Below are 576,716 nucleotides of genomic sequence, written 5' to 3'. Positions count from 1 at the left end.
GTTGGACATGTGAAGTGTGTGGATCCAAATACAGTGTCCATGACTTTGTGAGTGTTTTGCTTTTGCCACCTGTCTTCATCACTGTCCCAACCACGACCAGGCTTTGCTTCCAAAACAGCGCTTCCGCCCTCTGAGAGTCTGTTCTGGCACGTTATTTTATTGAAGTATGGATGAATGGAGATGGGTGAATATGGGTGTTTAAAATTTACAGTGGTAAACGTAATCATTAATGTCTTTGCGACTCCATTTTCCAGATGGGGAAACAATGTCAGAATTTGGAGGGGAGAGAGATGGAGAATCTCCTGAGGAAGAGGTACCGTCTCCTTTTGTTGCTGTTCTTCCTCTTCTTCCAGTGTATAAGCACGGGCGTGGGCACCTGGTAAAACAGACGTGGATGCAAGAAGCCGTGACTTTGCATCCTCACGTTTGCACTTGCCCACGAACATTTTTGACCTGGGTTTTTAACCCGTAATTGATACAGTCATTCTGTGCTTCATGTCACATGCCTGCATAGTGTACTTCTGATAGTTTTCCTGACTCACCTAATGAAAGCAGTGTCTGTATCTAAATTCTTGTTTCCAAGTCCTTTTCCGTTATATGCCTTGTTACAGGACACTGAACGTAGAGTTGGTCCTGTGAAAGTGAGGTGCTTTCTTCCCTTCTTTTTTAGCAATCCTCACTTGAAATTGATGAAGTGGTGTCTCTCGTCGAGTCTAGGATATTGGGCCTTTCCATTCCCTTCCCAGGAACAGTGTTCTCGTTTTCCTTATTATAACGTATGATGTTGCTTGACACCGCATCCTTCTGCTCAGGCTGCCCCTTCCTCCCCTTCCCGTCACATCCCTCCTCGTCCCCCCCCCCCGCCCCCGCCCCCCTGCACTGGGGCTGCGTTTTGAGGCACAGCGCAGTCTTCCCAGCATTCCCTGAGCTATGGACGTGCAACAGACTCTCCTGTCCCTTGTGCCCTTACATTCTCCCTTGACTTCAGTTGTAGGGCTGTGCAGACTTGTCTGTGGTGACTCGTTTCCATGGATGTGTGCCCCTGGCAGCGTAGGGCACCGAGTCTGACTTTTATTTGTATTGGCAGCTTCTCCAGGATAGTGCTAGCGGCCTGATAGGTACAGGAAATAACCGTTGTCCTAGTGAGTGAGTGGATGACCAAATACACGAACATGATGGTTTCTGAAGGTCGGTTCTTGTTTTGTTTTGGTTTCCTAGGACGGGGCGACTGAGCTAACGGTCGCAAAACCAGAAGATGTTCCTGAGCCTGCTGACATCGCTCAAGAGGAACTGGCAGATGATAACACGTTGACCTCTCTCGACGGAGCACTCGGGAGTGACGTGTTCGGTAAGTTAGTGAACATGTATTGAGCTGTTTGTTTTTGCTCATTTACCGAAGTGTCTGCCCCGAAGCTCGTTTTCGGAGGGGAAGCGTATATATAGCGCGCTGCTAGATGGAAGGCGTGCTTAGCATGCGGGACGTCCTGGGTTCAACGCTCAGCGCCTCCATTTAGGAAGAAGGTGGCTAATGTTGGACATGTGAAGTGTGTGGATCCAAATACAGTGTCCATGACTTTGTGAGTGTTTTGCTTTTGCCACCTGTCTTCATCACTGTCCCAACCACGACCAGGCTTTGCTTCCAAAACAGCGCTTCCGCCCTCTGAGAGTCTGTTCTGGCACGTTATTTTATTGAAGTATGGATGAATGGAGATGGGTGAATATGGGTGTTTAAAATTTACAGTGGTAAACGTAATCATTAATGTCTTTGCGACTCCATTTTCCAGATGGGGAAACAATGTCAGAATTTGGAGGGGAGAGAGATGGAGAATCTCCTGAGGAAGAGGTACCGTCTCCTTTTGTTGCTGTTCTTCCTCTTCTTCCAGTGTATAAGCACGGGCGTGGGCACCTGGTAAAACAGACGTGGATGCAAGAAGCCGTGACTTTGCATCCTCACGTTTGCACTTGCCCACGAACATTTTTGACCTGGGTTTTTAACCCGTAATTGATACAGTCATTCTGTGCTTCATGTCACATGCCTGCATAGTGTACTTCTGATAGTTTTCCTGACTCACCTAATGAAAGCAGTGTCTGTATCTAAATTCTTGTTTCCAAGTCCTTTTCCGTTATATGCCTTGTTACAGGACACTGAACGTAGAGTTGGTCCTGTGAAAGTGAGGTGCTTTCTTCCCTTCTTTTTTAGCAATCCTCACTTGAAATTGATGAAGTGGTGTCTCTCGTCGAGTCTAGGATATTGGGCCTTTCCATTCCCTTCCCAGGAACAGTGTTCTCGTTTTCCTTATTATAACGTATGATGTTGCTTGACACCGCATCCTTCTGCTCAGGCTGCCCCTTCCTCCCCTTCCCGTCACATCCCTCCTCGTCCCCCCCCCCCCGCCCCCGCCCCCCTGCACTGGGGCTGCGTTTTGAGGCACAGCGCAGTCTTCCCAGCATTCCCTGAGCTATGGACGTGCAACAGACTCTCCTGTCCCTTGTGCCCTTACATTCTCCCTTGACTTCAGTTGTAGGGCTGTGCAGACTTGTCTGTGGTGACTCGTTTCCATGGATGTGTGCCCCTGGCAGCGTAGGGCACCGAGTCTGACTTTTATTTGTATTGGCAGCTTCTCCAGGATAGTGCTAGCGGCCTGATAGGTACAGGAAATAACCGTTGTCCTAGTGAGTGAGTGGATGACCAAATACACGAACATGATGGTTTCTGAAGGTCGGTTCTTGTTTTGTTTTGGTTTCCTAGGACGGGGCGACTGAGCTAACGGTCGCAAAACCAGAAGATGTTCCTGAGCCTGCTGACATCGCTCAAGAGGAACTGGCAGATGATAACACGTTGACCTCTCTCGACGGAGCACTCGGGAGTGACGTGTTCGGTAAGTTAGTGAACATGTATTGAGCTGTTTGTTTTTGCTCATTTACCGAAGTGTCTGCCCCGAAGCTCGTTTTCGGAGGGGAAGCGTATATATAGCGCGCTGCTAGATGGAAGGCGTGCTTAGCATGCGGGACGTCCTGGGTTCAACGCTCAGCGCCTCCATTTAGGAAGAAGGTGGCTAATGTTGGACATGTGAAGTGTGTGGATCCAAATACAATGTCCATGACTTTGTGAGTGTTTTGCTTTTGCCACCTGTCTTCATCACTGTCCCAACCACGACCAGGCTTTGCTTCCAAAACAGCGCTTCCGCCCTCTGAGAGTCTGTTCTGGCACGTTATTTTATTGAAGTATGGATGAATGGAGATGGGTGAATATGGGTGTTTAAAATTTACAGTGGTAAACGTAATCATTAATGTCTTTGCGACTCCATTTTCCAGATGGGGAAACAATGTCAGAATTTGGAGGGGAGAGAGATGGAGAATCTCCTGAGGAAGAGGTACCGTCTCCTTTTGTTGCTGTTCTTCCTCTTCTTCCAGTGTATAAGCACGGGCGTGGGCACCTGGTAAAACAGACGTGGATGCAAGAAGCCGTGACTTTGCATCCTCACGTTTGCACTTGCCCACGAACATTTTTGACCTGGGTTTTTAACCCGTAATTGATACAGTCATTCTGTGCTTCATGTCACATGCCTGCATAGTGTACTTCTGATAGTTTTCCTGACTCACCTAATGAAAGCAGTGTCTGTATCTAAATTCTTGTTTCCAAGTCCTTTTCCGTTATATGCCTTGTTACAGGACACTGAACGTAGAGTTGGTCCTGTGAAAGTGAGGTGCTTTCTTCCCTTCTTTTTTAGCAATCCTCACTTGAAATTGATGAAGTGGTGTCTCTCGTCGAGTCTAGGATATTGGGCCTTTCCATTCCCTTCCCAGGAACAGTGTTCTCGTTTTCCTTATTATAACGTATGATGTTGCTTGACACCGCATCCTTCTGCTCAGGCTGCCCCTTCCTCCCCTTCCCGTCACATCCCTCCTCGTCGTCCCCCCCCCCGCCCCCGCCCCCCTGCACTGGGGCTGCGTTTTGAGGCACAGCGCAGTCTTCCCAGCATTCCCTGAGCTATGGACGTGCAACAGACTCTCCTGTCCCTTGTGCCCTTACATTCTCCCTTGACTTCAGTTGTAGGGCTGTGCAGACTTGTCTGTGGTGACTCGTTTCCATGGATGTGTGCCCCTGGCAGCGTAGGGCACCGAGTCTGACTTTTATTTGTATTGGCAGCTTCTCCAGGATAGTGCTAGCGGCCTGATAGGTACAGGAAATAACCGTTGTCCTAGTGAGTGAGTGGATGACCAAATACACGAACATGATGGTTTCTGAAGGTCGGTTCTTGTTTTGTTTTGGTTTCCTAGGACGGGGCGACTGAGCTAACGGTCGCAAAACCAGAAGATGTTCCTGAGCCTGCTGACATCGCTCAAGAGGAACTGGCAGATGATAACACGTTGACCTCTCTCGACGGAGCACTCGGGAGTGACGTGTTCGGTAAGTTAGTGAACATGTATTGAGCTGTTTGTTTTTGCTCATTTACCGAAGTGTCTGCCCCGAAGCTCGTTTTCGGAGGGGAAGCGTATATATAGCTCATTTGTTGGTAGAATCATGCTTAATATGCAGGGGTTCCTGAGTTCAATTCCAAGTGCCTCGTATAAAAAAAAAATTTACAGAATTGTTTTGAATTGTGTATATTTAAGTGTCATATGTTGCTTTTTAAGTGTTTTCTCTTGCTGCCTGTCTTCATAAATATCTCAAGCACACCCTAGCTTTTCTTTTAAAGAATGCTCCCACTTTATTGAATTGTTTTTTGCTACTTTGTTTTATAGAAAAATCCATCAATCGCAATAGATCCATATGTGTGTTTAAAATTTACGTTCATAATAATTCTCATTCATGTATCTTTAACTTCTTTTTATAGATGACATATCAGCTTTCGATTTAGAAGTGGAGAGAGATTCGAAATTCTCTTCTCGTTTTAAGGTACTGTTGTATGACTATTATTGCTGTTTCAATTATAGGCTTTGAGGAATGTTAGTACACAAATTAAGGGTTGTCCTGAGATTAGTTACTCATCTTTGCATTTTCCAATCCAATCTTTTTCTTCATTTTTTCATCCACCATTGAGAACTTCATTGTGTGCTAAATGTCATGGCGTTGCCTAGTACGCTCTGAATTTTCTTAGCTTATCTAATGAAGCCTGTGTATGTAGTACAGAAAGGAATGTTGAGAAGTCTTACGGAGTTGATACGGCTTTTTGAGTAGTTTTCTATAATAAATAAAGAACTATTCTTTTTCAGCCTGTGAGCAGTTGTGTGTTTCTTTTGTATAAATGGATGTGGCAGACTCTCAGGCAGGTTGAGATAAAAATAGGTTGGATCAAAAAGAATAGTGTTTTCGTGTTGTGTTTTGTTTTTTGTTTTTGCCATATTAACCTTGAAAAGCAAATGCCTGTGAAATGGAGTTATTGTTGTTTCCTTGTCATTGATCTGCAGGGATTATTTCACGGAAATCAGAAGCATGGTTAAGAGTGACAAACATGTGGAGTCAGTGTACTAACAGTTTGGGTTAGTGATGTTTCATTGAGGAGAACCCCTTTTGGATAGTTAGTGTGGCCTGCATGTTGTACTTTGATCATGACCCTAATTGAAGTATCCTGTGTAACAGTGATGACGTGTTCGAAGCTGACGGCTGTGGGGAGAGAGGGAAGGAGACCCTGAGCTATTCTATCTGGACAGCTGCTGCCTGGTTGCCCAGCAGTGTGTGTGAAGTCAACATATTCGTTGGCATGCACTGGCTGTGGGGTCTTGGAAAACCTTGTTGGAGCTGTTTGAATGTCAGCGACTTTGTTGGTAAAATGGTACTGATACCTCTGAGATGTTGTGCAATGAATAAACGTGGTAACAAATGTGAAAACATGTTGTCGCCTGTAAGTGGTGCTATAGGGAGTAAGACAGAATGATCACTGGCAATGCATGGCTGAGTGTTGATACTTTTTTGACATCTGAAGGAGAATAAATGGCAGTGGAGTTAAGAATGGGAAATTCAGAGCGGGCACGTGGATTTCTCAATTGGAGTGTGTCACGTTTCAGTGGACTTAGTGGAGATCTCTGATACGTATAGAGTGCTTTGGTACTTGAGGCTATCTTGAGATTTTAGATGTTTTGACCTTAAAGAAATTCCTGCTCCTGAACACCAACTGCGTGCCGGGCAGTTAGACACTGAATGTACCGGTTGAGGAGTTAGGCTGTAGGAGTAGGAACAGAAGAACCAGTAAACAGCAATCCTCTGTCAGTCACAGTGAGTCCTTCAGGTAAAGAAAATGGAGAACGTCAGTTTTTTATGAAAGTGAATGTTTTGTAGCTAGGATGGGGGTGGGGTAAGAGTGGAATTTACGTAGTTGGCACAGATCGGAGTGTGACCACAGCTGCCAAGGGAAGGATGGGACAGAGTCAGTCACGTGACAGCCCAGGGGAGGGACATTCTGGACAGAGAACAGGGTGTCACATCTGGTTATTGTTCCCCAGCACCTTAGAGTGATCAGGAAGCAGCGAGTGGGTAAGTGTCCTTATACCCATTTTTATTGTTGTGTGTAGGAAAGAAAATGTGCATAGTGAGGACCTGGCACGTACGGAGGGTTGGGAAATAAATGTCCTTATCCTTCCCTTATGGCAGTCCCTGTGCTTTTTTGAGGAGTTCCATAACTACATTTAAAGTTTTTTGCTGTTATTAAAATGTCAGTGTTTTTCTTACTACGTTGCTAATTTAGTCAGCTAGTTTTCTTAACTATTATGAAAGTTTTATCAAATAATAGTTAGGTTGTGCTAAGCCATTGTTTCCTGAAATGAAGCAGCTTCTACAGTGTTCTGTCAGGACTCAGTGTGACAGACTCCAAGGTTTGTTTCATGCCAAGGATCTCATTTTAATGCTAAATCCGTGTCTGTCCTTAGAAATATTTTAAATTTATAGCAAGTATACTTACTAAAGTATTTGTTTAAAAATAAGTGTATTTTAAATTTTGGTTTTTTATGGAAGTGTAGTCAGTTTACAATGTTAGTTTCATATATACAGCAAAGCAATTCCGCTTTACCTAGAAAAATACATATTTTTAAAAATGTCTCCCTTTTTGTGGGGGAATTTAAAGTGGAGATAGGTGTTTTGAAGTTAATTCTTTGTTGAAATTTGAATATAAGTCAATATTTTGCATGTGAAAATACTTGCCCTGGCTTTCCATGATCAGTTTACTGAATCAAAAGCCAAATGAAGATAAAAGATAGATTTGATCTAGAGAATATAAAGTTTTCTACTTAAATGTTTGACTTCCCAAGATATTCTTCCCTTATTTTATGTCTAATTGCTTTTAAAATAGGAATTTTTTTAAAGTTAGGAATTGCAGGGATTTTCTTACCAAGGGATTAGGAAAGCTTTATACAACTCATTATTAATATTGATTTTAACAGAGTATCTCTGAGAGTCAACCACAGAAGTTTGTGGATAATTCATCTGGAGCTGCAGGTCAAACAGGAGAAAATACATTAAGTGAACAAATAGAAGGTAAGAGCTGTATTTTATTAAAAAGTCATTTGACAGAATGTTGACTTCAGACATGAATTCTGATACATTCTGAAAGCCAAAGAAAATCACCTGGTGAAGATACAGTGAGGGGAAAGGTGAGAAAGGAGGTCAGTTGTATAACTCAGGCGTCCGCAGCAGGTCAGACTGAGATGCCGCTCAAGGAGCTGAGTTGTTAGTTTCACTTCAAGATGGTCTGTGACCTAGGGCAGTCAGGAAATGAGAAGGGAAAGAGGGGATGAAGAATGAGGCAGAGGGGACAGGTAGTAAGTGAAGGGAAAGGAGGAAGGGGCCTGTGGGGGAGGGTGGGAAGGCAGAGCAGTTCTTTGGAAGAGGAAGTGTCTGAAATGTGAGATGGACCTGAAGTGGGCTTCCAGCACCACAGCTTGTCCAAAAGCACGAATGTTCTCACTGTCCCTGTCCTCCTCATTGTTAGGAGGGCAGTGAGGGCTGAGGTGCCTGATCACGCAGAGCTGGGTTCTCCCTGCCGTGGGTGAACACAGGCAGGTGCAGGCAGCTGTAAATGTCTGGACCTTCATGTCACATGGTGTGTTGCTGCCTTTAAGGATGGTGTCACCTAGGCCAAAAGAAGAGAACAAGGAAGAGGAAGAGAGCAGGGTGTGTTACGGGGGATGGGGGCCAGGGAAGCTGCTTCCTGATTAAGAGTCCATTAGAAAGTGTGCGCCTTTTAATGCAGTCTCAGGTTGGGGAAGCGTTACAGTGGGCACTTGAGGTGAGATTTCAGAAGGATCAATTAAGTCAAGTAGACTCAGTATAGACCAGAGTTTCTCAAATTGTAATTAGTCACCCAGGGACCTGGTGAAAAGTGCACGTTCTGATTAGCAGGCCTGAGATTCTGCATTTCTAACAAGTTCTGAGGTGACACCCTTGTTGCTGGTCTTGAGACCACGCTCAGAGCAGCAAGAGGGTAGACGTGTGTTTAGAGAAATCTGGAAGAACAGCCTCTGGAGAGCTCACGACGTAACAGCATCAGGAAAAGCGTGGTTTTTGTTTTCCTTTCTGAGCACGTTTATAGCCAGAGGGAGGCAAAGAGCTGAAGTAGAAATTACCCACGTAAGGTACTGTGGTCAAGCAGAGAGGAAAAAGAAGTTGTGGGGGTCATCCATCCAAAGAATCCAGAAGAGGAAGAATTATGACCACAGACCTAGGGATCCCTTTGAAGAGGGGAGGATGCAGTGGAAGGAAGGAAGGAAGGAGGACAAAAGGCGGCAGGTAGGTGATGTGGGAATTGATGAGGAAACTTGAACGAACTCCTTTTAGATGGCGTCATACGTTTGCACTGAAGCAAGATTAGATTGTTGCCGCTGCAGAGAATTCCGGAAGCAGGAAGGGGCTGGAACTGGGGTAAACCACAACCACTGCTCACAGCTATTAGGCATCAAGGATGTGTGTTGCATCGATATTTGTTACTCGAATGAGATTAGTTTGAATATGGAAGCACTGGCTGTGTGTGGTTCTTTTTTAATGGTAGCTAATTTTTTGATAAGATGGTTGTTTCACAAAAAGCCTTTTAAACATTAGCATGAGATACCAAACCAATTTTGGGAACAAAAGAAATTAATAGGGTTCATTCCCTAAATGGTAAAATTGTTGTTCTCAGTAACTAACTACAGTGATTTTGAAATATAAAAGACTTTTAGTATCTAATAATTCTGTGGCAATCAAATTTATTTTTTCCTTTTTGAAAATCATATTTCGATGTGGAAAACTTAATCTACATTATTTCTTAGGTGTGTCTTATATACCATCTTGCACTAATGGATCAAGAAAGTTTGAGATGACATGCGAGACCACGTCCACCCCGACAGCACGGGCCCCTCATTGCTCCACCGTCGCCACCGGGCTGCACCACCACCAGTTTGCCATGGGTAATGACATTGCTGCGCTTGTGGTTGACAATGGCTCCGGCATGTGCAAGGCCGGCTTTGCAGGCGATGATGCCCCCCTGGCCATCTTTCCCTCCATCGTGGGACGCCCCCGGTACCAGGGCATCATGGTGGGCATGGGCCAGAAAGACTCCTACGTGGGTGATGAGGCCCAGAGCAAGAGAGGCATCCTGACCCTCAAGTACCCCATTGAGCATGGCATCGTCACCAACTGGGATGACATGGAGAAGATCTGGCACCACACCTTCTATAATGAGCTGCGTGTGGCCCCCGAGGAGCACCCCATGTTACTGACCGAGGCCCCCCTGAACCCCAAGGTGAACCGTGAGAAGATGACCCAGATCATGTTTGAGGCCTTCAACACCCCAGCCATGTATGTGGCCATCCAAGCCGTGCTGTCCCTGTACACCTCTGGCCGCACCACTGGCATTGTGATGGACTCTGGTGATGGGGTCACTCACACTGTGCCCACCTATGAAGGATACGCTCTCCCCCACGCCATCCTGCGTCTGGACCTGGCTGGCCGGGACCTGACGGACTACCTCATGAAGATCCTCACGGAGTGTGGCTACAGGTTCACCACCACGGCCGAGCGGGAAATAGTGCGTGACATCAAGGAGAAGCTCTGCTACATCGCCCTGGACTTGGAGCAGGAGATGGCCGCCGCTGCCTCCAGCTCCTCCCTGGGGAAGAGCTACGAGCTGCCCGATGGTCAGGTCATCACCGTCGGCAGCGAACGCTTCCGCTGCCCTGAGGCTCTCTTCCAGCCCGCCTTCCTGGGCCTGGAAGCCTGTGGCATCCACGAGACTACTTTCAAGTCCATCATGAAGTGTGACGTGGACATCCGCAAGGACCTCTACGCCAACACGGTGCTGTCCGGCGGAACCACCATGTACCCTGGCATCACCGGCAGGATGCAGAAGGAGCTCACCGCCCTGGCCCCCAGCACGGTGAAGGTCAAGATCATCGCGCCCCCCGAGCGCAAGTATTCCGTGTGGATGGGCGGCTCCATCCTGGCCTCGCTGCCCACCTTCCAGCAGATATGGATCAGCAAGCAGGACTACGACGAGTCCGGCCCCTCCATCGTCCACCGCAAGTGCTTCTAGGTGGACTGAGTTTCCTTCCACCGTTCTCTTGACAAAACCTAACTTTGGTGGAAAAGGAGATGAGAGTGGCCTAGTTTTTTTTTTTTTTTTTTTTCTTAAAAAAAATTTTTATTTTGGTACTTGACTCAAGATTTAAAAACAGTGAAGGTGACAGCAGGCAGTTGGATCAAGCATCTCCAAAGTTCTACCTTGTGACCGAGGACTTTGTACGTTTTTTAAAATAGTCACCCCAAATATCCTGAGATGCATTGTTACAGGAAGTCCCCTGCCTTCCCAAAACTACCCGACTTCTCTAAGGAAGTCCTTGCGGAAGCCCACACGGGAGGGTGATGGCGTTGCTTTTGTGTAAGTGATGTTCTGCAAATAAAAAAAAACTGTACCTTAATACCTGTTTCTGTTTGTTTTATTTTGAATGGTCAGTCCCCCTTTTTTGTCCCCAAACTTGAGATGTATGAAGGCTTTTGGTCCCCGTGAGAGTGGGCTGAGGCATGGAGGCAGCCAGGGCTTACCTGTACACTGACTTGAGACCAGTTCAATAAAGTGCACACCTTAAAAAAAAATTTAAGTTGGCTAAGCTAGAGGATCCAAGAAATATACGCACACCAGTAGCCCACATGGGTATGGGAAAAAATGAGTATTTTTATGAACTATTCTCCCAAGTGTGTATCCAAGCTGATCAACTCATAGCACTTTCTCTGATGAGAAGTGAATTACACATTCAAATAAAGTGTCGTCACAACTGTGTGCTTCCTAAGTTACAGTGGAATTGAAGAACGTGATACATCCTTGCAGTCTGATGGTGTCAACTGCATTAGAGATGTGCTGCTGCGTTAGTCTTCTTGGAGTCATGACTTACTCTAATTAAAGCTCACTTTTCTCCTCATCAGTCAGCATGTTCCCATTGGTATATGTACAGTTTTCTACTTTATAAAGTCATTTGAAACATAATCATACTTTTGAAATCTTAACTGCATGTTGTGTTAAACCTATATTCCTGCTTTTATTCATTATCTGTAATGGATTCATGTTTCTGTCTTGCTGCTATCTTAACTGCTCCTCAAAAACAAAACACCAAAACCTAACGTGTTCATTTCCAAAGCAAGCATGAGGCTTACACTCAGTCCTAACTCTGCATGACTGTACAGTTGGCTTTCGTGTTTACATATAATTGGTTATGTGTCCCTTCTGTCTTTTAGATTCTACTGAAAAATATCCTCACTTGAAGGTAAAATCTTTTATACATAATTTTATCTTGAATTTTTTAGTGGGGGTACTGGGAATTGAACCCAGGACCTTGTGCATACTAAGCAGGCACTCTACCACTGAGGTGTACCTTCCCCCCTTGAATTATCACTATAGATTATATCAAATGTACATTATTTATTAATCTGTTTCAAAACCCATTCAGCCTACAGTTGGAGTGAGATTCTATTCTTAATAAGACAGGAGAAATGAAGGATTTACAAACATCCAGATGAGGTAAATTTTGCAATACAAATTTAACTCTGAAAAGAAGTACACTAAAATATTTTAAATGCTCACAGTCTTCTCATTTCTAATTCCTTTTTGTTTGCAAATTTAATTTGAAAGATGACAAATAAGACATGTTATTGTTACTATCCATGTTTGGGAAAAGATATTCACAATGTCAGCATTAGCTCCGAAGTTCCCATTTCTGTTGGGATACACTAATGTGCTCAGTTTGGCGTCCCCATACATCTTAGGGATTCTGAGAGATTAATTATTAGACGCTGAGGTTTTTTCCAGTGTTTTAAAATGCTTAATTGAATTCTGACCTTTATGTAGAGTAAAGCTTCACTTGCTAACATGTCAATTGTATTTCAACTTTAATTATTTCGTTTTAGCGTTGTTACATTGATGATTTTTTTTTATTTATTTAATGGAGGCACTGGGGATTGAACCCAGGGCCTTGTGCATGCTAAGCATGTGCTCTACCACTGAGCTATACCCTCCCCTCTCGAAATTTTCTGAAATAAATGTTTTACTCATAAACAGAGAGCAAAATGCATTCGTTTAATTTTTCCCAGTAGAATTTTCACAAGACATTACAACAGAACCACTTTCTTCATTTTATGTATTCAAGATTCTGTGCTAAAAAAATTATTAGCATAGAACAGACCTTAACATTTTATTTTTATAAAATGCAAGAATGGAAAGCTCATTTTAAGGAAAAATCCATTAAACTAAAAAAACCAAAATTGACTAAACTTTTATAAAGGGCAATTTTTCTAAGAATTGCAAGGTAATGCATTTAGTGTAAAATATGACTTGAACTGTTTAAGCAATAAAATCTGAAATTATATGTATTCAATAGGCCAATATTTATTGTACTTTTCATCAAATGAATCTAAATAGCATTACATATATATGTTCTCTATTATCTAAAACCAAAAATAAGCAGGAATTTATTTTATTTTATTCATGTGATTTTTCCATTTAAGCAATCCCCAAGTTGGATCTAGTCTCTAAAAGTATTATTTAAAAGTTACATTTTATAAGCTAGCTCTCTTTCCCATGATACTGTCTCTTGTTTAATTAAACATTATAAATATTATTTGACTTATTTCCAATGCAGCAGGAGTTGGGAAAAATATAACTAGAGAACTAGAAGGTATGTTGCCAAAATGTATGAATTACATTTAGACATTGACTTCTGAAATAAACTAAATAGTAAATAACATCTCTTTCCATTGTTTGAATAACAGACACTATATTACATTTTTTTATCCATACCTAGTGAAAAATGTGAAAACAAAACCATTCATAATGAAAAATATACTTACTCCTCATTTATTCATAATGATCCATAGCTTTAAAAAAAAAAATCTCAAGAAGCCTATGTCCTCTGTTTATTTCTGGCTGTATCCTTTCCTCCTGCTGTCCTTGTGGGACTGTCACCCTGCACACCGACACTTCTCAGAAAACCTGGAGTTCATCAGCTTCTCGAGTTTCTGGTAGTGACTGAGGCAAAAAACTCAGACACAAGCAATCACAGTCCATGTAGCTGCCACTGGTGGGTGACAATTAAATTTCCTGTCATTGGTTAATCTTTGCCCTCAGGGAAAATTCCAAAGTCCTTAGCTTGGAATAAAAAACACATCAATCTGTTTCTTGCCAAAGTATTCAGATGTTTCTCTTTACTCCCCTGCTCTGCCGCTTTGCTCCAGCGTCTGGCCCAGCTAGACTGCTTCCAGTTCCACACGTGCCCTTCCCTGGCTCTAGTTTTTGTGTTTGTTTCTTCCCTCTCCCTCCCACACTTTGTCCTCCTTCAGGTACCTGCTTACATATCACTGCCACCAAAAGGGGGCAGTATTGGCACAAAGCTGGATGTCCCTTCTAAGTGTTCCAGTTGTGCTCCCTTTTATACCTGCTGTGGTTTTTATGACTCTGTATGGAAGTTGCCTGTTTTTCCAGTTTATGGTATGTGATTTTTCACGGTGGACTGTGTCATCTTCATCTTGCAGTTGCAGTGCTTCTCACAGTGTCTCACCACATGGTTATTGAGCCAATGAATAAAGAGTGAGAAAACCAGAAGCTGTGATCCTCAGCCACACGAGCAGGTAATTCAATGTTCAGCCCTGGGCAGATTCTAGAGTCGTCATCTTGCATTTGGTATTGTAGTTGTATATAGATACTTTTCATTCTTCTCAACAGTTAGAAAGTTCTCAGCTTTCTAAAGAACTAACATATTTAGTTACCTATGAAGTATTTTAGATAAAGAATCTTAATTCTTTTTCTTTCCAGCTGCTGCTGAACTTGAATCTGGATCCTTAGACCTTCCCCTCTAGGATCCACAGCAGCGCACGGAGAAGCCACTCTGGGCAGCTTTGTGTGGGGCCTCAAGGCTTACTCTCTCAGCTCTGGGCACCTCTGTTGCTAACCCTTCCTAGCTCTCTGGCCACTGGAAACCCACTCTGCCTGTTGTACCCTTAAGATGGGTTCTGTTTGTAACTCACTTCTACTCCTTGGAAAACAATTCCATGAAAACTCAATTGGTTTCCCCCCAGCTGTGGGCAGGGATGAGGAATAGCATATTATTATTTTATAAAATATATAAATAATAAAAGAAGTCATAGGACAGCCCTGGGCACAGCAGAGAGTCAATAATGCCTCCCGGCCTAAAGCAGAAGTGACGGCTCAGTGTTCCACGGCTGCCGGGCAGGGTGAGCTGGTCACTCCTTTGCACCCTTACACTTTTTTCTTTTTTTTACTGAGAAAGAAATATGTGCATATGGTAAAAAAAATTCAGAGCACAAAAATACACAAAGGAAAGGTTTCCCTCATTCTTTGTTGTCACTGTTTACAATCCTTTGTGTGTTTTTCCAAATAGGCTGTGCACATTCCAACCTACACATGTAAACTCCTTTAACATTTACTTATTTTTAACCTAAAGGAATTTAAATCCTTAAGTGACTTCTGCCCTGTGATAGAAAAGAACAAATCTGATTCTGTATTAGCTTTATTCCTTTGACTTTAACCCTGTGCCCTGTTTCCTAGGCTTAGACTTGCTGCTCTGCATCTTTTTTGTAAAACAGTGTTGCCAATAGCCTGAAATGCTATAACAGGAGAGCCTGTTCTCAAGGCTCTGACCTTTAAGGATATTAGCGGTTTTACATTCATAAAGATAACAAGTTGAAGAAGAGAAAATAACTTTTGTTGGTTTTACAGGGGAACCATGACCTGACCCACATGGACAGCTACAAAAAAGAAGGATTCCAAGAACAAAGAATTCCTCCACCAAGAAATTTGCAACAAGTGACCACACCCCCTCCCCTTTTCAGTATAAAGAGCGTGAATTGTGACTTGGGGAAGATGGTTCTCCAGGACATCAGTCTGCCATCCTCTCAGTCTGCTGGCTTTCTGAATAAAGTCTCTATTCCCTTTTGATTAATTCATTGTAGTTTTGTTCATCTTTCTCCAGTGACCTTTTCCTTTGTAATATGGAGGAAGATTCTTTTGAAAAGTCAGCATTATTTATATCAATTCCATTAGCTTGTCATCGTTTGTGCTTGTGTATTAGGACAGATAAACAACATAAAGAATAAAATAATTTCTACTTTACTTTAACAAAGGAAAATTAAAAGAAAAATCCCTTGGGATGCAAATAAATTTAGAGTCAATTTTGATTTAACATTGATTCTTTACAGCTCAAAAAAAGTCAGGAAAAAAAAATACAGTTGCTCTCTCCTTACCTTAAGCAACTTTTGCCTAAATGTTGAAAGTGATCATGATTCCTGATTCACCTTTTTCACCATGTTGAAACAGTGCTAGACCCTTTATGTTTTGTTCTCTCACTTAATCTTCACAACATACAAGGGAGTGGTATTATTCATACCACTTTAAATATGAGGAAACTGAGAATTAGGAAGATAAGGTAACTTATTCAGCATCACCACGCCTGGAAGTGGAGGGGCTGGGATGAATCAAGGTCTATCTGATGTCAGAGTTCATACATCATATGCATTTGCTATTTGATACAGATCTTTGTGTGGAGATTCTGTTTTGTGTGATCTAAGGTAACTTTTTTTTGGGTGGTGGTGTAGAGTCCTCAGGCTGCCCAGAAGGAGGCTCAAGTTAAAGTACTTGAAGGTCGGCTTTAACAAACTGGAATAACCAGTGATACACAAAACCAGCTCTTATCCCACATGTCGAAAGAGAAAGCAGAATTACATCCTGAGCTAGATGCTCTACCCGGCCATGCTTTACAAGGTAATTTGGATGAAGTTTTAGTTATATAAATTGCATAGTAACTTTGCTCTTTGAGTTTGCTATACTGTTGTCCGCTATAGCCTGACTGAACAGCTGCTGTATTTACTTGTGCTTTTAATAATCGTTCCTTTAATTTGCATGCATAACTTTGGTGGAGTGTAATTACTGTCATTGCGAGAAATGGGTAGCAACTTAAAAGGGCTTACTTAACATTATTGAGCAACTAGCTTTTATAAATAAAAAAATCAACCATGTTTCTGAATTGGTTATTTTAAATTGTTTAAAGTATTAACCAATTTCATTACTCTGCATATCTAACTGCCTTAAAAATAAATTTAAAAGCGTTTGCTGTGGCGTCTGTTCACATACCTTAAAAATGGTGCATAATCTTGTCTTACGTGGGGGTTTTTAACGTTGGATCTGTTTTGGTTGGAGTACTGCTTTTTGTTTCCCTTTTGCTGTTATTTACACAGATCCAGATGGCGCACCTTTAGGTAAGTATGTTTAGCTTCCTGTGTGCCTACAGCTGCATGAATTACCAATTGTTCATGCACACTAATTGTGGTACATCTTATTTTAAACTTTTTTATTGGCAGCCAGCTGGTTTCTGCATGATCATTTTTTGAAATGTACCTGTGACCACAAACATACTAAGTGTTTTGTCTTTCTTACACATTTCCTGATTTTTAAATTGTTAGATATTTAAATAAGTATGTTTAGTTAATTTTCTGTTTCATTATTGGAACTCCAGTTTCAGCTCCAGTTTCATAAGCCCCCCTTTTTTTTTATAGGAAAAAAAGGGAAGATATATCCCTTTTTAATTTTTAAATATATCTGTTAACTTCTATCTGTTCTTTTACCCTCATAAACAACTTTGTTATTTATCTTTGGCGTATATTTGTCTTTGGCATGTATTTGCTAGATTTTTAGCTGTTCTTAAGTTTTAGAAAGTTAAGCATGTATATTATAAATTGAAAAAAACTATCCAGAGGACTTTATAGGAATAGATTGAAACAATATAATCATAACATGGTATTTTCAGGTTGGAAAGAGCTTTAGGTTTCATTGAATATTGAGACTTTCAGTTTTTTTCTCTTGCCACTGCGATATTCACGTGGACCACACCCACCGTGAGGAACATCTGTGCTCCTCCTGGTGATTTAAGTACATGGAGGACCAAGAGCATCAGGGTAATTTTATTACTTGTGATTTTTCTGAATGATTATTTTGGAGCAGTTTTTATTAAAGTTATTCCAAAACCTGATCTTAATTTTTTTTTTCTAATCACACAACTGTCAAAAGTTTTCTAAATACTTATACTTGAAGGAGAGGAATGTAACTGAAAGAGTAAATGTCATTACCTTTCTAGGTCATTAAACAATCTATGAATCAACTTAAAATAAATTTATGTTAAATAAGATGTTACACAAATAAAATATATGAGCTATTTGATTTTTTTTTTACATGTTTACACTGTTAATCTCAGAATAGTATCTCCTTGAGATCAATTCTGTAATATAGGTACGGACAGAAAAATCTCAGAATATTTCCTTGAGATCAGCCCTGTAATGTAGATATGGACAGGCTACTCCTTTGAACCCACTCAAGCTGTGACAAGGACGGGTGGAGAGTGGAACCATGGCTGTATTAAGGAACCATGCTAGACTGCCCACGTCCCTGGATCATAACTGGAATTTTTCCCATTCCACGTGTTATCAAGCATGTTTCTGCTCGTCTTCCTCCTTGTTCTTGTTCTGCTCCCACCTTCCTCCTCCACCTTCTCTTTATTCTTCTTCATCTTCACGGCTCCATTATCCCTTTTAACTTGGAAGAAAAATGCAGTGCCCCCTTTGATGACCTTTTGTGCAGAAAAATATTAAACTGCTATTTGATGAGTGCTGTTACTTTTCACAACTTTCCAACGTCTGTAGCTTAAAGAAGGGTCAGAAGCAGAGACGGAAAATGCATTTAGTTAATATAACCTGTGACTCGTGACAGAAATTTTCCCTGAGGACTGGGGCCATGATCCAACCCACAGGTTCCTGAAAGAAAGAGTATGGAAGGAGAAAAGCACAGACGTTAAATCCGTGGAAGCTACATAGTCACATATGCATTGCTTTGAAAAACACTTTTTAATTCCAATTTATCTCAAGTATTGGACTGGGTGCTGAAATTAGAAGATAAATAAGACAAAAAATCTTGCACTCACAGACTTGATGCCTTGCTGAGGGCGACGGACCATGAACAGATAGTGATACACTGCAGTGAGGGCAGAGACTGAAATTTGTACAGGGAATTTTGGGGGTACAAAGTGGGGTTACCCAGCAAGAATGGAGGAGCTGGTGAAGACTTTCTGGAGGGGGTAAAATTTGAGCTGAAACATGAAGAATAAAATTAGGCAAGAGACAAGGTTGAAGGGGGTGCAGCAAAGAGTTGCTCTGTGCAGTGAGTAAGTTAAAGCGTGGGCATTTAGCCACAGCATTATAGGCGTGAGCCCTTCAAGCAGGTTGGTGCCCGGGAGCAACAAGGCTGTGGTGCAGCGGGATGGGACATGAGGCTGGACGGGCAGCTGGGCCAGTACCTCATGCCTAATAGGTTTGTGTTGTGGCCTTTGAAGAATATTTTTATTTCTCCCTTCTTTTTTCTCTTTTTTTTTTAATGCTCCTAGAATATTTCCCTGTCTTTGGAGATTTGCTAGAAGACTCACGGGGTTCAGCAGATAATTGTATTCATGGCAGAGATTCATGAGAGCAGTGTAGGAAGGATCCACAACAGGATTATATGGGGAAAAGATGCAGGTAAGAGTTGGGGGGAATCCACATTCAGGCTTCCTTATGTGCTCTCCCTCCCATGAGAGATCACACAGAGTGCACGCTTCCCCCTGGAACAAAATGCAGCAATGTATGTGCATTGTTTGTGCCCACTGTTTATCTTACATCCAACCAAAATATTCATTTGCATCACCTGGCTGACCACTGTAATATTTTAATACATTTATCTTGTTGCATCAAATAATTACCGTAAGAGAAATAATTTTGGAGTTTATGACTAGGTGAAGAGCACTAGAAACAGTAATATGGAAACCAAACTGAGTAATGTTTAACTTCAAAAACTTTAAAAATAATGGGATATTTAAGGAAGGAAAATGAATTATTTTAATTCGTTTTGATTTTGAATCTTGTCATTCTGTGTTTTCCACAGGCATATACATTTCCCCCCATACTTATACTGAGAGAGGACGTACAGTTTTCTATAATTTCCCTTTTCATCTTGTGGTTAATTATCTGCACATAGCTCATTGTCTTCAGACCTTATGAAGCTTCGTGGTGAAGTGAAACCTAAAAACAAGGTAAGGAGAACTGGAAATACCAGGTGAACATTCTTACTACTGCTCTTCATGATTCCTATTGAACACGGAGGGTGCAGGCTCGGCTCTTCGCAGGCTCGCAGGTGGGCATGCTTTCACCAAAGGTCTCATGTGTGGGAAGGTTAGTGCTTTATCGTTTTCCCCTTAGAAAAAAGCTATATTGAACAGATTCTCCTTTATGGGGCTTGTGACCTACTCTATTCTTGCACTTTTCCCACCAGATAAGATGATTATGGAGAGCAATCCTTCAAAATAGTTTAGATTGATAGGAGATTTTTGAAATTTTAGCCTGTTAATATGTTCTTAAGCGTTCCTTATTTATTTTGTTTAATTGTATCAAGAGGTGGTTTGAATAGGCCAACTCTTAATCATCTTTTTGTTTTAAAAACTGAGGCTATAATGGATACTTGTGAAGTTTAAAAAATATGAGTAATATATACTGTTAAATGTGTAAGACACACATGATATATTTCAGATTGAGTGTTGGTAGCATTTGCTACTAGATGAATTATAACCACCTTAAGATGTTTTTTGGATTTTTGCAGTGCTTAGTAAATATTTGTTGAATGAATGGGTGGAGTCCGGACCTGAAAGAACAGTACTGTGCTAGTGGACAGGATGGACTTGAGGCCCACAGTGGTCAGCCAGGTGATGCAAGTGAATATTTCAGTTGGATGTAAGCAATTAGCAGGGGTCAGTGTGATTACCTGAAGAGGACATGCGCCATCTAAAACAAGTGCCACCACTCCATTGCTGCTCATTTTTGCCATGATGGAATATGGGCCTAAGGCTACCAAATTCTCAGTGTTTTCAAGAGAAGACTTAAATATGGATTTCAATGGAGAATTTCATTATCTTTAAAATTATGGGCTTGCCAATTAAAACACATCGACGGGCTTCATGTGTGGTCCTTGAGCTACTGGCTTGGTAACGTGTGGTTTGTGTCTTATTATTCTAAGTGGCTGAGCAGAAGGTACCCAGACTCAAAACATTCTAGTGTAGTTTAGATCCAGTCTTCAGTGAGGGAGAAAATCTCTTAAGGTAACTTTGTGTCTCAGGCTCTGTGAAGGCCTCGCTATTCGTGCCCTTGTAGGATGCCAGGGGGAGACGTGAAGGGGTGGCCTCAAGGCCATCTCCTGAAAAAACCACTGTGGTTAGGAAGCCTGGGGAAATGATTCCACTGGCAGCGGAGAGAATTGACAGGATCAAAGGCTGGCCTGCAGGGCTTTTTCTTTTTTCTTTCTTTCCCTTTCCCTTTCTTTTTTCTTTCTTTCCCTTTCTTTCTTTTTTCTTTCTTTCCCTTTCTTTCTTTTTTCTTTCTTTCTTTCCTTCTTTCTTTCTTTTTTCTTGGCAATAAAGGGTCGTCTTTATCTGCAATGGACACACTATTTAAAATTTGAGTCTTGCCAGTTCTGAGAAGAGAGGTGCCCCCCATACCTACATATACCCATCACTCTCATCTCCAAACACAAAGGAGCCCACAGCATTTCTCAGAGGATGCTCAGCTAAAAGTCAGCACTGAAGGCATCCCCCGCCAGGGCCAGTGTGACAATAATGAGAACCAGGAGACCCACAATGCCTTCTTCCTCTGGTTCTAGGCTTCGTGAGGTCTTAGTTGAGGGCTGCTTTCTGACAAGCCTCGACTCTCCAGCCCGTCGCCGGACTGGCCGCTCTCGCTGATCCGCAGCTGCTGCTCCTCTCCGGGCTGTGCGGCTCGCAGGCGGGGAGCCCGGCCAGCGGGCCAGGGACGGGTCAAGGGCGCGTGGCCCCTGGCGGAGGCGGGACCGCGGGGCCCGGGGTGCGGGGATGCGGCGCTCGCTGCCCAGCCCGCTCCACGGCGCGGGGCTGACCCCAGCTGCGAAGACGAGGGGGGCGGGGACTCGAGGCAGAAGTGCGAGGCGCCGCAGCCGCAGCTGGGAGCGAGCGGAGGGATGGATCGAGGGTGGGCGGGCGCCCTGGCGTGGAAGTGCGCTGGCTGCAGGGGGCCTGGGTGGTGGGAGGTGCGTGTCAGCAGGGCTTTTTCTTTCCAAAAGTTTTCTCTTGCTCTCTGCCACTCCTTTTGAACTGCAAAGATGCCTAAAAGGCTCTCAAATCATTTATTTTTCACTCATTGAATAAAGGCAGTTGACTGTATGCTTTAAATAGGTCTGTACCAACACTATGTTAAATAGAGGGGGTGCAAAGTTGAATGCAGCAGGGTGTCTGCACTTTAAAGGTTTATAATGTGGCAAACGCCTTGATTATCTGTTAACACATTAGTGATAACATCCAACTCTAAGCATTAACAACAAGGTAGTCCCTTGGTTTTCCAGGAGTATGGAAGGGAATGCTTAAGGTGAATTTAGATTCTAGGGAAAATTAACCTTCACCTGCCTCACGCTGCTGCCAAAAGCTAGGATGGGCTGGCGTTGGATAGCCAGAAGGCAGATTAAACATCCAGTTAAGACGTCAGGGGACAGGGTCATGAAAATTGATATTAAAATAAAATTTACATTAAATAAATTATATAAGCATGGGAAAAATCAAAATTCAGTTGAAACTCCCTGCAATTATCTTTTGGTTTAATTTCTTTCTTTCTTTCTTTCTTTTTTATGAGACACTGAGGGAGCTGGCCATGAGTGTCAGCATAGCGCAGTAATGTTGGAGGCAGATTGCCTGGTTTTGAATCTGGCTTTGCCACTTACTGTGACTTTGGACTTCTAGCTTCTGCGTGCCTCCGTTTTCTCACTTGTGAACTGGAATAATGATAGTATATGCTAATATAATAAAGTATTTAGAACAGTTTCTGGCATCCAATAAGCATATACAAATGTTGGCTGATTATGACCCCTGAAAGTCTTACCTGGCTGTAGCTTTGGCTTGTCACTGTCTTACATGCTATGTTTGACACACTTGCTAGGAAAAGACATGCTAAATGTTTTTACCTTCAGACACTAGTGCAGGAGATGCCTTCTTGCCTGGCCCTCTTACACCTGTTGCAGAAGGGCAAGAGATTAGAATGAGTACTGAGACCAATACTTCTGCTAGGGAAAAAGAGCTCCCTCCCCCGTCTGGCTTCGCTTCTAAGGTAGGTAGCTTGTAAGTCTGGCCCAGCTAAACCAACTTCCTTTCTTTTGACTTTTTTTTTTAATATGCATGTTGCTAATTTCTTATTTCTATTTTTTTTAATTATGTAAATAAGATCTCTAGTTTTCAAAGTAATTTCTGCTAGGTGTCGTGTCCCCTAATTTTTTGAATATTCAGAATAATTTAAATGACACGTGCTTTGTTGAAATTGCTTTGTCCTATTTCTAAGTTTTAGGGTCTTTCTTAAAGAGTATCATTTTTATAAAGGCTGAGATGTGAATTACAGACAAAATTTATTTAGAAACAAATGTAGGTTAAAGTGACATCTGTAAAATCATTACATCAAACAGAACCTTGAAGACTCTCCAGTTTGCTCTAAATCATGGTACATCCTCATTCTAAGAGCCTGGGCAGGTGAGTAGACTTTTGCTGTCACTTTTAAAGAAAAATGCAGATGTCAATTACCAACTTAATCCATTTTGAACTTTCCTAATTCTTTGCCTTGAAGACATTGCATGTCTGGGATGAGTGTATACACAAAGAATTGTTATTGTGTTATTAAAGAGTTGAAGGAGGGAACATTTCCCATCTATGATAATCTTAACAAGAAACAGTCTATTCAAAACAGATTTTATTTAGAAATTGTTCATAATTACCTTGAGAAGAATAATTTTCCTACACAGGCCAGTGTGTGTGTATGTGTGTGTATTTCTTGTTAGTTGTATTACAACTACATCAGTCATTCACTGGTAAATATTTTTAATGACTTTTTTCAAACTAACCCTCATATATGATCTAGCAAATGATTTACTGGATGAACACATGACTGCATTGAGAAATAGTGCCAAAAAAGTGGCACATACTAGATGACTCTGCAAATAATAAAATATAACAAACCCTGCCCCCAACTTGAATATCTGTTTCTCATAACTTTCTTCATCTTTTGAAGGTATTTTCATTGTCTTCCATTCAGTAAGCCCATCTGCTACCTTTAGTTCCAAAGTTAATTTTGATGATGGCAGAACTTTCATTAATTTTGATGATGGCAGAAGTTTTCATCAATTAAGATGCTTGTGTAATTCTGTACAAATTTAAGAGCTGGTCATGTGCTGGTGCAATGACTCTTACAGCCCATCACTTCATGACTTTTATTGCATAAAATAAAATAATTTACCTAAGTAGGCCTATGACTTAAATGATGCAGAACTTCTAAAATGTGATTTCCTCTGGTTAGAAACATCAGGCACATGAAGTTTAGTTACATTTAGTTTTCACTTTCAGTAGGAATCACTGTAAGCCCATTCTGAGGATCCTGCTTTCTAATTCTTTGGTGTTTTTTTCCTTATTAGTATAACTAGCCAAGGATAGCAAAATTTCATTTTTTTCCAATTAAAATTCATTACCACTATACACAAAAATCAGTCTTAAATTGTTAGTTACATAGCCATTATTCAACATTCGAAATTTGTAATAAATTAAGAATATTTTTATTACCAAAATTTACATAGCTAACTAATACTTAAATACTAGTTAAGTAAAACATTTTCTGTGCTCACCTGTAGTATTCTTTTGTGACTCTGTAAATAATAATTCATTAAATTTCATTGTTTCTCATATTCTGATATTCTAATATTTTTGGTCTTGCAAAATTGTAAAGACAATTTTTCTTCACCTAAAGCAGTTTTAATCAAACTTAAAGACATTTAAAACTTAAAAATTCATGTTAGCTATTTGGCAGTATAGCATTGATGTTTATGTTCAAAGATAATAAGCTTATATATTTTTGATAAGATCGCCAATTTAAAAATTAAATATACCATTGTCAAGCTCCCATTAATTAAAAATAACTCATGTAATATTTTCCTATCCTAGTTCTATCTTTTATTCCCAGGTAACCTTTTTCAAGTTCTACTTAGTAATCTGTTAAAAATTTAGGTTGAATTGCCAAAGTTCTATGTATATATTTAAAATTAGATGATTACAGAATCTTTTTCTTTGTTAGTTCCAGACAGTCATCTCTGTCGAAAAAAAAACACCACAGCCTCCCCCCATAGCAAGGAGAAAGGTGTGTGAGAAAGCAGAAAAACCAAAGACCAAGGAACAAAAGCAGTCAGTTACTAATGCTTTTTTATCTGATAGGGTGTATAAAACATCAGCAGCACTGAGATGTTAAAGGACAGCAGTGGAGTTATTTTCCATATTTAGGCTGACTCTGGGGTTGTGACTGATTTGACTTAAGACAATCAAATCAGCTGTCAGCTTGTGGTCTTCTAATTTTCTTGGTCACACATATACCTGTAAATTAAATCGATCATGTACTCTGATTTATTTTTCAATTATTTGTGTATGTCATTGTGGACTTAATATACCTTTGAGGAGAGGTTTATTAAAACTGTAACTCAAATAGTCTTCTAGAAAAATTTGAAATTAATTCTGACTGTTATCTGATAACACAGATTGATTTCAGTGCTTTGAAGTGGTTGAAAAAATCTAGTGTTAGAAGATGTGTGAGTTATGCTGTTTTCTTGCTGTTCTTTCATATTTAAATTGGTATTATGATTAATTTTTTGTTGTTGAAATCTTTTAGAAGCTATGTGTGTGTTTTGTGAGGGTTAGTCTGCCTAACAGTATATAATATAATCCGATGGTCCACTTACCTGGGCACTTGTAAATTGCAACACCACAACATGCAGAAAGTTATGAATGGGTTACAGCCCCTGTACCCTTCTACCTGCGGCACACTCACCTTTCCCTCGGGTCACCTAACAGGCTGCAGATGGCAGGTCGATCTCTGACATGGTCTTGAGTGAGAGTATCAATGGCAATCTCTATTCAAATATTGGTAAAGCCAATTTCTTCAATATTAAATATAAAAAGAAGTTTTTGGGTATTTTCTGTACCCAAGTAAATGATCTTATACCATCCCCTCCCCTGTACCATCATGCACACTCTCTACTTTGACCACTGGTTTAGCTGCCTTGAATGTCATGGAAATTGTTCTAATCATCCTTGCTTCCTGTATTTAAAGATGTAATTTACTTGTTTCTACTGAATCAAATATCTCAAGAATAATTAGGAGATACGGGATGGAGCAAATAAGTAATTGAAAAATAAATGAATTAATCAGTTGAATAAGCAAATCCCTCTTAATCTCTCAGGGTCTGTTCCCTCATCTATAAAGTGAGCATCTTGGTCTCAAGTGTAAAATTGTATAATTTTAAATTTGCCTTGATTTATTCATACTGAGTTTAGATTTTAGCCAACAGAACTTTTTCTTTAGTGCCATCTTTTGGCCAATCTAACACAATCCAGTGGGGGGAAAATTAAATTGTTCAGAGTGCATTTTATCTTACGAAAAAGGAAGAGAGGAAGAAAGGAAGGAAGGAACGAACGAATTCTCTATTTGAGAAGTTTTTTTTTTTAAAGCATGTTTCTTATAACATTTCTAACAAATAAAAGACAATAAGGCCACCTATTTAACTTTTTTCTCCTTGTCGCTCAGATCCTGGAACCTCAGAGGCTAGCCTTTCACCTCCGTCTTCCCCACAGAGCCAGCCCCGTAATGAACTGAATGTTTTTAATCGTCTCACTGTTTCTCAGGGAAACGCATCAGTTCAGCAGGATAAGTAAGTCATTATGTTAAAGAGTCCCAACTATGGGTTATAATATTCCTGAGCCTTTCAATACACTCTAGGGAGAACACTTAGCTCTCTCTCTGTGCGGGAGGTGGAGTCTGACTTGTGCACTCGTGCTGTAATTTATGTGTTTTTCCAATGGGAAATGAACCATATACACAAAGTTAGATGAATTTATTTTCCTGCTGAACATGGTTCCCTGCTGTAGATTTGCATTGCTCCACTGCAGCACTTGCCTTGCCTTTTCCTTTTGCAAGTCAGTTAGAATTGAAGCATCTTTGTGATCACTTGAAGTTGAAATTCCTTAGGATTCTTCATCTTCACTGAGCCCATAAAAGCCTCTAATTTGATAGCCTGCCTTGAAAAGAGGCACATTATTTTAACTTTGGTGGATATCACAGCTGACAAAGACCATGTCACAGATGTGTAACATGTTATCGTTTGCTTGTTCTACAAATCCACCACAAAATTTGAGTCATTGTGTTCTTGAAAAAAAAGAGTACCTTTATGGGTGGAGGGGGTAGAACTCAGGGTGGGCTGTTGGGGAAGAAAAGTTGGAGGGGTAGGGAAAATACAATTTTCATCAAAGTTGAAGTGAAAAAATATTCCCACATTGAGCCAGAATCTCTCTTGTAAAAATTTCATACTAAAGGTGTTGCCATAAAGTATTTATTAACTCTGACTTGTCTGCTTTGATTTTGAATTATAACATTGTGGATGTATGTACTTGATATCCAGCCTCCCACGCCAATTTGTTTTCTATGCTGTGATCTTCCTATATACATCAATGATTTCTGAAATTACAGGATACTGTTTAAGATCTGTCTGGCATGTTTGATCACGCTAAATGGCTCTGTAGACTTAGAAAGATACACTTATTTTGAAGTAATCTTATCTACTTAATTTATGGATAAAATTCTTGATTAGATTTTAATATGGCTTAATCAGTAGATGATATGTCCTTTAAAGTGATCTAGTTAGGTGATTTTTTTTAAATTTAAAAACAAGTATTAAAAATTCTTGAACATTGTTAAATCATACTTCTCATTTAATTGAGAAAAGAGTAGAGCATTAGGAATGTCTTTAGGAAGTCCATTTTCACTAGTGATATGAAGAATTACTAAATTTTGTCCACCTTGTATTTACATTCGTAAAATTTTGTCAGTCTTTTGATAATCTTGACAGTCTAATCATGGTTCCATGTTTTTTACTGAAATAGTTTATCAGCTACCAATCATTTAACTGCATTGCCATCTCTGTAAATTAAAACTTAGAATAACTGACTACCCCAAACCCTCACCTACCTTCTGAATCACTTTCTTTGGGCCCCTTTTTGAGACTAGCATATTTCACCTGCTAGAAGTGAGGTCTCACACATTGTTTCTGATGACATGACATGCCAGCACTCACTCTGTTCTCATCCTTCCCAAGCCTATTGTATGATACTAAATGCTAAATATTTAGTATCATAATAACCAGACTTACTGTCAGTCCTGGAGGATTGAGGGTCAGGCTGACAGGAAGGGCTCAGCTATTTCTAAAATCCCACCAAAACCTCCCCGCTGTTACTGAGGGACTGGCTAAGCAGAAGACCTCCGTGTTTTTGAGATGAGTTAAATCAAAGGTTATTACATTTTGACTGATTCACTCCCCACGCAGACATGTGTTTGTGTAACTTTCATATGAGACTCTAAAGTAATTATCAAGAGGAATAAAATTCATTAATGGTTATTGAAATGGGAAAAGTTTTCTAGTACTAGTCAGATTAAATAGCACCTTGAAGTGATGGATTTCATTTACCTGACGGTGTTCCTCTTCAGGGGCTACATTTTAGAAAGCGAGGACAGATCGGTTCCATGGATCAGTAATAGAACCCCCCCCACCTCCAATCTTGGTAGAAAACATAAGAACAAAACATTTCACCTAATTTAGGTGTATATTGAATTTGCTAATATCCAGTGCAAATAGGAAAGCAGGGCCCATTAAAGGAAATGTTTGCTGTGTTTCTATTATTCATACCATTGCATCAGCTCAGCCTTGGTGTCTGCCTGTTACCATCTGCAGTCTTTCTCCTCATGATTCTGACTCTTTCCCTGTAGGTCTGGTGAAAGTGACTCTTCTCTGTCGGAGGTACACAGGTACTTTCTGTCTTTCCTACCTTCTGACCTTTCAGTGATGTTCTAAAATGCCTTCCTAGAAACTTTAAGCAAGTCCCATTTTTGTTGCATTCATAACTGGTAAATGTCAATGCACTAATATTTTTAACCATAAATTTTAATATATATATAATATGTTTTTGTGATCATAATTCTCAAAGTAGTGGCAGACTTTTTTGTATAATAACATAAAAAATTGTGCTATTTGTTTTCTGTCTATAACCTTAAAGTTTTCTTTAGAAGAAATTTAGTTCTATGAAAATTAATTTCCTCAATGAATATTGCCCTCTCAAATTGTGGGAGATGAATAAGGTAGTTTTTCATGTTAGTTTATCAATTTTAAATAAGAAGCTTATGGCAGGGTTTGTGATGAAAAAAGGTATGCTAGGGGAAAAAAGATACTATGGTACCAAAAGTATAGAAAGAAATAGAAAGGAAAAGAGGTTTTAAAAAATAATAAATATTTTTAAATAGTAAATGCTATTTTAGAAACAACAATGTTGCATTTTTTCATGTTACAGATTTTTTTTGGACCTTTAATTTCTTTTTCTTTCTATCATTTCCTCTTTCCACTAATCATTTTGTCTCCTTTCCCTTGGCACTTTCCACCCATGTCTTATGGCCATTTTCCTGATCATCAGTAGATCCTCCAGAAGTCAGGCGGGGAAGGGAGAGGAAATTAATCTCATTCACAGCATTGCAAGACTTTACTGGTTTTGCATGGAACAAAAGTAAGCATTTTTTTTCCTTCATATCAGGTCTGTTGTGTAGGTTTGCAGTATTTAACCTTAACTTAAACAATTTTAAAGTTGATTTATATATTTCAGAACATGAATAGATTAATTTTAATAGGAAAAAATAGCATGGGCGTATGTTTCCAATTTCTGTATTTTTTCTATTATCTTTGATATAAGGTAATCTCTATAAAGTATTAACCCTAGTATTCTGAATATATGAGAGCACTTTTCAGTATGTAATGAATAAAATTCTTTATTTAGTGTTGAAATTCTTTTTCTTCAAAGGTCTGAAAAAATAAAAAACAAGTAGGAATGAAAAAAAGACATCCTGGTCTCTAGGCTGTGCCATACGTTGTCACTGGAGGAAAATATTTACTTTTGTATTATTACAACCTTTGACATGACAGAATTGTGTTGGATGTTATGTCATGAAGGGAACATTTAATAGATTCTTAGGATATAGAGAATGATCTGAATGAAGGAAATTTTTTGGAGACATAGTATTATATAACTGAGGGTACTGGTTAGTTTTTTTTCCCCTTAGGATGATTTGTGTCATTAAATGCAGATCATGCAACTCTTAGGCTGTTAACGTGGGTTTTTTTTTCTTTATAGTCAGCTTCTTAGAATATACATACATACATACATACATACATATTCTGTTTTCGAAGTAACAGTAGCAGTTGACTGTGTATTAGATCATAACTTTTCAACATGTGAAGCAATAGTTACAATTTGATGGCTTCAGTTCATAGCGTTTAAACCCCACATCAGTTAAGATTTTGAAATGGCAGATTCAGACTTTTGAAGAGGTTTTGCTCCCATTTCAGTTCTGATTAAATTCTTAGATTACCAACAAGTTACTGAGCATTGGTTTCAAGAATCTCAAATTGATGCATGTATGCAAATAATACTTTGGGTTTTGTCATTACACGTCCGTGTGATAACAGTGCCTGGTATTATTTCTAGTAATGAGGAACTCCCTTCATTTTTTGAAATCATAACTAAACCCTAAAAATAAAGGATTTTTAAAAATCCTGAGCCTAAATTTACCTCCTTTAAATTTCTATTCATTGGTCTTTCATCAGCCTTCTTGAGCTATAGTAGAATTAACCCGGTACATCTTTTTGTGGGTATCTGACAGATCTTTTAAATATTCAGCCATTTAACTGTGCTTTTGTATGCTCTCTCTAATGGAAGTTCTCTTATCATCTCAAAAGTTTTAGATGCATCTGTTCCTAATATGATATAGTCTAGGATCCTTCCTTCTGCTTCCACAGTTTTGGAAAATCTCCCATTTTTCAGAGTTCTTCTTAGAATGTGGCATCCAGAGCTCAACCTCATTCCAGATGTGGCCTCAGCAGAATGTAGTAGCTCTCTTGCTTTCTTCTGAAATATTTACTTCTACTGCACAAGTCATTGAAAATGTTGGTGGAGGAATCAAAAATTGTTAAGCCATTGATCTCATATCAATAAACAAGTTTCTTTAGCTTGTAAATTGAGTTAAGTCCCTTTCCTACTTGGGGCATTCTCTTCTCTCTTCAACTTAAATTTTGCGTTTAAATTTTTTCCATTGGATATTTTAGTGCTAGGTATGTACTTAAATGAACTTTGTAATTTTTTCTAGGCAATGCATTGCTTTAATATATCAATTTAATACACAGGCCATGTCTGTCTGTGTTTCTGAGGACAGATTGACTAGGCATTGAAGGCCTCTTTCCAGACTGGCAGGAACATGGACCCTTTAGGTATGGTTCTTCAGCCACTGGTGGGACTACCTTCCTACAATAGGGTTTTACTTACTCACCTCGTCTGCAAGGATGGCATTTGAAAAGCTTTTTGGATGGACCTTTTTGGAGTCAACATACATTGTGAATATGACATTCCCCTAATATGCTGCCTGTTAATTCTACAAAGAACTTCCCCATGAGATTAGCAAGCTCATGTTATCTCTTATAGATGAACATCTAAGTGTTTATAATTATGTAATGTTTTCCTCTGTGAGACTCAACAAGAGTTACCCATCTGTAATCTCTAAAATCCACTATGTTTCTCCTTTCTAGAAAACTGGGTCTATGTGTTTTATCTCCTTTATTGATCCCTTTAGTGTCCCAACAATGATCTTGCCTCCACAATGGTATGTACTTTGAAAACCCTGTGACACAATGATTCAGAAACAGAAGTACTTGAATTCATTGAATAAGTCTTCATTATCAGTTCTAACTTATCTTGGGCTTACATTTCTTCCGAATTATCCCCGCCCCTTGCATCGTGAAAGTTGTTCTTACTCACCAAGAAGATGGAAACAGATAGCTTTGTTTTATGCCTGTATCTGCCCTCATATTATGCCATCTGTCTCAGATGATGGGCATATTTCAGCATAATTTTTCTTCCTGCTCTGAAGCAAAGTTACATTCAACTTACATATTTATCATGTCTTAATTCACACTCATCTTTAGTCTTCCTCTTACATTTATTTCAATTCAGATCCTGTCTTAAATTCCTTTAGGATAGGGACAGTGTTTTGATAAACTTTCTGTTTCCATAGTTCATAGCCCAATGGCATAAAGCAGAAACTTCAGAAATACTAAATTTATTAGAAAGCTCCCTAAAGAGCCTCACTGTTCTCTTAAAATTTTACTCTTCAAAACTTTTTTTCTTTGACATTGTTAAGAGTTTTTAAAGTTTTTGCTATTTTTGAGCCATTCTCCCTTTAGAATTTCCGTCTATGCAAATATTCTTATATTTCTTCAAATTGGTTTGAAATTTGCTTTCTTAGTATTTTAGGTGGTATGTGTTATGCTTTCTCCAGAATGTCTTTTTTGACATAGAATTATATTCCAGCCTGACAAAGAGTCATGTCTTCCAGTTAACCATCATTTATACTTTCATACCTGTCAGAATTCACTATACCCGAACAGCTCCCAATACTACTTCATTAAATTTGAAGGAGATGAAATTACTAATAAGAAAATCCAGATGCAGCACTGGCTTTGCTCCTTGCAGAAGGCACCTGTTGGCTGACACCTGATTAGTTGGTGCACGCCATCACTGCTTTTACTATCTCACACTGTGTCCCTTTGCCTAAAAAATGAGACAAGGGAGCAGTATGGATTTTATTACTAATTACTTGGAAAGACTTCTTGAAGTCAGAGAAAAAAAGTAAAAGTAGTTTCATGATACAGCTACTGAAGTAAAGCTTTGTGTTTTTCCCCCCAGCTCAGAGGCATGATCAATCCACTTCCAGCTTCAAAAGCAATCGGAACACCCCCACTTCCGTGTGTGCACGTAGCTGAAGGGCACACACAGCTGCGCTCCGTGTGGGGCTACTGATGCTCTTCTCTTCACTGGATCAAAGGTGCTGGTTGTTGTGTCATGTGGGTACGTAACAGATCTTTTAAAAAATGATTACGTTGAGCTGATTTTGAAAAAAAATATCAAACCGCTTAAGACTCATAAGAATCTGAGAGATAATCTGGTTCAACCTCTGAATTATATAAAATATAAAATCACTGCATGGTTGGTAAGAAAGTAAAACCTCTGTTGATGCGCTGTGAGTAGAATGGCATGGGGATACATCCCTCTTTGGTAATTGAGCATCTAATGTGTGCAAAGCCCTGAGCTTAGTAATGCAGGCTGCGTAAAAATCTATGAAAGGCCATTGCAGCATACAGTGTGACAGAGAGAGTAAGGTGGGTAGCGGCCACCGTTTCTTGAGCAGTTCCTTTATGTCAGAGGCTGTACTGAACAGTATGCAAATTACATCTCACTTAATTCTCACAACAAACCCAATGATGTACATATTGCATCCTCATTTTACAGATGAAAAAACTGAAGATTCAAGAAGTTAAATAATTTCCCCAGATACACTTAGAAGGTGAAAGAGCCAGGATTGGAAACCTAGGTCTACTCATCTCCAGACCTGCACTCTTAACCCCTTTGGTAAAATGGCAGGCAACTAAAAAAATCAACTCCAAGTGATTTGAAAAATTATAGACTAAGAGTTTTGGGGTTTCAGAAGAGGGAGAGATTATGCCAAGCTGTAAAAAATAAGGGAAGCCTTGATAAGGAGGTGTTTAGGATGAGTCTTACAGGATTGTTGCTATTGACAGGTAAGGACGGGCAACCAAGGTCAGAGAAGAGCAGAAGCAGAGATGTGGAGGCAGAAGTAGATTTGAGGGGAGGAGGGTTGTATAGCTCAAGCGGTAGAGCGCATGCTCAACATACACGAGGTCCTGGGTCCAATCCCCAGTACCTCTTCCAAGCAGAAATAAATGAATAAATCTAATCCTTAAAAAAAAAAAGGAATCTGGAAACTAAATCCAATTGAGTTGATATGTGGAATATACATGACAATGGACAATGAGACTAGGAAGATGAGAAGGAAGCATGTATAGGAATTTGGGGAGCTAGTTAAAGTTTCTTAGCATTTAGGGATGTTCCAAGACTCAGTTTAATCAGCAAAAATTTTTGCTCATTGTCTATGAGGGAAATATAAGAGTCTAGCTTATGTGTTGTGAATAATTGCAAGCAATTCCCCCATTTTAAAAAAAATTAACTCTGCAAAAATATAATTTTCTAATGTTACAAGTTAAATTGATTTCTCCAGTATAATTACACATTCAGCATGTCAGAAAACCAAAATAGAATAGTTTTGTGATTATGTTTTTTGAGTCAAAGATAAAATCCATCCATCAGTGACTTCTGGAAAGAAATGTATGTGTATTTATGAGTATGGAGTGTTGTCAGGAGGTAAGAGCAGATTTTGAAATGGCTGATTTAGGGTGGTTGTTTGAAATTCAGGGGCAATTTGGAGCAAGACTCTTTTCATATATCTGTTTCAAAATTTTGTGTAATTTTTTTTTAATACCGTGTGATGCATCTGTAGCTTTCATCCAATCCTTTACACCTACTTTGCCCTTCAACCTGCTGCAAAGTGTCAAGGATGGAGTTAGGATGCCTGTTTCAGGTTAATGGAATAATTACTGTTTCCTTATCTCATTTTTTTTTCTCATAGAAGTCTAATTTAGTTCATATTGACAGTATTTCCTCTTTTTTTGTTTTAGATTGTACTTTTAAAGTATGGAATCTGGTGACTGGGCAGGAAATAATGTCACTGGGGGGTCATCCCAACAATGTCGTATCTGTAAAATACTATAATTAGGCAAGTTTTGTCTTCACAGTGTCAACATCTTATATTAAGGTGTGGGGTGTCAGAGATTCAGCAAAGTGCATTCAAATGCTAACATAAGTAACTTAAAGACAAGGAGCATAAGAGGCAAATAGCCCTTGTTTATAAATATGAGAAAAGATAGGTCTGTGAATGCATTTTTGTTTATTTATACCTGTCTGCTTGCAAGGAACACTGAAGGGTTTACAGTAAGAATGCCGATAAAGTAAGGTGAAAAAACCTATTGAGAAAATAATATATAAGAGCTCAATATTAAACAGGAAGGGAGAAGTCCTATCTGATCTGTGACTAAGTACACATTTCATATTTCCTCCCTAACCAAATAACTAAGGAATTAAATTTTCATAGTATTTATTACTTATATAGTTACATGCTTCAAATGAATACCACTCCTTGGAAAATGGCTGAAATCACCATTGATGGTGAAGAAGTACTTGCAACATTTAATTAGCATGTATTGAATAACTGAGAGGGTTTTTTTGTTGTTTTGTTTTGTTTTTTTAGGACTTAACACTGCCTTGGGGTTAGCCCATATTTTGTAACTTTAGGTTGTGTTGGATAATTGGAGGATGATTCGTTTTCTGTGTTTCTTATCATATCTGTCTTTAAAATGTAGAGCAGATTATTATTTTTGCCATAAGATTGAGGAATTGTTGTACATAATTAAAACTAAGGTGAACTCTGTTGGTTTCAATAAGAGTAGGAAGCATAGGAGAGGTTAGTTTTTATGCATTTGTAGAGTGGGGGTTACTAACATTAAATTCTATTTTGCATTTTGTAAACTACTAATTATTTACTGTACTGAATACAAGTCTCTAGAGGGAAATTTTGTAGAAAAAGAATACTGTTATCTTATGTTAGAAATTGACCCATCCAGTTGACTCACTAAAATCTAATTTGAAAAGATTGATTGTAACTTGATATTTTAGAAGTTAACTGAGAAAATGTTCCCAAATTTAAAAATACATTTGCCACTTAGAATTTAGCTGAGGAAATAGAAGTAAGTTATGGTTAAGCAATAGTAACTAATCCATATATGATTGGGTTAAAGTAAACAAAAACTAAAAATAATTTTAAAAGTCCTCAGTGTCTTTAACTCAAAAGGGCAAGTCTTACATGTGAAAGAAATATCAGTAGGCTTGCCCCTCAGGGGACTTCTGGAAACTGCAGAAAAATGATTTACCTTTGTGGCACTGCATCATTTGTTGAGTTTTTGACTCATTGTCATCTAATCTTTTCTGAATCATATTGAAGTCATCCTTAACTCAGGACCCAGAATTACTAGTGTTTAAGAGACTTGCAAATTAAGAGTTTAAAGCCATGTCATCTTGTTTTCTTCATTCATTTGTTCATTTATCTGTCAAAATGTTTATTTATAAGTGCCAGTCACCTGTCTGTGAAGTGCTGTGCTAGGTAAGGTGCTTACAGTAAGCAGATCTTGTTGCCTGCAGCCAGTTTCCTAGGAATTTAAGGAATTCTAAGCCTAACTGTTATCCAGAAATGTGACTTATCTTGCTGTTTCATCTCTGTTAAGGTCTTCAGGTCAAGTTCCTCTTGGAGACGCTTGTTCTGCAAGTACCAGCCGGACAGTTGCTATTCCTTCTGGGGGAAACCAGGTCAGTCAAATTGCACTAAATTCAACTGGCACCTTCCTCTATGCAGCTTCTGGAAATGCGGTCAGAATGTGGGATCTTAAAAGGCAGAATTTTAAAGGAAAATGTATTTTTTGTGCATGGCAAATGTATTTTTTCACTCTTCATTAGTGCATGTGAAATCTAATTTTTATAACCCCAGAAGTTAATATAAAATCTTAGGCTTTTCTGTTGAATACAACACTCCTAAATGTCTCTTCTGTCCTCATTACTCATTAGCAAACTCCCAATTTTCCTTCTTTAATCTCCGTTGCTGGGAAAAATGTATACGAAGGAAAATAGCCTTTCTTAATATATGTCTCCAAGTTGTGTTGTTTACTAGGAAGAGACCCAGACTCTCACCCTGACCGCATCAGCACCTGTGAAAGGATTATTTTTTGTAACATCAGTCATGCATCTTACATCTCAAATTTTTCAGTTTATAAACTTTACAACTTTGCACATAAATCCTCACAGGATTTTGGTGAATATGAAATAATATATGTAAAAAATGAAGTATTAAGAAGACGAAGTGAGTAAAAAGAGAAAAACGATAAATTGAAGTATGAATTTTTATCCTTCATTTGAGTGTTTATTTTAGTTCTTTCAATTTTGGCAGCAAGAGAATATTTATTTATTAGTTAGCAAATACTTAGTCAAGCAATTATGACAGACACTGTACCAACACCGTGGTAGGTACTGGGGCTAAAGACTAAGCCAGACAAACGTGGGGTCCACTTTCTTGGAACACATCTCATAACGGAGGGTAAAGGCCATTGAACAAGCAATTACAGGATACTGAGTTCAGTTTGCAATTCAGGTAATTCAAATAATAATCCAATCTAGAAGGAATTTGTTAGTGGTAAATAAAAGTAAAATTTATTTTAGAAATTTTGAGAATAACTAGTTATAACTTGTAATATTTTAATGCATGTCTGAGAAAGTATAATAAACCTAATTTATATATAAATAAATGAGAGAGAAAGTAGAAACACAGTCCTGAGTACTGTTTCAAAAACAAAAAGTAGAAAAATAAAAAGAGTGCTTGTTTAAGAAAATTAGGAAAGAGAGGAAGACTTGGTTTATTCTTGAAGATGTTAAAGTTGTAGTCAGAGCACTGTGGAGGAAGAAACTTAGTCATAACATGAGGCAGAAAAGACCAGCTTTTGAAAAGCTTTACACTTTCTTTTTTGCTGAAAAGTTAGATCCTTTGAAACTTTCCTGATTTCAGCAATGTGATTAAATACAGATTCATCTTAACAAAGTAACTAAGAAAAGAGTTGTCAAAAAATGGTAATATGCTGGAAGCAAAATATATCTCTGCCTCCCAGCAGCTTGACTTGAGGCAGGACTATGAAACAAAGGTTCACTGTCACCCCGATAATTGACATCATATGTTTTTCTACCAGTCAGATACATTCCTGGTCATTTTCATATGTTTAAAATAACTGATGAAATGGACTACCTATTTCCTGGTGCACATGTGTACACACATAGTGCCCATACATGCATGTGTATATGTGTACACATGTGAATATAAGATGGGTGTACGTACACGTGCATGTGTATGTGTGAAAATATGTGTGTGTTAAAAATAATCTTACTTTCTCCATATTGTTATTTTCTAGTTTTATCAGTGATATAGTTGTTTTAATCAAATTTCACATTGGGCCTGATAACATCAGTCATATGTCTATAACATGTGCAGACATTTAACAGGTTAAAGTTTACCTGGACTTAGGTTGGAGTTAAAGTTAACCTGTAGCAAGTTTTTGGACACTTGATGCCTTTTTGTTTACTACCTGAATGGCATTAGTCACTTTGAAATAACTTGTTTAGGACTTCTGACACTTCCATCATAGTTTGGCCATTTTTTGACTGTTAATTTGAACAGAGTTGTATAGAGGTGGAGTTAAATCAGAAGAAAATGAATGAACGGTTTTATCAAAGAATATAGATTATTTTTGTTGAGGCTTAGCCTTAGCATGCTAAGAAATGTTTCCAAACAAAGTTATTTTTCTTTTTTTTTTTTTAAGGTTTCAGTCCACAGGAAAGTTAACAGGACACCTAGGCCCTGTTATATGTCTTACGGTAGATCAGACTTCCAATGGACAAGATCTAATCATCACCAGCTCCAAGGATCATCACATCAAAGTGTGTATAATAGAGTTGAATTATATTCTCCTATTAAATGATAGATTTAAAGTATTGAGATACACCTAGGACCCTTTTCTCTTTATCAGATTTCTTTTTTCTCATTTCTAGCCCTTTCTTTTTCTCCCTGATCTTCCTCACTCATAGTTCCTGATTTTGTTGTCTCATTATTTACACATATATGATCACCTGTCATAGAAGATCGGTTGGGAGGGATTTTAAAGATTTCTTGGCTCAGTCATCCAACTACTGCTTAAGTCCCATCATCACCATCTTTCATACTGAACATAGTATGGTCTTCAGGTTTTATGCAAGTGGCAGATAAGATGAGGAGAGATGCATAGTTTGATTTTGGACATGTTAAGTTTGAGGATTTCCTTGTGTAGACCAGTAGGCCATTTGAAAGGCAAGTCCAGGGCTCAAGATAAGTTATAACTAGACATGTGTGTTTCAGAGCCAGTCAAACAGAAGAGAAGTTCAAGGAGTCAGAGTAGCTGACATGGCCAAAGGAGCAAGAAGTTGACATGACTCAGCCTTGGGGAATCCTACAAGAACCAACAGGAATAAAAAAGGACACAGTGATAAAGAGAGCTAGGAAGCATATAAGTGCTCCTTTCTAAGGAACTTTGATTAAGAGATGAGAAATGGGTTAGTGACTTGAAAAGAGAGTGATTAAGGGGAGAGGATTTTGTATTCTATAGACTTGAGCATGTTTAAATGCTTAGGAGATGGGCTCAGCGGAGAGGGAAAGTGTGAACAGAGAAGGGGTGGCAATTGATGAATCAGACCAAAAAAGAGTCAGATCAAAGATGTGAGCCTTGGAAAGAAGTAAGTACACTTTAGCAGCTGAAAAGAAGGGATGGGTAAGAGAATGTCTGAGGATAAAAGTGAACTTTTGTAACTGGAAGGAGGGTCCAGAAAGTTTGTTTTTGATCACACTAGCCTTTGCAAGACATCACAAGATCAACAGCTGAGAGAGATGAGGGCAACTGAGGGGAGTGAAAAGTTCTGAACAGCAGCTCTTGGGTATTTGCGATGACCACCAGAACTGCAGAGGTACCTAACAGTGTTCAAATAATTGTCATGTCACTTATTTGAATTGCAACTGGATTGATAGACAGTATTTTTATTATTGAACATACCATTTGTGCACTCGTACAGAAAAAAATTGTTGCCTTTAAAAGCCTAACATGTAAGCAAAAGTAATGTGAGAATAGGGCTCAGGTTCATTCTGAGTCATTCATAGCAGATTTTTTAAGTTAACTTAGTAAAATATCACAACAAAATAAATCATGTCTGGTTAATATACGTCTCATGTGTCTCAATGAATGAACACATATAGGTACTTATTTGTAAGTTAAATAGGATGACTGCTTTCTTTCTGCTTTCATTTAGATGTTTGATGTAACTGAAGGGGCTCTTGAACTGTGAGTCCGACCCACTTTTTCAAGCCCTCTCATTATGATGGCGCTGAAGCACTAACCATACAAGGGGATAACCTACTTAGTGGGTCCTCAGACAATGGAATCAAGAAATGGGATCTGGCTCAGAAAGACCTTCTACAGGTAATGCACGGGATAGATTGGGTGCTTCAGTCACCAGTATCCTCTGTAAGAACTTGAAGAGCCTCTAAGTAGAATTTCATCATTTAAGGATGATACCAGTCAGGGCTTCCTCTTCAAGAGTGTTTCATTGTCACCCACCAGAGTTATTAATTATGAAAAGGGCAACATTCAGCATTTAATGATAACCTCTTAGATAAGAGAAAAATAGGCCTTGATAAGAATTGGGAAATCTGGGATTGCCCTGTGCATTTGCTTACTAAATAAAATCAGTCTCAGAGCAAAGCAGTTACAGTTTCTCATTTTGTTTTGTTTTTGCTTTAGGTATGCACAGTCCAAAGAATTCTAAGTGTAGCTCAAGTCAGAGCAGTGTAAATGGTGCCTCCTCTGCAGGAGCATGTTCATACCTCCACGAGTGGTGGTTCTCTCACTTCCTGTAGAATGGTGGTTGGGTTGAAGTGTTTTGTCAGCACACTCAAATACTGGTGGTTTTCCCTAATTCCCAGAGGAAGAAATGAATTAACAGATGAACTTGTTCTCAGGTTCCAGCTTTCCCTTCTCTCCGTGTGGGCGCATTTGTCCTGCTGTTGCTGTCACTTTCCTGCTGACAACCAGATGAAAAGCAAATAAACAAGTAGCCTGAATGTTGATAGAAAAAACCTGGCAACAGATGCAGACATTGCATTCAAAAGCATTTCTTTTATAGATACACATTCTTGGATGTAACTTCTATATTATGCATAGAAAAATATTTATGCATAAAATATGGTCATAATGTCTGAGCTTATAATTATTGTCTACTCACTTTGAAATGTATAGTTAGCTCCAGCCTTCAACAGAAAGCTTTAGGCCTCTATGTTCTTGTTCAAAATTTAAGGCAGTGATTTTATGAGATAATCCTTAGAGACTACATACCAGGTTAAAGGTTCCAAACTTGCATGAAATACGTGTTAGAGAAAGATGAGATACTTACTCCTTTGAAGAGGAAGTGATGTTTGAAAAATCCTGTATACTATCCAGGCCTTTTAGATTCTATAGATTTTTAATATTCTAGCCCTTTAATACTGATAAGACTGATGATAACTAGTGAGGCACATTGCAGAGCAAATTATAGATTTATTTCTTTAAATCACTAAGAGTGATTGCATACCAAATGATTTTTATAGTTTCCAGGCCAAGTCAGTGTTCCAAATATGGAATTTTGTCAGTAAAAACTTTTGTAACTTGTTTTCATATGAAAACTTTGTTTGGAAGGATCCTCTTATGCTGATAATTTTTGTTTTTCCTCTCGGCAAGTTCCAAACGCACACAAGGACTGGGTCTGTGCCCTGGGAATGGTGGCAGGCCACCCGGTTTTGCTCAGTGGCTGCGGAGGGGGCATTTTGAAACTCCGGAATGTGGATAACTTTGTGCCCGTCAGAGAGATGGAAGGTCATGATGGCCCCAGCAAAGCCATAGGTGTTAGTTCCACCCACGTTTTTACTGCGGCTGAGTCAGCTTTCCTGTGTCATCTTTCTCTACACTGGTTGCTGGTGTTCAGATTTAACAAATGCTCTAAGTTGTCAACATCTGTGAATGCAGAACATGTGAAACCCTTCTTTTATTGCAGTCACTCTAATGGCTGTTCATGCTGTCTCATTTCTGTTTTCTGAGGCCCACTGTGGGCACTGAGTTCAGGCTCCCCACTATGATAATAGTGTTACTCCTGTAGCAGCTCCCTGCTTATACTGGGAAGTCTACCTCCAGATCTGCCCCTGGTGATTTTAATTTTTTTTAATCATTCATAGGTGACTAATTTCTAAAGATTTTTTTCCCAGAAAGGCAACAAACTTGCCATTCTTCATATTTAGAACAAACTATTAAAAAAAAAAACTCTTTGTACCTCTCCCACCTCTTTTAAAATACATGATATTAATATTTGCTTCCTCCCTCTTCGGATGACTGGGTTGATTAATTTATTTGCTCATTCATGATGAGTCTCCTGTGTGCCAGGCACTGTCCTAGACTGTTGGGAATAGCAAAGTGAGCAAAACATGAACAAACCCCAGGTTTATTCTAAGGAGACGAAATGAAAATAAATAAGTAAAATATGTCAGATGGTGATGGGCGCGATGGAGGAAAGTAAAACAAGGGAGAGAGTACTGGGGGGCGGGGGGGACTGCACAGTGAGAGTGGTCAGTGAGGACCTGCCTGAGAACGTGACACTTGAGAAGGTGATTGAAGGAGGTGTAGAGATGCGACCATGAAAACGACATCGTATGTGTATAAGCACTTTGGGAAGGAAAGCATTTGTACTACAGCGTGAGGTGTTTGTCTCCTTCAAATAAAATGTCATTTCTCCTGAATGTCTATCTTGAAAATCTCCCTATGTCATTTCTGCGCCAATTATGTTACTTAATTTAACTTGAGCACCTTCTTGACTCTTTTATCCCAAGTGCATGATAACCCTGATTTTATTTTGAAGCCTCTGTCCTATTTCTGTGGTGTCTCTTATTATTTGTGATGTTTTCCTCAAATCCCTCTTTTCAGTTAGATTTTCTTTCTCTCATCTTTAAAGGACATCAAAGCCAATTTATTTTGTGTTTTTCTAAGGTGGTTAATTTTGGTGCTTCACTGATGCAATTTCCAAGGTGCATTACTTTCTTAAGAGTCAGCATTTTGTTTATCTCCTTGGAAACTTGTGTCCTTGACAGTTTACTGGAAATAACTTAATATCCCTCAAAGTCATGGGACGCTCAAGATAAGACTGTAGAAGAATTGTGCGTCCCTGAGGCCTGTCCAGTGAGGTGTGAGGATGCTGTAGTTCCTCTCCTCCATGACCCAGTGTTATTTTTGAAGAACTGAAATTTCCCTCAGTTCACTCCTGGTGCATCAGGTGTAGATGCATTTACCACATAACTTTAAATCAGGAAAATAGACGATAAAATCCGAAGGGCTATTTTCAAATTAGTTCTACGTATCTGTTATTTAACAAACGTGTGTACAGGGCTTAGTATCCGCCAGGCGTTGTTGCAGGTGCTTTCAGGCACTAACTCACTTTGTCTCCATGACAGCCCTAGGAGGGGAGCATTATCATCATCCCTGTTTTACAGGAGGGAAAACTGAGGTGCTGTGTAATCCCCAGTCCTTGTAGAAGTGATTCCGTCGTATCTGATTCCTGGATCTGTTGTCACTGATTTTTCTTAAGACTATGGGTCTCATATTTCCTCCTTTTTTATGTCAAGTAATATTTTATTGACTGTTGAGCATGTTGTGTTCGAGCATCAAGACTGTATTATATTCCTTTAAAGAGGGTTGGGCTTTGTCTGTCAGGCACTTAAGTTGCTTGTGGCTCAGCTTCATCTTTCTGAGACTTGTCCTGAGCTCTTCTTGGGCCCCTGCTGACTGTCTTGGGTGTGTGATGACACTCTCTGCTCTACTGGTCAGAACCTGAGCATCTCCCAGCCCTCAGTGTGCCCTGGGAGTCGTTTGACTTACACTTACTAGCAACTGGCTTTTGGCCTGGCCTTATAGTCTTTACTCATGTGCAGCTTCGCCTTCAGTCAGAGACGTTAGAGGCTCTCTGTGTGTATTTATGGAACTTTCTTCCTGTAGCTCCGTAGTTGCTTTTGCACGCTCTCTCCTCTCCTCTACTTGGTCTTACAAATTCCAAAGACTTCATACTCCCCAGGTGTTTCTTCCTAGCTCTTCACCTCCCATTCTGTGATTTTTCTGTTTGGTTCCCCCGCCCCCTGCTGTAGTCTGGCAAGTGCTTCCAGGACCAGAACCAAGGCCGTCACAGAGCTTACTTTCTCTGTTCCCCTTTTCTCAGGGATCACATGCCTGAACTACCCATTGCCCAGTGTCTGAAAATAGTTGTTCCATACATTTTCTCAAGTTTCCACTTTGTTTACAACAGGAGAGAGAAGCTGGCAGAAGTTTTTCTCTCCTGACTAGTAGTGGCGATCATCTTACATTTCATACGCCAAAAACTGAACTCCCACCCTTCCTGAGGCCACTCTGTGGCCTTCTCCATCTCAGTCGATGGCTTCTGTCTTCTCTGTTGCTCAGACCAGAAACTTCCATTCCTCCCTTTCTTTCACACCCCATATCCAAGCCGTCAGCAAATCCTGTTGGTGTTGTCCCTTTAAATTAGAATCCGACCACTGCTCACTGTATCTTTTGCTGCCTCACTGACCCTAGTCACCATCAGCTCCTGGATGACTACAGCGGCCTCCTAAACACAGTCCCTTGCCCACATGTGGTCTATTCTCAGCACAGAAGCCAGAGTAATTTTTTTTAAAACACAGGTCAGGTCATGTTTCTTCTTGGCTGAAAAGCTCACGGTAGTTGTCCATCTCATGTAGAGACGAGCCCGTACTGGGCCTGGCCCTCTGAGCACGTGCTCTCTCTCACGTCACCTTCCAGTGCCCTCTGCCGGGCTCCTTCTCTGACAACACCGATCGCCTCTTGGCTGGTCTTTGAGCAGAGCAGGTGCACTCCCAGTCTTAGGGCATTTGCCCTGGCTGAGCTCTTTGCCTGCAATGCTTTGCCTTCAGACCTCCTTCTAAGTTCTTTCTTCCTCAAGAAGAATCACCTTGCCATTTTATTTAAAATTGTGATCTCCCCTCTGACCTGCTATTCCTGCTCCCCTTTGCGGTGCTCTTTTATTTTTCTATAACATTTATTACTTTCTAATGAACTTTACAATCTAACTATTTATTGTGGTTTATTGTCTGTCTCCTTTTGCTAGAATGTACGATCTATGAAGGCAAAAAATTCTATTATTTATTTATTTGTTCATTTTATGTTTAGCCCAGGCAGCTAAAATAGTGCCTAGAGCACAGCAAGTTCTCAGTGAAAATGTGCTGAGTGGATGGTTGAATGGGATAAATGAGATGGATAAATGGGTGGATGAATGAGCACAGCCCCTTACTGTTTTCAGTGTACATGTGCTGTGTGGGTTGATGAGATTATTATTTGTCCCCAAGTTTTACTGAGATATAATTGACATACAGCACTGCATAAGTTTAAGGTGTACAGCATAATGATTTGACTTACATGTATAATGAAATGATCACCATAATAAGTTTAGTTAGCATCCATCATCTGATGTAGATAGAAAAAAAAAGTGTGCCTTTTATTCATGTGATGAGAACTCTTGCAGAAGAGATTATTGATGAAGAACTAGAAACCCTGGATTCTAGGCTTGGCTTTGTGCTCCACTGTGTTACGTTGGACAAGTCATTAAATGTTCTTTATCCTTGAAATGGACTGCATAACCTTTCAACTGCTTTTTAACTATAAAATTCCATGGCAACACTTTCTTTTTGGCTTTGGATTTATTAGGAAATCAGAGAAAAGCAACACTCCCTTTTTAGAGCCGTGAGAGACATGGTAGAAAAATGTGACTGTCTAATGACTGGTCCCCAGTACCCACATGTTGGGTGAACAAAAATAAGTTTTCTCAGAAAAGTTTTGCATCCTCTGTGTTCTCTGATAGGCAGAGTGGTGGTCCACTTCTTACTAGCCCCCTGCTTTTCCTGTGGGCTTCTGCTGATTCCACCAAACATAACTCTTCCTGACTGTTGACAGAGTCACCAGCTCCCTGGAGTCCCTGCCCAGCCCCAGGACTCTGACCTTACTGTGGGCTCTTATGCCTACGGACCTCTGACCTTGTCATTTCAGTTGTGCAGCTGAGCTGTTTCATTAGTGCTGCGCATACACTCTGTGATGGGAAACTTTTTTGATGTCCTAACAGAAATATATTTTGATCTATTTTCCTATTGAGTTGTTTCTATTATCACCTTTTAATTTCAGTTTTATTAAATAGGAGTATTTCTTTCTCTTTATATCTAATTTTTAGGGAGGGGCAGGCCTGTCTCAAGCACTGGGACCTACAGACCAGTGACCCCCTTGGCCCCCATCATCCTGGTTCACTGTTCAGAAAACATGTTCATCACATTAGTGTCGCCTCTAGCTTCCAGGTGGCAAAGGGGAGGGGTTGGGAGCGCACACTTAGACACCAGACTAGTTACCTCCAGATGCAGGCCCTCCCGCTCCCTGGCTCTGTGGCCTCTGGAACTTCATTCTCCCTGCCCGTTTCCTTACTTGTAAGTGGAGGCAAATGCAGTGCCTCTTTCCAAGAGCTACTGTGAAATCAAACAAATTAATATTAGGGCGATCAACTGCGCTGCTTTGCCCAGGACTGTCCCAGATTTAACATGGGCCGTCTGGCATCCCAGGAAACCTGAGTTCCCGGACAGCAAACAGGGAGGGCCACCCTCATTAAAAATCTATACATGACCTATACGTGGCAAGTAAGAAACAGTACCTTTTTCTAAGAACTTTAACTGGTACCAGTGACAGCACTTGCCCAGATATGCCCCCCAACTTGCCCTCTCTCTCACCCCCCGGCAGGCTCATAGCACTGAATGGGGAAAGGGTGGCTGGAGAAGGTCTTTCCAGGCCCCTATATGAAGCAACCCCTTCCCCCAATGGCCAGGGATGCCTGGAGGGGTCCCCCACCTGGAAACATCCTGTCCTGTGTCCCCTCTTCTGGTGCCAAAGTCTTTCTGCTCCAAACATATGGCCCCTGGGGGGCCACCCCCACAGCCCCAGAAGCACCAGGAGCTGCTGCTCGGCCAGGCCCCCGCCCCTTTCACACTCAGGTAGAACTTTACCCAGAGGCCTTTGGTGGCAGCACTGGGCCCTGAGCTCCCATTCAGGGCATGATAAATGACCGCTGTCACAGCAACATGAATGCTCATATTGAAAAGCCCTGCTTTCTGTCCCCCTCCCTTTCAGGCCAACATCTCTCTTAAGTCACTGGGCATCACTCACATGTCACCCTGTCCTGAATGCCCCCTAGTCAGGGACCCTTGCTCCCTCAGCCCCTCCCCTCCCACCTGCCCCTCCCCTCCCCCCTCCTCTTGGGTCTCTTTCCTCACCCCCTCCATCCTCTCCTTCCCTCTTCCTCCTCCCCAGGTTCTCTCCTCTTACCCCCCCATCTCTTTCCTCTTCTCCCCACCCCCCATCCTCCAGCCCTGCTTGACTTGTCCCATCCCAGGCTCTGGATAAGGGAAGCTCATGCTCTGGTCCGTGTCACCCATGTTGTCACCACCAGGATGGGGGATCACAGATGGAGGAACTGGTTGGTCATCCCTGTGTCTCACCCTCACTCTGTCTTGGGCACAGGCATGAATGCAGCCCTAAAAGGAAGGAAGGCAACACCAAACAGGGACCTCAAAAAGGAAATGAGAAGAGAGCAGACTCATAGTGCCCTAATCTAAGGGGTTTTACCCCAAATGCCAGCGCTACTATATCTGTGTCAGTCTGGGTTGTGTTTCTCTGGGGAGAGGAATCAAAGATTCCATCTGGTCCCCAAAATAGACCAAGAACTGCCACTCAGAGGCTCTGCTCATCCCAAGATGGCCCAACAGCCCTGGGAATCCCAAACTAACTCCACACTATGGGTGTCAAAGCTGTGCAGCTGGGACAGATAAACCCTGAGTCTGAAGCCTCAGTGCAACGGGCTTCCCCTCCCTCACCCACAGCTTCTTCTGCCTTAAGAAGGAGCCTCACAAAACAGAAACAGACTCACGGACCTAGGAAACAAACTATGCTTCCAGAGGGGGAAAGGGGGCAGGAAGGGATAAATTGGGAGTTTGAGATTCGCAGATATTAACTACTATATATAAAATAGATAAACAAGTTTCTACTGTATAGCACGGGGAACTACATTCAATATCTTGTAGTAACCCATAATGAAAAGAATGTGAAAACGAATACATGTTACATACATATATGACTGAAACATTACACCAGAAACTGACACAACACTGTAAACTGACTATACTTCAATCAAAAAAAAGGAAAATATGGGGGAAGCTATAGCTCAGTGGTTGAGTATGTGCCTAGCATGCACGAGGTCCTGAGTTCCACCTCCAGTGCTACAAATAAATAAATATATAAATAAACCTGATTGCCTCCCCCCAACCAAAAAAAAAAAAAAAAAAGAATACACACAAATAAAATAAATTAGCTAAACTTATTGTTAGCCCAGGAAATTATATTCAATATCTTGTAGTATTCCACAATGAAAAAGAATATGAAAAGGAATATATATATATATGTGTAACTGAATCACTAGGCTGTAAACCAGAAATTAATGCAACATTAAAAAACTGACTATATTTCAAAATTAAATTAATTTTTTTAAAAACAGAAGCAGCCTCACTGGGACAGCCAGGGACAAAGGAGGCCAGAACCCACCACAGAAAGGGCATTGCATCACATTCTCAAAGCCAGGAGAAATGGCTGTTTTCTCTGGGGGAGGAAAATAGAAACTTGGGAGGAACGTAGGGGAGTGGCTGTGTGCCATCTTATCTGTGTCAGTGCCCTCTTCCGCCCTGACTCCCATCAGCTACCCTGGAAGCTAAGGAAGATAAGGATGGGTTCTCCGTGACGGTGTCCACTCAGGAAGCACCTCATTTGGTGTGTGGATTTTAAAGGTGCCTTTTACTTAAAGGTGCTCATGTCATCCTTGAGATGACTTTCCAGGGGCTTTTGTTTTGATAACAAATGGAGCTGCAAGGCACAAGTGGTAAGAAGAGCGTGGTGCGTGGCCAGGCCCCTCAGGGCCACCTGCCGGGTGCCTTTCCACAGCCATCCTGGCACCAGATGCCCAGGGCAGCCTTGAGACTATGAGCCCCTGTGTATTATGGGAGACAAGTGAGGTGCAGGTGAGGCCACTACTAAGTCTACTCAGCCCAGAATTCACACAGGGCAGGAGGAAAGGCGGGGCGCCACTCGCTGCACAGGGCCTGTCCTCCACCTCAAACAGGAGAGGTGCCAGCCATGGACCCACCACAGGACACGGGTGACCACAGGTGGCTTCCCTAACACAGAGCTAAGGCAGTGGACACAGGCCCATAAAATGCCCTCCAAAGTAGGACTCTAGGGTCAAATATACCAAAGAACTGCCACTTGATAATATGCCTTTCTTAGATGGGTGCCATGAAGACTAGCTTATTCAAGGCTTTGAGGATCCTACAGCCAACCAGCTTAACTCAGAGCTTCCCAGACTTACTTGACCAACAGCTGAGTCCCCGTTGGTGCAGAATCAACATTCCTGGAAACACTGTCTCCCCAGAAGCGTGCTACGTGCCTGACCTCACTCTACTGATAATGACCCCAGGAGGTGAGTGTGAGTATTACCCCGTTAGACAGAGGAAGCCCATCAGGATCTAGAGGATCTTGCACTCAAGGACAGGGATTTATTCTCTACCTTTCGAAGAGAGGCGTGCCAAAGAGTTTCCATTCATATTTTAAAACTACTCCGCTCCCTCTCTCCCTTGATTGCACCTCTTAAACTCCGAGATGGTGTCTAGTTCCTTCTAACTTTTCATCCCTTGACATAAGCCATTTCCTTATCCAAAAAGCCAGTTGGAATTTGATTGTTACTTGCAGCCAAAGGATTTCTTACAGACACAGATTTTTAAACAGATTATTATGACATAATGTGACAAGTGCCTTAATCAACGTATTCACAGTTTTCTGCTGAGACAGAAAAGAGAGAGAGAGAGAAAATCAGCTAGCTTGGCTTGTGGGAGGACCACAAAAGGTGATCCTTGAACAAAATCCGCAAAGGTTTGTTCCCCAAACAGCAAGGTGGGGAAGCATGAACCACGACAGGAGCAAAGCACTGTGAAGCATGTGCTAGATATAACACCTTGAGATACATCCCTCTGATGGGAAAACAGAGTGAGACAGACAGCGCCCAAGGGGCCATCTCTGCTGATTGGCTGGGCCAGAATTTGAGCCTGGGTCTGTTTTACGTCAAAGACCCAGTAAGTATCCCCACAGCATGCCGCCTCATCGCCAAACAGCCAGCAACAAAACGGACACCTGCTGCTTCTGTGAACAGACACCCCTTCAGTGGCCCAAAGCTGTGGCTTTTCCTGGATGTAGTAAGGAGAATCTAATTCTGGTGGCACCAGAGGCTGTGACAGCGGGATGAAAGGTCCTGAGAAGCTTCTGAGAGTTCTGCACTTGAGCCTCGAAGGTGTCTTCCACAGGCACAAATTCTTTGAGATTTTAGGGACTGTGAGATCTTCCATTCCAAATATTACTTAAAGAGCTTCTGTGATTGTTATTATGTTCTCAATGCCCAAGTTTCACCCTGCTCTCACTGAATTTTACTGCATAATTTCAGTGTCTTCATTTAACCCTTTGTGCTGAAAAAAAAAAAAAAAAGGCAGGACATTTAGAAAAACAAGACCCATGCTGAAATTCTGCTCCACCACTTGCTAACCTGGGTAACATCTCTCACTCCCAGTTACTTGGTTATTTGATTCTACACAAATTATTTTACAGCTCTCGGTTTCCTCAGCTGGGAAAAAAATGTCATATTCCCAACCTTGTATGACTTGGCGGATTCAATGAGATAACGGCTGGTCCACAGAAGGTTTCAGAGGCCTATCAGTTCCTACCTTCAATACCTACAGTCTTTTCTTCTTACTTTCTCAAAGACTGTGTCAAATCAAAGGCGAACAATCTTCTCAATTTGACTCATCAGGAGTTCTCCACTCCTGATGGGCAATGCTAAAAATGGTTAACGACCGATGCCACACAGGCATCGCCAAGCACACTACAGATAATCGACCAAAAGCCAAATTGCAGTCAAGACTGCTGAAGTATTTTTTCTGTTCCTGAGAAAGAAAAGGAATTCTCCCTCCTGACTCTACACTCCCCACCTAGACATGAAAACTGGCCACCAGGGGAGACGATGACTCTGGCACACACAGTTACACACCTAAGACAGAGGAGCTGGCACGCCCTCTAACGTTCCATCTCCTGGTATGACGTCATGTTTAGATCAAGGAGAATCTTCATCATTAGCTCCGCTCCTCCACCTTTTTAGTGAATTTTATTAGCTCCTAAGCTTTCAACACCTATGATAAAGATTGCAAACCCCCAGGCCCATGGATTTTTCAAGTACATATCTTGTGGAAAGTTTAGCCTTAGAGATTTCAGCCATAATCTTTATTGAAAGCCAGGAAAGACAATGAGTAAAGGCTATTAAAGAGAAAGTGGGGAATGGGCTGAGAAGTTCACCTCCCTCCTCCTGCCCCACCTCCAGGACCCTTTGGAGGGGCAGCCTGGGAAGGAGCTGGGTGACGCTGGGTGAGAAGGAGCCATGTATCCCCACACTGAGGCTTCTGCCTCACCCCACGCAGACCCTCAGACTCAGCTTCAGCCCTCCGTGAATTAGGAAGGTGCCTTCTCAGCTCTGAAGCCCCTCCGGCCTCCCATTTAGTCTCACAGAATACGCACCTTGGGCTGCAAAAGTACTTTTTATTGAAAAAGCCAGACTGACTTCGTCCCAACGTTACTGAACTTAGGTTCAGCTGCTTGCTGCTTGAAAGCCAGTATTCAGGAGACAAGTGCTGATTGGAAAGGAAATGTTGATTTGTTCAGGGGGCCGGCAACCTGGGGAGAAGACAGGCTCATGACTAAGAACCAACTTGGTTTCAAAGATACCCTTCAGAAAGATTGTATTTTAAGTAGGGAATTTGCTGAATGTCCTTTTTGGTCCCAATAATGCATGCAGTTGCTGGAGGTTATGCGTCTGTCCAAGAGTAAGGAAATTTTGTGGGTGAAACCTGAATGCATACATAACTGGGGACACAGCTATTAATCTCATGTCTAGAGGAAAAGATAAAAACCAAGAGGCTTTAGCATCTGTGAAACAACTCAGGAAATGTATATCAGATACTTCAGAGAGGAGCTAAAACAGAGGATATGGGGGAGGGGTTTGTCCCCAGAAGGCCCCATAGGGTCCTACTTGGTTACACTCATTGGGTAATTCTTAGCCTCCCATGGCCTTGCTACAGCTCTGAGACACCTCTGAAGAATTGTCAGGATCTGAGAACAATTTGAAAACCACTGACAATTTATTTCTGGGTGATGGTTACAAGTGTGCCTTTTGTGAGTAGAACCCTCATCTCCTATAGGATCAATGTTAAAATCTGTGATCTGTTTCTGAGATCCCATCTCAAATCATACTAAATCCAAAAATCAGTCATTAAAACAAGGGTAAAGAAAATGAAACAGCTATGTGGTATGGAATTTGCATTAAAAATATTCCCTTTGGAAGATTTTTCTCTACATGAGTATTATTGCCTGAAGAATTTATATAACTTTAGACCTTCTTTGCCTGATAAATATTCCTCCACCAAGCAGAGGCAGTCCATTGCTCCAAAGATTTTTAAACTGCTTTCAAAATTAGCATTATTTATCCTGAAATGTCCTATGGTCATTTGATACGCACGAGTGCCCCTGAGAACCTTTGAATGAAGTAAGAGTTGGTGAGAGAGATTTTCCAAGGTGACTTCATCTTCTTTATTGATTCCTTGCTCAAAACACAGAGTGAATCTGACTTCAACCAGCTGGTCAGCAAAGCTAATCTACTTATTGCTGCAGCAGGACCCATGATAGAGTTGCCCAAAGTTATTAGCAGTATACATAAAAGTGCTGCTCATTATGGTGGGGTTTTATTTATGATAAAGAAGATTTCAAAAGTAAGATTTTTTTCAGGTCAAATTAATATACCAGCTTTAGTTTGTATATTAGTCTATAGCTACCTTTGAGTGAGCAAATGATAATGTTATTTTCAGCCATACTAGGTTTGGGTAGGTCTTGAGAATAGTATTTATGGAAGATTTGGAAGGAGGTATTTATGTAACATATGTTACATTGCAAATGTCTTCTCTACCAGTTCGCACATCTGGGGCAGGATGTGTGAAGCACAATTCAACTTCTATGATGCGAGGCTAGCTTGTAGTGAAATTCATGTCATTAACTAGAAAGAACTCACCAAGAATCCATCTTATAACCATGAATACTTTATTTTTTTTAAATTATTATTATTATTATTTATAATATCATCAAAACCCAGTTTGGGTTCAGTTTTTTTTAACATTTTTTTATTGAGTAATAGTCATTTTACAATGTTGTGTCAAATTCTAGTGTAGAGCACAATTTTTCAGTTTTACAGGAACATATATATATTCATTGTCACATTTTTTTCGCTATGAGCTACCACAAGATCTCGTATACATTTCCCTGTGCTATACAGTATAGCACGAATCCTTTAAGTAAGCATTGTGTTTGCAAATAAGTTTTGATGTATCTTTGATATTTCAATTATTGATGAATCAGGAAAATAGCTGATATTTATTAAAAACTTTCTAAAAACAATCATCTTATCATTAATTTAACATACATCATCTCATTTTATCCTGACAACAACTCTATGAATGGGTGCCATTGACGTCCATTTATAAAAGTGGCTCAGAGTCTTTGACACAGCTGGTAAGAAGTGAAAGGGTAGAAAAACTTTCCTTCTTCCCTTCTAGGTTCTTAGGCTAGCCTAATAATTAAGTTAACATAAGCCAGACTAATAGAAGAAAAACAAATTGAATTTTGTATACGCAGTAGTCCCAAAGATATGAGACACAAGGGCAAGTCAAGCAATTGAAGCTTATGTGCTGTCCTGGGCTAAGGAATGGGATGGGGCCTTGAGCTTCAAAGGGGAGACAGTAATTCACAGAACAGTAAGAAGGGCAGACGTTTGCTAATTAGATGTTTGCCCCACCATTTCAGGTGGAACAATTTCTCTCTGGTATTAACTCTTTCTGAGCCAGGCCCCCTATATAAATCCTCATAGGTGGTTAAGGAAGAGGTGTATGTTTTTCTTGAGTCTGCTGAATCTTGACTGCTTTCAGCTCAAAACAATCCAAATGCCAAAGTGACATATTTTGGGGTCACATAGTCTGCTCCCCATCAGATGCATGGTCAGCATTCTAACCAGTCCACCTGACTTCTAAGCCCACGCTCTTCACCGCCCTGTAAACGGATGCTTGCAGTGCTTTCCAATTAGAACTGCATCTTTATTTGTTGTACTTATTCTTCCACAGTCTAGCACATTGGCATTTAAGAAATGTTTGTTTAATGAATTAATGAATAAAAATGATCATTTGATTTGAGTTGTGAATAACCAAAATAATATACCAATTAATTCTTAAACACATCTAGGCTCTATTTACTTTTTTCCAGCTCTACTGTCAGTGCTAGCCCGAGTCCTCATCTGTTTTGCCTAGACTCCTTCAAAAACTTGGCTGCCTCCAATCTATTCTTACTGCAGCAATCAGAGAGAATGCTCTGAAACGCAAAACCTTTTCTTTCCCTCTGACTCTCAGAGATGGAGTCCCAAATCCTTAATAAGGGGTACAAATCCCCTTCAGCCTCATCTCAGACTGAGACAGGAAGACAAGAATACAGCCGCTTTGGAAAGGACTAGGGCAAAACAGGCCATGCAAGCTAAAGGACAAAGACCCTGGGGGGCTGACACCTAACCCCCCACTCCCCACTGCAGGACCTCTCTGCATACCTGCATTTCTGTGGGATAAAAACACCTATTGTGTGTTTACCCTGGCAGGACTCATGGCCCCAGGGGATAGCCTGGCTCACAGTACCAGGGGACTGGCCTCAGACCCTGCTCTTATCAAACCCTGCTCTTATCAGAGTCATAAAGCCTATTGGTTCAGAGAAGTTCCTGACAGGCCTTACAACCAATCAGGTGTAACGAACTGCTCCTGCAACCCCTATTCCTTGTGTGCACAGCCCCCTCCCCCAGTAAAAGGCCCTGCACGCACACCCTCGGGGCTCAGGCAGGCACCTCTTGCCCATGTGGCTTGCTGTTGCCTATAGCAGCGTAACTGTTAAACTTTCCTAAACTTTTCTCTGTCTCTGGTAATTTTTCTTACCAACCTGCGTCACCAGCCAGCCCATTGCCTCATTGTGCCCACAACACTGTCTCTTTTAATAAAAAGTTCTGCTTGCCTAACAGGCTTATGGAAGCAACACTCACTTCTATGATATCGCTATCCAAGAATCTGAAGAGGGCAGGGTAACGGTACCATGTCCCCCGTGGCCCTCAGCAGTCCCCTGCTTGGGACTTTAGTTCTTACCTCAGGAATTTGCCCCGGGGTGGGAATACGCTTTCCTCTCCCTTCCATCTCCCACACCCCATATTTATCCTTCAGCTCTCAGGTCTATTGTACTTGCCCAGAAAAGACCCCCCAGGTCCCACAGTCTACCTCAAATTCTTCTAAAATTCCCCCCCCATGGCACCTTGAACTTTTCCTTGTTAGCACTGATCACTATTACAAACTTACACTCTTTTGATTTATTTTGTTTCCCCCTTGCAATTGTAACTTCCATGCCACAGGGCTATAACTGTTTTTACTCACTTTTGTGAAGACCATCAGTGACAGTTCCACAGTAATCACTCAATGGATAGTTAACATTCAAAGCTTTGGATGTATGAATACAATTGGGAGGCTGAGCTTGAGTTTTTCACCCTCCATCCTTGTGATCATGATCTAACATTTCTGGAGCAAGTATTTTGCTCAGGGCACAGTGAGGTTTAGAGAGGATTTTAAAACTGTCAGCACATCTGTTGCCAGGGCTCAAGTCTGGGGATGCTCCCAGAGTCAGGAATAGGAAGAACAAAGGGCACGTGTGATGGGTGGGGAATCAGGGGAGCAACCACACTGGAAAGGCTGGGTCACTGACCACCTGTGAGCTGCCTTCATCTTCTCATTACCACCTTCCATTTTTCTCCAAGTGGGAGAAACAGCAAGGGCTGAATGCAGACCGCCTGCTGGCCTGGGTGCTGCAGAGAGCCGCTGATTAAAGCAGGAGATGAGACTCTTTTTTTCAGTTTCATCTTCTGGAACCTAATACCAGCTGTCTTTCAAGCTGAGCTACCTCGCACCTGCTGGGAAGCCATTTGCTACCTGATGTTATGAAAACGATGACATTTACTCCTTCAAGTGAGAGAGATGATCAGTTCCTTAGGAGGCCAGAGGAAGAAAAATTTTCAACGAAGTGTGCGTCTTTCACCCTCTGACCAGTTGAAGGGTTAAGAACAAAGGCACAAGTGCGTGCGTGCGTACGTGTGTGTGCGCATACGTGTTGGGCAGTGTTGATCTAAGGTTCTCTATTTCCAAAGCATCTACACTGTGGGCAAATTTAATTTCATGAAATTGAACTGGTGGGTGTCACTCTGGCTCTTGAATATACTGTTGGCCCGAAGCTCTGGAATCCTTAATTGGCTTTGTCTCTGACCCCTCTGGCTCCATTTGTAAAACTAGAATCTAGAGAAGCAGAGTGTACACTCCCTCCTTGACTACATGGTTCAGAAGCATGATTTCTGACCGAAAAAGAACAGAGAGAAGCTCAAGAGAAAAACAAAGCTTTTCTCTACCAGGCACAGCATGTTTAGTTTCTAAGACCTTTTAGCACTCACCCTAGAGAAAAGAAAGAATTCAATATGCAGTTATCTTCCTAAGGGGAAAAAAAAATAAATTGTGCTAAGATGAATATTTTTATTCAAACTTTGCACATCCTATCTGGCCTACATGACTAGCATTCTTTAGGAGTACAAGCTTTCTTATTTTCATTTTTTAAAAAAAGCTTCTCTTATGATTTGAATTTCGAAGTGTTAGAATGTTCAGTGCTACCTGGGTTTGAGAGCTTTTGGGTCAGATTGTGAAATTTAGAATCTAAGTATTTCTCACTTTGATTTCTAGGATACTGGCCAAATAGATTTGTTTGGAGCCAGCACCTCCACTTCAAGTAATGAACATTTACCTTTCCACATTGTCATTACAGGTTTTGAAGGGTGATAAGTTTGAAATATAGAACAGAATTCATCTGCACCTGCTAGACCATGTCTGCCTTGTTCTCTGTTGAATTCCCGTCGGAAAGCACGATGCCTAGGTCACAGGGAGCCCTCAAGAAAATGTTTTGATAAGATGAGTAACTAAAGAATTCTTCCAACATCATCGTCATCATCAACACTATCCCCTCAAGCCCCCATTGAGCAACATCTTATTTCCCCCTAGACCGTGGCAACCATCACACTCTCTGCTTCTATAAGTTTGACTGTTTTGGATTCTCATATAAGTGGAATCATGCAGTGTTCGTTCTTCTGTGACTGGCTTACTCCACTAATCATAGTGTCCTCCAAGTTCATCCATGTGAACAGCGTATCACATATGGCAGAATTTCCTTCTTTTTTAAGGCTGAGTAATAGTCTATCGTATGTATATACCACACTTTCTTCCTCCATCTGTCTGTTGATGGGCATTTAAGTGGTTTCCATATCTCGGCTACTGTGAATAATGCTGCAGTGAACATGGGAGTGCAGATATCATAGAAGACATACAGGTGGCCAACAGGCACATGAAAAGGCACTCACCACCACTCATCATCAGGGAACTGCAAACCCAAACTGCAACGGGATGTCATCTCCCATCTGTTAGGATTGTTATTGTTAAAAAAAACGGTAGCAAGTGTTGGTGAGGATGTGGAGAACTTAGAACCTCTGTGCGCTGCCGGTGGGAATGTAAACCAGTAAAACAGTATGGAGTTGCCTTAAAAAATTAAAAACGGAATTACCATTTGATCTAGCAATTCCATTCCTGGGCATATTTCCAAAATAACTGAAATAAGGATTGTCATTTTCCCTTAAATGCCCTTAAATTAACGTGTCATCATCCACAGATGCTGGTTATGTAGTCCTACCTCAGCAACATTTATGCAAATAAGATCACTGCATTTTCTCTACTCTCAAGAAGATTACAACTTAGATTGGGAAACACAGTTTTGGGCAATTGGCAATATTGTTGTGCTACGTGACAGGGAGGAAGATAGATTGTTCATGCTTCCTAAAGCCCTCGAGGCTATCTCCCTCACACGTCCACCCACGGGGAGCTTGTTATTTGCCCTGTATAATTCTTAATGAATGCATCCAGCTTTGGAGACTGATAAACTCTGGCATCAGATTGCTGAATATCTAATCCTAGTTGTGCTGCTTACCAGCTCTGGGACGTTTGTCACATTCAACTCTATGCCTCAGACTCCTCACATGTAAAATGGGGATAAAAGTAATGCCAGCCTCCTGAGATCATGGTAATGATCATGAGTTAAAATCGGTATAAAGCATTTAGGATAGTGTATGGCACATAGAAAGCCCTATCCAGTGTGTGAATGAAAAATATTGCCTGCCATATCAGTAAACAAAGGATGCTGCGGCCATCAAGCTATCAGCCACTACCTTCAACCCCTCTGTTGGTGAGCTGGGGAGATCTCTGGATGGAGACAAACAGGCTGCCCAAGCCAAGTCCTCAGCCTCTGCAGCCACCCGCAGTGGTGGACCCTGAGGGTACTCAGGATGGGGAAGAACAGGATACTGGCCCCAGACAGCTGCGGTGCATAGTAAAGGAATGATTTCACTGACCCTAGACTTCTGCATCATCCCATACCTAGAAAATTTCTGGATTCCTCAGTATCTGTTTTCTTTAATCAACAGTAATCTTTTGATGTTCCCACTACCTGGTCTTTGTTTAAAAAAAAACTCCTATATATCCTGGCTCTTCCTTTACCTCCTCAGAACAGTTCCTTAGAGTGAACTGAGAGGCTGCCTCTCAGGCTTGAAGTCCTCAAGAAGCCTGACGAATAAAACATAACCCTCCACTTCTAGGTTGTGCATTTTTGTTTTTTTTAAAGTCAACATGTGTTAGCTATTGTTGGGGAAGGGACCATTTCCTCCTCAACCCCTCTTGAGTTCTTACGGTTGGACTAATGATAAAATTGACGCAAGACAGGTTAATAGGAGAAAAATAAGCAAGTTTAATTTGTGCACACAGAAGTTCATAGAATTAGGACCTAGGAATTGGCCAAAGCAAGCAGCTTTTGCACTTTGTAGAGAAAGAAATGAGAAGTTTGCAAGAAATTGACAAGACAAAGAAACTTGGGGTTTGAGTGTTTAATTAGTGAAGAATCTAAATAGAGTTTGGGCTTGATGCAGTAAATTAAAGAGGTAACAACGTTTGTTTATAAAGGCTTCTTGGTCTGAATTTCTTGACTCTGGCAATACGGGTGTCCTTCTGTCTCCAGGTGCGGGGAGCGCACCTTTTGTGTGAGAGCTTTACTTCCTGCTTTCAGGGAGACAGTGGGGAGGGTCAAAGTGGCCCTCTTGGGGGGTGGGAAGGGACAGACTGGGAGTTCAAAATTTGTAGATACTGACAGGCATATGCAGAATAGATATATATATATATATATATATATATATAGCACAGGGAAATATATACAAGATCTTGTGGTAGCTCACAGCGAAAAAAAAATGTGACAATGAATATATGAATGTTCATGTATAACTGGAAAATTGTGCTCTACACTGGAATTTGACACAACATTGTAAAATGATTATACCTCAATAAAGAAAACTTTTTTAAATTGTCCCTCTTGCATCAGCCGTTTCTTAAGTAACTTTAATTCAAGATAATCAATATGTCATTGAGGCATATCTTGGGGCGGCCTGCCCTGGGCTGCGACACTGTCATTAAGTCTGCCATCCTTCCCTTCAGTATTTTTTCAGAGAGGGAGTATTGCCCTTTTCCTAAACAAAATCTTGTTTCTATCAGGCTCCAATAGACAATTCTGTCTTACTAAGTTTCAGATCAATCTGGATCATAAGTTTAAAATGTCCAGTCTAAGCGGGGAGGGTATAGCTCAGTGGTAGAGTGCCTGCTTAGCATGCATGAGGTCCTGGGTTCAATCCCCAGTACCTTCATTAAAAAAAAAAGAATAAATAAAAAATTTTAAAAATACATCCAGTCTAAGATGTTGATTTTTCTTTCTGTATTAATGGGAAGGTTAGAATTCTTGTTGGTGTTCACTTCTGGCCCAACACTCCTGCTGTGTCTGACCTTAACCAGATGGCTTCCTGGTCTTGGTGTTTCAAGTGGACTCAAGTGCTTTTGTGATCTCAGTGCAGCTTCCTTGATGCCGGCAATGTTTTCCCTTGAATGTTTTCCCTTGAGTAGCCACCCAACCCCATCAAGGCACACAATTCTCTCTCTTGCAGGGTCTTCTTACTGGCTTTCTTTGCCCTCCTAAATATTCCTCTAGGTAGGACTTAATATAGCTCCAGGCCCTTCTGTCCTGGTGGACTCTTATCAGGCCCAGAAGGAATGGGCACTCACCCCTTGCTCTGACCATCCAGGAGTGCTGGTTCATTGCAGTGCAGTGACTTTTATCCTTTACCTGCTGGCTACTTTAATCTTTCTCATATGAGGGTCAAGGCAACGTGCCTTAGTGTTTTTCAGCTTTACAGACAATTTAAAGCTCTTGCAGAAACCGGGGAATGCCCCCTCCGTAGCTAAAGGGGACAGAAATAAACTTTTCTCTTTTTGGGTGGAGTAGATTGCCGTGTCACCATGAAGCCTGCTCTTCCCAAAGAAATCTCTTTCCAAGTCCTTTTGTTTCTGTATCCATTCTCTCACTTGTTTTATAGGCTGTACGTGCAGTCTAATATCTGCCACATACCACATTAGTCAAAACTGAGATACAAAGATCTCATTTTAAGTCCCCCCCCCTTTTTCACTCACAACTGGGAACAGGAAAACCTACAGTATCTTATTTCTTTCTTTTGCTATAATGAGGACCTGGAGATTCAGCTAAAGAAAAATATCTGACACTCTCTCCATTTTGAAAAATATTGGAGAAGAATCCCCTATATACCCTAAGCAATTAGAAGTCAAATAACAGCTGGGTCAAATCTTAGAAGAAGGCAGAAGTCCCAAGTCCTAAACTGGCAGCTCAATTTAAGCCTCTTTCCTCTGTTGCTTATTTCATTAAACCACTGGGAAAAGATGCCAATAATCAGCCTTAGGAACTTGGTTAAAAGCTTTCTAGATTGATAGCTGCAGGGTCTTGAAATGAATAGCATTCTAAAGTGTAATAGTGGCTTTACTGAAGATACAGTTAATTTAACTATAGGAATAATTAGGAATATGGATTTACATCAGTATGAGTTAAGAGATTTGAGATGGGACTCTGTTACTGTTTGGTAAATGGAAAACAACAAATAATCCTTTTGTGATTCTCAAAAATGATATTGATCTTTCTTTCATTGTCCTTTTAACCCATATCAACCACTTTGATAATAAAAATATGCCCTTTAAATTAGCATAAGTATGTAAATATTTTATATTGATGAGGTGTGAATAAATAGGACCTTTTACATAATTCAGGTGGAAGTGTAATTGTTACAGCTTTTTCAAAGAATAATTTGACAAAACGCATCGATAGCCTTGAAAATTTCATATAAACCCAGTAATTCGCATCTAGAAATGTATCATACAGAAAGGAAAAAACATGCAAAGATATATTTTAAAAGACATTTTCGTAAATGAAGTAATCCTAATGTTCAACAATAAAGGCTTGACTAAATTATCACATATACATATGATGGAATTTTGTGGATCATACGGATAGGAGTCTAACAATACAATGTTGAAAAAAATCTTTTTTTAAAAAAAAAGGACACATTTTACATTTGAATGAAGAGTTCAATTAAATTTTCCTAGATTCTGATTGTCTGTCACCAATAATTCATCTACTAATATCAATAGATTTTGAATTCTTTTTTTTATTATTGAATTAGGGAAAATCGGTCTTTTATTTTTGCATGTTTCCCTTCTACAATAGAAGATATCATTTATGTGCAGTTAACATAGGGTACATGGTGGTTTCCCTGCATTTGATTTCAGCTAAAGCCACCGGAATGACCCTTACACCCAACTTTCATCTGCAATGCAAATGTATTCTTCTGCAAGACAAATGTTTCTAAGGAAAGTTTATGAAAATGAAAAAGCTCCAATCATACCGTCTTATATCCAGAGGAGAAAATGGCACACTCATTAACAACGAATGTGATTGTCTCAGGCTCAATGAAATAAGTGTTTGTTGTGCTAGTCAGGATGGAAACTAGTAACAAAAGAGGATTCCCTAGCTCTATTATGTATGCCAAAGAGAGAAAGATGTTCACAGTATCTCTTACCTATAAACCATGAAAGGGAGAAAGTGTGGGAATAAATGGAAAATCGTTAACAGGTCTCTGTTAAGAGGGCATGAGAGCTAATGCATTAAGGTCAAACTGACTTCTCAGAATATGTTTATCAAATCTATCACCCTCTTCCAACAACCCTCTCACTCTCTTTGTTTTCTCTTTTCAGTTGATCTAAAGCCTTGGCCTATAAGAGAAATAAGTTATTAATGCCTAAATTCAGTGGATAAAATAGCCGAAGCAACCCAGAGAAGCCAACACAATATTGCGGAAGAACAAAGTTGGAGGACTGACATGACTTAACTTTAAGATGTACTGTAAAGCTACAGTAATCAAGACAGGGCAGTATATGTATAGACAAAAAAAGAATAGACTAAAGGATCAAGGGAACAGAGTAGGGAGCCCGGAAATAGACCCTTGTAGACACAGTCAACAAATTTTTGACCAAGGAGAAAAGGCAATTCAATGAAGCAGACAGTGTCTTCAACAAATGGTGCTGGGACAACTGGATACCCACATGCAAAAAAAAAAAAAAAAAAAAAAGAAAGAAAGAAAGAAAAAGAAAAAAGAATCGAGACACAGACCTTACACTCTTTACAAAAATGAACTCATAGACTTCATGAATCATAGATGTAAATGTAAAATACAAAAATATAAAGCTCTTGTAAGATAATATTGGAGAAAACCTAAGTGACCTTGGGTATGGTGATGCCTTTTTATGCACAACACAAGATACGAACCATAAAAGAAGAAATCATTGATAAGCTGAATTTCATTAAAGCAAAAATTTCAGCTCCACAAAAGAAAATGCCAAGGGAATGAGAAGATAAGCCATAGACTGGGAGAAAATATTTTCAAACAACGTGACTGATAAAGGACTGTTATCCAAAGTATATAAAGAACTCTTAAATCTTGACAATAGGAAAACAACTTAATTAAAAAATGGGTCATAGACCTTAATAGACACTTCACCAAAGAAGACACACAAATAGTAAATAAGCATATGAAAAGATGTCCCATATCATATGTCATCAGGAAAATGCACATTAAAACAACGAAATGCCAAAACACATCTATTAGGATGGCCAAAACATGGAACACTGACAACACCAAATGCTGGTGAGGATGTGAAGAAATAGGAACTCTCACACGTTGCTGGTCAAAATGTAAAAAGCTATAGCTACTTCAGAAGACAGTTTGGCAATTTCTTACAAACTAAACATACTCTTAATATTAGATCTAGCAATTGTACTCCTTGGCATTTACCCAAAGGGATTGAAAAATTTATGTCTACTTAAAAATCTGCATAAGAATGCCTATAGCTGCTTTATTAATAATGGCCAAAACTTGGAAGCAGCCAGGATGCCCTTTAGTAGGTGAATGGACAAATAAATAAACTGTAGTACATCCAGACAACGGAATATTATTCAGTACAAAAAAGAAATAGTTATCAAGCCATGAAAGGACACAGAGGAACCTGAAATGCATATTACCAAGTGAAAGATGCCAATCTAGGAAGACTACATATGCTTTCATTTCAACTATTTGATCTCTGGAAAAGGTAAAAACATGGAGACAATAAAAAGATCAGTGTTTGTGGTGGTGTCGGGGAGGGATGAATCGGCAGAGGATAGGGGATTTTTAGGGCAGTGAAATAGTCTATGTGATATTATAATGATGAATACATTGTCATTATATATCGGTCTCAACCCATGGAATGTACACCATCGGGAATGAACTCTAAGGTAAACTGTGGACTTTAGGTGATTTTGCTGTATAATATAGGCTCATCCTTGGTAACAAATGTACTGTTCCGGAGTGATGTTGATAATGGGGGAGGCTTTGCATCAGGAGGAGCAGGGAGTGTATGGGAAATCTCTGTATCTTCTTTTAATTTTTGTTTTGAACCTAAAACTGCTCTAAAAAATAAAATAAGAAAGGGAAAAAAGCTGAACCACATAGTCAGCTACCCACACGCTTATAACTACAGTAGGAGGGAAAAGAACACTCCCCTTAGAATGGGCTCTACACAGAGTGCTGTGTTCTGAGATTGAAGAATGTGGAATCTAAACAACAAAAATAGAAATGATACAAATGAACTTATTTACAAACCAGAAATAGACTCACCAGCCATAGAAAACAAACTATGGTTAGGAGAGGGGAACAGTGTGGGAAGGAGGGATAAATTAGGAGTTTGGGATTAACAGATGCACATGACTATATATAAAATAGATAAACAACAAGGTCCTACTGTATAGCACAGGGAACTATATTCAGTATCTTATAATAACCTGTAATGAGAAAGTATTCAAAAATAATATATATAATATATTACATATGTTATTTATTACATATATTTTATGTGTATATAATATATTATCAGGGATCATTCTCTCCACTCTTTGAAGTATAGTTGATTTACAATGTTATGTTAGTTTCAGGTGTACAGCAAAGTGATTTGGTTTTCAATATATATAAAATATATCATATATATTTTACTATATATATTTTAAACTAACACAACATTGTAAACCAACTATACTTCAAAGAGTGGAGAGAATGATCCCTGGTATGTACACTATATGAGCAGTAATTGACAAACAAGTTGGACAGCTTTAAAAATATATGACACTGTTCTATGGGACATAAAGAAGATTTGAATCCATTTAGTGAAGTATCTTGCTCCAAAAAGGAAAGTTGCATTATTATAAAAATAATAACCCCAGATTAATTTAACCCTTGATGGAATTCCAATGAAATTCCCCCAAAGCAAAATGATTCCAATATTCATGTAACAGGGGTTTGCAAGCTGAGACCCATGGACCAAATCTGGCCTGATGTTTTTGTAAATAAAGTTTTATTGGAACACAGCCACATTCATTTGTTGACATACGGTCTATGGTGCCTTTTGTTCAACTGTGGCAGAATCCAGCAGTATGACAGAAACTATTAGGCCTGTAAAGCCCATAATATTCACTATTCACAGAAAATGATAGCCGGTCTGATATAGAAGGAAAAAAGAGTAAGAACAGATAATAACACATTGAAATAAAAATGAGAGAGTATGTGCATTTCCACATTTGAATTCACAATGAACAGCTTTAATATCCAAAGTTTCTCGTTTCCAAGAAACAGATTATCTTCTCACATTTTTAATGTCCTGAAATTAATGTGAATGTTACAATAGATACCAAAATAAACTTGTCACCCACCAGACAGAGGGAGCAGCATAGTTGCTGCCTATGCTTGTATAAATTTAACTTTCTGTAGAGAATCTCTCTCATCTTCACCACCTTATTGAAGTTACATTATACGGTTAACAGTATACACTGTTCAGTTGTAATAAATATGAGTTCACTTTTTTACATCAAAAACATAAATATTCTGTAAGCATGTCCAAAGGAAAAACTGACACACATAGCAAGATAGATTTGTGAGGACAGTAACTCAAGTGTTGCAGGCTACAAAACAGCAGATGGGATCCAATTGTTATAAAATGATATGTGTGTGCTTGTTCGTATATACACATTTCTAACCAGTCATCTGTCTATGTATTCGTCTCTTAAGGCTGGGGAGGATATACAAGAAAAACTTATTGGTTGTTCTCTCCAAGTTGGGAAATTACTTGAGATTTCTCACTTTTTTCCTCCACTTTTAGTTATTTTCTGATTTTAAAAATGGTATATATATTTTCAAAGGAATAAAAGTAATTTTTTATAAAAAATAAGAGGTAAATGGGAAACTAAAATTTTGGGTAAGAGATATAGCAAATTATTATTTTCCTTCCATATCATGTGTTACAAATCAACGTTAAAAAATGACTCTTCAATATAGTCACAAGTCATGAGATGAAATTCACAGAAGAATTTCAGCCTTCTAGTAACCAAAGTAGTGCATTAAAATGACCCTCTTTCCTAAGAGTTCTCACCACAAGGACAAAAATTTTTTTTCTATTTCATTAATGTAGTATTTATATGGAATGATGGATGTTCACTAAACTTAATGTGGTAATAATTTCATGATGTCAATGACATCAAATTATTATGTTGAACACTTTAAGTTTTTACAGTGCTGCATGTCAATTATATCTCATTAAAACTGGAAAAAGAAACAAAGTAAAAAAAAATTGAGACTCTTTATTTTTCCCAGTCAAGGTAGAAAATTATTTTTTAAAGCTAAATATTTCAGTGCACAGTATTAGCAAACAATAGGGTAGAACCTCCAATTGTTTTGACTCATGTTTACACAAGGGGATTTCAGCTTGACTAACACTTCTGGCTTCTCTCTTTCCAGCTCTCTCTCTCTTTCTCCCTCTACTGCTTCCCAAGGGAGAAGGAGAGAGTTGGTATGCTTTGGAGAAGAAACCAAGCATGTTTGTCTAAACTCGTTCTCAGTTCAAATTCTGAGCAGGCAGAAAACTTCCAGGAAAACTATAATCCTCTATACGTTCAGCCTGATGGCCAGGACCCCAGGGGGCAGCCTGTGGAACCGCTCCTGGGCTAGAGATGGGGACTGTTAACTCTGACTAGTATAGAGGTCACACGTTAAACAGCCAATTTGGTTGCAAACCTAAAGTATTGTCTTCCAATTCAATTTTTATCGGTAATAAAACTGATGCTCTTTTGTCTTTATCTGAATCTTGCGTCTCTCAAAAATGCCAACAGCAAGGGTGAAGGCAGTGGAGTACTCACGTACACCACTACCGCCAGCTTAAGATAACGATCTTTCTGGAGGGCAGTTTCACCGTGTGTTACAAAGCCTTAATGTTTTGCTGCAGCACTTCTCTGTCAAGGAACACAGTTCGAGGAATGGACAAAATATGCGTATACAAACGGCTAGCATAGTGCTATTTATGATAGCAAAAATTGTTACGAGCAAAGGGCTTACTGCTGGACATGCAGAGAAGCACTGGCTTTCGAGAAAGGAAGGAGCTTTATTGCCAGGTCGACCAGCAAGGAGACAGGAGGCTGGCCTCAAATTGTCTTCCCATCTGGGGTTCAGTCAAACTTTTATGAGTTGAGGGAGGAGGGCTGCAGACATGCTGGCAGACAGGCTTCAGTTGGAGGGCTCTGGAACCTGGTCATTTACGATAAGGTATGGTGAAGGGGCTTCAGCACCTGATCCTCCTAGACAATGGATACTTGGCTTCTGAAAAGTTTCCTACCTTTGGGTTCTGTCATGTCCTGGTCCTTTAATTACAAGGTGGGGGTGGGAAGTGGGGAGAAAACTTTGGTTCTCAGTTATTCGGGGTCAAAATTTTCTTCTCTGCGCTTGTTATTGCTACAGGACTTGGCGGGTTTGTTTGTCTCTGAAAAACAACTCAGTATCTTGTCAGAAACAGGACAGGACCAGTTTGGGCTGTTTCTACGGTTACAAAATTGGAAAAAACAAATTCCAATGACACAGGATAATTAAGAAAAATATATTTGTATATCATACAAGGCTTTAAAAATCATGTTGTGGAAGAATATTTTTGGCATGGGAAATTGTTCACTATATGTTATTCAATTTAAAAAATGAGAAAAAAATGAGCTACAGAACAGTGTATGCAAAATGATATCAACTTTGCAAAGTACTTATAAATTTTCTAAGCTTGAATTAAAAAATACTGGTAGACCATAGCAAAATATTAACAGTAGTTACATTTGGATTACAAGAGCTATTTTTCCTTTTTTTTGCCTTTGCTTTTCCAAGTTTTCCATATTACATATTAAGAAGGTAATTAGAAGAATATTATTCAAATATAACTGAACAACAGATGTAGCGAATTAATAACTTTAATTTATTATTCTATTTATGAAAAGCTTTCTTTCCATAGAATACCAGTTCATTGATAGCTATGTCCTTATATAAAAGGTTTTAAATGTAAGGAAGAAAAAATTCTAATTAAAATAAAGGAAGGTACCATGAGTCAGAAAGAACTGGCTTAATGTCCTGGCTTCGTTATTTGTATGAATTTATATCTTCTAAATCGCAGGGGATTATAATACATACCTTGCAGAACTATGGAGGATGAAAGATTATTTATAAATCAGTGAGCCTGCAGCGAAATATGCTCTCAACAAATGTAATACATTATTATTAATGCATGATGATGACATTGAGAAGAAAGGGCTGGCCTTCATCCGGGGTCTTCTTAAGAAGATGGAAATTCTTTTCGCACAAGTCTTCCAGCAGACTTCCTCTCCTGTCTCTCTTGCCAGAACAGATTTCCTTTTCTAAGGCTACACTTGGAAAGAGGAATGAAATGATGGCAGCTGGCTTACACTAGTCAGGATCCACCCACCGGAGCTGATTCAATGGAGTTCATTTCTCCTGAAGCCCGCGGCTTTGTGGAGTAATGGTGGTTACCTGAGCAAAATCATAGTTGTTCAAAGAAATAAAGAAAGTGAGAGGAATGGAGATCCTGCAAGCAAGGAACAGTATCTGCTGCAAATTCTGTGGAGCCAAACCCTTGGCTACTTTCTGGAGGGAAAATGATGAGAAAAGTTACTCTTGTTGAGATTGGGAGATACACTGAGGAACGAAGGAACACCCAGATGCTAGGGGGAAAGAGGAGGAGTTAGAAAGAATGAGAGAAGAGATGGACTAGTCCCAAAGAGAGATCAGAGAGGGGACACCTCACACAAGAATGGCACAGAAAGTGTGGATCCTGACAAAAGTGGTTATGAGAAGGCCCTCTGAAGAGGACGCAGAGAATTCAAGATTTAGAGAGACACGGGGCACAGTTGGAGGAGCGTCTAAAGAGAGCTAAGGAGTAAAGTGACAGGTAAGAAAAAGGAAATAAAGGGCTGAGAAGCCCCGCTGGCCTGTAATTAGTCAGGGGAAGGTGCCGTTGCTGGGATACCTTTTCAAGTGCTGCTGGGAATGACAATCCCTGGCAGCTGGGCCCTGAAGAGAAGGAGGGCTCTCAAACGGCTGACATCCTCTGTGCCCCTGGTCATTAAAAACACAATTTAATAATGAGGGATTCGGGGGCGCTGTGATTCTGAGGCTATTGCCTTGTGCTTACTGTCTGGTAAGAGAAGTTTCCCATTCTTTGTTTTGCTCCTGGCTGAGTTTAAAGGTGGAGTATTTGCGTGCGCAGGGGCTCAACATTGCAATGGACTGCATCTTAGTTCCTCCCCCAATTTTCCCAGAATGTCTGTGTTACTAAGCCATAAACCACTGCTGTGTTCCTCTGGAATGCTTTCTGAGAGTATCGCTGTACAGATGCTTTCAAGGAAACTTCCAGTCCTCAGACCATCATCGCCTGTGACTTCTCTTATGTTGTATTTTAGGTTTAGGTTTATGGTACCTGACAGCATTAAGATCAGAGATACAATGATCTGTACATGCACATGGCAGCCCTTTAGATAGTTTATGATCTCAGTATTATAACAAGCATGTAACAAGTGGATATCTGTTGTCTGCATTTAAATGCAGCTGACTTGTCTAAGCATAACGCTGCAAAAGGATGGAAAAAGCTAGTCTTAGAAAACAGCCCCTTTTCTGGGATGAGCTCAATCTATTATTTTTTGGCTCTTTGATTGCCACATATATATTCCAACTGCTATCTTCTGGTTGTGATTCCATGTTTTGTAATCTGTTTTGATGCTGTAGATTGTCTTGGTATCTCAGTTCCATTCTCAACTTTCCATTCAAAATTTTCCTCTACTTTAAAACTCCCATGGATTTCTATAAAAGAAATTTCCTCTAACAGCCCTGGCTGGGCTGGCTCTAGCTCCAGACTTTGTAGAAGAAGGATCAGATAGCTGGTATAAATGTCCCAGTTGGGAATCTCTCTTTGCCTTTTAAGAGCTAAGCACTGAATGTATCCAGTTGATAAGTTATACTGATTGTTGTTAGGATGTATGTAAACTAGGATTGAACCACATGTTCCACCCATGAACTTGGGTGGAAAGCAAGGGAGAGACTAGTTTTTCTTTGGAAAAAATCAAGATTCTTTACCAGGAGAAGAAAGCATAGATGCTGGGCATTAAGAATAATAGGTAATTACCGTAATTATCCACATAGAAGTTTTAGTAATTTAATGGATTATCTGCCCAGAGTGTTTACATTTCAAACCTATAATTAGATTTTTGAATCTTGAAATAAATTTCAAATCATGGAGTCTGAGAAACCCTAGGTCCCTTACACAATATATCTTGGAAACCTCACTTTTCCTCTTGGTTTTTTAAGTCATGTATCTAAAAAAGTCATTATATTTGACTGACTGACATTTTGAAAATAAAAAGTCATGTCACATTCTTTGAGCTAGACCAACACTATTTTTTTTTCTAGATTGCAGCATCAAGGAGAGCTTCTGCTATACCTCATTATAAGTTATACAATTACGTTGATTTCCACACTTGCTTAGTTGGAATAATTCCATAAATGTAGGACACCAAAAAAAAGTGACAAAGCAAGTAATTTAATGTACATTTGAACTTTACCATACACGTGTAAAGCAATCTAAAGTTTAACACACTTGTATAAAGCAATCTTCTGAAGAGAGATGTTGGGCTCATTGCAACATGTGATTAGGTCTCACTGTATAAAAAAATGTAACAGACTATATTTACTGAAAAAAATTACTTTAATAGCAGGGTGTTATTATGCAGAAATTTGTATTTCTGATGAGAGAACAAATACCATGTGTTCACCTGCTCCACCAAGATATTCCAGGTTTGCACATCCGGCAGGTACTCTGTTACATGCTTGGTAGCACTCAGTCTGGAAAGTGCTGTCTACTTCCCCAGAGCTGCTCAATAAGAACTAGAGAGACTGGCAGTCATGCTCAGTGTTGACAATCCCCTTTGCACAAACAAGAATAAGACCTAATGCTCACACTATCCCTAAATACTCAGGGTAGACTAGGCTTTAGAGGATGGTCTGTATTCTCAGCCACTCCTGGTTCCTATGCCTGGATGTTTGCAGAGGCTGAAGGAACTCCTCTGAAAGCTAAAGATCTTGGAGATAAATACAATTCACAGATAACTACTTAGTTAATCAAGTAGAATTCCTTTGTTTCTCTTGTTGCCAGAGAATCCACACATGGGTGGATAACAATCGGTATCTCTGAAGCCTCCACCAATTACTTTTATTGTTATTTGTGGTCTCAGCCCTACAGTTTTTCGAGTACTAAAAACCTTCCTTTCTGGTACAGAGATCATTTTGCTTCTGTTAAAGCTTTTGGAGGAGATAAAGACAGAGAGTAGCAGTCTTGGCGGGTGATGTAGACAAGATTAAGGGCATGCATAATTAACCAGGAAGCTTGAAAAGTTTTTGTAAGTTGCCAAAGTGATAAAACCAAAAGTACTGACTGAAGTAGCTTGGAGAGGTTGGAGAACAGGATCAGACAATTTTTGCGTCATGGAAATCTTTTTCTTCTCTGGCCCGTGGGAGTATAGCTGCATTGCTTGGCACAAAGTAGGTGTTTCATAAATAGATATAGCATGCTGAATGAATGAAATATAAAAATATGATGAATGTAGGATAATTTTATTTTCCATTAATAACACCTGGGTAAAAAATGATGGTGTGAGGATGAATCACATCATTTCCCTCTTAGTACTTAATTGAATGAGAAAAAAAAAGCTATAAGACAGACAAAAACTAGCACAAAAAAACCATATGAAATCTAACAGGGAAATAGGGGCAATGTTTATGACATGAAATTTAAAAATATATGTAGCTATGGAAGAAAAGAAGAACTGAGCCTTGTTTGTTGGCTCCTGATCTGGCCCCAACCCCACAAAATCACTTCTGGTGAAAGAAAATGGGTCAATCAAATTCTGACCTTTTATTTTTCCTCTATTGTCTTCGAAGAAATAGAAGTAGCTTTCAGGAGAAGGGGGAAGTGGGCAAAGTTCTCAACTAGCGCAGGCTGAGTCTGGTGATGCCTTCCTTGTTGCTCCATGTTAAATGGTGGTGACACTAAGCGGCCTGAAGATGATACCCCCAGTGGATAGATTCTAAACCCTCGAGGTCAAGTAGATAATGAAAAGAAATAGTTAACAGAATGCCAAAAGCAAGGGCATAGCTAAGACCACCTTAGAAAAATTGCGCTAAACCTAACTGGATATCTCACCAAACCCACCCCCGTTCTCAAACTACAGCCCAGACAAGGTGGGAAGAGAATTTTAGAGAATTCATCAATAGAATGTCAGAGGAAATAAAATATATATTTAGAGCAGCCAACATTAACATTGGATACATATGAAGAAATTGCACGGCAACTATGCAAACAATCTATAATTTAAAAGTTGGGGGAAATACAATATGAAACAGAAAAATGGACAACTGAGACTGGAAAACATAACTCAAGGGTCAGAAGGCAATCGCCTTTGGTTGTTTTTTGCTATAAAAGGATTAATTAAAGGACACATTTTGTAGAATGAGAGTTCTGATAAATCAACAGAATAAGATGACACAGGAAATTGCAGAGATGAGAAAGTAAAATGTGCTACCGAAATAACACCAATATGAATTGAGTAAATAAACGGAAAACACCAAGAGCAGAATATATATGACCCATTCAAATTACTGATGTGGAGGAAAGGGTTGAAATGATCACCTTAAACGAAGAAAGAGGAAGAGTATGAAGCAATTTAGAGATAATTAGAGGTAAAGGAAAAAGATGAGAAAGCTTAATTATACTTGCTGTTTTTGAAGTAGAGTCCAACAAAGAAGAAAAGATTTTCAAGGGTTAATGGAAAGCAATTTTTTTTTGAAATGAAAGAACCGAATCGGTGGATTGATAGGAAAATTGACTTAGAATGAATGACCCTGACTGTAAGAAGTTGAAGCCAGAGACCCTTAGGAGTTTCCTTGCTTCTAGAGGACATAGGAGTACGTATCACGTATTATTTTTAGCTTTGGATCTTTGACCGAGATGCTGACAGACAAAAGCAAAAGTTTTGTTCTTTGTTCTGTTCCTCTGTATACATATGCACACACCAAGTACCAGCTATCACATTTATCTCGATGGGTAGACAAATGTGGCCCAGATATTTTGAAAAATTGCCTGTATTATTTATAATGAGCCTGTATCATTTGTTACAAGATGAATATCCTCATTCTTAAAAAAAATCTTCTATAGAATGTACAATTTCCCCAAAACTGTTTATGGACCTGTGTGTAAAACAGTAGCTATTATTTACAACATCCTTCAAGGAATCCTAAAAAATAAACAAAGAGCTCAGTTCCAAGGTCTGCCTCTGCCAGCCTTCTGATATTACTGTGGGCAAGTCGCGTACTCTTCTTGTCCCCCATTTTCCTTAACTGTCAAATGGGTGGGTATTACTGTCATCAGTTTATGGAAGAGGAAACATGCCCGGGAGATTGAGTGACCTGTCCAAATGCATAGTAAACTTTCTGATTCGAGACATTGTGACTTTCCCATTGCACTATAGGTTGAGATAGAATAAACAGATGGTTCGGAAAGTGCTTCTCAAAGGAAAACTGCTTATGCAAAGTTTGTAGTTCATAGTTATCAGTTTTGTGGTGAAATTATAGACAACAGGACTTAGACGTAATAGCATGGTTCCCCCCCCCTTTATTTCGTTATTTAAAAAAAATTACAGTAAAGCCAAGTGTATCTTTCTATTGTAATGCTAGAGGTATATCTTCTTGTCTATTTGACAGTATTTTATATCAAATAAAACACTAATAGAATTTTGGGGGCTGAACACTAGCAAGAAATACAGGTGAAAGATGACTCCTTCTTTATTTAAAAGTGGTAAATAAAGAAACATTTTATTTCTGTCGGGCTCTCCCCTTACTCCTTAGAGCCCAGCTTCCATGTAACAGAGGGCACACAGTTATTTGTCTTCCTCCTCCTCCTCTACGTTTATATGACGTGATCTCCACTTATAATGCTATCTGACCACAGAGAGCAGCAAAAGAACACCCCCAGGCGTGGGGGAAACGAAGGGTCTTTCTGCTCCTTCTTTCCCTTCCTAAATTGTGCCCCTTAGTAGCTGGGTCACCCAACAGGAAGAAGGAAAATGGAGTTGACTAATACATCAGTACATGGCATGGAAAAATTAAAAAAACCCACCAGGAAGAAGGCTTCCAGAAGAAACATTATGATAGGACATTTATTAAATAAAAGTAAATGGGAATATATTTCATCCCTGAAAATCCAATTAAAGCATACAGCCTTGATGAACGAACGTGGTATTTCCGAACCAATTGTTGTCTTGCTTTCCTGAAGCTCTCCAGACAGCACCAGTTTAGGATCCCTGCAGTGCTGGGAACAAAGCAACAAAGCTAAACGTTATCAACAACAAAACCCTGTGTTTTCTGTATGCTTATTTGTAAATCTTTGTTCTCGAATCATTCATTCAATCAATTAATTCATATTCAATTCAGTAGTGAATCAATCATCAAGTTCCTACTATGCGTCAGGTACTAAATTACGTAAGAAAATGTTAATATATTCAATAAGGTGAGTGCTAATTGCTGATTGCTAAGACTGATTAGTCAGGTAAGACTGATTAGTTAGGACTCTCTTGGCTCACCTGAGCAACAGAAGGGCCAGGCGGGGCAGAGCTCTGGGCTGGCCTCAGGGGTGGCTGCATGCAGAGCTGCATGCTGTATGCCCTTTCTTTTCCCTCTCTCTTCCTTGCTTTCACGCTTTCTCTCCCTTTCTCCGTTTCCACCCAGTATCTCCCATTTCTCTTTAGATATGAACTTCATTCTCCCAGGCTACCTAGTCCCACAAGCATCTAATTATAGCTACAGGGAGTTCTGAACTTAGATTCCTACCAATTTGTTTCTGGAGAAGAAAGCAAACTTTCTCTAACCAGCTTCAGTAGAAGGATCCTACTTGGCCAAAGCTGAACCAGATGGCTGGGTACACTATTAGCCGACTCATGGTCATATGCCTACCCCCAAGGCCAGGAAGGTAGGGTCTGTTACCAGAAGAATATGGGGAGAGGAAAAACAGGTACAATGTTGAGTAAAGAGCAGCCATTGCAAAGACAGCATTTCACAAGGGTTCTGTTCCAAGATATGCCATTAGAAAAGCCATCTAAAATTACACATTGTATGTTTAAAAGCAGATTCAATTTCAATTAAAAGTGTGCAAAACACATGATCATAGAACCTATAAATAAATAAAATTGCCAAAAACAGTTTTTAAAATGTTTCACCAACTTACACTAATTACCAAGCGTCACCTTGTTAAGAGTTTATTTGACTTCCAGGACTGGTTCCATCCTCCCTGCTCTACATCTTTTCAGTACCGGAACTTCTCTTTCCTCACAGTTGACACAATGACAATTAATTAACTGAAGTCTCTGGGGAGATTATAACCTCTATGAAAGCAGGGGCAAATCCAGAGTCTAACCTAATGCCTAACAGATAGTAAGTACTCAATAGATTTTAATTTAATAAATGAAATTAGATGAAAGCAACAGTTTGATATAAATTTGGGGTTCAAAATTTGCAAGGCTTATTTTAAAACTGATCACTTTCAGTGTTAACTAAGATCATTAAAAGGGGCATTCTTATACACTGCCAGTGAGATTGCAACTTGATGCCATATTTCTAGCGGATAATTTGGCCATTGGATATAGAGCTCAAAAACGTTTGTAGATTTTGAATTTTATTCAGAAACATATCTGATTCTCTGCTTGATGCTTCTTAGTGGAATGTGGCAAAGTCAGCTAGCTGTCTACCAAAGACTCAGTTCCCCTTCCAGAATGTAGAGATGTTATTGAGTGTCGAGAAGTGGTTTCTCAGGGAGCCCATCTTCCAACTCTCCCTCTTCACCAACCAGGAGGGGTCACGTGACTGAGTCTTGCCACTGGAATGTGGGTAGAAGCAGTGTGTGCTCCTTCCACACCTAAGCCATAAAAACCTTCCGTGTATCCTCCAAGTGCTCTCTCTTTCCCAAGCCACTGGCTAGATGTGGCAGCCCAGAGCAACCATTAAAGTTTACAAAGGCTTCAAGGACTGGGTTCTTAAAGAAATAACTGGCAGCAAGGCATTATCTGCTGCTATGTTATCCGTCATATTTTATAACACTCATCTGATACTTCTATGGAGAAAAGAATGTAGAGAGGCAAGGCTGAAAGAAAGGAGACCATGTAGGAGGCTATTGCAATAATTAAAGTGCAAAGTGATGGTGGCTTGGTCCGGGAGTAGTGGCAGAATTAAAGGTGGAAGTGATGTGTTTTACCCCTGAACCTGATCTACAAAATCCTTACGCTAATTCTGCTTGCCCTCTCCCTTCAGTCTGGTCTTTTGCAGGTAGACTTGACTACTCCTCTCATTTTACAGACAAAGGGATACACGGTTACACAGTTGATGAAGCTGGGACTTGAACACAGGTCAAACTGTTCAGCACGTGTATAGTGAGTCATCTGAGCGAATCATTGTGGGCATTTTAAAAAAAAAAAGGAGAAGTTAAGCCTTGGCAAGAAAATGCCTATTTTATTTCACTATCCAATCGGGAACACCGCAGCAAATGAAACATACCCAGAGCACGACCTTGCTGCTTTTCAGTTTCTGGGTCTGTGCATGTGGGCTGGCCAGAGAGACACTTAACTTGGATGTGATCTAACACCTTAAAACAGAGACTGCCACGAAGACAGCAACACGAGTCTTTAGTTGAGTGTAGTTTCCAACCAACAGATGCACTTACTAATGTACTAAAAGAACTACTGATAATTTAGGAAGCTAATTGGTTACTTTTTCAAAGTTTTCAAAGCAATTCAGGAAAGATAATAACACTGAAAAGTTCAGATTGGTCCCTTTGAGAGAGATGTTTTGATCAAGGGATCTTTTGGTGCCCTCATATTTGCGATTCTTTATATTTATGTAGCAAATTAAAACTTGGTGCTTTGCAGTTTACTTGTGTTCTCACATGGGTTTTCTGTCTTGTGCTGTGAAAAATGATGTGAAGTAGGCAGGAAAGTATTTCTCCATAGAAGAGGAAATTAAGTTAAAGAGAAATTATGTATTTGGTCCAAAGAGATGCAGTGGGAACAGTTCCCATTTCTACCCCCAAATTCTCTTCACTGCACGCGCTGTCTCTCGAATACCACGACCTGGGTATTAAGCTGGTTTTCTTTTTCTCTTATGTGAGAAACTAACTCTGATTGCCAGAATCAAGTCATCCCATGGAAAAGGATTTATTATTGTTAAGGAAAACACACACTATAAATCTCAGAAAATAGGAAGAAAGCCCTATGGATTAAAGAAGTGATTCACCTTTTTATTGGTTTATTATTTATACTCAGAATCTGTGATCGGCTGGTGTGCTACACATGGTGTGAACCAAATTCTGTGTGGCTTTCTGTCTTACTAATTTTTCAGTCACCTTTTTTCCTGCATACAATACTATTCAGTACTACACACTCAAAATTATTTTGCCATCGTGCTGTAACAGCTCATTCTTTTAAAAAATGGAAACATTAATATATTACTGTTCAGAAATTCTGAAAAAGGTTAGATAGTATACATATAAATCACCTAAGCATCCATCAGGAATTAATTGCTTTAAAATACCAAGAGTGCTCAATAAATAGCTGATGAAAAATTAAAGGGTGTCTTAGCAGAAGCGAATTATCAGAGAAGTGGGATCTGACTGTGTGAACTGGTCTGTTATGAAAGCATTAATGAGCAGTTTACTTCTTTATAAGCTCTGACTCCAAGGGAATCAGAAACATTGACCTTTTCTTTTGTTTTGAAAACAAGAATTCTTACAAACAGATCCCAAAGGGAATCATATAATTATCTTGATTTTTTTTTTTACTGAGACATCTGATACAGCATAAAGGATAAATCCCAGACTTACTGACATCTTCTCTTTAGAGCAGAGGTGAGAGTATAAACCTTGATTCTAAACCCACTAGTCATCATTTTAACTTTCCTTTATTGTCCTATTGGCTATCTAAGTTTCCAGAGTTGTTGTTTTTTAAATTAGTTTTAAAGATCTATTCCTTTAGTATCATATCTAGTTTACCTGTTTCATAGCCATCATTTCAAACACAAGTGGCTTGTCTCAACAGGAAACCGCATAAGAACATCAGAATCACTTAAGGAAGCATTTTAAAACACCCCCGTCTTTTCTTTTTCTCTTCGCTACCATGCTCTTAGCCTACCCCTGAAGACCATTTCTGAAGTCACTTCTGTCCTTGGAACAAATGAATGGAAACACTGGTAAGATCTTTCCCTTCTAAGCCTTTTTGACTGCACAATCATCAAGAGAGCAAAGAAATTTCTCAACTAGGAACAAAAGTCACAAATCACCCAGGCTTAGCAAACACAGCCTATAAACTAGGACAATAAAATATGAGAGGCAAGTTACCTTTTTAATATTCCTTTCATGTTAATAATCTCTAAACTGTTACTGACAATAGTTACAAGGAATTTAAAAATGTATTACCTCTGTACATGCATGCTCCCAATGGTTTACTATATTAAGATTTTAATCTTACAGAGTTTTTCCAATTCATTCCTCCAAGATATCATTATTTTGCAGAATAACTAAGAGATGTCTAAGTGCCTACTGGTAAGTGTTCATCATTAAGCTCTGAACACCTACGCCTGGAGAATTGAACTCAGTCACTGTTCCTTAAACATTAACTGGGTGGAAGAAAAAGTAAGTGTAAGTACCTTAGAGACACCTTTGGTGTTTCCCAGAAGAGAGACCTTGAATTGAGTCTGGGCCAGGAAAAGTTAAAGAGGCAGGCTCTGGATATATGTGAAGAAGGAAGAGGGAACAGAAAGAACTAGTATCCAATGCTAGGTAGCCCTGACTTTGCTCATGGAGTTTCAGGTTTCTGAGTTATAAATATCTGAAACACCCTGCCCTGTCTAAGGTCATCCTCCCACTGGTGATTGATTCTCTTCTTGATGTATTATTATTACTACACATATTGGACATCACACCAGCCCCACCCTTAGCTCTCTACCTAAGGAGCAGTCTCCATTCACTGCCATTATTGTTCCTTAATTAGACCAGAAGAAGAGAATGGGTCCAAAAGATTTCATCCATTGCCTGGCCAAAACCTCTGACCTTAAGTGAAAGTATGGACCAGGGATTTGGGGATGGAAATCCAGTTCTTGGCGAGAGAGGGAGCCAAGATGGAAAATCATAGAAAGTCAAAGGCTGAGTCTAGAACAAGAAAAGACAAGTACTCATTCAAAGAAAAAAGAAAAAGAAAGCAAAGACTTGTATGCTTATTAATTTTATGTAAAATAAATAGGGGTAAGTAATACAACAGAAAATGGGTAATCAGAAAAATTTTCTAAAACATAGAAATAGGCAAAAGAGATTACTGAGCACTCCTTCAGGGTGCTACTGGCTGGACGAGGGTATTTTATAACTCAGTGGGAAAAGAAGTTAGGTAATCGATTTTTGTATGGTATAGAGGCAAAGAATTTCCATTCAGTGAACAGATGCGGCAGAACTTACGACTTGCCCTGGCAGACGTGAACCACTCTTGTACCTAGGCCAGCTCTCTTAGCCTAACATGCTTGATTAAATTCCCTATATACGCCTTGCTGTTAAAATATTCTTGAGACCAGTTTTAACATCCTTAATATCCTTCTCATTAAGTTATTAAATAAAACATTTGACATATGTTTGTTTTGTGTTTATATGAAATCATGACTTTTAATATTTTGAGAATTAGGCTTTAACAATTTAGAAGTGCGTCCACCAAGGTGTCCAACAAATCTCATCTGACAAAAACAAGTGCATTGTGCTGATGGAGGTGTGTAGTTCACGGGCTACCAAGCCCGCGCATTTCTTTCCTCGGCTCCCAGGGTGCATTCCAAGTGACTTTGCTGACTCTCTCTTTCTCCCGCTCTAGTTTTGTCCCTGCTGCTGCCCTAGCCTCACAGCCCCACTTTGTTCTCTCCTGGCTAATGTCAGTCCTTGAGTATGGCAGTTAAAATTGCGCATTTGGCTGTATGATTTGACCGTGTGGTGATTGCAGCAAAAAGATGATGCAGATCTGTTCTCTTCTGGGTGAGAGAGAACAGAATCCGGCTTGTCTTTTCTGTCAACCGGTGAGCTCAAATCAATTAAAATTTTCATGCTCATTAGGAAGAAAAATAGTTGAGATCTAGACCATGGAGATTTTGTATTTTTAGATTTACATCTGACCTGTGACTGAGCTGTAAAACAAGCTAAAAACTCTCTGCTTCTGTGTGCCTGCGATCAGAAAAGTACTTTCCTAAACTGTAGAAAGTATTAATAGATTAAATAATTGTCTCTTAAAATACACGAACTTTTTGGGGGAAGTGTATAGCTCAGTGGTAGAGCACATGCTTGGCATGCACAAAGTTCTGGGTACAATCCCCAGTACCTCCATAAAAAGTAAATAAATAAAAACTTACTTATCTACCCCTCAAAAAAAAAAAGTAAAAATATAGGAACTTTGTTCTGATTCAGTTGATGAGATAAGCACTTACATGAAATAAAATACCAAATTCACATATAAAAAGAAACTTAATTTTTAACGATTCCAAATGTGCTAAACCCTTAAGGAAAAAAAATTCCTTCTTACACAAGCTGCTGGCTTAGAACAATGTTTGTATAAGAACTTAAGTCTACATAATTATGATGAGTATTTGGACGAATTAGACCGGTTAGTGATTTTGATTTTAAAAAACAATAATAGCTTTTTGTCTTTTCATTAGATGAGTCATTATGAAGTATGGAGTAAGCATATTTAAAAAAAATAAGGTTTGAGGTGTTTTTTTTCTCATGAAAAGACTAGTTAAACTAAATATTTTAAGCTTCAAAAATTAGTTTCCTGATCAAATAAGTTAACATTATTCCTGCATACTGTTTAAGATTATGAATAAGGCAAATTTGTGTTCAACCGAATTGAATTATAATTCTAACACACATTTTTATAATAATAACCCTGTTTTATAGTGCGTCAGCTTACTCTCCAAGATCCTTAGGTAACTTAAATACTTGTATTAATGTCAAGTTGAGTTATTTTGTTAATCTTTAAATAGCTGGATAATTTATAATTAAGGCAGAATACTGAAACATTGATTAGTAAGCATAATTGTGAGTTTATAAACTTTTTTCCTGTCCCGAGAGTTTTATTTAAAAATTTTTTTTTTAATTGAAGTATAGTTGATTTACAGCATTGTATCAGTTTCTGGTGTACAGCAAAGTCATTCAGTTATGCATATATTATAATTTTTCATATTCTTTTTCATTATAGGTTATTATAAGTTACTGAACATAGTTCCCTTGCTAACTAATTTTATGAACTTTTGCTTCTTGTTTTCAGATACTCTACAGAGTGGATATATGTTTTGGGATTTTATTAATGAATGTGTTCATTTTTATTTCTTTAAGAAAACATGAAATCGATGAAAAAAGAGATGTGTCTGTCTGTAATTTATTGAATTATGTGTATTCATGAGATTTGCTGGCTGGCTAAAAGATTTCTGAATGATAAACTGTTATGAATGACCTACCTTTTGGTCTTCTCTGTGAAACAGAAGTTGTTACTTTAATTAAAAGTTATAATTAATATGAGTGGTTCAGACTATCTTTGGAGAAATACAGCTGGGCATATGATCTTGTTTTTCAAGGAAAAAGGAGAGTATTTTTCTCCCAAAGTAAAGGCTCAGCCTGTTCCAGAATATGAAAAAACACAGTAAAAGACAAAACCTGGGAGAGTAGACAAATGTAGGTTTGAAAGGGCTGAATTCATTTGCTTTGGTTTATAATATGCACTTAAGTCTGTAAAGGACCTATGAAATATGTTAAATTTGGCAAATTTTATATAATTTTCATGGGTATATTCACAAAGTTAAGGGAAAAAGAGAGTTTATGAAAATTTTATTACTAAATACATGCACATATTTTACTCCCTCTTTCAGTGCGTTCTCTCAACACTCAGGCCAACAGTGATGCCTAGAGACAGTGATGCCCGCCCATATCCCACCCTGGTTCCTGGCCCTTCCCCAGGTGGACAGATGTGTTCTCAGAGTCGTCCCAAGAGGCATGGAGTCTGGACAATCTCAGTCTTCTGCCTACCTTCCCTCCTGATGTCTTCTTAGAGCCAAGTCTCTTTTCCATCACAACCAGATTTGAGGCTGGTATTGAGTGACTGGGTCCTTGGGCTCAGCCAGTCCTCTCAACCTCTGGATCTAGAAGGGACCATTGGAGGAGCGAGTCCTGGTCCCTGCTGCTCCTGGTGGATGAGCCTAGCAGAGGAACTTGCTCTTAAAGTCCAGGACTGGCCGCTGACCTAGTGGGCCAGTGCTCACTCCCAGATCCTCCCACCGCCCCAAGGGCACGATTGCCCAGAGGATGCTCTTTTCCAAGACAGATGGGCCCCATGACTTGGGGGGACAGCAGGGCAGCCTTTAGAGGCAGCTCATCTCCCACCTTCTCCAGACATACACTGGGGTACAATTTGGAGGGACCGGGAGTCTTTTAAGGGTGAGGAATAGATCTTTTCTAAATATTATTACTTGTAAATAAAGTCTACTTTTCTCCCTTGGGGGGAACATTACTAAATGCAAAACTAGAATTTAGCTCTCTCTCTCAGATAATAAATTGGTGTTAGAGTTTTACTGTTTAGGTAATGTCCTCATATAGCAGAACCTCCGTATCTCTCACCAGAATAAGCTCTGCCTTTGGCTGACTTTATCATATCCTTGTTTTGCTGTTGTTGTTAAGGGAAAAAAATGTCCTCATCTGTAAGAGCCAAGTTTCCATAATGTGCTTATTTATCTATTTGAAAACATTTTGTTGTCAATTTTACTACATAGGTAACCAAGTGCTATTTCTCAAGGATCCAAGATACAATCTTTTTAAAATTAAGATATAATTGACATAAGACATTATATTAGTTTCAGGAGTACAACTTAAAGACTCAACATTTATATGTATATTGCAACATACTCACCACAATAAGTCTAGTTAACATCCATCACCATACATAGTTATAAATATTTTTTCTTGTGATGAGAACTGTTAAGATTTACTCCCTTGGCAACTTTCAAATACACAATACACCATTATTAGCTATTGTCACCATGCAGTACATGACTTTCCAATGACTTTTTATACCTGGAAATTTGTACCTTTTGACCACATTCTCCCATTTCATCCACCCCTGATTTGTTGTCTTAATCAAACAGCCATATTTTCTTATACTTATATACTTTTTTTTTCCCTTCTCAGGACTGGATGTGTCTCTCTTTCCTCCTTCATTATATTGGTCCTGCATGTGGCCCTCTATTGCTTCATCAGATTTTCCAGGCTACTGAATTATTCCCAAAGAGCATACAAAAATGCTCTAATAAAATTGCCTGCCTCATTCTTTTGTTCTTGTTTACAGAAATGTCTTCAGAAGACATGCCTAAAATCATCGTATCCACTTCTTAGCTGTGCCATTTCATTCTTCTTTGAATCCAATTTATTCTAGTTTTTCTTCTCAACTCTGACTTATGTCACAGTCAGCAGTGATCTTTATATTGAAAAAAACTCTGTTCAGCTCTCAGTGCTTGTATTATGAAAAGAAAACCAGCATTTGGCCTGAGTGGTGAGTTCCTGACTCTTTCAAACACTTTATTCACGTGTTGTAGGACTATCACTTTCTCTCTTGTTTCTCCCTCTGGCTCTCTGGACACTGATTTTAAGCATTGAGTGTATTCTAGGGCACAGTCCTTAAATCTCGTCTCTTCCCCTCTCTTCTCTATCTACATTCATTCCATAGGAGAATTTACCTACACTAATGGCTTTGTATACTAACTATGTATTGATGAATTCCAAATTTATAGGCCAGTGTTCAGTACAACGGGCACGTGGGTGAGTGTTTTTCGAGTATCATGGGCCTAACCTTTCTGGCTGTGGAAACTCCTCCACTGCTTCTTGTTCTAGGTCACTGCTATAGACTGAATTTTGTCCCCTCAAATTCATATATTAAAGCCATACCCCCTAGTATGATGGCATTTGAGATGAGGCCTTTGGGAGAACTTAGCTTTAGATGAGGTCATGAGGGTAAGGAATTTATGATGTAACTAGTGATCTTATAAGAAGAAACACCAGAGAGCTTGCTTCTCTCTCTCTCTCCCTGTCTTTCTCTCTCTCTCTCCCCCAGTTCCCTCACGCATGGTGGAAAGGCCACGTGAGGACACAGAGAGGAGACGGCCATCTGCAACCCAAGCAGAGAGTTCTCACCAGACATCAACCCTGCTGCCACCTTGATCTTAGACTTCCAATCTCCAGAACAGTGAGAAATTAATTCCCAGCACTTAAGTCACCCAGTCTATGCTATTTTGTTGACACCCCAAGCCAACAAAGACAGTTACCATGTAGACCCAGAAAACCAGGGCCCAATGACCAGAAAGATGAGCTAGTTTTTGCCATGTCTTAATTCACAGCTGAACTTGGACCTTAACTATAAGCTGCTACACAGCCAAATTATAGCCATGCTGCCTCGAGAAAAGTTAGCAGAAGCCAGATGCTTGACTCAAAGTCCCTTGGCAGATATGTTTTGGTCTAGGCTGAAGCCAAGTGTGACCCTGGATAGCCACTGGCAACCTTGGAATTCATCCTGTTCAAACTCTACTCACTCAGCATTGTTCCTGGCACATGGGAGCATTCAATATTTATTACCTGTTTAATGAATGTTGATTGAATGAGTGAACATGGAACAAAGCCTTCTTTTATAATATTGGTCATTAAATAAGCTTTTCTTTTTTCTTTTTTTAAGGTTTACTTTGCAGTGCTACCATTAGAAATGAGGATGTTTTCTGCCCTTTCCTGCCTACAGAGTTAATATGATAATACGTAAGTAAGCTCTTTGGAGCTAAATATGGTACACTCAAATTGATATTTTTCACACGACTGTTTTTCATTAGTAGGAGTAACAGTGCTTGTGTCCAGACTAAAATTTAGTAACCACACCAAATCATTTGACAAACACATATTACTGTAAATTCTCATGAAAATGGTAAGAATTTGCAAGTTTTCAGTGCCAGATCGCTAGTTGACAAATCATGTTCAGAATTCTTCAAATTCTTAAATAATGACTTATCGCTATGCAGAAGAGCAGAGGATTGGGCTGGTTTAATTATGGCCAAGGAAATTGATTCTGTTCACTAGTCTGGAAAGAAGTGAATGACTCAAATTCATGCCAAGTACTTTTCATGTTTTTTCTCACTTAATCTTCCAACAGTTCCCTGTAGTATGTATTACCATACATATCGTGAAGGCTTACATATTACAGATATTCAAGTCTCTGCAAAATCCTGGCGATGTCTTCTTCCAGGAGACTATTGTATATCCCAGTATACAGAAGACTGTCAGCTGTAGTAACACTGCTATTGTTCTGGGTCTTTGTGTGGGTGAAGTGAGTGGACTTTGAAATGTTAAGTGTCATACTGTAAATTAGTGGCTTAGATACCAGGAAGAGCTGAGGTTTATTGACGAGATATGTTGTAGAAGGAAACATGAAGGTTTGAATTGCCTTGAAGCCGTGTTTTCACTTTAAAATAGATCACTGTCTGTTTATACTTGCTCTCTAAGGAACGAGTCACAGAGGCAAAAGCAGGGCAAGTTTGCAGTTTCTCAGAACGTGACCCCGCTCTTCCACTATTCACAATGACTTGGAATTTTTGCTGCGTGGCTCTCTGTGAGATGAGTTGGACATCCTCCTAAGGTTGGCATGATCAGAGGATGATTCTCATGTTCTCCTTAAGAGCCAAGGTTTCAGAACAGCAGAGTTGAATCTGTAGATGCTTCAAGTTTATGAAGTGGCTAGGTTTAACTTCATGCTTTTGAAGTTCATGCTTCAGCTGACCTTAGCCTGAAGTCAAATATAAAAAAGCTTTTAAACAGGGCTTTGGGTAAATACATCACTTCTTTAGACATTGTCATTTCTTTTGATACTTGAATATATGATTAATTAATAAAAAAGGAAAATGATATACCTGAAATAACCATATGAATCATGCCTGCTAACATGATTATACCTTGCGTTTGGAAATTAGTTTGAACTTTTCATAGAAAGAAAGTACTTTGGTACTATTATTGTTCTGTGGCACATCACATTTTTTCCCCCAACTTTAAAGAGAGGATGGCAGGGAGAAAACCACGTAATTCACGTTACATTTAATTTTTAAATTTATTTAATATTGAAATAGCTAATGGTTATGATGGTCAAATCAAACAGTATTAAAAATTCACTGAAAATCTTGTTACCATTTCCCAGAAGTAACTAATTTCCCAGAAGTAACTAATTTTGTTTGTTATCCTTTCAGAGATTTTCAAAATGCATATTTAATTCAGCCAAATACATATATACATTTGTTTTAAATTTTTTTCCTGAATTTTTAAGATGATAAGCAAAGCTATGATTTTTTAAGTTAAAGTATAGTTGAAATATAGATTTACAATGCTGTGTTACTTTCTGGTGTACAGCATAGTGATTCAGTTATACATATATATTCTTTTTCATATTCTTTATCATTTTAGGTTATTATAAGGTATTGAATATAGTTCACTGTGCCAAAGAGTAAGACCTTGTTGTTTTTCTATTTTATATATAGTAGTCAGTATCTGCAAATCCCAAACTCCTAATTTATCCCCACCCCTTCCTCCCTGGTAACCGTAAGTTTGTTTTCTATGTCTGTAAGTCTGTTTCTGTTTTGTAAATAAGCTTTATTTGTGCCAATTTTTTTAGATTCCACATATAAGTGATATCATATGATATTTGTCTTTCTCTGTCTGACTTACTTCACTTAGTATGATAAACTCTAGGTCCATCCATGTTATTGCAAGTAGCATTATTTTGTTCTTTTATTACAGCTGAATAATATTCCATTGTGTGTGTGTGTATATGTATATATACAACCCCCCCATCGTCTTTATCCAATCATCTGTTAATGGACATTTAGATTGCTTCCATGTCTTGGCTATTGCACAGACAAATAAATATTCTTCCTTTTATCCTTGGTTACCTAAAGGTAACCCATTGCTTTTTTAACTTAATAACATAGCTTGGGGAAATTTCTGTAACAGTACACTTCCTCTTATTTTTTATATCTGCATAGTAATATACCATAGTATGGCTGTATCTCTGGGAAACAACATTTGAATTGTTTCCAGTCTTTTATGGTACCAAACAATGCTGCAACAAATTTCTCTATATACTATTTTATATGTGAGTCAACCTTAGTAACTGTCAGTATATCCAGGATATTTAGTAACTGAACTATGTTAAAAAATGAGATGTGTGGGTCAGAGTGCACATGCAATTTTAACATTAATCTATGTGGCTAAATTGCTTGCCATAAGAGTTGAATCTATTTATATTCCCACTACTGAAGATGGCTGAGACTCTACCAAACTTTCAGATTGTTTGTACTAGTTTGTCCTTTGCCTTTGCTTACAGTGTTTGTTTAATGTCTTCTTCCCCCTTTCGTTTTTCTTTTTGCCATACAAAAATTTTCTTTTTCTTAGTCAAACTTCAATATACTCTTTAGGGCTTTTGGATTTAAGGGTCTTGCCCATGTTTTCTTCTAGAACTTTTCTTACTATTTTATTCTTCTACATAAAATTAGAATCAGTTTTCTGGTTCTAAAAAAACTGGGAGAAATTACTTTAAATTTATAAATTAATTTAGAATTATTATTTTTAGGATGTTGTATAGGTAGATTCAAAATTACTCCAAAACCATGGAACGCCTTTCCATACGTTCATGCTTTCTTTTGTGTCCTTCAGTAGTCTACCAAAGTTTTCTGTATGTAGGTCTTATATGTTTCCAGCTTAGTGTATTCTTGGTATTTCAGCTTTTTTTGTTGCTAATCTAAATGAGACATTTTATTCATTATATTGTCTAACTGGTTGTTACTTGTATATGTACAAAATTTCTGCATATTGATATACTACTTATTATTTGTAATAGTTTTGGACTCATTTGCTTGGGTTTTCTAGAACACTCATATTTTCTACAAATTGTGATGGTTTTACAGTCTTAATTCCAACGTTTATGTCTTCAACTTCTTTCTCTTCTCTGCACTGACTTATAACCTCAGAATAATGTTAAAAAAACAGTTGTAATAGTTGCATCATGGTCCTCTTTTTACTTTAATAGCAATACCTTTAATGTTTTATCCTTAAACATGGCTTTCATGCTAAGACAGATATTTTATCTTGTTAAGTAAGTATCAATGTATTCCTAGGTAACTGAGCGTTGAAAAAAAAATCAAGGATGGGTATTGAATTTTTCAGATACTTTTTTAATATCCTTCAATTTTTTTTGTTTTGTTTTTAGCTCTTTTCATATGATTATTTACTTGAATAACTTTAGTAATGTTGAATTAATCTTACATTTGTGTATTCTGGATTTATAAGTAAAATTGATCTTTAGGTTTCCTTTACATGCAAATTTTGTTAGATTTTGGTTTCAATGTCACTCGCTTTATAAAATTTAATTGGAGACATTCATTCTTTTTACTAGTTTATATATCATAAAATTATCTACACTTCAGAGGTTTAGTAAAATTCTCTTGGGAAAATCATATTGGCTTGGTAATTCATTGGAGGGGGGATAGAGAATTGACAATTTTCACAATTTCTTCTCTCGATTTTCCATGTTCTTTAGGAAAGGTTTTGGCTAATTATATTTTCCACTAAAAGTATTCATCTTACCGAGGTTTTCAAATGTATTTTCCTACATTAGAGCATGAATTCTCAGTGAGGGCAATATGTCTTTGACATTTCAGTGGTTCGTGGCCCTCCAAATCTCCACCCTCTTAAAATCTTATTCCTTAGAATTTAATTTCTCTTATTAGGGAGAAATTATATTAGACTTTTCTCTTAGGGGGAACAAGAATGAAAAAATGATGGAAAAACATTACAATAGATTAGAGTAGTTTTTAGGATTGTATTAGTATTGTCTTTTTCTGTATTTTAACTCTTTTTCATTCCTAAGTTTTAGTTTTTATATCTTTTTTCTTTCTTTTTTTAAATTGAAGTATATTTGATTTACAATACTATATTAGTTTCAGGTGAACGGCATAATGATTCAATATATTTATAGATGATACTCTATTTAAAGTTATTATAAAATAATGTCTGTATTTCCCTGTTCTGTATAATATATCCTTATTGTTTATCTATTTTATACATAGTAGTTTATATCTCTTTTCTTGACTAATTAAACAATATTTTAGATATTTTATTTTTATAATAAGAAACACACTAACCTTTGGAATTATGTATTGATTTTTATGTTTCCTTTCTTAGCTCATTTATTTCTTCTTAAAAATGAGTTATTCTTTTCTTCTGTTTTCCTACTTTTTACTTAATAGTGTGTTTTTACCCCTTTGAATTGCTGCTTATTTAATTAATTAGCTAATGCTGTGTCACAGAATTTTGATAAGTAGTGCTTTCTTCTGTCATTACTTTCTAAAAAGCTTTCAATTTTTGTTCATGAATATGTAAGAGAAATTTTTGTATATAATTTCCAGATGGAGAGACTTGTTTTTCTAATTTTTCTATTCATTTCTAGCTTTGTGATCATAGAATGTTGTCCATGATTCCTTATTTTTAAATTTTATTGAAGTTTTCTTTATGGCTTACTATATGGCCATTTTTTATGAATATAATATTAACCTTTAAAAAGAATGTGCTACTTTTGAGGCAGAGTGTCTGCTATAATCAGAGTTAGACTGAGAGAGGTGAGTAACATTCACCTATCTTTGGTCTCCTTTCTGTGTGTCTTGCTGTTTCCTGTAATGTCTGTTTATATAAGCTGCTGCTGTTGAGTACATACATTTAGCACATAGCTATTCAGAACTTTCACACCTTCAGTGTGAATTTTACTTTCTGTATTATAAAGTGTCATTCTCTGTCTCACATAACACTTCTTTGCCCTGAATCCAACTTGTCTGATGTTGAAGTCAAACTTCTACTTTTTTATTATTATTCTGTTTTGTGTGTGTGTGTGTGTGTGTGTGTGAAGATGGGGCATTATCCGGGTAAAACTTTTGATTTTCCTCTCGTTTTCAATCATTCTGAATCTTTCTTTTTAATGTGTCTTGTATACAGTATAAAGTTTTGTTTTTGATGCTATTTGAAGATTCTTTTAAAAAATAGCTTAAAATATGTACTGATTTAGAAGTATTTGTCTTTATTCTCGGAATACATTTGTGTGTGCATGTTACTATATGGTTGGTTTTCTTTGTTGTGTATATGAGTGTGTGTGTGTGTGTGTGCCTGTGTGTTTATGGTTCCTTTTATATTTAGGAAGGTGTGCATTAAGTGTATATTTGCTTTCTAGTGGCTACTTTTATTCATAATCCTCTACTAGGTTAGATATTGTTAGTTACAAGCAATGATAAATTATCCTCTTCTTCCCCTACTCTGAAGTTTATCCACTATCATATTATATTTTAAAAAATTACAGTTCTTGGTGTTTATCTTTGCAATGTTGAGTGTACTACTCGTATGTCAGCTTTAAATGACATTTTCAACCTCAGCAATTACAGATGAATCAGTCAGTGAACTTCCTCAAATTACCACCGCCTTTTTCCTTTTCTTTCTGAGTATTGGTGACTTGTGACATTCTTACACTTTCAAAGTCTATAATTCATTGTTTTTTTACAGTCTAAGTTTTAGAGTAAAAGTATATGCATTTTTCACCATGAGTTATTTTGACGAAGTTTTCCCACATTTACTCTAGCAGATTCTTCATAAAGAAGGAATATTCTTTGACTTCCAATGTTTTAAAACTATGGCTTTTATTCTTGATGGACAATACAGTCCTTAGATCAGATTTTTTTTTCTTCAGAGGGTCATATGTTTTTTTCCATTGACTTTAGTCTTTAAATATTGCTTTGAAGAAGTCTGAAGCGAAGTTGATTTTTCTTTACAGAAGATTTGATCATTTTGCTTTTCTGCTTCAAGGATTCTTTTTTATATTTAAAGTTCAAGAATTCATTAGCATATGTCTTGGCTTAACTATTATAAATCAACTTTCTTTAGTACAACATGGTGTTTACTTTCAACATGTAGATTAAAGTCTTTTTTTTTTTAATTTCAAGAAAGTTATTCTATAATTTTCTTTGAAAGTATTTTCTCTGTCCCGATACTAAGGTTTTCTTCTTTAGAGACTCTGATTACGAATATGTTGGCTCTGCATTGTATTTTTTCTATCACCAATATTTTCATACAATACTTTAAACATACGTTTCTCTTTATTTTCATTTAATTTTGACCATTCTTTTTATATCTGTCTTCCTTGTTTCTTACTTATCCACAGTGTTTATTCCTTTTTGTGTTTCTTCCAATTTATGTTGTCACAAAATTTCTGTGATATTTTGGTTCTTTTTTCTTCTTCATACCTGATTTATATCAGCCCATTTCAGCCTCATCTCTTTTCTGAATTTGTTTGTTCTTTATCTTTCATTATAGATCATACTGCTTCATTAACATAATAGTAAATATATTCAATTTAAGGGAGCGATATAGCTTAATGAATAAGAATACAAACACTGGAGAAAGACTGAGTAGGTTTCAAGACTGGCTCTTCCTCTGACTAGCTGTGTGATCTTGAACCAGTTATTTAACTTTTATATACCTTAGTTGTTTTCATACATATAATGGGAATAACAATGATGTCTAATTCACAGAGTGCTTTTGAAATTCTATTGAATTCATATCTGTAAAATGGTTAGAATATTGCCTAGCAAGAGTAAATGCTATTCAAGTATTATCTATTTTTATTGAATTTCTTTCACTGCAAAATACATAGTCACAATTTTCATTGGCTCTGTGGCAACTTTTTTTCCTCATCCCTTGGTAAGGTTTCATGCTCCTTTTCAGAATTTTCTTAATAGTATCTTAGTAGCCTTTTTGTGCCACTGCCACTTTCTTCTTTATCACCTCTCCCCACTGAATGGATTATGTTTTTCTGGTCAGTCCTTGTAGAAAGGTCCTGAAATGGAGGATTCAAGATAGCTTTCCCGTTCTCTCAGTCAGAAAGCTCTAATTTCTGTGATAGCTTGTTGTATTAACGATCCCTAGCCAGGACACCTTCTCATATCCGTGCCTCCCACACTGACCCGCGGTTTAGTCAGTGGGACTTCAGCAAACATGACACACGCAGAATTCTGAAAGCGCGTGAACACTGGGGTGTGCCCTCTCTCTTGCTGCTGGAATTCTTTCACTTCCCATGTGAAAAGCCAGAGCCAGCTTCCTGCAAAGAGCCCCAGGTGTCCAAGCCATTTCTTCTGAGGCCCAAATACAGGAGTGAGATCTACTGACACCACATGGAGCAGAGACAAGCCATCCCACTTGAGCCCATCCCAGTTTGCCCCTTCACTGAACTGTAGGCAAATAATTGGTAGCTTCCTAAACCATTGTTTGGGGGTGGTTTGCCAAGCAGCAATGCATTACAGATTCACTTTTATTGCTGCCTCAAAAACAGACTGCCTCCAGTAATTATGGCTTTTCTGTAACTTACTCCCTCTGAGCCTCTGAAGTAAATTTGGTTCAGGAGACCTTCTGCTAACAGCTCTGTGCTCCCCAGTTCTTACAAAACAAGGCACAGGGCTTCTACATCTCCTTTAAGGATTATAGTTTTGCTGACCCTGGGATCTGCTCCTGGGCTCCCTGGAAACCCTCTGTGCCTCTTATCCCCAACCACGTGTGCCTCTTCTGCCTTACGTGTTCTGCTTCTGCTCCGTTTTTGGAGAGACAGAGCTGCTTCTGAATTTTATGGTAATTCACTCACTTTCAGGAAATATATTTTTGCTGATACTTTCTGATGTCCTTACTGCTGGTTCTCTTTGACTTTCGCTGGGCCTTTCCCATATGACTTCTGCTCCAACTCAGCTGCTTTTAGCAATCTTTACAAATAATTTGGAGTTTGTAAGTAAAATCTATTTGAGTTTGCTGAAAATGGCATTTTTCTCCCCCATTGTCTTTGTCAGTTTATATAATTTCTAAGGAGAAGTGGAAAAGGTGTTTAAATAGATGACATCATCTTCATGCTGGAGTCCATTTAATTCTTTTTTTGCAGCCAGAACCCTTTGACACATTTTGTTTCTGAAGATGATATAATAACCTTGGGTGCTTTAATAATCGTTAATACTTTTCAAAGTTCCACTATTCAGAGAGGGGGAGCATGCCACTCAAACTGGTTCTTTTTTCCCTAGATTGAATCACAATTTAGGTTCCCATCCCACACTCTATTCGGGCAATGATCCCTTTATAGTTAATGAGTCTGACTAATTAATCGTCACTGTAGTTCAGAAAAAAGAGATTATATTGTCATCATTTTACAGAGACTGTGTCAGAATCACGACTGCACTGCAGGATTTATTGGCTTCCCTCCAGATGTTCATTGCTTCTCTATTATTAATTTTACCTTTGGGCTCAAGCTAGGAGATAAGGTAGATGGTACAGAATGTAAAGCAACAGGTCCAAGAAGGCAGCATCTCAGCTGTGGAGCACTGGGTGTTCTATACTCCCAGGGCCAGGGTTTGAAAATATTTCCTCCAAAACTGCAACAGTGCAAGACAGGAGGCCGTTACCCACCTATGATGATAAGCTCTCAAGGGCGACTCTGAATGAGTGGGTATGTAAAGCTGGTTTGGGTTAATGGGTGAGTAATGGAAGGTTATTGCCACTTCTCTGGCATGCTCCTATTTGCCCATCTATGCACGGTTCATAATGCACCTAATTCTCAGACCCATTCCCCCTCCAAATGGATAAAATTCCTCCCACTAATGTAATTGCTGTGCACTTCTGTTGGGTAATCCTTGTATTGTCCGTTCTGGGCTTTCAGTAGTTGCTTCTCCCACTGGGTTGCGAGCTCCTGGTGGGCAGGGACTGTGTCCTACTCATCTCTGTACCCCAGCCATCTGGCAGAGTATGTTGTGCTTAATGCAAAACGGGTATGCCCTAATGTTTACTGGAATAAACTGAGAAATAGGCCAATTTTATCCGTTAAAGTCTTTCTGGGCTCTAGCTGGCTGCAGCAGTTCAATACACAAAGTTACCGCATCCCTAGCTTTCTCCTCTTTTCGTTGCCAGATTTCTACTCTCTTTCTATGACTGCAAGGGTTGGGGAAAAGGAAAGCAGTGTTTCTCACATTGCCTACCCCCAGCCCCCTACCCCTAATCCCCCATAGCTAGCAGGCCTCACCACCCAGCTGCATTTTTTCAAGGTGGGGCAGTCAGGCTGCCGGGTGCCTGTTGTTTGGTCACACAGATTCCCAAGTTGTAGCATCCACTCCCGGGGTGTCTTGGGGGGGCACTTCCGCGGTGGTGATCTGACCGGTTGGCCCAGTAGCACTGCGCTGATCCACTCTGCAGCTTCATTGTGCAACAGGAGAGCAGCGGGCTCTCATCCTCTCATGGGCTCCTTCCATGTAACTGCCCCACTCAGTCCCTCGCCTCCCCCCACCCGGAGCTCTGAGCGCTCTCCCTCCCCATCCCCCTTTGTCAACCCTTGGCTGCCGAGCTTCTAGTACAGTATTCATGGCAGATGAAGAGCCAGTGACTGACACATTCCAGGGGCGGCGAATCGCTGCGAGCGCGGGCGGCGGGGGGAGGTGCGTAGTGGCAGACGGCCGCTGGGATTATGAATGGGGGCGGAGGGGGGGGCGGTGAGTGTGGGGTTCAAACCAGGATTTTCGGCATCCGGCTTTGGATAGGCACGCAGGGCTGTGCGTGCGTAATCTTTCAGCTCGGGTGGGAAGGGAGATGCCGTGAGCTCCTGGCTGAGAGTGAGGGTTATTTTGCAAAACTCCCTTGGTCTCGTGCCGGTGAAGTACTGCAGGCGGTCGGCGAGGTAGGTGCGGCGAAAAATAAGCGAGGCGGGGAATCAGGGAGAGGCCAGCCGGCTGGGGACCGTGTGCCTTGCTCCTTAGAATTGACAGGTGGTGGCCTCAGCAGTTACAATCTACTACACGGCATCTAGTCCGTGCAATACGGTCACATTGTTATTCCCCGCAGTGGGCTGGAGAGCCGAGCGCGGCGCACAAGTGCGGCCGGCGAGCTGTCTCTTGGGGGGGCAAGTGGGGGTGCAGAGAGGGGGTTTGGGGGGACAGCAGAGAAGAGGCGAGCTCAGGAACGCGCCGCGGCCGCCCGTGTCGTCCCGGCGGGGTCCTCCACGGCGACCCGTCCGCGCGCGCACCGCAGCCGCCCCCGGCTCGTGCGCCCCTTTCCCGGGCTCCCGGCCCAGCTGTGGCGGCTGCCGGCTCCAGGTTGCCGGCCGGCTTGCACGCGAGCGGCGCGCCGACGTCTTCCCGCCGCCTCTCGCGCCCGGGGCAGCGTGGAAGGCTCGCTCGCCTCGCACGGACGCGGGGCGGAGCCGCGGCGGGAGCCCGGGCGTCCAGAGCGCGGCGGCCGCGGCGGTGCAGCGGCGGCGCCTCGGGCAGGACGACAGCTTCTTCCGCGAGGGCAGCTTGAGGTAAGGGCTGCTCCGGACGCTGCGGGTTTATTTTCCCCCTTCTCTTACTTCGTCGCACATCGAAGCCGAAATGGAGAGTGTGGGTGCCATGGGGCCGATGGGGAGCGCGGCGGGGATGGGGCCGCGCAAGGATGGTCGCCTTGACCGCGTCGCTGCTCCCCCCTGTAGTAAATCCGCCAACCGGCCCTTTCTCTTCGCTCGCTCCTTCTCTGTGTCTGCCTCCGGCCCCGGACCCCCTCGCACATCCCTGGGAAGGAAAGAGCCAAGGGAGGAGGGAGAAAGACAGAAGGTTTCGCCCAGGAGTCGGGGCTGGATTGGCGCGCGGTGCCGGCTGATTGACAGCGGGCGCGGGAGGGAGCCTGAAGTACCCGAGAGTTTACAGGGCTGCGGCCCCAGGGTGGCTCTGCCTGCCCGGGAGTTGGGGCACCAAGTGGGTGCACCTAGGTCACGGTTCAACGAAGGCTCTGCTAGGAACTTTTGGGAAGCTCTGTCTCCTGTTTGGGGAGGGGTGCTGGGGTGTGTTTAGGGTCTGGCCCATTCTAAACTACAGGAAAGTGTATGTGTGTGTGTGTATATTTGTGTAGGGTTCCCCCCCTTCCTTCCTGCCTTCCCTCCTCTTCCATTTTCCTGTTTTGCTTCCTTCCTTCCCTTTTTCACAGACCATCCCCCCACTCCAAATACTATACTTCAAAAAAATCCGAATCTACTGTACTCAATAGCTTTAAAGCAGGTATAAAGAAGAGAGCACAGAGGAATAGCTCTTACAGTGTGGTTCATTTTAAAGAGGAATATATGTGTATATACATAACATGTACTATATTATATATAGTATAATATATAATGTACACACGCCTGGAGGGAAATTTAAAGAAATACTTTGAGACTCTTGCCTAAAATTAGATTACATTTACATTATGTTTACATCACATGTATAATGTTACTAAACAGAAATGAGAAATCTGTGCATTTTATGTCTTAGATCTGTGTGAGATATAACTGTTCTTTAAATCACATCCATCTTTGAAATTCAGAGGTTACTGGCCACTGGAAAGCCCTGGGCTACACTGTGAGAAAACAGAAACCAGGCACATTACATTTTTAAAGAAGTACTGATGCTGGTTTTTGTTTGTTTGTTTGCTTGTTTGTTTGTTTGTTTTAGTGGACCATCCATCTCCCCCATTTTCCTTTTTACTGACAGCTGGTTAGGTCAGTAATTTTCATAAAAATGAAAATAATCTGGTGACTTCAGAGTGTTTTTACCTAGGCCTGAGGTGTAGGGAGGGGTCTGAAAGTTATCTGTGGATGGATTTGTCAAGAGGTGAATAAGGCAAGTGATTTCACTTCAGGAAAAATGAGATTCAGCTGCATTTCCCTCTGAGGTACCTCATTAATCTTAGGGTATCTCAAGAGAAAAATCCCCATGATGTCAACATGTGTCTTCAGCATAACAATGGTCTATTCAACTCCTCAAATCAGTACTTGTGGGACTTGGCTAGTATGATATTTGCTGGCTGTTACTGTTCTTTTTTCTTTTTAAAGAACAGAATCTCCATGACAAAAAATACGTAAAGTTGTTAAATAGACTGGAATTGTTGAGATGACATGATTGGTACATTGAGTTTTCTGTCTATGTGTTTAGCATTACCGTTGTGAGGTAATCAGTTTTGCAGCATGTCTGCTTGTATGTTTTTCTGCGCCAATTTGCTTTTTAGTTTGTTTCTGACTAGACATATTTTGCACAGATAAATTATACTGAATTTCTCTAGAGGGTACCCACTTGGGCATGCTTGTTTCTTATGAATAGAACTGGTTTTGATTTGAAGAATAGGGTATCAATCATATATAGTTTTCTGATCTTGGAGTCCCCATTGCCTGTCTAGAGACAAGTATTTAATAGTAACAGTACACTTGAGTAAGGATTTGTGTTTGATAAAAAATATTAGACACAGAAATGGTATCTTCATTTTGGTTTACAAACTGATGCTTTAGAATTGTGAAAGAAGAAAGAGTTCCAGGTTGCCCTTCGTATCTTATTTGGTTTAACTTTGATTAGAGAGCAAGAGGTACATACAGTAGTGTCACGTTAGAAAGATTTAGGGGTTAGTAATTTGGATTTATCTTTCCTTATTATTGCATAAAACTTCATTGTGCTTTCTAAGAAAATTTGATCAGCAGGCTTTGGAGAAGGTGTGGGGATGCTGTTGATCACAGGACAAATGGGAACCGTCAAGCACTGTTTTTTTGTGGTCATCTTGTGGTCCAATGGCAGACGCTGTGATGTGCCAGATCCCCCTTCAAGGAAGAGCTTGTTGCCCCAGCTTTGGGGAAGGCTGTCAACAGATAGTCTTCAAGGGTCAGTCCCTTCAAGGGTTGCTTGAACTGTAGAAAGCCCCTTTGTCCAGGATCACACCACTTCCCGGGGCAGCTCATAACCAATGGCTGATCTAGTGGGAGTGTAAAAGCTTGGCCATCTCAGCCCAACCCCAGATAGCTCTGAAGAAACGACCCGGCTCTGGAACTCTCCATGAGGCTCGCATCGCAGCACCATGCGTTCCTTTGCCCATCTCTGCTTCTTTCCCCATTCTCAGATATTGATAGCAGGGCAGTCCTTAATAAAATTGCATGCTCAATTTCGTCTTGGAATCGGCTTCTTTGGGGAAGCTATCCTGTAACACCGCCTTCTTCATGCACATTCATTTTGCCAGTTTCAATCTTTTATTTTTTAAAATACAGTGTCACTTCTCACTGGAGGATGTCTCCATGACCCTGTTCCTCTTCTGTCCTTCCTTGTTTTTACCATTCTTTCCTTTCATTGAACTTCCAGTTTCTTTACTCTCTTTTCGGTCTTTTGGTTTAAATATTATATACATTTTTATACTTTTAGTATTCTTATGTTTTCAGCACATGCTTTGTCTTAACAGATGATATAAATCAAAATATCTACTCTCCTCTTGAATAATAAAAGGGCCTTTCAACGTTGTAATTATGATCATACTTCATGTTTCTTAATATTTTATGATATAATTCCGCCACATTTTTACAGCCATTATGTTATTTTTACATAATTACTTTTTTCTTTTTTTTAATTGTTTTTACAGTCAATGCTTATTTAAATTTACCCACATTTTCTGTGTTCACTGTTACTTCTTACCTCCCTCTTCTTCCTTCTGGATTCAAATTCCTTTTTATAGATGTAGTTACTTGGTAAGCATATGCAGATGTTCAAACACTCAGTCTTTTTGTTGTTGTTGTTTGTCTGAAACTGTATTGCACCCTAACACTTGAATAAATAGATTGTCTGGAGCAGAATTCTAAGTTGACAGTTACTTTTCTCCTCATTCTGAAGATGTTGTCTCTATTGTAGATGAAGAGGAGTTGTTTCTTTGTTGCTTTTAAGATTACTCTCTGGTGTTCTGCAGTTTTACTGTGGTATGCCCAGGTGTGGGTTTATTTTTACCTTTTCTACTTGGAATTTCTTATGCTCTTTTGATCAGGTGACTCTTGTGTTTCTTGAATTATTAAAAATTCATAGCATATCTCATCATATATTATCTTCCTCCATTTTCTCTATTGTTTCCACTGGAATTCTTAGATATACGTTGGACCTTCTTATTTTATCTGTTACGTCTATTACTTCTGTATTATTTCCTAGTAGGAAACACTTTAAAAAGGCAAACTTTCTTGCTGCTTTTCAGGCCAGACTTGTGGTCCTTCTTAAACTAAGTGGTCAACCCTTTCAGTGTTCATTAGGCAGAGATCCCAGCACCAGTGTCCTTCTTTCCATGGGTCCCAAACCAAGTTTTGTCCCTAAACACATATAAAATCTCCAGCCTCTGGGCATTCATGCCTGTGTGTATATTCTGCATCACTTTGGGTTGTTGCGTTTCCAATTTACCTGCCTGCTGTTTTGACATTTGTTTCCTTTCTGTTCTGACAGCTACTGATTACCTTTGTTTTTCTTCAAGCTGAACTGTATAACCTATTTCAATTTTTCTTGTCTTTTAAAAATCTAAGTATTTATGTGTTTTTAGCAGAAGGGCGTTTGGTTCACATGAACTCAATCTGCCATGCTAAGATGTCTTTCTGTGGCTCTGTTTACTCTGAGAATCAACTCTTCTCAGTTATTTTCTTTTTTCCCCCCACAATATCCTCACATTATTTTAAAAAGCTTAAGTATGCTAGTCCCCCTGTCTTTTTTTCTTCTTTTTTGACATTAGGATTTGTGTTGAGTCCAGGGCAGTTGTCTTATAGAGTGTTTCTGAGTATGGAATTGTCTAATGGCTTACTTACTTGGTTATGTTCAGGTTACACATTTTTAGCAAGAATACTCCCACGTTGCTTATGTGTATTTTCTGTTGCATCACAGCAGGAGAGTCTGTCCCGTTTTTGGTGACTAAGTTAGATCACTTGAAAGGTGGTACCTACCAAATTCATCCTTTTTCTTGGACCCCTTTGAGACTATGTGAAAACCAGCTTCCCCGCAACTTTCACCCAGTATTTTTTTAATTAAATTTTTTACTTTGAGATAGTTGTAGATCTGTGAGCAGTTGTAAGAAATAGGACAGAGAGATCCTGTGTACGCTTCGTTCGGTGTTCCCCAAGAATAATATCTTGGGAAGCTAAAAGACAGTATCACAACCAGGGGACTGACACTGACAGACTCTACAGGTCTTATAAAGATTTCAGCAGTTTTATGCTCATTTGTGTGGGTGCTTGGTTCTGTGCAGTTTTGTCACAAGGGTAAGTTCCTGTATTCACCACCACGGTCAAGGTACAGAATAGTTCCGTCACCACAAGGAGCCTTTGTGCTGACCTTTTTATAACCATACCACCTGTTTCCGCGTGCTCCCTGGTCCCATTCCTCACCTCTGACAACCACTGACCTGCTCTTTATAAGTTTGTCAATTCAAAACTCTTATGTAAGTGGAATCGTAGGTCATATGATCTTTGGGACTGCTTTTGTTCTCCACTCACCAGAATTCCCCAGTATCATCCAAGATGTCGTATATGTCCATGCTTTGTCACTTGTTATTGCTGAGTGGTGTTCCGTAGTGGGGGTGTATCACTGCTTGTGTAGGCACTGAAGGACTTTGGGGTTGTTTCCAGTTTTTGACTAAATTATGGTTAAAGCTGGTTTGCACACATGTGTACAGGTGTTTGTGTGGCTGTAAGTTTTCACTTCTCCAAAGGGATAAATGCCCATGGGTATGGGAATTGGGTCCCATGATAATTGCATGTTTAGTTTTGTAGGAAATTGCCAAACTGCTTTTCAGAGGGGCTGTTATCATTTCACATTCCTGCCCTCAGTGTGTGAGTGATCCAGTTTCTCTGCAGTTTGTTAGAACTTAAGCCTGTCATTTTATTATGTTTTCTGTTTGTTTCCTCTGTTTCTTAATCCTTTGTTTCTCTTTTCGTGCCTTTCTGTGAGTTCCTTGAACATTTTACAGGGTTCCACTTTGATTTCTTTTCAGTATTTTTGAGTGTATCTCTTAATATAGTTTTCTCAGGGGTTGCTTAGCTAGTATTAGATGTGTTTAAGGCCCTTTTCTCTCTCTTCTTTTTAAGTGCTATTGTTTTGAGTATAAGACAGGGGCTTTGTTTGTTTGTTTGTTTGTTTCGTTCATTAAATATAACTTAGACAACTCATACTGGGGAAAAATTGGTGGTTGACAGTTCTGTTCTTTCAGCAATTGACAGATGTGCTGCTTCCTTCAGGCCTTCATGGTTTCTGATGGGAAAATGTTGTCATTTGAACTGATGCTCTCCTAAGGCAATGTGCCAGTTCTCTCTGGCTGGTTTTAAAATATTTTCTTTGTCTTTAGTTTTTTAGAAGCTCAGGGATGTTTTGTCTCGATATGGATTTCTTTGGGTTTATTTTATGTGAAATTTGATCAGCTTCTTAAATCTATAGGTTTGTGTCTTTCACAAATTTCAGAAGTTTCTTAGCACTATTTCTTCAAACACTCTTCAGCTCCACTGTCTTTCTCATGTCCTTCAGGGATGGGGTGATATGAATGCTGGATCTTTTGTCATTGTCCTGCAGGACCCTGAGGCCCTCTTCTCTCTCTCTCTCTCTCTCTTTTTTTTTTTTTTTTGTCTAGTTTCTCTCTGTTGTTCAGATTGGATAAATTCTATTGCTCTGTTCTCAAGTTCTCTGATTCTGTCCTCTGTCATCACCACTACTGAGCTCGTCTAGTGAGTGTTTTATTTTGGTTATTGTATTTTTTTTGTTCTGTGATTGCCATTCGGTTCTTTTTAGAATTTACGCATCTTCATTGAAATTTTCTGTTTTTTTTTTTTTTTCAGAGAATTTGAATCTGCTTGTTGAAGCATTTTTGTAATGAGTGCTCTAAAATTCTTGCTAGACAATTCTAACATCTAATTCACTTCAGTGTTCGTGTTGGTTGACTGTCTTTTGTCGCTGAGGTTGTGATTGTCCTGGACATTTTGGCTACCAGGTTGAGAGGCTCTGGGTCCTACCGAGATTTCATAATTTAGCAGACAGTCACCCTGTTTAGGTTTAGCACACAGGGCTTGGATTACTTTTGCGAGCTCTGGTTTCAGTGACAGTTTAGTTTGCAGAGGCTCTGTGGTGGTGTTTTGGTCTGCCTGGCTTGTCTGGTGCTTCCGGAGCTCCCGCGGAACCCTGCTGATGCTCGAGGTGGCGGAAGGAGCCTGCCCAGGCCGGGCCCGCTGGGACCTCCAGGTAGGGGAGGGACTTTTTCGACTGCAGGGATGAGGAGACTCCTGGATCTGGAGCTTGTTGCGGCAGGATTCCCCCACCAGTGCTGTGAGGCCATCTGGTGTTGTCGGCTGGACCCCAGTTAGATGCGAGGGAGGGACATGAGCCTGCCTTTATCATCTCCTGCTAGGTTGAGGGGTTGGGAGACTCTGAGCCTAGCTAATCTGCTGTTGGGTGGGGAATCATAAGGCGACCTCCTGCTCTGTTGTTCCTCTAGTCCCAGGCCACGAACCAGTCCACCTCCTTTACACTGTTTCACTGAGTCCTCATTTAGTTGGTTGCCTCTTTCCTTATTTTCAAGGCTTATAGTTAACACTACGTGAGGACGAGGTACACGTATGCCATCTTGTCTGCCCCAAAAGGATATGCTTTTTTAAAAGACTCTAGTTTAACTCCTCAGCCACGTAATATGTTAATATAGTTGAAAATACTAGTTTGACTTGGGTTTTCTTGTAATTTGCATTTGAGATACAGTATAAACTTTGGAGATACGGTATAACCTCAGTTTCAAAATCAATTTAAATTCATTAACATTACTGTAATTGGAGAATTAAACACTAAGTCACATCCTACCAGTAGAATCTAAGACAAAAATCTATATATACAATGTTTTGTGTACAGAATATTTTTCTTTAAGTTGTCTTAAAGCATTCGAAAAATATTAGTATCTTTTATCTGTTACCATCTCTGGGAAATGCTAAAAAAATCCTTTATCAGTTGAACTTTAAACGATAGAGAAAGTAACCGACATTATTTGCACAAGCAACTTGCTGATGTTTTGTGTAGCTTAAGGAAAAGATACCAGGGTTCTGTTTTTGGCTCCCCTGGTTTATACCACGGTGCTGACTGGTAGAATTACAGTTTTCTAGAACTGAAAGTGAACTTAGAGATCACCTATTTCAATCCTATTGTTTTATAGTTAAGAAAACTGACACCTTGAAAGGCCACAGGGAGCTTAAGTTCCTTTGATTTAGTAATGGCAGGGCTTGCTTATTATAAGTTCTTAGTATTTCTGATAATTTTTTTTAAGATATCAGAGTCATTTTCTTTTGAGAAGACTTAACATTTTATATTGAGGCATGGTTTTTCAGTTCCCTTTTCTAAAGAGAAAATAACGCTTTAATAAGTAAGTAGGACGGCATAATGATACTCTTTTAAAAACAAGCATGTTTAAAAATCTGATGAACATATGGATCAATTATCCAGCAAAATTAACATAAACTCAAAAGTCTGCATACAATATTGAAGATTTATGAACTCCTAGGGAAGGACCCTCGATTCTGGTTTTGTATTGTTTGTGCCATGAGAATGGTCTTTGCTGGGGAAAGTGACTTAAATGCCTCATTTTGTAGACTCACCCTTGAGGCTTGTTGGTTGTGGTGGGCACAACTGGGCACAGTGCACGGGTGTGCTGGGGAATTGTTTTCCTGTACGTTCTGGAGAGTCAGTAGGTGAGCAGTCTACAGCAGGATCAGCAGGTGTTGAAACAGACTGTGGGGAAATGAGAACAGGCAACTTGGCCTACAGTACTGGCTCCGCCCTCCCCCGTGCAGACACAGACACAGATCTCGAGGTTCCTTGGAAAGGTTCTCCCTCTGCTCCTGTCTGCTTTCACCCTCTTACTGTATGTGGAAGCATTGCACTTGGAGACGATCCTCCCTTTCTCTGGTAAGGTGGCTCTGGTGGTCATTTAAACCTCACTTCACCCCATCGTATGTTCCGGGCTGAGAGAAGGAAGTGTAGAGTGGCATTTGATGCATTTCCTGGGGACTTCCTGAGAGTAAGAAGAAAATGACATCTGCAGTTTTCTTATTTTATGGACCAAAATAATTTAAGAGCATAGGATGAAGAAGGTCTCTGAATTCAGAGATCAGAAAGTGAGGACAGTATTTGTTAGAGTAGCTGACATTACTTTTCAGGAAGCTGCTTACATATACTTAAAAGAAGCTACTGTCTACTCCTCTGTGACCAGTACAACTCCCTGAATGAGAAGTAAGACCCTGAGATGACTTGAAGTGCCACGAGGTAGACTAGGGTGAGAAACTCAATGCAGGAAAATGGGGAGGTGGTACAAAAAGAAATGATAGAATGACAGTTTTTTTTTCCCTAGTGCTTTTACATCTTTTAAAGGGTTGAAAGGAGTTTTTTTCTGGGGTTAGTAACTAAATAATTGAGGATGGGGGATCAGAAGTCCAGAGTTCCTGTTCTGCTGTGCTACTAAAGTGGATAAAGGACACCCCCTGTGTACGCTTCAGGTTATAAAATGAGACTTTGAATTCCGATGCTCTCTGAGAGTCTTTACAGCATTGTGATTTGGTGACACTCTAGATTAGGAGCTGTTATTTGACACAACGTGAGGGGACTTGTTTGATAGGCCTGTGTAGTTAAGTATAAGCAGTGTCTGTGGGTTCTGCATCCCCAGATTCAACCAACCTTGGATTCAACCAACCAGGGTTGAACAAGGGTTGGCCATACTACGTCAATGTGGAATTGGTGGGTACTGAGGTCCCACTGTACTGTGCCATTATATACAAAGGACTTGAGCATCCACAGATTTTGGTTTCTGTGGGGGTTCTGGAACCAGTCCCCCCAAACTGAGGGACTACCATATTGTTCATAAGAAAGCTCTCCAGTTTTTTAGTTTGAAATTATTATAATTTCATAATATTATATCCTACTTTGGTCAGAGACTTACAATAATTAGAGGTCATGATTGAATTAGGACTACCCAATTATATGGATACGACACAGCGCAATTTGGGGAACGAATACTTGAATGCTGGTAGTGATAAAGATGATGCTAATGTGGATGGCACTAGATTTAATTGGTCTGGAAGTGTAGTGATGCTGTAGATGGCTCATTCAGCATCCATTCACCCTCTTTCTCTTTTATATTCTTCTGCTATACAAGTTGGAAAACAAATCATTCAACCTCCCAGACTCCCTTGAAGGTAGGGGTGGCCCACATTGCAAAGATTAGATGGAGATTTCTGGGGAATGGTTACATTTTTGAAAAGGCAGAGTTTCTCAAGGAGAAGACTCTTGCCCTTGACCCGTATCATCTTCTTGCTTTGAGGCAAGCATCCACCTTGCAAGCTTGAGGATAACATGACATACTTAGGATGATGAAGCAAAAAATATAGATGTAGCTTGGATTTTTGATGATATCTTAAAGTAGATATATCAGCTCTGCTTTGCCTACCTCTAGTCTTATTATTTCGTGAGAAAGTAAAATAAAACTCCTATTTCTTCCACTATTTTATTAAATTTTCTGTTATTCCCAGCCAAACACATTCTCAACCGAGTATGCAAAATGATTGTTATGACAGCATTTTACATTCTTGAAGGATAAAACTTAGTGTTTACAGATCTTTGTAATTACTAATCTCAGACTGTGAAATTTAGGCTAGTTTATATAAATATTCTCATTCTGAGGAAGCTTGGGTGTGAAAATTTTGGATAATTTGTAAAATGTTTATTCCATTGTTCATAGCATGAAGAATAGCATTAAGTCTCCAAGAGTCTGTATTTTGTATGGTTGAGAGAATATTTCAGGTTTTATTCAATGGGTGAAATTTATGTGAGGAAACTATATCTGTGAGTCACACCTCCTACTTCTCTGTAATCGTCAGTAAGATGAGGATACGGATGGAGAATACCAATGAGTCTTGAAAAAAATGTTTTCCTCATTTGATTTATAGGTGAAAATGTATAGCCGAGTTGGTTGCCCTCTTTACTGTTTAGTCTAGGTTTGTTTCCTTTCATAAGACGGAGAAATGGTTTAAAGCCAGACTTTAAAGACTCAAGAAGGTTGGCCATTCACAGTCAGTGTATATAAAAGGTGGAAAAGAATGTTTTGTGCGAGACAGCATCTGCACACTCTTTATTTGGATTTGCCTGACTTAAGTGTACAGAATTAATTTTTGCATTAAGCCATATGATGAGAGAAAAAGAATTCAATTGGGATGGATTTGTGTTATTTTATCAGGATGGTTTTCATTTGAGAGTAAATGAAAATTTGACATGTAATACCAGAAGTAAGGAGTTTATCGTGTTTTTTTCCCCCGTGCCATAGATGTCTGGAGGGAGATAGTACAAAGCTGGAGCATCCTTGAGGTTGTCAAGAATTCAGGCTCCTTCTTGCTTTTGGCTCCCTCATTGTTGTGTGTGGCTTTCCTAATATCTTATTGACCAGAACTATGTCAATGGCCATCCCTAATGGCAGGGTGGTCTGAGAAATAAAGAAACTTTTTTTTTGGCTAGAATTTCAGTTTTATTTAAAACATATTTAATAATTTTTTAGTAAATTTTCAAAAATATGATTTAAAAAGAAATATATATATGTATATATATATTTTTTAATTTAATCTGAGAAAATTGGTACCTCCGCAAATGCCAGCATTCCATTATTAAGGAAAAGGGGAGAATGGATGTTGAGTAGGCAACCATCATTGTCATTGCATATGAAGACTGTTTCTCAGTTTTTAAAATAATATTTGTGGTGCTGTATCAATAATGTATAATCTGGAGACTTAAAATATGACAATTGAAAAATAGCTATTAATTATTACTCACCTAAAAGTCCCAGAATGTACAGTCATTTAAAGTTTTGTATCAGTTGTCACTTTGTATAAGATAGTTGACATATAAAACTCAATGTTAATAGTCATTAGTATTAAGCTAATTGTGGGCAAAAAGGTCATAATTTCCTTCTACAATGACATCTGTAATAAGTGTGAAATTCTGAGAAATCAGATAGTGACAATATTATATGCTATTCATTTATGAAATACCTTGCTTCATTTTTTTGTTTAAACTTGCATTTGTAAATTTTGGGCTATTTTGGTTGTCCTGAAAAATTTAATGACATGTATGAATACTATCCAAGAATGGATATTTATCTTAAAAAGGGTAAAATTAGCTGAATTTCAGTATTTCTGCTTTGCTATTCTCATTTAGAATATTGACAGAAATATCCCGTAATTGAGGGTTTATTCTCCAATTGATGTAGGCACTCTCCTTAGAAGCTGTTTATCCACATCAAGAAGGATAATGGAGCTTTTCTGGCTAAGTCTTTTTTTTTTCCATTAAAATAGGGTGAGGCCACTGTTCTCACCACACTTCAGAGGGCTAGTAAGTACCAAGATAAATGAAATAATGGAGGTGAAGTGCAGTTTTTCCTAAGAAAGAAGGTGTTATATAAATCCTATTAATAGTGTTAGTAACGTGTAAATAAGATGATGGGTGAGCATTTCCAGAAGTGAGGATCATAGCCAGGAACTTAGAGTGTGGTCCTCAATGTCAGTGTTCTTCAAAGGAGAGCAGTGTAGCAGCACATGCTTATAGTCTTGCATTGACATAGCAAAGGTAAACCTCATTGTGAGGGGAAAAGCATGTATAGAAAGTGTTTCAAAGAGAGGGATTTATTGAATAATGCAATATAGTAATAGGTTTTGTCCAGATATGAAAAGTCTTTGGGCCTCTTAAGTGGTTGAAGACATGGGAAAACTGATGAAAATGTGAACTCAGGTTATAACCTAGAATGGAACTTTCAGTGGCTCTGTCTTAAAAATAATGAGGCTCTGCTTGATTCATAAAAATCTTCGAAAAAGATTTTTGAATATCTTCCATAAAGGTTTTTATCATCCCCTTGGCCACAAGTTTTTATTCCTTGAAAGGTAATTTGAGAAAGGAAAATTTTCCTTATTTCTGACTTCACCACCATGCTTTCTATGTGCTGATCTCCAGGAAGGACGAGTCGCGTTGTATGGTGATAAGAAACCTTGACTTTGAGCCAGGGAGCAAGGTTCCTGTCTCAGGTTTGCTAGTAATTTATCTTTGTAACTGGGAAGGTTTTTGATTGTTTTGTGTAAAGAAACACTTTCAGGCCATATCCTTCTCTTCAAGCATCGCATCCTAGACTTAAAGTGCTAAAGTTGACCAGTTGAGGATGTGGGAGAAAGTCAGATTTCTGTGGGAAGAGCTCTGGGCCTCTTTCAGGTTGTATGAGATGTGTGCTCAGTCATGAAGCTGGCCTGTGAGCGCTGGTCTAGAAGTGGGTCTGAGGAAGGAAGCTGTGCTTTTCTCCGTGTCGTGTTCACTTGGGTGATTTGCGGAAGATAACGTTCAGGTGTGGGCTCATCAGCGGTATGTGCTGAAGGTAGCGCGAAGGGAACAAAGTTGGCCAGTTAAGAAAAGCATGTCCTACTTTGTAAAGATTATCCAGAGGTTTTTTTGGGGTTTTTTTTTCCTTTTTTTTTTTTCCCTCTCTCTCTCTCTGTTTTTATTCCAAGTCTTTGGAAAGTCTTGTTTAACTGTCTTCTCTGTTTTATGAAAGTTAAGGGAAAGTCAAATTCCAGCAACAGCTCTGGGTGGGAAGAGTGCCCCCTAGTCCAAACCGTTGTGGTGATAAACCAGCAGCAACAGTTAGCGAGTAGGAAGTTCCTAAGGGAAGATGCGGAGGAGCTGATGGTGAGGACTGAGGCGCTGTGGCTGCCACACAGCCCTAGCGGTCCGTCTCCATTTTTCAAATGAAGACTCTCCGTCCCCTGCACTTTAAAGGCGAGGGGTTTACTTCTGTTGAAGATGGTGTAAGATTCCCAGAGAGAATGCAAGTTTTCTCATCTAGAAAATGAGAGGATTGGGCCTGATTCATTTCTCAGCCATTTTTATTTTCCTCCCCTGACTCCCTGGTTTTTGAAATATTTTACTTATCAAACTATTTCTATAATTTTATCTTTTGAAAGTAATTAGCACATAAAGCAGCCAATTAGAGCTTCTAATTACCATGAGATAACCAGTGTTACCTTGCAGAGGAGTTATAATTACAGTTAACGCCAACAAGTTTGATATTTTTGTTCATTCAGGAATGCAATAAATTTTGACAAATTTGTCAAATTGCAAATTTATGGTTGGATACGCCCTCTGAAAGCAGTGGTCCTCTGTTGCCCTGTGGTCCCCATTTCTGATTCCTGTTTCCTTAGAGGCATTACCTTCTGAGTCTCTTTCTTTATGTTTGCCTGCATTTTGTGAGAACAAGATGCTTAGGCTGTTATCTCTTGATTGTTTTAGTTTCCTTCTTTATATAGTTATTTCCTGCTATGGATGATGGCACACATACATTCGCCTACTGTGCTTCCTCAGTTTAATTTTTAAATTGCTATGACTGTAACCCACATCATGCACAGCTGAACTGTTTGGCATATTCTGATATGATTACATTTCCTTTCTTGTAAATGTTTGTATTTTCCCATATTTTATATTTTATATTTTATTTTGCTCAGTTTTCAAAGCCTCTCTCATTATTTTATCCTCCGACTCTCCATCTAAATATTAAATCTCCTCTTAATCAATTTAGTTTAATCAGAAAACCTATACATGCATCTTTTTCTTGGCCACAGACATCCTCAAGCTGTTCCTACATTTGTTCACTGTTGTCTTTTTGGAATCTCCCTTTTCCATCTGTATTAGTTAGGGTAATCTTGGGCTGAGGTAACAAGTAGTCCACACATGTAGGATGGTTCACGCACAGCAGAAATAGAGTTCTCACTCGTGTAACACTACTGAGCTCTTCTGGGTGAGTTGGGCTTGGGGTGGGAGCTCTGATCTGCTTTTCAGGTGAGTAGCGTGGGGCGCTGCTCGTTCCTGCGGTTGCTCAGGGACCCTGGTTAGGGGCACTTCTGTTTCCAGGACATGGGTTCTGCAGCTGCCATGGTCAGTTCCATTCAGTCAACGTGGAGGTAGTCCTGGGAGTGGCTCACATCCCTCTCGCTTGTGTATCATTGTCTAGAACTTGGTCTTGTGGCCAAGTCTTACTGCACAGGAGGCCGAAATGATGTGGGTCTGGCTCTGTGTCCAGAGAAGAGGAAACGGGTTTTGGTGAACAGCTAGCAGTGTCTACAGTGCAATTATTCTGCAGATTCCTTTACCTCTTTCTTATGTTGGATCCTTTGTTTCCTGATTTCCATATCTCATCTTCTTTCTTGATTTAGGGTCTTGTTTTGATAAATGGAGCCCATCCTCTAATATCTTCCCAAGAAATGATATGTTGAAGGTAAAACTTCTGAGATGTTTTATATCTGAGAATATTTTTATTGTGTTTCACATCTGTTGGATAATTTTTTCTCAATGTGGAATTCTTGTTGGAAGTCATTTTTCCACAATATTTTGATGGAATATTTCATTGTCTTCTTGCTGCCACTTTAGCCACTGAGAAGTCCTGATGCTATTCAGAATTTTGATCCTTTAAATGCAAACTTTTTTTTTTTTCTGATTTGAAGCTTTTAGCATCATCTTGTTATCCTTGGAATTTTGAAATTTCAAGATGATGTGTCTGGGGTAGGTCATTTCTAATTAATTGTGTGGAGGAACACGATGAATCTTTTCTTTACTGATTTTATCAGTTGTAAAGTCAACTTCCCTCTACAATTTAACATCTCAAATCAAGTAATCAGGATGTATATTAAATCAATGATGTCTTACAATAGCCATTATCCAGGCGGCAGTCATGACATGGTTGTGTAACAAACACTCTCCTATAGGATTAAAAACAAAGGGCCAGCATCAAAGAGTCTTAGAGTCCATGGAGTATTGTAAGTTCTTTCATCTGATTTTCCTAGTTTCCTCTTTTTAGAATTTCTGTTACTACATTTCATCTAATCTAGTGTGCTTTACACTGTAAGATACACCATTATTTTATGTATCACTAAGAGAAATATGCTTTCAATTAAGCTATGAAAAATGTTTTATTATCACTTAGAATGTTAATTTTATTCTGATTCAGAAATATCTTTTGACATAATTAAATATGGAGTGCATCATGTATTTCTCCTGTGGGTGCATAAAAAAGAACATGTACTAAAATAATTTGGGTAAGTTCTTCTGAAAATTTATTCATAGTCAGAATTCATCTCTTCTGAATGCCTTTTGAATTCCAAGTCATTAATGTCTGTGTTCATTCATGCACTGTCACTTTGTGTGCCAGGCATAGTGCTGGTGCTGAAAAGATGTTTCGCAGTTGAATAGAGTAAGCTTGCTTTGTGATTCCTTTTATGGGAATGTTGTTAAAAAGGCTTGATTCTCCACTGTTCGTATTGTTTCCTTACAAGCGCTTGATTTCTCGCTGTTAGAAGAGTGTTCCATTATTGTCTCTTGGGTTTTCTTGCAGCCAAACTAATACTCATTCTGCAGGTTCTTATGAATGTGCAGGTCATGACAACTAGCTCGTTACTGCTGTCTCTCTGAGAACAATTGTAAGATACTATCAATTCTGAGATGTATCTGATTTCACAGCTATAATAATGGAAGCAATATGCTTGGTATGTAGATGTCAAACCATAGCGATGAATCCTCTAAGAATTTCTTACCTTTTAAAATCCAGTGTTTACATCTCGTACATTGTTACACACTTCATTTTAGTGTAGATTGATAGAGATAGAGAACAATCTTATTCTTCCACTATGTGCCTAAATTGTAAGGAAGAAGAACTTGAATTTTCTCAAGATGAGATGATGAGGATCCCTGCGGATCCTTGACTTCTAAAAGCAGCACATGTGCCAGAAGGCTCACCTGACCCTGGAGGCGATCAGAACGTAAGAAGTGCCACATTTATGATTTGGGCTTCCTTGTGCAGGTACATCAGGGAAGCATGCCTAAAAGCAGTGGGAAACCTTTTTCTAGCTTTCCTTCTGAATAGAGGCAGAATCATAGTGTATATTCTATACTGTTACTGGACCTGCTCACCCAAAATTGAGCGAAAAATACAAATTTCCTGTATCTTTATGAATGGCTGCATAGTATTTTATTGAATAAATGTACTGTGCTTTTTATTTAATCCTTTCTTTAGTGTCGAACATTAAATTGCTTCCATTTTAATTTTTGCAAACAATGCTTCAGTAAACACCCTAATATAAATGTTTGTGGTTTGCTGAGTTAAGGGCTGTACTCATTTTACAGGCTTTTTGCCACCACGTTGCCTCTCTGAAAGGTTCCACCAATTTACACTTTCACCAGCTCTCCATCAGAGCGATCATTTCCCCACACCGGTCTACTTCTGGGTTTTGTCAGGCTTTTGTTAATGTGATAAAAAGATCTCCTTGCTGTTTTCAGTTTGTTTCCTTTGGTCACTGAAGAGCTTGCTTATGTGACGTGGTGTCCTGTAGAAGAGAAAGAGGCTGCTGGGGCAGGTGGCTGTGAGTAGCTTTTGGGCTGATGTCAGCAGAAGTATCTGGCACGGAAGGGATAGTTACTGCTTTTGAGGCTTGGAAGGTCCGAGGAACCCTGTGGTGTAAACCCTATGACCTTCACAGAGGTCCCATTCGTTGCCTTCCCTACGTGGCTGGACACCTTCCAGGTACCATCGTTGTTATGACTTTGACCATGGCATCTGTGAGAATCCACAGCTGCAACCTCCCGACTGTCTGATCCTCGCTAGTCCTGCAGACTGAGTGGCCCTGGGGCAAGAAGTAGGGGAGGTGTGAGTGGGGCTTTGAGTCAATGGAGAGTAAGGGGAGGGTCCACCAAGCAGATGGAAGGGCACAAACGTTTGAAGGCAGACAGGATAAGGCAGAGTGAGGGAAGCTTAACCCCAGACAATTGTCCATCTAGAAGAGGCAGGGAGGATGTGCTTGAAAGGTAAACTGAGGTTGTATTGGGGGACCTCTGAGATTTATGAAGTCCTAGTATGGTGAGACCTGACAAATGGCATGATTTGGGGGAGTTAATAGCATTAGATGGCTTTGGAAATGGATGCAGGCAATATGGAAGGTTGTATTCCTGGTTTCTGCATGTATCTTGCAGGTGATAAAGGCTAGAAGCTTTTCAGTTGTGGCTGATTTATGTTTAGAGGGACACAGAATCAGGTGAATGCTTCCAGGACAGGGGTGGTGTTACTCTCTATTTCCCAGAAAGGAAAGTAGGAAGTGCTTTCATTTTTTGAGAGACAAGTCAGGCCTTTGGAATATGTATAGGCTGTAACAGAAAGTGAAATTGTTTTTGAACATGTCATGTGGTACGTGGGTAGATATTTGGCATATAAAAATGCAAAATGAATTCAGAAGCTGCATCAAACACCCAATCGACTTACCATAGGATCATCAACTTTGCCAAATGGCAGCTAATGTGTAATTTCAAATGGAAAATGCACTCATTAAGCCATTTAGACTAGCAAAGTTGTAGGTTTCTTTTTTTTAAAATTTCATTTGTGTGTGGACACATCTTTCATCCTTGAAATATGAGAATAGATGAGATCTGAACACTGCCTTCATTTGACTGGGAAATTATCTTAAGCACATGGTACAGGATGTTTAAAACGGCCTTAACATTAATAGCTTGGGATTGGATGGTTTGTGATTATTTTCTTATTTTCATGGAAATCTAAGCTGTGTTTTCTGAAATAGCATTTATTGTGCTTTTAGATGAAACCTGCTTTGGCAGTCAGTAACTGAATAAGTAATTTTGGGTCTGGCATTACTACCTGATGAACAGTGATTTTCAGAGATGGTCATAAAACCTCATTAATGTTTTTTTTTTTAGAGGCAGAATGGTAAATGTCTTCTCATAAATCATGCTGTGTGCTTAGCTCATTTATGAATAGTTGTTGTGGATCTTTTGGGGGCTCATAAAATGCAGTTACATTTGTAGCTGAAGAATTCATTTTTGTTCTTTCTGTAACTGCAGCCAAGGGCTGGACACTCTTTCCGCCCAGGTAAGTCACAGTGACATTCCTAGGCCAAAAGAAGGATGCTTGTTGAAAGCTGCCGGGTGGTGAGAAGGAGGTGTACGTGTAACTTGCAAGTGCAGAGGGCTGCTCCAAGGTGGAGTGTTTGTTAGTTATGGAGTATTCCTGTCCTCCTCTGTCCGGATTTTCTGCTCTAGCAAAGACAATTTTTATTATTTATTTTGACCTTGGTACCTTTACAGAAACCTCAATTTTTTTTCTTTTTATGGAGAAGGTAACTAATTATTAAATAGCCCCCATGTCCCAGGCATGCTTATTCAATGCTTTGAAATTTTAAAATGCTGCTTTGTTTAATCCTTAGTATAACCTTACAGTAAAGGCATTTTATACTCATTTTGAAGACTTAATTTGGAGAAAGTAAGTCTCCAGCAGACTAAGTAATTTGCTTCAGTTTATATAGAAAAAGGTGATTTATGTTTTCCTTTTGTTAATTCCAAGTCTGTACTTTTTTCTAGGCCCTGCTTAATAAGACTCAGTGTGTTAAAAGTTTAAAAATACTTATGGAGAGTTTTATTATGTTCCAAGTGCATAAATTATCTCATTTAATCTCCCCTCAAGCGAAAGAGAAGTAGGTATATTTATTTTCCTTTGAAAGATGAGGAAACTGAGAGGTTCAACGTCTGAGTGATTTGTTCAGCATCACACAGACCTGGGATTCAAACCTAACCTAGGTCCATCTGAGTCCAAAGCCTGTACTCTCACCTAGTACACTGCCTTATAAGGCTTTGTCTTTGAAGGTTATACTTTAAAATTATTATTTTTCATTATTAAGTTATTTTACTAATAACTTATTTTACTAATAAGTTATTTTACTGATAATTTATTTTATTTGCTGCCCAAGCACATGCAGCCCCACCTTTTTATGGAAATGCAATCAGAGCTAATGTGGAGGTACCGGATACCGATAGCACTCTGCTAAATGCTTCTTCTACATCAGGGTTTCTCAGCCTCATCACCATTGACCTTTGGGGCCAGATGATGCCTTGTTGTTGGGGAGAGGGGCTTGTCTGATGCACTACAGGATGTTCAACAGCATCCCTGGCTTCTTCCAATAGCACTCCTCCTCTCCTCCCCAGTTGTGACAACCAACAGTGCTCCAGACACTGCCAGTGTCCTCTGGTGGAGAGGAAGTCACCTGAGGTGGGGACCCCTGGTCTGTGTGATCTCATCTTGTCCTCAGAGCCCCCTGTGAAGCTCATACCCTTACGATCTAAGTTTCATACAGGAGGAGTAACTTGCTCAGGGTCACATTGCTGGGCGGTGGCATCTCCAGGACTCAAACTCAAGGCTGGCAGATCACATTGGACTAATTTTCGCTTTATTTTGTAGATTATGTCTTCAGACCAACTTGAGAGTTCCAGAAGACTTGGCTGTATGGAATTTTTCTTTTTTTTTTTTCTTTTTGCCCCAAAGGCGTCTGGAAAAGTACTTAATATCGTGGTTCTTTGACAGATGTTCATTAAACAAGCGGCTCATTTTATGTGGGTCATATTTAAACAAGAATCTTTTAAATAAAATTTAGCTTAGTGCAGTAATTAAGAACGCCGGGTTTGAAATCAGACACGTCACGAGTTTAAATCTCATCCCTGCCATCTGTTAGCTGTAGGATCCGGGGACAAGTTTTTGACCTCTTTTAGCTTTGGTTTCCTCGTCTGTTTGGGGCTTATAATTCCTTCTGTCGGTATCGTGAGAAGTAAATATCACAGTACATGCACAGTACATGACACAAGATTAAAAAAAATTTAGTAAATGGCACCTCCTAGTAATACAAGTAATCATAATATTAATGATAAGAAAATGTTTTGGATTTTCCCTTTATAATATGAGATCATTATGTGTACTTACATTTCACTCAAGTAAGGAATGAACATTTTTCTTTTGTTTACATGGAACAACTTGAAAGCTGCTGTTGTGTTAACATTAAATAAAAATAACAGAAAATTTAAAAAAAAGCATTTGGAAGGGAGATGAGGAAAGTAAGGGGGAAACAAAGTTTAAACAAACAAACAAAACATAGGGCCATTACACAGAATAAAATAACATATTGAATGAGTTAGGTTTTGACGAGGACTTAGGTTTAGTTCATTTTATTTCAGTAAAGAATTATTAACCCTCTTGGTGGCTGCAGAAGGGCCTTCCTTTGGCCTCAAGAACAGCGGACTTGACTCATGCCTGAGCTCAGCCCTCAGCCTTCTGCTGGTTTGGCAGCTTTTCTTCCTTCCCCGAGGTCTGACCTTTTGCCGCATTTCCTCTGACTCATTTCTGAGTTCTGCTCCTGGCTTTCAGCTTCTGTTCTGAGGTTTCCTTTTCTAGGGTCCCAGGTCCTCTTTCAGGTGAGCTACTGACTTGATTTAGGTTCCCCACCCGACTCCTTCCTTAGGTGATGGCAGGCCCAGCCCTGCCACGCCTGAGTTGCACCAACTGCTCAGAGCCAGCATTTCTCACCCGCTGCTGCTGCCCCCGGCCCTAAGCCGCCGGTAACAAATGCCTTCCAAGTGTAATTGGCCATAATCATTTAGGCTTTAGCTATAGGTTGGTGGCATTGAATTCCCCAGACAGTAAAATACCATGGTGCAAATTCATCGTTTTTAGACTTCTTGAGGGACTTTTTGTGCCTGCAGTGCCCTTCTAACTTTTCCATCTTTTGGCACACTTTGGAAATACTAATATTTGTAGGGAATGCTGAGATACATAGATAAAGCTGTTGTTGGTTCCAGAACCCATATGGCTATCACCAGGAGATGAATCTGTCAGCCTCCTCTGTAAAACTATGTAAGTGGCTCTGTTATTCTAACATCCCCCAGGAAAATGCAAATAATCCCACTGGGTTGGGGTGGGAGGATGTAAAATCTTAAACAGGGATTCTCTAGCCTCTTCATTTTCTGTTTAACTATCAAATGCTTTCTAAAAGGCCCAGTCAGCCCTGGAAAAGCTGCCCCAGGACTAGAAAGACTTATGAATGAGGGTAAGGACACAAGTTTCTGTAGGAGGTGAGGGGAAAACTGAATCCACTTTAAGATGCGGTAGGAGAACTGGAAAGAGGCTGGGAACAGGGAGCAGTGAGGAGGATACTGAGGGAGTCCCAGAGGGAGGCATTGAGGATTTGGAGTGTTGCTACCAAACTGGAAAGGACTGAATCACTTGTTTCATTCATACAGAAAAGACTTAAGTGTATATGGTGGGCCAGCCGTTAGACATCCATTTACCATCTTGGCGAATGAAGCTGTGTTTACACCCTTGACCGATTTTGTCAGGCCACCATAATTAACCATTTTGATGTGAAGGGTGTGGGGAGAAAGGAGTTAACAATACTATTCAAGTTACTATTTTAATTAATTGAGGGGATAGTGTTGCAAGCCACTAAACAAAAGAGCAAGAGAAAGGTGAAATTTTGGGTGGGGAGATGGTGCATCGAGTTTTGAACGTCCTGAGTTTGAGATATTTGTGCAACGTAATGTTAACAACCACCTGGAAAGTACTTGGAAAGCGGTTCTGAAACTCTCAAGAAGGAGCCACATCAGAGCATCTAAATTTTACAAGTGAACAATGTAGAGATCATACGTTTTTTGGTTAGGGGCTGGGGGTGGAGGATGGTCCTTGGAAACGCAAAACTGTATGAAAAATATTGTGTACCAGAGTGGTTTTTCGGAGGAGAGGGTCCGCTGTAATTTAAGGGAATCACTGCCACAGAGTAAATTAAAGCTTGAAGAACAAATTGGCAGGAATGATTATTTTTAAAGTAAAATAAATGAATGAATCAAAATAACGTCAGGGTATTTTTTTCTTTGCCAGTAATGCAAGAGTTTGAGAAGGAATTGGTTTGGCAAAAATCTGTGATTAGAATATTGAATTTGAAGTGGGATAGAACTTTGGAAACTAGCGTGTCCGACCGGCAGCAAGGGTTGCGACAAAGGAGAACTGGTGAGATCTGGTGTGTAGATCGGTTAGTCTTCAGCTTCTCAGTGATGTTGGAAGCCATTGAATGTATTTGAGCTCTAAGCAAAGGTTTCGAATAAAGATAGAACAAAACGCAGAAGGCCAAGTCTTGGGCTCTGGGCAATACCCAGAGCAGAGAGCCAGGTGAACAGAAGGACTGGGGCCCTCCGGGCACTTGACGGAAAATTCAGTCGTGTATTGACTAAAGCACATTGCTTGCCAAAGCCTTGCGTGAGACAGCTGCTGGTTGGTGGAAACAGCTCAAGAGACATAGCATCACTCTTGCTCCAGTTTGCTCGATTGGTAGTCTTTAAATCTTTTTGCTCATTTGTCTTTATAGCTAAATTCATCTAAAGCACGCTGTCGTACCACGTGTATGTATAAATATGTGTGAGAGTGTGTAATGTAGAGAATTCATGAAAACAGAGATTCAGAAAGATGAAATAAATTGATAAGGAATGAGTTGTAATATACATTCCTATAACCAGTGGGTTATTTTGTGTACTTTCTTCAGTGTTTTAAAATCAACTTTATTGAGGTTATTGCTTATGTACAATAAATTACACTCTCTTAAAGTCTTCAATCCGGTGATTTTTGACAAGTGGATTTATTTGTGAATCCACCACAATAATCAAGAGATTTCTCTTATCCTCAAGTTTCCTCCTGCTGCTTTGCAGTTGGTTCCTCCCTCTTCTCCAGCCCGTGGCAACTACTGATCTCCTTTCTTTCACTGTAGCTTAGTTTGTAGTTTTATAATTTTATGTAAATAGAGTCACACAATACATACTCTGTCTCTTTTTCCCATGTTCAATGCCTTTCCTTTTTATTGCTGTATGGATATACCACAGTTTGTTATCCATTTACCTGTTGATTGGGATTTAGGTTGTTCCCAGGAATGGGCTATTACAAATATGCCAGCTACAAACTTTTAACGTCTTTGTGTGGACGTATGTTTTCATGTGTTGGAAAAATAGCTAGTTATGAAATAGCTTGATTGTTTTAGGTTATCAGAAAGTGCATGGCTATGCTAAAACTATCACATTTCGCAGAAAAAAAAGATGTATTCATTCTGCCTTTAACACACATTTTTGAGCAAACACATTTTGTGGTTTGAGAGCCAAAATTAAATATTGCATCTCTGCTTTTGTAGGAATTTAATTTAAGAAATACCAATTTGGAAGTCATTTATAAGATTAAGTTGGTGTTTTTAGTCATTAGAGGACATGATGATTATTTGTCAAATGATTGGTCAATTTGGGAGGAGAAAATGTAATGCTCTTGGCTCTGTAAATTAAATAAAAAAGAAGAACAACCAAAATTAAAAATCAAACTGAGATTAAATGCAATATGTTATCCTGGAATGGATCCTGGAACCGTAAAAGGACATGAGTGGGAAAATGGGTAGATTGTGTATGGGAAAATCTGCAATCTTTGCAGATTTTCTATAAATTTAAACTTATTTGAAAACAGAAAATTTCTTTAAAAAGTTTCATTGAGATAGCAGATGCAAAATTAAGAGTTTCTGCCCAATAAAGTGATAAGCTAAAAAAGAAAGATGTGAGTGTGTATGACAGTGATACATCCTTATTAAATAAAGTGCACTTGTAAGTCAATAATGAATATGCTAATCCCCTGGAAGAAAAATGGGCCAAGAACATAGAGGCAATCAATAAAGTAATTTGTATGTATAGCTTATGCAAGGAAGGGACCCTATTCCCTGCCGCATGTTTCCACATGGGAGGACTTCAGCCTTCACCAGTTTCCCCATTTCTCACTCTGTCCTGTAGGGGAGAATCTACTTCTCTGATTTGAAGGATTTGGGCGAAAAAAAAATAACACATGCGTGGCTCAGCTCTTTCTCTGTTTTCTTTTTGCTTTGGGTGCATCTCTGCTATTTACATTTCAGTGTTAGAAGAATCTTGGGACACCCAATTGCTATCTAACGTTAATATTCTTTTTTGATCAGAGTAAACATTAAGAAAGTTATTTTTAGGTAGTGTGGTTCCTGCTTCAGTTTTTTAGTAATTATTGATATATTGTGTGTGTGTGTGTGTTAGAGTGTGTATGTAAGAGAGAGACAGAAAGAGAGAGCCTGAGAGTATTGTGTGTGTGTGTGTGTGTGTGTGTGGAGAGTGTGATTAATTATCCAAAACCCTGACAGTTAATAAACACTTGAAAATATATTAATTCTCCATAGTAATCAAAGCAATGCAATTTAAAACAAGAGGGTACCATTTTTTTCCCTGCTACCAAACTGGTAATTCACAAAAGGTTTCAGAAGGAAAGATAGCTAGTATTGAAGGATTTGTAGTGAAAGGATCTTTTAAAATATAGGTAGAAATAAAAATTAGTATAGTTTTTTCAAAAGGCAAATTATCAATTTGTATCAATAATTGTAAAAGGTTCATACTCATTTTCATTTTTAGGATAAAATCTAAGGTAATAATCAAAGATCTATAAACAAGAATGTGAATCACAGCATTATTTGTAATGGGAAAAACTGGGAAGCAGCTCGATTATCTAATATGAAAATATTGTACTACTTATGATTTAAAGCCATAAAGAGCATTCTTTGAGGAGTATTTAAACAATTGAGAACATACATACATATGATCAAGTGCCAATCAGATAAAAGCGAGATATAATACCGTGTGTGATCCAAGTTTTCTAAGCAGACTTTCTTTATGAAATAAGTTTTGCAAAAAGCATTTTTATAAAATTATGATTTGAAAAAGGATTTCGTGACAAAACAAAAAGCCAACATGTTCACAAACATAGTCGCAGCACAGGGTGTCAGGTGAGATTATGCTTGTTTTCTGGACTTGCAGCTCAGTTCCAAAGCTGAGAACAAAGGTTAATTACAGTCTACTCTGGAGAGATGCCTGTCTTTTGGGAGTGTTTGGGAAGAGAGGCCCAAAGAAGGGAACATTATCAAGACACCTGCTGCACAGAAGGCAGCTAAAGCCAGTGTGTCATTATTGATCAGAGAAACAGTAATGAGGAAATAACCAGGGGGAGGATGCCAGTCTCTCCCAGTTAATCGAGGAGAGCTCTGTCCCCTCTCTTCTTCTCTGCTTTGGAGGAGTTAGCCTTTAAGAGCGAGGAGGTGTGGTGTCAGGATGCCTCACTTCACTTACACAGTTTTTAAGAGTCAACACAAATCCAGCTTTCACTAGTGGCAGGGGAATAGAAGAGCTCTGACTTCAGTTTAAGGTTGAAATTTTAAAACGAAAAGACTGAGCCTTAACTGTCAAAGCGAGACTGTTCTAATAGTGGAAGGTGTGTGTGTGTGTGTGTGTGTGTGTGTGTGTGTGTGTGTCAGTGGGTGTGTAGTTTACTGAGGAGTCTTAACTCGTTGCAGTGTACACAGGAATTGGTTTTATTTTGTTCCATTTGGAACATGTCAAATCCTAGACTTTCTTTTTTTGTTATTGCAGCTTATTATGTTGGCCAGATTCTAGGTAAAAATTTGCTACCAAAAAATAGAATTGTGTTTATGTTTTGTACATATGTGAATGAGCAAAAAGGCCGAACAGAATACACACTAAAAATGAACGGTAGCCATCTTTTTGGTAGTGGGGTTATTTATGCATTCTGTTTATAGATTTAGTCTTTATATTTTCAACCACAAAGTATAATTTATAAACTCACCATTATAGCTGATATAAAAATATCTTACAAAATTGTAAATAAACATGAGGTTTCTTGTGTTACTTGATGTGCATAAGGATCCATATACTATCACTCTCAAAAGATTAACACCACAGGAAAATGTTTCCCCAGATAAACTTGTAAGATTTCTCCTGTCAGATAAAAACGTGGAGCCTCTTCTGCTTTATTTACCAGAACGCAAAGCTAAAATTCATTGCTCAGCTGCCACCACCATCATCTCTCATCCAGAACGCCTGGGCCACCTCCTCACGAGTCCTTGCTCCATCCTCTTCCACCCTCCACCACTGCCTTCTGAAGGGGGTTTCTGGAATACAAGCCTGGCTGTGCTTATTTCCCTGTTTAAAATTCTCCGGTAGCCTCCTGTGTCATAAACCGCATCTGGACCTGGCACACCGGGTCCTGCCCCCTTAGACGTCACCTAAACGCCCTCCCTGGTGTCTTGCTTCTTTCCTTTTCCCCATCCTATTATTTAACTTTCTTAAATTACTTGTGATTTTCCTAGAGTGCTGTGATCTTTTTTTTTTTTTTCCTGCTTTCTGTTTGTTTTTTATACTTTTTTTTCTCTTCCCTCCTTCATTCTTGCTACTGTCTCTTTCTTGGGAGAAAACTTCTAATTTTCCTTGAAGAGGCTCAGTTTTACCTGGCACAGTAATCTGTTCCTTTCTTGCATTCCAAGCAGCGTAGGTATGAAACTGCAGTGTTTTTGGTTATTTGTGTATCTCCTCTGTAAATATTAGGAAATACTCAAAGGTCAGAACCACGTTTTCCTGGACCAACTAAGGGCTTGTTATGTAACAGATGTTTCATACTGACATGTATGAAAGTCAGGAACTTTATATACATTGTCTTTTTTAATTCCCTGAGACACACCTAGGAGATGGATGTTATGTTACAGATGAAGAAATGGAAGCTTAGAGACATGGATTTATTGTGATGTTATCGGCTGGCGAATGAGCCTTTGTCTGGAATGTTTCCAGCTGTCACAGCAGAAGCAAAAGGGACATGATGGCTTTAATTTCTGCCTGTTTCATTGGCCAAACCAAGTCACATGACCACTCCCAAGTACAACAGGATGGGTATATACAGTCCTTCTATGAGGACAGCACCTCAGAGAGGAAAAATGAAGTATTTGGCAAACGTTCGCATAATCTTACCACGGGGAACCTAACTGTCTTGTTTACCACTGCCTGTTCAGCCCCTTTACTATGCCTGGCACGTTGCAGATCTCCGTGTTTGGTGACTAAATGACCGAATACCACAGAAGCTGGTAGGTGTGCCAGAGCTGTGGTCTGGTTAGTCCGACATCGGAGCCCGGTCTGAATGACTTTGCTATTTGTGCTCCTTCATGGCGGGTGCTTGCTAACATCTCTTTCTCTAATATCTCTGTGCTCATTCTCTCTCGTATTTGCTTTAATTCTGTAAATAGCAGGGAAATAGTTGCAATGATGTTGAAAGAAGTCAGAGAAAGAACGACCTCAGAGGTAGGATGCGGCCAGAAATGTATAGTTTCAGAGAAATCTGTTTAAAAAAAAAATCAGAAGGACAAGAATGAGAGCAGTATCAAGCATGGCAAGAGACTGATTAGGAAAAAAAACTGTACGATTCGGTTGCAAAAGGTCTTTGCTGTCAGATATTTCAGTGGCGCCAAGGGGGCGAATAAATAAATATTTTCAGATTTGATCAGACTTGAAAAAGGCAGAAGTGATGGTGACGATATTTATCTTTCAGGGCATTCTGAGACTGAGATCAGGGTGGAAGTGCTGTCAAGATCCTGGATCAGAGACATTCAGGTTTTTCTCTCCACTCTGGAGTATATTCAAGTGGTCTAGTTCTTCATTTTCTCAGATGCACAGAAGGAAATATCTTTAAGAATGAAGAATGGATTCTATCCTTGAATAACCACATTCATCTTCTTGAATGACTGAAACCAATCTCAATAATTGGCTATAGGAAAAAAAAGTGGAACTTCAAATGCCTTAAGTTAGATGGGTGCTTTTTGCAATTCTAGTAATCGTATTTTATGAATGAGGCAAAGTATGACGTGGTAAAATTCATCAGATCATTGCTCTCTCGCTTATGAGATTAGATTGCATGTGGTCAGAAATGTGTATTAGTACCAGAGACTCAGCGGGGGCAGTGAGAGTTACCTGAAGAGCAGATGTAGAAGCAGAGAACAGCACATGTTTTAAGTAAGATGGATCTAGGTTGTTTTGAACATTTTTTGAACTTCTTGGATTTTAATTCAGTCTTTACTCCTTGATAGCATTGAGGCCATGGGAAAAGTAATTAATCTCTTTGATTCTTGCTTTCTTCATCTATAAAGTGGAGATAATAATATTTACCTTAATATTTTATTATCGTAAATAATAATGCATGTGGAATATTGACAATCAGTGGTAGCCCTGATGATGTACTAACTGAAATAGTTACAGTTACTCATCCACTTTTAGCTCTTAGGAAAGAGCAGGATAAGAGGTTAGAAAGGCAGAATTTGATCAGCACTGATATATACTTTTGGACACTTCCTGATAGCCCCGTTAAGTTGTCCGGATGCGTGGTGGTCCCCAGCAAGGGAAATTTCTTTCCCCAGAGCCTCAGAATGCACTTAGCTGCTTGGAAGCTTAATAAAAAATTTCGGGTACCCTGATCAGAATTTGCAGACCCTCTAGCTTGTTTGAGTCCGTTGAGGAGAGATGAGTGTAGAGCAGGAGATAGGGCGGTCTGTCTCTAGTGCTGACTCCAGCTTGATCACAGCTTGGGTCAGGCACGGGGAACACAGCTCATGCTGCCCTTGGAAAGCATAAAGTGGTGTGTCATTTATAAACAGCAGCCTTTTTATTCTTAAGGTTGCAGTGGAGTGATTACCATAGCAACGGCTATCCCCTCCAATGCAGATCAGCACAAGAATATCCCTTGGCAGAGATATTGGAAATTTGGAAGGTCCTAATCCTGTTATGATTTATTAAAAAACTCTAATTTTAAAGCAATTTAACAAGTTCTTTTGTCACATTTATTTTGAAAGTAGCAAAGATTCTATATGATAGTTCTTGGGGCTGGAAGAAATCTACTTTCTTCGGTCCTGGTCTTCAGACAGATAAAGTTCTCCATTTAATGAAAATTAACGGAGAAATTAACTGCTTTATCCAGTTACCTTCAACAAGTGGTCTTGGTCCTACTTGTACCTTAAATTCATCTTGTTCATAGTTCTCTCCAATCCAGTTCTCCTTCTGAATTCCCTGTTTTGGTTAATGGTACCTGCTTCTCTCTAGAAACAGAAGTTCAGAACTGAATGTCATAGATACTCCTATCCTACAACCTAAAATTTGATCTCCTGCCAATGTTGTCATCCGAACACAGGGACTCCTAGCACATGTGAGAGTCACCCGTGGAACCTTTTAAAAGTACTGCTCCTACAACCCGTCCCTGGATTTGTTGGGATATGAGTATCTGCATTTTCTGTCGAGAAGAATAAATGCAATATAAAATACAAAAATAAGATGTAGATATAATAAAATGACTTTTTTAAGGTATGGTGCAGTTCAAATCAACAGAACATTACCAGCAGAGCTGAGGTCTCTTGTGTACTGCTGATCTGTTATTCCTCCCTTCAAGGGTAATTTCTGTTCTGAATATTATAATTATCTTCCTCATAGATTTCATGGTAGTTACTACAGATCTGTGTCTTCCTAACCAATACATGGTCAAATTTTGTTTGTTTGAACCTTTTGTAAGTGTTGTCATACTGTCTATACTCTGTGACTTGCCTTTCTTATTCTCCATTATGATTTTGAGATTCATCCGTGCTGGTGCCGACAGCTGTGGCTCATTTATTTAGCGTCGTGCCCCACTTACAACTACAGCCCAGTGTGTCCAGCTGCTGTCCCATGGATGGATATTTAGATTTTATTTTTTTCCAAAAGCACATACTACCCAGTTTTTTTTTTTTTTTTAAAGCATATACCTAGGAGCAGAATTGCTGGGCTGTATGTACTTTTGTATTTACATTTGCAACTTTTCAAAATAATGTCACTCCTTTTCCCCCTAGTGGTTGTATCCAGAATTTGTGCTCTTCCTTATCTGTCTTCACCTGTTAATGCCCAAGTTTTTGTTGCTGTATTTTATCTTCATCCTGGAGGATGTGAAGTAGGCTCTCACAGCGATTTTAATTTGCTTTTTCCTGATTTACTAATGAGGCTGAGCGTCTTGTCTTATGTGTGTTTACCATTCTGGCTTCCTCTTCTGCAGAATTCGTGTTCTCTTTTGCTGTGCATCGTATTTTTTAAAATTCCACAGGTCCTTCTGAGAGCAGCCAGGGGTGTGAGTAACTGCCTCCACGTCTCTGCCTTCTGTCCCCTCCTCACTGTCCTTACTGTGTCTGTACGTGGTCAGACCCTCATCACCTCAGCACATCTCCTCTATTCACAGTACTCTTCTCATTGGTGTCTGAGCGTCCGGTCTCCCCATTGCTAATTCATCTGACCAGATTCTTCCCGGAACCCAGTTCTGCTGCTGACTTCCTCTTGCCTGCAAAGGAAGTCTGAACTTCTTGTGCCCTTTTGGTGAATGTCTTCCTACGTGTTGGGTACCTCTAGTTTCATCATATACCTTTTACTCCTGTTGATCCTTATATCCTGTTAATCTCAGTATGAGCGCCACAGTTTCTTCCTTTCCTGACTAGTCACCCATGAGCTCCACTGTTGTAACATTTTGTAACTGTGTACATTCCTCTTATTCTATTTACCCCTTTCTACCTGGTGTTGTCGTTGTCTTTGCCGGGCAAAGAATCTGTGAAAGTGCAATCCTTCATTTTCCCCACTCCCGTCTCAGTGACTTGTATATACTAGATAATAGTAAATTTTGTGGATGAATGAAATTGCGGAGTGGAAATAGAACCCAAGTTTCATGATTTAGTTTTCTTTCTTTCTTTTTTTTTCCCCCCTCTTTCTGTTAAACCAGTCAACTCCTTGAGGCCAGGAGCTGGGTCTTATGATTTCTGTGTATGATTTTTCCTAACGAGAGTATCTTTCATGTGTTTGGTATGAAGATGAAAGAAGGTCATGGCTTTATTGTTGATGTTGTTTGGCAGATGTATTTAAAATTACACTATAAACTGGACCTTTAAGATCAAAGATACTTTGAAAAAAGTTCTTAGCAATGAGAAATAGTAAATATTTTAATGTGAATTTGCTTAAAGAAAGCAGTTTAAATTTATTAGGAATTAAATCTAGTGATTAAACTTTTCAAGTAACTAGGCAATATTACTTATGAAAAGTATTGACAGGGTTCTTGCTGTATGCAAAAATATTTAAGGATTAATTATGTAGACTGCAAAGGAATAAGACTGAATTTCTTATGTGACTTACAAATTGTCCCTACATGAATGTTTCAAAAACTATTTTTAGAACTGAAATCATCATTGAAATATATGTATATATACACACATGTATATTCTCCAACAAAATATTCTATATATATCCAATTTATACACCAATAAAGTCTCATTTAAAACCGTTCTTGTCCTTTACCATCTCTTCTTATAGTAGACTTTTGGTAGACTTCTTGGTAGACTTTTGAGCTGTCGATCAGGAATGCAGCTTGATTGCTGCTTCCTCAGGTCTCTGAGTTGGTCTGGTGTGCAAGCAGTAAGGAGGACCAGGCTCAGAAGCCCAGCTGAACCAGGCTCCTTAGTGAGACCCCATGTCATTAGAATGGTTACTTGGGTGTGAGCGAAGGCCCATTAGACCCAGCCTGTCTCTCATAGTGATGGTAGAAGAATGTGGCTGTCTTCTATAATGAAATCCCCCAGTATCATTTTCATCACTAGCATTCCTGACTGGCTGGTGACCCCAAAGCAGTTCTTAACCCTTTCTCCTTTCATATCTTGTCCCCGTACACTAGGAGTTGAAAAATCCAGATACTTACATGTGACCCTGTTCAGGCCAAAGAGACTTAGGGAAAGATTGTTGAGGACCATCTGAGAAAGATAATTTGCTTCCCAGTGAAAAGGGTAAGCATATGAAGAGAAGTCATTGGCACTGTCCCATCCCTTCCTTCTTGGGATGGTGTTGAGATGATACTATATATGAAACAGCAACACTCATCCTGTGACTACAAAGGCAAAAAGCCAGCACACCGAGCTGAGGTGTGACGCACAAGATGGAAAGAGGCTGGTTCATGATGATCCTGTTAAGCGATGGAATTAACCCTGGAAATGTCACCTCTATACAGAGGTAATAGTAAAAATAGTTGTCTTATTGTTTACTCTTCTTTGGACTTTCTGTTCTTTGAAGCTGAATACATCTTAATTGATAGAGTAACATGTTGAAAGAGTCATCCATCTGTAATTCTCTCTATAATCTTCTTGAAAATATCTCTGTCTGTCTATCTGTCTATCTACTTTTTTTAACAACTTCCTATTGAGTTTTTGTTTTCTGTCCTGAAATGAGCTTCCCAAGACTCCCCCTAAACTTCTTTTCCAGAGATTTTATAACAACCTTTTACTCATTCTCTTCATATACTACATCTTTCTGGCTCTGGTTGTGAATGCTCTTATGATGATGATATTATCATCATTATGGAAACCTGACTCATATTGAAATTTCATCCTCTTTTACATCTGGGCTGCCATAAAGTGTTCTGTGCTCATCTGCAATTAGAAACGCCTGATTTACAGAAGAATTGCTAATCTTGCCCCTTGAATGAATTTTAACAAACTCTTCACCTACAGATCAACTGTCCTTCCCAGAGTACACATATTCTAGAAATTCATGAGACTTCTTACTTTGGAAAAGTTGCCTTGGTGGAGCTAGGAATCCTTGTGATGCTTCCTTGCAAAATAACTTCAGTAGCGTAAGTTGTTACTTTCTTTTGTCCATGTTTCCTGACTTCCTGATGGAGTTTAGTGGAGTCATTGAGCTTGAACCACAGGCTTCCAGTGAATATGGGGCTTTTTATTTTAGAGCGGGAGTAGGCAGACTTTTCCTACTAAATGATTTAGGTTTTACAGGCCACACATATGGTCATTTTTGAAATATTTTTCTTTGTTTTTGTTTTTACAGCCCTTTCAAAATGTAAAGGCAATTCTTAGCTCATGGGTCATACCAAAATAAGGTCTAGGTCGGATTCTGCCCATGGATTATAGTTTAATGACCTTTGTTTTAGGGGGTTTTTCTGGAATGTAAATATGAGAAGCTTTCACAACCCCAAAATAGAGGTAGAACAACTGAGAGTACTTAACATAAAAGTCAAGAGAGAGAGGAAAGGAGGGGAAGAAATATTCTAGCATTCGAGAATTTGTCTGAATATAAGAAGCGTGAGAGCAGCTTTGGGGAATACAGGGGCCTGGAAAGAGCGTCCCTCTCACTCACACTGACAACCAGAATAAAGCTGGACAAGTTGCACAACACTGCTTTTTTGCTTTCTTTTGTGTTCAGATATATTTTCCTGGCTTTGCACACTGGTGGTTTTGCTTGGACTTGGAAGTCCCCAGGCAGACTCAGATGTGTATCTTCTGGAGTGCGCTATGTCTACTGAGAACTAATTTTGCCATTTGTGGTTTCTTTCTGAAGGTTTCATTATCAGATGGTAATATTACGTTTCACTCATTATGGTCACAGACAACCTCTTGGAAGGTGTTAAGAGTCAAAATTAGAAGTGGTGGAAAGATATGTCTTCTTCAATCAATGGTTTTGATAGGGAATAATGGGTCGAAGTAGTGGTAAATATCAGAATTTCATATGGCTTACTTATTTATTTATTTATTTATTTTAGCTTTATGTATTATTTATTATTTAATTATTTTATTTTGGTGGGGGGAGGTAACTTAGGTTTATTTATTTTTAGAGGAGTTACTGGGGATTGAACCCAGGACCTCATGCTTGCTAAGCAAGCACCCTACCACTTGAGCTATACCCTCCCACCCTCATATGGCACTTTTAAAGATCTAATTTTATATAGTCCTGGCTAGGGTTATTAGGAGGCATAAGTAGTATTTAGCCCAGTGAGAAGACTGTACTAGACATTAGTGCTGTTCAATAATGTTCTCAATTCTGTTCCTCTGAGCACGGGAAGTATGCCCTTCTTTGCTGCTTCCTTGAAGTTACTTATAACCTTGTCACTTTCTGTGATGAATGAAAGTGAGCAATGTCACCTGGGCTTGGAGAACACTATGTGAATGAGAAATAGACTTCTGTCATATTAGACCACTTAGACTTTGATCATTTGTTACTGTTGCATAATCTAGCCTGTCCTTAAGTGATACAAAGATATATATAGTTGTGAAAGTTTATCAGTTGGTGGGAGTATATAATACACAAGTATATAATGAAGTCATATGTAAGTATATATAATTATAGAAGTGGGTTTCAACCAGGTTTTAACAATAAAAATATTTTCTCAAATACAAACTTAAGGAGATTCTCAACATAGAAAGATGTAAGTTGTGCAACTGCCTTGTTGGAATGGTTGCTTGAAAGGCTCCCTCTAGTCAGCCTTCCCATCCCTCCTATCACCAGATGCTGAGGTCTCTGAGGTCCTTGGGGCCCATTTGAGGAACTCCTGCATCTTAACAAAGCTCAATTTATAAACCACAACTACAGCTTTGCCTTCAGTGATGTACATTGGTAGTTTGAAATCAGCTGTGGTGGGAGTATTTATACTACAGGAATCATTGAACACTACAAGTCAGAATCTAACCGTAACCCTATCTGTAATCTTAGCCATTTTTCTCCAGGAGACCCTGGAGAACAGCTTGGTAAACATTTACCAGCACCCCACTGTGTCCATCTGTATCTCTCTCTGCCTCTAGAATTTAAGCTCCGTGTGGGTGCAGTCTTTGTTATGTTCACTGTTGTTGGTTCTCAGTAAATGTTTATTTACTTAATGGATTAATGTCAGGGCCAACAGAAGTTTAAAAGAGGCAAGATGAGAGAAACCAGGGAACATGAGTGGGAAGGTCTTGATGAGGCTGAAATTGCTCTCTGTTCTCTAGGCTGGGCCGGCTGGGGCTGTTTTATACAGGCAGCACTTAGGAAATGGCACGTAACGTCATTCAGTGTACAGACAGGAGTTATCCCTCCCAGTCCTCCAAAGGCATCTTTCCAAAGCAATCTCTGAGCCATTTACAAGTTCCTGAAGAAAATTTGACATCTTCTCTTAGCTTGTCGTTTTAAAGGCAATTGAATTGGCAGGCAGGACTGCTGATTTCTGGGGCAAAGAGATACAGTCTTAACTCAGATAAACTTTAATCCCCAAAACTCAGTCTCAGCAAACTCAAAGAAGAAGATAAGGCTGTGAAGTGGATTGTCAGTCCAGAGAAGCCAGTGCAATTAGGAGGCCATCAGAGAGAGCTGAGCAAGGGGAACTGAAGGCAAATCAGACCAACCATCTTAAAGAGGTTTCACTGAAAAGTTCCGTAGCCTGAAATCTACTGGTGATCTTAATGAAGTCAGTAGAGACAGCACCTTTTGACTGGTTTGAGCACATATAAAAAATGTTTTCTGAGGACATTCGGATTGGAGACGAGGGTTCATGAGCTGGCAGTCCGTAGGCAGTGTCTGGTTGCAGCTATTTTAGGTCTGCCTGGGAGTTAAAAAACTTGAATTAGTCTCCAATAATTAAGTATCAGGGGATTTTGACCTGAAATCTGGATTTCTGACTTCTCTTGAAAATTCAGTGTATCTGGTAACACTAGACCTGTATTCCTGCAAGGCGAAAATCCACCTGAGTTCAGTGCTTCTATCCTCTTTGGATGGTTCGTACACTCTCCAGCTCACCGCCCTCCCCACCATGTCCCAGTGTCCTGATGTGCTGTACCCGGTCAGCCCTACTCCACTGAGTTAGTTGCCTGGTCCTAGTATTCCTTTGATTTTGTTGAATAGCCATTTTCCCACGTAATATTGCTTACGTTTGACATGGGCTATAATCCATTGTTTGGTAGCCAGTCACCCTTCCACTAGACAGTTGACCTCCCTGAATCTCGTTTTTTAGGTGTAAGTGATTAGACCAAGGTGATCACTAGGGCTTCTAATTGCTCTAGCGTTCTGTGCTTACGCGGGACGGCCTAAGCTCTTGCACTATTCCTTTCCAGTTTTTGTTTCCCATCTTACATTTCTATCACTGTTGCTCTCTTTCTCCATCTCGATCTCTCATAATCTAAGAGGTGATTTTTCTCCTTCTGTATATTTGAGACTGCGATGCCTCAAGGGTTATCTGTGGTAGAAAGAAAGAGGGTGGGGCTTAATGGAAATAAAGGAGTTTGCTTGACCCTCCATTCTCTGTTCTCTGTTCATATAAGAGAGACCATTTGCCTTGTTTAGAGTCTTCATGGGACCAGAAGCAGTAAAAAATGCTGATTCTAAAAGAGGATTCCAGAACTCAGGGAAAATACTTTCCAAAGTTTCCACTGTATTTTCTGCGTATAATTTGCTTATATTATTAAAGAGGCCACTGCTGAAAGTGTTTATCGTAGGCTTTTCTAGATTGAATGTATTAGCCAGCAGCAAGTCTTTGTCATAAAGCTACTAGATGATGGACATCCTAGACCGACATATATAAGGAATAAAACGATCTGCATTTTTCTTTATAATCTACATAAAATACTCATTTACATAAAGGACAAGGTGCTTATCACATCTAAATGGACAGTTTTTGAAACAGTATTTCTCAAACTTGGTTCACAGGGATAAAGATACCGTCTCTAATATGCTAGCTTCCTACAGTAGCCTGAGGACCAGATGTAAGGTCAAAACAGATGGGCACCCTTTTTGGGGTATGATTTTGTTTTGAGCTAATGTACACTACACTAATGTAGTGTACTTTTATTTTTTAGATGGAAGTACTGGGGATTGACCCTAGGACCTCATGCATGCTAAGCATGTGCTCTGCCACTGAGCTATACCCTCCCCCAAACTGCAAACGTGTACTATTGTGATGCCTTTTGTTCTGTTTGGATATAAAACATCATTATAAAAATCAAATACCTTTTTTGTAGCTAGATGAGATATGCACAGTTACTTGTGTGAAGAGTTTTTTTTTCTCTCTTAATTTTTCTGTTCAAATTAGAAATGTATCTTTAGCCAGTGAATCCGCTATATGTAATTTTATATTTAAAGTGCCTAACACTTGACATCATCTTTCTTAACGGGTAAGATGTTCTATTGATATTTTTGCTATTTTGCGTTCTAGATCATAAAAAAAAATACATAGAGACAAGAAATTTATTTGCTTCCTGATTTTAGGGGATGAAATTAGAGGTTATGTGGAAGTGAATGCTACAGCAGAAACACATACTTTCGAGATTTAATAAGGTGACTAATTTAGAAATAATTTTGTTTTGTACAACCTACAGCTTGGTCCCACTGATTCTTTCTTCTTCCTCTAGATCATTGAATTTTTTTTCTTTTCCATTTCCTTATTGCAGGAGCATATAGCGCTGATGATTGATCTAGCCCTGGGAGATGACTTGAAAATACCAGGTGACTCTAATTGCTTTCATTCCTTTACTTTCTTTTTCTGTTAATAAGAAAGGCAGAAAAAAAAATCCTGTTTTCCTTGGAGTTTTAGAAAAGCTCTTCTAATGTTAATCATTCCTACTGATTTATAAGCTCTTAGGTCTCTGTTGCTTAAAAATGACAAGTGCAAGCAAAGGTTTTGTGCAACCAAAAAAGACCTTGAAGCTAATCAATGCTTTGTATAATGTCATTGTGTTGAATGATGAGCTTAAAAAGGTTGTACTAGGGAAAATGATTTATTTCAGAAAACTAGTTGTAACTAGTGACTTGTACAGTAGGCATATGTAAGATATGAAATTTTGCTCTGTCCTTTAGGATTTGGAAGTAACTATAATAGCTGAAGTTAAAATCCTTCCACTAAAATCCCTGTACTTTTTACCTTCAGCTTCCCAAGGTTAGGTCTGAGTTCTTTGTTAGACATATATTTTTCTGTAATTTTAAATATAGAAAAAAAAAAAGAAATAAGCAAAGTGAAGGTAGTGTTTGTGCTCGTTACAATACATGAAACAAAAAAAGATGATCATCAAAGTTAATAAAAAGCTAACCTGTGAAACCTAACCATGTCCTTAAAATTCAGTTAGTAAATAATCCAACAATCAGGAAAGAAGAAATAAAAGGCATCAGAATTGGCAAGAAAGAAGTAAAATTGTCTCTATTTGCAGATGACATGATTTTATGTATCAAAATCTTAATTACTCTACCATAGAACTGTTACATCTAATCAATGAATTCAGTAAAGTTGCAGGATACAAAATTAACATATGAAAATCAGTAGCGGATTTATACACTAACAGTGAAATTATCTGAAAAAGAAATGATCCCATTTACAATAAAAAATAGTTCTATTTGTTAATTATTCCTCAACAAATATGGTAAGGTATAAACACACACACACACACACACACACACACACACACACACACACACACACACACACACACACACACATATATACCACATGTTATAGTAGAATATAATATGTTCTATTGTTGTAATAGAAGCAAATGCATGTAAATTCCTCAAAACAAATTGTAAATTAAACCAAGAAGCCATATTCAATGTAGCATATTTTAAATAATTAAAACAATAAAAGTTTAAAAAGAGAGACATATAGTTATGCTTTTTAAACCTGATACAAAAATAGCAAGTAATTGGATTTAAAAAGAATGATTTTCTTAGGACATTAAAACATTATCTTGATTTTTTTTTAATGAATACTTGTACTTTTATTATAACCTCTTAAAAGTTTAGTTGATTTGTCTCTAGAATTTTTCATAATTAGGATTAGCATTAATGATACTAAAAAACTAAAGCAAGCCAACAGATTGATGATTCAGTTTAGGAAAATAAAAATAATGGTGAAAAAATTTTTCAAGAAAACACGAGCTGTTTAAGAGCATGTACCACTTCTTATACTGTTTTAAACAGAAACCTTGTGAGTACTGGTTAGTTCCCAAGCCCTGTGCTGGGCACTGGATGAATTAGACACGCTTCCTGGCTCCAAGGATGAAGTGACTAGCTTTGTTTTTTGTATGTGTATTATTCATCTCTGTACTTTTAGCACCTAGCACAAAGCTCAATTCATAAAAAGCAGTCAGTATTTGCTTGTTGCATTGAATCAAATACATGTTGCCAGGGTGAGAAACTAAGATTTTGGAATCACTAAGTTGAATCATTTTTGGGCTCCTCTGAAATTTTGTAAATGGAAGAAAACACAGGTGTAGGATCTCTTGAACTTGCTAGGATGCAAATTATTTAACAGTATTCAAATAATAGCATTGCACTTTAGAGTTTATATGTAAATAAACATTTCTGTGTTTTAGCGCTCAGTATAGTAGAAAAAGCAGGGGTCTAGGGGTAAGGTACCTGTGTGATCTTGGGCAAGTGCCTACCATTGTTGAATCTGATATTTAGCATGGGAGTCAAAGAAGGTTTATTAATCTGAAGTCACAAATGACCTCAAGGCCTTGAATGACTTGAAATGGTGTACAAAATGATATGTGGATGTTTGAGAATTTATATTTTTACCTGGAGAAAACCTTTAATAGTTTCTCAGGAGTCTACACCCAAATTTTCCTTCTATCACCCAAGTTTAATTTCTGGTCTAATTTATCTCTAAAGTTTATTATACTGTGAAAAACAGTCTTTAGTGTAACAATGCAGCAATTTTATTCAGGAGATTAAAATTAAGGATTCAAACTTTCAACTTGTGATTATACAAGAGAAATTCCCATTTACTATACTAATCAAATAATTAACCCATCAAGTAGCTACTGGACATTTATTGATAACCATTATATATTTTGAACTGTTGTAACAAGGGGGAATCATGAAGTGTATACCAACATCTTTCTTCAAAGAACCCAAACTGAAACCCAAAGACTAAATCAACCTGATCTCCCATTTCAGTGTAGCCATGGAGATGAATCTTACACCAAGGAAAATTAGAGAGAAGCTATATTTAAGACTATACTGGCTATAAGTGAAATGTATTATTAATTCTCGTTGATGTATTAAGAAGATATTTCTAAAGTATTGTGTTAATCCATCCATGCAAGACATATTTATTGAGCACTGACAACATGCCAGGCACAAAAATACACTAAAAAATAATATATGGTCTTTCAACATTAAGAACTGCTGTAGTATAGGAAATAGAGACAGAAACAAATCATCAGAATGTTGTGATCCAGTATTATAATTCAGATGTGAAACAGTGCATGAGAAAACAGAGGAGTCACTGTAAGCTGACCCATAAAGTGGCTCTCAGCTCTCTCAAGTCTGAGTGGTGCAATAAACACACGAACAGCTAAAACATAGGACAGAATGGACTGCATTACAATTTGCCATGAAATTCCGTGTCGCTTCTGGGGAAGGAGAGTTCTCTGTCATCTGTGGGGAAGGGAGCTGGAGGGAACAGTCGGAAAAAGGCTTTGTGAAAGGTGTGGAACCAAGGTTGTGGTGGGATTTAATAATCGTTCAGATGAGCAGAGGGGGAGCAGCAGGAGCAAAGACCTTGGCTAAAGGCACGTTTGTGGCACATTGTTCACCTGACGTAAACCTCTAACTGATTAGAGAAGTAGCGCAGGGCTAAGGGAGGAGCCTGAGCCTTTCTGTGAGGTAGGGAGGAAGTATTATGATGGTTTATGAACGAGGGGGAAATAAATAGAGCCATAATAGAACTCCGAGGCTTAACAGGATGCATTGAAATGGGAAGAGGGACAAAGAAAGAGAGCTGTTGGAGCAACAGACTAGTGAGGAGTAAGGAGAGGCTGAATGGAGGTAAGTGCAGTGGGAACAAAAGCAAGGGACCAGGTCTGGGCGGCATTGCAGAGGCGGAAGCGGCAGGCAGGATGCGACAGCTGATGAGCAAAGGAAGAGGCAAAGATGAGTCAGGGATTTTGCACCTGGGTCACTGAGAGGAGGGCTGTTGCTGTCGGCAGTAATAAGATAGTCAGGAGGATGAATCGCATGAGGAAGGGAAGATGGTAGTGAGTTTAATCCTTATCGCAGTCAATGTAGATGAGATCAGTTATGTAAAGCTTCAGAGCATGGGATACGGGCTAGATTTCAAAGGACAAACTGAATTTGGCCAAATATGGAGGGAGGAGAGAGTTGGCTATTCCAGGCACAAGGATCAGCATGCACAAAGGCTTGTGAGTGGGAAATATTTAAGCAAACCCTAATAAGGAATATGATTTAATTATTGAAATTTACTGGATTGTAAGTTCTATAAAGTTGAGGGTCAAGTTCATTTGACTTGTCATTCTAAGATGGCATGGTGCCTACCACTTGGTGGGTGCTCAGTAAATGCTGAATCCATAAATGAAGACCCACTCCCTGCCAAGCATTGTGCAAAACACTGAGAATAGAGGCAGAGAAGAGTAAATCTATGCCTTCAAGGAGCTCACAGTCAAACGCTATGTGTGTGTGTGTGTGTGTGTGTGTGTGTGTATACACGTGTACTAAGAAACATACGCAGATCCCTTAGGACAGTTCCAGGAAAATCCTTCAGAAAGATATTTTAAAAGATTAATTTGCTGGCTTCCCCTCCATTATGTGACTTTTCTCTTTGGAGCTAGATTCCCTAATTCCTACATGGGAAAGTTTACCCATACAGGAAGTAGAGTTGTATGCGAAGTACCTGAGGTACGTTGGAGAAAACTTCACAGAAAAGACGTTGGCTTCCTCGGAAGATGGGTGGCATCTAGCAGGATGCATGGGAGCCATGCCAGGCAGTGAAGGAAGTAGAGGAAAGGGTTCCGGACAGAGGGCATTGCACACACATAGGCATGGGTGTCTGAAAGTGCATGGTTGTTGGGGAAATGCTTAGATTCCTAGGAGCTGTGTGGGTGAGGGAGACGGGAAAGATGAGACTGGAGATTTAGATGGAGACCATTTCTTAAAGAACCGTATCTGTTGTGCCATGGACCTGTGGATTTATTCTGAAGGACCTGGGACTACACTGAGGAATTATGGAGAGAATAGGTCATGTTGAAATTAGACTCAGGCACAGTCGCCAGCAAAAGTGAGGCTGGGAAGGCCTCACTTTTGGAAATAAACTCAGACCCCTTAGGAACGTTCCCAGGAAAATCCCTAAGGAAGCTATTTTAAGACTGATTTTCTGGCTTCTCCTCTATCATTTGCCTTCACTCCTTGGAGGCTAGATCCTCTTAATTCCTGTATGGGAAACTTTGCCCTTTGCTTCCCTAAGGTATGCTGCAAAGAGAGCCCATGAAAATTTCCCACTACTAAAGCCATCGGTGGCCAGGAGTCGCCCCCACGTTAACGTTAAACATGACATGCATTTAGGACTTTCAGCTTTTCCTCCTTGTAGCTGTCTGACTTGGGTCATGTTTGTTAGTATATCTCCACTTGAAAAGTAAGGCTAAAAGTTCGTGAGAAAATACATACATTTAATTACTTAGTTGGATTATTTTTACATCAGTGGATGTTGACAGAGAGAATATATATGTTTCCCAAGCTGTTTTTCTTCTTACATTTGCAAATAAGAAGTTTTGTACCCAAACATATCATTCTTCCAAGTTTTTAAAGGTTAAAGATATATATATATAAAGCTATAATTTAAAATTTCCTCTCAGTTAAAAATATTTATTCTAAAAATAGCATATCTCTACGTATATTTATGGTGAAATTGAATATTACTTGCCTGTTTCTAGAATGTGACCCAAGAGGGAATAAGACAATTATAGACAATTCTGGTAACAAAGTTGCTATATAAGGCCTATATGAGTGGATGGCTTGGTTAGATTTTTTTGTTTGTCTCAGGTAATTGAGTTTATTTTTTCCTGGTTTTTACTTCCTGTTTGGTCTTGAGGGAAACAAAGTACCGTCTAACTGCATTTATCTCAAACATCTCTTATCCGCATCTTCAATATATAATCATAATACTTGGTACGTCTAGAATGACATCTGACATTCATAACTTGCTTTATAAATGTGGACTCAGGCCTTGTGGGCAGGATGGCAAAAGCCGTCAATAGCGTAGGAGTGTTTATTGGACACTAATGATTGTGCTGGTGCTCTAGGGGATAACAAAATTGAGAAAGAAATTTTTTCTATGCGTTCAGGTAGCCTGCAATTTAACCAGGCAGTCCAAACACAAATCCTTTTTTGAAGAGGAAGAAAGGTTGTACACACGGGAGTGTCTGGCATTGCCTCGATGATGAGTCTAACGGTATTGAAAAAATATGTTCTCAGGACGAGCAGCTTAGAGACCATTGTGTTCCCTTTGACAAATGGAAGCTTTCCAGTTAAACTGGTTTACTCACTACTATTAACTTGGCAGCTGATAATGGTTTACAGACTCATTTTGTGTTGGATTTGAAATGCAAAAAAGTGGAAACAAAACAAAAGCTCAAATGATTTGGGTTTCTTATAATCTCTCTTATCACAAGAGTTTTGTTCCAAGCCTGCTTAGTGACCAAAACCAAAAGGGCTGCTTTCTTTAACATGCTGTTTATTCCACCCCCCGTAACCACCAGCCCCGACCATATTACTTGAAAGAGCAGCAACTACAAAAGAGAGATAAAGAGAAGCAAGGGGAAGACAGAGGGCATTCTATTCTGTGGCTTCTTGTCTCAAAATGTAAGATGGCGTGACCAGTTGGACAGCTTTCCAGAATCATAAGCAGAAGAGTGGACCAGTTTTTATTATAGAATTATTAAGGAATCTGGAGGTGAAGGTAATTTGTAAAGCAGCTTGGTTTAGGAGTAGTTGTTCTTAAGTTTGTATCACTTCAGTGGTCTGTAGTTTGACATACACTGTGATAACCATAAGCCTAGACGGTCCCAGCTGTTGAAATTTGCGACTGCAGTGGAGAGTTCTGCTCTCCCCCATCCACCTAATATTTTTGTCTTCTGGGTTTCTATGACATGACAAATTGTTTTAAATTAGTATTGCAAACAATTTCTCCTTCTCTGGATAATAAGTATCTCAGCATTCAACATCATCTCCAGCATAGCATCCTTTGCAGTTTTCAGAAGTGAGCGCATACAACGTACTTCTTTCTGCAGCTGCCAACAATTGTAAATGATTTGTTGAGGAACATATATTCATTGCAGTATAAATATGAAACACCTTTATTTTTTCAAGTCTAAATATTTAACCATGCTATGTGAAACCCCTGTTAGTGTCCCTTAACAATACCTTGGATAGATTCTGTAGCTTTCCAGTCATTCTCAGTTACTGCAATTCAGTTTAGTCTACTTAAAAACTTCATCCTCTTATCTGGGTCAAAGCCCCCTCCTATAGTGAGGGGTAGAGCTGTAACCCTGACTTTACTGTAGGGGTGAGGCACGCCTGCCTTTTCCACTTTACTCTTCAAGGTTAAGCTCTTTTGGATTTGGGAAAGGTGAGCAGGATGAAGGAATAGGGAAACAGAGATCTTGCAGTAAAACTGGTTTTATGTTGGTGATGCTGGAAATGCCTTTGCTGTCACCGTGGTCTGTCCTGGGTCTGGCTAATCCTGTAGGCCTCTGTGGATGTGCAGGGATGCCCACATGGGGGCTGGGCATGTGGATTTTTTGGTGGGCACTAGTCACCTTCTGCTCCCTTTATATCCAAGGACCCCATTCAGATTGGGGAAGTCAAACCTTACTTGAGTTCTGCATCTCCCTTCTCTGGATGGGTGGCCCCATCAGAAGAATCCATGAGAGCCCTCAAGGTTCTCTCCAGTGTCTTCTGAGGGTCTTAGAGAATAAAGAAGAGGATTCCCTTCCTGTACTTCAAAATGCACTGTACCATCATCTCTTTAACGCTTGCTGGCCTGGCCACTTCCATGGGCATTTCAGCTTCAGAAGTCTTTTTTCCAGAAAAGTGCCTCAGGATCTGTGGTCACTTATCCCTGTAAATTCAGGGGCTGTGTGCCCCCTCGTCTTGCTCAATTTCGTGACGGCACCAGAGCTCGCCCACATGGTCTTTTCCCAGTCAGCCAGAGTGGATGTCAGGACTTCCCCATCTCTGTGAACAAGTCTTTTGGAGCTTCTTTTACTAGTCCCGACAAGGGAAGAGCAGGGGGAGGAGAGACTGGCCTCTCTCCGTGAACTCTGCACTCCTCAAAGCTTGTAGGGACTGACAGCGCACTTCAAAGACTTGGTTGAATATTTAAATATTTGATAAATTATACTTCAATGAATAGATGTAGGGGAAGATTGTGGAATTTTAGATGGAGACCAGAGTGAACCTGAGGTGAGAAATCATAGGGCATGTTTGGGCACAAAGAAATAATCCAGTTTGGTTGTGGCACCGGAGATAAATTGTAGAAAGGAGAAACTTTTGGGCCATATTGTGGAGAGCCTTGAAGGCTAGGTTGAAAAGCTTCAGATTAGTTTAATTTAGGATGGTGAAGTTAAGTGTCTTTAACCAAGAGAGGAATAAATGTATGATTCTTTTTGAAAACTGTTACTTTGTCCACCATGGGTCCTTTCCTTAGCCATCCTCCATACTGAACGTGTCTCGGTCACTGTCTGGCTGTGGCAGACTGGCCATCTCTGAAGTGCGGGGGCTTGGTGAGGTACCATACTTTTCTGAAGTTCTCAGTGGCCTGTGTGTGAGTGACACAGCAGCAATCACTGTCCCTTCTTTATTGTCATTCCCACCTTCATGGAATTGTAGCACAGAGACAACTCAGAAAGAGAGTGTATCAAGGGAAAGTCTAAAAAATGGAACTTCTTTAGTATAATATTACCATTCAGTACCAAATCCTTAGCCTCGAACATCTGGAAACTCAGTGTGGTCAGTATAATGAGCACTGAGGAAGCTCAGGGGGACAATGTCACCAAAATTGAGTGAACAGGGATTAATGTATTAATCAGTTCTGTGAATTCGTTAATTTTTTTTTCTTTTTCTTTTTTAATTAGAGTATAGTTGATTTATATGTTATGTTAGTTTCTGGTGTATAGCATAGTGATCCAGTTATACATTATATATATTGTTTTTCACTATAGGTTATTATAAGATATTGAATATAGTTCCCTATGCTATACAGTAGGACCTTGTTGTTTATCTGTTTTATGTGGTAGTTAGTATCTGCAAATCCCTAACTCCTAATTAATCCCTACTCCCTTCCTCTACTGGTAACCGTAAGTTTGTTTTCTACGTCTGTGAGTCTGTTTTATAAATAAGTTCATTTGTGTCATTTTTTTTAGATTCCACATATAAGTGATAAGATAAGGTATTTTCTTTCTGGCTTACTTCACTTAGTATGATAATCTCTAGGTCCATTCATGTTGCTGCAAATGGCATTATTTCATTCTTTTTTGTGGCTGAGTAGTATTCCAGTGTGTACTCTGGATCTCACTGCAGAGGTTCCTGAGGCAGGGCCAGGAAGTTGTTCAAGGGCAGATGCCTAGATGGCCACATTCAATGGGGAATCACTGTCTGGGATATCAAAGTAAAAAGCCGTTTACTCAGAGGGGGGCAGGTAGTGGCCCTCAAGGGAAAGCATCCTGAGGGAGTGCTGAGGGAAGCCACTCAAGTGGAGTTGCCTTGCCAGTGATGCTTTTCCCTGGGTGCCAGGGAGAGCTGCTTAAATGAAGGTGCTTGGCAGGTGACGCTGGTAGGGAAGCTGCTCTCTGGGTCCTGGGGGAATCTAGTCACGGTGAGATGCCCTGACAGTGGCATTCCACTACACCGCTGCCTGACAGAGTGCCACATGAAGCTGCCCACTGGAAGGTGTGTATGCTTTTGACCCCTGGGCACCTCAGGAGAAAATTGTGTGTACTGCGAGAGCCTAATTTAGGGAGTACACCAGAACCAGAAAGAGAAACCTCTTCTTTCTCCATGGTTTTTCCAGAACCCTCCACTACAAAGCCTCGTGTTGTGCCATCTGGCAAAGGAGAAACCCTTACATGAGGATCAAGTTGTATTATCACAGAGCAGGCAATGAAGGGTGGATATGGAGCTGGGATAACTGGCACACTTGGTAAATCCACAGGCATGGAATTGCAGAGTTGTATGTTATCACTGTGTGTTTAACTATAAAAGAAACTGCCAAACTGTTTTCCAAAGTGGTTGTCCCCTTTATATTCCCACCAGCCAGCAACATACGAGCGTTTCAGTGGCTCCACATCACCACTAACACTTAGTATGATCAGTCTTTCTACTTGTAACTCCTGCAGTGAATTTGGTGTGCGATACCTTTTTGGTTTTAATTAATGTTTTCCTGATGGTGAATGATGTTGATAACTTTTTTTATTTGCTTATTGCTATTTGTGTATCTTTTTTTGATGTGTTTGTTCAAATATTCTGTTCATTTAAAAAAGGTTGTTTGTCTTCTTATAATTGAGTTGTAAGAGTATGCGTGTATATATACACACATATATGCATACATATGTATGTGTGGTGTACACATGTGTGTGTGTGTATCTACACACAGATAAAGGTCCATTGTCAGATGTATGTAATATGAATATTTTCTCCTAGTCTGTGTCTTGCCTTGTTAATGATGTATTTTTAAGAGCAGAACTTCTAAAATTTAATGAAGTCTAGTTTAACATTTTTTCTTAAACAGCTAGTGATTTTCTGTCCAATCTAGTAAATCTTTGTGTCCAGGTAGCAGATGTTTTCTCCTATGTTTTATTCTGTAATTTTGAGAGAGTTAGCTTTTACATTTGGGCCTATGGTCCATTTCCGGTCAGTTTTTCTGTATGGGGTGAGATAAGGATTGAGGTTTATATGGATATGAATATGAATCCACTCCCCACCACATGGACAATGAGTTGTTTTAGCATCATTAGTTGAAAAGACTTTCTTTGTCCCATTGAATTACCTTGAGCACTTTGTCAGAAATCAATAGGCTACATATGCCTGGTCTATTTCTGGATTCTCTGATCTGTTCCATTAATCTATGTTGTATCCTTTTGCCAGTACCATTAATGTGTTGATTATTAGTAACTTTATGGTAAAATTTGCAATCCAACAGTATAATTTCTCCACATATTTTTTCAAAATTGTTTTTGCAATTCTAGTTTTTTGGGGTTTTTTTTGGATTTTCATATATATTTTGGAATTGTATTGTCAAAGTGTACGAAAGAGTTTGCTGAGATTTTGTGATTGAGTTGAATTTCTGTGTTAATTTGGAAAGAACTTCCATCTGAACAACTTTGGCCTTATATTCCAGTACAATGGTATGTTTTTCCACTTATGTAGGAACCTTTACATTTCTTTCTGCAATGCTTTGTAGCTTTCATTGTGCAAATCTACACATAAATTGCTCAATTTATTTTTAAATAATTCATAGTTTTAGATGCTATTTTATTATTTTTATTTCTTTTTTCCCTTTCTTCATATTTAAAATAGTGTTAAAATTTATTTTCCAATTGTTTGTTTCTAGTATATAGAAATAAGCTTGATATCTTAAAATATTGGCTTTAAATCTTAAAGCCAATTAAGTTAAACTTTATTTAGCTTTTCCCCCTAAATTATTTAGGAATTTAGTTATTTCTTTCTAGTCTGTATGCCTCTTATTTCCTTTTCTCACCTTGCTGCAATGGCTAGAATTACTACTAAACTGTTGAATAGAAGTGGTGAGATCGGGATCCTTACGTATTTTACTGAATATTAAAGGGAAAGCATTCATTCTTTCATCATTAAGTACAATGTTAGAAGGAGTTTTTTCTTCTACTATTGAAGTATAGTTGCTTTACAATGTCATGTTAGTTCCTGGTGTACAGCAAATAGAAGGAGCTTTTTGACAGGTATGTCTTCTATTGCTAGTTTTCTGAGAGTTTTAAAATATTTTAAAATTAGGAATCCTTTTTCCACCATCTATTGAAATGATAATATGTACTTTATTCTATTAATGTGGTGAATTACATTGATTTTTGAATGTGAAACTAACCTTTCATTCCTGGGATAAAACCTGCTTGGTTATGGTGCAGTACCCCCTTTTAATATATTGCTGGATTCAATTTCCAAAAATTTCTTGAGTTTTTTTTTTGTATCTATATTCATGAAGGATTTTGATCCATAGTTTTCCATTGTCTGGCTAAGCTATCTGAGTTCTACTGGCCTCATACAATATATTGGAAATGTTCCTTCATCTTCAGAAAATCTCAAAGAGTTTATGTAGCATTGGTATTATAGTTTACTTAAATGTTTGACAGAAATCTTCAATGAAGCCATCTGGGTTTGACATTTTTGTTGTTATTAAGACTTTAATAATAAATTCAGTTTATTTAATTTGTATAGGCAAAACAAGAAAATAAAACCACACACACATCAAAATTAAATTGCCAAAGGCTAGTGATAGACATAAATACTTAAAAGCAGCCAGAGAAAATAAGACACATATAGAGAAACAAATATGAGAATGAGTACAGACTTCTCAAGCCAGCAGTAAATGGAACAGCCTCGTGAGGAGAGTGTTGGAAGATGAACTTCCTTGTGGCTAAAATCCTCTCACTTGTTATCCTGGGTGCTGCCTCCCTAATGCCACTGAGGGGATTGCTGACAGCTGAAACCTTTCCTGGTGAGCATGGAATCAACGCACGGGGAGATGGAGACATTTAGGGGTTTGTTGGCCTCAGCCACAGTAAAGTCTTGTGAACCCTGTCAGCCTTGCAAATGCGCTACCTGCAAGTTGCCCTGCCTCAGAGAACTGCAGCCCCGCCTTGCCGGTGGATCGTGCCAAATATCACGGAGTCATCCTTGGCGTCTTACCTTCTCTTACACATCACCCAGTCTTTCAGGAAGTTGTCATTTCAGCCATCAAGATTGTCCAGTGTCTTGCCATCATGTCCATTGCCACCATGCTTGTCACTGTTAATGGTGCTTGTCATCATTATTCTGTGCCTGGAATATTGTAGCTCCTTACCTGTTCTCTCTGCTGTGTCCTTTGTCAGCTGTGCACACTCCTCCCCCACTTTAATGTTGACATAGTATCTAAAGTAATGCATAGTATATAAAATATCTAAAGTAAAGTAATCTAAAGTTAGAATGCAAGTCAGATCATATGAACCCTCTCCAGTGATTTTCCATCTCACCCGGAGGAAGAGCTGAACTCCTGGGAGTAATCTACAAGGATCCACATAGACTCGCCCCAGTTGCTTCTTTTTTCCATCATACAGTGCATTCCAGACATAGTGGTGCTTCGCTATTTCTCAGACACACCAGGCATGCTTCCACTCCAGGGCCTTAGCATCTCTGTCCTCCTCCTTCTTTGATTTTTGCATCCGGTATCCCCATTGCTTCTCTTACCATCAGCAGGTTTTTATTCAAAATCACCTTCTCTGTTAGGTCTTCCCTAATCATCCATTTAGAATTATACCCCTCTCCCTCCTCATTATTCTCCTTCTTTTATCTATTTTTTTCAGTAGCATTGACCATCATCCAACATAGCCAAATGCTTTATCAATTTTTCAATTTTCTTTTTATTCCACCTAGAACGTAATTTTTGCCTGGTTTAATCACTCGGATATCGCTATTGCCTAAAACACCGTTGAGAATATCATACACAAGAGATATTTGTAGAATAAATGAATATTTGTAGTCAGTTATCTTAGTGACCAGATACTGGTGCCTTCCAGCATTTTACAAAAACTTGCAGGATCCTGATCTTTGACTTTCCTTTTTCTTGAGACTTTACAGAGACTACCCTGTTAACCATATTCTCTTTCTGCAAACAGGTTACACAATACCCATGTCTAGGGTAAAGTTTTCTTTTCTTCTCTTTTCGGATATATTTTCCTGGCTTTGCATATCAGTTGTTTTGTTTGGACTTGATAAAGTTCCCAAACAGACTCAGTATGTACCTCAGGGAATAGGTTATTTCTGCTGAGAACTAATTTTGTTATTTGTGGTTTCTTTCTGAAGGTTTCATTCTTGGATGGCAACTTTAATTTAAGTTTCAGGGCAACTCATTGTAGTCACCGATAACCTCTTTGAATGTGTTAAAAATGAGTTCAGTCCAGCTGTGAACATTTGAATTCATATAATCATTGTTTATCCCTTGCCACCTCCTTGTTATAAGTGGTGGTTAGGTGCACAGGCCAACCCACAAAAGCCTATTTTATCCCCATGAAGCTGAATGGTAATTCTCATATCATTGTACCTACATGATTTATAATCCTTTTTATATGAGAAAGTATATCCAAGTTCTAAGCAGATGTGAAGGCTCTCTGGCTGCAAGTTCCAAGTGATTGATTTTTAAACAGTTTTGAAACACAGCTTGATGACATATTGGGGATTACATTTACTTGGAAACATTTCATTATCTTGGATAAAATGCGACAATCAATGTTGATTAAATGCAGTATAAGGGAATAAAAAGTATAAAAGCGTTAAGTTGTAATATTTTGGCTTAATTCTGTAGTTTTTTCGTCCTTCTCTCATACAAACACATGACCCTTCTTATCAGTTTGTATACAGCATTCTCTTGTGCCTGTATCATGTGGCTAGCAAATCAGAGATTAAGACTGGGTTGTTTTAACATTTAAAACAATTTTGTTAACGGAAGGACAGAGAATTTACCACAGAATGGCAGAAGACCATTCCTGTGGCCCTGATTTTATTTGCCAGGCATCCTCTTAACAGGGGGACTGAGAAACAGGAGATGCAGTTACACTCTGAAGTCTGGTGTGGAGCTTATGTGAAGATAATTATGTTCCTGCCATCATGATGCTATAACTGTGGTCCCTTAGAATCACACGGTGACCTACAGAAAAGAGACACCAGGTCATCTTCTAGAAGAGTGAACAAACTTCTGATCTCATGATGGGGTTAGACTGTGTGATGTCTCTGGGCTGATTCAGTAACTTTACAATGGATGCATGTCCCTATCTTTGTTCCCTTCAGCCTCCCTTCCATTGCTTAACAATCCCCATCCCATAGCAGACCATTGTCAAGAGAGATGGGAAGAGGGAGCCTTTGCTCCCACTTTAGAGACGTTTGCCTTTGGTGATACGTGCGTTCCTAGTTTTCTCTGGAGCTGTTTGAATTTTACTACTTACTGTGCTGCCACATTGTGTCATCCATGTATTCTACCACAGATATTTGTGTATTTCTCTTCTCTGGGCAGTATTTCTCAAAATGTCATCTATAGATACTTGGATCTTTAATGACTTATTTTTGGTTATTCATGAGTACAATGAGAATGTTTAGATCTTCCGTTTGATGATATGAAGTAATTGACATAAAATATTCTAGATTATCTGGATGCCCATTTTCTGTTGAGTTTACACTTGCATTGGAACAAAGTGAAAGTCAATTGACGTCACAATGATTAATGCAGAAGTTTTGCCCTAGTTTGAATTGAGAAAAGAGTTGGGAGAATCAAATCATCACAGGACATGGATATAGGGACGTCAAATATTAAAGAATATGTACCATGCCATGTTTATCTTGCATATGAATGGGCTGGATGATTGAGTAGATTCTATTTTTGTACAAATTGCAACGTTTCTTTCTTTATGTTTTGCAATTCAATGAAGATATTTCCATAAGCAATTTTTGAAGAACACTGGTACTGCATTTTGGTGTCCTAATGTGTTCTTTGTCATGTAAAATGACCAAATAGTTGTCAAAAGGAGCTTGCTATTAAAAAGGGGAAATAAGGAAAATTAATCAATGGTCAAAATATGCTCAAAACAATAATAATAATAATGAAAAAGCAACTAGAATGTCAAAGCCCCAAACCTATAGAAAATATCAGTAACAAAACTAGCTGATGAGGTGTGAATTCCCAAAGTATGATCAGGTCAAGTAAAACCACCAGCAGCAGCTACACCTACATCATAAGGAGCCCTGGACGTGATTGCTTATTTCCTGGAAGTACAGTATAAGAATATGTCAAAGCCCACTGCAGGAATACATGAGCATATTCTGGGCTGTGGAGAGAAATCCTGCCGGAGAAACGGTATCTTTAACTAAGGACTGAAAGAACTAAAAAGAATAGATTAAAGAGATTTCAGAGACATATTGGCATATTAGCCAGCTGCAATGTCAGGATTATGTTACGATCTTGATTCAAGCAAATAAAAATTGCTTAAAAATTTAGAAAATATGAATGTAACTGAGTGTTTGACTATATTAAGGAATTATTGTTAGCTATGTATTTTTTGATGTGATAATAGTATTGTGGTCATTTTAAAAAGAATGCCTAACTTTTGGGCATATATAATGAAATAATTACAGATGAAATAATATGATGTCTGAAAAGGAGGAAATAAAATGGTAGCGTAAGAGTGGTCATGAGTTAATAGTTTTTGGAGCTAGGTGACTGAGGTTCATTACAGTATTCTGTTTCTATTGTGGAATATGTTTGAAATTTCCTCTAATGAAAATTTTTAAACCACCAAGAGAACAAAGTTGTTTAAGCGACACTGTAAGAACTAGAGGATGGGCCAACAAGACTTCTGAGAAAGTGTTTTTCATGGGACAAAGTGAAGGAAGGCCAAAGAGGATTTAAAAATCCTAGGTACCTAGTAAAAATCAATCCAGTTCTGCTCAAATTTTATGGCTCCCTAGCAATCTTCAATGGCAGATAAGTGCAAGTTCTTTCTTTTTAACTTTGTAATGTATTTGTGTCTTACACTTGAAAAGTTCTGTCTGACAGATTGGCAGTGCCTCCAATACAAACCAGAGCTTCCCAGTTTGCATGATGAGAATGGATTAGAGATTTGTTTTAGCCATTGGACGTCTGGGCCATCTGATCTCCTGGGCTTGGACTTAAATCATGCAGCCGTTAGCTATCTTGTCTTTTTGCCTTAATATATCATGTAGATATTATAATTTCTTATTTGTGTCATTCCCTAAAAATGCTTGTGAAGCACTGGACCAAACCATCAGTCTGACTCGTTACCCCCTTTACTTAGGAATTCTTCTCCATAGCCTACATCATTGTTCTGAGTGGTCAGTGTCTTTTTTTCAGAGATACACACTTCAGAAAAGACCAGATGTCATTCTGTCAACCAACCCATATTTATTGATTCTCTAGGCATAGTGGGGGAGGGAGAATACATACTTTGCTTCACCATATGCTCTTCATCAAAATCTCTGTATTTACCCACTGACTCTGATATTGCAATTTCATTGACACTGCTATTATACAAAGTCACCAGTGAATCCACTTGGTGGTCACATAATAGCATTTAGTGAGTGGCTGACAAATGTCTGACTCAGGGTGAGTCCTGGAGAGAGAGAGGTGAGTATATGTGGCATGGTCTTTGCTTTCCTGTTCTTTTTTTCCCCTTAGTGCTCAGTCTCTGTGTCTTCAGTGCTAAATTTGACATCGATGTCCTCTGCTTTATAAAAACTTTCTAATTCTTAAGGCTCCAGATGGCTCCCTGGACTCCCTCTTGTCTAAGATTATTCCACCTCTCAGACAATTCACCAGTTGCTGCTGCCTCTGATGACGCAGGCATTTTATCCTCATTTCCTGTTCATTTAACTGTAATGGAGCATCCTACTATGTTCCAGGCTCTGGAAACCCTGCTGTCCAGTGAGAGACAGAGATTTTTAAACACTGTGATGATATAAGAGTGTACAAGGAAAGGGGAGTTTTGAATCACTCTGCTTAGTGGCTAAGGAAGGGCTTCAGAGTGTGAAAATTAGTCTGGGTTTCAAAGGATGACATGCAAAATTGGGTTAACCTTCTCCTCTCACTGCCCCTCCCTCCTCCATGTAGCTGGGATTAGCTGCAGAGAGCTAGTTTATGTATTCATTCATTGAACAAATACTGATTAAGTACCTTCTATGTGACAGGGACTCGGCTAAGCACTGATTCACAGGTGAAAGGGCACCAAATCGGCAACGATACAACACGGGGAATACTGATAACCGGGCTCAGATGTTCACAGATCAAGTCCAGGTATGGGGAATGGGAAACTCAGTCTGATTCTTTGCAGATGCTCTGTCCTCAGAAATTTGGGACAGGCTTATAATCAGACAGCTTTGGAAGTGCAGGTAGATAATGCAGGTAAATCATTTTCCATTTCAGGTCTAAGTTGGTGGCATTTATGTGGGTTCAAATTCCAAATGTGTTATCTTGGGCAAAGCTATCCATTCTGTGCCCTTGTTTCTATATTTGTAAAATGAAAATAAGTGTAGCTGCCTCACAGACTCTTGGGAGTATTAAACATAACTTATGTAACTCAAGAATTTTTGTCACTTGGAAAGTGCTCAATAAATGTAATTGTTTAAAGTTTTGGGATTTTGAACCAGTGTTAGTTGCAGCATTTCTAAAAGGATGAAACAGCAGGGGTGTGGGTTTCTGTGTGTGTGTGTGTGTGTGTGTGTGTGTGTATGTGTGTGTGTGTATTTTAAGTACAAATGGTTCAGGAGTTTACAGAATGTTACGGAAAGAATTAATTTGTGAACCAGTGATACCAACCAGTCATTATCATGGAGTTAAGTACCAGTTGTCAATTTCCCATGATAAGAGTTACATCAAAGAGTGTTGGAACGTCACCTTATTTTTCTGAGAGGGAGGCTGCGTGGTTCCTGCACATTTTTCAATAGCTGAAATCTATTAAAATCCACTCTTTGTAGTTTCTGAAGTGATATTTGTATTAGTTTATTTGTTTTGAGTGTTGGTCACCAGAGTGCTTGAATAGAGCCAGACCTATTACCTGCCGTTTCCCCATATTTTTTAAATGTGGATTTTTGTATCTTTTATATGAAAGACAAAATTCCAGTATATTTTATGTTGTAACTTGTGACTTTTTTCATCATCTCACGGAAGTACTCCCATAAAGGCAATTAGAGCCTTTAGTCGCTACCCCCAGAACTCTGACTGCTTTCATTAGAGATGTGAAAATGTGAGTATGGCTGTGGGAAGGATTTGAGCACTGAGACAGCTCACATATGTCATAAGATTAATTTTAGACTAGATATTTTTTCCCATTTGACGCTCACTTACTTTCTCCATTTTTATAATATCATGCTAAGATTTATAATATCCAAGAAATTTTTGACGAGTGAGACAGAATTATTTCCCAAGAGAATGGATTCATTATGCATTTATATTCTTCTCCAAGCTGAATAAATTTCAGAGCCAGGCCAAGAAATGTGTAAGAAGTTTGCATATTCTAACCATGTCTCCAGAACCAACATACTCATGCTCTTAGGTGTTGTTTTGTCTTCGCATCATGTCCTGGAATGCTCACAACGGCACATTCTGCTGCTTATTGAGCACAAAGTTATTTCATCAAAGGATATTGTTTCTCAATAGTCTTCCACCCACCCCTTCACCTCCCTTGACACTGGCCAAAAACAGTAACAGCAAAATCAATCAGAACAAAACTAAACTAAAAATGTAAAGAAAAGATGGGTTAAAAGTTAATTTCTACTTAGAACGCGTTGCAATCTTCTAGATAATATGCGGGACTTAATTTTAAAAAAATCCCATCTGAGTGCCTAGTTGGTGCTCCTTAGTAAATGTTTTTGAGTCTAACAAGAAAATCAGCAAATAGTTACAATACAGGAATTTATTTTTCAAATCACTAGTAACTAAAGTTTTTAGTGAGAAGAGAGGGACTACATTTTCATTTTCCCATGTAGATCAGACCATTGATGTAAATTACCAACCATAAGGCGAGTATCTTATTGTCACCAGTGGGTATAGCTAAGCCTGTCCCTGTTTACTTGAGAGCCGTGAAAGATTATCACAGAGCAGAGTGGTAGATATGTTGCGACCTAGGGTGGGTTCAGGTATAAATAATGTTTAACGGTCTAAAATCCAGATAGGTAAGAAAAAAGAGTATCTGGATCAAGAGAGTTGAACCTATTAAATTAGAGATGACACCGTTAGAGGAAGGACCATGCTTTAAGCCTGATGTCCAGGAATGTGTTCAACATTGAGATCCAGGGCAGAATATTTAGACGAGGAACAGGGGAAGCAGTAACAGGGACTCAGTTGTCAGAACTGGGGTTCAGGGTATAGATTTGCTGCCAAGCACAAGATAGAAGCTTAGCTCTTAGGGTGAGACCTGCAGTCAGAACCCTTTAAATGGCAGGGTAATTTGGTCTCTTTTGAGTATGCTTTAAATCTTCCAAATTAAAGGCAGGCTTGGTCCTGGACCTGCCTGAACCAGGCAGGGCTTGCAGGTGAGAATTAAGATATAAAATGTTCCCATTCATGATTCATCCTCTGGTGAAACACGTTTCTTTGCTCTAATCCGAACCAGTCTGTTAGTTTCACTGCTAACTAATGTACAGGATGGTGGTTAAACATAAAAATTCTGGTTTTAAACATATCCTTTTACTCACTTTGGCCCCCAGGTCAGGTTATTTAAATTCTCAAAGCTTTGGTTTTTTTTGTAATATGAGAATAAAAAGGATACTTCACAGGCTGATTGTTAGTATTGATGTAAAGCAGTTGGTATAACGCGGGGCTCATAGCTCATTAGGATTTGTACTTCATTTTTATTTCTAACTAGTTTGGCTGGAGGGTTGATACTCAGGCACCAGTGGTTACTCAGCCTTCTGTCAGCTGACCAGACACTCAGTGGGCTCCCTCCCCACTGCCTCTCTTCTTGTGCCTGTCAGCCTGGCTGATCATGTGACTGTTCCATATAAAAATCAAGGAAAACCCTTGTAATTATGCTTGCCAAGAAACGTAACATCTGAAATCCTATCTCTAGAGGTCTGCTTAATATATTAATCATTTTTGCCTAAACGCTGAATATGGCTTTTCTTTTCTGAATACAATACCATATGGAGAGTATTTTTTTTTTTGTGGATATGATTTTTTTGAAAACGTGAGTATTGTACTAAGAATAAGATGCAAATATGCTTTAAAAAAAGAATAGATGAAGTTAAAAATTGTTTTCTTAATAGTTATTGTTTTGGTTTCATGATATTTTATGGGAAAACTCTATGTATGTACTGTGTAAGTTATTGTCTAATTTCTTTCTTTTTGCTTATCAAACTTGTGCTTGTTTTTTCAAATTTATAAGTGCCAGATTTAGCCATATTTCAAGAAAATGTAAGTTTTTTTTTAATTGCCGCCTACACGCCAAATTATTTAGGACTTTGTCTGAAATCATTTTCAGAAAAATAGTTATGTCTATGAGTAATGAAATAATGAATGGTTATATTTATGAGTAATGAAATAGCACATACAGTTTATTGAATACTTGTTAATAATTAATGATGAATAATGAAACGCAGTCAAGAGATAGAGTCTTGCTTTGAATAACATACAGTTCTTAAAAGGCAGACATGAGCAGATACCTCTCAGTAAGTCAGTGTTTCAGCTGATGCTGGGTTCGCTGTGAGGATGGGAAGTAAAGAAAGAGTAGTGGTGGTTTAGCTGTACCTTACTTCTTACTTAGATCAAAGAATTACTAACAGTTTGTGAAACCATAGCAGCCTTGTAATTCTCAGCACTCAGTGAATAGTTTGCAAAGTAAACGTCAGTTTGCTTAATGTCTAGAGAAGAAGAGGCAAGAGCAGTTATTTAGCCATCACAGTTTTCAAAGGAGGACAGGCTGGTAGTGTGCTGTGGAATTTCTCTCCATCTTCAGTGTGCTTCGTTGAATACTTACTGCATGCAAAGCAATATGTGCAAAGTACTGTATATTAAGCATTGTGGAGGGATATAGAAGAGTATAATAGAAGCATTTGTGTAGCACATTCCAAGTAAAGAAAATTCTTTCACATAGATCATCTCCTGTAATTTTGACAACGTCTCTGTGAGGAAGAAATACAGATGTTATTATTTTTCCCACTTTAGAGATAAGACAACTTGAGGTCTTTTGAAATTAAATTTGTCCAGTCATCTGCAAAGCTGGCATCTGGATACACATCTTCATCTCTAAACTGTCATTCATTTGAAAATATTTATTGAGGTCCTACTATGTGCCAGGCACTGCACCAAGTACTGGTGCTATGATAGAAAGCCTGTGCTCTTCCAGAGCTCACGGTCCAGAAGGGGAGATGGGAAATAACAATTCCATGGAGAAGACGCTGGGCTCTGGGTGGCTGGTGCAGTGAAATACACTGACAGTACAGAGAGGGAAATCCTTTTCACTCTGGCAAGGAAGACAAGGAATTCTGCTTGGCTTTGAAGTTGTGTGTGGCTGTGTGGGGATGGGGGAGGGGGCCAGGAGCAACCAGAGAGAACCCAGGAAGTGTAAGATAAGGGGCTTTTAAGCATTCGAGTGATCTACAAAAAATTAATGAAGATAAATATGGTAGCGTGTGATGTATGGATTATAAGGTGTGAGGTAAGAGGAAGAAACTAGTTTTTTTAATGATCAGTTTAAAGCATTCATCTTCTAAAATTAACTATGTTGTATGAAGCAATTAGTATAATTGTCATTGTAAAACTTTCCTAAGTTGTTCTTTTAAAAGACATTTAAAAATATTTTGGGAGTTAATTAGGAATTTAATATAGAAGAACTCTTTTAATTGAATATATGAAAATGAACAATTATCTTTTGTTATCAAAATAATATTTTTTACCAGATCAGTGTCTAGGACTTACATTTTATAGAAGCATTGAGTTCTGCATATATGGGCTGGGGCTTGACGTGATACTTCATAAATGGAGCTAGAGATTTTTGCCAAATTCTGATTATTTCTCTTCTCCATAGTTTACTCTAGGGTATTCCCTGTAATTTTTCTTTCATTTTTCTTTATATTATATTCTGACCTTCATCCTATTGCAGTTCATTTATTTTCATGTGCAGTCAAAGTAGTTCAAAAATTGATATAAGATCCCCGTTCCTTAAAAAAATTGATATAAGGTGGAGAGTGGGGGGTGGTGGGTTAAATATCTTAGTATTTAAAGAACAATGTAGATAAAAAGCTTTATTAGATATTCTGCACCTCCATCTTTAACCTGAATCACTTACTACTTGTTTTATTACGGTTTTTTTTCTAGATTTCCCCACTGTTAATCAGTACGTACACAGTATAAATTTTTTTAATCACGAACATTTCTTTATATAAATTAATGCTGTCAGTCCTTAAAAAATTTAGTTAACTAAAACATGGTCTCTAAAAAGTTGTCTAGCAGCAACATGGATGCTCCTAGAGAATGTCATTCTAAGTGAAGTAAGCCAGAAAGAGAAAGAAAAATACCATATGAGATCGCTCATATGTGGAATCTAAAAAACAAAAACAAACAAACAAACAAAAACAAAGCATAAATACAGGACAGAAATAGACTCATGGACAGAGAATACAGACTTGTGGTTACCGGGGGGGGGGGGCAGGGTAGAGGGTGGGAAGGGATAGACTGGGATTTCAAAATTGTAGAACAGATAAACAAGATTACACTATATAGCACAGGGAAATATACACAAAATGTTATGATAACTCACAGAGAAAAAAATGTGACAATGAGTGTGTATATGTCCATGTATGACTGAAAAATTGGGCTGAACACTGGAATTTGACACAACACTGTAAAATGATTATGAATCAATAAAAATGTAAAAAAAAAAATAAAAAAAATAAAAAGTTGTCTAGGATTGTAAAGCATCTTATGAATGTCGTAGAACACAGTGGAAAGATAGTATTTTACCAAATGATCAAAACAAATTTCAACAGTTACATATATATTACATATACATATATATACATATGTGTGTACAATTTTGTTGTTAGATTGAGATTTATTAAATTAGAAAAAGAAAATTGATACATATTTTGTTTACTGTTTAATCTTTTTTATTAGCGTCCTCATCAATAAATTATTTAAATGATTGGTGGTCAGGGTTCCCAAAACATATAGTCTTAAAGCTGTTGATTAACACATGTTTATAATTTATCACACATTGTAGATATATAGAATTATTAATTACTGTTGTCTCTATTCATACAATTTGAAATATCTTCATGGTTGGGAATGATAACCTGAAAGTATGTTTCTGTGTAACATTTTCAGATTAATGCAGTTAGAGAAGTTTTCAAAAATTATAGTCATTATGAAGTTTTTTAGAAAATACTTAAATAATGAGAAAAACTAATTTGTGGAGGGGTCGTTATAAGCCAGGTATGACTTGAACTCTTTACACCCTTATCTTCATGTATCCTCTGTGAGATAACTATTATTATTCTCATTTTAGAAATGAAGAAGCTGAGACAGAAAACTGACACACTGGTTTCTCTCTTCTTCTTGCCTTCCAGTCTCCCATCAGTGTTCCTACTGGCTGAACCCAGCCATAAGCCATCTGTCAGGGTTTCCTGAGAAATGCAGTAATCAAAATCCAGTACTTCTGAAATACACGCCAAACCGGGGAAGGGTGAAGGGTGGGTCCCAGGACAAACATGTCCAACAGTAACACATGGTGACTGTGAGGAAGGCACAGGTGTATGCTGTTTAATTTCCCTGACATTTCCAAGGTTTCTTACGAATATTACTTGGTCATTCGTTTAACAAATGTTATGAATGTGATTCAAAGATATATAAAATAAACAACTGCGGGGGGAAGAGACAAGTTCCCAAATAAACATGTGCAAAACATAAATAATATAAAGTAAATATGTATAAAGAGTGTCATAGGAAAACAGATGAGAAAAGTTTAATTCAGACCAGAGGAAGCAAAAATGTGAAAGCTGCAGAGAAAGAACGTGATCTGAGCTGGGTTTTAAAAGGAATAGGAGATTGGCCAGAACTCAATTATGTAGGCATTCCAGTACAGGAAAAGCATGAATAAAAGCATCGAAAGATTTAAAGGGAGTTGTTTATCAGGTACGGTGGCTAAACCTTGGAGTACGGGGATAGGGAGGAACTGGAAAGAGAAATGTCAGTGGCACTTTAGCTCAAGGTCAGTTATGCATTTTAAAGAGCATTGATTCCTAACCAGGCTTGGGACTATTTACTCCTTAGATTATTGAAGATTAGTTGCATCCATCTTTCTCTTCTCATTGCTTGCATAGATCAGCAGAAATTTAGTACTGTTCTTGTCTGAGTATCTCCCTTCCTTGCCGTGCATAAAGACTCTGAAATAGAACGACAGAAGGAAAAAGTACAGTTGGCTTGCTTTCCCCAAAGCATTAGTATATGACGCTTCCCCAAATATTCAGATGCATCATGATCACTACAAGACAGGAGAAGCTGATGCTGATGTGTCTGATTCTTTACTCTTTGTACCTTCGATGGCCAGGTTTGAGATCTGACCAGGAAAGAAATAACCTGGACAATAGCTCCAGCCACACTGCTCCAGTTTCCCTTTAATACCTGGACATCTGGACAGAATGAGTCTCCAGTGACATCAGCCAATGAGAACACCTCTACTGACTTTGGACTAGCGAGGACTAAGCATTTACAGAAAACTGAAGCAGGTCCGGACTGAGTCATGACCATCAGTACAATGTGAATCTTCTGAGTAGCAAAATATTTCCTGGCCTATGCTGGCCTTTCTCTGTTTGCTCCGCCAAATGCATTCTCTGCTCTTCTCTGTGTTCTAGGAGGCTGACCTCTAGGACTCCATTATTGGGACTCCCGTCCTTTGGATTCCTATTGATTTTGGCCCATGAGAAGCAGTAGAAGAGGAGGGGAAGATGAAGAGAGCTGAGGTGTCTGCTACCCCTCTTCCTCCCTCCCAGACCATAGTTTTGGCAGAGGCTGTGTTCCTTTCGCTGCTTCACATCACCCCTCGTTCTCAACGACTCCAGCTCTTGCACCCTTCCCTGTCCCTCCAGGCCTCGGGGTGATAACCACTCCCCACTATTACTAGTCTTTGGCTGCTTCACCATTCCTTGTCAGTTTCCTTAACCCTGTCTGTACCTCTGTAAAGTGTCCCTTTACCACATGCTCTTAAATTAATGGATGCTGTACTGCACCATACAGACCCCTCCATCAGGACCAATGAATGGCTCTCAGTTCTCTAAGGAACTGCCCTCAGGCAGTTGCCGTCACCAAGATTCAGTCTCCTTCCTGGAGCAGCCTCCATCCGATGACTCACCAATGTAGGGTGTATGTTTGGACCTAGGATGGGTCTGCCGTAGGATTATGTGAGACCCTTGTTAGGACGGCACTGGAGGTCGGCTTCTGCCCCTGCCAGATCTGCTTCCTTGTCCTCGTTTTCATAAACATGGATCCTGAGGGTGCTCCCTAATAATTATCTGGAGCGCTGATCTCAGACTCAGCATCTGCTTCACAGAGAGCCCGATTTATAATACTCATTCTTAAAAGCATGCGTGCTGGCTAATTCTTGTAAAGAGTGATTGTCTTCTCTTGCCTGCAGTGACCAGCTGGACCCACAAATGGGCATAATTTTGTTTCTGTAGCTTCCCAGCTCATTTCCCCAGGATCCTTTATCGTCTTCTCATTCTCTCATGTCAATCTGTGCCCTTGAAAAATTATCTGAAACTATGTAGTATTAAAACTACCTTAAACTTCCAATTTATGCCTACTAAGTCAGTAAATATTTAAACCTATAATAGCATCCAGTATTGTTGGGGTTGTTAGGGCACAGATATATTTATACAATACTGACAGCATTGTTGATCAAAATAACTCTTGAGAAAAATGCATAACATTGTATGTCATTATGCTATTTGACCTAATAGTCATTTTCCTGAGAATTTATTCTTAAACAGCTAAAAGAAAGAACAAATCTGTATGCATAAATTATCATCTTTGTTGAAAGAAGAAATCCCAACTCAATATCTGAAATGAAATATTGAATTTCTTACTATTATAAGTACAGGACAGCCTTATATTTTAGGTACAGTCCTGAACAAAGCATGAATCTGATTTTGTAAAATTTTGGGAAGCATGGAGTTTAGGTGTTTGGGAGCCTAAAACAGCACAGAACTGCATAGTGATTGGTTGACTGTTAGTTGTAGAAACATGGTTATCAGTGTGTGTCTGTTGCTGATTGTCTGACTTTCAAAAGTGTGGTCACTGGCTTTCAGAATCATGAGGTGTCATTGATTGGCTGACTTTTTTTTTAATTGAGGTATAGTCGGTTTACAATGTTGTGTTAGTATCTCGTCTACAGCATGATGCCTCAGTCATACATTCACATATGTATATTCATTTTCATTATAGGTTACTGCAAGATATTGAATTTAGTTCCCTGTGTATACAGAAGAAACTGGTTGTATGTCTATTTTATATACAATAGTTAGTATCTGCAAATCTTGAACTCCCAATATATCCTTTTTCATTCCCTTCCCCCAAGTAACCATAAGTTTGTTTTCTATGTCTGTGAGTCTGTTTCTGTTTTATAAATAAGTTCATTTGTGTCTTTATATTTTTTTTGATTCTGCATATGAGTGATATCATATGGTATTTTTCTTTCTCTTTCTGGCTTACTTCACTTAGAATGACAATCTCCAGGTCATCCAAGTTGCTGCAAATGGCATTATGTAATTCCTTTTTTATGACTGAGTAGTAATTGCATTTATAAGTATACCACAACTTCTTTATCCAGTCATCTGTCGATGGACATTTAGATTGTTTCCATGTCTTGGCTTTTGTAAATGGCGCTGCTATGAACATTGGGGTGCATGTATCTTTTCAAAGTAGAATTCCTTCTGGATATATACCCTGGAATGGGATTGCTGGATCATATGGTAAGTCTATTTTTGGTTTTTTGAGGAATCTCCATACTGTTTTCCATAATGACTACACCAAAGTACATTCTACCAGCAGTGTAGGAGGGTTCCCTTTTCTCCACGCCCTCATCAGCATTTATCATTAGTGGACTTTTGAATGATGGCCATTCTGACTGGTGTGAGGTGATACTTCATTGTAGTTTTGATTTGCATTTCTCTGATAATTAGTGATATTGAGCATGTTTTCATGTGCCTATTGGCCATTTGTATGTCTTCACTGGAGAATTGCTTGTTTAGGTCTTCTGCCCTTTTTTGGATTGGGTTGTTTGTTTTTTCTTATTAAGTTGTATGAGCTGTTTATATATTCTGGAAATTAAGCCCTTGTCAGTTGCATTGTTTTCCAATATTTTCTCCCATTCCGTAGGTTGTCCTTTTGTTTTGCTTATGGTTTCCTTTGTTGTGCAAAAGCTTGTAAGTTTAATTATGGCCCATTTATTTATTTTTGCTTTTATTTCTATTAATTGATCAGCCGACTTACAGAAACTTGGTTTTTGAGGCTACTGAGGTGAGTTGTCACTGACCATAAATAGGTTTAACCCCCTACTGGGTAACTACTTATTACTCTGGCAACTGAATAATCAGTCTTTTCCTGGAAGTATAGGAATTTTTATTTCTTGACACCAGAAACCTGGACATAATCTTAATGTCCAATAATATGCAAATGCTTAAGAAAATTATGGTGAAGAGACAATGGGATGCTATGTATCAATAACCACTATTAATGTTGAAGAGTGACATAGTGAAGGGTTCATAATGTCAGACTAGGTTAAACAAAGGATTTTAAGTTGTATTTTCTTGTTAATGGGAACTATTTGGGAAACCATGTATATATTAAAGGTCATAGAAGAATGATGAATAAGATTTTTACTGTTTTATATATGCTGATATGGTATATACATGCATACATGTAATGTTTTTCAAAAATGACAAGAAAAGTAATCTAATAATGCATCAGGCTATAGGAGTATTTGAATTTTAATAGGGAACATTGAAGATCAAAATGCCTTTAAAATATAAAAGAACTAATTTCAATTTAAGCATAAGAGTGGAAAGAACACTGAACTTGGAATTGAGGTCTAAATTTGAGTCCTTAACTTTAGTGTCACATTACTAGTTATCAGACCTTGGGCAAACTATTTATCCTTTTTGAGCCTTATTTGCCCATCTGTAAAATGGGACTAGTCATTATATATCTACTTTATGGGATTAAGTGAATTAGATGAGACTCCTGTGTGAAAGTGCCTTGTAAACTATAAAACATTATGGAAACTCTATTATTAATACCCTGCTTTTCACACCTAATATTTACATTATGGGTAACTCATAACTAATTCCTAAAAATATAAAATAAAATGAAATCATAAATTTAAAAAAATGCTCCATAATATCAAATATGTTTAGAATTGAAGCCAAGGAATGCACATGCTGCTGCTAAAAATATTTGTCCTTTTAATGAGGTGCCAGATAACGCAGCATCTGACTGAGAATTGGCCAGAGGAGAGACAGGGACAGTCTTCCTAGTGCACTCTGGCAAGCCGCCCATTGTGTGGCTGCTGCTTTAGTGGAGGCACCCTAAAACAGACACATTGCATTAACATTATGGTCTACACTGTTCCTTTGCTTAGAAGTTTCCTTTGATTTGGGGTCATTGTGTTCAGTAGACATCCTCATGGAAACACAATAACTATTGCTATGAACAATAAATGTAGTGCATATTCCTTCCTGTTTTAGAACCTTCATTGGGTTCATAATCCTGCCAAAGGTAAAACACACCCCAGCTGAATCATGCCAAGTTTAAGTAGATATTAATTTGACAATTTCAATAGTTTTAAAGTTCAACTTTCTTCAGTTTAAACAACTAATCCATAAATTATAAAAAAAATCTCATGGATATCATCAAAAAGACCATATATAATAAATGTTGGCAAGGATGTGGAGAAAAAAGAGCTCTCATACATTGTTGATGGGAATGTAAATTGGTGCAGCCACTATGGAAAACAGTATGAAAGTTTCTCAGAAAAAAAAACAAAAACAAAAACTAAACTTAAAATAAAACTACCATGTGACCCAGCAATTCCACTCCTGGGTATTTGAAAAAATGAAAACACTAATTTAGGAGTATACATGCACCCCAGTTTTCATAGCAGTATTATTTACAATACCCAAGATATGGAAGCAACCTAAATGTCCAACAACAGATGAATGGATAAAGAAGCTGTGGTATATACACACAATGGAATACCATAGTCCATAAAAAGAATGAAATTTTGCCATTTGCAACATGTGGATGGACTAAGAGGGCAATATGTTAAGTGAAGTAAGTCAGACAGAGAAATACAAATACTGTATGATATCACTTATATGTCGAATCTAAAAAGTACAACGGTCTGATGAATATAACAAAGAAGATGCAGACCCATAGAAGTAGAGAACAAGCTAGTGGTCACCAGTGGGAAGAGGGAAGGAAGGAGGGGCATTGTAGGGGATGGGGACTAAGAGATACAAACGACTATGTATAAAATAAATAAGCTACAAAAATATGTAGTACAACATGGGGAATATAGCCAATATTTTGTAATAGCTATAAGTAGAATATAACCTTTAAATATTGTGAATCACTATGTTGTACACTTCAAATTTGTATAATATTGTATGTCAACTATACTTCAAGGAAAAGAAATTAAATTCTACTTGTACCATTGAGAATACAAATGATTCCCAACTTATGAAGATTTGGTAACAATTTTTAAACTTTACAATGGTGCATTCAGTCAAAACCTTACTTCAGATATATAATTTTGATCTAGCTCTGTGCACTAGGACATTCTCGTATTGCTGGGTGGTGACAGTGAGCTGCACCTCCCAGTCAGCCACATGATTATGAAAGTGAACAGCCAGTACACTTAGAACCATTTTGTACTCAGACAACCATTCTTTTTTTCAGTTTCAGTACAGTATTCAATAAATTACACGAGTAATAAATTACACTCTACTATACAGTAGACTTTGTATTAGGTGATTTTGCCCAACTGTAGGCTAATGTAAATGTTCCGAGCAAGTTTAAAGTAAGCTAGGCTAAACTCTAATGTTCAGTAGGTTAGATGTATTAAACACATTTTTGACTTAGGATATTTTCAACTTACAGTGGGTTTATCAGCACATAACCCCAACATAAGTCAAGGAAGAACTGTGTGAGCAATTTAGAATTGCTGGAACTGTAAATATTATAATGACTTGGGGGAATTTCTGTACTTTAAAGCTTGATGAATTTGTTCCCTCCCACCCTCCAAGGCAAAATCTATTATCATCTTTGCTTCCAGATGGAACTCAGTGACTTTAAACTGAACAGAAGAAACTAGACACAAGAGAACAGACTGTATGATTGCATATATGATATAGAGATAGAAATTTTTATTGTTAGAAATTTTATTAGTAGCCTAATTTTTTTTTACCAGAATCTAAATTTTTTTACTAGGTTCTTTTTAAATTTTTGAATCTGTTAGCTTAATATGTGATTGTTATTGGTCACTTTTTCCTGGACCGCACTGTATCTTTCCATTCTTCTACAATGTTCTTTCATTTCTAGAAAATTGTCTTAAATTATACCTTTAGATACTTGCTTCTTATTAGTGCCCTTTTATTTTTTGGTTCTTTTTCCAGAGGTACTAACTACGTGTTGCTTGTTTTCTATATTTCATTATTTCTTTAATCTCTTTAAAGTCTTCGATCATTTCCAGTTTAGCCTGCTTTCTCTAAGTCTGTTCCCTAATGGCCAACTCGCCCTTTTGCTGCTTCCAACTTGGCCTCTATTTTTATGCTGATTTTACTATGTGCTTCACTTCTTCACTCAGCTCTGCCAATTCATGTATTCATGTTTTATCTTCTCTTGCTGTTTCACAAGTCATTCATTTGACAGCTATTTATTGAATGTCTTTTACCATATATTAGACAAGTCTCTGAATGGTTGCATCTCTTCTATGTGATCTTATTTTATAGAAGTTATCTCTCTCTCTCTCCCCACATACACATACAATTTAATAGTAATGTGCTTGATTACAGTTTTTATCTGGTCTCATAGTAGTGTTTTTCTAGTGGTGTTCTTAATCTTCGATTTGTTCACCTCTTTGTTCTTTTATTCACTCACCTCCTCATTCATTTGTTCATTGGTTCATTTGCTTGCCTAGATCTCGTGTTCTTTCTGTTTTGATTCTCATTCATCTTTGCGTGAAATGAGTTTTTCCTGGCCAGTTGTTTGTTGGAGGTTTGTATTAGGGTGAGGTCAAGACTTTGTTCCAGGAATAAAAGAAGTTCTCCTTTTGTCGTAGGGTTGAGTGTGTGCCTGATTTATTTTAGACTGTTTTCTTCTCAGCTAGTCTAAATTGGCTCTGCAGTGTAGTTTTTATTTTGAATCCCACATGTGGAGACATTTTAATCTTTTCAGTGCTCAGGGCCTCCAAAGATATTAATTTTGTCCTGTAGCCACTCAAATCAAGCTTCTAGCCCTATCACTTTCTGAAGCCTCTAATTTTCAAAGCTGGTTAATGACCACCTAATTTCTCTGTTCAGTAATCGCTTCTCAGTCCTTGCTTGACCTTTCTGTCTGCTCCCTGACCGTATCTACTTACTGTGCCTCCTCCTTAAAGCTCCTTAGTTTCTGTCACTGTTGCCTCTCTGTTTTCAGTCTTCTTAATATCCTTCTTTCAGAAGTCTACCTTCAGATTACTTTCTTCTTGCCATAAGAATGCATCTCCTGGAGTGCAGAGCTGAACATTTTAATCCCTTGTTTACATTCTTTAAAAACCTTTCCCTCCTCCATTATGTATGGCACAAAGTCCCTGCCATATAGCATTAGATTGAAGGGTTAACATGCTCTGTCTGTTACACATCTTTCCAATTGTGTTTTCCATTGCTTTTCATCCTTTACATCCTATTTCTCAGAGCCATACACACTGGATATGAATTCACCATACATACCATACTGTTGAATGTCTCTGTGATATTTCTTCCAACTGGATTGTTCTTCCAACTCTTTTGCTCTTGCTGGTGAAATCCATTTGTCTCTCAAAACCATGCTCTAGTGTAAGTCCGTAGTCCTCTTATTCATGCTAATCAATCCCTTTCATGTGCTTCTTCCCTCCGGAATGAATAATGCTTCTTATCACCCATTCAGTATTGCAGTGTCTTAGACTGTGAGCTCTTCGGCCGGCAAACTGGGTGTCTTCTGTTGGTAGCAGCGCCTGTCAAGTACTTTCTGGTAAACATTTCTCGTAAACATCCATGAATGGACTGTAGTTTGAAGGACTTGGGTTTAATGCCATTTCAGACACTATATTATTTCTTCATCTTATGCTTTGCCCTTTTGTAATGATTGTAGTATTTACCTTGTCAGATTCATCTTGACCCTCTGCTCAGATCCCTGGAGACAGTCTGTCCCCCATGAGGCAATTGTTACGTTCTTTTGGTAATAAGAAAATTCAGGCATAAATAGCTCTGAAGCAGTTATATAAGGTCGTGTTATTTCAGTTGTGTTTTTTGAAAGGAAAAGAGTTGAAAGAGGGCATCTTGTTGGTGAGGTGTCAAGAGCTAAGACTTAACTGAAATGTTTTGATGGGCTTGTGATTCAGCCAGCCACTTAATGAGGACCGACTACAAACCAGACCCTGCTAGACAGACTCACTATTTCATTTAATCCTCACATTAACTGTGTGAGATAGGAGGCATTGTGTCTGGTTTTATAAAGAAGAACACAGTCTCAGAGAGGTCAAGCAAGTTGCTAAAATCCCACATTTAGTATGTGACAGAGCTGGAATCTCAACCTAGAATTTTCTGAATCCAGTTTCAGAGAGCTTTCCTTTATTCAACAACTGGCCTGCATTGAATGTGGTTTGTATCGGAGAGTCTGCAAATGCCTATCACTACAACCAGGAGTTACTACTGCTTCTGTCAACCTAAAAGCATGCAACATTTTAACCGTGTTTAATCCTGATCATACATGATTGCAGCCATGTCAGAAATATATACAGCAAATCATTATTTTTCACCAATAGAAGCACAAGGCTAGAAGGCTCAAATGACTTACTAAAGATTCCATAGTCACTTATTGAGCTATTGGCAACTAAAGGTCAGTGAGAGGACGTCTTGTTTTGTTTGGGAATTGACTATTCTCCTTCGCCTTCCTGAAGAAATTTTACTCATCCTACCAGAGCATGGTTGAGATCTATCTTCGCTGTGAATCCTTTCGTGGTCCTCCTAGGCAGTCTTGCATAACCTTCTGTAACATAACTGGTGCATCAGCTTTCATTCCCACTCTGCCACTCTGCTTAGACTGTACGGTCCTTGAAGACAGAGATCATGGCTTCTCATCTGTGTTTTCTCAGGACGCTTACAGTCTGTGGCCCTCTGAGCAGTGCTCAGTGAGTGGCTGTCAGATAGATGAATGAACAAATGAGTACCTGAGGACGTGCATATATGAATTCATAAATGAATTGCTTTATGCTGAAGTCTTTGTGTGTGTGTGTATGTGTTTTAGCATGCCCTTTAATGTATAAATAAACTTTTGCTAAAACAAAACAAAACAAAACAAAACAAAACAAACAAACCCCTTTAATTTAGAAGTAGCGAATACAAGTACTGTAGTGGAACAAAATGTAGACCAAATCCAGGTTTCTGTAAGTTCAGTCCTAGTTATCGTTAGATGAATGCCAAGTCAGCTTCCGTAGGGCTCCATGTTTCATCTATAAATGAGGGAATCCCATATAGCAAGTGTTACAAAGATGACACTTCAGTAAATAAACTTTGACAAACACAGCTCTAAGGAACTAACGGGGGCTATTGTAGATAGTACGGTAGTGGTTTTCAAGCTTTTCTAACTGGCAGAACATTTTGTAAAATAAAATCTTCCATAGAGCCCCAGGATATAAAATAGGTAAAAATTAAGATTCTGCGGCTGCCATCATCTTTATCTTCTAATACCTACTCAGTCTGTTTTCTTGTATATCAAAGTGTTAGGCACTAGTCCAGTTCAGGAGAGAGTCCAACCTTAGGGTGAGGTCTAATTTTGCAGCTTTAAAAATAAGCAAGGAAATTATAGGTTTTGAATAGGAAGATACTTAAAGACCAGTAAAAATATTTCCATATGCTCCTTTCTGCTCTATCAAAACAACGTTACACAGCATTCTGGTATTGCCATATTAGTTTCAGCCTTCTGCTGTTGAGAGATTTCCTCTTTTTTCATATCGATCTGGACCCCCAGCCTTTTAGGAGGGCTGAGACAGACTGTTTGGCCCCAAATTAGGTGTTTGCTTCTAAACAGTCAGTAATCATTGGCAGAGTAAATATACAATTAATTCAGTTAAACCAGTAAATGTCATGCCATTAATTCATTTGAGGTCCTGCGAAGATTGCTCACATTTTTGGAATCTACCTTATAGGAAGTCTGTAATGATGTGGTATTTATATTTCTGAGAAAAGAACACACAGAATTGTGTGTGCTTGCTGGCTTAAGATTATAATGAACTCTGTTATTTCAGTCTTCTTCCCAAGAAAGGAAAAAATTTGAATTGTGTGTTTGGGGTCTTTGAGCTTAATAAGAAAACTTTCACCAAAATCTTACCTGTCTCCCAAATGTCCCATGAAACATGTTTGAAAAGCATTTTACTGATGGACAATTTTAAAAAGCCTAGACATCGAGCCTTCTGTATTACCTTAAAATTATTTTAGATATTAAAGCAAAGACCTAATTTAGAAGAAGAAAACACTTGTGAATTCTTGCTTAAGCATAAGAGAAAGCAGAGGCAAATTATTATGTCATTTTAGTTGTTTTAGCTCTACAGCTGTTACACGTAGTCCAAGTTTTTTTATTTGAGATAAATTTGTATGAGATTACATAAAAGAGTTAGCTTTTCATAGGCTCCGTATGTTCTGTGAACAACAGAATCTTATCTCTTTTTTTTTGTTTCATTATTAAAAAAAAATCTGGTTCCTTTTTTGTTCTGAAATCCCACTTTTATGACCCATTATTCTCTGTCTGTTGGCCTTAACCCATCCTCATTTGCTGCCTATTCTCTGATAAATAATGGTTTGCTGCTTCCAAGAGGCAACGGAGGATAGTGGCTAACTGTGCGAGCTCTGCAGGCATGGTGCCTGGGTGTGAGTTCCAGCTGTCCTTCCCTAGATGAATGTGCTTGGATGAATCATTTCCTCTTTCTGTGCTTCAAAATTCTCACCTGTGAAATGGGGACAGAAATAGTTGTGAGAATTACATGAAGTAGTGTATTTAGGGATGATAGCATAGCGCCCACTGCAAAGCTATTTGTATCCCCATCACAAGAGTAAGGATGTATATCCAGTCAGCCTTGGTTACTTGCGAGCTGGTATTTGCAGTTTACCAGGCATCCTGGTTCTGTCTCTTGCCCCCTCCTATCTGCTGCCTTTGGAATATCACACTTTTAGTGCATCCAGGGAGAGGCATAGAACATGTCTATTTTATTCATTCAGACACTTTCCAGTAAATATTTATTGCTTGGCCCAGGGAAATAAGGTGACTAGCAGTCTTCACTATGAGCATCTGAGAAGTTCGAAGCTATGCATCCTTACAGACAAATATAGAACTATGGTGAATATTGTGAGTAAGAAGAAAGTAATGATGTGATCAGAGCTTGTGACACGTAGGAAAAGTCAGTGAAGGCTTTTCTGAGGAAATGACCCGTCGGCTGAGGGCTGAAGAATGAGTTAGCCAGGCAAAATTGAGAGATTATTACAGTGTAGGAAATGTCCTGAGGCAAGGAAGACATGTCGGGGAAATCCTAAATGCAGTTTGGCGAAAGATAAATGAGTTGAAAGGACAGTGATGTGGAATAAGGCAGGGGAGGGAGTAGAAGCCAACTTAGGAAGTTGAGGCTGAAGAGGCAAGCTAGGATCTGATCTGTAGGCACTGGTTTGTCATATTAAGGGTTTTGGATTATCCTAAATGTAGCAAGTAACCATGAAGAATGTAAAGCAGGGAGGTAATACAAGCAATTTTGCATTTTAAGAAGATCATTCTGGAGAATACACAGAGGGGAAGCAGAAGGGCTTCTTTCTTTTTTCCTTAGTTACAGTACCTGTAAAAGAGCTGGAAGCTCCTCTATGAAGCTTTCCTCGCTAATTTTTGTCCATAGAGGTGGTCTTCTCTCGTTTGCTTGCCTAATGAACCCACTGTGTATTCCTGTCAAAGCACTTGTCACACTGCTCTGTGAGCCCGACATGTGCCAGGGATGCATACGTATTGTAGAGTGAATAGTCACTGACTCATCCCTCTGAAGACTAGATGGTGGGCATTTTAAGGTCGAGGATTATGTCATATTCTTCCTGTAGTACCCACAGCATCTAGCAAGTCTGTCACACAGCAGGGTCTTCATAGTTTTTGTTGCTGCTGTTGGGAAACTGAAGGAAAAGAAGTATGTCAATATACATGATGGATGGAAGTGGGAATTTTGGATCATGGATGCAATTTAATTTTATACCCTCACTGAAAGTTGGCAACATTAATTGGGATCCTAGAAGATCTGTAATAGGTTTATGAAAACTACTAAATAGCTCTGAAGATAGAATTAGAGTGCCTAAATTTGAGCATGAGCAGGTACCCCACAAATACTTGAGTAAATTGAATATCCTTCATCCATACTGGCCCTTTATATTTGTTTGTAGACCTTCTGTGGTTCATTTTAGGAGATAGTAAAAGTTTCTTAATCCTTTCTAAGTCTTCCCTGATCATATCCTTGCTTTAGTACATTGATAACTCAGACATGGAAGCCCTCGGATATTGAGGGAGCTTTGCAGTATCACATTGTTCATTGATTTGAATATAGGGCTTTGTTCTTTCCCTCATATTTAAGATGGAACCAAAGATGGCTGAAAAGCAAAGCAATGTATATACTGCCTTATGACATTTTAAACTATAAAAAATTAATCGTGTAGGAGTTACTTTATTTAGAGTAGGAAAAATAATTCAACTCCTTAAGACTTTTCCATTTAGACAATTTTTATTGGAAAGAAACTCACTAATAAACCCAATAAAGCAGTATTTATACAAGTAGAAACGTGGGCATGTTTGTCACTTTCTCTCTGTTCTGTTATTATTAGGAATTTACGTTCACCCAAACAAGTTGTATGCTATGAATTCTTTTTTCCTCAATGTCAACATATGTATTGATTTTGTTTGTATTCTAGTAAGTTACAAAGAACACATTTTATAGTACACATTGGTTTTAAGTGGTTGTTCAGGAGACACGTTTTACTCAGAGCACAATTTAGTGTAGCGACTTTGCAGTCTGATGACTTTAAACGAAAGCTGTTATCTCTTTGTTACTTATAATTCTCTCAGGCTAAGCTAATGGTTTAAGGTCATATTAATTCTTAATATTTCTCAGTTTTCATCTCAAAAGTCCTTGATGCTTATTGCCTAATTAAACAAACTGATTTTCTCTCCAGAAATGTCTAAATCTAAATGTTAGGTGCTTACAGTGTTAAAAAATTTCACACAGAGTATGTCTTTGTATATTACATATATCTCTTTTCTCAAGTTTGTTTGCTCTCCATATTTACATCCCACTACAACAGTTTTTAGGAGGAAACACATTTGTCTCTCCTGTTTATCTTCCCACCAGTCGAGTCCCAAATCAGCTCTAATTGGGTGCAGTGACCCTGAGTTCCTGAAAGTGTGATGAGACCAGTAGATACAGACTCCAGGGAGGAGCTTTATATGTTCGGTATTGACTTCTGAACATGTTTATCCATTTGTTGAGTCTAAAGTGTTGGTTTCTATGGTTTGGGTTTACTTCTGTTAGTTTCCTAGAATTTCACCAGATTCATAAAGTTTCTGAATAATTATATATAATCCAACCCCTTTAATATTGAGGGCACCCAAAGCCCAGGGCTAGGTTGATAGCTGTGCTAGAGGGTTGTGGGGCTGTGAATGGGGATAGCACGTCAGACTCCTCTTGGTCCAGCATCTCTTCCTCCAATTCATATTACGTTAGAGCTTAGCCCAAACCAGAAAACCTTTATTTTCTTGAACTAGACTCTGTGCTATTTGTTTTTAAAAGTTAAGGTCCACAGGTCTAGTGAAGACGTTCTTAGACATTTGTACTTTATGAATCAGGCAAATTTCCAAAAAATTAGAGGACTAACATAGAGTTGCCAGTGTCTAATTTTCTCAGTTGAGAGCAATAAGAAGCAAAAGAAAGAAATGATCATGCCGCATTACATGATCATTATCTCAAAAAGGGACATTTTCACATCTGAAAGAATGAGCAAGACTTCTGTTAAAAAGGAAATGGGGACCGTAACCTCAGACAGGGGACTAAGAGCCATGCAAATATCCCATATTCTCTAAGGAGAGCTGTATACAGAAGTGCTCAGGCAGCTCCCTCTGAGAGGGAGCCATATGGGTTCTGGCACCAGTCATCACTCCAGCCACCTCCCAATCCCCATGGAAAGTGACTCTGGAGAGGAGGTTGGGGGTGGAATGTGAAGAGGTGTTGGAGAAGGGAATTATTGGTGTCCTGAAGATGAAGAGCTGGTTCTAGAGATTGGGGGTGCCTTCAAGAAAAAGAGGGTTAGCTCCTGTATCCCTTAGGAAAACAAAAGGGATTTAATACAAGAAATTGATTATATAAGTATGAATAATGAAAGTGAAACTGGGCCAGCTGATCACCCAAAGGTTAATGAAGCAGTGACCATGCCTAGTGCTGAAGGAGAAAGGGAAGGTGGTATAATGAGGCTCTAGCAGTGCAGAGGAGGGGTCACCACCGCAGGAGCTGGAACCACCAAGGGGTAGCTCTGACGCTAGTGAGCAGGCATCGGATGGGGGCATTGTGTGGCTGGTTCTGGGTCTGCCAAGAGGGAGTGCCACTGTTGTCTCTGCTCCCAAGAAAAGGAAGAGAGTCCCTTCCCTTTTTCCACTTTCTGACTCATGATTCCTGTTTTTAACACCTAAAGGAAGCCAGCTGGGAAGAGAATCTGTGAAATGTGGTTGGCAGCATCTCAGCCCCAGCGTCACAGGGCAGAGTTTAGAATGATTGGCTTGGGTCTGAAACACGCTGATACCTCATATCTCCATTGATCACTATGTCCAAGACTTTCTGATCTGTTCTTTATGTCCTTTTGAACAAGGGAGAAAGAGAAATGGAACGAGATGGCAGGACAGAGAGGAGAGATGGCAGCAAAGCAGCTTACCTTCTCCTCTTGGTATAACAAGGATGCTTGAGCTTGTTCTGAATAAATGCACTGAGGCTTGAGCCATCTTATCATTACTTCAATCAAAAGACTAGACTTGTTCAAGGGAACCCTACCAACGAGAGCTTCAGTGTGTACCAATGGGGATGGGAGCTGAGGAGATGAGAAAAGTTATTTTTTTCCAGTGGGAAAGCTCCTGCTTACCCCTAAGAAGAGAGCCAGCATTTGGACACCTGCCTTGGAAAGTGCATCAGTAGACAGTCTCTTTTTGTCAGAGAAGCTGTGGCACTCAGAGGATTGCAATTAAAAACCCAGTTATGTGAGGTCTGTCAGTCTGTCTTTCTTCCTTCCTTCCTTCCTTTTTCTTCCTTCCTTCCTTCCTTCCTTCCTTCCTTCCTTCCTTCCTTCCTTCCTTCCTTCTTTCTCTCTTTCTCTCTTTCTCTCTTCCTTCCTTCCTTCCTTCCTTCCTTCCTTCCTTCCTTCCTTTCTTTCTTTCTTTCTTTCTTTCTTTCTTTCTTTCTTTCTTTCTTTCTTTCTTTCTTTCTTTCTTTCTTTCTTTCTTTCTTTCTTTCTTTTCTTTCTTCTTTCCTTTCTTTCTTCTCTTCCACTCTTCTGTGATGTGGAAACAGCTTGAGTCTGAAAAAGAAAGGAGGGAGAAGGAATAAAAGAGTAGATCATTCCTTCTTTCCATTCCAAGTCCTATATACTGGCCACCAAATGGCCCCACAGAGCTGGCCACTGAGCTGAGAAAAGGGAAGGAGATATGATTTAAGGCAGTTATGACTTACGGATTCAATCTGAACTGTTATTAAGGAAGAGGAAATCGATTTGACATTGCAGTTGGGAAGCAGTTTTTGGAGAAAAATTAAAACATGTACATATCTGCACCATATTTGAGTTCAGAATGTTCAATAAATCAATTACACAAAAAACAGAATGAAAAATTTTTGAATATCATCTTAGAATAAAGGGCAATCTTGAAACTGAGAAAAGTTAACTTTCTTAAAAATTCAAAATATTTTCCTTATTTTTTACATTTCTTCATAGTTTGTATCCATAATGTAGGATTTTAGAATGATTATCATTATTCATTGAAATTTCTGTCATTCAAGGATAACTGAAACCCATCCAAAGGGAAATTCACGCTAAAGCTATAGCAGCAGGGTCCTTTCCCTCATTGTAGTTTTTAACTCTCCGTGAAGAATACTGTAGTCTTAGAGTATAACAGAACATTGTGAAAGATGAATGTAAGTTTAAAAGCATCTTTTAATTGATGAAGTATAAAACCACAGGAAAACTGTTCAAATATGCCAGAAATGGAATTTATAGTCATCATATTTACTCATCACCTTAGAAATTCTTAGAAACATTTTATTTGAATGAAGCACATGGTATTCTATATATTGAGAAGCAAATTTTGCTAATGGAAGAATAATCTCAAATTAAAAGAGTCTCACCTCTTCGTTCATTTACATTTGCCTTAAATTTGAGGCATTTAAAAACTTCATTATCTTTTTAAAAATTAGTCCCTTTTGTTCTTCCATGATTAGGACGCGTGATTCCAGAAAATTGATCAACTTAACTTGTATTCCAACATCAGAAGAAGAAATAAAAATCACTTCATTCATTTCTATCTTGAAAAGATGTGAATAAGACCCAATCAGCTGCATAGAATTAAGCGACTTGGCTTTAGAGCCAGTGTCTAGTCTGAACCAGCAGAGTGTGTGATTTTAGGCATATTCCATTACTGTTCTGAGACTTGATTTCTCCTCGCTTGTCAGCCCACCTCGTTTGGCTGGCTGCTCTAATTAGACATAATGGAAATCATGTATGTAAAGTGTTTAAACTGGCACAAGATAAATTCTCCATCCATGTTAGCGTGAATGAGAGACAACTGACACTAGCCATCAGCAATAACATGGCATGTATAATCCCTATTCTTCTATTTTATACACATTATATTATTATAATACATAATATAATGTTAACTTATATTGTTTACTATTATATAACAATAGTATAATACAATAATATAACAATGTACTATAAACATGTTATAATATTTCTCTGAATTCCCAAACAGCATCACCGTTGCCACCCATGAATGATGACATAAGTCTATTTCTGCCTCACAAAAGCAATTTGAGATAATACCTGCTGACCTCTTCTAAAAGCCTTAAAACCATTCTAAAACTCCAACTAGATTTTACTTTTTCATTCTCTAACAGTTATTTATTGAGACCCTGCTATGTGTTGGTCACTGCACTAGGTACTGAAGGGGGATATTTTAAAATTACCCTCTGGCTTTGTAAAGTTTTTGGAGTAAATCTGTTATCAGTCGGGGTCCCATCAGGAAACAGATTGCACCCCAAAAGGGAGTGAAAGAGAACTTATTTAATAGAGGTGCTGTTTACAGAAGGTGTGGGCAGGGTTGAGGATAAGCACAAAGGGATGATGAAGCACCATGAGGCTAGCACCAGTGGAAAGCTGCTACCAGCCTTATGCCTGGAGCGCCAAGTGGAGACAGTAGTTAATGGAACCCTGGGAAGCCTTTCACCTCACCAGAGGGGTGTCTACCGGAGATGTGACCTAGTAGAGGGCTTTAGCCACTATTACACCCTGGCCAGCAGAGAGGGACCTCTCTTTCCTTTCACCCTCCAATCTCCTGCTGCACTTCCCAGGAGCCAGGGGGCTGGTGAGCCCATAGACTCAGTCCCTGAGGACCAGTCTCCCAGGGCAAAGTCAGGATGGAGAAGGTGGCAGAGCGGATCTCGAGGGACAAACGTAGACTATCTAGAAAACAATCTCTCCTTGTCTCTTTTATCTTGTTTTATATAACAGATGTTGGGTTTTATTTCTAAATGTAAAAGTAAGATATTTTTAATGTAGAACACTTGGAAAACTGCCTTGTAACTTTGAGATCTTGCTTTTTCCTAGCCAGGACCTGCTCCCACTTGAAGGCACATGAATTTATCCAGTAAGTTCTCACACTCAAAGTGTCATAAAACATAAGTTTATTTTCATGACTAAGACCTCACAAAAAAACTCTCGCATGCCAAAAAGTCTACAGATGTTACACTGGAAGGTGTTATCTTTCAGCCTGTCATGAATTTCCTTAGCATGGCATCTACCTGCATGTGTCACACCCTTGGTACAGTTAATTCCTTTCCAGGTTTTTGCACACCATATTGTTTTCCATTGTCTCCACTAAACAAATTCTAATTATTATTTAAGGCTAAAATGAAACCATTCCCTGAAACCCCAGGACTTTAACATTGAACTGTATTCTTTGATTTGCTCATTTTACAAATATTTTTGAGAACCTAAGTGCCAAGTGCGTATCAAATATATATAAGTCTTTCCTGCCAGATTAGACCTCAAATTCTTGAGGGCTGGATTTGCATTGAGCTTCCTTTGGATCCTATCATGCCTGGCACAAGTCTAAGAAGATACAGCTAAGGTCTTCCTCTTCATTGCTGCTGGGGAAACTTGATCATTACTCCTTCCTGCTCAAGACAGCTTAGAGATTTCTACTCCAGTTGTGTTGTTTCATCCTATTTTTAAGTGCATTTCTTGCCAAGTGAAATGGATCATTTTTTGGCAGGAAAAGAATACATCACCAAAATTTGGAAAATACGGAAAAGAAAGAAAAACTTCTGATTAGTCTTAATATAATGTTCATTGTTATAATTTTACACAACTTTAATATTTTTCTATGCTCTTATTTTGACAGAATTATGATTATTGGGTGTGTCAAATTCTATATCCTGCATGTGAAACTTACAGCTTGAATCTTGCTTTTTTTTTTAAACTTAGGAGCATAAACTTTTTTTTTTGAGGTTTTGCCTTATAGAAGTATTCAAGATTGAATGTAACAGAGATAAAATATGTCTGTTATGTGTCTACTTTTGTTAGGTTTCAGGCAGCCTTTGCGTGAAAGCCCTAAAATTCTGCCTAGTCCTCTTTGGTCAGTGTTAGAGGAGCTCAGTAATTGTAATCATTCCTTGGCATATGCTGAGGAAATTCTTTTCCTTGGCATGGCGAATCAAACACCTGAAAAGCCTGTGGGGTTCTCTCCGTAGAAAACGTATAAAGGTGAAGTTCCTCCCCGCCCCCACTCTCTTATCTACTGTCAGTTTCACTGCCAACTCCTGCATAATATAGTCAAATTATGTGTTAGAAATTCAACCCTGGTTTCCTGGGTGATGGTACAATGCCACTACTTAGTATTCCTAGTCACATAGCTACAGTTCCATCATGCTCTTAATCTATATATATCTTCATGTTCCAGAAGCAGGCTTTTCAAATCAGGCATGTATTAAGAGTTTCAAATGTACGGAGTGAGAAAATATAGGAGCTTCTCGAGCTCAGCATCGATGCAGGCCATTTTTAATGCCGAGAGCTTGAGAATCCACCATGTGGAGCAACACTTCTTGGGTTCGATGATTTCGATAGTTATGCATCATTTCCAGTTCAATTCTGCAAACTCAGAATTCTTCGTATTCTCTTTTAGATGATCATATGCCTGAACTTTAAACTTGGGCTGGTGTTAATAGCCTGACTTTTTATAAACCTGTGATTTTTTTCTCTGGAGCTGGCACAGGCAGGGTATACCCTTAAATTTTGGCAAATGTGATTGAGGTTCTTTATTTCTGGAGTAGCTTCCGGTGATCTACAAAAACACAGGTGTCATTAACTGCAGTGTCTCTACTTCTGAGTGGCCAAGTTTGTGTGACTTAACCCAGGGAATTGTAGCTCTTTCTCACTATTGCTAAAATTCTCAGTGATAAACACTTGTCTATGTATTTATACATGTAAGAGGTTTAGACTGATGGTAAAATAGAAATTAGGATTTTTTTTGGTCTTGCATATTTTTTGTATTGGTTTATCTTTCTTACTTTTCCTTTTTTTTTTGACAGTAGTATCAATGGGTCATATTCCTTAAATTCTAAATCTGCCACGTTTTAGCCATGTTACCTTGGCCGAATTATTTTTCTGATCCTCCATTCTCTCGTTAGAGAATAAAGAGAGGAAAATAATCTCACAGGTTGTTATGGGGATCAAATGAAATATGGGAAAGTACTTTTTAAGTATAAAGCCCTTCACTAGTACATATTACTTCTATATTCTTAAAGGTCATTGATTATTTGGGAGCCTAATTGCTACCCTCTATTCTTTTCTCTCCTCCCAAATAGCTTTGCACTGATGTCTTGTATTTTTGTATTTTGTGAACCTCTTTTCTCACATGTCAGATTTAATTGATTTGGTAAATTGTGAGATTTTCTTATAAATGTGCATTGTGCACATTCAGATGTTAGTTTGGAGAATACAAATAAGCCACGTATTTGTATTTAACTACGGGTGCTGAGCTCTTCTTTTTTGTATGTCTTTCCTTCCCTGTAGGTCTTAAAAATTGTCAGCAAAGCTGCACTGAGTAACAGACATCCCAAGAGGGGCTGTTTTTCACCTCTATAATGAAGAAAAGCAGGAGTGTGATGACAGTGACGGCTGATGATGTAAGTTCCCAAAGTCAGAGTTGCCGGATTCCACCGACTTTTGGTCTGCTCAGTGAAGAAGTCACTCCATAATTCTGTGCCAAGGGTGGGCAAGGTTTAACAGCACCACTCTGTCGTTAGGTGTTTCTGTGACATGGACATTGCCAGCCCTTGGACCCAGCATCCTGTGAGACACACTGACCTCTCTGCAGCTTGGAAATGGGCTCGGTTTGAGCTCTGTGGTTTTTGTTCACAAGACCACCAATCCGTGGTGTCTGCACATCCTCACTCTTAGAAACTTCTCTTTCCACCTTGCTTGCATTGTCAGTTTCCTGATGACTTTCTTGCATACTTTTATCCACGTACAGCTAATCCTTGAGAATCACCTCCTGTGGTGGGGTCTTTAACAGCTGCTTGTGAGAAGTTTGTGATGTGCTCATCGTCTAGGACTTGGCACTCAAGTGTGGGCCTCAGACCAGCAGCACTAGCATCGCCTGTGTATTTACTAGAAATGCAGAGTCACAGGCCACATCTCAGACCTACAGATCAGACTTTATTTTAACAACTTCCTGGGGTGACTAGATATGTACATTACATTTGAGAAGCCCTGTTCTGGGTCACTTGAAGAAGTCTGTAAGCTCATCATCTTCATAGCTTTACATCCTGGTCTGCTGAGATTAGCATTTTTGTTTTCAACTGACCAGTCCCTCATGAATGTGTTATTTTCATTGTCCAGTACTTACTCAGTTTCTGGTTCTAATTAAGCTAAAAATTATATGCCACTGATGAGATGTGCCAAGGGAAGGAAGGAATGGAGGATAGAAAACAGAATTTTCCTCACTCTCTGTAATAGCTCATCTTGTTATTAAGCTGTTGTTTCACAGATGGGGAGGGGGCTGGGAGGAACTTGAACTTGCTCGATTAATTGTGTAAACTGGGATCTTTTAGGGAAAGACCCAGTCTATTGGGATTTCTCTTCAGTGTGAGCATGTTCCCTTCCATGTGAGCAAACAGGAAAACAACATTAACTAACATGATAGCAACAGGTGATGGTTGCTCTCAGCCTGAGCAGGGGGCCTTCTGGGCTCGGCTCGCTATGAGTTTGACCTCCCCTGCTGCCTGGGCTCTTCACCTCACATTTCAGGGGGGCTCTGGTTGTTTCAAAGACTCAGCGTTGCTTTCTGTGCAGTGCCCACATTTGGGCTGCTCAACCCATGAACTCTTGGTCCATTTGCCTTATGTTCCAGCAAACCCCTTGGCAGACTAAGTGAGGCTAATTTTCAGTTTTCTTCTCTGTCTCTATGTAGGTTCTTTCTTTAGAAGAATAAAATTAAGCAATGCATTCTGTCTATGAAAGATGAACACTGATTTTTTTTTTCTTTTTCATTCGTTCATTATAATAATAATCCTAATCCTCTCTGAGGTAATGGTTGTCACAATCAAAGTACAGGGGATGTTGCATAAAAGAATGTGCAAAAAAGAAAAGCACATTCGAAGAATACTAACCATACCCAGAGTGGATAGTTATTACCTAGATTTGTGCTGTCCACCATGCTAGCCACTAGCCGTATGTGATTACTAAACACTAGTCTGAATGGAGATGTGCTGAAAGTATGAAATACATCCTGGATTTTGAATATATGTAATAGTACAAATAGAAAAGAATGTAAAATAATTCATTAATAATTTTTAATATACGTTACATGTTGAAATGATATTATTTTAGACATACTAGGCTAAGTACAATATATTATTAAAGGTAAATTCACCTGTTTCTTTTTTAATGTAACTACTAGAATATTTAGAATATTTAAAATTATACATTTGGCTCCCATTTGTGGCTTGATAGTTATCTCTAGTGGACAGTAATAACCTAGAACTTTTCACTATGAACTTCAACCTTTCGAGTGCAGTACAGGATCATATCAAATATTATACATACTATCTCTTCCTTTACAACAAAAGCAATTTAGCAGATACTATATTTTTTTATACCACACTCTTGAAGAAAGTTTCATCCTTAAGTCAGGGATACTTTATTGTATTCTCATTTATTTATTATATTTTCACTTATTTCATCTTACGTGAACAGTTACTCAGTGAATTAAATAGTCACCTAGAATTAACTTAGCACCTATTATGTGCCAAACACTGGTTATGTTCTAGAGATTAGAATTCTTGTCCCTTTGGAGATTATATTCCAGAGGGCAAGGGAGAAATAAATCAATAAATTATAAAATAATCCCAGCTATGATAAGAGCTATGCAGAAAAATGAAATTGGTCAAGGGGCAAAGAATGATTGGATAGTGACAAGAGTGTGCATAGAAGGATGACATGAAGAGATGACATATGGACAGAGAGGACGTATGAGCAGTGAGGGAGAGAGCCCAGTAAAGATCTGGGGGAAGAGCATTTCCAGTAAAGGGAACAGTGTGATTTCCAGAAGTAACATTCACATTAAGGTTCTTTTCCACCCAAAATCTTTGATCTGATGAGTGGTGCAATCGGCCAGAACCAGACTGGTTAAAATAGGAAAATAAGTCCAAGACCACAGATTCAGTGGTTTAGAATTGACTGAATTAGATTTTGCCTTTGAGGATGTTAGCTAATTTGGGGGAGTAATTATGAGTATGAATTAGAGAGTTTGAGGCAATTATAAATAACTCAACACGGGTTAATGAGTGTTTGTAAAACAATGTTAATGTTTTCAGTACTTAACTTAATTTCTAAAAAAGCATTGCATTATGTTCTTTGGTACCAGTGCGTTTCATTGAAGTCTTTTGAAATAAATTCTTTAAACTCAGAGAATGACTTCATATCTGTGAATTCAAGCTTGTTTGCAAGTCAGTATAGGAGATATTTTGTGGTAGGTATGATTTTGTTACTTTTCAAATAACGGGTATCAGATAAGTACTCATATAGTTTATTCACTACAATTAAACCTGGTTGGTAATATTTCCTTTTCTAAAAGAGGAAAAAATATCCAATAACTTTATTATAAGACTGTTGTGGTTGGTGGCTTAACTAAGTGATATCCTCACTTTTGTTCTTTGGTCCAATGTTTCTTGTCTAGGTGGTGAAGTATATCCTTAAGACTTTGCTTTCCAGATAATCAGCACTTTCTTTACATATGTATTTGAATCTAGACTGACTTACAATTCTAAGTTCTGACTTTTAGTTTGTTCTTGAATCTCTTTAGGAAGACTTTGAGTCTTCTAAGACTTTCTGTTTCTTTAGTCTGTTTCTCCTTCGAGAAAGGAACTTAGATATACTATGTTTTCCCCTCAGCCTCTTATTTGTAACACACACACACACACACACACACACACACACTCTCTGACCACAGAAAGTGCTAGGCCTACAGTAGATTTAATATAATAACCAGTTACTAAACAGTTTGTTTTTTAACTGAACAGTCCAGTGTTCTACTGGATACATTCCAGAATATTTCAAACTCTGGAAAATTCTAGATTGTTTTATCTTCTTCCTGTTACTGAATTGCAATTCTGTGGAATTTCAGATAAATAGTATTCCAAAACTGTTAAGTTAAGCACCAGAAAATATGACCATATCCCATTTACAGCTGGAGAGAGTGGGGCCCCTGAAAATTGTCTGGCCTATTCATGCCCAGATTTTCATCATGAAAATGTGGTTTTGTGTGGATGAGATAAGCATAAATCACTAGAATATAAGTTCTGTCTCTTTTTGCTGTTGTATCCTTCTCAGGCAGCACAGCACAAAACTCTGATAGGTGTGCAGCAAATATTTGTTGAATGAACCCAGCTAGAGCCTTGAACTTGAGTTAATTATTCTTATATGAACTAGTATAGGGATGGGTGGAGGAGTGGTGGGTAGAGAACCTTTGTTTGTTTAAACCTAAGGATTCCTAGTCCCAGGTTCTCCTAAATCTATTCTGAAGGGCTAAAAGGAAGTACCTGCCTTTTTAAGGCTGAGGAATGACTTCCATTTGAGAGACCTTAGCTGGTGTTAAGACTTCTATTATTGCTTAAGATACTAGTGGAGAGTGACAGTGATAACTTTTAAACTCCACGTTGCTACCAGTGGCCATTTGCATTGCTGTAACATTTTCTGTCTTTGAGCTGGTATGAATGGTGAATCAGGCAAAGGCTCCATTACTCCCCACAGTACCAGGAACCATAGTCACCAAGAGATACAGGAAGAATGAGTCACACTTATCACTGGTTATAATGCGATGCCTCTATCTTCTCACAAGTATTTCATTCATGTCAGCATTAGGACGTGTGTGGAACACATGGCAGTTCAGTTCAGGGCTACATAAAGTATACTCATCTTTTTTCTGAGCTCTTGTATGTTTGACCAAACGAAAAACACCCTAGTCCTGCAAAGACCTTTTATAAGAATAGGAACAGTCACCCGCAATTTTCTGTATCTTGCTGACCCGAGATAGAAAATATTTTTACTTCAAAACATTGAAGAAGAAATGTTATGTTTTAGCTAGTGTAGTTTGTTCTCATGTTATACAATGATAACATTGATATCCAAAATATATTTCAATGATAAGCTTTCATTTTAGCAAATTAAAAAAAAAGAGAAAGAAAAAATTTAAAAAGATAAAGAAGATAAAATCCTTCCAATCTAACATGCTATAACTGGCAAATATTATCTTAGTCCTAAAGATCACTAAGAACGTGCAATTGATATGTTTAAAATTTGAGAATTGGCCCCTGTGCCTTTGTTTCCTCTTAAGCTTTTGATGTCAGTGTTAGATTCTGATTGTGAAATAACGAATGAGAACCTTGAGCGACAGCTTGATCATTTAGTTTCTTATTTTACTCCAGTGTGCATCGTCTTAAACGTTTAAATTTCATTTTCTTTTTCTTCTTTTCTCTTTCCCTGTGGTTCCTCTAGACTGTGAAAGATTATTTTGAGTGTAGCCTGAGTAAATCCTACAGTTCTTCTAGTAACACGCTGGGGATTGACCTCTGGAGAGGGAGGAGATGTTGCTCAGGAAACTTGCAGTTACCACCACTGTCCCAAAGACAGAGCGGAAGGGCCAGGACTCCTGAGGGAGATGGCATTTCCAGACCCACCACGCTTCCTTTGATGACGCTTCCAAGCATTGCCATCACAACTGTGAGCCAGGAGTGGTGAGTAGCCCCCACATTAAACATCCCTTCCGAGTTGCATTTTCCAGTTGCTCCAAATGCAATTTCCTGTTTTTAAAATGTTAGTGTTTGTGGAACAACTAAGCTGTTGACCTTTTGAGAATTTGCTTCCCTTTGCGTAGCAAGTTGAGGCCTCTTAAATAGGGGAGATACATTCTATCTCTTAAGATTGGAAGGGGCCTGTATTGAAGAAAGAATGAGATGCATTTTCAGTAATATCAGGGAAAGCAGAATTACGGCCTATGATCTGCTCTTTTTTAAATGTGTCAGTATGTGTCGGTGTGTTTTAATTTAGAAAAGTAGAATCCTAACAGAGTCCCTGAAGGAAATATATATATGAAATATATGTATAGAAAGGACAGGAGACATTCTTATTGCTGTACTTAAGATATAATTACTCTTAGCTTCTTTTTACTACAATCTCACTTTACTAATCGCAGTTTGTGATGATCTATAAAATAAAACATTTCGTTTTCAATCAAAAGAGGAATGAAAATTGTACTGTGAGAGATGCGTGGACTATTTCACAGTCTGTCTTTATGAAAAAGGCTACTTTAATCTAGTGTTGAGAAGTTAATCAAGTACATATCATTTATAACTGTGGTTAAAATTGTGCCATGACACTTTTTCAAATATAGTTTTTATCACATATTTAATATTTAGCATTTTCTCTTTTTTTCCTTTTTTGCTCTACATAACTTTCAAATATTTTCCAAGAATGGCCTGCTTACATAATATAGGGTTTTATCACCAACCTGAAAAATATTTTGGCTATATTTTATGTGAGTTTGAATTATAATAACAAGGTGCCTTTTTAAAAATCACTGTTTAAGTCGTTTGTTAGGGAGGGCTTCACATGTTAAATCAGAGTACAGTACTGTTGCGGTGAATCCTTACAATCTGTGGGTTTTGTGGTGTGCCATTACCCATTCCACACGCTGAGCTCTCCGTTCCTGTTAAGTAGTCCAAGATGTGCTCGTTGAATGATGCAGGGAATGTTGTAGTTGGTGCTTATCAAATACACTAAGAATTTGATCACTGAGACTTCAGGTAGCACAGTTATTAGCATGAACTTGTTCATTAAATGGTCTGTATGGGATAGAAAAGTATGAGAATACGTTGTCGGGGGGAAATGGGTTAAAAACTTGAAAAGCATTGATTTATATCTTCCCTTCAGCTGAATTAAAGTTGGACTAGTCTTAACCAATCATTGAGAACTGAAATGGGCGTAGTGCCCCCATATCGCTTACTCAGTCATGTGACTGACGTGATTAGTCTCAGTTTGCTTCTGCGTAACTGCAAATTTCGAGTCAAAGATTTCCAAGGATTTATTTTTCGGCAGGTTGGCGCTGGTGCAGTGTTACCAGTTGTTGCAATATTGAAATGCTTCCATACCAGTTGGTAAATAGATGCTTTCCTGAGCTCTCTGATTGCCTCTATTACTACCCTAGACTTTTCCCCAGCAACTTAAAGAGGTGATGACTGGCACAACACAGAGTCCAATTTTGTAGCACATCGTTGGTGCTTTATCTGTCAGTATAACACTCTGGGATAAAATGCACCTTGCAAAGTTTGAGTTCATTTTACTCAGAGACCCTTTGGGAGTTGTGGTATTGTTCCTTCTTTAGAAGTATTGAATCCAGACTCTGGCATTCGGGGCACGCTTGTCTACCTCTCTAGTTTGAATATATTCATCTGTACAAAGAAAGTACCTGTACTCACTTTATAGGCTGTTGTGAGGACTAAATATGATAAATCTCTATAAAATACTTAGTTTAGTAAAAAACGTATGTCAGGCAATCAACAAACGTTAGTTTCTCTTCTCTTGATCATTATGCACTAAAGCCTTTTGAAAATTAGAAACCGTGTCTCAAGTATCAGTAGCCTCATGCTGGGTGTCAGTAGTTTAGGGTGAAATGGAGGATTTAGCCATTATCCAGAAAGGTTGTTACGCCGTCAGCCAACACCACATAGTAGAGATTCATTCATAGCATGTCTGTTTTTTTCAATTACCTGGATACTTTTTAAAGTATGAGAGTATTCAGTCATTGACTCCAAATTGATTTTTAAATATAAGTACCTAAAAACATTTCAATACAGCCTTTAAAAATACTTCCTTTGGATTATTGATTGTTAAAGGTAAGTGGAATTGCTGGCTGAGGAATCTAATTGAAAGATCATTTGATTAGAAGTGAGGAAGTAGGGTCACAGTTTTTAATTATCTATAATTTTTTGACCTCAGAATACATTAGAGTTTTTGTTGCAGTCAGTCTTTGATTTAGATTTAGATATTTACCAGTATCTTTGTTTTAATTCTTTCTTGTATCTCAGACCCTCTGTTTGGGATCTCTTGCCTTTTGGCTTGAAGTAAGTCTTTTAAAATTTAGTCTCACTTTTTTTTCCTGAAAATATTCTTATTTTACTCTCAGTCTAGATAGTGGTTTTTTGTTTTTGTTTTTGTTTTCCATTATGTAGCAGTTTCTTTTTTCAACACTTGTCCACTTGCCTTCTGGCTTCCATTGCTATAGTTAGGAAATTGGCTGTAAGTCTAATTGTTTTTCCATGTAAATAATCTGCCTTTTTTGGGGAGAGGGGAGCTCTGGACTTCTGAAATCCATCTTTGATGTGTCTAGGAATGGGTTTCCTTGTATTTATCCTATATGAGATTTACTGGACTTCTTGAATGTGTAGATTGGTGTCTTTCTCATCAGACCTGGAATATTCTTTTTCATTATCTCTTCAGATATTTTCTCTGCCAGTCTTTTGCTCCTCTGCTTTTGGACTTATGATTAAATGTATTTTGGACCTACTTCTTTATCTTTCATTTATCTTAATCTCTTTATTTTGCCTTTCTAGACTGTATTATGGTCATCACTTTTGATCTGCCTTCTGGTTTGCTAATTCTCTTCTCAACTACATTTAGTTTGCTATTAAACCTATTATATTGAGTTTTTTCAGTTTTGATTATTGTGCTTTTTATTTTTAGAGTTTGTATTTATTTAATTTTTAAATATGCTTAGGTAATTTTATGTAGTTTTATTTTCCCTGCATATGCTTGTTATCTGTTACTCATAACAAATAATCCCCAAACTTAATGGCTTAAATTTGACAAATGCATTTCCTGTGGATCAGGAATCTAGTTGTGGCTTAGCTGGGTACCTCTGACTGGGTGTGGCACAAGGCTTGTATCAAGTTATCAGACAGTGATGCAATTATTTCAAGGGTTGACTCACTCAGTGGGTGGGATCTGCTTCCAACCTCACTCACATTGTTTTTGATACATTCAGGTACTTGCTGCCGATTGACCGGAAACATCATTTTTTGCCTTGTGAGGCTCTCCACAAGACTACTCATAATGTGGTAGTTGGTTTTTTATGGAGCAAGGGCTTTGATAGATAAAGACGAACCAATAGAAGGTGAGCAAGATAGGAGTCAAGGTCTTTATTGTAACATCCCATCACTTTTACACATTCCATTCATTAGATCTAGCCCACACACAAGGAGTGTGGGGATTGTGCCAGGGCAGGAATATGAGGAGGTGGGCATCAGTGGGGACCAATTTAGAGGCTGGCTTCCATATTGCAGATATTTTTAAGCTTTTAAAAACTTCTTTAAATATAGCAAAAATAATTTAAAATGGAAATACATTTAATATGTTTGAAAAATTTACAAATTCTTACCAGTTTATGAAAATTAAATGTTTCAGTATTCTAGTGTTTAATATCTATTTGGTTGCCAATGCAAAAAACAATCTGTATTGCATTTCACACATTTTATATCTAGATTTCTGTATATACAACTTTATCGGTAATACAGGTTCTTTGATGTTGCAGAATGTTCTGTAGTTTCCATGTGCAGCTTTTGAAAATACTGTACAGTTTGTGAGTACCTCAAGAACCATGAGCAAGAACACAGAGTGATGTCAGACAATGGATGCTTGGCACTGCTGGAAAATGATGTGTTTTAAGAGAATCTTTTGCATTCATTCTGTAGAAGAGGATATATTTAAGTAGTTAGTGTTTTCTTTTACTTATATCTTTCCCCATATTCTGAAGTCATGTCTGTCTCAGGGTAGCTTATGGCAGAGATCATAAATCTTTAGGTCTTAAGACACAGTGGCCTTTTATGTTGAAGATTGGGGCAAGAAATGTAGTGAAGTCTTTCTCTTGGGCATGGACAGTTGAAATACCCTCTTAAGTTGGGCAGGGAACGCCCACTCTTTCAGGGGATATTGTATTCCCTGCCACAGAAATCTGTCTTTTCCTCCATTGCCTGAAGAAAATGATGACAACAAGAAAGATGTAAGCCATTACTACAATATAACATAATGAGCCAAGCCACACGTGTGTGCCGGCTCACACACACACACACACACACACACACACACACACGAAGAATTTAAGGAAGTTGCCCAAACTGGTGTTAATAACAGTGAGACTTGGGATTCAAGCCCAGGTCTGCCGCACACGAAGCTTGTTCTGGTGCTCCAGCCTTGGTCACTCAAATCCAGCTAATGTTTGGCTTCTTTGGAGAAGGCCTCTCTTCCTCTTTTGAACTTTGTAAACATAATTCTGATGTTATAAGTAACACATCTGTTAGTCGCCTGCTGGATTATAGCTAGTCTCCTACTGATCCCTGACTTCTTTGAGGACAGGGATTGTGTCTTATTCATTTCTGTATTTCTGAGACCTAACAGCATGCCTGGAATGTATTAGGAGCTGAGCAAACCCATTTTAACTCAATTAAAGGGAATACTAAGAAGGCTATTGATTTTAAAAAAGAAATCTGTCTCTACTGTAATTCAGCAGATGCAGAACTGTTAGTATGGGCATGACATCCAGAAGTCACTCAAATGTCTCTGGGTTCCAAACTAATTAGCCGCTGAGATATTTTAAGCGGAGATTCCACAGTTTCCTTCAATGGTTGGCTCAAGGCCACTCCATGCTGTCAGCAAATTCTTCCTGATCTTGAACCTGAAGCAGTGGTTTCTAAAATGATGTGCTGCTGCTCTGAGAGAGCTGCTGTAAGTGCCGAAGTTTCATTCTTACCCCTGGGGCATATTTAAGGTTTGAGAACATCTTAAGTCAGCACTTTTTAAAGAGCAGTATTTTTAGTTTCTTGGCCGAATGGTCCTGTTTTAATTCAGGAAACAAAAGGTGTTGGTTTAAATAACAGGGATAGCATCTGACTGTTTCCTCTTCCATCAGCTGTTCCCCTTTGCAAGCAAAATTGTTCACTCTTTTCTCCATATTCTCAAAGCCCCTTTATTTAAGACATACATACACTCCTGCAGGCATGCACATGCACACACAGAGTATTTCATTGTGTATGAATACAGGTTTAGATGTAGGTATACAAAGTGATGCAGACTGTAGATCCTTGATTTTCTCAGGGTTTTCTCCTTGTGCGGTTCTCCAGTGGCGTTCCTGTGACAGCAGACTTTCAGTAAATGTTTGTGAAATACCTGAATGATGAGTGAGATAAAGTGAGGTGTGGGGCTTGAGGTAACCTCGTTATCTTTGTTTGTGCTGCTGTATCACATGTACATGTCTACCTGGTACATTTGCGGAAGATTTTCTCTAAGAGATATGCACTGTGACAATGCTGGCTTAGAAGGTGTACAGCTTGAACTTTACTAGGAAACACCAAAGTATTTTTCAAAATCATTGAAAATCTACATTCCTACCAGCAGTGTATAAATGTTCCTGTTTACCTATACACTGTCTGACTCGGCATTTTCACACATCTTGGCTTTTGTCAGTCTAGTCAGGATGTAATGGTATTTTATGGTGGCTTTAATTTGTATTACATAATTAATAATGAAGTTGAGCAAATTTTCCAGTGTTTATTTGCCATTTTTTAGACCAGTTTTAGGTTTAAACAAAATTGAGAGGGAAGTACGAGGACTTCCCGTATAGCCTCTGCTGCCCCACTCCTCACTTGCATAGCCTCCCTCGTTATCAACATCACTCTTTAGAATCGTAGCTTTTTTTAACCAAGGATGCATCTACATTGACGTATAATCACCCAAAGTCCGTGATTTCCTTTAGGGTTCGCTTTTGGTGTTGTACATTCTATGGATATGTATCCATCACTATAATATAATTCAGAGCTTTTGTCCTAAAAATTCTGTGTATTTTGCCTATTCACCCCCACAAAAAAAAACATTGATTTTTTTTATTGTCTCCATAGTTTTGCATTTTATACAAATCATATAGTTGGAATTGTATGTATGCAGCCTTTTCAGAATGGCTTCTTTCACTTAGTAATATGCATTTAAGTTTCCTTCATGTCTTTTCATGGCTTGAAAGCTTGTTTCCTTTTAGTTGTGAATAATACTCCATTGTCTGTATGTCCACATTTATTTATCAGTTTATCTCCCGAAGGGAGTCTTGGTTGCGTCCAAGTTTTGACAATTATGAATAAACCGACTATAAACATCCTTGTGCAGGTTTTGAGTAGACATGAGTTTGTACCTCGTTTGGATAAATATAAAGAAGCATAATTGCTGGATTATGTGATAAGAGTATGTTTTGTTATGTAAGAAACTGCCAAACCATCTTTCCAAGTGTCTGTACCACTTTGTATTTCTACCAACAATGCATGAGACTTCCTGTTGCTCCACATCTTCGTCAGCATTTGGTGGTATCAGTGATCTGGATTTTGGCCATTCTAATAGGTGTGTAATAGTATCTTGTTTTAATTTGCATTTTTCTGATGACATATGTATGATCTTTTCATATGCTTATTTGCCATTTGTGTATCTTCTTTGGGGAGGTGTCTGTTAAAGTCCATGGCCCATTTTTAAATTGGGTTGTTTATTTTCTTATTGTTGTGTATTAAGAGTTCTTTATATATTTTGGATAACATCGTTTATCAGATGTCTTTTGTAAAGATTTTCTACCAGTCTGTGGCTTGTCTTCTGGTTCTCTTGATGTTGTCTTCTGCAGAGCAGAAAATTTCAATTTTAATGACATACAGCTTATCAATTCTTTCTTTCATGGTCTGTGTTTCGGGTGTTGAGTCAAAAAGCCATCATGCTATTCAAGGTTATCTAGGTTTTCTCCTATGTTATCTTTTCAGAGTTTTATAGTTTTGCATATTACACCTAGGTTTTTGACCCATTTTTGAGTTAATTTTTGTGAGGAGTGTAAAGCCAGTGCCTAGTTTTTTGTTTTTTTGTGTGTTTTTTTTGCATATGGTTTTTATGTTGTTCTAGAGCCATTTGTTAAAGAGACTATTTTTGCATCATGTATTATCTTTGTTCCTCTGACAAAGATCACTTGACTGCATTTATGGGAATCTATTTCTGGGCTCTGTCTGCTGTTCCACTGATCTATTTGTTGATCCCTTCACCAATACCACAGTTTCTTGATTACATGCTTAATAGCATATCCTGAGGTCAGATAGTGTCATTTCTTCAACTTTGTTCTTCTCCTTCAATATTGCATTGGCTATTCTGGGTCATGTGCCATTCCATGTAAATTTAGAAGCAGTCTGTTGTTATCCATAAAGTAACTTACTGGGATTTTGATTGAGATTGTATTGAATTTGTAGATCACATTGAGAGGAACTGACATCTTGACAATATGGAGTCTTCCTATCCATGAACAAGAAATATCTTTCCATTTATTTAGTTCTTCTTTGATTTTGTCCATTAGAGTTTTATAGTTTCCCTCATATAGATAGTGTAGATATTTTATTAGATTTATACCTAAGTATTTCATTTTAGGGAGTGTTACTGTAAATGCTATTGTAAATGGTTTTTAATTTCAAATTTTACTTGTTCAATGTTACTATATGGGAAAGCAATTGGCTTTATATTAACCTTGTATCCTGCAACCTTGCTATATTTTTTTTATTAGTTCCAGAAGGCTTTTTGTTGTTGTTGATTCCTTTGGATTTTCTGTGTAAATGATCATGTCATCCATGAACAAAAACAGTTTTATCTCTTCCTTCCCAATATTTATACCTTTTATTTCCCTTTTTCCCTTGTCACATTAGCAAGGACTTCCAGTTCAATGTTGAAAAGAAGTGATGAGAGGGGACATCCTTACCTTATACCTGATTCTTAGTGAGAAAGTTTCAAGTTTCTTACGATTAAATATGACGTTAGCTGTAGGTTTTTGTAGATAGTTTATCAAAGTGAGAAAGTCCACTCTATTCCTAGTTTACTGGAAGTTTTTGTTATGAATGGGTATTGGATTTTGCCAAGTGCTTTTCTGCATCAATTAGATATTATCATCTGATTTTTTTTTTTAGTCTGTTGATGTGATGGATTCCATTAATTGATTTTCAAGTGTTGAACCAGCCTTGCATACCATTTAATTCTATTTGGTTGTTGTGTATAATTCTTTTTATACATTTTTGAATTCAATTTACTAAGATTGTGTTGAGTATTTTTGCGTCTATATTTATGAGAGAAATTGGTCTGTAGTTTTCTTTTCTTGGTATATATTTGTCTGTTTTTGATATTAGGGTAATGCTGGCCTCATAGAGTAAGTTATGAAGTAATCCCTCTGCTTCTGTCCTCTAACAGAGATTGAAGAGTACTGGTATACCTTATCCCTACATGTTTGGAAGAATTCACCAGTGAGCCTGTCTAGGCATGTTGCTTCCTGTTTCGGAAGGCTATTAATTATTGATTTAATTTCTTTACTAGATATAGGCTCATGAAGATCCTTTATTTCTTCTTGTGTGAGTTTTGGCAGATTGTTTCTTTAAAGGAATTGGTCCATTTTATGTACCTTATCAATTTTGTGACCATAGAGTTGTTTATTACCATTTGTTTTTTATTTCTGTGACATGCTTGTGTATTTTGTTCATTTTCCATATTTTATTCTCTATTAGTGATTTCCAAGAATTCTTTATGTATGTTTAAATACTTATACATTTTGTCAGTTCTATGTGCTGTAAATATCTTTAGTATAATTTTATATATTCCTGATGTAAGAAACTTTCCATCACTATATAGTGACTCACTTTAGTGCTAATAGTGATAGCTATTATAATAATATGCTAATAATGATAGTCTGTTTTGTCTGATATTTTTTTCTTCTTTTTTTTTTCATTATGTATTTGTCTAGAGTGCCTTTTTCCATGTGTTTGTTTTCAAAATTTCCATGTCTTTATGCTCTAGGAATGTCTCTCATAAATACTGTATATCTGGAATAGTTTTGTATTGTGTTTTTCATTCCAGCCTCCTAATCTGTTTTTTGAAGGGCAAACTTAAGTGTTTCATATTCATCATGATTATTGATATCATCAAGATTGTTTCTATCGTATTGTTCTCTGTCCCTTTTTTCTTTTTCTTTTTTCTTTAACATTTTTTTATTGATTTATAATCATTTTACAATGTTGTGTAAAATTCCAGTGTTCAGCACAATTTTTCAGTCATTCATGGACATATACACACTCACAGTCACATTTTTTTCTCTGTGATTTATCATAACATTTTGTGTTTATTTCCCTGTGCTATACAGTGTAATCTTGTTTATCTATTCTACAATTTTGAAATCCCAGTCTATCCCTTCCCACCCTCCACCCCACTGGCAACCACAAGTCTGTATTCTCTATCTATGAGTCTATTTCTGTCCTGTGTTTACGCTTTGTTTTTGTTTGTTTGCTTGTTTATTTGTTTGTTTTTATTTTTGTTTTTTAGATTCCACGCATGAGTGATCTCATATGGTATTTTTCTTTCTCTTTCTGGCTTACTTCACTTAGAATGACATTCTCCAGGAGCATCCATGTTGCTGCAAATGGCATTATGTTGTCGGTTTTTATGGCTGAGTAGTATTCCATTGTATAAATATACCACATCTTCTTTATCCAGTCACCTGTTGATGAACATTTAGGCTGTTTCCATGTTTTGGCTATTGTAAATAGTGCTGCTATGAACATTGGGGTGCAGGTGTCATCCTGAAGTAGGGTCCTTCTGGATACAAGCCCAGGAGTGGGATTCCTGGGTCATATGGTAAGTCTATTCCTAGTCTTTTGAGGAATCTCCACACTGTTTTCCATAGTGGCTGCACCAAACTGCATTCCCACCAGCAGTGTAGGAGGGTTCCCCTTTTATCTATGTATTTTTCTTCTTTTGATTTGTTTTGGCTGCTTGAAATAGTATTTACCCAGTTTTATTCTTTTTTATCCCCACTATTCTTAGTGGTTATTCTTAAGCCACAACCCTCCAAAAAGCCTCAAGGCCTTCAAACATTTTCCTTATTTATTGTGTTATTTTAATTCTGTCCTACTTTTTTTAAACAACTGCCACATATCTGATCGTCTTATGATATCGTTCTGTGTTTATTTGGATTAAGTCTGCATGCTTCCATTTTGTTTTCTCATTGTTTCCTCTTTCATCGTAGATCTGTTGCTCTGGGATTATTTTTACTTTTGAAGTGTATCCCTCAGGTGTGCTTCAGAGATTTGGTGATGGTCTGAGTTTGCCTTAACTTTCAGTCTTTCTTAAGAGATTGTTTTATTTGATTGAGCGTACTGGGCTGACAGCCGTTTTCTCTCAGAAGTTCTACCTGCTCATTTCTGACTTTCATGTTCAGGAGACTGCTCTCCTGTCGGACCATCTGTCCTTTGTAGGTGATCTGTCTTTTTGCACTAACTGCTTTTTTTTTTCTCTAATTAACCTTTTTATTTTAAGGTAATTGTAGATTCATATATAGTTGAGTATCCTTTACCTAATATGCTCTTTACCTAGACATTTCCCTTGGTATTTTGCAAAACTATCGTGTAATATCACTCTTCTTTGTAATTTTGTTCTTCAGTTATTTAGACATTTCGAACCTGGTAATTCCATATCCTGTACCAGACATTCCAACACCTGTACATCCTGGACATCTTGGACTTTCGCTCCTTTCAGCTGATCCTAATGTGCTTTGAGATATTTTAATGTGTGTTCATTACTTGATCACATTATGTGAGAATCCTACCAGCCTAAAGCTGGGGTGGTTTCTTTCCAGAGAGGATTTGTGTCTGTTTTGCTAGGGTCCAGGGATGCCACAGAACCAGGGCCATTCTGAGACTCTTAAGGGCCTGACTCGGTAAAGGAATCACAGTCTTGGTTCTTCCCACACCACATCCTTTGTCCTCGGGGCTACTCTGCCTCTCCTCCACTCTGGCTGCTTACTTCATTCAGTGGCAGCTTTGCTTAAGGTTGATTTGTTTTCTAGTGGGGCTTGTGCACACAGCAGTATATCACAAATTAGGTCCTATCAAAGATCCAGCTACTTTGTAGCAGAAGGCTAGTAATGTTCTTAGTCCGCCATATTGATGGAAGCTGAAGTTCTGGAGAAAAGGTAACAGTGGTTATTCATCTTTGGAATGAGTATTGAATAAAATTGTGCTATCTTTGTAGTGTATATCTTGGAGTTTTGCCAGTATTCCCCCTTGACCCCCTTTCAGGACTGAAGCACTCTTTTCCCCACTTGCTGGGCACTGCTATCCTCTGTGACTTGCCCCCTTGTCTGAAGAGGACTGCCATGACCAAGGGTCAACTTGCATCCAGTAACTATTGATGTATCTGTGTGCTCCATTCAGGACACCTCTCAAGGGCCATCCTAGCTCAGATTCCCCTGTGGGGTTGGTTGAGAACTTTATTGTGACTGTCACAGCTCACGTTCTCTGCAAATCCTGCTTTTGTCACTTCCCCACAGGCGCTGATGATCTTATGGGAACCCCTCCAACCCCCACCCCCAATAAACTTCCTGCCTGCAAATCTGTCTCAGAGTCTGCTTTCCAGGAGGAAATTGACCTAAAACAGTCTCATTTTCAAAAATTTTTGTAACTGACATGGCCCCATAGAGTACATACTTAAAATATCTATTATTGTGTCATGAATTTCAGTCCTGGGAGCCATTTAGAAATAACCTAGTTTTACATCACTCTAAAATAAAAAATTGAGATCCCAGAGTTGAAATATTTTACAAAGATCACCAACTCGCATGGTGGTCTGCTGCCTCCAAACAAAGGGGGCTGAATTCTGATCTTTACTTTTTAAGCTCTTTTATTGAAGTGATCTGTGGTTCTGAGCCTTGGAGACCAAGGCACTTCCCGGCCTTTAGTGCTGAGTTCCTCCTTTGCCTCTTTGTGTATTTTTTCGTTCTTTCCTTGGATATTCCTAGCAAGTTTCTTCAGATAGTTTTGAGCTGTGGCCACAAAATGGAGTACAGAAAAGTTAGCCAGAGTTGCTATAACAAAGAAAGTTGATACATTTTTCTTTCTTGTTTCCTGCAGCAGCCTTACAGCTACTGGGTGTGGGTGTAGGTGTAGGTGCAGGGCTCACTTCTTGGGCCTGTTCCTCGTCCCAAATGCAGAAAGTCCCAGCTCTTGATTGAATGCTCGCTGGCTGCCGTGAAATTTATAGCCTTTTTTTTTTTTTAATCCAGGGGCCCCACATTTTAATTTTTCAATGGGCCTCACAAGTAATGTAGCTGGTCCGGGATAGATCATTGATATAGAAAGAGGAACATGGCCTTTAGATGTCTGAAAGATGTGGGATTGAGTCATGCCTCTCTCCTCTGTCTTTTATGGCCTTAGGTCAGATTCTTAAACCCTCTGAACCTCTCTCCTCATTGAGAAAATATTGATGATGGGACCTACAAGTATTTGAAATTCACTAGTTAAAAAACTGATTAACAGATACTGCTATAGTAGCTACCACGTGGGAAAATTAGAATTAGCAAGGTTAAGCCAGTGGATTCTGGAATCAGATTTCCTGGGTTCATGTCTGGGACTTATAATTTACCACTGGTGATACCTTGGATAAGTTCCTTAAACATTCTTTGTGTCCCATCTGAAAGTCATAGAATGTGTGTCAGTGTTGAATGGGTTCATTCTAACTTCTCAGCATGGTACCTCATTCAGATGTTAATGTTACTGGTTTTAGGAAAGATACGCAAACTCTTCTAACATATGTGTGCTATGAAAGAAGATAATCCAGAGGGTCCTTTGTAGAGAAAAGCTTGGGGACACATGTGAACAACACTGTGGTGAGGGACATGCCAGCTATAAACCACAGAGGAGAACACTTGGCCTTGTCAGCCCAGCAGCCCCTCCACTTAGCATTCACCTCTGGACTGGTCAATCTGTCCTTGAGGAGGAGAGGTAATCCCTTGTCTGTATGTTCTAAGCAGTTAATTCTAGAGTACGGCTTTATACAATTTTACCCTTGAAATAGAAAACCTGGAGGCACAGAGTCCTTGTGATGGTTGTATGCTCATTTCTTCATTTTCATACTTGGCACCCACTTGGAGGACAGACTTCTGCCGTAATCTGCCTCACTAGTCATCCCAAAGGGAGTAAGTCTCCTGGATGAGCTCTGAGAGGGAAGTCCGAATTCTTGCAAAACATTTCAGAACGTTCCCAAGATACAGTGTAGTGAAAAACTAAACTGAAGCAAATAAGCCCCCCCTACCTCAACCCCCCCCCAAAAAAGCAAGCTTCCTTCCTCTAGAGTACTCTATCCTTGCTATGAACTGAATATTGTACCCCAGATCCCTGTGTTGGAGCCCTACCCTCCTCTCCCTGAACTGTGGTAGTGTTTGGAGAAGGGGCCTTTGGGAGGTGGTTAGGGTTAGACGAGGTCATGAGGATTGGGCCCTCATGATGGGATTAGTGGCTTTCTAGAATGAGGAAGAGAGAGTTCTCTCTCCACACCCCAGCACCAGGGAGAGGCCATGTGAGGACACACAGCGAAGGTGGCCCTCTGCAGGTCAGAAGCATGGCGCTCATAGAGCAGGACCATGCTGGCACTCTGATCTCAGATGTCCAGCCTCTAGAAGTGTGAGAAAATAAACTTTAGCTTTTGAAGGCACAGTGCCTGTGATGATTTGTTACGGCAGCCTGAGCCGAGCTGGTCCCTTCTGACAGTTCTCTTCCATTTGTGCTTTTTCCTCCGTTGGATTGATGCTCTCTGATCACTAATAAGATGAATTACCAGAAATATTTAGGTAAAAATTAATGAGTGCCTCCCCATAAGAGCATTAAGAGAGTATTTAGCTTGCTGTTGTGGGCTGAATTGTCCCCAAAAGATAAGCTGAAGTCCTAACTTCCATATCCATGAATGTGATCTTATTTGAAAATAGGGTCTTTGCAGATGTGATCAAGACGAGGTCATATTTGAGTAGGGTGGGACCCCACATCCAATATAACTGGTTTCTTCATGAGAAGGGACAGTGCCATGTGAAGACACAGGAGGAGGCCCTGTGATGACAGAGGCAGGCACTGGAGGGATGCGGCTGCAGGCTAAGAGAGCCAAGGCTCTGTGGCCACCGTCGGAAACCAGGAAGAGGCAAGGAAGTGTTCTGCCCAGAGTGGGAGCTTGGCTGTCCTGACATCTGGATTTCAGACTTCCGGCCTCTAGAATTGTGAGACAGTATATTTGTTTTAAGTACCCAGTTTGTGGTACTTCATTATAGTGGCCCTTGGAGACAAATACCGTTGCCTTCTTTCATTCAAGCAGGATTTTATTCCTTTTTCTAAAAAAAATTAAAGTACAGTCACTTACAGTGTGTCAATTTCTAGTGTACAGCATAATGTTTCAATCATATGTATACATACATATGTTCGTTTTCATATTCTTTTTCATTGTAGGTTACTGCAAGCTATTGAATATATTTCCCTGTGCTATACAGAAGAAACTTGTTATCTGTTTTACATATACTAGTTAATACTGGCAAATCTTGAAATCCAAATTTATCCTATCCCTTCCTCTTCCCCCCCTGGTAACCATAAGATTGTTTACTATGTCTGTGAGTCTGTTTCTGTTTTGTAGATGAGTTCATTAGTGTCTTCTTCTTTTATTTTTTTTTTAAGATTCCACATATGAGTGATATCATACGGTATTTTTTTCCTCTTTCTGACTTACTTCACATAGAATGGCAATCTCCAGATCCTTCCATGTTGCTGCAAATGGCATTATTTCATTCTTTTTATGGCTGAATAGTATTCCTTTGTATGTATATACCACAGCTTCTTTATCCAGTCCTCTGTTGATGGACATTTAGGTTGCTTCCATGTCTTGGCTATTGTAAATAGGGCTGCTATGAACATTGGGGTGCATGTATCTTTTTGAATTAGCATTCCCTCTGGATATAAGCCAAGGAGTGGGATTGCTGGATCATGTGGTAAGCTTATTTTTAATTTTTTGAGGAATCTCTAAACTGTTCTCCATAATGGCTGCACCAAAATACATCAGGATTTTGTTCTTGCATTTAGTCTTTTCTCTCAGTGATTGTCATCAGTAGAATCGCCTTCAAAGTAAATGAACAAGATACACAGGTGCGAGGACCTTTTAAATTCTAGTCATCTAGTTTTGTGGAATAAAATATGATCTGGAGGGAAGAATTGGGATGGGAATGGAATCCATGCCATAGTGCCACCTAACCCCCCCAGGGTCCACACCTTCTGTAGCTGCTAATGGACAAAGTGCACATGCCTGTTTGATGGTGTAGGGGAGGTGACTGCAGTCTGTTTCTTGCCAAGTTTGTGATCGATGAAAGGCCACAGTATGTTTGTCTCAGGTGTAGAGGGAGCTGTAAAAACTAGAAAGGTAATTTGTATTATACATGCCTTTTATTTATGGAATCTTACTTCTAATTGTGAACATGCTCTTTTAAAAATTCTTCTTGAAATATTTGTTTATAACTATGTATCATTCAGTCCCTCCTAGATGAGCAGAAGTAACCTATTTTCATTTTATTTTCCAACACAAGGGGGCAGCATTGGACCACTGTTCATTTCCTGTAGGACATACACAGCTGTACTTCGTGCAGGTTTCAGTACACAGCGTACCTCTCTGAAATGGTTAATCACTTTAATTGCACAGAGTAAGACCCCGGTTATTTATCACTCACATGACATTTACTTTAATGCTAATGTTGAAAACAGTACCCTGTGATGGGCATTCCTACAAATTTTATACATTTCATAAAGCCTTCATTGTTTGATTCTATAGTAATCACCCAATTGTGAGAAGACTATGTACTATTGTGTGGTGTAGTGTTTATGTGTGGTAATTTTCTAGAAATACGAATTCGCTTAAATGGAATTTTCCATCACATGACTGGGAAGTAGAGAGGGACCCAGGAGATAGGCCTGTTTGACATAAAGGATGAACAACTCGCAGAGCAGGTGAGCCTCCTGTCAGGTGTGTCTGCATGTCCTGCAATAGAGTGCAAGTGGTGCCGCCTCCAGGCAGGTCCGTACAAGTGAATGGGCTTGGAGACGGGGGATAGGGTGCAACAATAATAGTAACGGTAATAGTAATAATAATAATAATAATAATTAATAATACTAAGTACCATTTATGGCTGTTCATTTTATCCTTTATTTGCATAACCGTATTATTCTTAATATAATCCTCTTGTCAAGTTACTCTCATTTTTATAGGCAGGGGAGTGGAGGCTTGGTCTGATTAAGTGATTCGCCCCTCATTCACGACGCCTGTGGGTGGCAGCACTGACCGCCAAACCCAGGCTTCTCTCGCTACTTCCTGTTGCTTTTCCATCAGTGTACAAGAGATTGAATCCAGTGATTCACTGTAGAAAGTTATTGGATCCAATATTCAAACTTCTTTATCCCTACGCCATCCAATTCATATATCTGATTTAGTCTAGGGCCCTGTGATGGTTAATTTTACATGTCGACTCTACTGGGCTAAGGGGTGCCCAGACAGCTGAGAAAACATTATTTCTGGATGTGTCTGTGAGGGTGTTTCTGGAAGAGATTAACATTTGAATCAGTGAAGATCCTGCTCTCCAATGTAGACGGGTATCGTCCAATCCTTTGAAGGCGTGAATAGAACAAAAAGGCGAATTTGCTCTTTATTAGAGCTGGGACGTCCATTTTCTCCTGCCCTTGGACATTGGCACTCCTGGTTCTTGGGCCTTTGGACTCAGACCAGGACTTGGCTGGATTGCACTACTGGCTTTCCTGGTTCTCCAGCCTGCAGACAGCAGATGTGGTTTTGTTTTTTTTTTTTTTTTTTCTGTTGTTCTTTTGGCTTTCATAATCATGTAAGCCAATTCCTGTAATAACTCTCCATATTATATGTGTGTGTGTGTATACATACATACCCTCTTGTTTCTTTGAAAAATCCTGACTATACAACTACCTTAAGCAAAATACAAAGTGCTATATAAAGTCTAAATTTTATTATTGCATTTTTTTAGCTCTTTACATCTGAGCAATTATTTAATACCTTATCTGAGAGTCTGGATCTCAGCAGAACTGTTGGGGGAGGTTGTAGAAGACCCCAGTCCCTTTCAGAGTTGTGTTTCACTGTACTGGTGTGTCAGCGACTAAAAAGGGAGTACTTGCTTTTGCATGGCAGCACAGTGGAGTCCCATCACACATCTTCCTCTGAGAAGCCCAAGGTGCAGCAAAGATGGTGGGTTACTATCTCCGTGTCCTGCCAGTGGCAGGTAAGGAAGACAGCATCTTAACGTTTGAGGAAGAGAAACTGAGGCAAGAACAAATTGCTGAAGTAGATTGTCAGTGATTGCTAATGGTTGAAATCTTTGAGCTAGCAGTGTTTGTTCTTGAACCAGAACTCTACCTTTGGAGTTTAACATCACTTCAGGAGAAGAAAGGTTTGAATTTTAGTCCCATGTTTGCCACTTTCTGGCACTTGACTTTGGGCAAACTCCATGAGCCTCAGATTCCTCATTTGTGGAAGAAAGATAAGAATAATGCCAATTTCTGGGGATTATGAGATAAACAAATATATGTGTGTATGTATATGTATGTTTATATATATTTAATTTAATATACTTATAAGTTTTTTTTTTTGGTACACACATACTCATTCAATAAATGATGGCCAGCCTTTACAATTTTTTTTGTTTTAATCTACTCTGCTCTGTGACAAGGGCACCAATTTCTAACTCAAGAGCCGTCTGCAGTTGTGAGCAGTGCCCACTGAGGCCACTGGGTGTCTCTAGAGAGCTTAAATTTTAAGAGTTAAGATGAAAGATGGTGTGAGCATGCTTGATAAACTGTAAAGCTTTGTAAAAATACAAGATTGTAATGGTCCCTTCTCCGAGCTCAGCTTCTACTTGATACATACGTATGCTTTTGTGCTTATCTAGTTAGTTCAGATCAATAAACATTATTGAGCATCTAATATATACTAGGGACATATTCCTTCATTTTACAATGTGCTCGGTCTCAGGCACTCTGTATTCAGCCATGAACAACATGGACTAAACCTCTGCCCTTGGAGCTTGTGTTTGTAAGGGCGGCAGTACACAAACATGTCCACATACGTAGACTGGTAGAATGGTAGAAATATGAAGGAAAACGAAGCTTGCTAAAGGGCTGGAGAATGATAATGGATGCCATTTTAAGTAGTATGTCTTGAAAACCTCCTTTGGGAAGGTTAAAACTGAGCAAAGACTGAATTATATAAAGGAGTGAGCCACATATGTATCTGGGGAAAGTAACCTCTCATCAGAGAGAACCAAAAGTAAAAGGCCTTGAAAACAAGACGTGTGGTGGTTGTGTTTGAGAAACAGCAAGGAGACCAGGGTGAACCATGAGAGTTGATGAATTTCCTAAAGAATTCATTGTCTCTTTGGGAGACCATATCTACTACAATATTATAATTTCATAATTCCTCTAAGTGTATTTTAGTAAGAATAATGATAATAATTAGCACTTGAGTAGTCACTATGTTCTTGGTTAATCCTTACAACCCTACCAAATAAATATAATTACCCCCTATTATTCAGAGACTCTAAAGAGCCTTTTTAAGGTAACACATCCAGGAAGTTGGTGAGCCAGCACTTTGTGTTGTTTGGAAGCGCAGGCTGCAGAGTGACTCAATGGGAAGACAGATGAGTGAAAAACTATGATGTGAGAGGAGTTATGGGAAGCTACCAAGAGCAGGTGACATGCCACTCGTGCCCTGGAGGACGAGGATGAGTTCCTTAAGGAAAGAGAGGAAGGGATGGAAGTGGAGAGAGAATCTCCTGGCAGAAACAAAGCAATGGAGGCTCAGAAGAGCATGGTTTATGCAGGAAATAGCACGTAGTTAGGCATCGCTGAAGGATCTGGAACAGTAAGTGGGATAGATACATTCTTGTGCCTACAAGTGCCAGGGGGAAGGTCTGCTACCATGATACAGGACACCTCCCGGCCATGGCTGGGTGGAGATGGAACCCTGACCCAAATGCAGCAGAATCAGATGTCTTACTAGGGACACGTGACTTGTGTGGCTTGGCTCAAAAAGATGAGGTGGCTGAAACAGATTCTCCCTTTCAAAATTTTGAAGCAAAGATACCAAGACGAATGCCAGTCTATGAGGAGCCCTAGAATAGGGAGGTTACCTGAATGGGGGTCCCAGGAGACCATGTGAAGACTGATTAGGAAGCTGTTTGCAGAAAGAGAAAAATGCAGCCCCTGCAGAGATGAGCAAAGATGCAACATTGAGGTCTATGAAGAAAAGGATTGGAGACAGCAGCCCCCCAGTTTCTGCTGTATTTACAGTTCCTATGTCTTTAGGGCTCATAAGGCAGATCTGTTTCCTGTCCTGGACCCCAGAGATCTCTGTATCCTAAAATGAAGGGAATCCTATAATCTGTTACCCAAACTGGCATACTTCTGAGAGTGACAGGTGGGTGCTATTAAAAATTGTAAGCATAAATAGATGAACAACAAGGTCCTACTGTATAGCACAGGGAACTGTATTCAATAATTTCTAATAATCTATAATGAAAAAGAATATGAAAAAGAATATATACGTATAACCGAGTCACTATGTTGTACACCAGAAATTAACACAACCTTGTAAATCAACTATACTTCAATGAAAAAAATTGCAAGCGTAAACTGGCCAATGACAGATACAAACTGGGACATGGGCAGCGGCTGCTACTTGCTGCCCAGAAACTAGCAATGATGATGACAACAAAGCACAGTTTAATTTGCAGGGTTTGCTGCTTTCCATGGTGTAAAAACACCCGTGGCGGTGATTCTAAACTCTCAATGCAGTATCAACTGGTTGAAGAATTCCTGAAAATGTAATAATCAGCTTTCTCAAGCTGTGACAGGTCAGCTCCAGCACACCGCTGGGTGCATGTTGCCCTACCTAAAATACTTCTTCCCCAAGGTCCACACTCCTTCATTTTCACTTAGGTTTTCTGAGTGCATTTGATTCTTGCAACTCCAAAAGGACTGATTACAACAGTAGTGTGTTTGGGCTTGAGAATGTAGGCGGTGGGGTGTCTGCCTCCAAACTCCACTTCCGGCTCCTTGACGGGGGAGACTCCCTGTGACTGCCTTTACACTCCGTGCGTGCCCAGCACGGTGAGGAATATGCGGGGGCTGCCAGTAAACAGCTGCTGATTAATGCTTCCGGGGTCACTCATTGGCTCCCCAGAGCACGGTTACCCAACTGTGATTTACGATTTGCCTGTCAGCCTTGGGAAAGCGCCTTTGTGACAGATGAGCAAATACCTGCTTCTCAGGGGATTCTGAGACCTGGGCTCTGACAGCCTTACCCAGATCTGATTACTGTCAACTCACCATCCCCTGTCAAACTCTAGCCTTCCATAGGCAGGAAATGAAGGTTGTCCGTTCAGGGGTGGGATGGTCCCCCCGATTTCCCCGTGGGGACTAACGGCCTGATCAGCACTGCCCCTTAGCTTGTTCACATTGGCCTGAGGCAAGCACTGTCACACTCACTGTTCATTCTTTGTTCTTCAAATAGCACAATCTTCAAAAGCAGCATCTTCCAAACTGCTTTCGAAATAAACTGGTTCCCTGAGCTTGTTAGCGGAGCCTGGTTTGTGCAAATCAATCTTTATCTGGACTCTAGATTTTTCCTTTCTTTCCCTCTTTTTTATTCCTATGTCTGCTTTTCTGTAAAGATGTTTCTACATTTTTAGAGAATGGTGAAATATCAGAAGAATTCCGTTTCTAACAGACTTCAGAGAAGCAGTTTTCCTCGTTTCTGAGAGGTGATGAGATTGGAAGACCTTTCCTCTGAAAATCCCAAATATATCGTTGTTAAACAGTTAATACTGCACTTTTGCTGGGGCAAAGTTTATTCTGAGCCAGACACAGGTGTGCTCATGCACATGCGCGCGCGCACATAGACACAAACATGCATATTCTTTTCCAGCAAGTCTCTGCTGAGATGAAATCAGGGAAGTGACAGTTCCTGTACCACTACTGTCCTTTTAAAGTGAGTTACCTAAATTGTTGTTTAGGTACAGAAGTCTTCCCAGTTTATGTGCCAACCAAAATGATTAAACGATTATTTTCCAAGGTGAATTATTCCAAAGTACTGTAAAAACTAGGGTACAAAGTCCTTAACTGCAACTAAAGACTCTATAAGCCTCAGCTTTTAGTAGACATGCGTCAAAATCAGGAAGATCAGGATTCACTGTTCCTGGTACTTTTGGTTGTAACAAGAGTAGTTAACCTTATAAAAACTGTAGTGTGAAAATCAATTCACAAAATTCTATGCGCTTGCAATGTGTCCGGTAATGTCTTTGATAATGCAAAATAGGACATGAGGCTAGATAACAGATGTTCATAAAGTGGTATATATCTATATCTATACACATGTATAAAGCTGTTTGCTAAAACATTGTTTAAAATTTTGCAGAAGAGTAAGAATTCTACATATCTAATAAAGAAGCATGATTTCATTTGCAGCCACTTAATGGATTGCTATCATATCATTTAAAACTATGTTATAGAAGAATATTTGCTGTTTTGGAAAGATATCCAGAACTTAATTGCCAAATGATGAAAACAATCCTCAAAATATATTTTTACACATGTGAGTCTGGTGTGTGTGTGTGCGTGTGTGTGTGTTTAATAAGACCTTAAGACTAGAAAAAGGTATACCAAGGTATTAACAGTGGTTATACCTGGGTAAAATGATTGAAATTAAGTTGCTCTATTTCTTACTTATATTATTTATTGTGCTTTGTCTTTACCTTGACGCCGCCTTGAGCATGCTGAACTATTTCAGTTAAAGGAAAAGTTACTCTGAATGAACTTACTGAATTTTGAAGAAGGTAAATAAAGTCATACACAATTAACTTAAAGTGAAGCACGTATATGTGCTGAACTCATGGAGTGGGGACACATGAGTAGCTCATTAAGTCCTGCCCTTCTATTCAGATTCAGAGATAAATTTTAGAAAGGTGAGCAGGGTAACCTAAAGGAATGGGAACACCTTGGGCGGCATGAATTGATGGCTGCTTAAAGAGTTAAGGCGTCTCATCCCCCTCCAGAGCAAGAAGAACAAAGCTTTGACTGTACTATTAATTAGAATTCAGCTTTGCATAGTCTGTGGTTACAAACTTCAGTGAAATTGGTGCAGGATCCTATTCTCAAAGGTTACAAAGCACATATTGTTGTCAAAGTAAATCTAGTACAGAAAGATGTCATTCTTGGAATAAAAGTTAAATGCATTTTAAATGCATTTTACATGGAGCAGACCACACTACACCATTTCATAGGTTTAAATGTTAAACCGTAATGAACATTTCCAGGAATCTTGCCAGCTTTTTTTACTTAGAAATGAATGCTTTTATTTTCCATGAATGCAAAACAACATATTTTAATAATTTATCTGATGGGAAAAAAATTTAACTGAAATATAATATTGTTAACCATTATGGTCCCCAGTTAATGGATCAAGGTAACCATGAATCAGTTTCTATAAGGCAAACATTGTATCTTACTCACCTTGTCCCCAGGTGCTTGACACAGTACCTGATGGAGAATAGGAACTCACCGAAAATGCACATACTTGATGGAGCTGGAAAATGTGCTTACATGGAAGTCTCCAGTCTGTGCTTGCTGTTGAATAGAATGGTGTGTGGACGGAGAGACCAGAGACTTGAGTTCTAATCCCAGTTCTTCTATTAACTCAATGTATGACTTCTCTTTGTGTCTTCATTTACCCATTTGCTAAAAAGGAAATTGGACTAGATTAACTCCAATGGGAGTTTCTTTCATATTTAAGTACCTAGATTCTAAAGGATCCCTCAGGGGTTTTTTCCTCTCCCTCCCTATTTGCCCAAGCTCATGTACTTATTAATGTATTCCACAGATGCTTACTGAATGCCTCCTCTGTGCAGGCATTGTGCTATGTCACAGAATAGGCCAACAGACAAGGCGCGCACAGCCCCTGGCCTTGAGGTCCCTTCCTCCAGGGAGAGAGCTGTGTGCCCTCCTACTTGACTGACTACATTTTGAAAATTTTCACTCATTGTTTAAAGTATGCTCTTCAAGTAATGGGAAATTATTCTTAATGGGTAAGTGTCATCAGAGAGCTCTCTTTGATAAGATAAGTGAATTCAGAAAGATTGAACTCATAGTTTGTATTTCCTTGTGAATTGTTTGAATGGACCAGAACAATGACAAATTCCAAGTTTTCTAGCTTTTTAGTGACTTCGTGGGTATACTTCATATTACAATGTAGATATACATTTAAAATGCCATTTATAAATTATATTTTATAAACTGTAATATTACCATGGCACCGGAGTAAACTGACAATTAGAAGGAATGTTTCAGGGACATATTGTGAGGGCATGCTGCCATGTAATTATGACACAACCATATGACCCATTTTTCTTTTGCTCTAAGAGTTTTCTTAATGCAAAGCATCTCTATACGTTAATAAAATGAAGGTAACTATGCTAAAATAATCGAAGCCATAGAAACTTGTATTCCTTTGATCTGAGAGGGGATGTACTGAAGCAGTGTGTCTGGTTTGACTTCAGAAGCACCGTGCGTTCTCAGGGTAAGACAGAATAGGCTGATGATTCTGCCGTAACGAAAAACTCCCAACTCTCAAAGGCTTAAAGCACTATAGATCTTATTCTTCTCATGGTACATATTCATCTTGGATATGGATGGGCTGGATGGGGCATAGTCCTCCTGGGGTCCATGGTGACAGCAGCCACCACCTCACACACGTTCATGCGACGTGCAAGAGACACAGAATGCCCCGGAGGGCCTCACCCAGGCCGTGGATTGCTTGGCTACATCCAGTTACAAATCGTTGGTCTGAATTAGTTACATGTTCCGTATTCTCACAGAGGGGCCAGGAGGTGTTATCCTACCATGTGCCTAAAAGGAAGACAGCTGGGTTCCTCGGTGACTAACACTAATCACTACCATGCGGGGTGTGAAAGACTCGTCTCCAGGCATTAGCTCTCTCAATTTGCTTGGGAATCAATTAACTGTTGGCTATCCTAGCCACTTGTTCAGCTGGGAAACCATTTTTAAAAAATATCCAAGCACCGTCTTTCTTGAAAAGATCTGCTGCCTTCTGTCATCTATTGCTGAAGCTTCATCGACATCTTCGAATTTTAGATTTGTGACAACATGTGCAATGATGTGTATTTTCTACATCTTGCCCATGGATATTCATCACTTTATGACTGTGATTCTCGAAAGCATTAAAAAAAGAAGTAAGTAGGTCATAGTAGAGGTTTTGTTTCTTCAATTCTTCTTTTCCCCTTTGTGTTTTCATTAGACCCTTTCAGGGTTTTACTTTGAATTGTTACATTAGTATAATTCTTTGACTGTACTCTGCTAGGCTTGCTAATTTTCCATTCTAGTGCAGTTCTGAGCCAGAGCAGATAGGAATTTGTCAGAAAACCATTTCAGGCTCGCAGTACTTCTGCATATCAATCTTGAAGGTTCATTTCATTACTCGACTTTCTTAGGTGAAGTAGTAAACAATGTATGAATGGCTTTTACTTTATGTCTTCAAACTATAGCACTTTTATATGCATTAACAATTTTGTTCATTTCTTCATTTACTTGTTCAACAAATTTTTATTGTACTCTTACTGTGGCGGGTACTCAAACTGATTTAATTATATGACTATTACTGAGAATTTATGAGGAGTCACAAATGATTTTCCAAGTAAGTTAGTTACACTTTAAGGGTCACTAAAGGTTCTATTCTTTTATATGAAGCTGGCAATACAAGCTTAACAATGGAACATGCACTCTGAAATACACGTCCAGTGGCAGGGGCTAGATGACACTCTTTTCTGTGATCCTAGCATTTGGACGATTATTGACTGGAGGTACTGATATGGTGTGCTGCCATTAAATATTCTGGAATCCATACGTTATTCACTAAATCAACCAAAAGTAACTGTGTGCTTACAGTGTGCCTTACTCTTTGGTAAAAACTTAGAATATAAAGATCATTAAATCAAAAACCATATTATCCTGGAGTTCACAGTAAACTGGGGGAAACAGATGTGTGAATGTACAATTAAGAAGTATATAATGTAATAAGTTTCATGGTAAAAGTACTTACCGAATACAATGGAAATACCAAGATGTTGTGGGAAACCAACCTGGGGTTGTTGGTGAGATGTTCCAAGAGTGGGGCCATCGAGTGACATCTACTGGGGTCTCAAGTGGAATTCACTTAGCAGGAGAGGAGGGAGAAGACCATTGCGAGCACAACAAGTAGCATGAGTGATTAAATGCACGGAGGTGTGAAAACATGTGCAGCTCGAGGGCTGTGGACATGGGGATGGGGGGTGTTTGGGGAGCGCTGGGGGTGTTTGGGGAGCGCTGGCAAGAGATGAGGCTGAAAGAGAGCCCTGAGCCAGGCAGAACAGGGTCTTGGCTTGGATTTGCCTCCGAAGAGTATATTACTTTTTCAGAGTAAGAAAAGAGAGGCATCAGCTAAAGGAATTGAAATTTATCTGGGATCATTGACACTGAAAAAGCAAGAGAGTGACACAGTCAGGTTGATATATTTAGGAAGATAAGTAATTGCAGTGGGGGATGGAGAGGGAGAAACTAGAAACAGTGAGACCTGGAGGCACACAGAACTTAAATCTTGGTTTCACCAGCTTAATTCTCCAATGACTAGATTCTAGGCAGTTGAGATAGGTGACTAATTCTTGTGCTTTAATCTATAGTATTATGACTTTGTGCTCAGAAAATGGCAGCCGGTCCTTCAGTACCTTGATTGCTTTTTTCTACATACGTATCTCTATTGAATTTTCTTTCAAGTATCAGTACATTTGTTAGAAAGCAGCATACATGGTAACAGCAGTCACTGCCTTCCTCAGCTGTATAAATCTGCATAGTACTAAACACTTCTATTAATAGATTGTAATAGGTATACTGGGGAGATTTCTCAAGGAGTTGTTTCGTGAAGAGCCTCGTGTGACTTAAATGCAGTAACCCATCAGCGAAGAAAGGAAGGAGTTGATGTCACATACGTAACCATTGATAGAGTTTGAAGAGTAAAACATAGTTGAAGTGAAGTGAAAGTACTGTTACTTATTTCAACTGTTTCAAAAGTGGAATATGCTAGTCCCCTGACAGTGTTCAGACAGGATGCTGGCATCAGCGGATTTCTGACAAATCAAGAATGAAAACAAGGGAGAATGATTAGTGCCAAAATTGACTAGATTATCTCCAGAATGCATAGTTGGTGTTTTGCTATCTTCTCATATAACAATGTATAATTTGAAAGGTTTCAGAAATGGACATCATTATCAACAATGAAACAAACTAGGTCACAATCTCTTCTTCCTTTGGGCTTTTAAATGCCACATCTTGTATCTCATGAACATAAAAGCCATTATCTCTGTCACCAAGAAATAGCCACCCTTGTTACTTCTCTCTGTTACGAAGTCACACTGTTCTTTCCAGCCAGACTGGGTAGAGGCTGTGGTCCAAAAAGCTTTGTTAGAATGTTATTACTGCATATTTGTTGGATTTTCTGTTTCTTTTAAATGGATAAATTTGATGTGGAAGTTTCTAAGCATTCAGGTCCCTTGCACTTTCACATGCAGGTTACATTTTATGGCCAGATTGCCAGTTGTTTTACAAGTTTGCTGTTTAGATGGATAGTTTCTCAAAAGGCCAGGAGATTATTCCTTCAAGTGGTCTGCTGGCGTGTGTTTGTACAGTTCTCTGGAGTGCCATATCATGCTATGTTACACGAAGGGTTTTTTTTTTTTTGTCATTTGGATTATGTGTTTATTATAGATTTTGAGATCTCAGGAAATCCATGTATCTTTACCTTCTGGGTCTTAGTTTTTTTCCTACAATATTTTATAGGTCTAGATTGTTTGGGAAGAGGTGTAATAAAACTGAATATTTTCCTAAAGAAGGGTGCAATTTATAATCTTCTAGATCAATCTTTCTGGGATTGAAAATAACTTTGGCCAAAGAATGATGGTATTTTTCAGTTGGTGAGTATGACATAGGATAAGACAGAATCAACCTGAAGGTCTATGAAATTTACCAAAAAGTAGTGGAAGTGGAGGAAAAGATAAAAGGGATTACATCCTATTTGATATACACCAATTTACTGTTTCTGCCTGCCTGTTTCTGGACAGAATTTTCTATTTTTTCCCCCATATTTAAATGCAATTATACTATAACTAATTAGTCGTCTCACCTTTTCAGTGAGGAGAGGAGAAGATAACCCATTCTATTGCTTTTAGCTTCTCCAGGACCAAACGCTTATTGAATGCATAAGATTGTGGCATAAGGTTGATTGTGACAAATTGTTGCCTTAGAGAATTTCTAGTCTAGCAAATATTTTATCTTGTACATTCTTTTGATTGCATTTAGGTAAAGTTCTAGGAGCAAAGTGTTCTTTTGGCTGAAAATCTATCCCTTCTGTTTTTATCAGGAAAACCCAGGTCTAGCCAGCTTTGAGCATTCACTAATTGACAATATTGGAAAAAATATCAGCTCCAGAACTGAGCTTCTTTCCTCATCACATGGAAAACACAGAATTATTCCATAATATAGTTCCACTTCCACAGAACTAAGCTGAAGGTGAATGGGTGATAGAGCAATGCTTCAATTCACAGGTAATTAAGAGTGAATACAGGTTTACTTATATAGGTATTCAAACACAGGGATTATTTTATATTTATATGCAACATATATAATAAATATATAGCTTATTTTATAGAGTGATTGATTTTTAGAGAAGACATTCTAGTTGGAGAAAGAACTTTGGAGTGAGACAGCTAGGTTTGAATGAAACTTCCAGGAATTACTAGTTTTCAGCTTGAACCTTATGTCTCAGAACATGAGTTTCTTTAAGTGTACCATGGGAGGTAAAAATATATATTGTGCAATGTTATTGTAATATCTGCAAAGCTACTAGGACACAGTAGACACTTAGGAATTGGTAGCTATTTGTTTTTTGCTGTTAACTAATTTTTTAATGAATATCGAAGTGCTATTTATGAGCAAAAGATTGCAGGAAGATATGGGAGGAACACAAGGAGCAACAAAAGAAGATCTCTGTCTTTGATGGAGCTTTCCATTTTAGATGGGGAGATAGATGCATTCACACATCAAAGAATTCCGAAACAATCCTAATACAAGACATACAAAACAACGCAAAACCTTTACAGGGCAGAAATGTATGTAGCTCTGGAATAATTTTTATGTCATAAAGATGGAAATTCTGTTTTGTCATTGCCCTGCCTCCCAGTCTCTATTTAGAGATCTCCTCCCTGATGTAGCTTTTAAAAAAATAAAAACTTTATTTTTTAGAGTAGTTTCAGGTTTACAACAAAACTGAGAGTGAGGTACAAAGATTTCTCACCCACCTCCTGCCCCCATACATCCATAACCACCCTCAGGACCAACATTATTCACCAGAATGATACTTTTTTCTTTCTTTTTTTTTCTACCAAAGATGAACCTGCATTGACATATCATGATACCCCCCAAAAGTCCAAAGTTTACTTTAGGATTCACTCTTGGTGTTGTATATTCTGTGCGTTTGAACATCTGTATAATGACATAGATCCATGGTTATAGTATCATACAGAGTATCTTCACTGCTCTAAAGATCTTTTGTGCTCTGCCTATTAATCTCTCCCTCCCACTCCACTTCTGGCAACCACTCATCTTTTTATTATCTCCATAGTTTTGCCTTTTTCACAATGTTATATATCTGGAGTCATACAGTATGTAGCCTTTTCAGGTTGGCTTCTTTCACCTAGTAATATACATTTAAGGTTCCAATAAGAAACTTTTTAATAAAGTCAAAGATGTTCTTGAGAACTATCATCAGTAACTGGTGTGTCCAACTGCAATAAACAACTCAATTCTGTAAGTTCTCACTATTATTTCCAAAAGGCCTGTAATCTCTAAAACTGTATCTTTAAGTTGGTTTGTTACCAAGGGAGTATTCAGATGCATGCATAATTAGAGTTGCTCACAGTTGATCACTACATTTACTTGGATGCTTCAGTGCAGTGGTGCCTTCTCCCTGACCCATGGCAGGCATTACTAATTGATCACGGCATTCTTTCCCACTGGATGCAGCCTCACAGACCTTGCCTCTGCATTTTAGGCAATCACAACCAATTGATTTGATCTGACACCTGAGATAACACCTGTTTATCATCCTGACCTACACATTTCTAAGTTTGAGCACCTCCCTGCCCACTATCTTAACTGAAGGCAGATTTTTCTAGCCCAGTGAATCTATATTTAGGAATCTTGCCCTAATACCTATGTAATTCTGCCTCCCCCCACCCCCCACCTTTTGATCTCATTATGTGCTTGAATTCCATGGGATCAACCCTGCAAACATCATGGAATGTCATGGTTCACAAACACTGGTGTGCATCATAACCGTCTGAAGATTTGTTACAGCACATTGCAGGTGCCACTGTCAGGGTTTCTGATTTGGTGTAGCAATCTGTAACAACGGGTCCAGAATACTCTTCAGGAAATATAACCACAAGGGATGCTGGTGGTGGTAGTTATGGAACCATACTTGGAGAACCACTGGCGTAATGAAAAGAAAACAGAATTACAGACAGGAAAGCCTTGGGGACATCCTTCCTGGTGCTTTGACTTTGAGTAAGTTTCTTAAGCTATCTGGGCCTTAAATTCTCCTCTATGAAATTGTCTATGTAATAAAACCTGTATCCCTGTATCGTGGAATTATTTTAAGCATTACATGAAATGATATTTCAAGCCCTTAGTGAAAATTATCCCTCAACGAATGTTCGTTCTCTTTGTGTACTTTTTTGGCACTTTGTAACTGGAAAAAAAAATCAGATTGAGCATTATTTTGGATACTGTAGGGAAATAGAGACAATCATGAATTGTTCTTGCTCTTTCTTCCAAGAAATGTTATATAGTCTAATCTTCAGAAACTCATTTCATGTTGTTTTTAAAGATAGTTTCTCTTTGCTTTGAAAATCTTGCCTTAGGCCCTGAGGAGAATTTGATTCAAGTTTGGAAAAGTGGACAAGTGGTAATCACGGACGGGAGACATGTATGAAAGCAGAGGGGCCCCGTTGAGGCTGGAATTTCCCTCCTTGACAGGGAATACTTAAAAATGAATGTGATCGTGTCTAAAACACTTTTTAGATCCTCCAAGGGAGTGTAGTATCTAAATATACGTGCCAGATTGCATCATAAATGCAATGCCATTTACATGTTAAATTGTAATTTGTTAATTTACATGAATTACCTGGCAAAATACTTGGTACGAACATTTACATCTTACAGGCGAGGAAATGAGAAACAGAAAGCTTGAAGGAATTGCCCGGTAATGGTGAAGTTGGCTTATGTTAGATCTCAAAGCACAGTCTCCTGATAAATAATTCATTGACTGAGGTCATTCTCCTACTTGACTGCTCTTCAGTTTACCAGGGGTTTAATTTGTTTCTGCATTAGTATATTCACATGCAGACTTTTTAAAAAAATAAATTGTTGTATTTTGGGGCTTGTAATCTTAATAAAAAAAATCAAGAGTACTCTTTAGGAAATATAATGTTATCTATGGGCAAAATAGTTCTTAATTATAATGCAGTGTTTCTGGATGGTATAAATGATAGCTTGGAATGGAAAGGAGAATTGCTATGTTTACCATAAATCTCCTTGACAACAAGCCCAATGTTTTGAATACTGAATCATTTAGAATTTTATGCAGATTTAAGGGTCTTTCACCTTGGCATCTCATTTCTTTATATACCTTTGGGCTTTTAATAGGTACTTCTCAAAATCCCATTAAACACTATCCACTTAATACATATTTTTGTCATCTGACTCAGTTCTATTGGAAACGTTGCCCTAATTTTTATCATCATCATCACCATCACATTTCTCCAATATTTATTGAGCTATGAGAAACTGAAAATCAAGTTCAAGAAACATTTTGATTGCTTTACCAAAGTGAGGCTTGTTATTCTACTCCTGAACAAAAAAAGTGATTCACGCATCCTGGGTCTTCCCACTTTCGGGACATGTACCGCCGCTTGGATGTTACCATCTCCCCCCGCCCGACTGCTTGCTTCTCATTTTGAAATGAAAAGAAAGCCCTCTCAGCATATAATATTCTGTACAGATTGCCTTCCTGCCTTTGGCGGAGCTCCTGTTTCTCCTGTGAATCGTGCCTCCGTACACAGTGTTGCCATTGTGCTAGCTGAATCCTGCTGGGTGGAGGTGGAACAGCTACTCCATTGGGAAGGTCACAAGTTCATGTCTGCTTTGCCTTCTGTCTAGCAAGAAGTGTTCCGACTAAGCAATAGATAATTGCAATATTCTTCTGCATGTTGAAGTTCAGACTTTCGATGGCACCCTGGCGGTGGTTGCGAAGAGGCCGTTAGGAGTGGTGAATGCAAGACAAGTCTTATCCTTGCTTTTGCTCTGTTTTTCTGAACATGTCTTTCAGCATCTCTTCTCTGTGGCTCTAAGAGTGAATTTGCTTAAGGACCTGACTGAGGTGACTGAGGAGTCAGATGGTGCTTAATTGGTGCACAGAGTAAATGCTCTTGCTGTTTAACTAAGTGACCTTTATTTATTAAGCAGACATGTATTAAATACCTGTTATATGCCAGGCACTGTTTTGGTGCTGGAGTCAGTGTGGTAAATAAAACTGAAGGTCTCTGTCCTCATGGGACTTTGATTACAGTGGGAGTGATGGACAGTAACCATGTTGGACAGTGACAGAGGCTGTTAGGAGAAGAAAGCTAAGGAAGGTGAGAGGGTGGATGAGATGCTGTTTTACAGAGGATAGCTCGGGAAGACGTCTCTCCGGAGAAGATATATGAACAGATACTAGAAGGCAATGGAGAGGGAACCACAGAAAAATCTGGAGAAAAAGCTTTCCAAGCAGAGGTATAAGCAAATAGCCTCTCAGGCGAATGTGCGTAGCATGTGACGAGCTATGTGTAAACTCAGCATCTATTTAAAATAGGAAGGTTTTGTTAATAAAGATCGCATACCTCTATATAAAAGACATTTGGAAATATTACATTGAGAAAAAGAGCCATCGCCATTTTAAAGATGTGGTATCAGGAAGGCATAAAATAAAATCCTCTGTCATAAATCTTTTTCCCAGTGGAGCCATCAACAGGGTTAAAACAATAAATTTCATACATAATGTACTGTAACTGCTTTTTTAACAACTGAAAATGTACAGAAAAATGCTGTTTTGACTGTCTATCTTTAGTCTTCAGCTGTTGCTGTCACGATTCAGAAATTTGGATCTCTGCCTTAAAAGGCACATCTCCTTAGCTGAAAAAAATAATCTGATGGAATCTACAGCAGTAATCATAGGCTGTGATTTTTAGAATATAAATCACCTGCTATAAAGGGGATAGAGCATTTCTTTTCTTTTTATGTAATTTTCATTTTTGTTCGTTATGCTTTACTTTGAGTTTGTTTATATTTTCATGATGATGAAATTTTCTTTGGCTTCTGTGTTTGGCAAGTGGTGCTCATTAATTTTAGAGGATACTGTATCAATTGAATCCTAAAATGTGCCTGGAAATCTAGAAAACTGAACCAAGAAATGGTGCGGGCACAGATTAGAAGGAGGAATGAAAGAATCCCTAAATTTTATTTTGGCAGCTGGTGTGAAGCAGCACCTTTGAGGATCTTCCAAAAGTGGACCCGCTTTCCAAAAAAGAGAAAAATTAAAAGCGATTAAATAAAAGTACTATCATTAAGAATTTGGCCTCCCACTTCTAAAATTTCTAAATTACCAAAAATAAAATGAAAATATTGATTATGGCTAATGTAGCACAAGTGAAACGGTTTAAAATCTGAGCATAGAACTTGCAAAATCAGTACAGATTTCACACCAAAACACTATTTGTAGTAATCACAGCCATGAAGTTTCTATCCTGGGAGTCCCCAAAATGTAAATCTCAGGAGTGTCTATTAGAAGCGAAAACAGGCTATAAAATAGAATCATGGGATGATAGTTCTATCTTTCATATTTAAGATCATAAAGAAAATTTTCTAATTTTTAGCAACACATGAAGATCAAACGGATTCTAATTTTGAGTTGCAAATGAGTGAACATAGTAAGGCACAGTAAGCCAATATCTTCTCCTTCAAAATTAACTAAAACTGGTAAGGGTGAATTCAGACAAAATTATTTTTTAAAAAATAACTCATTAGTGAAATTTATTGCTGCCTGGGTGAAACTAATCATTTTTGTTGCGTATTCAAGTTGTTTTGTGTCATGCTGAAATATGGCGTTTATAGAGAAGCAACTCTAGTTTCAGAATCTGACATCATTGGCGCTAACAGGTTTTTATACAGTGGATTATCTTTATATTTAGGGCATATCCTTATGTTTCCTTCTCATCTTTCCTTTGCACTGCAGTGTAGTGGATTCAGGCATGAGTTTTGAAGTTTGCTGGCTTTGGGTTTGAATCCTTACTCACAGGGCGATCTTGGGTAATTCATCCTGCCTTTCTTAAACTTTTTATTATGTTTCACTCATCCTAATTTTCTTTAACTCTTTGATTATGAGGTTATTTATCTGTAAATATATTCAAAGGGGTATTGTGAGATTTAAAGGTGGAAATTATACATGTAAAAGTGCCTAATACGTGGTAACGCTCTCAATAAATACCAGCGATATCTTATTCCTCAACTTGCTCCCTTTTCCTTGTGCCTCCCACCACCCTGAAAGAGGCCTGGAAAAGGTCTTTCTTTCACAGCTCTGAGAAGGAACCAACTCTATCCACACCTTAACTTTGGACTTCTGGTCTCCAAAATGGTGAGATAATAAATTTATTATCACTCAGTCTGCGCTACTTTCTTACAGCAGCCCTGGCAGGCGAATACACATTTTGGTTCCAGGAAGTGGTGGTGGTTGTGGTGGGGGGTGCTGCTGTAATAAGAACTTCAAAATATGGAAGTGGCTTTGGAATTGAGTTTTGGGTGGAGACTGGAAGAGGCATTCAAGGGAAAAAGCCTGGGTTGCCTTTTGGAGACTTCTTAGAAATGCGAATGTTAAAGGTGCTTCTGTTGAGATCACAGATGAAAATGAGGAATGTGTTCTTGGACACTGGAGGAGGGTGGTCCTTGTTATAATGTGGCAAAGAACTTGGCTGAAATGCGTTCTCGTTTTTTGTGGATGGGAAGTAGAAAAGGTGAGTCACAAACTTGGATTTGTAGCTGAGGACGTTTCTAAGCAAAGTGTTGAAGGCACGGCTTGGGTTTCTTTTCTCTGCTTAGAGTAAAATGCAGGAGTAGAGAGAGAAATCAAAAAAGGAATTGTTAAGCAAAAAGTAACCAGGACTTTAAGACTTGGAAAATTCTCAGTCTATTCTATTGCAAAAAAAAAAAAAAAAAAAAAAAAAGAAAATATTTTCCAGAGAGAATGCCAAGGGTATGATTGGACAACTGTTTGCCAAGGAAATTAGGCATGTGACTCATGCATCCAATTACCCATCTCAGCAAAAGTCAGGAACGGAGGAGCCATTATTCAGGAAGAATCTGCAGGGGACTCTTGTCTGATAGCTTGGACCCCCATGAATTGCTTAGGAGGCCAACAAGGTTTTTGGGAAAATTATATCAATAGAAACATTGCCAGTGTGCATTGAAGGGAGGCAGAGACAGGATGAAATAAAGGAAGGCTCTCAGACTTCTGGGATTCCACAGGCAGGAAAGAGACTGGTAGGTCTACCCAGCTGCAAACGTGTGCATCATTCAAGAAAAGTGAAGAATGCCCTTGAAGGTAATTCAGAGACCAGCAGCTGTTCCTGACACCAGAGGCCCAGAGAGCACCACCCCTGATGGTAGGGCAGTGTCCTCCGCAGTTCCAGGAGGTGTGGCCACCTTCTTAGTCTCAGAGAGTGGAGCTACCTCCTAGGTTTCAGAGGGCAGAGCCCCAGTGGCTCAGGGCTGATGGGGCAGGGCCACCACCCCAGGGAGCCCAGAGGATAGAGCGTTGAGTCAAAGAAAGCTATTCTCAAGCCTCAAATTCTAATGGAACTTGTCCTAGTAGGTTTCAGACATGATTGAGACCCAAGACCCTTCCAGTTTATCCCTTTTGGAGAGGGAATATCTACCTGTGTCTGTCCCACCATTGTTGTTGTCTGACTTTATAGGTTCACAGATGGAGAGGATCTTTGCCCCCGGATGAATCGTGCCTTAAATTTTACACGTAACTGATTTGGGTGATTTAAATGATTTTGGACTTAGAGTTAATGCCAGAATAATTAAGACTTTTGGAGACAGTAAAGTGGGGTGAGTGCATTTTGCATGGGAGCATATGACCTTTGAAGAGACAGAGGGTAGAATGTTATGAGTTGAAATGTATCCCCTCAGAACCCCATGCGGAAGTCCTAACCCGACATCCCAGAACGTGACCTTATTTGGAGACAGGATCTTTATAGAGGTGATCAAGTCAAAATGAGGTCATTAAGGTGGACTCTAATCCAGTAATACTGGTTTCTTATAAAAAGGGGAAATTTGGACAGCAAGACATGCAAAATATAAGATGAAGCTGACATGAAGAGGTAAAGGAAGAGACGGCCATCTACATGCCAAGACGAGAGGCCTAGAGCAGGTCTTTCCATCCTAACCCTCAGAAAGTTCCAACCCTGCCAACACCTTGACTTTTGGGCCTCTGGCCTCCAGAAATGGGAGACAATACATTTCTACTGCGTAAACCACCCAGTCTGTGGGAGATTGTCATGGCAGCCCTAGCAAACTAAGATACCCGCTCCCATCACTGCTGTGTATGTCAGAGGTTCAGTGGAAGTATTATTAACAAGATCTAATCTGGGTTTGAGAAGGAATAGTTGAAGGAGCCGTAGTTATTCAGGATGAAAAATAAATGTGTTAGAGCATGCGTCTTTGAAGGGCTAGCCTGTGACTTATTCATTGTCATTCCAAGTGACAGATCTAGAACCAATAGGAGGGCATTGTCAGGGGTCAGAGTTTGGTTCACTAGAAGGAAAAACTCCTTGCTATTTACTATGAAACTGGGACAGAAATCTCCTGTGTCCCAGTTGGAATTCAAGGAGAGTTGAAACGAGGATTTTTGTTGTTTTATTGGTTGGTGAGTGTCCCTGCATGGGCATCTGCGTCTCTGCAGTGTTTAAAAAAAGTCAAGGCTGAGCTGTGAGCAAAGAATAGGCACTGACAGGGTAGACTAAGGGGAAAAAAATCTCCTGAAACTCTGTACAAAGAATGCTTACATATTTTATCTTACAGGACATTCAGGACAAGATAGTCCATTTTGTAACAGGGAGAAACCCAAAGATGAAGGGAAATAGAGGAGAACTTGGCTGTGACCTCCTTTAAAAGGAGACCAAGTGAATAAGGAGGCAGATACGTTTTGAATTATAATTAGAATTGGGCTGTGGTAGTTGTGACGTTAGATTCTTAGTATCATGAGGGCAGGCCTCAGTCCAGCTTATTCAGTGCAAGCTTCCTCAGACTAGCACAGTGCCTGACTCACACTTGACATTTAACTAAGACCAATAAATTAATAGATCCTCTTGATTCATATCCCTAGGTTTTTAACATGTGTTTAGCATGCACAGAACATTTTCTAAATGTATGCAAGAGTTTTAGATAAAGAGTCTAACCCATGAAGAATAAATTACGGCCTTTACTCTCTAAGAGCATAATGTATATTGTGAGGCACATGCAGGAAAGCAATTATAAGACTTGATGCTGAAACTTTCTTAGTGGGGAGGGTATAGCTTAAGTGGTAGAGTGCATGCTTAGCATGCATGAGATCCTGGGTTCAATCCCCAGTACTTCCTCTAAGAATAAATAAATAAGCAAACTTACTTATCCTCCCCCACCCCACCCCCAGAACAAAAAGAGAGTGAAACTTTCTTAGAAAGTGTAGTGGCATTTTCCAGTGAAGACTTACTATAGATGTACAGAAAAAAGAGTCTTCCAATGCAAAGTAAACCAAAAAAGTTAATTGCAGATAATTGAAAACCTGATCAAATCAGATAAAATTCAAATTGCATAAAGCTTTTTTAGAATTATGATTTTATATTAGTAACAAATGGGCAAACTTCAAGTAATAACCCAGGGCTTACCAAAGAAAATAGGGAATCATATTCTTAGCACATAGTCCCTACTCAGTAAGTATATCTTTGAAGAATGCATGAATTAGTAGAAATACAAAGAGAAATAAAGAGAAGGAGCAAAAAGATCAGGTTTCTTTCAGAGGCAGTCATGATGCCACAGGGGACAGTGGAGAAAGGGTACTGTTGCTTGGGAAAGAAGATACAGATTTACAGATTGAGAGGACAGGAGATTCAGCTTGGGAGTCACCGAGAGTCCATTTCTAGAAGAGGTCATCTTAAAAGCCTTAACGGCATTAAACCTTCTGCTGTACCTCAGTGATAGTTCCTCCCTTCCCAGCCCTGCCCCAGTGGTAGCATTAAGGACTAATCACTCCAAGAGTGAGCTTTAGGAAATGACTCTAGATGGTGCAATCTGCAAGCCCCAAGAAGCAAAGAAATGGCAAAGTCAAGAATGTAACTGTTGAAGGCTTTGGAAAGAGCGTTGATAAATTTAAAGGGTTATAAACTATAAAATCAATTTGAAAATTTCAGGTTTTGTAACTGATGTTATGGCTGGTCCTCGATATCTGCAGGTTCTACCTCAGCCAATTCAATCAACCAATCAAGTGTGGATCGAAAATACTTGGGGGAAAAACATCAGAAAGCTCCGAAAACCAAAAATTGAATTTGCTGCATGATGGCAACTGTTTATATAGCATCTACGTATTTACCACGATTTACATAGCATTTACATTGTATTAGGTATCATAAGTGATTAAGAGATGATTTAAGGTATACAGGAGGATGTGCATAGGTTATATGCAAACACTACATCATTTTATATAAGAGACTTGAACGTCCACGGATTTTGGTATCATGGGGGTACTGGGACCAGTTCCTTGTGGATACTGAGGGATGACTCTGTTCTACTAAATATGGGAGTAATCGCATTCCATTTTGTCTCCAGCACTGAATACAGCTTTAAATCCTGGACAGAATACATGGATTGCTATTTGAGAACTTTGAAAAGTAAGTGTTAGTGTGCAAATTGGGGAAGAAGGCTCAATTGTGAGAAAAGATACAATCTAACTTAAAACTGGGGAAGAATTTTGTACATATACATTACCAAAGAGGATATACTAATGGCAGATAAGCACATGAATAGATAACCACATTAGCCATTAGGGAAATGTAAACTAAAATCAGTATGAGATACCACTACAGTTCTATTAGAATGGCTAAAAAAAATAATGCAAGTAAGTGCTGGTGAGAATGTGGAGCAACGGGAGCTCTCATAGAGTGCTGATGGAAATGCAAAATGATGCAACAGCCATTCTGGGAAGCAGATTGACATTTTGTTATAAAGATGAACGTACACTTCCCATATGAGTCAGCATTCCCACTCCTGGGTATTTACCACAGAAGAATGACAGTGTATATTCATACAAAAACCTGTGCATGGATATTTATGAGAGCTCTATTCATAATTGTCCCAAACTGGAAGCAGATCAAATGTTCTTCAGAGGATAAACAAACTGGTACATCCATACAAGGGAATACTATTTGACAATAAAAAGGAGTGAGCTATTAATAGATGTAACATCTTGGCTAAACTTCAGAGGCTTTGTGCTGATTGAAAGAAGCTGGTCCCAAAGGCTAAGTTCCATGTAATTCCATGTATATGACACTAGTGAAAAGATATAGTGATGGAGAGAGTAGATTAGAGATTGCCAGTGATTAGGAGTAGGAGGAGAATATGACTATAAAAGTGCAACATAAGAGAGTTCTTTTGGGGTGACATAACTTTTGTATCTTGATTGTAGTCGTGATTATGTGAATCTATACATGTGTTAAATTTCATAGAACAATGCATCAAAAAAAAGTGAATCTTACTGTATGATAAATTTAAAAGTAAAACAAAAGAAATTTAAAAAATAGCCAGGGAACTTTACAAAAATATATATTTTATTTAAAAGTCTTTGCTACAAACTCAGCATGCTTATGTAAGTATGTCTTCAGTCTTGGATTTTACAAATGCTAATATTACACTGTTGACAATATGAGCTATTAATTTTTTAAAAAATTTTTTAACATTTTTTATTGATTTATAATCATTTTACAATGTTGTGTCAAATTCCAGTGTAGAGAATATGAGCAATTTATATGAAATTAAGTTTGAGTTTCTTCTTAATACTAGAACTTCATAGCCAGTTTTGATAGATAAAATTCTTTCTTTATTAGATGTCAAAAAGCCATCACTATTAATATTACTGCATTTAAAAAATTCTAATATGAACAGATTTAAAATTAACAGAATGCGTAATAAATAAGAAAATCTTGAAATTGAATGAGCCAATATTGATCCAACCCCCTATTTTGTCGGCATTTCCCCCTGTTGATATGTATTCTGTACCCTTTTTAGACTCATACACTCAAAATCTTAATTTAGGAAAATTTGTTTCTTTAATAGCTGCAAATATATACTTAAATATGAATGGATCCCTAAAAATTATTCTCTTTTTAAGAGCAGTGGAGTGAATTTAACTTAATTTTCATGTGTGTTATACTCTTCCTATGATCTCTGTGGTATCATGGTTAATTGGTCTTACAGAGATAATTATTTACATTTAAAAATTTTAACTGTAGATTAATACTATACCATTTTTTCTTGCATATTTATGGAAGACTGCTGACAAGGTTGAAAATAACAAAAAGATGAAAGCTCACTTTAGAGAAAGAGGTTTTCCCAAATGTGCCTTTGTTTTTAACGTTTATGTCCGTAATACCCTATTCATTTGAAATCACCCTTTTAGGTTATTTGCTGACAGGTTAGTATCATGTTTGGGAACTGGAGTACCCTCTCTTAATGCAGATTTTAGAACACCTACCATGGGAACAGTTTCTCTCCTTGCATTTAGGTATCTGACTCATCCTTGCTAATACATCTTGATGCTAACAATGACCTAGGGAACAAAGAGAGGGGCTTCCCTGTTATTTTTGTCTATGTGGTCTGCCTTCACAGAGTGTGCCTTGAGAAAGAAGCACCTAATTACTCTGCCAAAACCAGAAAGCAGTGTGAGGAGAGGGCCTCACCAGTCTTTCCTACCTGCATACCACCTAATGAGACGAGACCGCGACGCAGAAGTATTCTGCTTTTGCACTGCAGTGAGGATGTGAATAATGATGGTAGTAATAATAATTGTTTAAGGAACAAAGAAATGCTAGTTAAAAATGGCAAAACATAGCCAAAGTGCTGTGATTTAGGAAGCTCACTTTGGAATCCTTTGTCAGCTCAAGAGCAAGAAGTTAGGATATTGACTGGACTAGCTTTCGTGGCAGTAAGAAAAATCTGGGGCTAACAGTGGGCATGATTTTGGGCAGGTACTACATTAATTTTCTATTCATATTTTCAATCAAGAAATACTAGTCAATCAGGATGTAGTGTCAGGCTTTGGAGATATAAAGATGAGTAAAATAGTTTGTCCTTAGAGAGCTCATGGGTTGGTCCAGGAGACAAACAAAAGTATGTGCTACAATGTACTATGAAACATTCCGAGAGATGAATCCTGTGCTGGTGCAGTACAGATGGGATGCAACAGCTGACTCTGCCTATGAAAGCTGGGAAAGGTTTCGTTGAAGAGTTTTCTTTTGAATTTACTCTTAATGGATGGGACTTGTATTTTTGGCAAAGAAAACAGAGAAGTAACACTTCAGGCAGTGAGGACTATGTAAAATAATATACAAAATTGTGAAAAGGTTACTGCTTAATGCCACTATGACACTGACCCTAATTTGAGAGAGAGAATTTATCCTGCTTTTGCCTCCTGCCCCCCTCCCTCGTCTTCTTTTGCACTGAAGAGATCATTCATTCATTCATTCATTCAAAAATTATTACCCAAATACCCACCATGGCCAGGATAGTTCTGAGTGTCGGGATTACAGGAGTGAACAAAACAAAGACTCTTGTGACACTTACATTCTAGGGGGAATAAATGATGATAAACAAGTAAATAAGTTATACAGGCAAGTACTATGAAGAAAAATAGAGCTGAACAGGGAAAATTTCAGTTTTAAATGGTGATTAGGGGAGATGTCATCAAGCGGGTAACATCTGGGCAAATCCTAGAAAGAGATGAAGGAACAGACCATGCTGATATCTCAGGGAAGAGGAACCTTTCATGACATGGAAGAGGAACCTTTCATGACATGTTCAAGGAACAGAAATGAGGCCAGTGAGGCTGGGGCAGAGAGAGCGAGGGGGAGAGTGCAAGGAGATGAAGTCAGAGAGGTACTGAGATGAGGAGAGAGGAAACACGCCTCCCCGGCCACTGTGTGGACTTCCGCATTTACTCTGAGTGTGGAGGGCTTTTCTTTCTTGAATGGGACCCTCACTAAGAACCTTATGATACCATTATGCTCAAGCATCCAGAGTGCAACCTTCCCACCTCCTCCCTAGGATTCAGGTGACACTGTAGGTGGTACCAGCTAAGACTAATCTTTCTGGAGCATCATTTTACTAATAGTGAGTAATTAAATCATATCATATGGATAAAAGCAAAGCATTCATATTGTGTATAAAAATAACATGCTAGATAGCTTCAGACTCAAGGACAGTTAGTACTTGTGAACTTAGACTTTTAGTGGCATGCCTAGACCACTCGGGAGCCTGCATCCCCTCTCCTGTCTCATTGGGTATCTTCTGTTATAAAAAACTTGGTGTAGGATCAACTTCTTAAATGCTGTGCAACTTTGTGCCTTGGTGTGCTCATCTGAAAATGAGCAAAATAAGGTGCATTTGGTCTACAGACATTTATTGAGTATCCACTCTGTGTCAGACTCTGTTCCGTGTTGTAGAAATGAAGAAGGCTCAGCTCAGTCCTAAAATAAACTTCATAGTTTGATGCCACGGGGGAAGTCAGCAGCAGTTGTCTGATATGTTTGTAATGAGGACCAAATGAAATAATTTATTAAAAACACTTACAAAAATATCTGGTAGCAAGCAAGTACGCAAACAATGTAAGCGCCTTCCTTATAATCCCTTAATGCTTAAGAGTGGTCCCTTAATTGTTCTTCCCCAAATGGCTAGACGACAACTTCATTTGGTTGAATGTTGTCTTTTCTTCAACCATGTAAGAATAATTCTCTACTCCATTTCTTCTAAATGAAATAGAGAAACTGGGAGGAGTTGCCATCTATGGTGAATGGGGTATTCTCTTGAAAGAGGCTCCAGTGGATTTTGGTGTCCTGCATTCACTTACCACCTTGTCTGACTGAAGGAAGAGCTTGTGTGTCTTCAGTTGAATAGGGCCCAATGGCTATGCTCAGATGGTGTGTTGTCTTAGAAAAAGAAAACAGAATAGTGATATAAATAAAGGTGCAATCTGCAGTGACTTAAATGTTAATATCGATAGTCTTAAATCTACTCCTCTTTAAAAAGAAACTTCTGGATAAACTCTGTCTTTTCAAATATCCAGCTTTGTATTTACAGTAAATGTGAGCCGTGTTATTTTGGGTTCAATATTATGTTTAATATTATTGCACAAAATCTGTTGTTGGGTGCCTCAATTTAAAATACTTTAATGTTATAATAATAATCAGTTAAATATTGGTCACTCAGTTAGAGAAAGTTTACTCCAGGTTAACTTCTAAAATCTGACAAGTATTGCATATAAAGAGCATGTAGTTATTTTTATTTAGAATAATTTTCATTATAAAACTGTTACCTTTAAAAAACGTGGTAACAATGTTATCATACTTGCACCGTATGTTTATCATTTTATTTGGCTGAAATTAACTTGCTTTCCAATTAAATTTAATGGAAAATCAAGGTGTTTTCAATTTGTCCATAGTATTTATAAGTAACTCATTCTTGACTGTTATTGGCCATATAATTTATATTCAGATTCTTGAGTGATACTTAACTATGATGAATTCTTGATTCTCGTTGTTTTGACAAGACGTGGATACCAGGAATTTCATTATTTAAAACTGAGACATAGCTGTAATTGGAATTCTCAAGTAATTCCCAAGAACATCTCTCTGCACATTAATAAATAGCAATTAATTTAAATAAATTGCAAATAAATGACTAAATCAGTTACTCACTTCTCCCTTTGAGGTGTCACGGGCTATGCCTTACGTGTAGACAGGAAGGTTTTCACTTTGGTTCTTTAGCTCCTTCTTTGGCACTCAGAAGGACACAGAAACTCGGTTTGCTTTCTTTTTTAAAAAATTTTTGTATGTTTGGTCTGGGGGGAGAGAGGTAATTAGGCTTAATATATTTATTTATTTATTTAATGGAAATACCGGGGATTGAACCCAGGACCTCATGCATGCTGAGCGTGCTCTCTACCACTGAGCTGTATCCTCCCCACCCCCTTCACTGAGCTATACCCTCCCCTCTATTTGCTTTCTTCTTGGCTTTTTCTCCTGTTCTCTGGCTTTTTCTCTCAAAACAGCGTATGCTTTGTTGAAATGTAGTAGGGTTGTTACCTGCTTTTACTGTGCTGTTTTATCCTTATCTTAGATACCATCTCCTGTTTTCTACCTTCTGTGTTCATCTTTGGTTTCAATATTTAACACAGTATCAAGTTTTTCTTTGGCATTTCGACTCTAGAAACAGACTTTTGTGCATTTATTTGTAAGCCTGTATTTCCTTTTTCTCAGAGGTAACTAATTCAGACTTTAAAATAGTCTATCTTTTACGTTTTGTATTTCAGTTAGCTGTCTTTGATATTCCTAAATGTCATTTAAAGTAGATAGAATGAACATACTTGACATATTTTTGAGAATTTTACTTCTTGGGATGATTCTTAAAATTTCTTTAACTGGGACAGTGGCTGTCATAGTAGGCAAAGTGGAAGAATAATGTGAAATGTCACGTAAGTTGACAATAAGAATAAAAAAGTAATTATAATTGCAGCACAATGCTGCTTTAGGTAAGTTTATGTCAACATTTCCTTATCTGAACTCCAGTTCACATACAGCTAAATCTGGGTTGTGAAATTTGCCATAATTTGGGGAGGGGAGAATCCCTAAAATGCTTATTGTATTTTGGCAGCCTTAAAAAGTGAATAGGAGAAAGACCTCAGTGACTTCAAATTGCTATTATATTTTTTGCAAGTAAGTCACTCTGAATATTAGCAGGATCGCATAGCTCATGTCCCAGTTTTAAATCACATTATTTTTGGAAGAAAGTCCTAACTTTGATTTCATAATGCACTAAATAATAGATACCTTTAACCGTATTTTCTCCCACGGCATTGCCAACAATTCATTCTCAAATAGAGCAGTTAAAATATCTTTAAATATATAAAGCACATGTGGTAGGGCCCAGCTGGCCAAAATGACTGTATCATATAATGAAAAAACAATTGGGAAGCAGAAAGCCTAGGTTTTAGCTTTTGCTCTGATGTCAACTACAAATAGGACTTTGGACAAGTCATCAAAGTTCTCTAGGTTTGTTTCCTAGTCGTTAAAATAAAGAGCTGAACAAGGTGGTTACCGGGATTCACTCAAACTCGAAAATTCCATGACTTTGCTTTTATTCGTAATATCCTTTTACTGCATTATTGCAATATTGATATCCTTCCAACGCAGTACCAGTAAGGAATTTAAATCCTTCCTGTTAAGTTTGAATCACTTCCCCCAAGGGCTGGAATGGGGTTTATGCTTTCCTATACACAGGTCATAGTCAACTCTTGTTTAGTCCGTTAGATATTGAGCCAGAGTATGTGACATATATGAATGATTTTATAAAGGTGAAGTTCTCACGCCTTAGAAGAAAAATGAATTTCTTGCTTTTTCACTGGAGTCTTACTGTGACTCATTCCTGAACTGTCGCTCAGGCAGACTCGCCCAGTTCTGCTTTGTCAAATCTGTGAGAGATCAGGCTGGCCCTGGTGGTAGACGTTGCAGGTACAGAACTTCACAACATCCATACATGCTAAGCACCACAGTATTCTTTTCACTTCTTTAAAAAAGTGTAGAAGGTGCATGCCGGTATATTTATAAATAAAATTTCAGGTTACAAGGATCTGCTTTGGAACTTGAGACTTTTTTGGACTTCCCTGCCCATACTTTTCACTTGCATGCCTTTGTGAACCAAGTACACACACACACACACACACACACGACATACACTATTGTGTATATCTACCTGCACACGTGTGTGTGCACACACACCCATGCATAATGTTTAACTTTGGACCCTGCAGTTATAAGGGGGCACAGTCATTTCTCCCGGTTGTTACCTCCATTTCCATTCTGGGAACTTGGGCTTTTAGAAGTGACTTTACATCTAACAGAGAGTGGCTGCTCTTGGCACCTCAGGCACAGTGAACTTAAGCAGAAGAATGAGGGTAATTTTTATTGGAATAAAGATCAGCCTTTAAATTCCTTAGGGGAATGAACCAAATCCAGTGTTTTCCTGTTAGCTGACAGTTTTTATATTGATGCAGGTTTGGAGCTTCTGGAGAGGGCACACACACACAAAAGACTTCAGCAAATCAGCTCTTTCATTCAGAAATGGGATTTGGGGCGCTGATTTGGCTAGGCTTTTTGACAATCCCTGATTTAATGTTTTCACTGATGAGGACAGTGGCTTCACAAATTCTGTGGAAATCTGAGTTAAGGGGGATGTTTTTGAGGGGGATACAGAGTGCAGTTCTTTAAATAATCGTGGGCCAATAAGCATTTGGTAGGTGGAGTTACCGTTGTGTGCATTACAGGGAAAGATAATTCTGAATGAAGACTTCAAACATCACACAGGCTGGACGGGCTCTGGTTCTGCCCTTTGTGCAAACAGAAAACAAGTGACTAGGTGACTAGGTTTTGCTTATTATCCATTAGTGAATACAGCATGTTGGATAAGATTTTTAAAAAATATACATGTGAAGGATTTATCAGAAGCCCTCATGAATATTTCATGAGTTGATATATTCAGCTGAATGAATTCAGTGAGTGTCAGTGTGTAGCTTGCAGACAAACCTCATCCACAAGGAGGCTACTGACATAGGAAGCACTTTGGCGCATTTTCAGAGGCAAAGCCAGGCTGATAAAGCTCCTTGTGACAGCCTGACTTGCCATTCTTCGAGTATGCTGCTCCTGCTCTAAGCAGCTCATACATTGGAGCCACAGCTTCCTAAATTAAACTGGGAACAGTTTGCAGACTTCTCAGCCTCCTAACCTGCAGCTGTGCCTCTGCTATGTGTGAGGTTTTTGTTTTGGATGGTGAACGCCAGCACTCCACATAAGACATGACAGCAAAAGATTCTTCAAAAGAACTTGCCGCTTCTGAATCTGAGGTTTGCATCAAGACTTTCAAGGAGCAAATGCACTTAGAACTTGAGCTTCCGAGACTACCGGGAAACAGACCTACATCTCCTAAAATTTCTCCACGCAGTTCGCCAAGGAACTCACCATGCTTTTTCAGAAAGTTGCTGGTGAATAAAAGCATCCGGCAGCGTCGTCGCTTCACTGTGGCTCATACATGGTAAGACGGGACTTGGGGGTGTCTGCAGTGCTTTTCATTAGCCACCGTCATTTAGGAATGTAGCAAACGGAACATCTGAATTTTTTTCTTAATACATACCACGAGTGTGAGATGAATGGAGAGCGGGTCAGCTGAGGAATACACAGTGCACTGGGTGTTAAATGATCACCATGCCACTAGCTGTTTCCAGATAAAATAAGCCTCTCACTGTGGGAGAAATTACTGCTTCTAAAAAACACCTGGGTAATTCCAAGCCAAATGAGTATTGAAGGAGTTTTAAAAATTCGGTCTTTTGTTTAATCTCTGTTGAGGTGCTAGGTGACTTTTTTTGTGTGTTTTGTGGTGGTTGTGGATAATATTTTTTACTAGTATTTTTTGGGTACAAGAATAAGTAATTTAAGCTTAGCTGGGATTTGTTTCTTAAGACAATGTATAAAGTCAAATTTAATTTATGGCCTCGCCATTTTTGTAGTATGTAAACTAGTGGTTTTGATTTATTGCCTCTGTCTTTACACTGCTTAAGGAAAGGCAAAACTAAGTTCCCACTTCTGAAATTACGTGGTCAATTAGCTTTATTTATGGTTCAGATTGCTATTGTCTTTGGGAGACTTGTAAAAAAGTGACTTAAAATTCACAGATAATAATACATTCCCAGTTTACTTGGGAATGCCAAGGAAGTAAATTCAAGAACCCTCTGTAAAAACTGCATTGAGCCTGCCACCTTTAATATATATGTTGTATACAAGATAGTTTCCTTAAACAGTGTAACAATGAAATGTAAGGGAAAGCATAATAGAGAGTAAATAAACTTTAATGGTAAAAGCTGGGCCTTTTCAGATTTCTTTGAAGGTTGTATTTTCTTTCAGATTAAGATACTCTTCATAACTGGATATCTGTACCTGTAATTTTTATTTAATAAGGACCAAAGCAATGAAGGGAGCTCTTACCTCTTGAGGGCAATTCTAACACAAGAGATTTTCCCTGCAGACTAGATTGCCAACCAGCATTGTAAACTGAGGATGTTTGGGTCTGGAAAATTCATATTTACTTGAATTCTGTGTCGTTTTCATCTGAAATGTTTGTCTGCCTAAGCTACTGCAGAGGGTATTGGCGAATTCAAGTTACCCCTAGAAGTATGTAGCTTGTCTTGGGTGGACATCACACGTTAAAGCCACCACATGTACTTTACCTGGCTAAAGATGATCTGGTTATTTTTGTTTTCTGACAATACACTGTTCACATAACTGCTTTACTGGGGAATTTTTTTTTGGTCATCTTTTTGATGAATTATTATTTAATTATACTCTCATATTTGTTGAGTACACGTGATGAGCCTTTCAGAACCTAGAGAAGATTTATATGTGAGTATGTACTGATTTGAAGTCCTCTCTCTCATGGTTTACCCCACCCAGTATGCGTGTGTATTTTCACATAGTTTGCTAAGAAGTATAACTAAATAGGAGAAGGTTTGTAGGTATACTGTTAATTATTTCTCATAAAAGGAATAAAGTGAAAAACATACAATTAATTGTCTCATATGTTTTACAAATTGGGTTAATATTAACCCATTATTTTGATGAGGAGGACAGTTAATTTTACTGAGGTGATTTCCAGATACTGGGAAATCTTCATGAAACCTTGGCCCTCTTTCCTTATTGTCGAGTTCCTGAATATAATAATGTGGCCTTTCTTTGACTTAGAATAGTAAGTGCTAGGAACATGGAGCTATAAATACTGAATTGTTTCTTTTCAAAAGACCCAAATTTTAAAATGGTTAAAGAGCCAGTTTCACTCTTGCATTATACAGATGTTCTTGCAGCAAATCACAAAAAGAACAACTTAATGATATTTGAGGTAACTTAGACTATTGGAGTGGTCTTCTTCTAGATGAGTTGAAACAAAATTTTCCACAAGTTGCCAAAAAACAAAACACATGCCTTTGGGATGAAGTACCACAATACAGGTTTAAAGATGATTAATCCATTAATCATCAAACTTACAACTTTAGTTATGATCTTGATTCATTTTCACCCTTTTTTATCTCCCAGCTCACACACTCCCCTTCTTATGTTTCTTGGTAAAGCTGTACCACAGTTTGTTTTAGCTTCTGATTAAGTCTATATTTATGTTTATTTCTATTGTTTTATCTGAGTGTATGCTTAATATTTTTCAAATTTATTTTCATGAAACATTTAATAAAAATTTCTTTTTGGAAAATATACACATATCTTATGTATTTGAATAGCTTTTTCACTAATCTCAAATACATGCTCCTTTTTTTTAAGCATCATATATAATTTACATGAGGAAATAAGATCATAGGTACTTTATTTTTGCCTTTGTCATGGTGAAATATAACCATCCTTTCACGATCAACGATTGGTATTTTCCAAACCATGCATTTAAGTTAGAGATTCCAAGATATGCACTTAGAAGTCTCTAAAAACATGTTATTACTTTACAGTAGACAGTAGGCTTCTTTTAAGAAAATTGGATTGTTTTGATTCCAGCATTGAAATTAAAGTAATTTTCATGATGAAGCTAAACAATACAGAGGATGCAGTTTATATCTGAACCCAAGGAACAAAGTTTTTATCTTCAGTTATTTGTAGATTTTATATTTTGGTCAGATGAATGTGTAGTTCTGATTTTGAAAACCCAGCTTATGAAGTATGGGCTAATGGCAGAATATTTAAGACATACACACTGGACTCTGGGATTGGTTTTAAAATCTCCAAAAAAGAGTAGGTATTCAATGTGTTGTTGCTAATCAGAGTATTTACACGATCCTAAATCTGGGAGGAATTTGGGTGATTATCTCATTGCTTCCTTTTACCCTCGGGCAGGACCACACTTAACTCCATCTTTGACATATGAGAATCTGGCCCATTTTTAAGACTGGAGAAAACGGTTCTGTAACCTCACTTAGTACACAGTCTTACTGCTTCATAGTCCAGGTATTGAAAACTCTTCATATATATGTATATGTATGTGTATATATATATATATATATATATATAATGTGTGTGTGTATGTGTGTGTGTGTGTGTGTGCATATATATATATATATATATGTATATATATATATATATATAAAATTTATAATCTGTTCTTGGTCTTCAGTGGATATTAAGAGAATATTTATAAACACCTGCATAAATCTGAAAGTCGCTATTGACCAGTCCCTGGGTTTTCTCTTTTTCTTCACTCAACGTATACAATTGTGCATGGCTGTGAGCAAGGACAGAAAAAATTCTGATTCAATCTTCATGGATTCTAAGACCTACTGTATCTTAGATTCTTTACTGGAATGTTCACATATACTATCTCAGTTAAGTTTCATTTGGAGTATGAGAATACTCTAAATTCATGTTCTTTTCAGTATTACATGTTGCAGATATAAAAAATGTTCTGAATTGCTTTAGCTTCTTCCAAGTATTTCTACTCCATTAATCGTTGACTCTGTACTATTATCCTACATTTCTAAATTCTTCTCTGAGTTCCGAAACCCAACAGTGGACACCAAACTCAATGTTAGTTGATATGAGAAGACATAGATTAAAGATATGTCCCACGTTGCGAGGTGTCAACGGGATGTTCAGCATCGGTGAACAGGGAGAAGGGAAATTAATGCCAGAGTCCTTAAGGTCAATGTGTTATTTATCCCTAACCTACCAAGGCAGGTGTGATGACTCCTAAGGCATAGCGTTATCCCCTTAGACTTATGTGGCCTGCTTGTTCTTGGCTGGCACTTGTCACATGGTGTCTGGCTTTTTCAACCTTCTCTACTTTGCTTGTGTTCCAACCTCAGTCATCAATTCTCCTGCATCATCAGCAGCATGATGCTCTGTGACGGAGGCTACTGGTGATGGTCTTGAGTATGTCCCAGCCCCACCACACACTTCTCCCCCCTCACTATCCTCTTGAAGAGCAGATGGGTTGGTGAGCACCACACTCTGTCTGTCTGTCCACGCTTGTACATGGGATATGCTTCACAGAGGACGGTGTGTTTTCAGAGTTAGTATTAGAAGGAAGACATGCTCTTCTTCCTTTTCCCCATTAAGTTCTACATATATCTTGGAGATATTTCCTCATTTGATCATGAAATGTGTACTTCTGTGCCTGGTATTTGACTGCAAAAGTATTACAAGGCACAGTTCATACCCTAAAGGAACTTACACCTAAAAAGACAAAGCTGGAGTAACTGGAGAAGAGTAAAAAGAAAATGATGAATAGTATATGCTTAACCTTTCTCTGAACTTTTAGGCACATTTACTGTCTTATTTAATTTAGTCTTAGTTGGTTAGCTAAATCTTCTGCTCTGTGCCTTGTGTTATTCTTCAGTTTCCTTGAATTGTTTCCTAGCAATATTGGAAAACTTTTGAGAAATAGCTGTGTCTTTAAGTATTTACTGATTGAACATTTAATTTAATAAAACATTTGTTAAAAGCTTACTATGCTCCAGGCCCTACTCTGGGAGGTACAAAATGGGAAGGATAGAGCACTTGCCTTCAAAGAACACATATACTCCTTGGAAGACAAACTTATGAATTAATAATTAATCAATGATGTTTAAATAATGCTATTAAAGAATGACACTTAACTTGTCTTAAGAGCACAAGTAGAAATAAGTACTGTTGGAATCTAGTGAGTCAATCAATGTGTTAGGGGAGGTTTGGCGAGAAGATAACATTCGTGTGGGGTCTTGAAGAATGAATAGGAGTTTTCCCAGGAGGAGAGTGGGCAGGAAGGGCTTTTTTTTTTTTTTTTTTTGGCCAAAGAAGCAATAATAAGAAAAGTCCATTAACAAATAACAGTAACAATAGCTCACATTTTTTGGCACTTAAAAGGAATCTGACATTGTTTTAATTTATTTTAATGTATTTGCTTATTTTGTGCCATAAAAGGCCCTTGGGGAATGAAGTACAGGGAGGATAAGTAATTTGCCCAAGTTTACACAGCAAGTAAGGGGCTGAGCTGGGATTTGATTCAGGGTGTAGGGGAAACTGAGCAAAGTCCACTGGAGTTACAACCTAAGGTGCAAGGTGGAAGGCAGAGGAAGTCAGATTGTGCCTGTAGATTGAAGCCAGTCTCTAGGGCTTCCAGTATCCTGAGCAAGACCTGGGGCCTTGTTCCATCATCAGCGGGGAGTCATGGGGTGCCACTGCAAGGTTGTGAGAAGGGCCTTGCCACAAATGGCTTTTACTTTGGAAAGATGTTTTGCACTGTGGAGAGTGGGTCGGAGGATGAGACTAAGCAGGGGGAAAGGTGGAATGTGCATTTGACAGAGAATGACTTCTGATTTTTGTGTATTTCCCGTAACATCGAAAACTGTGCTTATGGCAACCTTTGTGACTTAACAAATTACAGTGTATGGAAACTGGGAGGGAAGTATGTAAATTTGGTATCTGTTGCATTTCTCACCTGCAGCGTGATGCTGTGTGTAGTTCTAGCTGCTGCACTACCTCCAAATGCATCAGACAGTGGTAGCAAAGCTGCTCGGGAGGATGCGTGCATCTGGGGAAAACCGAGTGGCTAAGTCCAAGTTTATTAGAGGTATTGTGTGCTGTATTTTGTGTATAATTAATTAAATAGGCTACCATGTATAACCCTGGTGAGTTTTTTACAGAAATTATCTTAGCCTACAGTCTGAACTGAATGCCAGTGGAAATCTACGCATCATAGCCTGATTCTATTGCTTTAATCAGAGCAAGCATTTTCTCAGTAATGCAAGTCTATAAATGGTGTTTTCCTGGCCTTTCAGTGTCTGCAAGTCTTCAATATATTGGATTTTTAAAGTACTTACTGGAAAAGGGGCTTTGTAAAGTCATGATGACCACCCCCAGGACACACGCAGGAAGGTGGCCCTGCAGGCTAAGCCCTTTTGTGAAACCCCACGTGCTTTCTTTTCCCATTCCTCTCTCTTTCGTTTGTCTCCCAGTTTTTCTCCTTGGATGTTTATGGTGCTTCCTTCTCTGACATCATCTGACATCACTGTCGAGACACCAGCAACATTATACTTGAGGAGTGTTCGTGATTCCCAGAAGAGAATCTGAAAATGCTTGCTATGCTTTACACAGCCCTACCTTACCTGCCTCCTGGCTACCTGTGAGCTCATCTGTTCTCCAGCCACGTGAGCCTCCTTTCTGTGTCAGCAAACCCTGCACGTTTCCACTTCCAGGCCTTTGCACTTGGTGTTTCTTCTGCCTGGAAGACGAGCACCCCAGATGCTGACACGGCTCACTCTGTCACTTCCATTCAGGCTTCTATCAAATATCACTTGCTAGGGGGACTTTTGCTGTCCCCTCTACCTAAAAAAGCACCTTTCACTTTCTCATCCCTTGTTCTGCTTTATTTATCTTCTTGGATCTTATCATGACCTGGAAATGCCTTACCTGAAAAGACATGCTTGTTTGTTGTGCTGTTTTCCTCTTCCATTGTCTACCAACCCGGCTAAACTGCAGGAGGGCAGGAGTTCTGTCTGGTTTACTAATATCTCAGGCACCTAAGGAAAGGCTGGCACTTGGTAAATATTTGCTGAAACAATAAAAGAAAGAAAGGATATGGTTCCTATTTCCTGCTCTTTATTCTCAGGGCACTTTTCCTGTAGCCTGCGATGAAGGAGGAGCAGAGGGGGCTTAGCTGGCACTCTGCGAGCATCCTTACTGCGCCCGTCTCCTAGTAGCTGTGTCCCTTTCTGCCAGTAGGGCCACTCTAACTTGCTTTCTGTTTTGTGTTCTATGGTGTTGCGGATGCAGGTTTCATTACACTGTCTCACTGGAGGCTAAGTGTTTTGCATGGTAGCCTATTTAATTAAGCCACTGTGCACAAATCCTGCTACCTAGCCTGCAGTGCTGTAGAGTAAACATCTGTCCGTAGCACTGTACAACTATTTATTTGGTTATTCTTCATGCATCAGACAGCACAGTTGGTGCTTCAGCTCAGCAAAGCTCTACACATCTCTTACTGACTGTCTAAGTGGAAGTGTTGTGCAGAGGTATTTATTTGTTTTTTGGTCTTTAAGATGTTTGTATTTGTATATTAGAATGCTTAATTATCGATATTTTCCCGCCAACACAGCATTTAAAATATTAACCCTGAGCTTTTTATAGGATATCCTCAGGGAACTTGGACGTAAGAGTCCATGACTTGCAGAGTGAGGAAACTGCAGATTAATGAGCCTTGCGCCCTAGAAGAGACATCACCAGGAGTGAAAATTTTCACTTGATTCTGTCTCATTTTTTTCTGAACTGAGAGGTTGGGACCTCTGCCACTCCTAGTAATTTGACAGAGATTCGTTTGATTCCTGCCGTGTACTTTTAAGTTAAAAAAATAGAAGTAATTTGTTGACCTTCTTAGGTTGCTTCTTGCTAGAACTTGGGCATTTTTCTCTTTGAGGGAGAATACGAATGACTACTTCCCGAGGCCTTCTGTGGAGAAGAACACCTGTGACTCAGCGTGCTCCCCTGGCAGACCCTTCTTGCCCTCCCCCTGCGCCCCTCACAACTCCAGCTGACTGCAGACTACACAGAGTGGAAATAAAGAGATGGGGTGGCGTGGCTTCAAGGAACACTGCTTTCAGACTGTGTTTTCTGGAACATCAGTGTTCTAGGACTCTGAGATACCCTCAACTTTTGGAATTCCTTTAAAAATCGAGTAGTGATGATCTTCTTTGCTTGTTCTGGGTCCAAAGAAAGCAACGTGGATGACTCTAGGTTTGGAGAAGTTTGGAGGCATCTCACACAGATGCCATAATCTTTAAGTGCTTGAAAAGCACCAAATGTCAGGGACAAATGAGTGGAGAGAGAGAAGATTTCTGGGTAGCTGTGTGTGACAGAGTCCTAGAAATTTCCAGACAATTTATAACATTAAAATTATATGCATCTGAGATGTCCAAGAATGGCAGCAGGATAAATGAGGAGGGTGGAAATACCTGTGGGTCAAGGAGAGGTTCCTGGCAGTGAAGATTTAAAATTTCAAAAAGTGGACAGAATAGTAGTACATTGAGCACCCTCCACCTCGAGGTACTGTTACTGTTTTTCCACATTTACTCTGTCTCTCTCTCTCTCTCCATATAGAAACTATTATATATGTTTTCTTTAGTTTGAAGATAGAGCACTTAGATGGAAAGCGTTAGTCTGGGATCAGAAAGAAACTCCTGTATATTTTAGAAGTACGCAATCATTTCCATTTCATCAACATGTTTTCATATTGTAATTTGTTTCATTCTTAGTAGTTGACAAATATACTGATGAATTATGAATAAATTTATGGCCCCATTTTTAAAAGTGAACCATTGAAACCATTACAGTAGAGAGTCAGAGCCATCTATAATAGTTCATAACTTTTTCTTAACGATAAATTGTTGGGTTTAGGTGCTTAAAACAATTTCTAAGAGGATGGATGTCCGTAGTATTTAATTTTTTCTTCCCCTAGAAGAGATGCTATTTCTTTTTCTAAAACTATAAAACTTACATCATTAATATGGAACATTATATAATGTTTTAAGATACTACACAGTTCTATCACTGTATAATTTTGATGTTATTTTGAATTTTACTTTTTACAGTTAATCTTTGTTTTATGTTACATTATCTGAGGTTGAGAAAGCTAGGTTGGGTTTCAGTATTTTCTCTTGACTTGCTATTAAAATTTCAGGCCAGTTAATTATCTGTCTTGGACCTCAGTTCCTTCATCTGCAAAATGGAGAAAACAGCCTTATGTTTAAATATTTTCAAATGTTAGTTTCATTTTAAAATGTACCTACTATCTAACCCACTATCCATCTCCCAAGAGAAGGTATTAAAGTATTTAGCACAGTACTTCATGCATTGTAAGTCACATAATCGATGTTACTGTTTAATTATCTTACTAAGTCTAAACATACACAAACATCGCATCATTGTCAGCCTTGGTTGGTAAAGCAGACATTATTTTTCATTATTTGAAAAGCATCACTGGGTATGGCATGTGCTCATCTGAAAGAGCCAAAGTGCACTTGCATTTGTAAACAAGTAATTTTGTAATATCCACAGTGTGACCATTCTGTATCCTGAGGGAACAAAATATCATTCATTTATTATCATATGATAATCACATTCTAATGAACAAAGCTAAATTACACTGAAACGCCTATCTGAAGACCCAGTGTGATTAGCTCACATCCCCAGTAAGGAACTTCATAGCCTTGTTTGGCTGCTATCACCAACATATTTTAAAAAGCCATGTGTTATCATACGCTGTGTGAAAGAGATAGGAAGAGAAGCACTTTGAAGTAATTCCATCCACTTGCACCAATGAGCTTGAGAGCAAAAAGGAAAAAAAAAAAGGCATAAGAAGATGCCTTGTCTATTTCAGGATCCCACATATGAAAAGCCAATATAAGATTCAGTGAACAAATGCCTTGGAAAAATTCCAGTGTCATCAGAAACTCATTTTTCTCAAAATGTCTCCTTTCCACCCTTTATATTCCTGCACAGATTAATAAGCACAGACTGTCACAGCACAGAGGGTCTGAGAGTGCTTCTGTGGCTTATTTGGGCCACAGTTACCTCAGCAGTTTATGCAAGCAACCTCTGTCCCCTGATCAGAACCATTTAGGCCTCCTGAAGAGAGGTCCAGGAAGGCAGGGCAAAAGAATCTCAGGGATCCAGGTCTCTTTGGCTGGTGTCTTAACTGCACAAGACTTCCCTTTTGAGATTTTACCATTGAAATCCACATGCAAATTTTAGCTTCCTGAGGATAACCATGGCCTTTGTCCTTACCTGTTAACCTGCTCAGCCAGGACTGAGCTTACTCAGAAAGTAGTCTCTAACGTGCTCCCGTTTACCAAAACAACACGAGGCTTTAGGCATCTGGGCAGCTGTGGTGCGAACAGCACAGCATTCGAATCCCAATGATTTTTGCTGGACACTGCGTTTTAGGCAAACCGTTTAAAGTTCTTCTTTCCACATCTGCAAAATTAGAAAAAATACTATTTGTATCTCGTTAGGCCACTCTGAAGATTAAATGAAGTTAGTGTGTGCCCAATGCTTAGCACAGTTGTTGGCCAATGACAGGCGATCAGCAGACATGAGCTCACTAATGGATCCAGAGCTTATGATTTCACATAAAAATTTCTAATGTATATATCATAATATAAATTAAATATTTTATATGACATGGTTTAATTAAATCAGTTTTATTGTGCAACTGTTGTACATATTAAATTCATTCCTTTTAAACCACTTGGATATCACTTAGTTTCATAGGATAGTACGTTATCTTAAAGCCCACATTAAGTTTCTCACAACAGTAGAATACTATTTAAAAAGAAAAATCACCGTGGGGTCTGATCACTCTCATTCTTCACAGAGGCAACTGCAGATGACTGTGCCTGTGACATGCTCTTTATTCTTTAAAATTCCAGTTACCTTCCTGATTTTGATACTTGTCTCCATTAGTGAGCCTAGATGCCAGTGAAACAATTTTTCTCTAACTTAGTGTAAATACATTTCTACTTAAAAAAAAATGTTCTTTTCAAAGTACCAGAATGTCCCTGAAGTTGTTTTCCCTAGTCAGTAGATTCTAACCTCCTACTGATTTGTTTATGTGAGAAAGTTTATTCATGAGAGGCGAAGGGAAAAGAGCTTAGGATCTAGAGTCCTGGACTCTAGACATGCATCCTGGCGCCACCACTTACAAACTGTTTTGCTTTGTTTTGTTTTGTTTTCTTTCTGAGTGGGGCAGGGATAGTCATTTAAGCTTTCAGAACCTCAACTTCCTCATCAGTAAAGTAAAGATAAAACAATATTTCCCCGTTCGTATATGATGTTTATGAAATTAATTAGAATTGTTGAAAAGCACAAAGAGTTGGAATCTGTTTTCTGGCAGAAGAGGAGAAATAAATTTATAGGACAGAAAATAATGACCAACTATCACTGATATGTGCACAATGCTGCAGGTGTATTTGGGTTGTATGCAAAGAGCATCATGTTAATACACACGATTAAACACCATGCACGTTGCCTCACCGACATTTTATTTTGCAGAAAGGGGAGGGGTTTCTGCTGTGTGGGAGAGACTGGAGACGGGGGCTAGACTAAATGGCCCCTTTGGGTCCCACTACCCTCACAGGTCTTTACTTCACTTTCATGCTTCTTGCAGAAAGATAACAGAAAGCTCAGATAACCCATATTCAGTGCAGTGGAAGTGGTATTTAACCTTTATCCAGATGACTTTGCTGCATTTAAAGCAAATTGCTATTTCTGGGGGTTTCCGTGAATATTTATGGACAAAGGCAGACATAAAGGTTATGCTTCTGCTTTGACAAAGGCGTCCTCCTCACATGATCACTGACCAGGCTGATGCTGTCTCTGAGCAACTGAAAGGCAGTAAGAGGTTATGTTTTTAAGACAAGGGGTTCTGTTCAAGGGAATTCATTCATCACTGAGAAATGGCTATCCAAATAAACTTAGAGCTTTGCGACCTGGTAAAGTGAAGTAAAAGAATCATGCCAAGTTTCTGGTTCTGTCTAAATTAATAAAAATAAGATTTTTAGGAACCTATCTGGCAATTGTAGATTAAATTAAACAACTGCTTCATCTGAATAAAGCTTTGCAGAGTCTAATATTATGAAAGAGCTATCTTTATAAACACGGTACTTGCTTGGGATGCAAGGGATTTGAGTTTTAATGGCAGCTGCATCCCAGATGCCCAGTAAGCACATACGCGTACATTTGCTGCTGGTGGCTTTTTTTTGTCAAAAGGGATTAATAATTACCTGCTCCTACCCTTACTTTATGCATTATGATATGAATATTGAATGCCAGTGGTTATAGAGTGCTTTGGTTTTCTGCAAAGTAACTTAGCAGAAACATTCAGAAGGGAAAAAAAGAAAGCTTCTAAAGAGCTTTATACATATCAGATTTTCAAAAATGTGACTCAGCTTTAAAATGCATTAATGAATTTTTATATTTTTTGCGAACCCTAAAAATGCTTTTGCCGAGTATTTGGTACTCTAGAAGTTGAGATGTTTATGTTGAGTTTTTTTAAAGCATAAATGTATTAGTGTATGTTAGTTCTTTTTCAACAGCTGAAAACCGGAAAGACATTGCTTCGTGAATTAATTCTGATACGTGGCTTGCATTTTTATTTTTTATTGATTCCAGTCAACAAATACGTATTGTTGGATGATACAAACATGCTGTTTTTTTGCCATTAAGGATCTTTAGTTTAACCAAGAAGAGTATATAATAATTTGGCATGTGAAGTAATTTCATTTGATAGGTGCAAATGTTAGAAGTATACAAGCATAAAATATAATGCTCTCCCATGACAACTGAGTGGTGTCAACCTGATTTTGAAACTAAAAGTCCACAGAGCAATGGCGGTGCGCCCCTTTCCAAATGGCTATGTCTTGAATCAGCACCTGTTACGATGACTTGTTTTCTTGAGCAGTTAATCAGTGTAAGGAGGATGAGCTGTACTTGGGAATCTGGTGTACCGACAAGAGGTCAGTCTGCTGGTGTGAGTAAGAGGAAAGTATGCTCCAAGAGAGAAAGGAGCAAGATAGCAGTAGTTTAAATTTTTAAATAAAAAATGGGGCAATAATAGAACAATGGTTGCATACACCCCTTATATCATTTAACCCTCACCTCCATTTATAGATGAGGAAACTGAGATTCAGAAAGGTCAGCGGACTCTTGCTAGGTGAGCAAGCTACAAAGTGGTGAACCAAGAGTGAGCCCATGGGTTCTGATTTAAGAGTTACACGTCGTGTACATTGACAAGGTCCACAGATCTGCGGTGCTCCTTCACACAGCCCACTCCGTCCCCTTGTCAGCTCCCAGCTCCCAACTCCTATGGGAAAACATTCAGAGTTATCATACTCTTATGCTCCCTTATTAAAAGCCATCTCACAGTGAGGGCCTGACAAATTCATTTGCACTTAAGCATAATTGACTCATGGGGCTTAATGCGTTATTCCATTCTAGGGAAATAAACATTAAGCCAGAAGAATCACTCCCTACTTGTAGAATTTGCCACATTAGAGAACAGAGGCAAAGGGAAGTATTTTGGAGGATAAAAGGGCATTTTCGAATCCCCTCTAGTTCTGGGACACAGATAATGGGCTGAAGGTCCCAGGCGTGTAGTTGTATTGGCAAACCTTTCATTCATTCACTGAATTTACCACCTGCCTGGTCCATGCCATGTTCCTGTTTCTACGGATTGACTCTCTGTGTACCTGGTTAAGGTCAACCCCTCCACTGTGCTGCATTTTATCCCCTCTCACCCTCAAAGGGGCTCTTGGACTTGTCTCTGCCGTCTCCTGTGTCATCAGTTTTCCATCCTGTTGGATTATTTCCATCAGTCAACAAACCCTCTATAGCTCCGTTCTTCAAAGGCCCTCTTTGACCTCATGTACCCTTCTGTCTATCCCCCTATGTCTGTTCCCCTTTATAGCAAAATTCTCCACAATAATTGTCTATACTTCTCTCTACATATACTCTCCTCCACTCCTCCTTTGAAAACTTCTAATCAAATTTCCTCCTCACAATTTCACTGAGAATGTTCTTTCTGAGGTTATGACATCGGTGTGCTAAACTGAACGATCAATCAGCTGTCCTCGTCTTAGCCCGTAAACAGCATGTCGTCCAGTCAGACGACGTCTTCTTTCTTAAAACACTGCCTTGACTTGGCTTCCTGGATACTCTAATCTCTCTCCTTCCTCAGAGGCTGTTCTTTCTCAATCTCCTCAGCTGGTTCCTCTCCCCAAACTCTAAACATTGGAATGTCCCCAGAGGAATGCAGACCCTTTGTCTCTCTCTCTCTCCTCTCTCTGTTTTTTTCTACACTTATTCCCTAGGCCAAGTATCTCACTTAGACTCCTGAACCTAAATAATATCTGTATGCTGATGATTCTCAAATTTATCTCCTTAGCCAGCCTTCTCTGAACCCCAGACCTATGAGTCTGTCCAGCAGCCTTCCTGACAGCTGAAACTGAGTGTGTCCAGAACTAACAACATGACTTTCACCCCTGACACCCTACACTTGCTGCAGTCTGTTCCCAGTCTTCTCCATCTTGGTAAAATGCTATTCCATTTTTCTAATCGTTCAGGCCAGGAATCTTGGAGTCGTCCATGACTCCTTCTTTTCTCGAATGTTTCACGTTCCAAATGCATCAACAAATCCTACCAGCTCTACTTCCGAAATGTATCCAGAATCTGATTACTTCTCATCACCACCACTGCCACGGTGCTGATCCAGTTGGCCATTACCTCATACCTGGATTATTAAATTAACCTCTTACCTGATACTCCTGCTTCCACCCTTTTCTCCTTACGATGTGTTCCTCACACAGCTGCCACGGATTCTTTATAACATGAGAGTCTGTGCCACTGCCCCGTTCAGAATCCTTCAGGAGCCGCCCATTTCCCTCCGAGTGTGGGTTGACATCGTGTGTCATGCCTGCCAGGCCCCACTGGTCTCAGCCTATTACTTCTCAGACTCCTTTCTCCCCCGACATCATTCCAGACACACGGATCTACTTGCTGCATCTCCAACAGTATAGGCAGCATCCTTTATCAAGGCCTCTGCCTTTTTTCATTGTCAAAACAGAATATTCCCAGATATCTGCATGGCTCTCTTCCTTCTTTCAGGCATTGCTTGAATTCATCTCATTGGAGAGGATCTTCCTGACCATCAACAGAAAAGCGATATGAAATAGACTTCCTCTCGTCCTTAACTCTGCTTTGATGTCTTCATAGAGCGTATCTGTACCTGACGTATAGATCTGCATCTTTGTATGTGTATCTCTGCATCTGCCCCCACATCTGTATTCATGTCCATATTTCCATCATCACTGTCATCTGTCTCACTGTCTGCCTCCTCCCACTAGAGTATACACTCCATCGTGACAGACTTTGTTTTGTTCATTAAATTAATTAATTAAATCTCCTAAACCCATAACACAAGCTGGCACATAGTCAGCCGTTAATACAAGTTTGCTGAATGAATGAATGAGTGAATAAAACCTGAATTGGGCAGACTGTTTGGATACCTTCCAGTTTTAAGCACTGAGCTCCCATGTTGAAAGGACGACACGTGAACAGATAATTTAAAATACAACGATAAATAATTATAGATGATAAATAATGATTAAGTAATTGTAGTGATAGATAAAACAGTAAAATAACCTCCCCAAAGAAGTAATTTTATATGCACGTATTTGTTTTCTAAATTTTAAAACTTACTAAAATTTAACAATAGATTAGTATGAGACAGAGAAGAGAGACATGTGCAGGCGATATGGAAAGTATATTGAACTTGTAATGAGGAAATGTTAATTCGTAGTCTGATTACATTGTTTACTAGTTGTGTGATCTTAGGCAAATAAATAATCCAGTCAGGTCCTCCCATTTTACCCGCTGTGCCATCAACTTTGGGTTTTTTTTTTTGTGAAGTTTAAATCAAATAATATGGTGCATAATAGGCATGAAGGAGATGTTACTTTTCTTTCTTCCCATGCCCAGCACTTCGCTCTGCACTCACACGTTAGCCCTCTACAATCTGTCGTGCTCCTCCAGGGTTTCTCAATGATTTTCTAAATTCCCACTTCATTGACATTCTTCTGTTTTCTCCCTACAAGCCTTTTTGGCATCATGGGATGCAATAATCAACCTCGCCAACCTGTCAAAGATTAATCAACCTTCTCTCCTTGCCTCAACATAGACACATATATAAAATGGTGAGTCATTTAGCTGTATTTCTAAGGGCAGAAATTTGGGCCAGTCTTCAGCATTATAGGACTGGATGTTTATTTAATTGGAAGTATGTTTCTTTGACTCATGCTACAATACTGGTTCTTATCACATCACTAATATGTCATGAATCAGCAAGAGTGAAAAGGGTGTTCCTAGACTAAATGAACTGTGAATTGCACATAAGTTTAAATTACCATGGCTGTTTTCTCCCCCACACTACAACCAAGCTATTAAGACAATGACAACAACGTGAATATTTTTATGCAAAAGTATCACAGTTGTAAATGTCACTTGTAGGGCATCATGCAGAAGAAAGAATATTAGACGTCACTGTCTTAGACTCATCGCATAGAGGCCAGGTGCTATTTATCTTTCTTTTTTATCGGCAAAGGATTTTAGTTTGTTTTTGTTTCCAGTTTTATCGATGTAATATTGACATATACCATTGTATAAGTTTAAGGTGTACAACATACTGATTTTATACATGTATATGCTTCAAAATGCCTACCACGGTAATGTAGTCTTATTTATGTTGCATGGTATTTGGCAAATAACTATTGAACTGAATTTCTTAATTTTTTTCCCTCTAACGTGTCTGTATTCTTGCTACCAGACTTACTTTGGTCCCTGTTTTACCACTGGGATATTGACAAGGCAGAGGGTGACATAATAGTGTACCATCCAAAATTATCAGGTATAAGGAAACCCACACACATACTATTTGTCAGACAATTAGAATATTTCTAAAATGTGAACAGATGTAAAATAGAAATTAATACAATGAAAGACAACCCACTTTTTTTGTTATTTTTGTTATAAACACAGAGAATGGTTTTCTAGGTTATAGTAGTTAAAACTTCTTTCTTCTAGGTAGGTACTCAACTAAGAAACTTACTGTTAATAAAGACCTAGAATTTATAATTGTTTTCCTGTTTTCTGTTGTGATAATGATAAATACCAAGAGTTATCTCTGTACACTTTTTGCCCGGGTCCAAGTGCTCTTTGTCAAACTTACATGCAAGACTTTTTATCCGAGTTTTCATCATTTGGGAACTCTTAAGGGTTGTTTAGTTTTCAATGAAAGACAATCTTTTAAGGAGTTTATGTCCTAAATATTTTCTGATTTTGCAGTAGCATCCATCATACATAGTTATTGTGTTTGCACTGTGATTTTCGGTTTTAACGTGTTCTCAGTTCTCTAGGTATTTAATGTTTCCATCTGGTCCTCGTAAAAGATTTCGCATTTATAATGCAGCTCAGTCTCCTGCCCAGGGAGCATCATTATAATTCAATTCATGACGTGGTAGAGCAGATACTTTTTATCTTTGTATTTTTTTTTTGTTTTTGCTTTTTTTTTTTTCCTTTCTTAAACCCTGGGACAACATTTGATTTTAATGGTATAGTTCTTTCTGAAAACAGTCGTAATGTGCACACCATGACAACATGCTTGCTCCTCACTTCCTTCCATGCAGCTTAAAGCTGTGAAGGAAAGAGAAGTCACCACACTGTGAGTCAAGCGCAAGGAAACTTAGCAGTCATCATATTTCCTCTTCGTTAAACACTCTGTTCTCAGTCATCACAGACGGAGGGGGTATTTTCAAGGACTTGAACATTTTCTTGAAATAGATAAACAACTAGGAACCCTCTTTCAGGATGTTAAATAGTGGGTTGTAGGGCACAGTTCAAGCAAATGTTCAAGCTCCTAGCAAGGTTAGGTGCTCAGCACATGTCTGTGACTCTGGTTAGTGAGTATTCACGTAGCCCTTACTAAATGCCTGGCAATGCTCTAATAGCTTCAAAATATTAAATCATTTAATCCTCATAGCAACTTTTTGAATAAGGTACTATTAGTGTGCCCATTTTAAGGATGAGGAAACTGAGGCAAAAAGCAAAAAGACGAGAGCTAGCAAGTTGCCGAGCCAGAATTCAAACCTAAGTCTATGTTCTTAACTAGTAACCTATTTATGATTGATTGTGTTCAGCTGCAGGTTTCAAAAAAACTAATATTACTTTCCTAGAACTGAATGACACACTCTGTGTAACTCCCCCGGTGCTATGCTTGACTGGTTGTTGTCACTGGATGAATGTTTGTTTACGTAAGTGTTTAATTAAGAATGAGTGAAATAATGACAGAGTTTGCCATGCCTTAAAATAGGCAGGACCAAAGACAAATTACAGTGGTAGCCAGTGGATAGACTGCTTTTCGTTCAGAGATGCCAGTGGGTCCTCGAATCTAACAGGAACCCATTATTTGAAACCCCAATACTCCTAGGATGATGCTTTGCATCTTGGATTTCCAAATCTGAGAGAATCGTCTTTGTTTCACTCATTCCTCTTTACTGACACAGGTTTTTAAATTAATTGTGGTAAAATACACATAATATAAAATTTCTCACTTTGAGTATTTCTAAATATACAGTTCAGCAGTGTTAGGTACATTCATATTGTTTTTGCAACCAATTTCCAGAACATTTTAATTTGCAAAACTGAAACTTCATACTCACTAAACAACACCACCCCCTCCCCCCTTCCTGCCAAGCTTTGGAAGCCACCATATTTTATCCATTCATCCACCTATGCACCTTTTGGTCTCATGCTTCCACTTACTGGCTATTATGAATAGTGCTGCTATGAACAGGAATGTACAAATAAATATCTCTCTGAAACTCTACTTTCAATTCTTTGGGGTATATGCAGTAGAATTGCTGGATCATATGACAGTTCTATTTTTAATTTTTTGAAGAACCATCGTACTGTTTTCCCTAATGTCTGCACCATTTTACGTTCCCACCAACAATGCAAAAGTGTTCCCATTTTTCCACATTCTTGTCAACACTTACTATTTTCTGTTTTTTTGACAGTAGCTGCCCTACTAGGTATAAGGTTATATCTCATTGTAGATTTGATTTGCATTTCCCTAATAACTAGTGACATTGAGCATCTTTTAATGTGTTTGTTGACCATTTGTATATCTTCTCTGGAGAAATGTCTATTCAAGTCTTTTACCCATTTTTTAATTGAGTTGTGGGTTTTTTTGTTGTTGTTGAACTCTTTATATATCTTAGATATTAATTCCTTATCTGATACAGGATTTGCAAATATTTTCTCCCATTTTACAGGTTGCTTTTTCACTCTGTTGGTTGTGTCAATTGATGCACAGAAGTCTCAAATTTTGATGGAGCCTAATTTTACTTTTGTTGCCTGTGCTTTTGGTGTCATAGCTAAGAAATCATTGTCAAATCTAAAGTCATGAAGCTTTTCCCCTATGTTTCCTTCTAGGAGTTTTACAGTCATAGTGCTTATGTTTAGGTCTTTGATTCATTTTGAGTTGATTTTTGTATATGGTGGAAGCTAAAGGTCCAACTTCATTCTTTTATATGTTGATTATCTAGTTTTCCCAGTGCCATTTGTTGAAAAGACTGATACAGATTTAAGTGAAACCCAAACCACATAGCTGCAAACCTGTAGGTCTTCTTGTACTTTGGTCCAAACCAGAATGAATTTAGAAGGAATTCTTTCTGGAGTTCTCGCCTGAGGGCAGTTTTGTCCCCTTGGGGACATGTGGCCATGTAAGAGCTGTTTTTGGTCATCACATCTTGGGGTGGGAGTTGGGGATGTTGCTTTTGGTGTCTGATGTGTGCAGAGATGCTACTAAACATATTACAATGTAGAGGGCAGCCCCCCCCAAAGAATTACCCAACCCCAAATGTCAGTAGTGCTGAAAGGGTAATGCTGTGTGTCCAGGAAATTGGGGAATCCTCTTTTCTGCCATTTGAAGGCTTGGCAATGATGACTGCAGAAGTGACTGCCTAGGGGCTGATTATATATGGCCGAGTGGTTTTTAAAAAGACCTGAATTTCATATATATCTAGTTAGACTTTAACCATAGAATACTGTTTTGCATTTTATCTTTTCCTTCAAGATTGTCGTTCATCACTTTCTCTCACCATGACTTTGCTCATTCATGCATTAATTTTCCCTTTCAGTCAGGAAGCAAATGAATAAGTGTAGGGCTGATCACAGAATTTGGGGTGTTATTAGGTCGTATAATGGCCAAAGATTACAGGAAGGCCTACCGCATGTCTTGGCCCCACTTCTCCTCCTACTTCTGAGTGATTTGTAGGAGAAAAATGCCCAAAGGACAATGTAAATTGGAAATAAGAATGAGTTACTTTATAATAACCAAGACTTGTGTCTGAAATTCCAAAGCTTATCTCTCTGCCAAACTGAGCTGGGGCACATGGCTTCAGCCTAAGGTGATTTTATGTGTGGTCAGGGAAGCTTCATTTGGCAGATAATGATTCAGCTGAGAGATGACTGGCTAAAAGTCTCTACCCATGAGAAAATGTTGAAGAAGAATATTTCCACCAGAAAGAACCCAAAATTACAACTGAAAAAAACTTTCAGGTAGGAATATGCTTGGCATGTTTTGAGAAACAGAAATAAGGCCAGTGAGGCTAATGATAGAAGAAAGTGAGAATGACAGTAGTATGATGTCACAGAGATCAAATAAATGTTTCTTCCTCCAGAAGCAAAGAGAGGAAAGGGTTGGTTAAAGCATGCTCTGTGATAAGAAAAACAGCGGGAGCTCCTCCCAACTTTGGAGAGCTGTAGTTGGCAGGTGGTAAGGAGCTGGTTTTGTATTGAATGGTTGGTTCATATTATTTGTCTGCTGTTAAGATATCATTCATACATTTATCAGAAATTTGCAAGCACTTTCTATATTCCAGGTGCTCTTCTAGGGCTAGGCATTGAAGAAACTGAGGTAAACAGTACAAAATGCTTACGCAGGAGTTCTTATTGTCTGTTGGTGGGTGAGCAGTTTGATAGAACTCTTCTAACTATTGACTGTGTGACCGAGGGTAGCTGACTTAACCTCTCTGTGTTTGGATATTACCATCTATAGAGTGAGGAGCTTGTGGTAGCTGCTGTGAGGATTAAGTGAGTTAATACATTGAAAGCATTTTAAATGGTGCCTGACACATAGCAATTACTCAACACCTATTAGACTATTATGGTGGTGATTATTTTACAGAATGGTAGAAAAGGATGATTAATTCAGTCCTGAAGGTTAGGAAAGTTTAAGAGAAAAAGTGATGTTTGAGTTCATTCATTCACTTTTCTGTTTATTTGCTAAATATGTATTGAATGCCTGCTGTGCCCCAGACACTGTTTTTCTGCCTTTCCGTATAGTCTTATCTTATTGCCTGTGTTACTTTTGCTGTTATTATTCAGCTGTCAGACTTTAACATCTACACCATCCCCTTTGATGTACCCTCCTTCAGTGGAGGGAAGAGTATAAATTTTAGAGACATAAATTACACAAATAATTTTAGGGAAAATTGTGAGCTGTGATATCAAGTGTAATCCAGTCAGTGAGAGGAAACATGCCAAGAACATCTAAAAAGAGTAAAAGGTGATGAAATGTCTTAGCCAAGTGATGCAATACAAGAGAGATAAGAAGCACAAGATAACATAAGATGAAGTAGAATAATCAAGCATATTCCAACGTATATTTATCCAGCCAGTATCACTTGAGAGCCCGCTGTGTGCTGAGGCAGAATACAAATGTATATAATAATCATTAAAAGCTTTTGTAATACAGATTGTCATCTAAGGATAAAATGCTCTAAGATATAACAATTAGCATAATTTCATATTTTATAATGATAAAACTACCTATAAAATTGAAAATACCATTTTTTGGGTCGCTTTTGGGAGTAATTATAATCTTAAGTTAATGGTAGGAGTTCTTATTTTCACATTCAGAGGCATCCAGCTATGATGGCATTTGGTATTGATGACCTGGTTAATACTGACAAAGTTTCAGTTTCATTGACTGGGGCTAGTAGTTGCTGCGTACTTTATTTCGATATTATTGAAATGACAATTAAATGTATTAATGCTTTTCCTAGCCTAGAAGTCATTAAGAACCAGAAGCCTAACTCATTTAAAAAGCACTTTTTAGAATAAGTGTATCAGTCACATAGTTATTTAAATGTCCCATGCAAATTTACGGGGTGCTCCAGCAGGGAAGTCTTATGTTTCAATATGTCACTTTCTTTGTGCAATTCTTTTTAAATCAGTTGTCTATGGGAGCTTCTTTGCATCCGGAAACACAATTAGATATTTACATGTATAACCATACTCTTTTTCCTTTTACTCTGCTTTGTAGCACTGACCTCAGTCTAAGCTGGACGTCTGTCTGGATCTGGCTTGGAGGGCTAGTTAAATAGGCGGTACACTCAGCGAGATACAGGAGCTAAGAGTACTTCTCTGGTTCACTTGTAGGCGTCACTCAAGCCGCAGGTTTGGATTCTTCACTGGCCTGCACTAGCCTGTGTACGTAGAAGTCAAAGAAAAATATTCATTATCAGCAAGCACTTATTGATACACAGAAGCATGATTTCTTGTTTAAGAACTTTCATTAATGTTGGGGACAGTAGGCGTATTTTCAAAACACCTATTTGAAATTTGGCCAGGAAATTTTGTTGCTGGTCAACAGTGTAGCTAGGTAGGCCAGTTGCAAGAATATGTGATGATAATTAGGTCAGGATAATAGCTTCACTGTAGCATTTTGCTGGCACAGTAGGATTCAGATTAAGGCAGGTGTCTAGTGTCATAATAGTGGAAGTCACATCAATGAATAGTCAGTATATAGTAAGCAAATAAATAGTGTCACCTAAAGAGCACAAAGAAACAGAATTCTTACCATTAGGTGGGTAGAATAAGTGGCTGTGGTCCTTTGGTACCTTGGAGAGCTCTTGATAACCTCTAACTTTGACTTTGCTAGAGGTCCTACTGAGGCTGTTCGTCCTCCTAGGTCTAGGCCCACCTAATTAGGTTTATCATTATGATGAAACTGAAAGATGGTTTCCACAGCTGCACTCCAGTTAGCTGTGATTAGACTGTGTGCTGCTAGCATATTATCTTCATCCTGTTAAACCTTTTGGCCTTCTCACTGGATCATGGCAGTATTTGGGGGTTCCTCAAGGGTTTCTGTGTACCACGGAAGACAGATAAGCTTATCAGGGGTTCACAATGTTGGCGTGCTTTCTCTCCAGGGGAAGGATCATGTTTTTGGCTCAGACAGGAGAAGTGTTGCCAAGGACAAAGTGGCATATGCTCAGTTCCAATTAGTGGTGGAGACAGCACACACTGAGAGTTCAGAGAAGGAAGCTGTTACTAAGGGCTTTAGAACTTATGAAAGACGCCACACAATAACTGGCCCTGTAGTAATGAAAGGCTTCAGACATCTGGGAAGAGGGAGAGAGAATTACAGGTGGGGGAAAATGGTTAACATTAACATTCCATTGATTCTGGGGAAGACAATTACAAGATAAAGCTTTATCTTTAAATAGCTCGTAATCCACCTGAGGGAGAAAAGAGACATACAAGCATGAACCAACATTAGAATAACTACCAGTTCTGTAGTAGAAGAATAAAGAGGTGGAGTATAAACTTAATGGTGATGCTTAGGAGACACAGTCCTAGGAATAAAGGCTCAGGGTGGAGAGGGCTAATTAGGACAGTGTTGTAGAAATTAGTCTCTGATCTGAGTTACTATTTTCTGTTTCTTTTAGTAGTACAGCCTAAATACGTGTTGTTTGTTTACCTGGAGCGTTGACCTCAGGAAGAAATGCTTGTAAAATAAAGGAAAAACCTCTTCTATTCAGGAAGATCTCAGTTATACGTATTTTGATGGTTACTTCTGTGGGTTGTTTTGGCCTGAGTTTATTTTTTAACTCTTGTGCTGCCTTCCCAGTACTGCTCATGCTTCTGTCTGCCTCTCGACTCTGATTCTCCTCTCCGTGCATGTGTCTTCCGTTAATGTGGACTAGAGTTTCTTGTACTTGCAGAGAGTCCTAGAGGATAGAAAAATGATCAGTCGTAAGTACAAATAATAGATCAACACTACTTTCAATAGTATTCAGTTAGATCTTTGACCAAGGCATTTTCAGAATGTCTCCAAGTAAGTCTAGCATCACCATATCTTGGAGTTGGAAGTACTTCCAAGGATAGGTAACTCATTTACTCCTTACCTAATCAGGTAGCCACTCAGCCCGCATCACATCTCTGGCAGTTTGTCTGTCACCAGGCTCTGCCTGAACATTTTCAAAGATGGGAGGCTCAGCACCCAAGGCAGCCATTCCAGTGTTGACTAACTCTTGGAAAGGTCTTGCATTAAGTTAGCATCTGTATCTATGACTTAAACTTACCCTTCCAATTTTGTTTAGAGAAGCTATACCAAACTAGGTCAGTTCATACATTTATTCATCAAAATTTATCAGGAACATAATGTGTGCAAGGAATTTTCTAGACTCACAAATGATAAAATTGTGAATAAGGATATGATGTTTACCCCAGTAAGAAGACAGGTTTTTAATAAATATTCCTTGTATCAGTAGATGGACGAATAGGTGACTAAACTATAATGCTTTATCTTTTCACTATTAAATAATAAACTCTTGCTATGTAAGTAAATTTGGTATATTTCCTGATTAATGAAGAATGTGAGATGGAACATATTAATATCCTCTAGAGGGATATTATTATTTATTTTTATTGCATACCATAGTGTTAAGAAATTCAGTATATATATTTATTTTTAATATATATTAAAATTATAAATATGAAACACTGGACTAAAGTATTATGTATATGTAGTAAATAGGTATATTTTAAAATATGTTATACAAATATAGATGTGTGTATTAATAGTTTATTCCCATATCTCAGTTATCTCAATAAAATGCCTTACCTACTCCTCTTTAAAGATTGCATGATAGAGGTTAAGATTTATAGCTTTATGTGCTCTTCAAGTATATTGCCTCTTAACGAGCATGTCAGTTGTCTATTAGAATATCTTTGTTCTTTCTAATAAGAGTCCAGTGATTGCAATATGGTAGCATTTAAGATTTGGTTCAAGGACATATTGGAACTCAGTAAGTTTTTAAAAAAGGGCTTTGAGAGACTATTAAGAGAGTTAGGGTACTTTAAAGAAGGCTATAATAGAAGTAATGTCTGAAAGACAAATAATTTATTAGAAATCTGAATAGTTTTAATATAGAAGTATGATAGGAAAATTTAAAAAACCCACTGTAGCTGTCCATAAAAAGGAGTCCGCAAAAAGTTTGAAACAATGCCAAAAAAGCTAAAATCTTGATCTCTTTAGGTGCCGGATAATCCATTTGGAGTACCACAGATAGTAGAAATCTAGAATTTTACTAAAGATAAATATTTTCTAAGGAAACAATTATAAAGAGACAAAATTTAAGTACAATTAAGGAAGGGAAAAAAAGAAAAGAATGCCTTTCTACCCTCCTTCCCTACTATCTGTTATGCCAGCTTAACTCACCATGCTGCAAATTTAATGGGCTTGAAGTTGAACTCATTTCTTCCCAGACCGATGCTTTCATGAGTTTCCTAATTTGGCTTATGGTATCGTGTCCATTTAAGTCACCCAAGCAGCAGATTTTAAACTCAACCCCTTCTCCCTCATTTCGCAACTAATTAGTTACCAAACTCTGATTCTCTGTTTGCAAATCCAGCAAGCAAATTCTTTTATGTCATTAGGTATAGTAAATGCTTCAATCTTTACTAACCATAGAGGTTTAGTGCTTTTAGGTTCATTGTGTGTGCTGGAAAGTTTTATAGTGTTAAATGTCAAGCTTAAGATGGCGAATAGATTTAGATTAGTAATTTTATTTTTAGTTTCAGGTTTGAAGAATCTTGTTGAATATATATATTTCAGAATATAAACATTAATAGTATACTTTTTTCCTGGTCAATGAAATGTTTTATTGTTTCACTGTCCTTACAACCCTGAAAAAACAGTTAGTTACAACCCTGAAAAAGAAGTTTAAAGTGTCAGTAGTGTTTGGTTAGTACTGCTTTGTAAGGTAAAGGTGTAAATACAAGTTGCGTTTTTTATTCTTGCTTTGAACCTGGCTTTGGATCTTGGGTAAATAGTCTCAGAACAGAGCTTGAACTTGATAGTGTCAATGCTTCCTTTGTAGATCTAGCCAACCTTGTATCTCATGTCCTCTGTTATCCTCGTGTCACCCTAATTAGGTGAGGTCTATAGGATGACATCATAGCTTCAAGATTACTTTCTCAGGCATTAGAAGTTTGGGTACACATCCTGGTTCAGCTAGCTCTGAAAGCAGGCAAGAGGTACTTAATTTCTCTATATCTTTCTTTCCTAATCTGTAAAATGGGGTTCATAACAGCCCGTAATTCGTAGGGCTGTTGGGAGAATTTCACAATCTAATATATAAAAAGTGCTTAGGACCCTGACAAACGCATGGTAACTACTACTGATTTGTCTGCTATTACTGATCTTCGTATAAAGCACTCGGCATAGTGCCTGGTGTATAGTGTGTACTCAGTAAAGAATCAGCAGTTATTGTTATTGCCAGAAACTCCATTCCAGCTTCTGTAAGCAGTATTTCAGACTTCGGCCACAAAGGAAAACATATGAGAATATATCCTCTTAACTCAAATCCATCTTCTTTTCTTCACAAGGAAACCAACAAAATAAGCAGAGCAAATGGCCTCCTGAGGAAGGATGTGCGCTTCACCTTGTGAAACCATAACATATGCCTTAAAGGACAACTATACAGTGTATGGCTGAATAAACTTGCTTTTTCTTTTTCCCAACTGCAAACCAAGATTTCTTGGAGTAATTCTACCAACTGGTGGCCCAGTGTCCCTGTGAAAATGCATATTTAAATTCGTGGCTCATATTTTACCTGTTAGCTTTATGTACTTTTTTTAAGCATTATAATCCAGTAAAATTTGAAACTATATGATTATATAAGGAAGATTGCTCTAAATTGGGAGGATATAATTCAGTACAAGAGAGTTTGAGTAGAAACATTTTGAGATGAATATGATTTACGTTTTAAGAATTTTAGAGCAAACGTTTTTCCAATTTACTATTGTTAAAACAGTTTTAGACTAGAAGATGGAGGATGAAGAGTCTGTTGACTCTTTGTTCTTAAGCTGTGAAAATTCCAGTATCTCTTCATACAAAATATTTTTGAATGATGCTTTTACTTTTTATGATAATAATTGCAAGTCAGGCTACTGTAATAGACAGCACTATGGACAACATTTCTTCTTGACTGTAATCATCATAAAATAATGAAATCAGTTTCCTACATCTAGACATAAAATCATGAAAATATTTTGACTGTTCAACTTGTGATATTTTTAGTTAGTAATCTTAACTCCAGAATGACCAGTTTTTAATTTCTCATCCAGGGATCATAATGATAAATGACACTTGCTTGATACACAAAAGGACTTTCCATTGGCATCTGTTTTTTGGCTCACCAGAAATTATTAACCCTAATTTCAGAAGATGTGAAGAAATTAAGTGACATGGTCAGGTGGAGGGACCAAGTTGGCATTTAAATCTGGTGTTTAAACATCAGAAGATAGCAAATACTGCATTTTCTAATATTTAATATAAATAGATTAAAATTCTTGATTAGAGAATTGTAGGCGAAACTGTAACACTTTTGCCATGGATTACTGAAATAGGAATAATAACCTTCTCCTTTACTCTTTCCCTGGCGTTCCTTTACAAAGAAGGTGATGGAAAGAGGGAGGGAGGAAGGAGACATGTTCAAAAAAGGAAATTGATTCATAATCAAGATGCGTGGTTTAGCCAGGAAGAAAGCTATCTCCGTTTGGTGAAAGTTTGGTGCAGCACCTCCAAAACATAAAATCAAATTCATATTTTTTAAATTGATAAAATTTTAGAATTGGCAATGTAGAAGAAAAATAAATATTTCACTGACCCATGTATTTATTTGTGTGTGTGTGTGTGTGTGTGTGTGTGTGTGTGTGTGTGTGTGTTTGCCTGTCATTCCAGACTTGGGCTGAAGCCTGCAAGTAAATTAGAGAGCACTTGTTGTTTTCATTTTTAATTATTGATCAGCTGCCTGTAAGATTCATTTTCTATTAATGTGGAGGTGGAATTGTATTTTTCATTCCTCTTTAGTTCTTGATGAACCCCATATGGTTCTGGTGCTCACTGCTCTTCAATAATTCAAGCTTATCACGGAAAAAAAATCACATTTGAAAAATCTAGATCAGTGGTTCTTGAAGTTTTTTTTCCTATTAGCAGTAGAAATATTTCTTCAAGTTAAATGATAACCTGGACTCAAACTTTTAAAATGTATTTAAGCTCAGCTGCTTGGTTTGCATGTGAGGAGGACTACCACTCCATGGTCCTCTCCACTTTACATCCCTCTGTGGTGGCCCCAGAAGTGACCCCTTGAAAGCCTGGGTTTTCCTTTGAACAGAATTTGAGATACATTGATGTAGATGATAAAATGATCAGTTAGATAGAATGTAGCTCTGGCCCAGAGCTGAGACAGACCAGATCTGGATGTAAACTGTGTCTATACCACCAACTAGCCTTCTTACCTCGAGCAAGTAGTACAATTTCTCAAAATGTTATTTCCTCCTCAGTAAAAATGGGAATAAATTGGTGCCCATCTCATCAAAGTGTTCTAAGAATTAAAGGAATCCATCTACAGTGCTTGGCAATATTATTACTGATGTCAATATTTAATAATCTCTTCTGAGACATACTCTGCAGTGTTACAGAGCTGGCAGTATAATGAAGTGGTAGAGATAATGCTACTTACAATAATTATGGCTTTCTTGATGAGAGACCTGAATGTTTCAAATTATAATCCTGAGACACTATAGTTTATGCTTTTTCTTCAACTCAAAGATTTGTGTGAAGACATATGTAAAATGCACCCACTTTGAATAATAAATTATAAAGTATTCTTTAAGATATTGAACTGGTGAAAATCCTTCAGATGTGGTCTAATTTTCTTTGATGGTATGTACCAACAGTTCAAATAATTTCATAAGGGCAAGATGGCCTGCCTGATCTTTCCAAGTGCAAATAGACTCTCAATTCCATTCAGGGTAGAGTCTCTAAAAACAGAGGTTTATATGCCATCATATCATTGTCCAGTTCTTAATAAGCAATCCATTTTGCTTTCTGTCTTTCCTCCCATTCTTCTCCCCTTCCCTTACTTCTACTCTGAGCCACACACTGTGTTTTAATTAGGAAGTAAAAACTAAAATGGGTGTCACAACTTTAGAGAGTTGTGGCTGTTCAAAAATAATTGAGCCTTCTCTTCCTAGACATCACCTTAATCTCAACACTAGGCGGCTGAAATTTTCAGTGACAGCATCAGGTGAGAACTCTCTAAGAGAAGATATCCTACAAGACAATATACACAAGAGTGGAGCAGTGCACACTTTACCCCCATTCTTTTTCCACCCACCAAACCATCTTGCTTCCCTTGATCTCTCCCACCCAGCACCTAGCCCAGGCTCTCCTTGCTCATTCTTCTGCACTGCTCACTGGCTGCTTTGAGAGCTGCACTTATCTCTAAGAGGATAGTGCCTATTCACCACTAACTCCCAGGACTAATGCATACTATTCTTCAATTTTTCGAATGCATTAAGAAGGCTCTTCTGAAAAAAAATACACATGCCTCTGAGAGGTGGTATATAGGGATACCTTGGAAATGTTGCAGGCTCAGTTACAGACCACCACAGCAAAGCAAATATTGCAATAAAGCTAGTCACAGGAATTTTTTGGTTTCCCAGTGCATGTAAAAGTTATGTTTACACTTACTGTAGTCATGTGTGCAATATCACTATGTCTGAAAAAAACCCAATGTACATATCTTAATTAAAAACACTTGATTACTAAAAATGCTAACCAGCACCTGAGCCTGCAGCAAGTTATAATTTTTTTTTTTCTCGGGAGAGGGTCCTGCTTCAATGTTGATGGCTGCTGACTGATCAGGGTGGTAGTTGCTGAAGGCTGGGGTATTTCTGAAGGTTGGCAATTTCTTAAGCTAAGACAATGAATTTTGTAGCATCAATTGACCTCTTCCTTTCAAGAAATAGTTTCTTGGTAGCATGCAGTGCTTTTTGATAGCATTTTACCCACCGTAGAACTTTTCTTCAAAATTGGAGTCAATCGTCCCAAACCTTGTGGTTGCTTAATCAACTAAGTTTATGTGATATTCTGAATCCTTTGTTGTATGAACAATCTTCACAGCATCTTTACCAGGAGTAGATTCTATCTCAGGAAACCACTCTCTTTGCCCATCCATAAAAAGCAACTCTTCATATGTTTAAGCTTTAATCATGAGATTGCAATAGTTCAGTACATTTTCAGACTTCACTTCTAATTCTAGTTCTCCTGCTATTTACTCTACGTTATCAATTACTTCTTCTACTGAAGTCTTGAACCTCTCAAAGTCATCCATGAGGGTTGGAATCAACTTCTTCCAAACTCCTGTTAATGTTGATATTTGACCTTTTTGAATCATGAATGTTCTTAATGGCACCTAGAATGGTGAGTCCTTTCCAGAAGGTTTTCAATTGACTTTGCCCAGATTCATCAGGGGAATCACTATCTAAGGTAGCTGTAGCCTTACAAAGTGTATTTCTTAAATAATAAGACTTGAAAGTCAAAATTACTCCTTGATGCGTGGGCTGCAGAATGGATGTTGTGTTAGTGGGCCTCATTGTACAGAGCTTTTGGGTGCCCAGGTACACTGTTAACGAGCAGTCCTACTTCGAAGGAATCTTTTTTTTTTTTTTTTGGAGCAGTAGGTCTCAACATCGGGCTTAAAATATTCAGTAAACCATGTTGTTAGCACATGTGCTGTCATCCAGGCTTTGCTGTTCCATTGATAGAGCAGAGTAGATTCAGCATAATTCTTAAGGGCCCTAGGATTTTTGGAATGATAAAAGAGAAATGGCTTCAACTTAGAGTCACCAGCTGCATTAGCCCCAAATGAGAGAGTCAGCCTGTCCTTTGAAACGTTGAAGTCAGGCGTTGACTTTTCCTCTCCAGCTGTGAAAGTCCTAGACGGTGTCTTCTTCCAATGGAAGTCTGTTTCATTTACATTAAAAATCTGTAGCCCCTTCATTAGTGATCTCAGCTAGATCTTCTGGACAACGTGCAGCCTCTGCATCAGCCCCTGCTGCTTTTCCTTGCACTTTCATGTTACAGAGAAGACTTCTTTCCTTAGGCCTCATGAACCAGACTCTGCCATCTTCAAACGTTTCTTCTGCAGCTTCTTCATCTCTCTCAGCTTTCAAGGAAGAGAGTTAGAGCCCTACTCTGATTGGCCTTTGGCTTGAAGGGAATGTTGTGGCTGGCTTGGTTCTCTGTCCAGACCACCACAGCTTTCTCCACATCAGCAATAAGGCCACTTAGCTTTCTTGTCATTTGTGTGTTCACTGGAGTAGCGCTTTTAATTTCCTTCAAGAACTTTTTCTTTGCCTTCACAGCTTGGCTAACCGTTTGGTGCAAGACGCTTTGCTTTTGGCCTCTCTCAGCTTTCAACATGCCTTTCTCATTAAGCTTAATCATTTCCAGTTTTTGATTGAAGGTAAGAGGTGTTTGACTCTTCCTTTCATTGGAACACTTAGAGACCATGATAGGGTTACTGGTCCACCTAATTTTGATATTTTGTGTCTCCAGGAATAAGGAGGTTAAAGGAGAGGGAGAGAATCTGCTTTGGAGCAGTCAGACAGAACGCAGAACACACGCATTTATCTATTATGTTTTGTCACCTTACATTGACCTGGCTTGTGGCTCCTCGAAACAATCACAATAATAGCCTTAAAGATCACCATAACAAATATAATAATAATGAACAAGTTTGCAATATTGTGAGAAAGGCCAAGACGTGACACAGAGACGTGAAATGAGCAAATGCTGTTGGAGAAATGGTGCTGCTAACCTTGCTCAAGCAGGGTTGCCACAAACCTTCCGTTTGTAAAAAGCACAGTATCTATGAAGCTCAATAAAAAGAAATGCAATGAAACTCGGTGTGCTTGTACTTGAGGGTATACTTTGATCAGAACCTTAGCTGCAACATGTTAGCAGCCAGCTGAAAGCAAGACCAACTCGGGAAAGATGCCAGAAGGCAGGTAGATGTGCCAAACGAGAGAAGACAAAAGCACCAACGCTGAAAAAATGGAAGGAGCGGGAGAGGAGGCTGAAAATAAATTAAAAAAAATTTTTGCCTTAAGCTTTCCATTCAGATCATCTTGTGCCTCTTGGACTAGCTATTAATATTAGACTTTTGGTTGATTAGCATTTCAAAGAGAGAGACGATGGGTGATGATTCTGTGAATCACCCCCCGCCCCGTGAATGACAGCTTGACTAACCCAGTGACACAGGTCCCAGCCTCACTCCTCCGCTGCACTTCCAGAATCCTCTCCCCTGATCTTGATCTTTCTGTGCTTCCACTTGATCAGACTCTTTTGCCTCTTGTACTGAACTCTCTGTTTTCCTAATCTTTCTTTCTGTTTCTGTTGTTCTTCCCTACCACTACCTCTGTGAATTAGCTTTTTCTCTCTTCTTTTTTTTTTTTTCTGTGAGTGGTTTGCATACTCTTAACTCTTACCGGTATGTGAGTGTTGAAATATTAACTGTAGTTACTTCATATTTCATAAAGGTTTCCAATCTCCAGTTTTTCCCTAAATAACAAGTGAGCTGAAAGCTTCAAATTTCATTTTTTATTAAGAAGGGGAAAAGAAGGTTTTTTGTTTTGTTTTGTTTTTGGTTATGTAATCAACTCCCCATTTGGATTGTAGGTCAGAATGTTTCAATACAGAAAGAATCATCGGCCCTAATTTAACCTGTTATTTTAATGTTATTAGATAATAAATTAAATTTATACATGGCATCGTGGAATATTGCTGGGTTCCCTAGTCTTCTGATTTTATGCCACAAGTTTTATGAATTGGTCTAACTCCTGAAAGTATTCTCTGAAATATATACCATACATTGAAATGCTGTGAAAGGGAAGAAAGCATTCAGACACTGAACAGTTCCTTACAAACCTCAGCCTATAGTCCACTGAACTCCCTCACAGACTTTGTTCTTTTTCCTTCCATGTTTGGAAAGACCCTTACTTTCCTGTTCAGACCTTATCATTTCTAGAAACTCATGCTGCATGTGCTGAGTCTTGGAAGTGACCACATTTCCTTTTTATTCCTACCTCTATTCAGCCATCTGCTCTAACTTTTCCCCTCTGGTCCTAAAGTTTTGATTTTACCATTCACTTTGTCCCAGGAAGCCCCCAACTGGACTGGCTTTATTATTCCTGTCTGCTAAAGCATCCACTCCCTCTACTTGATAGGATTGAGGTGGGGAATTACGTAAACCCTTTCATTTTCAGGTCACTGTTCTGCCTACCCTCCTCCTCTCTGGTATCTTCTCTCTGCTGGAGAGGAGCTTCTTAATCTACCTGAGTCCTTTGGGCCCTCTTTGCATCTTAGTCTTTTAATATTTGCATCTTGCATCTAATACTTCCTTGCATCATTCTCTAACTATGTGTAGTTTGGATCATTTCCCGGTGTCAATTGTAAAAATGGGCTAAACTAAAACTGAAATTTTAGTTTAATTAAAGACTGTCATCATTTTCAACAATAAAGTTATTTTTAAAAATTTTGGATTGCAGTAAAAAATTTTTATGGAGGGTATTTTCATCATTGGGTGAAAGATTGTGAATCAGAAAAATGTTACTGAAATGGGAATAAAATATATTGAAGCTTCCTCCCTCCCTGTATCTTTATTCAACTTATGTCTAAGTTGTATGGTAAATCAGAAACAGAAGGGATCAATGAAATAAAAGGCTTTATAGAACTTTTCTAGAAATTTGAAGGATTTACACAATTTGAATAGAACAGAGTTGGGGAGAGTCTTCCAAGAGCTCAAAACAGCGGGTTCAGTAAAGGATTATTAGGTAGTGGAATAAAGGTGGTACAGGTTGGTATGGTGCCCTGCTAGAGCAAGATGCAGGCAGTAGGCAGGATTCATGATTCAGTCAGTCATACATTTAAAATATTATCTAGTTGCTCTTACCTTGTGCCTGTCATTGTACTAGGTTTTTGGAGTTTCAGTGGTAATTAAAAATAGGTGACACAAAGTATATTCGTATATAAGTATTCACTGAATAATTACACAAGAATTTAATGGTAGACCATGCAGTATATGTTTTTCAGGGAAAGAACTTGAAGTCATAAAAGTATATATTTTTTAATGAAGTTGAGTGTGTGTATCTCAAAAGTCATATGTTTAGTAAAATCTCTTCCTACTCCCTCAGGAGGAGTTACAGCTACTTCCCAGAATCCCACAGAATTCTATTTCTGCCTCTGTTAGCACACACTTTATGAAACAATTAATTATTTATGTTCTTGTTCTCTGAATAAAACTGTTAACTTCCCATGGGCTGGGAGAGTTGCTATTTATTTTACACAGGGCACCTAAGGCAGAGTTTGAAAAGTAGTGGACACACTTTGGATATAGTTATGATTGACTGAGTAATGAAATGAATAGAGTCAACGTTTGCATTTTCTGTGTTTTCCACATGTAGCCCATCTTGTTACCCAGCTTCTTAGTGTATCTTCAAGTAACAGACTGCAATTTGGAAAGAGTACTTTTCTTGCTGAGATTAGTTGCATGCCCAAAGCAGAGAGATTAATTATTGTTTAAGACACAAAGAGTGAGTGTAATTGATTTCTCTAACAGTTAATTTATTTAGTTCTCAAACATTTTCTGTTTTTCTATTCTTAGTGGCTGGTCTCAGAAATCCCCAAATATAGTGTTCAGTCTCAATCTCTCTGTCTCTGTCTCTCTCTCTCTGTCTTTCACATCTCTTTCAACTATCTGTCTGTCTGTCAGTCTGTCTATCTATCTATCTATCATCACATATATATGTACTCTGGGGGCAGATAAATGTGGGCTTTAATCTTGGCTTCACTTAGCTATAACCCAGAAAAGCCATATAGTCACTGAACTTCAGTTTCTGAATCTGAAAAAGGTGAATAATTTCTCCTGTTTTGTGGAGTTTGTAGCAAGATTAGAAATAGTATCTATGGTGGGGGGAGGGTATAGCTCAATGGTAGAGCGCATGCTTAGCATGCATGAGATCCTGGGTTCAATCCCCAGTAACTCCATTAAAAACAAATAAATAAATAAACGAATAAACCTGATTACCTCCCCACACCTAAGAAAAGAGAATGAAAATAAATAAAAGTAAAATTTTAAAAAGAAATAATATCTAAAGGAAACATTTATTTAGTGGATTATGGAAAGCAACAGTCATTTTTGCCTATTTTCAACTGCAGAACAATAATACCATAGAAACATAATAAAATAATAGCCACTATGTATTTCATTACCAATTATGAAATCCTTTAGAGGAAAGTCTAATTTCAGATGCTTCCCCTTTAAGGAGGGAGGGTTGGAAGGATGCAGCTGGGATTCTACATTCTCCTCCCTACATCAGCATCCAAACTGGAGCCTTCAGGATGGAGGGGAGGATGGGTCCTCCTGTTAGGGAAGGTAGTTGGACCATCTGAACACTGGCTGTTCCTAGGACTCTATGTCCACCTTTCAGCCTTTTCAACTAGGATGACTTTTGTATTGGCAGGAAGAGTGATTTTTGATATTGGGTTTGTCTATGCCTAACTCCTAACAAATAAACCTTACAGCAGAGAGCACCCAGGACACTGAGGCCCTCACTGTCATTGAATGGAAACAAACAGTCACTCTGTTTTCTTTAGAGGAGCCTTAGACTCCCTTAAAGCAATGCTTAATTCTCTCCCCTTCCTTTGCCAGCAGGAAGGAGGGAGCTGGAGGCACAAGTGCATTTTCCTTCCCACTCCCGAAGAGAAAGGCTATGTGGAGGGAGTAGGCTTGATGTTAAAATTCCCTCTTCACTAGGAGATTAAAATGACAGGTGACACTCCTCTTGATAAGCTAAGCATCTGGGGAGAAAAGTTGTTTGTTTTGAGTTGTCTTTTTAATAAGAATATACTCAGGCACAGGGTGTTAGAAAGACCAGGTCAGGGGTTTGATGGAATAGCTGGGAATAGAAGAAGGTGCATCTCTTGCACAGCACCAAAAAATGTAACGCTGAAATGTCTGACTTTTTTGGATATAGTTTTAAAGAAGTAACTTTACTCAGGAAATGCAATTTTTGATCAGACAGAGCAAAGCTAAAAAGGGATTAGCAGTTTGGGCCCATTTTTAGGGAGGACCTCAGGTTCGTCTGGGAGGACCTCAGGTGGTGTCGTGTCAGAGCCATTTGGGGGTCAGGGGACGGGTGTGGGTGGAGAAGAAGGCTTATAAGAAGTAGGAAAGAGAAAACCGTACCTCATTCCCATGATAATTTGGCTAAAATCTGACGTGCCTGATCTTGACTTAATGACTCCATCTTCTCTGAAACCTTTCAGCCTGTCTTTTCTGGAATTGTGAGATTGGAAGTGGGTGAGATTTGGGAGTATCCTCAAATGATTTCCTGTTGAATAGAATAATTCCTTGTATAAAATGGACCTGTTTTAACATTGTGTTGTAAACAGAAGTATCGGGGTGGTGGTAGCTGCTTCTTGGGTAAATATGCTAAGCCAAGTAGCTTAGAGAACACGATGACCCAAAGATAAACTGCTGGCTTATCTTTTATTTAGTGAAATATTGTTTAAAATGACTCACTTTTAGTAGTTGGCTTCTCAGGTTTTTGGCTGCTCAGTACTCACAGATGTGCAAAAATGTTCCAGCGTTTCCCGGTAGTTCAATGGGCACTGTCTTTGTATTGACAATGCCACTTGATATTGGTTTGTTTCCCACTACCGTCCAAAGGCAACAATTGCTAACGTGGCCTCTGAAGCTTTTTGTCATTAGACCTTACCGACCTCTATTTTTCCCTTATTTCTTCTTCTTCAAACTTTGGGCCCAGCTTCTGTATCACTGTTTGCAGCTTCTCCAGCATGCCGTCTTTGTCCACACTGTGCCCAGTGTCCGGAACACTTTCACTTACTTCTCTTGTCTTATTCTACTGGATCCTTCAAACAGGGTTCCGTTTCCCGTCGGAAGCATGGCTGGTTGCAGGATGAAGTCAGAGTTAGCTCTGTCTCATATGTGCTCCCAGTCAGGTTTCTGTGCTTTGTAGTAACATTCATCACAGCGCGGACTGTGGGTGATGAGTAACTTGAGGAGAGAGATCATGTGCCTGCACATAGAAGGACAGCACCGAATGTGTGATTTGACGTAGTGTCGGACTCAGTAGGTAACCAGTAGATTGAAAGAGTAAATGAATATACGAATTTCAAGTGCTTGACATAATGGATCTATGATATGTAAATATTAAATAAATATTTTTAAAGGAGTTACTTTTCTTGAAGAAAGCAAACCCCTCAATTTTACTTTTAATCCAAAGTTTAGAGAGATGTATAGGGTTTGATTACCCATTTTCGAAGGAAGTGTCACACATGGAGGTCACGAACCATGCAGTGGTTCCTTTTAACCAACTTTTATTTTTTTCCCCAAATACCTTCAATTCATAAATAAATGTTAAAATTATTTGTGTAGATGTTACAGCGATTCATATAACTCTTAAATTTAAATATCTTTTTAAAAGGTGTTTTAGTATTTACATTTTCAAGCCCAAAATAGCATAAAGTATGTTTTCTTCATGTGTCTTCCAAAGGAAGGAAGTTATGCTACTGCCACTTAATTCATGATGTATTATAACATTCATAGATGAACAATAATAATGCATTTGTTTATTTATCTGAAGAAAGTATATGTTGAGGCTGATTATATTGTAATATGCTGGTTTATTACTACATACATAATGCTAGTGATTCTTCTCGTGTGTCTGAAATGCATGTTTTGAGCACCCCTTTTCTTAAATGGCGGTACTGGGGATTGAACCCAGGACCCTGTGCCTGCTAAGCATGTGCTCTACCACTGAGCTATACCCATCACCCTGAAATACATTTCTGAATGAGAGATTTACTTAGGAATTTGAGGAACAGAATAAATTAGAATGAAGTAGAAAGCATGACCAGAGCTGGGAAAACAAAACCATAGAGAACAACACAATAGAGTTCAGATTCTGACTCCCTCGCTTAACAGCCCTGAGAACTTAACAGGTTACGTAACCTTCCTGAACCCCGTTTTCTCACGTGGAGCAGGTTGATAATGTTACCTGGTTCACACTGTCGTTAAGAAGTTTGAAAGAGAGAACGCAGGGAAAGCAGTCGGCCCTGTTCCCAGCACACGGCAGGTGCTCAGTAAAGCATCATTTCTCTTTTCTTCCCTTCTTCACTACTTCTGAGGAAGTGTCTTTTGAGTAAGACAGTCTTCTTCTTAAGAAGACACTTCACTGGCATTGAAAAGTTTTTGATTTGTTAAAGGAAGAAAATTTTTATTGCAAAGGCTGATTATTTTGTAGTCTCAAAAGTAGATATAATTGTTAATATAAAAATAGATTGGGTGGTGATTATAGTTAATAATACTCCTTATATCCTTGAAAGTTGCTAAGAGAGTAGATCTTGAATGTTGTCACCACAAAAAAGAAATGATAGCTATGTGACATGATGGAGGTGTGAGCTAATGCTATGGTGGTAATCATTGTGCAGCACTAGAAGTGTGTCAAACTGACACGTTGTACACCTTAAACTTATACATGCTATATGTCAGTTATGTCTCAGTAAAGCTTGAAAAGATTAATTGGACAGAGTGCTTAAAAATCTTTGACTTTGCAATGCCTATGAGATTTCCAAACAACATCAGTTGTATGAGCCCAGTAAACAGAGAATCATACAGGAACGGTACTTTAGCAATGGTATAATGCTCTACAATGGAATCTTCTATATGAACTGTTTTCTTACCGTGTGAAATTCATCTGTTTTTTCCATGAACGTGGGGTTATAAAAAGTCTGATGTAATTGTGAGTTTAGGGCTACGTGTTGAACTGTAAGAAGCCTCCTAGAGGAAAAAGGGGACAGGTGGATCAGTGCGCCCACTGTGTGTTCTACATGTGTTCGTTCTTTTGGAATAGAAGTATGTCTGAACCCCTGCCTTTTAACAATAGCTTTTTAGAGCTGCTGGAAGAAGGAAAGGAAACCAGAGAATTCCTTTGAATTTTGACCATAGGATGCAGTTGTGAAATAAAGTGAAATGGAGAAGTCAACTAATTGGATTCGTTCCACTATTTCAGTCAATCTGTGTTGAATGTTTGAGCAAAACTGGTCGAGCAGCTTTATAGGACAGCCCTCTAAGTAAATGGAAAATTTCCCAAGCTCATGCTGGTTAGGAAACAGAAGGCCTCTTTTAAAGCCATGCAAAACTCAGCAGTTTGGGTTTCATTGAGCTGGTTTAATGGTTTCAACTTATATAACCTCCATATGGAAGCTCAAGGGGAGCACAGACACTAACCCCTCCCTCTGCACCACCTGAGAGCAGCTGCAGTTTCAGGGATCTCTGTTTAAGAACCGCAGGACCCTGAGGAGTTTTTTGTTATTTTTTGGGGGGAAGACCAGACTTCTTTACTGAAGATCAACAAAACCGATCAAACCTATGTAAACTGATACCTCGTGGCAGTGAAAAGAGGAAATCCAGTCTCATCTCCTTTTCACAGTTCAGAGGCACTTAGAACCGGTTCACCTAAAAATCAGCAAAGGGTCCAAGGAGAGCCAAACAGGCATCAAAAGCGTGTCTTACAGTGAAACACGGATGGTGCAATCATTTCGTTTTCCTTTTGCAAGAGTCTCGAGGCAAATGAGAAAATTAGGTTGAGCATTGCAAATTACAGGCAGCTAGGGAACAATGATTGGCAGGGACTAGGAATGTAGCCTTGAAATTAAAACACAAATCCATTTGTGGCTTGGTTATGGACGGGCACTGAGAATCACACTGAGGGTCAGCCAAGCATTGTGCTAAGCTTCTTACGTGCATTTTCTCAGCTAATTTTCTTACCAGCTCTGTGGGGTAGGAATTATCTTAACCTCACTCTAGCTTCTGAAGGAACTGCCTGAGAGGTGTGTCTTCTGAAGGTCATACAACTGAGAAAATGTGGATTCAGGACTGAATCTCAGGCTCACATTGCACCTTTCCAACATATTACACTGAATTTTGAGGAATTTGTAATTTATCTCTCATTTGTAGGAGTATAAAAGTTGTTAGAGTAGATTGATCCATCCTCAGAATACTGACAGATTTAAAAATTATTTTAAAAACCTTTGCATACCTAAAAATTTTGATTGCTGCTTTGAGTGAATTTCTACAGAGGTGGACATCTGTGATGAAATGAAAAGACTTATGTTTTAAAATTAAAAAAAAGAACTATTTGATGACTCAGCAGTGTTTCCATTTGCTGCTTTAGGAATCCTCTGGCTCGTTTGGATTGCCTTAGCAGAGAGTTGATAAGCTCAATATTTTTAAAGTAAATGTTTGAAAGATTGGCTCTATCTTTGATTAGATAAAACTTTCTGAACTTACAGAGGGCAAAGGAATTTGAGAAAATTGGTATTTTATACCAATTATATTTAACTCTATATTATAGTTTATTGTATTATTATGTTAAAGTCAAAACCTACATGTTCAGCGAAGTTGCATTACATTTCTTTTATGCTTTGCTGGATGTAAATGAGATAGTCCATGTAGCTAAAAGTGAATTTTAACTCTAAGAGGGAAAGAGTCCTTTTAGAATTTTGAATAAAGATTTCTGCAAGAGGTTCCATATGACCTGCCTTATGTTATCATGTCCTGAGTAAAATTTTACCTTTCCTTGAATCCTGGTCATCATTTTATACATCAGCTATTGAATTATTCCTTTAATAATTCCTGATGCATCTTTTATGAAACACAAACTTGAATAACTACTGGTCCTAGCTTTAAAACACAAAAATCTAAGATACCCATTTTCTTGTAATAATGATATTTTTTTATGTTCCCTACAACTGGAATAATCAACCAGTATGGGTATTCGACTCTCTTGCATGCTAATTCCAACCACACGGTACAGGTGAAGCTCTGTGTAGGAGTATGATGTATGTCTGGAGATAAGCTTTAAAACATAAGAGACTTACAACACTTTTCAGACTCATCTTTAATCTCCTTTAACTCTTTTCCTTCAGTTTAGAATTTCAAAATAATGCTTGTGCCAAATTTCTGTTTCTTCTGTTGTGAAGCCTAATGTAACTCCTCTAGCATGCCAGGGACAATGCTGACTTCCAAGACAAGACATCCTTAACTCAAAGTTAGAGATACGATCAAATCTCTAAGATCTCTCAAGTAACTCTGCCCAGCACTTGTCTGTAAAATGATTCATATCACAGATTTCTCCTACCAAAATATTTTCCCAACATGTACCTCCTAATTTTAAGTATGTAGCTAGAAGCACATTAAGCAATGATGAAGTATCTATGATAGGGGAGGTGCTGCACACACGAAGATGTCCAAGACAAACGCTCAATGCCCGAGATGCATGTTAAGGTAGAGGGCAGAGACATAAAGATGTAATATGTGTGGGATATTGTAAAAAGATATAAGATTCAACCAAAGAAGAGATGTTCTTGCAGAATGAGCCTTGAAGAGTGAATGAGCGTCTGGCTAAGAAAATGGGAGTGAGCATGACAAGCAGTGGGACAAAGAACATGAAAGAGATGCTGTGCTCAGGGAACTCCATGCAGTTATTCAATGCTGAGCATAGATGTAAGAAAGATGGTAAGTGGAAGAAGAGTAGGCTGTAGAGTGAGAACCAGATGAAGACTAGAGCTGGAAGCCATATTGGGGAACCAGATTTGATTTTGTACATGGTGGGGGTGCTACTGGAGTGTTTTTGATTTAGCTAAATTATTGTCTAACAGCATTCTGAAGAGACAATTGAAATTGGCAAAACTAGGTTAGGAAGTGACTACAAATGATCTAAGCTGGATATGGTGCAGACTTGGACTAAGTCCATGGTGATGGAGGTCGGGGAGGAGAAAATTCAGAGATATATTCAGTAAAGTCTTAAATGACATACAGTGTTCTGAGTGTTTACAGAGAGCAGAACAAATCCAGGTTTTGTGGGTCCTGAAACTTGTACAATTTATGAAAAAGAGTACAAAATTATGAATTCACAATGAGTACAAAAGTAAACATTTACTTAAAAATTAGAAAAGAAACCACAAAGTTACACAAAACCATAAACCTCACAAAATTCAGAAAGAGAAATAAATCTCATTAAGCACGAACTGAATGTATCACCACCTCAACTTCCTTTTAGCCATATCCCCCAACTATCTGTACCCGTTTTTGCTATCTCCCAACACAAAGAAATATGGCAGAGATGAAATGAGAGTGGAAAGAGAACCAGGGGAGAGGAGGACACCCATAACCTTTTGTTCTTGTAAACTGAGCAAGCATGACTGGTGAGTGGTCAGCACAGATATATACTATTCTTATTCTTTCTCATCTGCACAAAATATTTTAAGTTTTTTATCAGGAAGATTCTGAATTATGAGGAATTACATGTTTTGAGCCTTAAAAATAGAATAATGATTATAATTATTAACAGTGAGGAATGACAAAGACTGTCCAAAGTGGAAAAAAAATTGCATCCTTGCTTCACAAAAGAATACTATCCCTCTCCAGTGTTTATCCTGTTTGTATCTTAGGGAATAAAGTGACCTACAGTAATCACATACATTGGACTCTGGGATGAACCACTCTTAAAGAGTGTACTCGTTAAGAACCAAAAAACTTGAAACCTATAATGAATCAAGGCAAATAAAGTTCTCTAGACTTTCTTTTTAAATGCAATTTGATATGTATAAATGGAATTAAAATAGCAAAACTAAGAGTAAAGAGGATTTTGTAAATTGTTTTATTTAGAGAAAAGCAAATGTTAGCCTTACATTATTAATTCCTGTGATTTTGTTTTGGTCATTCAGTGAGATGTGGCAAGGTTTGGTGAAATACAAAATTTATGAAGCTTTCTAGGTCTACTTTGAGAGACACTGCAGCATTGGGGCTAAGGGTAAAGACCCTAAAGCCTGACCAATTGAGTTGGACCCCCAGCTTAACTGCTTATTGGTTGTTCTTAACCTCTTTGTGCCTCATTTTTATCATCTGTTAAATGGGATGATAACACCTATCTTACCTGGTTGTTGGGTAGATGATAGGTACTAATGGGTACATCAGTCTTAGAAACAATGTCTGGCATATAATAATGAGCATAAGTGTTTGCTATTTTTGTTTTCTAAAGAGAAGGAACTGTAGTTTCCCTTAAAATGACCTAAAAGTCCCTGTACAAATGAGTAGTCCAGTTTTCCAAACTTTACTGCTAGCCACTGTGCCAGGTACACCGAACTCCAGCCCAGCATTTCCTAAACTGTTTCACATGAGTGTTCTGAGATAATTTTATGCTGCCCAGTAAAGATTGAGCTAAGTTAAACTAAATATTTGAGAGGTGGCAGAAATTTCCAAGTAGTTTTTCATGCCCTAGACCCGTAACTCAGATTGGTATAGATATGGACTCTGAAGATGATTAAACAATCACTTTTCTGTTTGAGGAGACTGGGAAAATACTGTTGCTACCGTGGGCTTTTTACTGAACATGCCTGTAACCGACTGTGCTAAGATTTTGGCCTCGCTGACTTGGGGTGGTATGAGTTCAGGCCCTTTGAAGAGGCAGATTGTGAGTGCCAGTCAAATAAATTACATCCCAGCATCAGCCGTCCTGCCCTGCCAAGGGAAGTGTTGCTTGTTTATTGAGCATTTGTGACCTTGTTAATACTGGCGATGGCCACCCGTTGGTGTGAGTAGGACTAACGGGCTAAGTGACAGATGAGTCATTTCCACCGGATGTGCACATCAGTTCTGTTCTTCGGATCAAGACTAGGGTTGTCCTTGGCAGACCACTGCCATTTTCAGCTTTGCCTCCAGTCTCCTCTTGTATTCACTGCGTCCCAGCAACTGGTCCCTTAACTCGGGCAGAAAGCTCACCGTTTCCGCATTGCTGTTCCTCTTGCACCATTCTCTGAGCACAAGGCTTAGGTGACTGCCATCATCACTTCCCTTGGCTTTTGATCACTAAAATTCCATTACCCAGGCATCGCTTGTATTTATGAGTAAACTGTTCCCATTGAGCCACCCCCATACTCTAAGGCTTCTAGATGAGCCGTTTCCTGACAGCCAAGGAGCAATCAACTCCACCATCCTCCTACATGACAATGAGTAATCTTTTCTTGCGATCAATATTACAGGCTCCCACGAGTGTACCCTCTTATGACTTGGGGATGATGGAAAACAAACTTGACCAGATATTATCCGATTTGAGATCGTAGAACACTATGAATATTATATTCAATATGCTTTTTAATAATTATCTGGGAAGTGTAACTATCAACAAAAAATAGTCAAGAAGAAATAAATCATGAAATTCATGGCTGTTTCATGATAAAAGGGAACAGTGTGGTTGTCTAGTCTGGCTCCTTCATTCAGTCGTTGTGGAAGGCGGGGTGTTAACTTGCTCGAGAGCGCACATTTGGTCAGGGAGCTGTGGTGACACTGGCACAGTTTCCCGATTCACAGCCCAGGGTTCTTCATTTTCAGACGTGTTAGATCTGATCACATGTTTGAAAATGGCTAAACATTTTTGGCTGGGAGGCCTCTCGAAGTCACTTCCTTTTCACTTGATAGGTCAGAGAACACACAGAACGTCCACTTCAAACATATGAGCAAGGCAGTGATGGGATACACAAGGAAGGGAGTGTAGACTTCTCCACGTTTCAGTTACATCGCTGGGGAGGGGAGGAAGCGCCCCAGCTCCTTAGCCCTTGGTCTGTCTTGCATGTGTCTGCTACAGTTGCTGCAGGAATTGACTGGTTCCCTGAAATGTGGAGCTTTTACTAGATCCTCTCTTATATTTGAATTAATTTTTTTAAAAAATGAGTCACTTGTTATTTGGGGAGAGGAAAGAGTAGAAACTAGAATAAGTGGGTAAGTTCTACTCCAGGTTCCACTTTGAACCTGAAGCCCGATCATGAGCCAGTTTGTCACTTTTCGCCTCAGTTTCCTCACAGGTAAACCCACCTGAAATTCCCTTCAGTGATGAATGGGAAAAGCCACAAGCCCTTGAATGTCACCACTGTCATGTCAGTGAGCCTCATGTGTTTCCTATGTGTCCGGTGCCTGGCTGTTGGGAGCGGGATGAGAGTGGGAGTTTGGCATCTATGTTTGTATTGTCAGCTGACGGGCTTCAGAATGGGAGTCCTGTGGTTTGAGTAGCAAAGAGACTATCTTGGGGTTTTTCACTAAGTGATGAGAGGATGCTGGAGAGAATTTCTGGGCAAGAGCTCTGAGATATTTTTGGAGGTTTTACAAGTAGGCCTCTATTTCATATGAAAAAAAAAAAACTCATGTAATTAAAATGTAGCTGATTGGTATTAAAATTAGTATGTTAGCATATGTTCTGAAAGTAGATCACACAGGCATGGATTCTCTAAATCTTTCAAGGAAATAGAGCAGGAGATTAGAGTTATAAGGCCTGACCCATGCTCATTTGCAGTGCGATCTGGGTCTTCCTGCAGGTAAAAGCACAGACGGCATTGGGTGGGTCAGGACACAGTGATGCCAAGAACTTGCTTTTAGCATTTCTTGGCCCTTAGTCCACTGTTGTGTACATCATCAAAATGCCTTTCACTTTTCTTTTGCAAAAATACAGACTGAACCTTGAGAGACTCTCTGCCTTAAGAATGGAAAATATATATATAAGGTTCCCATACAGATGCTGAGAATAAAAGAAAAGCAGGGAGAAAAACCCACATAAATAAGTAAAAATATATTTAAAAATGCTCCGAGAAGTCTGACTTGAAAGAGGTAGTATTGAGGAATAGTCAACAAAAAACCTCTCTTATCTCAGTTGTTCTCATTCATGTTTTGTCATCCAGGCTTACAGAGATGAATGTGGACTCAGTGAATTAAAGGATACAGGATGTTCATTGTCGCTTAGTAAAACACTAAGCAACTTTAAAATTTGTTTCCATAAATCATATGCTCAATTGAGAATACACATTTAATTCAATATCAGTAGAAAATCTACTGTTTGTTACTCATGACTCAGCTGCTCAAATGATCTATTGTATCAGTGGCCGGTGGCAGGAACGAGGCTCTGGGCAGTATTGTTGTAACCATGACATCGGTGACATCATCCAGTGGAAATAGAATTTGGAACATTGGGGAAACAAATCAGGGGCTTCTTGGCTTTATTCTGTGAGAGCTAATGAACACTAAGAAAGTGTAATGGGCAATGTTGATTTCCCAACATATATTTAGCAGTTTTATATCTGTGCACACACACATACGCACAACAATATGTTTTACTTAGATTTTCCTATTAATGCATGAGATTCACAATGTGCTATAGACTTTGGGAATAATGTTCTTGTATTGCAAAGCCATCCTCTACTTTGAAAGCAATACCTTTAGATTATGCAGCATACAGACTCAGCAGGGCCCAGAAAACACACAACATTGGTGCCATTCTGAGGTTTGCCTTTGTTGAAAAAGATCCCTTCAGTTTTTCCTTTCTGGACCTCACTAACTAAAAGTAATGAAAGGGAGGGCGTCCTGCAAGGCTGTGTTAGTCTGTGGTGTTGGGAGAGCCGTGAGGGGCGCATCATTGTTACCATAGAAATGAATGCTGCCCCTGTCAGGGGTACACAAAGGACACACTGCACACTGAGGAGTGGAAAAGCGATGGGAGGACAGGGTGCCGTCCAATGAGAATGGCAGAAACTACACTGAAGTACTTTATTGAGAAAAGAACAGCGGGATGTAGGGTGGGGGACCTGGATCCTGAAAATTGCCAAAGGAAGTGTGAAAGTGTGAAAAACAGCATCACAACTTGGGTGGAGACTGCGAAGAAATGATAACTTTTCTATTTTTAAAACTTAAATTTTCTTCTGAATTAGACGCATCCTTTCTTTTTGCCTTTAGAGCTGCTGCTTGAATCCTGAAGTCTTTCTTAAAAATGAAATTTAGGAGAAAACAAAATGAGGAGAATATTGAAGTTTGTTCTATACGATGTATTTTAATCCTGAGTTCTTTTCTTCCTAGTCTTTGAACTTGGGACAAGTCCCTTGACCATACCGAAAACAGGGTATAAAATAATTCCAACCTCACAATTACTGGCTTACTGTATGAGAGGACCAAATTCAAACCCCAGTCCACAGAGTGAACACTGCTTGTTGAGGGAAAGGTTAGGAAATGGAATCTGAGATATAAATCAGTAATTTGAGCATTTGAGGATGAAGAGAAAAAGAAGTTTTTTTTCCCCCTTCATCCCTCTCTTTAAAAAAGAGACTGTGAAGACTGGATAGAGGGAGAAGTTATTTATTATCCACATGTAAATATATAAGTAGATGATAATTTGCAAAGGGAATTAATAAAATGCTAATTAAAAATGTTACTTTTGACCTTCAAAAAGATCTTAATGGGTTTAATATTTTCATTTATTTGCTAATCTAGCTGAACGTATTGTCAAAGTAAAATTTTAATCATTCATTCATGCCATGAATAGAATATAAGGTGATACTTTTATAAAATTTGGTATATTGCCTAGAAATGTTTATCTGTAGATTAATATTATTCATGTGCTGTAGTGAACGTGGTGATCTGCCATCCAGATACTCCCAAAGAAAAATTTGTCTCAGCTCTGGCCTCCTCATCCCAGATCATGCCATTCCCAGAGCAGCCCACTTTCTTGGCTGATAGAGGTTGGGGGTATAAAGGTCCAGCCATTTTGGTCCAATATGGAACAACTCTGAAGTCGTATGGGGCTGGCCAAGGCCTGCATTGAGCTCAGATTCCCCTTCTGCCAATCCCACTTCCTCCCCCTCCCTTCCACAGGTGTTCAGCCCCAAAGCACTGCTTAATAAACATCCTGCATGCTGAACTCCATCTCAGGATCTGATTTCTGGACAACCTAATTGGCTTCATGATCTTCTTTCTATTGAATGCAAGTTCTCATATGAATAAATTTATGTGCCTAAAATTAAAAAGTCAGTTTCCAAATGTATCCATGCCATCCAATGATCTATTTTATATTCTTTAGGAATTCACAAAGAGAATTAGTAATACTTGCAAAATTTCAGTTTGCTCTTGTTGCATATGCAGAATCTTAGCTAACGAAGAGTTCTAAGGAAATACCTCATTACATGTATAGGGTTTCATGAGACTCTGCAAATCCCATGAAATCCACTCATTTGAATGAGAAAGCTGGAGTCCCGAGGCGTGAAAGGACCCACTCAAGGTCACACTGTCATAATAGGGGTTAGAACACGAGGCAGGTTTCTACTTCTTCCTTGGCTTCCTGTGTTTGGAGACATTTTCCCTGATCTTTCTTCTCACCTTCTTTCCTCTTCTGTTCCTCTAACCCAGTTTCTTTCCTCGTCATCCTAAGCCACAGCTGTTTTCCACTGTAAAATCCTTTTAGAGAAAGAATTGGGAATGTGGTTTGTGCAGGAAGGTATACGGAGGGCACATAGAGCTCTTGTAACTGTCAACTTGTGACTGTGCTTAAAATGGATTAAATTAGAGGGCGCTTTCTGAAGCCCATGGCGCTAAGCAGTTCCCCGTGACGGACTGACTATGAGCTAGTCCTTCCTCTGAGAACGGAGGAGGTGGGCTGACGGGCAGCTTGGTCATCTCACGTTCAGGACTGCACATCTGGGGCTTCTTCCCATGAGCACAGGAATGGCATGCGGTGTTTCTTGGGAATTAGAGTCGACAAAGTACCACTGAGGTATTTCGGTCTAGAAAAATGTATTATTTCAGAGGCCATGTTATGTTCTGCAGTGTGGACAGACAATGTACTTACTGCTAAATGTGTTCCAGAGGGATGGTCTGGGTGTACTCTGTATTTATCTCATTTCTGTTGAACTCTAAGTAGTCGAGTTCCATTGATCCTTCCTCTAGGACCTTAATAATATTTTTATAACTATTTGGCATTGTCCAAAAATACTTTTATTCATATACATTAAATGTTTGTTAGATAAATAATACTATACATGTTATAATATTTGGACATTAGAGAAGGGAGTTATATATAATCTCACTTAATTTAAACCTCACAGTAACTCTGTGAAGTAGATACGGTCATCTTCATTTTTGGATAAGAAATCTAAGATTCAGCAAGTTTAAGTTATGGTAACTACTTGCACTCACTGTTCATTATGTCCCAGACTTGCTCTAAGAGCTTTACATATATTAATTCTTTATTACTCTGAGTGGCTCCATGGAAGTCGGCCCCATTATCATCACTGGCATTTTGTAGATGAGAAAACAGACACAGAGATGAAGTCACCCGGCCAAGGTCTCACAGTGGGTCAATGACGGGAATGGGATTCAGCCCGGGTAGTGTGACCAGCCATCCTGGTTTGCTCAGGACTGAGGGGTTTTTCCAGGGGGACTTTCATTGTTAAAACTGCAGTAGTTGCAGGCAGACTGGAATAATTGGTCACACTAGATCCAGATTGTCTGAGCAATTGCCTAAGCTCTTAAGCGCTTCGCTCATCTGTCTCTCAGATAGAAGGTGGTGCATTCAAGGTTTGAACCCTCCTCTGTGTGATTCTGAAAACTGCCTTTTCTATTTTCATCATATGGCCATGGTTTGTGTTTTGGTACTAATGTATCGCCAAAGTGACCATAATTTGCTAACTTATGTTTGGATAGGTAGTCATAGGCCTCATGTGTGTTCTTATTTTTTTATTTTAAAAGCTTTATTGAGGTATAATTGGTATATGGGCACAGAACATATTTAATGTATACACATTGTTATGATTTTGGACATATGCATACACCTATGGAAAAAACCATCACTACAATTAAGGTAGTAAACATATCCACCACTTCCAAAAATTCCTTATGCCCCCTTTTTTATAGGTTCCAAAGATCTGTTATACAACAGTGTCTATACTTAATAATACTATATTTTGCAATTTACAAAAAGCTATTAAGAGGGTAGAGCTTGTGTTATGATTCTTTGTTGGCTTCATCTCATGATGACAGGCCATTTATTTTTCCTACACTTCGGTTTCTCCCAGACCTATTCCTTACTTCCCCCATGTCACTAGGACTACATCCCTAGGACAGTCTAGATCGATGCCTTATTTTCCCCTCCCCCATGGGTCAGTTCTGAACTACATCCATCTCATACGTAGCCTGCGGCTACTTCACTTTCCCACATGGCTCTGGAGCACAGACTGCATGTATTCAGTGCCTGCAGGCGCCTCTCAGCACCCTCTCATGCCATGCTCCCCGCTTAGGCTCCTCTTTCTCTAAGCGTTATTTTTTTCCCTGTTGCCCCCCACCACCCCAGGACCTCCTTCGTCAGCTTCATGTTAACTCCCTATAACATAATATCAGTAAAACTGTCTTAGGATTTTAAAAAAGAGAGAAACTGACTTAGAGTATGTTTTCATGGCCACCTTCATGGAGAAGATATTAATCAATACAAGTTTTGAGGAGTGCAGACCATTTAGATGAGCATCAGTAAAATCGAAGGCTTGATTTTGATTTTGAGGGAGGATTGCAGTCTAGGAACTAAGCAAGATGAAGTTATTATTTTTTTTTAATTGCATGACCCTAAGCATAAGTAACTTAACCACCAACTGTCTTAATTAACCAATGTTTATAGTCTCTGTGTTTGCAGGTAGTGTTTCATAAATGCCTGGAGGTGCACAGTGCTCAGCTTTATGGGAGGTTGGCTTAGTATTATAAAGAGCACTCTTAGCTGGTGAGTAAGTTCTAGTTAGCACCCACTTACTGAATTCTCTGAGCTTCAGTTATCCTTTGGCTAGCAACACCTATCGTATTAGAGTTATTGCAAGGATGAAAATAGATAAAACATGTATTGCTAATACAGCTAGTTTAATGCCTGGCACATAATAGCTGTTATTAGCCTTAGCAAAAAAAATTGTCATTCTGTTCATGGATAAAAGCACATTTAAAACAACTGATTTTTATGTTTCTTCAATACTCTGATGAGATAACAAGTAGCTGGGAGTGGGTGACCATGGTTAGTCCTCTAGGTCAGTAATAAGAAACTATTTTTAAGCACATCCCTGTCTTAGCTACGCCTTTTCCATCTGGGTTGGGATTTCTGTAGGTGCTCTCGCCCTGTGCCTCAGTACTAAATGTTTAAGACACTAGATATTTTTACTTTTTAAAGCATACTTTTTCACCTAAAATGATGTGTTAGAAACCTGAACGTGGATTGTAGATGAAATTTTGAGATACAAAAGATTGTTGCAGCAAACTCTGAAAAAACTTTGCGTTTAGATATGTTGGTATGTTAGGTTGTTGACAGTGAGGTGGATAGGGAGTTCCTGACTGGATATTTTGCCCACAAAACCTAAGTAGCAGAAGGGTTTCATTGCTCAACAGTTTGCATTCGTGTTTCCACAGAGCCACTGCTTTTTAAAACACAAACATGTGTATCGTCTTCTGGCTGCACTTCCCCTAGGATAAGATGATAAGGGCCACAGTGGTTTTAACTATATTTTGCCCACGATTCATGCAACTTTATTATTTGGATATATTTTATCATCAAGATGTGGGTGATGCTTACTTTATCTCTGCTACTGAATATTTTTTCTCGCTCTTCTATAATATAATGAGTTTCAGACTGATGGGACTTCTGAAGTCAGTAAGAGAGTGAGGGGGAATTAAGTAAAATTTTCAATTTTAATTTAAATTGCGATCTGCATGCAGTGTCTCTCTTTTTTTTTTTTTGAGACCTTTGGTCTATTACAGAGAGAGGGAAAGAGAGACAGAGAGAGTGAGAGAGAAAAAGAGAGAGGGGAAAAAGAGAAATAATAGCTTTTCAGAGAAGTAGATGTAGCCTTTCCTGCTTTCCCACTGGTCTGAGAGGCAAGTGACTGTGGAATAATGGTCAGAGAGATGTAATGTCCATGACTTTGAAGGTGGAAGAAGGTGGCCATGAGTCAGGGAATGTAGGCAGCATTTAGAAGCTGGAAAAGATAAGGATGTGGGTTCTTTTCTAGGGCCTCCAGAAAGGAACACAGCCCTTCCAACACCTTGATTTTAACCCATTGAGACTTGTGACAAATATCTCACTTCCAGAACTGTAAGGGAATAAATTTGTGGTTTTAATGACTAAATTTGTGGTAATTTGTTACAACGGCAATAAAAAATTAATAAAAGCATGCATACATTTCATATCACTGAGGGCAATACATTTATTTTTATGGTTTTAAATTTATGTGTAGTTGCCTCTGCCATGATCTGTTATGTTACATATGTACTACATCTTTAACTTACCATCCTCTACCTGAGACAGATTTGTTTATGGAAGCCCTCACTTTGCTGTACCATGAACATCCACTGAGGGAACTATATCCTTCATTCAATGGATATTTACAAAACACTTGGTTTATACCAGGAACTTTGCTAAGTGCAAGAGATGCTTTAAAGAATAATAGCCATTCAGGTCTTCTGCCCATTTTTAAATCGAATTGTATTTTTGTTATTGAGTTGTATGTGCTCTTTATATATTTTCAATATTAACTTCCTATCATTTGCAAATACTTCTCCCATTCAGTAGGCTGCCTTTTCACTTTGTTGATGGTTTTCTTCACTGTGCAAAAATTTTTAACTTTGATTGTATTCCATTTGTTTGTTTTTACTTTTGTTTCCCTTGCCTGAGGAGATAGATCCAAAAAAATATTGCTAAGACATGCCAAAGAGTGTACGGCTTGTTTTCTTCTAGGAATTTTATTCCTAGTTCTAACACCTGTCAGAATAGCTATCATCAAAAAGACAACAGATAATAAATGTTGGCAATGATGTGAAGAAAAAAGTAACCCTAGTACACCATTGGTGGGAATATAAATTGGTTCAGCTACTATGAAAAACAGTATGGAAGCTCCTCAAAAAGTTAATATGGTCCAGCAATTCTGCTCCTAGGTATATATCCAAAAAAATGAAAACACTAATTTGAAAAGATATATGCACCCAATGTTCATAACAGCATTATTTACAAAACCCGAGATATAGAACCCAAGTGTCCACCAACAGATGAATGGATAAAGACATGGGGTGTGTGTGTGTGTGTGTGTGTGTGTGTGTGTGTGTGTGTGTGTGTGTGTGTGTGTGTTTGTGTGTGTGTGTGTGTTTGTGTGTGTGTGTGTGTGTGTGTGTGTGTGTGTGTAATGGAATACTACTCAGTCATAAAAAAGAATGGAAATTTGCCATTTGCAATGACATGAATGGACTTGGAGTATATTATGCTTAGTGAAATAAGTCAGAAAACGAGAGACAAATACTGTATGTTTTCACTTATATGTGGAATCTAAAAAAATAGAACAAGTGAATAAATATAACAAAACAGAACCAGACTCACAGATACAGAGAACAAACTAGTGGTTATCAGTTGGGAGAGAGGTGGGGGGAGAGGGGAGATAGAGGAAGAGGATTAAGAGGTACAAACTACTAGATATAAAATAAATAAGATACAAGATTAATGTACAACACAAGGAATATAGCCAATGTTTTATAATACCTATAAATGAAGTATAATCTATAAAAATATTGAATCACTATGTTGTAATTCTGAAACTAATAAAATATTGTGTTCAACCACATTTCAATTTAAAAAGAATAGCCATTTTCTTACTATATTGTCACAACATTGGTCATGTCTAGTTCTGCCAGACTTTTCCCCCTTTTATTTTTTACTGTTTGTTTATTTATTGATTTATTTATGGAAGTATAGTTGATCTACAATATTACATTCATTTCAGGTGTACAGCCTTTTAGATTGCACATTTCTTGAGGATAAGCTCTCTTTCTTCCTTTGTTTCCACTCAGCATTGTTCTAGTATCATGATGACAAGCCATTTTTAAAGGATAGGAGCCTCTTGTAAGCTAACACATCTATACTCAGGTATATTAAGATTTCTGTATATAATGTAGAATCAAGATGGAGCTCATTTTCTTTGGTTTGTCAGATTGTTTTTAAGGTACCTCTTACAGTGGAGTCCTGGAGAATTTAAAACAATTTTTGGCCAAAACTGCAGTGAGAAAGGAAAAAGCCCAAATAGAATTCCAAGTCTAGACGCACATTAGTAATCCAACTCTGACCTCAGAAATAGTTTTTAAGTGAGCTGTTCTGCAAAAACTAAATCATAAATGACAATTCTGCCAAGGTTAATTCTTAAACTGCTGTGGCGTAACATGTTTCATGAATGCCAACGGCTTTTATTTGATTCAGAAGGGACTCAAATCAATAAATTATCTTGTGGTCCTCAAACTGGCTTTATTTGTCACTGGGTTCTGAAGCTCCAGAACTAAATTTTATAGGACTAGTGGACATAAGACCTTTTTCTTGACTACTACTTCTAACTCTTTAGGTATTATGCAAAAAGGAGAAAGAAAAATACATAGGACCTAAATTCTTAAAGTTTTAACATGCTATGAAATTTTTTCTTATATTAAAAATATGTAATACAATACCTTTTTGCCCCTCTGAAAGAACATTCAGAGCGATGTGGCACCCTCTCTGTGCTTTCCATTATGGTGGCCACTAGCCATGTATGTAACCATGAGCACTTCGAATGTGGTTCGTCCAAACTGAGATGTGATATAAGTGTAAAAGGCACACCAGCTTTTGAAGAGTTAGTATAAAAGAAAAAAATGTAAAATATCTCATAGTAAGTTTTGTATTGGTGGTATCTTGAAATGATAATATTTTGGATATATTTGGCCAAGTAAAATAGATTATTGAAATTAATTTTACTTATTTCTTTTACTTATTTTAATGTGGCTCGTAGACAATTTACAGTTATATATGTGCTTTGCTTTTGTGTCTCACATTATATCCTACTGGACAGTGCTGCTTAGATGATTAAATTTGTTGTTTCAGCTGTAGGAGATTATGATGTTTGGATTCTTAAATATTAAGTGTGAGGTCAGTGCCTCTTGCTTGCAAGGCCACCCCTGCTTGGTCCTTTCCCTCTTTCTAAGCCTGGGAGAAGGGGTATCTTTCTCGTTAAGAGACAGATTGATAGGTAAAAGAGACATAAGAAAAAGACCAGAGCATCACTGATGTGCCATCAAGAGTGGAGGTAGTTACAGCATACTCTGTCAGCTGTAACTAGGCTGTTTGCCTTTTTCTAAGAAAGCGCTAGAACCCATCCCTTGAAAATGAGAAAGAGCCTGTTTATTCACCCGATGAGGACTAAGTTGTGTCTGTCACCCGAGGTGTGAACTCCAGAAAAATGTGAGAATGACAAATTATAACCTTATTTCGAGTGGAGAGGACAGAACTGGGTGGGATGGACTAAATATTGTGATTTCTTACTGTCTTCAGACTTGATATTGACTGAAACTGATTTTCAACATAACATTTATCATTTTATTGCAATACTGTTCTTAAAGCATGGGAAAGTGGTTATTCAAGAGCTCATGCTTTCTGAAGAAGGAACCAAATATCTGATGTCTCCTGAACATGATTTAGATTATCCTCCCACCAAGAGTAAAGACTTCATTTCATGAAGTAGAGGATGGAGAGGAGGTTGAATTATAAAGTCTCTAACCTTTTGTCCAATTTTAAGATTTTGTCCTTTTTTTTTTTCTTCAAAGTTTTGTTGCAGTGCTGTGAACTATATTCATTGTTTGGAATTAATGAAAGATTATATTATTACCATGTCCATTGAATCTTATTTTCTGTAAGCTAATACACTAGAGGAAACCATGAGTTCTGTGTTTGCAAAAAAAAAAAGAAGAGAGATTTTCAATATCCTCTTACTGCTTATGAACATCTGTTTTAGAAGTTTTTAATTATCTCCAGGGAGAGAGGGACATAATAGTGGTGTTCATACGGAAGCAATTTAAAAGTGATCACACTTGGTTCTCCAAATGGGTCTTTGCTTGTTTTAGGGGCAGAGGTGGGGGTTGCTTATTCATCTGGTATACAAAATGTTCAATACTTTGGCCGTTTTAGCATTTGAAAATTACTAATATTCCATTTCCTGAGACATGGAAAATGGATAATTTTGTCTAAGCAAGCAAATCAAACACTGTAATATCTTGATTAAAATAAAAAGCAGGAGATGCTCTGGGTTTCTTTACAAAATGTATTTTTCTGCTCTACAGACAAACTGTTGGGTGCTGATCACGGGAGCTGTGGTAGTTATAGCGCATAAATAAAAACGGCATTCCACGCATCAGCATCCTGGAGCATTTACAGAAGAGGCTGTGAAAGATACACTGGGGGAGACAACTCAGAGATTCTGTACAGCTCTCTTCCAAGAATTTAAAACACTTTCAGACAGTGTAGGAAGTTAGACTTGTTCTGCGTGACTTCAGGCGACTCAGGAGGAAGAGGCGATGTTAAAGATGAGGGAAATCTCTTCTAAGTTTGCCAAAGAGTGCCCTAACAAATAGAGATAACAGGGAGATTGGTGGCACTTGGGGGTCGGGCTCACTCGTGAGGGGATGTGTTTAAGCAGAGGATAGATCACGGTCTATGAAGTACGCTAGAACTTCAACCTTAGGTAGAAATTTGGCAGGATATTAGACAAGGTTAACTTTCAGAAACCCTGCAATGTTAAGGTATGAGAAGCAAAAACTAACTTGTGTTAACAGGCTTCTAAAACGAAAACGTTTGGCTTCTGGATTGCATTATTCATTGCAAATCCGATGAAATGCACTTACTTGTTTAAAGCTGCTGATTATTTGGGTTACAGTTCACATCCTCACTTGAGTGCAGTGAAGAACATGTTTATTAGCCTGGATCTCTGTATTCCAGGCATGAGCCCTTTTGATGAGAGGTGACTAAAGCGTGTGGGTGTTTTTGCAGCCCTCCCACGTATAGCACAGTCTGGTAGCTGACAGTTCTGTTGGCGCAGCTAGTCTGTACACTGACCTTATTAAAACATTGATCAGCTCAGACCTCATGGAGCTTATCTGTGCACAGCTGCCTCATCCTAGATAGCATTCATTTTGTGCCCTAGTGATTTTGCACGGTGAGGATTCGAAAGAGACCAAACTTAAAACCTTCACAAAACTGTGAAGATGGAAATGAGTCTCTTGTGTTTCTTACTGAATCAGCATAACAAGATATTAGAGCAAGAAGGGAAGGTGAAAATGATTTATTTCATTGGTTCTCAGCCTTGGCTATCCCTTGGACTTGCTAGAGACTGAAAATAAAATCCATAAAATCCAGGTCTGGGCCCCACACTCAGGGATTTTTGACTTGGGCTAAATTGGTTCCTGGGCTCTGGTTTGGGTTTTGTTTGTTTGTTTGTTTGTTTGACAGCTTCCTAGGTAATTCTACTGTGTAGTCAAGGTTGGGAAGCACTAGTCTTTTCTAACTTCTTCATTTTCTTAATGGGGATGTTAAAACTTAAAGGAGTCGTTCTCAAAATTTTTTATGTTTATAGCATACAATTGAAAGCTGTATGTTTGGGTGACACACTTGAGGGAATTGGAAGACTGAAAACCACAAAGTAATAGTTACAATGCAACACACTCAGGGTTGCAGTGTGATGATGACTCACAGTGTCTACAAAAGCAACCCCTGGTTGTTGTGCTGGTGTCCTGGTCAACTTTGTCAACAACTCTTTACTGTCTTGACTTTCTTTCTTACTCACAGTCAAAATTCTAGCAGCTTCTCCAGATCTGGGATCTTTCTTTGTTGCCAGCTTCTTAGCTTCTCATTGCAACAAGCTTTACTGTCCTTAAAACTCAACTCTGTGACCTGCCACACCATTCTATCTAACAGACTTTCATTCATTCATTCATTCATCACTGCAGATGTGGTGGTGAGAAAAAACGAACACAGCTCTTGTCCTCCTGGAGCTTATGGACTTTAATCAAATAATCATTTAAACAAATGTAAAAGTACATCTGTATGACAAGTACAAAGGTGTACAACTCGATGAGAAAAAGTAAAATAAGGACTTGAGCAAATCAGAGAAATCCAGACAAGGTTTCACTGATCAAGAGAAATGATGAGCAGAATTTAACTAAGCAAAGAGGGAAGGGCAGACCATTCTTGACAGAATTATAGGAAATATTTTATTGTAACAATTTGCTTCTCGGTTGTAACAAAATATAATTTTATGTATTGATCAAAATTTAGCTGAATACCTCAGAGTGCTTCATGTGCCAAAGGATTTCAATTTGGAATCCAACAAATAATAATGAGTTGAAATGACCCCTTGCAAAGCTTGGAAATAATTAAGTCAGTGAAAAATTGGTTATTGATACTGTTCAACTGTTGAAGCCACACAAATGGTAAGGGATAATATTTTTATAAATGATCTTAGAATCAGGGATGATATAACAGTTTTCAGACACAGCTCTTCTTATATGAATGATATCCAGTATTTTTGATAAGAATAGTTTTCAAAAAAAATAGTCAACCTGCCCTGACGTTGAGTTATAATATGTAGTGCTTAAGATGATTCTGAAAATACATCGTGTTTATTTAACCCAGATCAAGCTCCTTGCATGTTCTCTTCCTTTCTAATTTCCTGAACAGAAGAAATCAGTTTCTCTCAGTGTGCCTAGAATTATTTATAAGAATGTAGACCTGCTAAAGTGTTCTTGGACAATAGTACACTAAAGTCCATACATTTAAGGAAGGACAGAGAATAATAGATGGGTCAGCAATTCTCAGGTCTTTTTATTGAGACCACATGATGGATGATAGGGTTCTTTGGGTGCACATTCTCGACACAATAGTCCAATGTCCACTCCTATTTCTTCCAGTTATGAAAGAATATAAAATGCATATAAACGAGAAGTGTACTGCAGAGGTATTCCTGAAGCTTGAATTAAAATAAATACCTGTTTCAAACGTCCATACCTTCTTACATTTGATCCATCTCATAATTAATCATAGCCCAACATTTGTATATTTCAACCCTCTGTTTTAAGAATTAAAGGATTGTTTTCTTTTTTTTAAATTAAGTTCAAACATTTTATAAATAACTGGAAGAGAATCTTTATTCTAACAATTGGGCAGTTGGGCTGGTGTTTATTTCTGTAGAGAAGTCTCCAGCTGGGTCTTTTTGGTAGTGATAGTGAGACAGTCTTCCCTAGAAAGTGCTGCCACTCCTCTCTCTAAACTAACGTGACCATCTCAGAGGTGTTGCCTTCAAGTTGCCTTGAAGAGTTAGGGGCCAAAGATACAAGGGAGAAAAACTATTTTCTGCCTTCAAGCCTTTGCACCTGCTGTGGCAACAAATTGGCCTAAGCTTCTCCCATTGTACACAGAGAATGTCTATTCATTCTTTAAATTCGACTCCAGTATCACTCTCCCTGAAGTCTTCCTTAATGTCTTGCAGGAAGTACTAGCTACTCCTGTGACCTGTGTACTCAGTCCTTAGCTCTCCTCCATGTCATATTCTCAGTTGTACAAAATACTTACCTTCATACAGAAACCCAAGTCCTCAAAGCTAGGAACCTGACAGAGGCCTCATCTATTGATGTGCCTTGTAGTATAGTTTTTGGCATATATCACACACTTGAGAAAGGTTTACTGAAATAAAGCAATAATTGGGTAGGTGCACAAATGAGTGAGTGAGTGTGAGGGAAGATGAAAGGACACTTGTTCTCACAGGGAAGCTTCAACAGATTGAATAAGCATTGAGGACCTGGGTTTCTGCCTTGAGCCACGCAAATGCTAAGTATACAAAGGATGTCATGAGAATCTTGCTTTGATGTGGAATAAAAATATCTAATATCTTAGGCCTTGGTAACAAAAGGCTGTAAAAAAGCAAGGTGGGGAACCCTCAGACACTGGTGATGTCAGCCTGTTTTTTTTTTTTTTAGCAATTTTGTGAAGGTTGACATTTGGATGACTGTGAGAACAAGACTTTATTTTTCAAAATGTTCCAAGTGGTGTAAGTGGAGTTATGGAGATCTGGGAGCCAGGAGCATCTGACTTACAACCTTCTGGCTGGTTTCCTAGGTGTGTGAGTCTATAGGAGTATCTGGAGCCCGTTTCCTAAGCACCGGCTATGACCTTGCCCTTCCCGACAACCAAGCTGTCCTCATGCTACATACTATCCTGGATGCCTCTCCAATGCTGAAAACCTTGAGTCCTGAGAAGAAATTATTTAAGTCCCTGGCTAATGAGTCACTCAGCTACTAAGCCTACAAAAGAGTAAGGGCTTATGGTCCAGGCGCTCATTAGTGTGTCTGGCCACTTGTCAGGTAGTTCTCGTGTGACTTCTGTCATTCCTTTGCTTTCCTGCTCCAGCCTTCTTTCCCCAGGTACCACCCGTCTGCCAGATGTGCTGCCCCTGAGGTCTCAGAAGCCCTCCAGGCACAGCTGTACCTATCTAAAATACTATCATGGATGAATGACTTAATTTAAATTATTTCAGGTTCTATAAAAGCTTAGTTTAGATCCCAAATAGAGCAATTATTTTAAAAAAAACACTGAGTAAAGGAGTATTCATTCTTTCCCTTTTTGTATGTTCATTTTCTAAATTTCAAAGTAGAAAATTTCTACATGTTTTAAGATGAATGAACTCTTAAAGCCAAACCCAGAAGCAGACAGTTTTATAGAAGATGCTCTTGCGGGAGTAATCCATAAGGAACATTCAGCATGTTTACTACTCTGAGTCCTCTCGAATGAGTTGGAACTGTCAATACCGAACGTTTTAATGAGGCCTGAGAAAGGTCAGGATTGACAACAATAGAGTTACCCAAAGTTGAGTCAGTGCTTTTTTTTCCTGACACTGAGGTAACTCGTGAAGAAAATGTCGAGGTATAATTAAACAGAATTAGATTTTCGTACCCCTCAAGATTATTCATATTTGAGGTTTCACCTACGTTTCTCCTAGCCTTTGTTAGTCAGAGACCCAGCAAAACCAGAATTCAACCCAGAATGGTTGTAATGAGGAGATGCTAGTGAAGGAACTCGTTACAGAGGTATGGTCAAGGGAGGGGACAACGCAAGGATCTATGAGACACCAAGTGCCTAACAACAGTGGGAAACCTAGGCCTGAAGGGGCAAGAAGTGTTAGTGGAGCCATGAGCTGAAGCTGAAGAGAAGGACCACCCAAAGGAGTTGTGGAAATGGAAGGTCATGACTACTTGAAAAAAAAAATAAATAAAATAAAGAAAAGAGAAGAAAAGACAAAAGAAAAGCGAGCAGCCCAAAGCAAGAAGGACATGCAGAGGAAATATCCATGGCGTGTCTCTCTTCTGCCCTCTGGTTTCCTGCTGGTGTTTACCGTTGGATAAATCCAAAGGGAAGCCAGGATAAGCTTCCTCCTTAGACCACTTACCAAAAGTTGTCTCACTGGTTCTTGTCTTTGTGGTCTGTTGAGTTCTGGGACTCTGAAGTCTATTTTTCCCTGCTGCCAATATGGAACTCTGTAGGAGCATATGCCTTATTGATTTCTTGCATTTTGCATTCTAGCCCCCTTTCTTTATTAGAATGTTACACCATCTATTTCAACTTGAATACCAACTCCTAACTATAAGTAGCATTTGGTTAAAAAATATTCTGAATAAGATTTATGTCTTTGGTATCTCTTGGAGAATCCAAGGGTTAAAAAAACACTTTCTAATATTGTATTAGTTTCAGATGTACAACATAGTGATTCAGTACTTTTATAGATTATACTCCATTTAAAGTTATAAAATATTGGCTGTATAACAAAAAGACACATACACAGACACACACACACAAACTTTCCAGAAAATTTTGCAGTTTTTTTTCCCCTAAATTATTTTTGCTTTTCTCACATACAACTTTGAAACACGGATTTGGGAATAAGGTAAACATTTTGGTTGCTCTTGAATATAATAAATATGTAATTTGCTAATAATGTGTTCTTATTAACATTTAAAGCACTTTATGTACTTCTTTAGGTTTCTGTATAGAAGTTTTTCTTTAAATATTTAAAATCAAAGTTCAGCATTTGCATATACTAGATTTCAAGAATAATATGTTAAATTTATTTTTTAAACATGAAATTGTTTCATTAATAGAAATGAAACTGTTAGAGACTAAAATCGACTTGTTCTTAGTTCACATTAATCTTTTATTATTTCCTCCATTCGTGGAGCAAAATATTTATTGAGTTACTATTACCATATATCACTGAATATAAATCATCATCAATTTTATGTAACATCCTGATTTCAGAAATATTAAAATGTGAAAAAAATGTGCTTTTTAAAATTGTTGAAATAATCTATGTGGTGGGTGTATTTCAATTTAGAATAACTTGGGTTGGGAAACAACTGATGATCTAGATTTATAATGAAGGGGAAACCAAACCAAACCAAACAAAAAACATTATCTGAGTCTAGGGTGTCTTTTTTGTACGTGGCCCTTCTTTTTTCAGTAAAGTACCTTGAATGAAGGAGCTGTTATACTTCTTTGACTCTCTGTAGTATGATTACATGATATTATCATAGGATGTTAGTGATGAGAGAGGCTTTAGAAATCACTGTGCGACCTAGTCCAACCTCCTTCTTTACAGAAGAGGGAGTCAGAGTAGTAAATCAGACTTGTCCTGGTCACTCAGCTAGTCTAAGTGGAATGGAGACTAAAATCCAGTTCTCAGATTCGTGGTCCTGTTGCCGAAAGATTGGCCCCCATCCCTGACGAGCCAGATAACTCAGAGACAGGGTCTTAGAGCTTAGAAGACAAGAGGCAGCTTTATTGCTTCGCCGGGCAAAGGGGACTCACAGCAGGCGAGTGCCTTCACAGCTGTGAACCTCCCCTGGGGGTGGGGTAGGGTGGTTATACAGCCATTGCTCAAACTATAAAGCATTGATAACAATTAACAGAATTATTTCCTTCTCATAAGACTCAGAGTGGCGTCTTGGTGTCTCCACACCAGGTCTGTAGAGGCTAGTGGTTGTCACTCTTTCCATCTCTTTATCTTACAGCGCCCAAGGCGGGGCCTTCTTGGTGATGCAGGCTATTTTGTAAGGTTACAGTCCTGTGACCTTCTCCCTGGAGTACAACTCAGAGACTAATCATGATTATTACTTTCGATTACTGGACTAAAGTAGAAACAGTAAAATTAATAGCTTTACTTTAACAATGGGCCTGGAGCTGTGAGTAGCAACTGGTCAGTCAGGCCAGTTGACCGTTTTAAGAGCAAGCATAAGGTAAGCAACCTGTTAGCCTAAGTGTGGCCATTTTATTAATTCTCCTTCAGTCCAGTGTCTTATTCATTATACAATGCAGTTTTTAAGAGGTAAACATTCAGTGAGTAATAACACATGTGTTGATTATGTGCTTAACCAGTTTCACCAATAATCAGTTATTGGGGTTAGACTACAATATTAATACTCCACTTAAATGTTAGAGTTTTACTGTCATTTAGGTACAAAAAGGTACAAACTGACAGCCTTGTGTTGGCTTTATGTACATATGCGTGTTAACACTTTTTACTTTGGGAAAACTGCATCCAGTTTTTGTTGTAACGAATGGCTTATCCAGTCTTCTTTTGCCTGCCCTTGTTCTTCCTTCCAGCAGCAAAAATTAAAATGAAAGAAATAAATATGTATAAGTAATTTGTATGTTTAAAAAATAGAGTATGTATAAGTAATTCGATCATTTATTTATTCATCCAATTCCTTACCAAACATTTAATTTTCATTTTCGATGATGGGTGTTCTCATATCCTTAATTAATTTTGTTGTACTTAATAATGAGATTACCGCTCCCCCATTTCCTAGATTAGCTATTCATTTTGGAGTCCTGTAGATGGAAATTGGAAAGAGATATGTATTGGACACGTTGAATTAACTTTTATTTTGTCATAAGAACTGTTCTGCTCTAATGTGCTTTTAATCTGCTGTTTTCAAGTATATAATTTTCTACATTTACTTTTGTATCACTGATTACATGAAAAAGAAAAAGCCTGCCCTGAAGGCTTGCAAATTGTTGAGTAGTATTTTTTTATACAAATTCTTGAGTGTTCAAAAACAAATTATTTCCAGCATAAGTAGGAAATGATTGGTAGTATTTCTGTTGAGTAAACAAAACTGATTTTGCCTTTGAATTTAACTACCATACTTTGGCACTAAGCTTTGTTGAAATGTTAATGTGGATGTGATGTGTCAACATTCAAAAAAATGTAAATAGAATTGGAAAGTTCCAGGTGGATACATATATTCCTTAAAAGCTGCGGAATATAATTCTGCACATAAATACTAGTTCGCTTTCTTCATTCTGACCACAAAGTTATAGCTTCATGTCCATTTCTGCTTTTCAGTCCCTTATATCTCTTGTTTACCTTCCTCAACAAGTCTTCCGAAGGCACAGCTCATGAAACCCAATATTTAAGAATGTTGGTTTTGGAGTTACAAAGTCTTAAACATGAATCTTGGCTCAGACTCCTAACTAGACGCATGATTTTAGGTATGCTACTTGATCTAATAGAACTTCACAAGGTTTCTGTGAAAATTTAACAGGAGAAAAATGAATGTAATTTGTTGTTGTTCAGTGCATAGCATTTGATGCATTTTTAGCTGCTGTTTTTATTTTGTGATATCTACACACAAAATAATTGAATTGCTAAAGCTAGGGAAGACGTAAGATACAGCAACCAAAAGCCAGTGCCTTGAAGGGGCTGTATCTAGAATTGTTACTGCCCCACAAAAAAGCCAGGAGTGCAGCACGGCTTAGAGAACTCTCATGGAAAGAATAACACAGAAGAGAAATACAACTCAAAACCAGTGAAGTATTCCCAGGGAAACAGGGTAAGAGTCAGCAAGCATTTTGCTGAGTAAGCGTTTGAGAAGAGGAGCCCTCCATGGAGATTTGTGCAGCAGCTGTCGCAATTAACAGACAGCTAGAACCATGGAAGCAGAGTTGGGGAAGAGGAGATAGGATTTTCGAGATAATGACTTACATACTTTTCAAAATCAAAGCGCACTCAGTCCTCCCTCTGCCTTTCAAAAATTTATATTTTAAGATTTCTGAATTTGGAATTGATCTTACAGTTGAGGTTAATGTCCTGTTTTTCCCTGGGTATGGGGTGGGGGGATATTAAAGTAACTCTGTGTCTTACAATAATGCGCGTCTTTGGGTTGAGGAAATAACATATGCTTTGCTGTGTTAATTAATAACTGAACAACTAAAGATGGAAATATGGAAAGTTCTTATTTAAACATAATCCCTAACACAAACCATATTTTTATGTAAAATCACTATAATATAGACTGAAATGGGATATTGGATATAATGGGATACTCAAGAATCCAGGATCACAGAAAAGGAAAATCCAAAATGGGATCGAGACATAGAAATTTCCCATTGTTTGACCAATTCCTTAATACCAGAACCACAAGTATATTTTTTATGGTTTGTAGATAGTAGGTATTATGTCCAGTTCACTGTTTGGTTAACTGTACCTAGATTTCACTTCACAGGGTGTGTGTCTAAGTCACTTTGAATTCCATTTTATGTTGCTTTCATAAAGTCCTAAATTAGGAGAATTCCATTCTTTTATAAGATAGGTAGTGAATAAAGCTTTTAATTGTACAGACAGGTGCCAGGACCGGATGAATACCAGGACCATCTGACAAATGAAGTGAGAATTGTTTGACAAATTGTAGGTGGAAAATGCAAGAAGCCTTCTAAGGATGGTTTCCAGATAAGGCTTTTTTCTGTTTGGTGACTGACTGTGTTAACTCCCTGCTCTGTCCTTACGTGGTTCCCTATCATCTGTTCAGTTTTGGGTGTTGAAGTCCATCAGCAGTCAAGCTCTGACCCACAGTTCAATTGACTTTTTCAGCCTTCTTCCCATTACTGTGTCTTTGCTAACCAATCAAAACCCATCTTTCTCTGAGCATGCTCTGTTTCTTTCCTGCTTCCATGCTGCCACTCAGTGTGTCCCACCATCCTGCCTTATCTCTGTAAGATGAAATCCTAAACAAACCTCAGAGGACAACTCAGATTGTCAGCTGGTCCACTAAGACAATTTCCTTGATTATCCTGGGACTGATTCCTACTCTGTTCTTCCTTAGCACAGTTTCGTATTTCTACTTTTATCATTTGCTGTAATTACCTTTGCATTGTACTAATTCTTTATATCTCTAATTACTTATGATTCTGTCTCTCCAGTAGAGGCTACATATTTATTTCATATATGTATATATCTATAATGATCTATATTACAACACTAAGACACATTATATTTGGACACTAGCAGCATGGAGATGAAATGACCATACTCCCTGTTCTCCCAGATGACAGCTCTAGTAAGAGCACAGAAGAGAAAATATCTAAAATTGAGCATGATAAATCATCATAGATTTAAAATAGAGTGGTATGGGGTATAAAAGAGTGACACCCAAGTTAATCTCAGTTTAGGGGACAGTGAGATTCTGGGCCAGAAAAAACTTCCAGGAGAAAGCTAAGTATCAACTTTATACATAGCCCTTTGTTCTCTCATTTAAACCATTTAGGGTGGAATTCTGTTCATATCATTATTAAAAATCAGGTTTACTGTCTTTTAATTCTTTGTGCAAATCTGTTATAACGTTTATTCCATGCTCCTTTGTGCTTGTGTCTGTGTGTGTGTTAGGTATTTGTGTGTTTATCCAGCAGGACTGTGAAATTCTTGATTAAGATATGCAGTGTTTCTGTACATTTTGTACTCTGGAAGTGTTTGTTTCATGTCCTTACACCTTTACAAGGTTGTGAACTCTTTTGGAGTAAATGCCACCACCTACGCTTAATCATATTAACCTGTGCTCGGCTCAGTGCTTGTAACACACAGGGCAAGCACTCAAGAAACACATTAAACTCGACTGATTAACGTGTCTATGTACGTTTTTTTCCAGAAGAAAAGGTCTGTTGCAATTTTTAGTTGGAATATATGAGTGTTCTTGTTACTAAATATAGCCTGTAACTTTGTGGGGAAAGGCTTTGAGGGTGGAAGAGACAGATTTGCAAGCTGGAGAAAAAAGAATGTGTCAATACATGGGAGGATGGCAGGGGGAGAAGTAGATGGAGTGGGAAGCTGGGGGCAGTGAAGGTGGTGAAATGAAACACAAAATGACAATAAACCGCTTAAAAATAATTTGTCCCAAGGTACTGGCTAATCTAAATTAATCTTTGCTGAAAAATTATATATTTTTGGTTCACTTTTGGGGAAGGTGGCAATTTAGGCTACGGGAAAAGTAGCTAAGTTCAAATTTCCATGGAAACAATTATCATAAAATATTGATTGATGAGGGTATTAGGAAGCAGAAAAAGAGATAGTTGCCATGGAAACATGGACATTCAGAGAAATGCACTTGAAGAGATTCCTTCTTATTTCTTTTAGCTAAATACCTGATTAATCTAAAATTGCTAAGCCTTGGTTTGTAATTTATTTTTAATATTGCTGAAGATTTGTTTAAGAACTTTTTTTCTATCTTAGTAAATTATAGTCACAGAAATTCAAGGAAGATTCTTTGATTTCAACTTTAGGAGACATCATTTTTTATGATTATAAAATCTTTTTTAATGACACATTTACTTGAGAAGTATAGAAGCATTATTTTATAAACATGAATCTTTTAAATTTCCTCTTTTCTCTAGAAGTCTACAGTCATGTTAATAATGACAGTTTTCTTAATGAAATTTAAATTGCTGCTTTTAATTTGCATTGAATAGCAGCATAAAATATAAACATGAAGAGCAGATCGTTTCTAGTATTATAGTACAAGAAAAACAGGCTCACCTTTCTAGACAAGTTTTTATAACTTGGATTTTGAAATCCATTTTAAGTTTGGACTTTTAGTTTGGTTATTTTGGCTGTCAACCTGCTATTGAAACATGAGGAAGTTTCTGTTATGGATAATATGTTTGTAGTTGAGGAATATGCAGAAATGAGATGATTGAAAAACATCCATGTTTATAAAAATAGAACATGCAGGCATTTGAGTTGATAAAGCAGGATTTTAAACTTTAGTGTTACCTGTACATTTGTAGGATTCAAGTTTGAAAGTTCTCTTTGCTGAGTACTTTAGATAATATATCCTGAAGTGATTTCTTACTTTTTCGGTCCTATAAAACTGAAGTATAAAGAGCTTACAGAGAATACTTGATTTCCTGCCACACATGGATATGCCTTAAGTGCCACACTTAGATTGAATTGCCTTTTAGAGAATTGCTTTCTCTTCCTGGCTGTCACCTCTGTCATCTTCTTTGACGTTCAGAAGTCAGGGTTTGTTAAAGGAGAGCATGTAGACCTTTTGTGGATGGCCCTCATGTCACTACTGATCTGTTGTATCTCAAAAATATGTTAGAAGAAAAGTCTCATTAGATGCTTATAAGACTACTATCCACAGCCCTAAGAAAATACAGCCTGTTGATTTTTCATACACTGCGGGCAGCTGAAAAGCCCTCTCATTTTCTTAAGGTCATAGAACTTTATAGGTAGGTGGGACTTAGAGGTGAATTTGTCCAACTCTTTCATTTCAAAGGGGAAAACACTGAGGTACAAAGAGGTTAGGTGATGTATTTGAGGCTGTGCCTCCTGTTTGTCACTGTAGTGTTCTCTCCATGGCACCAGTAAATGTCTAAGACGTGGCTTGGGTATACTTCAGCCTACACCCTCATCTCTATAAGCCTACCCCTAAGCCACCACAAAGAAGTGTGCACAAATAGACTGCTCACTGTGTACATGAAACTTCAAGAGAAATTCACTGGGTGCTTCTTCTATACTAGAGGTTGATAAATACCATGAAAAATGCTTAGGAAATAATGACAAAGCAGTAAAGTATGAGTGGTGCGTGTATGTCCAAATAGGATTAACCTTCCTCCGAAAAGATGTATGTCCCAGTCACTACCAAGTGATGGAGACAAACCTGACCTCTGCTATATTTCTTTAGTAAAATTTCCTTATCTCTTCTCAGTGCTATCACTTTTCACCTAATTATATGGATGTTTTCCTGCAGTATCTTTAAGAAAAATTCTACTATTGGGAGGAGTTCCCAAGGTGGCGGGGGTAGAAATGTCCTGAGCTCACCTCCTCTCATGGACACACCAAAATTACAAGTATTTACAGAACAACCATCAGTGAAGAAGACTGGAACCTACCAGAAAAGATCTTCTACAACTAAAGATATAAAGAAGAAACCACGAGACGGGTGGGAGGGGTAGAGTTGTGCTACAGTCAAGACCCATATCTCCGGGGGGTTGACCTGACAAGTGGGAGAATAGATACAGTTGGTGGAGGTTTTCCCCAAGGAACAAGGAGTCTGAGTCCTACATCGGGCTCCCCAGCCCCCAGGGTCCTGCCCCAGGAAGATGAGTCCCCGAAACATGTGGCTTTGAAGGCCAGCGGGGCTTACTTTTGGGAGATCCAGAGGGCTGGGGGAGATGGAGACTCCATTTTTAACGGGCACACACAAAATCTCACACACTTTGTACTTAGGTCAGAAGAAGTAATTTGAAAGGAGCCTGGATCACACCTAACTGCTGATCTTGACAAGTCTCCTGGAGAGGCAGGAGGCAACTGGAGCTCCCCTTGGGGGCACAGACACAGGCAGCCATCATTTTGAGGTGCTGATTCTCCCATGCGGACCCTGATGCTGACAAATGCCATTTTGGAATCCTCCCTGTAGTTCATTAGCCTCGGGATGCAGCCCCACCCCCTCCCACCAGCAGCCACGTTGCCTTAAGGCCCCCTGAGCCCATAACTGCCCCTGGATATGGGCAAATCCCAAAGTTGGCAGAAAGAAAGAAATCATGAAGATCAGACCAGAAATAAATGAAAGAGAAACTATAAAACCCCAAAAAACTCCAAACCAAAAAACTAGAAAAGATCAGTGAAATTAAAAACCAGCTTTTTGAAAAGATAAACCAAATTGGTAAACCTTTAGACAGACTCACCAAGAAAAAAGGAGGGCCAAATCAATAATGTTATGATAAATCACAGAGAAAAAAATGTGACAATGAGTGTGTGTATGTCCATGAATGACTGAAAAATTGTGCTGAACACTGGAATTTGACATAACATTGTAAAAGGATTATAAATCAATTTAAAAAAAAAAAGAAATGAAAAAGAAGTTAACAATCAACAACACGGAAATAAAAAGGATTATAAGAGACTACCGGAAACAAGTATATGCCAATGAAATGGACAACCTAGAGGAAGTGGACAATTTCCAGAAGTGTAAAATCTCCAAGGAAGAAATGGGAAATATGAATAGACCAACTACCAGTACTGAAACTGAATCAATAATTTAAAAACTCCCAACAAATTAAAGTTCAGGGCCAAATGGCTTCACAGATGAATTCTATCAAACATTTAGAGAACAGTTAACACCTATCCTTTTCAAGCTATTCCAAAAAAGTTCAGAGGAAGGAACACTTCCAAATTCCTTCTACAGGGCCAGCATCACCCTGATACCAAAACCAAGCAAGGACATCACCCCAGAAAAGAAAATGACAGGCAATCAGTGATGAACATAGATGCAGAAATCCTCAGCAAAATATTAGCAAACTGAATCCAACAATACATTAAAAGGATCATACACCATGACCGAGTGGGATTTATCGCATGGATGCAAGAATTTTTCAGTATTTGCAAACCAATTAATGTGACAACACCACAGTAACAAATTAAAGAATAAAAACTATATGATCATCTCAATAGATGCAGAAAAAGCTTTTGACAGCATTTAACATCCATTTATGATAGAACTCTCCAGAAAGTGGGCATAGGGGAACATACCTCAACATAAAGAAGACTGTATATGACAAGCCCACAGCTAACATCATACTCAGTCGTGAAAAACCGAAAGCATTTCCTCTAAGATCAAGAACGAGACAAAGATGCCCACTCTCACCACTTTTATTCGACATATTATTGGAGGTCTTAGCCACAACAATCAGACAAGAAAAAGGCATGAAAGGAATCCAAACTGGAAAGGAAGAAGTAAAACTGTCACTGTTGGCAGATGACATGATACTATACACAGAAAATCCTAAAGACGCCACCAGAAAACTATGAGTGCTCATCAGTGAATTCAGTAAATTTGCGGGATACAAAATTAATATACAGGAATCTGCTGCATTTCTAACAATAAACTATCAAAAAGAGAAGCTGAGGAAGCAATCAGGTTGCTTAATGCTATGGAGATGTGGAAATGCATAGGATAGAAGGAAAGAGTTGAAAGACAGGAATATTCAGTATGAAAAAGAGTAGACACAAAATATGGGAGAACCATCTTTAAATATAGAAAGGGCATTAATGCAGCGTGGAGTGGTCCTTAGGAAAGTCAGGGCTCCCAGACATTGCTCTTATCTGGTGGCCCTGTAAGTAAAGCATAGACAAAAACACCTGCTTTTTAGGCAGCCATCTCTGCCCATTTCTGACTCACTGTGTCTGCCTGTGTCAGAAAAGTTTCTGGAGATGTGATGGCTGGTTGTTGCATCCTTAGGAGAGGGGTTCAAGTCCTCTGGTTTAATGAATTAGTTTGTACATTTATATTGGCAGACATATCCAGATGATTTCTTGGCCAGAAAATATTGTTAGTATCAAGGACTCCTGACTTTGGCGAGGAGTAATCAGGTCATATTTTCCTTCACTCAGTAACTATTTGATATGCATTCCCATAGTGCTGATTAAGCCATCAATTTATGTAAGAGAAGCTTACTGAGCAATGGTCCTTTGAAAAAAAGAGAACAAATCCTGCACACCTTGGGAACCTAAGTCCTGGGAATAATGCCTTTTGAAAAATTGTGTTAAAATACATATAACATTTACCATTTAACCCCTTTAAAGTGTACAGTTCAGTGGCAGTTAGGACATTCACAGTGTTTCACTGCTGTCACCACTCTAGTTCTAGAACATTTTCATTCCTTCAAAAGGAAAGAAGCTCTGTGTCCACTGAAGCAATCACTCCTTGTTTCCCCCTCCCCCAGCCCCTGGCTACCACTCTCTTGCTTTCTATTTCTGTCTCTATGAATTCGCCTGTTCTGAGTATTTCCCATAAATGGAATCACACAATATGTAGCCTTTTGTGTCTGGCTTCTTTCACGCAGCATGATGTTTTCAGGGTCCATCTGTGTTGTCGCATGTATCAACACTTCATTTCTTCTTATGGCTGAGTAACAGTCAGGTATAGCACATTTTGCCTGTCCATCAGTTGATGGACATTTGGGTTGTGTCCACATTTTGATTATACTCAAGAGTTATGCTATAAACATTTTTGTACAAGTTTTTGTTTAAATAGCTGTTTTATATTGTTTAATGTACACATATGATAATTCTTTGTTTAATTTGTTGAAGAACCCTCTTTTTCTTTTCTAAGTGGGACTCCAGGCTTCATAGTCTTCGGTTTGCCTGCAGTTTGTGGGATTAGAAAAGGTTGTCAGAGCCTTTATTCCCACCTCTTTAGAGATTTCACAATATCCACTTAGATATAGGGAAAAAAAATTCTTTCGTAACAGTGGCCAAAATCCTACAAATCACTGTTTAGGCAAGGCATGGCTCTATAGGGGGATTCCTGCGTGTCCTCAGGCCGGCAAGCCCGTGTCATTCCTTGTCCACCAGCTGTTGTGCCCCGGGCCTGCCGCTTCCCAGTTGATCTCCACACCGTACGTGGGGACGAGGACATCCAGGCCTGCTGAGCTGGTTAAACCCTGACTGTTGCTCATGTTTGCCAGGCAGAAATGTGCTTTTGTATTTTGATTTTTTTTTCAGGGGAGACTGGAAATCTGAATTTTTATGTGATCTTCTAATCTTTAAATGTTGACAACTTATTCACGTTAGTAAGTAAATAAATGGCAAACCACTGTGTGAGCTGAGCAAAACAGGGCTGGGAGCTGGATTTGGCTAACAGGCCGTCCGTTTGCCACTTTTGCTCTCCCTTTCTTCATGTGCACACCACCACTCAGAGCATGACAGTAGCAGTAAGGTTAACAGTAGCTAATGCATTCATTCCAGGTCCTAGTCCACGCATCTGACACATGTCAGCTTAACTTCATTGTCGTGACAGTTCAGTGAGGCAGGGTAATTTCCGTATCATCACTTCTGTAGAGCACTTCTCCGAGTGTTTGAGTCTCTTCCTTATGAATTTAACCTCCTTTATGTACTGTGAGCAACGAAGGGGCAAGGATTATGCTTTATTCCTGCTTATGACCCCATGACTGAGTCCAGTGCCAAGTATTTGTAGATATTCTTTAAATCTCAGTGAAGTTAATGAATGAATTGTGTCTGTCTCCAAGAACTGGATAATTCTTATCTTTTCTGAAATAGTAGAAATAGTCGCTAATGTGTAAGGCTTTCCACGTGCTTGGGACACTGTCAGACGTATCGGAGTTATTAGGCTGTTAATAAAGCTCACCCCGCGAGGAAGTGAAGTTCTGGGTCTGGAGACAGACTTTCTGGCTCTAATCCTGCCTCTGCTGGTTATGTGTGTGACCTTGGTCAAATCACACACTTCTATGTACCTCGTCTGTATTATCTTCAAAATGGTGATAATATTGTCAGGACAGTCATGCCTGACCTGTCCTAATGTTTCGCATGTGCTCTGCGCTATTCGAAGCAGTTTATGGAAATGATTGTTCTTCATGGAGTCTAGTTCCTGGGCTTTGTGAGGATTGAATGAGTCAGTTCATGTAAGGCATTTCTGTTTTGCTTGGCACACAGTAAGCATTCAGCACAGTTGGCTGTTATTTATTATAGCCATCTACCAAAGAGGAAACTGAGTAGTAGACTGAGTAAATTGTCGAAGGTTACGTGACTAGCAAACTGTAGAGCTTGGGTCCAGACTGCTGCCTACCTGTCTTAAATCTCCTTTCCTTGACCCCCATGCCGCAGTGCCCGTCTGCCTGAATATTCCTTTCCCTTTCCCATTTCTCTGCGACCTCTGCTTGGTCCTTAGGATCCAGTCAAAATTGGTGATCTCTCTCTTCTCTGACCTTCTTTGTTGTTTATTGGGCAATTCATTTTGTATAAAACTGTGACATTTTCCCCATCATTATCTTTAATCTGTTCTTTAAATCTTGTCATAAACTGGAGCCCTTGTCTTATTTCTCTTTCCTGCACCACAGCCTCGCACAGGACCTCATATGAAAATCACACGATACATGAGAGTTCTATCAGGTGGGTGGAATGACTTTATAACTTTGATCAGAGAACATTCCTGCTCTGTTGAAGTGTGGGTCACTTACAGCTTTGGGGAGGGGAGTGGACAATAAGGGAAGGAAAGTGTCTCAACCTGGCTACCACCCAGGAATTCATTTCTTCATGCAAGAAGTGTTTTTTGATTTTCGAGCCTCTCGTAGGTACTGTGATAGACTCATTTCCTGTCTCTGGGAGCTTGCCCTCAGGTACATTCAGATCAGGTGGATCTGGTGATCAAAATTGTGATGAATTTTGCAACCAGGTAGCTTACTGCCTATGCATCTTTCTCGTATAGTGTGTGTTGATTCACTTCAAATAGAATCAAACATTAAAATGTGTGCTTGGAACACTCTCTTCCGAGTTGTCTGTCTCTCTCTGCCCTTACCGCCGTGCTTTTCCCTTGGTCTCTCTCAATCCCATTGAAAGCTTTCTTAGTGGACTCTGGGGTGTGGACAGGGATTTCTGGTTAAAGTATAACTATTTTTGGTTAAAAACTGCTGCTGACTGAGTCACAATTGTACAGGTGTCGTTGTTGGCGACTTAAGGGAGCTTGAGGATTTGGACCTCGGATCTCAGTTCTTTTGTGTGCCTGGTAGCCCACACGTCACATGTGAAACATGTCGTGTAAGCCTGCGGGAGCTCTAAACTCCCCATGGATATTCTGCAGGGTAGTTAATCAAGTGTATTGTATAGTTTTTTTCACTACACCTGTAAAGCCACATGGAATGCAGCTCAACAAATGCCAGTGAATTAAAGAAACTTCAGAGAATGCACAAACTGATTAAGAGAATGGCAAGAGTTATTCAAAGAAAAGATTAAAGGAGCTAATTACACACAGCTTGACTGAGCAGAAACTAAAGGGAGAGCTAATGACTCTGATATTATTTGAAGATGCTAGATGTTGAGGAGGGAAAAATATTTCATATCACACAATGAAATGCAACTGAGAGCAAAGAGGCAGAATTGAGTGTGAGATATTTAAATGAAGTGCATGTGAACTCTACTGAAGATAAAATTTATTAAATTATGAAGTAGTCTTTCCAATTATAAGGTAGAAGCCTCTCCTTGGAGAAATAAAAATATGCCTTAAAAATGAGCCAACAAGTTTTGAAAGGGAAAAATTTTAATATTTGTTGGGCAGTTTAAATGACGTGCTGTTCTTTTTGTATTTATTAGTCTTTAATTTGAGCACAAACCATCTGTCCTAAAGTGTCATCAGATGCCTGGAAAGGGGGCTTTTTGGAAAACACTCGTGAAACGGGCTAATGTGTTTTATACAGTCTTATAACAGAGAAGCAGAGTTGGAAGTGTATACGCAGACAGAAGTAAGGAAAGAAAACGCAAGGCACGTTGGAGCAAAGAAGACGGCAGCTCCCGTTCTCCGTCCCCAGATCCTAACGCTTTTTAGCCTGCGTCTTCCTTGCACACTTAATCAAGGACGGCTTGATTTGCAGTTTAGCCTTCACGGTTGTCTTTTGGCTTATTTCACTTGTCACGTCTGCTCTCCTCTACTCAGTTTTCCTGTCCCTGAGAACAGGGTGGCTTCTTTTGTCTTTCTAGGGACCTCCTTGATCCACGGTAGGAGGTCAACCTAAACTTCAATGAGTATCTACCCGTGGACTTGACATGAAGAGTAAATGTTTACGATGTGCAAGTTGTACAAAAGTTAACTGGCTTCCATTACCTCTGCTTTTCTTCTGACAGGACTTTCTTTTTCCAAGGCCCAGTCCCACTTTCCCGACTTCGTGCACAGGCGTTGGCATCAGAAGGCGTAGGTTTGAATCGCGGCTCTGCCATGTTCTAGTTAAGTAACTTTGGGAAAATTGCCTGAACTTGCTGGGCTTCATTTTAAATGCAGATAAAATGAAACTACTCTACAGGAAAGTATCTACTCTATAGGAATTTTGTTAGGATTGAAATAAGATATTTAGTGCAAATCAAGTCTTACAAAATCCTCACTAGAAAGTGCTCAGTGCATACTCACTGTTTCTACTTGTGGCGTCATTCATGTTATTTGTTTATTCATTCAGTTTATTTTCCATGAATAAAATTCATCCATGAGTTCATTATTCATTAATGGAAGGCAGTTTAAAATGTCATGATTACCTTCTATGCTTGAGATGCCATGCAGGGCACTAGTGAACAAGACAGAAGTGCTGTTTTCCCTTATGGAATTCAGGATCTAGTGGGAGGTAAGGGTAAACGACGGGAAGTTTGCAGGACAGTTACTATGGTTAGACTTGACCTTTGACTTATTCATCTCCCCTGGATAGTCAGTCACAGAATCCTTTCTAAAGAAAGTAGGAACTGTTTTCTTTAAAGTGTTTCCAAACCTTCCCTTGGCCGTCCTCTGCCACCTCCCTCATCCTGTACTTTGTCACTTTGTCTAACAGCCCTCTAGTTACTATCCACGCCCCTAGGATTTTCTCCTTCCTTCTCTTCCTACACGACCACATTCATCCTCTTTAAACACTACTTTCATCATGTCACTGCCCTGTTCAGTAACTCTAAATAGCTCATTTATTCCTCTGCTATCAAGTCCAAAGTTATCTGCTGACGTACGAGACCACCCACCACTTGTCCCCAGCTCTGTGTAATTATGCAGTTGTCCACTTCTCAGGGTGTAGCAGCTGCCGTGGGGGGATGGGATCTGTGTGCTGGAGACACTGCATCTCACCTCCAGGCTTATCACCGTTGTCACAGAAATCACTAACTTTTGAGTGCTTAAGATGGGCTAGGTGTTGTATAGCTGGTTCACAGTTTATGTCTAATTTTTATAAAAGTGAGACTCTTTGTAGACATCATTATCCAGATTTACAAATCGGGAGAAAGATTCTGAGAGGTTAAGGAATTTACCTATGTCAAGCCAGGATCCAGACGCACATCTGTTTCACCTCAACTTTCTTTTCTGTTCATTGTGCCTCTTCTCCACACTGGACTCTGTATTGTACTCTGCATGCTTTACTCCATTCCCCAGACTTTATTTGGTCCAGAATGTCCTTCATTCCCATCTAAAACCTTAAATTCTCTCCGTGACCTGAGGGCTAGCTCCAGTCCTCTCTCTTCTGGAAAATGTCTGATTCTTTCTGCCTTCACTGATTTCCTTTATCTTTGAACTCCTTCCTGCAGCATGAACCACCTTGTCCCTAACATTTCCCTTATGCATTGTGTTCTGCTGTTCTGTACGTGCCAGTCTTCCTTCCCCAGCTGCACTGTAAGTATCTTAAGGGAAAGCACTTTGTATTACTTCATAGTCTCTCAGATGAGTTGCAGTTTTTCTGAGCATCAGGTGGGTATGTAATGCCTGCTTGTTGACAGGACCACTTGTCATTCTTAGCCTTTGAGTTATTTTGTTATCTTAGGTCCAGATAAGCAGGACAGGAAGGAGTCGAGAGTAAACCTTAGTTCTGTTTTTAAAAAGATTAAAACAGCCTGCAAGAGATGTGAGAAATATAACAAGAGAGTATTTGGATGAAAGAAAATAGAAAAATAAAACTAGGGACAATGTTGCTGGGAATGTGACTTAAAACATATAATACTGGAGGTAGGCTCTGTTTCTTGGCTGTGAAAGGCAAAAACAGAAGCCCTCTCTCTTATAAAACTCAGTGTCCATGAGATTAAAAAAAATCAATTGCTCATGAGCATTAAGTCTATTTTTGGCATCAAGACCAGACAGGAATTTCTCCCAAAGGAGAAATTAAGAGGAAATAGGGTAAATTAGTGAACAACATCCTTGCCAACATCAGTAAGAGTAGTTACGATAAAGAGTTTCATAGGAATCTATCTTATAATGACCCTTAGTCTAGCCAATGACATCATAGCAACAGAGTAAAATATACTAAGAAAAATTGCTCACGTGGGGAGCATGGCAAACACTGTGGTTTTACCCCCCAAAACTGCCATCCAGTTGAAGGGCAGAGGACCTAAGTGTTAGAGAAGATGCCAGTCCAGACGAGTACTCGAGATGTCTGGAGGCTTGGATATAGAAGCTGGGTGATGGTGTGCATCCAGTGGGATCAGGTATGGTAGATCTCGCCTTTTCTTTCAGTCTTTTTTTCAGATACATAGGGTTTTGGTCTCTTCATTCTCTTGGGGACTCTGTCTGGGTTTTGGTAGAAATTCAAGTGGTGACTGGGGCAGGATTCTCCCTGATGGACACTAGGCTGAGTGTCAGTGTCCCAGCAAATTGGGCTGAGATTCCAGGCACAGTTCTCATTTGGGCTGGAAACAAAGTACTGTTCAAGACTCCTAGGCTAGCCCCACCATGCACACAGAGTTAAGGCAGAAAAGGCAGAGGACGTGGGATAGCTTGATGGATCTATGAGTGTGCTGAGTCACTCAATCAGGGTACCCCAGATGTTAGGATTAGTGAGGATGGGGCTGAAAACATACCTCTGCCGGGGCTTTGTTCTTTTTGACTTGAAGGTGGTCCTCAGTGTGTGGAGCAGAATCACCTTGAGATGCTTAGCAGCATGCACGCTCCTGTGCCCCGTCCAGGCCCATCCAGGACCTACTGAGCAGTAGCTGTCACATAGGTGTCAGGTAGCTTCATGTGACAATCTGAGTGATTGTCATGTAGGCTAAAATTTGAGAACTGTTGATTTAGGCATCAAGTGAGGCAGAACATACAGGTTTCCGGTATAAGTATCTGCTCTTCGTCTGACTTGGACCTGACTTTAGACACAGAGAAATTTTAGTAGAACTTAGAGAATTAGGTACTATTCAATTTTTTATGAAACATTGAATGATGAAGTGGCTTGGAACAAGTCATTCAATTTTTAAAAAAGGACATTTATGAGAGAAGTATAGACAGGGAAATTTAGAAGTTCTTTTAATAATGGGAGAAGGTACAAATTTAATGAACGGGGAAGTTTTCATCTGAGCCCACAGCACTTCCTGTCATTTACCTTCATATGAAGTAGCTCTAAGAGCATCTGAGAAGTTTTGTTTTGAGAGAAGGGGAGTCTTGAGTGGCTCTCCATGCAGCTAGGGAAATGATAACTTGGCAGAAGATGAAAACAGAACAGTAGGCTGCCAAAATAAGAGGAGTGACTGGGCACTCTGATTCCGGACACTTCTCCTGGATGCTGGATACCTTTCACCAGCATGAGCACGGAGATCCCGGGCACGCAGTGCACCTCACCCTTGGTCTTGACAGGTTATGGGGAATCATAACGGGCTTCGTTTGTGTTAGCCTCAAAAATAGGTGTTTTGACTGCAAGTTTGTGCAGCTGTCTTTCGTGATGCGGGGCTCAGCCCACGCTGCTGCTTGTTGTGTTATTGTTTCATTTGTTTGTTGCAGTGATTTGAAACAGAGAAAGAAAGGAGTTGGGGGAAAGGTTTGAACCAAAGCAATCAGGCAGCTTCAATAATGAAATGCTACCCAGGCCTTTGCCATCGGAAATCTATGCAACCCCATGGCTAATGCTGCTCTCATTATAGGGCTTCATCGAGCCTATTTTATCAGCTCAGCGGGGTTCAGAGCCTCTCTTCTCTGAAGGGAGAAAAAGCAGAATTATCACCAGGGTAATGAAACACACCCCCTCCCACGTTTGAGGAGTGTTTTATTAAAAGCATGTTGCTTTGGTCTCACATACTAGTTGCAATAAGTATAAAACGCCAGAATAGCTCTCAAGGGAAACACTTTTTTCTTTGTACTAATTTAAAATCCCTCAAAGAGCATGCAGTCAGGTGTGGTGTTAATATTTGGGCTGTCTGCTACCTGAGATTTTCATAACTCTTTGCGCTGGTAGGTGCAGTGTCATAAAGGATCGGCAGAGTTTTGGAGCCACCTGAAGAGAGCCAGCAGTTCATTAAGATGCTCTTTCAGAACCGTCTGCTCTTGCTAATATTTCATACCCTCAAGCTTATTTTCTTATGTCATTAATTACTAGGGAATTTTAATCACAACAGGCCAATAGCATTTGACGACATATTAATACTGCTAATAATCACCTTTTATTTTTTATGTCTTTATTTTTTATTTTGCCAGGGACATTTTCACAATTTACTTAGTTCCTAAAAAATTTAACCCAGTGGTACGATTTGCCAACCTCACCATTAGTTCCATCCAGTTAGCATTTCATTCTCCAGCTCATCTCCATCCTAATTCTTCCCAAACCTTAGGGCCCATGTGAAGTTCTAGGACAATTAATTCCTACCACAGCATGTAGTCTAGCAGAGGAGATAGACTTGTAAAGAAATAATTCCAATATGGTGTGGTGAGGATAATAATAGAGGTGTTTGAAAAGAGAAGTGTAATTGAGAAAAGCGGTATTTGAGTTGGATCTTTAAAAATTGAATGGAAATTCACCGGATTGTGAAGGGATAGGTGTTCATGCCAAGGAGAGACCTGCACGTACAAGGGCACAGAGTCACGGAACAGCAGAGCGACCGGTATGTTCAGAGTAGCTGGTAGCTTCGTGCCAGTGAAGTGTGGGTAAAAGTGCAAAAGATGAGCCCAGGAGTACAGGATCTGCTTGTTTCATACAGTTGGGCTTGAACTTTTTTTCTATGGGTTTTAGAAAGCCAGTCCATGGCTTTTAAGTAGGGAGATCGTATTTTAAGAAGCATCTTAGATTACGCTGGCAGAAGTATGCAGAATGATTTGGAGTGGGCCAGACTGGAGGCAGGAGATCAGTTAAGAGTCGAGGGCGGTAGTTCTGAAAGTTGCTGAAAGAAACTACAGTTTAGGCCAAGGAGAGACGTTGCTGAGCGAAGATCAGATGAACTTGGTGGTCAGACGTCTCAAGCAGAGAGGAGGAGGAGAGGGCAGAGAACCCTGAGGTTTCTAACTTGGGGCCTGGGCTGGGGCTGTGCCAGTTCAGATAAGGCAAATGTGAGGATGTTCCTGCGTTGTATTTTAAGGACAAGAAATTAATGAATTCCATTTTGGAATGCTGAGTTCCAAGTACCCTGGATAGCCAAGTGGAGATGACCAGTCTTTAGTTAGATGAAGAGGCCGGGAGCTCAGGAAGAAAGCTTTGACAGGAGACCTGGATTGAAAGTGTGGGGACTTATTATTGGCCTGCCTGAATCATGACTTTCTAATGCTATTAATAAACCTACTCGTGCAGCTTCGTGGCATAGATGGGTCATTTAGAGGGTCTGCTCTCACCAGCCTTAAGTATTTTTATGCCTTCTGCTTGTGGCAGATTTACTCTATGCTGTATTTGTATTTCTGTATTTTTTTCACCCTAAGTGAAATGGAGACAGGTCCATTTATCTTTTTTTTTTTTTCTTTTTTTAAACATCATCCTATTGAGTATTCAACAAGGTGAAGTGGGGAGAACCCGGACTTAGGGGCTCGGTAATCACCAGGGCCTTTCACAAATGTTCCACTTCCCTTCTTCTGCCTAGAGCAATAGGATTACATTCTTCACCTTCCCCCCCACCCCAGTGCCCTCCGTAACTTAGATTTAGCTCTGTGAGCAGCTTTTAGCTTCTAAAATGTGAGTAGAAGGAGCATGTCATTTCTAGGCAGAAGCTGTAAGAGTGAGTTTGCGTATCACCTTACTCCCTTCTTCTGCCACTGCAGCCTTAGAGACGGGAGCCGTCATCTGCCAGGGTCCCTCCACCCCATGACCCACTTACACAGGTAGTATGAATGAATAATAAAATTGCCTGCATTAAGCCCCCAAGCTTGTTATTCTCAAAGCATAAACTAACCAATCTGACTGGTAAAGAGCTAACGAGACATGGACGCAAGTCCCAGCTCTGTCCCTAATTAAGTAACTCCCAGCAATTTAACACAGCTTCTCTGAGCAGCAATTTCTTCATTTTTGGAGTGAGAATAATGATACTGAGGTTGCCCGAGATCCGTGAGGGCTAGAGACAGGGATATAAAGTACCTTATTAGTAGGAGCCGTTCGTTACACCACAGCTGTTAGTATCTCTGTAGGCAGTTGCCCATTTTTAGAATATTGGTTTTGTGAAACCTTGTGGTCATTATCCCTCTCAGATCTGTGTGGCACTAAAGCTTCTTGAACATGTCATCTGTATGTTTATCTGAGCCGTTGCTACAGAAGGGATATAAGATAGGGCCAAGGGCAGGCCAGCATAGATCTTCTCACGGATATGCCATTGTTAAGGGACTACTTTCGACAGTACTGTGCAAATAATCACTTGCAGTCTCCCCAGGTTTTTCATTTTGTCCGTGAAGATGTCGAGATTTTTTTTTCGGAAGTACCGTACAGAAGGAGCTACACTAAGCCAGTCATCTTGCTGAGACTGCATACGAGATAATCCCGTAGACTTCTCAAATATTTGTAAACTATTTGTTTAGTGATATTCCAGCTCTTCTTTCCCCAAAGACAGGCTTCTTGTGTGTGTTCTGACATACACAAATAGTTTCTTAACTACGCTGTTTACTTCCAATGTAATCTCACACCACATCTTGTCATCCAGCCATCAGAGTTATCTATCATGATGTGATTATCTGCTTATATCATCCCCCTTATTTACAAGCCTCCAGTGGGCCCACAGGATCACTGCTCACAGGGTAAAGTTTATGGAAGATTTTTATCCGTTTGAATATCAATTGAAAATCTAAATTTACACTTGGAGAGGCATGCCCTTGAGTCTGTGCGGCTGAGAAACTTAACTCGCAGCCAACCGAAGAAAGGATGATCGGAATTGCATCCCATAACTTCATTTTGAAAAACAAAAAAGAATTTGGTTTTGTGGAAGAGCTGGCAACTTTGGGGCAAAGTGACCTTGGCAAACATAGAGGTAGCAGAACTGGGGAAAGACAAGAGTGTGAGTAATGTAAATATAGTTCTAAAATAGTAGAAAGAAGAATTACCTTTAGAGAGTTGGGTTTGAGGCTTGTAAAAAGAAATATCACTTCCTGGGATGCTGCAGTCAGGCTATAAAGCCTTTCTTTTTTTTCCAGGGATGGTACGGGCTGGAAATATATTTAGAGTCTAAACAGGTTTAGATAGATTTATAAAATACGTGACTAATACCATGGCGGGAAGGACAGGTCACAGGAAAATAAGTACGCCGTTTGAAGGGAACTTTGGGTTGCCCTATTTTCTAAGAGGGACTTACGTTGGACGATTCAGAAACTTGGCTGAGGTTAGCTATTTCTTTGTTCTTATACTGAGTCATCACAATTCAATTTAAAATCTTTAGGAAAGAAGCATGGGCTTCTACTCTGCATAAAAGCATACTAGAGAACGTTGGAAGTCATAGGTCTGAAAATATTCAGTTGCAAGTGTACGTGTTTTTTAAATGATCTGTCTTTCAGTTGAGGTGACAGTAGCTGTCACTACATCCCCTCTCTAGGTAGCTAAATTAATTGGGAAAAGGAAAAATGTGTGCCCTGGAGCCTAGACTCACACACCATGCAGTGCCCGTCTCCTGCAGCCCCGCCCGCACCCTGGCGTGGCTCCCCGCTCTACCTGTGTGATGGCCTTTCAGAAATGACAAACAGTGCCTCCTAGGTGAAAAGATTTAACTGGCAATTAAAGAGGCATCCTAGGTTGGAAAAAAAGTAACTGTAACTTCATAATTTTATTTTCCTAGCATCTGTTCTGTTCAAGCCAAGCCTACTGTGGTGATCTTCATGGAGACAATTCAGTGGTTTCCTAGCAACCAAGTTTCCTGTGGTTTCCTTGGTTATAAGCAACGACATAACTCTTGTGGGCAACATCAGAAGCTCGGAAGAAAACCCTCCTTCTAAAGAATGAGGTTCCAAAAAATTCAGGTTACTGCTCGCTGAGGGTCTCTGTTTATAGTGAAGAACTCTTTCCCCATGGGTGTTAATAACTCTAGTAAGAGATTATGTGGAGGTTACAAAGTAAAATCACGTGTTAGATTACATGTCCTTTTTCATTGTTTTTGTAATATGCCCAATCCTAATTATTTTCTCTGAAATTAGGATACTTTTCCTAATTAGCTTCTACCCATAGACATACCCAGCAGATGAAATTTAGACACTTTTAAATGATTAAATGCGAGGCCATTTATGAAGAGAGCAGCGCTGTAGTTGCTCAAGGGTCAGACCCAATTATACTGCCTTGTTTTCACTGATTAAGTACATTTTAGAGGCTTAGGTGGGTGGCAGTGTGACGGGCTGCTGGTGGAGTCCATTAAATAACTGGTGACTTACACTGACCAGTAAATTTCCAGTGCCAGCATGGCCAGCATTAACCATTCTTACATACTTGTTTTTCCCTTCTATATTCATTTCTAAAAAAGAACTATACTGGGTAGCTGTATTCACTGGTGGTATACCTAAAATCCATAATATGGCAGCAGCAGAAGGAAATAGAAGCTTGTACAGTTAGAAGTGGTATTTGTGCCACATTTACTATTCATTTTTGCATCCTCAGTGCCTATGGTAGGATGTGGCTTGTGATAAACATGAAAGATTGAATTAATGAGTGACCAAGGGCTCTTCTACTTTTTCCTGTGGAAGTTAAGATTTTTTATGGGGCTCACCAGGCTAAAGTAATGGACATTTGGAAAAGAAGAACAATATAGTGAATTCTGTATGTAAGAATTTTAAATTTTGAGTCAGTCTGGTTTTTTTGTGTAATATCCATTTATACATATTCAGGTATTTATCATGGACCTGCTATGAGCCAGGCTGTGTGCTGTGTCCAGAGTAAAATGGTAAATAAAATTAAACATAATTCCTGCCTCAAGGAGCTTGAAAAATGAAATTATTGGGAATTATAAATTAATTAAATGACAGCACAGACAAAAATAAAATTACAACTTTGATAAATACTGTAGAGACAGGCTACATGATGCCATGAGTTTAACAAGGAAGTCTATGCCGATTGGGGTCAGGGTTGACAGGGAAAATATCTCAGAAGATGTAACATTTAGATATGAAGAGCTGAGCAGGCAGAAGGCAAGGTGGTTATTATTTTCTCTTTTTGTAATATTAAGAGATTGAGGAGTAAGGACTGTAAATAACACACCCTACATGACATGATAACAGTGAGGCTGAGGTTAGAATCTAGGACACTCTTGGGTTCCAAAAGCTGTTCTTTTTTTCAGGCTGATACATCATAATTCCACTCTTCTAGGCTATAGTTCAGGTCAGAGTGTCTTGTTATCAAGATACCCTTTATATTGTGTCTGATAGCAATGAAGGAGGCAAAGACTTATTCTAGTCTTGCTTTCCTGAGGCTTCTAGAAAATGGGCAACAGTAAACCTAATTTAGCTGAAGGAAATTTCTTAACTCTTTTTTAATACAAGCATTTATTTATGTCCTTATTTTTCAAGGAACTTTATTGAATTATCCTGAAAATTGCTTGTTTAGCAATCATTTTGAAATGGATGTACTTGTAATTTGATTTTAGTTCTGTACCAAGAGGAAGGGTAACAAAGCAGTTTACCTTTATGTCCCTTAAATTACAGTCAGACATTTAAAACCAGAAGGGGCCAAGAGGTCGTTTGGACCTCTGAAGCGCATTCATACATTCAGTAATTTTTAATTGAACTTCTCTATGCTAGGCATGGTTCTAGGTATTGTGGATGCTACCTTGAACAAAGTCTTTGAAATCATACGAAACACACACACACATAAAACACAGGGAACTCATTATAATTCATAATCAGGGAGTGATATATGATATGAAGTAAAACAGATGGATGAGAGCAGTAAAAGATAGTTAGGGAAGGACGTTCTGAGGAAGTGACCTCGGATCAGAGACCTGAGGGAAGCTAGGAAGTGCTATGTGGGGCGAGGGGATTCAAGGCAGGGGGGATAACAAGTGCAGACTGTGAGAGACAGCAGCTTGGAAGGTTAGAAGAAGGACTGCACTTAAGATTTTATAAAAAACTTAGTGGTTAATGACTTTTCAAACTAATAAACTGTGCTTATAGTCCTTGTGTAACAGAAGACACCTTCACAGGTGTCCCACCCCAAAAATGAGTCTCTGGAGCAGAAAACGTACACATCCAAGTCTGCTTTCGGTTTGGACAGTTGTATTAAAAGCGATTTCTTTTTTGTATTAGGATTTAATTGTCTAAAAACTAAAAATCACTCTCAGCTGACAAACTTTGAGAATCATTTCAGAATTATTTAACGAAAAGACACAAACAGACTCAGAGGGAAGATGGGTCACTGTTGATGCACAATAATTTATAAACTGTAAAATTGCAGAATTGTATAATTTAAAGTGATCTGCAAAGTCATCTGGATGCACAGTGATAATAGTGAGCATGTATTGAACCAGCTGCAATTCTAGATGCCTAAATCATACTCACTTATTTTGTCCTCACAGCCTTTGCAGAAGTTACTATTACTGCCTCTTTTTTAAGATGTGGGAAATTGAGGACCACAGGGGTTAAGTAATTTTCCCAAGATCACATGAAAAATAAACAGTGAACCTGGGCAGTCTGACTCCAGAATCTTTACATCTAACCATTCCATACTAAACAGTATGAAGAAAATGAGATGGATGGTTCAGTAAGTTTCCCAAGAGAAAATCCTTGGGAAGCAGGGGTAGCATTTCATCCTTATCCTAATGACCCTAGAATTTGAGTTCTTGATCATTACTTTGTGCTGCAGAGTATCATCAATCCTTGGAGAACATCAAGTCTAAACTCCACCCTGGGAGCGAATGCTTTCTAGTAGAACGTACGTGGGCTTTTTGAACTAAGAGAACCTTTATTTAAATTCAGTTCTGTATTTAGAAGTTTGCGATCTCGAGTAAGTTGCTTAATTTCTCTAAGTCTTAGTTTGCTTATCTTTAAATTCAGACAATCCTACTTGCTAAATTATGTTGTAGAGAGAAAATAATGATTTAAAATTCCTGACGCAGCACCAAGTATTTTGAGGTAATTTTAAAAAGTATATATGAGGCAATTTTAAATGGACAATCATTATTCAGGAGAGGAAACTAAGGTCAGAAAAATTATATCACATATCTATAGCATATCCATAGTAGCTTTTTAAAAAGGTCCTTCTCTGCAAATGCCATTATCTCTGTTATTTCTGGGTCTTTTTATTGATTGTTCTTTTCCCTCTGTTTATTGGTCTTATTTTCCTTTCTTTTTATTGATGCTGGACATTTTGGGTTTTACATTGTTTGCTGCTGGATTTTGTTGTGTTCTTTGAAATAGTGATAGACTTTTTCTGGCATAGTTAAGCTTCTTGGAATCAGTTTGATTCTTTTGAAACTTGCTTTTAAACTAGTTAAATTGGGCTCACAGTAGCCTTTAGTCTAAGGTTAGTTAACCTTCACCATTATGGTGATAATTAAATGATGACTCATACTGATACTCTGTGTCATCACAATAGTTAATGGAAACATGAATTGTGATTAGCTTTGCATGAACTCTGAGAATTGTTCACACTGAGGTTCCTTTCTTCAGCCTTGGGTGGTTTTCTCTCACATAATCATGTCAGTATTCAGCCAGACTCACCGGAAAACCCTCCGGAGACCCTGGAGCTCTGTCTCTGTTCAGCTCCCTTGTTTCTAATACCCTCTTTGCAATTACTAGCCCTCCTGCCCTCCCTAAACTCTGATCTTCTCAACTCAGCGAGAATGCTGAGCTGTCTGGGTTCTTTTCCCTGAACTGAAGCAGGCAGCTACCTTCAGGCTATACTCTGGGCATTCATTGGACTCACCTGGCTTATTTTACCCCCTCGAAGGAATCACAGTCCATATTTTATAATTTTTTCCAGTTGTCTAGTTGCTTGAGTTGGAAGGATTAATTCGTTATCCCATCGTGGTCAGAAGCAGAGGATCCGAATACAGTAACTTTGAAATCAAACATCATCTTTTAAACCTATATATGTTGCATATGCAGCCTGAGTTTTTTCTGTCCATCACTAGTTCAAAACATCATCACTGCTGGTGAGTCTTCAAGAGGTTAGGTGAATTGTTGCTCTCTAGGATCCAAGGAAAACACTCAAGAATATTAATACATTAACATTCAGGAAAGGTAATCTACAGCTTATAATGAATAAGCTTGTTCTTAAAATTTTAGGCTCCATTTCTGCATCAAGTTAGAGCACTAAAAAGTATTGAAATTTTTTTTAACTGAAGTATAATCAGTATACAATGTTGTATCACTTTCTGATGTACAGCATAATGTTTCAATCATACATATACATATACATATCCATTTTCATATTCTTTTTCATTATAGGCTAAACAGCATTTTAGCTGGAGTACTTTCATTTAACACTTCCATAAATGGCTTCACTTAATTGTATAAAGCTTATAGCTTTCATGAAGGGCATAGAAAAACGTGTTGCACCTTCTGTTGAAACACGTGTGTGCATTGCACACACACATGTACACACACACAGAAACTTTAATTACCATAATATACCTCCTATCACTTTTTTACCCCCTTTGTTGCCAAGAAGTTCTGAACTAAATCTAATTCTCAGACCTTTTGCTTCTGACTTAGTAAAAAATCTTGAACAATTTGAAAGAATAAATTAATAGATGCCGTTTAATGTATCTTTATAGCTTGGACTCTTATTTCAACTTTGTTGTTTCTAATACCTTTTAATGTTATTATGATTTTTAATATCAGAATATACATTTATAAATAATGAAAGAGTAAAATTTTTTATCTTTACAATGCTGGACATATAGTTGGCATTGAGTAAACCTTGATAAAATGGAGGTCCATTGCTGATAGACCAAAGCCAGTGAACATATCCTTTCTTCCTATCTTGAATCCTTAAGTGAACAGGCATTGAATTTATTAAAGTCAATTTGCCTCAGTGCCAAACATGTATCCTGCTTTATGTTTCTTCGTGGCTTTTGTCACCATCCAAATATTATATACTTATATGTTTCTTTTCCTCTCTCCCTGACTTCAAAGTAATCTCTGTGGGAGGAGGAGCTTTGGTGTGTTTATCACAGCGCCCATAGTTCCTAAAATAGTGCCTAGGAAAGTAAATGCTTTATAAGTATTTGCCTAATCAACCAATGAATGAATAAAAAAAATGAATTCTTTTTTCATCTGATTACAGACATTTTAAGTTTAGCCTAAACTATCTGTAGCTTGCTAGAACTTCCCACTGCTGGCCAGCTGTATTAGAACTCATCCAGAATACAAGTTCCAAATTCGCTGTTGTTGGTATGGCGGGTATTCTGGGTGTAGAGTTTAATTGCACGTGCCTAAAAAGCATAATTGCTGAATCAGGATGCCTCAAAGCCTTTGCTGTTACCTATCTGTGGCTAAACTCTAAGCTTTTGAGTTCTTATACTTTGATTCTAGTAGTTAATTCAAATAAACCCTAGTCTTACACACTAAGATCTTTGAGTTTTTTGTTTGATTTGTTTGCTTTGTTTGGGGGGTTAGTAAATTAGGTTTGTTTGTTTGTTTGTTTCTTTATAGTAACGGAGATACTGGGGATTGAATCCAGGACCTCGTGCATGCTAAGCACATGCTCTACTACTGAGCTACACCCTCCCTCTGTTTGCTTTTAAGAAAAAAAATTCTGCATTGTGCTGTTACTCTGCTTTGAATTTATTGCATTATATTGTCAGGGAGAATAGTTATGTCTACCTAAGTGTTCTTTTTCTTGAATGTTATGAAAATGTAACTAGTCCCAGACAGACTAAATCCTGTAACTCAGAAATGATTATTCCAGCAGCACATGGGAAGTAATGGGATTAAATTTGCTGTGGGTATAGCTGGTAAAGTGAGCAGTATTATTGTACTTGAGACTCTCTGATGTTTTAGGTTACCATTAGGGTCTTTTAATCATACATTTTCAACTTATGAGAAAATATCTGAGTTTATTCTAATATCCTTTTGCTAACATGCCTGCAAAATAGATCTCTTTTCTATATTTTGATTTGCCTTGTGTATTTGTTTAATGTAATTCAATAAAATGAAGCAAACCAAAATCTTTTATTGTTATATATAGATGTGGCCTGCAAGATCATTTAGACCCACTTATTCAATTTACAGATGAAAAAACTGAGCCCTACTTTCCTGTGTCAGAACATGACTTTCTCCAAGATGCAAAGTTGATGGTGGCCAGGTCTGGAAGTCCAAAACCTCCCATTTAATTCACTAACATGCCGGCCTTCTTTGGCTCCAAATTATTTAAATATCTTGCCTTAAATATTGTTACAATAGTAACATTTTTCCTCTTAGAGGTAGATATTCCAGAGAATAAACCATAGTCTTACCTTTTAAGAAATTAATGTTATAGAAGGAAAGATCTTTATGGTTCGTTATGAAAATAGTATTTTCTAAAACGGATAAGTGAGGGTTTGTTATTAGCAATAGACTAAAACCACTTTGCTCCCTCAGATTATTTCGTTTAGTTATAGGAGTGCATTGTAATCCTATTTGTAAATTGTTGATTATGTTAAAAATTGGCATCTCCTTCCAGAGAATGACTCTGACTCTTTATGTAAAAGCTAAAATGAGTTCTTGATACTGTTGAGCATCCTAGAATTAGAGACAATGCTGCCTTGCATGAGCTTCTTCACATTGCTTCCTCCTTTTCTAGACCTTGAGGAAGCTCAAGGACCTGCGGCAAGGCTGATGCTGAGTGCATTCCTCCAAAAAGCTGGAACTTTAAAAGATTTTGTCCTTTGGTTTTTATCAAACTTCCTGGTCTTGCCCTGCTTCTTATTTTGTATCTTGAACTTCTGAAATGGGACCAGCATGTCTGCCACTGAAAAATGGCCTTAGAGTTCCTCTTTTAGTGAAGTCGAATATTTTTCTGTGCATGTCCATAGAGATGGAGTCTAGACATCGATTTAGCATGGGAAAGCTCTAGAAGAAGACTTGGCTTTTCTAGTGAAGATCATGGCAACCTTTTTCACTCAACACTCATAGTTTTCAGTATGGTATTAAAACCGTAGAGAAAAACAAGCTAATAGGTACACATAAACACACAATATTATTCTATAACGTTGAGTTCTATGATAGCCTTTAAACCCAGTGAATCATCTATATAGATATATTTCCCCCCATGCAATCTGTCAGAACATTTTAGGCTTCCAAGTGGTCTCTGAGTGAAATTCACTTTTCATTACAAAATCTGTTTATAGTAAAGCATATGCTCCATTACTTTCCAGGAAATGGGAAGTCATAGCCCACTGTGAATGCCTAACAACATACCAACACACCACATACAAATTAAGATTGATAGTCATCATTCATTATTTTCAATATAGGAGAAAAGCACAGTAATGAATTTGGGTTGTTAATGCCAGCACACTTCCCCCTACTTATTCAAGATTACGGTCCAGTGAAGTTGAAAACTATTTTTGTTTTGGCACTTAAAAAAAAGTTTTAAGCTGTTTGGATCGTATAGAAACCGGCAAAAAATACCCATCTTCCCACGAGACTTCATGCCGAGTCCAGCATGGCAACCAAAAAGACTTTTTATTTGCTGATTCCTTGCCTCAGGAGAGGGTATGCTGTCATGCAGATGTGTTCATTTCTAGGCAGAACACCAAGTTATTGGTTGGTGTTTTTCCCTTTAGGAGCTTTCCTGATTCTGAAGCTTTTATGAGATGGGTAAAGCAAGGCTTTTTGAAGACAAATTGGATACCATCGAATACAAAACCGTTCTAAGCTACCAGGTGAACATGATCAATCTCTGTTGTATAAGTGTCAACCCAAGACAGTAAAAGCTGCTCTGCAGCTCTTGTTGCTATGAAATAAATGTCAACATAAAACAACAGTGGCAAATCTCTACATTTATTATGTTGAAATGTTCAGACATTTCATTTGTATTTTTTTAAAAAGATACACATTCATTTTAGTGCCTTTTATTCATGATATTATGGTATTATGTACTTGCAGGTATTTAGTGAGCATAATATCCAAAGTATTCAGTTTCTACGTACAGAAATGTTTTAAATTATTTTGATGCAACTGACAAATCAAGTCAAACAAATGATTTAATATCACTTTTCAATGGAATTAGCTTGCCTAATTTCTAGTTTTTTACTAACTTTAAGTCAAACCATTGATCATATAAAAAGTCTCTGTCCTCACAGCATTACTTTCATCCTATTAATCTCCTCATCAACCTTTTTTCTGCCCAATATCCTGACCACGTTGGTGGAGAAATGAAATCTGTACTGACCAAAATAACCAAAAAGTTTTTTAACACCCCTTGTTAATCATTGTACCTGATCATAAGGCAGAAGGTAATTAATGCTTTGCAATTAGGATATAAAGTTAGTGAAATTATCTTAGATAATCTTGGTGGCGATATATCTAAAATACACCAACAGGTGTCTCGGGAAACTTCTTAAATTTTTTTTGTTTGTTTCTTAGTTTCTTTGCCAAATATGTGTGTGAGAATACACATGCAATTGATGATGATGGGATAATTCTTTGAGCATAACAGCTTTGTAGGTGAAGTTAGACGGCTGTATGAACGTTGCCAGGATTTTTGCAGTAGGTATTTTCGGTAGACTGTCAGAGGTCAGATCTACAGGACTTTTTCTGAAATGATCCATGATGACTCAGCTAATTTCTGTGGAGTACTCTTAGATAAAGAGATCTGATGTGTCTGGCTGCAGCAAGGTCAAGTCATTCACTGTCAACACTTTTCAATTGAAAAGTTAGCCTTATTGTAAATTTCAAGCACCACTTTTGGGACTAGTTATATAAACCCAGTTGTTCTAGCAAAACATTTTGGAAGTGTCCATAAATGAAGATCAGTCAGTGGTGGAGAGGATCCTGATTTTTAAATCATTACTTAAACCTAGGTTTTCAATAAAAAGCAGAGATTGATGAGAGTTTGAGACAATAGTAACCAAGGGACATAGTCAAAATAGTAACTTCTGTCATGTTTCTAAGTGTAGAAGTGGAAATGCAGGTGTTTACAGGAGCTCAGCGCTCCTCACTGCCTCCAACTTAAGCAGCTGTAACTAGATTGGGAGAGTTCCAGTGTGTATACCTGGCCGCAGGTATATTTTAAAGAGGGTAATGGATGAACAGACTCCACCAATCGTGTCTCCAACTTTTCAGTGTGATTTTCTGAGATAATGTATGAAAAAGCACCTAGTATGCTTCCTGGCACACAGTGAGTGCCTCGTACGTGGTAGACATTACTAAGGGTAGTAGTGATGCTTAATGGCTAAGAAGCATAGATTCTGAAGTCAAACCATCTCTATTTTCGTCTTTCGCAATAACCAGATGGGTAAACTTGGGAATACTATTTAACCTCTGTGAAGCTTACAAGATAGTGTCTACCACACATAGTTGTCAGGCAATTAAATGAGTGAATACATATAAAGCAACTAAAACAATGTCTAGTATGTAGTAAGCACTCAAGTAAAATATCAGCCATTTCTACTGCGACGACCGCTGGGATGATGACAGCTACTATTATAGCCGCCACCACTGATACCACAGCAGCTGTCATCCTGCCTGCCTTGTGAGGAGTTGGCTGGGGACTTCTGAGGTTTTGGATAAGCAGGGTTAGATAAGTCACAAGCTGATTAGTACGGACCAATGTGAACAGGGCTGAAGATTCCTTTGTAACGTCTATGAATCAAATATAACAACCCAGATTATCATGAGAAATAAACTATGTGATAAAAACAGAGCACTTTCATCCACTTTAGCCAATTATTTATAAGTAAATGATGAAATGAGGATGCTTTTTGGATCAAAGATTTAAGATGTGCCAGATTCTTACCAACAGGAAAAGACTCATTAAGCCAAGATTCATTAAGAAAACCTTTTATACACATTAAATCCATACTAGGTATAATTTGACTTCTTGGAATGTGAAAGTACTTTGGTGGCTTTCAGTGCTTCAATCTTGTCATTGTGAGCAAATTGTCATTTTTACATAAAGTACTTTAGACATACTAGCTCATGTGGTGTTCTCTAGATGTTGCTTTTCTACAAAATAAACTCTCCGTGTCCACTTGAAAAAAAAAAAAAGAAAAGCTTTATTTGAGATAAGCCTTGAAATAGTTTTCTAGCAGTTACTTTGGGCATTTTTAAAAAAATTGATACCTGTTTCTTTTTTTTTATTGTGGTAAAATATGCATAACATTAAAGTTACCATTTTAACCATTGTTAAGTGTACAGTTCAGTGACATTAAGTCCATTCACGTTGTGCAACCATCACCACCGTCCATCTCCAGAAGATTTTCATCCTCGTGAAGTGAAACTCTACCCACTAAACAGTAACTCCCCATTCCCCTCCTCCCAGCCCCTCCCTGGTGACCACCATTCTACTTTCTGTCTATGAATTTGACTACTCTAGGGACCTCCTGTAAGTGGAATCTTACAATATTTGTCCTTTGGTGTCTGGCTTATCTCACATAGCATAATGTCTTCAGGGTTCATCCACATTGTAATATGTGTCACAGTTTCCTTCTTTTTTAAGGCTTAATAATATTCCATTGTATGTATATACAACATTCTGTTAACTCATCCATCTGTGGGACGTTTGAGTTGTTTCCATCTTTTGGCTGTTATGAATAATGCTGCTGTGAACATTGGTGTACCTGTTTCTGTTTTAAGACTGTTATTTAACTTAGCGTTCTGTTAAAATGAACTTTCTCCCATAATAGCCTGAATTAGTGAGCTTTCTCTTATCTCATATGTTTGGTATTAGAATGGTACCTTAACGCAGTGATTATCACACTTAGCATGCATCAGACTCACCTCACCTAAGTAGCCCTCAGCTACCTGGAGGGTTTGGGAAATACAGGCTGCTGGTCCCGACCCCAGAATTTCTGATCCAAAGCCTAGGGTGGGGCCTTTGAATTTGCCTTCCTAATACATTGCCTGATGATGCTGTTGCTGCTGGTCTGGGCTCACACTTTAAGAACTATTGCATTATAGCACTGTCTTAGTTGATAAAAACACCCTCAGGTATTGTTTTGCCACTAGCTTTGTCACTCTGTGTAAGCAACTTTCCCTCTTTTCCATCTAAAAACTAAAGTGGTACATTAATATATGTGAACTTTCCTCTAATTTAAAATTCTCTCTCTCTCTCTCTCTCTAGCCAAGATTCTAATGGAAAACAGGTTATGCTCCCGAATTAGGATAATTTCAGGAGATTTATAAAAAGATTTATACAGAGGTGCATAAAGAAAGCCACCAAGGATGGTTCAGTTGCCAGGTTAGAAACAATTATACCCTTCGTGTTCCCTAAGCCTCAAGAGGAGAGGGGAGGGAGACGTTCCATGCAAGGCTGAGTGGAGCTAGCCGTCTAAATAGATAAGCCTTTCAGTGGTTCTTGAGATATAAGCCTGGAGTCATAATAAATGCCTCTCCAGTCCTGCCTCCACTCCCCACTGGCTGGACACAAAGAGAAGTTGGGGCAGGAGAGCCAAATGATGTAAGTCCTGGTGAGCCTCCTTTTGTAGCATAAAGCAGAGTAGGGAGGGATAGAGAGGGCATGTGGAGGAAGCAAACAGAACATCCAGCACAACAGAACTAGTCAATATACAGAAATCTGTCAGAGCAAGTTGGGTTTTGTTTTGTTTTGTGTTTTTTTTAATTATAGTGAATTTTTTGTTTCTGTTGCCACTGAGGTGTCTCCAAACATGATCTTAAATCATCTTTCTCTGCCTTTTCAGCCCAAATGAGCATAATTGTCAGACTCATTATAGTCTAGGGCTTTGTTTATGTCACGGAAACGTTTGCAGGTGTGATGACACGTGGACTGGGGCTTGGAGAAGGAGGGCACTGCCTCTGCTTGTTTCACCTTTCTCACTGGCAGTAGATGGACAAGTGATACGTTCATTAAGATCCGCTTGGCTTGGCCTGGTTTGTGGTTGATGAGAAGGGCTCATACCTCCTTTAATCAGGTATTTTTGCATCATCTGGTTATGGTTTCTTACTAGAAGAGAGCCATTCAGAGTTCACGGCAATCAGCATTTCCTGCAGAATGAAGCAGCTGAGTGGCCCCAGCATCTTTGGCAGGGATGATCTTTTATACTGGAAACCCCTAACGTATGTGTCTAAATGACTCTAGAAGGCTGCCGTTTTAGGACCTTTGTGTTTATCCAAGGGCGAATCCTGGTAAATCACAAGTGCAGTGACCACAAGAGCAGCGTGTGCTACAAGCTGATCACTTTATATATACACTGAGTAATTATTCTGGGCAAATAATTGAGTGAGATGCTGGAAGGATGACAAAGAACTGTAACTACCGAGTCATACTTAGAAGCTTCAGTTTGTTTGTAGTGAAAAGGGAGATGTGCTTGAAAAATCAAAGTAGTCATAAAGAGGTTGAAATCATCCCTCTCTCTTCCACACTGGACGCTCTTGTGTTGCTTCTTTTTAGTACCTTTCCTTCAGCGTATTTATTACAATTTATAATTTGTGTATTTGGGGAAATTATTTATCGGATGTCTGTCTCACCCCAAACCTTAATGAGAATAGAATTATATATATTTTTTCCACCAACAGAGCTTTGGTGTAGGTGTGTTGAATGAATTCATTAAATAACCATCTAAACACAGCAAAAATAAGTCATAGGTTAGTACTTGAAAGTGGATAAGCAGAGACTTGCTGGCTGTCTCCCGTGAGCCAGATATGTCACATAGGTTCTCATTTAACGGACACAGCCAAGGCGACGATCACAAACGTGGAGGTGAGGATGCACCCAGCTGCACGATACCTCTGCCACGCATACTGCCTGACTGCGACACAGACTCAGTCCCCTTTGTCTCTGCCGTCGTGTGAGTTTCCTCACATGCCTCTAGCACTGCTACATCCACACCTTGTCATATTTAATCATTTAAAATGTTTTCAGTCTACAGAGGACTGACAAATCCCCGTAGCACCTCCACGGAGGAGGTAGTGTCCTCCCCACTTTACAGAGGAGGAAACAGAGACTCAGGGAAATGTGGTAACACTCCCAAGGCCGCACAGCAAGTAAAGAGCAGAACAGAACTTAAACTGGGTCTTCCCCTTCCGAATCTGGTGCTGCCCCCGAACAATAAGGTTGTACTCCGGCTTGTCTTAGCGATTGGGACAGCATCTGAAGTGGCCAAGATTCCTTTTTTGTTCCTTCTCTCCCTCGATGTTAAGTTTTTGAAACAAAATTGGGATTCTCATTTAGAATTCTCAAGCACCGAAAAGTGCTTTCCCCCATGGATTTGAATCAAACGTGCAGATAGCGTGCAAAAAGGTTAAACTGTTTACCAAACTAGAACATTCTGCATGACTGCAGAAGAAAAAAAAAAAAAAAGCCCAGCCACCCGGAGTTGCATCGCTGTGTTACTCCAGATGTCTTAGGCTTTGAACTGCTTTGTTTGCATTTGGTATTTCAAAGCTTGTGATCAATTTACAATCACAATTGCCGTCAAAATTTTTCTTTAACTAGCATTTTGTGAGGGAAAACATCAATTTCCGTTATTTTGCAGAGTTGGGAAATATCTAATGACTTATAAAACAGCAATGGGTTTCATCAAGACAAATGAGTACAAAATTGCTGTTGCTGCTCTGTGTTGTAATCATTTCCTAATACAAGGTCCTGTTATTTTCATGCATGTGTTTTACATTCACAGTGCTCGTCTGTAATAAGATAATTCTAATCATTGAATTATACAGCTGCTCTAAGAGAATGAAGAGCTCAAATGTGAAGAAGAAAATGAAACATCTGATTATAAAATGTGTGTTGGATGTCTGTCTAGGCAGCACTTCTAACTAGATTAACTGCCACCCTAATTTCATTTGTTAGGTGTTTCCCACTTTATATCTTTTTAAAAAAATACAAAAATTTATTACTGCATATACCGTCCATAGAGGTCTTGTCAGTGACTTAGAGAAATTCTCATAAATATCTCATCTTTAAAAAAAACTCTAATAATAGCAGGAAAAAAGAGATATAAATTATGCATTGAATATATTGTTTTGAGAGTGATAGACAATAATTAACATTTACTAGGTACTTTGTGTTAGGCATTGTGCTGAGGACATTATATGCATAATTCATTTAATGCTTGCAAGAATCTTTTGAGGGTAGGCATTTTCACTCTTATGAACTCATTCTCAAAAATGAGGAAACTAAAGTTCAGAGTGTTTAAGTTGCCTCAGGTTTTATAGCCAGTAAGAGGTAGCCATTAAGAGTATCAAAAAATAAAGTAGATTTTAAAAGGAGAGTGAAATTCAAGAAAAGGCAGAGAGTACTAATGCCTAGTTCTGAATTTTATTAGTCTGATAAAAATAAAATAATTGATGTGCAAATTATACAAGCTTAGAATGAGAAGGAAACTTACATTGAAAACTCTCTGAAAACAGAAGCTGTGTCTAACTCATTTTTGGATCTCCTTGCATACAGTGGCCCACAGAAAATATTGAATTAATTTCGTCCAACTCAAAGCCTTCTGAGGTTAGGGAGTTTACGATCCAATCTGTTCTTGAGAAGTTCCAGGCATCAAAAATTATTTTATCTGTCAGGTAGCAGTCTTTCTCCCCATAATTTCACCATGTTGAAATCGTCTGGTCATGGGGCAAAAAGTGAATGTGAAAAATACTGATAATATTGATATACAAAATGGGTGATAAGCTACACGATGAGCTGTGAGCAGCCCAGTATTAGTCTAAACTCCTGACCCTCAGTGACTTACCTCAGAGCAGTGGTTCTCTTCTCTTGCTTACTTTTAAGTCTCCTGGAAAGCACTTAAAACATCAATGCCAAGTCCCACCACAGAGCAAATAAACTGAATATCTGGAGATGGTCCAGGCATCAGAATTTTTTGTAACAATTCCTGAGATAATCCTAATGTGCAGCCAAAATTGAAAATCACTGTTCTAGAGAAATGCACACTAAATACAGAAGATATTGCCAAGCAAGGAGCAGCCTAGCTATCCAGTCAAGACAACCCAGAATGACAACATTTTTGTGACTTCATCCAAAGTTGAGGCCCAAAATTTGAATGTAAGCCCTGATGGTGAGTTAATCAGACCCTAGGAAATTGATAACATGTTGATCAAATTCAAAATTGTCTGATACAGAAAATAGACTACAGAAACTGGGGGGACTTTCCATGGGCACATCCATTGTCTGAAAATCCCTTCCTCCTTTTTGATTCGCTGAGCAGATGGACTAATTAAATTATTGCTCTGGAAGGCTGGAGTCTGAGCAGAAAGGGTTGGGTGTTGGCATATTTTGCTTGAGGTGTAGGGAATCCTGGTAAAATATCCCTGCTTTAAAAACTAAGGACAGTGCCCTTTTGTCCAAATTCTTGTGTTCAGTAGATTCAGGATTGTATACTTACCACTTCTTTGAAACTGCCCTTGGATATTCTAAATTAACATTGCCAAATCTACTTATTGGACTCCAAAGAAGGATTCCACACTGGCAACATTCTATTTCTATTGCGTTTTTTTGGATGGTATCAGTCAGTGGTTCTAGGGCTCTTCAGCACAGACTACAGAATGCTCATCATGCACAGAACGTACAGAAGATAGGAAATTTCAAGGGATAAGGCGAACATTAGAAGAGCAGTTGTTTTTAACCTACTTTTCTGCTGAGACACTCATCAACGTGGATGTTCACTTGCATGGGCATCCCCAGTTTTGAAGACTTTGTCAAATTATCTCTATTTCCAGTTTCTTTATCTGGATCTCTCTCATGCTTTAGGCTCTCCTCAAATGTCTGATGATTCTTGACTGTCCATTCATATTTCGAAATGAGTCAATAAAAATGCTGGTTTGAAACTCCATATGCAAGGGCAGATCTAGCTTTGGGGTAATTAGGCAGAGTGAGTGGGCAGGACATTAACTTGGTACTTTGCACTGGGCTCCTCTTCAGCCCCCAGGACCACCTGGAACCATCCTGGAACTTTCACCATACAGTTTCATCTGATTCTTGAGAGGAGCTCTTCTGAGTTTTACCTGAGGATTGGGGTGGGGGTGTAAATATCTGGAAGACTATATACTTTTGACAGCTTTTCCAGTTTTCTAGCCTGGGGCTCATTCTGACTCCCTTTTAACTGCAGCCCCCAGGATGTCTGTATCCTGTGTTATCTCTTGCCCAGCCTATCATTTATGATTCCTCAGTCCCGCTCTGGTCCTCCAGAAGCTGATGACAGACTCCTGCCTCCTCCACTTCACCGCTGTGTATTCATCAGATTTTTGAAAATTCTGTTTTGAGTTTTAAAATATCTAAGGAGGAAAAGAAGACAAACACTGGTGGATGAAGTAAAATAGACATTCAGAAAAATTGTTGAGTGTGGGCTGCAGCATGGATAAGTAGATGTGGATCATGCACAACTCCAGCTGCTCTAGCTGCATCCTGTCCCATCAGTCTTCTCAAGGAGCTCTTAGTAATTGAGAAAGAAAGAAAGAGAGAAAGAGTGGAAGGAAGGAAGGAAGGAAGGAAGGGAGGAAGGAAGGAAGGGAGGAAGGAAGGAAGGGAGGAAGGAAGGAAAGAAAGAACCAGAAAGAAAGGTAGGAAAGAAAGAAAGAACGGTAGGAAAGAAGTAAAGGTTAGAAAAGAAAGAAAGGTAGGAAAGAAAGAAAGAGAAAAAATTAACCCAGGTATTTGAGTATTAATGACACATTCCTTGATTGTATTTGAGTACCGAAAAATTAGCAGATTAAGTATACAGATTGGAAGAGATGTGGTGGTAACACAGAATTTACCTTGACATCTTTTAACTTTCTAAGCTATTTCTAAATTATTTTTATATCTCCTGCCTTCTCCTAGTACTCAGCACAGAGCTTTATCCATAATGAGTACTCAATTTTCCATTGCTAAGCTGAATCAGTCTCTGGGACCCTGGCAGCGCACCAATTTATAAAATATTAGAGCTGGAAGGAATTTATCAGATCGTCTATTTTTTCTTGATTCTGGGGCATTTTTCTTTTTTTGTATATCATCATTACTGAAAAGAGTATGTATATGAAAATTGAGATGTACAAGTAATATGTTAGTGCTTCTCTTTCTGAAAAAAAACCACAACAAAACTGTTACTCTGTCTTTTACATTGATGACTTATCTTAGAGTTGGTGGCATTTACTTGTTTCTAATGTGCCATATTGTTTTTTTCTCTCAACTTTTCACATGCTTTTTTCTTTGCCTGGAATGCTCACTCCTTCTTTTTTTCCTTGGTGAATTTCTCACTAATTTTTATCAAAATCAATTCAAATTTACATCTTTGGTTAAGCCTTCCAGGATTCTCACAGAAACAGCTAACAATATTTCCCTCTATGTGTATCACGTTCTTTATCTTTATTTATAACCTTCTTCAGTGTCTTCATTTTACAAGTAGCCAAATTTATCCAGAGAAATGAATTGAGTTTTCAAGTTTCACATCATAAAGGCCTCAGAGAAACAGAGAAGTCTCATTCAAGACCCATGGTATTTCCATGTATCCTGGTGGGTGGCCCAGCTGGGTTCTGGATAATTTCTATTTTGGTTGAATACTATCGATGTTTGAGAAGGAAATAGGGGAGTGGTGGGGTCCTGAGTTCATGGTAGGAGGCACTTTCAGAAGACCTCTTTCCCATGTAGTTCATGTATTTGCAGAAGCTCAGCAGTGTTTTCCACTGTCATTTTGGCCAGTGAACAGCTCTGTACAGAGGCAGTTGGTACATTTAGTCATGTAGAATCAGGTATGACCTGACTCTTCAAGGCCATTTGTCCGAAGCAGGACATACAGAACAACTGCTAGCACTTTTGGCAAGATGTATAGAGAGCTGAGCGTATCCTCAAATTAGAGGGAGGGAGGAAAGATCATTATTTGTTTCCCAGGAGAAATAGTATCGTCTTCAGCATTCTCCATCCCAGAGTAGAAAAGCATTTCTGTGTTCCAGGACCCTGCGCTTTAACTGATGTTACTGCCACAATTCCCTGTTCTCCTTTTGTGGCCCAGACTCCTGCTGGGATTTCCAAGGAGCAGAGGTTACTCTGCGGGAAGCACTGGACTGTGGACAGTATCACTGTTAATGGGTTGAACTGCGTTTCCCCAGAGATGCTGAAGTTCTAACACCCAGTGTCAGTGAATGCACCTTACTTGGAGATAGGATCTTTGCAGATCATTAAGTTAAGATGTGATCGTTAGGCTGGGTCCTAATCCAGTATGAATGTGTCCTTCTAAAAGGGGGGAAATTTGGACAGAAACAGATGCTCAGAGAGAAGACTACATGGAGATGAAGTAAGAATGCCATTATAAGCCAAGGAACACCTGAGGCTACCTACCAGAAGCATAGGACAGATTCTCCCACACAGCCTGCAGAAGGAACCCACCCTCTGACAGCTTGATTTTGGACTTCTAGGCACCAGGACTGTGAGACAATACATTTCTGTGTTTAAGCCACCCAGATGCCATAGCTGGGGGCATTCGTCCTTCTCCAGGCTCCTGGGAAAATTTGCTGTAAGTACTTCCTTCCCCTCCCCCAGTAGTGACGGCAAGAATTAGAGAAAGACTCAATGTGTCTCATAGAAACGTCACAGATATCTGACCTTCTATCTTTCTATCGCACCTGCCTGCAAATATCAGGCCTGGTATCCTAAGCTGATGGTCACAGTCTGGATTCAGCACACAAATGGGTTTTATTTGCCTGCACTGTATTTTATTATAGAAAAAGCACAAAAATAATCATAACGATTAGTTGTAAAGATATAAAAATTGCAAGATTTCACATCGAAATTTGAATTTCTGGCAGAGTGGGCTGGCTTTCCCACGCAGTAACAGTGAGATATTTCCAGCTCTTTTCCAGTGAGTGGCGATCAGTTTTGAAGGGATCCACTTTCCATTTCCACTGTCTCCATCCATTTTGTAATGGTGGGGTCAGTGCATTTTAGCTGGGAATTGGAGAACTGTAGGATTCGGTCAAACATGAAGAAAACTGAGCGTTTGGGTGGGCAGGTATGGGGTAATTTGAGAAATAACAAAAAATTAAATTTGAGTGAGCCGAGGGAAGTTGTGGAGAATGAGCTGGAGAGGATTATTTGGAGCCATCCAATCGTAACATGGATGTCAGGCCTCAGATTAGGCAGCAGTAAGTTATGAGTCTCTTAAAGGAGCTCTGTTTATTCTTTGGCTAAGAATAGACAAGAACGGCTAACGAAGAATTAGACAGGAAGACTGTGTCTTAACCTCTGTTGCTCAAGAAGAAAAATGGCCACTTGGGTTTGCGTCTAATGAGTGCGTGGTGAAAAATTTCCCTTTTTTTTTTTTTTCATTCTCTTATTAGCAGTTTTCAGGGAACAAGTCCAACACAGTTCTTGGTAGATGGTTCTAAAGGAGTAATACAGCATTCTTATTTCTGTCACAACTTTCCCTCCCCCAACCCTCTCACATGAGAATGCATGCTTCACTTTCGCAGAAGTGTTCTCAGTGACTTACTAGCTGAGTTTCACACCTGTTTGTTGATCCAGCTCATCTGTCCTTTTGAAACTTGAGTTATTTCCTTTGACATCTTCTGCCATTTCCCTTCTACCCTCCAAACTTTCCTCTTCTCTCTCTCCCATCTCCTCCTGTCTCCCTCCCTCTCTGCCTTTCTTCACTCCCCCTTCTTTCCACCCTTCCCCCTCCCATCCCCTCTTTCTTCTTTCTCCCTCCCTGCTTCCTTTGTACCTTTGTAAGATCATGTCTAAGAGCAATGATTTGGGAGGCACGTGGCCTGCATTATAATCCTGGAGCTACTACCGACTGGTTATGAGACCCTGAGATAGCTCTTTAGCCTCTTGGATCCTCAGTTTTCTCATCTACAAAATGGGATGATAATAATACTCACCTTAAAAGGTTCTTTCATTCATGTATTAATATATGCAAAACACTGAGCATAGGGCCTGGTACGTGTTAAGTCCTCAGTAAGTGTTAGCTATCATTGCTACTGTCATTGTCCTCGATGCAATGGGCCCTTCTTAAAATATAGAGAGAAATTACAGTTTCTCATTGAATTTTAGATCCAGAAGATTTGTTTTGATATTTAAAAAATTGTTCAGAAATAACATGTAGAATCCACAGCCTAGGTTCAGATGATGAAAACTGTGAATTATTAGAGGCTTACTGACAAATAGGTTCATTTTACATATACCATCTCAACCCTTAGATCACTTTTAGGAGAATGTAGCTGTATTGTAGTTGCCACCTTCTATTATCTTGAGAAAGAGAACGTTGTCTGTGATGTGACATAGTTTATACCTAAGGGTTGAAGTGGTTTCTTTGGGATTTTTCAAAAGCTTTGTATTTTGACCATTTCTCTATTTCTCTCTTCTTTTTCCTTTATGGAAACACCTGGCTTATCATACCCTGACATTTGAAAAGGTCAGTATTTTTCCACATACTAGTAAGCGTGTTCCATGTCAAATAGGTGGAACAATGAATTCCTGTTACGTTTTTTCATTAGGGCAGGGATTTGAACAAGAGAAGACAGCATGGCTTAAGCCTGTTCTGGTAAGTGTGAGTTCAACAGGTATGATAACTGAAATCCTAATAGATCTGACAAGAAAGTGTACAGATGTAACGTTCTTGACACTGCTTTGAAGGCTGTCCCTCCACAGTAGCTTTGTGTGTCTGTATGCCTTGCTACCTCAAACATTTATGTTCATCTGCATTTCCAGATACTGGGTTTTTCAAGTGAAGTGCTGGGACGTGAGTGAGAATGGAGTCTGCCTGTCTCCCTTCCACCCTCCTGTCCCCCTCCCTCCCATTCCTCCCCTCCCCACCTTATTGATTTCTTTTTCTTTTTGGGGGGAAAGCTTTAGTATCATTCTGCCTCTTTTAAACTCATAAAGATTGCCATTAAATAATCACATTTTCTCCCTCTCATCGTCAGTTCATCAAATAAAAACAAATCAGTTGTGTTTATATGACATCTATTAAATTGTCAGTGCCTTTAGGCCAAGGTCAAAGTACCCTTCAAATTACCTGGAGGTCACAAGACACGTGATCGTGAGCTATCCTTTGGCCTGCCTGTGGCTTTGTGACTTCGCTTGTACCCCTGGATAACGATTCTTGCCCTCCCTGTCTCCCTCACCAGGTTGTCGTATCACAGAAATGATCACAACAATATACAACTTCTGTTCGGCACATAAATTTTTTTTTTAAATGTCCCCTTATACAAGGTGATGAATGTGAAAGCTCTTTGAAATATAAAATGCAAATGTCTTGTTTTCATTAGTAAGTTTAAGGCATACTTTTCTACACAAGAATAAATTTTATTTTTCAAATTACGGATTTGTCCCATGGGAGGTGATGTGCTTACAACATCAGCATGTGTGAAGAAGGATTAGCATAATGCAGAAATGTAGTTCCAGGGGAGTTGGGAAAGCACCAAAAAATGCTAACTTTGGCCATAACTTGAAAGAGAAAATAATCGTTCTCCTTGGTTGGTTCTGAAAAGCTAACAGATTGACAGTAATATGAAAAAGGATCTAATTTTACACTGATGCAATTTAGATAAAATATAAATGTTCTGGTGTTAGAAAGAACATGTGTACTTGCTTATAAATTGTATTCAGTTGGACACTTTGAAGAGTGCATAGTACTCGTGTTTCAGCAATATCCAATTAGATGTTAGAATGATGGAATGCAATATTATTGAAAGTACCTTTAGGAATCATCTAATCAGTTAACTTGATGGGCAAACTGAAACCCAGAAAGGTAAATGAGTTTTGTATGTTCACATGACTTTTTAATGGCTGAGCAAGACTCTTTTTATATATTGTTCCCCTTATTTTGCCTATAATAATTCAAATTCAAACTAGATTAAGCCTCCTGAGGGCACGTATTTTGGCCCATCCATCTATCTATCTGTCAAAAATTGATTAAACATTGAAGACCCATGAGTATTAACACTGTTGTTAAGTATTGGAGATACAGGGTAAATCAGATGAGGCAACTGATCCCAAGGAGCCTGCAGCCTTAGAGAAAAGAGAGAAAGGGGGAGAGGTCGAGGGGCAGAGGAGATTGTCCACAATTGAAATACAGTGCTGGAGAGGATGTGGAGAAAGGGAGCCCTCCTACACTGTTGGTGGGAATGTAGTTTGGTGCAGCCATTATGGAACACAGTATGGAGATTCCTAAAAAAAAAACTAAAAATAGACTTACCATATGATCCAGCAGTCCCACTCCTGGGCATACATGCTGAGGGAACTCCAACTTGAAAAAAATACATGCACCCCAGTGTTCATAGCAACACTATTTACAATAGCCAAACATGGAAACAACCTAAATGTCCATCAACAGAGGACTGCATAAAGAAGCTGTGGTATATTTATACAATGGAATACTACTCAGCCATAAAAAAGAATAAAATAATGCCATTTGCAGCAACATGGATGGACCTGGAGATCGTCATTCTAAGTGAAGTAAGCCAAAAAGAGGAAAAAAAATACCATATGATATCATTCATATGTGGAATCTAAAAAAAAAAATTAGAAGAACAAGACACTAATGAACTCATCTACAAAACAGAGACAGACTCTCAGACATAGTAAACAATCTTATGATACCTGGGGGAAAGGGGTAGGAAGGGATAAATTTAGGAGTTTGAGATTTTGCAAATATTAACTACTATATATAAAAATAGATATAAAACAGACTTCTTCTGTGTGACACAGGGAACTATATTCAATATTTTGTAATAACCTTTAATGAAAAGGAATATGAAAATGGATATATGTATGTATATGTATGACTGAGACATTATGCTGTACACCAAAGATTAACACATTGTTAACTGACTATACTTCAATTAAAAAAGAAATACAATGTAAAAAAATGTAGCAAATATCAGAGGCACAAACTAATTAATAGTCAATAAAAAAGGGTGAATTATTACTCTTCAGAGTAAGTCAGAGAAGGATTTGGAGAAGAGATATTTGACTTGGGTCGTGAAAAATGATCAGTTCCTCACTCAGCAGAATGTCTCATTGAATATATAATTAAATAATCAAAACTTGAAAACTTTCTAATATGCCTCTGTTGTTACCAGCATCACATACAAATACATTGTTTCAGAGATTGAAGCTTTCCCTACAGTATATGCTTTCTGGACACTCTTTTTTTTTTTTAACTTTTAATTTTCTTGGCCCATAGTGACAATTCCTCATCCCAACTCTGTCTTGTTAAGGTAACGAGTTTGATCTTTAAAGCTTATAAATGTTTTAGAGAGGGCCTAGGATAAAGCAGTAAACCTTTTATTTATTTTCAAAGCAACCAAACATAAAAACAAAAACCAAAAAAACTGTCCTTACTGCTCCTTTTTACAAGAATTTTTAGAAGAATTCCAGTTAATAAATGTGGAGGGAATGAGAGCAACAGAAAGTCACCATTAAAACAAAACAGCGATAGTTGTAGGCAAGATCCACCGGTGGATGCTAAAACAATTGGATTTGAGAAGGACCACAGTCTCAAAGTATCTATCCCAAGATACTTATTAATTATAGAGGTAAAAATAGTAAAAAAAAAAAAAATAGTGAGGAAAATAGTGAAGAAACCCAACAGATTTATCCTCAACCAGTGATCAATTTTAATATCAATGGTAATAATCAAAATCATATACTCACTCATAGGATAAACTTAAAGGGTGCATCACTTCTCAGAAACATTTTACAAAATAACTGATTCGTATTCTTCAACAGTGTCAAGGTCATGAAAGACAAAGAAAGGAGGAACCATCATGGGTTAGAGATGAATAAAGACATTTTAAAACTAAATGTAATGTGAGATATTGAATTGGATCATGGGACAGAAAAAAAGAACATTAGTAGAAAAACTGGTAAAATATGAATAAAAACTACAGTTTAGTTCATAGGATTATACTATGTCAATTTCTTAGTTTGGATAATTATACTATAGATATGCAAGATGTTAACTTTTGGAAAACTGGGTGAAGGATGAAGAGTACCCAGCAGCTCTTTACTCTTTTTGAAACTTTCCTGTGAGTTTAAATTTATTTCGAAGTTAAAAAAAAATTTAAATATAATTCGCCCCACACATTAAGGACACTTCTAAGTGATTTGAACTTTGAAGACAGCGTAAAATGTTCAAAGCTTATCCAAATCATTTCATTAAAGAAAATTTCAAAACAGAAAAGAAAAGGCATTTCTGTAACATTTTTCTTCTAGCGTTTTAATAAAGTATAGAAGTTAAATAAAGTGTAGGATTTAATTAAAGTATATGATTACTTTTATCAAAGTCATCATTTGAGCCCGAGAAATGTCCAAATTGGTCTTAACCCCAATTTGTGCCTTTGCCCCAGTGTTTTAATCTTTGTGCTGCAAATAGTATATAATACAAAAAACAAAAACAAAAACAAAAACATGATTTCTCAAGTATATCCAGGAGGTGGTTCTGGATGATTCTGTATAAAAGCAAAGGGCTGTAAGACACCCCCCCCACCTCCCCGACCACCTTACCCTTTAATGAAGAAAACAAAATTTGTTTCCCTGTGGAAAACATTTTCTGAACCCAAAGCTGCTATTGACCTGAGATTACTGACCAGGAGTCACGGTACTGATTTCCTCATGATGAAACTTTTAACAACTAACGTTTGTATTACTCAGCTTATTCCTTTCTTACCTTTTTCTTTGTGACTGAGGTGATTTTAGTCAGCTGATGATTTGATCTGAGGGATTTTCTAACCTATTCGAGTATCACCGTCCTCAGCTAGTTCTGTTTCAGGGCTCAGAATGCCAGATGTCTATACTTCTACGTCATGTGAAGGTTTATTTGTTTGACTTCAGCTGAGCTAACTAGGTTTTATTGCACAATATTTCTAATAATATCATGTGTTTGAAAATTCCACTAGTTTAAAATTGGTAGATTCTAATTACTAAATTTTCATTGCTTAAAATTCTGTGCAATGAAGGTGAAAGGGTTTGTTTCCAAGGAAACAAATGCACTCCATTTTCATCACATAAAATGTTTTCTGCAAGAAAATTCCATAACCAGTCTCCAGGGAGATACCGTGTCATAAGATAGCGCTTGTTGGAGATTTTTCCAAAGAAACGCTTTATTTTATTTTTGCTCCCTTGAAAATTATCCGGTCTTAGTGCAATTGTGATTGTATTGGATTTCAAAAAAATTAACAACAGAGCCATTGTCATCACCTTATTCGAGTCATAAAATGTACATTTCCAGGAGAATGTGATTTTCCTCTGACCATTAGGTTTCATTTATATTGGAATTTAAATAGCATGTCTCCAGGATGTTCATTTGAGAAGAAACAGCCTGTTTTAAGGATACTTGTCACTCTGGGGGCTGAAGAAGAACTTCGCTCTTTATCAGTATCTGAGGTTGAAAGTAACTGCTGCTTCTTAAGAAATTTGAAAACCATATAAATAGCCTGGCTTTATATACTCTAATGACTGAATAACAAATCAGTGAGGGAAGGAAGCAGACTCAGCTCACAGAGGTCTACGCTTTGTTCTCACACATCTCTTGTAGTAGTTGGTCTTACCCATCTGAGCACTTGCATTTAGCAACACTTTTATTCATCTTACAGTTTGGACGTAGAATGTAATAAATGGCACAAAAATGTTTCATAATGGAATGAAAGAATTAACTAATTATACAGTGAGAAGACAAATTTTTGAGGGAGAAAACAAAATCAGTGTGGTATTATGGGGGTGGACATGGTATAATAGTCAAAATTAGAAGCTATAGCTCTGTGCCTTACAGATTCTGCAACTCAGCAAGTCACTGAAACCGCTCTGTAAATGGGGAAGGAAGCATTTATCTCATATGGCTGTTAGTTAATATGTGTAAGAAGTGTATTTATTGGAGGAATTTCTTTAAAATATGGGATCTATTCCATAAAGAGGAGTGTGAATTCTTACTTTGTGAAAGAAATAACTACGTAGTATGACTTTCTCTTGATTCAGATGTATTACATCTGCCTTGTGTCTACTGCAGGTTTCACATATGGGCCAGCTAAGATGAAATAATGAGAAAATATTACCTTGCCTGGCTAGCCTTAGAGCCTAAAAAATACAAGTGATTTTTTAAAAAAATTCTGTAAAAAGTTAGACTCCAGTCAGCCTAACCATGTTGTTAAAAATCCCCAAAATTCTGTCCTCAAAGGTCCAACATGTAGCTGTCTAACTCAGCCCACTTAGTTTGGTCTTTCTGTAACTTAAAAGTATAGCTGATCAATCACAGCAGTGAGAAAATGAATCAGTTTGTGAAATGGAGACAGGTCCCTCTTGGCAGTAGAGCCAAGTAGAGCCTCTCTGAAAATTTAAGCCTTTATGACCACATACTTTGTGAAAGAGAGACACATGTGGCAGACAGTAACACAAAGGAAATAGCATACAAAATGTGGCATCAGTAAAACATTTATTCATCTATTTTTGTTTATTCATGTGACAGATTTTTAGCGAGTGCCATCTAAGTGCCAGGGACTCGGCTTGATGCTTTCATTCAACACACATGATCTCATTTGATATCACATGAAATCTGGCAAAGAAATAATGACTAACCCCACATAGTGGATGCTGCGGGGCAACATCCAGACACCCACCCCACCACATTAAAGACCCAGGCATTCACTCCCCGCAGGTGTTGACAGTTGAAGGCTCTTGCCTGTCTCCCTATCAGGAATTGCTCTCAACCAAAGACAGCCACCTTGTCCAGGGTCACACTTCCTCCTGCAGGCAGCCTGTATCCTGTGATTGATTGATGTGAATTATCAAGGTTCAATACCTAGTCTCAACGTCACTGAACGGCCATCCCAGCTCCAGAGCATCAGTAGGTTCAGCTGAGTCCCCTGTTGCAGCATCACAGATCATCTGCTCTGCCCAGTCCTTCCCCTTCACCCCTTAGAGGTATGATGTTCGACAAACCTCCTGCACGCCAGTTGTAAAGACTCAATGTGTGTTTCCTGGAGATCCATTTTACAACCAAGGAATCTGAAATTAGGGGAGTTTTTTCAAACTATTATTATTTCACACAAGCCCACATAGCCAATATGTGGTGGAGTCAGGATGCCACCTCCAGATGTCACGGATGTTGTGAAAGCCTGGCAATTCGAAGTGCGGTTCAGAGTTGGAGACAAGCCCTACCAAGTCAGTGTGATTTCTCAGCCCCAGACTAGCAGCCTGATGCTGTCAGAATTGCTTTAAAGGGTTGGGCAGAGCTAATTCCAAGGGCAGGATTGATATGTCTAGATGTCACCATTAGCAGCAAGAGGGCAGGAGCTAGTGAACAGTTGAAACTGCATGTAAGTATTGCCAACTGAAAGCAGGCGTTTACTCAGCATGGTTTCTTGGGACCTTGTTAGTAAGTCAATTCCATTTAGCAGATACTTATTTAACTTTATGGTTTTCAGTATGTCACCAAAAATTGAACAATCAAAGTAAGAAACTATAGACAACATAAAATATTTATGGGAAATCATATTGTTTTAAAAAAAACTATCAGTAACATAGAAAACAGATTCTGAATCTAGAATGGCTGTGGATATGAGGGGAAAATGAGAATTTATATTAAACAACGTTACATGTTGCCTATAAAAATGGCAAAATCAGATTTCATGCCAATATTAACCATCAATATTTTGTGAATGCCAAATATATACTAATAACCAGTGAAAGGATGATGAATGAACATTTTGAATTTTTCTACTAATAACAGATTAGCTCAGTTACTGAGTATTTATGGAGTACCTCCTGTGTACCAGACCCTGTTCTGAGCACTGGGGATAGCGCAGTGGATGGGAGGCATGGTCCCTCTCCTGTCACCTTACCTCATACCAGAGGTACACAGACAGTAAATAAATGAATATATAAACAACGCCAGGCTGTAAGCTGACATTTCAACAGAGTAATGTCAGCCACTTTGGGGTCTGTGAGAAGAACCTTTAGGAAAAGACCAATGCAGAATCCTGGGCAGGAATGAAGGGAACTTTGAAAAACAGAAGGAAAGGCAGGGTGGCTGAAGCAGAGCAAGGGATGGGGAGCATGTGGAGGAAGCTCCAGAGTTAGGGAAGGGCCACATCTCTTGTGGACCATGAAAGAGAATTTCGATTGTATTCAAAGTGTGATCATTCATTCATTAGCCTCTCTGAAGCAGTGGAGTAATGTGGCCTTATTTGTGTTTTTATAAGATCATTCTGACTTGGAGTGACCCTGAAAAATGTGGGTCTCTTCGATAACCACTCGGGCACTAGTTAGTGTCATGGGCTACAGAGGCAATGGCGGGGAAACAGTGCGGCACAGTGGGGAGACCAGACCCATCTTAGTTCAAATTCCAGCGCTAATTCTTCCTCATTAGAAGTCATCCTCCACGTCCCAGCTTCCCTGTTTGTAAAAGGATGCGATGACTCACGCACTGTGCGTGACATGAGTGGATACTTCATATTGGTAATAGAGACGAATGTGGAGTAGAGGGCTGAATGAACAGTGATGTAAATATGCTGGCTTTTCTCTGATCTTACTTTCTGTTGGTGCTAGAATGGCCTAGAAATAAACTCTGACCTTTCTTAAAGAGAAAAATAATTGTTTCATTGGCCTTCTAGCTTCAGAGGGGGTTAGAAGTGAAAGGCTCCTGAGTCTATGAGACTGGAATGTTTCTATTTTTCTCATTGCCTTGAAATCCCATACCTCAAGTGGACAGTCTTTGTTGTCACCCAGTCACACAACCCTAGAGAGCAGCCTGGGCTGGCACAAGTGATTTACGCAGGCCGTGTGCTTGCATTGAATACTCTGCTTCAGCAGTGATTCCAGAACAAAGCACCGGAGAAGAACAAGGTCATCCAACTTTCTAAACAGGCTTTTTAGGATTAGGGAAATTTAGTTACAGCTCAGAGGCAGCAGCAGCAGCGTTGCATGAAAAATATTATTTTTAGAAGATCTATTCCTCTGAGTGGCAGCTGGATGCAAGAGTTGATACAACCAGGGCTACTTGCTTAGAGGGGATGCATTAAGGGCAAGGAGTGCCAGCAGTCCTTCTGCTATGGCAGCTTTGTGATTTTGTTTAAAGTGAATCGGACGGACGTGGGAGGAGCAGGAGGAGACCTGGCAATAAAGACAGTGACAGTGGCGGGGATGTTGCCTCTGTTCTCCGGCAGTGCTATTCACACTTTCCCCACAATATAATGCCCCACAAAATTGTAAGACCCCGGTGATCCTTCCATCCTCCCATACAACGGAGGCAACTTTGGAAATGTCTGTCAGTTGGGTATGTGAAGAAATTCCACAGTATATGGTGATGATGATGATGCTGCTGCTGATGATGGTGATGATGGTGATTATGGTGATGATGATGATAGCTTATTTATGAATCTCAGTTCACAAACTTGGAAATCCAATAGATATTACTGCCTTTATGTTCACTGACATGTCTTAACTTCTGTCTCTGGGTCCTATTCTACTACCTGGTGGAAAAGTTAAGCTTAGGTCTTTCTGGGGCTCAAGAGTGAGTCAAGGGTGAATGATTCAAGGGTGAGTCACAACTCCTGGTCTTACTGCCAAGTATGACAGTAGGGCAACCTTGTCTTTGGCCATTGGAGCTGCAGGTTGACTTGACCATGAGTAGAAACCTGTTGTCCCTAACCTCATAGCTTATTTAGGTCTGGCAGCCTTCTGTTGCTTCCTTGCCGTGCTTGAACCCAGGGATCTTAAGCAAGTCCTCCTCTGATCCTATGTGCCTAGAAGCCCCAAGAAGCCATCTCCCTTCTAGGGCTTTGCCACCTTCTTGATGATAATGTTGAGGGGCAGATCCCAGGACCTCTGTACGCTCAGGAACCTGGCATGGGGCAATGAGGAGAGTTGGTAGCTGGGATTGAGCCCCCTCTGTGTTCCCATTATGCACTGTCCTAGAAGCTTTCTGCCTTTCCTCATCCCTTCCTTGGGGCAATGAGCTCAGAGCCTACCTCTTACTTCAATGGAAGATAATGAACAGGGAAAAGGCAGAGAGAAAAGCGTAGGTGGTCCTCTCAAATATCATATAGACAAAACTGGAGGAAAAAAAAAAACGACTTTTGAAGCTGCCATGAAAGAGTGGAAATCTTGCCTAAGATGAGCTAGAGATCCAGATGACTATGTTGAAACCAAAAGAACAGCTTTCTTGTTGTGCCAGAACCACGCTGGCTTCCTACGGAAGACATTCTCTGATTCAGCCTGAGAAACAATTGTGTCTCAGGCAGAGAGTTACAGAGTTGGCACTGTGGAGTTACGTTGGATAATCCAGTGCAGTGACATGGTAGTTTCAAAACCCCTCTATTTAATAATAGGATGCACGAAGTTGCAAGTGGGACGTAAGGCAGCGTAGCTCTCAAAGGCACAGTGGCCCTTTGCCTCTTCTCTTCACATTCAGACCACTCTAGCTCTTTCTTTTATTTTGACTGTAATTGGATTTTTCTCTTTTTGGTGTTTCAGGGCTGGAGGAAACCCCTGTTAACAATATCTCATGCCTTATTTCACATACAGATTTAGGTTCATCGTTCAAAGGGTGCCAACTAAGGCAGAGAAGAGCAACAGAAACAATGGTCATGGAGCTGGGAGAAGCAGGCGAGTCACAGAAATTGTAGGGTAAGGAGTTACAAAAAGGAGGGTAATTAGATAAGGACTAGGATAAGAACATGTTAGATTTAGCAGTTAAGAGATCAGTCATTACCTCCTCAAGCAAATCCAGTAGAAGAACTGGAAATGGTGGAGCTTTTTGAGAAGTCTAGATGAAAGACAAGAGGTCGTAGATGTTAGAGGGGACGAGAGATCAAGGTAGAGATTTGGGAATGGGAGAAACTTAAGCATGTTCCCAGGCTGAGGGAAAGCAAGCATTCGTGAGGGATGGTTTGAAGATGCAGGAAAGAAAACAGATGTTTAAAGCTGATTATTTCTTTTGTGGGCCTTTTCATCACTTCATGGGGTGTGGGGAAGCAGGAGGTCAAGGACACAGCTAAGAGGCCAGGGCTGATCAGGAGGAAGGAACTCTCCTTCTCTGCAAAAGGAGAGGAGTTACTTAAGGATGCCTTTGGATGTGTTTGTTCATGGTGGCGGGGAGTTGAAGGAGATCACATCTGACGGCTTTAGTTTCTCACTGAGGTAAGGCTATCCTGCTGAATGTGGTGAGTCAAGATCAAAGTCACTTATTCTTATCCACTCGTTTAGAAATTTGAAAGCCTCAGTTGAAGGGAGCGGTATTATTATGCCTAACATAGAGATGTGGAAACAGTGATTCAGAACACTTCACTGACTTGTCAGAGGTCACCCAGGTGGCTGATGTCTGAGTCTGGACCGCAGGAGGAGTCTCCAGATTGTTAGTTTATTGGCACTGACAAGTCTTAAGAGGTTTTTATGTTTTAACTTTACCAATCAAAGAACAGTAAAATAGAAAATTAAAAAAAAAAGTCTTAAGTTTGCTCATCTCTTATCACTTTTCCACTGTCTTTTTTATAGCTCAGCTTTAACAATTATTTACTGAGCATCTCATGTCTTCTGTCTTATTTTGTGATAGATGCTATGCTGAGAGATCAACTATGTAGCTAATATTTAGTGAACGTATACTATGTGCTAGGAACTATTCTAAGTATTTTACACACACAAAAAGACTATAATCCTCACTAAAACCCACGAGAGAGGAGGACTCTTATTGGTCCCATATGGCCATTAAAATACCCAAGTCCAGTGAGGTTACACAGGTCTCACAGGTAGTAAGTGATAAAGCCAGACTGGTCTAGCTCCAACACTCATGGTTTTATCCATTATAGTATATATAGTTCCTGCTTTTAAGGGGCTTATCTGTTTTGGGGGAGAGCAAAATGAAAATAGAGCTGGCTTTACCAAATCGATCATCAGTAGCAGGATGGTGTGACAGTACAAGGAAGGCAATAATGCAGAGCACAATGAACTGCAAAATGACTAGTCCAATTAGAAACCTGGGGAAGGAGATCTCAGTGTGGATTTGATTGCCTGGCAAGTAGGCTTAGAATGGTTTGACTCACAAATCTGAGAGAGGGAAGAATAAATAGAGCTTGCAAATAGGCAGCAGTTCTTTGAGGGTCCATGAAAATTTACGTTTTCATGAAGAAATGACAAAGCGAGAGCTAGGTTGTAGACAAAGCAGAGGATTCACATTCATCCACTTACACATTGGTCCATCCAACAAATATTTCTTGCACCTTTGCTCAATGATATGTTTCATGATGAAATTGTCAGGTTTCGTGGGCCAGAGGCCAAATCTTATTCACCTTTATATCACCAACAGGATTGGCATACTTTTACTAATACTCAGGGCTAACAAGTGTTTGTTGAATTTAATTGATCAAAGAGGAATAGTCAGTTAGGTAAAGTCGACTTGTCATTTATTTGCACTTATATAAATCTTTACACTCTGATGTTAAACCCAAATCACCAAGCCAGACTTCCGCCTATTGGATAAATTCCCCCTTGGTACCTTTACTTACTTTACTGCCAACAAAACTAAGTTTGAACCTTCCCAGTCCATTGTGATAGGTTATAATAAGCAAGTGGATGAGGGCCTTAATCCTTTTTCCTTCCCAGGAAGCTCCTTAACCCCCACTAAAAATTTACTGGATTTCTCCCTAATTTATCCGCATATCAAAGGTGTATTGGGAGAGACAGTTTGTACCAGGACCCGAAGAGTCTGGGCACAACCTCTGCATTTGTTTTTTATGGCTGATAACAGATTACCACCAATTAAGTGGCTTAGGACAACATGCATTTATTGTTTCAGTGTTCTGTAAATCAGAATTCTCAGTATAGCTTGGCTCAACTGGATGCTGTCAACTGCTGTCAACTGTGCTGCTTAGTCTCACAAGTTAGAATCGATGTGTCAGCCCCACTGCCTCCCTTTCTGGGGGCTCAGAGGATGACGTTCATGCAGGTTCTTAGCAGAATGTAGTTCCTTTTGGCTGTGGGACTGCGGTCCTTGTGTTTTTGTTTTTTTTCCCCCAAACCAGCCAGGAGCCCCCTCTCAGCCCTTAAGGGGCTTGTCACATTGCCCCCACTTCATCCTCAAGCCAGCAAATCCTTATCCTTCCCACACTTTAGATCTCCCTGACTTCACCTTCTGCTTCATGTCTCTTCTGCCTCCAGTAGAAGAACGTACTTAAGGTCTCGTGATTAGACTGGGCCGATGAGGCTAACCCAAGATCATCTTCCTATCTTAAGGTCTGTAGCCTTAGTTTTGTCATATCTACAAAGTATCTTTTGCCATGAATGTAACTTATCCGCAGATTCTGGAGCATTAGGATGTGGGCATCTTTGGGGGTCCTTTTGTCTACTACACTTTCCCTCCTGGGACAGCGGGACCTCTTACTCAGAACGGCCCCTGAAGTGATTCTTTTTCAAGAGTACATATCTGCTCCAGGGCCAGATGCTTCCTGTCTCTCCAGCTCTAGCTAGAGAAGAGATGGACACAGTTTGGGGAAAAATAAATCCTCTTCAGGCATCCCATTGTATATATACTGGGAATAGGACCCTTGTCAGCCTGTATGAGGTGCTCAGTAGATGGTAGTTGATGTGATAGTGGTGACAGCAGTGATCTGTCTGCATGTGACCTAAGACACTAAGCGAGTGACTAAAGCAGATTCAAAGCAAATAAAACATAGCTTCAGGCTGGAAAAATGACAGGTGAACAGATCATAGATGGAACAGATGGAGTGGTAAATGCCTTGAAAAGAGGTGCTTCTTTTTCCTCTTGATGGCTGTTCTTGATGCTCATTTTAAACTGTCCTCACCCTGATAAAGCTGATGTGAAGGGTGGAGAGCAGTTGGTTAACATGCAGCTTGCCCGGACTGGTGTTCACACTCCGTGCGGTGCCAATCTTGCAAACCCAGAAAGGCCAGCCACTTGACGAAATTCCCTCAGAGAGGTCCAGGAGCTGGAAAAAGGTCAGCAGAGCTTAGCAGCTTTAAAAATAGAGAGCCGGGAAACAAAGAGCTTGACGCAACTTTTACAACTACAAATTAAATGCAAAGAATGACACATCATTACATAAGCAGCACAAAATCTAATTTAAATGTCAAAAGAGCTGAAGATTCTTTAATCATGTAAGAAGAAGAAATTGTAAAATGCGTTGAAGGTCTCAATTTGTACTATACAAAAAAAAGTGAAAAGTAAAAGTGGCATTGTTTTATAATGCAGAACTACAGAAATCAGTCATGTTTTTGTACTGTTTATAGGAATCCTGATGTTTATTTTGCCCAACTTTAAAAATACCCATCTTTGTAAGTTCTCGTGACTGTCAGGGACTGCAGATATATTTGAATACAAGGAGGTATTATTTAGCTTGTGAACGTGCTTGAATGTGATATGTGTGCCTATTAAAGTTATAGTTAAGTCTTATATGTATGAAGGGTACATTTTCATTGGGAGGAGTAGGCGTGTTACAGATTGCTGATGCTCTACTACTTGGAATATGCTTTCACATACGTTTTGCTCTCTTAAAGATTAGTTTTGTGGCAGTTGGTTTCCCTACTTCTGCCACCCACTTACGTTTTAGATCTCTGTTTTGAAGCTTGTGAGCTATATTTAACAACAGCATATTAACGTTTAAGTCTCTGTCTGGATACAGTGATTTCACATACGCTATTCTTCAACAGATGCCGAATTGTACTAGTGTTTGGTTGTCAAAGATATCAATCTAATCAAGGCTAAATATATCATACATATGTATGTATGTTTATGTATACATAAACATCTATATGCATCCATATGCATGCATTACACGTATGCACCTATATGTGTATATATATATACACATACATATGCATTTATATGTATGTGTGTGTATATATATATATGCTATAGCTTAGGAATTTTACTCTTCATTCTTTTACTATTTATTAAGCTGCTGCTGTGTTCTCTATAGTGACCTGAACACTGAAAATACTAAGGTTATCAAAACACAGGATCCTGGTCTCAAGGGTTTTCAGAATTCGCATTGAGAGAAAGTTGGAACAGTGTATTGTGATAAATGCTGTATAGTAGCCAGCCGTGCACGTGGAGAGATTAGGGAATACATAGGAGAGAAACCTACTTTAAACTAGGGCAGAGGGGAGAACTATAGCTCAGTGGTAGAGTGCATGCTTAGCATGTGCAAGGTCCTGGGTTTGATTCCCAGTCAAATATCTCTGTTAAAAAAATAAATAAAAATAAATAAACCTAATTACCCTCTCCCTCCAAAAAAAAAAAAAAAGAGAGAGAGAGAGACAGCTTAAACTTGGGCAGAAAGAATTGAGCTAGGATTCCTGAAGATGACTTTATTTTAGTGAATAAATCTTTAAAAGTAATTTCTTTATTCAAGTTTCTGATATTTTCAGTATTTTTTCAGATTGGTTGGAAGAATTCCCCAGTTTAATGGAGGATAGGATGCAAGGGAACGGAGATTGAATTAAGGGGGGATAAAAAGGAAAGAGAATAAGAATCCGTCTTAGAGTGCATCTGTGATTTGCCCTGAAATGTAACTTCCGTTGCAGGTGATTGTTTTTTGGTTCTGGGTCTCTTAGGAGCAGAGAGTGGGGATCATCTCCCTGCTTCTGGAAGAAATCACAACAGATTTATATAATAAGCATAACCTCTCTGGGTCTGTGAGAGGTAGGGTTTGAAGGGCATCCAAAACAGTTGCGTTTAGGGCAACATTTTGCAGCCAATCTTGGGTGGTGATACAGTTACCACATGGACTTCCCTTCCAGATCAATCATTGCTCAAGCTAGGAAAGCAACACAATGAAGCATGCACCTGAAGTGTCGTGCAAACAGCAGTGGAGCAGAAACAATTCTATATATGCTTTCAGAAAGTCAGTAAAGGGTACAGCTAATAGATTAGAAGTTACTTCTGCCGGTTTACATGTTGCTTCATTTGCTTCTCTCCAAAATTAGAAAGTCTACAAGCCTCTGCCAAGAATTCAGTATGAAAATATTTTCTAATAAAGAAAACCATAGGAAGAACTTGAATTTTGTTGCAGTATGCCAACACACTGACAGTGTGGGATTTTTTTTTTTAAACAGGAAACAACATTAGAAAGCAAGCACAATAGAGTTCATTTACAAGAACACCTGCTTTAAAAATAACCCTACTGTTAGGAGGAAACAATTTATGAACTGGTTTTTTGCATGGAAAAATCCACAAACGGATTGACAATATCAAGTTGCTGTTAGTTATACAAGCAAAATTTGCCTTGTGGGCAAAGCTTTATATTTTGTTTAAGTGCTAGGATCATATCTGATTTAATGATATTGTAGTGTCTGTGTTTCACTCTTTTGTTGACATATGCCTACATCTGGTAATTTTGTGTATGCGTGTGTGTGTGTGTGTGTGTGTGTATCCTTCAGAAGAGAGGGGTTAAAAAGAAAGAACATTTGAGGATTGTCTTCAACACTCAACTTCAACACCAGGGAAGATCTTTAAGAAAAACTCCCCAGCATCAAGGAATGGGTAGGTAAGATGAAGAATAAGCTTAGGCAGCTAGAACAGCTCCCCTCACACCCATGCTTTACGTCAGTGTTATAAAAAACACTTGCAATATGGATGCAGAATGAGAATCTCAACACAGGAGCCAGATACAGTAATTTAGAATGAAAAGAACAGAAAATGCTCAAAGAATCAAGAAAAGCATCACATTAGTATAAAAGATACTTATTGAGGACCTGCCTTTTTGCCAGACACTGAGCTACCATGAAATGTAAGACCCAGTCCTTATCTTCAAGAGTTTGCCTTCTGATGAGGGAAACAAGTCCGACCACTGCTAACTATATTCTAATACGGCCTGACCCATTAGTACACTAAAAAGCTGGTTAATTCTGATCAAGAGAATTAAGGAGACTTCACTGAGTAGGTAACATTTGAGTGGAGCCTTGACATATAGGGAGGATGTCCACAGTCAGAGAAGGGGAAAGCAGGAATCATAGGTCAAGATCCAGCATTAGGTCCAGGATCCAGGGCAACAATATGAGCATGATCAAAGCATCAAGAAGTGAGGTAAGCAGCTGAGACGAACAGGAATGGTGAATTGAAGCAGGACAGAAGACCCTTGACACTGTGCCAGCCAGGGTGCTTCCAAGACGGGTGGTGGTATGGTAGCCACTGCTAGGTGTCCAGCTTGTACTCATCCTCCCCTTTCTTCTTATAAACAGGAACCTAATTCTAACTTGGGAGGCCAAATGGCTGCATAAAATTACGTACCTTCTCAGAACTCCCTTGTAGCCAGTAACTAAGCTATGTAACTGAGTTTGGGCCATTGAGATAGAAGCAGAAGTTCCTCCCAGGGTATTTTTGAACACTCTTTAGGGCGGGACAGACACAGCTGACAGCTATCTTTTTCATTGTGCTCTTAGCTTTTCTTTACATTCCACTCACGGAGATGAATAGCCATGTCATAACTGGGATGGCAGAAGTCTCACACGGAGGATCGTAGAGCAGGAAGGAGCCTGGTTCTCAGGGGATGGCTCTGGGCTGCCTACCCTGGATCCCTTGCTATGGGAGAAAAATAAACTAATTTGTCTCACCCACTGTGGCCACGTTCCTACTAAAGCAGCTAAATTCAGTCCTGGTTGATATATGGCTTGCAAAGGAAAGCAAAAAAAAATAGCTGACCAAAGAAGTAAGAGCGATTCTAACTGGAAGTTACAAGCCCCAAGAATTGTGAAGGTGGAGGCAGGCCAGCACTAGCCCTGGGCACCCCCAGTACCATGTTCACACAGACAGCATAAGGAATATGGTTAATAATATCGTAATAACTTTATATGGGATGGATGGTTACGAGAGTTACCCTAGTGATCATTTCATAACATATGCAAATGTCAAGTCTGCATGCAGTGTGCCTGAAACTAGCCTAATATTGTATGTCTACTATCCTACCACAACAGAAAAAAAGTGTGAAGACAGAGAAAAATAAACTTTCCTCATCTTCTTAAGTCAGTACTTAGCTAGCGGTCCATTTCCTCTTTTTTTTTCCTGTTAAACTATTATGCATTCTTAGAACATCATCATTCAAATAAGTATTTATTGTGCACCTGCAATGTGTCAGGCTTTGTGCTGGGTTCCAAGGATACAAAAATTATATGATGTAGCTCCTCCGTGAAAACAAGGGTATCAAAGTTAATCATAAGTAGTCTGGATCTGAAAAATGTGATTTAAAAAGTTTTCTGAAGTTGTAACATGGAATGTATTATTCTCTTTCAGCAGAGGGCGGAGAGTATAGCTCAGTGGTAGAGCACGTGCTTAGCATGCATGAGGTCTTGGGTTCAGTCCCCAGTACCTCAAACAAACAAACAAACAACCAAGCCTAATTACCTCACCTCACAAAAGAATTTTTTTAAATTGTTCTCTTTCAGCTGCACCAACAGTTTGAAGTTTAAATTGGTTACTGATACATTAGTACCGAAGAAAAGGGGTCATCGTGTTTTATTATTAGTGATCTTGAATTAAGGGAACACACAACTGGTGTCTTTCTCAAGGAAAATGAATTAAGTAGCTGAAGACAGAAAAAATGCCACCACTGGGCAGTTATGGATGGCTACTCTGCCTTGATATACTTCCAGAGGCTCCCATCCCCACTTTTCAAAACCACTGGGCCCCATTAAACATCTAACTTCTTAAGGCAGTAAAATGGACTGGTGTGTGTCACGTAACCTCTTTATGCCCTGGTAATTCTCTGGTGGCCACACACGCAAAACAGCAATCCACAAAGCTGACTACTAGCTTCTGAAATAAACATTTAATTTGAGCATTAATGCATTTCTTTCCAGACATTGATCAAACACGATTGGTCACCTTCTGTGTGCCAGACACTGCACTAGGTGACAAGAAAACAGAGCAGACTGGCATGTTGCTTGTCCTCAAGCTCCAGGGAGCTGTGTGTGCAAAAGGAAATGGGCAGGTAGCAATTTTCTGAACAAGCACCAACAGAGCTGCAGGAGGCACGTGGGTGGTTAGTTAGTAGGAAGCCAGTTTCGATGGCTTCAGAGTCCAAGAGAATCTTGTAGACAGTGTAAGTGAAACAGTGCTAGTGAGCCTCTTGCAACAATGGGGAAGGCTGCTATTTCCCTGCCCTGATATTTGGACCTTACTACAAATAGGTGGCTGAGAGCACCCAGGTATTTAACCTGAGGTGCTTGTATCTCTCATATACTGGAAAAATAAAAACCTGGGCCCTTCTTGGGAAGAAGGGCACCTTGTCATCCCTCTTTGCATGATGCCTGAAGTATATTTTGAGGTCTTGAGTCTCAGGGCTTTTTGAAAGTCATTTCCAGTCTTTCTATTTAAGTAACAATCTTGTGGTCTTCTGATGATGGTGAGAGATTTCCACAAAAGCTTTTATGCCTTTTTATTGCTTGCCCTTTAAGAGATGTGGGATGAGATAAAACGAAAAAGGTGCCTTTCCAGCCGTTTCTTGGCTGCTTTGCTTCCCACCGCAAATTGTTGTGCTTTTCTGGGCAGATACTGAATATTGTTTTTCTCCTAATCATTTCCGCAGAGTGATAGTATCAGCTCTCTGACGTTGAGTGATGATCCCTGCTATTATTAAGATTTTCTGAGCGTGTGTTTTGAAAATTGTGTAACTGATATATGACTGCAGTATTTGTTTTGTTTCATAAGAGTCAGCAAGGGTAGAAAAACATTTGACAGGTCAACCAGTCCACCCCTCCCCCTCATTTCTGGAAGTGACTTCAAACACCTGCTATTAAATATTCTTATCCTTTTTTGCTCACAGCTCATAATAACAAGAATATATTAAAACCGCTCCTCCTGAACAACACTTGGGAAAAGGTCATATCCTAGGCAGCATGATTTTTCTGGGACTTAGCCTACCAAGACTTCTGCCTAGGTGAGCAACTGAAGAATTCCCACCATTGCACAACTCCTGGGAGCACTGTTCAAACCGGAGTCTATGTGGGTGGTGGCTCTGACGTTGTGCAAAGAGCAGTCCACCCAGGCAGTCCTTGCAGCGCTGAGCTGAGGTATTTGAAATCTCTTCACCTTAGCATCGTACACTTTGGGAGTCTGCTTGCTCTCCCTAAAGACTCAAGGTTATATATTAAAATTTCATGTAAATTTTGACTATTCTAACACGTCTAAGTTAAAAATCATGTTTTAAATTGTTTACCGTAGAAGAAAATTAAAGCCCTAGAAAAACTCTCCATGGTTAAAACCCTGTACTTTCTTGTACCCACTGCACACTAAGAATGATGGATAAACAAAAGAATGACTTCTCTGTTGAGTGGCTGTATGCAACTCCAAGGCCTGGACATCCAACTTTTTTTTTTTTTTTTTTTTGATTTGTGAGTCCATGCGCTCCACGGTTTGTATATGGCTACATTAATGAACCAGCCAACAGCCTTGAGATAGGTGGACAGGCTGTGAATCCCAAGTGAGCCAATTTGTGTGGGAAGGAATAATTCATGTGGCAGGAAAACAAAAACAGCATCTATGTTTGGTCAGTATGTTATACTTTAGGAAGTGCACTCACACCGTGAGCTTCTTCGAGTCAATGACGATTTTAAATTCTTCATGTTTCCATTGTTATAGTCCAAAGTCGATCTTCAATAAATGTATTTGTTATGCTAATTAACACCTATCATATCTGATCCTCTCTGCAACACCCTAAGTTGGGAAATACTGCCATTTTCCAGAGGCTGGCCTGAGGCTGAGTGTGGACTTGCTCAAGATAACGTTGTTAGTTCATGGCAGGACTAGGAGAGGGAACTTGCACCCATGCCCACTGGTGCATCGACAGTGCACCATCCATGACACTAGATACCATCCATTTGCCCACATTCACACTTCCCTCACTAACCACACAGTTTCAAGGTCCACGCGTATTGCATTGCCTGTTAGAGTTCAAATATCTGGTTCAGAGTAAAAGCTTTTTTCTAAATCCGGTAAACCTTCTTGTCAGCTTGGATTCAGTCAGACTTCAGGATGGAATGAGCAAATTATAGATGGCAGTGATGGGGTGCTTCCAGGCGGGCGTGTCTTACCTACTTCTTACCGACTTTATTCTGCTTCTTGGAGTTCTGCACGGAAATGTTTTAAATCACTCAGGAAGAGAAACTAGAATGAGTAAATCTGATCTGTAGTAAAGAGCTTTGTCCTGACAAGTATCTAATGATTTCTTACTACTCTATCATTTGAGGCCGTAATTATTTGCCATGCACCAGCATAACCCTGCCAAGTTTTGTAGAAAGACAGAACTGTGAGTAAATATGATTTCTCTTCTTTCGGGGATGACTATCTGACCTGCGTCATCAAAGGAATACAGTCACAGAGAGGTAAAAATGTGCACTAGCTTCCCCGTGGAATTTTCTATGATCTGCCCCCTTGTGTCCAAATCCTATCCATTTTTCAGGAATGCTGAAATCCCTTTCTTCCCTGAAGTTTTCTGTGGCAATTTTATCTCCCACAGTAGTTCCGTACCCGACTTCCTGTAGCTCAGCTTACGTTTGCTGTTTTTAACATCTTTGTTGGTATGTGATTCTCATGCCATAATTATATCCTTATAGAGCACAGAGCTGAGAGGTTTTTAGTATGTTCACTTAATTATGCAATTATCACCAAAATCTAAGTTTAAAACATCCTGATAGGGATTGCCTTGGGTAGTATGTCCATTTTAACAATCTTAATTCTTCCAATCCAAGAGCATGGAATATCTTTCCATTGTTTTGAATCATCTTTAATTTCATTTGTTAATGTTTTATAGTTTTTAGCATATAAGTCTTACCACTTTGGTTAAGTTTATTCCTAGGTATTTTTTTTGATGTGATTTTAAACAGGTTTTTTATTTTTACTTTATCTTTCTGATATTTTACTGTTAGTGTAAAGAAATGCAACAGATTTCTGTCTGTCGGTCTTGTATCCTGCTACCTTACTGAATTCGTTCATTAGTTCTAACAGTTTTTAATGGAGATCTTAGGGTTCTCTATATAGAGTATCATGTCGTCTGCAAGTAGTGACAGTATTACCTCTTCCTTTCCAATTTGGATACCATGTATTTCTTTTCCTTGTCTGATTGCTGTGGCTAGGACTTCCAATACTATGTTGGATAGATGTGTGAGAGTGGGCATCCTTGTCTTGCTACTGAATTTAGCAGGAAGGCTTTTAGCTTTTCACCATTGAATTTTGTGTTGGCTGTGGATTTGTCATAGATAGCTTTTATTATATTGAGATATGTTCCCTCTAGACCCACCTTGGTGAGAGTTTTTATCATGAATGAGTGTTGAATTTTATCAAATGCTTTTCCGCATCGATTGAGATTACCATGTGGCTTTTTTTCTATCCTTTAGTTACTATGGTGTACAATGTTGATTGATTTGTGTATGTTGAACCATCCATGCCACCCTGGAATGAATTCATCTTGATCGTGGTGTATGATCCTTTTTATGTATTGTCAGATTCAATTTGCTAATATTACACAATAAAGACTTTTCTAAATTAAATATCAGTGAAGAGTATCTGACAAATCTGGGTACCTTTTGCTGATCTGTTATTCCTGTATACTATAATTGATGGCAGTAACCATGTTTTATTCATTTCTTGATCCCAAATCTAGTAGAATGCCTGTCACAGAGTAGACAGTCAATAAATATTTGTTGAACTAAGAGATAAACCTGGCTATCCAGAATGAGTTTTCTCCCAGCATTTTGAATAGCTGAGATATTATTGTACTTCTCTGTGCTTCTCACAGCACCTGGTGCAATACTGGTAAGTGCTCATTGAAGTTAAGTCAGCTGAATGACAAATTAATATTATAGTATCAATAGCACATTTTGAACCCTTCAGTAAAAAGGCACCATAAAGTTTCAGAGTAGCTGTAGAAAATAGAAATGATAAAAATCTATTTGGATGACATCTCTTTTTGAAAAATACAAAAACAAATCTGTTGTGTTTTGAAACATAATTACACTTGAAGGTTTTCAGTGTAACAGAGCTGTGTTTGGGGATTCTGGTGATCATCACAACACTGCTTGATGCTGAGGGAGGGGAAATCCATTTTAGAATCCATGACAAGTTTTGTTTTCTGTATCTGGAAGCTATTCCCAGCGCTGTTTACTTAAATGCCTTGGAATATGAGAAACTCAGTCTCCCTGTGGGGTGCCCAAAGGGAGGAGCATGTTTCCTGTTTCTTATGTTCTCCCTGTGTCACAAGGCAAAGGGAGCAGGTGGAGTGCCAGCGTTGCCTGGAGCAGCAATGACAATACATCACTGCTGCCTAAGCAAGGCCTGTGCTTTTTAACGTTGGCATTTGAGGTTTGTATCAGTCAGCGTTCTCCAGAGAAACAAGACCAACAGGACAAATGTGTATGTGTATATTTATCCTAATATATATGATATATAAATACATAAAAGGCTTATTTTAAGGAATTGGCTCACATGATTTTGGAAGCTGGCAAGTCCAAAATTTGTCAGGCAGGCTGTCAAGCTAGAAACTCAGGCTGGATTGATGTTGCAATCTTAAGTCTGAAATAGCAGGCTGGACATTCCCACAGGTGTGAGTGCTGCAGGCTTGAGGCAGAATTTCATCTTTTCTGGGAAACCTGTTTTTGCTCTGAAGGCCTTCAACTGACTGGTTGAGGTCCCACCCAAATTGTCACAGGTAATCTCCTTCACTTAAAGTTAGTTGGTTGTGGATGTTAACCACATCTATGGAACACCTTCTCAGAGACACCTAGATTGGTGTTGGATTAAATATTGACTTCTGTAGCCTTGTCAGGTTAATACACAAGGCTAATTATTACGAGGTCCTTTGTCGCTTGGCCTGTGTCTGTCTCCCACTTCACAAGTTTCTACGCCTTCCTGTGCTCCACCCCAGACTTCTGACTGTGCTCTGATGGAGCCCCACGCTTCCCTGCATTTTGGCCCCCCAGTCCCAGCCCTGGAGTCTTTCTCCCTCTCTATCCCACCTGTCCAAGTCCTCCTCTTCTCCCTTAGATCACATGCAAATGTCATTTGCCTTCATGAATCGTGGCCGCTTTCCTGTCTGGATGTTCTCTCTCCCTCTCTCGAACCCTCAGCAGATTTCCAGACAGTACAGTCACCTTGCTTTGTGTTGCATTTTTCTGAAATGTGTTCATGGCCACCATCCCCGTCCCCTGTGGCCTGAGGGAGTCCAGACCCTCATGCTTTTTTGTTGTTTTGTTTTGTTTCAAATTTCTATCTTCTCTACAGGGCATAGAGTGCTCACTCGTGCTCCAGTCTTTATACCTACTCTGTGTTCTAACAGCTGAGGTAGGTAAGATTCAATTAGACAGGGTTTCAGCACTCAGAGACCTCACAGTCTAGCGGGGGAGGCAAATGAGTAAACTGTAGGTGTCCATAAGTATTCGTTGAACTGAATCACTTCCTGCTGTAGAAGTGTAGTCACTTTCTCATTGGCATTTCCTCACCTTAATCTTCCTACGTGCAGACATTAGCCAGAGCAGACAGCCGGCAGGTAGTGGGCTGAAGACTGTCCTCATAAAGTCTGCAAAGGAATAGTGTGATCTGGGGGACATCAAAGAAGTCAGTTAATCCAAAAACAGCCCTGTTACTAAGATGCTGTAATGCCTGATATGCCTCCACTGGGAATCCCTTCATTTGGGTTCAGAATTATCCAATCTCCGAGTGTATCTGGGAGACATTACTAAATACACATGCCGATATCTCTTTCAAATTCCTTTCTCTTCCTTCTTTACCTCTGTATCATCTCCTCCTCCTTTAAGACAGCTAAATGGACCTCCCTGAAAACTTCCACCATGCAGAGGAGGTAGGGGCCTCTCCTCTGGGTCCCCACTGCACTCTGCCTAGTACAACATACATTTTTCCATCTGCTGTTGTTCACCTGCTTCTCATTTGCCTGAGCTCCGCACTAGACTGAGCCCTTAAAGGAAAAACATGAAAGTATTTTTCGTCTCTGTGACCCCAGCATCTAGCATACTACCAAGCACATGGTGGGATGCTCTGTCAGGGTTCCTGGAATGACTAAGTGGTTCTTTGATAGGATGAGCCCTGAGCACATCTAGGGGACAGGCTTGATGAAAGGGAACTGAAGGGCAGAGATGGAAGGAAGGCGGGAAGTCAAAGAAAAGGGGCCTTAAGGAAACCAGTTCTGTGCCTGGGGGGCCATCCTTGATCCTGCTGTTCGCTGTTGTCCACCTTTTGCTTTTCATTTGTGGGTAAAGTACCTTGTGAATTAAACATGCTGTTTTCTTTTGTTCTGCAAAACACAATCTGAAGCACTGTCAGCTGGCAGGATTTTTTTCTGGAAGCATTTCTTGAGTGTAAAAGTGGCTACACATGCTTCATTTATGAAAGCAAAATACTTTCAAAATATCTTTTATTTCTGCATGAACCGAGAACATAAAGCTCTTCTCATGCCTGTCTCCCCCATCCTCCACCCTTCGCCTTTGCTCAGAGTGTAAGCTGGTAAAGACAGACAACAAAGTGTTTTTCCCAAGTCCTGCAAGGAATATGACCTACACAAGGTTTCTCAAGTAATAAGGTTGGAGTGTTCAAGGTGCATCTAGGTTGGAGCTGAAGGCAAGATGCCCTTGAAGATGCCTATCATCTGTTTCTCAGTTGGCTGCATGAGCTCTCTGTTTCTCAGGAGGTCTCCTCTGACGAATTGTTCCATTTTTCTCTTGCTCTTCCCGCCCACATGTCTCTTCTCTTTCCTCATGTCTGTTTACCTACAATTTTTCCTCTCTCCCAACTCCACATGACCCCATCATGGCTGACCCAGACTCTCACTACCTTAAGACTTTTCAGCTTCAAAAATATATGGCTCCAAATAGATACACTCTGCTTCATAGCAATTTTAATTTTTCCACAAGTGTATTTTTCAAATTAATTTTCTGTTGCTTTCAATCAACAGATTGGTTAATTTCCCATCCCATAAGCAAGAGTTGATCATATATTGGAATTACATGTCTGTTAATTATTTCCACTAGGTTATTTGTTATACAATTTATATTATAATATATTACATGTTTTCTATTTTTACAAGTTATATTATATATGTAACATAGTTATTACCACTAGCACAGAGTTACCTTTTCCCCTGGTGGCATCCCCAGAACCTAGCACAATTCCTGGCATCCTGCAGGTACCCCGCACATTGCAAGCATGGCTAGATGAGGCCACTGACACCCTTACTTCTCGTTCACCCTCTTCTAGTCCACCTTCCAAAGAGTAATCATTCCAGAACACAAACCAAACCGGGATATTCCCTGCTTAAAACTCTTCATGACATTTATCATCCAAATGAGTATGCGGATATTTATTGCCTGCTTCTCCAGCTTTATTTCCTGCCACGGACCGATTTCATGTACTTGATGCTTTCGCAAAGCCAGTGTCATTCATGAGATGTATTATGCTGTTCCATGTTCTTGCCTTTGTGCGTGGCAGAATCAGCAGAGATGCAAAGTATAGGACAGAGTGAAGATGAGTCTAAGAAATAGATTGATAAGATGTCTAAATGATAATAGGTAAGTCTCATAAAACTTACTATTGACCTCTACGTAGTAAGCATTTTGTATGTTCTTATTAGAGTGGATTGAAAAGTGGCATTTTTGTTTTTATCTGGCTTCAGGACCAGTAGGAATGAGTGAGTGAAAGGAATGCAAAAGGATGAGTTCATTGGTATATGAACAATTTCATCCTTTCTCAAACTCAATAGCTATTATTGTGACTAACAAAGCAACTCTTGTGAGTTGAACACAAACAAGAAGTAGACTGGAGCGTGTTTATGATGTCATCATAAATATTTATTGAAGGGGCATGATGCAATGTTTTGTGAGATGTGGGTTATGAACGGTTAGACTATGAATGTTCCTTTAGGTCAAATTGTAAAACGTGTAGTATTTTAATTAGAAATAATTTACAAAGCCCACTCACATTCATTGTCTCATTTAAACTTCCATTTCTCAGTCTGCATTGGACCATTCTCTTCATTGTGTAAGCAAGCATTCTATAATATCTCCATCATTAAGATTCCCTCTCTGGACCTCATGTTCCCCATCAGAAACAAACCCTGTGTGTTTTCTCTTCTACAGCAGAACCCATGAGATGTCTGTGTTCCCTGGATCTACTTTCTCATCTGACATTCTTTCCTCAATCAACTCAGATCTGGTTTTCATCCCCACAACTCCACTGAAATTGCTTTTATCAAGGTATTAGGAACCTACATCTTGTCTATACACTCACTCCTCCTTGAAACATTCTTCTTCACTTAGCTTCCGACACAGTATATTGAACAGGCTTCCCAACTACGCGCTGGCTCCTCCTTCTCCTCAAGACTTCTAAGTGTCCCGCTGCTCAGTTCTTACCTCTCATCTTGTCTTAGTCTATATTCACTCTGAAAGTGATCTCAACTGGACCCTGGTTTTTAATATTGTCTGCAAACTGGTGACTCCCACTCTTATATCTTCAACCCAGTTTGCTCCCTGAAGTTCCAAACTTGTGTATCCAAGAGTCTTCTTAACTTTGTCTAGGTAAGCATCTCAAGCTTACATTCCTAAAGCAGGAAGCTGGAAAATCCTGCTCAGATGCCAGTGTTCCCCTTCTCAGGAAGTGGTACTAAATTCATCCAGGTGCCCCAGCCAAAACTCTAGATGTCCCTATTAATGCCTCTCTTTCTTCAGGCCCAGCATTTCATCAGCCAGTAAAGCTTATCGACTCTACCTTCTAATGCTACCTGCAATCTGACTACTTATTACCCCCACTGCCTCTACCAACCTAGGCAAAGCCGCCATTATCACCAGCCTGGACTTTTGAAATGTCCTTCTAACTGGGCTCCCTATTCCCTGCCCTTTTTGTAGCCTGTCCTGTCCTCCACTGAACAGCTGGAATAGTCCTTTTAAGGGTAAAACTGTCTAGTGGGATTCCTTCCTCATTCCAGTTAAAATTCACTGTCTGCCCTAGGACCTATGAGGTCCACATGATCTAGCTTCTGCCTTTCCAAGTTTATTTTCTACCTTCAGGTATCTGCACTTACTAGTCCTGTCTGGAATATTCTTCTCCCACATTTTCCCATGATTCACTACCAGAATTCCTTCTGAGTCTACTCAAAGGTGATCCCTCCCCACACAGTTTCATGCCCTTTAACCCACTCTGGTTTCCTCTATTCACTTACCTGTATGTATATATCTATATATATATTTTTTTTTTGCTTATTTTTCTGTAGCCCCTCTTTTCCTCACTGAAACATAAGTCCAAGTGCTGTATTATTTCAAAATGCTCAACCAATAATTTGTTGAATGAGAGAATGAGACTTGAATATAGATCTTTTGACTAGAGGTTGAGTGAACTCTTTCCTTGACCCAAAGGCCTGGTAAAAAGTGATCATCTTTCCATGTTGTGATATCTCTGGGATATTCTGAGGCAACATTTTGAGAACCTTGATTCTTCTAGATAAATGATGATGCATCATATTAGAGCAATCATGCAATGGCCGTTTGGGTCGGTGCGGTGTGGATCTGTGACAGGAACATAGCAGCATCCCATTGGCTCGGTGACACCGCACACTGATGCTTCACTCTGTAGATTTAGGCACAGTGCCAAGAGAAGCAGAAGAAAGCACCATAAAAAATCGGAATTCTTTGATTTTAAAATTTTGACCTGGTAAAACTACAAGAGCAGAAGAGGAAACACAGGTATGAAAGCCACTTCAGATAATCTCCATGTAAAGTGTCATAGACAATCTTGGACACAGACTTGAGTAATCTTGAGAGTCCCAAGCCCTGGCACTCTAGAGGGGTATTCTCTTTTTCCCTGTGTAAAGATTTCTTTTAGAACTTCTACATCCATTGCCTTTATCACCCATGAATTCTCCCCGTTATTCCCTGGAAGATAATTTTAAATCACTTCAAGAAGACTTACAGTAAGATAGGGCAGCTTCATTTATTGTGCATTCACTATATGTCTAGCATTTTAAATTGTTTTCTTATGTGATCTTTCCATTCCGGAGGTAGGCATTTGTAGTGGACATTCCTAGTTTTGTCTGTCCAGGATATTCTCCTCTTTCTTGTAGGCAATGCCTCTTCCTCATCCAAACACTGGACGTTTTAATAAATACCCTGCATTCTGCTTCCCACCCGCTGGCCAGAGATGTTGTCATGACCAATGATGAGCCAGTTAGAATCCTCACACGGGATGTTCACAGTGCATGCTAAAAGGGAAAAAAAAGTTCCTTCCTCTGATCACAAGGCTGTAAGTCACCGCCCATGACCCCACCCCAGGAGAAGGAGCTAGACTGGTGGGACTTACCTCACAAACAGAGAAGAACAGAAACACACCAGAGAGAGAGCCAAAGGGACTTCAGTCCTTCTATTCCATCTTCCTTAAAGTTGGCACCCTCTCTACTCTTTCAGTCTCCTTAATGGATTCATTATATGGACCAGTAGTTTCATCTGTTTTGCTTGTATCGATTTTAATTGGATATTTGACACTTACAATTGCAGGAGCCCTAAATAGTACAGTATATTATCTCCCAAGTTATAGATGCGAACTTTTCTCTAAGGTATAGAAAAATTAAATTACTTGTCTGTAAAGTGGCTAAATGAGATTTGAATTCAGGTCTGTGAATATCTAACCACTGCCCCCTGCTCTGCTGGCCACATCACACTGCCAAAGCCTTCTGCCTCTCTAAAGGAGTTAGCACTCAGCCAAGGCTTAACACGTGGCACGATCTGCTTAGGGATTTGTTGCTGTTGTTCATTTGTTTACTGATGGAGACAAGTATCTAAGATAGTTGTAGGAAGAAATTTCTAACTACCCAAGTGACCCCACACAAGTCTCTGTTTGTTTCTTTATTTGCAAAATGACCAAGTTGGACACAATGACATCTGAGATCTTTTTTGTTTTTTTCATGGGAAGTTTTCTGAAGATCTAATTATACTGACTGTGACTTAAGATTTATTTAAATATGAAAACAAAGAGCCATCAAGACTTCTCCATTAGACTTCATGATCAGAAGCCAAGTTGGCTCCTAGCCCTTCAGCAATAATTCTAGAGTGGCACTGTCAGAACATCAATATGTTCTTATTTCCAGAGTGGAGTCCTAGCCTAAAGGACATGTGTGCACTGTCAGAAAGGAATCAAAAAACATCCAGAAACAACCAATCTTTCAAAATATGAAAAAGCAATTCTTTTTTTTTTCCTTGAAAATTATAATATATATATACTCCCAAATCTTCAGAACACATTATTTTGGAATGTTTGCTATCAGCACCCTTTTTGGCATTCAAACTGAGTGCTTAATGACTGCTCCAGAACATCTGGAGCTCTGCAGATGACCACACTGGTAGGTAGAATCAGTGCCGTGAAGCTCATGTCAGCACTGACGTGCACAAAGAGGCACAGACGTGCAAACCTGAGCAGAAACACACGCACACGCACACGCACTCGGAGTGGCCTTTGTTTTCTTTGGAATGTGTTTGTAGATGGGGCGCTGGGAAGTTGTCTCCTGGGGAAGCCTTTTGATAACTGCCCAGGATGAAAGGACCAGAATAATCTTACTCTGAATGCCTTTCTGGTTTAACCCTCAAGTCTTTGAATAAGAAAATCAGTTCACCTTTTTCAGAATCTCTTTCTCACAGAAGCCCAAATTATTTTTAAATTCATATTTTATGGTATGTTACTGCTCACCAGGTGTTTTCGTGGTAACCTGCCTGTTTAAGTTACCCACCAAACCTATGAAGTCGGTCGATTATTGTTTATATTTTACCTATATTTTTTTCATTATCACAGCAGCTCTATTATTATTTGTGTTTAAAGATGAAGATCCTGAGGCTCGGTGGTATCCATGGCTTCTCCTGGGACACACAGCGAACAAGTGATGGGACTGATACTCTACTCAGGCTTGGGAGAGCGCATAGCAAGGGCTTTAAAGCCACGTATATCTGGGCTGTATTCCCAGTTTGTCTACTAGTTTTGTGACCTCCAGTAGGTAACTTAATCGCTTTCATCTTTGGTTCCATTATCTTTAAAATGGAGTCAATGGTATCCAAATTATAAGCCTCTTTTTAGAATTAAATGGGAAACTGTATGAAGCTCTTAACACTCACCATTGCCAACGTGGGTACCTATCAGTGTTAAGGCGATATTCATCAAATGGCTTTATTTTTAATCTAAGAGCTTTTGACTGCTAAAAAAAAAAAAAAGTGCTGTAGTCCATGTGGGTATATGAGAGTCTTTGGAAGCTCCGCACCTTTTTAGTACGAAATGGTCAATGCTGAGGTGCCTTGAGGCTCTAAGGATTTTCTACCTCCTCACTTTATCTGTAATTGGAAAACAGTGCACAGGACAAGCTGTGCTTTCACAAGGTTCTTTAGCAGTAAATTTCATGGATTTGCCCACTTTGCTTTCTGTCATTCCAGTGACCCTTTAATCCCATACACATAATAGACTGTAACAATCTGTGGCTTCCAGGCAAGGGGAAGAGATTGTTTGATACTCTGTTGATGCTGTCATTTGAGATTAGAATCTAACAGAGCTGGTACATTTCGTTAGTGTCCATCAGATCTCGGGTAAACCGGCTAGCTTCTCTCTGTTCTGTGACTTCAGATCTCAGCTTGGTGCCCAGTCTATACTGGCTCCTGGTCACAGTGTGTGGATGAGGTGGTGCTGGACCTAAGATAAACTGTGGAATGAATTGAGGATTACCAGTCATTAGGATAATGGATAGATGAATTGTCTATTGTGTTTTTGTTTGTGAGAAACAGAAGACCCAATTCAATGGGAATGGAAGTCAACTAGCCATACTGTGGCCATGGGAAGGTTACTGAACTTGTCTTAGTTTCAGTTTTCGATATCTTAAATTGAGATAATAATATAGGAATAGTATATGGATTAAATTATAATAAGTTCAAAGTGCTTACTTAACCCAATATTTGACAAAGAGCAAGTGTTCAATGAATGTGAACTCTTTTTTTTTATTGCCTTTGTTATTTTTCTTGTTGAAGCTCAGAAGCAAAATACAGTTTCCTATCTTTATAACCACCGTGAAAACGTTTTGTCAAACAGTTTTATTTATAACATTATCTCAAGAACTATGGTTTCTTACTGTAAGGGCACTACTTTAAACTCCAAAAAAAAATTATGCTCAAATTTCTTTATCACCTCCTACTAGCTATAGGATTGGTCAACTTTTTATTCTCTCTGAGATTCATCCAGAGAATGGAATTAACAACACCTTCCTCCAGTGGTGTTGTGAGTGGTAGGTAAGACTGCATGGGTGGAAGAATCTAGCATTCTAGCTGATACGCTGATGTTTGTTGAGACTGAGTCTGGACCTCAGCTTCCTTATCGACAATATGGTGATAAAGATATTCACCACTAAAAAAAGGGATACTTACCCTTAGAAGATTGCAGTGAGGATTAACTGCGATGATATATGTGAAAGCAATTTGTAAACTCCAAAGTACTATGTAAGAGTTATTATTATTAATCTCATCACTGTCATTTTAAATAATAGTATTATTACGAATATAAAAGTAACAGTAGTAACTAATTAATAGTAATAAGTAATAATAATTATTGCTTACTACGATATTAACTGTTATTACTGCTTTGCCTATTTCTAGGTCAAAAAGTATAGATTCTAATTTTTTATATCAAAGAAATTAGTCATGTAAAGAGATGGCTTGGAAATAACTTTCCAAATTCTTCAGCCCATAAGAATTTTGTTCAGAGACACATTTATTATAAGTAGCTTGAACCAATTAAGTGGCGTTTCAGCATGTAAAATTGTTTCTGAGTGAAATAACTTTTTTAAATGTCATCTAAAACCAGTGAGGCTAAAAATTAGTGAAATAAAATAAGTGCTGCCCTGTTTAAGTACTTAAAGGCTGTCGGGCTGCCCTTCACACTTCAGATTTTCAGCGCCAGCCTGGGAAGGTCTCCGCCCGGCACTGGTGCGTGACTTATTACTAAATGAAATGGCCTGCTCAGGCAAAGTTGTTTGGTGTCTTTCATGCTGTTAGCTGTTGATGGATGGCCTATGTGTTTTTGTGCTCAGATAACATTTATTCCCTTGCTCTCCTTCTGAGCTTCGAGCACAAATCTTAAGATGCGTCTGCCTATAAGAATGCAAGTCTCTGCCATCATTTTTCTTCCAATGATTTCTTGACATTGTCCAGCCCGCTCAGCTGGAAGCCAGGATCCACTCCATCAGCGAGACATGTTTTAGTGGAAATCCAAAAGAAAGCCTGGAGTAATGTGTTTCATATGTACACTCTTTTTTTCTCCATCGTGAGGAATTTCTACTACAAGTAGCTCAGCTTTTATGAAAAGACCAACAATATCTTACAAACAGTAGGGCATCCTCCACATCAGCTGTGGAGTCAGAGGACTTGGGTTTGGGCCCTCACCCTGGGATCTTCCAGATGAGCGACCACAGGCTAGCTGTGGCTCTCAGATTTAGTTTCTTTAGCTTACGTTTGAATCTCTGAACTCCACTCTATCTTACTAACTATGTCTTTGGGCTTCATTAAGATCAAAAATGTTTTTGCTTCCAAGGACACCATTAAGGAGTGAAAAAACTGTTATTAGAATGGGAAAAAAATACTTGTAAATTATGTATCTGATAAGGGAGTTATTTCCAGAATATATGAAGAATTCTTACAACGCAACCATTAAAAGCCAAATAACCCAGTTTGAAAAAAAAAATGGACAAGGGATTTGAAGACATTTCTCCAAAGAAAATACACAAATGGCCAATAGAAAGAAAACATTATCATCATTGGTCATTAGGGAAATGCATATCAAAGCCACAATGAGTTATCATTTCATACCCACTAAAGCGGCTATCACAAAGACAGACAGTAAGAGATATTGGCAAAGGATGTAGAGGAATTGGAGCCCTCATACATTGTTAATGACGTTGTAAAATGGTGCAGCCACTTTGGAAATGGTTTGACTATTCCTCCAAATGTAAAACACAGAGTTACGATATGACCCAGCAGTTTCACTCCTAGGTGTATATGCAGGGAAGATGAAAACATCCATCCATAAAAAAACTTGTATAGGAGTGTTCATAGAAGTTCATAGAGTGTCCATTCATACGTAATAGCCAAAAAGCGGTAACAACTCAAATGGGACTCAGTGTAAACAAAAGTGATATATTCCTAAAATAGAATATTTTTCAGCAATAAAAAGGAATGACGTGAAACTAGCACTATATTGTAAATCAGGGATACTTCAATAATTTTTTAAAAAAAAAGGAATGAAGTACTGATACATGCTACAACATGAATGAACCTTGAAAGTTTAATGTTAAGTGAAAGAAGCCACATATTGTATGACTCCGTTTCTGTGAAATGTTCAGAATAGGCAAATCCATAGAAACAGAAAGTAGGTTAGTGGTTGCCAGGGGCTAGGGGAGAGGCAAATGGAGATGGGATTTCTTTTTTTGGTGATGAAAATGTTCTAAAATTGGATAGTGGTGATGGTTGCACAACTGTGAATACACTACAAACTATTAAATTGGACACATTATAAAGTTGAATTTTATGGCATATGAATTATATCTCAATAAAGCTGTTACTTAAAAAAAAAGGAACTTAGGCTTTTTGATAAGCCTATGGAATTGAAAAAGAACATAAGTTACATTTTTTTTTCTATTTCCAAGAGGAAAAGCAGTCTCTTGCAGGGGTTGTGGTGGTTAATTAGCCACGTGTCATCTTTAAAATTCCCCTTATCAGGTCTTCCCAGATAGCCTTTGCTAATTTTATCCTTCCTTCATCATCTAAAAAACAATCCTTTGTTAGCATTTTCACAAGGCATCATGCTGCCCGATTGGATTAAATGAACCACATGCCCCAGTGCCTCTCTCTTCTCTCTTTAGTCCTTCTCGACAATTCTGTTGCTCACTAAACCACAGGAGAAAATAAAGCCTTTTCCTACAGGTGTGTTACTTGAACATTCATCCTGACCCGAAATATTATTTTCATGAAAACTGCTTCTGTTTAATTATGAACTAGGCCAATCATCTCCTCTCTTATTGGCTGTAAGCCTGTAGACTAGCACTTGTTTTTACCTGACTTATTAATGAATTGATTTCTCAATGAATATTGACTGAGCACCTTCTTGGTGCTAGGCACTAAAGCAGGCACTGATAGTAAATGAAGCACCAGGAGTCTTGGAGGCCCATTGTAGTGGCAGGGTACGGACGATGCGCACACGAAATAAATGAGGTGTGTTAGAAGGTGAGAGCGCTGTGCACAAAAACTGTAAAGCACGTTAAAGAGAGGGTGGGGGTAGGGGTGGTCAGGGTGGGCCTCTGTAACAAGGGGACATTTGAGCAATGACTTCAGAAGTGTGGGAGCGGGCCATAGAGGGGACTGGGGAAGAGCGTTTCAGACAGAGAAAATGCCCACTGAAAACTTCCTGAGGCAGAAGCATGCCTGGCATGTTCTAGAAACAGCAAGGGGCCAGCACAAGGTGAAACAGAGTGAAGAAGGAGCCACCTAGAGAGCAGCGGGGTGGGGGGGAATCACAGCGATTTTATCTAGGGCCCCGTACGTCATTGTAAGGACTTAAGATTTTTCACTTTCAATGGGAGGAGGACCAATTGGAAGGGGTTCAGCTGATGAATAATATGATCTGAGTTTTAATTCTTTAAAAATTACCCAGGCTGCTACTTTGAAAATAGAATGGGGTGGGGGGTGCCAGGGCACAAGAGGAAGTCCAGTTAGAAAACTGGTTTTCATGTTTAAATTTTGATTGCCTGGAGACATTGTGAGGTTTAGGAAGCTGAAATGTGGAGGCAGATCTGAAATAAAGGAACCAGGTATTCCTCTAGGAGCACAGATCCAGCTAAAATACGGGATTATCGGGATCCAGAAGGGCGATAAATAAAATGAAGTCCTATAATGAGACAAATGGGAAGCCAGTCAGACACGTCTTCTCATTTGATTGCAAAGCAGTGTTTGTCAGTGTGAGTCGTAGCCATGATCATATTCCACTCAGATCCCGAATGCTGACACGTTGTCTTTTCTGGTGAATTTCTTCAGGGTATAATTTGTCACTCTGGGAGAGATGCCTTTAGTTCTTCAGGATCTGAGGCTCTTTGAACCTGTTACTGCTGTGCTGTGTTCGTGAGGATCCCAGTGGCCTTCCAGGGCTATTGTATCTGCTTAAAGGCCAGTCTTCCAGGGCCAGAGGTGGAAGTTTAAATACACACCAGCGTGCTCAGAGCAGTCAGGGATGTTGGTCCCAAACCTGGGCAGAGTTGTATTTGTTATTCCAGTCACACTGTTATTTCTTTGTGTAACATAGACATTTTCTTTGCTCTGTAATCTCCTGCGATGAAAAGGACTTATAATCTCTCCAGGCTTTCCCCTTTGTTGTGGTCTAACATATGTCATTCAGGAAATCTGACCCTGTGTGCTAGGTGTTCTTTCATCGTGCTCCGAATGGACTAAATGCAGAACGAGTCGGACAGGAGGCTTGATAGCTCCAAACACAACGCAAAAGGTAGAAGGAGAGAGAATTCCGTTTGACTAATCTGATCACTACCTCAGTTAAAAGAAAACCCGAAAACATGCTGACACATCACCAGGCTTGGAGGAGAAAATGCAAAACGAGAGAGAAAACAGGGGAGACTATTTAAAGGGAGATTTTTTTTTTTCAACAATCTTAGAAACTCACATGCTTTCCTTTCCTGAGGTAAATTGGAAGAAATGCTACACACACCGTGGGAAGCTACCATTCAGATTTGGCTACAGATCGATTTTCTCGTTTGATGTCTAAAGGAAACTACTGATGATGTTCCAGTTGAATGCTTGCACGTTGATTGCTAAGTCATTTGTATTCGTATTGGAAAAGATACCCGCTCTGCACTGGGAAGTGGCATGCCATCAGAAAGAAAATTAAAAGGACAAAGAACTAAGCAATAACTATGTGGCAGCAAGAACACAGGGAAGTTAATGGAAATGAACCAAGTTCCTGAGTGGTGGGATCCTCAGAGAACACCAGCCCTTCGAGATGTTGCATGTCAGAGATGTACCTCCTCCCCGGCGACATTCGTGGATATGGTAGGTGTGGTAACAAACTTTATCTGACAGTTCAGGGAGAAAGCTGGGACACAGTTTCGTATTTAAAATCACTGAGTAGTGAGAAATTTAAAATAAGCAAAAAGATGATGGGAAATGTTATGCTTTGTAAAACTATGATTTTTAGGGAAAGTTCTTTGACTACCTTCATGTATTAAAAGTTCTTTACCTTAGCTTTCTTTTTTTTTTTTAGGTTATAGAAATAGTGAATTGAGTGAAGTTTTTCTGTAAGAATAAACTCTTTTCCTCAGGCCACAGTAAAATTTGTGAATGATACTCATTTTTCTGAACTTGAAGTTTAAAGTAAGAGTTTTTGAAAAGCTTTCCTTTATTAGACTCTTACGAAAAGAAACCTAAGGTAGTGAGCAGTTACTACAAGTTGTAGAGATTTTTTCAACCTTTCTCAAATACATGTTTTTATATGGCTAATGAATAGTTGAGTATTTTTTAAATCTTGTTGAGTATTTTTAAAATGGGAGAGAGGTAAAAAAATTGCATTGTGTAAAGATTTCTATTGTCTATGAACTGTGTCTTAATTCTGAGAGTTAAGACACTGAGAAACATGGAATTATGGGTACATGGGGGACAATGGGTGTCACAAACTGGAACCAAACAATGATTTGTGTGATTTTTCACTGATTTAACCTTGTGTCACTTCATAGTCCCAGATCTACATATACACCAAAAGAGGAAGATAAGCATACATTTTAAACATAGTTGCTGCTATTTGAGGATTTAGTTTTCCAACTCTTTGAATGCCAAGGCTTCTAAAGGACAGAAGTTATGGCTGGCAGAATTTTTTTGCCTGTGCCTAACATAAGCTTCAGGTAGTTAATTCAACAAATACTTTTAGTGGAATTGATGAGTCAGTCAGAAAAGTAAAATACTTTTAATTTTGAGCATAATTAATTCTGATCAATCAGACCACAATTTTTTCTTGATCACATTTTTTTCCTGGAGCCAACTGAAAATAAAGGGGTCATGAAAAGAAACTTAGACTTTTTGATCTTCCCATCAAAAATGGAATTCAGAAGAGGTTACGGGCAAAAAAAAGAAACCCTTTTATCCCATTTTCATGTAACTTCAAATGAAGTCAGTCATGAACTTTATGGGGTGTAACATTAGTGGTCTATGAAGAAATTAACAGGAGGTGGTTCCTTAAAACTAAAGAAAGCATTTGGTTAGGCAGTTAAGCAGGTTTCTTAATGGTTTCAGAGCTGTAATGTACAACTAATGTCATTGTGAGTTTCTAAAAGAGGATATCTTTAAAAAGGGAAAAAATATTTTAAACTTATCTAACCATAAAGCCTTTTGTAGGGGTGAAGCACCTAGTAATATCTTAACGGACCTCTGGAGAACAGTTTGGGCAATGCAGTGTTATTTTGATGAAATAAACACTGCCTAGAGAACCAGATCAATAAGGGTGAAAAATCTCAGCTTCATTGTTTACCAATTCTACAAGCTTGGGCAGGTCTGAGTGCTAATTTTCTTGTTTGTAAATGAAGTTGTAATGCTTCCCTTGAAATGTGAAAATTAAATGACAAGATGTGAATCACCTGACACAGTTACTGGCACATATGAAGCACTCAATGAATACTGAGTTATATGAAAAATGAAATACGAAAAATAATATAGGTATTATGTATCTGTGGTATTTGCTTATTTATTTAATTTTTAAATATTTTAAAATTGAAGTATAGTTGATTTACAATGTTGTTAGTTTCTGCTGTATAGCAGTGTTTCAGTTATACATATATATATTCTTTTCCACTATAGTTTATTAAAAGATATTGAATATAGTTCCCTGTGCTATACAATAGGACCTTGTTTTTTATTTTATATATAGTAGTTGGTATCTGCTAATCCCAAACTCCTAATTGATCCCTTCCCCCTTTCCCTTTTAGTAAACATAAGTTTGTTTTCTATGTCTGTGAGTCTTTCTGTTTTGTAAATAAGTTCATTTGTATATTTTAGATTCCACATATAAATGATATCATATAATATTTGTTTTTCTCTATCTGACCTACTTCACTTAGTATAACTCTAGATCCATCCATGTTGCTGCAAATGGCATTATTTCTTTTTTATGGCTGAGTAGTATTTCATTATATATAGATACCATACACACACACACCCACACACACAGACCACAGCTTTATCCAATCATCTGTTGATGGACACTTAGGTTGCTTCCAAGACTTGGGTATTAGTATTGCTGTGAACATTGGGGTGCATGTATATTTTCAAATTAGAATTTTCTCTGGATATATACCCAGGAGTGGAATTGCTGGGTCATATGGTAGGTCTATGTTTAGTTTTTTTAAGGAAACTCCATGCTGTTCTCCACAGTGGCTGCACCAATTTGCATTCCTACTAACAGTGTAAGAGGGTTCCCTTTTTCTCCACACCCTCTCCAGCATTTATTGTTGGTGGACTTTTTAATGATGGCCATTCTGACTGGTGTGAGGTGATACTTCATTATACTTTTGATTTGCGTTTCTCTAATAATTAGCAATTTTGAGCATCTTTTCATGTGCCTATTGGCCATGTGTATGTCTTCATTGGAGAAATGTCTGTTAAGGTCTTCTACCCATGTTTCGATTGGGTTGTTTGGGTTTTATTTTTTGCTGAACTGTATGAGCTCTTTGTATATTTTGGAAATTACGTCTTTGTTGGCCACATTGTTTGCAATATTTTCTCCTAGTCTGTAGGTTGTTTTTTCATTTTGTCTGTGGTTTCCTTTGCTGTGCAAAAGCTTATAAATTTAATTAGGTCCCATTTGTTTATTTTTGCTTTCATTTCTATTACCTTGGAAGACTGACCTAAGGAAATATTGCTACAATTTATGTCAGAGAATGTTTTGCCTATGTTCTTACCTAGAATTTATGATGTCCTGTCTTATGTTTAAGTTTTTAAGCCATTTTGAGTTTGTTTTTGTGTGTGGAGTGAGGGAATGTTCTAACCTCACTGATTTACATGCAGCTGTCCAGCTTTCACCACTTGCTGAAGAGACTGTCTTTTTTCTATTGTATATTCTTGCCTCCTTTGTTGAAGAATGATTGACTGTAGGTGTGTAGGTTTAGTTCTGAGCTCTCTATTCTGTTCTATTGATCCATCTGTCTGTTTTTTGTGCCAATACCATGCTGTTTTGATTACTGTAGCTTTGTCATGTTGTCTGAAGCCTGGGAGGGATATGCTTCCAGCTTTGTTCTTTTTCCTCTGACCTAAATCAAGAAAGAATAGAAATGATTGTGGTATTTAAATGAGATGAAAAGTTCTTAGCACAGTGCCTAGTCCAAATAATTTACTCAACAAATATTAGCCTCTTTACCCCTTGTCCCATCACCTTCACGTTATTTGCAAGTTGATTAACATTTTGTTGAAAATCCAGCAGATTCTTTTTTGGTAATGATATGCTGTTCAAATCAACTTTTAAAAAATTCCACTTACCCACTGAAATGGTTGGTTCATTCATCTTTCCAACGTACATTTATTGAGCACTTACTATGTACGGGGTCCTGTACTAGGCTTCTGAACCCCAAGGTGTATAACCATCAGATGGAGTAAACCCACAAATAAATCTCTGATTTTATATATAATGTATTAAAACAATAATGTGTGTTCTAGCCTGCTTTGGATTCACTTATATCATATAGGGACATAAAGGAGGTGACTCATAACTAGAATTCTGATGGATAAGTAGGCCATAACCAGACAGAGAATCAGAAGAAAGACCTTCCAGACATAACACAGCTTAGCATGATTCATTTGGGGAAAATGCTGTTGCTGTTCCAAATCATAAGAAGGGAAGTGGTTGTCTGAGACAGTGCTGAAAAGACAGACAGGGCTAGATAAGCCCTCATAATGACTTTAATTTTATCCTGAAAGCTGTGAGGAACTGTGAAAGGAAGGACACAGGCCAATGTGTGAGGCCAGCCTGGAGGCAGAGGCTGGTTCCAGTGTTTTTCACAAAAGCTAAGGGGTCTTCCATAGTAGAGTCGTATTCTATTTTTGGAGGAAGAATTTCAGGCAAGTGCTGCTAAACCCACAGACGTGTATTCGTGTTTATAATAATCTTTGATGTGGCTGACCCAATGGCTCAGTCAACTCTTTGATGGCAATTTGCAGTGATCAAAGTGAAATTTCGCTATTAAACTGTTGTATTATACATGGTAAAATGTTTTCAAGGTTCAACAGCTTAAAGACTTAGAAACCCATCTAGAGTACACTTATAAGCCCTCTACTTGATACAGATTTATCTTTTTAAAAAATCAACTCCTTAAGAGTTAAGTGTAAAGTTATTTTTTTCTAGTTGAGCTCATTTGACTTGCATAATTTTTAAGTGACTTTACCTACATTTTTCCCCTGTTGAACTACAGCTAACAGTGAATTCAAGTGAGAAGATAAAATTTAGCTCTACATGTTTCAATTGCACCCACATCAATTAATTATATGTAAACAATCACTTAAATGCACTAGGGCAACTAAACTTTAAAGGAAGCCTAGGGGAAATCCTTTAGCAATAAGGATTATTTTTATAGTAAAATTACTTCCCAATATATTTGTTTTATATACGTATATATTTTGTACTACATAGTCTCCTAAAGCAGGGTGCATCTATATTTAGTATGTTTAGTGGGTGGGATTATGGTCTTAACTTGAAACTGTGTTGGCTCCCGTGACAGTTATATTAGAAACTAAGTTATGTATTTGTAAACATTTCCAGAAATCAATAAATATTTGTTTATTCTTTGAAGCAATAGATAGAAAAATCTACAGAGCCAGAGTGTATTCGTCACTGCCAAACACCTCACAGAAACTAATGTTCAGGAACTAAGTTTTGACAACCAATAGGTTACAAACTTGTGTGCAGTTTTGTTGTGAGAGATACTCTTTTTTAGTTCGAAGAAGGCCCTTTGCTTTAATTACCCCCCCCCCAAAAGTGCCTGAGACCAGGTCCCTGTGATGAAGTTAAAGACCAATAAAATTTGAATACTCACAAAAATTCAAATACATTATCTTTTACTGGAAGTCACTGATAGGTACAGGCAGCAGAAGAACTCATTTCAATCAACAACTAATTTACTTAGCTGGAATATAAACACCCAAGATTTCCAAAAAATATATTCATGGTTTTTTTTGTGCTGTAGACATTTCCTTCTCTTGAGACTTCAGCCATAGAACAAGCAGTATGAGTGAATGCCTGTGAGCTGCCTGGGATGAGGAAAATTGGATATAATATTTGAAGAATTATATTACTTTTTCCTTCCTATGCTATTTAAAGAAACTGATCAAGCAAAAGCACTTCTAAGTAAGAGTAATCTATCGATCATCATGTATTTACTGTGCTTGGCATGAAGCTAAGTTTTGGGGGTGTGCAAGAGAAGTGTAAATGCATTTGCCTCAAATTTGGGGCAGAAAAATAAATTTTTTGCCATGAGATTATTTCCTGGAAACGTCAGGCGAAAGATTTTGCTTTCCTTTTTCAGTAGAGACAAGATCAAAAAGAACTCATTTAGTATAAACAGCTACATAGTACTTGGTATTATAAGCTGGTTAAAGGCAGAAAGCTCAAGCTATCAGTTGCAGGAAGGGATGTTAGTTTGTTCCTAATACCTTCCTCTGTGTCAGAAATGCAGCTCCCTCTTTGACTGTGTAGTTGAATCAACAAAGGCAAAGTTCTCCTCACTGAAGATAGATTTGATCCAAGAAGGAAAGTTCTAAGATTAGAGGTTACTGGCAGTCTGCTAATCTGATCATGTCTTGCGAGGATCCCACCTACAAAACCACAGATCGAATACTGCAGTGGGGAGTAGGCACCATCTAAAGGCTATTCCCCTCTTGGAATATCCACTGCCTTAAATTGCAGCTCCCCAAAGTAACCTCCGTTGTGTCGATCACAGTAAGTTAGTAAGAGGGCTAGGACCTCCTGCTTAGAGTAACACAGTAATTTAATTTTCTTGTGATAATTAGCAGGTTGAAGAAAATAAACATCTTAACTAGACTCAACTTATCCAAATGATTATAACACAGATAAAATTAAGCATTTTAAAGACAATCAAGTCATAAAATTAGTATTTCTGACAAGCCTATCTGTATCAACTAATTAAAAGTTAGCTTTTGAATTACCATGTCTGCTGAATCAGCTTGTAGTAAAACAATGGCATTTTATTTCACATAAAATAGCTCTATTTCAAGCGTCATGTTTCTTAAATGTATGCATTATCCAAAACTTTGGTGTGAATTGTGTGCAAAGAAATATCCCAATCTTAGCTAACCTCACAATTAACCTCTCTTTTCTTTATTATATAATAAAACTGCATTCATTTTTTAACTGAATATTCATTGTGGGGGCTACTTGATCATGCTCTGTACTGGGTGGCCCTGATGCTACAATACTTGCTGAGAATTAGCCTTTGCTAGGTTCCTGCGTCAGGAGAACTTGTCCTCCGTTGAGAGAGACAGCCGTGTCAATCAGAAGACAATCTGAGATGTGCCATAAAAGAGTTACAACAAAGCTCCACGAGGCCGCAAGGAGAGCTAGCACAGGTTTCACAGAGGACATGATATTTGACCTTGGCCTAGCAGGATGACAAAGGAGGTGTACCAGATAGAAAGCAACGCTAATGCGAAGGAATGATGATAGATATGGGCGTGCCTGGTCCAGGGAGAGCTAAAGTCGCCGCTGTGGCTTCTGTGCATTGTTACGTTTTCTGTCCCCATTTCTCCCACAGCACCCTATACCCCAAGGTGAATGTGAACTCCACGAGGGCAGAAAATTTTGTCTGTTTGGTTAGTAGATATATCCTGCATGTGGAGAACAGTGTCTAGCACGTAGTAAGTGCTCAATAAATACTTGTTAAAGGAATGTGTGAATGTGTGTATGTGTGTGTATGTGTTTGAGCTGTAATTATGTGACTTGGGACGTACGTATCTCCACGAGGTCAGGAGGTTTTGGAGAAACGAGCTTTGGACAAGCCTTGGTCTTTGATCATCTTACCAACTTGAGAATACTTGTCCTGAAGGAGGATTTTATTTTAAAACTAAGAGTCACTCGGTAGCCTTTATTCTTCCAGCAGCAAAATTTTAAAGTCCTGAAAGATCTTTTTGTCATTGAGAAGTATCATAAGCTTCAGGCAGGAGTAAGTCAGGCTGAGGCTTGGGTCCATAGCTAGTTGAAGCCAGATAATAAGTATTCAGGCTCTGTGACATTTTAGGAAATCAAGCATATTTAGTGTAAGCTCTTGGTGCTGATTTCTATATAAGCAATAAGAATGCCCTGTGGCCTTCCTTAAAGGTGGGGTGCCACAATGGCTCAGTAAACAAAGCTTTGGATGAGTCATCACAAGCTTCAGAAGGAATTGTGTTGCTATGAAAATCCGCAAAATTTAGTCCTATAGTTAAATTTTCTACTATATATAGTTGAATACTTTCTACAATACAAAGGACAAGTCTTGGAACTGGAATTATAATTCAGGTTTTAAAATACCATAAGGTCTCATCACAATGCCTACAATTAATTTTTTTAAGAAAATAGTAAAAGAAAGAGATTGTTTTGCATCTCTTATATATTATTTGAAATAACACACTATAAATGACATATTCTGAATTGACCATATAACGGTTTACACCTTCCCCCCAAAAAAACGAAAAATAGAGGAAAGTATAGTATATCACTTAAAAATTTTAAATACTCTCTGCCGATTTAGGATACCTTATACACACTCATTTATTCTTCATAATAACCTATTAGATAAGCTATTATCCATATATTACAAAGTACAAACTGAGGCTTGGATGGTATTAATTTTCCCACTTTCATGGAACATATATTGAACAGAATTGGAATATAAACTCTGGTCTGTATGATTCTAGAACTCTTACTCTTTACACGACATAACAAAGACAATTTGTACAAGTATTGATTTCTTGACTGCTAATGGCAATATTTTTTATTTTATTATTTACAAATGTTTAAATTTTATTTAATGAATATATTTAAATTTCCTTGTGGCCTTTATTAACAGAAAAAAATAGTATTTATTTCCCAGTTTACTTAAATATTTGGTTCTTTTGACTAAAACTATTTTAACTGCTTACAAAAGCAACAGTTCACAAGCGTTTATGCTACTCATCCTACGGGCAAGAAGGCCCTGTCTAAGGTATGCTGTGTGCTGAAACTGATGCAAATAAAGCCAAGTCCCTTAAGGACCTGATAATTAAGTTTGGATACTGAAGCAGGTAAGCTTACTACCTAGTTCCTGCATGTCAATCATCTGTCAGAAAAAACCCACTTTCCTTTTTCACTGCTTTGATTAATTCAAAGTCGGTGATTCGTCAGTGTTTGCCAGCCTCATGAGGGGAACTTGCTCAGTATATTTCTTCGTTAGCATCAAAATACCATCAAATGGTGAATGGCCAACGCCAGACTATCTAGGTGCCTGTGCCTGCTTAGAGAAATTCTTTTCTCCTTTATCTGGTATCAGACAGTGGGACAGCACTTTGTATTAGACCGTGGAATACAGTGGAGGGTGGGGACTGTGCACAGAAGCAGAAGCTACATGGAGGAGTTGACCCAAGTAGTATATTGTGAGCGTGAGATCTCACCCGTGAGAAAAAGGGCCCCTGTGGCTGCCCACGCATCAACATGTATTACAAGGGAGGAAGCATACCATAGTAGATGCTCAGTTTGTTCACCATTGAATTTGTAGTCTCTAGACTGACACAGTTGACAGTATATTTGCTGAATGAGTGAATAAATGATCCAGGATGCTCAGGTCAACTATAGTTGACAATAAATGATTAATTAGCTTCCTGCATGGGCTGAGGTGGGCTCTCCCCTCTGCCATCATTGTAATTTCTGGATTGAAATGTTAGGCTATACATTCCTTAGAAGAACTAGGGACCCTCAAAACATGTGGATTTTAAATCTGATAAAGCTGGAAAGTTAGTCAGGCTGCATGTCACGTAGGATCTGTTGTGACCTGCTAAGGAACAGTTTCCACCAAATCTTTAGGAAGTCAGGAAGGTTTTTCAGCAGGGAGTGACTGGCATAGCCAGATTATCATTTAAAGGGATGGTTTTATACATAAAGCTCAAAGCAAGGGAACTGGTTAGGAGCCTGTTGTGGTACTGCAGGAAAGAGAGGATAATGACATAAATTAGGTTGTCTGTGCAGATAAAGAGGAAACCAATTCAAGAGAGGTTAAAAAAAAAAAGGTAGAATCCTCCAGATTGGGTGACCACTGGGCTGTTACTTGCTTTTTTATGACACTGGCAAGGTTTGGCAGACCACTGGCTGATAAGGCATTTCCCAGAGCTGTGAAAGGGCCCTCCTTTGCTTTTATTGGTAATGGTAGTGGTGATTAGATGGGAAGGTAAGAATGATTCTCAAGTTGCTAGCTTGGTTTAGCCTTTGCATTTTGAGCTATTTATCTCTGTGTGTGTGTGTGTGTGTGTGTGTGTGTGTGTGTGTTTTGACTGCCTAGCATAGTACTTGGCACTGAAGCCCAATAATATACACTTTAACAAATATCTAAAAATAATAGCTATCACATTTAGTGTGCCTACAAGATGTTTATTTGTGTGTCATTTCATTCCATTATCATTTTGCAGATTCAGAGTCATTCAAAGGATGCACATCTAGATGGAGCTGGGATATAAACCCACATCCACGAGGCTTCAGTGCCCATGTCATTACCATTAGGGCGACTTAAAGGAATGGGGAAAGGAATGATGGACCTAGTGGTGGGAGAAACTTTAGGGCTGGATCAGTTAGGAAGCTCTGCCTTGTAAATAATGTATAAGATGTCTGTAGCTTTAGCTATGATTTATTGTCTATTTCACAGCTAAATGAATGAAAGAGGGTGGAAAAAAGAAACTTATTGTTTAAATCTAAATAATAAAGAGCACCTTTGAAGCCACGTGACCGACTGGCCAGACATTTGTTATTCTAGCTGAACTAAACTTTTAGTGCTGATCCAAACACATGTTCTCTTTTTTATTCCTCACTGAAATAGTAAGTCTCCTGCATCATGGCCTTTCCTAGTGTGGGAGTCTGTTATTAAGATAGAGAAATGAACATCAGATATAATATTACCTAATGTAATACATCGAGTGAGTTGATGGTGTTTCGTGGATAATAGGCAGTTGCTGAAGAATACTGTTTTTTGTACTTCTGGTTCTTGGCCAGTTTGACTTTCTGGACTAAATGGTTTTGAACCCCATTCAGCTTAGCTGCATAACCTTGAGACTGGCATTGGTGTCTTGTCCCTGATATTTACCCTCTGTTTTCTCGCTAGCCCGCGTTGCACTTATTTTATTGTCAGCGTTGTTTGCCAACAAACACTGCAGAAGGCACGGAGAGGCAAGAAAGCATTCGGTTTCGTATTCTTCCTTCTGGTGGGGTATTCTCTGCCTAGCTCCTCTAAGTAACTTTAAAAACAAAAATCCGTGCTAAGGATGTTTAATAGTTAAGATTTGCTAAGACTAGCCTTGGGCATCCTTAGTAGCTTGAAGCCTCCTTCTTGTAGAAGAAAGAGAGAGAGAGAATGAAGACCTTACTTTAAAACTATATAATTAGATTAAGTGCTGTATTTTTTCAGATTTCAATATGCTATTACATACTCAGTCAAGGAAGGCTATTCCTAAGAAGAGACGCTTGAAAAGTCAGTAAATAATATGTTGTGCTTAACAAACATAAAAGCAGTTGGCTCTGTTTTCTTCTTTTTGGTTTTATTTTGAATGTTTTTGAAAGAAATGTTAATTCGCAGAACACTGGTTTTCTTCCCGTTGATTGTCCCTGGTTTTGGGGTCTTGTTGTTGTTTGCTGTTTTCTAAATGATAGTAAAGCTTTGCTGTATGTGTACCTACATTTTTTTTTCCTGGACATTTGGACATTTCTTGGAAACTGATCAAAGTTCATCACTTGGCTTTTATTAGTGTTTTCAGAAGAGGTAATAATTTGGTGGTTTTGAATTTTTTACACAAGATATATGTAAAGAGTGATCATTAATAATTTGGTAACTGAATCATTGAAGGAAAGAACTCCCATATTTAAATTAAATATTTTAGTAAGCATCCTCCTGTTTAATTTAGTTTTAATTGCATTATTAATTGTCATGAACAAGATATTCCTAGGGAAAAAGCTGAGCAGATCATCTAATTGCAGCTTTTTCTGCTTTGAATGATAAAGTGCCTTTGATTTGGTGCTGAGCCAGGAGGGCTTGATTGATAATATCTGTCTCAGATGTCACCCTGGGAGAAAAGAATAAAACCTCAGTAGACTTGGTGCATTGCAGCTGTCTCCGCTGCTCCAATTTCTCTGCCCCATTGACGTCAATGGGAGGTTTCAAACCAGTCCAGAGTGTCTAGTAAACCTGCACATAGATGAAATGAAGAGACAGGAAAACACTGATTCATAACCCAGCCCTCACTCCAAAGAGGTAGCTGTTATATTTTCTCAGATAATGGGCAGACTTTTTCTCCTTCCCTGTACTTAAAAAAAAAATTATTAAAATAGCACCAGCCACCCAGAAATGTGGGAAAGCCTGTGACAAGGAATGTGAGCTGTGTAAGCCTTTCTAAAATCGGATTATGTCTCAGTAAGGCACGTTTGTCCAGGGTTCTCAGATATCACAGCCTGCATCCAGCTTGTCTCTAACATCGGGGATATCTGAAGCAGAAAGGGGCACGGCAACTGGCTTTCCCTGGTTGGCAGGACTGGCCCAGCCCCCCAGGCTAGTTCCTGGCACCATTCCCTCCTCACCTCTCTTCATCCACGGCCTTTTGTGTTCAGTTCTAAGTGAGGGGGACCCAAAGATCAGCATATGAGCACAGAGTCGAGTTAGACTATTTTCCAGGGAAGATGACACACTCTTATGGTTGTTGTTTTTTTGTTTTGTTTTGTTTCTTTTGATGAATTTAGCAAAGAGAAAAGACGCAGGAGGAAGCAGAGGAAGAGGGTGGAAACCCACCTTTGGCAACGTTTTTCTTTTTATCAAGCTGCTTTGTCAGCATAATACATTAAATACATGGTAAACTCTAAGCCTCAAAATAATTTGTCCAAGGAGATCTTTTTTTACATGCTGTAACGTAGCAGTTGAGTGACTTGGCTGAGTGTTAGTGTTAATATGTGTCCAAGTGCTGATTTTCCCCCTGCTGTCCAGGTGGACTGCTGGCCAGAATTCCCTTCTTATGCATACCCCTTCCTCATCCTCCACCAGGTGTGGCAGGGAGGGACTCAGAATCATCAAGGAGCTTCCATTTTTATTGAGCCAACAGGCTACATGCAACTGGAAAAGAGCTGAACCTCTGTAACATTTGACATTTACAAGGTATCCCTTCGGTATCCCTTCCACTTTTCACTTTAAAGTCCAACAGACAACCCTGTGAGGCTGATAATGTCATTATCATCATTTTATAGATGAGGAGACCAAGCTTTAGTCAGGTTAAAAGGAAAAACAGAAAATCTTTCCTGAGCCACTCATCTGATAAAAGGCAAGGCCAAGATTCAAACTCAGATTTTTGGAGCTCTCTGTCCATCCTCTGCTTTCTTCATCCTATGTTCAGGGAGGTAGTATTTTTTGATCCTATGACCTATCTTTTGAAATCCCTTCAACTTTGCAGATATGAGCATTCACTACATGCGGGAAGGTACTTTAGGGTAAAAACTGCGCAAGACATGGTTGTTGGCCTTAGGGAACTTAGAATACTGAAGATAAGACATGGATCCCCATTTAACTGCACTATGAGGCCGAATAAGATAGGTGTATAAGACGAAGTGATGGTATTTGATCAGTGCATCCAGAATGAAGTAACATTTCATATAAATACTAAAGGACCAGAGATATTTCAGTAGATAAAGCTGGTGGGTGCGACCATGTGGGCCAAGGGACCTGCATGAACAGAGTCAAATAGGCAAGATGGTCCGAGGAGTGGCAAGAATGACACAAAGGATCTTATTTTGAACCTGAAGGCTGGGATCTGGTGAAGATTTGGTTTGGGTCATTAGCGGCAGACTTTAAATGCCAGGGTGAGGAGTCTGTAATAATGAGACACTTAAATGCTTGAATCTAGGGAGTGAAACCATTAAATCTGTGCTTTAGTGTAATTGGTTAAGCAGCATGTGTAAGGTACAGGAGAGAATAGAAAATCCAGCCCATGATGCCAATTAGGAGTTTCTGTAGACTGGGGGTTGGGGGGGAAGTTTGAGGGAAAAGGATAACGTGGGGCTATAGGAATGCAGTCATTTGTTTAGTTACTTATTGAGCACCTACGATTTGTCAGGCACTGTCAGGCACCAGGTATGAGAATACGACAATCACAGGCTGGTGAGCCGCCTGCCTCAAAGGTCTTTCATTCTACAAAGGACAGACATGGAAAGGAGGAGACAAATTCACCAAGGACGAAGGGGCTAGGACTGAGCACTGAGCAACGGGTGGTCCCAAATGGAAGAAGAATCAGTGCTGACTTGGAAATTTCTCTGCCAAGAGAACACACCCCATAGACTTGTTTGTTGAACGTGCACTTAGTTGACAAGGTCAGCCCTCTTCGGGGACTTTAATAGCACTTCACATGCAAGCTGTACAGCTCAAAGCATCAAGTGCTACGTAAATACATCGTTGTTAGTTGTCAGTGGATTTTTAGTGTATTTTTATTCTAACCAAAATATAAATATTCGGTATGTTTAATCAGGTAAATTGTTTCCCACTATGTTAAAGCAAAGAGTCAAAATGTGTTTATATTCATTATATGCTTTCAAATAATCGCAGGAAAGGTATTTCAAAGGAATATTGCTTGGAACTTGCCTTACCATATAATCGTTTTATCTAGTTGCTGCTGTGACTCTGATTATATGCTAACATAGTATACATGGTGAAAAATGGTATTATGTATTGTGGGCGGAGCTTCTAAAACAAGTGTCTAAGGCGCCAGTGCCCCCAAGGAGGCGGGGGAAGCAATTCAATTCAGCCGCATGTATTGATACGTTTTGTGAGCTACGTCGTCTCAAGCATTTAACAGTTTAAACGTCTAATCATCTCCTCCGAGGTTATTTATATGAGTGATAAGAGTAGAGGGGATTTTTCCTACATGTCCACAAGTCTCAGAACGTATTTATCATGCTGATCTGTGGGTTGTATTGCAAGTAAGATTTTTTTTTACCACGTGTACTTAAAAATTAGCGGACATTAAGAATCTTACCTCACATCTGAGCAACTATGAGCCACATAATTAGGTTATTATCTGGGTAGTAGAAATCCTGAGGATTTTGATAATGACTCCCTTTGTGAGTCTGCCTTTTGTCAAGTGAAGAATAAGGATCCACATGAAAGCCGAGGTGGAGAATTGGAAACATGACCTGGATAATTATCTTCGAGGAGCTGTGTTAATAAAAAATAAGATAATAATAAAATGACCTTCTTATGTCGATAATTACCTCGAACAAACTGCAGATTTGCTGAAAGAGGTTTACTCAACAGTTACTGATGTGCCAGGCATGGCATGGTGCCTGAAATAATGGTCTCTCTCTCTCTCTAGGACTCTTATGTTTTGTAATCCTTCCTGTCCAACTGAAGGATGATGAAACAGACAAGTGACAAATTAAGTCACTCTTTTTGTCTGTAAAATTTAGTTTAAAAAAAAAAAACTGTTTAAGGATCCTGAACAGCCATCGTCTTGTAGCTTAGAATTTAGACTCCACTATAGTGACTGAGTTTTCTGACAGGGTTTTCCAGATTCCACCAGCACCCCTCCCCACGCGCCCCCATCCTCTCATCATGTCCGGCCCTTTCTGCTCTCTTCACCGTGTCATATTGTATTTATCCGTCTTTCTTTCTTTCAACCCTGGGCCATGAAACGCTTGAGGAACATGCCTGTCTCCTTCATCTTTATACCCACAGCACTGAGTAGAGCCTCTGACATTTATTAGCTCCTCAGGAAATGCAGAAAATGTCAGTCAAACTGAATTTTTGACACTGACAGCATGGATTTCATGACTTTGGGGCAAAAGTTTTGTTTTCCTAAGAAAGAGCTCATTTATATCTGTTATGTCTAATAGAAAGGCATGTATTTTGTCATCTCTCAGGTAACTTTTTCAGTGTTGAAGTAGATGAGAATAATTAATAATAATAATAGCAGCATCTATAGTTTACTGAACACTTAGTGTTTGCCAGACATGTGCTAAGCATTTAACATATAATAACATCTTGATCAATTTAGATAAACACTATTCTCTTCATTTTGTGGATGAGGAAACAAAGAGTAATTTGCCCAAAGCCACGGAAATATTAGCAATTGGAAAAGTCAGAGTTAACCTTTTTATTTTTTTGCCTCTAAAGCCTACTCTTAACAGCTATGGGAAATTGGCAAGTTAGCATCTAACAAATCCATTAGAAAAGTTAGGGATTTCACGTGGATTTTATAGACTTCGGTAGTCACATATGAACGGAATGACTATCATGCATGTCTGTCAGTGCAGGGTGATACCTGATTTCACTATCATAACATGGAGAGGAGAGTCAGATGTGGCTACAAGAAAGGAATTTCACGTTGTTTGCCTGGTCTTTTAGCATCTAGTTATATCTGAAAACGTGATTATTTTTTAACTCACCTTTGCTTTGGTCCTTTTAATATGAAAAATAAGCTTTATAAAAGTTACTGTATAGGGAGTCAAAAGACTTGAATTCTAATCTCAAATTTGTATTTTTTAACCTGTATGATCCTACACTAATTCTTTAAAGATCCAGAGCCTATTTCTTGGTTGTCAAATCAATGAACTGAGTGGAGCGGTAGCTTGGGTTCACCATATCCCCTGCCTTCCTGTTCCTCTGCTGAGCTCGGTTTGCTTCTGAGCAACCTCTGAAGTCCGATATCAGCGTGATTTGGTGACAGATAGTTTGTGGGGATACTTTTAGGGGAATATTTTCATCTCAGAGCTTTATGAGGGTAATCTCCACTGGGTTCTCCATGGTTTGGGACTAACATGAAACTTAACGAGTGAGGGGACAATGGTTTTTGAAATATTAGCACTTTCCTACATGTGGCCTTTTAACCTTCAGAAACATTGACCAAGACACTCTTAAATTGATTCTAGCTGACATTTGGAGAAAAATCATAAATTGAGATTACTATCTCTAACAGAACGTTTATGTGGAACTATTGGCAAAGTAAAAAGGAGACCTTAGGTACTATAACTTCAGCATCAAACGGGCTTTTGCTGCAGAAAGATGGTTTTAGTGGCTGAAACCATCACAGCAATAGAGTCATGATGCTGGAAGGAGCCTTGAGGAGCCATCTGTCTGGTCCACCTTTCTGCCTGGGGCCATGTCGCATTTGAGCTATAAAAAGAGATTAGAAATCTTTCTTGTTTTTTAAGGGAGATTCCACAACTTCCCCTGGCATCCTTTTCCAGTAACTGACAGAGTCACCTGTCAGCAAATCGTTCTCCAGAGCGGGCCTAAATCCCTAGGGCTGCAGTTTGAGTTCATTTTCTTCCATCCTTAGAGGTAAAGCACAGCTGGTATTATAACTCCTCGTGTACATGAAGACAGTTACCAAGATGTTATTCAACGTTCATCCTAAAGCCAAATCCTTGAAACTTTCTTCATAATTTCTTTTTGTCTAACCCACTAATCACCTTCCTTTTGCACATATAAACTCTCCCCAAGTCTTCATCTTCTCAGTTTTGAGTCCCAGGGTAATATATAATTGCATATTTAGCTATTATACCTTGTGAATTGCTTAGGTGAAGATCATACATGAACATGATGATTTGGATTCTGTTTCTATTTAAGCAAACATATGCTGAAAATGTTTCTTTTTAACATTAGAAATGCAAAGCATTGTATTAACAGCTAGAGAGATTATGAGGGTGCATATTGCCTTCAAAACCCCAAATTTATAAAAATCATAAATTAAAAATTAATAAATTAAGGGAGACTCTTTTTTAAATTATGATCATTTTCCTCTACTTTCTGTTCCCAAGCTAAGTAGAAGTTTGATATAGTAAGATAAGATAAGATTTGGTGTCAGACATCTCCAGTGTCAGTCCTGGATGTAAATGGACTCACTGGGCAAGTATATTATACCTTATAAGCTTTACTTACCTACTATGTGGCAGAAGATGATAATAATAAAAATGGTGGATTCCTTGAAGGCCAGGATTATTTCTTATTTATTTTTGTATCTCCAGAGCCTAGCCCAATCCATAGCATAGATTAACAGTCACTTAATGTTTGAATTTCACTGAAAGGTTGCTTGGGAGAATTATAAGAGATTTATATATGTGAAAATATTTGATCAACTATTGAACTCTACATTACTGTGAGTCATTACTATTAATTTTTAAAAAGTAATTATTAGGAGTGAATTTTTTAAAAATTTAAACTAAACTTTGATCTGCATTCATTTTCCCAGGAATATCTCTGCAATCCATTTGTTACTTGTCTTGTAAAAAGTTGTATAAAGATGGGTTTCTTAAAATGAATAATCAATAGTACACAGTTTACTACTTGGAGTTTAGTGCTTAGTCTCTTCTGATGAGCAATCTAAGAATGACAAATGAATGCAAGATGCAACTAAGATGACCTCCTGGAGCCAATCGAAAGTCACCCTGGCACCAGGAGAACAGAGCTACTCTGAAAAATTTATATTTTTCCAGAGTTCCCGTGACCTTGTGTACATCTCCCTATGTGTCAGAGAAAATCAGGATATCTTTGACTGACAAGAGCACCCAAAGGTTTAAATAACATTGCTTTATTTATTAACAACATGACTAAAAGGAGTCTTTTAGGTACTTGACCTTCTTCTGTGGGGCACATTGCCAGAGGATTGGAGGAGTAATACAGGGGAAATTTATATGTCAGAGACTTACAATGGAATTTTTGTAAATCGTAGCTTTATCTTTTTAAAGAGTACCCTCCCCTGTCTTTGCACTTGACTTACAAATATTTGACTCAAGGAGCTTTAACTTCTAATCAAAGTGGTTCGAGTTGAGATCTTAGCTATGCCATGAAGGTGGATACCAGGGAAAATCAGCCAGTCTCTCTAACCTTTCCCAATTTCTATAAAATGGGAAATTTTTAAAAAAGTTCCTTAGACTCCTGGCACTATTGGATTTTTGATAACTTCATTACCTTCTTCACTTCTCTGTCATTCTTCTATTTTGCCAATCTGGTAAGTAAGAATTAGCTAGTTAATATGATTTGTAAAACTAGTATGTTTGATGATTTTAAGAGACCCCTGCAAGGAGTGGTTGAAACTTTGATAAAGCTTATTGAATTTCTTTCCAAGAGTGATATTGATCGCTTGATAATGACACAAAGCTACAAAGCTCTGAAAATATGTTCTATTTTGAGGAACTGAGTTAAAAAAAAATCATATCTTTAAAAGTGAAAATTGATTCCAGCCTGCCAAGGCCAAACAGTATGAGAAAAAAATTCTCTAGACTAGGAATCGGGAGGCCTGGGTTTGGAGCCAGCTCTGCCACAGATGCACAAATTAGACAACCTTGGGCAAGTCACTTTTCTTTGCTGGATCTTAATTGCTTCCTCTTTGAAATGAGAGCATTATATCCAAGGTGTTCCCGTATCAACAGTCTAGGTACTGAGATTAAGACACTGTTACCCTCTCAAAGAGACACTGCCTGGATCACTGAAGGGTTGGGGCTCCATCTTGTTCTGTCATCCTGACTTCGGGCACAAAGGACTTCGGTGAAGTGACATGATGGCCCTGAGGCCAGCACATCTCTGAAGGGACAATACCAGGTGCCCCAGTGTGAACACAGGAAGATTCTGGGGCCACTCTGTCCCCTCACATTTCTGCTTTCAGTGAAGATCATACTGTCTTGATTGGTAAGAAAGTTTATCACTAATTATAAATGAAGAAAGAACAATGGCAAACAGAACACTAAGCAGGAGTTCAGGACAAAGAAAATAACAGAAAGAGAGTAAAAACCATACAAATCTGAAATCAGACAAATACTTTACTTTGCTCAATCAGATTTCAGAGATTGAAGCCTGAGCCAGTTTTCTGTTGCTGCAGTCTCTGTTGAATGTACCAAATTAGAATATCACTCTTGGTAATGTAATTTTCCTGGGGCTGGAAGGGTATAGATATTTGTGACTCTCCCACTTCTGGCTTAAATTAGATCTCTTCATTTGGAATAAAAAATATATTTGAAAAGCTGATATTTGTATCTTTCTCCACGCTCTTTGCACTTAAAAAGGGTCCATGTCTAATTGTGTGCTTGGCCTAGAACCATATTCTTAACCATAGCAGATGATAAATCAACTCATTTCACCCAACCATAAAAGGCAAAGTAATTTATCGATGTTAATATCTCAGAGCTAGCAGTAGTCACTTCTGCTGTTAAAGAGAGTAAGAAAATCAGCCAGAGACACACAGAATATTTATTGCTTTTATAAGCAGAATATTCGGGAATGGTGTTTCTCACAGTAAAAACTGAATTGAAATGCTCTACAGATTTGCCATCTAAACTACAGTGAAGAATCGTCTTTGCTATTTCCCTACGGCTGATGAGGGAGAATACAAAACCCAAAGAGCATTGGTTTCTTCAAAATCCCCTGTCTCACACTTGGAATTCCTATTTTGTATACATTAATGTTTTTCTCTCAAAAGATCCAGATTAAAAATGAACTAATTTAAAGCCTCAGGGTAAGGCACACAAGAAATACATAGACAAAATTTTAGAATCCCTAACAACTTAAGATTCACCCTGAAAGCGTTTAAAATGCACTAGCATTTAATCTTGAGAAAGAAAAGGAAGACCCCACTGCTATATATTTCGGTTCAAAATTTACTGCTGTTTCACTGGAAGAGGAAGGAACAGGTTTCTGTTGAGTTGGCAGGTTGGTGTGCTTGAATGGAAGAGAGAGAAGTAGGCCAAAGAAATCACACTGCTTTTAGTACTTTCTTTGCAAAGAGCTTTTTTGGACCAAGTCCATGACTGCTGCAAGTGAGAACTCGGTCGCAAGAAGAATGTGAGTGGAGATCAAGTAGGCTGTGGCTTTGTATTAATACACGATTAATGGTACGAATGTTAATTTGAATCTGGAGACTTAGAAGCAAACCAAGTGACTAATATTCTGCAGTGAGCCTCACACCCCTTTCCTAGTGAGTCCTGGAAGTAGAGGTCGTTTATTAAACCTGACCCCAAAATCCACTCTTTCAAGTGATTGCAAAACAGTTGGTGTTAGAGTTCTAGGTCTTAACTTGAAACTCACTCATCATGGTATTATTATTAATTCGTCTGTTTTACATATGAAAAAGGGAAACAGAAAAGTCATTCAACTAGTAAATGGTCCTTTCCAGTCAAGGTTTCAAATCCTAGTCAGTTGTGTCCACGTCTTGTTGCCTCCCCTGGTGTTTTTTTGTGTTTTTTTTGTTTTTTGGGGTTTTTTTTTTTGCATTCAGGTGGACTGACTGCTTTGTTGTTCTTCACGGCCAGTAGTGCCTGTCTTCTTGCTGGGGCCTTCTAGGTGTACACAGTGACTGAAGGGACACAGGGGGAAGGTGAGGGAGAGAGCCGACGCCACCTACCGGGAATCGAGTTCAGGAACGGTCATCTTCCAGGACACTGGTTGGGGGTGGCGGTCGTAAGGCTTCGAAACGCCTCACTTCCCCCCAGAACCTCTGCCGCTCCTCCCCGCGGCCTGCACTGCCAGGCACCCTCACACCTGAGCACTTTCTCTCAGGGGCCCCTTTCTGTTTCTCCTTCCAGTCCAGTTTCCTTCAGGGAAACGGGCAATATCCACTCCCCACCGCCCTCCACGGAAGTGAAATCCAGTTACGAGGTTAAGTTGAATTGCCCTCCCAGACGGCTTCTGTTTCAGGGTCCCCGAGAGTCAGCATTAGGAGACTATCTGGCCTAGAGCACAGACAGAACCTCCAGGGGCCGTGCGGCCCAGCTCCGCACGCCAGCACCTCATCTCACACGTAGCCCAGTGACGAAAGGATGGATGTGTCTGGTCATCCTGAAAAGGAAGGTGAAAGAAGCCGCAAGAAGGGAGAAGACTTGGCCATGCTAGGTGTATAATCATTTCCTAGCTTTAAAAAAAAAAAAAAAGATCTTTCAGGTAGGATAATAATACATGATACTGTGGGATGTGGATCATTTATTATAAAGATCTTCATTCATTTTGCCAGCAGCTGGCTGGGTTCAGAAATAGGCTTGCTAGGACTGTCACAGGTAAAGGGGCTGGTTAGTGCTGGAGCTGGGGTCTGACCTGGGCAGCCCAAGGGTGGCTGGAGTCCGCCCAGGTAACCTGTAGGGCAGAGAGTGTGGAACTCACGCAACTTTGTGTGGAACTTCAGAGACTATGATCTTCCAGCTCAGGGCCTGGTTTTCATTCGCCTTTGAAATTTCTAGTGTGCGAGACTAAAACATGTGAATTAAACTGAAGATGCGTTACAGGGCTATATAGGAACAGGCGTCTGCGTTACAGCATTGGCTTCAGATGGACTGACTGTACCGCCGCTTACCGCCGCTGCCCTTTCGTGCTTTCTTGTTTGTCTTTCTCAGGCCAGACATGCCAGGCTGAGTCCACTTTTGGGTGTATAACCAAGGTTTGTACTGAAAGGAAATCCTGTATTTTTTTTCTTCAGCCACAAGCTTTGCTGAAAATAATACTGGAACTGAGTAAATAAGCACAATTTATGGGGCAAAAATGTACACGTTCTCAATTCTCTTTAAGATAAGTGGAAGGTTAAAAGATTAGGGTTTTTCCCCCCAGTTTCATTGAGGAATAATTGCCAAACATCACTGTGTAAGTTGAAGGTGCACAGTGGTTGGTTTGATTTTTTTATATATTGTGAACTGATTACCACAGTAGGTTCAGCTAACATCTAAAAAGATTGTTTTTGTTTTTGTTTTTGTTTTTAGAATAACTCATTTACAGTCATGTTATTTCTTTATTATCTGTTAGATTTTCTGTCTTTTGATTGCCATAATTTATGCTTAATAATATATTGTTTCATAATGAGGGTGTTAACAATAGTTCTTGATTAAAATAGCAGTAGCAGGATGAGAGCAAATGAAATGTTTCTTAAAGTGATTTATGGTGTTAAGTCTCAAGAATTTAGAAACTAAACACCAATTATTTACACAGATGGCATTTTGCTATCGTAAATATTTATGAAACCACAGGTCACTGAAGATACAAATTAATTTCCTGCCAGTGACCAACAATTTAAGGCAAATGAAAAACATTTTCAAAACAGAAATGTCTTATATAAGAAATAGCTTAACCCTATTGCTGACCTTGTTACTGGCAAGAGTCTCAGAAACTGAATCAGATTTTGGGGGTTTCTAATTTTTTTAAGTTATTGGGAAATACAGTGTGCTCAATTGCTTATATGATACACAAGATAAAGAAAACAAAACAATAACTATTCTAGGATGCCGTCCCCGTTGTAATGGTGAGTCACTGCCTGCAGCAGTCATAATGAGAGAAGAATCTGTTTATTCCTGCTCTCCAAGCCTCGCACAATGAAGCCGTGCAGAAATTATATAATTATTCCTCCTGGATGGATTTTCTTAGTGGTTTGTAATTACAAAATACTCTCTGAGTACTTCTGTAGCCTGAAATTAAATCCTCAGACTTGCATGAAGAACCAGAAGGTTTGATCTCAGCTTGTTTATCCTCTTTATGTTTGATTTTACCAATTAATCGGGTAGCTTCCTAGGTGTTAAAATGTGACTTCTTCATCTTTTGTATGGCTCAATTACTTAGGCTAATTTTAAATAAACCTAAGGAAAACCACTTATTTTCACAATCACACAGTATATTTTCCCACTAATTATAACTGCTTCCTGTATGAATTAAAATAGCCTATGTTGCTAATGTTCCGTGCACTCTCGGTTTGCCCCCTTCAATTATTTCCTGTCATTTTGGCCATTGCTCATAAATGGTTGCTGATCATTCCCATCATTTTCTCTGAAAGGAGCTTTGAGGACAAGCACAGTTTTCTATTACACAAGCTATTGTTGGTACTACTTGTTTTTACTCGCTCTCTCCCCGACCCCAGCTAACAACTGTTGAGAGTGTACTACGTTCCAGGTGATGAGGGTGGAAAGATGAATGACTCCTCAAAGAATTCTGGTCCAGGTGGCACCTACTTCCAGCAAACTGTGCTAGCTAGCACCTGCCCATGCAGGTTATTAATAGGTGCCTAACTCCTTGAAGATTTTTCTTCTTAGGAATAATTCCGAAGGTAATTGTCAATGGAAGCCCTGATATTCTTTGTCTTCAGAAGACTCTCATTACTTTCTACGTGTAGGTATGGAGAGCCTAAAGTATGCTTCAACATAGTGAGTTATCGTTACAACCAGGGCCATGCAGTAAAATCATTAATTTCCTGTACGTACCTTCTTGCTCCTCCAAAGTCATTCAGACTTTACAAAACAGGACTTACTCCATATGTTGTTTAAAACAAAGCTATCACAAATAAGAAGAAGACTACAATGGGTAGGTCCATTAAATACGTGCAGAAGAGCCATTGATTTGGTAATTGCCAAATAATACTGTGCTAAATGCTTTGCCTGTATTGTCTCCTTTATTTCTCACACCAGCTATTGGACGTAGGTGTTGTATGCAGTCGTATTTACAGTTGAAAGCTTGTAGGGCTGGAACGTGCACGCCCGAAGCTCTTAACTGGTAAATAGCAGCAAGCCAGGATTGCCTTGACTCCAAAGAACACGCTCCAGCCCCGTCCAGCTTCAGACTCTTCCCTCAGAATTCTCTTATGCTCAACAGACTATGCCGGATATGAATCCTCAGTCTCATGTCAGGCCACCTCATAAGCTTTAGACCTTTCTCGTGTGTGTTTCACAGATAGTGGGAATTCGACCTAGTTACGACGTCTACATGCAAGGAGTTGCCAACCCTGAATTCCTCAGGAGTAAACTAGTGTGTAGCATTACTCAAAACACTATGAATTCAATTCCATTGCATGTGGAAACTATTCCCTGAGTTTCTACCATATGCTGAGTAGTTTCACAGTATCTCCTTTAGCCCTCATTGTAAAATAGACGAGGATTCCAATGTTCTAAAATCCGGAGTAATTTACTCAAGATTACATAGCTGCTAAGTGCATGGAGTATCTTGGATTCAGACTCAGCTGTTTGGTTGCAAAGTCTTCACAAACTACACTATTAAGTCAGAGCTTAAGTTTCCATACATGTGCGTTTGGCCAGTGTGTGAGTTTTTTAATTAACCCTGTTGAGATATAATTTACGTATAATAAAATGCATACTTTTAAGTGTGATACATTTGATGAGATTTGAAAATTTTTTATGTGTCTTTGGAATCACCACCCCTCCCAAGCTATACAACATTTCCATCACCCAGCAAATTGCTTTGTGCCCTTTTACAGTATCCCCCACTCCCTTGCCTCGGGCTACCATTGATTTGATTGCTATCAGTACAGATTCATTTTGCCAGTTCTAGGGCATCACTTGAAAGGAATTGTACAATATATACTTTTTGTGCCTGCTTTTTTCACTCAACATTATATTTGTGAGATTCACACATATGGTTGCAGTCGCTCATTTTTTATTACTGAATAATGGTCCATTTCATTGTTATATGATTTTTTTTTCCATTTGCCTGATGATGGATATATGGTTGTTTCTAGTTAGGGGCTATTACGAATCAAGCTGCTATGAACATTCACATCACAGTCTTATGGGCTCACGGGCATCGTTATCCTAAAACATTTCTGGAGCTCTGCATTTGTCTTGAGGGATGCTCTGACTGCCCTTCATACAAGCCCAGTCTCGTGGACCAAAACATGGACTCCAGCCAATCTGTGAAACACATGTTTAGTTTTGGCATTTTTTTCCCTCAGATATTTGGTTATGTGTTTACACTGACTCCCATTTGCGTTGCAGTGTGTCCTTTTGATTGACTGCATTGTTTTTAGGGCAGTGATCTTTCTACTTGCATGTGAGTGGTATTCATCACTGTATCTATCAGTCAGGCTTCCTAGATCCAAGGTTCTGAAATTGATCTGGGCTCCCTTATAAAGTAGATGAATTTATGGAAAGGATAGATGGTCGTTCATGCGATCACCAAGAACCTACAGGACAAGGGTTTGTCAAGGAGGCAGGAGTGAGGAAAGCTAGGCAGCTGCCTGGCCCACAGCCAAGGTCACATCACAAAACCAGTCTGTTGATGACACTGCTGCCTCAGCTGTTGACACTAGACTCTGTGTCCGCTCCTGGTCATAGGAGCATAATTAGTTACTCCACTTTCCCACTCTGCCTTTGCAAGGCTGCTCCTGTGAAGCGTTCAGTGGGGCCATTGATACGGGCTGAGGAGGGGGAGCAGAGCGCAGGAGCAGGCACGCTAGAGGCGCGGGCTAAAAGCCGTGCCTTCCAGTTAAGACATCAGAACTTGCTTGAGCACTTGTTCCTTTGAAAGAGCGTGGCAGGGCGGGGCATGCCTGATTTTAAGGCTAGAAAGATTAGTTGTGCCATCCATGACTGACAGCCTAGGCTACATGGTCTCCTGAATCCCATGTAGTGTGAACGTGGTTTATGGATTTAGTCTTTACTCGTCTCAGACACTAGTCAGATACAACTTCTTACTTGTGTAAAAGGCATGGCTTTTCTCTGGGCAATCAGACTACACCTTCTCAGTCCATTCACTTCTAAAATTCTAGCGGGCATATTACCCCTCCCCCTCCTCAGACCCTCAAGACCTCCTCTCTTACTCCCTCTCAGTTGATTATCCTTTTTTCTAATGCACTGAAGCCATAGGAGATTTCCACGGACTCCCAGCTACTAGCATCTGCTCTCAAATATTCTCTCTTCCTGCCTGTAGATGAATTATCTGTGCTTCTACTAAGGCCAATTAAATAGTAATGCTGTATGTTGGAGTGAATGATACTGGCTTATTAATAATAAAATAATACTCTACTATATGCAATGCATGCATCTCATTTAATCCTCACAGCAGCATTTTCAATAAGGTGCTTTAATTAGCCTTGATTTATAAAGAAAGACACTACAACTTAAGAGGAGCTAAGTAAATTGCCCAGAGTTCCACAACTGGTACAAAGAAGGTGACTAGGTTTGCTTAACTTCTAAAGAGAGCTTCAGAAGATGTCGCAGTTTAGGGATGTTCCTCAGTGTATGACGGACTATAGCAGGTCTCTTGTACCAAGTTACCAGATTTAAGCCTTCAACTCTGTCTCAGATAGTTGGTGTTCTTGCCCAGTGAGTGGTCTCAAACCTTTATCCTTTTTTTCTTTTTATTGAAGTATAGTCGACTTACAATGCTGTGTTAGTCTCTGGTGTACAGCATAGTGAATCAGTTAAACACATATATATTCTTTTTCATATTCTTTTTCATTATAGGTTACTGTAAGATATTGAATATAGTTCCCTGTGCTATACAGTAGAAACTTGTTGTTTTTCTATTTTATATATAGTTAGTATCTGCTTATCCCAACCCCCCCGTTTATCCCTCCCTCACTCCTTTCCCCTCAGGAGCCAAAAGTTTGTTTTCTATGTCTGTGAGTTTATTTCTGTTTTGTAAATAAGTTCATTTGTATCATTTTTTTTAGATTCCACATGTAAGTGATATCAAGTGGTATTTGTCTTTCTCTGTCTGAATAACTTTACTCAGTGTGACAATCTCTAGGTCCATCCATATTGCTGCAAATGGCATTAATTTATTCTTTTTTATGGCTGAGTAGTATTCCATTGTATAAATATACCATAATTTCTTTACCCAGTCATCTATTAATGGATATTTAGGCTTCCATGTCTTGGCTATTGTAAATAGTGCTGCTATGAATATTGAGGTGCATGTGTCTTTTCGAATTAGAGTTTCCCCCAGATATATGCCCAGGAGTGGGATTGCTGGATCCTATGGTAAGTCTATTTTTAGTTTTTTGAAGAATCTCCATACTGTTTTCCATAGTGACTGCACAAAATTACATGCCCATCGACAGTATAGGAGGCAAAGCTTTATTCTTGATGGATCAGCACCTTGAGGTCCTGCAAGCACAATACTGATGGAAGCTTTTCCTGCCTTCTACCACGAGATATAGGGCATCAGGCAGTACTCTACAGAATTTCTTGAATTCCTTCAATATTTTCCCTTGCCCTCGTTGTGAGCAAATATTGTTCATAGCCTGTCAATAAGTTTCAATTCTTATCTTAGTCTTCTTGACAAAGAAAAGTGACAGCAAAACATATCACCAGTGGTTCTGCCATTAGGAAAATGGCTCTTCCCCACTGTCCTCCTGGTCACCCCTCGGTCACCTCTCCTTTTTTATGTGAGAGAACCTGCTTGCAGTTGGTACCAAACTTCGTCTGGAACCACCATTGAATCCTCTTCCTCTCATGACCCGAGCAAAGGCTCTGTTTGCTCTGTCCCTCCTTTACTTCTCTCAATTCTACTTCTCTGGCTTCTACTTTCTTTCCTTCTCACTCTTTTCTCTCAGCCGCATGGGTTTCGTGCTGTCCTTCAGTCAGAGCTCAGATGCACACTCCTGCCGTTTAACCGCTGTTCTGGCAGTGTCCTCTGCCTGAAATGCTGCGCAGCCCCATGTCCACACGACTGACTCTCTGACCACCTTCCAGCCTTTGCTCCGATCCCACCTTCTGGAATAGGCTTGACTTCCCTTCCCCAACTCCTGGTCCTCGTTACCTTTCTCTGTTTTGTTTACTCTTTTAGGGCATGCATTGCTTTTTACTATACTATGTAATTTACTATTTGTCATTTTTATTTATGACTGTCTTCTCTCCCCACGAGAACGTATTTCCTTCACGTCACTCCTTTCGTGTTCACTGATCTACCACAGAAGCACCTAGAAAAGTTCCTGGCCCATTAGGCTCTCGTTAAATATTTGTTGGATTGATGCAAATCCTGGAGGCCTCCATCATGATACGCTTTCTGAGACACGCTGTGAACTCCAGACACCTCCCTAGTCTACACGACACTGGATAAGCTCAGACCTAAGGAGCAAGTGGCAGAGCTGCATGCCCGGCAGCACAGCACAACTCAGCCCCACAGGAAGGCCTTCCGTAGCTCTGGACCTGACTCCGAGCCAGAAGCCTTCAAGGCTCCCGGCCAGTGAGTCTCGGCAGAGCAACGGAAGTTTGGTATAGAGGGCCTCCAGAGTCTGCAGAGGGGGACAGGGTGGATAGCTCAGTGGTAGAGTGCATGCCAAGCACGCATGGGGTCCTGGGTTTGATCCCCAGTACCTCCATTAAAAATAAATAAGTAAATAAACCTAATTACCTCCCCCAACAAACAACAACGACAGCAAAGTGTCTGGAGGCCTCTGAAGCTTTGTTCTTCTTTCTCGGCAGTGGCTCAGTCAAACCTTATTTTCCAGATGGGTTTATATTGTTGTGGTTCTTTCCAGTTAAATCAGGAAGGGCCTTAATTGGCTCTGCCCGTTTAGTTCAGCTCCAGAGGCCTCATAATTCATTAGCCTGTGTACCTGGAGACACTCTCATTGTCCATCATTAAACTCTCTAAAGGAAATCTCCTGCCTGAGGTGGCTGTAGAAAGCTCCTTGAGACTGAACTAGATACACTGCAGTGGCACAACCTTGTCCACCAAACTTAAATAAGTGTCCTAAGGAAGGACCAAGATCCCTTGGCTTTTTTTCTCGTTCAGATTTTGCTGCCCTCCCTGGGAACTCCCTTCCAGGTGTGGCCTTACAGCTGAAGTCATCAGTCCTAAAACTCTCTTTCCATGTGTGTCCTAAGATGCCTATTAAGTCTGCAAATAGAATTCTTGGTGTCCAGACGTGGTATCCAGGTGTACCATGGGCCGTCTTAATCCCTAGATCCTTGCTACATACCTGAGGCATTTCTGGTTTTATTTTTTCTTTCAGTTTTAAATATGTAAATAAATGAGATCTAATTTGCATAGAGGGCTGTTTAAGTTTAAGCTGTATAGCATACCGACTTGGCTCACATATGTTACAAAATGATTAGTGTGTAAGTTTAGTTAGCATCCATCATCTCATACAGTTACCAGAAGTGTCTTTCCCCTTGTGATGAGAACTTTTAGGATCTGCTCTCTTAGTAACTGTCAGCTATATCACACAGCAGTGCTAACTGTCGTCATCATGTTGTGTCTTATGTCCCCGGGATTTCTTTATCTTCTAACTGAAAGTTTGTACCTTCTGACCACCTTCACCAAGCATGTCTGTTTTCAAAGCAACTTCACCTTAGCACTATAAACATTATTGCTGCAGAATAATAGGTTTCAAACTGACTTAACATAGTCTGTGCTTCTCGTCCTTCCAGGACCTCCTCTCTGAAACCTGAATTTATAAGCAATAACCAACTGTATACAGTAAAGTCAGTTTTCTCCTTCTTCTTGCTTGATGGGGACCACATGTGTGTCTGGGCCTCCCTGCATTCATTTGTTTTTGGTCCATTGCTCCTCCTCCATGCATTTACTGTGGCTGGGAATTTAAGAACCTTGGTGGCTTTGGGCTCCAATGTAACATCAGAGCATCTCTGCTTGCATTCATTCAGTTCTTCTTCACACTGCCCTGAATGATTTCCTTGGAAACACAAATGTGATGATCTGATTATCTCATTCTTATCTACTAAAATCTTTCCATGCTCCCCCATTTAGGAGAAAAGTTTAAACTAATTATGATGACCAGCTCTCTCCATAATCTAGTCCTGTGTGTCTTTACAGCCCTTTCTGCTTGCCATGAGGATGCCTACTGTACAAAAATAGTATTTCCGTATTAAAAAATTGAAATGTCACCCTGAACATACCTGTGGCCAGAAATAGACTGTGATCTCGGGGATAATACAATGAAAGCTAAACAACATCTTTTTCTTAAGTGAAAAACTTAATTTTATTTCTGGCCCATGTTCCCTAACTCCAAAAGTGGAACAACCATTGGGAAACTGTACTTCTGGGATCAGTACTATATTTAGATTTTATGTGGGGAAAAAAAGCCTCTGTTTAGGCAAAAAGAAAAATCAAAAGACTCCTCAGATCTTTTATTCATCCCCTACTTTCCCTTCTGGTGTTTCTTCATAGCTGTGATTGATTTTCAAAGCAGGAGACAGTGGAGTAAAGGGAAATCACAGAGACAAGGAAGGGGAATGAATTCTGACCTACTGGGCACTTACCCTTGGTGAGGGACTGGGCTGAAGGGTTGTACATATGTTATCACATCAGTTCTACACACATTTCTCTTAAATATTAATATCCCATAAAACTTGCCTTGAAATCAGTAGTGCCTTAGATCTGATGGAAATGCTGTCTTCGATCTGATGCCTTGCTTAATCTAAGCATTCAGTTTTACAGATCAAGGCTCTGTAATCAGAAGGATTATCACACGTAGCAGAACCAGGATTCGAGCTTGGGTCTGGGTAGTTCCAAACTCCATCAACAAATTAAGACATTACTTTAAATTTAGGGTAAATACCTACAACTTATTACGGTAAATTCAGGCTCAACTGGCTAGGGCAGCCCAATGCAAACTAAATGAAGTTGAAAATAGTCCTCTCTCATCATATGGCCAGGCTAGAAGGGGTGAGTAACAGTGGGAGGGTAGGAATGAGAATCAGGCACACCTCCTGGAACCGAACAGTTACTGGGGTGGGATAGAGGTTAGAAAGTGAACAGCAGTGGGTAAGGATGAAAGCAGAAAGTCCAGACATTTTAGTAGCAGGCGGTAGAAGCCTGCCGTGACAGGTGAGAGAAGTTTAGTAGAAGGCAATGGAGTATTCTGACAAGTAGACAGGGCCCAGGAGGTGGGAAGCTCAGCACAGGCCATATGTAAAGATGCAGAAAAAAGGTCTCAAAGATCCCCCTTCAACAGATTGCAGGTCATAGGAAACACGTCCATGGAAAGGTTAGAGTTTGAGCTAGTCCCAGCAAATATTTTCACTCTAGAGTCAAAGGTTTTGATAGTTGTGAAAAACATGATTTTTCTAGCATGGTATGTGGGACAAAATCCTGGGACTAGGAGATGACAGAGCCAGTGGTATCACAATGCAAAGAACCCTGGGCTGGGTTTCTAGCCCTGCTCTACTGGAAAGAGGAAGAAGAACATTCCAGTGGCTCTAGACTCCACATGAAGAAGGTTAATGTGGAAACAAGAGGACGCAGGAGAAGTAAGCTGGCCAGGCTGCTGCTGGTCAAGTAAAACAATACTCTACCTGAAGCTGGATGACGGCATATGTTTGGGGCCAAAAAACTATATGATAGCTTCTCTCTGCGGGAGTCTTCAGAGATAGAGGATTGGGTCAAGGCTGGACAGACCCCGGAAAACCAGAGACCCCGTTGATCTGGAGACCAGCTCAACAGCATGGGCAGGAGACAGACTGGGGAGAGTTCTTACAAACCAATAAGTGGCCAGTTACCTAAGACTATCTCTGCCTCCCGTATTCTTCCCAGCATCTCCTCTCACCCTAGAGGACTTGGCCTTGAAAAGAGAAGTGAAGCGTTGACATGGAGCCAGACTCTGCACCACCTCACAAGGTGCTGGACCAGGAGGAAGAGGGATGGAGTAAAGGCCAGATGCCTAGCCAGCAATGAATAAGGGGAGAACATAACATTTGATATGAAATTGAAATTGGAGTTTTAAAGTAGCATGAATTGTACTTCTAAAACTGCTTGCACAGCTATGGGGTCTGTCCAGGATGTTATTCAAGGGTCACAGCAAAGGGAATTTTCAAAAGTATGAAGAAAAAATTAGAAGACAGAACGAAACAAAACATTCTTAGTTTATCCCCAACAGAGTTGACATTTTGTTCTAAACAGGTTACACCAGTTTTATTTAAAGTGGTATCACAGTATTCAAGTTTGAATATGTGACTAAATGTCTGAATTTCCTGCGTTACTTTCATGGATTCAGTCCAGGGCGTCTAGCAAGTTGGTCTTTAAATACAATATGTTACTTTTAACAAAAGCATACTTTATTATTAGAGAAGACAAGACAACTTGGCCACAAGCCTGCTTCCTTAAGATATCCTTGAAAATGTCATAAAGCATAATCAACTATTAGCTGGGAACACAGTTTGACACGTTCATTTCCCAGCTAGTCAGTCCATGGTACGCAAGAGAAGAAAGGAAGAAGGATGCGGAAACAACTCATTTTAGCCACAGGAAAGAGGAGGCTGTTGAGAGAAGAAGTTTATCTTGGAGGCAACACAATAATCAATTTGCCCAGTTCTTTTTGGATTTGACTGTGACTCTCTGGACCGCGTGGTCCCAGGCTCGGCCTCAGTCCCTACACACAGCAAGACAAGCTGAGGACAAGTCGTGGCCCTAGATCCAGCCCCAGCTACAAATTCTCTGGCTTTTGAGGTTGAGTCAAGTCTTGAACTTAAATGACTCTCTTCTTATGCCATCCTACCTGCTTCATCTGCTCCAAGTTCGTTCTTTCAACATGAAAAATAAGGCAGGCTGTAACACCTGAAACTAACATTGTGTATCAGCTATATTTCAGTCAGAAATAAAATTTAAAAAAAGAAAGAAAAGTCAGGCAGTTCACTAAGGATAAGAGGAGGAAAGCAGTGGTTGTAGAGGTCTCAGTTTACCCTCTCTAGGCCCCTGCCCACGTGTGCTATTGGTGCCCACATTGAATCTACTGGATCAGTTCAACCTCAGTCATTTTTGAAGACCATGTGTGGCTATTACATTTCATCATTGACTGTTTACCCCAGCATGTAGCAGTCATGGTCTTGGCAAGAAATATAAAGCACGTCCATCTAGGATTATAAATGAAATTCGATAAAGGTTTATGTACAAAAGCATAGGCTGTTAAAGGAACCCATAAGGGATGTTGAGGTGCCTAAGGACTGGCAAGAGTGGGGAGTCGCTGCTCGGGCTGGTTCTGAAGGAGCTGGCAGGGGAAACAGGGTTAGCACAGTGCGGTATGCAGCCACCATCAGAGCGGCAGTGCCAGGCATGAGAGAGCAGGAGAAGAAATGTCTTTCTTCTCCTCCATGTCTCCATTTAGTGCCTCCCATTGGCTGAACTCAACCAGAAGTCAGAAGGCAAGGGAGCCTGAGGGCAACCCCATAGATCACAGAGAAGGGTGGAGAAAGGATGGAGGGTAGGGGTAGAGAGAAGCAAGTGGGGAATAATCAACCTGGCTATTTGGGATATTTATATGGTTTGGTTTAATTATTTTTATTAGTTTTGCCTTTCTTATTAAGAGACTTTATAGGGAAAATTCTTATTTCTCTGTCGAGGCCTGGATTTTGTCACACAATTACTATTTATCTACTAGCATTCCTGGCACTGGAACTGCACCTGGAGTCTTCTGCACAATGTGTCGTTCCCTCCTTACTGTAGCCACAACGGGAATATATTACTAACTACATTTTAGAGATGAAAAAAAAAATCTGTAGCTGAGAGGGGATAAACTTTCCCAAGTTCTCATAACAGTAAATGGCAGAACTGAAATTTGCATCCAAGACTTCTGATGTCCAATCCATTCTTTTCAGGCACTGGGAAATGAATGCACTCTAGCATGGATGAAACTGGATCAAATCCTAACACACGTGCATTTATACACTCAATCACTTAGCCATCCATCCATGCATCCATGTATCCACCCACCCATCCACTCATCCATCCATTAATTACTTCTCTAGACCCCACTGGGGAGTATTCTGAAGTGAGGAAATGTGCGTTAAGTTACACAGTACTGCTCTGTCACAGCTCTGTGTGACCTTAAGTAAGTCCTGTTAAAACTCTGAGCCTCAGGTTTTTTCACTGGAAAAGAAAAGAAGTGACCTAGTATAGTGGATTCAAACTTACTGTTTTAACTACAGGAACCTTTTTTAAAAAGTAAGATCCTACTTAGAAACTTAAACAGAATTCATGAAATTGAAATTCTCTGGATGAAACCTGGAGAGCAGACTCTGGGAATCCTGGTACGTATTTTCCTGGATCCTGACTCCACTTGGGTTCACCCTCAAAGGTCTCCATAGAGTGCAAGTAGACAACCACTGGGTCCCTCCTGGTTTCTGAGAACCAATCCAACTCTGACAGCATGTGGGTCTGTGACTGACCTCCCTATTCTGTGTAAACACGAGAGCAGGGAGAGAGATTCTGGTCATGTTCCCACTAGCAATTAATGACAGCACACTAGGTATAATTTCTAGAAGATAAGAAAGATGAGGATGTTTATAATTCCTCCAGTTAGCAGGCTTCAGCTCATTTGTGAAATCACTGAATTTTTCCAGGCCTAAATTTATAAGAGGCTGTCCTCTATGATTCTATTTTCTTTCTCTTCTTGTGTCTAAATTACACTCATCCTCAAACTGTAGTGATATTTTATTTCCCCAAAACGCAACCAATGATGAGGCTATAAAATTGAAGAGTATAAGTGTTTCCAATTCTAGACAGAAAATAGTGTATATTTCTTCAACTGTGACCCAGATAAGAAAAAAAAAGGGGAGCGGAAATTGCATTTAAACTTCCAAAAAATAGTTTTGTGTGTGCCTGAAATCTCGCAGGAACAGCCATTGCTGAATAAATTGATGTTGTTAACTGTTTATAGTCCCCCTTCCTATTAAACTGTAGATTTTTTTAGGGGAAACTATTTAAATCCTAAGTGTCATAATAGCACTGTGTACATAGTAGATGTTTATTGACTATCTCAAATTAATTCGAAGGCTATTATGCATACAATTTATAGAGTATATTTTAGGTATCATGAGAAAATTTTCTGGAGGCAGCATTTGAAAAGAGCCTTGGATGGTGGCTGGGTTTTCAAGGGTGGGAGAGAAAAAATGATTTCCAAGCAATAGAGTAATAGGCAAAATCCAGAAGCGGGAAACTGAATTGTACACGTGGGATTGGAGAAATTCTGTGTAGTTGCTGGTTAAGGATTGAGAAGGAAAGACAAAAACAAAACAAACAAAACAACAACAACAAAAAACCCCAGCATGGCTAGAAAAGTAATTTGAGGCCGAATCACTGAGAACTTTTATTAGCTAGTGAGGATTTTGATAGGCAATGAGAAGACATTAAAGGATATTTTTTTTTTGGTAGTGTCTTTGTCTGGTTTTGGTATCAAAACCAAATTTTGGTGGCTTCGTAGGATGAGTTTAGGAGCATTCCCTCCTTTTCAATCTTTTGGAAGAGTTTGAGAAGGATTGGTATGAGTTCTTCTTGGTATGTTTGGTAGAATTGCCTAGTGAAGCCATCTGGTCCTGGACTTTTGTTTGTAGAGAGTTTTTTTTTTTTTAACATTTTTTATTGATTTATAATCGTTTTACAATGTTGTGTCAAATTCCAGTGTTCAGCACATGTAGAGAGGTTTTTATTGCTGACTTTAGCTCATTTCTAGTGACTGGTCTATTCAAGTGGTCTATTTCTTCTTGATTCAGTTGGGGTGGACTGTATGTTTCCAGAAACGTATCCATTTCTTCTAGGTTGTCCAGTTTGTTTCCGTCTAGTTGTTCAGACACTGAAGGATGTTGAGGAAGGGAGTGGCGGCTTAGTTAGAAATTGATACCAGAGAGATAAAGCCGACAACATTATGTCAGATGGATGGATGGGAGAGAAATTAAAGGCAGGAAGAACACTAGGGGAAGCAGCAGTGTCCTGGTAATGACCCATGGAACACGTCTGTGAGGCTGTTGGGTGCAAACAGATAATGATATTACTATCTGGTGCACAGGAAATGCAGGAAGACCCAGTCCCTATCCAAAACGGTAGCTCCTAACTGTCAGATGGAGGACTAGACAGAAGCTAAGATCCTCCCAGTCAGGGTCTGGTGAGATGTCAGCTGCAAAAAGAGAGAGAATGTCCTCGTGAAGTCCAAGGACAGAGTCATTAGGATGGGGATTTACTGGCCTCTCTCTTTCTCAACTGCCTGGAAAGTGCAGAGGAGGGAGTTAGGGAGATGACTCACTGGCCACACTTCCAGCTGAGTGATTACTTGTTTTTCTCCTTAATGGTCTCATTTTCATTTGCTAAAATGTTATGCTTCTCCCAGAGAATCAATCCTTTTAAATATCAGTGTTCACCGCCCTGCCTCTAGCCCAACAAATTTTAACGTTTCCGTGACCCCTGTGGGGCCTCTTCCCTATTCTTCAGAAGTGCTGTGATCTCGAAGGCACTCTTCTGTCAGACCCTTGTGCATATCTCATGCCACCACTCAACTGTGACGTTCTTGCAAGCAGAGACGCTGTTTCTTCATCTTAGCACTCTTAACATCTTGCATCGGGCCTGGCATTTGATAGAATTAAAGACATTTTGGTTGATTGGTCACATGGAGTTATAAAAATAGCAGTCGCCATCTTTAAAGAATCTGTTTCATTGGGTTTTAGCTGTGGGGTTCAGTTATGTTTTTCTCATAGAAAAATCATGCTCTCATTGCATTTACTATCTTGTTGCATTTCTGCCAACAGCATTTGATAGCATCATCATTCTTGTCTTGTCAGATTGAGTAAATAAAGTCAAACTGCCTCTCACTTAGGGGCTGCTAAGCTATAGGAGTCTCATTCTCCCAAGTGGAGAACTTCGTTATGTACAGGCTCAGGAAAGGATAAGTCACTGGAAGATTTTTCTTCTAATATGGTTTCCCCTGGAATATGGTCCAGTGGCAAGGGCAGCACGATGGCAGGGGTGGGTCATAGGTACCAGTGGACATTTAATATATCCATGTAATGTAAGTGGCATGTTTCTTATCAAATTCTATTGGCTACTATTATGGATCAATTACTCTTACTTGCTGCCATAGAAGTTTCTCAGGTTGAAACTAATTAATAAACCATCACAGAGAGAGCTTTTATAGTTGACACAAATCACTTCACGTGTATAGCATTTTCCTAAATTGTGGTTTCAGTTGTGGCCACAAAGTATACTGTCTCTATTCTGCCTATGGTGTTGAAGACCAAGCCATGGTGTTACCGAACTCAGGTTTGACTGCTCACTGCTCAAAAGCCAATAATTCGAGAGGCAGGTATCAGTAGAAAGGAAAGGTACTTTAATCAGAAAAGCTGGCAATGTGGAGAAATGGTGGATTTGTGTCCAGAGATTAATTCCAAAGATTCTGCTCAGCCGTGACAGTTTTTAAAGGGAAAAATGGAGGGAAGAATCTCAGTGAATCATCAAGGCAGGAGGGTGGATTCTGCATCCTTCTCCATTGCATGCAGACTTGCTGACTCTCTCTTCAAATGTTATCTTGCCCCCGTGATCTGCCTGCAGGATTGCTAAGGGGACTGTTTGGGGTAGAGAACTAATCATTTTTTAACTGCTTAATTCTTCATTCTTCTTTTTATCTAGGAAAAGAATCAGATGAGGCAAAGAATCAGATGAGGCAAGGTATGTGCATTCAAGGAGCACATAAGTCAGGAGTTAGTTTCAATTGCTCATTGATCTCATTCCTATAATTAGGTTTTCTTAGGTCAGAAATGGGCAAACAGGAAAGGGGCAAAAGAGCTGCTTTCAATGGGGAATATTGAAATCCAAAGAAATTCACAAAGCATAATATTAGCTCTTCCCTTGTCCCTGGTTTACCTTTGGCTTCTACACCCCATTTTTAGGCTGAAAGCTGTTTTAATGATCTGGGTTGGGGAATGACATTTGAAGAAATGTTACTTCAGCTGGCATTACAATACAGAGATCAAATTATCCAAATAAAACTCCTTAATGGTCTCATTTCCACTTGCCAACAATTATGCTCTCAAAAATAATGGTTGAAATCTTCAGATCAAGCACTGGCAAGAAGACTGTTACTGAGGAAGGATTCTGTGTGACCTTGCAGAGGCAGGATTAGACAAAGGGTAGGGACAGAGATGGATCTCATCCTCAAGGGCAAAATCAGAGAGCAAGGGTGCAGTAGGACTTCCAGTCACCAGGACTGCAAGGGAATTAGAAATCAAAGACCAGTGTTGGGCTGTGCCTCGCAAGCCTACGAGACCTGAATTCACCCAGCTTCAGAACAGGAGAAAGAGCCCAGAGTTAGTGACAGAGACATCAGCGGTTTAACGGATGGGGGAGCGTACATGTCTGAAGCAAGATCCTGAAGCAGCTGCCCATCATGTGCAGGGGGCAGAGGGCAGGACATGATGACAGTCTTCTCTCCAGGGGGCCGGGGGAGGTTAGCAGCTATAGGAGGAATTGACGTCAGATTGGCTCATTGTTACCAGGGGAACCAGCAGAGGGGCTCACCCCTCACCACCCCTTTGATAAGAGAATCACTAGCTGGGGCTTGGGGCACATACGTAGGAAGGTCAGTCAAGTGAGTTGGGTGTAGGTGAAGCAGGCGCTCGCTGAGCAGAGGGTGTGCAGAGAGCAGGAGAGCAGCCACCTTGAGTGGCCTGACCACACAACCAGAGACTACAGACTTTGCACAATTCTGGAAACCTTTATAATTTCTCTAGTTTGTTACTTTTGTGATTCCTTGATAGCTTTCCCTATCATGATTAGCATCAAAACCCATAAAACTAGACAGGCCCGCCGACTTACCTTCCACAGCAACATGGAATTGTGGGCTGAGGAAGCTACATCCTCCACGCCTTGTGAGGAGGAAAACTCACAAGGGATGATAAAAGCTATTAGTGACAGGATAAAACGAGGTGGAAGGGAGGAAGCAGGGAGTTCAGGAAATGTCTGGAGCCTTAGAAGTGGTCTGAGGCTGAGCCGTAAAAAAGCTCACAAGGTTGGACATTTATTTTACTTACCAGAGAAAGAGCAGAGCAGAGCAGCTGCTAACAAGAATGCTCTTTGATCCCCTTCTATTTCAAAACATTGTAACTTAGATTCATTTTCAGTCCTTCTCTGTTCAGGTAGTCTTCCCTTTGCCTCACCTCCTATCCATTAGAGACAGAAAACATTTTACGGTTTCCAAATTGTCTCTCCTTAAGTTCCTAGGAATAAAGTAGGAGACATTCAGGAGCCTGGCACATCGGCATCCTCTTAACGCAGGACGGAGCTGAGGGGCTTTTTAAGTGGATATTAGTTATCACAACTGATTATTGAGATTGCAAAGAAGCTTCGTGGGCTGAGCTTGCAGGCTAAGATGGATGAGGACGGAGGAGCCTTTTGCATTATAAATTAGAATGGATGCTCCCTTTTTTGAGTCATGGCTTTTTTTGGTGGCTAATTTATCTTTCATCTGTGATTTCTCCTTCCCTACTCACATTCTTCAACTGCCTTTCCCTGGGCTGCTAGTTCTCAATGGCACAGACTTGGATTTCCTGGGACCGGTTTGGCCAATTTACAGCTTTAGAAAGGTGTCTTAAAATTGTTGCCGAGAGCCTTCTGGAGATGGGTAATGACGTCGATTGGGACTGATAGCACTTTGAAGGAGAATAAGTTGAAAATGTTGCCAGGGCTCCGAGGAGTGATATGAACTTGATCTCTTCATTTCTTTTTCCGATTAAGCCTTGGCTATTTCAGTCTAAACTGGCAAACGGATGAATTGCCTTTACTGCTATGAGTCATCGGTATTCATATATCAAGGTTCTTTGGTTTCTTACAAGAGACATTGGTTTTGACTAACTTGAATGGGAATTTATTGAAAAGATACTGGGATCTCCTACACTTGTTGAAAGCTTGGAGAGCCAGCGCTGAAAATTCAAAAACAAAGGCAGCCCTGGAGGAAAGAAGCAGGGCCCTCCAGAGAGGCCTCCCACACAGAACCATCCGACAAAGACCACCCCGCCAGGACGAAGACGAACTCTAGCCGTTTCGCTTCTTTGTCCCTTTAGCTGAGACTTAAATTCCAAGGATGGGGCATCTTGTCTGGCTGGGATCAGGATCACAGGCAGGCTCCTGGCTTGATTTATGCAGGACCTCTGATTGTTCTGTCAACTGACTTTATCTAGTGGGGAAGACCAAGTAGCTTAAGGGTAAACTGAGATATTGTTAAGAATGGAAATGAATGCTTGGAAACCAAACAATAAATCCAGTGTACTTAGTGGGGTGAGTGTAGCTCAGTGGTAGCGTGGATGCTTGGCAGTACAACGTCCTGGGTTCAATCCTCAGTACCTCCATTAAAAAAAAAAAGAATCCGGTGTACTCTGTTTTTCATAAAAAGCCAAACATATTAATCAAAGATTAATCTTAGTAGCAATGCTATGAAGTATGCAGTATTAAAACCAGTTTATAGATTATATCATTTAAAATTAAATATATAAATTCTCCTAAGTCATATAGCAATTAAGTGACAGAATCATACTCAAGGCCAGGTCTCCTGATTATGTACCATCTGTTCTTCCCTCTGTCTCTCCTAATCTGTGCTGCTTTGATAGTCAAACAGGTAAGATCCTTGAGGAACTTCAGTTGCAAAACCTTCTCTCTCCTCCCTCTGACCTTCTCACCCTTCATCACCATTCCTCTCATGGTTCTTAGCTCCTGTTTTCCTCTGTTACCATTAAAAGTCTAAACCTCCCATAATCACCCTGATATTCAGTCCTGGATGACCTGACACAGCCCATCCCCTGTAAAGTAATCTCCCCTAACCTTTCCCACCATGCTGATGGAGCTCTTGGTCTGGGAATCATCAAGATTTCCCACATGCTCGGTCTGTTAGACCATTGTTCCCTTTCCTTAGTCTGTCACCTAGCCCTCCCTTGGGCTCTGAGCTACCCTCGCAGTGCCCTCAAGAGGTAGCTGCCTTTTCCTTTCTCCCATATCCTGTGCACCGGAGGGCCCAGAGGTAGAAGAGGCGTCCTCCTTACTTTTCATTGCTGCTTAGGAACCATCTTATTTCTCTTCTCTCTTGAAAGCCTGGCCCCTTCGAAGTGCATGCCGTCAGACTGTATCACTCACTACTCCTCCTGCGTCTAGTCATCCACCGATCTCTGGGTCACTGCTAACTCACTGCATATTGTAGCATCTGACTCACTCTTTCTCTCCATTACAGATTTCGTCATCGTTTGCAGTCACTTCCACATCCATGTATATAACCCATTCAGCACTCTAGTTTCACAGTTACTTGCTATCACTTTGAATAATCTTTTCCTTCACACCAACTAAGCCATCTTCTCTCCCATGTTTATCCTAGACCCTTTAGTTGTCAATAACTGAATCAACTCCAGAATTTTGCTGTCACACTCCTACTTTCCATCTTTCCATCTCGTCTCTCTGTTCCTTACTGCTTCGGCTTGTACCCCATGATGACCACCAGTTCATTGACCCTACCACCTTTCCACTGTCCCTTACTGCCCTCAACCCCCCCCACACACACATCCCTCATTTCTTTCTGTACCCAGCTTAGACTTCAGAGTTTATCATTAAAATCACTCTTTTATAAGCATCCTTAGCTGCCCACCATACTCACAGGCAACATCTCAAAACTGGTTAGACCAACTATGCCTCCTCCGCATGAGCACCAGAAAGAGCAGCTGAACATGCCTGGAGAATAATACTCAACCATGCTCCTGGGCTCGTTCTAAATTAAGGACCCCACAAGTCTCAGATGAGCTGTCTGCATTACTCAGCCATTTTCCTGTGTGTTTCAGGTCAGTTCATCCTCCAGGTCTCTAAGACAACTGTTTCACACCATCTCATCTGTCCTGCAACCTACAGGACCATGTTCATCTATCTCACTCTTACAGAGAATACAGAAGAAACCACAGGAGAGCTAATTTATCTAACTGTCCCCAAATCTAGTGATGCCTTCTGCCCTTTCTTTGGACACAATCCATGAACCCAGTCCAGCCTCTCCACTGCAGACTAGACCTGATATCCCGCTTGTCTTCTCCAGGACTTTGCACCAGCATCTTGCACCTGGGTCATCGTTTTCCCCCTCTCAAGCATTCAAGCATGGCGTTAAAGAGGCAGAATGGACTCCACAACCCCGTCCAGTCACTCTCCCACATCTGCCCTCCCCTTCACAGCAAAACTCTTAAAAAAGTTGTCTTTATCTCCTCACCTCTCACTCTCACCTCAGCCCAGTTCAGTCAGGCTGTCTACTGCCTTCAGACGGAAACCACATCATCAGTGTTTTCCCGTGCTCTCCAGAACCTATAGCACATGATCAATCCTCCTCTTACTCAACTCAGTGCATATTATTTCTAAGACCTACTGCAGCCTGCATGTTAGTGCAAACATTTTTCACCCCCACACTTTATAATGGGAGATCTGAGCAATAGGAATCCTTTTACACTCATCAGTGGATGTGAGCTGGATTAAGTGAAGAGTGCCCATCCCTCCTTGGATGCGGGTGCACCAGCTCCCGTGGCATTTCTCCTGATAACCTTGGAAGTAAGACTTAATGCAAAGCTGCAGCCAGGATTCATCTAGACTAGGGTTCTAGAAATTATAAACTGAATATTTGGGCCCAGCAACCAGAGGAAGTATATTTTATGCTTAACCTGGCTATGAAATCTTTTTTAAAGCACCCCTGTTTGACTTACATAAATTCATATGGTTTTTTTGAATCTCCGGTTTTATTTCATTTTCCTGATGAATGGAGGTTTCAGTCCCATGTTTTCCTTTGAAAACAAATTTGTTTTCATGGATTTGTAACATTTCACATCCATAAATTCTCCCCTCGGAGGGAATAACACATTTATTGTTTAAAGAAAGGCTAGGTAGCTGGATAGTTTCTCCTGTTGGTGCAATCACTATGGATCTGAGACAGAAAATACTTTGCTGGGAAGCAGTTGCTCATTTGCATACTGAAATTGCTTCATTCTGTCTCTAGCTTTTCCGGTCTTCAACCTTGTGGAATTGCTGAGGGTGGGTCAGGAGTGTAGTGGTGAAGTGCAGGGGCCGGGAATTCTGACAGATCTTTTGATTTGGCCAACAAAATCTTTTAAAGAAATTTAAATTTAGATTCTTTTAAGCTGAGTGTGCATCCAGTTCACCAAGATCCCAGCAATTACTCTTGACTATCTTACAGTCAACCAACTTTATTCAACAGCTCTTTGTTGAAGGTCTTCTACATGCCAGGCACCGTACGAGGCCCTGCAGATGTAGCAGGGCACAAGACAGGGCAAGGTCTCAAATCTCGCAAGGTCTGCATTCTGGTGGGGAGGGACCGATAAAAATGAGTAAACAAAGAAGCAACAAGAAAATTTCAAATAATGATAAGTGAATAATAAGGAAATAAAGCAAGGTGATGTGAGGTGGAGTATTTGCAGGAGGAGGAGGTAATACAGATGGAGCAGACCAGGAAGTCCTTCCTGAGATGATATTTGCTCTGATGCCTCAATGATATGAAGAACCAGGGACAGAGGATGGTAAGCAGAGCCAACAGGAAGGACAAGACCCCGCAGGAGGGAGAGTTTGGTTAGTTCAAGGAAAAGGAAGGTCAGTGCAACTGAAATGTAATGAGCAAGAAGGACACTAGTTTAAAATGAGATCAGAAGGATAGCAGAGGGCAGATCCTGGAGAATCTTGTAGGCTGGAGTGAGGATGTGAGATTTTATTCTTAATGTGATGAACAGATATAAAAGATTTTAAAGTATGATCTGGTTTATATATATATATTTTTTAGTTTAGTCTGGTTACTATGGGTAAAAATGGTTATAGGGGCCCAGAATGGAAGCAGGAAGACCAGTGAATACTGAAAAAAAATCCAGATAACAGATAACGGTAGCTTGAAATCACAGCTGGAAATGTGAATATGAACAGAATATACAAATACGGGATAAATACTGGAAATAGAGCTACCGGGCCTTGCTGATGAGTTGGATGCACCAGATGAGGAAAAAAAGAGAGATCAAGGCTAATTCCTGGCTTTTTGGCTTAAAACAAGTGGGCCGATGACAATGCCATTAATTATTATGGGAAACTGAAGGACTGAACAGAGGAACAGAGTTAGTTGAAAAAATAAAGGATTCTGTTTTGGCCACGTGGCGTCAACGATGCCCGTTAGACACCTGTGTGTAAATTTTGAGTTAAGTGTTGGATATAGGAATCATTGCATAAATACACATTACCCCTAAGGGCTTCTGACTTTGTTACTCTGGTATAGCGTGTAGCTTAAGAACATTGATTCTTTGTATGAGTCCAGGTTCTGCTGCTTAACAGCTCTGTGACCTAGGGCAATGTTCTTAAGTTGTCTAGACTTCAGTATCCTCATTTATATAATGAGCTTAAAATATTATCTACCCCATCAATTGACTGGAAAGATTGAGTATATTAATTTAGGCATGGTGCTTAACAAAATTCCTAGAAAAATGTAAGTACACGATGTATGTTAGGTATTATGTATCTTAACATCTGTTCTGTGATGCCCTGTGTATACATTATTTCACTTAAATCCTCACCAAACTCTCACATAAACCCTATCAGCTAAATATCAGTGTAAGGAGACTGAGAAGAGATAGATGCAAATACAAGTTTATCTTTTATGTTTCCAAAAAAAAAAAAATGAGCATACCTACACAGACTACTCCTGACCTATGAATCTGGGAAACATTCACATGAACCTGAAGTGGGTATCTCTCCACTTATACCCAGCTGCCTCCTTGACGTCTTTTCGTTGATGTTTGTCATCTGCAAGTTAACGTGATCCGGTCTTCACCCCCAGTCCCAGAACTGGCTCTTTCCACTGTCTTCCTTATCTCAGGTGATGACATCTCAGGCCTTCTAATTCAGGTATAAAACCCTGCAGGCACCACTGGCCCCCTGGCTCTCCCACACGTGCTTCAGGACAGCCTTATATGAACGGCCCCCGCCCTCATCTCCTCCTGCTCTCCCCCTCGCTCACTTTACTCCAGTCACACTGGCCTATTGGCTGTCATTCAAATGCGCTAAGTGAAATAAGTCAGACAGAGAAAGAAAAGTACTGTATGATATCACTTATATGTGAAATCTAAAAAATGCAACAAACTAGTGAATAGAACAAAAATGAAGCGGACTGAATGATGCAGAGCACCAACTAGTGGTTCCCAGTGTGGGGAGGGGAGGGAAGAGTTGAGGTCAACATAGGGGCAGGGAGTCAGCGCTACAAACAATTAGGTATAAAATAAGCTACAGAGATACATTATGCAACACAGGGAATAGAGCCAGTATTTTGTGACTATAAACTGAGTATAACCTTTAAAAATTATGAAGCACTATATTGTTCACCTGCAACTTACATAATATTGTACAGCAACTCTATTTCAAAAACAAAAAAATCTCCAGGGATATTTTTGCCTTAGGGTCTTTTGACTTCCTGTTTCCTCAGCCAAATATTCCCTGAGATGCTTGCTTTGTTAACCTGACCAGATAGTTTAAACTGCAGCTCTCCTAGCACTGCTTTCTTTCTCCTCTGTTCCCTTCATTTACCTCCCCTCTCCTCCTCTGCCTTCCCCTCCCTTTCCCTTCCCTTTTTTTCCCATCTTTTTTTTTTCCCGAGAAACGGATCATACTATGTTGCCTCCAAAGACCACACAAGGTCTGTTTCTACTCGCAATGTTTCGATCACCCAGAGAGGTTACTCTACTCCCTGAAGCCTGTTTCTCTGGGGTCAGTTCTTTGGCCCAGTTAAGGTCCACTGGTCCTTCGCCTTCTGACTCGGCACCGTGCCATCATCTAGGGGTGTTTCCAGCTGCAGACGCAGCCCCCTACTGCAGTGGCTAAACAACGAGGACTGTTTGTCTCCTGCATCAGGAATGTCAGGGGTGGGTGGTCCAGGCCCCTCCATTGCTCAGTGTGTCCTGAGATTCAGGATCCTTTTACCTTCTTTTTCTGCCACCTTGGTGCTTATCCTCAAAGCCATGATTGCTACTGATTGTCTGTACATTGAGTTCCCTGTTCCAGGCAGGGGGAGAAAAAAAAAAAGGAAAGGAAAGAGTGAAAAGCTAAAGATAAAGAGCTCTCCTAGGAAGTAAATTTGTCTTCTATAGGTTGAACATCTGAAACTGGTGACTTTCAACTGCTTTTTAACCTATAAAAATGGCAGTTTTTCCTGTATCTGACCTAAGATTTGGGAAGGAACACCTTTCCCAGAGACTTCCATCTACATCTCATCGGCCAAAACGATGTCACTTGGACACTCTCAGCCTCAAAGCAGAGGAGGAGACAGAGATGGTGTGAGCCCCTGGAGCAGCCAGTCCATGGCTGCCACACACAGTCTGGTTCTTCCCAGGCTGCTTATCTTCCAAGACTCCGTTCAGCCTCCTGGCTTTGGGCCATCCTCCCAGAGCCTCTGGTACTAGGAGGCTCCCATGCCTTCACAGACCTAAGGGTTCTCAAGTCTTCGCTGAATTCCTACACCACACTCCAAAAGCTTCTAAGGCCACAAGAGGACGTTTGGGTTTGCTGTGCAGATCTGGGGGCATTATCTTTCAGGACTTGGGGCAGGGAATGGCAAAATTTCTTGCCCTTTGTCTGAATAAACTATCCTGCCATTTCCGTTCTGCATATATCCTGTGCTGGCGTTGCTAGCCAACTGTACAACTGAACATCTACATATTTACACGTACTGTTCAACTTCATCCTTAGGGCAAGTCTTTAGTTTTCTCTTCTATCACGATTTTCCACATGAGGAAACTAAGGCTCAGAAAGGTTAGATCCAAGGCCCTTTAGTTAGCAAATAGCTGCTGTTCAGAGCCAGGTCTGTTTCCTTCCAAAGCCTCTGTGTGATCCATTACATTAAACTGCTTCAAGTCAAGCTTTCCCAGGGCAATCATTTCCCACTATATAGGGGACCCCCTGAGCCACTCTGAGTGTTTCTTAATGGGGCTGACGGCACCGGGAAGCTTACCAGTGTCTAGGCAATCGTTCCCGCAGCTGGAGCTACTGAATTCTCCCAAATTCTTGGGCTTTCCATCCCCCCACCTAGTCCCTTGCTCAGACTTGGATATGGATTTGTGGAAATGTCAGAAAGCTTATTCTAGATGGAAGGATAGTCTAGGACGTAGGAAGAGCATAAGCAAAAGAGAATAAATACAGCTCTGGGAGCAGGCATAATTCAGCTTGGCTGGAGCATAGATGAGCCATCCTAGCTCAGAAGGTCAGGTTCAGGTCACACCATTAGGACCTTGACTACCAGACGGATGAGTGGAAATGTGCTTCTGTCTGCAGCGGTGACGTAGCAGGGCTTCTGGCACAGGAGGGTTAAATTACACTGCAAATTTTGTGCTGCAGTTTTTTAAAAGAAAAAAGAGAGGAGAAGTTTGAAAAGTGCCCTGAGTACCAAGCAGACAGGAAAATCCTACCTCAGGAGTTACTAAGGGATGGTTGAGAGTTTTCGGCCCTTTTCTGTCATATTTTCCCCAAGATAACAATGAGATTTACAGTTTGTGCGTCAGAAAAACTTTTAGCCTATAAACAGACAAAGCCCAAAATCAACCATTCCCAAGCTCAGTTTTCCTAATAAGAATGAAAGTTCCTGCTGCTTATATTTTTAAAAAATAGATGACCTTAAGCATCTCTCAATTCTACATTAAAATTGTTCCTAAGTTGTAAAACCTGCATGGAAAATGGAAAGAGCATTATGGCTTCCTTGTCCAGGGTAGAATGGAATAGAATAGAATTTAAAAAAAAAAAAAGCATATTGAAGAATATTGAAGAAGTTAAGTGACTCATGTAAAACATCAAGAAGGAAACAGGCAAGAAACTCAGCAAGACTGCGTGAGGTAGTGGTTTTTATTTGTCCAACTAATGCCACATTATTGAGGTGACACACAACACAGTACATACATCTGTGAGTCAGAAACATGTGCATCATAAACACGACGTGAGGAGCCCTCTGTCCTTTTGATTACTGCAACTGATGTTTTGGTTTGACTGGGTAATTTACCAGTAGGTTAAGATAATTGAGTATTAAAGAGGAAATCCATGTTGAGAGAATTGGTTGTAAAAAGATAAAACACGGAAACAGGATCATTGACAGAACTGAGAAAAAAAATATTCAGGGGATACCTCTATCAGATAAATCAGCCCTTCGAATGACTCGTCTAACTGTTTGTGAGTGAGTCAGTCGAATCACCGGGACGTAGCAGAAGCAGTTAAAAGGAAGAGGATGCTTTGCAAATGTGTTTCCTCCATACTTAAATTTGGAGGCAAATGACTGTTGCTGCTATTGAAAAGCTGGATTTGGAAAGTAGCAATGCCCTTTCCAAACTAAGGAGTCACGAATAGGAATTGATATCTGAAGCGGAAAATGGATTCACATTGGTTAACAAAATAAAAACTGCTCTGTCCACCTCCTAACACCAATGATCCTGTCACCCTCCTTTGAAAGGACTGCTCTGGGAAGACAAGCTGGAGCCTGTGGTAGTGATTTAGGTTCTCCTTCTCCAGGTGAGGGTCAGGTGCAGGGTACAAGGATCTCCCCGTTCCCCAAGGAGACTGTACTGCTGAAGTCATCCCCCAAGCTTGACTGGCCTCACCTTATCTTGGCTATAGGGAAGGAAAGCAGGGGCTGCTGCCCACCCTGATGAGGGCAAGCTGTGACGTGCTCAGAGGTATTTGGTTTCAATTGCAGGAAGATTTAATTTCCAAAAATAATGGTGAAGAACAGCAAAGCCTGGAGACTCTGCCTGAGCCCTAACAGAATCATGATACTGTTTATTTTTGGAACATTGACGTTTCTGAAACTCTTCAGATGCAAAATCAATGCTAAGTAGTTTTATAGAAATTGAATGCATTTTACATAAAATTACTACCAGCGCTGAGGACAGCGATGCACACAAGCAGTGCAGACAGTGTCTTGAACACACTGGAAAGCACAGCCTGGGAGCCTCTCTGGCAGCACCTGGCATCTGTACCGCACTTTCAAATGTTTAGCTTTTAAACTGTCTTTGCTCCTCTTGAGGTGTCCAGCCTTGTCTGGTTAGTGAGCCTCTTGGCCATTCATCATACCATTCCTATAATCGTCAATGTTTTAAACACATTAGTGAGTCACTGGTGAACAGATAATATTTTCTGCCATGATAAAAGCAGTGATAGAATCACATAGGAAATGAGTGTAGATAAAGAAAGCACGTCTGCGAGCTGAGCCCCGGGGCTCTCTAACATGTAGAGTTTGGGAAGAGATTAAAGACCTAAAGCAGTCAAGGAAATAGGAAGAAAACCAGGAGAAGAGGATACCTTGAAAGTCAAAATAAGAGAAAGATGATGTCAAATATTCCTGGCACTTTGAGAAAGATGGTGCCTGAGAATTGATCATTGGTTTGGGTAAGACGTAAGCCACTGATGATCGTGACAGGAAGGATTTCCTCTGAAGTGCTGGGGACCAAATCTTGATTGTGATATATTGACAAGAGCATAGATGTTGAGGAAATGGAGACAGCAAGTAAAACAACTTTTTGAAAAGTTTTGCTTAAAAAAGAGTGCAAAAAAAATGAAACAATAAGGTACAGGGTTACGTGTGATAATCACAAGTTTTCTTTTAAAAACTATTTAGGTATGAAAGATGTTAAAAAAAATGCTTTTTGTAAGAGTACAGTTTGGACACATATACACTCAGAATATCATCACTACGTTCAAGATAATGAAGATATTCATCAAACCCAAAAGTTTTCCTTCGCAATCCATCCCATGCTACTGCCCCTCTGCAACACTGCCCCCCGGAAGAAAACAGTGACTCGTCCTCTGTCACTATAGATTACATTTATTTTCTAGAATTTCATATAAATGGAGTCATACAATGTGTATTCTTTTATCTACCTCCTTTTACTAAGAATAATTCATTTGGGATGAATTAATGTTGTGGCAGGTATTGATACTTTGTTCTTCCGTATTGCTAAGTGATGTTGCATTGTATTGCTATGTTACAATCTGTTTGTCTGTTCACCTGTCACATTTAGGTTGTTTCCAGTTTTTACTATAGCAAAGCTGCGATGAATATACAACATTGACAATCATATTGTCTATAAACAGAAACAATTTTACTTCTTCCTTTCCAGTGTAGATGCTTTTATGTTTGTCTTGCCTTATTGCGCTGATTAGAACCTCCAGTAAAATGCTGAGTAGAAGTGGTGAGAACAGAAATTCTGACTTTTCCCCTAATGTTCAGGGGAAATAATTCAGTCCTTTACTCTATAGTATCATGTTGGATGTAGGTTTTTCATAGATGCTCTTTACCTGGTTGAGAAATGTCCATTCTATTGCTAATTTTCTGGAAGTTTTTTATGGAGAATAGGTATTTAATTTTATCGAATTTTTTTTCCCGCATCTACTAAGATAGATGGTCACATTTATTTTCAGTCTGATAATAACAATGACTTTGACTGATTTGGGAGTATTATAACAACCTTATATTCCTTCAATAAACCCCACTTGATCATAATGTTATCCTCTTTACATATTGTTGGGTTCAATTTGCTATAATTTTGTTAAAAATTTTTCCATGTGTGTTCATGGGAGAAATTATCTGTAGTTTTCTTTTCTTGGGTTGTCTTTGTCTGATTTTAGTGTCAGAGAAAAACTGACCTTATACAGTAAGTTGGGAAGTGTGCCCTCCCCCTCAACTTTCTGAAAGGATGTGTAGAATTAGTGTTACTGCTGCTTTAAATTTTTGGCAGAATTCACCAAGGAAGCCACCTGGGCTTGTAGTTTTCTTTGTAGGAATGTTTTAAACATTAAAATCCAATTTCTGTAATAGATACGGTCCTATTCACATGATCGCTTCTTGAGTAAGCTTTAGTATTTTGTGTTTTTCAAGAAATTTATCCATTTCATCTGTTGCCAAATTTATTGACATAAAGTTAATCACAATATTTTTCCTTACTGTCTTTATAATATCTTTAGAATCTGTACTGCTGTCTCTCTTCTCATTCCTAACATTGTTAATCTGTATCTTCTCTTTTTTTTCCTGGTAAATCTGACTGGAAGTTTGTCAGTTTTGGTGCTTACACAGAGAACCTGTGTTGGCTTCATTGATTCTCTCACCCTCTTCCTCTATTGTATTTCCACTGTCTTTTCTCTTCCCACCCCCTCCTCTTCCTCCTTCTTCCCTTCTTTCTTCTGCTTACTTTGCATTTCGTTTGCTCTTGTTTGCCCTAGTTTCTTCGCGTAGAAACTGAGGTTGTGTATTTTCTTCTTTTTCTAATACAAATATTAAGTACTATAAATTTTCCCATAAGTACTGCATTAGTTGCATCCCACAGATTTTGATACATCAGGCTTTTATTTTGATTCAGTTAAGAACACTTTCTATTTCTCTTTTGATTTTGTCTCTAACTCATGAGTTATTTCGAATGTTTATTTCTAAATACATGGAACTTTACTAGAGATCTTTCTGTTATGACTTCTAACTTAATTTCACTCCCATCAGAGAACATACTTTATATGACTTGGATTTTTAAAAACTTACTGAGACTTATTTTATGGCCTAGAATATTACCTATCTTGGCAAATGTTCCGTGTACGCTTGAAAAGAATGTGCATTCAGCTTTTGGTAGCTGTAGTTTCCCACCTGTCAGGTCACATTGGGAGTGTTGTCCAAGTCTTCTGTGTCCTAACTAGGTCTCTGTCTGTTTGTTCTATCAATTACTGAAGTCATAATTGTGGATTTTTCTATTTGTCCTTTTTTGCTTCCTGTATTTTGAAACTCTGTCATTATGCACAAACCTTGTTAGAATTGTTATATCCTCTTTACGAACTGTCTCCTTTATCAATGAAATGCTCCCTCTTTATCCTGATAATATTCTTTGCTCTGAAATCTAATTATTCGTATACTAATTTGGCCATTCTAGATTTCTTTCACTGGTGTTATCATGGTGTATCTTCTTTCATTCTTTCCCCTTAAACTTATTTGTGTCTTTGTACTTAAAGTGGCTTATTACTGGCAGTGTATAGTTGGCTCATGCTCTTTTATCCATCTTGAAAATGTCTGCTTTTTAATTGTGGAGTTAAGACCATTTACCTTTAAAGAGTTTATTAACATGGTCAGGTTTAAAGCTACCTTGTTGCTGTTTGTTTTCTATTTGTCCTGCTTATTATATGCTTTTTTCTCTTTTTTTGCTGTTTTGGACAATTAACTATTTTGTGCTTCCATTTGATTTCCTTGGGTATAGCTCTTCTTTAAAAATAATGAATGGTTACTTCAGGGATTCTAGTGTAAGTTTTAATTTACCACAGTCTACCTTCAGACAGTACATATAGTATAAGGACTTTCTCACAATATATTTTTACTTCTCCCTTTTTTGCCTTTATGCTCTTGTTATATGGTTTACTTCTCCATGTGTTGTAAATGTCACAAAACATTGTTATTATTTTTGCTTTTCAGTCTATATTCTGCAGGGATTTTAATAAGAAAAAAAATCTTCATTTCACTGTGTAGATTCAGATTTCCATCTGGTGCCATTTTCCTTCTGCCTGAAGGATTTCCTTTGACATTTCTTGCACCTCAAGTCTCCTGGTGATGAATTCTTTCAACTTTCATATATCCAGTGGAAGTCTTTTTGTTTGTTTGTTTGTTTTATTGTGGGTTGGTTGGTTTTAGATATAAATCTTTACAGTTCGATTATTTGCTGATGTGCAAAATGGAACATGATGATGCAGGAGCAAGCAAAGTAGGACCATCTATGAGTGGGGGAGAAAGGGTAGGGTTCAGAGCAGAAGGCTTGGCTTCAGATATAAACCTGGAAATGTATCGATGGTAATGAGGGGAAAGACCGAGCAGTTGTTTGCTGATGTGAGTGAGTTGACTGAATTTGTTAACGGTTCCAGTCAAACTGGGTTGCAGTCCCAGATCCAGCATTCAGTAGCTGAGTGGTCTTCAGCAAAGTATTTAAACCCTTTGAACAAACCCTTTTCGTATAAATAGGATCAAGTTAACAGAGTAATTATAGCAGTGAAATGAGTTAAGGTCTACCAGACACTTAACACATGGCCCAGCACACAGTAAGTTCTCTACACCTGTGAGGAAAAAAAAAAAAAAGTGTGTCACTTTTCTTAGCTTTACTGCCTAAATCAAGGAGAAAAGATTCTGTGATCTCATTTTCCCCCCTCTACTCTCTCTGATCTTCCTTTGCTCAGCCCTCCTTCCTTTCCAAAAGAACATATTTAAAACTCAAATGCCAGGCTGTCTGCAGGTGCAGCATATGAGACTGATAACATTTGGAGGCCAGATGTTAACTGACGTAAACACTATTAAGTGCCCTGTAGACCGGAGGCTGAGGCAATGATTTCCAATTTTATGATTATGATTTGAGTTAATAGCAAACCATGCTGCCACTCCTTCCACCCCCTGCCTCCACCAAAAAAAGGGCTAGATAGCCTATTTGTTCTCTAGACAATATAATTTTTTGAAATACCAGGTTCTTGATATTAAGTTAATGGCCTTTCACCAACGTAGGACTGGAAATGCAGCCTCCGTACAGACCTCAACACCTACTTGAAGCTGTCTCTGAAAGGTCAATGACTCGTGAAATTTGATCTCAGAACGAGTCTCATTTTCTGAAATAAGCCCAGCGTAATAATCCCCAAAAAACGCTTCAAACCTGTAACACGTTTTTATGCCAACTGATATTTTAAATTTGAGCTTTCTGAGGATTAGTGTGGGAGCTGTGCCAATGACAGGAAATCAATAAATGAGTCCTTCTCCTAATGAAGAATTATTTTTTGAAAAATAGCAGTAAGTTGGCTCTGCTCTGAATCAGTGAAGTGATTGTTGTTATTTAATATACTCACACACTCATTTATTCATTCATTAATCCACTGAACGGACATTGGTTCGGAACCAGCACCACATCCTAGGCACACTTCCAGACACTAGTTAATACATCAGTAAATACCATAGATGACCCTCATGGAGCCTGGAGTTTTACGTGACAAAACACAATTTCAAACATAGCAAGCATACAAAGAGATGCAGCAAAAAGTTGTAATAGGTACTATGATGAAAGGGATCATCCTTTTAAAATAATGGGTTGGAGAAGGAATTTTTTTTTAACTAGGTGACTTTTAACTAGGCTTAAAAAATGAGAAGGCAGCCGTACCAAGAGTAAAGAAGATAATAAGCAGAGAGCAGCGTTTATTCATTTATTCAACAAATATTTACTCAGCACTTTCTATAAGCCAGGAACTGTTCGAAGCAAAGAAAAGATACCAGTGAACAAAGCACACTTGCAAAATTGCTGAGGTGGGAAAGGATTGGGCATGTTTCTGGAACAGAAAGAAAGCCCTTGAAGCTGAACACAAGGTGATGTTGGAGGGCTGGCAGGGGTGATATCATGTAGGGACTTGTAATCTAGGTAAGGAGTTTGGATTTTATGCTAAATGCAATGACATGATTTGATGTTTGTGTTAAGAGATTGCTCTTGCTGTTATGTAGAGAAGGGTTTGGAGGATGAAGGGAAAGTGGAAGCAGGGAGATTCACAGGGTAGCTGCTCTAGTTCAGGAGAGATTTTAATGTCTCGATAAAGCAGTGGCAGCAGAGAGAGATTGTATAGCTCTGATGTAAGGGAGATAGGACTCATTGGTCATCTGGAGTAGAGGAAGTGGGGTTGAGGAAGGATGCCAAGTCACGGATGATTCAACTGAATAGACGACAGCTCTGTTTACCACAGTGAGAGAGACGGGGTGAGTAAGTGGATGGAGGATGGTGGGAGTTCCTGGAGGAGGTTTAGGCTAAAGATTAGAATAAATTCAAATTCTCTGGCCCAAGTCTTAAGCAATCAAAACAATACAAAAGACAATGAGAAATTCATTGTCTCATGGGGTTAACATGTCCCCCATCACTGGAGCATATACAAATGTGCTAAATTGACCATTTATCTACAATATTTTAGCTGTAGGTTTCAAGCAGAAATCGGGAACTGATTTCCAGATGGTATGTGAGAACTTATAAAAGAAAGCAGCAATTTCTTGAAGCTGTTACTGATTGAGTAAGAGGTTTTCCCAGATTGATCTCATTTCTCTTGTAGTTAATTCCACTTGCCTTTGAGCTACTGGAAACTGGCATCATATTTCTTAATAAATATTTTATTTAATTAATAGATTTTATTATTGGCAGGCCTACCAAACTTATAAATGAGAGTATTTATATCTCATTAAGAGGCCATTTGAATATCTTTTATGGTAACCTTTTAGGGAGAGTGGAGATTGTAGGCTAAAAAAAATTACTGAGCTAGGAGAATAATATGTACATCTGAAGTGCAGCTAGGGCAGCAGCAATGCAAAGTAGTAAGTTCTCAGCCTCATAGTAAGTTCCCACCCTCCCACACCCCTGCTTTATAAAGTCCACACACAAAACACATTCCCACACAAAATTATTCTCATCTGGGAGACCTCTGGGAGAAAGCGTTGAGTTGTCCTATTCTCTTAGAAGGTTTCAGAGAATGGAAGTTTGCAACTGGGTTTATGAAATTTCAGCCATAATTAGAAAACAAAGAAACATATACTTACTTCATAACATTCCTGTTTCTGAACATTATATTTTTACCTGGAAATAGTTGGGCAGAGCATTTTGGAAACATGTTAGAAATAATGTTCTTATAATTACGAGGTAGGATTGTTTACATCGGTCCTATTTTTTTCTTGTGCATTAAATCGTATAATATAGGAGTAGCACAATGCAAAGTTATAAAAAGATCACATTAAAATATGCTCCTAAGCATTTAAAACAAAAATTTTTAAATGACCCTCATCTTACAATCCTATTAGAAAAATTAGATATTGGTATTAAATTTTTGCTTATGCATTTCTTTAGTGAAATGTTAACAACCTGAGAAAAGAGCTCAACAAATAAAATAACGTGCAACATAGACCCCTCAGCCAAAGGGACATCACGAGGAATATTCATGCCATTTCAATCCCTGACGCCATCAACACCAAAGGATGAGGATGACCATTGCCAGGTGGGATCATTTGCCTCCTTCTTGGGCTTGGTACCCTGTGGAAGGAGTTTCAGCCCCTTTCTGCAGGTGGCATTTGGTAGCAAACCCCTGGTTCTTCTTCATGGAGCTGGCTTTTAGGGGTGATTACAGCAGAGGGCAGGAGATGGCTCCATGTCCCCACACTACTTAACGCTCCTTTTTGTTGGAGAAGTACATCTGTGCTGTCAGTGGTGGGCATCAAGAGGATCCTGGTCCCAGGATCCTTCATTTTTTTTATTCATCAGACATTTATTAAGTACCTCTGACAAGCATGCCCCTTGGCAATGGGATGAATAATATGAAAAAGAGGTCCTGTGTCTTCAAGAAACACAGCCCTGTGGAGGCAGAGAAAAACATGAACAATTACGCTGAACAAGTGCTATGGTGGAGATACACCAATAGACAGATGTCAGTACAGAGATCGCTGTATGAGGCCATGGAGCAGCTAACTCAGCTCAGAAAAGGGGGGAGCAGGGAAGAGGAAAATTAAGTCACTAGCTTAATAAACGGCACCGCATTCAAACCCAAATATCACTTGACCCAATTCTTTGGTTTAAAAGGGAGTGAAAATGGAGACGGGAGGACAGAATTTACTACTGCCCCTATCAGAGCTCATCTCAGATGACACCACCTGAGGAATCTGGGCGGTGCACCTGGTGTAGAGCAATGAACAGTCCACGCAGCTGTAAAGGTGGGCCCGCTGACCACACAAACTAAAGAAAGACTCTTCTTGCACCTGTCTCCACCATACCTTAGGTTTTATTTTCTCCATCGCATTTATCACTTTCTGAAATTATCTCATTTGATTTATTTACTGTCCATCTCTTCCCACAAGAACCTTGTCCGTCTTACACACTGCTGAATTCTCAGCTCTAGAACAGTGCCTTGTTTCATAATGGGTGCTAATAAATATTTATTGAGTGAATGAGTTATCATTAACCATATAAAAAACCACACTTGAGAAGCAGTGTTGCTTCCATTTCTAAAATCTCTGTAAGATGATTAATCTCGGAGGTCCCTCAACAATCTTCTGATTCACTGCTTCACTGATTTCCGTGGGGAAGGACTAAGACGTGGGGGGGCAGCATGCAGGGAGCCCCTGGTTTCACGTCCGTTATTTCCCCACAGAGCAGGATCTGGAAGCCAGAGCCCCAGAATCCCAGAGCTCACGGGCGTTACTCAGCTACGTCTGCTTAAAGCCGTCTGTGGGGAAAGCAGGTTTGGATTATGGCTGTGGATGTAGTTTTCAAAGCCCCCAGGAAAAAAAGAAAAGCTGTGGGCAACTGCTTCTAGAATTCAGATGAGCTGAATGTCAAGGGAAGGCAAGACTTTGGAACTGGATTCTGAGGGCAGGACTGTGATGTTCTGCTCTAACTGTGGCCGGAGGAGGTCTGCTCGCTCTCAGCTGGGACACGGGCTTTACGTCATGCTGACTGTGATTTTGCACAGTTAAGTCCTTCATTAGAAATTAGGACTGGCTGCAGCCTGCAGCCATTAATTATATAAAGGTGGGTCACTATCATTGTGGGTGAAAAAGCACACCCCTGTGCAGCTCCCCCATGTACAGGGGGACCAGATAGCACATGGAGGTGACGGCCAATACAGGCATCTTAGTGAATGGTTATTCTTATCAAAATGATAAGCAAGCATTTGAAGATGTTAGTTTCTGAACATAATTGCAGGAAATATTTTCTAACAGAACTTTACAGAAACATAGCCGTTTTTCACAAATATACCCCCCCAACAGCACACGCTTACACACACAGACTCCATACCTAAACGTACACCTTACTGTAGACAAAATGTTCTCAAAAGCCAAAATTTGTGGGATGGAATTCCTGGGATACTGCAGGGAGGATGGGGGAGAACGAGGGAGAAGGAACCTATTGACCCCACTCAGGAACTCCTCTAAGGTCTCTACTGGCCAGAGGTTTTAATCCAAACAGAAGTGGCTTTTTGTCAGATAAAAGATATCAACTGGTGAGGTCCTCGCATTTGTTCAGCAAATATTTGTTATCTGCCATCCGGCGTGAAACTCCGTTCTAGGCCCTGGGAACATAAGATGAATAAGGCTTTAGTCCCTGTTTCAAAGGCGCAGTCTAATGGAGTGAAAGAGATACGTAAGCTCAAGTACAGCCCAGTGTGGTCGGTTCTGGGGTCAAGGAGGGTCCGTGAGGATATGCAGATGCCCCTGGGCACAGATGATAGGATGTAATTAGAAGAGTTCGCGCTTTAGAATTGTTCACAGCTTCCCATTTTGGCACCTCTTTTTTTTTCTCTCCTCTTTGAAATGAGGGGAAGAGAATCAGCCCAGAGTTGTGAGAATCCAGTGATGTAGATGACACTCCATGAGTAAATTTTTAAGAAAGAAAAGCAAAATCGAGACGCAGAACGCTCTCCCCAAGGGGTGGTGAGCCACTCGGCTGACCTGCGAGCTTAGACCTCTTCTTCTGTAGTCTGCGGTCTTTTCAGGGGGGCTCTATGAGAATAAACCAGAGACTTATTGTATATTATATACTATGAGACTTCTCTTACATCTAGAGAAGGACTGAGTTGGAAAAGAGAAGTCTCCTCTGACTCAGAAGTGAGTTATTCCTAGGACGCTGCTTCATGAGTCTTTGTTACAGAAGTGGGAGATCGGTAACAGCCACCACAGGGACCATTGCAGGCAACTCTGCAACCTCCTGGCTTAGCTTGAATTCTTGGAAGTGGAGCCTCCCTTAGTTTAATAAAAGGTTTCACGTACACACCTTGTGGTATCTACCCTGATATTTCCTCCCAGGCTTATGAATAAGGCTTCAGTCCTATTTCTCCTTCCAGGACGGGCAAGCAGCCCCACCTGCTCCGATCGGAGGCGGAGAGGTGCATCTGGAGGGAGTTGTAGCCGTCTTCCGCCACCTGCTGGCTCCCTGGCAGCTGCAGGGCAGGGCTGGCTTTGCGTGGATTCCCAGGGAATGGAAACCACCAGGAGAGGAAGTGGGGCAGAGAATGTTCCCGCTTTTATTTAAAAGAAAGAGACCAAGCAGATGGCAAACAAACCCCCTCACGGGGGTTTGTATAAAGATATCTCAAACGTCTAAGCCAGTGGTTTTTCTATGTAAGTTTGTTTTGTTCGGGGAGAACACTGCAGTTTCTTATTATTTTTAGATCAAATGCCACATCTCTAATGGACTCTATTGTGGAGCAGCTAAATAAGTGGAGAATTAAATGGAAAATTAAATAGAGATCACAAATACTGTGATCAAATACTGTGATCAAGTGAAGGAGTCTAGGCGAGCACAGAGGACTATGTGTCTAAATCGAACTGGTAGCTGCAGCGTAAGGAATTATCTACTAGAGGAGGTGACGTGAGTGAGCTGACCTTTAAATAGTGACTTACTGGAGACAGTGGTGAAAGGTGCGTTCTAGTCACAGGGGGCGCCACCTCCCTCACATGGCATCACCCACCACTGCAGCTGCCCTGAGAAGTCTAGACACAACGCCGGAGAAAGTTGTTAAAATCTTAAGTCTCAGACAGCAAGCAGTTGGTTCAGTGCCAGGCGGTCTGCCGAGGCAGACGGACCCCCGGGGGTCAGCAGGCAGCGAGCAGCATCCTGGGCATCAGAGACCTGGACTGGAGGGCAGGGCGTGGGGCCATGGGGGTGTCTCTGCTCCTAGAAAAAGTCCGCTTTCAGTACTGCTTCAGCCCATGTGCTGGCTGTGGGCAGGTACAGTCAGAAATTCAGAAACTCGTGAGTGACATCCTTTCTCAACCTAGCTGAAACTTCTGGGTGGCCTCATCGAAAAATCTGTAAACTCAATGATATCAATTACAATGTTATTTAAAATCATAAATACAATGTGTAAACTCAATGATATCAATTACAATGTTATTTAAAATCATAAATACAATGTGTAAACTCAATGATATCAATTACAATGTTATTTAAAATCATAAATACAATGTGTAAACTCAATGATATCAATTACAATGTTATTCAAAATCATAAATACAATGGCTAATAATAGGAGGAATTGCTTAAGAAAGTTTGGTGCAACTGCTGGATGAAGCATTAAGTTCCCCGGACATGGAAAATGATAATTCTGGAAACTGTGCATTCCATGAAAAAACTCGTGGAAAAAAAAAATCAAGATTCAAGCCTGCAGAAAAAATATTTAAAAAAAGAAACCATACTAAACTGCTAAATTTTCTCTATTGTCTATATTTTATAAAACATTCTTATTTACTTTTAAAATAATGTTTTTTCATATTAAAGAAAAAACAACCCTGAAGGTGAAATGTGTGTCCTGATTAGGACAGAGGCAAAAATTACCCAAAATGATGACCCCATTTGTATGTTTGTTTCTGGCATCTCAGATTCCGTTTTCTCCCTAATTGTATTTCAGTCTGTGGGGTATATTCGTTTTGCCGGTTAAGTCTGTCCTCCGTCTCCCCCTTGCCCACCCTCCTCTTCCCACCCTGGATCTGTGGGACGTATTGTGATGTCTGTCCGTTAATTTTGCTGTGACTGGGGCTGGTGTCTGGCTGGTGATTCATGTTTGTTCCTAAGTTGAACATCCGTGTTGGTTGCTTTGAAACAGTGCCGCAGGGAATATGAAAGGCCATTTGTCTCACTGAGACTGCTTCTTTGCACCAGAGAATTCTTCCTTGGCTTCTTCTGAATTCCAGCAAGCTCTTCTATGAGTTTAGGCAGGGTAAAGAAGGAAGAAAAAAGAAAAACAAAACAAGAGAGAGTTTTAATGTTGGGTCGAGTCCCTGCTCACCTAGCAGGACCAAACTTCCTGGATACTAACACTGGGGGCAGGGTGCCGTGTGACAGCTACTTAAAGGGGAACGCTTGTGGACTCGCTTTCCACCCCCTAGGAGTGCCTGCAGCAGGGAAGAGGGCGGAGTGTGCCCTGGTGAAAACCCTCAATGGGAAGAAGTTCTGAGAGTTTGGTAGGCCTACCCACTTGGCACCCCTTCTAAGATTTTAGCGCAGATACACACAGCAGTGACATTCACAATATTTAATGACTTGTCCTGCATGGGCACTGACTGATTAAATGGACACAGGCCGCCATGCGGAAGCCAGAGGCCCCCTGCTGTTCCAGACACCAACCCTTCAGTTGCTGGATAACCAGGAAGTCCAGCAGATCCTGGAGGGTCTGGGGCAGTGGCCGGCTGCGAACTATTACAGAAGTATTTCAATGTTTTAATACCCTTAAAGCCCGTACAGAAGATACCAAGTGAATTACAACATGAGTGCACATGAAACATCCAAGCTTATGCTCACTTTTAAGCTTTAGATAGTCCCATCTTTACCTTTGAAGAGCCTGCCCTCTTTGACCTGAAGTTCAGAGCCAGCATCAAACCTACTAGTCCTACAGGCTGTGGGTGGCACAGAGGTGGCCTTATCCACAAAGGAGCTCTTTATTTTGCTCAGCAGCTGGTATAGGTCTCACCCAAGGAAAGTGTGCAAGTCGGCTTATGTTATATTTTCACCTGTGGTAATGTATTTGGCTTCCAACATAGCCCTACCTCCGTGCAGGCTGGCAAACAGGCTGGAATGTGTGAGTGATTCCCCACCTGCCTGCAGGAAAGACAGCCCCATCCCAGACCATGAGCCTGCTGTGAAAATCCATCTGCAGAACCTTGAAAGCCCAAATACGTAAAGTGGGCTGTTAGGGCTCTTGCTTGCCCTCTTAACCAGAGAGTCTCACTTGCTGCTTCTGACCAGACCCCCGGCGCTTGTGGGTTGGCTAAGAGCAGCTAATGGTCTCTGGGGAAGTATTATAACCCAGAGTTCTGTCATTTCTTCTTTCCCTGTTTCAGTGAAACCTACAGCTTCAGGGCGATTCACTGCCACCCTGCCTTTATTCAAGATAACAGCCAAGGTTGCTCATAATCCAAATGATTCTCTACATAGCAAACACAGATGTTTGAGTCTCGAGACTGAAGAGAAATGGCGCTCAGGGACCCAGAGAGCCATTCTGGAATTCTGTGATTAGAGAAGTCTGGGGTCGTACAGGACTAGGTTAGACGACTTGCGTCTTCCAGTTCTTGCTCTGCAACTTACTAGCCTGTGACTTTGAGCGAGGTGTTTAAAATCTCTCCAAGCCTCGCCTTCCTCAAACGTAGATCTGTACTTCACAGGGTCGTTAGGAGGGGTAAATGGAATAAATGGATCAGAGAGCAACTTGTGAACTAAAGAAATATACTCAGAATCCACCTCAAGAGAGTGAGCTGCAATAGCTAGTAAAGAAAAAGAACCACAAATGTAGAAGTGAGTCGTGGCAGCAGAGTGAGCACAGAAGCAGCCCACTATTGTGGTCCAGCTTGGAAAAGAGAGCAGCCCCAGCCCCACACCTTCTCCCACACCTTTCTGCAGAGCTTTAGCGGAGGGGCAGTGAGTGGTCTAGAGAAATGCAAGGCAAGAGCGTTACTGCCAACGAGGCTAAGGGAGGTTGTGCGCGCAGGGAGACGTGTAAGGGCGGATGGAGAGCGTGGGAAACACACAGTGCCTAAGGAGACAGCAGGACCGCGCGAGAGAAAACGAGACAAAATCTCTACTGCTTCCACTTGCGTGTCCACTTATCAGAGCTCGTTCACGCAATACTGGGCTTGAGGGTACCTCTCCAGAGTGAGGGGGACTGACCGGAAATCTCAGTAGCATCCCTCTGCCAGAGCCGGATTGTCCTCCAGCAGGGGAGCTCCGCAGCCTTGGAGGGCGATTGGCATAATCAGATTAAGTCATTTTCTGTGGTTAAACTTGTATATGAATATAAAGTGTCAGACTGGGCCTCCCATTTCATCAGCCAGTGGATATTTCCAGGATGGCACTTTGTTCCTGAAACATTCAGAAATACGCATATTGTATCTTTAATGAGACTGATACTTAGGGCAGGAGGACGTCTCCCAGCTAGGAAGACTCATTCAAGTGATAGTTGAGTGTCTGACACTTAGAGCTGTGTTAGATGCTGTGTCTGGAGGTGCCTGTTAGCACCAGTTTATTTTATGAAATTGTCAAAGTTGCTCATGCCGCTGAAAGGCCATGGGGCTTTGCTCCTGGCTCCACTATTTGCCAGTGACTGAACTTCTGTGGGACCGTTTCCTTTGTACAAAACGAGAGTGAGAATATCTGCAACTCAGAGCTGTTTGGAGAATTAAAACTTCCCATGACATGTGACGTCCCATGTAAAGTGCCTGGCAGGCACTGGGTCTCCATGTCTGTATGTCAGGTGCCCTGCTCCATGGTTCTCATGTGACCAGCTTTCTGCTTTCTCTTTAAGCTTTGATGTGGAAAATGGCCCTTCCCCAGGTCGGAGCCCACTGGACCCCCAGGCCAGCTCTTCCTCTGGGCTGGTGCTTCACGCCACCTTTCCCGGGCACAGCCAGCGCAGAGAGTCCTTTCTCTACAGATCAGACAGCGACTATGACTTGTCACCAAAGGCGATGTCGAGAAACTCTTCACTTCCAAGCGAGCAGTAAGTATGAGCTCTGTCTGGCTCCTAGTCTGACACTGACCTTGTCTTTACCCCCATCCCACCAGAGCAGCAACACTGCTCCCCTTTTAGCCCACGGGAAAGAGCGAGAAGAATGAGCATGAGCAGAGGTGACGGCGATGACCGTCTTAAGGACGTGAATGCTCTCCAGCATGAGAAATAAGTAACCGGGGTCCCCAGGAGGGTTCAAAACCTCAGGCTCCGTGTTTGGTTTACTTCTGTTATTGATAGTTTAAAAAAAAATTTTTATTCGGCTTTATTTCCTGAATTGCTGGGTCATTTACGTCATGAGAACCTTAACGCTTTTTGCAATTCACTCTCGAACTTTCTGCAGCATGTGTGGCTTGCAGGAGGCTACAGCAGACGAGGAAAATATGATTATTGACATGCTTCCTGTGTGAGTGGCCTTTGCTGGGTGACATTTAATAAGCTGTCATCCCGTCACATGTCTGTGTCGCTTCTATGGAACCTTAACACAATGCCCACTTGTTGCCTGGCTCTTGGGTGACACATAACAGACTCCACTGCCCGAGGAAGCATTCCTGATGTTTCTGTTTTGCTGCTGTTAATTGTAGATCTCTGATTTTTATTTAAAGAACAATAACTGGGTTGTGTTTCTTGTTTACTAAGTTTCTGAAATCAAATAAAATTGGATGCTGGAATTCATGCCTTAAAACGTTTCTGGGCACACGTGCAATTGTTTTTAACACCATATGTTATAAAAATATCAGTAGACTCCCTAAAGTCTTCAGCCTGGAAAATTCCACTAGGCTCTCTTCCGCTGCTGGAAAAGAAACTAATAAGGGTCACCCCCTTGGGAAAGGGGCAGGGGGCATTTTAAAGCAACTGGTAAGAAAATATTCCCCAGGGCATTTCTGCCAGCAAATTTTAATAGACGCATCCCTGCCCCATAATGTCTCAATCACTGGGTGGGCCAAAATTCGTTTATTCAGTCACTTGGCAAATCTGCACTGAATCTCTCCTCTGTGCCATGTGGTGTGTCGGGCTCTGGGCATTAAAGATGAACGAAACAGTGGATAAAAATCACAGAGGAGTTAAAGACAGATATTATTCTCAAAAAGGCTGCATACCCTCAGGGAGGTTACAGTTAAGTAAGAAAGAGAAGAGGGGCACTCTGCTAGTGTGTGAAAGGAAACATTCCATGAGTGTCTCCCACGGGGCCCCGTTCATTGACGTATGTGCTTTCTCTTCATCTTCACAACAGTCCTGTCAGGCAGGCGCCGTTGTTGTCCCCCCTCTGTAGGCGATGAAACTGAGACCCTGAGAAACTGACAGACCTGCCCCTATCCTGTGACTCTGTGCCACGCTCCATCCTTTGATGTAGCTAAGACAGACCCTATGCCAAACTTCTGGACTCTATTTGCTTATGGTCTTCAAACTGCAAAGTGGAATCTCTGCTATCAGATAGAAAGCATGAATTCAGCGTAGAGGTAACCACTTTGCTGTGGAAAGTGTAGAACCCAAGAAGTTTCTGACCAAGGTTCGGATGGAGGCTTTGACGATGGAATTCTCTCCTCCACCAAAACAAACCCCTTTCTGGACTTCCTCGGGGGAGAGCACAGGAGCCGTGGCGAGCTGAGAGTGGTCAGAGCTCCACGCACGTGATGTGTATCACGGCGGGGAGGGTAGCTCTGGAGGGCAGCTAACAGCTCCCCCAAACTCGGGGTCACTCAGAGGCTTCCCGGAAGGTGCTAACCAAATTTCAGATTAAACTCTGGCGATTCCTTATTTAGAATCAAAAGGTTATAGAAGTTTTGCTTTTGAAGAGACTTAAAAACCACGGTCCACTCGGCCCAGAGCTGTAGACACAGGTATCTAGTTCTGAGTGACTCTGCATCCAGGCTCCCTAACACCCAGAGTTAACCGGTTTTCAATTTTAACAAAGATTTCCCGTAACTTTAGAACCTACAGAGTGTTGCCAACTTTAAATTTATGCCAATAAGGAATATATGTGTAAGTTAACTAGTATCAATCTCACTTAAAAAAAAACGTTAAAAAATTTAATAAAGGAGTAAGGGAACACTTTCATTGTAAAGAATAGTCCTTCCTTCGCAAGAAAACACAGTTGGCAGGGTAATCTCATCCTGTCAAAGACACTGATAACAAGATAGACTAGAATCTTCAAGTGAATAAAAATAGCACCAAATTCTGTTTTGCGAAAATTTCAACAGTGCAGTACAATTTTCATATATTTGCCGGTTTAGGGATTTATATTTCTCAACACAACAGGAAATAGAACTTGACTATCCTGATTCTTCTGGAATTTTGTTGTATCAGGACCTTGTTGGAAAAATCCAGTTTTATACGTGGATCTTGAGCTAAACTAAAGTCATGCTCTCAAGGCTGTTTCACCTGCTTGTTACTCTTCAGGATGACTTGAAATATGCAGAGGGACAGCAGCCTGTGAGCCTCTTACTGCTTCTCCTGTCTTCTACCCTTAAAGCCAAATAGAAGGGACAACAGTAAGTCCCGACTCTGGATGCGAAGGCTGTTGGGTGGAGGCTGTGGCATGTTCCCTCGCATCCAGCGCCGAGCAGTCACGAATTTACATAAGAGGTGGGAAACTGCATAATTCCTCGGCATTAAATCTTAACAGTAGAGATAACACTAGCTTTTTAAAATTCCTTATCTGAACTCTTTCAGGAGGCAAAGTATAAGCAGAGAGAGTGAGTGAAAAGATACTAAGGATACAGAACAGTGAACAGAAAATTAAAAGTGGTTTTTACAACAACCAAAGAAAGATTGGAATAAGACTTTCTAGTAAAGAAAACAAGATCACCGTTGGATCCCAGAGGAAATTTCAGATGCTTTCAGATGTGGCAATATTCTGCTGGCTTCTGCTCACTTCCTGTGGTGTAGTCATCCTTAATGGAATCCCTTTGTATACCAAGATTTCCCAACGGGAACATGAAGTCCTGGAAACTGGTGAGGCTGGTTTTGTTGCCCCAAGCTGTGGCAGGAACCACCCTGGACAGGACCATGTTTTGAGTATCCACCTGCAAAGCCACGGGGAAGGAAGATCCCTTTTCCTGCTATTTGGTCATACCATTTGCAAAGGCTTACATAGACAAGGAACTTTTTAAAGCCACCATTTGCGTAAGGACTAAGTGGTCTCTAGAGAGAACAGTCAAGAGACGTGAGACCTGAGAACCAAGGGGAAAAGCAGACAGAACAGCCCATTTAAATTTAAGACCCATCTATTGGTGGACGACCAAAAAAGTATCATGTGATGTCTAAGCCTTGAGTTAAGCTCACAGCCATCATACTTACTGGCTTTAAGACAGTGAATCTCTGGTAGTATCTTAATTACTTGCAAATAAAAGTACACATTTGTGAAGCATTTCCTATGTGCTATTTAACACACTGTACATATTTTAATTCATTTAATCTCCATAACCCTAAGAAAGTTGGTGCTATAATTTTCTTGTCTTAAAGATGAGGACATTGGAGCACAGAGAGGTTAAGTAACCTGCCCAGGAAATGGGGGAGTCAAGGCTTAAATCCAGGGAGTCTAGATGATTAAACCATATGGATATCCATACATGAACAGACTCTAAATGATGAAAAATAAAAATAATGATATTAATTTCTGCTCTGCTTATCTTTCCAGCTGTTAGGAAGATTATATTCATTCTATCTTTTAACAAAAATTTACTTACATTTAGGCACTTGGCAAGCAAGACATTTTCTATGTCTTTAAGGGAGCTGAAAGATTAATAAGTTAACAGGCAGTGGTCATACTTTTGGATGAGTGCAATGGTAGAAAGGTACACAGAGGACTTCGATGAGAGAGCTGGCCAGGAGGGGCTGGCAGCCCTCTTTGAGGAGTGACAGCCAAGCTAGAGGAGTTAGCCGGGCAGAAGGGTGTGTGGGAGGGAGGGCTCGGTGTTAACTCACTCTCCAGTAGTCAGGAGCCTGTGGGGAACCACAGCTCAGTATGGCTCAGGCCAAGGATGTGAGGGGATGAGGAAGTGGAGAATGACGAGGCTAGAGAAATAAGTGGGGCTCACGTCATGAAGAGTCTGTGCTGAGGAGCTGGCCTTTATGCTGCAGGCAAGCAGTGGGGAGCTCCTAAAGGCTTTTAAGCAAGAAAATACACCATCAGACCAACGTTTTTGAAAGATGGCTCTGATTCCAGTCTGAAGAATGGTTTGGAGAGTGGACAAGCCTGAAGACTAGTCTCCAGGAGTCAAATGGGAGGCTGCCTTGGTAATCCACATAGTGGAGAATGGGCATCTGTGTTAGAGCAGATCCAGTGGGCAGTTAATGAACATTTGCAAGTTAGGATCAGTAAGGGTGGGTGGTTGACTGTGGGGTGAGGGGGAGGGAGGTTTGGGACTTGACCAACAGGACAGGTGTTTGCACCATTTCTTAGAGTCAAGAACATTCTCTTATCCCATGAAATAAGGTACATGAAGACGCTATGTAGAGTACATTATAAATAGTAGTTCCTTGATTATAATGGGACAGAAATGGCTACGCTAAAGAAGTTCTCACCAGCTGGGAAGACAGGCATGCAACTCTTTAATTATAATACGACACCCAGTGCTAATACGATACCCACAGCTACATAACTAAAATGCTTTTATGTGCCGAGCACTGTTGTCAGAGGTGTACACGCTTTCTCACACATTCTCACAACAGCCCATTTTACAGATGAAGAAACCGAGGCATAGGGAGGTTGCCTAACGCCTCATAGTGAGTAATAATGCGACTGAGGAACAAACCAGTGCTGTCTGGCTCTAAACGCTGTGCTCTTAACTGCGGTAGTATACGTCTCTCTCTAAGACAGACCAAAATCAGTGCTATGAGAAAAGTCCAAGTAAGATTCTACATGTGGGTATGAAACAGAGAAGGGTGAAATTTTTTAAAAAATCCAGAGTGTAGCAGGAGGAAGTAGCATTTTTGCTTTCCAAAATATTTAGAGGAGACCTATGCTCAGTTCTGAGATCCACAGAATGCTTATCTCCAGTTATTCTATAAAACTGTAGTGTGCTGGTTTTGCCACTAGATGGTGCTCGTTCCATGGTTCTGAATATCTGGCCTTGTCCCTAAGACACATTGTCCTTGCTAGTGGTTTGGGAAACTTAAGAATTACGTCAGTTTTCATAACCAATCAGACGTTTTGTTACCTTTGTGCCATTTTATTCTTAATTATTAAAATATCAAATTATGATTTTTTTTAATTTAGAGTAGTTTTATAATTAATACAGCTGTATTCAAATAGGAGGGTGTTTTTTTTTTCCTTTTCTTTTCTGTACTTGCTATAAACTATCTATAAATTATCTGATCATTTCTCTAGCAGCTACTGTGTGACACACATTAGCTTTTGCAGCTCAGATTCTTTAAGGGACCCAGTGCTGGGGATCTGCAAGTTCATTTCTTGCCTCTGAATGTTCTGCTCTCCTAAATTTCAAGTTTCATAATGATCAAGTCACTTTGACGTGGTGCCCTCTCTTCATGTTTTGGGGGCTTTTTTAGCCTCCCTTAATCATTAGTTTGTACAGTTTTAGTGACTCCCCTTCATGCAACAGTACGTCAGCTTTAGGTGCTCTGCATGTATGAGGTTTGCTTGCATTATTCAACTTCTGTTGGGTATTTAGACTCCAGAAATGCAAGTGCCACAGATGATCTATTTAACTCTGACCTTATCCCCAACTCACTCTGAAGTCTTAAGAACAGTGTGAACTTCAGAGCAGAAATCTGAACAAGTAGCAAGACATTCCCCCATCAAAGTTCATCTCAGAGAGCTAGCTTGAGAAGGGGCAGCTCTTTTAACAGCTGACCACCCTGCGTTTATCCCAACTGCTCCCCTCTCCACCCTTCATTCTGTCTCTGGTTGTGGCTCCTCTCCAAGAACGCTCAGGTTCTTCCTTTGACTTTCTCTATACCCCCACCTTAAGAAACCACTCCCCGCCATTGCTTTAACAGTCCCCACTATCGTAGGTAACTCCAAAATCTGTAGCTCTAATTCCCATATTTCAGTGTCTTCCCACTTGGTGTTTCCACCGGGGTATCAACGGGGATCTTAAAACTCAACACATGGGAAAGTGACACATCTCCTCCCATTTCTCCTCACTTTCTTATTTCTACTCATGACTTCGCTATTTTCCCAAATACCCCATTTTTAAAACTGGAAATATATTTCTTTATGACCCCTTACCTAATTAAAGGCCGAGTTTTTGGCAAGACAGCCAGGGTTTCTCCCAACTGTCTTTTCCTGCTCCTTCCTCTGCCTCACCAGTTTCTTCTCATCTGGAGGTCCCCCCGCCTGTGCTTCCTGGCTCTGTCCTCTGTCCCACCGTCTCTCGGTGTCCACAGCATTTTACTTTCCAGAGACTTTTCTGTTTGCCTTTCTCACTAAAAACCTTCACTGGCTAATTTCTCCCACTGAGTTAAGCCCCAACTCTACAACCGTTGTCCACCCTGCCCATAATACAGTTGTGGAGAACCATCTAGTCTTATCCTCTACAAATGCCTATAACGTGCTCAGCTCCACACACACAGCAGCCAAGCATCTCAGTGTCCAGTCCTTTCCCATTTCAGTGCATTTCTCTCATTAGGAGCATCTACCACCCAGGCCTTCTAACGCCCGCCTTTCAGAGTTCATCTCGAACACCGCCCATCAATCAAGCCTTTTCTACTTTGTCTGCTCTGTAACCATCACTTCTCCTCTGCGCCCCGTTAAGTATGCATTGTTAATCTTTCTCATTCTGTAACATCTATTGTTTTGAGTTTTTTTCTGTCTCCCCTATTATGTTTTAATTTGGGGGGGTCATGAATTCTGTATAAGTCAATCAATCATGTGAGGTCAACATAAAATAAGAAACATAATGGTTAAAAGCACAGATTTTTGGAATCAGTCTCAGTTCTTCCACTTTTTAGCGACGTGCTGGTCAAGCATTCACTTGCCTGCTCTGAGCCCTGGTGTCGTCCATGAAATGGGAATAGGAGTGGTTGCCTCAAGTCTTGTTACAAGAATTAAACGCGATTTCACTCAGGGCCTGACACGTGGTCATCACTCAAAGAACGCTCACACTTGTCAGTGGTCTCTCTCCAGCCACTGAGTCACTGCACAAAGCGGGCGCGCAAGAAGTTTACGAGATTAAATTGAAGGGGGACTTCTAGCTAAAGATACAGTTGGAGAGGAAACTCTTCTCTGAAGCAAGACCCCAAAGTGAAGCCTGTGCTAGAGAAGGGGCCCACAAGGACAGGGGTGGTGTTCGGCTCCGGACCCCAGGCCTCACGTGACGCCTGGTCCTGGGCAGGGGACTGCTGACCACTGGTTGCACTCACACAGCTGGCGAACAAGGTGCCCCATTTGTGTGGCGATCGTGAAGACAGAGAAGATGATCAGACAGTGACGGAAACTCACGGTCAGCCACCTTCTGCGCGGCTGTTAGGATTCACGCTGTGGTAGCAAACTGGCCTGATCTGGGGTCTTCAGCTCAGCCCAGCTTGTCTACTAAAGACCCTGATAGAGAGCTTGCTGCCTGTGGGCTTAAGAAGATTTATCAGAGCGTATGCCAGAGAGAGGATGCATTTCGGAAAATATACTTTTGCCTCTTCTTAAGTGCAGATGTATGAAACGCTGGATTCAGCTTGATCAGATCTCTGGGACAGAGAGACAGTGATACAGCGATAGTAGGTTTAGTCCCTGTCCTCCCTTAAAAGCTTTTCCTTGGGTACTTTAAGAAAAAAGTTACGTTAAAAACAAAAGGTAATGGGATTCCCAGACAGAAATATGCGTTTAAATGGCATCGAGGCTGTGGTTCAAATCAACAAAAGCCAGGAAATCCAAGGGTAACCTTTATCCAGCTGTTAGGACATTTTTTCCTACTCTGTGTGTGCCTGTGAGCAGCCCTCCCTTTGAATTTCCTGGCACTGGCAACCAAAATCCACAAGTCGCTTTGAATTACAGTCCTTTAGGTCTGCCGTTTAATGGGAACATACCCTGAAGATATATGCCTACCTGCAACTGCTTTTATGTGTAGCCACTGTACACCCAGGAGCCATGAACCTGGTAGTTTTTTGGTTTTTTTTTTTTTTCTTTCAAGTTCCTAAGATCCCCATCTGCGACTAGGTCAGTCCTGCTTTAGATCCAGGTAGAAAAACTTATTTAACATTTGTGTTGCTCACCCTGATAAAGTTTACTATTACAGCTTATATGTCACAGTTATCATTCAAATGCAGTTGAAAGTGTTTCTTTTCTCTCTTTTCACCAGACACGGCGATGACTTGATTGTAACGCCCTTCGCCCAGGTATGTGCCATGCTGGCCTGGCTCCCTCTCACTCTGCCCCTGGGTGCAGTTTCTAAGTGTGGCGCCGACCCTGCCCACTCGTCTCCTTTTGTCCCTAACCACGGAAACATTTTCCTTCTAGGTCCTCGCCAGTTTGCGAAGTGTGAGAAACAACTTCACCGTACTGACAAACCTTCATGGAACATCCAACAAGTAAGTGTGCACCTTCTGTGCAGTTATGAATCCCTTCCATGATGGCAACACACTAAACTGCACTGAGAAAAAAAAAAAATACTGCATGGAGATTTGCCCCCTAGCTAGGTTAGGAGACAGTATAAAATTTGAAAGTAGGATGGAACACTATAGTATTTTAGAACTGGTAAGATGATAGAAATTAGTCCAGATCTTGTTAATCTTTGTACCTTTGACCCTTAGTAAACAGGAGTTCGACAAATGAAAGAATGAGGTGTTTTGTTTGTATTTACTACTTGAATGTATGAATACCCATCAGTAAGGGCCATAAATGCTGTTAAATTTTTATTGGAATAAGCTATTAATGAGATATTCAGAGATTTCAAGTTTAAGATGACAAGTACCAAAAGTTTAGGTCCAATGTGCCTATTTTTGGGTGATATGTAAACAGGTTCTTGCAATTTGAGGAGTAAGAGCGGGGTTATCTTCTCTCCTGTCCCCAACTAGCTACATAAACTTGGCCGTTTCAACTAACGTGGCTGAACCTTGGCCTCATCTGTAAAATGCAAGATGTGCACTTGATAATCCTGCAGTAACTCTGTCCTCTGAAATGATTTCAGCCCGTGAGTCTCAGTGCTGGTCAGATTGCTCTCCAGCAGTTTAAAATATCATCCTGGGGATCAGAAGGTCACAGAATCAAAGATCCTGGAATGGTAGGGCCAGAGGAGAACTCTGAGACCACTGATGCAGCCTCTTTGTTTCACAGAAGGAGAAAGCAGGCCCTCAGAAATCCAGCAAGTTGCTAACAACCACACCACAGGTTAAAAACGCCCCAGGGCCAGATCCTAAATCTCCTGACTTCTCTAAGCTAGTGCTCGCTATAGCACCCCTCGCGTCTCCAGTCTCTGTGAAATTACCCATCAACCCTCTATCTTGCTTTCATCCAAATCTTTTATTGAGTGGAGTTGTTACAAGTGAGAGCAAAGCCTGCTTTGAAAGCGTACTTTTCGTTTCACTGTTCTGTAACTTTTGCCTGAGCTTCCTGGGAGAGGGCCCTGCCTGCCCCCGCCGAGTTTTTCCCACCGTTGGTCTCTCCTCCTCCAAACTGTTCTCCAGACTGCCCCCAGAGTGCTCTTTCTCACCTGCTGTTTGACCATGTCCCTCTCCAGCTTGAGGCCCTTCAGTGGTTCACTCTTATCATTAAGGTCAAGTTCAAATGCGGGTGCTTGGCCCCCAGGGCACCTCCTGTCCCAACTCGAGTTAGATCGCTGATCGGGCTTATGTTGGATGCAGTCCACAGGAAAGCTCCAGGCTTGCCCAGCCTCTTTTGCAGTGGTGCTCCCTGTTTCACTCACTTATTAAATAATTCACTCAACGAGTATTTACTGAGTGTACTATTCATTCACGCGTGTACGTGCGCACGTACCAAGTATGTATTGAGCGCTGCCTTGTACCAGGGACTGATGGTAGAACAGTGACCGAACCAGACAAGTCCTCTGCCCTTTCAGGGCTTGCGTTCTAGCAGGAAGCGCCAGGGCCTCCAGCGGCATACGGTCAGGCCGGGTGCCTGGCCACACGGGATCACAGTCTAACAGTTGTGGCCTGATTGCTCCCTGCGTGTTCGAGTCTCTATCCTAACTATGGACTCAGTGTTCTCGCTCCCTAAAGTGTCTCTCTCCAGCTGCCAGTGATTGCCCGGCTGAATCCTGTTTGTCTTTTATAACGCACCTCTGGCGTCACCTTCACCAGGATGCTTCCCCTGAGCCCGCCGAGCCTGGCTGAACGCCCCCCCCCCCCCGTGGCCCCAGGGCACTCTGCAGATCATTTCTGGGTCTCTGTCACCACCAGACTGCGTGACACCCGTTAAGGCCCCTTGAAAATTGCATTCACTTCTACTTGACTTTGTCAGGATTAGCAGAATGCCTGACACAGTGTGTGTGCACCCCAAGCATTCATCACACATATAAATCTCTGAATTAATAATTGTTGAAGAAAGACCACAAGTTGTCTAGAAAATTATTTTTTCAGACGTGATCCTTTCTCTTTCCCCACCTTTTTTTCTTTACAGAATATGACTTCTGGGCCTTATTTACTTGCCTCACAACTAAATTCTACCAATCGAAAATTATGTGACTTGAGCAAGTGAGTTAACCTCTCCAGAGCTTGGTTTCCCGATTTGTAAACTAGGGTTGTTCGGAGGATGAAGTGAGTTGATATTTGTGAAGCATTTAGAGCAGCGCCTGGCACGCAGTAGGTGCTCAGTAAATGTGAGCTAGTAGAAGTGATCATTACATTTCTCTTGCTGAATCCATAAATGGGGTCACACTTGGGAGTTTTCAAGTCTGTTATCTCAGTCATCATCACTGTAAGTGATATATATGACAGGCATGTTGTCCCCACTCTGAGGACAAGCAGCAAAGCTCAGAGAGCTTAGACGCCAAGTGCAAGAACGTCTCACTTCTAGGGATGAGCAGGGCCAGGCTTGAAACCTGGTATCCTGGCTCTGTTTTGCAGGGCTCAAACCCAGCTCTTCCCTCCCATGTTTGTCTTCCCCGTGTGTCTCTCTTACTACCTACACAGAGCACTCCACTGCTGACACTTCTGGTCACCAAATATGGGGACGTTTTTCCCCGTAGCAACAAGCAAATGTCTGACATCAGCTGGGTATCCTGCAATTTCACTCGGTCCTGACACCATCTACCCGGAGGTAGCATCAGATCCCACAGGTCAAGGGCTCAGTCCCACAAGCCTGCCCGCCTCCCCTGCCCCACTTCAGACACCAGCTGCAAGCGCAAGTTATTATCCGTATTCCTGGTCCACCAGCTAAAGCGTCTAATGACTGCCTCCTCAGGCTTGATAAATTTGCTCAAGCAGCTCACAGGGCCCAGGGAAACACTAAGTGATGTCTACCAGTTTACTAAAGGATGTGATAAAGGATACAGGTCACAGCCAGATGAAGAGACACACAGGGCAGAGTCTGGGAGGGCGCCGAGGGCAGGAGCTTTCTGCCCCACAGGGTTGCGGTGCGTCACCCTCCCGGTGTGGTTCTGTTCGCCAGCCTGGAAGCTCTCTGAGCCCCATACTGTCAGGATTTTATGGAGGCTTCTTCACACAGGCATAATCAATTATTAATTCCATCCCTATACCCTCTCTCCTCACTGGAGGATGTGGGATAGAGCTGCGAATTCTAAGCTGCTAATCACGGCTTAGTGTTTCTGGTGACCAGCCCCCACCCAGGAGCCATCCAGGACCCCACCCAGAGTCATCTCATTAGAACCAAAGATGCTCCTAGTGCTCTTTTTACTTAAGAAATTACAGGGGTTTTAGGAGCCCTGTGTCAGCAAGCAGGGGCAGACACCACCATATGTATTTTCTGTTATCTCACATCTTTCCACTGACGACACCTCTTAAGTCTTCTGGGTTATGGGGCAAAATCTCTGAAGGCTTTGGAACAGAGTCATTTAGGAAGACCTTATGGGATTACTGAAGATCAGAGGGCCTGAAGCAGAGACATGAGCTAGAGGAGTGTTTCAGAAATTAAGATATGAAGAGTAAAACCCTGGACTAAGATGATGGAGGTGGTAACCGGGGAGCAAGGGATTAATAAGGAGATATTTCAAAGGCTTCTTTGGCATGGCAGACTCAAGGCCACTACACTGCACAGTTCCAGGGAGAAGGGGGCGGGTGGTGACGTGGCAGGATGTTTTCAGTTACTGGTTTATTAACATGGCTTGGAGGTTCTTCCTCTGTTAGAGTATCAGGGGAATTCAGCCTATCCCTGCTGATAAATAGGCTGTCAGCTAAAGCTACTTTCTGGAGAATCAGATTTTTCCATAGCCTTAGGAGTTTTGAGCCACATAAACGTTCATTGCTGACATACACAGAGTTCACCCAGAGCCAATTCTCACTCTCTGGCTGAGGACCGCCCTCCAAATCATGGCGGTTCATGTCACCTCTGGTCCAAACCTCACTTACCAAACGTAATAGCTCTCCAGCAGTAGGACGGCTGCCTCTAATGATCATTCCCAAATCCAGACCCGTATTTGTACAGAGCTGATCCTCCTACTGATTTCAATACTGTCTTGAAACTAACACCAACCAACAGAGTTCAAGGCAGGGCACGTACCCCACTGGGGTTTCACCAAAGGGAGTTGAGACTGCCTCTGCCTAACTCAGCCTGAGAACTGAATGATGGGTTTCAGCCACAAATGGAGCAGCCTGACAGGGGCAGGTGGGAACACTGAAAGTCCACTTCCGGCACTCCCTCCTATTCCTAGGCAGTCATGACCCTCAAATAAATAAAGGTAACTGAAGATGAGAATGGACCCAATGCACTAAGAGAACTTCCCCTCCCACCCCAAACCTGACAGTCACTATTCTTAACAGTGGAAACCGTAAGACCCATGGAACACAAAAGCCGCTTTCTGGGAGGTTTGACTGGGGTTCCACAGTGCTGCTCCTTGCCTTGAATGTGACAGTAAAGCAGTCATTATGTCCTTGGAATGGTTTTCACTGGACACCTGAAGAGGGTGTTTTTTTAATATGAAAAGGAACTCCCACATAGAACCCATCTTTTGGCTCTTTGCTCTGCGTAAAAGCAGTCCATTGTCTGTCTGAGCTTCACCACCCAAAGGGTGAAAATCTTAAACTTCCTGTGGAGGTGATTTCCGTGCATTTCCATGAGATGCTTTCCTGAGGAATGCTTGACTGGGCCTGTATTTCTTGGCTTCAAATTAAAACCTGTGTTTCCTTTGTCCCAGGAATTTTGAAAGTATGGCTTTCATTTAGAGTTGTTAATTCAGATAAGCACCCCTAAAGCATTTACTGGCTTTAAACAGACTGATGGAGAAATCGCATGTGCCTGAGAGTGCCTACCAGTCAGCAGTCCAATGACCAGGGAACAGAGCTGGGAGCAAAGACGTGTCCTCCATCCTCCAGCTCCGTCACTAACATCACAGATATCACCATGGCGACCAGGAGAGCATGTCACATCTCTGTATCAGCATTCTTCCTAGGCATAAATTAATCAACATGTATGAAATCTTTGAGAAAGAACGAATAACCACTTTTTTCCCCCCAGTGTATATCGAAGTGTCTTTCATTGCTTTGTGTCCTTTGGCATGGGGTTTAAATTAGCTGAGAATAATCAAATCTTGAGCATTCAGAGCTGGAAAGAACCTAGCCAAATTTCCTCAGAGTAAAGGAGGAAATAGATGTAAAACCTCTCACACTGGAGCTGGCACGTTGTAAATTAGCAGTAAATGTTAGTTGCTGCCTGTTCTCTCCAGGTGAGGAGGAAACTGAGAGGTTCAGTGGGTTGCCCAGGGCTATCTGGTTGGAAGGTGCCAGAACCAGGATTAGAATTCCTGTCGTCTTATTCAGAGTCCCGTTCTTTTCCCACTGCGCTCTGCAGGGCTGGAAAGTATTAATGGTTGTGGCCACACTATCCTCCCTGTTAATACCGCCATCTTTACAACCCAGGCTTAGAACTTCTTACGGTTCTTCCTTAAGTTAGGGACCATTGGACCCATCGTGGGCAACCAGTGTCATTTTTCTTCTGGCACTCATCCCAGCTTTCTGACTGGTACTCTCGTGCCCTGCCAGCAATAAGGCAGCTTCCAGACGTGATTCACTCATTCAAAACGTATTGAGCCTCTTCTTTGTTCCAGGTCTTGAGAAAAAGTGATAAACGTAGCCCTTGCCTTTCCAAAGCTTAGGCACCCCGGTGCTTGCTTCCCTGAACTACCAGCTCTAAATAAAAGCTATATGTTCAAAATTAACTCCTGGGACCAAGGAATTTATATAATTTGTATAATTTTTAAGAAGTCATTGGGGGAAATCCAGTGCTATGAGGAGCTGTGCTATTAAGAAAGTAGAAAGTTCCAGTATTTCGGGTCTCTTAGTTCTATGTCTCTTTTCACAAAGGCCATCTTTGGAACCCAGGAAGACAGGTAAAACAAAGTATTAAAAAGATATATGTTTTAATCTAATCAATACCTATTGAATATCTATTTCCTACCACATATCCTGCCGACCCCAAAGTTACACGGATGAATGGGATTCCGTCTTTGCTTACATTTCTCACAGGCGAGTCGAGGAGACAGACAGGAGGATGGGGGTCGCTGTGCAGTAAGAGCAGCACTCGGGTGGGGCAGGCCTCGGAAAGCAGCAGTGGTGCAGACAGTGACGACCTCCCAGGAGGGAAGGGGAGGATGGTGACGTCGGACTAGAGTCCTAGAACATAAGAAGGAGTTTGCCACCTAAAGAGGAGAAGAGTGATCAGCTGAGCAGAGTGTATGCAAACGGCCCGGCAACGCGAGCACGTGCCGTGTGTGAGGAACAGCGAGGAGTATGTAGAACCAAGACAACAGAGGAAGGGAAAGCAGATAAATCATTCATATGCTTTTTGGAGCCTCAGATCAATTTCACATCAATGGCTCATTCTGTTGACAGTTCCTCAACAGTTACGGCATTCCTACTCTTCACGACACACGGTGGTGGGTCCCGCAGAGGGTATACAGAAAGGGGTCAGAACTGGATCCCACCACCAATGGGTCACAGATTAGGGGTGGGGATGGAACGTGCCATGTGAATTGTAACGTGAGAAAATAACCCTGAAGGTACAAATGAAGCACCAGGGGGCATTTGGGGAGGCATCATTGTGAGCTAAGAGCAGGACATTCTTAGGGAGGAAGAAATTTGCCTCTTCCTTTCTAGGTTCTTCTGGCTGGTCTGAGAATTAAATTGACAAGAGACAGATTAACAGGAGAAAGTCAAACAAAAGTTGAGTAAACATGTGGGCCTGGGAGAGACCCAGGAAAACTGAGTAACTCAACAAAATGGCTGAAGCCCTCGCCTTAAGTACCGTTTTTTATCTATAGATGAAAGAGGATATTGTGGGGTAGGGGTTTGGGAATTTTAAAAGGAAGGAAGGCAATTAACAGCGAAGTGGAAAAGCAAATGTTTGGTAAATAAATGTTTCCCAGGCCACGCAGAGACAATGACACACAGAGTGGAATTTTAACAAACAGACTTTGCTGGTCCCTCCCTGTCTACCATACCTCGTTCACACTGTGGTTATCTACGGGGATGGCGCCCTTCCTGGAAGAGGTCCTCTGTTTACATTCTTTTAGGCAATTAAGGAAAGATCACACTTTCTTCCTGAGTTTTTTGGGCCTTTTCGCCTGGAGATAATCCTCATGCCAAGAGACGTTCAGGGGTGGCAAGTTTTGCTCCCCTACAGTAACATTCTTTGGAGAAGATGGCATTTGACGTCCGAAGGCATGATTCTGATACTAGGGTATTTTCCCCCACACATCCAAGCAGTTCTCTGTGACACCAGCTGGGTGTCGCGGACTTCAATTCAGTTCCTACACTGCTGACTTGGAAATAGCATCAGATCCCACAGGTTAAGGGCTCAGTCTCCCCTCCACGCACACACAGACTTCAGACCCCAGTGGCAAGCCCAGGTTCTCGCCTGGGCTTCTGACCCACTGGCTATAGGTCGGAGGTTCCCACCACCCCCTCCTTGGGTTCAATTAACATGCTGGAAGGGCTCACAGAACCCAGAGAAACATTTTACTTACTCGATCACTGGTTTGATATAAAAGGAGATAACTCAGAAACAGCCAGGTGGAAGAAATGCAGAGATCAAGGTGTGTAGAAAGGAGCCCAGAGCTTCCATACTATCTGGGCACGTCAATCTCTCTGAACTGTGTCCACCAACCTAGTCGTTTTGAGTTTTTATGAACGCTTTGTTACAAAAGCGTGATTAATTAAATCATTGGTTATTGGTGATTGAACTCAATCTCCGGCCGCTCTCCCCTCCCCAGAGGTTCAGAGTGGATCTGAAAGTCCAAACTCTCTAATCACCTGGCTGGTTCTGCTGGCAACCAGCCCCCTCCTTACATTACCTAGTTGCTGGTCCAAAAGTTGTTCGTCAACATAGCAAGAGACCCCTTGGTTGCTCTCCTCACTTAGGAAGCCCCGAGGGCTTTACGAACTCCGTTCCTAAAGAATGGAGCCAAAAACCAAATGTGTGTATTTCTTACCATAAGTTGCAGTATCACGGAACAGAGGTGATGTCTCAATGTGGGAATTTGCGCGGGGAAAGCTTCCTTCACAGAGGAGTGGCCTGAGCAGTGTCAGGAAGGGGAAAGTGCACGCTCAAGGAGAGCCAAGGAGCAGACTTGCAATGCCAGGTCTTGAGAGTTTGGAATTTAACCTCTTAGTTTTTCTGAAACACAGCCCTCCACATTTGTGCAGGTGTTATCAGTAGATGGGATGGTGGCGAGAGCACGCACTTTGAATTCAGAAAGACAGCCTGGAATCCTGACCTGGCTATTATGAACCATGGGTACCTCAACGTATTTCTTGACTTCTCCGAGCTTCAGTTTCCTTATCCTTCATATGCGATGATAATATTCCCAGTGGAAGCTAAGAAGCACCTGGCACAGTGCTTAGCAGAGAAAAGTACCCCTCGGGCGGCCAGTCCCCTTCCCATGTCCCTGATGGGGAGCAGAATGCGTGATCCCAAAATATGCCCCTTTGGCACATAGATTGTTTTTAGCTGAAGGCAGGCGAGACACCGCAGACTCAAGAAAAGCTTTTACCTCTCCTTTAACCACCCAAAACAATTTTACTTGAGGGTCTGGCTCAGAGAGAGAGAGAGAGAGATTGCCAGAGATGACTTTTATCTGCATGACCCATCTGTATGGCAACATGTCTGTTCTTCTGTGAATTTCACCCTGTGAGTGACCCTCTTGCCCTCTGCGGCGCCAGGCCCCTTTCCCCTGCCTTAGCTCAGGAAGGCAGGTAAGTCTCAACTGCTTGACTTGCCCTTGGGTCTCATACTCTTTTGGGACTCCCTTAAGTGTGTAATTAAATTTGTTTTTTTCTCCTGTTAATCTGTCTTGCATCAATGTGATGAATAGACCAGCCAAAAGAACCTAGAAGGGCAGAGGACAAAATTTTTCTCCCCTACAGCACACATGAGAATTTCATACCACAGAGAATATAAAAGTACCTTGCCTGGAATCACCCAGCCAGTAGATGAACGATAAATGTCAACCCTGGCCCCCGGACCCTGCACCTATATGGTATTGTTACCTAGACGCACTGTTACCCCTAAGGGACCAAAATTGGGTTTGGAACACTTAAAAACCTAGGAAAATAACTTTGTGGACACACCAGGAGGGAAACCCCTCCTTTGCAGTCTCTTTGCAGGCCATGTAGAACTTGGCTTCCTCCCCAAACTTGCCTGTGCCTCAGAATTCATAGACAAGTGAAGAATACAGATCCCCACGCCTTGTCTCAGACACAGTGAAATAGACCCTCCAGGGGTGGGGAAGTATGATTGCGAGTATGATTGAGACCCACTGGGCTAGAGAGCCACTCTTGCTCGTCGCCAGCATCCTCTTGCTCTTCAGTGGGGCAGACAGCCCGCTACGCCAGTGGTTCTGAAATGCGGGCCCCAGGCAGGCCAGCAAGAGCGCCACCTGGGCGCAAACTCCCAAGCCCACCCCAGGCCAACTGAACCAGCAGCCCTGGAAGTCATGCTCAGCCGGGTGTCTTAATAAGCTCTCCAGGTGATTCTGTGCACCCTGAAGTTTGAGGGCCACTGCTCTACAGTGTTTCTGGGGAGCTCTCCAGCAATGCCCTGGGAATCCTGGAGAGTCAGGCAGAAGCTCTGCCAAGCACAAGAAGGATGGAGAGCACGGCAGGAGAATCAGGGTTGGGAGTGAGGGGAGATGAACGGGATAAAGAAGGAAGAAGGAAAATCGAGAAAGGAAGGGAGAAGGAACCTCTGTGTTTGTGGAGCATGAGTTTGTTTTCTTGTTTCACTTGATGCTTGGCTTGAGCGGGCTTGTTTTATGATACAGCATAATGCCCAGGGCTACTGTGAAAAGACCTTTCCATGAGGCAGGCCACCTGGGTTACTGTTCCTAGTGGCGATGTGATCTTGGACTGGTGATGTCACCTCTCTGGGTGTTGGATCTCTGAGATGCAAAAATGGGAAGCCTGTGGGGAGGTATAGCACAGTGGTAGAGAGCGTGCTTAACATGCACAAGGTCCTGGGTGCAATCCTCAGTACCTCCATTAAAAACAAAATAAATAAACCTAGTTACATCCCCACCAAAAAAAAAAAAAAAAAGGTAGGGGGAAGCCTGGACTGATTAAACCCGAAGGGCCCCTCTCGCTGTAACTTTCTACAGCACTGCCCAAAGGAGTCAGGGTTCACTCTTAGATTTGGTACCATTTCTGAGCACGTGTATCCTCTTCAGGGAGCCTCCTGGGGCAGGGAAACCTAGAACAGAAGGCCCAGTTAGGGACCTGAGTAAACGACTTCCTCCCTGGAGTGCTGGCGCATCCAGGAGGTTGTACGCAGGGAAATTCCAGGCCATCTGGATGTGAGAGTCGCAGTCTTCCACCGGAGTCACAGGAGCCCGCCTTCCGGAGCTGGCATTATGTCACTGGACGGCTCGTCATGACCTGGAAAACTCCTCAGGGATCATGGGGGTGCAGGCGGGGGATATTCATGCAAAGACTCAGGCCTTGTTTTCGCTCCCTCTCCACAGGAGGTCTCCAGCTGCTAGTCAGCCTCCTGTCTCCAGAGTCAACCTGCAAGGTAAGCCGTGTCAGGAGACTTATCTCCGTGTTTCCAAATTGTAAATGTGTGCCTCTTTTTTCAGAACCTTTTTTGAGAATAATAGCACTTGTTTGCACATCATGGCCCTCCAAATATGTCTCTTGGTGACTTTTTTCAAAGGCAGACTGGAACTTTACTTCACTCCATGTGAAACCAAATGAAAGGCAGTATTAAATAATTCGCCCATCGTATGCATGCCTAGGCTTCCAGAATGTGATGTGTGGGTGGGAATGCTCTTCCCAGAAGAAGAGCAGGAGTGCTTGGACCTTAGCTGGCCCCAGCGAACTCCAGGAGCGCTAACCTCAGAGGCCCCAGGTGCCTCCACGCTGGCTTGAGGGCCCCACAGTGAATGTTAGTGGTTTTCCTCTCAGCGCCAACTATACATCCCCCTTGAATCCACATCCTTTCCAGGTGTGAAACCAAAGACCCTTTCCAGGTCACAAATCATTTCTCTTGGAGGTCATCCAACTTCGTTCCTCAAAGTTGTTCTTTTGTTTTTTTTTTTAAAGAAACGTAACCTCTCATTTTTCAGTCCACACATCCGCGTTTCATGTGGAGTTGAGAGCTGCAGAGAGGAAGGGCCACCTTGAAGGGACATCTTGGAGATGTGTTGGATACAAATTCTTCTTGCCATAAGATGCAACCAGTTAGATGACATTTTTTTAAATGCGAAACGGAGTTTTCCCTCTTGAGTCTGTCCCACTAGGAGAGCAGTGAACTTGAGTAGAACCGCGGGGGAAACAAGTAAGATGAACTCATACTGAGCTCATCTCACACCTGACGTTGCCTCATAGGTTTCTGTGTTTCCATCTAACAAATAATACTGTCTCATAGGTTTCTGTGTTTCCATCTAACAGCTAATGCTGCCTCGTAGGTTTCTGTGTTTCCCTTTGCTATGATCTTCCTTCCTCAGATGTGGTGTTTTCTTGCTGGTTTGATGGCCACGCATATGACGGAAATGAGACAAAAGCTCAACTTTTACAAGAAGGGAACAAAGGCAGTAGATTCCATTGGCTCGCTGGCTTCTAAAGTGTTTATAGTACATGTTTTACAAAATATTTTTATGAGAAAAACATTGATAAGGAGAATAAAAGTAAAAGGAAGATAGTAAGTCAAGTTTACCTCTAGAGCCTCATGTTAGGAAAGAAGAAAATAGTTCTCTACCCATGGACTTCAAAAACCTGGTGTGCTGATGTGCGATTTCCTTGAGAAGTTTTATAAAAAGAAACTAAATAGAGTGTCTTAACATATAACTGATATTACATACTTGGAGATCAAAGCAGGTGGTTTGGAAACTGCTATCATTTCATCATATTGGCCAACTAGTGGGACACCGTCCCTCCCATTTCCATTAGCCAAATGTACCAAGATGCTCTTGACAGCAATTTGAATATTTCAACTGTGTTTTCTTTTTCTTGCAATAAATACTGACAAACATTAGGGGAATATGTGATGTTTATGGTTCTATAAATTAGCTCATTAGCCAAAGATGCTGTTGGAAAGATCGTGTTGTGATTATTGGCACAGTAACTACAGCTTGGCAACTAGAGATTCTTTTGCTAAATTCTTTTAAAACAATGGAGCAAAGCAATGACAATACCACTTAGGCAATTTGTTTTTGTCTGCCTTTGTGGCAGGCTACGAAACTCCTGGCTTTTCATTGGGAAGAGAATGTAGTGATACCAATTATTACGTAATCATAGGTTTCAAAACCTCCTTAACACTTAACCACAGTCAAAAAAGGGAAGGAGGACACACACATCCTGTGTTTTGTTCTTATTATCAGCTTGAATAAGTCAGGCAGATTTTTCCTGTTATTTTAATATTTATCAGCATATGACAAAGAGGTGTGTTTAAATAGAAACTTTAAAGGGGAATGAAAAATAAGTGGCCCCCAGCACACGAAAAATTGAAAGCTGGGGTGCAGCTTTAGAAGGTGCTTTATCACGATACTAAGATCACATTTTCATTTCTTAACACTGACGTTGAACTCATGCATTTCAGATGAAATCTAAGATAAAAGATACAAGAAACCACAGTAATTTAAACAGATTTAACAAAAATCCAGTTTGCTAGGACAGTTTGGCTGCCCTAGGTAACTGTCTTCTTGTATTAAAAGCAAGTTTAAGAGAGAGACAGAGACAAAGACAGCAAAAAGGGAAATCTTCCTTAGAAGTTCTTTTTAAGCACATCTAGATGAAGGAAGTACAATTCATTTTAAAAGCTGTCTGTCAGAAACCAGGGTAAAAAATTGGGGAATTTGCTCTTACAAATTGATCATTGACTGAAATTATTCATGAGGGAAATCAAAGCAAATCTCTCAGTTGGCGGTACCTTCCTCCTCGCTGTTTAGCCAAGCTTGTGATTTTCAGCTCTCATGCTACAGCACAAATTTCCCTCCACTGCAAAGGCATCCTAATTTTTTTTTAAATCATTATAACTGCTCCCCCCTTTTATTTATTTATTTATTTACTTTTTTGTTCATTTATTCATTCATTCATTCATTCATTCATTCATTTATTTTTGGGGGCTCTGGCCAGAATTCCATTCTATGATATACTGTACTTTGTGACTTAACATGTCCCCTCCACTGGAGCTCCTTGAAGGCAGGGACTGTCTATACCTTATTCATCTCTTTATAATTTAAAATGCTTTAGCATAGTTATTTTCCCATGGTAGAGAGATAGTAAATGTTGAATTGAGCTGGAGACCTACATCAAACTTGGGGACTTTTATCTAAAGGAAAATGCTCATAAATTAAATATTAATAATGAGTCAATATTTTATCTGCATGGCTATGAAAAATATTCAATTCTATTTTTTACTATTAAAAAATCAGTAATTGCATTGAAATTGAAAGAAGTTTGAAACACTCTCCAACTGCACGATACAACTTTTATATTAGTATGGGCATGTAGGTTTTGAACAAAAAGAGTTAAATCCAAAAAGTTGACATTTTGCCCTTTAAATAGGAAAGCCAGAGTAAACTAACAGAGAATTTAAAACCCAGAAAAATATAGCAATGTGCAAATCATATGCTCCTATGAGAAAATGCAGTAAATCCTCCTGGGGGTGTTGAAAATGTTAATGCTGTGGAGTTTCATGAGCATCTCAGTTTTTACCACATTTTGCCTTTTCATGAGCATGAATTCCAGGCTTTCTCTACATGGTGCGTAAGGATTGGAACGGAAAGGGAAAAAAATAGAATTGAAAAAAGAACACTCCAAAACAAGGCAGGAACTTGGGTTCTGTCATCTGCACACATTCAAAATGGAAAATTGAAGTAATTCTTAGGATTTCAGGCCCGCAAACTATCTTCAGTAGAAAAAAAAAAGCCCCACAGAATTGCAGAAAATCGGTATGTGTGTTTGTGTGTGTATGTATGTGAGGGAGGGAGTGTGTGAGTGATGTGTGTGTGTTTGTAGGATGACTTGCCCCACCCATCCTATCCCTTGCTTTTGCGTGCATTTCAGTCGTGATCATAGGTATGTCATGGGAGTAAGAATATGCAGAAAGGATAAATTATCAAGTGTTCACTGTCTTTATGAAATGATCTTTCCTTTATGAAAGGATTGGAGAGGTATCCCTTTTAATGGCTTGCACTTCCAATTACTATACATGTGACTCGGTTTTTAGTAATATGTATCATATATACAACTTTTTAGCAGCCAAATCAATGTGTAAGGTGGAATGTTCTATCGCTAATTTTCTTCTTCCAAAATTTACTAATAAACGTATTGAGCACGTAACAGATCAGACGTTTTTGAAAGACTACCCCCACAGCTGTGGATCATTGGAAATGACAGCAAACCATGTCACAAAGATGACTGGAGAACTGCCCTGGGGACTTCAGGCTAGGCTGCTGTGGACCCGAAGTCTCTCCCAGCCTGGGTATCCTCAGTTCATGGTGGTTTTCAACACCAGTCAATTAGATACATTTCATGAAAAGCCTGTGAATGGAGAAACAGAATGAGATAACATAGGGCTTTCCGGTAAGTCTGAAATAGGTTGGCCTAAGTGAGAAACAGACTTAATTAATATTTTTTAGTGCTCATGAGAATCCATTTCTTCTACTACGTGTCCAGGTCATTCTGGAGGAAATGGCTTTTTACTGGTTGATAAAACAGAAGAGGCTGTCTCCTCAGAAGTGTATTTCTCAGTGTGAGTTCCTTCCCATATCTTTGCTTGATTATGAATATCTCTGGAGGTTCATGTGAGAGTGTCAGAGGCAAGGTCTATCTGAGGAGTGGACAAGGGACTCGGGGAGTTAGCTTGGGTCCCGTGAAATTTGTAAAGTCGTGACGTCGGTGCAGGTGTCATTCTCGGCCAGAGCAGCCAGGGCCTAGGCTGAGAGATGGGCTGTGTGAGCACGCGCGAAGGGCTCTCTGAGAGTGGCAGCCACGGCCTGGAGCTGATCTGCGTCAGATGACTGGCAGCAAAGCCTGGCACCAGCAGAACGTTCACTGGGTTTCTTCCACGTTAGGCAAGAATCGTTAAGCAAGAACCATTAAGCAGGGTTACAACACTCATGAGCAAATACTAATCAAATCAATCTTGTTACCAAAGGCTGTGGCCACTCACGAAAAGGGAGAAATGGGAAAGAATTACAAACAGAAGGAAAGAGAAAGAAAGGGAGGGAGGGAGATAAAGAAAGGGAGGGAGGGAGGTAAAGAAAAGAGAGAAAAGGAAAAAAAAAACTAAAAATAATCAGATTTTTTTTCTTCTTTGTTCTGAATGTTGGGGGGCCTGAAATTATTGGAATAATTGGCTTAATTATTCACCTTGAGGGTTGGGCAGCTTGCATACAAAATAGGGCAGACACACTAGAAAATCCCCAGTAATTCTGAGAATAATTCCCCAAATGGTTGCTTTGTAAGAATTGCTTTTGTCTAAATTAGCCTTCCTGTGTCATTTTACCTGGGAGCATCAACACAGCTATTTATGTTGGTTTGCAATTATTCCATATTTGTCTAAAATTAGGTAAGGGTAAGTTGCAAAAAACACATTGGCAAGTCAACTAAAGTGCGAATAGTTAAAATGTTATCCTTGAGCAAACGTTACCAAAAATAATACCCTGCTCGGTTAATGGCTATTCCACCGGTTGGAAATGAATTTCTAAAATTAGGGTGAATGTTTCTTCGGACTAAATAGAACTGAGGAGACCTGCAGCATCTCTTCTCTCACTCGCTGCCTAAAGACTGCAGTTCATTCCGCTCTGATTCCACTTCAGGTTTTTGTGCTGCTGAGAAACACCATCCACCCCCCCCCTTTGAAAGTTGGAATCATGCATGTTAGTAAGTATTTCAGTTATGCTATTGACGTCAATGGAGTCATTAAATAGATTGCTGGCCCTCCCAGAGGCAAATCACTGCCAGGGACCTAGATACAGACACGTTTTTCACAAAGACAACCATCAGGTTTTGCTATAGCAGTGAGCCAGAGAAAGGGGAAAGTTTATACTGTAGCAGACCTATTTCCAAACAGTTTCTTTCTTTCTTTTGCGTTTCAGTTCCGGCCTTTCTTTCTCTTCGGTGAGGAGAGGCTCCAGCAGATGCCTAGATATTGTTGCCTGAATGTTTTGTGTGCAAAAGCATCTCCTGTCATTGAGACCTTGAAAGGGAGACACCCCACTTTTAAAAATGTGTCTCACCTTTAGCTCTGCACAGCCCATCCTGATGTTGATTTGGGTGGCATAAATTACCTAGGCAAGTCTCTATTGTCTGCCCGTAAGGCTGTGTTTGATATATAGTTCCCTGAATAAACAGTTTCCTCTACACAGACACACATGCACGCAGGCACACACACACGCAGCTTTGCCCTTTCTGTTGCTTCAATGTGGCTTCTAGCTGCAGCCCCTCATCTATGAATCAACCTTTATGAGGCATGGACTACGGCAGAGAGTGGAGGAGGAGGCTGGGAAGAAAGACTCACTTCTCTCAGCCACCTCATCTGCAGAGTCCCGCAGAAGGCAGGAGGCTGCCCACGTGTTGTGTCCTCCCAAACCCCAGCTGCCGCCTGCCTCAAGCCTGCTCATGCAGCTCCCAGGCGTGTCAGGGAGAGCCCCTCAGGAAACATCTGTCTCTTTCTGGGTATTCTTGACAGCTGTATTTACCTGGACAGTCCCGGGAGTCAGAGCCAAATATTTGCCTCACTCCTGGGATTGTCTGCCTCCCCCAGCCAGGCTCAAAGTCAGGGAACCATCTTGAGCAGACAGCTTTCTTCAGATCTGGTTGTGGGAATCCACCATGTTGGTTTAGTGCTCATCTCCCACTTTAACCCTGTCCCTTTACACTTTCTTGATAAGTATGTGCATGCTTATCAGTAAGTGTGTCCAGAAACGCCAGACATCCAGGCACCTTAGTAACCAACCCCTCTTGGTTGTCTGGAGGCTCAGATCCATCCGCCCTCCATCACTGCTCCTTTTCCCATATTCCTAGCTTTTAGCAGCTCTTCACCATCTTTTATCTCTCTCATCACCTCCCACAGCCAATTCTTATCATCTTTTCTCTAATCTTATCCCCTCCTTTTCTTCCCTGTCCCCTCTCCCTGAGTTCAGTGCTTCATTCTCCTATGCTTGGACTATTGCAGTGGCCTTCCAACTTGGTTATTGTCCTCAGTCTTTCCCCACTTCAATCCATCTTCCATTCTGCTACCAGAATTATTCTGCTAAAACCCCATTATGGTAATGTTATTTTCTTATTTGGCCATCCTTTATTTACCTTTAGGATAAGATCCTTATTTTTCACCAGGTATGCAAAGTCCTTCCAAAGTTTGCTTCTAATTCTTTCTTTGTCTTTATCTCCCCCTTTAACCCCTGCCCCCAGGCACTGCTGATGTCTGAGATACGCTGAACACGCTGTCCCTCAGCTATGCCAGGCTCTTCTTGCCTTCCTGCATTTGTGCGTGCTGTTCCCTCTGCCTGGGCTGCCCTTTCCCGAAAATGTCATTCACATACTCAGCTCAGGGATTTTCTTACCATGTCACGGTGAACGAGTTCTTTATGCTCTCTGATTCTTGGATTCCGGAGTCAGGGTTAAACTAAATATATAGTCTCAATTCCGGGCCTGACATATAGTATATGCTTAGTAAGCACTAGTTCCCTTACCTGTTCCCATCTGGAAGGTGCATTTCTTACCCTTCGGGTCCTGGCGTCTATGCCATCTCCTGGAAGGGCTCCCTGCAGCTCATCCAAAACCACTCTCAGCTGTTATCTTAATTGTTATCTCAAACTCTCAATTTCTGCACTTGTCATACCATGCTGTGTTTTTCGTTTTAATTTTCTCTCCTCTTCTAAACTAAGAGTGTCCCACGTCAAACACGAATCCTCTCTTTTTAGATCCCCAATTTATAGCATAAGACCTGGAACAGTAAATGCTCAATAAATGTTTACGGAACGAGCAAATACAACCAAGTGATGCGACTTCCCGAATCAGAAAGGATCGGGGAGGAGCGGAGGCTGGTAACTGGCTTTGTTCAGGCTGGCCTGGATATCGTCTAGCTCTCGGGCGTGTGCACAGTGCCAGCATCCCTGGCTAATCTTGACTACGTGTGACTTTACTTCACTCAGAGTGAACTCACTTCAGAAAGAAAGAAGTGATGGTGTTAAAAGAAATGGAAAAAAAACCAAAATGACTAAATATGACTAGCCTATCCCACTATACTGTGCCCTTGGTGCCTCGCACAGAGCCTGGCACAAAGCAGGCTCTCCGCATCTTGAATTGAATTGGGTTGGGATCCTGGGTCAATCCTTTAGACAGGTTACTTCTCTGAGCCTCAGTTTTCTTATCTGGAAAATGAGTATTTTAATATTCTATCTCGTAAGATTGCTGTGCAGACTAAATGAGAAAAGCTATGTATAGGGATTAACAGTGTAGACCCTGGACCCCGACCGCCTCTCTCAAATCCCAGCTCCAGCGTTGTGTGACCTTGGGACAAATGGCTTCACCTCTCCAAAACTGGGATGGAAATTGTACATACTTCATATGTTGGTTGTAAGAATTATGTACGTAATCGTGTGTAAAGCACTTAGCATAGCTCCTGGCACTTAGAAAGTGTCAGTAATAGTGTCGGTATAATCAGGGTTATACAGCAGGTGGTCTGTGTGTGACAGGTCAGAACCCAGGCCTGCCGGCATCAGTAAGGAACCAAAACAGAAAGTCTTGCTGAGATCCTTCTAAAAGCTCCTGCTCTCCGTCCCTTACATAGTGATACAACCTAGAAGGCAAACCTTTTTGAAGTATAAGATTCTTGCCCCTGCCAAAACCATGAAAATCTGATTATATGGAAGTAGATTTGGAGCTGAAGGTAGGCTTCTCCAGGACATACGGTAGAAAGCTAAGGGAGCTGGTGGGAGAATGGGGCTGATAGCAAATGTAACCAGACACGATACCAGTGTGGCTCTTTCTCTTAAAAATAGGCTGCAAAGAAGAATTCGCATTCTGGTAAACTGGGCCTTAGTGAAGTGAGAGTCTTCTTTTGCATAAACCTAAGCAGAGCCATCATGGCTGTATGTAAATATGATGTTCAGGGGTGGGCACACACCTGCACCCTGCAGATTTTTTCAACCCACAGAGCTCAGCAGAGAGCTGGTGCAGAGCATCTCATTGGAGAGAAAACAGAACCTGCCGGCAGAGTCAGCGTTGGGGAGGACTGTGACTCCTTTTGGAAAGACTTTTATGCCCTTTCTCAATGCCCCCAACCCCACCTGCCCACTTCCCTCCTCTTTACTGGGAGGGAGGGAGGGAGATGAGGAGGAGGTCAGATTGGCCTAGAGAAGAATGAATGTGGACGTTGGGAGATGAAGGAGGAAGGAAGAGGACCATCTAAGTTCCCTTTTCTCCTTCCCACATCCCCAAGACCACGTGAGCCTGGGGTGGGGGGTGGAGCAGGGTGAATTCGACTTGCTCGCTTCTCATCAGCCCCTGGCCAGCACTTTGTAGAGTTGCCTCCAGAGCTGTTCTCGGAAGCCAGGAGCATTTCAGGGCACAGCCCTTCACCCTAGAGAAAAGAAACAAAGCTGGGACTGTCCCCTTGAAATAGAGAACAGGCAGCAGAACTCACTGGATCTTTGTCTTGGTTTATTGTCTCGGCTTACTCCCAGTCAGAGCTGTTGACATGGACCAAAAGTGACCCCTCGGAGGTTTGTGTACTTTCCCACCCCCTCTTTGGCTGTGTCCACGGAGTGAACTGGGGCCGTGGCGCTGTGATTGTCCGGCTCCCTTGATCCATGGAAGCAGCCAGGTCAGATAATGTAGCCTCTGCCCCCGCCCCCTCGGTCGCTCTCTGGGCTTCACATGTCTAGGGTCTAGTCCAGCCAGTGCTGTTTGTCTAGGAAACTAGATAATTTCCACCACCCTCCACCCTGTGCCTGCCTCCGATTGCAGGAGAGGAACTCCTGCTACTGCCAGGCACGGTGCTAGGCCCTCTGCATACATTAGTTTCTCACCTGACTCTCCCAACTGAACTGTTTTGCAAATGCTCTTGTCCCTGTTTCACGAATTTAGAAAGGAAGGCTGAGTGGATCTATGAGGCTTACTTAAGACCACACAGTTAGCAAGTGATAAAGTCAGAACTGAAACCGAGCTGTGTTTCTTGAAAACCTGGGCTCTTCCCTCTGTCCCAGCCTTTGCCACACTGTAAACCTCGGGTGTTATAAGGAACGGAAAGGGTGGTGAGAATTTCACAGCAGGAAAGCACCAAAGGAACTGAGTTATCTGCAGCCCTAATAAGTAGTGTTTAATAGAGCATTTCCTGTAAATCCTGTCAACTCTCCATTTCGTTGTAAGTAATAAGGGAAATGTGTAAGTTTTGAGAGAAATACGTCTCATACACATCCATTATTCACTTACTCAGGGAGCATTTATCAGATGCCTGCTGCATCGAGACACTGTGCCAGACACAGGGGGATACAGTGATGAAGAGAGTGAATTCATACCCAGACCTTGTGGAGTTTACAGCCCAGGAAATACTAAATGAATCAGTACACGATTACATGTTTGATTATCGTAATGAGGAAAAGTACAGAAGGCTGTAATATTGCCTCACTTTTTTACCTGTGAAAGGCGGAATGATCCTAACACTTACCATAAGGTTTGCTGTAAAATTCAAATGTCATTCTATGTAAAGTATTTAGAACACTGCCTACCACTTAGTAATATTTAATGTTTGCTCTAATTATTATTATCATTGGCTGTTACTGGGATTATGGAGATTAGGGCACAGGGAAGCCCTTTGGAAATAAATGACTTGAACTTGAGACCTAAACACTCAGTAGGAGCTGGCTGGGTGGAGACAGTGACTAACACCCAAAAGGTGCTGCCGCCAGAGACCTGGGCTGTTAAAGTCACTGTGAAAGGGTCAAGACCAGAGAGGTTGAGAGAGGCCAGGTGGAGCAGAGCATTCGTATGCCACGGGAGAACGTGTAGCTTTTCTTTCAAATCCAGTTGGGCAGGCATTAAAGGATTTTGAGAAGGGGAGTGACATGATCTGATTTAAATTTTAAGCGCAGCGCTCCTCCCTCAGCCACAGTCTGGGTTACCTGCGCCTCGTGTGTGCTCCCCGGCATCTGCGCCTCCTCTGCCAAGACACTCAGCCCCCGCCCCTTCCATCTACCTTCACGGCGAAGAGGACAAGCTCTGGAGCCAGACTACCTGAGTTTAGTGCTGGTCTCATTCTTTTCTTTCTGTGTGATTGTAAGCGAGTAATTAAGTGTCGCTGGGCCTTGGTTTCCTAATCTGTATAATGGGGATAATAATAGGGCGTTTGGCATAGAATGGTTATGAGAGCTAAGTTAGTTTATGTACAGTGTTTAGAACAATGGCGGGCACTCAGAAAGCACTAAGTAAATGCTAATATTTTAAATATATTGTAACTGCCTGTTTTCTTGATTGCTTACACCATTAGCTGTATGCTCAGTGCCTGGTCCTCAAAAAAATATTTGTTGAAAAAAGAATGAAACAACAGAAAAGAGGTAGTACAGTGAATTGTAAGTCAAAGGAGAGAGAGATTGCTGTTCTACTCAGGGGAAAACGGACTTCCTTGAGTCAGGGGTAGATTCTGAGGAGGAGGAGTTTGTTCATGGGAGACAGAGAAATTCGGTGACTCTGCATTCGCCTAGCTGCTCCAGCTTTGGGAACTTGAAACAGTGTCCACGGAACAGAAGTTTGTTTCAGAACCTGAGGTGCCAATCTGGATTGCCATCTGCACAAAAAAAAGCTGGGCTCATGAAAGCCCTGTTGCTTTTTCTTAGGCTGCGTGACTCTCTCTGAAGGCAAAGGCGAGGCTGCCCCTCGGGAGCTCTCTGTGTGCTGGCTCTGCAAGGACTGTCCCACCGAAGAGCCAGGCTTCCTACCAGGAACGTGACCCTGGCGTTTCCTTTTCATCCCTGCAACGCTAATTGGGCCCCCAGCTAACAGAGGCTCGGTCCTAGGAAGTGAACAAACACCTCAAGTGTGGCGCATCAGCATGGAGAGAGGCTTTTTGCATGTTTGTACAGCTGGGCAGTCTTAGGCACTCAGATCCTTTACATCTCCAGGCAGAGCATCTGCCCTGACAAACAGGGAATCCTTCAGCTCTCTAAACTTGCCAGCTGCATGCCTCGTGCGTGCACGCGTTCCTGCATGCGTGCGTGCGTGTGCACGCTGGTGTTACTTTTTTATCCCAGGGGAAAATAAGGGTTCTTGTCACGCTTCCTGTCAACACAATGGGCCTCTGTCCTCACTGACCTGGTTTTCCATTATTTCTTCCTCTCTCATGGCAGGTTTGACCAGCCTGACTTTCTTCACCCACAGATCATTTCTAAGCCTCCCTCTGATGTACCCTTCTCTCCACACTCCTCGTGCTTCCAAACCACCTTCCCTGTGGTCCTCTTAATCTGACTCAAAACTTACCAATGGAGAGGGGAGGGTATAGCTCAAGTGGTAGAGTGTATGCATAGCATGCACAAGGTCCTGGGTTCAAACCCCAGTACCTCCTCCAAAAAATAAACAAGTAAACCTAATTACTGCCCCCCTCAAAAAAAAACTTACCAGTGGAAAGCCTCTTTCAATTAGTCCTGCCTATTGTCACAACTGCCCACTCTATTTACATTATATTGGACTCTGCATGTCCTGCGTTGCTTTTTAAAAGCATCATAGTTCTTTATGCCATGGGCATGAGTACGTCCTACATCATTCATTTGTTCATGCTAATTTTTTTTTATTACGGCCTGTCACCGAGCCCGTGGGGAGAGGAAGTACTAATGTAAATAAGACACAGAATCTGATCTTGATTGTGCACCATCTGGAAATAAGACTCTAGATGAAAAGCTGTATGAAAACAGGGACCATATCAGCTAGGATTCTCCAGAGAAACAGAACCAGCAGGAGAATATATTTATATATATATATATGATTTATTTTAAGGATTTGGCTCATGTAATTGTGGGAGCTGCCAAGTTTGAAATCCGTAGAGCAGACCGGAAACTCAAGCAAGAACTAATTCTTCAGTTTTGAGGCAGAATCTGTTCTTTACCGAGAAACATCAGTTTTTGCTCTTAAGACCTTCAACTGATTAGATGAGGCTCACCAGCGTTATCAGACGTCATCTCTTTTACTTGAAGTCCACTGATTGTAGATGTTAGCCACATCCACAAAATACCTTCACAGCAACATCTAGGTCAGTGCTGATTGAACAGCTGGTTCCATAGCCTCGCCAAGTTGACACATAGCACTCAGCATCACAAGGACCAGCCAACAAGCAAAAAAATATCTCGGGAAACAAACCAGAATTACGCCCAGCTCTATTACAAATAAAGTATATAAGACCCAGGGAAATAAAACTCTTTATACTCCTTCTGACTAACCGAGACTTTCCTTCAAAACAGTAAAATAACCATTCCTCTCAGCTCACAGATTTGTTTGGAAAACAATATGATGGTTTAAAAGACCAGAAGTACAAGGCGTCGGGATTTTGAACCCAGAAGGAGTCAGGCATTTAGCGGTGGCACACCTACTAAATGTGGCTGACGCCACATCACCATTCTCTCTACCGAGAGGCTGTGAGAGAAAAGAGAAAATCTTGGGCTTCACCAAGCTGACAAGAACACCAGTCAGTTTGTGCCCCATGTCTGGAAGCCACAGCCAGTGATCTTAGACTTAATTGGGAGAAATATCTCAAAAAGAGATGAAGTGTCTCCGGTGGGGGCGGGGGGAAGAGCAAGGTGGAAATCCTCCTTAAGTATATCATTTCTTCTGCAGAATGGGGTTTGAAACAGCCATATCTTCTTACACAATTTGAAAATTTGAATGTCACCCCTCTTCTCCAGGTCTCTCCTGAGACTCCTTCCTTCTCAAACGTGTATTTTAAAACCTCCTTATCTCCGTGTCCCGTCTGAGTCCTGTGCTCCTGTCACTGAGAAAACACTCATTCGGCGCTGAGGCCTCCAGCCCCGGGGCCAGCGCTTCCGCACCAGGCACGTCTCCGCGCCGCATTCCTAGCCCCGTGTTCACCCCAGGTCCGAGCCTCTGCTCTCACCGCTGCATCTCAGTCGGATCCGGAGATTTTAATCCTTAAGGCATGTGGCTCTGGTCTGGAACACCTCAGACCTATGATCCTGCCTTCAAGGTGCAATTTCCTCCTTACTCTCATTTATCTTTTGATAACGAATTGCTCTCAGTGGATGACTAACCTGTTGATACTTTCTGGAGTTTAAGGAATTAGCATCTCACCAGGTTCTTTTCCCCCAAATATTACCTTTTCTTCACGTCTTGAGGAACTTGTTTTACTCAAAGGCTAGAAACACTTAACCTCTCCCTCCTCTGTTTCTGCAGCACTGACTGTGTGTCTCTTCCGTTTCCTCATTTTCTTGGAGGAATTCCTTATAAACCCCCACCCCCAACTCCTCAAGTTTCTGTGGAGGGAATTCATTTCAGTCTTTGACAGGAAACAGTTTTCTTTCTTACCATTCTGTGCTACCAGGGCAGAAAGCAAAGGCAGGTTACAATGCGTGAAATTTGTAAGAGATTATTGTATCAGTGAGCCATTTGACCCATTAGATTTGGCAGAAAAGAGAATGGGTTTCTCTGGGAAGTGGCTAATTCTGCATTCCCCTGTTGGAAGAGCACTTGCCTGGATAGACGTAGAGAGTTAAACTTGGATTCTGTCATTCAGAGGAACAGTGGACTCAGTTCTGAGATTTTTTTTCTGCATTATGAGTATATAGAATTGAACAATGTTGATCAATTAGTTTCAGCTCCACACTGCCCCCAAAGTGTTTGTTTCCAAAGAGCTCTCCATAAAGTATTTATTTCGATTACAAATTGAATTACAAAAAAAAATTGCAAAAAATAAGGGACGGAGGAGAACTGTTAACATCCTATTGGACCCCAAGTACCGTAGCGGTCCTAGGATGTTAACAGCTACTAGGAGCTCTGCATGTGAGATCGCGTTTCATCATCAGTATCCCTTTAGGAAGTCCATATTATGATCCCTTTTTCTAACCAATGAAATCATGCCTCAGTGAGTGTAACTAGTGATTTTTTAAAAAGCAAAAAAAAAGCACTCAAGTAGCAAGTAACAGAGATAGGATTTGAAGGCTGGCTTGTTTGACTCCAGAACCTGCACGCGTGGCACGAGCCCCCTGTGCCGTCAGGCAGGTACAAGTGCTGTGGATGGTGTCACCAAGGACCCGCATTAGAGGTACATCCCCCCTCGGGGGGATGACATGTACCTCCGCTGCTCCATGTCATGTTCAGATTTCCCTAGACAATACCCTCTTGTTCCTGCGCCACATTTAATCTGTTCTTTTCTCTGGATCCTAGAATGAGAGGCAATCTAGAAAACGTCACTCAAGCCCTTGCCTCCCCTCGGGAGGGGTGATGGTGCCTTCCTTTCTTCTAGGAGTCAGTCCTCTTCACTGAAAGGTGTTTCTTTGGGAGATTGCGTAGGCCATCCTGGCAGAGAAAGGAGGCAAGGGAGAATTTTTAGGACAGAGCAGAGCGGTGGGAGGCTCATCTCCAGAGCATGACTCACTGCTGAAAAGATATCCCCGGCCTCTGACATCACAGTGAGTTAGATTTCAGACCTGAAGTTGAAACCGGGGCGTGCCTCGCCCCAACACAGGGAGGTGGCTGTCCAATTCTAGGCTGGCTCTGGAAAGTCCCGTTGTGAATAATTTGCCTCTTACAGTGTTTGGTTGGACTTCCCTACCTCAAGTGAAACTGTGTGACTTAAATGAAAGAGCACTGGGCTAGAACTCAGGAAACTGCATTTTAGCACCGGTACCAACCAGGTGTGTGACCTGAGGGAAATCACTTCACCTCAGATTTCGTCATTTTTATTTTGAGTGATTTGGAGTCTTTGAGTCCAGAATCCAATCTTACGGAACCTTCAAACTTCCAAAATGGCTCTTGGCCCAGAAATGGTGGCGTGTGGGTGGCGGGCGGATAATTTTTTGTCAGAAAAGAAATAGCCCCTGAGCTAGTTACTGGTGAAGCTGGAGGTCAAGCCCAGGTCTCATGGGTTTGGCTGCAAAACCTGGGTTTCTTTCCCCCCGCCCCACCCAGACATTGGCTACATTATTGCTGCATAACAAGTGTATCTTTATTTTTTTCCTAATTCCTGCCAGCCGCATTTGGCACAGCTCAACAGCAAACAGTCATCGAGTCCTTATGAACGCTGAGGAAATAAAAATGAAAGGGATGTGGTCCCTCACCTAAGCTCAAAAGCATTCTCCCAGGGAGATTCTGGAGCCAGAATGCCTGGGTTTAGATCCCAGTTCTAACACTTTTTAGGCTAATGACTTCTTAAATCTCCTTCATCCCTCGAGTTCTTCATCCTAATTTTCTTCCTCTCTAATACCTTCCTCTTAGAGTTGTTAGGGAGATTAAATGAGTTACTTCATATAAAACCCTTAGAATAGTGCCAGTCACAGAGTAATGACTGAATACCTAATGACTGTTCTTGTTACTATTATGTATGTTTGTTCGCTCCCTTATGCCAGGAGTCTGGGAAGGTTACAGCTGGGTCTTGTCCATTGGCACTTCATAAATGTTTGTTGGGTCCAATTATTCAACAACTATTTACAATGCCTGTACTGTGTGCAAAGCTCGCTGCTTTGGTAGAATCCAACAACCTTCACAGAAAAAAAAAAACACCATGTCTTAGAGCTTATATAATTTGGGGATAATTTTTTCTTTAAATATTCCATTTTTTGTGGCCCTTGTTTAGAAATGGTTAAGGAAGGAATTGGGAGGAAAACATTATATATATATATATATATATATATATATATATATATATATATATACACACACACACACACACACACACACACACACACATTTATTGTCTTAATCAGGTGAGCCATCTGGAAGAAGCGGGGTTAACAGTAGGCCCGTGAGAAGATAAGAGTCTTTCTTAAAGGAGAACCCTCTTCTAGAACTCTGAAGTCCGACAAGAGAGTACTACCTACTTTGATGGGCTCTCTGTGTCAGATGGAGAGAGAGCTCCTGATTCTCTTATTCACTCACCACCTCATTCATTCATTCATTCATCCATTCTAAAAGCACCCAGTGAGTGCTCACCATTACGGGGATCGGGCATTGTGCTCAGTGATGGGTATACAGGAGTGGATAAGGCACAGATTCTTCTCTGGAGGAGCTCACAGTCCGACAAACACAAATGGTTAGATAACAGCGTATGATGAGAATTTGCCTGAAACCTCAGTGCTCTGGACACACAGAGGAAGGCAGGGGCTTAGAAACAGCCTTCTGCCTTACGTATGTATGTGTGTGTGTGTTATTATGTATGTACAAATAGCGCTCTGCACTGTGCTATACCCAGGAGTTTTGCAAGTGAGTGTTTATTGAGTTTTTAAAAATGAGTGTTTCCCAAATCTAGGTCATTCATTACACCGCTGAGTTTCTTTCAGTCATTTCAGCTTAAGTCAGTGGGCTCATTGAGTACCTATTATAACTAAGTGGATTAGGAGAACACGGGTTAATTTTGTCCAGAGCCGCTAGAATGAAGAAGGTACGGGAGATCTAATTGGAACTCTGCCTTGGAGAAGGGGTAAGATTTCATAAGGCAGAAGTGAGAAACAGTTCGAGAAAGCAGAGCAGGCTCAAACAACGGTATCGTGGCCCAGAGAGCGTGGGCCGAGTTATTGGAACGGAAGTCCTCCTCAGGGTTACATGAAGGGAGGATAGGGTGGGGGTATGTGGTGGCAGAGGACACAGGAAAGGTTGGTGGGAAAATGATAGGGGGCTTTGTATACCTAGCCCACAAGTTGAAAATTTATTTTATACACAGCACGGAGCCACTGATGTTTGTTCTGCAGGGGAGCATGTTGTCAGAACTGCGCTGATGGGGATAATTGGTTACTGTGGGTTTGCTATGATGGCAGGAAACAGTGCCAGGCTGGGAGTCAGAAATCATGGGACAGAATTCCAGCTCATCCATTGACTAGCTGTGTGATCTTGAGCAAGTTGGTAACCCTCTCTGAGCTTTATTTTTGTCTCCTCACCTACTTGGTAAGCAAAAGGAAGCCTTGAAAGAGCAGTGGCAACAACCACCACAACAGTTTTCATTATCCTTACTCCCTGGGTAGCATTGGGTTAGACCCTTTCTAGATAATGTAAGCCTCAAAACGACTTTCTAGAAGCTCTTAAAAAGTTAAACAGAAGTTTACCACATGGCCCACCAATCCCACTCGTAGGTATCTACACAAGAGAACTGAAGACATTCATATCCATACAAAGTTTTGAACATAAACGTTCTTGCAGCATTATTGATAATAGCCCCAAAGTAGAAACAACCTGACTGTCCATGAACTGGTGAATGGATGGACAAAATGTGCTCCTTCCATACCATGAAATGTTATTCAGCAGCAGAAAGGAACAAACTAAGGATACCCGCTACATATGATGTAGCCGAAACTCGAAGTATCCTCAGTGAAAGAAACTAGACATGAGATACTATGTATTGTGTGATACCATGAATTGTATTTTATTTACATGAAATAGTCAGAAAAAGCAAAGCTAAAAAGACAAAAGGTAGGGCAGGGGCAGGAGACGGATTAACAGTGAAGTTCATGTGGGATCATATCAGAGTGGTAAAAATGTTTCTAAGCTGTTTGACGGTGATGGTTGCACAACTTAGTGAATCTGCGAAAAGTCACTGAATTGCACATTCGAAAAAGGTGAAGGATGTGATATGCAAAATAAGCCTCAATAAAATTATCTGAAAACCAAACCAACTCTATGAAGTAGGTACTGCTCTTATTCCTGCTTTACTGATGAGGCCATGGACTTTCTCAGAGTCTCCATTAAGAAGTAGAAAAGTGATGGATGTGTTGGACTAACCTTACTGTGGTGATCATTTCACAACATACACATATCAGCTCATCACCTGGTTCGCCGTGGACTTGCACAATGTTGTATGTCAGTTTCACCTCAATGAAGCTGGGGAGCTTTAGCCAGCACGGCAGACAGTGGTGTTTGCTCGGCGTACATTTGAATTGGTTTTTCGGTCCTAGCTCCGCTGCTTTGTTGAGCTTCATTTCACTCTTTCTGCCTGACCCTGAGTCCATGCCCTTGGCTGCTGTTCACACTGGACCCTCCCTTACGTCACACAACAGTTGTGAGAATAAAATTAAGTGTAGGATATGTGTTTGATCACACTCTGCACGGAGTAGGCATGTGCTCAGCATGCAGAAAGGCTTAGCTGATTCTGATTCTGGTAACAGTTGGTCAGGTGGGTTGGAGGGGTTTGAGAGGAGAAGGGCTGCGCAGTGGTCCAGGCGGGAGGTACCAGGAGCCGGCCTGGGGTATAATCGTAGAAGAGGAAGCCCAGCTGGAGTCATGCTCTTGCTCTTCTCATATTTTAACTTCTCTAAATAAACATGTAGGCTGCTTGGCTGTATTACGAGAGAAGACAAAGAACAGAGGTCTTTCTTTCCTTCGGCAAACAGCTGACACACATTCCCATCATAAATTTTATAATTCAGGATGTAAAACCAAATCCAACCACCCAACCCAGCCAGAAGGTTAAATAAATAAGTGCTAAATAAATAAATGTAGATTTTGTTCCTTTGCCCACGAGTCTCTGCAGAAGATGTCACATGCTTCTGTTAATTGAAGTCTACTAGCCCGTTTCTTTATGTGTAGATTTAGGGGAACAGCCTACTCAGGGTTGGGAGTTGTTGAAACTTTGAGGACTTGAAACTTTGGGGATGTTTTGTTTTGCGTTTTCCCGTCATGAGCACCATCGTTAATAATAATTCTGAATCACAGGTGAGAGATCACACCTAACATCTCATCTTTTATTTTGAAATGCTATTAAAACTCAAAAGGCAGAAACGTAGCCCACAGCCTTGGCAGATACAGGTCTCGGTGACTTAATAGGTTTTTTCCCAAGTTACGGTCTGTGACTGATACTTTGTGACCCAGATGTGCCTGCCACATGGAGAAACTTTATTATTAATAAATCCACATTCCCCCAAAACAAACAAGACAGCACGACAAACAGTGGTGTTTGCTCTGTATACATTTGGATTGGTTTTTCATCGTTTCCAAGGACCAAGGCCCTGGGTGTTTCCCATTGCACTGCTGAAAAAAATGGGAGAATTCAGCTTGCCTATTTTGGCAGTATAAACACGAGACAATTTGTGGTCACCAAGTCAGGACTCCTCATTCCGGAGGGCTTGGTAGCGGCGGATGGGGCTGTGAGGTTCCCTAGGGAGGACAATATTGAATCTGGACGCGCATAGGACCTGGGCCATGTGGTAAGGAGGCTATTCAGAACACCTCCTGGTTTTATGGCCTTCAGTCTTTGAGTCACAGTCCCCAAGGAGCCAGGAAAAGCTAGTGTATGTCTGCCATGGTAATTAAGTGTTCAAGGCTGAAGAAGCTTGAAGAAATCTTAAACCTAGCAAAACTGATTCTGCCAGCTTCGTTCGCTGTTTTAAGAGCTCAGCCAATCAGAACTCATTCAAGATCCCTTTATTGGACCCTGACACTGTGTGTAGGACTGTCCCAAACACTATGGACAATATTAAATTAGAGGCTCAATCCTCAAGGAGAGTGCAGTGAGTGAGAAAGGGAATATGTACATGTGAAACATTTAATCATTTAAATAACAGTAAAAGTGGAAAGTGGTGGTTTCTTCCTCAGCGAAGCCTTTCAGAGCTGGCCCACCTCTATCATGTTTGTTGAGGGTTCCTGTCTGAACTCAAACAGTTTGCTGTAACTCTGTTAGGATGGGATCATGGAAAGGTCCTACATGTTGGAGTCAGAAACACTTAAATCTAAATCCCACGTTGCCCACAAATTAGCTGCATTGTAAACTCCCTGAGGGCAAGTCGGTTTAAACATTTTGTATCTTAGAACTCGGCCCAGAGCCTGACATTTATGAGACACTGTAAATATTTAATGTTGAATATCTGAACTAACTGTGTGACCCTAGCCACACTAACCTATGAGTCCAGAGTTGTGCCCGGTGACACCGGAGGGAGTAATCACAGCTGCCTGATAGCAGTTGGGAGCTTGCAGAGAATGATGGTTGAGAATGGAGACCCCACAGTTCCATCACCTGGGCCCAAGTTCTGACCTGTCATTTGTTATCCTGTGGTTTTGAGCAGATAACTTGTCTTTGCCTCAGTTTCCCAAACCATCCAGTAAGGACAATAAACTACCTACCTCTTGGGTTTGTTGTGAGGATGAAATGAATTAATATTTGTATAGTCCTTAGACCAGGGCCTGGCACATATTACATGCTGTGAAAATATTTGTTAAGTAAAAATAAATAAAATATAAATAGAGAATGGTTTTGCGTGGGAATTAATGAGTATTAATGTTGCAAAATGCTTACCATAGCCTGGTTCAAAAAATGCTGAATAAATGTTAGTTCAAAGAACTTTATGTTTGATGCTCATTTCCTAAGCCAGTGGTTGGCTCATAAAAAATGCACAAAATGGAATACGATTTTTAAGAGGGTGCTGTAAGTCTTCTGAAAATTATGAGGGCCTTGTGGGCTGGCAATATGGGGAGGGGTTTTTGTCAAGGACAGGGAATTAAAGTTGGCTCTTGGTCAAGAATTAAATAGTCAGGGTTAAGGAGTTCACAGAGGAGGCATATAATCTGCATAAGCTGGAGGGAGGAAAAATCCAATCACAGTCACAAGATGCTCCATCAGCAGCAGGACTTGGCACTGCTTTCTGGGAGAATAATTTGTCATGGTCCAGCTTTCTAAGTGAGTTTGGCCAAAACTCTGCTTCAATTCTAAGCTTTCAACTGCTCAGATTAAGACTTTGATGACTACTTATTTATTCACTCGTTTTCTGAGCAAGTATTTCATAGATTCCACTACGTATTAGGCTTTTTATTAGGTTGTGGTGAATAAAATAGAAATGAATCTTCCCCCTTTTGGACCAGAAGGGGGATACAGACTATAAACAGAAAAATAAACAAACTTTGAGAAGTGCTTTGAAGGCTATGAAGAGGGCACAGAGGTAGAAAATAATGGGAGGGGAAGGCAGTTTGTTCAGTTGGGAAAATGAGAAGCTCTCTCTCCGAGCAGGTAACATTGCGTCTGAAGCCAGAAAGCTGAGAATAAAGGGGGCTATTCCAGGCAGGGAAACAGAATGTTCCAAGGTCTTGAGCTTGGTGTGTTTGAGGAGAGAAGGCCAGTGTGGCTGGAGTGGACTGAGTTGGGGAACAATGGTTGAAAATGGAGTTAGAGATGGGTGGGTACCTGATCTTGTAGGACTTTGTAGGGTAGAGTAAGGAGTTAGGATTATACTCAAGTGAACTGGAAAGCCACCAAAAAGTGGAAGGGGAAATGTTATATAACTTTTTAAAGTTCACTCAAACATCAGTGTATATAGTCAGTTGAATTGGAAAAAAAGAGGAAGTGAGAGGAACGTTGATGCAATCTAAGTAAGAGGTGATATTTGCTTAGTCCAAGATGGTAGAGAGGCAGGGATAGAAAGAAGTGGACAGATTTGTAATAGACTTTGGAGATAGGATAGACAAGACTTGTTAATGGGTTAGCAAGGGAAGGGTAAAACTTGAAACATTAAGAGAAAGAAAAGAGTCAGGAGTGAAATCCAGGCTTCACTGTATGGTGGTGTTGCCACGGACTAAGATGGATAAGATGAGAAGAGGACATTTTGGAAGGTAAGATGGGAAGAAAATCAAGAGTTTGGTTTTAGCTGTTAATTTTGAGTGCTGTGAGGCATCCTCGAGTAATATGTAGACATAGGAAAGTTTTAGCTAGAGATCCAAAGTTGAATGTTTTCAGCATATAAATTGTGAATAAATCCGAGGGCTTAAGTGAGAATGTAGAGAGAATGTGCAGGTCCTTGGAGAATGACAGCATTGGGACACTGAGTCGAGAAGGAGGGAGTCAGGAAGAAGACTGAGATGGAAGGATCAGAGAGGTAAAAGGAAACCCTGGAGAGTGTGGTCCCTCAGAACCTGAAAGAGGAGAGTATTTGGAGAAAGAAGGGGCCACTAGTTGTGTTGATGTGGGTTGAGGTTGGAGAAGTGGCCGTTGGTTTGGGCAACATGGAAGTCATTGATGATCTTGACAAGAACAGATTTACAGGACTTATAAGGATAGAAGCCAGATTCACAGTGGGTTGAACACTTGAGGGTGGCAAAGCACATTTGTACACTGCTGAAAAAACAATTCAGAGACAAGGAGAGGTTAGTGATGGAAAGAGAAAGGAACTAATCAAAGGAAGGATCCCAAAGCAGATAAAGGGCAGTGGGATCCGGAAAGCAGCTCGAGGGTTTGCCTTCTGGCTGGAGCAGGGACACCTCTTTGGGTGAAAGAGGGAAGAGGAGGGAATGGGTTTAGGTACAGGAAATCATCATCATCATTGTAGCTCATACTTCGCGAGTTTACTATGTGCCAGGTAATAGTCTAAGTAATTTTCATGTATCGACTCATTTAGTCCATGAGATAGGTTTGTACACATAGTCAATCAGAACTTAGAGAGTTCTAGCTCATCTGATGGTTTAAACTGTGGAGGGGGACGCAGCGGGGAGGTTTGAGAAGGGAAATGGTAAAACATAGTGTCGCAGACAGTCAAGTACTCAGTAGGACTTCCAGGCCGTTTTGGGAGTTCATTTGAGATTTGAAATCATGAATAAAAAGTGAATCAAGCACCAAGGCCAAGTGGGTCTTCTACATTATTCAGCAGTCAGACTTGAGTGGCCTGACTTAATTGATGCTTAATTTAGAACCAGGGGTAATTTCCAATGCCAAGAGTAATAAAATCTACTGGACTCTCCCACTAGCATCCTAGCCCTTAGTAAACTTGCAAGAAGCTGCTTTGGAGCCTTGGCCACAAGGAGCCCTTCCCCGATCCCACTACCCTTCATGTCCCTGCTCAGAGGGAGGAGCCATGTCCTCCATGAGAGAAGGTGTATAGAATGTAAGGTAAACCACAGCAGCCCACCAGGCTGGTGGCGGAAATTGCCTGGCTGAGTTTGACCCTTATCCCTAAAAGGCCAGTCTGGATGCTCGGTCCCACAGCACCTCACAGCTTGCCAGGTTTCTATCAGTGACGAGGGCACCCCCTTTACCAGAGCAATCATCATTAGCGTTCCCCACTGCCAAGATCTCATGAATGGAGAAGGGGTACACAGACTCTTTACTTGACACAGAAAGCTTTAGATTGGCAACAGATAGGAATAGCTAACATCTACTGAGCACTTCCTGTGTTTTCAAGATCAGGGCAAAGTGCTTCTTTTATGTGCAGTATCTTCCTTAATCTTTAAAACAACACAGTGAGGTCCTTATCCTTATACGGTCTGTATTACAGGTAAGAAAAATGAGCTTTAAGGAGATTAAATAATGTTTCTAATATCAGGAAGCTAACAAGTGGAGAAGCCAAGAGTTGACTCCAGGAAGTCTGACTCCAGAATCTAGGCTCTTTAAACATGTCCATTATAACAGGAACTCAGGGAGCAGGCTTGCCAGACCCAGCTACTGTGCGTATTAGTGTCATTGTGCACTGCATCATGCTGCACATTTTACTCAGAAAACACATGCGTTCTGTTTTCAGTTCTGTTGAGACTGGTTTCTGCTCTCCCATGCTGTCAAAAATGACGGACTGATTCATTGGAGGTGATTACTGAATTGACGGGGTTTTGTTTAAATTTCCCTCTTTTCATAGCCACCAGCCTGTTCCAGAGAAGAGGTTATGGCTGTTGGTTTTTGCAGGAAGACAATTTCTCTTGAAGTCAAATGCGTTGATGCATGTGACACAAGCTGAGTCCCATGGACCCTAAGGGCTGGCAACAACCTGGTCCTTTCCCACCATGTAATTATGAACTGAGATTTGATCTTCACAAAAAATTCCCAGGTAATTGGGGTCAATAAGAAAATTTTAGTCTCAACATCTGAGCATTTTAACTATCCAGGTTATTTGCAGGTGTATTGATAATATGCTATCATGACAGCGGTGACACAAGCCAACAACTGGTTGGGAGCTTACTCTGCCAGCCAAGGGCTTTATTTTGTCTGTTTCATGGGTAACAAATTCTTAGGCAGAGACTTATCATTAACCCTATTTTGAAGATAAAGAAAATGAGTTGGAGAGAGGTTACGTAACTAGCCCCAGGTTACGTCGCTACTGAAAGGGAAAATGAGAATTTAGAATTCAGAGCTTTTGAAGGTCAAGTTAAAAGATTTGGAGACAGATACCAAGGATACAAATCACAGCTTGACTACTTGTGGTTTGAAAGGTAAGGTTCATAAAACTGGCTTTGTGTGGTTGTTGTAAGAGTGACAGAACAATGCACAGAAAGTAACAAGTGCATACCTGCCAAGCTGTAGCTGTTCAGTGAATGGTAGGCACGCTTGTTCAGTGGAATGAGCTGGAAAGCTGAGTAAGTATTCCATAATTTTGATTGCTGTAATCAATGAACATACATTTTTCATATACCTGCCCCATATAAAACACACCCTTCTCTCCTCATTGTTTTGTGTCCAAATTACACAGGTAATCTCCTCCCCCTTCCTTCTACCCCTCTAGGTGATCTGTGCCTGAGACTCCCCTAGACACTCTAATTCTATATAATTTTAAAAGTACCATAAATACTTCTGTTGCTTTCTTTCTAAGTCAATTTGAGTGAATTCAAGATATTTTCCCAGTGGCTTGAGGTATAGATGTTTGCAATGGGCCCGAGCTCCCTGGGGGTAAGATAAAGAGCAAACCCAGGGGGAGTGTCTGTGTGACCTCGCAGCCCAGACCCACCATAAGAACCCAACTGGGGATGACGTGGTAACCTGGTCCGTGGCATTTGGCTTAATGGTTCCAATTGTGACATACGATGATTCAGGTTTACTCATGTACACACCAGAACTTCACAAAATGACCTTTTTTTGAGGTCCTCGAGGTTAGTCAGGGAGAGAGAGAGGCGCTCTAAACAAAGCAGCTTTGTTTTTACGCCACTTGTTTGGACAAGTGTCCCCTCATGTGCCGCAGGGGCTGTTTGCCACAGGACTCTTGGCAGAGTGACTAAAATGTAACAGAACTTAAGGACAAATTTTTTTTTAACTGAAGTATAGTCGGTTTACAATGTTGTGTCAACTTCGTGTACAGCATAATAGTTCAATGATACACATACACACATATACTCACTTTCATATTCTTTTCATTATAGGTTACTGCAAGATACTGAATATGGTTCCCTGTGCTATACAGTATAAACTTGTTGTTTATCTGTTTTATATGTAGTAGTTAGTATTTGCAAATCTTGAGTTCCCAATTTGTCCCTTCCCACTCCCTTCCCCTCTGGTAACCATAAGTTTGTTTTCTATGTCTGTGAGTCTGTTTCTGTTTTGTAAATAAGTTCATTTGTTTTTTTTTTAGATTCCACATATAAGTGATATCATATGGTATTTTTCTTTCTCTTTCTGGCTTACTTCACTTAGAATGACAATCTCCAGGTCCATCCATGTTGCTGCAAATGGCGTTATTTTATTCTTTTTTAAGGACAAATTTCTGAAGTCCCCTGGAACATCACCCTCTCCAGCAAATGTTAGCCGTGGGATTGTGCGTGATTTCTTGTCATTCATTTCCTTACTCACTCTTTTCCTTTACGGCCGTTTTAAAAGTGGTTGAATTGAATACTTACTGGGCACGTGTTAGGTGCTTTGCACATACTCCACCAGGGCATTGAAGGATCGAGCCTGGGGTAAAATTATCTGTCATCCCTGGGATTCATTCTCCCAGGCCATAAAATGGAGAATTAGACTACATTAGTGTGTGCCGAGTTCTGTACATATTTAATCCAGCATGTTCAGCTTTGCATTTTTCACTGAGAAAAGAAAAATATCTTCAAAAACTACAGAAAATAAAGCTTCACAAACTCCTCTTAGCCAATAGAGATACAAACAGCATAGGGTCCCAACAAAAGGGCCATCTGAATCTGCATGAGGGTGAGGTAGCTGGTATTTCTATGTTCTTAACCTTATAAGACTAATTGAGAAACTCTGGGCCAGCTAATCTCAAAGATTGTTTGCAAGTTCAAAAATTCTGTCATTCTCCAAATGCTGCTCCCAATAAGAATTGGTATTTTTATATCTCAGAGAAGAGCAGTGTATTCTTAGAGGATAAATCACTAGGTCTCGAGAGATCATCAGTCATTTCCAACACTGACTTCTGATTGTTGATTCATAAACCAATGTGTGTGCTGACCCACGAAACACAAGTTCTGGTTAACTCTACTGATACTGGCCAGCACTCTAATTAATTTAGGCCCAAAGTGGACTTTTGACTTGCTTCTATCAAATCTCTACTATCTTACTAGCCTAAATTAGCTGGATAATTTAGTTAAGAGGTATTTACTAAACTACTTCTGTTAACTTTCTCTTTAACTCTCGTGCTTTTGCAAACACAAAAATAAATTCAAATATTTAAATTTATTTAAACAAATTTACATATTGAAATATATTTAAAAGAAAGAAACAATAGCATATTAAGTTCTTTCTTTTTTTTAAGCTATATTTTATATGAGTTTTCTTTGCATATGAACCTTTTTATTAATTCAGAATGATCAGACCGAAGAGGAGAGGGGAAAAAAAGATTAAACACAGTAAAGGAAAAATCAAAGAGCAGAGAAACTGGCAAGAAATTGATTAAATTTGAAAAGAAAGTCAGGAATAAAATGCACAAAACTTTTAGGGAAAATCCCTGTGTAAAGGAAAAGAATACAAAGATATGACACAGGGTGTGCTTCGTGACTCAAACGCACTGGCTCCGTACCTGGGTGATTCATTTGGTGGAAAACACAGCTGGGTCAGAGAACCTTTTACTGGCCCTAGACTTTCTTGGAGTCAGTTGAAGCTTCATATTGTGTGCATATTTTTTTTCTCACTTCTTCAAAATGGAAATATTAATTGCTTTTCAGAAATAGCCCTGGTCATTGGAGTTTATCTGTATGAGCACTTGAGATTTAGAATTAGATCATGGACTTTGGAGTATGGAAAGTATTTAAGAAACTGGGACAGGTTTGTGCCAAGCAGCCTCTCTTTGTCTCCTGACAGGAATAGATAAGACAGTAGGTCCCACAAGGGAGCCTGCTGAATAGCTCCAAAGGGGGACAGTCTGCCCCTTGGAAGAGACAGACTAGATGGGTGGTTTAGAACTTTTTGGATCCTGACTCCACTGTAAGACATACAGTTACATCATCCCCACATATGTGTGTGTTTTGTAAAACAGTGTCTTACTACATGTGCTACAGGTATTTTCTGTTCTAGTCTAGCCTTTTGTTGTTTTAAATAAATACTGACCAAGACCCTTTATAGTAGATGTCACAACTCATTGTTGGATCTCTCTGCACGTTCACCAGTTTCTGTCCTGACTGCAGCACCTCCCCACAAACCTGCACGTTTGCTCAAACGCAGTGCGGCCAATTTTCAGAAGCATCCCTCTCACCCTCCACCCTGCCCACTGAAATACTTGCCATTTCTCGAGCGCCGCGCTGTCTTTCACTTCCCTGCACGTGTCAGTTTCTGTCTCTACTCAAAGCACTTTCGGGCTTTCTCACTCCACCTCCCCTTTCTGCACCGAGCTGACTGCATCTGGTGAAGACTCAACTGAGGGCTCAACATTCCTCCCCCTCAGGCTGGGCTGACCTCTTTTCTGCACTCTCCGGAGCATCCTGGGCTTGACTTTATCTCAGCCTCATCGTGCTATGTTATGATGATCCCTTTGTGTGCTTTTCTTTCCCACTAGACTCCTTGAAAGCCAAGGCTGTGTCTTATATCCCCAGGAGCTGGTCTAAGGTTTGACACAGACCTGATTAATACATTTTGGATGAATGAGAGCCTGCCCATTGGTGGGCCCGAGTTGCTGCCTCCTTGGTAAGCTGTAGTCTGTTTACCACAAACAAGAATTGAGTATTCTTCTATGGAGAATATGCATCTGAGTTGCAGCAGATGTGCTGACCTTCATTAGAAGCCTTTTTCTGTTGCTCATAAGAGACAGTGTAGCAAAGTAGGTAAAAACTCAGGCTTTGGAGCTGCCCAGGACTGGATTTGAATTCTGCCCTGTTGGTTACTAGCTCTGTGCCCTTAGACAAGTTACTCAAATTTTTTAAAAAAATCTTAGTTTCCTCATCTGCAGAGATAACCTTCTATGGCTGTTGTTAGGACTGTGTAGATGTTAAATAGCTCCATGAGGGCAGGAATTTTTGTCACTTTGGTTCACTGTCATGGACTTAGAAGAATGGCTGACATGTATTTGTTGCATCAACGAATATTTTACTGCTCATAATAGGCCCTCAATAACTCATAGAGTTCTTATTCATGTGAGTATCTTCTTGAGTTTTGCACAGGATTCCTTGGAGTGCACATGATGTGCATGACGGTTCCTTATAACTTCTTTGATCAGAAGTTAGACTCCTACTTCTGAGGCGACACTTCCAGACACTGATACCCAATGACGCCAAATGCGTGCAGAAATATTTGCCTCCCTGGAGACTGTCATATTTCATGCTGCTAGGCTAGAACTTGGTTTAGTCATTTCAAGGTTGGTTGGTTTTGTAGAGGTTCTTCAGTTTTGTCTCTGAGTTGTCATATATGGGCATTTGACTCTTTCTTCTTCCCTTGTCTCTCTTCCTGTTATACATCCATTAACCGTATCACCACTCACTGCATGTTAGATGGACTCACACAGATTCTGATTCAGGGTCTGGGGAAACAGGACTGAATTTCTCAGGGTTCCCACAGTTGTTTCATTCCCTTCCTCTACAGAGATCTTGTGTAAGATCCGTAGGGATGGAAAGCCCGTTATTACCTAATATCCTTACTGTTCCCGTGTCATGAATGGATGTTTGTATTCCTAGGTTTCATTTTGGGCCTTTCCCGTTTTCAGTCCTCTTCTAAGTATCTTATTGTGCCACAAAATGAAAGTATCGTTTTAAGCCTTTTTGAATTTGTCAGCCTACATTCATCTCTCAATACTGTATCTCTACCAGACAAACGAAACAAAGAAACAAATTTTAAAAAGCAATTCTCAAACGCTTTCACAAACCAGGACAAGTGAAATGGTGGTATTGCTTCATTTTTATAATTTATCCAAGCAACAAGAATGAAAAGAGATTCCCATAAGAATGTTGTAACCTCGCCTTCACTTTCTGATGCATTTATCCCAAAGGCCACTTCATTATAATAGTCACTGCAGGATCTTTTGAGTCGGAGGGTTCAGTGATCCAGGTGATTAGTCCATTACGGTTGCCTTCCTTAGACTTCACCTGATAATAACAGGGCTGTCCTTCTATTATCTACTCCATCATGTGGGAAAGGCTGCCAAAAGCTGTGTTACTCATTTGTCAGTGAGTTTAGGTATCATTCCAAAGTGTGCTTCTTAGCATAAATTCCTCAGATGGGGGATAACAGAGCAAATACAAAAAAGAATGGTAAATCCTATGACACCATATTAAGTTGGTATCCTATTAAGTCCATCCACAGAACAATATACGAATCTACTCCTGTTCTCATGCTGCCTTCTGTTCTCAATCTTAAGATGGTTCTCCCTTAGTCACTGCAGTCTGATCAGGTGAGAGGGGCTCTTCATAAAATTTTGAATGTAGCAGAAGTATATCTGTGGGGGATGAGGACACTTTCTTTTTTTAATTTTTAAAAAAATTTAACACCTTTATTGTAGAATGGTTCCTGCACAGCAAACTACACATATTTCAGCTGTACATTTTGATGAATTTTGATAAATGCACACATTTTGGTAAGTGGAATTAAGAGAAGCAGCAGCTTGCCTGACTTGTACATTTCACTTGCTTGATTCAGTGATGAAGGACAGAGTAGACCACTGAAGGGAAGAGCTTTCTGGAGAAAAGAGGAGGGTTAACATTTATGAAATGCCTACTGTGTGCTAGGTACTTCCAGTCTTTTATAGCCTCACACTGAATCTATGGGGAAAACTATTTCACACCTTTTCAAGATCGTGAAACTGCTGCCCGTAACAAAAATTCAGTCACCTGCCCAAAGTCATGCAGCTCTTTGCAGGCAGGGTTCAGATTTGAACCCAAGCCTTCATAACTTGTGTTCTTTCCATTAACCACACAGTCATAGAATACTCCAGTTAAACCTGTATGTGGCCCATCAGGGGCATGTGGCCCTTGGCATCTTTTAGATTTCCACTTGTCAAACATTTCTGGACAAATTGACGAAAGATTCCACACAATGGAACTGAGATATTATCCCTGCTTTCTTTCCTGAGTGGGCATCTCTGTAGCCTTTTACATGGATATGAAAATATTTAGTAAAGTGGAAAGCCCTGTGTTCATGGTAGCTATTCCTGTAGTATTTTTGAATAATAATAAATTTGATTGCAGAATGCAAGTATTACAAGGAAGATATAGCATGCTATAATATAAAATCATAACGGCATGAATATTAAAATCCAACAAACGCGTACTGGGGACATTTGCTCCATTACACAAACACGGGCATCCAGAGCGATGTCTGCTCTCTAGAGTTCTCCCTTTTATCTTCCTCAGCCATGCGAGAAGACTTTGAAGAACCCTTTTGCATTCTCAGAGTTGACAGCTCATCCTGCAACCAGCAGAGCGACTGGCTGAAGCCAGTATCTTTCTCGAATACATTCATTTTCTGGTCATTTCAGCTCCCCTCTTCGCAAGACTTCCTGAGATACTGATCATGGAAGGGACTGTTACCAGTTCAGTTCTGGGCGCCTGGTCGGCACTCAGACTGCATTCCTGGCTGCTGCCTGGCACATCAGTTTTGGCTAGACTCACCTCACGCCCACCCAGGAGAGATCAGCCAGTTTGCTGCGCTTCATTGATCGTGGGCGGCTGATTTATCCAAACTTCTCACCTCACATGTGAGGGACAGAGTTTTGGAATGACTTCCCTCTGCTCACACAGCTGATGATAGAGTGTGGACTGGAATCCACATCTGACTTCCAGTCCAGAACTCTTTCCCTTCTCCAGTCACTCATTTATTGATACGTTCACCACACACTTAACTGGATGCCGACCCTGTGTGAGTAGCTGCGACTACAAAGGTGAATTAAGACACAGACCTTGCCCTCAAGGCCTTTGCCCATCTGTATGTTTGTAATTTCCAGAGCGTCTGAGTTCCATTAGGAAGATGACTCTATGTCAGGGCCATCTCTCGACCCTGGGAGGACTGGACGATCACCATGGGTCACGCACAGCTCCAGTTATAGTGTCCAAAGGTGTTCTGCAGGAATGGCCTGTTCGCTAGTCTTCTCAACTTGTTTATTGGGATTTCTCACTTAAACATCACATTATTGATTGGTAATGTTTAAATGGGTGAGCTTTGAAGATCAATCTATTAATATGTGAAAGGGACTCCATTTCCTCCCTAGTAGAAGACAGTATGGATGTGTGTGTGCGTGTGTGTGTACGCGTGCCTGTGTGTGCACGGGGGGTGGTGCTCTGAAACTCTCAGAAGAAAACTGGTCACGAATGGGCCGCAGTACAGGCTCCCTCTAGGCCTCACGTGGCTGCAGCGTACACCAGACTCCTAACATCAGAGAAGCAGATTTTTGTCAACTGGTAATTTTTAATAATTTCAGCATATTTTCCCCCATTACTCTAAGAGCCCATCCTGGAGCTTCTTCACTGGACCAGCAGTAATTCCTGCCGCACTCCCAGCCCTGAAAATGTTTGGGCTGTGGGAGACTGAGTCGGAGATTGTGATCTTCAAGTCACTTCCACATTTTTCTTGCGGCTGTCATTCTCGCTCCAGTTGATCCTGAAGGAAAAAAGGACTCCTAACACGTCTGTGTCACAGAGGAGGCAGCTGCGGCCCCGAGAAGTTTAGTGACCTGCTAGGACCCTCAATACGAGGGAGGGATAGAGCTGGGGCTGGATCTCTGATCATTTTGCCACTAAGACAGTACTCTTTTGTTTTTTTTTTTGAACTACACCAGATTGCCTGCCCACATTTTCAAAATCATGGGAGATATTATAGAGAAAGAAATTTTTGCAAACACGTTAAGTGTGACCTCATGATAGAATAATAACAATAAAAAAATAGACAAAAACAAAACAAGAATAATAATGAAGTGAAATGTTAAAGTTCATTTTAAATGCAACTTAAAACTAGGTCATGGATGTATTCTATTGCCTTTCCTCTCCATGGGCATAAATGAGTTCCTTCCCCAAATGACAGGTTTGGTTTTTCCACCCTTGTGAGTTACAAAGACCTTTCTTTTACAGGGATCGCTGCTGAACTTCTCCTAAGGAATGACTGTAATGGGAGGAATACAAGTAACAAGTTCACTGGGCATGTATAACTTGAGAGAGAGCTCATTCTAAAGCTGGGAGCTTAATGCTCATCCAACTGATTAACTTTGTCTGGGAGGCCATTAGCCCCCCAAACCACAGAGGTTTGGAATATGCAGTTACAGTAAGCCCGGAAGCAGGGAGAGATTGGGACACAGCTTCACTGGGTGAAAACAGGGAAAGCTAAACTGCTTCCAGATTGCAATTCCCTGTCCCTGCACTGGTTTCTGGAGGACTCGAGAAGTTCCTGAAGCAGAAGGGACCCCTTGGCTTTTGAAGCAGGAGAGGATGGAAATGCACAGTTCGTCCACAAACCAGATGCTCTTAGCATCGCTCTAAATGGGCAACATTCATGGGACTCTTCCCCACTGGTTTCCACATTTGTCAAATGAGCAAGAAAAACATAAGGAATTACATACAGATTGCCCAGCTTGGCATATTTCTCTGATGGTCGTCTTACTGTTACCTCTTACTGCAGCATGGGCTCTGGTGTTGTGTAGGCTGGGAGAATCTAAAATCTGGTCTTTTGGCTCTTGATCACCATATTTGATTTATTGGCAGCAGATGACATTAAAATTAGCTTGCACTTGCTGAGCAAATCTGGATGGGCAATGGTGGGTGGAAACAGGGAGTGGCCTGGGTGGTGGCAGGAATTAGAATAATAATCCTTTGCATTGTAGAGATTGCAGAGTGCTTTCCCACACACTGTGTCATTGGATTCCTGCAAAGTCCTTCGAGGGCAGGACTTAGCTCCATTTGACAAATGAGAAAATTTATATTCTAAAAGGTGAAGTGATGGCCAGAGTTCCGCCCTGCCAAAAAAAAAATAGTGGCAATATAAAAAGTTGAGTAAAAACCAAAGCCCTTGCTTCCTTATGCAACATACCAGAGAGTGATTAGAATCTACCATAACATTCAGATAATCAGCAAGTGTTTATAATATAGTGTTGACACCGGACTCCAGTATTCTGCTCTTTCTGGGCCTTCAGAACTTCTCCCTTTTTTTTGATTTCTCTCCCTGCCTCTTTCTTATATATGTAGCTTCTTCAGTTTATCAGTTAGACACCACTTCCTCCAGGAAGTCTCCAAAGCTTTATTAGGTGACCATTCTATAACCTTGCATAGTACCCAGTGATCACCACCACTTTATCCTTAACCACTCTAATTTAAATTACTGTATTGGAATATAACTATCTAGGCACTAAGACTAGTTATTTACAAGTCATTCACTAGTGGTTATTTTTGCTCCACTATAACCCCAACACTGAGCATGATAGACTCTGTCAGGATAAATACTTTTTGAATAAATGCATACATAATATGCAATATATAAAATGCATACATAATCTACTGTAACCAAACTTTTGCCTCCACATTACCCTCCAGAGCAGGAGGAGACGGAAAGCTCTTTTAAAGCCGTCTGAAATAGTACCATTTCCAGAAGGAGGCTCTTAGGAACTCAAACTCCTAGCCATTTGCCTAAAATATTAGGTTATTCCCAGAAGACTTAGAGTTTGGACAGGATTAGAAGTGTGATAAGGATGGAGGCTGATGTTTGTGTAACTATGTGGGGCAAGAGGTAAGAGTGGGTATTTTTGGAGTTACTGGAAAACTTAGCCATGACACCCTGCCTGCTCATGTGTCTGGTACTGTTGCTGGGAACCAAGTTTCATACCAATCCTCTAACTGTCAGATATCAGTTTCTGGGAAGAGACTTGAACTTGCTATGTGATTATTTATAACTGCATCTTCCTGTTTTATGCCAGGTTAGAAGACCCTACAATACCACTGATACATGCTATCAGAACCATGGAGAGGTAGAACACGATAAATACGGTATTTGCTGAGCTTGCTGGAACTCATAAGGCACATAGATATAGAACCCAGCACTTAACCTAGTACCTGTGTAGCCAGAATCCTTTCAAGATATTTAGGAATTAATAAATGCATAAATGTACTCATCACATAAAATGAATTAGTCCAGTCTTGACAGTGAGGCCAGGATTTCTGCAATGGCAGAACCTAAAAGGACAGGTGGAGCCTGACAAAGGATCAGTGTTACAGGTATTGTGCTGAACTTTCAGCAGAAGCAGTCCTAGGCAATGCGTAAACAGATGGGCCTGGCTGTGTTCCAATAAAACTTTATGTACAAAAATAGTCAGTGGCCTGTGTTTGGTTCACCGGAGTTTCCTGACCCAGGTATAAATTACAGCTAGCAAGTCCCACTTTTACAATTTTATTTCTTTCTGAAAATCCTTCTTTTGTTCTCCATTGCCCGCAAGCTGAAGCACAGATTCCCTAACTCGATTCTAACCTGAGTGGTACTTTCATGCTATCTGATAGTTTATGCTCTTTTTCTTCTCTTTGTGCTCAATTCACATTGTTCTGGGCTGAAAATGTCATTCTTAATGCTTTCTGCTTAGCCAAATCCTATCCATCCTTTATGGTAGATGTTCTCACATGGGATGGCGGGGTTATGTCAGAATCATCTGGGAGAGCCTTTTGATATTAAACATAGTGCTTATCAATCATCCCAAATTCTGATAGGCCCAGTGAGGAGGAGGGGGAGAGCAGGGACTTGTATCGCTTGAAAATGTTCCTAAGCTTCTTCAGGCAATTCACACCCCCTAACCCCCAAACCACAGTTCTGTGGCATTATTAAAATCCCGCTTCCTCCAAGAAGCCTTCCCTGACCACATTAACCCATCCTCAGCTTTCCTATTTTGGATCCTCTTAGCCCTCACTGGCCAAAAAATTCACTTTTGGCACCTACTATATTTTTGGCTTTTAAAGGGGTGCCTGTGCCTGCTAGGACTGTTCTACGTGTTGGGGATACAGTGGTGAACAAGATAGTAAAGACCCTTTCCTCTGAAGACTACGTTCTAGTGACAGAGAGAGACAGACAATAAACACGTGCCCAAAAGAGTGAAGAAGATGATTTCAGATAATGAAAAAGAAACAAGCTAATGGGGTCAGGAGTGACCAGAGAGGGGAGCTGGAAGGATAAGAAGGTGCTACTTTAGTTAGATGAGTCAAAGGTGTTTGGAGTCTATAACTGAGCTAAAAGCTGAGTGCAGGGAAAAGAATTATAGGTCGAGGGAAGAGCATAGTTTTATCTTTCCTTTCTCTGAGAATGCTGTTGAATGCAGAATGTTGACATCAATAGCCTGAGTGATGATTAGGAACAGTTCCTTCATTTAGGGTTGCCAAATAAAATACAGGATGCCCAGTTAAACTTGAATTTCAGATAAATAACACAGAATTTTTTAATATAAGGACTAATTATAAGAGCTGAAAAAAAATTATTTATCTGAAATTCAAATTTAACTGGATGTCTGCTTGTCTTTGTTTTATTTGCTTGGGTTTGGGGGGTGCTTTGTTTGTTTTGGGGGGGTGGCTAAATTAGACAACTCTACATGTCACTCAAAGAAAAAGTAACCCAAGGTGATTTGTGTCTGATCCTATCCACTTACTTGGAGCTGAGCTGGAACAAAATCTGAACCTAAAGCAGAAGCAATTCAACTTGGTGTTGGTATGTTAGAAAATCTTACAGTGTTTCCTAATTGTCTTGTTGGGTAGTAATTCATCTCCCCTACAGCTCCTTAAGGGCATAATCCCCGTGCCTTTCTCTCTTTTTTTGTACAATATTAAGTACTTAATTCATTCTTTTATCCCTCTTGTATTGCAAGCCTGCAATAGAAATACTGATCTGGCTACAAAGAGGACATGAACTCTGCCCTCCGGAAAATAGGAAAAAAATGAGTATATATACGTCATTTTAAATCAGCTAAAAACATGATAAAAGGTCACTGCAGAGGAACATGGTGGCACTGGTATTCTGAGCAAGGAGAAATGGCTTCCAGCCATGGGAATCAAGGAAGCCTTCAAGGAGAAGTAATCATCTGGCTTGGGCCTTGACTGATGGCAAAGATTTCAGTAAGGGGTTACCGAGAGCATCATCCAGGCAGAGAAACAGCACTGACTAGGAGAGGGTGGTGAAAGTAACAGGACTTACTTGGAGAACAAATCCATCTCTGTGTTTGCAGCTGAGAATTAGTCAAGGAGAAGAGTATGTGGTGTTGGACCTGAGTTACAAAGAAATCTGGACACCAGATAAAGGCATTAGAAGAGTCATGGGAGTCATTCAAGATTTTTGAGTTGGCACTTGATGTAATAAGAGCCACATATATGAAAGAAATCAGACTTCTGGTGATATGAAACATGGGGACTGGTGAGCAAATGACTGCAAAAGTCCTGGTTTAGTTAAATGAGGGCTTGACTATAGCTTAGAGTGAGACAAAGGGAAAGATGGAACTGGATGCAATAGATATTTTTGAGGTACAACTCACAGAGCCTGCCAACTGGTGAGCTGTAGAATCTGAGAAAAAAAACAAAAAAGAGGCATGGAAGATGAAGCTGAGATTTTAAGTTAAGATAACTACAGGAATGGTGGTACCATTAGGAGAAGTCTGAAAGTCAGGGAAAAGGGCAGATTGTAGGTGGGAAGAAGATAATGGCTTTATCTTTTTAAACATAGCATTATAGAATTTCAGAGCTATATATTCACTATGATTATGCCCAATCCCTTTGTTTCACACAGAAGAATATCCAGTGAGAGTAAGTGACTTGCCTGTGATCACTCTGCAGGTTAGTGGAACAGCCAATTTGGGAAATCGGATGTGCTGAATGGTGTGTATCCCATAAGATGATCTGTCCTATGATGAGTTTGTAGAAGTGGAACAATGATATGGTAAGATGCATTAGTCAGTTGGAAATGCAGATGTGGCACTTCAGTAACAGATCAGGGCCAATGATTTGGGAGCTATCAAAATGAAAGACAAGGAAGTAAATGAAATTGCCAAAGGAGAGACTAGAGTTGCTCAGATGTGCAGTGTGACAGATGTCAATGGATCCTAAGAAGTACCCACTAAATTTCATACTAAGAGGCTACTGGGACTTGGAAGAAAGAGAGAGGAAAAGTGGTTGCCATTGAATGGAGAGAGCAGAAGCAAGATTACAAACATTGAAGGTTGGTGAGTGGGTGAGGAAGTGGAAATAGAACTCAAGATTATTTCTCTGGAAGGTGGCGATAAGAGAAGAAACATAGGATATTGTTGAAGCAAGACCAAAGAAAAGCTTCTAGGTTGTTGTAGGATGGAGAAACACAAATGAGTGTGTGGGTGGAAGCAGTGAAGGTCATGGAGAACGAAACAGTTACAGGTGTAAGTGAGTGAAGGTATCACTGAAATTAGCAAGATCCTGGGGGGAAAAAAAAGGCTAGAGATGAAGGAGAAAAAAACAAAACAAAATGGGACAGGAAAATGGACAGGTAAGTGGAGATAAGGAAGTCTGCTAAGGTGCAGAAGGGGTGGGGTTGATGGAATTCAGATTGACCTTCATCTTATCAGTGAAGTAGAAAAATGGCTCTTTGGTAAAAGTGAGGGGCTAGACAGGGGAATGGGAATTTGTGAGCAGTGGGAATGTTTTCATATAACAACTATGAGGAATCAGTGGGAAGATGTTAAAACTGCACTTAGAGCCGTGCTGAGGTTAGTTTAGGTGTCATTAACCGAGTGTTGATGCTTTTCTACGACAGCAGAAGAGAAAATATTGACAGTGGGGGTTCCCAGGAATACCCAGGTAGTGGTGAATATTGTTGTTTTACATATTATTGTCCATGAGATTCATGTTAGGTATAGAGCCAGGCAGACTGGGTGGGGTTACCGGCACAGGTCAGGTTTCGAAGAGTACCTTTATGCCAGGCTTTCTAAGGGCCTTTGTACACATTACTTCATTTAATCTTCATGGCAAGTGATCATAACCTTATGACTATTACCATTATTAGCCCAGTTTTTCGGGCAGAGATCCTCAAAGTCACACTGAACGAGCAACCTGCTCAACGACACACAACTGTAAATGGCAGAACCTTTTCTTTTTCAAACCACTCTGGCTCTGCCCTCCAGTAGCCAGAGGAAAAAAAAAATTGTTGGATAAGAAGGTTGAGGTCAGTTGAGGAACTGCAGAATTAGAGGTGGAACACTTCCTAGTGAGAAGCTCTGAAGGGAAATAAAGTGACAGAAGAATCAAGGTGTAGTTAGAGATATCAAGGCTCAAGTAGTTAGAGAGTTAACTTACTAGTTTCCAGAAATGTTGTTTTATTGAAGTAAACACGCAGAGAGAAAAGAATACAAACACAAGTGTGGAAGTCAGTGACTTTTTATAAAATGAACACACCCATGTCACCAGGACCCAGGCCAAGAAATGGATCTTTGCCGGACCCATAGGAGTCCCTCGCAGGTCCTCTCCCAGTCACGAACCCTCCAAGGCAACCACTATCCTGACTTTGACTATCAGAGATTAGTTTTTGCCTCTTTTGGACTTTAATATCAATTGAATCACATTTGTATGTGCTTTTGAATATTTGATTTCTTTTGCTCAACATTACGTTTATGAGATTCATCACCACATGACCTTGCAAATCATACCGCTTTCTTTAGTGATAAGAGAGTCCAATTATGTGAGACAGACAAACAAAAGGTTACTTACATTTCTTTTCTGTATGCTTTCTATGGGGAGAAAGTTAGGAAGACTTGATAGTTATGTTTCTGATTTATGCAAAGCTATGTTCAAATTGCATTTAGATACAGTTTGTAGAAAATTTATAAGAAAGTTCTTCGTGATCTGCTCTATAGCACTACATCCAGCCTTATAATCAGAAAAGAAGGTTCAGAATATTCTCTGCCGTTTACATAGAGACTGTCAACGCAGTAAAGAGGATGGGGCTCAATGAATGCACTGACATTTTGAAAGAAGAGAACTATTATTATGAGGGCTTGGAACTTCAGGGTTCACTGAACTATTCTTAGTTATTTGGAAATGACGTGGACTTAGTCCTAGGAGAAGATTGAAGGAAACACCAGCTGCCATTTGGTAATACCTCTCCGGGAAGGCCCTATGTTAACCATGCTGCAATGCAAATATAAAAAACTGGATACCCTTTAAGACACATGACACAATGTTCCGAAAAGTCACATCCCAGAGTGGTCAGAAGTTGAGATGAGTACGTGATTAGCATGCCAAGGGGATTTAGGAAACCTCCAGGTTACTCAGCCTCCCTTGAGACTCAGTTTCCTCTTATATAAAATAGAGATTAATACTCCATCTCGCTCTCTGGCTGCCAGGAGGATCAGAGGATGGATTAATGAGAAAGCACTTTGCCAACCGTAAGGTAAGAATACGGTGTGATTTGTCCCGGCCACTCTGTGTCCTTTTCAGTTGCTCACTGCAGGTCAGAGTGAAGGAGGGCCACCCGGATTGGAAGCATCACGGATTGCAGCGAAGCTGAGCCGGGGTGGGCGGGAGGGCGGGGAGCCATGCCTTCGGGGTCAGACATCGTGGGCAGGGGTACAGGCTCTGCCATGGACTAGTGGCCGTGTGGCTTCAGGCAAGTTATTTAACCTTCTCCAGACACAGAGTCATCTCCAGCGTAGAGATGGTAGCACTGCTGATGCTTGTCAAGAGGAGCAGATAATTGTCCGTAAAGCACCCCTCACGGTGCCTTGTGCCTGGAAAGCCCCCGGTAAACTGTGTCAATTACTGTAATTCTATAACAGCAATAATCATAGTTCATGCAGCCACCTAGTGCTACTGACGTGCAAGGCATTTGAAAAACGCTCATCTCTTGGGGAACCTGCCTTGGTGGTTTAATTACGTAGGGGAACCCTTGCAAGGCTGAGACCAGATAACAGACCCGGGAGCCTGGCAGGTTGTACCACGGCTGTTGGGCAGCTGCAGGATTTGGGTGTCAAGGGCACCTCATGTGGGAGGGCTTCTGACGAGGTGAACTGCTCTCTCCCTTCTCACCCCACTGCCCCAGGGAAGCTCTTTTCCTGTACTCCCTTAATGAGCATCAGAGCTGAAAGGCCCTAGACCTCATCTGCTCCAACATGGATTTCAAAGCTGCAGAAACGCACTGGGAGGCTGAGCTGCTTGCTGGGGTGAGCTGGTGATATACCTGGGACTCAAACCCTAATCTCCCAGCTCCCAGTCCGGAAGTTTTTCTTCCACCCAACACCACCCTTAGAAGGTAGCTTCACCTCCACTCTCTCCGTGCGAACGCAGGATGTTGGAGTTAGGACATTGCTGAGAGAGATTCAGGTAGAACAGTATGAGGGGAGGTAAGATGTTAAACATTGGGGTATTGAAGGAAAGGATAAATGCAAGAGACTTCACAAAGGAAGAAATGACAAAGCTTAACTCCTGGTCAACTTTGGAGGGAGAAGAAGAGTAAATGACAACTCAGGATTTCAAGTTATTTTAGTGAAAACATGTTAACCAAAAGTAGCCATTATAACATAGAAAGGTAATGTGAGTTTTCACTAGCATTCTAGACTAAGAAAAATCTGCTTTTCAGTGCAATTGACCTACTGGGTTCTAATCTATTAACAAATTATTTAACCCTCCTTTGCCAATATTTCCTTATCTGTAAGTGTAGTGTCATCTGCCACTAAAAAGCCCTTGAAATAGCACAAAAAAAAAAGAAAAAAAGAATTGGACATGAACCTGATTCCCTGTGAAATCCCCTGGGCAATGCTTTGCACCTAATAGTTACTCAGAAAAACATTTTAAAATGGCACCAATTTTCTGAGATACTCTCTTCTCATGTACAGTTTTCAGAATCAGGGATCAAACTTAAAGATCATGTTTAAATGACGTGGTTCATGCCTCTGTGCTGCAGTATATGCACGTGTCCACTTCCAGGGAAAGCTTCCTTCCCTAATTCCGCCAGATGGTCAGTCCATCTTTCCCTTCTCTTTCACTGCCCCGGTGTAGAGCTTTGTGCTAGCGCTTATGATGGCATAGCACCGTAAGTGGCTAAGACTGTGAGACCAGGCGTCAAGAGTGAATGAGAATCCTGGCTGCAACTTACAAGACACTTAATAAGTCTAAACCTACGTTTCCTTACCTGTAACGTGGGGAAGACAATACCTACCGCATAAGATGTTAAATGTTCATAGTGCAGTGCACAGCACAGTCTTATAAATGTCTCAGTCTTAGGTTGTATCACAATTTGCATGTTGACTGATCTGCTTTTCCTGCTAAACTATGATCGTCTCCAGGTCTGGAACCTTCTTGGTTAACTTTGTATCCTTGGGACCTTGGACAGTGTTGTCTGGTACATAATAGATACTAAGTGTTTCCAGAAGGGAGGGAGAAAGAGAAGGTAGGGAAGGAGGCACGGTTGGGAGGTGCACCTGAGCTTCCATCTAAGCTGCCAAAGACCTGGGTTCGTGCACAGCTCTTCCACCTGTGGGCTGTGGGGTGTTAATCTCGTCACTCCTTGTGTGTGAAACTCATTCTCCTCATGAGCAAAATGGGCTTGCTAATACTCCCTTCACAGCACCCTTAGGAGGATAATTTGAGACAATGAATGTGAGGATGTTTTGAAGATTTATTGTGAGAATTGTTACTGTGATGACAGGATCTGCCCTCGCCGTCTCCTTGATTTTACTAATCAGGACTTAGCCACTGGGCAGTGGCGCCTGTCTCTGCAGTAGAAGGCCCTGTGTTAGCTGCGGTGAGGAAGTCTTTGCTTTCAGGATGTTTACAGTGTGGAAGGCGGGTGGGAACCCACGGCCTCCGCCCCCGGCCATGGCAGGTAGTGTGAGAGCACTGTTGGGAAGAGGCCCCTGACCTCATTCGACCTGTCCCAGTGAGCGCCCAGCGGCGGCTGTCTCTGAAATGACCCCGATCGGCCACATGCATGCCAGGCCTGCCCAAGTTCGTCTTTGGAATGCTGCCTCCTTTGTCAAATGCCACCAGCATCATGTTCTCATTTTCCTCATAACACACATTTCAGAGCAGCAAACTGTATTCCCTGTGACGTAAATGACACAGTGGCACACAGCAGAGGCAGAGGGTGGCCGGCTGCGGGTGGACAAGAAAGTCAGGGGCTGATTTCCGACAGCCCTCTTCCCCACGCGGAGTCTGCACCCAGGGCCTGCTCTGGGGCTCCCATCTCCACCCTCACACACACCAGTTCTCTTTCCTTCGGTCTAAATCCCCAAGTGTGTGCGTCTGGGAGCCTCCGAGAAACACACACCAAGGGGAATTTTGTTGCAATGCCTCATACTCCATCAGGGATCCAAAAAAGCCCGTTCACTGTACCAGCAACTCCTCATTCTAGACACTATTTGAAGCACTGCCTAATTACCCCACATCCGAATCCAGACTTCTTTAACCTCCCCTTTTCATTTAAATGAGGCATTTCAATGGATGTCAAAGGTGCATTCTGAACTCTGGCGGCTCCGGCTTCTCCACGGTGTTCAGCAGGCCTGGCTCACAGGTGCATTGTATTAGTTATCTATGGCCGTTGTAAGAAATTACACAACCTTTGTGGTTTAAAACAGCACAAATCAAGGCTTTGGCAAGGCTATGTTCCTTTCTGGAGTCTCTAGGGGAAAATCTGCTTACTGGCCTTTTCCAGCTTGTCCGGGCTGCCTGCATTCCTTGGCTTCCACACTCTTCCATATTCAAAGCCAGCAATGGCCACTTGAATGTTTCTCACATTCCGTCACTGGGACACTGACTCATCTGCCTTCCTCTTCCACATTTAAGGACTCTTATACATTGGACTCCTCAGATCATCTAAAATAATATATTTTTATTTTCAGGTGAGCTCGTTAGCAACCTTACTCCCATCTACGACCTTAACTCTCCTTAGCCACGTAACATAATATGTTTATAGGTTGCAAGGATTGGGGTGTAGACATCTTTTGGAGGACATGGTTCTGTCTACCACAGGTGTTGAGAGTGACCTCAGGAGGTCTCGGTCGTGGTGACTGGCAAGTACGGCCCCTGGGCCAGACGCTTGTTTTTTGCAAATGAAGTTTCCTTGGAACACAGTCACATGCATTTGTTTCTGTATTGTCTATAGCTGTTTTCATGGTTAAATGGCAGAGTTGAATATTTGCAACTCAGACTGTGTGGCTTACAAGCCTGAAATGATTCCTATCTGGCCCCTTTAAAAAAAAGTTTACTGACCTTTGCTCTGTAACACTCCATGTATCTCTGATTCTAACTATATCGCTATAGAATATCACTCAGGGATCTTGTGTGTGTGTTTTTCATGTTTTTCACTTCCCTAACCCACCATATGTATTTTTAAAATTCCTACCAACGTTCTACCTGCCTTTCCTGCTGTTCCTCCTCCACCCTCAATTGCCGAAAAACTACTGAAACTTATAGTAGCTCTAAGCACTGTAGTGTATCATTTCTTTACTTTGATACATGCTGTTCCCTTTGCTTAGAAGGCATTTACCTTCTTTTCCTATCTCCTACCAGGCAAACTCCTATTCATCCTTTAAAACCCTGCCAAGGCATAACTTCCTCCAGGAAGCCTTCCCTACTGCTCCTACCCAAAGAAAAGCAATTGCTCCTATTCTCAAACAGTCTATCTGGACCGTAAGCACCTCAATGGCAGTAATTTCTCTGTTTGTCTTTCTGGTATTCTCTGTGTCTGGTATAGGGACTGACACCTGTTACGTATCCATAATTATTAGTTTAACTGAACGGTACTTTAAATGTTGCCGATCAGAGAGGAGGCACAACAGGGTGATGAAGTGGCAACAACAGGTTCTATAAAAATTCAAAACACCGAGGGAATGGCTGTGTGTTCTTTGAGACGTCAATTCCCTTCTCTTGGCCTGTCTCATCTCCTATGAACCCAGGAATTGGTTTAAAGATGGTCAGTCTCTTGGGTCTCTTCCAGCTCTAATGGTCCTCTCCATGGAGGATTTGGCCTGGTTCCTTGCAGATACTGAGAGAGAAATCTCCTGCCTTGGGCTTGTGCCCTGCAGAGATGGAAATCACCCAAGACACGCATCACTCATACCTCTGATTTGACTGTGGGGCAGCTGGGGACTGAGGAGATGAAGGAGGAGGAAATGGAGGTGAGCAAGGAGTTGGTGAGATAATCTGGGGGAATCTTGTATTTGTTATTGACCTTTCTCCAGGAACCAGTTAGAAGACAGACACATGCCCTGGAGAGTCATGGCCAGGCAGTGTGTGCTCACAATCCACAGCTCCTAATCCTTGGCAGCAATCCGTGCCTGGAGCTCTGTCCACTTACTAGACACCCACCCCAAGTCCTTGTAGCCATGTGGGAATCACACCAAACCCAAGGCAGTCCAAATTATCGTTTCCCCCCAGCTCCCTCTTATCTGTCAGTGATTCTGCTCTTATGTCCCACTCCAAGGCTGGAAACCGTGGTGACAATTTTGGACACCTTCCTCTCCTCTTGTGAAGAATGGTGTGTTTTGGGTTTTTTTTTTGCCATATTATGAATTGATGTATTTTTTTCCTTTCAGACATTGCTGAATACTTAATTCTTCCATCCTGCTGTCATCATCTATTCTAGCCTCTATTGTTTTCTTTTTTAATTTATTTTTATTTTTTAAGCTTTGTTTATTCATTTGTTTGTTTGTTTTGGAGAGGAGGTAATTAGGTCTATTTATTTTTTAAAAATTTTTAAAGGAGATACTGGGGATTGAACTCAGGACCTCATGCATGCTAAGCATGTGCTCTACCACTGAGCTATACCCCCCCCCCCTCAAGCCTGCATTGTTTACAGCTTAGATCCCTACAGTTGAGTCTTCCGGGATCCCTAACTCAAGCTACTTCCCACTGAGAGCCATCTTAGTACTGCTGTTGGCCTAGTTGTCCTAAGTGCCCTCTTTCCTCATGCCTCTCCCCTCTTCAAGGACCTCCAGTAGCTCCTTAGTGCTCCTACTTCAAGTCCAGACGCCTGCACTTCACAACCTGGCCCCACTCTGGCTCTCTAAATTTTTTCTTCGACACTCTCTGTTCAGTAAGACGTATCTTCCCACTGCTTTGCATTTTGTTTTGGATTCCATGCCTTTCCATCTACTATTACCTTTATTTGGTTTTTAATTCAATTAAGTTCGGTGCATTTCCCCAAACATCTATCAAGCAGCTGTTCTGTTCAAAGCACAGACGTGCCTTTGCTCCTCCCAGTCCTTCTCAGATGATCCAACACACGGCCCACAGGGCACCCTTGCTGTCTGCAGTCTGTGCCTACGAGTTCCTGCCCTACTTCAGATTACACATTCCTTGAGGACAGCAACGATGTGTTGCTGCAAATGGCATTATTTTGTTCTTTTTATGGCTAAGTAATATTCCTGTGTGTGTGTGTGTGTGTGTGTGTGTGTTTGTGCATATACCACAACTTCTTTATCCAGTCATCTGTCAATGGACATTTAGGTTGCTTCCATGTCTTCACCCCTAAATCTTGATCGGAACCATCCACGCTGAACCCATAAGTTATAGTAGGTTCTGGCATTTCATTTTACTTATTTACAAGGCAAGCGTTTATTAAGTGCTTGCTGTCTACCAGGCACTGTGCAGGGCCTGCCATTCGCAATTTCAGTGGCCCCTTTTGTAGATGGGTTATTCCCTCTTCCTCGTCTCAGACCCAGCCCCCACTACCTAAGAGGAAGTTGCGGTATGGGAACTGCAGTTTAAAGTTTTACTGCGGGCTTGGTCTTGAGCTTGGCCACGTGAAACTCACTCACTCTCCTCCCTCTCCAGTTCTCCAGAAGCTGTGGCTGCCAGGTGCCAGCTGGGGCCTTCTGTCTGTTGGCTGCCTGGGCTATTCAGTTTCAGAAAAATAATTTCGAATCCAAACTACAACTATGTGAAATTCATTCACAGTGTAGCAGTATTTCATTCATTCAGTAAATTCAATTCAGTAAATGTCTGCTAAATTAAAGCAATCACGCAACAAGACTGACTTAATCTCAAGACGCCTGTTGTATGCTTCTGCAAATTAATTTTGTAGTATAATCTACTTTTTAAAAGATCAAGATTCCCTTGTTTGCTATTTTGAATAATACTAATTCTCATAACAAGGAAACCTTTTAAACTAAATTACATGACATTGTGTGATAAATGCTGGAAGAATCACCAAAGCAGAACCAAAACAAACAACCACAAACCTCAGCTCATAAGAAAACAGCTTGAAAAATTACTATTGGAATCTGTTCTCTAGATTATCCGTTTTAAGACTGTTCAGAATCTGTGTTAAACTGATACACGTGTGAAACTGGCAAAAAGAGGCCAGAAATGTCAAGTGACATGCAAAACATTTACAGTCCTTGTTTGTATGTGTGTGTTCAGGGGGAGATTGATTTAAGCCAACATTTTCTACCTCGCCTGCACATTTATGTTGGCGGGATTTCCCTGGTAAATATTGGTTTAAACCAAACACTGAACTCTTTAATCGCATTTAACAGACACTGCATTATACTGCATTAGACACTACATTAGAAAGGGAGAAATAGGGAAGGGGTAAGCACAACTGATAGCTGCGATCTTTCAAAGGTGAAAGGGAAAAATCGGAATCAAGTAAAATTCTTCAGAGGTAGAAATGCCAAGAAAACCACTGCTGAAATACAGAATTTTGTTTTCCTAAAGTCTGGGGCTGAGTTCAGTTCAGTGACGTAGTTTACAAACCAGGGGAAATTAGGGCAGAAACGGAAGTACTGCTAAAGCAGGAGAAGTTGGCCAGAGGAAAGACAGCTAGCTGAGACACAGGCAGTGATGGCTTCTGTCTCAGCTTCTCCAGCAATTCTTGTCTGCTGCTGGGGCAAGTTGGGTTGCCATGAACTTTGGGGCCTAATTTTATATTTGCATGCTAGTCAGACTCCTGAATCTGTCCCATGAAGCAAGTGCATGTCTACATGCAAACAAGGCTGCAAAAAACAGTTAAGCTTCCTACCACACGTGTATGTGGGTGCATACACACACACACACACACACACACACACATACACACACACAAAACCCCACCCTCAAAAGAGTCACTTGGTTCTATCCATTCTGGGCCTTCATTCACATCCAGTTTTTTTTTTTAATACACATACTTTTTATTGAAGTATAGTCAGTTTACAATGTTGTATCAGTTTCATCCAGTGGTTCTTATTAAGTCATCCAGGACCCCATAAATCACCCTGAGAGCCTGTGGGTCTCCTGCAATACTCCTGCCTCTCACCTCCACCACCTCTGCACTCCCTAAATCCCCACCTCTCTCATTTCAGACACAGCCCTGGATGCCTTAGATGTTTCTAAGGATGCCGGCAGAAGGACAATGATTTAATTAAGCAGAGATAGTCATGGACTTCAGATATAACACAGTACAGCCTGGCAATAGCTTCATGGTCTAGAACAGTGCTGTCCAACTGGCATATAATGCAAAACCCTAGGTAATTTTAAATTTTTTAAATATTTTTAAATTTTTAAAAAGTCTTCTAGTAAGCACATAAAAATGTGCAAATAGTTTTAATTATGTATTTTACTCAATGCAGTTCAGTATATCCAAAATATAATTTCAACATGTCAAATATAAAACTTTAAGGGAATATTTTACATCGATTTTTTCTGTACAAAATCTGTGAAATCCAGTATGTATGTTACACCTGCAGCACATCTCACATCAGACCAACCACATTTTAAGTGCTCCACAGCCACACAGGATTACTAACTACCACATTGGACAATATAGAAATTTCAGAGTCTAAAGCAAGTCCCCTTACTCTGATGAACCTCAAATGGAGATAACTTTCATGGCTTTATAGAAGGAAATGAGCAAACTTGAAAGTGCTTTGTCAGTTGGAAAGGACCACGTGTAGCAGGCTTTTGGTTCTCAGTGGTCAAATGCAACGCCATTCTCACATGGTGAAGGGCCCCAAGTCCTGTGTGCCTGGACTGTGATGATAGCATCGCCCAGGAGAGCACCAGGTGGAGGCACTTCCCTGCGGGTGGGCGAAAGAGATTTCAGCCAATAATACTGAGAAACAGGAAACTTCTATCCTTCTTCTCTCCACCTACCACATTCACTCCCAACGGCACACACCTTTGCTACTACTCTTCGTTGATTCTTGAAATTCCTTTGACAACTTTCATTCCACAAGGAAAGAAAATTCTAAGGTATAAATAACCCTTCCATCCCCTCTGATAACACCCTAGTTTGGGACCGTTATATCTTAACAGCTAATTTATCCTGCAGAGAATAATCCCTGATAATAATAACGTATTGCGTGCTTATTCTCTACCCCATCCTACCATCCTTCCGACTTCCTGCTGTCAGGTCAATACTTCATCGTATAAGCTGCACTGTAATAGCAAGAGCACTGAACCTGAGGCAGAAAGCTTAGGCTCAAGTCTCTAGGTTCTGCGTTTACTAGTTATGGGCTTCGGGGTGAGACATTAAAACTCCCTGAACTTTGGTCTCTTCCTCTATAAAATAGTGACAATAATACAGCTCTCACAAGGCATGATGAGGATTAAAAGAGATTGTACATATGAAAGAAGTCTATAACTGCAAAGCATGACCCAGCTGTAAAACAGTATTAAGGTATTTATACACCACTTTGTGTGTGCCATTCTTCTGTTGAACAGTTTCCATGCCTCCCCATTCCCTGCCAAATAAAGTTGGATTCCTTAGTCTAGCATAAAAAGCTCTCCAAGATCTGATCCATGCTACTTTTATAAATCTGTTCCACTCTGTTGCCTTACTGAAACCCAGTGTTCTAACCAAATAAGACTATTACGTTTGTTCTCCCAAACAGGACTGAACGGTGGGATGTGTTTCATTTCATACCTTTATTCGTGCTGTTCATCACCTTACCTCAGTTTTCTCCTCTCTCAAAACTCCACCCATTCTTCTTTCCCTGGCCTCCAAATCTCTCCTGATCTCCCCTTCCCCCATGTCTCTAAGATCTGTGTTGTCTCAGAACTTTACTTGTATCTTTCATGCGACAACTGTCAGAATCTGTTTGGACTTCTAGTATTGCTTAGGATACAGACACCTGCAGTGCGATGCCTGAGCACAGCGATTCTGTGAGTTAAATAACAAGTTCCGCATGTGATTTTGCAGAAGTCTCCTTGAGAAGCAGAGTATCCCCCATATTAAAACTAGCCAGCCTACAAATGTAATTGAGATATGAATGCAAAAGAAATAGAGCGCTTATTAATTGCAGCATAATTGAATAAATCCGCAAAAAGAAGGTGGTTTGTTTGGAGACTAGTAACAAAAGAACCAAGAACAAGAATTCCTGACAGAGTTTCTCCAATACTGTTCAGTAGCAAAGGCCCCATCCCTGTGGGTGGTACATATCCCATCTATCGATATGTTGGGAAAGTCAGCAGTTCAAACAATATTTTTTGAGCTTCTACTAGGTAATAATAGACACTGTGCTGCATTAAAGACCAGCCAAAAAGATATACGCTTGAGAAGTCATGGCTGAAATAAACCAAGAGAAAGAATTTCGATGATAAAGACAGTTGGAAATTAAAGGCCTGAACATGGTGGTAGGAGCTGAGAGGAAGGGCACTTAATCCAACCTCAGAGTATTTTGAAAGTTTTGTTGGGGAGAAACCTCTAGGCTGAAAAGAAAAGGAAGAGTTAGCTAGATGCACAAAGTTAGGAAGGGAACTTTAGGCCAATGGAAACACTTGAGCAGAGACAACTACAGTCAACCTTGTAGTGGAGCTCAGTGTATGAGGCTTGAGGAAAGCAGCCTTTTAAACCATCAAACTAACTCCCCTGCTCTGATTCCATGCTTGCCGAGCAATCTGATGATTAGAATTTGGTCTCCCATGTCGAGGAACTTGTAGTGACCAGGTGACATGGAAAGCTTCCCGTGAACAATTGCTCTCTGTAAATTAATTTACTGGTCTGATTTCTCACTGCACTCCTGTGAGTTGGACTAATACATATGGAATGATGTCAGAGCACGCTGACAGGAATCACATTCGGGACCTGAGAAGCTCAGGCGGCTGAGAGTTTTGGTCACCAACCAAATTCTACCACCCGATGGGCCATACGGTTTAAACTCATAAGTGTCTCAAATCCATTTACCTCTCTCCATATGCACTCCTACTACGTAGTTCTAGCCACCGCCATTTCCTGCATAGGTTAAGGCAATAAAATGAATAATAATGCTACTAGCAACTGGCATGAATACTTCCTAGGTGCTGGGTACTATGCTAAGTACTTTGATGTGGATTATTCCATTTAATTCTCATAACAACCCCATGGGAAAGATACACATCCCCCAGTTTTAGAAATGAGGTAATTAAGATTTAGAGAAATTAAGTAACTTGTCCAAGTTCACATTGCTAGTAAAATAAATGACGGAGCCAGAAACCAAATTTTTGTCTCCCTCTAGATCCTGAGCTTCTAAATACTATTCAGCTAGCCATTCCTGCCTTCAAGTTCATTCTCCAAGTTGCAGGGAGAATGATCTTTTTTAAATGCAAATTTGGCTAGGCCACTCCTTTGTTAGGCTCCAAAAAGTTTCGAATTGCTTCCACAATGAAGTCCAAGGTTCTCTCCACAGCCTTCCGCGGCTGTGTGTGGCCTGACCTAAACTTCTCACACCGGTCTCTTTCCCTCAGTGTTTCCTGCCACGTGAACCGCTCTCAGCTCATGGAGCACACCCTGGGGTTCTTCCTGCCTAGAAAGCTTCCTCCCTCTTTCATTTTTATTCCTTCAAATCTCGTAACTTTCCAAGGTAGGCCTTCCCTGAGCTCTCCATCACATTCCCACTTCTTAAACTTTTGGGTCCTCTGTTATCTGTGTTACAAATTCTCAGGGCACTCTGAATTTCCTGGTAGCTCGTCTTCCGATTGTAATTAAATACGTTTTTGTATAATTATTTGTCTCTTTCTGCTAAAATATAGGCTTCAAATAAGCAAAAACTATGCCTGTAAAACTCACCATTATACCCTTGGAGTTTCGTGCTGAGCCGACAACAAAATAGACACTCAAAAAAACCCATTCATGAAATAAAAATGTATCATGTTCAGCAAACAATGGGCAACATTTATCTGGTACTTACACCATGTACTGTCTTAAGCATCTGACACTTATTTATTAATTAAATCCTACAACCCATTGTTATACATACCATTCTTATTCTCATTACATCAGTGAGGAAACTGAGATACAGAGAAGTAACCTCTCCAAGGTTAGACCACAGAATATGAACCTAGGCAATCTAGTTCCAGAGACCAAGCTTTTAACCATACTCTTCATAAATATTCCTTGTCGATATTTAATGTATTAGAAAAATAACTGGACACCCACTGACCGCCGTCTCTGATCACTTCCTCTGTCGTGGCCCTTCACCAGCAGCGCAGGTGGATACTGAAGCTCCTCGGGCCCCCCTCCACACTGGTGGCACATGTCACTCACTGGATGAGTATGGATTCTCACTAGTAAGTCAATGCCAGTCATTGTCCTTCTGGAGAGAAGGTTCTGGCAAGGGTGAGGACATTGAAAGGGAATAGGGCTGGCACATCAAAGACAGTTTTGGCATGTCCAAGTCTTGCCTGGGTGAAAGAAAGAGAAACTTGGACCATTTGTTAATAACAGGCCCCAGGGCTTAGCAGAAAAGATGGTGGGATTCAGAATCCGAGAACTTTGGTTTTTCTCTCTCTTCCCTTTCTTCCTTCCCCTCTCTCCCTCCCTACTCCCCATTTCTCATCTCTCATATTTCTCTTTCTCTCAATCTCTCCCATCAGATGACTTCGAGCAAATCATTAAACATCTCCAGGCCTCAGGTTTCTTACATGCATAATGGAAAATGGATGTCATAATAATACTAATAATAATTTCTATCTCATGAGGTTTATTTTTCAAGGAAAAAATGAGATCTGCAAGTGAAAGTGCTTGGTAAACTGTCAAGTTGTATATACAAAACCTAGTGGTGACTGGAGTTTTTTTTTTTTCTTTAACTTGTAGTCTCAGACGAGTTTGCTAAGGAGATCGCCATCGAAATGACCTACTTTTCACTGTTATTTCCCTTGAGGGCAGTGAACCTCTTCTTCCGTGAATCCACCCAGAGTGAAATCCCTGTCATGTGCAATTGCAGAGTTTCTCATATTTATAAAGACACATGAACAAAGTCCTGCCTAGAGAAAGGCCACATGAGGCTTAGAGACTGCCTTTGGGAGAGCTGTGTTACAGAGGGCAGGAGTGTTCTCTAGTTCCGGGGACTTGTTCTAAGAATGTTTCACTCAAGGTTAAAACAACAGCCTTCCTGAAATGTTGCTCTCTAACACAGGTACGTTTCATTTACCAAATAGTGATCAAAAGAAAATGTAGACTTAATGACTTATAATGAGGAGAAAAGCTATTGCTGACTGTAAGGGGAAAACATCAGGACCAAGACCACTAAATACATAGGCTCTTAGCCCCAACCTCACACCTTTAAATAGAGACTGATTTCCATATGTAGGAAGTGAGTTTGCATTTGAACAAATACTTAACTGCACTTTGAGGAGGAACCCAGGAGGGCAGGATTGAAATGAGCGTGCTAACCTCAGGGCGGGCAGAATGCAGTGAGGACATCCACAGGGCTGGACGCTCATGGAAAAGGCCAGTCATAAACGGAGCGTAAAGAATCCAATTTATATTTACTTCTCACTTCTCAGGATCAGAGGAGTGGTTTTTAAATTTTCCCCATCAAGGACTCCTTTAATATTTCTTCCCCATGGAGACTTCGCGTTAGAAGATTTATCTACAAAAACAAAAACCTATTTAAAGGTAACAATTAGTCTACTGAATTGAAATTGTTCATTATTTTACGGAGGCTTATTTAATGCTATTTCGGTTGTTTAATGATATTCGTAAATTAACAACTGGAAAGGGTCTTGGGATGCTTTCCTTTCAGCGTCAAGGATTTACTTTCTTTTGAGGTTAAAAGTTTTTGGTTTTGCTGTGCCCCTCGCGCCGTGCCCTGCTTCCACGGAGCACTCCCAGTCGTGCCGGGGAACGCTTCATGCTAGCTTGCCCCCACGTCCACGTGCCGCCGGGCCCTTGCATAAGGTCACTGTGTAGTTTGGGTACTGATCAAAGGTACTCAGCCAGGTGGTGAGGGCAGCTGAAAGTCAGCGCATGCGTCACTTCCCAAGCTTTCTGCCCACGGGCTGTGTCTGCCAAGAGAGAGCACATTCTTCTGATTTTCACGAAGGCACTGTATAAGCTTGGGGTGGGGAGCAGGGGAGGGGAAGATGCTGATAAGGCACCCAGCCTCACAGACTGACCATTTTGGAGATGGGAAAGGGGTTTCCTGTGTAATCATTCAGTGCGATAGACCGCATCTTGTCCTGACCGTGACCCCAGCACCCAGAGGCAGGTTTAGCAGGTTGTAGACACTCCGTGTATTTTTTTGTGGAATGAATGAATGAATAAATAGCTTTCTTATCCAGTTCTCCACGGCTGAAGGTCCATTGATCTGGTGTGTCAGTCAGGATTTGGTGACAGCAGAATGCTATAACAGGCCACAGGTCTCCATTTTAGAAGAGAAAACCGACAAACTCTAACCTAACCAAGAGGCAACTTCCCAAATCTGAGGTCATGCAGCTGAAGGGACACTTTAGGATTTCATGGGCACCTTACATATGTTTCCCCCCACCCCTCCTAGGACCAGAGCAAAACTCCACCAACTCAGCTATCAAAGCAAATGGCCATCTACCCTCAGGGAAGTGGCCAGGACCAGAGAGAGGGCTGTGGGGGTGGGGGGTGAAGTGGAGGAAAATGTCCCTGACAGGTGCTAAGCTCTGTACCAAATCCTTCGCATGCCTTAATTCACTTCCTTCTCACAGCTAGTTTCTGCTGTCTTCCTGTTTCATGGATAAAGAAACAGCGACACAATCAGGCAACTTACCTTGCCGAAGATCACAGTGCTAGTAAATGAATGGCAGAGTCAGGGTCTGTAAACAGCTGGGCCAGACACCAACATGTTCCACTGAATTTTGAGTTTGTAGAAACATCCCAGTCTATGCAATATCAAAACTAACATCCTTTCTGGTGTTGGTTTTTCAGCTGTGTGCGATTTACTCAAGCCCTGTTGATACCCATTGCGATAGTTCAACGAAAGGAAAGGAAGCATGTTTTTAGAAACCCTGCTTCTTGTTTTTCTGAACTGGGCTTTCCCGAGATGGGTCTCTCTGGTGAAAGCATGCACAGAAAATGAGGAAGACAAAGAAAAACTGCACAAATTGCAAGTATAAAATCAGTGAATTTTCATAAAATGAACCCATCCAGGTCACCAGTATCTAGACCAAGAAATAGATCATTGCCAGCCTCATGGAAGTCTCCCTCAAGTCCTCTCCCAGTCACGAGCCCTCCAAGGTAACCACTGTCTTGACTTTGAATATCATAGATTCATGTTTGACTCTTTTGAACGTTATATGAATTACATTATATTTTTATGTGCTTTTTAATCTCCGGTTTCCTTGGCTCAACATCTACGTTGATGAGATTCATCCCTGTTGCTGCCTGTGGCAATTGTTCTGATTTATTTAACCGCCATACAACCTTGCAAATAGTACCACCTTCTCTAGTGAGAAGAGCCTGATTCAGCGAGGCAGATAAACAAAAGGTTATTTACATTTGCTTTCTATGCATCGTCTTGGGATAGAAAGTCTGGGAGTCTTGACAGATATGTTCCTGATACATACCAAGCTGTGTTAAAATTGCACTTAGAAAGATCCCTTCTATCAGGAATCTGAAATACTCAAATTCATAGACGCTGAGAGGAGAATGACAGTTACCAAGGGTTGGGCGAAGGGGGATTGGTGAGGTGTTGGTCAAAAGGTACATAGTTTCAGATCCGCCTGGTAAGTCCTAGAGGCCTACTGTACAGCACGGCGCATGTGGTTAACAACACTGTGTGATATACGGAAGACTTTGTTAAGGTAGCTCTTTCAGTGCTCTTATCACACATATACACGAAGGGAGGGAGGAAACTTTTAGAGGTGGTGGTTAAGTTTATGACATTGTTTATGGTGACAGTGTCACTATACTTAACTTCAAACCCATCAAGGTGTATACCTGAAACAGGCACAGTTTTTTGTGTGTCAGTCATAGCTTAATTAAAAATTGCATTTAGACATAGTTTGTAGAATATTTATATTTTGGGCATATAGTGATGCTTTCACTTGCTAATTATGTGGATTTGGGAATTCTCTAAGCCCCAGTTTTCTCATCTGCATTGAGAAACCGTTATGATATTTCAAAGTTAAATGATCTAAGTATGTAAGGGGCCTTGTGTCCACTTTTTGCAGAGGTCAGGAATAAGATCGTGCTTTCCTGCACAGAGTGTGGGGCCAGCTTTCAGGGCATCTGACGTCTGTTACCAGCTGGGTCACTGACTTCATCACTGCTAAAATCTGTTCCCATGCTGTCCAGCTCTGAGCAGCTCGCTATTTGTAGCCGGGCTGAGGTTTCTCCCTGCCCTTTCCTCTCACCCTTCCCTGCATCTTTCCTGCCCAGCATCTCTGCTGACAGACACACACAGACACGGGTGCACGCGCGCGTACAGACACGTTTCTACTGAATTTGTGAGAAAAAGTAGAAATATTGGAAATATGACGTAAGTATTAGCTGGGCTGGAAAATTATTAAAGCTGAATAAGGGAGATCTTTGACTGAAAAAAAAATGTCACTCAACAGATGGTACAGTGTTGTCTATTTCAATTATATACATACATACGCGAAAGGATCTGCACAAGAGGTATAACAGAGGTGCCCTCTGCTTGGTAAAAATGTGACATTTGTATCATCTTAAATATTTTGTTTCTCTGTAATTTTCTAATTTTCTGCAATGCACCTGGATCCCACCAGTAATAACCAATGTGATATTTACAAAACGTGCATTATGGACATTTACGGTCTGCTTTTGTGTGTATCCTCCAGTTCCACCTTCCCTGTGAGGACAGGGTAAGTATCCTCCTGTTCATTTTACGGGCGAAGAAATGTAGTCTCAGCAAACTTAAGTAACTTGCCTGAGGTCACCTACTGAAGCAAGAGGCAGAACCAGAACCATGCCAGATCTTCTGAGTAAATATTGCATAGCCTCCCTGCACTAATGGCTGTGTTAGGTGCATCAGAAAAGGGAAGGGGAGAGTCAAGAAATGACAACATTTAGGAAAGCAATTACACAATTTTAAATAGAAAAGACCCAAGGGTAAGATGTCATTTTAAATGCAGCAATTTCAGGAATGTATGCATTTTCAGCCCCGAGGTGAATCCTCTATTTCATTGACCAAGATATGGTCTTGCCCGGAATCTTGCACTATTAATTTAACCTCTGACTTAGCTTGTGCCTTAAGGTAAATTAGAGATAATCATACCTCTTCGGCTGTCTGTCGCACAGAGATGTCGCAAGGATGAATGGGTAGTGTGCTTGGAGCTCCTTTGAGAAAAGAGCTATATGAATGCCACGTATTATTACCGGATTAATTTTGATGGTAATTATTCATCCATCCTCTCTTCCTGTTTCTCAGGGTCAAATGCAATACTTGTCAGACTTACAGAAGGAAGTAAATCTTCCTTTGTTGCTCTTGTTGAAGTGAAAAATGGAAAGAAGGGAAGGATGGAAAGGAGGTTGCATCTCCCTGCCCCTTTTTCCCTCTGGAAATTTTTGACAAATAGGGTCACCCCATGGTCCCATTACCTGCTCTTATCCCTTTGAGACTTGCTTCTGGGGTGCTAAACATCCTTCCTTCTCAGAGCTGTTTTTGTAAGAAAAGAAACAGGACCAGCTTCATGGGCACATTACCTGTGCAGCTGCACAGGGCCCCTTACTCAGAAGGGCCCCATAATCAGTCTTGAAACTTGTAGTAATCATTTTATCTTTGATCTTGTGTTATGTAAGTAAAGTCTGATAGGAAGATGGTGCACATACTCCAGTGGCTTGGAGCCTTGGCTCACGTACTGTCCCATCTCCTGCCACCTGCCTACCTCCTGTTTCTCTGATCCTTGGCACCCCAGGGCTCATCCAGCATCCAGCTCCCTATCCCTACCCCATGACCGCTGCTGTTGTCCATTCCTGGAGTGGGGGGCCTCGGTCCAGGTGCAGAGAGGGTCTGAGTTGGGCTTGTGTGCCTTGCAAAGTCTCAGATGGGGAATGGTAGCAGCCATCCCTGCCCTGGGCTGGCCTGGCTGTAACATGGTAGACAGAGGCTGTGTCTTGGTGGAGGTGAACCTCTTGTCTAGCCCTCACACAGGTATCTAGCACATCCCAGTGCCGAGATGATAGTGTTACAGAATCCAAACTCATTCTGTTCGCTGCATGACAGGCCAATAAACTGGGAGATGAGGTGTTGGGGCAAGGAATAACGACTTTATTTGGAAAACCAGAAGACCAAGAAGATGGCAGACTAATGTCCTGGAGAACCATCTTCCCCAAGCCAGAATTCAGGCTTCTTTTATACTAAAAAAAGGGAGAGGGTGTGGTTGGTTGTTGCAAACTTCTTGGTGTTAGAATCCTTTGTTTTTGCAGCTATTCATGTGGGTCAGGTCGTGGTATCCCTGCAAACCTCCAACAAAACAAATGTTATTTTCTATTCTGCAACTTTTTACCTTTATGTAAATGGAAGAGTGTTAATACCCTTAAAGGTCAGAGCCTTGAGAATAGGCTCTCCTGTGCATTTCAGGCTATAGGCAACGTTCTGTTACAAAAGGTGCAGAACCAGCATGACTAAGCACAGGAAACAGAGCACAGGGTTAAAGCCAAAGGAACAGATACCATAAGGAGTCAGATTTGTTCTTCTCTAATATGGTATCACCTTGGAGGTTGCCTGCCTGCTGTGGGTTGGGGTATTGGTACTGTGGGGAAGGGAGAGGTCTGACTTTCCCAGAGCCTGCTTTGGGCTGAGACAGAGCACATCAATTTGGAAGCTGGCAGATAGGGGCACCCCAGCAACTGGTAAGTTGTGCATGCACCCGAAGTCATGGGATGCAGGGCCTCTGGGGTCTTATAAGGGTCTGCAGTCACTTCATGGTATCCCTCTGCTTGGGGGGGACACAATATTAAAGAGTAAATAAAACACACCCTGCCATTTATTAATTGTAACAAGTATGCCATTTTAAGATGTTAACAATAGGGAAACCTGGAGGCGGAATGTATGGGAACTCCTGTATTATCTTTGCAACTTTTCTGTAAATCTAGAACTATTTTAAAATAAAAAGTTTATTTAAAAAATACAACACGACATGACAGGTCGAGAGAGAGGCTCCAGAAGGAAGAAAAACGCTTCGTATTTGACTACCTTTCACAACACTTTTTCCTGCTTTTTGAACAAGGGATCCTGCATTTTGTTTTGCACTGGGCCCTGAAAGTGATGTAGTTGATCCTGACTATAAAACCCATTGTTGAAGATGCAATTCTTCTGTCTCCCTTCCTATGCCTCCCCACCCACAAATACCAGGTTTGGGGTTTACTTCGATTGCCATTCATAACTATACTCTGGTGTATTGATCACCTACGTAGAACTGATCTACCATGCAAGACACTTTATATACTTTATCTCATTTAATCTCTTTATAACTTTATGAGATAAATATTCTTATCCTTATTTTAAGATGTAGGAAATAGAGGTCCAGTAGAGGTAGAAGAGAAAGTCAAAATGCGTGAGTCTCACCTCAGAGCTGGTGCTCTTCCCACAGTGCTGCAGAGGTACCATCAGCCTGGAGACACCCAAGTATACCCAGAAACTGTGGTTTCCATTCCTCTGAGTATTTACTCTCTGCTGGATACCAAGCACCGGATCTGGTGCTAGAGCTATATAATTCTAGTGTGGAGGTCAGTCCTGGTTGCACTGGTCTCTTGCTTTGGCTGTACCTGTGAGTAGCAGGAGTTTGAAGCCCCCATCCTTCCACCACTCCAACATCAGTGCCTCCTACTTTAGTTAATGTAATAAGAAGGCTCTAAAATGGGATGCGTGGATTAAGACATGACCATAAGACATAAGAATCTGGGAAGGAACAAATCCTATTAATTTCAAAATTTAACTTTCTACCTGCAAAATATTGTGCCTGAGCAGAATAAGAGAGGGCAGTGGAGTAAGGTCCTGCCACATCTGTTGGCCAGTCACTGACATCTCACTGTTGTCCCAACTCCAGGGGCACGTGTGTCCTCGTTCTGTGTAATAGACAGTGAGTGAGCTGTGGGGTAGCACTTCACTGGTAGATCTTTGAAGAGTTCTCCTCCTTCAGTGCTTTTGCTGCTATAATTACTGTGTTCCCTTCGTCATCAATCATGAGTGGAAATCAGATCCCTTTTGGCCTCTTCCTGAAGGAGAAATGTGATATATCATTCCACAGCCATTTTGCACATCAATCAATTCAAAATGTGTGAGCAAACTGCTTCCTCCCCACCATCCTGGTGAATATCTGATGTGAGTTACTGGGAACCACCAGTTGTGATGTGGAAGACACCAGGGTAGTGCAGCCCCAGTCATTGGAAGGTGGTTGGACTTTTATGTCAGGTCAGGAAGGAGGACCAGAGGGTTCTGTCACTTCAGGAAAAGCTTCCTTGGAAGAAGGGTTCTTCTGGAAGGAAATAGAGGCAGGGAACGGGTTTTTCAGACACACTAGAAAGGAAGTGAGGAGATTCTTCATGTTGAAGCACGAAGCAGCATGGCCAAATTGAGGAAGAAAGGAGGGAAGGTATGTGCAAGTCTGGCTTGAAATGAGTTTTACTAAAAACACCTCAATTCTCATCTGCACATTTTTGAGGAGTGTGAAAAAAATGGCGGAAGTCACCTCTAGTGGTTTTGTGGCTTTTGAAGTATGACATACAGGATGTTGAATTTTAACCCCTGTTTATCCTGAGGGGTAGGCATCTGCGGGGTGTGGGAAGGGAATAAACAAAACACTTATTCTTTTAAGTGTGCGTCTGTGCCATGTGGTTCCAGTCACTTGGAATCATTCTTCTGTTTATTCCCTTTTCTGCTTCAAGTCTGAGTGCCACACACATAAAATTATTCAGATAATAATAAAAAAGCTATTTGGTCGCCCTAGGATTTCTGTATGAACATATGAAGCATGTATTCTAAATCTGACAGGAATGTGTGTAGTCTTTTCTTTATAACAGAATTTCATGTGAGATTTTTAATTTTATTAGTGCCTATTGTGTGCCTGCATTCCAGCAAGCTGGGTAGAATTCATGGATGTTGTCCCCCTCACAATCAGTTGCATACGCAGGAGGGTCTGACTGATTTTTATAACTGTGGTATTATCAGTTCATCCAGCATTCGTAAAATTAATTTCAGTGTTTACTAACATAGGGTTCTTAAGTCAGTAACCTTAAGTATTAGTTTAGACCCGGCAACTTCAGGGTGGCATGATGGGAACACTTAAAAAGAGCTTCATTACCAGGAAAAATATGATCTTAAAAACAATATTTTTGGAATGGACTACTGAGAAATATTTACAGGGAGTCTAGATTCCCACAGTGAGAAATCAGAGACCCTGGCTTTAATCAAAAACTCTGCAGCGTTCACATCTGGCTCCACCTGAAAGTCCGGTTCAGAATTTCCCTGTGATCCTGGCAGTGGCAGAAGAGAAGTTTTCGCTTTGTTTAGTATAACAAGAACTGCCTGGCTCTCAGGCCAATAAATGTGTTCACGTAGAACTCCAGACAGTCTCTCTGAGCCTGAAGTCTTATCAAGGAGACCTCATTTTGCCTCTACTTAAAAGGGAGACTCCAAAGAGGGGAGGACTAGCCTTCTCCTTTCTCGCTGGTGCGGATCAGTGTTTGCTGAATTAGAAGTTATTCCAACATTGGCACATCACCCCCCACCCAGTGAATGACTGGCGAGACTTCCAACGTAACTGTCAGTTCCCCGCCACAACCCCCGCCTAATTTTCGATTGTACGTTTCATTTAGAAGAAAAGCCAAATGAGAAAACGCTTTCCTCATTTCTCCTCTAGGCTGCAAGCGCTCAGAAATGACATCAAGCACCCTAAAGAGCCCCGAGATGACTAAGGCAGGGACAGCCTGAGAAAACTGACGGCTTCTGCCTTTAGTTTTAGGAATCATGTATGCAGATGAGCTTGTAAGAGCCGGCTCCCCGCCCTCTTCCTCGGAGGAAGTTTTTTGGTAGATCGCGGACACTTCATCCAGCCGGGGGGCGGGGAGGGGGCGGCGTGTGTCTGAAAACTTGGCACCGGCCGTCCCGGGCAGAGCACCACGGTGATTTGTTCTCCTGGTGGAGAGAGCTGGAAGGAAGGAGTCGGCGCGCAAATAATGAAGGAGCACGGGGCCACCTTCAGTAGCTCCGGGATCAGCGGCGGCAGCGGTGACTCGGCTATGGACAGCCTGCAGCCACTCCAGCCTAACTACATGTCTGTGTGTTTGTTTGCAGAAGAATCTTATCAAAAATTAGCGATGGAAACGCTGGAGGAACTGGACTGGTGCTTAGACCAGCTAGAGACCATACAGACCTACCGCTCTGTCAGCGAGATGGCTTCTAACAAGGTAAGAGAGGACCGTTTTATCCATTAAAGTGTGACCCCCGCGGGGAGCTCCCGGCGCCCCTGACCTCTGCCTGCAGCTGGGGTGCACGGGAACGCGACCGCCAGAAGGCTTTGTGGATCTGCCTGCGATGTCTCTGTTCCCAGGGGCCACTCTTTGCCTGTATCTTGATGTTAGAGCAAGAGTTTAAAATCCTCGGTATCCTTTAAGCCCCAGAAACCAGACTTCTTTCTTACTGATGTGGTTCGGAATTTGTTTAAGGTGAGAGATGTTTATAAAGTGTACAAACCACTGCGCAAGTGAAAATGCTTTTTCTGGTAAACAATGGTCAAGAAGATGAAATCTGAGTGAATCCATAGGGGGAAATGCTGCATTGCAATTAGGTGTTATAGATGTGTTTTTGAACAAGAAAATGTGACTTCTGCATATCAGTGGGCAGAATGATTTGCCCTGAAGCTTTATAAATTTTGAAATTCTTCTCAGAAGGACATTCTGGGATTCTCATACATTTCTTTTGTGATGCTGGCATGACCTGAAATTAGAGAAAGTAAAAAAAAATATACTGTGTCTCCAAAAAAGAAACTTTTTAAAGTTTGCTGCTTTGCGAAATGGAATCATTTGAAATGAAGTTCCACCCGCAAGGCAAAGAAATAGTTTTATTTACAATCCCCAGACAAAACTTAGTATTGAAGAACTTTATTTATCATTAGATCATTTGTTTAATTAACACCTGGATTCGGAGTGCTAATTTATGTGGTGAGAGTTGTTACTTTTTGTTTGTTTGTACTTTTCCCTTGGAGAATGTTAATTTTATATATATGTGTGTATATATATGTAATACTTATATATGTGTGTGTATTTTTTTAACTGAAAGCCTTAACACCGCGCCTTCATAAATACACATTTCAGAATCCCCAGTCATCCTAGCCTGAGGTATTATCTTACTGTCTTAAGGTTCAGGGGCTGGGAAGAGGTTTTGCTCCACACCTGCCAACATGCCCTTTCCAGCCCCCATGCGTATCCCTCCTCCCTTTTTCCTGGGATTAGAAGCATCACCTTCCTATGAAGGCTTGCTGGCTCCTGCTCAAAGGATCCCAGCAGAGGAAGCATGTGCCCTGAAGGTTGGGGTGGAGGGTGTGGAGAGTGGACTCTTGTTACTCTTGTTTATTGGTTAATATGAGGGCAAAAAATAAAATAAAATAAGTCCCTCTCTCAAATTTTAGGTCAGATTCAAGTTGGAAAAGAAAAGAGGTTTGAGGTTTTAACTATTTACTGACTTTTCTCTGAACTTCTCAATTGAAGGCTAAATTCTGGGTTTTTCCAGCCTGTTGTAAATCTCAACCGACTGCTTCCCCATGAAGAGGGCTTAACTACGTAATTTCTCCAAACCACACTGGAGTCCATGTGGGAGGATTTTCACACAGGCTTTAGCCTGCTTTGAAGCACTCACAGAGACTCTTCTCTGCATTTGGTGATCACTAATGCAAATGCAAGATGTCATCCAGTATTCAGGGGTAGTTGTTTTATCAGCAAGTTTCACCGTAAAGGATATGCTGAACATTCTTCTGGAGTCAGATAAAGTAGGCAACTAACTCCAGAGGAAGAAAACGATTATTCATTGAGAAACTGCAAATTGCTATTAGTTTTCATTTTGAGCGTCCTGCGCTGTAGACTCTAACCAGGTTTGTGTCTGGAGGGCTGAAATTAGACGACGTCTGTCTTGCAAATGTATTGCAAATAATTTCGTATTCAGTGTAATAGTTGATAAGGCTCTGAGACCAGGCACTGTGTAGGTCCTAGTGAGAACTCCGATCGCTTCAGGCTTCCGCTCCTCCTTTATGGTGTCCTGTGCAGGAAGCAATGAAAGTTGAATAGAGCTAACCCTAAAGAAAGGGCTAAACCTTAATGCTGACACAGTGAGCTTAAGTAGAAGGCACGCCGCTTCACCTATTTCTAGAGCTACAGTGGAAAGGTTGTAGGGCAAAGCAATTATCCAGTGGATGAACAATGTGCAGCTGACAGCTGAAGTCAATTTCAAGTTTTAAAAAGCTCTCTCTCTTTTTACTTAGCTCCCTCTCCGGCACCCCAAAGTCTTAATTATCCAGATAATCATCTCAGGGAAGGCTTAATCCCTGGCACATATAATATAATGAAAATATCTTTATAGCCACCTAAAAGAAATTGATCTATAGCAGTTTTTTGGGGGAGGGGGAACTGAATTATCTGTGGTAAAACTAAAATTCCACATTTCAATGTTAAATATTGTCAAAATTCTTTGAGTGTTCCATCTGAGTTGCTGTTTAAAAATATCATCATCATCATTACTATGTAGTCTCATTTGGTCATCTTTTGCTTACTCTCACGAAGGAGCTGTGGCAAATATCTGAGTCACAGACTTGGAAGTAAGGTGTGGGGGTGTTCTATACGGGGAGTCTGAAAAGCATGGACTTTGGAGTCAAAAGATCATGGTTCAAATCCTCTCTCTATCATTTGCTAGCTACTTGACATTGGCCAACTTACTTAACAGCTCTAAGACTTATTTTCTCATCTGTAAAAACAGGGATAAAAAGGGTTGCTGTGAAGACTGAGATAATGCGTCTAAAGCATTCAGCAAAGGCCCCGATGTGCAGTAAAAGTTCAATAAATGATAGCTTATTAATAGTACCCACTCCAGCTTTGTAAAAAAAGTATGTCTCTAGTTCCAAGCAGCTAAGTGACTGCTGAATTTTGTTTGCAATCTCTGAACTTACGAAAGGCTGGTGATGGGAGAGCCAGTGTTTTGCTTAGGTGTTTTGGGGGTTACAGATGTGCCAGTTTACATGCAGGTGGTCGGGTGTTGACTGTGTCTAGTGGAAGAAAAGCAAGTGGTCTTTTGTATTTGCTTCATCTGGGTAGGGATGTGTGTTGGTTCATTTGTTGTTTTTTTGTTAACCTTTTTGAAGAAAACTGACTCAAAGATTGCAACTGGCTGCTCCAAGTGGGCTTCAGAGCCCAGAGAGTTAGATAAACAGCTGCTTCTGTAACTTAACAGAAACTATAGTCTTCCCCTTGGCCCCAGTTTCCCTCATCCCTTAATGCTGGCCCCAGGCCAAGTGGAATTCCAGAATTACAGAGACAGATGCAGCCAGGTGGGTTAATATGTAGATTATTTTCCCCCAAGAATTACACCAAGGTGGAAGAAATTAAGCAGGACTTTTACGAGGCAATGACATTGTCTTTCAAAATGAAAAGGATGTCAGTGAACCTTCTGTCAGCAGCCCAAGTTTAGCTAGAGGCGTGAGAGCTGTTTTCTGTAACAACAGATTGCCTTCTTAGATTTGTTCATTAATTTTTGTTTCAACTTCTGTCGCCTCCTGAATTAGAAGAATTGTCTTACACTTCAGCGAAATGCCTCAGCGCATGAGTTCCTCAGTGGCAAAAACAGTCAGATGTTTTGAAAACAGGATGCTTTGGCTCCGCATTATAAAAAGAGGAACGGAAAGAGAAACAGTATAGAAAGGAAGAAAGCAAATAGCCTCAGCAGGGTCCCCAGCCCAACAACGGCATAAACACTGACCTATCTTCCTGACCCTGACTGTGGCTCAGTTCCTGACCTCATGTCACCAAAGCCAGCCGACGTCAGTGGAGGAGGAGAGGAGGAATGGCGCAGCTGCTGTGAGGGTGACTAGAATTTCCTGTCTCCTTCCTGACAGACGCAGGCAGAAAAGTACAGAGTTGCAACAACAGTGGCTGAGGAAGGATCGACCCAGATCAATCCCAGAGAGGTGGAGTTGTGACCGATGGGGCAGGGGGAGCTTAGGCAGAGTCTCTTGCCTAAAATTTTCAGGTGAAAAATGTCAAAGGGGTCATTCATACCTGACACATTGAATGTTTTTCAAAAGATGAAATATTTTGAGATCCTCTGATACCCAGGAAGGAACTGTGTTCAAGCAGCTACTCGCTGATCTAACTTCCCCTCAAGAGCCCTCCACTACCCTTTTCTTTCTCAACTAGCTTTGCCCCGGGGCTCTTTGCTGTGTAGTACAAAGGTTTGGGCTTTATCGATGAAAATAGAGGTTCCATTGTTGAAAAGAGCAGCCCTGAATCATATCAGTACTTTCTTTAGAATGAAGCAGCAGGACCTAGGACTACAGTAAATGTTTGCTAAGGAGTCTCGAAGATGGGAATGGGAGATACACAGAGATACGGTCCTTTTTCTCTAAGGGCATCATGAAGTCAGCTGCAGATACCATCACAGGGGAAATGAGTCCTCCTGGCTATGCAGGTTTCTTTTTCCAGTTCTTCAGGTGTGGCTGTATGGGAGTACCAAACGTGAAGCCAACTAATGGCCTGTGCTCTTGGGTGGGAGGGAATGAAGTCATACAGTCATACAGTTCTCCCAGCCTCGAGCCACCTGGGACCCAAGCTGCATGGCACTAGAATGTGATCGGTTGATCGCCCTAAAATTGGGTGAGTCATTTTCTATCTAACTGTCTAATCAATAAGGATGGGAATTGTTGGATCCAGCAGAAAGGAAACAGATCTTATTGGTTAACAGGTTCATCTTAGAACTCTGTTGGGAAGATGGGAGGCAGCTAACCAATTATTGGAAGGAATTAATTCCACATTTGCCCCAAATTAAATGGCATGATTAGAGCAGTGCCTCCCTTAGGGCAAGAGAGCTTCTTTTCCTGGGCCCTGTGCTTACAGAGTCTTTGCCCAGTCTTTGTCTCTGCATTTTGCTCCAGGAGGCAAGGCAAGGAGTCTGCTGGCTGAAAGGAACATCTGTGCTCCCCTTTCCAGACCATACTGTATCCACTGGATCCCCACGTTCTCTGCCCACATGGCTTTGAACTCACTTCCAGGGACTGTACGGGCCTGTTTCCCAGATGTGCTGGGAGCACAGCCTTAGGCCCAAAGGGTAGCCAAAAGGCAGCAGTCTGGCTTGAGAGAGTCGTTTGTGGGGAGCTTGGACATGCAGGCTGTGGCAGAGGGTGTCCACACAAGGTCCCTGGTGATGCTAGGACTGGGGAAAGAATGGGACAGGGCGTGGTCCAAGAGCTGGCACCCCCTGCACTACCATATCCACGAAGTTCAAGGTTTCTACATTCAACCTGGCCTTCCAAGCTACGAGGAAGGGGATGTCTGTCACAGGAGTACTGGGGGTAGCTCAGTTTCTATCCTTCCGTACTCTGGTATGTGGCCCCACAAATGTTAGAGGAGACCTCAGATTAGAGGGCAGAATAGAATAAAAGTCAGTTCTGACAGCCAAGTGGGGGACGCGTACATGTTTTTGATCCAACTTTTCTCTCTTGAGAAAAGAATTTCTCAAGAATTGTATATAGAATATACAACTGAAGGCAGAATATATATCGAATATAGAATTGAAGGCAGCCAAGTGAAAAGAGCCTGGGGGTAAGCCACGGGTTTGAGTGCTAGCTCTACTACTGTTTAGGTGAATGTCTTGTTAAACAATTAAATCCTTTTGAATCTCTATTTTTTCTTTTTTTCTGTTGGAGTATAGGTGATTGACAATGTTTCAGGTGTACAGCAAAGTAATTCAGTTGTATATATATTTGTATGTATATAAATATGTTCTTCTTCAGATTCTTTTCCATTGTATGCTATTACGAGAATCTTTATCTTTTCTTAACTACAAAACCATATTGTTGGGGAAGACTGTCTCCATGGCCTACTTCAGCTCTTGCATTTGTCGACAGAACAATCATAGTAAACAGTCATCTATTTTTACAGGTGTATACTTTGTGGGCAGACACTGTGCTTAACGCCTTACCTACATTCTGTCGTTAATACTCACGGCAGGCGTTTGAGAGTAGGTACTGCTATGATCCCCGTTTTACAGATGACTAAAGTGAGGCTTAAAAAGTTGAAATAAATGGCCTAAGGTAAAGATGAAAACTGGGCTTCATACCCAGGGCCATCTGACTCACCATCAGTGATCCCAGTGGGACGGATAAATACAGAAATACAGAGATACTTAATTACTCTTAGAAGGGAATTTTGTTGTGGTTTCTGGGAGATCTTATTCTTTCTTCTACCTCTGGCCATCACTGATGGTTAGGTCTGGTTCAAAATCCTAATCTGCAGTTACCATATTCCGGGCCTCTAGACTGGCCATTATTAACCTCCAGCTCATCTTCTTAGCTGGGAAGCAGTGTCTATTGACATAGAAGAGGGAGAAGGATTTTAACCATAGTTACAGGAAATGGTTATAAAGCACCATAAAATGGTAAATAATGATATTAAACTAATCCACTGCTTATTGTGGCTCAGTTTGCTAAATTCAAGATCTGTTCATTTCCCCAAATTCTCTAACATGGCCTAAGGTAAGACAGTAAAGTTTTGTTTAAAGGACTTTACCCCTTAGTTCCCTTTTTACCCACCTCCCAAAGTTAAAAAAAAAAATGGGGAGAGGCTATTACTATTATTTAAAAATTTTTATTATTCAAATAATTGGGGTAATTTCATCATTACTATGCCCTTTCCAGTGCATGCAATATGACCATAAAACAGAGGACCAGTGCTTCAGTAGCAATTATTAGTACAGGAAAACTTCCTAGAAGGAACTTGCAGACTGTCTTCCTTGGATTTGTCTTCATACAGAGATGAAATAGAAAATTGAGCTGTTTATTCTTCATCCAGCATTATTTCAGTCACTCTTCCTATGACAAAACAGAGTTGTATTACTGAGGGTGTAATTCAGTGTTCCAAGTTCTAGTCTTAGCAAAACTTAAATCAAAGACTTTGAAAGTTGTTTAGTGCTTTGTGCTAAATTTGATTTGTAATCTGTTTTGCTTAATTTAAATATTTCTGCATCCATATTTATATAGAACCATTTCCTACACTAAATTCTAAGCTGTTTAGGCCAATCTTTCTACATAACTCACTTGAAAGCCCCTAAGTGAACAAATCTCTAAAAAGCAAGGATGAAGTGAAGGAACTTTACCTTTGATTGGTGCATCTCTGGCTAGCTGATAGATTATATTCTCAAAATAGAATAAATGAATCATTTTAAGGAGAGCTTTTCTCTCCACATCAAAAAAAAAATCAGATAATTATGTTTAGAATGTCAAGTCTGAGTCTAGTTCACTAGCTTTGAAAAATAGAATTAAACTATGTAAAGGGAATAAATGTTTGTTTTACATCTTTCTATACTTCTTTCTTCTCTTTTTTTTTTTTCTTTAGAGTATGTCCCTGTCTAGAAAGCTCCCCAAATCTGTGCCATTGTTATCGATGAAAGAAAAGGCCGAGGGTGGGGCTTGCTCTTGCGTTATTCTTACAAAACATTTCACTTCTGGGTACAAATGTGCTCAGCAAGTGGAGATGGCTCAGCTCTCTGGAAGCCAGGACTTAACCAAACCAGAAGATGCCAGGGCAAACTTGTGCCGCAGTCAATAGATTTCACACCCCGGAAGGCTCTGGGCCAGTTGTGGATGTGCCTCCCTGCACATCCCTCCGCCGGGGCCACCGTCCATCTTGCCCACTTGTACGTGATGTTTCCCTCAACTGGTGCCAAACTGTTTAGTCTCTTGGATATTTTACTGTAACTTCCTTTGTTTGATTTACTTTAAAGTAGCCAAGTGTTTCCACAAAGAAAGGACTGTTAAGTTATTTAGAAATGAAGAAGACAGTAAAACTCCTTTTTCTTTTGTTTCCCTTGTGGGAAGTGACTGATAATCTTTTTCTCTTTAAAAAGTGCCTGATCATTTTTTTCTTTTTCTGGAATAGAGTTTAAAAGCTATAAAGCGTGCAGTTCTGCTCATGAGTCACATGTCTCTTCCTGCTCATTACTTGCAATTTTAAAATGTACCACTTTTGAAAATTAAAGACCTTCAGAGATTAAAGTTGAGTGAACTCCTTGAAAATTAAGATTCATTTTCATGGCTCAATATCATTTCTCTTTATCATCCCTCTTTTTTTCACTATTCGAAATATGGTTATCTTAAAAATGATCATTAAAAACTTTAAATGGCCAAGTTCTCTTCACACTTTGCTAACAGCATAGTGTCTAATGCTGTAATCTTCAATTATAAAAATGAAATTTGAGTACGGATACCGGGAGGTAAACCAATTTTTAAAATTTAGATTTAGGACAAGAGGTTTTGGAATTTGTTATCTGAAAAGATAAATTTTAAATAGTTATTTTGGAAAGAAAACAATGAGAAGAGAAATTATCATTAAATAAAAATCTCTTTCCAAGTCAACCACGTAGGCTGTGTGATAATCAGACAGGGCAAAGTGGAGTCTTAATTTAGCAACTATTTAATGTCTTTGGTCAGTATGGATGCTGAAAGTTGATAAAACAAACCCAAAAAGATCTAAATATATTCCCTCTAGGTATAGATGTACATGGTTGCATTGGACAGAATTCTAGAACTTTAAACCCAAAAGGGAGCCGAAGGTATTATCTATTTGAAAACTTCATTTTATAGATGAGAATTATAAAAGCTGAGGATTCAATATCTAAATATTCCAAAGATCTTTGTGAAATATAAAACCCAGTCTAGATGAAAAGTAATTTTATTATGACATGACTTCTCCAGAGTCATATGGTTAATTCATGGAAGACTAAGTTACTAAAATCCAGTTTGCTCTTCATCTTCAGCGAAAGCTGATTCAGCTTAAAGACACGGGACATTCTCTCTTTAGTCTGCATTGTTTTTTTTTTTTTAAGTTATGTCTTTTTTATTGAAGTATAGTCAGTTTACAATGTTGTGTCCATTTCTGATGTACAGCATAATATTGTATTCATACATGTACATACATATATTCCTTTTCCTATTCTTTGTCATTATATGTTACTACAAGACATTGAATATAGTTCCCTGTGCTACACAGTAGAAACTCATTGTTTATCTATTTTACATGTAGTAGTTACTATCTGCAAATCCCATACTCCCGGTGGTTTTTTTAACCTTCTCTTTGTTCTTCTCATTACCTTTTTTGAGTAAAAGCTATCCATGTCTTAATCATTTCAAGTATAGAGAACTAATTGAGTATTCCTGAAAATTCTGTGATCAAAATCTAGGGGAAAATAGTTGGAGTGAATTACTTTACATGCCCGTGGCATGGGTTGCTTTGTTTTTCTTCTCTTTGCTTTTTGCTCTTTCAATTTCTGAGTTTACATGTATATGTAATTAAATATACATGTACAGACACATATTATCAGAAAAAAAATCTCATTTTACAAAGGAACCCAGATTAACGTTTTCATTCTTAAGGAACTGAAATGAGACCCTATAGATAATTTATTTCCAACTTTTCCAGTCAACATCATATCCTCTTTCTTCGGTCTTTTCTTAGGTTAGAGTCCCACCAATGGAATTAATAGATTAAAGGGCAGCGTTTTTAAGGCTTTCGATACTTACTTGCTCTCTCCTTGATCCCAATGCCAAAGTTTAGGTAGTAAAAACCCTGTGATTAGTATAGCTGCCCTCAACTTCTATTTCTTCTTTTCCTCTCTCTGAAACTGAAGATGGTAAATTGGAGAGTTTTATCAGCTGATGAAAAAAAGTCATTTTTTCAATCTCTCTGCTACTTAGCAGAGCCATTAGCTTAGGGAGTTGAACAGAAGACAGTGATCTCAGGTTGACCCTATCTCTGCATCCCAGCATGTTTCTGTCCAGTGGCCCAGATTATACAAGGCTCTCACAACTCAAATATGATTGTTTGGTTCTTGAGCTGTGTCACCAACATCTTGGTGCAGTTGGGTTCAACAATGTTGGCAGCTACATATTTAGAAACAAAATCGACATAATTAATTAATGCCTTATAAACATTTTAAATCAAATAAACCTCATTTATAGCAAATAGAGACACATTTTGGTGTGTTTAGGTAGCTTTAGATGAGTTTTAGTGTTTGTAGATGTCAGAGTTAAGCAGATGCTGCAAATATTTTGCTGTAAAACACTGATGAATTTTGAACTATTAATTTAATTACTTAAAATGAAAAGATGCAGGAAAGAATAAAGGGGAAATGATTTGGGGAGAATTGATCATCTTGTTTATAGCAGGCCCCCCTTATCTACAGTTTCATTTTCCACCGTTTCAGTAATCCGTGGTCAACTGCAGTTCAAAAATATTAAATGGAAAATTCCAGAAATAAACAATTTATAAGTTTTAAATTGCATGCTGTTCTGGGTAGTGTGATGAAACCACACACCCTCCTGCTTCACCTGGCAGGGAGGCACGTGATTGACTCCTTTGTCCAGCGTGTCCCACCCATTACTCATTTAGTAGCCAGTTCGTTTATCAGATCGGCTGTCCTGGCATTGCAGTGCTTGTGTTCAAATGACCCTTATTTCACGTAATAATGGCCCCAAAGCACAAGTGTTGTTGGCAGTTCGGGATATGCCAAAGCAAAGTCGTAAAGTGCTTCCTTGAGGTGAGAAGGTGAAAGTTCTCGACTTAATAAGAAAAGAAAAACATTGTATGCTGAGGTCGCTAAGATCTATGCTAAGAACAAATTTTCTATCCATGAAATAGTGAAATAGAAAACACAAATTTGTGCCAGTTTTGCTGTCACATGTCAAGTTGCAAAAGTTATGGCCACAGTGTGTGATACGTGCTTAATTGAGGTGAAAAAGGCATTAAATTTGTACAAGATATTTTGAGAGGCGAGACCGCATTCACATAACTTTTATTACAGTATGTTGTTATTATCGATCTATTTTATTATTAGTTATTTTTGTTAATTTCTTACTGTGCCTAATTTGTAAATTAAAGAAGTTTATCTGAGGTATGAATGTATAGCAAAAAACATAGTATATACAGAGTTTGGTACTGTCTTGGGTTCCAGTATCCACTGAGGGTCTTGAAACATATCCTCAGTCAGTAACTACTGGATAATGTATATTAAGGGAAATTATTCCATAACTAAATAGACTTGATAGTCTAAATGTACCTCTTTTGGTATTTACCCATTTCTAATCATTATTTATTTTATTAAGTAGGACAAAGTGAGAGAAAATTTCTTAGCATATATTCTAAGAAATGAGAAGAAAATTTCTAACTCTTGGGTGGATAAGAAAGCTAAGTTTGGGGGCCACTGTAATAAGATATAGAAGACTTGAATTTAAAAGCTAAAATATATAAAAGGAGATTCCACTGGGGGTGGTGGGGAGAGATTATTTAATAGCCAGGATAATCATTTAAGTATAAGAAAAGAACACAGTTAAAAGAAATAGACTAAAATTTTAGTGGTTCCTGTTGACTGCCCAAAGCGGACTTCCAACTTCCTCTCCACCCTTGATGTCAGAAGATCTATTGAAAACACAGCTGAAGACTAGAAGGAAGAGTTTTATGATAATTTGAGAATGAAGTAATGTAGGTTTTATGCCTCTCTTGGTATTTTATTGCCTAGAGAACTTCCCTTTGGCTCAAGTACATCATCAGATCCTACACTCTGAACATACCCCTGGTGTGCTGGACTTCTCAATTTTCTTCTTTTGAAACCTTGCCTTGGTTACTCTGACTTGGGTCTGATTTTCATAGACGACTATTTTAGTTCTCTTATTGGTTAATATCACAGCTAACATTTTCGTTATCTGGGGCTTTATTTGTATCTGCTCCAGACTGCAAGCTCCTGAGTCCTGAAATTCTGTTTTGAAGTATTGAGACTCCATGCTTGTTTACAGTAGTGGGGCTAAATATTGTCAAGGAGACGTAGCTCTATTTCTGTTTATCAGGAGGGAAGTAAAAGGCAAATGAAGGCTTTTGTCAGTTGGTGATAGTTGATTCGGGGTTTATTTTATTTGGAAAAGCTTCGTGCAGTTTTACTTAGGAAATCTATTGACATGGGGAGTTTTGATAGCTTATCCTGGTTTTCAGCAATGCTAGGACAGGTAATGACCTCATCGGTGGGCACAGCATGATATTAAAGATGGAAACTTTTTTACATTTTCAAAAACTTTAAATTCATGGAACATGCTTAGACTCTCTAGTAGCAACGTGCATTTCCAGTATCCTTCTGCACACCTATTTGATTGTGAAAAGCTAGGGACCTTCTGACAGGTGACTAATGAAATGGACTCCAACTCCTGCTCCAGGTAGCCTAGGAGGGTCGGTTTAACCAGCCAAATGCTACCCATCCACCAAGATGAAAGGGCACAGTGCCATCCCTGCCTCAGCCCCTGTCCATTGTGATTGATCCTGCTGCCTCCATTCTGTATTTGAGGCAGAATGATTAAGCGAGATCCACGTTTATTGATGCAATAAACATGATGGTGTGTTTTTCTTGGCTAGGTCCAGTACATTATTTGTCTTCTTAACAGGATGAGCTGACACTGAATTTTTCCCTGCTGCATTGTAACACACTCAGGGTCTAATTGCACAACATTTATTTGCATCTATCTTACCAATTGCACTGGACCTTCCCGGATGATACCTCAAGATTTACTGGTATTATTTCTGAAGTATTTTTAAATCAGTACAAGTTAATTTCAGAGAACTCATTTTATTTTGCTCACATTACTTAAAAATACTCTCTTTTTTTCACTAATATTCTTCTTTTGTGTGTTGAAGGTATAAAGGTAAGGTCACTGTTGAATGCTGTGTTGTATGTCTGGCATAGTAAAATTTTCAAACTGAGGAAGATCATAAATTGCTTTTCAAGAAAGACTCTTCGGGGCCCTGAATAAATCCTACAATAGGAGAACCTTGCCAAAAGTAAACAGATAAAAACATAAACCCCCAGGCAAGGATGGATTCTCTCTTTTTGTTTTAAGTAAGATAAATATACTGGGTTAAGATGGGTGAAAAATGAGCTTTTTTCCATAAAGGTAATAAAGGAGGAGGAGCTAGTCTTAAGGAATCATTCAGGAGAGGGTTTTCTTTTTTGAACACTGCTTTTCAAATCTAGCTACATGATCCAGGGCTGCATTTTCCCAAGAACTCTGGTTCTGCCTGAGGGAACATTAATTATGGGGCAGTGTAGAGATTTTTAAGGCCCATTTCTTCACTTACAGTTTATTTGCTCTCAAAGCTCCCAGCGGTACCAGGATGGAGCATTACATAAAGGGCCACTCTCTTTAAGTGTATAGCTGTGTGTTATTTTTGTGTTGCCAGATCCAAGGAAGCATGGTAAGGAAACATACCTGAAGAGCCCTTTTCTGCTTACACAGCACTCTCAGCTATGTTATCTCGTCCGATGCTCACCAAGAGGAATGTATTATTTTATCTCCATTTTCAATGTGAAACCTCGATGCACGAGAAATAGCTGATTTGTCCAAGCCCTTCGGCCACTAAATAGTGATGCTTAGGAGCAAATCCGTTCTGTTTGCTTCAAAGTCAAATGATTTAAAAATAAAAATGAAAGGGAAACCCATAGGGTAATTTATTATATTCTTATATGATTTGCTAACAGAACATATAATCATAGAACTTTAAAGCCAGAGCTCAACCAAACCTCCTTGCTGTTTTTCAGATCTCAGCTTAGATGTTGTCTCCTTGGAGGGAACTTCTCTAATTATCCTAACTCAGTAGCTTATTTGTTTTACAATTTACTGTCATAATTTACGACTTGTGTGTGTGTGTGTGTGTGTGTGTGTGTGTGTGTGTAGAACTTGGTTTTCACTCATCTCCTCCCTTAGACTCTAAGGTTATTGGTGACATGAATTGTGTCTACCTTGTTCATTATTGCAGTTCCAGCATTTAGAATAGCTCGAGGCACATGGGAGGCATTCAAATAAATATTCATTAGATCAATTACTTGAAGGCTCAGAAAGTTAATCTAATTTGTTGAAAGCCAACTGTTTTGTCAGTGGCAAACCTGTTAGGACCCAGGAATCCCGTTTGCTGTTGCACTGTACCGTGCTGCCGGGAGGTGCTTCCCATGACTAATTCTAGTTTTCCTCATTGTTAGCTTGAATGAGAAATCCCCATCTGGTTCACAGTGACTCTTCATATACTTTCAGAAGCAGCAAAATCTTACTCCCAAGTCTTCTCCCAAGTTCAATCAGATAACAGAGAACAAAGTCTTGGGGACAAATGCTCTTTCCTTGTGAGCAGAAATATGAAGCACATTTATATTGTTTGGATTGACATTGGGATATTCGGCTTACCTTTTTCTTGGAAAGTCAGCATCTTGCGGACAAAAATCTAAGCTCTCAAGAGACTGATCATAGCTACTGCACACTCAGCTGGGAGCATAGTTACGAACACACATTGTATCTAAAACTCAGCCATGTTCCATCTCTATTGTGTCTGGAGCATAGCAGCTTAGTCATTATGCCCTTGTTTGGTTGTATTTTTTTTGTTCCTGACATATTGCTGGTATTTCTCTCATCCCTCCACCAGCCACGTATTCAATTAATTCAGACGTGCTGCTGGATTGACCTGAACTGAGGAGCTCTGTGCAACTGTGTACTCAGTGCAGTTATCCCTGTATCAGGCATTCTGTGGCCATTCATGGCTTCTGGCTAATACATGAAGAATCTAAAATCTCTTAATCTAAGGCAATGAGCTAAGTCACGAAAGGATAGATTTGAAACAGCTGGACATCTCCAAATCAACTTTTTAAAGGTATGACTTTAACACAAGGTCATTTTGAGTTATGGATTCATCTGACAGGCTTCATCTATCTTTCTGGCAATTCTGGTTTATGCTCCTTAGACTGGTGAATAATCTAAATGTCAACCAGCGAGCCAGAACTTCTATGAGTAACTCATGTGTCATGTAATCTATATGACATGGCACTGCATCACGCCTGCAGCAGCATATCATGGGAATTCTGTAGTTAATTATACAAGCTACTGTCAACAATGAAAAGAAGGGTTTAGGTGCTGAAGAGTCAACCGAAACCTCCACCCAAATGCAAAACAAGCAAAAAAGTTACCATGAGCCCTGATTCATTTAAAATTCAGAGACAAAACTGTTTTAACTACAAATCCTCCTTGCCAGCCACTGTACATATATTGTTTCTCACCTTCCTATTTTAAAATGGAAGAACTTAGTTTCCAAGATACTCAACAACTTGCCAAGTTTCTCAGTCTAAGTTACAACATGGGATTTTATTTCCAGACTCAGTTGGATTCTCAGCTGATCCTATGTCATGCTATTATGACGAGGGGTCTGCTGTTAGAGTCTTCGTTATGCTGCCAGACTCCCCTGGTATGGCCAACCTGTAATCAGAACCCCCTCTATTTCATGTGTGACCTATGCATCCAACTCTGAAACAACTTTTACAAGCCTTTCTTGAACCCAACAAATATATACATCTTGGGGTGCATTGTTGTGCAAAGCATCTATCCATCTCTTCGAAATTATGGTAGCTAATAATAGAAAAAAATGCAAAACAAGTATAACTATCTTTTTCAGGATAAAATAACAAAAGATTACTGTATTCATCCTTTATGGTTTAAAAATATGTCCAAACCTCTAACCTGTGGCTGATTCTTCTCATTTTGGAAGTACATAATCTAGCATGGAGATTACCAAAATACCAAGACAGATACTATATATATTCATTCAGGGAAGAAAATGATATTTCTATATAGCCCAGGATTTTTCATTTGTTTATTTATTTGATAGTCCCTAGAATTGATCTTGAAAATTTCCAGACCAGGGGTCTGTCCCAGCCCTGGGACCCTGCTAATCCTGTGGCAGTGATTCCCACGGCAGGTTCTGAAGCATCCCATTGTCCTTTCTTTCAAGGGGTCTGTGAATGTTGCTAGCTGAAATCAATATAGTTAATATTAAACACAATATATGCCACATGTTGTGTTTTATGGGGTATTATAGTAACCTCAAAAATAAATTATGGTAGATTTTTATGGCTGCAAAAATATTGCAGATTTTAATAAGGCAATATTTAGTGCAGGACTTTTAACAACCCAGGAGCTGTTATAGGATAAAAGTGAAAATCAGTTCTTAAAGAAAATTATGACCAATACTTACGGGATTATGAAAAGAAAGTAGAATGTTTGTGGGGTGATTCCCCTGTTCTGCAGCATGGTTCTTAAGTTAAATAGGAAGGCCTTGAAGCATAGGTCTTATTTTTGACTAGCCGGGAGAGGGCACTAGACTAGGTGGTTCATAGGTCTGATCTATCTAATTTAAAAAATATAACAAGTTGTAGAACCTCTGGCGAGAAACAGTTCAAAAGAAAGTTGTCATGGAATCACATTACCGTCCCATGGCCTTAGAACTGGCTTTAGAAACTTGAGGTTAAATATTAGCCAGGACGTACGAAAAAGTTGTAGAAGGCTTATGTGGAAAAACAAAAGAGTAAGTAAATAGTGTACCTTGAGTCCTCAATTTTTCTCAGTTGCTACAATGATTTTTGTCCTCTTAGAAAAAAAGCCTCTGCTATTTTAATTATCAGGCCAGCACCCTAAATCTGCCAAAATACCTTTTTTTTTTAACTATCACTGTTCACAACCAGATTAAAAGAGAAAGGTCAAGTACATAAAGTGAAATTGTGAAGTACATAAAATGGAGCAGTTGCAGATCTTACCATGTTTCTCACCAGAAGGAAAGACTTCGGTCAAAAAGAACAGGTTTGAATATTTTAAATTATCTAAAAATATGCAATACCTCGAAACCTGACACGTGTTGAGTGTATGACTTTGATATCTAATCTCTTTAAGGGATATTTGAGAGATGGAATATGTAGGATATGTTTGTAATAAAAAGAAACATTTGTTGGTTATCTGAAATTTAAATTCAACTGGTGTCCCAAATTTTTATTTACTACATCTAGCAACTCTACGTATATGAAAACATATATGTTCACACATGGTATTTATAAACCATGGTTTATATATGTATATACGTATGTATATATAGTTAAAGATGTATAGTGAATTTAGGAATTTGGGCTTAATAGATACACACTACTGTATGTAAAATAGATAAAGAACAAGGACTCACTGTATAGCCCAGGGACCTATATTCAATATCTTGTAGTAACCAACAAGGGAAAAGAATCTGGAAAAGAATATGTATATACGTATATATAACTGAATCATTTTGCTGTACACCTGAAACATTGTAAATCAACTATACTTAAACAAAAAAATGCATAGTGGACATATAAGTCTTTGGGTATAAATAGTTACAGTGTCTTTTGTCTTTTTAATGGTGTCACTGCAGCAACTCTGAGAGTTAGCGGAACGTTAGGTCATGAGAAATTTCTCTTAAATATTTTTATGGGGATTATTTTGGGTCTAGGAAAAGTCATTTTTTTTAGCATCCCAATAATGTATGCCATATCTTCTCTTGAAAAGTTTTCAGAAATTCTGAGAAAAACAGACAGCAGTAAAGAGTCTAGATAGATAGGTAAGAAAAAACAATGAATAATTCTGAGAGCTGTTCAAGACCTAGTCTCAAGTTGTAGAGTAGTTCCATTCAAACTTATATTCAAATTCTTCTGATTGTTTTTTTAGTTCTCTGTGTGAAAGCACCAGTGGGGACTAAAGTCCCTGCCTTGACTTTTAAAATGTCACTTGAGCAGATACTTATTCTCTAACCAGCAAGGGGAACTTGCCCTCTTTTAGCTTCATCATAAATGCCAATATTTGTCATGGAATTATGGTGGAGATATTTATGCTTGTTTTTCCATTCATATTTATTATGGATTATTACATCACTGGACGATTAAGAAAAGAATCACTCCACTCTAATGTCTTTAGATGGATTTCTTTCTGACTTGGCACATGGACAGTTAGAATGATCATATTCCCTGGAGCTCCAGATGTGAACACGACAGAACCTGTCTGCTAGACTGGCCCGTCCTGGGACTGTGTGGGCTCTAGTTAAGTAGATGCTAATGGGCAGTGGCATTGCTGTTCCTTCCTTAACCCCGTTTCCAGTTCACTCAGTTCAATTTCATTTGCCTCTCAAGAAAGACAAACATGTCATTACAGAAATCGGACACTGAATTTCAAACGAACGGTGGAGTTCACAGGGAAAGACAAAGGAGGCAAGAACTGAGATGCATATTGTCAGATAATCTGAAACGTTAAGAACTGTGAAACTCGGGAGTTTGATAAAGGGTTTTAGAGAAAGGATGGTAGATTCCTGTTGTCACCGTTACTGTCGTTGAAATGAGATTTTTCAAAGGAAATTGGAGGTGTTTAGGAATTCGAGTCCTTCACTTCTTTGAATCTTCATTACTTCTCATGTAGAATTAGGGCTATGGAAGAAGCCAATTTCTAAAATCAGAAGGAACCTGAGAAATTAGCCATGTGACAACTACAGAAACTGGGCATCAGGAAGTGAATTTAACTCACCCAAGATTGCACAGCTGGTCAGTGCCAGGACGGGGACAGAGACGAGCTCTCCTTAACTTCCATTTCTAACTACATTGGGCCACGGCAATTTCAACTGCCTTCTACCACCACTAGCATTCTGTGCTTTCAGGAAGACTTTTCAGCCCCTTCACTCTCCTGATGCCCAGGAATTCTTATTAAGTTATGACTAACAAAGTGTAAAATACGAGTCAAAATTTAGCCCCTAATAAAGTCATTGTGACTTTAATGACTTCGGTAGTTGTTTCATTCTGCAAAAACAGGAAGATCTCACACAATAAGGCGCCTGTCTCACGGATGGGCTCCTGCGCAGACGGCCACCCACAAGGGTGACTACTGGGGCTCTCTTCCTCTCCAGGACACCTTTTTTTTTTGAATCCACACGGTTTTCACTACTGACTTCATCATAAGGTTGTCATCAATGAGAGGAAAGTGCCTGCTTTATGTAGTCTTCCATAGGCTGAAGAATATTTTGATCACTAAAGATTCACTTGTAAGTAATTTCCAGGTCACCCAGTCACAACCCAGATTACCCTTAAAAGTAGCTCTTTCGTGTGCTTGCTTGACCCTAGCCCCTTATATTATTCTTCTGCGTGGTTTTATTCTTAGAACCATAGAATCACCAAGTTTTAGAACCGGGATGAATTTCTGACATCATTCTAGTCCAGCCCTCCTGTGTGATTCATTTGACGAAGAACTCCTTTTCTAGCTTGCCTGTGAATCTTTGCACCAAGCTCCAACTAGTCCTCTGATGAGAAATATAGAAAAACGGTGAAGTGTTCTATCACGTCAGAAGAAACTGGCTCAGAAGAAAATAGTCCCTGTCTGTAGCATTGATGCTAAAGAAAAATTGCAGCCATAAAACGTAATGTTTCTGTCAAGTGTACCTGAATTTAAGCTTTTGCAATTCTATAGATTTTTAAATAACTTCCCACTATTAAAGGTAGCCTATTCAAAAAAAAATCACATATGATTTTATAGAGAAGATACATTCCAGGCAAACAATATCTAATCATTTGAACAGAGAATGATATCTTTTTCCCTTTTCACAAAAGTAACTGCAACTGCTGGCAGTGTTTGCGAACCTAGTGTTGGGTTTAAGCTTAAGGAAGCATTGGAGGAATTTGTATTACTAAGAGTTCATTCACAAACCTTGCTTGTCTGTGTTGAAAAGGGGCTTTGGCCATTTCCCCTGGGGACATTATTTCTAGGTAAGCTCTAACAGGGTTTTCTTGTGAAGACAGATTCTCAACAGAAAAATAGGATCTGTGTGCTTTGGGTGTAGAGACGCATTTACCTTTGAAATAGCATGCTCCTGTTTGTGGATTTCTCTCCAGCATTTGATAAAGTAAATGCTGTCTATTCCCTTTTGATCCTGTAACTCCTTGGGCCACAGTTTCCCTCAGGAGCTGTTTTATATTCTTATCTGGACTGAACACCCAGCTTGATGAGTAGACAGAGAGACTCCAAGGGTCTTAGAATATAAAGCTGGAAGGATGATAAATACTTGTCTTCCTTTGTTGATGACTTACTCTTAGGGACTGAAGCATTTCCGATTTGGGTTGTTTTTCTCAGTAGTGTTAAGAGAGTTTTGTCTTCTGGGAAATTTTGGTTGCTGGTAAATAATGTGTCCAGACTGTAGGAGGCTGCCACAGAATTTGTCATAGAATCTTGACAGGTGTGGGCTGAGAGGCTGAGATCCCAAAATCATGCATGGCTCTCATTTTATATGTGAGAGCTAAGGTGACTTCACCAGACTGTTATCTGTTATCAAGAGCTGAGACTGAAATTCTAGATTCGTCTGCTCCATTGCAGCTGCCTCTGGCTCAAAAGAAACAACTCCCACATGGGAATCAGACATCGAAAACCCCACTAAGCCAAGCTCCCAACTCTCTCCCCAGCCTTAACCTCAAACACGAGTCATAGCTTCTCCGTTCTTTGATGTGTCTCATCACATAGGCCAGTACTAATCTTACTAATTGGACTCTGCATTACTAGAATGTAAAAGATACCCACTGTCTGCTCCTCGAAGGCCATGTCTGCCTTCCTTAGTTTGTACAGAGCCCAATATAAGTGGGCCCTTCATACGTGCTTTTTGATGAGAGCAATGATTGCCTTAGTCAGTGTGGTTGCACCCTCCCTTGCGGAGGAGGAAAACCAAAGTTTGTTGCTAAGCAACATTTAAAGGACTGGGTCAGTTTCTCACACTGAGTGACCTCCATTTGCGTACTTCGTCGTGTTGTGTGTTTTATGGTTGCATTAAGATGGCTTTGGTTTTTGGTGGCCCTGTCACGCCCTTCGCAAAAGGGTCATAGGAAAACTAATTTAGGCGGGCGAAGGAGGGGGGTGGTTTTCCCCCTATTCACTACTTACAGGAGTACACCGGCCCTGCTGTGAACTACGTGGAAAAGATGGAGTTTGGTTTATTCTCAGCCCTATAGTTCAGAGCCACCTCCCTGCTCCCATGTTGGGACTGATTGACAATGTGTACCAACAGGGTCCTGTGGCCATGGGAGGTGACAGTAAGAAAGTGAGAGGGAAGGTCGTTCCTCTCTGAGTCTTTTATGATTGAATACATACCGGTCCTGTATTTTGAGCTGAGGGGCCAATGTGGCTAATATAGAGTTGGCCCCACCCTCTCCAGACAGTTAACTGTTGTGGTTAACTACCATGCCCTAATACGTCTGACTGTTTCTACTAGGATGAAAGCTGGTTAAAAGCAATGAAAAACGTTTTTTGTTTGTTTGGGTTTTTTTAAACTGCTATATCCTCGATGCTTTGCCTAGCACATTTTAGGTGTTCAGTATATATGTATCAAATACATGAGATAAAATTCAAACTAGTACAAACCTGATGGACTCCAAAATCTTCCTAAGTATTTCAAAAAAAACCAGCGGAACCAAAATGAAGGTGACTGCTGGAATGCTACATTTGGCGAAATCTAGTGCAGAGACGTAATTAAAGAAATCATCCGTCTCTATGCTTTTTACAAGATATTTTTTGCAATGCTCCAAGTAAAGTGTGCTGCTTTGCCAAGATTCAGCAGATCAATCAGAGCATAGAAACCTGCCTTTTTCAGCTATTCTAAGTCTTTAGTATAAGTGCCTGTCATTTGAGAACGGAAAATGAGAGGCTATTAGGACTGAGGTTATGTCTTAAAAAATAAATAACTTAGAAGTTACACAATTCACCTGGAGTTCAAATTGCAGAGATTTCAGTAAGTAAAGCACACTATAGCTGGGATGATTAATGCAGAGATTTCTGGTGACTGTTACTAACATATTGTATCATGGGAAGACACACACACACACACACACACACACAAGCCGGGTTCCCCAGAAAGAGGGTGATTGTGCCTCTTTGAGGACAACACAGAGAGCAGCAAGCCAGGGGGTGGCACTACTGACGTGCACAAGCTTCACCTCAAGAGGCCTGGTCTCCTGGGCACAGGCAGTGGCATGGAGGGAGCCTGGATGCTTGAAGTGAAGCCATTGTCTGCGCAGGACGCTCATTTGAAAGGGGAATGCCTCACAGGAAAGAGAGCCAATTGCGTGTGGGGGCTTGTTGCCATGGTGCTTTGCTGTTTTTTTTTTAACATGCTGTACAGGAACTCCTGGGAGTCCAGGGGTCGGGTAACAGAGGAGGGAGAAGGAAGGCGGTGGGATGAGCCTGGGTAGGGAGTCCCACTGCAGGGCTCTAGTCTTAGTCTTTCTTCTTGCCTGTGATGTTTCTAAAGCTGACAAGGGGTATGGTGTGTGACAGAGAGAGAGGGAAGAGACTACAGGAAAGGAAAGGCTTCCTCAGCGTGCTCCAGATTGCTAAAGCAAAGTAAAAATTAATTTAACTCTTAGGTATTTCTAACATGGATTAGAAGATGTAACGGTGAAATACCAAAACAACAGTCATTCATAACCCCAAATAATTCTCCATTCATGCAGCAAACGATAGCTTGTATTAGAAAACACACTCCAGATCCTCGATGGAAAGGTTAAATGTGTTTAATTCATTTGTCAGATGCAATCTAATGTGCGTATTAATGAGCTGATGAAGGGCTGGAAATTGCATTCTGCATAAGAAATACTTTTTAAATGAAATCCGTTAATTCTGTTCCCATTCATTTCACTGTGAAAGAAGACTGTGCACCGGCACTCCGTTGAGGTGACAAAATCGTCCCAAAAGCTAGCTTAAAAATGTATTCGTGTGTACCGAAAGCCTAGTTTGAAAACAGCCACAGTTTTAACTTTTTCCTTTTTTTTGTTAATGTTCAGAAAGTCAATTAATCAAACACACCATCACTTTGAAACCCGAAGAGTGGCTGAGCTCCGTGCGGAGGCTGCCTCCGCAGAGCCCTGGTCTCGGCAGTGGAGAGAGGGTTAAGAACACCTAGATGAGAGGGGGGAGGGTACCGACTTCGGAGTGCCTTAAATATTCATGGGGCTTCCTCCATTTTAATCTTCTCCTTTTTAAAAGATGGCTGTGTTTCCCAGTCTGGCAACCCCTAAGGAAAGAATTGCTCCTTCCTTGCAAGAGTTCAGCTGAGCAGGACTAATAGAGAGTGGAAACCCCTCCGGCCACCAGGACTATTCATAATTCATAAGTGCTGCAAACCGGCCAGCTGAATACATTTGGACAGGCTCTTGCTCCTTCGTGCAATTCCCAATTGCATTTTACTCTCTCTGCCAGGAAAGAAGCAGGGAGCACAGGCTTCTTGCAAGAATGGAGTGTGAAGATGGGCTTTGTCTGGATTAGGAGATGCCCTAAATTTTGAAGGCTTTGTCTTTCCTAAATTTTTGTTATTTTACCACTGAATCTGCAAGGCTTTCCCGGTCCTTTCGGGAGTAGGGACTGCTCTCTCAGAACTGTGAATTCTTTCAAAGGGATTTGTGGATTGTGGCAAGGAGTATATTCCAAAATGCCTGAGGCAAACTATTTGTTATCTGTATCTTGGGGTTACATCAAGGTGGGTTAATCTGATGCTGTTATGTGTCTTTGATAGAATGTGAAACATCTGCATGTTTTCTGTGAAATAGAAAACCTCTGTAATGACTTAATTGTTTTATCACTTAGCCCACTGAGGCTGCTTATTATGAAATAAGGTCATGTTCTATTACATTGTATTTAAATAGACTGTGCTGTATTTTAATCCTATTCATTTTATGCAACTCTATTTTTAACAGATTTTTCTTTTGTTTTCCCTTAAACTTTTCACATTTAATCGCCTTTTACTGTGTAGATTATTAGCTCACGTTATATTTTAGAGTTAATTTCCGGTAAATGTATTTTAAATATAGTTACATTTTCAAGTGAAATTATCTTGACCTCAATTAAAATTCCTTTTTCTATGTTTGCATCTTCAAAAGAAATCAGATGTTAATTCCAAGAAATCTTAAGAAAACCTTTTTTTCTAAGGTGACGTTGGAACAATTTCACATTGGGGGAGTATTGTATTTTGTAGAAACGTATCATTTATCGAATGGTATCTGCTCAGTCTCTTGGTTCTTAGACAGTAAAGTTGGAAATGTATAAAGTCGTAATTTGCTGCTCTTTAGGTAGTTAATACATTTTTGTTCTTCACAAACAGTTCAAAAGAATGCTGAACCGGGAGCTGACACATCTCTCAGAAATGAGCCGTTCAGGGAACCAGGTGTCTGAATACATCTCAAATACTTTCTTAGGTAAGACATTCACTGGGAAACCTGGTCCATAACTGAGATTTTTCAGTATTAATCTCTGCAACCCGTCAGGAGCATTCTTATGTGAGTTTGAAACGGGGTTAAGTCACAGGAAAACAAATCCATTTAAAATAAGAACGAAGGACGTTCTTTAAAGTGCAAAAAATAAGCAGGAAGGTGTTGTTTGAAAAATGAATGCAAATACCCATCAAAGACAGAAGGTTATTATGGGCTAATTGAATTTATATAGACTTCAGGTCGCTCCTTATCTACTTACCCACTTCCATCTCTGCCAAGACTTTGGAAGGGGAGGGGGTGGGGGGTTCCAATCACCCAAACCTTAGGGACAGCTCCATTGCCCCCCACCCCCCGACACGGTATTCTTTCAATTCTTCCAATAACAGGGCTTTGAGCAAAAGGGTTCCTCTTAGGTGGTTTGCAAGAGATATGGTTGCAGAGTAACTCTATAGTGATTTGACCCATGAGAATAAGCTTGGAAATAATTTGATTGTTGCTTTGCTAAGTTATTTCTCTAAGATAAATGGGGGAAAGAGAATCTTCACATCTCTGAAAGAGCTGGCCTTCTGCAAACAGCACCGTTATCTTCCCAAGTTAATACTTTATCTATTATCCCCTGTTTTCACATTGCTGGTGTATAACACATGACCCTGACAGGAAAGATTTGCATCAGTGCCTCTTAGCTACTGTCATGCATCCTGTTTGATTATTAGGGATTTCTGATCTCATGTCTAAAGGCATTCTGCTGTGTATTTTTCTTTAATAAGGTCTGCAGAATCTGCAAATTTGTACTGCAAAGTGAATGGGTAGCATTTTGATTCTGACTCTGTTGACTTTCAATTACTGCTGAATTAGGCTTTTTTAACAGAACTCCCTTTTCCAGGGAAATGACCCGTTCTGACAGCTGAACGTTACACCTCCCTCTTTTTTGGCATTGCTACTTATCCTTACATCAGTGGGTACTTGCTCAGTGTCTTATGGAAACACATACCTCTTCTGGTTTTATTTTTAAAAATCAACTATATTTCTCTAATACCAAAGGCAGGTTCTGCTATCAGGAGATTAATCTTAGATCAGCCTAGTGCAAAGCTCACCTCACTACTCTCTGGTCAGTGGGCATCGGCATGATTGGCAAATGCCTCTCCAGCTGTTCCCAGTATGTGAGTGTTAGCAGGACCCGGTTTTCTCCAGTGACGGTTGCCACAATCTTTGCCAGAGAACAAAGAGAAGGTGTTTTTCCTATATCCTAGCTCTAAGAGGTAGCCAGAATCTAATTGAATAGAAAGAATTATAACTGGTGCTTTTTCTTCTCCATTATTCCCCCTGTATTTCTGTGAAGACAGGCATCTTCTCCTGTTTATTTTAGACATACTCTGCTCTGTGCAACACCCAATTATTTTTCATAAGATGGGGACTGCTTTCGGGACATTTTCTCAGGTTAATGATGGTGGGAGAGAGGAAGAAAATCAGTAAATGCAAGAACTCCTTTTTGACTTGTCTTCGTAAACATTGCATTTTCGAATACCAGGGCTTTTCTGTCTTCTCCAAAGAGATTCTGACCACCAGAGTACAGCTGCGTGAGGTCCCCGAGCCCTTCATCATCCAAGGTTGCACCTAAGCGTTTCTTGTCGCTGTAGCCTCTTTCATGATCTGCTCGCCAAGAACAATGAGAATATTTTAGGGGACCAATTACTCTTTTTTTTAATCATGAAAGCCTATCAAATGAGAAAGCTGGTGAGATAATAAAGATGAGTTCTTAGTCTCTACACTTTGCATCCCAAGCATAGTGAATGTCAACTCTTGAATAGTCCATCTGCATTTAGGCATTTTCCTCTCTTGAGGAAAACCAATCATTTGGCTTCTCATCATTCAAAAAAAAATTAAAGCATCAAGAACAAGTTGTTTGAGGAAGGTTGTTAAATCTCAGTCCTTACACACTGAGCATCAGGAGGGTGGTGTGTGTGAGTGTGAGTGCGTGTGTATGTGTATGTTTGCATGCACACGTGTGCTCACGTGCAGGGTAGACCGGATCAAACAGACCAGGGAAACAGATTACAATTTTAAACATTCTGGAGAAAATCGAAGGAGGGAAAAAAAATCCATTTTATGAACACAAGATTCATCAGCTCCCTCAACTGTAAAATCACCCTGTGCCCTCCAGCTCTAACTTCCTATGACTCTGATATGGATGGAGTTTAGCAGTCCTGCTGAGACCCACCTGGCAACCCGGATTCTTTGGAATGGCCCACAGGCTTACTTAAAAGCAAACAAATAAACAAACAAAGCTTGTTTCCAAACTGCAAATAACAGAACACGGAACGCTTCGTCCTGTCTTGTGGGCATAGTGCATATTCCTGGAGACCATGAAGCCTTTTGCACAAAATGTCAGATCTGAAAGAGACCTTAATAGCCTCACCCAATTCCCTCATTTTCCAGGAAAGAAAACCGAGGCCCAGAAGGGCAAAGTAACTTGACCAACAGTACTTGGCTAATATGTTCCCGAGCTGGAACTAAGTCTTCACCCTCTTGACTCCTAGATTGAAATACCCATCACTTCCTTAACTAGGAAAGAAGGTTGTTAGGCTGTCAGAATATATAGAAGAAAATCTCATTTAATGGCATTTAAGTAATAGATGGATTATTTTGGAGAAAAGTCTTTAGGAAACAGGCTTGTTGGACTTAAAAATAAAATATGTTTATTAACAGTTCCCAGTAACATAACGGTCTCTTGCTGGGGCACAGCAGCCGTCTCTGAGAGCACAAAATGAGAAGACCTTAGTGATTCAAGTTAGACTGGAAGAGCAGTAGCTTAATAAGAGTCACTGAAGGTTACAATGCGTCACCCAGAGAGGAGGGGAATCCCTTACTGCAGGGATCTGTGAAACTTGTATTGTTTCTATCTAAAAGGATGGTGTCCAGATGGACAAGCTGAAAAGCAGGCAAGACACCATCAGTGCTGGCAGGCACTTTGTGATGCTGTCATAGGGTAACGTTCTCCAGGACGCTGGGACAGGAGGACGTAGAGGACCTAGGGGGAAGAAGCATAGACCATAAGCAAGATACTTAGATGTGATATTACAATGTAGTTAATTTTTTACAAACAGAGAAAAATCATCCTTTTGACTCCCTTACTTACCATCTCAAAAGCTAGAACATAGAATTTTCAAGATACAAGGAAAAGAACTTAGGAATTTCGCATGATTAAATGCTTAGATTGAGCGAGAAAAGCACCTCAAATTATACCATTAACACAGTTTGGACATGACTACTTTTTGCATCTGTTTATTTATTGATTTATTTATTTTGTGCTGTGCCATTGTTTCCCCATTGTAGTCTGACCATTCTGTAAGTGTAAATTCACGAAGTGTTTATTATGATTCTTTGAGTGTGTGTTTCAGGTTATTTCCACGCGGCGCTGGCTAAGCATTTAACAGTGGAAATTCAGAATAGGGAAACCCATCAGTTGTTCCAGTGCCTGCATAGGGGAACACCCATTAATGTCCAAATGGTGCACTCTGTGAATAATGGCTTTCTTCTTTGTTGTAACGTTCCAGACACAGTAGCGGTTCAGCTCAATTACTCATTATTGTACAGAATCTTTAATTAAACACAGGGAAGAAAGGCTGCTAGTCCCACTAGAGATTTTTATATCTGCATTGGCACTGGAGAATCTAACAGCCTCTTTAACCAGGCATGAAGAATGGTGAAGAATGATGGTCAGGAAAGGCAGGGGCTGCTGTGGCCTTTTATTTTAGCAAAAGTAGTAATTATTAGGAGTGAAGTAACAGGGAGAAAAGTAATTTCAAAAATAATGTGCTATGTAGTTTTTATGCCAGAGATTGTGAGACCAGAAAGAGATTTTTTAACAGAAACCTTAAGACCTAGGTTCTATGCTATTAAATCACTGTGTCTGGAACAAAAGTAATTGCAAGATAAATATCTGTTGACTAAATTGCCCTTTGAGCTTGGGCAAGTTGCTGACTTCATCTGAAAAGTGAGAGTGTGGGATTATTATTGGTTCCCAAACCTGGCTCTGATCGTCAGAGTCACTTGGGAAGCTTTTTTAAAAATACTGATTCAGCGGGACTGGGTGGGGCTCATAAATCTGTATTTTTTAAAAGTTCCCTGGGTGCTTCTGATGCTGAACCTGGTTGGAAAGCCCTAAACTAATTGGGATGACCACTAAAACTCCTCCCTCAGCCAGAGTCATAGGTTGATGAGTCTAGGAGCTTGGGGGCACCTAGAAACAGCACTGAGGTGCGAGGGAGAGAGGGAAAACCCGTGCTCCAGCCCTGCAGCCAGGTGTCGCGGGCCCATGACGGCTGCTTCTGCCTCCCTGTGCTGGCTTTGCTCTGCTGAGTCGTCCACAGGGCCCTGCAGGGAGCGGGTGGAGGTCTCTAGGGAGAACATGTGACTATCATCTGTGAGAATTGAAAGCAAATCATCTAGATCTCAGCAGGCCATCTGGAAACATGTCATTTTCAAATGGAGAAGTTGTCTTTGGATGAATTTTCACTGAAACAAGTAAAGATGTAAACCTGGAACTTTGGAAAGCTGCGTTAACTCTTTCAGACACAGGGTGTTACTTAGTTCAGTGAAGTAACTGTTAAGCAAGTTAATAAATCACCAGCTCAGTGCACTCACAGGCATCCCTGTGGCTGGGAAGAGTCAGGGCACTTTCCGGAAGTACTCAGGAGCCATCCATCCCCCTGGGAAGTGAAATAGAATATTTGATTGCTGCTATTTTTAATAGCATGATATGGAAGAAGGAGCTTCTACGAGCAGGTGGACGTGTTTTCCTCACTAATCCTAGCTCTCCTATTACCTTGTTGTAGCAGAATTTTTTAAAAGATTAAATGAGATGAGTATAAATATTTAATAAGCATAAACATTTCAATAAATGTCATGCCTGTTCCAAACGAGAGGCATTGTTATTATTATTTATTAGAAAAATTCATAGACACAAAGCATGACATAAAACTGAAATTAGTCTTCCTCTAAACCTCAAAGGGTAATAACCAAGGCTTTAAAGTAATCATTTGAAAGTTATACACCAGTTATTTCTCTAACATATATACCACTCATCTAAACTGAACCCAGCTAAAATTATAGGAGTCTTTCAAATTTGCATTAAAATAAATAAATACAAATATAATAAAATGAGCAGAACATAAAGCCTGTTTATATTAACCTGGGCTTGGCTACATGAACCTTTTCTGTTATGTAAACATACAAGTTATTTGCTTTCGTAAGAAATCTACATATAAATCTTGATGCCTCACCCTGAAAATGTATAAGCATGATTCTCTGAAATCACCCTGCAAACAGAAGACCTGGGATTGAGTTCTACCTCTGTCACTGCTTGGCCAGGTTATTTAGCTCCTCTGGATAAAGTCACGTATCACGGGATGATGCTGGAGATCAAGTGAGATAATGCCATGGCAGCCCTTCATAAGATGCATCATCCATTACTGACTGTTGGGAGTTGTTTTGAATATTGCGGTGGGTTCTCATTGGCACACATGGGCTGAAAAACCTGTATTTTTGTTGTTGCAGACAAGCAGAATGACGTGGAGATTCCATCTCCCACCCAGAAAGACCGGGAGAAAAAGAAAAAGCAACAGCTCATGACACAGATAAGTGGAGTGAAAAAACTGATGCATAGTTCGAGCTTAAATAACACAAGCATCTCCCGCTTCGGAGTCAACACGGAAAATGAAGATCACCTGGCCAAGGTGCGTACGCGCTGGTGGGGTGTGCGTGGAGCTCTGCCTTGCAGAAGGCAGATGTCCGTTTTTATTTCCTACCAGAAAATAGGAGTGATCACTTTTGCTTGACTATTACATTGTATGATGAGGAGGCTGACGTAGCCTCTTTGTCCATTGCTGGACACCTAGTTAAAGACTGTTCTTCTATACCAAAGGACTGTTTTTTTTTTAATTCTGAGTTGAGTTCACTAACTCATGAATGCAGAATCCTGTTGAGCACACATTGGGAGAATCCAAGGAGAGGCCAGGAGGCAGGACTGAATTATCCCAGAGGACATTTCAGGGACTGTACACCAAGGACCAAGGAGAAAACCTGCTCTGATCAGCAGAGCTGGCGGAGAAGTGAGAGAAACTGACAGCACTGACTCTTGAGCCCGAACCCTAATAGTAGAGGAAGGGCCAGAAAGGCCCCTTCATACCTGCTCTGGGAGGTTGTACAGGGTGACCGCTGAGGTCCTCTCAGCCTTGTGAGAAATGGAATGAGAGCAAATGAACATGCAGCGAGGGCTTCTGGAAGATGTCACCAGAGTGAGGTTGATCTCACATTCGGCCGAGCCTCTGAGGAGAGCCTGGATCCCTTACCCTGGGCAATAATTAATAATGGAATAAATTGCTCCTTTAATCAGATAATCTTGGAATAATCCCACAACACAGGATAGAATGCTATTTTTTCCAGGCCTATCTGTGCGCAGAAGCTCTAGGATATCATATGTGACTGGCATCTTCGTGATCTTCTGCAGTAAATGAGGGTTGACTTATGCACCTTCTGAGCAGCTAAGTCTCCTTGATGTGGCTCTTAGTGATAACATCCAAAGGGCAGAGGAGTTTCTGTGAGGTTCTAGCCGTTAGTGATGGGCCAGTGAACAGAGAAGGAAAGAAACAGGGAAATAGATCTGGAGTGCTCTCTAATCTCCCACACCTCCTTCTGGAAGCAGCATTGTTTGAGGACTGACTGACGTATGGCAAAAAGATTGTAGATCGGCAACCAAATTTATCAGTAGAGACACATGCTCCCTTTTCTGAAAAAAAAGATACAGAAACTTGTAACTGGCATGGAGAAGATACCCAGCTTCCCAGACCATTCCATTTTCAAATGTTCACGCAACCAGAACACTCTGAACAGATGCTCTGAAGACGTGGCCAGCCACTGTGCCAAGAATAAATAAAAATAATGAGGTATGCAAATAACCTCTCCTTATTTCTAAATGTCTCTGATTTTGACGACAGGAGCTGGAAGACCTGAACAAATGGGGCCTTAACATCTTCAACGTGGCTGGCTACTCACACAACAGGCCCCTCACGTGCATCATGTACGCCATATTCCAGGTGAGTGAGCAGGAGCATGTGTCGATTCTCCAGCTGAATGCTCTTTATGGTTTGGTTTTTTTTTCCATCCCAGTTTACTTGGCTTTTCTTCATTTTTGGACATCCCCTGATTTATTTTCTACTCCATTCTGCTGCATAGGAAAGAGACCTCCTAAAGACATTTAAAATCTCATCCGACACATTCGTCACCTACATGATGACTCTGGAGGACCATTACCATCCTGACGTGGCGTATCATAACAGCCTGCATGCTGCTGACGTCGCCCAGTCAACCCACGTTCTCCTTTCCACGCCAGCGTTAGATGTGAGTAGTTACGATCCATTTTGCATACCCGCTCATCCTCTTTGATAAGTGCCATACATGCGACATATTTACAGAAATAATGTAATTAGGTGAGTGCATGCACGTACTTGAACTGGTTCTTTATTACGTATAGCATGTATCAATTAGGTTCCTAATAAAAATGAATGACAATTCTACTTACTTTGCTTTCTAATGGCAGAGTAACCTTCCCTTTACCTTTCTTACAATTGAAAATTTGCTTAATTATCAAGCAGTTAACAGGGTGCATTATCTTTCATTTGATATCTACTATTAATAGGTGCTAATCTGAACTGCCTGTGCCATCCCAGGCACCGTGAGGGATAGCACAGAAATGTAATATAGAATGTTCTATACAGTTTTATTAGGAATAAGCATCCATAGGCTTATTCTCCTAAGAATTCATAAAACTGATTCTATGGGTTGAAGGAAAAGTAACTGAAAAATCTAAAACTGAGGAATTAATAATGTTGAAGCAAAGAGAGACAGCATTCCATCTTATTAGACACACAGCTAGAAGGTGGCTGTGACCACTTCCCTCACAAATTAATGCATTTGTATATGTCAGTATAAGCAGGCCAGCGTGCCCAGCAGGCCATGCTCTTCCTGGGCAGATGGAGTGGAGGTCAGGCATTTCCAAAATGTGCAGGCTCACTGCAGGAAGGGACTGGCCACGCCCTATCTAAACCTACCTTTGCAGGTTCAGATTGGAAGGTGAAGAAAGATTAAACTGACCCCAACTCTGTTGCTTGGGTTCCATACCTTCTGAGACATGAAATCGAAGAAGCTAAGGCTGTTTTATCCCCCTGAAGGAAAGAGACAGTATTATTTTTATGTTCTGCCTAAGTATCGCAGTGTGGGCCAACACTGTTTATCAGCTGTCCTCGGCTGCTACCTACCGTGTGGCTAGATGCTGTGCTTGAGTGCCACAGACATTTAGAGAAGGGAGAGTTCAGTGTGTCCTTGCGTAACTAGGTTGATTTGAAGGATCAGAAGATTTAAGTAATCAAAGAGGACGATGAAAGACATTTCAGCCAGAGAAAGACATTTTAGCAAGAAGTTATCAGATGCCTAAATAAATACTAGGTTTAAATCACTGTGTATCTGTCAGAGCAGAGGAGGCTTCACAACAAGGCATGAAGGAGTTGAGCAGTGGGCGTTAAGGTCTCACTTCTTAGAAGTGTTCTCGAATCTTGTCCATCGTAAACCCTGAGTGGATAGGTATTGATTGAATGCATGAATGAACAAATACCTGGAAGTGTCTGACCACGCTACAAACTTAGCTTTGAAAAATAATTTATTGCCAGTCTTACAAACCTGAAACTTGGCCTCTGTTCTCTAAGTCACTCGGCCTGAAAACACATGAAGGTTCTGCTATCTCAGAGCAGAGCCAGTCTGAGCTGCTTCTTTGACTTGCGTGTGCTTGTGTCACAGAAGCACCATTCTGCCATGCCACTTATCCCAGGCACAGACAGCAGCCACCACCTGGCCACCTGCCGTGAGCACTGTGCCAAAGCCTTCCCCCAGCCTCAGCCCGCAGGCTCGGGGTGGCCACAGCCTCTCATTACTCCTCTCACGTAAGGGACCTTATGATGATGGACAGAATCTACATTTAATTGAATTAGTATATTGAGACATAAGATAAATCAACAAACCATTCTTCCCCCAACGAGTATGAAATGGGTACTTTAATACGAACCTGAATGAGCAGGAATGGCGAACGGGGCGTGGGGCTCATGCACTCGTCTTGCTCTGCAGGCCGTCTTCACAGATTTGGAAATCCTGGCCGCCATCTTCGCAGCTGCTATCCATGACGTCGACCATCCCGGAGTCTCCAATCAGTTTCTCATCAACACAAGTGAGTTCACCACTAGAACAGTCATTCGAGATCACTGTCACTGAGTCACTGAGTCACTGAGATTCACTGCCTGATTTTTTCCCTCCTGATGTTTTCATTAGGGATAATAATGAGGGTAATAATGAGGTAATCCTTCCATTCCACTCGGACTGGTCAGACCTTTCCTGGATACTGTATCCAGTCTAGCCACATCACTTTGTGCTGCGTGGAGAACTTGGAAAGCGGTCAGAGGGGAGCCATAAAAAGTTCTCAATGTTTGGAAACTACAACAAGTGAGGAAAGAGTCACAGATGTGGAATTATCCAGTAAGGACAAGGGAAGCCTGGGGAATAACGCCGTCACGATTGTCAGGAAGCTGCCGGCTCTCCCACAGAGCATGGGGACCCACGAGTGCCCCTCTCTCCTGAGGAAGCAGGTCCAGATGTTGAGTCTGAGCATGGGAACCTCCAAACAGAAGTGACACCACAGAAAGCACTGGAGTAGGTTTCCACAGTTCTGGATGAAGGCTCGGGTCACACACTCCATTCCAAATGCATCGGTTTGGTAACGGGTTAGGCTGTAGCATGGACTGGTCTGATGTCAGTGACCTTTGGAGCTGGGCCAGCTTTAAGACTCCCAGGCCATATTCAAAGCTTTTGTCATGCTCAAAACATTCAGTATGCTAAGGAAAATCCATGACTTCTCTCAGTTAATGCATCATTTCTAAATGCTGAAAATCTAAGCACTTTTTTCTTCTGAGAATTGGGTTATCGTGTTGTGGTCATGATTCACATCAAGTGTTGCCAGTTTTAAGAAATGTTTGAGCTACTTGCTGTAAAGAGTCCTTGTCATGCTTTATCAGTGGACTATCTGAATGACTAGGGGGGAGGTACATTGGTTTTTTCTTTCACTTGCTCTTCTATTGAAAGGACGTAAACTTTGGGCAGCCACTTGTCTGTGTGGGTTATATCAGCTGGCATAGGGTGGTGCCACGAGTCATTCTGTATATAGGCCAGGGAGCTCCACACAGGAAAATGGTCTTTCTGCTCAAGCCCCCGACAGCCCTACAACGTATAAAGCCAGTTCGCAGATCTATGCCCTCGATCACGGGGCGAACAGGGCAAGGGTGCTGAAATGACTTCCTGTATCCCACCGCCTTTTCTCAAGCTGGAACTCAAAGCACACAGTTAAAGCAATGGTATATGAGTGACAGCACCTACAATTGGTACTGTTATCCTCTCTTGGCTGTTATCCTTGATTAAGAGAAAATACAGCTTCATGAGTTTAATGACCATATTTTCAGCTGCAGGCCCTGGCTTTGCCTAACAAAAGAGGCCTGTGATTCTTCTGAGTGTAAGGCAGGCTGGAAGATGTAGCTTAGGTATTTAGCTAATACAGTTTCTGGTGTGTAGGTCCACACGGCAGAAAATTGGACATCAATCTTGTTGTAAAAAATTGTTGTTTGTTGCCATATTGATAGAAAACTCTGAAAAGCTACATTATTTGGATGAAGTGAAATTTTACATTCACATTATTATCTTACAATTGATGGAACCAGGAAGCATATAAGAAAGTGAAGTAAAGTGAAAATCTTAATACATTGGATAAAGTTTAGTGGCATTTTTTAATCGGTTCTTGTCCAAAGCACAAAATGTGTGAAGACATAAAGGAAGTTACAAATTGAGATAAAAATAGGATATAATGGCTTGGGAATGCCCTTACTTAAAATGTCAGATTCTTTATCTGAAGTGAAAAGGAGAAAAAGGATTTTTAAAATACTGTAAAGAGAACATTTATGAGCTAATATCCACTAGAATTTTTTTTTTTTGGCTTAAAAACTATTTCTCTCTGTAGAGGGAGACTGTTTCTCTAAGGGAAAATGACGTATGGGTCTTGGTTCTTGAAATCATTTAGAGAGAACTAGACCTGATTTCACACTGATGTCATGCTGCAGTTTTGAACCACATCCCTTTTTATTACGTCATCATTTTTCCTTGTTTATTAGATTCGGAACTTGCTTTGATGTATAATGATGAATCTGTGTTGGAAAACCATCACCTTGCCGTGGGTTTCAAACTCCTACAAGAAGAACACTGTGACATCTTCCAGAACCTCAGCAAGAAGCAGCGTCAGACGCTCAGGAAGATGGTGATTGACATGGTAAGACTCTGGCCTCCCTATGTTCCTCACTTCCTTTTACTTTTGTGGAAAGAGAAAATCCATTTTCTTTGATACACTGAGTTTATTGAGTTTTCATTTTCCTTTACCCCAGGTGTTAGCAACTGATATGTCCAAACACATGAGCTTGCTGGCAGACCTGAAGACAATGGTAGAAACAAAGAAAGTTACAAGTTCTGGTGTCCTTCTCCTAGACAACTATACTGACCGTATACAGGTATTTGAGGAAAGCCTTTGATTTAACGCAAAACCACACCAAACAAAATGAAACAACAATTAAAAAGCAAAAACAAAAAGTTTACTTGGTTATAGGTCCTAGGTTACCACCACAGCTTCGGGCTTGTTTTAAGAACAAGCTAAGGAAGATGGACATTCAAGTTGATCCTATAATTTACAAAGAAAAACAGAACCCTATTTATTGAATCGCTTAATTCTAAAAATAAACAGCAGAATCTGTTTGTAATAGGATATACGTGACTGCTGGTCCCAAAAGCTCATGTTTGGATAGAAAGCCCATTGACTTGAACTTTGTGAGATCTGTTTTGGTTATACAAATTGTCCTCAGCTGGTCTCCTTTTTCCACAAGTGGAAAATATGAACACATCTACTTTGAGTAACTCTTTGCATTTTTTTCAAACCGAGGAAAAGAAATCATGGCAGTATCTGACCTCTGATGTCCCTTCCCATTTTTAAATTCAGTGACTCTCAATCTAAGGAGACACATTTTCCCCTTTTGGGACTCTTAAAGTGGTAAACAACCACCTCCGGCCAGCACCATTGTAACACTCCTTTTTTAGTGCAAACACCATAATTATAACGCAACTAAACTGTTTTTGGGTTTGGTACCAAGTGTACTAGTACAAGAGGGATGAGATGTTCTGGTAATAGTTATACCCAGTTTTATGGGATTTCCAAAACTTGATGATTTCAGGTCCTTCGCAACATGGTACACTGTGCCGACCTGAGCAACCCCACCAAGTCCTTGGAACTGTATCGGCAATGGACGGATCGCATCATGGAGGAATTTTTCCAGCAGGGAGACAAAGAGCGAGAGAGGGGAATGGAGATCAGCCCCATGTGTGATAAGCACACAGCTTCTGTGGAAAAATCCCAGGTATCTGATACAAAGTTTTTCAAAGTTTCTGTGAGCTCTGCTGATGGTCCAACTGGAGGGTTCTAGCTAGTTCCTTTCTTTTACATATATATATATTTTAAGGAAGCAATGACCCATTTAGTTCCATTACACTCATGACTCCTTTGCCTTCTCCATTATACTCAATTTCACAGCGTGGAGATAAAGCAATCTTCAAAAACCCATCAAAGTTTGGACTGTGTATCCCCAGTTTAGATAATTATCCATGACCTTAGCAAAAAAAAAAAAAAAAAAGATTTAACTGAAGGCTGCCACCTTATGCATCTCATCCCTCCAGATTTCCCCTAGCTCTGCCTTTACCCACGAGCTGTACTCTTAATCTTTGTCTCCTGCACCCTGTTTTTGCCATCTCCCCATGATGCACACCGCCACCATCACTAGACATAGCGAACCTCATTCCCACACATCTCTTCTACCTCATAGTCAAAGCCCTGTCCTGTGTCCCCTTCCAAGGTTGTGTCTACACTTCTGAGAACATGGTGACATCTTTTGGTTGTGTCCAAAGCTACAGCTTCCTGTGTGCTGAGGACGGGGGTGGGCACAATACACTGTAGGCAGGGAGATGTAGACATGCCCCAGATGCCTCTAGCTGCAAAGTATGTGGCACTAAAAGGTATCAGTATCCTTCAAAGGCTTCAAGGCCTACCGAGATGTTATTTTTTTGAGGACAACAAATGGCCTGAGCCAGGTGGTCATGATTAAGACCAGGTCTCTGGGCTGTCCAAGGCCTTGACCACAAAAGCATTTGGGAGTATTTGTTGTTAGTGTATATGTTCTTTCCCCACTACCTTCTACCCCCAAATTTAGATATAGTTGTAATATCAATGTGTAGTTCCTTTACAAGTATTTTTGTATTGCTTTTTAAAGAAAGCCAATCAAATGAGTTTAAAATCTGTGAAAATTCCTTAAAAGTCTAATTTGCCATAAAAATGCAGGATAACATAAATTTAAATTCAAATCCCCTAGTGCCTCAATAAGGACAGAGTATTAATTAATTAATTAGCTAGTTAGAATTCTGCCCTTTTATTAACAGTGATATTTGACACTTACATGGTGTTCTGTATGGTTTTCCACACATTTCCCCATACGTTATCCCGTTTGAATCTCCAAACAGCCTTGAGATATAGAGCAGGTGTTTCCCCAGTGTGTCAGGTGAGGAAGCTGCCCTCTTGATCCAGTTCACCAGCTCCTTAGTGACCCAGCTGCCTTCCACAGCAAGCTCTTCCCTCCCCGTCACTGCGGACAGGTCTCCCTGTGGCCGCGACAACTGTGACCCACTCTGGTGTCGCAGCTGGGGCTCTGGTGAACGTTGTCTGAGTAATCTGGTAATAATGCCCTTGACTAGGTGCTCTTCAGATCTGTTGAGCTTCCTCATCCCAGGACCTGGGAAAGGACCATAGGCTGCCATTCTAAAAGTGCAGAACATTTAGCAGAAGCAAAACAAATGAAAAAAGAATGTGTCTGCACTCTGTTCAGCTGATTCAGTTTTCTCCATTGCCTTGAGCTTGTTTTCTTCAGGTCCCTGGAAAACACCTTGAAAATAGTCTCTAAAAACCATTCAACACACATTAAGAAGTAAAAGGGAGGAAAGAGGAGTGGGTGCAAGCAGGAGAAATACCTGAATCGACCGCAGTCAAGTTCTTGTAACCAATGCAGATCAGAGATGCCCTGGCTTTGGTGTGACTTCTGTTTGTTAAGGCCAGGGAAACAACAGAGGGTAGATGGATGGATAGATAGATAGATAGATAGATAGATAGATAGATAGATAGATAAAAGAGTCACATATGACTAAGATTCTTTGATATGGGTACAGCAACTTTGATGTATTAAATAACTGGCCAAAACCCAGAATGTTGTTAGAGTTTCCAGTAGCGTGGAAAGAGAGCCCTATCATGTCCCACGGGTGCTCATAAGTCGCCCTTGCTCATCTACCCCTGAATCCCGACCCAGCATCTCTCCAGCAACCCAGACCATGACAGGGGAATTCCATTCCCTCATTCAGCCAGTGCCTATTCTTTCTCTCAACCTGCTCCCACCCGCAGGGTTTCCTGTTTGTCTGACAATGGGGAGGTCAGCATAAGGTCACAGAACCAGCTCATGCAGGATGCATAGCCCCTGTGCAAACCATCACAGAGCCATAAGCTTCGTATTTGTTCACAGGAACACTAGCAGAGGAACTGCTGAATTGTTTTTCTTTTTCCTTCTTTCTCCTGGTGGAAATGACTTGTGTCCTATGGACCTAGAACAATTGCAGACATGTCCACAGGGGCGAAGTTTGTTTGTTTAGGGGCCTGGAGTATTTTCCAGTGTTTCACCTACATCATCTACAAACCAAAGCATTCCACAGAACTTGAGACATTTCAGAGTCATCTGGGGAGCCGGCTCCCTTTCATTTTTAAACCAAGACATATTTCATTCAAGTTGTCAGGGAAAGAATGTTGTGTAAGAGCTCAGCAGACCTGGGGCTTCCTTCTTCAGAGAATGACTCACAGAATCCAAGTAGTGACAAAGTCATTCCCAGCCTGGGTTACATCCAGACTTCTTCTCTGGCGCACGTCAGAGGAAAAGTAATCAGTTCTAGTAAGACGAACCGCAGGCTTTGGAATCAGACGGAATTGGGACAGAGTCCCAGCACCACCACTTACTTCTGGCTCTGTGATTTCTGACAAACTGTTTCATCTCACTGAGTCTCAGTTTCCTCCTTGGTGAATGATGACCAATAATACTTACTCTGTGGGATTAAAAGCGACAATGCACATTTTGAGCTCAGTGCAGGGCGCACCGTGTGGTAGGTGCTCAAGTCATAGAATCCGTTATTATTGACCTCTCTTGGGTTGTCATGGCTCTTTGCATGCAAACCAGAACAGCCTGTTTGGTTTTGCAGGGCCCATCACAATAACAGATGTGTAACCTTCTTTTCCTCCAGGTGGGTTTCATCGACTACATTGTCCACCCTCTGTGGGAGACCTGGGCGGATCTGGTACAGCCCGATGCCCAGGACATCCTGGATACATTAGAAGACAATAGGAACTGGTACCAGAGCATGATACCCCAGAGTCCCTCCCCACCACTGGAGGAGCAGAACAGAGACTGCCAGGGTCTGATGGAGAAGTTTCAGTTTGAACTGACCCTCGAAGAGGAGGATTCTGAAGGGCCCGAAAAAGAAGGAGAGGGCCACAGCTATTTCGGCAGCACAAAGACACTTTGTGTGATCGATCCAGAAGATCGAGATTCGCTGGGAGAGACTGATGTGGACATTGCAACAGAGGACAAGTCTCCGATCGACACATAATCTCCCTCTTCGTGTGGAGATAAACATTCCACCCTTGACGAGCATGCCAGCTGAATGGTAGGGCCAGCCCGCCACGGGGGCTGAGGCCTGCACGGGACAAGGGCCATGTGGCCTTTCCAGTTACTTGAGTTTGGAGCCAGAATGCAAGACCGCGAGGCAGATAGCGGCTCAGGAAATTCCATGGTTGACTTGCCTCGCTTGCAGGCTTAATGGAGAGCTGCAGCTTCACGCGGTACTGGAGGCCTGGTTCGCATCCCGACTAAACGGCTTGAACGCGGAAGACACAAAACTGAGAGATTTTTCTGCACTAAGTTTCGGGAATCTTTCCCCTCTAGTGACCGAACTGACTGACTAATGACGTTATTTATAAATCTGCTCACCTGTCCCCTTGTCTGCCAACCTGTGTGCCTTTTTTGTAAAAACATTTTCACGTCTTTAAAAATGCCTGTTGAATACCTAGAGTTTAGTATCAACTTCTACACAGATAAGCATTCAAAGTTGACATAAACTTTTTTGATTCTTTCTGGGGGGGATAAAAAGGGAAAGAAAACGGTCTTCCTTCTTTCTTGGGCAATATCTTTCACTTGACTGTGGCTCCTTTTGCAAATAGAAAGGCTATGCTTCTAGCCACATTCAACTTCCTCCCCCTCTTGTCCCTTCCAGCTTCTCAGTTACCCTTAGAACATATCTGTTTGCCTGCTTTGAACAGTCTTTTTCCTCCTCTGAAGTTTTGCTTTTTCGCTGTCTACAGAATAAAGTTGAACAAACGAAGGGGTAGGAAGGGTAGTCATGTTCACATAACAGTCTGTGTAGAATTCAGCTTAATACGGCAGTTGCCCTTTTGGGTCCTGCACCCCGTGCTGCTGGGGTTGCACCATCCCTACCCTGTTCTTTCGCCCCGCCTCCCTGCTCACCTCCACTTACCACAGTTTCCAATCTAGTGCCGCCATCTTTCTCTTGCACTGCCTTCTGCGCTAACACCTCCGTTTCTGTTTATAACCGCGTATTTATTACTTAATGTATATAATGTAATGTTTTGTAAGTTATTAATTTATATATCTAACATTGCCTGCCAATGGTGGTGTTAAATTTGTGTAGAAGACTCTGCCTAAGAGTTGCAACTTTTCTTGTACCGTTTTGTATTGTGTATTGTATAACCTGAATGTTGCTTAATAGAGACATACGGCCCCCTCGCCAGTGAGGACGCCAGTGGGTCTGCCCTCTGCCCCTGTCTGAGTTGCTAATACTGCTCAATGCCTTCGTGAATCGGTTTTGGAAACAGGATTCTCCCATTAGATACTAAGTGGTTTATATTGAGCTTTTACTTTTGTAGAATTTGATAGGGGTAGGGGATGACGGGGTGTGGTTTTTGCCCCGTTCTATCCAAATCTGTACATGAGTTGGGTTTTAACTGGGTTCTACTATTATCGTGGCTTCAGCTGAACAAAAAACACTACATTGCGTTTAACGAGCAACTCACAGATAGTTCTAGAAGTCCCCAAACTCCTGACTTGGAAGAGAGAGCCTCCTGCCTGCTGTTCAGCAGAAATACCATGTTCCAATGATGCAAAAGAAAACAATAAAACAATGTGAATCCTATAATAAAATGTGAACTGATGTAGTAAATTATGCCAATGTGAAGCTTCTGATAACACTTGTTAGGCCTCTGACTGGCTTCGGTCTCTGTCTGTAAAATATATTTCCTGCTTCCAGATCAGCATTGTGACTCAGTAGATAAAGAAATGGCACAAACGTGCATGACCAATGGGTTTGTATGTCTATAAACACTGCATTATTTCAGGTGGACATTTTACTGTTTTCCGAAGTTTCTCACAATGTATGTTATAGTATTATTATTATATATTGTGCTCAGATGCATTCTTCAGAGACTTTTATATGAGGTGAATAAACAAAAGCATGATTAGATTAGACTGTAGGCCCAATTATTTTGTGGTTAGTTCTGACGCATTAAAAGCGGATCTTTTTTTTTTTTTTTTCCTCTTCTCTCCTACCATACCCCACAGAGAAAACCAACCACTTTGCCTGGCCAATGGCACAACTGAAGTTTCATAATCTGTGTCCAAAAAGTCCCCCAGCTTGGAAGGTTTATTTTCTTAGCACGTGTTCGACTGGCTCCAATGGTGCGGCAAGAGAGATGGTGAATTAAAAAAAACAAAAACAGAGACAAAACCGCCTTAAGAATCTGAGGAGTTTAATCTACTAGACTGAATAAAGGGAATCTCCATCTTGGCTGGGTCCTATAGAAAAATAAATCACAGACTCACAGAACATTAGTTTAATAGAATCAGATGGTCCCATGGATTCATTTGGCACATGAAGAATCAGGTCCAAAGAGTCATCTTAAATCAAGATGCAAGGTGTACATGTTGACACTCATCTCAATGATCCCTGGAGTCACCTGTTGATCATATGGGTATGCTTTTCTTTCTGGAAAGAACTGTGTAAATAGCGTATGCAAAATAACGCTTTGTTGAAATCTTACAGTCAGCTTTAGAAAAAAATTTATCCTGAGAAAGTGGTGTGTGTGTGTGTGTGTGTGTGTAAAAAGACTGCAAAGAAGAATCAGTTGAAGGCCCATGATATTTAACCACAGGGGGATGTGGTTTGTGAACGAGGAAGGGGTCTGCTCTAGAAGAACTCCACGCAATAAACTGAAATTAACACCCACGCAGAACCAGCTTGCCTGCTAGTTCCAGGGCTGATGTTTATAAGCACTTTGCCACCATCCCTGATTTCTGATGGCACCCCCACTGTCTCTGAGCTTTTACAGATTGAGTGACAAAAACGAATTGGTGAGAATAGCCACAGCTGTGACTTTAAAATATCTCGAGCTATAAATATTTATAAATATTTGCATGTCTGTTTCTACAGAAAAGTGGTTCTCAACCTGGGATGCAAAATTAAAATCACCTGGGGAATAAATGTTTTTAAAAATACTGATGGAATTTCAGCCTCACTCCCAGATTTCTGTTTGACTTGGTCTTGGGTGGAGCCCTGGGCATCAGATTTCTTAAACTTTCCCCACATAAATTCTAAGGTGTAATGTGAGTGGAGAACCACTTCTTCAGAAGAGAGAGGCAGGCTTGTAGCTGAGGCTTTTGTCTTAGTCCCTTTAAGCTGCTGTAACAAAATTCCAGACTGTGTAGCTCAAAAAAAAGCAGAAATTTATTTCTCACAGTTCCGGAGGTTGGGAAGTCCAAGATTAAGATACCAACCAGTAGGATCACATTCTGGTGAGGGCCCACATCCCGGTTCATGGCTGGAGCTTTCTCATTTGTGGCCTCACCTAGTGAAAGGGGCTGGAGGTCTCTCTGGACCCCTTTTCATAAGGGCACTAACCCCATTCACAAGGGCTCGACCTTCATGACTTAAGCACCTCCCAAATGTGCCACCTCCTAGTACTACCATCTTTGGAGTTTTGGATTTCAACATATAAATTTTTGGCAAGTGCAGACATTCAGACCATGACAGCATTCTTTCACCCCAGCTGTCTGCAGACACCGTGCGTCCACCATGGCTAGGCACTGGTTTAAGTACAGAGATGAAAGGAAGGGTCTGAGGTGAGCAAGATGGAGCTCTGCATTCCAGGAGCTTGCAAACTGCTGCTGTTACTCACCACTTGCTTTCCAGATCATAAAATCATAATGATGTTCTCAGGAAGACCACGGTGAGTATCAGTCTAAAAGAAAGTTGATCTTCTGATTCCAAAGCACAGGGCATATGTGATCATCCTCCCACCTGACAACAGGGAGCTACTGCAGAAGCAGAGGTTACTGTGGCATCTTTGCGAAGGCTGCAGATGATAGCTTGTGCTCAAGAAGGTTCATGGGGCTTGAGGCTGATTTGTAGACTCAGGAACTGTTGGAGTTGGAAAGAAACGCACACTCAGATACATACACACACAGAAACACACACACACACACACACACACACACACAATGGGTGGCATTTCCCTGACATATTCCCACAGGCTTATTTTGACCTAAATAAGTTGGGGGTCATGATAATTCTCAGCCCCCTGAAGGAAGCCTAATGGAGTCCAAGTCAAGAAAGGTGGTTTATTGCATTGATTCTGGAGCCAAGTGGCCTGGGTTCAAATCCTAACTGCTTCATTTACTAACCTAACTAACTTAAATAAGTCACCTACTCATTGGGCTTCAGTATAATGGGGGTTTTAAATCTGTCAAATAATAAATCCAGGGCTTTTCCCACCATTTCATTGCTACTTCTCTGAGCCTCGTGTCTTTCACGGTAATGGAATCAATGATTGTATGAGCCTTAAAAGCTGTGACCCAAGATGGACCAGGATAGCAGGCAAATCCCATTTATCAGCCCATGATCTGTGCAGCCTCTGCCCCTCACCATGAATTCTCCAACCTGGTTATCTCCTACATCCCTCAAGACTCAGATCAGGCGACCTCCTACAAGAAGATTCCCTGATTCCCAAGGTTGGGGTAAGAACTCTTTTCCTGAGAGCCCAGAACATCTCATGCTTTGACACTAATTAACTGTGTCACCTTGGGCAAGTCCCTTAACTCCCTTGTGCCTCAGCTTTATCATCTGTAAAATGGGGATAATTACAATGATACCTAGTTTATAGTGGGTTATGTGAGAATTACATGAGTTGATATATATAAAGGTCTAAGAAATCTTATAATTATAATCACCTACCACCAAATATTTAAGTTAGGTTTTTATCTTTCCCAAAAAACTATAAATCATTGAAGTCAGAACTTGGATAATATTCCCTGTCGAACTTCCAGTGCCCAGTCCAATTTCTGGAACAAATACACATTTGTCAAACTGAATTGAATCAAGTAGTTTTGTGAAAGAGTAAAACATAATCCCACGCCTATGGCTTTCCAAACCGAAAAGACTGTTGGTCTCGGAGTCCTGGAATGATAAATCTGTATCATTTTATTTATTTACTTATTTTTATTATTTTGGGGAGGGAAAGTAATTGGGTTTATTTATTTATCTATGTTTATAGGGAGTACTGGGGGTTGAACCCAGGACCTCGTGCATGCTACGCATGCATTCGACCACTTGAGCAGTACCCTCCCCGCTAACCCATACAATTTTAAACCATAGATTCCTCTGAGATCATCTGGTCTATGTCTTTCCTTTTATAAATAAACTGAGGCTTGAGTGGCCAGTGACCTGTCTGGGATCACAGAGTGTCATTCAGCTGCTATAAACAAGTGCCCCAAACTGGGTAAACAATTGCAATTTATTGTCTCACAGCCCTGGAGGCTAGAAGTCCAAGATCAGAGTGGTGTCAGGCTCAGTTCCTGCTGAGCTGCAGGGGACCATCTGTTCATGCCTCTCCCCTAGCTTCTGATGATTTGCTGGCAATCTTTGGCATTCTTGGCTTGGAGATGCAGCACCCCAGTCTCCGCCTTCGTGTTCACGTGATGCTCTCTCTGTGTCCAGGTCTGCATCCAGATACCTCCTTTTGTAAGGACATCACCTATACTAGATTAAGGACCCACCCTACTCTAGTATCACTTTCATGAGTTACATCTGCGATGACCTGATTTGCAAATAAAGTCACACTCTGAAGTACTGTGGGTTAGGACTTCAACCTAAAAATCTGGCGGGGAGGGGTATAATTCAACCCATAACACACAGTTACTCAACAGACTTCCTGATTCCTTACACAGGGATTTTTTTGGAACATCATGGAGTCTGGGAGCCTTAGACACCCATTCAACTTCTCTGCATTTTAATCTCCTCTCTAAAATCAGGAGAATGGACTGTATGTTTGAATAGGTACCGGCCAATGATAAAAAGTTTAGTGCTTTATACCAAGCTGTTTTGTTTTCTTGAGGTCTTTCTGCATTCTTCAAACATCTGATTATTTCTAGGTGCAGCTCTGCGCCACAAGAAGGGATCGAGGAGAAGATCGCGGAGAAGCGGGAGCACAGATGCGGCCCCGGGATTAAGAGCTTAGGCTCTGAAGGTAAATGGACCCCATCTCCAGTCCCTGCCCTTTCGCTTCTTAGCTGTGGGACTGTGGGCAGATATTTAACCTCTTCGAGCCACAGCTCCATCCTCCTTAAAGTGAGGAAAATCCTAGTAATTGTTTCCTGAGGTTTTTGTAAAGATTAGTGATGAATTCATTGAAAGCGTGTGTGTCAGCACCACAGATGTCAGCTAAGACTTCATCCCGTCCACAGATATTTATAGAGTGGCCACTTCTGTGCCAGGTGCTGTGTGATGAACAAAAAAAGTCCCTGCCCTTACGAAGGTTATATTTTAAGGAGAGGGGAACCAATAAATGAAAAGATAAATAACAGAGTATCAGGCAGTGTGACATGTGCTGCGGCATTGGTGAGTGACAGTGGTTACGAGCAATTGCTCTGGAGTTCAGCTGCCTGGCTTGGAATCCCAGCTTTACTCATTATTGATGGTCCGGGCTGGGGTATAGCAAATACAAAGTCCCTCAAAATACGGTGCACCTGTCACCTGCCAAGAACAGCAAGAAGGCCAGGGAAGGCAGAGGAGTAGAAAAGGAAGTGGCAGCCAGGTCACAGGGAGTCCTTAGGCCATTATAAGGACTTCGGGACGTGCAGGAGACAGATATGATTGGACGTACATTTCTAAAGGATTACTGTGGGAGGAGAATAAACTTAACTGAGGCACGTGCAGAATCAGGGATGTTGGCTAGGAGGCCCCTGCAAGGGTCTTCTGAAGTGACAGGAAATGGAGATTAGTGGCGGTCGAGGTGTTAAGTGTTGGAAGATCCCGGGTTGATGTTTAAAGCCGAGCCAACAGTACTTGCTGATGGCTTTGAAAACAAAAACACAGAAACAGGAGTGAAAAAGACCCCAGGATGTGGCCTGAGCAACCCGCTGAATGGTAGGAACATTTCCTGTGATGGAGAGACAGATTTTGGTGGGGGGCACTGACATTTGAGGTGCTTTTTGGTCATCCAAGTGGAGACATTGAGAAAGCAATTAGACATATGAGTCTGGAGTTCGAGGCCGGAGGCCCTGAGCGTCCTCAGCCCATTAGCGAGGGGGCTCTCTGTTCACTTGGCCCCTGGGTCCAGGTGGGCTAACTCTGCTTTACCCCAAATCATCCTTCACCCACAGCGTGCCCCCTTCAGTAGCGTCCTCCAGAAATCTGCCCACACCAAGCATTTTGTGACTGTATAGAATTTTATGGAAACTACAGAGGGTTTGGGAAGTCAGTTTCAACAGCGCACTGCTCTCTGCCACCACAAAGATGCCTCACTTCCTCTCTCTTTTTGACGCTGTCCTCCGACTCACGGAACTTCCCTCTCAGGAGCAAACCCAGTTATTTCCCCTGGTTTTTGCACCAGAGTCAGCATTCATCTTTTATTGGTGGAGCGTGATCTGGGGGAATCTCATGTTCCAAACCAAAGCACTTCTTCACTGGTATTTTGTAAAAATACATACGTTGCTCTCCCAGGAGAAATTTGGGTATAAGAACCTTTCTCCCTCTTGTTAAATCTTCCCCCAATAAAAATGTTCAGTAGTTTAGATGGAAATGAGCACTGGGCAGGGGGAGAGGTAGGGGAAAGGAACAACCCAGAACACAAGGAGCCTGAGCTGTCAATCAACCAGAGCACAGGGAATCTGAGTTGTCAATCAATCAATCAATCATGAAACCAGGATATAAAAACAGGAGAAACAAGGGAACGGCGCCATTTTTCCTCTCTGGGATTGGCCCGCTCCCAGCTCTTGGGAATGCACTATCTTTCACTTTTTTTTTTCCGTCCCTAATAAGAATCTTGCTTATATCACTCTTTCTGTCTCTCATCAAAAATTCTTTTTTTTCCGGTGACTAAGAACTGAGGTAATTCTTATTTCCCTTTTCCCGGTAACAAAAATGAGAATCACGAATTTTCTGAGAGGTGAGTGAGGAGGAGACAAAGCTCAGGAAACTCCAATGGTACCCACACTTCCCCACCTCATGGCCCAAACCCTGCCCACACTCTTGACCAGATTTGCATGGATGCTTGAGCACTGCCCTCTGGTTCTGCTCAGTGGTTGGGACTTGAAATCTTGGGTAGTCATTTTTACCAGATCCTTCTCTTTCTTTTTTTTTTTTCCCCTCAAAGTTCACCCCTCCCCTACAAGGGCACAATTCTTCTCCGTGTCTTTGATAGAGCAATTCTATCAGGCTGTTTCTTTGTTTGCAAATGCTCTTTGGGTCTCCTGCTTTACCCCAAGAAGCGTTCATAGCTCTTTAATTCAGCGCCCTGAGTGCAGGCTCTCGGGAAGGGTTAGTGGAGACACATAGAAATGCTACTCCCTCGCTCAGTCTCAGTTCTTGCATCTTCTCACTGTGTTTGCTGAGTGGGATATTTAATATTCCAAGAGATATTTTTATTATACAGCATGAGCCCTCAAAGCCAGCTTGTTGTCTGGTGCTTAAGTAAAAGTAAAAATAAAGTGGTCTGTTACAACACCAGGGGACTGAAAAAAAGGAAAAAAATGGCTGTCCTCGAGGCTTTGAGTTATAGCATGTCATGTCCAATATAGCCATTTTCGACCGTAATCATGTTTATATTCTATTTTTGTCTTTCTCATTGACTTCTAACCTAATGCTCAAGGTAAGATGTGACTTCACAGTGTCTCTAGCTTCCTACGTGGAAATCCCAAGAAGAGCCAGGCCAGAAAACACGAGATCGAGCAACTGGAACCTCTGTGAGAGCAGAGACCACGTCTGGTGATTTGTCCCCTGTTTCCACAATGCTTCGCGTCATGCCTGGCACAGAGTCTATGCTCCAAACTTTTTTGAAAAATCTGATGTTGATGACAATGAGAGCCCAGTTAGTAGGAAGATGAGACGAATGTGCGTGGCAGGCAAGTTGACTCTCAGTTTCTCTCACCAATTTGCAATGATCTATTTTCAGATCTGTCTCCCTACTCAACACTGAGCCCCTCCACAGAGGACCTGTTTTTGTTTGTTTGCTTAATCTTTGTATTCCTTCCCAGCAATCACTCTGCTGACCCTAAGTGAAAGGTGTGCCCTGTGATGTTTATGTGAATGACCCAAGAAACAAGGCAGAAAACTTTGCTATTGAAATTACCTGGGAAATACATCTATCTGATTTTCTTGGGGAAAGGGTAGAGCACGCTGGGGAAAGCAAGGTTTTGACAAACCTGTGTTCCAGGCCTTGTTCTCCTCTTTTCTAGTTGTGGGAATTTGAGCGAATCACTGAAATTTTCCAAGCCTACATTTTCTCATAATTAAAAGGAATGAACAATAGGCAGTTAAAAAAGGAATCGGATATAATTTTACACATAGTACGTGCTCGATAAATCTTTATTGTCTGGATGTATGTTCTCATGGATGGAAAAAGAAATATTAAAATACTTTTTAAAAACCACCTTCTGTCTTTGAAAACATAATGCAGAAAGCACTACATTTTGATTAGTGTAAGGTCCTGTAAATCAAGTTCCAGTGAATCTAGATTTTTTCCAAACACACCTCAAGATTCCAGGAGAATAAATGCTGTCACTCCAACCTACCAATAGGGGACCATGTTGACTCTGACAGGCTCACTGGCAGGGAAGGAAACGTGTAAGTCACATTAAACCAAACTCTTCCAATGCTGTGAAATCCCTCAAAAATACGCCTGAGTGAAATCTTCCAGGGAGAGAGAACTCAGCAAGATTCTTCTGAGATGATGTAAATTGTTAGGTTTTTGAGATGAAATCAAATTGTCCACTGCTAGAGCACCCATTCTGCTTTTTTTTTTAACTTCTGTAACCAAATAATGTATTTAATTCCTCTTCTAATTTCTTATTCCAATTGAAAATAGGAGCCAAACTTTCAGACTTTGTAACTACTTGACCCTGGGGAAAGGCATATAACCTCTCTGTGCCTTTCAGTTTCCTTATCTGCAAAACTGAAGCAATAATGACAGTATCCATGTCACGGAGTATCGTGAGGGTTCAATAAATTAAAGTTGTAAAATATTTAGAACAATGTCTGTCTTGTAGTTTACATTAACAAATGTTAACTGTATACGGACAGAGGCCGCGTGTTTTCTATATTGTAGTTCTTTCGACCCCTTTTCATGACTTCAATTCATCCTTCTGGTCCATTATCCTGGGTTTGCTCACACTGAGTGTTTTCTTAGGCGCAGTGTCCAGAAGCCCCGTATTTCAGGCACGGAAGATCACAGTGTGACCCTTGCCCTTTTTCCCGGGCACCGTTCCGTAGCCCAGACTGTACTCATCTGGGGAGAAGTCAGTGACTCACTCCGGTGATTCACCAGGTGCTCACAGGCAAACAAGACCTTCACACCTTTCACACAAACCACCGTGAAACCCTGTCCCTTCCGTTCTGTGCTTGTAGAATTGAGTTCCTGCAACTCAGTGCATCATTTACACCTGATGGATACATTTTATCTGAAAAACCAATGGAATCTAGGAAAGAGGGTTTTCAGTTTGAGGGTCAGGCTGACTTGTGTGTAAATCCCAGCTCCAGCACCACCTTTGAAATCTTAGAGAAGGTACTTGACCTGTTTGATCCTCAGTTTCCTTTTCTGTAAAGTGGAGGAGTGATATCCATATCAAAGGATTGTTTACAAAGACTAAATGACTTAACTCATGCAGAGCATCTGGTACCCTTAGGGCACATAATAAATGACAATTATTGATAATATTAATATCCTACTATGATGATTAAATGAGATAACACGTGTGGGGGGAATACGTCTCTGTTATTTTTAGCCTAAAAATAATTTTGTATTCTGATTCTGGTGATCGATTAGCTTTGCCCCAACCACACACCCCAGCACTTGTGATCTACCTCTTTGATAATCATGTGTATTTTCACTTACATTGTTAGTAAAAATGTTAACCAGGAGTGCATGGAGGTATGTTAAGCCTCCAGCTGTCTTCCAGATCAGCATCCATCCATTTGTCACTGTCCCAAGGGCCGTCAGTCAGTTATAAATTCACCTGTGTATACCATCTATAAAAACATCAGGAGAAGTGCGATCAAAGACTTTTCTGAATGTCAGATGTATTGTGTCTGAAGCCCCTCCCTCCTTGGTACAAGCTACTGAACCGTAACTAACTGAGAAGGGTGACTACAATGGAATGACAGTCTCAGGGAACTCGTGCTGGTCATTTTCCTCTCTAGTGACCTACAGACCTTATCTCAATAATCTATTCTAGAATTTCTCCAATTGAAGTCATGCTTGACAGTCTGCACTGACGGATTCTATCTTTCCAGTGACTGGGATAATATTTGTCTGTCACACACCTCCAGATTTATGGCAGCGTATGTTCTCTCTGATTTTTTTCTCCAAGATTACCAATTATGAGACAAAAACACATGGCTAAATCCTTTTAATATCCTGGGAAATCATGCACCTGGAGACATGAAACCGTTTAAAGAACAGAGACACTCTTCTAACACCTCTGTGTTGTATTTGGCAAGTCTAGCAGAAGAGCGTGGGGAAGAGGGCAGGACGGGCTTGTCCCAGGAGGAAGGAAGAGCACATGGAAAGAGTAGAGATATGAAGCGGTATGGCTGAGGCTCGCCCATATACTCATTCATTCCACAAATATTTACCGAGTGTGTACTGTGGGCCAGATGCTCGACTAGACTTTGAAGATACAGAGATCTTTAAACAAATTAAAGCCCTACTCTTATTAAATAATGTTGTAGTTAGAGAGACAGATGTTTATCAAATTTCTAAAAAGTACGTGTGTTATGAGGAACTGATATCAGTTCTCCAAAGGATGGAAATACAGTTACATGAGAGTAATGAAAAGAAATCACCTGGCAGGGGGGAAGATACAGCTCAGTGCTAGAATGTGTGCTTAGCATGCACTGGGTCCTGGGTTCAATCCCCAGTACCTCTGTTAAAAAAGTAAATAAACAGACCTAATTACTACCCCCCCAAAAAACCATAAAAATAAAATAAAATAAATCACCTGTACCTAACTGTAAGGAAAAGGAGAAGGAAGTGTTTCATGATTGTAAAAACAACTTGTGCCAAAGCCCTGTAGCAGGAGGGAGCAGAGCACGCATGAGGAACTGAAAGACGGCCAGTGTGACTTGAGATGGTGAAGTAGTAAGAAACGAGGCTGGTGAGGCAGGCACAGGCCAGATCTCACAGGGCATTGTAAGGACTTTGCTCTTCTGCAAACATAATGAGAACCTACTAAAAATTTTAAGCAGGGTGGCAATATGAATTTTTGGAAGTTCATCCTGATTATAGAGTGGAGGGCAGATACTGAGGGGGAAAAATGTGGGAGACAAGTTAGCAAGTGACAGCAGTAGTCCAGCAAAAAAAAAAAAAAAAGCGATGCTATCTTGGATTAGGATGGGACTTAGAGATGGAGAGAAATGCACGAATGTGAAGTTATTTAGGTATTTCATGTATATATCTTGGTGATGGATGACACCAAGAGAGGAAAGAGGGAGAAAGGACTAAAGAATAAATCCCAAATTTTGGGCTTATACAACTGGAAAAAGGAGCACCAGGGAAGAACAGGCAAGGGGAACACGATTCCAGTTTTGGGCGTGCTGATTTCTGGTTTGGCTGTCCTTGTGACATCCAAGTGGGTGTGAAGTAGACAGCTGAATGTGACTGTTTCATACTCAAAGAAGCCTGGGCTGAGGGGTATCCATAGATCATACGTACGGTGACTGAAGCCATGGAATGTCCTAAGGAGACATTGTGTAGTGAGAAAAGAGGATTGGAGGTTGGACTAATCCTTAAGGAGCTCTGCTATTTAATGAGAGAATATAAAAAGAATGGGCCTGTAAAGAGGTATGAGGAAGAGAAATCAAAGAACTGGGAAGGGTACCAAGAGAGTCTGGTATCTGAGAAGGTGAGAAGAAAAGCATGTTCTCAAAAGAAAGTGGTCCACAGTATTGTGTCCTGCAGAGAGATGAAGTAGATAAGAAAGAAAAAATTATTCATTTTACTTAGAATTACGGATATGACTGATGAACTTAGAGAGATCATTTCCAGAGAAGTGAAGGCCCAATTGCCAGTTTTCAGTGACTAAAGAGCAAGGAGGAGGTGAAAAAATGCAGGCAGTGAGACCAGACAGGAAGCTCAGTTACAAAGAGGAAGATTGAGATGAGCTGAGGGAAGGAACAGAGAGGGACCACTGATAACGTCTGCTTAGGGGGGCACAAGTGATGTGGTCCAAAGCCCCGCTGGGGGAATTACTCTTAGAAGAAGGGCCACGTCCTCCAGTTTACCAAAAAAGGAGGGGTACAGGTGTACGTGGACTTGTGAGTTCAGTGAAGGAAAGCTGAACGAGCTCCTTCTTCTGGCATCTTTGATTTTCTTTTAACAAAAGAATATTAGCCCGTTCTCACTTACCATGTCTTTTAACCAAGAAGAATATTTGGTTAAAATCCAATTAAAACACTTTCAGAGGATACGAAAGACACTCAACCATCCAGTTGTTGGGGGAAAATTGAGCCTGAAGAAATGATAAGTCTACTTGGAGAAGAGAAATAGAAGCAATGTTTAAAAATGTTCAAGTAATTTTTATGTAGAAAGAAAGTTAGTGTGTCCTTAATTACAGTAAGGGTGGGACCCAAGCCAATGGAAGATATAGGAAGTTTTTTTGGACTCAGAATTATGACAAAGTAGATTTTCTAATTGTTCTTGTTGCCCGAAGATGGAATAATATGATCAAAGATGTGATGAATTGAAGATATTAGAAGTGGGGTGTTCAAGGGGACTTTTACTTGTTGAGGCTGACGCAAAGGGGGTGTTATGGAAACGACAGGCCAGCCAAGAAACAAGCACCACTCGGAGGGTTGGAGTACTCAGATGTATTACGCCGGCAGGCTCAGAGGGGCTTCTGCTCCGAAGCTCTGAGCACCTCCAAGACGTGCGCATGAGGTTTTATAGGGTTAAGTACAAGCTTGGGGTATTCGGCCAGTAGGCATGGAACAGCTTTAGCAGCATCATTATCACAAAAGTGGAGGCAGGGAGGCAGCAAACCAACATTCCAAAGCCAGATATATCTCTTTGAAAATCTAGCTGGCTAGAAAAAAACATGAACAGCAAACCAACACTAATTAACTTAGATTTGCAAGTTAGTCCAGCAGAACTCAGATCAGTATTCCGATACTTAGATTTGTGAGTTATCTTGTTAGCCCAGCCCGGCTTTTCCTCCACAGGGGAAGTTCAAATATGAGATGAGAAGTTGGATGCTGGGAGTTTCTATTGTTTTTTATCTCCTTTACAACACAAACACCGTTTGTTCTCTCTCTCTTCAGCATGAAGTTCATTCTCCCTCAGAGGATAGAAAGATGGGCAGGTAGGAAAGAAAGAGAAGACAGGAAGTGAGAATGATCAGACTAGAGTCTTCCTGTGAAGTGTATTACTTCTACACTATTAACCAAGCCATAAGATTTCCCTGTCCTTCCTTGATTGTGTGTGTGTGTGTGTGTGTGTGTGTGTGTGTTTTCTTTGGCTTGATTTTCATCAGCGTTTTGAAGACTTCCCTCTATTATCCCTGGCAATTTTCCTAGCTTATTCTCATCATTTGCTTGCTAAGCATATTCATCAAATGACTTTCTTGACTTGTCTCTTACAGTCTCAAACTTTTATATTCATTCTGGGAAAGTTGTTCCTATTCTTACCCTTTTTTAAAATACCTATTATATTACAAACTGAACTCTCCCGAGCATCCTTGTGCATTCAACTGAGTTTTTTTTTTCATTTCCTTTCTAAAATCCAGAAATAATGACCATTTGTATAGCACTTTATAAACATTACAGTAGCCATTCATAGACATCACTGCATTTGATTATCACAAAGACTCCTTGAGATGCAAATTATGTGCCATCAGCTTTGACAGCATCACCACTACCATGACAACAATCATCTCCACCAGCTCTATTGTAAAGACAGAGGCTCTGAGAAAACCAGGGAAGTGCCTCAAGTCATTCCACCGGACAGATGAAAAGCTGAGATGCCAACTGAGACCTACAGGGCCTGAAAGTCTGGCTCTCCCTGTACTCAAAGCCACTGCCCCGGGGCATGTTTCCTCAGTTACTGTGAATTTGGAGTTGGCACGGTCTCCTCCTCCAAAACTGCCTGCTGTTTCCTCCTTAACAAGCTCTTCCTTTTTGTTTGCAAATACATGGAACTGCAGTACCCTTCATTACTTCCTTAGTTATAATGTTTACTGAATTATTGGATAAACTTTCTGACAGCCTCCTTTATCAAATTCTCTTGAATTTAATGTTTCTCTGGTAGTGTGAGCCATCTTCTCTGAGTCAAATTATTTCTGCCCCTTTTGAGCTCTCTGGGTCTAAATTGTCCCTCTCAGAGGCATATAGATACCCAGCTTGACAGTGCGCCTAGCCTTTCAGTTTGTTGATCAGTCAGTCAGTCAAGAGCTGTTTACTGAATGCCTGACACATGCCAAGCACTGTTTGAGGTCTTGGGATAGACTGGTGAAAAACAAAAGAAATACATAAACCATATAGAGAAACAATAATCAAGTAATTGCAAAAATAAATGTCAGTCAAGTATTTGTCCTTAAGTTATCACTTTTATTTTTCCCTTTGTTAGGTCTTTTGTAGTTAATATGACAAAACTACCCTAGAAATGTATGTCTAACATCCTACAACTATTCTACAATGTACCTTATTCCCTTAGAAACCATCTTATCCATTTCACAGGCACAAAGAGCTTTAGTTAGAAGGGAACTTTGAAATTAGCCAGTCTGGTACTTTCTCAGACTTGAATGTGCATACAAATTGACTGGGAATTTATTAAAATGCAGCTTCTGAATCAATAGCTCTTGGGTGAGGCATGAAGAGTCTGTATTTTCGGCAAGCTCCCAGATGATTCTGGTACATGGTCAATACTCTGAAGATCAAAGACCTAGTCCTCTGGTTTACAAGAAGGCATAGCCATCAGAATATCTTGCTTTTGCAAAATACAAATTCTGAATCAGACTTTATCAGGAGCTGGAACGTTTGGAATTTGAAAAGGCAGTCTCAGACTTTTACTTCCAGTTAATACAAATTAACTAGGTTTATCATCCTGCCTGAAACCATCAAAAAAAAAAAACCATGACAAATTATAATATAATGGTTTTCAAAACCCTAGGTATTAGTCAATGAAGAAAAGTGATCTCTGAGAAACAGCAAACAAGTGAGGTGAGCCCAACAATCTCCCATGAGAGAATTTCCAAGCCAAGTAACCCAAGAAGAGCCCAGCTGACTCCCTGCGTTGAAGAGGCAGAGCTGAGAGTCAGGGGAGAACAAGGCGGCTAGAGTTCTCAGGATGGAGTACCAGAAAGGAGAGAGTTGCACAGAGAAAGAACTTCAGACTTCTGAAGAAAGCCCTTCTCAAGCATGTGGGAGACTGTGGATCAGCAGAGACCTATGAGAAAACAGCCCAAGGCAAGGGTAAGAATTGTTGAAACAGATAAGAGATAACAGTGCCCTGTGCTCACATAGAGCTGGAAAGAGTGCGTATACCTACCAGCCAAACTGGAAAAAAATCTCATGATTCATGGGGCATTAGTTAGAGTACTCAGGAAGAAAGTGCGCCGTGTGAGGAATAATCAGGCTAGACTGCAGCACTGCTACGGTCTCATCTAATAAATCTTAAAAAAAGACTATAGAAAGTGTTTTCAAATATCTGCATCACAGAATAACGCTCAAGAATATTTATAGGAATACAAAGTATCCAGCACCAAACAAGGAAAAATTCAAAATGTGTGGCATCTAGTGAAAATTTTCCAGGCATGGAAAGAAGTAAGAGACTATAACCCATAATGAAGAAATGCAGAAATATCAGAATTAGGAGATAGGAATACAGTTAATGCTGGATTCCTTATGTTCAAAATGTTAAGAAGAGATAAGATCTAAAAATACATTACATAGGATTAACAGCAGATTAGATATTACAGAAGAAAAGATTAATAAACTTAAAGACAGTGATGGAGAGTATTCAAAATGAAACACAAAAAGAGGAGAATTGGAAAAAAAAAAAAAGAAATGAACAACTCATCACTGCGCTTTGGGAACCTAGAGGGGCTAATCATATGTCGATGGAGTCCCTGAGGGAGGGGGAGGGGGTCATTAGAATACTTTTAAAAATAAATTCTGGAAAATCTCCAAATTTGATGAAAACTATAAGCCCACATATATAAGAAGCTCAGCGAGGCCCAGGAACAAGAAACTTGAAGAAAACAACATCAAAGCACATCATAATCAAATTGCTTAAAGCCAGTGATTAAAAAAAATTTTTTAAAGCAGCCAAAGTGGGTGGGACTGGGAACCAGGTTATGTACAGGGGAGCAAAGATACACATGTGAACAGATTTCTTGTCAGAAATAATGGAAGCAAGGGGACAATGGAACAACATCTTTAAAGTACTGGAAGAAAAACTGTTAGCCAAGAATTCTACACCAAATGGAAATACCTCTCAAACATGAAGCAGAAACAAAGGCTTTTCCAGACATACAAAAGGTGGAAGATCACTTGGCCAATGGACTCACACTACAAGAAATGTTAGAGGAAATCCTCATGCAACAGGAAAAGGAAACCAGATGGAAACTTGGCTCTACACCAAGAAATGAGGAGCACCAGAAATGGTCAGTATACCATTAAACATATACTTTTTTCTTGTTTAAAAAAAAAACAAAAAACCTCTTTAAAAGCTAATTGACTCGTTAAGCAAAAAATGAAAACAATGTAGCATGGAGTTTCTAAGATATGTAAAAGTAAAATGAGTGACAACTATAGTAACAAATATCGAGAGTGAAGAAATAAAAGTGCACTCTTGTAAGGCTTTTCTTATATGTGTATGTAAAAAAGGACATCTTTAGATCAAAACCAATGTCAGCATTTTTGACAGCAAACCTTTAACATTTACCTAGCTTAAAGCTAACAACTTTTTATACCATTTCAACTCCATCATTTTTCCAGAAGTACAGTTTGTTACCAATGTATTTTGAAGAATGTATAAGAATGCTACATTGCTAAAAGCTTTATATTCAATGATAATAATAGTAATTAACTAATTAAATATATATATGTATATACTATATACATATATATATATATATATACTATATACATATATATATAGAGAGAGAGGGAGAGAGAGCACACGGGAAACAGATTGACTTCACAGAGCCCACCGTTAATGGGGGTAGGAGGCAGGTAAGGGAACCTTTCCTTACTACACAGTGGGGAAAGTACCATGTTAGCAGAAAACAAAGGGTGTTATGAAACCACAGAGAGAAGCTTTAGCTAGGTCTCCTTAAGAAGCTGGAAGAGATGTGGCAAGTATTCTGGGAAAAGCTGATTAGAATTCTGCAGTTGCTTCATAAGTTAGTCTGTCTTTTAAGGGTTGATTGAAATCATGCATGTCTGTGCTTGGCAGCCACGTGCGCGTGTGCGTGGGGCCACGTGCTACCTACACAAAGGGTTGGCAAATGGAACGCACTCAAATATTTGACAAGTCAACAGACACGTACACACACATGCACATTTAGCCCACCAGAAACTGTCTTTAACTTTTTATTTTCTGCTTCTGTTTCTCTCTACACACGTGGCAGTACCCGCAGCTGCCCTGGCTTGGACCTGATGGTTGAGCTTTCTTCTCAACCCGGTTTACAAACTTATTGCCGACACACCTGCTTTTGGAGCGGTAATAGTTTCCAAGGGCCACCGTAACAAGTGACCACAAACTTGGTGGCTTACAACAACAGAAATGTGTTCTTTCATGGTCTGGATGCCAGAATTCTAAAATCAAGTTGCTGGCAGAGCTGTGCTTTCGCTCCAAAGGCTCTGAGGAAGAATCCTCCTTGCCTCTCCCAGCTGCTGCCCACTCCTGGGCTCCTGCTCTCACAGCTCCAGTCTCTGCCTCGGTCTTCACACTGCCTTCTCTTCTGTGTCGGCTTCTCTCTTACATGGACACCCATCACTGGTTGTAGGGCTCACCTGATAATCCAGGAGGATCTCATCTTGAGATCCTTAATTATACCTGCAAAGACCCTTTTCCCAAATCAGGTCACATTTATTGACTCCGGGGCTATAAAGCTAACATCTTTGAGGGACCCACCGTTCAACTCACTGGCACTCCGGAGGCATTCCCAGGAGGGTCGGGTCCCGGATGGGGAGAGGAAGGCCCTTGACTCAGCTGCAAGATTTAAGAGAGTGCAAAAAAAGCAAACCAAAACAAAACAAAATCCTCAGCAGTAGAAATAAATAGTAAATTAATAATAGAAACACATATGTTAATAAAATATTTCCAAAAATCAAAATGAGAGCCTAAGTCAATAATTTAAAAAAAATTAAAATCTGAAATAAAGACAGCGTCAGTGTTACTGATTTTTTTTCCTATTGGGTCTCTTACAGGGCTTAGCATGCGGCTCACTTCCAGAAACAGTCAAGCCTCTGATGGACTGTGAAGACGAGCTGAGCCAAACCCACCATTTCCCCCATCACAGTTCAGATCACCCTTCCCAGAAACACTGCTCTCAGGAGCTTTTACTCAGGAGACCAGGCCACTAGGCGCTGGGCTTCTCACTTCTAAAGCAGGCTTATTTGTCTTATGAATTGTGCAAACACCTCCTGAGAAGCTAATTAAAATGGAAGCCCACGCTGCCAAATCCGGGAAGCCTCCAAGGGAGCATCACAAGGCTGCCAGAAAAGGTTATTAACACACACACCCCACCTCTCACTGTGGCTGAAGCAGGCAGAGGGCTCTGAAGGACAAGCTCGGAAAGGTGACTTTAAGTCAGAAGCTGCTGGGCCCCAGGGCCCAGCACAGCACCGGACAAAAGGAGGGCACCCAATGTGTGCACGGATGAACGCTGGACATGTGATGGGTGGCTGGAGCTTAGGAGCAGGAATAAAACTGAAGGTCCTGTCTGGGAGTCTGTTTCTGTGTTGTAAGTAAGTTCATTTGTGTATTTTTTTAGATTCTGTATATATGTGATATCATATGGTACTAGTCTTTCTCTTTCTGGCTTCCTTCACTTAGTGTGATGATCTCCAGGTCCATCCATGTCACTGTATTATTTTATTCTTTTTTATGGCCGAGTAATATTCCACACAAAACAAACTTATGGTTAGTACCAGCAGGGGAGGAAGAGGGTAGGGATAAATTGAGAGTTCAGGATTTGCAGATACACACTACTATATATAAAATTGATAAACAACAAGGTCTTACTGTATAGCACAGGAAACTATATTCAATAGCTTGTAATAGCCTATAATGAAAAAGAATATGAAAAGGAATATGTATATATATATATATATATATATATGTATTATATATATATGTAAATAAAACTGAACCACTATGCCATACAACAGAAATTAACACAATATTGTAAACCAACCATACTTCAACAACAAAAAATTTTAAAAATAAATTAAAAAAAACCAATGCCCTGCTGCCCGGCACCACTAAGAGAGAAGAAATGCTATTTACATATGATTTGTATGCTCTCACCTAAAGCTAAATTATTACCATTGATTATTTAATGCTAAATGACCAGTATGAAAACAATAACGTTTAAAGCTAAATAAGCAGCATGAAATAACAACCACAGAGGAAGTGTAATGAAAAATATAATTGCACTTACAAGAGTATAGCAAAAGTATTTAAAAATATGTAGGAACAACCTTAAGAGGAAATAGATAGGCACTATAAGAAAAAAATTGGAGATTTTACCAAAGGGCATAAAGGAAGACTTTACTAGGTGGCAATATACACTATACTCCTGGGTGGTAAACTCAATATCATAATAATCTAAACTCACCTCAAGTTCATGTATGAAATTCCTGTAATTTCAAAAAAGAATCGATTGTAGTTTGGGAGGGAACTTTAACAAACTGATTTTAAAATTCATCTGAAAGGACAAAGCAGTGAGAATAGCTGAAGAAGTTTTGAAAGAAAAAGTTATGAACAACATGAACCTCTGGGTCATCAAAATTATGGTAAGACTATAAGAATTAAGACAAGGGACAGTGTTACAGGGTAAGAAAATGGACATATGTAGCAGCAGAGAAAGGCTGGAAACTGAGCTTTTTATATTTTAGGACCCCGTTGCAGCCCTGGTGCTTTGGGAACATGTAAGGCCAGTGGCAATTTTCCCATTCATCTCAAGCTCTGGCCATTCCTGCTCGACACCTTAAAACTCCAAAGTGGAGGGTATCACCAAGACCCAAGGACTGCGGGAAGTGGAAAGCAGGGGTGGGCAGTGGGAGGGGGAAGGAAACTGACAAAGCAAGGCCCAGGCCCGGACAGAGGATGAGCAGTCACCGACCGAGGCGGGTGAATTGGCCCAGAGAACAGAAGCACGTCCTGAAGGACCAGAGCCAGATTCATCAGCTGCCTCCAGCCTCAGGCCTGGATGGGCCCGGACTAACCTGGACATTCTCAGTAGGAGTGTCCAGATCGCCAAGCCCATATTCCTGCCCTAGTGTGTGTTTTCTCCTCGTGTGGCTGAGAGTGGATGGCTAACAGGGCTACTCTACAGCTGCAAAAGAAAAGGGTGAAGCTGAGACTAAACCAAGAGAGGAAGTGGCAGAACTTTGCTGAGAAGAATTCTCAGCTGTGAGAAAAATCTCCCAGGAGGGCTGCAAGGAGGCCTGGCCCCAGCTGCTGGGCCAAGGGCGGCCAGCTCAGTTCATGGATGTCAGACACGCCTGGGTGGTGGGTGAGCTTAGGACGGGAGGCCTGTGTTCATGTCCCAGCTCCACCGCTTCCTAGTGCTGATGGGTAAGTTACTTATCCTCTCCAAGTCTCAGTTTTCTCATGTAAAATGGGGTGAATAATAATCCCCAACTTGTAGCGTTTGGAGAAGAGAAAATGATACCTTGTGTAGAGTCTGAGTAGCACTGAATTATTATTTTTTCTTTCTCTTTTCATCTTCCTGGGAGCCAGATCCATTATTTGCATTTATATTGGACGAGAAGTGGGGCAGGGAAATAGCTCGGTGGTAGAGTGTGTGCTTAGCATGCACGAGGTCCTGGGTTCAATCCCCAGTACCTCCATTTAAAAAAAAAAAAAAGAAGAGAATAGGAAAGGAATAAGTGAATAGCTACCGATTGAGTTTCTGCCTCATGCTTTTACTCTCTAAATTACCTTCTCCATCTTCCCCGGGGCCCTGTGAGGAGGGCATTAAGATCTCTCACTGGCAAAGTTGCAACTCAGAGAGGCTAAGTCACTTGTGTAAGATCTTAAGGCAAAGAATCCTGTTTACCTCCTGCCTGTTCCAGAGGTGAGGGTTCCCCCAGCCTGTGCTGCCTTCCCAGGCCCAAGCCTTCATGAGCCTGGTGCCACGGCCTCTGCACTCCTGCTGACAGGGGCCCTGGCTCCTCTCCCCTCAGTCTTGCAGACCTGAAATGTTGTCCTTGTTTTACAGGGCAAGCTGACCCAGGCCAGGACATTGCCCAATGTGCCGTACCTGGGATCAGGACTGCGGCAAGTCACAGGCACCCTTTGGACAGAGTCCACTG

At 40.1% G+C, this 576,716-nt stretch overlaps 2 protein-coding genes and 2 long non-coding RNA genes across 8 annotated transcripts; 3 read left to right on the top strand and 1 right to left on the bottom strand.

Annotated features, from left to right (window-relative positions):
- The first annotated feature begins 3,302 nt into the window (after positions 1–3,302).
- On the top strand, positions 3,303–10,887 carry LOC107032833 (actin, cytoplasmic 1-like). The gene is made up of 5 exons (XM_072974272.1): positions 3,303–3,374; positions 4,282–4,411; positions 4,839–4,900; positions 7,378–7,471; positions 9,241–10,887. Exons 1-5 carry the CDS (start codon positions 3,327–3,329, stop codon positions 10,500–10,502), a joined length of 1,596 nt encoding a protein of 531 aa, XP_072830373.1. The 5' UTR covers positions 3,303–3,326; the 3' UTR covers positions 10,503–10,887.
- Positions 10,888–94,352: 83,465 nt separating this feature from the next.
- On the top strand, positions 94,353–556,148 carry PDE4B (phosphodiesterase 4B). Of its 5 annotated transcripts, XM_072974268.1 has the most exons (19): positions 94,436–94,487; positions 132,615–132,669; positions 174,898–174,937; positions 177,364–177,476; positions 182,347–182,585; positions 432,955–433,149; positions 441,414–441,450; positions 441,572–441,642; positions 452,199–452,248; positions 514,299–514,411; positions 538,238–538,331; positions 543,903–544,081; positions 545,342–545,440; positions 545,580–545,744; positions 547,521–547,620; positions 549,605–549,759; positions 549,872–549,994; positions 550,709–550,891; positions 553,857–556,148. In XM_072974268.1, the coding sequence occupies exons 4-19, from the start codon at positions 177,435–177,437 to the stop codon at positions 554,220–554,222; spliced, it is 2,211 nt and encodes a 736-aa protein (XP_072830369.1). In that variant the 5' UTR covers positions 94,436–94,487; positions 132,615–132,669; positions 174,898–174,937; positions 177,364–177,434; the 3' UTR covers positions 554,223–556,148. The 5 variants fall into 5 exon arrangements, with proteins under 5 accessions (XP_072830368.1, XP_072830369.1, XP_072830370.1 ...); XM_072974267.1 differs by lacking the exons at positions 132,615–132,669; positions 174,898–174,937 and having other exon boundaries at positions 94,353–94,487; XM_072974269.1 differs by lacking the exons at positions 94,436–94,487; positions 132,615–132,669; positions 174,898–174,937; positions 177,364–177,476; positions 182,347–182,585 and adding an exon at positions 369,840–369,961.
- Positions 312,675–320,779, top strand: LOC140700604 (uncharacterized). The gene is made up of 2 exons (XR_012079034.1): positions 312,675–312,846; positions 320,580–320,779. It is a non-coding gene; the product is annotated as an uncharacterized lncRNA (long non-coding RNA).
- Positions 429,175–446,552, bottom strand: LOC140700605 (uncharacterized). The gene is made up of 3 exons (XR_012079035.1): positions 446,497–446,552; positions 430,298–430,360; positions 429,175–429,470 (listed from the first exon to the last, which is right to left on the bottom strand). It is a non-coding gene; the product is annotated as an uncharacterized lncRNA (long non-coding RNA).
- Positions 556,149–576,716: the final 20,568 nt, after the last annotated feature.

Source organism: Vicugna pacos, chromosome 13 (assembly GCF_048564905.1).
Source record: "Vicugna pacos chromosome 13, VicPac4, whole genome shotgun sequence".
NCBI classification, from domain to species: domain Eukaryota; kingdom Metazoa; phylum Chordata; class Mammalia; order Artiodactyla; family Camelidae; genus Vicugna; species Vicugna pacos.
This window is presented reverse-complemented; position numbering and strand designations above follow the sequence as displayed.

Coding starts and splice junctions, on each gene's coding strand:
- PDE4B (XM_072974267.1), top strand. CDS start 177,435: ATGAAGAAAAGCAGGAGTGTGATGACAGTGACGGCTGATGAT. Junction 514,412..538,237: donor GCGAGATGGCTTCTAACAAG/GTAAGAGAGGAC, acceptor CTTCACAAACAG/TTCAAAAGAATGCTGAACCG. Junction 544,082..545,341: donor ATGAAGATCACCTGGCCAAG/GTGCGTACGCGC, acceptor TTTTGACGACAG/GAGCTGGAAGACCTGAACAA.
- LOC107032833 (XM_072974272.1), top strand. CDS start 3,327: ATGTCAGAATTTGGAGGGGAGAGAGATGGAGAATCTCCTGAGGAAGAG. Junction 4,412..4,838: donor ACTCGGGAGTGACGTGTTCG/GTAAGTTAGTGA, acceptor TTCTTTTTATAG/ATGACATATCAGCTTTCGAT. Junction 4,901..7,377: donor AATTCTCTTCTCGTTTTAAG/GTACTGTTGTAT, acceptor TGATTTTAACAG/AGTATCTCTGAGAGTCAACC.